We start from the raw sequence: 576,716 nt of genomic DNA on the forward strand, positions 1-576,716 counted from the left end.
TCCTCCTGCTGGGAGTACCCCAAGTGGCAAAGTGCTGGCCCGTCGGGGACGGAGTCCGGCAGGGGGGACGGGAGGAAGGGTTTTGAGAAGAGGGTCGATACGTCAGAAGCCGGAACCAGTAAGGAGCTCCTCCCGGAGTAGGAGCCCCCTTAGATCTCCTGGCCCGGCTTCTCTCTCTCCGTGTCGTCTTCCAGGTAAAGGGGTTGAATCCTCAGATTCGTCAGTATCGGGGGATGAGCGGGGGAATAGTAAGGCGATGGAAGTGGAGGTTGGTGCAGCTCAGGATAAAGAAATAAGGGAAAGTTTGGGTGAGGAAAAAGGTCCTATACCTGGTTGTAGTAATAAAATTATTGGTAAGAAAAAGAAGAAAAAGAAGGAGCGTAGTGACTGGGATAAGGTCTTTGACAGTATGTTTGATGACCAAGTACGGGATCTTATTTTGTCTCCGTTATGTAAGCAAAGTGGCGCTAAGTAATTAAGTTAATGTTAAATAACTTTTGTTATGTAACCATGTAAAGTTTGTTATGTCATAAGTTATGTTTGGTAGCAGTCAAATTTAATAAAAACATCCACCTATATAGCAAACTATCTTGCTCGTTTTAAATAGAGCTTGCAGTCAGCGGTAGGAGCTTGTGCGTGCTGTCTGCATGCTCTGAACCCAGCATACACCGCTATATCCACCTATATAGCAAACTATCTTGTTTGTTTTAAATAGAGCTTGCAGTCAGCGGTAGGAGCTTGTGCGTGCTGTCTGCGTGCTCTGAACCCAGTATACACCGCTATATCCACCTATATAGCAAACTATCTTGCTCGTTTTAAATAGAGCTTGCAGTCAGTTGTAGGAGCTTGTGCGTGCTGTCTGCGTGCTCTGAACCCAGTATACACCTCTATATCCACCTATATAGCAAACTATCTTGCTCGTTTTAAATAGAGCTTGCAGTCAGCGGTAGGAGCTTGTGCGTGCTGTCTGCGTGCTCTGAACCCAGTATACACCGCTATATCCACCTACATAGCTCTTCTCTATTTGAGCCATCTGCCATCTGCAGGAGTTAGTGGAAGTGGTGTGTGCCTCCAGCACAATATACACTACCCAATTGCTGTTTTTCCCAACTCCCTTCAGGCCATTACCATGTCTGGAAGGCCAGCAAGGAGAGGCAGACAGGCGCGAGCCGATAAAAGAGGGCAAGCAAGCTCTGTGTCTAGAGACAACAGTGCTGGTCGTGGACGCGGTGCATCATCATCATCAGCACGTGGCCATGGGACAGGCTTGTCCTTCTTTTCGGCAGCTGGACATGTTGAGCCGCAACATGCTAACGACTTGGCAGAGTGGATGACCAAGTCCTCTTCATCCTCCTCATCCTCTCTCACCCAGTCTCAGGGTACTAGCAAAGCAGCTGCCAACGCATCGTCTTCCCTCCTCTCAATGTCATCATCAATGACTCCTTCCCTAGACCCACCACGTCCTCCTGAGGAGTCTCCTGAACTCTTTGAGCACAGTGTTGGGTACATGCTCCAGGAGGATGCCCAGTGTTTTGTAGGCTCTGATGATGATACTCAGCTAGAGGAAGGCAGTAGCATGAATGCAGAGGGAGGGGATGCTCAAGAAGGACAGCAATCTGTCAGTCATGTTCCACAAGCTGCAGCATACTGCCAGGTTTGCTCCAGCGATGAAGAGGGAGGGGATGAGGAGGGCACTGACACCACGTGAGTGCCTGGTAGGAGAGAGGAGGAGGAGGAGGAGGAGGCACATGTCCAACGAGGCAGGATGCCCTCCGGGGGCCAGCTTAGGGGCAGCACACCGACTGAATCACACCGCAGAGCTCTGCCTGTGCAGGGCGCTGCCTCTGCGCGTTATTCTAAAAGTTCTTTGGTGTGGGCCTTTTTTGAGACGAGTGCATCAGATCGCACCGCTGCTATTTGCAACATATGTCTCAAGCGTATCTCGCGTGGCCAAAACATCAGCCGCTTGGGCACCACATGCTTGACCAGACATATGTTGACCTGCCATGCAGCTCGTTGGCAAGCGTACCTCAAAGACCCACACCAAAGAACAAAGCGGACCTCTCCTTGCTCCTCATCAGCTGGGATCTCCAACCCCACTAGACCTTCAGTCCTCTCTGAAACCTGCTCTGAGAATTAGGTGTGTCGCAGCCAAGTGCTTCCGGGCACTCTGCTAGCAGTACACCCACGTCCGATTATAGCAGGCAAATGTCCCTGCCCCAGCTGCTGGACCGGTGAAAGAAGTTCACTCCCAGCCATCCACATGCCCAGCGGTTGAATGCTAGCTTGGCTAAATTGCTAGCACTTCAACTGCTGCCTTTTTAGTTGGTAGACTCGGCCCCCTTCCGTGAGTTTGTACAATGTGCGGTTCCTCAGTGGCAGGTCCCCAAACGCCACTTTTTCTCACGGAAGACCATTCCAGCTCTATACCGGCATGTGGAAGGCAATGTCCTTGCCTGGCTGGACAGGGCAGTCAGCCGTAAGGTGTATATTACCGCTGACTCATGGTCCAGCAGGCATGGACAGGGACGTTACCTGTCTTTCACGGCCCATTGGGTCACTCTTCTGGCAGCTGGGAAGGATGCAGGACAAGGTGCAGTAGTGTTGGAGGTTGTTCCGCCACCACGCCTCCAAAATGCTACTATTGGTTGTGACACACCTCTCTCCTCCACCCCCTCCTCTTCTTCTTCCTCCATGGCCTCTTCCAGTGCTCTGTCCTCAGATCCAGCGGTGCTCCATAGGCGTTCCAGGGGCTACGCAAGTACGCAGGCAAAACTATGCCATGCCGTGCTTGCGCTGGTTTGTTTGGGGGACAGGAGCCACACTGGGGCGGATGTTTTGTCAGCTCTGCAGGGGCAGACCAAGAGGTGGTTGACGCCACGCCAGCTTAAGCCAGGAATGGTGGTTTGCGACAATGGCACCAACCTCCTCTCCGCCCTCCGACAGGGACAACTGACCCATGTGCCCTGTGTAGCTCATGTCCTTAACCTGGTGGTGCAGCGGTTCTTGGGCAGGTACCCGGGCTTACAGGATGTCCTGAAGCAGGCCAGGAAAGTCTGTGTGCATTTCCGCCAATCATTTAATGCCTGTGCTCGGCTGGCTGAGCTCCAAAAGGAGTTGAACCTGCCCAAGAACCGCCTTATATGTGACATGCCCACCAGGTGGAACTCAACGTTGGCCATGCTGCAGCGGCTGCACACGCAGCAGAGGAATAATGGACAGGGCACTTGAGGCAGAACAGAGGCAGGAAGAGGAGGACTTCCTTTATCCAGACAGTGTTCCTGCTGTGCCACCCATCACACAGGAAGAGGATGAGGAGGAGGATGATTGTGTCATCATGGAGGTGGAGGCTGGCACTCAGCATCAGCATCAGCAGCAGTCTTGTAGGGATGATTTACAGTCCCAAGAAACCCGTGGACTTGTACGTGGCTGGGAGGAGGTAGCTACGGATCATGTTGTCCTTAGTGACCCAGAGGACTCCGGACCGAATGCCTCAGCTAACCTACGCTGCATGGCCTCCCTGATCCTGCAAAGCCTGCGGAAGGATCCTCGTATTCTTCAGATCAAGGAGAGGGACCATTACTGGCTGGCCACTCTCCTTGATCCACGGTACAAGGGTAAGGTTGCCGACCTTATCTTGCCATCGCAGAGGGAGCAGAGGATGAGACATCTCCGGGAGGCCTTGCAGAAAGGTCTGTGCAACGCGTTCCCAGAGACTGGGAGGTTACAAACTCCTGGTCCTGGACAACGTGTTGCTGAGTCATCGGTCAGAAGGAGTGGTGGAGAAGGTGGCCATCTGACTGATGCTTTCAGACAATTTTTTAGTCCGCAGCCCCAAGGTATGATCGGTTCCAGCACCCATCGCCAGCGTCTGATTTACATGGTGCAGGAATACCTAGGGGCAAGGTCAGACTTGGACACCTTTCCCACCGAAAATCCTCTGGCTTACTGGGTCTTGAGGATGGATCACTGGCCAGAGCTTGCACAGTATGTAATTGAGCTACTGGCCTGTCCTGCATCCAGCGTTCTTTCAGAATGCACCTTCAGTGCTGCTGGTGGCTTTGTTACCGATCACAGGGTGCGCCAGTCCACCGAATCAGTTGATCGACTGACCTTCATCAAGATGAATCAGTCTTGGATCACCCACAGCTACCAAGCACCTGAAGCTGATGTAACAGAATAATTTTTTTTGAAATATCACATCCCTTCAAGACTGCCTATGCTGATGCTGAGTGACTGTCCTGTTATAATAAATAAAAAGATGGTGTTGCGCTCCACAAAGAATACTAAATCAATTCAATAAATACATAGATAGTGATAAATCATAAGTAATATAATACAAATACAAGAATAACTATATGTGACTGTTCAAAATCAATTCCTTCAGGGTGTGCACCTTTTAAAGCGTTTCAGTGCCAATCAAGCAATATTCAAACCAGTGCAATGTGACCAGTTAAATATTTCAAATGAGGGTAATAAAATATTCCCAATAAAGTGCAAGTAGAACAAAATAAATAAATAAATACAAAAATTACAAATGGGGTTCAACCAGTGGTAATAAAAAAAACAATGCAATAAGATCAAAAATGTGTCTCAATCTATAAAGTGCATCCAGTGAAACAACTAATAAAGAAAAAATGGAAAGAAATTATAAAATAAAGAGCACAGTCCAAAAAAGGAGTTCTTATAGTGTCTCTATTTTTAACAACAAAAGCAATCCATATCAAGCCATGCAATAAGTGAATCCACACTGTGCCATATGACAAACTAATTCCGTGAATAGAAACAGGGGATAATTCCACCGGTGATCTTGTAAATCCTCAAAGCAGGTGTTCACACACTGAGTGCAGTGGCTACCTTACCTCACTGCTGTAAGGTAAACAGCAATTAATTCCAGCGGTTAAACTGTATGTTATCGGCTGGTGCAGGCACCACAGGCAATCCCCTCTAGGTACTCAGCCATGGACCATAGATCATAACCATAAAAGAAAAAGGAGCTCCAATAGTGAAGTATATACTGCCAAACGAACTTTATTATAAAACGGACATAGTCCTGGGTACTCACATTTAGTAACACAATAATTGAGCAAAGTTACAGCGTAAAACGAACAAACTCCTCGTTCGTACCCCGGACGTCACTTCCAGTATCCTCCTAAACCAATCCTACGCGTATCATCATCGATCACGTGACTTCATCAGGGAAAAATTATGAATGATGATTTTCCCTGATGAAGTCACGTGATCGATGACGATACGCGTAGGATTGGTTTAGGAGGGTACCGGAAGTGACGTCCGGGGTACGAACGAGGAGTCTGTTCGTTTTACGCTGTAACTTTGCTCAATTATTGTGTTACTAAATGTGAGTACCCAGGACTATGTCCGTTTTATAATAAAGTTTGTTTGGCAGTATATACTTCACTATTGGAGCTCCTTTTTCTTTTATGGTTATGATTAGGGATGAGCCGAACACCCCCCTGTTCGGTTCGCACCAGAACCTGCGAACAGACCTAAACTTCGTGTGAACTTTAGAACCCTATTAAAGTCTATGGGACTCGAACGTTCACAATCTAAAGTGCTCATTTTAAAGGGTAATATGCAGGTTACTGTCCTAAAAAGTGTTTGGGGACCCGGGTCCTGCCCCAGAGGACATGGATCAATGCAAAAAAAAGTTTTAAAAACGGCCGTTTTTTCAGGAGCAGTGATTTTAATAATGATTAAAGTGAAACAATAAAAGTGTAATATTCCTTTAAATTTCATAGCTGGGGGTATCTATAGTATGCCTGTGAAGGGGCGCATGTTTCTGGTGCTTAGAACTGTCCCTGCACAAAGTGTCATTTGTGCAGGAAAAAAAGTCTTTTAAAATCACTTGCGGCTATTGTCGGGTCCCGTAATACAGAGAACACTCAATGAGTGTTCTCTGCATTAGCCGACAATTCATTCATTCATTGATAAAAAATAAAAAAAATTTACGTGGGGGTCCCCCTAAAAATCCATATCAGACCCTTTATCCGAGCACGCAACCTGGCAGGCCGCAGGAAAAGAGGGGGGGACGAGAGAGCGGCCCCCCCTCCCTCCTGAACCGTACCAGGCCACATACCCTCAACATTGGGAGGATGCTTTGGGGGTCTGTGACCCCTCAAAGCACCTTGTCCCCATGTTGATGAGGACAAGGGCCTCATCCTCACAACCCTGGCCGTTGGTTGTGAGGGTCTGCGGGCGGGGGGCTTATCAGAATCTGGAAGCCCTCTTTAACAAGGGGACCCCCAGATCCCAGCCCCCCCCTGTTTGAAATGGTAAGGGGGTACAAAAGTACCCCTACCATTTCACAAAGAAAGTGTCAAAATGGTTAAATAGGACAAACACACTTTTGAAAAATTCCTTTATTAAAAATAAAAAAATTAAAAAAAGATTCCAGCGGTGCTAATCCACTCTTGCTATCCAGCGACGGGTCTCCGGGGTCCAGCGATGGATGATCATATCCAGCGATGGGGGATCTCTCAGTCCAGCGCTGTCCATACATCCTTCTTCTGTCTCCACTCCGGAGACACTGCAGAGATCCCAGCGCTGACGTTTCTTATATTAGGAGGGCGGGGCCACCCGTCACCTGACCCCGCCCCTCTGACGCTGGAGAGGGAAGCCAGGGGTTCCCCAGTGACGTGTGGGTGACCCCGCCCCCTCTGATGTAACGCAGGTTTCCGTTACAGCGCTGGACTGAGAGATCCCCCGTCGCTGGATATGATCATCGATCGCTGGACCCCGGAGACCCGTCGCTGGATAGCAAGAGGGGATTAGCACCGCTAGAATCTTTTTTTTATTTTTTTTATTTTTAATAAAGGAATTTTTCAAAAGTGTGTTTGTCTTATTTAACCATTTTGACACTTTCTTTGTGAAATGGTAGGGGTACTTTTGTACCCCCTTACCATTTCAAACAGGGGGGGGGCCGGGATCTGGGGGTCCCCTTGTTAAAGGGGGCTTCCAGATTCTGATAAGCCCCCCGCCCGCAGACCCTCACAACCAACGGCCAGGGTTGTGAGGATGAGGCCCTTGTCCTCATCAACATGGGGACAAGGTGCTTTGAGGGGTCACAGACCCCCAAAGCATCCTCCCAATGTTGAGGGTATGTGGCCTGGTACGGTTCAGGAGGGAGGGGGGGGGCGCTCTCTCGTCCCCCCCCCTCTTTTCCTGCGGCCTGCCAGGTTGCGTGCTCGGATAAAGGGTCTGATATGGATTTTTAGGGGGACCCCCACGTCAATTTTTTTTTAAATTTGACACGGGGTTCCCCTTAATATCCATGTCAGACCTGAAGGGCCTGGTAATTGAATTTAGGGGAACCCCCACGCTTTTTTTTTTTTTTTATCAATGAATGAATGAATTGTCGGCTAATGCAGAGAACACTCATTGAGTGTTCTCTGTATTACGGGACCCGACAATAGCCGCAAGTGATTTTAAAAGACTTTTTTTCCTGCACAAATGACACTTTGTGCAGGGACAGTTCTAAGCACCAGAAACATGCGCCCCTTCACAGGCATACTATAGATACCCCCAGCTACAAAATTTAAAGGAATATTACACTTTTATTGTTTCACTTTAATCATTATTAAAATCACTGCTCCTGAAAAAACGGCCGTTTTTAAAACTTTTTTTTGCATTGATCCATGTTCCCTGGGGCAGGACCCGGGTCCCCAAACACTTTTTAGGACAGTAACCTGCATATTACCCTTTAAAATTAGCACTTTAGATTTCTCCCATAGACTTGTATAGGGTGTTCCGGATTTTCGAATTTGCTGCGAACAGCCCAAATTGTTCACTGTTCGCTGAACAGGCGAACAGGCAATGTTCGAGTAGAACATGAGGTCGACTCGAACTCGAAGCTCATCCCTAGTTATGATCTATGGTCCATGGCTGAGTACCTAGAGGGGATTGCCTGTGGTGCCTGCACCAGCCGATAACATTACAGTTTAACCGCTGGAATTAATTGCTGTTTACCTTACAGCAGTGAGGTAAGGTAGCCACTGTACTCAGTGTGTGAACACCTGCTTTGAGGATTTACAAGATCACCGGTGGAATTATCCCCTGTTTCTATTCACGGAATTCGTTTGTCATATGGCACAGTGTGGATTCACTTATTGCATGGCTTAATATGGATTGCTTTTGTTGTTAAAAATAGAGACACTATAAGAACTCCTTTTTTGGACTGTGCTCTTTATTTTATAATTTCTTTCCATTTTTTCTTTATTATTTGTTTCACTGGATGCACTTTATAGATTGAGACACATTTTTGATCTTATTGCATTGTTTTTTTATTACCACTGGTTGAACCCCATTTGTAATTTTTGTATTTATTTATTTTGTTCTACTTGCACTTTATTGGGAATATTTTATTACCCTCATTTGAAATATTTAACCGGTCACATTGCACTGGTTTGAATATTGCTTGATTGGCACTGATACACTTTAAAAGGTGCACACCCTGAAGGAATTGATTTTGAACAGTCACATATAGTTATTCTTGTATTTGTATTATATTACTTATGATTTATCACTATCTATGTATTTATTGAATTAATTTAGTATTCTTTGTGGAGCACAACACCATCTTTTTATTTATTATCACATTTTGGGGGAGGGTTTGCACCCTGCCGGTGTTTTGCTGCAACCATATTAATTTTCTAGTCTATTCATTGTGGCGCGAGGATAACTAATAACTATTGACTGTCCTGTTATGTTGATTGTCTATCCTCTTCCTCCTCCGCTGATATGTTGGAAGAAAATTTCTAGTTCTGGGTGATGCCATCAGCCCAATTTTTCTGCCCCTGTTTAACAGGGGCGTTTAATTACAATTTTTGATGCAATACTTTGCAGCAGGGCTAATTCCTGCAATAAAACTAGAGTATATGGGAGAGGTTGCAGTGTCGTTGCACCAGCACCAGTGCCTACGGCCCAATTTTTCTGCCCCTGTTTAACAGGGACATGTAATTACAATTCTTGATATAATATTTCACAGGATGGCCCGTTCCTGTGCCCACCCAGAGTAACTGTGAGGACTTATAGTGTTGTGGCACCAGCACCACAACCACCAAAGGTCAATTTTTCTACCACTGTTCAACAATGGCATGTAATTACAATTCTTGATATAATCCTTCACAGCAGGGCGCTCCAGCACCCACCAAGAGTCACTTTGAGGGCTTACAATTTTGTGGCAAAACCAACACCTTGTTCCGCCATTTCTGCAGAGCATATAGGACAGGCCGCTACTTTCAAACATCCAACTTACAAACATCTCCTACTTGCAAACGGAAGGAGACAACAGCAAGTGAGATGAAAAAAGATGGACGACAAAACAAATTATACAGGGGTGATAACCCTTCCCTATGTTTTCCAAAAAGCTTAAAAATAGTTTTTTTGACTGGAGCTACACTTTAAAAATGTACCATTTGAAAATTACAAACAGATTCAACTTAACACAACAAACCTACACAGTCCCTGTCTTGTTTGCACCGCCTGTATACTGCTGTTCTGAGTATATAGGGCCTGGGGGCCGACACGCATTTCCTTTTTTTAATATGGGTACGGGGTTCCCCTTAATATGCGTACAAGACCCAAAGGGGCTGGTAAAGGGCAGGGAGGGCTACCCATGCCATTTTTCTCAATGATTTTCAACCATATTGCAGGAACCAGATATAACATTAAAACCGCAGGCAGTTTTAAATTATGTTAAATGTCATTTTGTGCAGGGACTAAACACGGGAAACACATGGCACTTCACAGGCATACTACAGACATCCCCCAGGCACGATATTTAAAGGAATATTTCATTTTTTTTCACTTTAATCGTCATTAAAATCAGTGTTCCCACCAGAACGGACATTTTTAAAAACATTTTAGGCATTGACCCATGTCCCCTGGGGCAGGAGCCAGGTCCCCAAACCCTTTTTAGGACAGCATCTTTCATATTAGCCGTTAAAATTAGCACTTTTAATTTTGAACGTTCAAGTCCCATAGACTTCAATGGGGTTCTAAAGTTCGTACGAATTTGGGGTCCGTTCGAAAGTTCTGGTGCAAACCGAACCGGGGGGTGTTCGGCTCATCCCTACATATATATATACACAGTTGTGCTCAGAAGTGTGCTCAGAGAATATGAATGATAACACAAAAACTTTTCTTTCACTCATGGTTAGTGTTTGGATGAACCCCCATCAAATCATTCTCTGCAGCTATTACCCTTTGTACCACCACCCCCTCCCTTTAGAATGTAAGCTCTATGATCAGGGCCCTCCTGTACCTTTTGTATTGAACTGTACTGTAATTGTGTTGCCCCCCTATACATTGTATAGCGCTGTGTAAATTGTTGGATCTATATAAATCGTGTATAATAATAATAATAATAATAATAATAATAATAATCAATCAACTGTGTTTACTCCTTTTAAATCATAATCACAACACAAACTGCCCAAATTGCCCTCCTCAAAAGTTTACATACCTCAGTTCTTAATACCGTGTATTACCCCTTTAACCTCAATGACAGCTTGAAGTCTTTTGTGGTATTTGTGGATGAGGCTCTTTATCTTCTCAGATGTTAAAGCTGCCCATTCCTCTTGGCAAAAGCCTCCAGTTCTTGTAAATTCTTGGGCTGTCTTGCATGAACTGCATGTTTGAGATCTCCCCAGAGTGGCTTAATGATATTGAGGTCAGGAGACTGGGATGACCACTCCAGAACCTTCACTTTATTCTGCTGTAGCCAATTACAGGTCAACTTGGTCTTGTGTTTCGGATCATTGTCATGTTGGAATGTCCAAGTACATCCCATACACAGCTTCCTGGCTGATGAATGCAAATGTTCCTCCAGTATTTTTTGATAACATACTGCATTCATCTTGCCATCAATTTTGACCACATTTATTGTGCCTTTGTAGCTCACACATCCCCAAAATATCAGTTATCCACTTCTGTGTTTCACAGTAGGAATGGTGTACCTTTCATCACAGGCCTTGTTGATTCCTCTCTAAATGTAGTGTTTATGGTTGTGGCCAAAAAGCTCAATGTTGGTCTCATCACTCCAAATGACTTTGTGCCAGAAGGTTTGAGGCTTGTCTCTGTGCTGTTTGTAAGCGGGATACTTTGTGGCATTTGCATAGTAATGGCTTTCTTATGGCAACTCAACCATGCAGCCCATCCTTCTTCAAGTGGGCAGTTGGGGCTGAAATTTAAGTTGGTCTACCTGACCGTGGTTTGGTTTCAACAGAACCCCTCATTTTCCACTTCTTGATTACAGTTTGAACATGCTGAGTGGCCTGTTTTTTACAGGTTAACTACCTTTTCCTGCAGATTCTTTGACAATTCTTTTGCTTTCCCCATGACTCAGAATTAGTGATGAGCTGAACACCTTCCTGTTCGGTTCGCAGCAGAACATGTGAACGGGCAAAAAATTTGGCAGAACACACGAACATCATTAAAGTATATGGGATATGAACATGAATAGTCAAAAGTGCTAATTTTATAGGCTTATATGCAAGTTATTGTCATAAAAAGTGTTTGGGGACCTTGGTCCTGCCCCAGGGGACATGTATCAATGCAATTTTTTTTTTAATCTGACGTTTTTTCTGGAGCAGTGATTTTTTTAATGCTTAAAGTGAAACAATAAAATGAAATATTCCTTCAAATATCGTGCCTGGGGGGTGTCTATAATATGCCTGAAAAGTGGCACAGTTTTCCTGTGTTTAGAACAGTACCACAGCAAAACTACATTTCTAAAGGAAAAATTGTCATTTAAAACTGGGTCTTGGCAATATAGATAAAACTCATTGAAAAAAAGGGCATGGGACCCCCCCCCCCCGCCCAGTCCATTACCATTCCCTTTGGGTCTGGTATGGATTTTAAGGGGAACCCTGCGCCAAAATTTAAAAAAATGTATTTGGGTCCCCCAAATCCATACCAGATCCTTATCCGAGCACGCAACCTGGCAGGCTGCAGGAAAAGAGGGGGACGAGAGAGCGCCCCCCTCCTGAACCATACCAGGCCACATGCCCTCAACATGGGGACAAGGTGTTTTGGGGGGCTACCCAAAACACCTTGTCCCCATGTTGATGGGGACAAGGGCCTCATCCCCACAACCCTTGCCGCTTGTGCGGGTCTGCGGTCGGGGGGCTTATCGGAATCTGGAAGCCCCCTTTAACAAGGGGACCCCCAGATCCCAGCCTCCCCTGTGTGAAATGGTAATGGGGTACAAATGTACCCCTACTATTTCACAAAAAAAGTGTCAAAATGGTACAAAAGACAAGACACAGTTGGGACAAGTCCTTTATTAAAAAATAAATAAATAAAAATGTGACTTGTGGTGAAGCGCGTAGAGAGCAGCGACGTGCTGACGTTACCGTGTTCGTGCACGTCCCAGAGTGACAGGCTGCAGATTTGAGACGGCCGACTTGTTTTTATGCTTGAATCTATTTGCTTAACTGTAAGTGTACTGCAATTTTTTTAACATTAAAACACCCAAAGATTTTATGCTATGGAAGCTTTTATTTCTTCTTGGGGATCCTGTGCCTCAATTGGTGGTGGAAGTTTGTGAAGACGCTGTTGCTGTGTCCATCAAAGGCCCTGGCTGGGTATTGAGTCAAAAGCGCATGTGATCTCCCGTAATAGGAGATAACAGGGAGTCGGTAAGCAACAGTGAAACTTGAGGTGGAAGTTATCTCTTTACACATCACATTTTTGTTTGTGCACTGTTATATATTGCCACATTGGATGTCACTTTATTGGATGGACTTTATCAATTGTTATTATTCACTCACATTGTGTTTATTAGCGCAACATAATTTTTGAATAGTGTTTGTTACCGTGCATATTTCACAGGAAGTTGCTGCTCTTTTGTGTTTGTGTTTACAAATTTTAGACAGTGATATTTTATTTACTTTGCATACAGGGGAAGATGTTGCCCCACCGCACTGCCCCCATGGGCCATCTTCAGAGTCAAGGACCCATGGAGCTGGTGTGCATTGACTTTCTGTGTCTGGAGCTTGACTTGAATGGACAGGGAAATATCCTGGTGGTGACTTAACCACTTTACTAGGTATGCCCAGGCATTTCCCACAAAAGACCAGCAAGCATCCACTGTGGCCAAGATCATAGTGAAAAAGTTGTTTGTACATTATGACCTACCTCAGCATATCCATTCCAATAAAGGGAGAGACTGTGAAAGTACCCTCAGGGGGACTGACAGCCGGAAAGGTTCAATTATACTCTCCTCCTAGATATGCTTGAGACTCTCACTGTCACCTACAGGGCTTGTAGGCAGGACAACCAGACTTCCAGACTCTTATGCACATGTTAATTGTTTAGTTTCTTACATGCATTAACCTGTTTCTTTCCCTGTTGTATTTGCAAAGTATATAATAGGGCATAGCCTCTTTACCGCCTTTGGGGGGGCCAAGGTTCTTTGGTGGGGGGAGTATGTGGCAGGTGACGTTCGGCCTTCTCTGCCACCTGTCACAGGACACACAGCGGTGCTCCCACTGACAGACTGTCACAGCTACGGGGGATTTCTCCCCCTCCCTCTCCCCTCTGAGATGCTTACCAAAAAAGAGCATTGTTTGCATGGACAGCCACGTGCTCTGCTCCCTCCCCTGCTTCCTCATTGGCAGAGGAAAGAGGACCAATACAGTGGAAGGACAGCAGGAGCAGAGAATCTTGGGGACATGTAGTCCCAAAGAGAAATGGCCCCATTACAGTGGCTGGGGTGGCGCTACACACACTTGCCAGTTACTAGCTCTACTCACACTGTGACAGGAAAGGAATGCCGATAACCAGCAAGTTGCAAAAAAAAGTATGTGAACCCTTTTGGAATTATATGGATTTCTGCACAAGTTGGTCATAAAATTACCTCAACTCAATTGAGATGCTGTGGCATGACCTCAATAAAGCGATTCACACCAGATATCCCAAGAATATTGCTGAACCGAAACAGTTCTGTAAAGAGCAATGGTCAAGAATTACTCCTGACCGTTGTGCACGTCTGATCTGCAACTACAGGAAACATTTGGTTGAAGTTATTGCTGCCAAAGGTGGTTCAACCAGTTATTAAATCCAAGGGTTCACATACTTTTTCTACCTGCACTGTGAATATTTACATGGTGTGTTCAGTAAAAACATGGTAACATTAAATTCTTTGTGTGTTATTCGTTTAAGCAGACTGTGATTGTCTATTGTTGTGACTTAGATGAAGATCAGATCACATTTTATGACCATATCAAATCCATATCATTCCGAAGGGGTTCACATACTTTTTTTTACAACTGTATGTAGTCCTTAGAAATGAAAAGAGCAGAAAAGAAGCTACAAAGCATGCTAGGAATCAAGTAAGGTTAGGCGTGGAGATACATGGGCAGCAGACAAGCCAAACTCACAGCATGAAAGGAGATTTTTCAAAAAGAGCTTATAATAGATTGTCAAATATAACAAATATAACTATTATGTGTATTACTTTACAATGCTGATGTCATAACATTAAAGTGTGTGAGGTGACCATAGAACTCCTTCAAAACAAAAAGATTAATTTATAGTCTAAACTAATTGTATTAAAGTGGTTGTAAACCCTTACAAACCACTTTGACCTACAGGTAAGCCTAGATTAAGGCTTACCTGTAGGTCCAAGAAATATTATATAATATTATATAATATAACCATATAGGTTTAGGAGATATTTCCAAAAAGACAGGCACTGCTGTCTATGGCGCATGACACCATAGACAGCAGCGCGCAGGCGCACTGAGCAGGTCACTGCGATATGCCGCTCGCGTCGGCTCCCATGCGCATGCACGGGAGTGACGTCATTGCGGCTCCGGTTAATCACAGCGCCGGAGCAGCGAGACCCGGAAGTCACTCCGGGATACATGGCAGCGGCGAACATGAAGACGGAGGACCACTTCGGGGGCTTCGTTCTCAGGTAAGTTATTCATAATGAGCTAGTATGCTAAGCATACTAGCTCATTATGCCTTTTCCTTGCAGGTGGCATTTTTTTTTTTTAATGCCTACTTCCTCTTTAATACATGTATATATGTGAACTATGTGTGACCATAGCTGCTATCAGATCACAACAATGCTCTGTAGCCAACATGTTTGTGATCTCTATCTTATTATTAATATTTTATGTCATATATCATCTACAACTTTTATTTCTTTCCTATGCAAATATCTTTTTTTTTTTTTTTTTTTTTTACAAAGTACCTGTTGTTCCTTTTTTATTGGGTTTATTTGTCACAGAAAACATTGACACAGCTGTTATGTTACCTACAGGAAATAATTACTGCTATTTCCTACACTGGGACCGCACAAGGTGGAAAGTTGTCAAGATAATTATATTGAATTTAAACAAATGATTTTAACATTCTTCCTCTTCTCATATCCGGCTTGACAAAGATCTGTTCGCCATGATAATTCAAAGCTTTAAGACAACTGGCTTTATTCAGGAAGATACAGAATGATACAGGTGACACCTGTTCTAGCTCTACTACAGGAAGAACTTCGCTTGCTTCACAAGGAAGTGTCCTCTCCACAATGAAGTCTTTCCTTCAGCATTGGCAGAGCTCAGGATATAATAATGTGTGTCTCAGCGTAGGTTCACACGCATGTGATTCAGACAGGAATTACACCACATTCCTGTTCAAATCATATGCGATTCTTTTTTTAAACAGAAAAGAGAGGCGCCTCTTTTTTCTGTTTTATTTCCTCCTTTTAGCCCTTGTACACACGGTCGGACATTCCGACAACAAAATCTGTCGTGAAACTGGTGTTGCATACACACGGTCAGAACAAAGTTGTCGGAAAATCTGATCATTCGTAACGTGATGACATTATTTCGTCACGACGGGACTACGTTCAGGTTAGTAGCCAATAGCTTTGGTTTAGGAATTTGATCTGAGCATGCGTGCCACTTTGTCCAATTGGAATTCTCTATAAACGATCGGACAAAGTCCGATCAGATCGCGTTGCCGGAAAATTTTATAGCCCTGCTCTAAAACTTTGTCGGTCAGATATTCCGACGGAAACAGTCCGATGGAGCCCACACACAGTCGGATTATCCGACAACACGGTCCGATCCGACATTTTCCGTCGGAATGTCCTACCGTGTGTACAAGGGCTTAGAGATTGCTTCTGATTGTGAATGCAGCCCTCAATGTTGGAGATATACCATCGGACCCCTGATTTTTATAGATACTGTCTGCTTGGTCCTTATTAGTGATGGCCGAACGGTTCGCCCGGCGGTCGTTTCGCGGCGAATTTCCGACATTCGCGGTCCGCACGTTCGAACGCCTTTTTCCGTCGTTCGCCGCGGCGGACTTACGTGTTTAATGTATACAAGAACTTTAACCTTTGGTGACACGTTTATCATGTGATACAGGACAGCCAATTGAGACATGACAGCACATGGACACTTGTACATTCCCCCTAACCTATAAATACACCCGATCCGGTGGCCATTTTACATTCTTTCTTCTGTTAAGATAGGGACAGGTTCCTGTGTGGAGTAGGGAGAGATAAACCACTAGCTATTTGGTACACAAAAGTTCTTTTCAGGACTGGTATAGGTGTTAGGTGTTGATAGGTTTGCTGTGCTGCTGATTCTTGCAGCAGCCTGAGTGTCTTTTGTTAGTTTAGAGAAAGGGAAAGGACGGTGTATGCTACAGGGACAGCCAGATTAGTCTTTCATCATCATCATCATCATCATCATCATTAGCTGTTACTATCAAGGTCCACAAAAGAGCTGTTCCAGTAACCACTAATCGTTCTCTTTTTTTGCCAATTTGTATAGGGACAGGAAGGAAGCAGTGTTGTCAGGCAGTGAGGGTAATTTTAAAGACTTGCTGTTATTATTAGTTCCACAAAGGTTCTTTTCAGGACTGGTATCAGTGGTACAGTAATAGGCTTGTACATGTATAATATTCTTTCTTCCAAATATAGAAAGGATATTATACTTGACTGCTGCCCTTCTGCTGCAGTCTGCTAAACATTCACAACTCACTTGTTCCACAAAAGTTCTTATAAGGACTGGTAACTTGGTATAGGGTGCTACGGTACATAGGCTTGAGTGCGGTACAGTCTGCTGTTCTGTAAGGACCGCTATCGGTCCACAATAGATAGGGTTGACGTGCACCACTGCTGACCGCTGCCCTATACTGCAGCAGTCCTTCAGCGGTATAGGGACTGACGTACAGTCTGCTAATCACTAACACACAACCTGCTTGTTCCACAAAAGTTCTTATAAGGACTGGTAACTTGGTATAGGGTGCTACGGTACATAGGCTTGAGTGCGGTACAGTCTGCTGTTCTGTAAGGACCGCTATCGGTCCACAATAGATAGGGTTGACGTGCACCACTGCTGACCGCTGCCCTATACTGCAGCAGTCCTTCAGCGGTATAGGGACTGACGTACAGTCTGCTAAAAACTAATACACAACCTGCTTGGTCCACAAAAGTTCTTATAAGGACTGGTAACTTGGTATAGGGTGCTACGGTACATAGGCTTGAGTGCGGTACAGTCTGCTGTTCTGTAAGGACCGCTATCGGTCCACAATAGATAGGGTTGACGTGCACCACTGCTGACCGCTCACCTATACTGCAGCAGTCCTTCAGCGGTATAGGGACTGACGTACAGTCTGCTAAACACTAATACACAACCTGCTTGTTCCACAAAAGTTCTTATAAGGACTGGTAACTTGGTATAGGGTGCTACGGTACATAGGCTTGAGTGCGGTACAGTCTGCTGTTCTGTAAGGACCGCTATCGGTCCACAATAGATAGGGTTGACGTGCACCACTGCTGACCGCTCACCTATACTGCAGCAGTCCTTCAGCGGTATAGGGACTGACGTACAGTCTGCTAATCACTAACACACAACCTGCTTGTTCCACAAAAGTTCTTATAAGGACTGGTAACTTGGTATAGGGTGCTACGGTACATAGGCTTGAGTGCGGTACAGTCTGCTGTTCTGTAAGGACCGCTATCGGTCCACAATAGATAGGGTTGACGTGCACCACTGCTGACCGCTCACCTATACTGCAGCAGTCCTTCAGCGGTATAGGGACTGACGTACAGTCTGCTAAACACTAATACACAACCTGCTTGTTCCACAAAAGTTCTTATAAGGACTGGTAACTTGGTATAGGGTGCTACGGTACATAGGCTTGAGTGCGGTACAGTCTGCTGTTCTGTAAGGACCGCTATCGGTCCACAATAGATAGGGTTGACGTGCACCACTGCTGACCGCTGCCCTATACTGCAGCAGTCCTTCAGCGGTATAGGGACTGACGTACAGTCTGCTAAACACTAATACACAACCTGCTTGGTCCACAAAAGTTCTTATAAGGACTGGTAACTTGGTATAGGGTGCTACGGTACATAGGCTTGAGTGCGGTACAGTCTGCTGTTCTGTAAGGACCGCTATCGGTCCACAATAGATAGGGTTGACGTGCACCACTGCTGACCGCTCACCTATACTGCAGCAGTCCTTCAGCGGTATAGGGACTGACGTACAGTCTGCTAATCACTAACACACAACCTGCTTGTTCCACAAAAGTTCTTATAAGGACTGGTAACTTGGTATAGGGTGCTACGGTACATAGGCTTGAGTGCGGTACAGTCTGCTGTTCTGTAAGGACCGCTATCGGTCCACAATAGATAGGGTTGACGTGCACCACTGCTGACCGCTGCCCTATACTGCAGCAGTCCTTCAGCGGTATAGGGACTGACGTACAGTCTGCTAAACACTAATACACAACCTGCTTGGTCCACAAAAGTTCTTATAAGGACTGGTAACTTGGTATAGGGTGCTACGGTACATAGGCTTGAGTGCGGTACAGTCTGCTGTTCTGTAAGGACCGCTATCGGTCCACAATAGATAGGGTTGACGTGCACCACTGCTGACCGCTCACCTATACTGCAGCAGTCCTTCAGCGGTATAGGGACTGACGTACAGTCTGCTAAACACTAATACACAACCTGCTTGGTCCACAAAAGTTCTTATAAGGACTGGTAACTTGGTATAGGGTGCTACGGTACATAGGCTTGAGTGCGGTACAGTCTGCTGTTCTGTAAGGACCGCTATCGGTCCACAATAGATAGGGTTGACGTGCACCACTGCTGACCGCTGCCCTATACTGCAGCAGTCCTTCAGCGGTATAGGGACTGACGTACAGTCTGCTAAACACTAATACACAACCTGCTTGGTCCACAAAAGTTCTTATAAGGACTGGTAACTTGGTATAGGGTGCTACGGTACATAGGCTTGAGTGCGGTACAGTCTGCTGTTCTGTAAGGACCGCTATAGGTCCACAATAGATAGGGTTGACGTGCACCACTGCTGACCGCTCACCTATACTGCAGCAGTCCTTCAGCGGTATAGGGACTAAGAGTTTTGTCACAGGGTCATTTAAAAAATGACATGCAGAGGAAGAGGCAGGCCCTTCCGCAGGGGTGGTAGGGGTAGGGCAGGAGCAACAGGCTTGAGCCAAAGTGGGAAGTTGCAGAAGGTGCGTTCAATTACTTTAAAGGATGCACCAGACTTGGTTGAGTGGCTCGCTCAGCCTTACTCTTCTGCACCCTCCTCATCCTCTCGATCTGCACCCTCTTCTTCACTCTCTGCTATGTGCACCCCCAAAGACACTACCACCAACAACACGACCACCACCACCACCACCACATACCTTCCGCTTGAGTCACTGGAATTATTTTCCGATCCATATCAAGAGGACATTTCTGATGCGCAGCCACTCTTGGTATTGGATCAGGAAGAGGAGGTAGCAACAAGCGCTACTCAGCAGTCTGACGCCAGTACCCAGATCAGCCCAAGGAGGAGGTTGGTCCCCGGTGTTGCTGCCTACTCCGAGATCTCTACTTATAGCGGTGGGGAAGGTGACGTTGATGATGACGTGTCTAGTGATGTCACGTGGGTGCCCACAAGAGAGGAAGAGGAGGGGAGTTCAGAGGGAGATATGGACCAGCAGATAGGGAGGAGAAGCAGCAATGACTTACATTGCACAGCAGGGACAAAGCAGACTGCAAATGTATCAGGAGCGAGTCATCGACCATGTACGGTCACATCTGGCGCTCCCAGGACACCGGCACATGGCTCCGCAGTGTGGGCTTTTTTTAACGTGTCCGCTGCTGACAATAGCGTTGCCATCTGCAATCTTTGCAGTCAACGCGTTAGTCGCGGTAAGCCCAATACTCACCTAGGGACGACCGCCTTAAGAAGGCACATGAGCAGCCATCACCGAGCCCAGTGGGAGCAACGGAACACACAAAGCCACACTGCAGGCTCTCACCGTCCAGCCTCGTCTTCTACTTCTCCTTCTCCTCTCTCCTCACAATTGTCCTCCACTCCACCTTCCATCACGCCAAGCTCACATTTTTCTGCAAAAAGGCAGGCTTCCGTGGGCCTAATGTTTGAGCGTAAAAAAATGATGATGCCGGATAACCCTCTTGCCCAACGGTTGGCGGCTGGCTTGTCAGAACTCATAGCCCGCCAACTACTGCCATATAAACTGGTGGACTCGGAGGCCTTTCGCAAATTTGTGGCCATTGGAACACCACAATGGAAGGTCCCAGGAAGGAAGTATTTCTCAGAGAAGGGCATCCCAGAGCTATATGGCCATGTTCAGCGGCAAGTGAATGTATCTCTGGCACACAGTGTCGGTGCCAAGATACATCTGACCACAGACACGTGGTCTAGCAAACACGGGCAGGGAAGGTATATCAGTTTTACTGCCCACTGGGTGAACCTTCTGACGGCCGTCAAGCATGTAACCCGTGGCACCCGTGTAGATTTGGTTTTACCGCCACGGATTGCATGCAGGCCTGACTCTTCTTCTCCTCCTCCTACTCCATCCTCCTCCCTCTCCTCCTCAGCTGCCTCCTCCTTTTCCGCTGCTAGCGTCTCTTCCACTGCACCGCCCAAGCTCCCCAGAACCTATTCCACATGCCAGGTGAGACGTTGCCATGCCGTGCTGCGTCTGTTGTGCCTGGAAGCAAAGAGCCACACTGGCCCGGCACTCCTTTCAGCTTTGCGTTCACAGGCAGATGAGTGGCTAACACCGCTCAATTTGACAGTTGGTAAAGTGGTGTGTGACAACGGTGCCAATCTGCTTAGCGCATTGAAACAGGGCAAAATCACGCACGTGCCGTGCATGGCACACGTCTTAAACTTGGTCGTGCAGCGATTCCTTGTCAAATACCCTGGGGTCCAGGACATCTTGCGGCAGGCAAGGAAAATCTCGGCCCATTTCAGAAGATCTTACACGGCCATGGCTCGCCTTGCTGACATTCAGCGGCGACACCATCTGCCGGTCAGACGTCTTATTTGCGATTGCCCGACGCGATGGAACTCAACCTTCTATATGCTTGATAGGCTGCTCCAGCAGAAACGTGCAGTTAACGTCTACCTGTATGAACTCTGCGAAAGAAACGGTTCTGGGGAGCTGGGTTTTTTTTCACCGCGCCAGTGGCTGCTCATGCGCGACACATGCAGACTTCTGCGGCCATTTGAGGAGATCACCAAACTGGTCAGTCGCAGCCATGGCGCCATCAGTGACATGGTACCTTATGCCTTCTTTCTGGAGCGTGCATTGCGTCGTGTCATTGATCAGGCTGTGGAGGAGCAGGAGCGGGAAGATGAGGAAGTCGCAATGCTGGATGAATTCCCAGGGGGGGCTACTCTATCTGAGACAAGTCAACAACAGGAGTCTGATGAGGAGTCAGAGGAGGATGGTGCCGGGGCGGATGAGCAGGAGCAAGAAGAGCATGCTTTAAACCTTTCTGGGATCCCTGTTGTGCGAGGATGGGGAGAGGAGAATGAAGAGGACGACATTATCCTGGATGATGAGCAGGAGCCAGGCCACCACACCGCTTCCACTTTAGTGCAAATGGGGGCCTTCATGCTCCAGTGTTTTAATAGGGACCCCCGTATAAAAAGCATGAGGGTCAAGGACCAGTACTGGGTGGCAACGTACTTAGACCCCCGGTACAAACACAAAATGGCGGAAATGTTACCGCCGTCGCAGAGGGCTGTCAGAATGCAGCACTTCCAGGCCTTGCTTCGAGAAATGCTGCATTCTGCTTTTGCGTGCGCTGGCAGAGGAGCAATTCCCACTCCCAGAGAAGGATTTGCGGGTACCAATCCAACAGCGCCTGCAAGAAGAGGCCGGTTTGAAGATGTGTTGGTGACTTCGGATATGAGGTCATTCTTTCAGCCGACCCATCGACAGGTGTCATCCGGATCCAGCATCAGGGAACGCCTAGACCGTCAGGTGTCCGACTACATTGGGTTAACGGCCGATGTGGACGCTCTGAGGAGTGATGAACCCCTAGACTACTGGGTGGGCAGGCTTGACCTCTGGCCAGAGCTTGCCCAATTTGCAATCGAACTGTTGGCTTGCCCCTCATCCAGTGTCCTGTCCGAAAGGACGTTCAGCGCAGCAGGGGGGATTGTGACCGATAAGCGTACTCGCCTAGCTCACCACAGTGTTAACTACCTCACATTTCTAAAAATGAATGAGGCATGGATCTCGGAGGAATTCAACACATGTGACCAGTAGACCATGTATATGTCTATAAACTATTTTTTTAATCAAGCACACAGACCTTCTTAATTCATTTGGCTCACTTCCTTGACCCAAAAAAGCACACCGTACTATATGCCCCTACCCTCCTCTTTGAAGAGGTTGAGCGGTGTCATATTTCTACTGGGGCTGCTTATGATATCCCTGTGCTGTGCTGACTTCCTCCTGGGGGTTCTTATTATGAAGGGATCACACTATCCCTGTGCTGTGCTGACTTCCTCCTGGGGGTTCTTATTATGAGGGGATCACACCATCCCTGTGCTGTGCTGACTTCCTCCTGGGGCTGCTTACGGTGCTGCTGTCAGTGCTGTATGTCACGGTGCTGCTGTCAGCGCTGTATGTCACGGTGCTGCTGTCAGCGCTGTATGTCACGGTGCTGCTGTCAGCGCTGTATGTCACGGTGCTGCTGTCAGCGCTGTATGTCACGGTGCTGCTGTCAGCGCTGTATGTCACGGTGCTGCTGTCAGCGCTGTATGTCACGGTGCTGCTGTCAGCGCTGTATGTCACGGTGCTGCTGTCAGCGCTGTATGTCACGGTGCTGCTGTCAGCGCTGTATGTCACGGTGCTGCTGTCAGCGCTGTATGTCACGGTGCTGCTGTCAGCGCTGTATGTCACGGTGCTGCTGTCAGTGCTCTGTATTACGGTGCTGCTGTCAGATGCCTCTATCACGGTGCATGTGTCATTCCGGTATGTCACGCTGCTGGTGATCATCTCCTGCACCCTCTTCTTTGCCTACCCTGGTCCCTGACCTTCCCTCTCCTCCATTGCCTTCATTAGCTCCATAGTCCTGAATTGTTAGAACAATTTCCCAAATAAAATAAAAATGCTTGTAGTTATCGATCCCAAATTCACCTCATACATGTATTATGTCATTGTCCAGATGGTGGGACTACGTTTTACCCCCTAATAATTACCACGTGGCCGCAAATTCGACATGAAGGTTTGCAAAGTTCGCCTCCCATTGAAGTCAATGGGGCCCGCGGCGAACGGTCGGTTTCGCGAACGTTTGGGTCCGTTCGCATTTCGCGTTCGCGAAACGTCCCGTCGGAAGTTCGTCCATCACTAGTCCTTATACTCAGAGCACCCTCATATACTGTATCTAAAACATATTTTTTTAGTCTTGGATAGAGCGCACAGGGATTAGACCTGTCATTTTTTACTTCTGTGTGTGCCCCCATTAGGGAGATTCACCCTCTCTATTTGTTCTGTTTAGCATTATCACTGAAGGTGTAAGTAAAAAAAAAATCTAAAATGTTGGGTTTGTCCCCAGAAAGGTAATAGAGGGGAAATCTTCCAATAGGCAGACCTGGGGGTCACTCTCTTAATTTGCAGGTATTTCCTCTCACTTCCTGTTTGGCTATATAGGAAAGAAAGTAAAGAGATGTCTTTGCAATGGGACACAAAAAAATTCTAACCTTGTTCTATCCAACATGAGAAAAAAAAAGTTTCTTATAGTTCTACTTTAACACTGCCACCTGCAGCAGTTCTCACAAAAGGAGTGTGATTGTGTTGCGCACAGGAATTGCTGTGTATCCCACAATGCATCAGTATGAACCTAGGCTCACAGGAAAATGAGGCTTTGAGGAGAAACCACAAATCAATGTGCATGACCTTCAAATTGATGAGATTTCTAAAATTCTAGCTCCTTTAACCTGGAAGGTTTTACCCCCTTCATGACCAGGGCATTTTTTGTTATTCAGCACTGTACTATTTTAACTGGCAATTTCTCAGTCATGCAACACTGTATCCAATTAAATTTATATAATTTTTTCACACAAATCGAGCTTTCTTTTGGTGGTATTTTATCACCACTGGGTTTTTAATTTTTATTATATATGTGAAAGCATTCTGAAAACTTGGGAAATAAAAATTATATTGTGTACTTTCTGTTATAAAACATACTGTATTGTAAGGAAAGGCTTGACAACAGACAAGATGGCTTCTCTGCACAGACTTCTGTGCATAGGCTAATACATGTTCCCTCTTGTGCTCGCAGGAATTGGGCACATGATAATGCACACGCACTCACAAATTCCCATGCGCATGGGCACTCACATGCACTTGTGACAGAGGTTGGCACCAAACAGGCGTTATTAAAACTATTTCATGGGCTATTTAAACTGGGCCATTGCTCAGGATCAGTGCTGCTTTGTCTTGAGCCTTCTGTGTATCCTGTGATTCAGAACAGGCCCGCAGATAAAGGTAATCTGGGTGGAGGGCCAGCATGACTGGGGGGGGACAGCTGTGGTAGGTAGCACAGGGAATTTCCTGTTAGGAAGTGGGTTAGGGAAGGGGGGTTATGGTCAATTGTGAGGGGTAGGTGTGGTTTTAGTTCATTTTGACCCCTGCAGAGGGAATGGTCAGCTCACTTGTGGGGCAGCAGTGTAGGAGACAGGACATAGGCTGTACGTTTTTCCCACCCTCCCTCCCTGTTTTTGGCTGTATGGTACATAATGTTGTTGTGTATTGAGGTTGATATGGGCAGAGGTCTCTGGTTCATGAAGGTTGAAATGGCAGAAGGTAAACAGGATATGGTGTGGGGACGGGTTGGACCTATCTCGGTATGGGTACCCTCCCTATCTGGAAATAATGGGCTACCAGTCATCGGGCTTAAGTGGCAAGAAGGTGGCAATAGTTCGTCCCTGAGCTGGTGACATCATGGCTAGGGGTCAGGATGCAGAGGTGGTGGTGGTGCAGCCGATGTGGTAGAATACCTTCGTTCATGAACCTCAGACATAGCAGTAATTTAAAAAGTTGGTGTTATTACATGTTGTATATATATATTTCAGTTTATATATATATATATATATATATATATATATATATCTATATATCTATATATAGATATATAGATATATATATAGATATATAGATATATAGATATATAGATATATCTATCTATCTATCTATCTGTCTATCTATCTATCTATCTATCTATCTATCTATATATATTTTTAAATAGAGTTAATTTTATAAAATGCGTAATATGTTAATAAAGGGGCCGGATGGCCATTTAATCCAGATGTGTGGTGTACTTATTTATTAAGTAAGGTAAGATAAATAAGTTAGGGTTATGGTTTAAGGTGGGGCATTCGGGACATCAGCTATACACCAGTCATGTATCCTGATTCCAGCTGCTGACCTGGCTTGTCTTAACTACTCTCTGCTACCAGCAACCGTCTAAGCTGTCTGCTGTCGCCAGTGCCAGCCTGTCTGAGTCTGCTTGCCTGCTTACTGGAGCCTTCTGATGATTTCACCTGCCTGGCATGGACACCTGCCCTGCTACTACCCTGTTTCCCCGAAAATAAGACATAGCATGATTGTCGGTGATGGCTGAAATATAAGCCCTACCCCCCAAATAAGCCCTAGTTAAAGTCCTTGTAGGTCTTATTTTCAGGCTAGAGCTTATTTTCGGGGAAACAGGGTAGGGCTTATTTGGGGGATAGGGCTTATATTGCAGCCATCACTGACAATCACGCTAGGTCTTATTTTCTGGAAAACAGGGTAACAAGGTTTACAGGCAATCATACCACTTTGTACTCCTGCGCCTCCTGTATACACTACAAGGGGCTCTGAGTCAGAGGTGTAAGAGAGGCCCTACTCATCATATCAGGTTCTGCTACAAGGTACGTGATACATATCCAATAACATCTAATTTCTTAATAAATTTAGGCCAAAATTAATTCTGCATGTTTTTGGTTAAAACCAAACTGCGTTTTTGGGGACACAATACTATTGGGAATACTAGTCTGATCATGATCGGGATACTGATATGTACAGGTGCTATGCTAGTAATGGTGGTAATGAGCAACTTATAGAGTGACTATGATGGTGTGGTGGCCAGTCTGGTGCTAACAGACACTGTCTGGGAGGGACACTAACTTACATTGACATCACTAGTGACACTATTACAGTTATCAGTGATAATTCTGTACATTTTACACTGTACTAATGACACTGTCTGGGTGACAGGAGTGCTCAGGAGGCCACTCAATGGTTACCTGTGTCTCCAACAAGTTTATGCAAGTATATGTGTGCTTGTACTCACAGATCATCTGGTTGGGTCAAGTCTTCCTTTAGGTTCTGAACAGCAACTGACAGCAGGGAGAAATCTACAATGTTCGGTCGGTTCTCAGTGTCGGGATCCCCGCAGTGTCTCCTCCATGGAGACAGAAGGTGGATGGATGGGCTGCGCTGGATCAGATCAGCCATCGCTGGACCCCGGAGGGATGATCATCCATCGCTGGATAGCAAGAGTGGATTACCACTACTGGAATCTTTTTTTTATTTTTTTATTTTTAATAAAGGAATTTTTCAAAAGTGTGTTTGTCTTATTTAACTATTTTTTACACTTTCTTTGTGAAATGGTAGGGGTACTTTTGTACCCCCTTACCATTTCAAACAGGGGGGGCCGTGATCTGGGGGTCCCCTTGTTAAAGGGGGCTTCCAGATTCTGATAACCCCCCCGCCCGCAGACCCCCACAACCACCGGCCAGGGTTGTGGGGATGAGGCCCTTCTCCCCATCAACATGGGGACATGGTGCTTTGAGGGGTCACAGACCCCCAAAGCATCCTCTCAATGTTGAGGGCATGTGGCCTGGTACGGTTCAGGAGGGGGGACTCTTTTCCTGCGGCCTGCCAGGATGCGTGCTCGGATAAAGGGTCTGGTATGGATTTTTAGGGGGACCTCCATGGCAATTTTTTTTTAATTTGATGTGGGGTTCCCCTTAATATCCATACCAGACCTAAAGGGCCTGGTAGTTGAATTTGGGGGAACCCCATGCTTTTTTTTTTTTCAATTACTTTCAATGAGTGTTCTCTGTATTTTACGGGAGAATTCATTATAGCCGCGAGTGATTTTAAATGACTTTTTTTCCTGCAGAAATTACAATTTGTGCAGGGATAGTTCATAATCATTATTAAAATCACTGCTCCCGAAAAAAACGTCCATTTTTAAAACTTTTTTTTGCATTGATCCATGTCCCCTGGGGCAGAACCCAGGTCCCCAAACACTTTTTAGGACAGTAACTTGCATATTAGCCTTTAAAATTAGCACATCCCTACTCCGGAGGTACAAAAGGAAGTGAGATGAAATTGAGATAGGAAATGCCCACTTAAATAGCTGATACAGGAACAGTTGCCCTTTTGGATGATTTCCCCCTCACTGTTACAATGACACCTGTAACTTTTTATGTCTTGGTAACAATGATCACCTGGTGAATCTTTTCAGCAGGGATACAAACAGCAATAAAAACCTGAAAGATGTCCTAACCCTTTTAATTTTTATTCAAAATGAAAAAAAAATTACTTAAAGTGAAACTATACTACATCTGAGCATCACAAACCAAAAATGCTATTTAATTTATTTTTAATGTTCAAAGCAAACTCTCCCATCCATCCACGTCTCCATGCTTTATTTTGCTGAGAAATCAATTTGAAAAACACCTCCTAGCATTTCTGGCAGTAGCCATCTTGAGTAAGGGCAAATGAATCATGCAGCATTTACCCCCCCTCCTCCCGGAATCCATCTGCCCTTAGCTCACACATGCAGGCAAGAGGATGTGCTTAGCTAAGAAATCCCCTCTTCCCCTCCTGAAGACTCCTGGGATGAATGATATAATGAGTTTCTCTTTAAGATGTCTTGTCACTGCACACTTGTAACTGATGTATTCTTTGCACTGGGAGGGATGCGCAGACCCTTCACCCACTCCACCAGTCTATTGTACCTCTGTTACCCCACTCCCACTAAAAAAAAGGAAGTCCCGCCAAGCACATTGTGGGTGCTCATTAACTTGTTTTTTTTTCTGTAACTCGTGATCAGGTCTTGAATCTCCATAATGCTATTCTGCTCCTGGTGACTGAAGGAGATAGACAGTTGGGAAAGGAGCTAGAACACCAACCCCCTCACTACTGGAGGACCTGTCACCCATCAGGTGCCATGCCAAATGATTGGTTGCTGTAGCTGTTTCCTTTTGGTCATCCATGGTAACTACCTCCTCTTCCTTGAGTTAACCTTTTGTAGTGGTGTTACACATACCTCATAGTGCTATTACAGACCCAAGTTCTATAGGAATATGCAAAGACCCAACATGCACCCCTTTAGAATAACTTCAGATCAGGCTCATGGCAGTTGAACAAATTTTACAGAAAATTCAGCATAACGTACAACAGGGTAAAACGTTCTTTCCTTAACTAATTCCAGTTTAGAGATGGGCTCGGGCGTGTTCAGAAAAATAGTCCCAACGCACCTGCTCGATCCTACCAGGAAGCTGACACTGCACACTGTGAATCACAGGCAGTGAGACATTTCCCGATCTGTGCAGCTGCAGACCGAGAATTGCCTTAGTGCCTGTGAATAGCGATGTGCAGTGTCGGCTTCCTGGTGGAATTGGGCAGGTGGGTTGGGACTAGAATCCCGAACATGCCCGAGCCCATTCCTACTCTAGTTGTGGCTGCCCCAGCGTACCTGTGCAGGTAAAGCTCTTTTGGGTATAGCCCATAGTTTGAGAATCCAGTGTGGCAATGTTCATTGTTACAGGTGTCCCGATGAGGTGGACCACAGATCCCAGCATGCCTCTGCCTAAGTTCCTGTCCTGTTTTCTGATCAGCTCGGGGCATCTTCCCTTTTATATGTCACTGAAAGGGTGGCTGGACCCCAAAAAGCTTGACCTTGATCAGGGCAGGCAGCAAATAAAAATTCCCCTTGAACTGAGCAGCCAAGTAATCTAACACTAAATGTAAACTAAACACAGTAGGCAACCTGCCTACATGCATCTATAGGTGGCTGTTTATTTTTGTATTGCTATTGCCCAAACATTTATTCCCATCATTGGTTGAATTACTGTCATCTCAGATATTCATGTACACATTGTCACAATACCTAAGCCACCAGATTAGGACCAGTAAAACGAGAACATGTTCTTTGTGTGTGTATGATTTTACCAGAGGGCCTTATGATTAAGCACCAACGTGCAAAATATGTAAATCCATTCTGTATTTCTGATTATCATAAAGCTTAAAGTTCAATGCACTCATTTACACTAAAACAGTGATAAACATCCTGCTCTTTTAGAGATTTTTAGCTGCTAAGTGCTGCAGCAATGATAAAATATCCTGTGCTGACAGCATGTAAGACTGTCTGACGGTTAAGCCTCGTACACACGATCAGATTTTCCACAGGCAAAACCTCTGATTTTGTCCGAAGGTGTGTGCCTGGATTTTGTCTTGCATACAAACGGCAAGGAATTGTCAGCCAACAAACAGGAACATAGTGATGTACTACATGGCTTTTCAGTGCTTTAGCGCCACCCTTTGGGCTCCTTCTGCTAATTTCATGTTAGCAGAAGTTTGGTGAGTGTTAATTCGTGCTTTTCATTTCACGCTTTTCATTTAGCGCTTTTCAGCTTGCGCTTTTCATTTTGTGCTTTTCACCAATACATGGTATTGGTAAATCTGAAGACAAAAATCCGTAGAAAATCTGATAGTGTGTATGGGGCTAAAGAGTAGCATATGTATTATTGTGTTTACAAACTTGCTGCATTACAGCAATAAATAAAAAAAAACGTAGTGGGTCTGTAATACTTCAGTAAAAGCTTGCTTGTGTTAGATTGTTTTTTTACAAATACCAGAGGAGTGTTGCTATGGGTGGTAAAGCTTATTTGCCTAAAGTCTCCAGCCATGCAAGTATGGGCATGGTTGGGAAGAAAGGTAAACAAAAAGTGCATGCATACAGCATCCTAGTTGGGTTTGAGCCCAGAACCTAGCATAGCTAGACATAAGCACCATGGCTATTCCCAGCCTTAGTGCCTTCACGTTGGGGGGGATTAGTATGAAATATAGAATGTTGACTCCTTCACCCACCAAGGAATATCTTTCAGTAGGGACTAGTTCTGGTGACTTGGGGGGGGGGGGGCAAGAGAATCCCTTAATTAAAAGTATTTTCTTTCACTTTCTGTTTTAGCTATGGGCCAGGAATGTTAAGAACAGTTAATGTTGATAAGAACAGGTCAGTAAGCAGGAAAAATAAATGGTAGTGATCTGTATTAGAAGAGTAAGTGAGAGAATGTTGCAGGAAGGGAAAGTAATGAGATTCCACTTATCGTAAGAGAGAACACAAGGTGAAAAGAAAGCAGAGGAGAAACAATTTACACAATTCAAATAATTGGAGGAGATAAACGATTATAGTGTATATACCATATATTTGAAGAGGATGTATTACCTAAGAAATAGAAAAAAGGATTGTGTATTTTAAAGGAGAGATATTGCTAGTGCTGTATGTTTATATATTGTACATACCCCCATTGTAAATAACACTATATTTGTAAGGTGCAGTTGTGTTGGAAAATTAAAGTAAAAATGATCAGAATTTAATTTTACCACATAAACTTAGGCAAAGGTTTATGATCTAGTAAGTAAGAAGCTGAGCTCATAAATTTCTCTTCCATTTAATCTCCTATAGAGATACAACTTTAGTAACAAGGTAGGGTTGTGAGTATATGTTGACAAACAGATATTCTACATCAATGGCTATAAAAAATAAAGCTGAATTATTGCAAATTGAGTATGTTTGTCCTTTAATGGCTAATGTCTTGGAGGTTTTACTCTTTGGTTTAATAATAGAACATGTAAACACCAAATAGCCTCTAACTAATCGTGTATTTCCATGAATTCCATCTATTTCTGAATTGCCCTCTTGCTCAGGGTGGCTGGTTAGTAGAATAAAGTTGCAAGCCCTGGGTAGAGTCAGATGAATGATGATTTCCTTTGAGTAGCAATGCCCTATGTTGCTCTGACACCAAAAACCTAGGAAAACAATATTTTACTGCTCGGTAGGGATCTGTGGAACTCTGTCTTTTCCTAATGAAGCAACAAGATATGGCAACAACAGTATATGAAACAGCAAGATATGGAACAACTGGTCTAAAGGCCAACAGTCCCTTTATAAAAAGTCAATGGGAGTCCTTTGCATCCAGCCTACCTATCCCTGTGCTGCATTTTCAGGCAGGGAGGGAGAGACCTCAAGTGGAGAAGCAACAATCTCCCGGGCGACCTAATGGAACCGCTGACTCAGTTGGAGCTACAAAAGTCAATTTTTTTTTCTAGTTTTGGATAGAGTAGGGATTAGTTAAGATTCCAGTCAGTTTTTTTGCTTTAATTTAAAAATAGTATGGTGCTGATTATGCTGACTATACAAGAGGGTGAGAGGCACAATGTCGAATGTTAGCTACTTTAGCTATGACTGTCACAAGCACTTCCAAAATATTCATGCTACCCACTTCTGGGACATTCATACACAATGTCTCATTCACTCATTCATTCTGTCTTCCAGGTGTGTTGGCTATCTGTGCCTTGCTATAAAAAGGTAGTCATTGATTGCTAGGACAATCTGGAAAGTCTTCAGCTGCCTTTGTGCTATACTGGACTTCTGGTGTGTTTTTTCATTAGGGATGAGTCCAACCACACAAGCAGCAGGTACAACACTGTAAAACAGTGGAACCACAACGTATCATGAGTTCAAGGGAACCATCTTGAGGGTGTTCAGGCTGAGGTGTCCTCTCAATACCAATAGACAGATAAGTCTATAAATCTATCTATGAAGGGCACAGCCGGCAACTCCATAAATCCTTACCGTATATACTCGAGTATAGGCCGACCCGAATATAAGCCGAGGCCCCCAATTTACCCCCAAAAAACTGGAAAACTTATTGACTCGTGTATAAGCCGAGGGTGAGACATGGCTGTCCATCCCTGTGTGTCCGTCCATCCCTGTGTGTGTGTCCGTCCATCCATCCCTGTGTGTGTGTCCATCCATCCATCCATCCCTGTGTGTGTGTCCGTCCATCCATCCCTGTGTGTGTATCCATCCATCCATCCATCCCTGTGTGTGTGTGTGTGTGTGTGTGTGTGTGTGTGTGTATCCATCCATCCCTGTGTGTGTGTGTGTGTGTGTGTGTGTGTGTGTATCCATCCATCCATCCCTGTGTGTGTGTGTGTGTGTGTGTGTGTGTGTGTGTCCATCCATCCATCCATCCCTGTGTGTGTGTCCGTGCAGCCTTGTGTGTGTGTCCAGCCTACCTGTGTCCCGAGCCTCCGTCCCGAGCCGCCGTCGTCCCGAGCCTCCTCCGTCCCGAGCCTCCTCCGTCCCGTGCCTCCTCCGTCCCGTGCCTCCTCTGTCCCGTGCCTCCTCCGTCCCGTGCCTCCTCCGTCCCGTGTCGTGCCGATGGATCGCTGCTCCAGGATCGCCGCTCTTCTCGGCGGCCATTCTACAATTCAAAAGCCGCGCCTCCGCCTCCGCCTGTGATAGGCGGAACACTCAATTTCCCAGCAGCCTGTGTTCCGCCTATCACGGACATCCTCTCATCCTCGTCCGTAGTATGAGAATGAGCGGATGTCCGTGATAGGCGGAACACTGACTGCTGGGAAATTCAGTGTTCCGCCTATCACAGGCGGAGGCGGAGAAGGAGGCGCGGCTTTTGAATTTTAATGTCCGCCGTCTGTCTGCTCGATACGCTGATCGAGCAGTCAGACAGCGGTGACTCGAGTATAAGCCGAGGGGGCACTTTCAGCCTCAAAAAAGAGGCTGAAAATCTCGGCTTATACTCGAGTATATACGGTATATTCTTTATTGTAGCATATCAGCGAGTAAGAAACAGTGGGTAATACATTGCGGCAATAGCCTTGGTCAAACCATTGATGAGCCCATTCACCTTGGGTTAAGTTCAAGCTTTGTTGGCGCACTTCAAAGAAGTTCAGATGCTGAATCTAAATCCCATTGAAGTCAATGGGAACTCAATCTGTAAGATAAAATTGCCTATTTCTGTACTAATAGGTGAGAGGGTGTCAGAATAGCAGGGGGACATGTACCAATGCAATTTTTGCAATTTAAAAAAAAAAAAAAAATGTATTCGTCAGGAGCAGTGATTTATTTTTTTACCACTACTATTCCTCTATACTGGCTTTTTAAATTTACAAATGCAGCAATTTAGAAATTAGATGAAGGGTTTAGCACTGGGAAATGCTTTTAAAAAGTGCATCTTATATAGAAGTATAGATCAAAACAAAATGAGGGACACATGATGGGGAAAGAGGGACAGAGGGATTTTGTTCCAAATCAGGGACAGTCCCTTGAAATCAGGTACAGTTGGGAGCTTTCCCATTAACAACATGTAAGGGTTAAAGGATTTTAATAGCTTAGAGGCCATGACAACTTTAATAGAAGTAGGATGAGCCATTAGAGTATTTGGGAATAATGCCAAGTATTGGGTAATATAAGGCAAGCCAGCTAGTCAGGTACTTACATTTCTACCTGCAGTCATGGTACTCTCTGGACTTGCAAAACTATGGCTTCTAATGTTGGCTTTCACTTTCCTGAATTCTATTGGTAAGGGCAAATTAGCTAATTATGCTACTTTATTATCATTATACTTATTACTAGTGTTATTTTATTGTACCAGATAGAACATATAGTGCCAGTGCTGCTATAAAGCAGTCATTTTGACATTCACCAAACATTCTCTGCATGTGAATCTTTCAGGTGCATGTGTTTCAAGTAACAGTGACTGATTCACCACTGGTTAATGTTTAGCGAAAGTCACATTTACTGCTGTATAAAGCATTATGAATATAGCTTTAATAACTACTTTTGTGATGTTGTACACCAATATATATATATATATATATATACTCAAAAAGATAAAAATTCATTTCACATAATAGTAAAAAGGGAGGCAGCAGTTTATCAAGTAAGCTATACGATTGATGGTAAATTGCTTAAGGGAAATATAGGCAAGAGCCTGCTTTGATGCAAATATGTATTTTAATGTTGTTACTGTATATATAGTAGGGATGAGCTTCGTGTTCGAGTCGAACGTACGTTCGACTCGAACATTGGCTGTTCGTGCGTTCGGCGAATTCCGAACGTTTTGGCCGTTCGCGTCAAAATTCGAGTGACGCGCGGACCACAATGCACTGCGTTGGCGCAGTGCATTGCTGTCCGATGATTGGCCAAGCATGCACTGTGACCCCGCATGCTTGGCCAATCGCAGCGCCGGCAGCGAGGAGAGCCTGTGGCCAATCATAGCTCAGACTGTGTAGTGCACGCCCCACACTATATAAGGCCGCCTTTAAGGCGGCCTCCTGTAGTGTGTTACTTTGCATCTGAAGCAGTGGGTGTTCTGTGTACCTTCAACACAGTACACACCAATCGTTTTTGGCTGATTTCCTATCTTGCTGCTGTGTAGTGGTTGTTGTCTGTGCCCTGACTGCAGTATACACCACTATATTCACCTCACCTATATAGCTAGTGATCTAGCTTTAACCACTTAACAACTGCCCATTGCCGATTAACGGCTTCAGGGCGGTTGTTTAACTCAGAGAGGCCGTTAATTAACGGCCTCCCAGAATTCTGCTCTCGCGTGCCCCGAGGTGTGCGCACTCGAGAGCATCCGTGACCGCCGGGTCCATAGGCAGGGTTTACCACGTGATTGCTCCGTCAAATGACGGAGTGATCACTTGGAAACAAACCGGCGTCATGTTATGACGCCTGTTCCTCCCTCCCCTTTCTGTACCGATCGGTACAGCGGAGGGGAAAGAGATCGGTGTCAGCAGCGATGTGGGCTGCATCTGCAGTGCCCACATCGCTGCTCACCGAATTTAACCCCTCAATTCCCTGCCAATACTCTGCAATACCAGTGCATACTCTGCAGTACCCTGCCATTACTCTGCAGTACCCCGCCATTACTCTGCAGTACCCCGCCATTACTCTGCAGTGCAGTACCCCGCCATTACTCTGCAGTGCAGTACCCTGCCATTACTCTGCAGTACCCTGCCATTACTCTGCAGTACCCCGCCATTACTCTGCAGTACCCCGCCATTACTCTGCAGTGCAGTACCCCGCCATTACTCTGCAGTAACCCCCATTACTCTGCAGTACCCCCCAATACTCTGCAGTACCCTGCCATTACTCTGCAGTACCCCCATTACTCTGCAGTAACCCCCATTACTCTGCAGTAACCCCCATTACTCTGCAGTAACCCCCATTACTCTGCAGTACCCGCCATTACTCTGCAGTACCCCCAATACTCTGCAGTACCCTGCTATTACTCTGTAGTACCCCGCCAATACCCCGCCAATACTCTGTAATACCCTGCCATAAATTGCCATACCCAGCCATACTCAGAGATACCCAGCCATACTCGGTGATACCCTGAAGTACCCAGCCATAGACGCCCCCCACCCCTCACCGCCCTCCGGTGCTTCTACCAACTCGCCAGTACGATCAAAGCCAGAATCTTTTTTTTAATTTTTTATTTCAGGCTTCCCAGCCTAGAGGTGAGATGTGGGGTCATATTGACCCCCCAGATTTCACTGTAAAGAGGACCTGTCACCCCATATTCCTTTTACAAGGGATGTTTACATTTCTTGTAATAGGAATAAAAGTGATCAAAAATATATTTTTGGGAAAAAAATGTCAAACTAAAATAAAGTAAAATGAACAATAAAAAAATAAAATAAAAATGAAAGCGCCCATGTCCCCATGTGCTCGCATGTGCCACACATGTGAGGTATCGCCGAGAATGTTAGAGCGAGAGCAATAATTCTAGTCCTAGACCTCCTCTGCAACTCAAAACATGTAACCAGTAAAAAAATATTTAAAGCGTCGCCTATGGGGATTTTTTAAGTAGCGACGTTTGGCGCCATTCCACGGGCATGTGCAATTTTGAAGAGTGACATGTTTGATATCTATTTACTCAGCATAACTTCATCTTTCACTTTATGCAAACATTGGGCTAACAAGTGGTTAATAATAGAGCTTGCAGTCAGTAGTGTTAGGAGATAGTGCGTTCTGTCTGCGTGCTCTGTACCCAGTACATAACGCTATAATATAGGGCAGGCCCCTACTTTCAAACATCCAACTTACAAACATCTCCTACTTGCAAACGCAAGGAGACAGCAGCAAGTGAGATGAAAAAAGATGGACGACAAAACAAATTATACAGGGGTGATAACCCTTCCCTATGTTTTCCAAAAAGCTTAAAGATAGTTTTTTTGACTGGAGCTACACTTTAAAAATGTACCGGTTGAAAATGACAAACAGATTCAACTTAACACAACAAACCTACACAGTCCCTGTCTTGTTTGCACCGCCTGTATACTGCTGTTCTGAGTATATAGGGCCTGGGGGCCACACGCATTTCCTTTTTTTAATATGGGTACGGGGTTCCCCTTAATATGTGTACAAGACCCAAATAGGCTGGTAATGGGCAGGGAGGGCTACCCATGCCATGTTTCTCAATGTTTTTCAACCATATTGCAGGAACCAGATATAACATTAAAACCGCAAGCAGTTTTAAATGGTGTTATTTCCGTTTAATGTCATTTTGTGCAGGGACTGTTCTAAACACGGGAAACACGTGGCACTTCACAGGCATACTATAGACACCCCCCAGGCACCATATTTAAAGGAATATTTCACTTTTTTTTTTCACTTTAATCGTCATTAAAATCAGTGCTCCCGCCAAAACGGTAGTTTTTAAAACTTTTTTTTGCAGTGACCCATGTCCCCTGAGGCAGGAGGCAGGTCGCCAAACCCTTTTTAGCTCATTATCCTGCATATTAGCCGTTAAAATTAGCACTTTCCAATTCGAACGTTCGAGTCCCATAGACTTCAATGGGGTTCTAACGTTCGTACCGAACGCGGGGGTCGTTCGCAAGTTCTGGTGCGAACCGAACCGGGGGGTGTTCGGCTCATCCCTAATATATAGTATAACCATACTTATAAAGTACAGTAAGATTTAAAGCAGTAGCAAACTCTACCATTTTTTTTCCTCTTTTTTTTTTTTTAAAAAATGGGCCCCTGCAGCTTTATACCATATTGTACTAACGTGTACTGCATACTAGCACATTATGACAGACTTACCCATCAAGCACAGCCCTCCAGCATTGATCTGTCACCACTCCTGGTGCTTCCATCTTCGCCCCCTTCTTCCTTCTGGGTTTGTGCTCTCCAGCCATTGGAATGGCTAGCCTGTAATGATGTCATTACCATGCATGCATGCTAGAATCACAGCATGGGGCTCTCTGCATTCATTGCACACCCATTGTGCCTTGAATGCAGAATGCGCTGCACATGCGCAGTGACATCATCAGTTGGAGCCAATGGGAATATCTTCTAAAGCACAAGTTTAGGAGATATTCAAGGTACCTACAGGTAAGACATATTATAAGTTTGCCTGTGGGTTCAAAAATTATGTTGACTTTTGCAACCACTTTAATAGAACAAAACAGGACATACAAACCATTTAATTTAAAGTGTATTACATATAGCTAAAACCTTTTGCTGTATTAGATGGTTAGGTCCCTTTCACACGGGTGGACCAACCAGGGCCACCTGTCACTTCTTCAGGCAGAACCAATCGGACCTTCCAGTCTATGAAGCTGCGGGTGTCAATGGACATGTTTCGGATGACACCCACCAACATCCAATCTGATCTTATCCTGTAAAAGACAGATGGGGATCTGTTCCCTACCCATTTGGCAGATCAGATGGCACTTAGGGGTAAACGGCAGGCAGTCTGTTTACATCTGACTGCTTATAGAGGAGAGTGGTGTCTGTGTCTGTTTTGCATAAGCAGAGCAGACATAGACCAGCCATCCACCTGCTCGGTGGGGATCAGCATACAGATTCCCCACTGAGCAGGTGCACTCCATTGGAGCCCCCAGGGTTTGTAAGGGGCCTTAAAACCCTTCTTTTTATTTCTTTGCTGCTTGTGTCAAGTTATATTGCCCCTCATTTCCTGGAAACGTAACATGAAATTAAAAAAAGATCTCTACAAAGTGAAGGAAATTCCCCATTTAGTCAGTTGGCACCAGATCAGGCTTTCCCAGATCTCCTCTCACGTTTTGCTTCAGTGACAACATTTTGGCATTCCCCATTACCTTCTGTGTTTTCGACAATGGTACCAAGCCAAATAGAGGGATAACCCTACTTAGCAGGGATGCAGACAGCAAAAAAAAAAGCATCAGGGTGTTCTAAACCTTCCCTATTCCCAAATTAATAAAAAAAAAAAAAAAGATAGGCAGAGTTATAAAACACCCTTTATTCATTAAGAAAAAGCTTAGTTTTAATTATATTATTATAATTATAAAGTGATCCGCTATTTTACTGCTCCCCCTCCCCACTTATTGGCCCACTCAATAAGTAATGTAACAGCCGGACAAGGCTGCAGGGCTGTATGCATGTTATGACATCACAGCTGTAGCATTTTAAATTCAGGATGGAGAGTTTGATAAGCAACAAACAGTTGCCGTGCAGTCCCACGGTGTAAAATTGCAATGCAGCAATAAAAAAAATAAATAAAAGCAGACATTCAGGTGACAGTTCTGACTAATCCAGTCCTGCCTTTTTTGTGTGTTCAGGAGGAGCAGGGCTTTTCTTCTCAGGGAATAGGTGCAGGAACTCCCCCCTTATAAGTCACCCTTCGTCTATGCCCCCCTACCCACCTCCGAGCACTGTCTCTTGGCTCCACCCCCCTACTCACATCCCAGTACCACTCCTTTTACAGAGTACAGAACCAAGTATCATTTGGTGCTACTAAACTGTATGGAATTTGATAGACCCCACCCAAGCAGCAACAGACCCCACCACAGCAACAATAGATTCCCTGACACACAAGGACAGACCTTCCCCCAGCAACAATGGAACCCCCCTAATAAAATACCACTCCAGCAACAATGAACCCCCCTAATAAAATACCACTCCAGCTACAATAGACCCCCACACAAAAAAAAACAGATCCCCAGTGAAAATAGATCCCCCAGCAGTGTACTGGGGTGACATCACTGCCAGCTCAACCATTCATATCTCCAAAGCTCGTGAACCCAGAAATAAGTCCAGGTGAAGAAGTCCCTTCAGTGGTGACAGCACGCCACTGGAGGGCTTTATTTTTATGCGATGCATTTTACTAGCACATTATGACTTAAACTGCCCAGGGCCCAATATTTTTCTTTTTATGCAGTTTACTGCTGCTTAACCACTTAAGGACAGGAAGATTTTACCCCTTAATGACCAGGCCATTTTTTGCAATATGGCACTGCGTCACTTTAACTGACAATTGCACGGTCATTCGACGTTGTACCCAAACAAAATGTATGTCTTTTTTTCCCACAAATAGAGCTTTCTTTTGGTGGCATTTGATCACCTCTGAGTCTTTTATTTTTTGCCCTATAAACAAAGAAATGCGACAACTTTGAAATAAAAAAAAAAAAACAATATTTTTTACTTTTTGCTATAATAAATATTCAAAAAAAGGACACATTTCTTCATCAGTTTAGGCCAATATGTATTCTTATACTTATGATAAAAAAAAATTGCAATATTTTTATTGATATATATTGATTGGTTTGCGCAAAAGTTATAGTGTCTACAAAATAGGGGATAGATTTACGGTATTTTTTATTTTATTTTATTTTTTTAACTAGTAATGGCGGTGGTAAGCGATTTTTGACGGGACTACGACATTGTGGCGGACAGATTGGACCCTTTTGACACTTTTTTATGGCCATTGACATTTATACAGTGATCAATGCTATAAAAATGAACCGATTACTGTATAAATGTCACTGGCAGGGAAGGGGTTAACACTAGGGGGCACTCAAGGGGTTAAGCGTTACCTAGTGCACTGACAAGGAGTAGAGAGAGATCCCTGTTCCTAATCACTAAAAACAGGCAAACTCTCTCTACTCCCCTGATAGAACGGGGATCTGTTTGTTTACATTGAGAGATCCCCGTTCTGGCTCTGGAGCGATTGCAGGTGGCCAGTGGATATCGCGGCATATCCGTGTCAGCTTCCCCTGCCGTGCAGCCTGCTATAGCTGTTTCTGTGAACAATGTACAGCTAGGGTGATTTGCGGGAACAAGCTGAACTGCTGCAGTATAATGATGGCGGCTGGTCAGCAAGCGGTTAAAAAATGTCAACTGGAGTTTGGCTTTGATTGGTTATAGTATTGCAATCTGTTAGTACATCTAACACTCCCCTCACCCCCGAATAACAATGCTGCTGTCCAAAGGTGCCCCTGTGCTCCTTAATCCAGAGTTTGGTCATGCTAATTCAGTATGTATATTGCTGGCCAGATCACCAGGTATAAACATAGGGGAAAAAAAGGCTAAAATAAGAAAATTAATGCAGCCACCACATCTAATGATTGATAAGCTGCAATATATTACATTTTTGGTTTTGGGTTTAATACCGCTTTAAAGGTGTGCAATTTCAGTTCTCTGGGAGAGCTATTGGCAGTGGTCCTTATTAAGCACCCAATTAAAAAAATGCTCCTGCTGGTGCTGTGTGATTAAATGGATATAATGAAGAATTGCTTTGGGAGATGGAAGAAATGAAAGAGAAAGGGAAATTGTGCAGTGCTTTCATTTACTGTAATAATGGCCTTAAGGTGGAAGCTTTAACCGTTTGCCAATGTTGGCAGAAGGGCTCATACAGGCAGAATCACGTACCTGTACGTTGCCCTTTAAGAGGCACCAACGGGCACGCGCCACTGGCGGCCCGCACACACACGCCCACAGCAAGCTCCATGAGTTGGGTCGCGGGTCCCACAGACTTGATCCCTGTGGGGATACTCGCGATCGCCTCACCGGGAAGAAGAACGGAGAGATGCTAATGTAAACAAGCATCCCCCCGTTCTGCCTAGTGACAGTGTCACTGCTCTCTGCTCCCTGTCATCGAAGCAAAGATCAGTGATGTGTCACACACAGCCACACCTCCCCATAGTTACAAACACACCCCAGGACACACTTAACCCCTACACTGCCACCTAGTGGTTAACCCCTTCACTGCCAGTGTAATTTAGACAGGAATCAGTGCATTTGTATAGTACTGATTGCTGTATAAATGACAAGGGTCCCAAAAATTTGTCAAAAAATGTCCAAAGTGTCTGCCATAATTCCGCAGTCATGATAAAAATTGCTGATCGCCACCATTAGCTGTCCTTAGCTGTGGTGGCTGCATTTGTTTTAAGTACTAAAAATACATGTTGATCTTACCGGAAACTCAGTGTCCTTGACACCTCCTGAACTGAAATCACTGAAATCACTGTTATCTGTTACCCTATACGCCCCCCCCCCCCCCGTAATGGAGATAAAAATCAGAAAAACAGCCCAGGCTAACAATGCTGCTCTTCATAGATATGCAGTAAGGTGAGTGAGCATTGTCACCTTAGGAGAGGAACTGTTTTACTGACAGTATCACCAGACAAAATAAGGAGAAAAATAGAATAATGTAGCCACCACATCTATGAACTGATAAGCTGCAATGTATAAAAATGGTTTGGGGGTCTAGCTACATTAGAAATACCAGTTCTCAAGATAGAACCAAAGACAACATTTCTTTTAGTGTGAATAAAGTAAGGGAGGCTCATAAGCCTGGTCAGTTTTTTATTTTTGCCGTCTACTTTCCATTGGACAGATTTCCCTTGGCTTCCTGTCCCATGGCCAAAACAGGAAATGAGGGGAAATATAAAACAGGCAGACTACAGAGTCCTACAAGGTTTAAACACCTGCCCTTCTCAACTAGTGGGGGGAGTCCTCCACAAAATGACTATCTCCAAAAACCAAAAAAGAAATGGATATGGACTCAACCCCTCTTTGTATAATACATTTATACTGTATTCAAATGGTTCCTAATACATCTAGAAAGCTAATCTATAGCGTTCCAAGAGGGAAGAGAGAGACTAGGATATATATGAAGCTCCCATCTATATAAAAGCATATCACATTTATTATCGAATAAGAAAATTGTACATATCAATAACACGCATGACACAAACATCACATTACATTAAAAACATAGCCTACTATACCTGCGCCATTCATAAATCTCATTGTTGTAGCTAAATATCTCAAAATATTCAAACACATATATGATTAAGCATTTATAAATTGTATTAATCACACCCAACCTAAATGCATTGCCATAAAGGAGTGAATCAATAGCATAGCTATTGCACCATTGGTGTTTGCATACTATTAAATACTATGGATGGGAGTTGTCATGCATTTGCATATACAGTAAAACCTTGGATTGCGAGCGTAATTAATTCCAGAAACATGGTTGTAAACATGGTTGTAACCCAAAGCACTTGTATATAAAGCAAATTTCCCCATTAGAAATAATGCCTTGTACATACTGTCGGACATTCAGACAACAAAATCCATCTGATTTTTTGCGACGGATTTTGTGCCAAACTTGTCTTGCATACACACGGTCGGACAAAGTTGTCGGAAAAAATAATCGTTTGGAACGAGGTGACGTTCGTTGCGTACAATGGGACTACGTAGAGGCTAGTAGCCAATAGCTTTGGTCTCGTAATTTAATCTGAGCATGCATGGCACTTTGTCCATCGGAATTCTCTAGAAACTATCGGAAAAAGTCTGAGCGGATTTTGTTCTCGATAAATTTTAGATCCAGCTCTCAAACTTTTTCCATCGGGATTTCCAATGGAAAAAGTCTGATAGAGCCCACACACGATCGGATTTTCCGACAACATAATCCGATCGGACCTTTTCCGTTGGAAAATCCGATCGGACCTTTTCCGTTGGAAAATCCGACCGTGTGTACAGGGCATAATGGAATCTCAAATGATTCGTTCCACAACCATTTATTAATAGGTCCTTCAGTTTTATAGTCCATTTAAAAAGATTATAGCAATGTTGTGTAACCATAAAATGTCCATCCACAAATGATTAGATTTGGATTAGAAGCAAAATCCAGCAAGAGCTACAGAGTATAAAAGAGAAGAGAGCCTCCTCTAAATTGTCGTGTGAGAATATTTGTAAGAATTTTTGTACAAATTTTCTTTTATGGGTTCCAATTTGCTGACAGTGTGTACCCCACAGTAGTTATACTTTACATGCAATATAGATAATGTAATAAGCCATTGATCAAATAAGTACAAAACATGAGACTTTAACCTATTCAGCCTCGGAAGGATTTACCCCCTTCCTGACCAAGCCCTTTTTTGCGATACGGCATTGTGCCGCTTTAACTGACAATTGCGTGGTCCTACAATGTTGTACCCAATCAAAATTGATGTCCATCTTTTCCCACAAATAGAGCTTTCTTTTTGTGGTATTTGATCACCCCTGCGGTTTTTATTTTTTGTGCCATAAACAAAAAAAGAGCGACAATTTTGAAAAAAAAGCAATATTTTTTACATTTTGCTATAATAAATATTCCAAAAGAAACAAAATTCTTCCTCAGTTTAGGCTGATATGTATTCTTCTACATATTTTTGGTAAAAAAAAAAACACAATTTGCATATATTGATTACTTTGCACAAAAGTTATCGAGTCTACAAAATAGGGAATAGATTTATGGCATTTTTATTATTAATTTTGTCTTATTAAAAATGGCGGTGATCTGCGATTTTTATCGTGACTGTGACATTACGGCGGACAGATCGGACCCTTTTGACACTATTTTTGGATCATTGGCATTTATACAGCGATCAGTGCTATCAAAATGCATTGATTACTGTGTAAATGTCACTGGCAGTGAAGGGGTTAAACACAAGGGCGCGATCAAGGGGTTAACTGTGTTCCCTCAGTATGTTTACGATTACTGGGAGCAGTAGATCCATGTCATGTTGCAAGGCAGAAAAGGGAAATGCCTTGTTTACATAGACATCTCCTCGTTCTTCCTCTCTGTGCCACTATTGTGGGCCACCAGCAGACATCCAGTTTGTGGGGCCCACGGGCATGATCCCACAACGTGTGCACGCCTGCTAGCCGTCAATGACACAGCGGCGTATGGGTACGTTGTTTTGCACAGCCGTGCAACTATGTCAATGTATATCTCAGTGAGCCAGCATCTTTTGCTGTGATGTCATTTGCTGTGTCCTAAATATTATTTGAATAAAGCATTGTTTTAGCTTTGGAGTGTGGCCGTCCAGAGTTCTGTCATTATCCACATTATCTGCATGTTGTGGCTCGCACCCGGATCCCTTCACCTGGAGCAATTATGTCTGAGTTCCCAGGACCTGCCTTTGAGCGGTGGTGTATATATATCGCAGTGAGCTAGTCGACAAGTGGTTAACCACTTGCTTACAGGGCACTTAAACACCTTCCTGCCCAGACCAATTTTCAGCTTTTGGTGCTCTCACACTTTGAACGACAATTACTCAGTCATGCAACACTGTACCCAAATGAATTTTGTGTCCTTTTTTTCCCACAAATAGAGCTTTCTTTTGGTGGTATTTGATCACCTCTGGGGTTTTTATTTTTTGCGCTATAAAAGAAAAAAGACCAAAAATTTTGAAAAAAAACGCATTTTTCTTTGTTTCTGTGATAAAATTTTGCAAATTATATTTTTTTTTCATAAATTTTGGCCACAATTTATACTGCTACATATCTTTGGTAAAAATAACCCAACTTAGTGGATATTATTTGGTCTTTGTGAAAGTTAGAGAGTCTCCAAGCTGTGGTGCGAATCGCACAAAATTGATCACACCTGATGTACTGGTGGCCTATCTCATTTCTTGCGACCCGAACAAGTCAGGAAAGTACAAATACCCCCCAAATGACCCCTTTTTTGAAAGTAGACATTCCAAGGTATTTACTAAGATGCATGGTGAGGTTTTTGATGTTGTCATCTTTTTCCCACAATTCTTTGCAAAATGAAGATTATTTTATTTTTATTTTTTCCTCACAAAATTTTCAATATAATAGGTTATTTCTCTCACGTGGCATGTGTATACCACAAATGACACCCCAAAATACGTTCTGCTACTCCTTCTGAGTATTACGATACCAAATGTGTGAGACTTTTACACAGCCTGGCCACATACAGAGGCCCAATATTGAAATAGCACCATCAGGCGTTATAGGAGCATAAATTACACATCTTATTTCTCAACCACCTATTACAGTTTTGAAGGCCCTGGAGCACCAGGACAATGGAAATGCCCACAAAGTGACCCCATTTTGGAAAGCTAACACCCCAACGTATAATCTATGAGGCATAATGAGTCGTTTGAATGGTTCATTTTTTTCCAGAAGTTTTGGGAAAATGTGGGAAAAAAATGAAAACGCATTTTTTTTACGCAAAGTTGTCCATTTATAAGATATTTCCAACACATAGCATGTACATAGCAAAAATGACACCCCAAAATACGTTCTACTACTCCTCCTGAGTATAACGATACCAAATGTGTGAGACTTTTACACAGCCTGACCACATACAGAGGCCCAATATTGAAATAGCACCATCAGGCGTTCTAGGAGCATAAATTACACATTTCATTTCTCAACCACCTATTACAGTTTTGAAGGCCCTGGAGCACCAGGACAATGGAAATGCCCACAAAGTGACCCCATTTCGGAAAGCTAACACCCCAACGTATAATCTATGAGGCATAATGAGTCGTTTGAATGGTTCATTTTTTTCCCGAAGTTTTGGGAAAATGTGGAAAAAAAATGAAAACGCATTTTTTTTACGCAAAGTTGTCCATTTATAAGATATTTCCAACACATAGCATGTACATAGCAAAAATGACACCCCAAAATACGTTCTACTACTCCTCCTGAGTATAACGATACCAAATGTGTGAGACTTTTACACAGCCTGGCCACATACAGAGGCCCAATATTGAAATAGCACCATCAGGCGTTCTAGGAGCATAAATTACACATTTCATTTCTCAACCACCTATTACAGTTTTGAAGGCCCTGGAGCACCAGGACAAAGGAAATGCCCACAAAGTGACCCCATTTTGGAAAGCTAACACCCCAACGTATAATCTATGAGGCATAATGAGTCGTTTGATGGTTCATTTTTTTTCCAGAAGTTTTGGGAAAATGTGGAAAAAAAATGAAAACGCATTTTTTTTACGCAAAGTTGTCCATTTATAAGATATTTCCAACACATAGCATATACATAGCAAAAATGACACCCCAAAATACATTCTTCTACTCCTCCTGAGTATAACGATACCAAATGTGTGAGACTTTTACACAGCCTGGCCACATACAGAGGCCCAATATTGAAATAGCACCATCAGGCGTTCTAGGAGCATAAATTACACATCTTATTTCTCAACCACCTATTACAGTTTTGAAGGCCCTGGAGCACCAGGACAATGGAAATGCCCACAAAGTGACCCCATTTTGGAAAGCTAACACCCCAACGTATAATCTATGAGGCATAATGAGTCGTTTGATGGTTCATTTTTTTTCCAGAAGTTTTGGGAAAATGTGGAAAAAAAATGAAAACGCATTTTTTTTACGCAAAGTTGTAAATTTATAAGATATTTCCAACACATAACATTTACATAGCAAAAATGACACCCCAAAATACGTTCTACTACTCCTCCTGAGTATAACGATACCAAATGTGTGAGACTTTTACACAGCTTGGCCACATACAGAGGCCCAACATGCAAGGAACACCATCAGGTGTTCCAGGGACACATAGCATGCACATACCAAGAATTACACCCCAAAATACATTCTGCCGAGAAAAGAGTAAACAAAAGATTACCTGTGGTTTTAGCAGCACAGTTGTCCACAGGATGTTAGCACTGGTCCAGGCAGCAGACAGGGACTTGGTCAGCAAAAATGAACACAATTTTCCAGGCAACAGGCAGGTATACTGTCCATAGTCAATATTGGCAGCAGGCAGGGATACTGTCCATATACAGTCCAAGGTCAGTGCAGGCAGAGATCGTCAGCATTGCCAAAATATTGGTCCTGGTAGTAGGCAGGAACATGGTCCATCCATGTTGTGTGGTCAGTTCATGCGACAGGCAGAGGCATGATGGTATAGGTCCTACAGGCAGCAGGCAGAAGTAGGGCCTTGTTCAGGACAGAATGGGGATAGGGGTAGAGGCTTCTCCCACCCAAATCTCTTTGAAGCCTCCGAGTCTCCAGACCCTAGGAATGAGAAAACAAAGGAAATTGTCTTCTTCATCCAAAAAATCTATTCTGGAGCCCCTCACATATGTGAGACCCCTGTTATGAATCCCACTAGTCCACAGAGGGTACAAGATCAGTCCAAGAGGCAGGCAAAAGGCATGGTCAAACAGTCCAGGGTCAGTTCCAGATCAGGCAGAGGTATGTACAGAATCAGTAGGCAGAAGCATGGTCGAATAATAGTCCAGGGTCAGTTCCAGATCAGGCAGAGGCATAAACAGAATCAGTAGGCAGAAGCGTGGTCGAATAACAAGCCAGGGTCAGTTCCAGATCAGGCAGAGCTTTGTACAAAATCAGTAGGCAGAAGCGTGGTCGAATAACAAGCCAGGGTCAGTTACAGAGCAAGCAGAGGCATAAGGGGTTTGAAGGTAAATGGCAGGAAGTGAGGGTTAGGGTTACCATACTTCACTAATAATTCACTAAAGTATGGTAACGGCGGAAACAGTCACCTATGCAGAGGCCTGGTTGGGAAGGGCATTCGGCACAATGATAAGTGGTGTCTCTTCTCACTCCTCGTTTGCTGCACACCCGACATTTTTTCTGATGTCTTCGGCCTGTTGGTTTGGGAGGGATTTTGTCAGGAAAGTGGCGTTCAGAGAGTCTGCTAATTACATCGGATCGAATGTTTTGTGGCGGGCCGTTGGGGTATATAAGGGCAATGGTGATTTCCTCCTGGTAGCCAAGGAAGGGTATGGGTCTTTCTGTGGACTTACGATAAATGACATATGTATTGTATATGGCCAAATTAAAGAAATAAATTGCAATTTTTTTATACCACTTGTATGTTCTTCTCATGGCAAGATAGGGTTCGAGCATCTGGTCGTTCAAGTCGACACCCCCCATGAACATGTTGTACTCATGGATACAAGTGGGTTTTTGTATTGGGCCATCCCTCCTGGTGATCTCAACAAAAGTGTTGTTGTGGATCGAAGAAAGCATATAGACATCCCTTCTGTCCCTCCACTTCACAGCCAAAATTTCCTCGTTCCGTAAGCTCGCCGCTTCGCCTTTTCTTAGCCTTTTGTTGACGAGGCTTTGAGGAAAGCCCTTCCGGTTCGTTCGTACGGTGCCACATGCTGGAGTTTGCTTTCTATGGAGATTGCGGAACAGGGGTAAACTTGTATAAAAATTGTCCACATAGAGATGGTAGCCTTTCTCCAGGAGTGGGTTTATGAGTTCCCAAACAACTTTTCCACTCGATCCGATGTATTCGGGGCAATTAGGGGGATGTAGCTGGGTGTCCTTCCCTTCGTATACCATGAAGGAATATGTATACGCTGTGGCTCGGTCACACAACTTATACATCTTCACTCCATAGCGGGCCCTTTTGGAAGGAATAAATTGCTTTAGCCCCAGCCTGCCAGAAAATTGTATCAGGGACTCATCCACACATATGTGTTGGTCTGGGGTAAACAACTGGGGGAAAATCTGAGAAAAATAATTTATTAGTGGCCGAATTTTGTAAAGTTTATCAAAATTTGGGTCATTCCGGGGAAGGCACTGGGTATTGTCGTTAAAGTGTAGGAATCTCATTATCGTTAGATATCTGGTCCGGGACATTATTGAGGAAAAGATGGGCATGTGATAGATGGGGCGGGTTGACCAATATGCACGTATTTCATTTTTATTGTTTAGTCCCATACAAAATGTGAGGCCCAAAAAAATTTTAAACTCCTCCACTGTTAGGGCTCTCCACTCGTAGGGACGGGCATAAGAGGACGTTGGGTTACTTTGAATAAATTGTTGGGCATATAGGTTGCACTGGACCACAATGGATTCAAGCAAGTCCTCTGTAAAAATTAGGTGGAAAAAGTCCATCAGGGAAAAATTTTGTGTGTCCACCTGGACTCCTGGGTTGGCAGTGAAAGGGGGAACGTTGGCTTCTCCTGAGTTAGGAGGAAGCCACAAGGGGTTCTGGAGGGAATAGGGAAGGCTGGCATGGGACCTAACCCTTTGGGGCCGAGTTGACACCCCACTGGTACGTGGCCTTTGCCGAGGTACTGTGGTGCCGGTGGATGGCACTGGGTTGCCGGTGGATGGCTCTGCGGTGCTGGTGGATGGTACCGCCTCCTCACCAGTGCGCCTTCGTCTGACGGGCGGACTATCATCTTCCTCCTCTGAGGCTGTCATGGTACCACTGCTGAGGACAGGCTCGTAGTCCACGTCAGAGTCACAATCTGAATATGAGGAGGAATCCGAAGCGGAAACCTCCCCGTTGCTCTCGTCGGCTGCAAGGATATCATATGCCTCCTCAGCTGAATACAATCTTTGTGACATTTTTATTGATCACAAATGGCACTGACAGGCGACGCTGATGTGGCAGGTGACACTGACAGCACTGATCACAGGTGACACTGACGACACGTGGCACTGACAACACGTGGCACTGGAGGCAGATGGCACTGGAGGCAGATGGGGCTGACAGATGGGGCTGACAGATGGGGCTGACAGATGGGGCTGACAGATGTGGCTGACAGATGTAGCTGACAGATGTGGCTGGCAGATGTGGCTGGCTGGCAGATGTGGCTGGCTGACAGATGTGGCTGACAGATGTGGCTGACAGATGTGGCTGGCAGATGTGGCTGGCTGACAGATGTGGCTGACAGATGTGGCTGACAGATGTAGCTGGCAGATGTGGCTGGCTGACAGATGTGGCTGACAGATGTGGCTGACAGATGTGGCTGGCAGATGTGGCTGGCAGATGTGGCTGGCAGATGTCACTGGGGCTGGCACTGGCAGATGGCACTGGCTATTTGCTCTGGCAAATGGGGCTGGCAGATGGCACTGCGGCTGGCAGATGGCACTGGCACTGGCAGGTGGCACTGGCGCTGGCGGCACTGGCGCTGACGGCACTGGGGCTGACGGCACTGGCGCTGACGGCACTGGGGCTGACGGATGGCACTGGCGCTGGCAGGTGGCACTGGCGGCACTGGCGCTGGCGGCACTGGCGCTGGCGGCAGTGGGGCTGACGGCAGTGGGGCTGACGGCACTGGGGCTGACGGCACTGGCAAGTGGCACTGGCGCTGGCAGGTGGCACTGGCGCTGGCAGGTGGCACTGGCGCTGGCACTGGCGGCACTGGCACTGGCGGCACTGGCGCTGGCGGCACTGGGGCTGGCGGCACTGGGGCTGACGGCACTGAGGCTGACGGCACTGAGGCTGACGGCACTGGGGCTGACGGCACTGGGGCTGGCAGGTGGCACGTGGCACTGGCAGGTGGTAGGTGGCACTGGTGCTGGCACTGGCGGCACTGCTGACAGATGGCACTGGGCTGACAGATGGCACTGGGCTGACAGATGGCACTAGGCTGACAGATGGCAGTGGGCTGACAGATGGCAGTGGGCTGACAGATGGCAGTGGGCTGACAGTTGGCACTGGGCTGACAGTTGGCACTGGGCTGACAGTTTGCACTGGCACTGGCACTGGGGCTGACAGATGTTAGCACAGTAGTTCACAACTCACAGATCCGCTCTCTCTCCTCACACGCTGTCTCTGTGTGAGGAGAGAGAGACACGGCAACGGGAGATGATCTCATTTGTTTATATTTGAGATCATCTCCTATTGGCAGCTGTGATCGCTCTGTGAACGGCCGCTTTGATTGGCCGTTCACGGCGATCTGTATTCGCCTGTCTCCCGGAGACACGGCGGATACAAAACTTCCGCGATGCGCGCCGCCGGGGGCGCGCATTGCGGAAGTAAACACAAAGCCGTCCAGGGACGACCGCCCGAACGAACCCGCCTGCCCCACGGCCGTCATTCGGCTATAGGGCGGGCGGGAAGAGGTTAAATATACCTCACAAGTTTTATAAAATTAAAATGTTATTAATATACAATATAAATTCCAATATTTAAGATTGTAATCCCAAATAAATCGGATATACTAATACAAACTAGACATGTCAGCCCCCGTCTACACTTTTCAAATTTATTACACTTCTTCAGAACATTTAGGGAAGCTGTTTTCATGTCCTATGCATAGATGCAATTGGAGTGATTTACTAAAAGTCCACTTTGCACTACAAGTGCACTTGGAAGTAAAGTCACTGTAGATCCCAGGGGGATATGCAAGGGAAAAAAAAAAAACATTTTAGCTTGCACATGATTGGATGATAAAATCAGCAGAGCTTCCACTCATTTCAGATCTACCCCTTAGTGCACTTCCAAGTGCACTTGCAGTGCAAAGTGGATTTGCCTTTCGTAAATAACCCCCAATGTTTCATCTGAAAAGGAATTAAGAAACGTGATGAAACATCCCAGTTTGGGTGCCTCTGTCAAGATATAGCTTCCTCCAGTCTGGAACCAGGAACCAGGTATTATAGCTGAAAATTTCACCCCAGATCCAGACAGGACTAGCTTAGGTTCAAGCTGAAACTGGAACTTGAACTCTTTATTGTAAATTAACCCAGAATATATAGCACACAAGATCAGGTAGGACCTGATCACATTACCCTAACAATACAAACTGTAAACAAGAATAAAATTAACATAGCTAAGGAAAAGCCAACATAAACATTGCTAATCCACATCTAGCAACTAATAGCTGACCGTGATCTAATTATCATGAACTAATTAACAACTAGTCACTTAAAGAGGAACTGCAGTCTGCTTACATACTGTAATTTGTAATAAAAACATATTTGCCATTCTGTTCCTTCTTTCCATGTCAAAAAGGGAGGAATAACTGCGCTAAATCAAGCGTGAGAGCAAAGTACCCAAAAATGAAAAGCAGCTAACACACAAAACAAACAAAGTCCAAAAAACAATGACAAATAAAAGCTAAAGCGCTAAGCAATTGTGATGGAATAAAATAACAATTAAATCACTTCAACTAGGTAAAAAAAAGGGAATACTTGAAAAAACATAACCAAAACAATATTAGTGAACCATAATAGTCCAATAACCAAATGTCCACAAATAGAGTGTCCTCAAATGGAGACTTTTCTCTTCAATCTCAAACTGAAGAAAAGAGCATGCAGTCAAAATGGATACATCAGAAGTATAGATGGATCGAATATACAATAGTATACATCTGGAAAGTGTTCAAATGTGTAGATGGGTACTCTTACCACCCCAGATGGACGCACATCCCGTACCGCAGTGCGTCTAATGCGCTTAAACTACTGGATCCCCAGTGGTGAGATAGCCAGGAGTAATGCTGATGCCACAGCTATAATTCCAATCCACTCACAGTTGGATGACTGTCCCAAACAGGTGGCTCCAGGGAAGCAACAAATGGACGACAATCATAAAAGCAATGTGTGAGGATATGCCCCAGTTGAAGACTATTTAGTTGAAACACGTTGGGACGCACCTCCTGCTTCCCATATTGCTTTTATGATTATAGATTTTTGTGATACTAGGTGTATGTTAAGTGAATAAGATGAAAGGCTTGGAGCTGAGCACTGGTGTGTGTTTCCACACCTAAAATAAAATATAGGAAAAAATGCAGCAGTGCCTATACTAAATGGTTAAAACAATAGTGGTGAAACCCCCTATTGTGGAAAACGCAATTCCCTTGGTTTATATGGCCAAAATAATGTGTGCAGTGGTAATTAAACCTTCAGTATGTAGCGACTTCAAAGACAGCACATGATCCTGCACCTTCCAATATATGCTCTCACTGTTCTTTGAAACCTATTCACAGGTCCCAATATGCTATAATTACGGGATAATATGGGGAGTACAGGATAAGACCCCTGTAAGGGGAAGGTGTATCGGGACCTGTAATTAGGTAAGAAAAGAAAATCGCTTAATTCCCCCATCAATGCTGACTAAATGCTTCCGGCTGAGGTTTATCTGCCATTAGAATACAATGATTACTATGGACAGCTGTAATAATACCAATAAAACCAAACAGGTTGGTTGTACTGAAGTTGGTCAATGAAAAAGCTTCAGTACAACCAGCCTTACCATAGATAGGTCACAATTTGTTTGGTTTCTGCTGAGCTGGCCAAATTTCGATCCATCTATGGCCAGCGTTAATCGGTCACATCACACTAAAGAAAAATCTTTAAAGCGTTTGTTAACCCCCCCAAAAAAAAAAAACAGATCCTCTTCATTTAAAGCATGTTATATAGCACAATGCTTGTGCTGTGTAATTTGGATCCCTGTATACCCCAAATAACCTGGCTGATCCTGCCTGGCTATGCCCTCTCATTGGCAAACTGACCACGATAATCATGGCTGCTGAGCCCTAACACCGTGGTCAATTTACACGATTCTGTCATCCGCAGTCCTGCGCTCTTGTGTCCTGTGTCTTCTCTGTCCTCCTCCCCCCTCCCCTCCCTGCCTGTCTGCTCATACCAGCACCCGTCCCCCTCCCCCCATCTTCCGATCTGTACCTATATGAGCGTGGCTCCTGATGCTCAGCTGATTGTTGGTTCTCTTCTCTCTTCCCCCCCCCCCTCTCCCTGGCTGATGTCAGCGGGAGTGCTTGGCCCCACCCACTGCAGCTGTGAGCTGGAAAAGTGAAGAGATCAGAGGAATCAGCTGAGTGCCAGGAGCGGAGCTCATATACTGTAGGAACAGATCAGCAGATTTTTTACATAACACAGGCACAGGGAAACGTGTTATTATGGTACAGAGGGGATAAGACTATTTTATTGCAGTGGGTTAACAACCACTTTAAAGTTCTGGAGATGGGAGGGGAGGGACAAAGTTTAACTTTCTTAGCAGAAGTCAGGACTTGTATAATTGATGGATTAATAGATATAGATAACAAATCCATGACATTTTCTGTGGTAGGGTTGTTTCTTATTAATGATATGATATGAGTCCAGCTGTATAATACAAGAATACCTTGAAGAAAACAGGTACATAAAATGCAATATTTATAGTGTGAGACATGCACACATAAGTCATTCTGTAAAACTCTGGCAATGATATTAAAGCATAAAAGGATATTAACTCTAAAAGCAAACATTTCATTTTTAAAAATACTTAACTGCTCTGTGCAAAGATTTTGCACAGAGCAGCCCTGAGCCTCCTCTTTCCAGGTCCACTGTCAGTGCTCTTGGCCCCTTGCCAAGTGCCCCCATTTCAAGTTGCTTGCTATGGGGGCAATTGTGCATGCCCACTCCCAAGCCTCCATAAGACACACAGGGGTTGATTTACTAAAAGAAAATCCACTGTGCACTTCCAAGCCCATTTGGAAGTGCAGTTGCTGTAGATCTGTAGATCTGAGGGGGACATGCAAGGAAAATAAAAAACATAATTTTTGCTTGCACATGATTGGATGATAGAAATCAGCAGAGCTTCCCCTCATTTCAGATCTTCCCCTCAGATCTGCAGTGACTGCGCTTCCAAGTGCATTTGCAGTACACTTGTAGTGCACAGTAGTGCACAGTGGATTTGCCTTTAGTAAATCAACCCCACAGAGTTCAGTTCGGCCTGCCCCCTGCTCCTTTCTCACTGGTTGTGATTGACAGCAGCAGGAGGCAATGACTCCCATTGCTTTGTCTGAACCAATGAGAAGAGAGAGCCAAGAGAGCCTCTGCTCTCGTGCATATGTATGTATTGAGATCAGGAGCAGGTAAGTATTTAGGGGGTCTGTAGGGGGGGAGATACTGGCAGATTTTTATTTTTTTACCTTAAACCCTTGTATTTTTTTTCACCTTAAAGAGGAGCTGCACCTAAAAAAAAAATATTAAAAGCCAGCAGCTACTAATATTGCAGCTGCTGACTTTTAATAATATCACACTTACCTGTCCCATGTTCCAGCGATGTCGGCGGCAGATGACGAGCGATCGCTCGTCTCGCTGCAGCCACCGCCGCCATCCTCTGTCAGGGAATCGGGAAGTGAAGCATGAGGGCTCACTGCCCGGTTCCCTACTGCGCATGCGCGAGTTGCGCTGCGCTTCTCTTATGGTCCCCCGCTGTGTCTCTGGGAACTGTGTGTTTCCCAGAACACAACGGGGGGGGGGGGGGGGGGGGGGGGCGGAGCGATATGGGGGTCTGCGGAGGTCTGGCCGGAAGTGGGTGCAGTTACCTGGATTATCCAGGTAACTGCACCCCCCTCCCCCCGAAAGGTGCCGATTGTGGCACCGAAGGGGGGAGGGATAATACTAGCGGAACTTCCCCTTTAGGGTGAAGAACCGCTTTAATGCATCCTGTGCATTAAGGTGAAAAAGCACCTGGCAGTCACCGGCCCCCCAGCCCCCCCATTTTACTTACCTGAGCCCCTTCATCTCCTCGGTGGGGACATGCTGTCCCTCTCTCCACTGGTTCTTGATTGGAAAGATTGATAGCAGCGCAGCCACTGGCTCCAGCTGCTGCCAATCAAATCCAATGACGCGGGTGCCGGGGGGCAGGGCTGAGTCAGGCATTCGTGTCTTAACTTGGGAGCATGCCCGCAAGGTAACTCCCTCAGGAGACTGCTTCTCCTAGGGTGTTATGTGGGGAGGAGCTGGGAGAGCCCCCAGGGGACCCCAGAAGAGGATGTTTGGGGCCACTCGGGGCAAAACGAGCTGCACAGTGGAAGTATGATATGTTTGTTATTCTTTAAAAATAAAAAATGATGGGGGCGTGGCATAGCAGCGCTGCTCCTCTCTGCCGAGATCCTCTGGGGGTTATCCACTGACCGCAGAGCCTGTACCACAGTGACTTACGGTGGGTGAACACAGCGGGAAGCAGAACATGCCTTCCCGGAAAAGAAAGGAGCCGAAACTGCTGAGTAAGCTGCCAACGTACTTCATGCAGCACCGCCGGCCAGAGAAGCAAGATGGCGGTGGCGGAGGTGTGCAGGGGCAACGCACGTGTGAGAAGCCTCTACAGAGTGGAGGAATGCAGGGCAGATTGCAGAGCTTCCCTGGACGAGCTACAGGGGAAAGATCTTCCTCATCCATGCCATCAACAACTTCAAGCCCAGCTAAGAGCAAAGAGAGGCTGGATGGTGACCCGGAAGAGTCTCTGGAGGTAAGCTTGACTGCATCACAGGATGACACAAGAGAGCTGCAGGATTCCCTTACAGATTTTCCCACTACAAACATGCCTGTGATGGACACTACATTGAAGGACATGTTAGTGTCCCTCCACTCCACTCTGCACACAGATATTTTGACACTGACACAACAGTTTAAAGCAGACATGTCTGCAATCAGTAAAAGAGTCTCACATGTGTGGATGCATATAATGACAGGGAGGATGAAATGCTTCAACTGAAATCCAAGCTGGCAAATTTGATGAACAGATCAAGAAGAAATAACATTAAAATCCGGGGCATACCGGAAACGGTTAAACCAGGTGATTTAAAAGAGTATTTCACTGCTGTGATGAAATCTGTACTCCCGGAAGTCACTGAAGGAAACCTGATCATTGATCGTATTCACAGGTTGCCCAGGCCTAAGAATGTTCCCTCTCATTTGCCAAGAGATACTATTGTAAGAATACACTTCTTCCACATAAAGGATAAGTTCATGATGGCCACTAGATACCGAGACTCTTTGCCCCCTGACTTGCAGGATCTATCTTTTTTTCCAGATCTGTCAGCCTTTATAATGCAGCAGTGGCGACAGCTGGCTACTATCACTAAACCGCTGAATAACCATAAAATAACATATCGATGACTATACCCTGCAAAACTGTTGATCACTAAGGATGGGAACACACACCTCATTGCCAGTTTAAATTAAGGTCTTCAGTTGTTGTGGGAATGGCAGATTATTCGTGACCCTGGCAGCGGTGAGGGTAGTATTGTCGGCTCTCCAGTACCCGCCGGGCTTGGTTCCGATACTGAGAAAGGCTACGTTTTCCACAACTACGCAGTATACCCTTTAATCCCTGGAGATCTCAGGAGGATGCCACAGACTTTTAACTCACCCCCTTGTTCCGAGCGGTGATTTGCACCGCACAGATTCAATTAAGAATCGCAAGTTACGTTTGTTTTGTTTATTTTGTTAACTATTATTTTTTTGAGCTCTCCAAGGGACCCACCCAAGCTACTACTACGCGTGAAGTGTCTTAAACTTAGCTCCATCAGCCCGGATGGACGGGTGTGAACTGATCTTGTACACGGAAGGTGAATTATTGGTTACAAATTCCTTGTCTGTACTACCTGGGAAGTGACTAAACGTTGAAACATGCCTATTCAAATCACCTCTTTTAACGTTAAGGGACTCAATACCCCTTTTAACCTCCCTGGCGGTACGATTATTTCGGATTTTAGGTGCTAAAAGCGGTACCATTATTTTGCATGAAAATTTGGCGTTTTATATTGTAGTCCTGTAATTCTTAGGAATAACTCTCTTAAATCTGTCCAAACCAGAGTCTAGCAGACATCCCGGGTATGATAAAGTTTGAAAAATTAAATCATAAATTATAATATAATAAATAATTATAAATAATTGTACCAAATAATAATATAACAATAATAAAAATTATTCAATAATGTAATCAAATCAAAAACACTGAAATTTGCTCAGTTGCAGAATTGTCACTGTCATTACTTTTCAGTGTTTGATGACGGATCTCCCCACAAATCGCTATCGCTCAATTCTGCGAGTGATTCTAATTTATTATCGCTGTTTTCTAGCTGCTCTAAAATCATTTTTGATGTACAGTGACAGTTTTGGTTGCTATGGGCAATCTCCAGTTTCCAGGCATAAAGAACAGTTTTTATTATATAAAACTGCATGCAGGACACTGGGCAGACCACTAGGGACAACGGGGATGTGAAATATTTACATACAGCAATGTAATCTGTAAGATTACATTATACTGTATGTATACTGTTTGTTTCACTTTTTGAATTTGGCGCCGATCTCCGTGCCCGTGCGTCGCAACGCTCGCAGGGCACGGAGATCGGCGGTGTGATGCATCGAGCGAGACACGGCTCGCTCGTACAGCGGGGAGACAATGCTGGATCCGAGGGAGAAGGTAAGTAAACCTCCTCCTGGATCCAGCGACGCTGTCCCGAGTCTGACTCGGGGATACCGCTTTTGGTATGAAAAATCCACCCCGAGTCAGACTCGGGAATACCGTCAGGGGGGTTAAAAGATGGCTAGCCTGCAAGGAAGCACTCAGACTTTGGAGTGATCTTATCTGTTTTCAAGAAACACACTTTGCTTCACATAACTCACCGAACTTTCATCATTGTAAATTTCCACATGTCTTTGTGGCAAATGGTCCTTCCAAAAAGCGAGGAGTGGCAATTGCGATCAAGGACACTGTTCAATTTACGTATTTACACTCTTGTGTAGATGACTTGGGCAGGTTCCTAATACTTGTATGTGAAATAGAGGGTAAGGTATATACACTAGTAAATGTTTATCTTCCCAACAGGAAACAACTAAGCTGCCTGAAGAAAATTCGAAAAAAAGTTGATGCCATACGTCGGTGGGGGGGGGGGGGGGGGGTGTAATTTGGTGTGGAGATTTTAATATGATTGTTGATAGAGAGTTAGACTTGTCTAGTGATACCAGACTTCAACAGCGTAGAGTAACCTTAGATTTGTTTCTGTTTGCATCCGGTTTGTGCGATGTGTGGAGATGTCAGCACGCCCCTGAGAGAGACTACACGTTTTTCTCGGGGGTGCACCATACCTACTCTCGCATAGATCTCTTTTTAATGGATACATTTCTGTTGCAAAAAGTAACCAGATCAGAAATCCACGATATAATGTGGTCAGACCACGCGCCTGTATCTGTACATGTGGGGGATCGTAGGGCGGAGACCAGGGCAAATAGGTGGCGCATTGACCTTTACAATGTCAAAACCTGAAAACCATAACAACATTAAAAAATCATTGGAAGAATTTTTTGCCATTAATGCCCCCTCGGTCGACGATCCCTTTACATTGTGGAGTACGCACAAGGCGTATATTCGAGGCCTCCTCATTCAATTGAGTGCTGTAGCAAGGAAGCAGCGTCTTAAGCGACTCTCTGACCTGCTGGAGCAAATGAATCACTTGGAAACCCTTAATAAACAAAAAACAACCCGGCAGCTCAGGGAGTTGCTTTTTGTAGCTAGGCAGGAGTTACGGGCTCACTTGGTGGCTCAATACGATTCCCAGATACGGTCTTTAAAGGCAACACCATACAGGTGTGGTAATAAAGCGGGGAAATTCTTAGCTTGGCAGGTTAAGGATAAGATAATCAGACAAAGAATTCCTCATTTGCTACATCCTATGGATGGTTCGAAAATAACAAACCCTAAGGGTATAGCACACAGGTTTAGCGAGTATTATGCACAATTATATAATCTTAAAGAGGATTCTGCTACCCCCCAGCCTAATGAGGAAATAATTTCTGCCTTTCTTTCCTCGCTCAAGTTGCCCCAGGTGTCACAGACCGACCTGAACACGCTAAACTTACCATTTACAACTCAAGGGATTGAAACCACGATCAAAGCTCTTCCACATAATAAATCCCCGGGCCCTGATGGATACTCTTCAGAGTATTATCAGATATATAGCAATATATTGTCCCCTTATCTGCCTCAAGTTTTTACTAAAGCTCAATCTTGTGTAGAATTCCCACCAGACATGCTCACTGCAATGATCACAACCATCCCCAAGCCAGGCAAGACACCAGATGTACCACAACATTTTATACCCTCATTATTAAATGTAGATGTGAAAATTTAGGCCAAGCTACTTGCTAACAGACTGGCAATCCAGTTACCGAACTTAATTAGATATGACCAGGTTGGCTTTGTGATGGGACGCCAGGCTACAGATGCTACTAGGCGGATGTTAAACCTGGTGCATCTTGTGGAACGAAACCGGAAGCCTTCTCTGCTCCTGGCTTTGGACGCAGAGAAGGCTTTCGATAGGATGCACTGGGGGTACTTGAGATTGGTCCTACAGACATTTGTGTTGATGGGGTTTATAAGTAATGCAATACGGAAAAATATTTAAATTGGTCCATGGGTCAACCATAGATTCTAAGAAGGCAGAGATGTGTTATAAATGTTTGGCAAGGTGGTATTATACCCCTGATAGTACGCGTAAATTCCATCCAGACCGCGCAGGGGAGTGTTGGCGAGGGTGCAAAGAAGTGGGCACTATGGCCCACATATGGTGGGGATGTCCGAAAATTAAAAAGTATTGGAATACAATTCTATCCTATATCAAAGATATAACCAAAATCGAGGTAGCCGCAGATCTGTGGGTGGTATTATTTCATGGTATACAGGGCTCGGTTAAGCCGCTAATTCGGCATTTATTAAATGCTGGGAAAAAATGTATTTCTAAAAACTGGCAAGAGAAAGAAGCACCCACAATGTGGGAATGGGTGAATGCTGTCGAGGACACGCAATGGATGGAGTGCCTAGATAACAATTTGAAAGAGAAGAGTAATAAATATATTACTCAGAAATGGAAAAGTTGGCAAGAATTTAAAACAAAATGGTACATTTCTGAAAGGCTAAGGGTATAAATCCCACACTGAGTTAGATATTGTCATGGATCAAAAAATGTCCTTGTTTTTCTTTATTGCATGGGTGTTCCTCGGGGCCAGTGGGAGGAGGGTGGGCAATAGGGGGGGGGGGATAGTCCCATTAGGGCAAGAAGAAATGATTGTAACAATTTATTGAAATATTTAAAAAGTGAGATAACTACGAAAATATAGGATGCAAGCGGGGGATTATTTGTAAGGAAATTTGCACCTATTAAGTAGTTAGTTCAATATAAAAAAAAAAAAGGGGGGATATAAAACTTGCCACAATGATGTGAAGGATGAAAGGGATTCTGAGCAGTAAGCTGATTTGAGTCCTGTGGTATAAACGGAATTCACTGACGTGGTAAAAAAAAAAAAAACAGAAAATAAGTAATGCAATACTGCCACTTTATTCAAGTCCGTTGGCATTTGTTTGCACTGAAGGCATGTTTTCCAAAAGATTTGAAATAACGAATGGTACGAGGCAGGGGTGTCCCCTGTCTCCCTTGATATTTGCCTTAGTGATGGAGCCATTAGCCGAGAAAATAAGATCTGATCCCAATGTTAAAGGTATTCAAGCATATTCCACCTCCCATACTATTTTCTTGTTTGCAGATGATGTGATTCTTGCACTTTCTGACCCAATAACATCATTAACTGCTGTCCACGAAATTTTGCAACAATATAGTGCTATCTCCTACTATCAGGTTAATGCCACAAAGTCACAGATATTAGGTATAGGTGTCACTATTACAGGATTATACAGGATTATCATGCTATGGTTATTTTGGACCAACTTAGGTATTGGTTTGTAGAGACAGGGGGTAGACCGTGGTGCCAATTAGAAGCTAAACAACTACGTGGTAGATCCCCATTGTCATTGCTTATGGCTAGCGACATACCCAAGGATAGTGACCTAGCAGACCACCCTACAATCCAAGCAGACCACCGAACTTGGTCAGATTTAGACCCCCAAGGGAACAATAGACTCCCCGAGTTGCCATACCAATCCCTCTGGATACCTTATTGTGGGAAATTCCTGATTTGAAACTTCACAACTGCTCCAACAATAAGCCACTTAATTTGACCGACTTAACATCAGGGGTAGACTGAAGCCCTTTACAGTACTACAACGGGAATTTGGGATACCAGAAAGGGAAATTTTTACATATAATCAGATTGCCTCCCATTTTCAGAAATTGAAGGTTACACATAAACAGATTCCTGAGCGAATATGGAATATGGAATTTTCGAATATCGAATATGGAAATTTCTGCAGTCCAAAAAGCGAAACTAAAAGGTATAGCACCAAGTTACAAAGAGTTGAACACTAAAGCTACATTTACTAAAACTACCACAATGCTGAAGTGGGAAAAGGAGCTTGGTAGGGAATTCTCAGACTTACATTAGAATAGTTGAGAGCAATAAAAGTTCACTATCAATACTCAAGGAGTGCAAATCACGAGGAACTTAATCAAAAATTGTTGGTAAGATGGTATTACCCCCTCATATAGTTTCCAAATTCTCAAAAGATAACTCAAATTTGTGTTGGAGACAATTTAACCATATAGGCACTCTTTTGCATATGATGTGGTCCTGTAAAGTACTTCGCAAATTTTGGTCAGATGTAGCTCAACTGGTGTCAAAAGTAGTCGGAAAGCGAGTAGAGTTAAGCCCAGAGCTAACAATTTTGAGCACCCCAAGCCAGTAAGAGCTATTACTACGCATATCTTACTAGCGGCAAGAGCAACAATATTGTATAGATGGAAAGATATGGAGCCCCCTGCTATTGGAGAAGTGGTTGCTAGAGTAAATGTAATAGCCGAATATGAGAAGATAATGGCATATAAAGATAGTAAAGTACACAACTACGAATATTACTGGGCACCTTGGAGACGCTAATACTCAAGTTAATATTCCTTTTGATTAGGCCTTAAATTGTTAAGGGCCTCTTTTGTACTTTTCGTTTCATTTAATCTTTTTGGTACACTATACAAAATTTTGGATGTGTTGTCTTTCACTATAAGTCCCTCTTGGACATTATTGTCGGTAAAGGGTCTAGCTTCGGATAGAGATGTGATGATTAATGATACATTCAGGAGTGAGGGAGGGGTTCTCTCCTGCGTTGCAGAATGTCCTTGAGAAGGGACGCGGGGGGACCCCCCCTTACATTAGTATTGGTATGGGACACTTAGTTGTGACTGAAGCTGTAAAATGACAACCCTATAGTCATGGTGTACCTGTTAGAACTGTTGAAGTCATGTAAGTTGTTGAATTGATAAAATATGAATATATGGTGACACTGTTATACTGTATACCTGCTGTATATCTTGATATCTTTTATAATTAATAAAAATGATTGAACATAAAAATAAAAAATGATCCTTTACAATAACTTTAATGCATAGTATGCATTAAGGTAAAAAAAAAATCTTTCTGCTTTTAGAACCATTTTAATTACATGTGCTAATGTTCAGTTTGTTGATGCTTTAGTCTTCCAAATGAATTTAAGAATATTGCTATATAATATGTAACCTGTTTCAGGTCCTGTTATGTCTGGAAACAAAATAGAAAAAACTGTGATAAAACAAAAAATATCTCCAGTAGGTAAGTGTTTTACTGCTACTATATGTCTCTACTTTTAACAATGCTGCTTAGACTAAAATGTGGGTGGACTACTAAGGCCCCTTTCACACTGGTGCACTTTTCCAGAACAAGAAAGAACATGAAAGCTATTCCTCATTAAATTTTATGTAACCGCTCACACTGCAGGTGCACTGCACTTTAAGGGTCCATGTACTAGTTTCCTTGGTATTTTCTTCTGCTCGAAAAATCAAAAAAATGTAATCCAGAAAGTTTTTCTCTGCCTCTAAACGCTGAGCTTAAAATATGCCTCTGAAGATCCTAATGTTCATGGACACATAAGATACCATTGAGCTGATTCTACAAGCAAAGCCAAAATTCCTGTAGAAGCAGCATTTTTTTAAGCCCAATGTGCATGGACCATAAAAAGTCCTGCATGCCGCATCTTTGGTGCAATTTTTCAAAACAGAATGGCACCTTTCATTGTAAGTTAATGGAAAGGAATCAAAAGTGCTCTAAACCTGGGCTCACACTGATGTGGGTTAGAAATCGTGCAAGTTCAGTAGAACTCAAGCAATTTCTAACCGGCAATGCAGTCCAACTTCACGGACGTTTTGACAGGTATCTGTGCGGGTTCATGCACAGTAGTTCGGAATCTACTTCTGGGGAATTAAAATGGTGTCGCCAATAGCCGCTGATTTAGCAATGCGATTTGACATGTCGAATCACATGCCAAAGTGGCCCAATGTGAAGGTGGGCTGAAAGCACATCAGTGGGAAATAGCTTGTAAGGATAAATGATTAATATTTGATTGATAATGTTGGGTTTGCCTTAATCAGTAAGGGAGAAAAAAAACTGTTTTTTTTAACAGGTGTTAGTAGCATATACAGCAGTAAGACAAAGCTTATCTTGAATGATAATTCCTTATAACATCTTGTCTTTCAAGAAAATGTTTACTTTGCCAATGTGGACAAACTGTGGCCAAATTTGAACAATTAAACTCACTAGTGCAGAATCGGTCAACAAAAACTTTTTCTAGTTTATACCTAGAGACCTGGATATTGCTCCATTGGGTTCACTGAAAGGCAAGCAGTCAATCAAAGTCCATATGTCAAAGGCTCCTCTGTTGTTCCTGTGACAGTCACATGTCTCTGCTCTCAGCATATAGTCAGTGGCCATTGGAGATATGGAGATGAGTGCTTAGCCGTTTATTTTTGACAGGTCTTAATTCTAACTTTGCATCAGTTGTTTAGGCTGAATTATTTGGGGGAAAGAAACAGTGGGGTTATTTACTAAAACTAAAAAGTGCAAAATCTGGTGCAACTCTGGATGGAAACTAATCAACATCCAGGATTTATTGCCAAAGCTGAAATTGGAAGCTGTTTGGCTACCATTCAAAGCTGCATGAATTCTGAGTACACCAGTTTTAGTAGATCTACCCCGATGAGGAGTCTAAAATAGTTGATGGAGTGGATTAAAAAAGTAGCTGTGTGTTTACATGTTTAGGAATAAAAAGATTCACTTTATAAAAGTGGGGATATTGTTAATAAATATTCTGTCCCAAGTGGAGAGGCTTCTACAACCCAACCTGCAAGAGGGCCACCATATTTCCTCTAACTATTAACCTGTACGAGATTAATATTGCACCTTCCAATCCATTCCAGAAGGGATACTTTATTGTCCCTATTCAGAGAATTAATCCAAGCCTCGCCCTCAGAGTTCATCACGTTGTCTATCATTAGAGAATGATCTGCTCTTTCCATGGGATCAGAGGCTGAACTGAGCTATTTTCCATGCTATGGTCAGGAAAAGAGGACAAAAACCACAGTCTCCTCTGGGGGTCATAATCAGTGGTTAGGAAGCTTGCCCCTAGTCGCCTCCTAAAGCCTCTGCCCCAGTTTGATCTGTCTCAAAAAACATTAATGTTAGCCAAATGTGATTATATTTGGTCTTAATTAAGCCCAGATAAATGAGCAAAAATGAGAGGTGGAATGGGACTTTATATGAAGCATGCATGCAGGGAGATAACACAACCAGAATGAGTCTGGCAGGTACCTAATATAATAGAACTATGAACGTTGCATGAAAGCATTGCATAGCAACAATTGGCAATCAATAGTATATTCGTATATAAAATGTGGTAATTGATAACAACAATAATAACATGATAATATTTGAGCATAATTAGTTCATACTGTAAATATTATATAGAACCAAATTCATTGGAGTGTGTCTCCATAGTATATAACCATAACCCTGATTGATTGGTACAATCCAGTTGACATATGAGGTAGTTAAAAGTAGTAATGCAATATATAAGCGAGGGGGCATCTATTGGCTGGACGTGTTTCCTGGCGACTGCCACTCTTCAGGAGAAGGTATGAGGTAGATGTCTATAAATATTGAAACATATATTTTAATTGTAAAGGCAAGGCTGCAACCTGAAAATTATGTTTTTCTACTTCGAAACGCAGATATTTCTGGTGAGCGGGGAAAAGAGGTAGATGTGGTATGCATCCTTGATGTCGATTGATGCCGGAAGCTCTCCCCCTTGTAGGATGGAGACTACTGATCAAATTGATTCCATGCAAAAACAGAAAATTTTCAGGAACTGGTTTAGATCTTTGAGATCTAGAATGGGTCTGACATCCCTATTTGGTTTTGGTACCGTGAAAAGGTTTGAATAAAACCCTGACCCCTGGTCTTTCACAGGGACCACCACGATCACCTTATGTGACAAAAGTAGGAGATAGACAGATTGGGGTAGAGCATTCCAGAGGAAGGAAGAAGCTCAGAAGAAGTCCTGGAGGCGAGCATGGGATGAGGTGACAATGGAGCTAGAGAGCAGGAGGTCCTTTGAGGAGTGAAGAGGACAATTTTGTTGGTATTTTGAGACCAACCAATGACGAGACCAATGAGGAGAGAAAGCCAAGAGAGCCTCTGCTCCTCTCATGCCTATCTCTGAATTGAAATCATATTTAGGGGGTCCGTGGGGAGGGGGCGGAGGAGCTGCAAGGTTGTTTTTTGTTACCTTAAGGTAGAAAAAACTTTCTGCCTTTAGAACCACTTTATTTACAGACGCCTATGCATAAGTTGTTGGTGCGTTAGTTTAACAAATGGTTTAATAGTATTGTTATATAATAAGTAACCTGTTTCAGGTCCTGTTATGTCTGTAAACAAAAAGGAAAAACAGTGGTAAAACAAAAAATATCTCCAGTAGGTAAATGTTTTACTGGAACGCCTAGCATTTTCTTCTGCTTCAAAAATCTCAAAAATGCAATCCAGAAGGTTTTTTTTTTTTTCTGCCTCTAAACATGAATCTTAAAATATGCCTCTGAACGTCCTAATGTACATGGACACATAAGATAACATTGAGCTCAGTGACGACTGGTACTCCAGTTTTTTAAGGGAGGGGGTGCAGCAAACAACCCCCCCCCGCATGACAGGTCGGCACTTACCCTATCCAGGTTGCCGGCTGCTTCAGCTGCTTCCCCGGCTTTGGTGTCTTCCCCTGCTTCTCCTCCCGGCTTATTTGGTCTTAAGACCTGCTTCCTGATTGGCCATGAGGAGAAGCAGGAAGACAATAATTTATGTTAATTCTCTAATGTCACAAGTGGGTGGGTTTGGGTCGCAGTGCTTTGTGCCCCGAGCCCAACCTTTTTGAAGCCAATTAGAGCTTAAAAAGAAAAGCTTGTGAAAATCCATGCGTCTGGTGCCCCGCATGGATATTAAGGGCTGGCACATAGAGATTAGGAAGGGGGGCAGCCAGTCCATAAGGGGTTCAGGGGCCCACCTGCCCCCTTCCTAATCTCTATGCGCCGGCCCGTAAAAACCATGCGGGGCGTCGGGCGCATGAAAGAGATGCTTCTGAGCTTAAAATATGCCTCTGAATCTCCTAATGTTCATGGACACATAAGATACCATTGAGCTGATTCTACAGGCAAAGCCCAAAAGCCCAGTGTACATGGACCCTAAAAAGTCCTACGTGCTGCATCTTTGGTGCAACTTTTTAAAAGCGCAACAGAAAGGCATCTTTCATTGTAAAAAAACTGATGGTCTACAAGATTAACACACCCACACTTGAAGTCCCACCGCTGTGCCAGGAATAATAAAATGAAATGAAGAAATCTGCCACTATAAATTAAACAAATATAAACTGTATTTACCCTGTACTTTAAAGTAAATAGTGGCACTATGCCTAAACAATATACACCCAGTGACAAGTGTTGGTCACTATAACAATAGTGAATACAATAACAGTCCATGATTAAACAGTCCATAAATAGGTCATGATGGCTCAATAAAGGTTAAATAGGAATGGTGGTCCTCCAAATCTTCCACCCCACTGCATGCATTGAGTGATTCCACTCCCCTTTAGAAATGCACTCACCAAACCGAGGTGCCTTGAACTCTCATGCTCGGCAAATAAGCATCAACCCTCACAGGGTTAAATCATCTAAAGATATCCAATCGAGTATAAGATGTCATATCCTCTCCACATAAAATAAAATAAAGTGCGGATATGGCAGTAATGTTATGATAAATTTATTCAATAAAAAGTAAACCTCCAACCATAGTACTCACATGAAATCAATCAAATAAAAGCATGTAATATCCACTTGCCACAGCAAGAACTGGCATATTGTGGTCAGAGCAGACCCGACGTGTGTATCCTGTATCTCACCCATACAAGATCAACCTTGGGGCGTCACTTCTGGTATAGTGTCAAACGTCACAACTAGTTGCCTCACAGCCATGCTCCGATGCATTTCGTCATCACAAATTAATCATGGCTACTCAGGATTGGATATCATTACGTGATATCGTGCAAGGCACCTTTGTTTGGTCAGGACATTTCTGAAAGGGAGTGGAGTCACTAAATGCACGTGGTGTGGTGGAAGATTTGGAGGACCACAATTCCTATTTAACCTTAATTGAGCCATTATGGCCCATTTATGGACCGTTTAATCATGGACTATTATTTTATTCACTATTGTTATAGTGACCAACACTTGTCAGTGGGTGTATATTGTTTAGGCATAGCGCCACTATTTACTTTAAAGTACAGGGTAAAAACTGTTTAACTTTTAATGTAAGTCAATGGAAACCCATCAAAAGCACTCTAAAAAGCACATAAGTGTGAAAGGGTCCTAAGCTGCAATTAAGCGCATTAAAAGTGCATCAGTATGAAAGGGCTTGTAAGCATAAATTATTGATAATATTGGGTTTGCCTTAATCAATCAGTAAGAAAGCAAAAATCTGTGTTTTTTTTGTTTTTTTTACAGGTGTTGGTATCAATTACAGAGGTAAGACAAAGCTTATCTTGAATGGTAACTCTTTATAATATGTTATCTTTAAAGAAAATGTTTACTTTGCCAAACTGTGGCCCAATATTAACAATTAATCTCTCTAGTGCATTAGCAGTGAACAAAAACTTTTTCTAGTTTATACCCAGAGACTTGGTTATTGACCTATTAGGTTCACTGAAAGCCAGGCAGTCAATTAAAGTCCATACTGTATGTGAAAGGCTCCTCTGCTGTTCCTGTGACAGTCACATATCACTGCTCTCAGCATATAGTCAGTGGCCATGGGAGATATGGAGATGAGAGCTTAGCTGTTGATTTTTGAGAGGTCTTAATTCTAATGCTGCGTACACACGACCAGACTTTTCGATGGACTTGGTCCTACGGACAATCCAATGAAGTTTGCAGCTGAGGTCCACCAGACTTTCAAACAAACGGATTTGGCTACACACGATCACTCCAAAAGTCTGACGGATTCGAACGTGCTGACGTAGAATAAGGAAGTGCATAGCCAGTAGCCAAGAGCTGCCCTAGCGTCGGTTTTAGCCCGTCGGACTAGCACACAGACGACCGGATTTTTCAACTGGACTCGAGTCCGTCGGAAAGATTTGAAGCAAATTTTATTTCTAGGTCCGCCGGACTTTTGGGAAGAAAAAGTCCTCTGGAGCCCACACACGATCGAATTGTCAGATGGATTCCAGTCCGCCGGACCAAGTCCATCGAAAAAAATGGTCGTGTGTACGCGGCATTACTTTTCATCAGCTGTTTAGGCTGAATCATTTGGGGAAAGAAACAGTGGGATTATTTACTAAAACTAGAGAGTGTAAAATCGGGTGAAACTGCATAGAAACCAATCAACATCCAGGTTTTATTGCAAAAGCTTAATTGAAAAAGCTGAAATTGGAAGCTGTTTGGCTACTATGCACAGCTGCATGGATTCTGAGTGCACCGGTTTTAGTAAATCTACCCCAGTGAGCCCAAAATAGTTGATGTAGTGGATCATAAAAAGTATCTTGTGGGGGCGTGACCGGAAGTGGAGACGGACGGATGTGCCTTGGCTGAGCTCCGCAGAGACCTCTCAGCATCTATAGCCATCCGTGCCCGCCGGGCGTTTTTTCGCCCTTCCAGGCTATCCATCCATCCTAGGGACCATCCGAGCTCCGGACGGAGCTGCTATTTTCGGCCGATCCATCGCCAAAACGGACCCCGGGGCTGCGAGCGGCGAGACAGGCCGGTCTCCGCCGCCATCTTGCGGCCTACTCCGTGCCTCGAGACCTCCGGACGGCGGCTCTCGAGGCGTATCCAGAGACGGATCCCACGGCGCATCTCCCTACTGGACCCACCGGACCCCCTCGCCCGAGACAGGAGCCGGATGAGCGCCCGCCGGAGGCCCGGAGAGGATCCAGAGCTGCGCCCTCAGAGGTGAGACCCGGCGGCCATCTTGGTACACCCGAGGCCTAAAGCAGTCCTCCTGCAAACCCCTTTTGGCAGCTGCTCCACAAATTCCTGCAGGCAGAACATTGCCCCCACTCTCAGTTCAGCCTGTCCCCCACTGGATCGCTGCCCACTTGGTTCTGGTGCCTCTCTGAGTCCTGCACACACGCCCTAGGCCCCACCAGCGGCCATCTTGGTGCACCCAGTCCCTCCACCCACCCTCCTGAGGCCTACATCTCTCTCAGCCGCATCCTGGTTTATGCCTAGACTCTCCTCATACTCCAGTGATATAGTGTTACCTGGGCTCCAACACCCCCACTACCCCCTAATCTGCAACGTCCTATTCTGGGGTCACACCCCGGGTCCCTTTACTTGACAGACATGTGATCACTCTCTACGAGCCCTAGCCGCCTTTCAATGTTCCCCTACAGCTCACAGTCGCTACCTTTACATGGGGAGCTCCACGTGTAACTGAATGTATGCCTAGTCCCAACGCCTCATGGTGAAATACGGTCCGAAACACCTCCCTCAATCTCTGTCTCCTGAACTGCGGCCCTCACAGACTTTAGATCACTTCCTAAGCAGGCCGGCCTCCCCTGTTCCAACTCCGGGTTCTTCCACATACGCACAAGTGGCTTCCCAACTGTCCGTACAAGATAATCCGAACCCTTTGTCAAAGGGCCACTTTGACACGATGTCCGCCCCTGTTACAGTTGAAGTACTCGATGATAAACTGCGAGTTCTCCTGCAAGACTTGACCAGTAATGTTTCGAAGGAAATGGGCAAACTCGCCCATGAACTGCGGGGGGAGCTGGCCCAGATTGGGGAGCGGACTGACGTCCTGGAAACCAAATTTGACGATTTATTGCAATATGTACACGTCTTGGAGGAGGATAATGCCGGTTTGAAGCAGTCTGTCTCACAGCTCCAGTCCCAACAGGAGGACTTGGAGAACAGGGAACGCCGCCAAAACCTACGCATCAGAGGAGTCCCCGAGACCGTTAGTGAGGGGGAGATTAAACCTTACCTTCTCAGCCTCTTCAATGTTGTCGCCCCTAAAATCCCGGACATTGATTGGAGATTGGATAGGGCCCACAGGTCTTTAGCCCCAAAGCCCCCAGCCGGGGCCAACCCTAGAGACATCATTGTACGCTTCCACTACTACGACAGCAAAGAAGCTCTGACTGTGGCCACCCGTAACAAGTCTCGTCTGGAATTTAAAGGGGCCAAGATACAAATTTTCAGTGACCTATCCCCCATTACCTTGGCTAAACGTCGCAGCTTCCGCCCTGTAACTGCCCATCTGCAGAATCACCAGTTTCCGTATCGCTGGGGTTTCCCCTTTCGTCTTTCGGCTACTAAAGATGGGATTCAATACTCCATGAGGGATCTTCAGGAAAGTGAAGCTTTCATACGCAGTCTGGGTTTGCCACCACTGCCTGACGAAGACCCTGTCCCGCTTCCAACGACACCCAGACCCACGGCCATCCCGACACGGATTTGGACCCCAGCTCGTCAGAGATCGCAGAAATCCTTCTCTACTCCCCAGCGGAACTTGCATCCCAGACTACCTCCTTGAAGAGAACATTTAAGTGCTGTGTTTGGTTTATCTTGGCTTCGGACCCTATTTCGCCATGTTTGTGTTTTTTTTTTTTTTTTTTTTTCCCTCTTGACAGGGGGTATTCGCACCCCTATTTACGGGTTGTAACTTTTCTTTTTGTTTTTGTTGATTGGGACTAAGGTATATTGTTCACGCTGCCTATAGCTTTTTTCTGGAAGGTGGCGGGGCCCTTCTAGATGAGCAGGTACCCCTGATGTGCCTCCTTTTGTTCCGCGGCTGCGGCTGCGGACTCCTGGGTGGTTTTTACCCCCCAGGCCTTTTTGCTATTACTTATAGTTTACTTTTTTACTTTTTAGGCCTTTTTTTTGGCCTTTTTTTCATTTCTTGCCCATTTTGGCTGTTGTCTTTTTCAATCTCTAGATGCATTATTGTTGTTATTATATGTTTCTACTCGCTTTTCATTCCTAGGATACACCACGGCTCCCAGTATTTCCTTGGTTTACTCAGGTATATTTGTTTATTGTATGTTGGTTATGGGTACTTTAAGCTTCAACTACTTGGTGCACAATGGCTTTAAGGGTACTTACATACAATGTTAAAGGCTTGAACTCTATTCATAAGCGATGGTTGGCTCTGAAGGAGTTCAAGTCCTCCAACGCAGACGTGGTCCTAGTCCAGGAGACTCACTTCCGCCCAGGAGGCTCTCTTAAATTTGCTGCTAAACATTTCCCGGTTTCTTTTATGGCTTCCGATCCCTCTGGTAAAGCAGGGGTCGCGATACTGATTAAAAAAACCTGCCCGTTGCGGGTGAAGTCCTCATTCCTTGACCCTCAGGGTAGATACATTCTCCTGGACTGCGACTACTTATCCCGCTCACTTACTATAGTTAATATTTACGCCCCAAATTCGGGCCAGGTTCAGTTCCTCTCTGGGGTCTTGGATGCTCTGGGCTCCTATGCCCAGCCATTCATGATCATTGGCGGGGACTTTAATATGACCATGTCCGCTAAGAGGGACAGACAAACCCTTTTCCCAGGTAACCCCTCTTCCAAAACTGAACGTCAATCCACTGCGTTTCGCAAGCTTATTAGATCCCATCACCTGCTAGATATTTGGAGGATTAAACACCCCACACACCGCCAATTTTCTTTTTATTCCCCCCCACATAAAATGTACTCTAGATTGGATTATATTTTTGTAACGGCACCTCTACTGACGTCGGCAGTAGCCTCAGAGTTGAACCCCATGACGTGGTCGGATCATGCCTCGGTCCAGCTCGACCTTACCCTCTCCTCCTCTACACCCAGGACCTGTCATTGGAGACTTAATGACTTCCTTCTCCGGGATCCGGTCACTAAGGCTCATTTATCTCAAAGTTTAACTGACTTTTTCCGATTTAACGTGGGATCTGTGCGGAACGTATCCACCCTTTGGGAGGCGCACAAGGCCTTCTTTAGAGGAGAATGTATCTCAGCCGGCTCCCGCCTTAAGCGGGACTCGGCAGCGCAGAGACTAGATATTCTTTCTCAGTTGCAAAAAGCTGAAGCTCTGCTCCTGTCCTCCCCTTCGGTGTCTCGTCTCCGCGCAGTGACCTCCCTACGCGAACGGTTAAAATCATTAGATTTGCATAGATGCTCCAAAGCCCTACTCTGGGCAAAACAGAAATTTTATGAGTTCGCTAACAAGCCTCATAGGATGTTGGTGAATAAGCTCAAACCCCGCCCATTCCACTCCTACCCCGATCTTCTTATTCAGTCGGATGGTACACCAACCTATTGCCCCTTAACAATGTCTAAAGTTTTTGGTGCTTTTTATAAGAAACTATATAACTGCCTAACCTCCGATCCCAACCACGCTTTCTCCCAAGATAACTTTAATGACTTCTGCACCTCATTGAAACTACCAGTCTTATCCTCTTCCCAGGTGAATACCCTGAACGCTGCTGTCACGCCAGAGGAATTGGCTGCGGTAGTAAAAGCTCTCCCATCCCATAAATCCCCAGGCCCAGACGGACTTCCCTATATCTATTATAAATCTTTCCTTCCGACTCTGAGCCCTCATTTGCTAAATCTTTTTTCCTCTTTACAGAAAGGTAGAGTGCCTCATTCCCAATTCCTACATGCGCACATAACGGTTATCCCGAAGCCGGGTAAATCCCCTACCCTACCGGACAATTACAGACCCATAGCCTTACTTAACTCCGATTATAAGATCTTCACCAAAATTTTAGCTAATAGACTTTCCTCGATGATTCCCGCCCTGGTCCATAATGACCAGGTGGGATTTGTCCTGGGTAGACGTGCCGGTGATAACACTAGACGCACTATCGATCTTATAGACCTGCTCGACAAGACATCCCGCCCTGCCATTATTTTGAGTTTAGACGCACAAAAAGCCTTTGATAGGCTGGGATGGCCGTACATGTTTGCCACGCTCCAGCGTTTTGGTTTTTCTGGTTCTTTCCTATCAGCCCTGCAGGCCTTGTACTCACTTCCCACGTCTCAGGTCCAATTGGCATCTTATAGATCCCCACTCTTTACGCATAGTAACGGCACTAGACAGGGATGTCCCCTATCCCCCCTGTTGTTTATATTATGCCTTGAGCCCTTGGCCGCAGCTATAAGGGAAGACTCAGATATAAGCGGGATTTCTCTCAAACTGAAGGAATATAAGTTGTCCCTTTTTGCAGATGACATCCTCCTCACCTTGACGAAACCTCAAATTTCCCTCCCCAAACTTCATACACTCCTGGATACATTCAGTAAACTCTCGGGGTATAGGGTTAACACGACTAAAACTGAAGCGCTCCCCATCCACATACCTCCTCCACTTCTGGCTTCTTTAAAGAATGACTTCCCCTACCATTGGTGCCCGGTCTCCCTTAAATACCTTGGCATTAATTTGACCGCTACATATAATTCCTTATACGAAGCTAACTTTGTCTCTCTGATAGCGGAAACACATAGTCTGCTCAGAAGCTGGTCAACTTGCCCTCTGTCCCTCCTGGGTAGGATTAATGTATTAAAAATGGCCATACTCCCTAAATTTTTGTATCTCTTTGAAACGTTACCAATTGCTATTTCCATGTCTCAGCTTCGGAATATTCAACGGGCCTTCACTAAATTTATATGGGGAAATAAAATGCACAGAATCGCCCAGACCGTGGTCTTTGCTCCGCGGTCTCATGGGGGATTGGGAGCTCCTGATATAGTGAAGTACTTTTATGCGACTCACCTTCTGCCGGCTATCTCCTGGTCGTCCTATTTTGCTACCAGTAGATGGTCGGAACTGGAAATGAGTGTCATTGGTCCTGTTCACCCTTGCTCCATGCTGTGGTCAGATCTGCCCTCCTCTATGGCTCAGCTTAGACGCATACTCCTTGGGCCGATGTTATTTACTCTATCCATATGGAAAAAATGTTATGGGAGGTACTCTCTCTCTTCTCCATGCTCACCTATGTTAAATGTCGTTTTCAATCCAGACATACCTGATAGTCTCTCCTTGAAGAATATGTACCCCTGGTTCAGTTCGGGTATCTTCCAACTTCGCCACCTAGTAAACCCGATATCTCGTAAATTTCTATCCTTTTTAGAACTTCAGAATAAGTATGATATCCCGAGCCAACTCCTATTTTCATACCTCCAATTTAAACACTATTTTCATTCCAGATCCCCTGACCTGGCTCTGGTCAATCCTACCACCTTTGAAACTTTATGTTCCCAGGGTCCTTGCCAGAAGGGCCTCATATCCGTCATATACAGCATTCTTCACAATTCTACTGCTCCCACCGCGGAGGCTCACCTATATATGAGGAAATGGGCCACTATTTTACAGACTCCCTTAACCCTCTCTCAATGGCAAGATGTTTGGTTGTCCACCTCCAAGGTTTCTAGGTGCGTGGAGCAGAGAGAGACAGCCTACAAGGTACTGATGTTTTGGTACAAAACTCCTGAAATGCTACACAAATATGACCCCTCTATATCTAAGATGTGCTGGAGGTGCCTACGACATGAGGGCACTCATTATCACATTTTTTGGAGTTGCCCCTTAATTGTACCTTTTTGGTCTATGGTCCAATCCCTACTCCATACCGTGTTGGGGATCACCATCCCTTTAGACCCGAGGCATTACTTGCTGGGCCTGCCTGTTGCGACGCTTTCAAAAAGCGCTAAGAAGCTGACAGCATATGTCCTCCTAGCTGCCAAGAGAGTGATACCTGCTCTTTGGTTGTCCTCCTCCCCCCCAACCCACTCTCAGTTGATTTCCGCTATTGCAAACATACGTAGAATGGAACATATGACTGCTTTGGTACAAGACTCTCTACCTAAATTTTCTAAAATATGGGACAGATGGGACAACTCTACATCGAATCCTGAGGCAACACCCCGATGTATAGACATGAGCTTCCAGGAAATTGTTCCCATGGCTCACTCCCGAGATCCTACCCCTGTGTTACCTCTATAAAATACGGTACTTGGTTTAACTATGCATCTTTATATGCAAATCCGTGGTGTATCCTGTTCCTTCCCCTTTAATGTGATATTTTAAGTTACCGACATTTGATATCCCGCCTGCGGCGGTACTTGCTGTTACAGTTGCAATATTAATTTTGATTGTATGTATCGGAAGCATATATACTTTGTTCTGTGAAAGAAATCTTTTTCTCAATAAAAATACATTTATAAAAAAAAAAAAAGTATCTTGTGTTTACATGTTTGGGAATGAAAAAAATCACTTTATAGAGGTGTTAGAAAGTTTTAACTTTTTACTACAAGCATTCACATAATGAACTCTTAAGAGGAATTCCAGCATGCATGTTTTTTCCCCTCGTTATTGCCCCCCCCCCCATTTACCCCAAAAACCTCAATCTTTAAAAAATAAACACATGCAAATGTTTCAATATTTTAACAGCAGTCTTCTTGGTGGTTTAGTGTCATCATGGGAGCATCCCCTCTTTTTTCCTGGCAGCAGGGGGTGGGCATCACTTCTGGACTGAGTGGCATTTATGTGAAAATGTGTGAGTGCTGCTCAGTCCAGAAGTATGCATCCCTAGGGGACATGTAAACAGCCAGTTGGGCTCACATGTAATGGGCAGAATAAAATGACTGTTGTTCTGGCCAAAGAGGACCAGTGGCATTGGACAACAGAAGAAACTGGGGGCAGAGCTGGAATGAGGAAAGGGTAAAAAGAACTTGACAATATTTTTTTTATTATGGGGGACACAATATGTGTGTTTGAAAATAACTCCAGGCTGTCAGTATGACAACCAGAATTTGCCAATAAATGCAGCCACAGAGCTGTTGGAGAGGAGATTCGATGAGGTTTGTCATGGCATCTGTGATATGCCCCAGATCCACATTAAAAAAATGAAGATAACAATAAAAATACCTGGTGTAGTCTTTGCGGGGGCTGTACCTACCTGTGGCATATATATATATATATATATATATATATATATACAGTATCACACAAAGTGAGTACACCCCTCACATTTTTCTAAATATTTTATTGTACCTTTTCAAGTGACCACACTGAAGAAATTACACTTTGCTACAATGTAAAGTAGTGAGTGTACAGCTTATATAACAGTGTAAATTTGCTGTCCATCAAAATAACTCAACACACAGCTATTAATATTTAAACTGCTGGCAACAAAAAGTGAGTACACCCCTAAGTGAAAATTTCCAAATTGGGTCCGTAGCGTCAATATTTTGTATGTCCACTATTATTTTCCGGCACTGCCTTAACCCTCTTGGGCATGGAGTTCACCAGAGCTTCACAGGTTGCCACTGGAGTCCTCTTCCACTCCTCCATGATGATATCATGAACCTGGTGGATGTTAGAGACCTTGTGCTCCACCATTTTCAATTTGAGGATGCCCCGCAGATGCTCAGTAGGGTTTAGGTCTGGAGACCTTCTTGGCTAGTCCATCACCTTTACCCTCAGCTTCTTTAGCAAGGCAGGGGTCGTCTTGGAGTTGTGTTTGGAAACTGGGCTGCAGGGCAGTATTTCAACATGATAACGATCCTGAAGGGAGGGGGTCATGCTCTGCTTCAGTATGTCACAGTACATGTTGGCATTCATGGTTGCCTCAATGAACTGAAGCTCCCCAATCACGGCAGCAGTCATGCAGCCCCAGACCATGACACTCCCACCACCATGCTTGACTGTAGGCAAGACACACTTGTCTTGTCCTCACCTGGTTGACGTCACACATGCTTGCCTCCATCTGAACCAAATAATTTTATCTTGGTCCCATCAGACCACAGGACATGGTTCTACTAATGCATGTCCTTAGGCCGCGTACACACGGGCGGATTGTCTGCCCAACTAAGTCCGTCCGACAATCCGACAGACAGTCCGTCCAACTTTTGAATGAACGGACTTGACCACACACGACGAACAGACAGTCCGCTGAAAGCTTGCGCGATGACGTGTACAGCACGTACGACGGGACTAGAAATATGACGTCCAATACACTGCAATGCAACCTTTGGCCGTGTAAATCCTTTCTGAGCATGCGCCATACTTAGTCCGTCCAACTTGCCTACTCACGAGCGGACTGTCCGCTGAAACCAAGTTTGGACGGACAAAATTACGGAAATTCCGAAAGACTTAGTCCGCCAGACTGTCCGCTGAAAAAGTCCGCTGAAGCCCACACACGAGCGGATTGTCCGCTGAAACACGTTTCAGCGGACTAAGTTGGACGAACAATCCTCTCGTGTGTACGCGGCCTTGGTCTGCATATCTTCAGCAAACTGTTTGCAGGCTTTCTTGTGCACCATTTTTGTAAGAGGTTTCCTTCTGGGACGACAGCTCTGCAGACCAATTTGATGCAGCGTTCAGCGTATGCTCTGAGCACTGACAGGCTGACCCCCCACCCTTCAACCTCTGCAGCAATGCTGGCAGCACTCATACGTCTACTTCCTAAAGACAACCTCTTGATATGACGGTGAGCATGTGCACTCATCTTCTTTGGTTGACCATTGCGAGGCCTGTTCTGAGTGGAACCTGTCCTGTTAACCTCCCTGGCGGTACGATTATTTTGGATTTTAGGTGCTAAAAGCGGTACCATTATTTTGCATGAAAATTTGGCGTTTTATATTGCAGTCCTGTAATTCTTAGGAATAACTCTCTTAAATCTGTCCAAACCAGAGTCTAGCAGACATCCCAGGTATAATAAAGTTTGAAAAATGAAATCATAAATTATAATATAATAAATAATTATAAATAATTGTACCAAATAATAATATAACAATAATAAGAATTATTCAATAATGTAATCAAATCAAAAACACTGAAATTTGCTCAGTTGCAGAATTGTCGCTGTCATTACTTTTCAGTATCTGATGACGGATCTCCCCACAAATCGCTATCCCTCAATTCTGCGAGTGATTCCAATTTATTATCGCTGTTTTCTAGCTGGTCTAAAATCATTTTTGATGTAAAGGGACAGTTTTGGTTGCTATGGACAATCTCCAGTTTCCAGGCATAAAGAACAGTTTTTATAATATAAAACTGCATGCAGGGCACTGGACAGACCACTAGGGACGAAGGGCATGTGAAATATTTACATACAGCAATGTAATCTGTAATATTAAATTATACTGTATGTATACTGTGTGTTTTACTTTTTGAATTTGGCGCCGATCTCTGTCCCCGTGCGTCGCAACGCTCGCAGGGAGCGGAGATCGGCGATGTGATAGATTGAACGAGACACGGCTTGCTCGTACAGCGGTGAGACAATGCTGGATCCGAGGGAGAAGGTAAGTAAACTTCCTCCTGGATCCAGCGATGCAGTCCCGAGTCTGGCTCGGGGTTACCGCTTTTGGTATAAAAATTCCACCCCGAGCCAGACTCGGGAAGACCGTCAGGGGGTTTAAACCACTGCATGGTCTTAGCCACCGTGCTGCAGCACAGTTTCAGAGTCTTGACAATCTTCTTATAGCCTAGGCCATCTTTATGTAGAGCAGCAATTATTTTTTTTCAGATCCTTAGAGAATTCTTTGCCATGAGGTGCCATGTTGAACTTCCAGTGACCAGTATGAGAGAGTGAGAGCGATAACACCAAATTTAACACACCTACTCCCCATTCACACCTGAGACCTTGTAACACTAACGAGTCACATGACACCGGGGAGGGAAAATGGCAAATTGGGCCCGATTTAGACATTTTCACTTAGGGGGTGTCCTTACTTTTGTTTCCAGCAGTGTAGACATTAATGGCTGTGTGCTAAGTTATTTTGAGGGGACAGCACATTTACACTGTTATACAAGCTGTACACTCACTACTATACATTGTAGCAAATTGGCATTTCTTCAGTGTTGTCACATGAAATATGGTATAATAAAATATTTACAAAAATGTGAGGGGTGTACTTACTTTTGTGAGATACTGTGTGTGTGTGTGTGTGTGTGTGTGTGTGTGTGTGTGTATATATAAATATATATATATATATATATATATATATATATATATATATATATATATATATATATATATATATATATATATATATATATATATGTATATGTGTATATATATATATATATATATATATATATATATATATATATATATATATATACTGTATATAGATATAGATATATAGCTATAGATATATATAGATACACAGTATATATAAAAACAATTCATTCAACGTATGGACAGGTTATCATCTTTTCCCTTAGTTACTTCTTGTTAGTTGCAGCATGGAGAAACAAAGTGGTAATACATTGAGGTTGTTGGAAGAACACATAGAAGAAAACAAGTTCACAAAATCAACTATTCACATTCTGATAAAATCGTAGATATCAATATGATTCATAAGACATTCTGTAATGATAATAAACTTCAGTAGTTAACTCCAGGGTTTTGTTTTTTATGTGGTGCACTTTTTTGATGTAATTTGATGTAAGAATGTCTGTATAATATATAATCTGTTTCAGGTGCTTTTAAGTCAAAGCCAAAACCAGCACCTGGCAGTAAGTAATTTACAAGTACTATTTTTGTGCCAATTTATTTTTATACCAGTGCTGCTTTTACTAAAATATGGGTTGCTTACTGAAAGTGGAAGTAAACCCTCGCTATCAATTTCAGTCAAGGTAGCTGCCATCTTGGCCTCTGTTTAACCCCATTTGTGCCTAAGGGTAAATCAAATCTTAATGCCTAAGCACAATTTTGCAACTTTGACATGGGTTTGTAAAACTGTACATATCATCACGACTACTTTGTGCATCTAGGTGGAGTATACTGAATTTTTTTCAGGACAAATTGGGCTTTCATTTGGTGGTAAATAGTAATGTATATCTCCTGATTTATTTATATATTTTTCATTATCAATGGAAAACTGGCCTAAAATAGTAAAATAAAATAAAAAAGTCAACATTTTTTAATTTAGCTGTATATTTCTTACTATTACCATAACCTTCCACCAAAAAAACAACCCAAATTAAATTCTCCTGCCTCTGACGATCGCAGCAATACCACACATGTATATGTTAGGTTGTTGTTTGTACCCGTAGCACAGCCCAAAAACAAAGGTGCGCATTTTGCTTTTTTTTTTTACCTTACTAAAACTCACTGACACTAATACTAATTTAAAAACAGAAAAAAAGAAAAAATACTGTCCAAAAAAAAAAAATATACGAACCCTGACCATTGACCCTGACCTTGACCCCACCCAACCTTGATTCAAGTATTTTTTTTGTATTGTTTTATTTTATTATTATTATTATTATTATTATCATTTTATTTTTATTTATTTTTACACACTTTTTTTTTTTTTTTACTTTGCAAGGAGAGAGAGAGATACAATTTATCTCTCTCCTCCATTCACAGTGAGAAAACACAGGGGCGGGCTTCACAGTGACTGATTACTGGATTACTGTGATAGCCAATCAGAAGCTATCACAGCTATTAGGTGACCTGGATTTGCTAGTTCTGGATCCCAATCTTTAGTACGGGGCACAGGCCACGCCGTGAGATGCGCTCCCATCACAAAGGAAAAAATGCAGCCCCATGAAAAAAAAGCCGAGTACAGTGGAGCCGCATACTGTATTTGTGTTAGGTTGGCATGAAGGGATTAATCGTCAACTGCCATAATGCTGCACATGTGATCAGTTATGAGACCAGCCATTGGATTGTTTTTAGTTTGGTTGAAAGCACATCTAATGTGACAGTTACGTTCCCGGCATGTGCCGCAAATGTAACTGTTTTTTGAAACTGTTAAATCGATGGGTTTACTTCCACTTTAAGAATAAATGATTTAAACTAGAATGGCAAACTTGGGGTTGCTCTAATAAAACAGTTTCTTCTTAATTGACCCTGTCCTTTAAATATATAGATAAGCAAATGAATCCAAATGGACCTGGATCCAGCTCGAATCACCCCATATTTCCTGCTGACAATAATGATAAAGGTATGACAAAACTCATTGTGAATATTAAATCTTCATAAGAAGATGTTGTCCTTAAAGCAATGCTTTTCTTTGCCAATGTTTACAGAAACTGATGCCACATTTGAACAACTAAACTTAGAAAAAGCTCACTAGTAGATCAGTAGATAAAGTTTTTTTCTAGTCTATATCCAGAGATCCTTTTAATGGCTCATTGGGTTTTTGGAAGGTGTAGCCAGGCTCTCAATCACAGTCCATTTGCCAAAGATACCCCATGACATTTATATGTCACTACTTTAAGCATATGCCAGTGGCCAATGGGAGTAGTTGGATGTGGCGATGAGCGCTTAGATTGTTTTTTCACAAATCGTACATTTACTTTTTTTACTGCAAGCATTTAAATAATCAACTCATTAACAAAAATAGCGATATTTCACCAAAATAAACAGTTGGCAAGCGATATCGAAGGTTTAGCAATTACAACAAAACTCCAATATGGAGTTTTTTCCCCTTGCCTACTTCCTTGAAGCCCCCATATAAAAGAAAAAAAAACTATACATACATTTTTACAGCAGTCTTCTTGCTGATACAGTGACATCATTGGAGCATCTCCTCCTTTCCCAGCGGCAGCCATGGCAGTCTTTCCTCCTGGACTTTGCAGCACTTCTTTATGGAGAGTGCAATGGTTCTCCCCAAAAGAGAACCAATGACATTGGACAACAGTGGATTCCAAAGTGAGCTCTGGGATGTGAAGAGGGAAGTAGAACTTTTTTGTACTATAGTGGGGAGCACAAATATATATATAAAAAAGGGAGTTTTGCTTTAATAGGATAATTACAAGATGTGTGGCAGAAAATATGTCCCAGCTGTCAAAATGACAGCCAGGAATTGCCAGTAAATGTAACAAAGCTGAAAGGGAGAAGAAGCAGGACAAAACCTAGGGATACAGAGAAGCAGAGTCCAACTGTACTGTACATTGCAAGAATAAATGGAAGAAAATCTACTGTTTATACTGCTCAGTGTTATGCCCTGTAAATACGGTCAGACATTCCGACCACAAAATCCGTCAGATTTTTTCTGACAGATTTTGGCGAAACCTGTGTTGCATACACACGGTCGGACAAAGTTGTCGGAAAATCAGATCGTTCAGAACGAGGTGATGTACAACACGTACAACAGGACTGTAAAGAGGCCAGTAGCCAACAGCTTTTGTCTTGTAATTTATTCTGAGCATACGTGCAACTTTGTCAGTCAGAATTCTCTAAACACGATCGGAAAAAGTCCGATTGGATCTTGTTGTTGGAAAATTTTAGATCCAGCTCTCAAACTTTTTCCGTCGGAGCCCACACACATTCGGATTTTCCGACAACATAATCCAATCTGACTTTTTCCGACTGAATTTCCGACCGTGTGTACAGGGCATTAAAACAAGAAACATTAGCATGATCGGTGGATTACCTGTTATTACCTGTCCTGTAATAATGTCAGCAGCTAAATCAAGAGTTTTTTTGTTTTATTTTTGGTGCAATCCAAATTGGATGCTGTAAAAATATTATTTGTTTTAGGTCGTTTTGGGTCTGTTACCATAATACCAAAACCAAAACCAGCTCCTATACGTAAGTATTTTAAATCTTTACTGCTACTGTGCAACTCTGTGCGCAATTGTTTTTATATCATTATTTTTATGCCAATTTTGCTGGGTGACATACTGAAGAATTTACAGGAAGAAAAGATTTTGTTTAGTAATCTTGGTGGTAGCTTTTTAAGGGGAAAACATTTGTTTTGTTAATTCTCCTTATCAATTACAGATAAAGATAGGCACACCAAATCCAAGAGATCTGTATTCAGCTTGGATTACAGCAAATTTTATGCCTATAAATCTGAGGAAGCTCATTCTCATCCACCAATACATTATAGAGAAATAATTATTTTTTAACAGTTTGTAGGTGTGCAATAATATATTTAAGTTATCTCAAGACCATTTATTTTCATTTATACTGCATAAGCCATTTTTATGATTCTGATAATATAAAAGAAGACAATAAAAATGTATATTATAGTTAAAATATATGTAAACACCCACCTTGTAAAACAACAAACTGCATTAAAAATAGAAATGAAAGGCAAAACATTTGTGTATATATATAAAACAAAACTTTATAAATACGTTTTCCCTTTTTTTATAAGTGATTCCCTCTGTTCTCAGCTGCATAAGAGCTGGGGATGAGAATCAGCAGTATACTGAACTTTGCAGTGAATGACTGTATGCGGTGGAATGGGGGGGGGGGGGGGCTTTTAGGACAAGTTGAATCATTGGAGGAGAGCAGGATGAGTTCACAGCATAGCTGGAGAACTGAGCATGTTGCGTTCTCATGTCTAGTGTGGTCAGTTTTTTATAGAAAAGCAGAAGGACTTTTAGGAACACCAGGGATTTCACACAAATGAAGCAATACAAAGAGAATAGGATACTTTTTCAAACAAGCAGCACCGGGACACGGGGTGAGCAGGAGAGGTGGGGGAGAGTGCAACAAGGAGATTGGGGAGGAGGTGATTTGTGTTGGAGGGGAGAATTTGGGGGTAACATGCAGGTAAGTACTGTTCTAGGGGAAATCTGAGGAAGGGGTTGCTAAGAGTGGTGATTTAGAGGGATTTGTGTAGGGAGGGGGGAAGAATATATGTGCTAGGAGGGGGATTTGGGGGGGATGGGAACACAAAGATTTGTGCTGGGAGGAGGGATTTCAGCAGGGGGGGCGGATTTGTAGAGGGAGAAGGGGGAATTTATGCTTAGGGTGTAAGCATGCAGATTAGTGCTCATTGTTTTTGTGGGGGGATTTTTGCTCTCTCATAAAGCTCATACATCTTGGGAGGGTGTGGAGTGCAGTTTGGCATGTTCGCCCCGGGGTGACTTTATCCTGGCACTGCATACAAGCACATGGTACAGCAGGCACATATCAGGAATATGAAATGTTGGTTTTACATATTCTTTAGGAATGTAAACACTAAAGCCAAGGTAGAGTAATTTTAACATAAAAAGGAAACAGGACCTTCAGTCTTCCATCCACCAAAACAAGAACACTATTGGATGTTAGCGATGGAGCAGTGGCGGTTGATGCTCAATTTTTTTTTTTGAGTGCGGGGGGTGGGTGGAGGGGCAACAAACAAACACCCTGCCAGGTTTGCACTCACCGCATCCACGGTCATGGCTTCCTCGACTTCTCCTCCCGGCTAATCCACTCCTGCTACTTCCAAACTTCCGACTCTCAGTCTAACCTGGTCCTTTGACCTGAAGCAATGGATACACGCTTCTACTCAGGCTGATGGGAAGCAATGGATACACGCTTCTACTCAGGCTGATGGGAAAAACCTTGATCTTGTTTTCTCCCACCTATTCACTCTGTGCATCCACTCTAACTATCCTTTCCCTCTTTTTCTACCTTATTAGTTTTACCTCCTCCCCCTCCAGCTGCCTAACAGTTAACAGTTAGAAAACTTTGCCACCTCAACCCTTCTCTTCTCTACTCTGCTACTGACCACCTCTGTGACAAAATATAATCCCTGTCCTGCCCCAACTTAGCCACTTCTGTCTACAAAACTTCACTGTCCTCCTCCCTAGACAAGCTCACCCCACTCTCTATACACAGAATCAGGCCACGACCCCTACAACCTTGGCAGACCGATGTCACTGTCAGAAGTCTGAAAAAACATAGCCATGCTCTTGTATGCCTGTCGTGTAAGACTAAAGGCCTGCACACACGATCAGACTTTTTGACAACAAACATGCAAATTAGCTGTTTTGGGGCAACATTTGACCGTATGTACGCTCCATCGGACAAACTTTTTCGGTTTTCATCTGACTTTTGTTGGCTGTGCGAACAGACAAACTTTTTGACAACATAAGTCCGATGGAGCAAAGTCCGATCGTGTGTACACAAAATCATCGGACTTTTGTACAAAGTACAAACACACATGCTCAGAACCAATGCAGAAGATCAGACAACAATACAGAAGTTGACCAAAGGTGGCGCTGGAGTAATTGAGCGTCCTCTTTTGAAGTGTCGTCAATACGTTAAAACATCACTACGTTTGTGTTTGTTGCCTAAAAAGTCTGATCATGTCTATGCAATACAAACTTACGGCCAACGCCCTTTGTACAAAAATCCAAGGGAAAGTTTCTACAAATTCTGATCGCGTTTGGGGCTATAGTCTCATAAAGACTGCAACCAATATAAATCTTCCCTCCAAAATACAATTCCTGCCTACTCATTGCCAAGCAGATTTTATCACTCTGATTAAAAACGTATCATCCTGTCCCATCAACTCTTCTCTACCTTCAACTCTCAACTTCATCCTTCCCTGCCTCCACCCACTAACTCACTCACTGCCCAGGGGATCGCCAACCACTTCAAACATAAGATTGATACAATTTGTGAGGAGATCACCGTTGTACGGATGGCTTCTCCACTTAACACCCTATGCCCACAGGTACAATCATTACTTCCTTCATTCAACCCCGCCACTATAAAAAAGGTTGCTAAATTTTTCTCTAATGTTCACCTTACTACCTGCCCCCTGGACCATGTTAGGTTCACCCTCTGGCTCTATTCTACACTCTCTAATTCACATCTTTATTCTCTCCCTTTCCTCTGGCATCTTCCCAAGCTCTCTAAACATGCATTAATCACCCTCATTCCTAAAAAGCCTATGAATATTAACATCCTATGTACCATCTCCTTGCTTCCCTTTTTATCTAAACTCCTTGAAAGTCTGGTTTACAACCGACTGAGCGACCACCTCACCAAGAATAATCTTCTTGATCCCCTTCAGTCTGGATTCTGCCCTCAACACTCCATGGAAACTGCTCTCCTAAAACTCACAAACAATCTGCTAACCACTAAATCCAATGGAAACTATTCTGTACTCCTACTCTTAGACCACTCTGCTGCCTTTGACACAGTGGACCACTCCCTCCTCTTAAAAAAAAAAAAACACACCTTTGGTCTCTGTGACTCTACTCTTCACTGGTTCTCATACTATTTGTCTAACCGCACCTCCAGTGTCACTTACAACTCTACTTCCTCCTCCCCTCTTCCTTTCTCTGTCAAGGTCCCCCAAGGTTCGGTTCTTGGACCTCTCTTCTCTATTCTCTATTTTCCATCTACACCTCCTCCTTGGGTCAGGTAATAGCCTCTCATGGCTGCTAATACCATCTCTATGCTGACAACACCCAAATCTATCTCTCTACTCCTCAGCTCACTCCTTCAGTCTCCTCACATATCACTAACTTACTTACAGACATATCGGCCTGGATGTCACACCACTTCCTCAAACTCAATCTATCCAAAACTGAGCTCATAGTATTTCCTCCTCCACATGCCTCTTACCCTGATTTCTCTGTCAAGATCAATAGCACTACTATGAGCAAGTCCCTGCATGCCAAGATTCTAGGTGTAATACTGAACTCAGAATTATCCTTTTGCACCCCATGTCCAAACATTTTCAGAATCTTGCCACCTCAATCTCCACAACATCTTCAAAATACACCCCTTCCTAACCAATGACACCACAAAGCTCCTAGTTCACTCCCTGGTCATCCTGACTACTGCAACTATCTCCTCACCAGATTACCTTTTATAGGCTATCTACCCTTCAGTCCATCATGAATGTTGCTGCTAAGTTCATCCATCTTACCAACCACTCAGTGTCTGCTACTCCTTTCTGTCAATCCCTCCACTGGCTTCCACTCACCCAACAAATTAAATTCAAAATTCTAACAACAATTTACAAAGCCATTCAAAACTCGGCCCCCAGCTACGTCGTGAACCTAGTCTCAACATACCAACCCATTTGTTCTCTCTGTTCATCCCAAGACCTCCTGCTCTCACCTTCTCCCATGCTCACCTCCAGGACTTTTCCAGAGCCTCTCCTATCCTATGGAACTCCCAATCTGTCTGACTATCTCCTACCCTGCTTGCTTTTAGACTATCCCTGAAAACCCTTCTCTTCAGAGAAGCCTATTCTGCCTTCACCTAACAACTGTACTTTTACCTTTTGTATCACTTGACCCTCCCTCCTCGATTAAAAAATTCTAACAAGCAGGGCCCTCTAATTTCTCCTGTATTGTATTGTAACTGTACTGTCTGCCCTTATGTTGTAAAGAGCTGTGCAAACTGTTGATGCTATATACTGTAAATCATGTATAATAATAATCCAGTGTTAAGATCCGCCTCCTGTCCTGATTGACCAGGAGGAGAAGCCGGAAGGCAATAGCGAATATTGATTTGCTATTGTCACAAGTGGGTGGATTCAGGGGTCTCAGTGCTCTGTGCCCTGAGCCCAACCTTTTTTAAACCAATTAGAGCCTCAGGCTCTAATCATGTGCTTCCTAGAAAAAAAAAAAACTCAAAGAAACCACTGAGCCCGGTGCCCCGCATGGAAATTAGGGGGACAGCACCCCTGTGCCCCCTATGGACCGGTTGCCACAAACAGTTACTTTTGTCTCAGCATCTTGCAACATACTTTCAAGTGCATTTTAACTTGCATTTTGGGATGCTTCCGAAATCCTCCTGCTGAGGAACCTGCTTTAACTTGCATTTGCATACCTATTGACTTTTATAGAAAGAAAAGTGGTTCTGACGCAAACAACTGTGTGTGTATGTAACCAGGTGCAATATGGTGATGTGTTGTTATACAGATGGAGCAGAATGTTTACATGAAAACTGTTCCTTATGAGATTCCATAGTTATCACAGAGGTTGCAGCTGTCTGATTGGACACTGCAACATCTGATGACCGCTGGCAACCATCTTGGTGTGGATAGGTGAGGGACAGATATCCTGCTTCTCCCCTCCAGGGAGAGGTTCTTGCTCGAGTAGGGTCAGCACAGGGACACCTCTTGTTCTCCACTGACAATTATGGTACTTGGAATAGCATACGTGAGTAGTGCCCGCATATGAAAACAGTGTTCAAACCACTCATGAGGTATCGCTGGGATCGGTAGAACGAGAGCAATAATTCTAGCCCTAGACCTCCTCTGTGACACAAAACATGCAACTGGTAGAATTTTTTTAATGTCACCTATGGAGATTTTTAAGGGTAAAAGTTTGCCGCCATTCCACGAGCGGGCTCAATTTTGAAGCGTGACATGTCGGGTATCAATTCACATGGTGTAACATTATCTTTCACAATATAAAAAAAAATTGGGCTAACCTTTCTGTTGTCTTAATTTTCAATTCAAAAAAGTTGATTAAAAAAAAAAAAAAGTGAGCTTGTAAGACTTCTGCGCAAATACGGTGTGACAGAAAGTATTGCAACTACCACCATTTTATTCTCTAGGATGTTATAAAAAAAATGTATAATGTTTGGGGGTTCTAAGTAATTTTTTAGCCAAACAAAACAGTTTTTAACTTGTAAACACCACATCTAATAAAGAGGCCTGGTCTTTAAGTGGTTAATGTATTCTATGCATTCTAGGATTAAAAAAAACAAACTTCTGTGTGCAGCAGCCCCCCACGAATACTTACTTGAGCCCCATCTCGATCCAGCGATGTTGCGTGAGAAACTCGGCTGTCTGGGGTTCTTCATCCTCATTGGCTGAGACAGCAGCGAAGCGCCATTAGCTCCCATTGCTGTCAATCAAAGTCAGTGAGCCAATGATGAGAGAAAGGGGGGGGGGACAGAGCCACAGCTCCATGTCTGAATGGACACAAGGAGCTGCGGCTCAGCTCGGGTTCCCCCATAGCAAGCTGCTTGCTGTGGGGGCACTCAAAAAGAGGAATGGGCCAGGAGCGCTGGCGAGGTACCAGAGAAGAGGAGTATTGGGGCTGCTCTGTGCAAAACCACTGCACAGAGCAGGTAAGTAAAGACATGTTTGTTATTTTTAACAAAAAACAAATGAGACTTTAGTATCACTTTAATAATTAGCTGTTTTTTCATCTATTATTGCCACAAAGTAAATGAATCCCTTTGTGCCAACTACCTCCTGACACTTTAAGAGTTCTAAAAGGCAGGGTCAGAGGCGGGCATTTGGGTCATGTGACCACTGTAATTGGCTGTCACAGCTGTCACATGTTCGGAAAGCTCCCGATCGTTTGTATGCATCGGGAGCTTACCGATCTTTGACAGCTACCATGCCGGGAGTGCACAGGGAGCATGTTCTCAGCAAGGTAAGTTGTAAATACAGGGCTGCATATATGTGGCAGCTTGGCCTCAAGGCCTACCCACCAAGAGGTTGCATATATGCCTACGGCTGGCATCAAGGGGTTAAGAAACCTACTTTTATTGTAAAAGAAAGTTCTCCTTACTGTTAAACTTTGCTGATCTCCCTCTCTCCTCTGACACACAGCACAATTCACAAGTCACACTGAACAGGTTTGCAGTACCTGGGGAAACTACCACTTCATGACCTATGATGGTGACTTTTACTACTACCCAGGCAAGTGCAAGTATGTCTTTGCTTCCCATTGTAAAGGGAGTCAAGAGGACTTCCACATTTTGTTCCAACGCACTGAAGACGATTTTGGTCCAGTCATCAGTTACATTTCCATAAAGATCCATGAAGTAGTAATAGAACTTTCTACTAATTCTATTACAATGGATGGAGACCTGTGAGTGATTTCTTTAATTTTAGTTAGTGTTCTTTTCAGAAATGTTAAATGACAAATAAAATGATAATTTATTAATTTGTACTTACAGGGTTACTGAAACACCTGTTGATGAGTCCGGGGTTCTGATTGACAGAATTGGCGATTATGTGAAGATTGCCTATTCTAGTGACTTTTACTTCATGTGGAATAGAGAAGATAGTATACTGGTAATTATACTTGTATTTATTATATAGTAGATAGCTGTATGATCTCTTTATTCATTAATGAATAATAATACATTTATTCCTACAATCTATGCTGTAGAAATAGGAAGCGATAGCCTGGCTGCCGCACCCCTCACCCGACCCAAGTGGTTAGCAGGTAAGAGCAGCCTCAGCTTAATTGATACAATGCTCCTAACTAGGGATGGGCCGAACAACCCCCCGTTCAGTTCGCATCCAGAACACGCGAACAGGCAAAAACCTTGTACGAACATCGTTAAAGTCTATGGGACACGAACACGAAAAATCAAAAGTGCTAATTTTAAAGGCTTATATGCTTTACCTTTGCAGGGAAAGAAAGAGGAAGTAAACTCATCAGGGTTTACTTCCTCTTTAAAGTGAAACAATAAAAGTATAATATTCCTTTACATTTTGTACCTGGGGGTGTCTATAGTATGCCTGTAAAGTGGCACATGTTTCCTGTGTTTATAACAGTCTGAGTGTAAAATGACAACATGGGGAAAGCCATAGGGAAGTCCCCGTGCGTCAGAGGGGGGTGGGGTCACCGGGTGACCCCGCCCTCCATTATATAAGAACTGTCACTTCAACAGAAGCGTCACATAGCGTAAGACTCCCACTGAGGCGGATCGTGCGGTGGACATAAAGGAGAAGAAGCCAGAGGAAGATGCTGGACGAGAAGACCGGAGGAAGAAGCGGGAAAGAAGAAAATGGAGGAAGAAGAACACCGAAGGAAGACCAGAAGAAAGAAGATGGAAGAAGAAGTGGGGAAAGAAGAAGAAATTAATAAAGGAATTGTCAAAAAACGTCTCTTGTCTTTTTTTACATTATTGACACTTTTTTTGTGAAATGTTAGGGGTACATTTGTACCCCATTACCAATTCACATGGAGAGGCTGGGATCTGGGGGTCCCCTTGTTAAAGGGGGCTTCCAGATTTTGATAAGCCTCCCGTCCGCAGACCCCCACAACCACCGGGCAAGGGTTGTGAGGATGAGGTGCTTTGGGGGGGCTGCTACACCAAAGCAAATGTTGAGGGCATGTGGCCTGGTACAGTTCAGGAGGGAGGGCACTCTCTCAACCCCCCCCCTCTTTTCCTGTGGCCTGCCAAGTTACGTGCTTGGATAAGGGTCTGGTATGGATTTTTGGGGGGACCCCACGCCATTTTTATTTTAAATTTTGGCACGGGGTTCCCCTTAATATTCATACCAGACCTGAAGTACCTGGTATGGAATTTGGGGGGACCACCAAGCATTTTTTTTTTAAATTTTGGTTCGATGGTTCCCCTGTGGGGAAATCCCATGCTGTTTTTATCAATGAACTTTTATGTGTATTGGACCGACAATTCATTATAGTCGGCGCTAGCGATAGTACTTTTAAATGACTTTTTTTCCTTTAGAAATATAATTTTGCACTCAAACTGTTCTAAACACGGGAAAAATGCACCACTTTACATGCATACTATAGACACCCCCCAGGTTACGAAATTTAAAGGAATATTATACTTTTATTGTTTCACTTTAGGCATTATTAAAATCACTGCTCCCGAAAAAACTGCAGTTTTTAAAACTTTTTTTTGCATTGATACATGTCCCCTGGGGCAGGACCCAGGTCCTCAAACACTTTTTATGACAATAACTTCCATATAAGCCTTTCAAATTAGCACTTTTGATTTTTCTCATAGACTTTTAAAGGGTGTTCCGTGGCTTTTGAATTTGCCACGAACACCCCAAATTGTTTGTTACTCGGCAAACGGGTGAACAGATAATGTTCTAACTCATGTTCGACCCGAACCCTACTCCAAACATGTTTCGCCCCACATTCCCTGGGGCTTAATCATGAATTGAGCTGAGGCTGCTTTTACCTGCTAACCACTTGGGTCAGGTAGGGCAAGCAAGTTATCTCTTAGTATTTCTAAACATGCTTTGGGTCTGGACAAACCTTTTCCCAGCCTGCACCCTCACTAGTCAGTGGGATCTAATTCATCAAACTTTGTCAGCCACTAATCATTTATTGTATTCCTACAATATGGTTACATTTTATCAGTTACATATTTTATCTTTTTAAATTGAAAAATGTGTTGCTCTTTCAATATCCAAAGCAAAACTATGATTTAAGAATATGAGGATTTCAAATAAAGAGAGCAACATTTTAGATAATGCAACATTTATTTAATTCTCTTATTAAAGCAGAGGTCCACCCTAAAATGGACCTCCGCTCATCGGAATCCCCCCCCCCCCCTCCGGCGCCACAATCGGCACCTTTCAGGTGGGAGGGGGGTGCAGTTACCTGGATAATCCAGGTAACTGCACCCACTTCCGGGCTAGCTCTCTGCGGAACGGGCGTAGGTTACGCCCCCGTTCCGCAAGCGCCCGCCCCCTTCAGCAAGTGCCCCGCTGCCTGCTGGGAAACACACAGCTCCCAGAGGCAGCGGGGACCGTCCGGATTGCGCCGCGCGGCTCGCGCATGCGCAGTAGGGAACCGGGAAATGAAGCCGAAAGGCTCCATTTCCTGATTCCCATACCCAAGATGGCGGCGGGACCCGGCAGCCGAGCGAGCGATCGGCTTCGGGTGCCGACATCGCGGGCGCGCTGGACAGGTAAGTGTCACTATTTAAAAGTCAGCAGCTGCAGTATTTGTAGCTGCTGGCTTTTTAAAAAAAAAAAAAAAAACGCGGAGTCCCGGTGGACTCCCGCTTTAATATTTTAAAATACTTATTTATAAGTTCCAATATTATACTTAAGGTATAACTAAAGGCAAAACTGTTTATTTTTTAGTTTTGGATAGAGTGGAGAGTGTTGTGGAAAATTTGATTGTATAACATTTTATTCTAGGATGTGTGTTTTATAGTTTGCCATCTGTCTCCCTGTGTCTGGTTTGACAGAGGAGCGCTCTATCAGAGCGCACTTGGGTCAAATCGAGACCAGTGGTAAAAAGTCAGTATGAAAACCTTCTCATCGGATTTGAGACGTGTTCTCTGTGTCTGTGGATGTTTGTAGGCATCAAGCGCAATGCGCTGGGCTTCTTGCCTTCAAATGAATATGGGCATTAGAGAAGCGAAGTCTACATAACGAGATAGACATATTATTTTATCTCTGTGTGGCTACGTTATCCTTTTTGGATACATATCTGCTTTAATGAGAGGACATTGGTATCTGTCTTGTTAATATACTTGTACCGTATGTTAACAACACCAGTAGCAAAGTCCCCGCAGATTGTCTCAAGCTTTTAAGAATCATAATGAGCTCACCCCATACTGTTTATTTTAAAGGCACTATGGTCTGTGCTCCATTCTGACTAAAAGGGGGCGTGTGCATTTCCTCTTGTGAATGCCCTCCCCTTTAATGTATGTCATTTCCTGTGATGTCATTTTCTGTACTAAGGAAGTCCAGCCTGTTGGGGGCAGGACTTCCTGTTTGTCATTCTTTGGGAGATAATAAAAGGCGATGTTGAGCCCCCAGGGGGAGGCAGAAGGATGGAACTGAGAACGTAGAAGGATGGTTGAGTTTGGTCATTGGGATGAATGTGTTGGAAGGTAACCTGAAAGCATTATATCATTAAGATGGAAATGGGTGCTTATTGGAAGCAAAGCACAAAGTAGGTAATGGGGCTGTGAACATAGCATAGCAGCCAAATTTCCACGACAAGAGGGATTAGAGGGATTTTTTTATTGCTGTCTGTGCCCCCGTTAGGGAGATTGACCCTCTCTGTTTGTCCTGTTTACAATTAACATTGAAAGAAAAAGTCAAAGAAAATCCCAAATTTTGGGTTGTCCCCAGAAAAGTAATAAAGGGGAAATATTCCAATGGTGACACTAGTTCTGGTGACCTGGAGGTCCCCAAAATATACCCTTCATTTCCAGAGATTACCTCTCATTTCCTGTTTGGCTTTGGAACAGGAAGTGAAGGGAAATCTCTGCAATGGGAGGAAGATGGCAAAAACTCTATACAAATGAAAAAAAAAGAGTTTTGCCTATATTTCTACTATAATTCCATGGAACCATTCTTTTATTAGCGCTGATTAGCATGTTGACCTACAAGGTACAACTGGCAACGGTATATGACTATTTAATGGTTTGTTTAACTAGACCTGCTGTATGTGTTTGGCTTTTAGGAGCATTTAGCTTGCTTTAAAGATCAATTTGAGATGCTACTGAGAATGCTATAAGTTTCGTCACGGGTGATTTTCCACTCTTTAACTCCTATCTGGACTAAGGGAGGTAGTGTCTAAACACATACCATGGGCACTGATCTTCCAGGGGAAACAACCTGCTATCCCTTGTGTGTGGTGATGCCTTCAGGGCAACATGTCCTGGCTTAACAAGTATCTGTTAACTGCTTTTTTCCAGAAGTCATCCCCTCAGGAATCTCTCCTCCTTCCTAGTATATCCTTACCCAGGGTGCCCCTTGATGAGTTGGCACATAACCCAAACAGCACATAAGCAGAATCTATCTCTAAAGCTATGGAGGCATGCAGTGGACAATTAGAGAAACTACAACAGACCATATCCATGCCCTTCCACTGAACTGTAGATGAAATTTCTTCTAAGTTGCATCAACCTCCTGATGGTTTTTGAATTTGAAGATGTTTTTTGCATTTGTGAAGCTGTGAGGAAGGGCAGGGAATTGAGTTTCAGTTGATTTGGATCTTAAAGTGGAACTTAATCAGAAAATGAAGTCCTACTAGATCACTTCAGTCTGGCCCTTTTGGCAGGCTTAGATATGCAAAATATTAAATATAAGTGCCTTTACTGTTTAAAATGCAGTAATACACTAACTCACTCTACTCTGCACATGCTCGATTGTTCTCTATTTTTAGGCACTGTGCCAAATTTGTTGAGATCAATCTGCTGACATTGTAGAGATTTACAGCTACTCAGGGACTCTGGACTTCAGCAAAATGTCAGCCTCTGACAAGAAGAAACAGGAACAATGCTGGAGGCAATTTATGGGAAACACACATTTTGATAGCATAATTATTAATGTGGAATGTATGTTCCTTTCTAAAGAACATTATTTTTTTATCAAATTGTTAAAAGGAATGGTCTTCAAGTGTCTTTTTTTTTTGCAAATTTTAATTTATTTTTCTTTGGTGAAAGTTTTGATATACACAGCATGTCTTATTGAATCTTCTATTTTCCTGCATGTGTGATAATGTGAATGGAAACAAAGCAATTTAGAAAGAATTCATAAGCATATCAAAATCATCTTAGGTTTGGGACATTTTTCCTTAAAAGCATGCTGCATTTGACTTACGTATGTGTCTGAGGCCTCAAAATGTACTGCTTTTATAATGGTAACTCACCGTCTTCAACACAGTTTGGGGTAATTTTCTAAAGAAGTATTTTATCATATGTCAAGATGACCTGTGAAAATATCCTTTGCTCATCCTGACTGAATGATTGTAAAAAGTAAACTGCTTTTTCAAGTAAAATTCAACAACTTACTTCTTTAGAAAATCAATCCTAGACAGTAGGACTGAGAAACAAATCGTAGCTTCAAACGTGTAGCAAGTTTTAGGCAAATTTGAACCAAAGATTTTTTTTTCAAACTCCTTTGTGTGTTGTATTGAGGCCAAAATTTAATAGGTAAATAAATATTAACACTTCCTTCTTTTATTTAGCTGAAACTGAACCGCGATAAATATGCTAATCAGACATGTGGAATGTGTGGAGATTTTAATGGCGTTAGAGGATTAACCTACGATGGTAAGAATTTATTGTAAATAAATATATGCTTATTTGTTGGAACAAACCCATTGAGTAAAACATATTATCACTTATCAACAAAGAAAGCACACAGTGAGGGTTATTTATGAAAGGCAAATCCACTTTGCACTACAAGTGCAAGCTACCAGTGCAAAGTGCACTTGAAATTGCACTGAAAGTGCACTTGGAAGTAAAGTCGCTGTAGATCCGAGGGGGACATGCAAGGAAAATAAAAAACAGCATTTTAGCTTGCACATGATTGGATGATAAAATTAGCAGAGCTTCCCCTCATTTCAGATCTTCCCCTCAGATTTACAGCGACTGCACTTCCAAAGGCACTTTCAGTGAAATTTCAAGTGCACTTTGCACTTGTAGTTTACACTTGTAGTGCAAAGTGGGTTTGCCTTTCATAAATAACCCCCATTGATTTTTAGACAGGGTATTGCTACCTAAAACTGACCTTGCAGAGCACTGAAGGACCCACTTATAATGTTTGGCCCCCTCTTACTGTAAAAATTGGCTGCTAAAAGTATTTGCAAAAACTACTGGTAAAGAAAAAGTTAGAATTATTCTTATCTTACTTCTGTCTAATTTTTAGGGGGGACATTTTCTTTTTTGACTACTTCAATACCAGGCACCTTTCTGCCAAGGCCAATTTTTAGCATTCAGTGCCTTCACATTTTGAATAACAATTGCGTGATCCTGCAACACTCCACCCAAATGGAAGTTTTATCATTTTTCTTAGCACAAATAGAGCTGTCTTTTGGTGGTATTTGATCACCACTGGGTTTTTTATTTTTTGCTAACAAAATTTAGGAAAAATGTTTTTTTCTTAGTTTCTGTTATAAAACTTTGCAAATAAGTAGTTTTTCTGCTTTGTTGACTTATGGGCATTGATAAGCTGCACTGATGACCACTGATAAGGTTGCACTGATGAGGCTGCACAGATAGGCGTCACTGATGGGTACTGATAGGCGACATTGATAGGTGGCACAGATGGGCACTGATAGACCGCACTGATGGGCACTGATAGGCTGCACTGATGGGCACTGATTGGCACTGGTGGGGCTGCACTGATCATCACAGACACAGCGTAGGAAGAAAGGACTGCCAATAAACTGGCAAGTCTGTTAGACACAGCAGATCTCGTGCAAAAGGCTGTGATTGGCCCTTTATGCTGATCAGCTGTGTCCGAAGAACAAAAAGGTACCAGTGCGCACCTGATGCATGCCCTAGGAGGCGCTCAGGGGGCAGTGTTCTGAGAGAACATCTATTGATGCCCTCCCAGAACCAGAAGACTATGCTGTAGCGTGGTTGGCAAGTGGTCAAAAAGATCAAAAGGAAATCATTATATCATTCTCAGGAAAGAGATTTGATTAATCACATCTCCTTGTTAGTGCTGGTATAGGAAAGTCAGAAGATGTTATACCTACCAACCATACAATAGCTGTAAATTACTCATCTCATATCTGCCCAAGTGAAACGACTTGGTCAACACGTCTACTTGGAGGGTTTTTTAAAATGAATTTGTTGCAAATAATTATCAATATATCAATAACAATAATGATAAGAATACATTTCTGTTTAGGCATTGAGGCCACTGTAGTGCAGTATGGAAACATGCAGAAAAGGAACGGACCACTGGAAGACTGTCCAGATGTTTCTCCTCTAACATCAACTAAATGCAAAAATATGGTAAATGGAAACTTTCATAAATGTGAAAAAACGCACAGTTCACTCAAACACATTGGGGGTTATTTACTAAAGGAAAATTCACTTTGCACTGCAAGTACAGTTGGAAGTACAATTGGAAGTAAAGTCACTGTAGACCTGAGGGGGACATGCAAGGAAAATAAAAAACAGCATTTTAGCTTCCACATGATTGGAGGATTAAATCAGCAGAGCTTCCACTAATTTCAAAACTACCCCTTAGATTTAGAGCGACTACACTTCCGAGCGCACTTTCAAGTGCACTTGCAGTGCAAAGTGGATTTACCTTTCGTAAATAATCCCCAGAGGGTCAAAATGCAGTCACACCCCTAACTATAGATTCCTCTTAAATGTTTTATTTTGTTGTACAGTAGAAATTTTAATTTTAAGGGTGGTTGGTAATAAAATAAATATGTCACAAACCAAGCAATTCAGCATAGAAAAAATTTGGAAAATGCATAAAGGTTTCACTTCCTTCTCTGTAAGCTCTAATGAGCGGGGCCCTCTGATCCCTCCTGTATTGAATTGTATTGTAATTGTACTGTCTTCCCCGATGTTGTAAAGCGCTGCGCAAGGGGGGGGTGACCGGAAGTCGACGGGAGCGGACGTGCTGTGCCAGAGCTCCAACACAGCCGCCGCTTCATCCGCCACCATCGGGACGATCCGTGAGGGGAGAGAGCCCTGGACTCCCCCCGCTGGGTGCCGAAGCCCTCCCGCGCTATCCGGGGAGGTTTTTGTGAGTTTCGCCGGCCGCTCGAGCCCCATCCAGGCTCGCGGCCTATTCCTACCCGCCGGACCGCCGCCGCCATCTTGCGGCCTACTTTGTCCCCGGGCCTCCATGCCATCCCGGGTGCCCTGAGACATGGCTGACATCCCTCCACGGCTATCGGAGGTAAGGTCGTCCAGCAGCGGTGGCTTGAACTGCCCCCGACAACTCCGGCCGCGCTGAGGCCTACTGCACAGCCCCCTGCACAAGAGGCCGGCCGCCATCTTTAGACCTCGGGCCTAGTCGACCCACTTGCCAAGCGGAGGTGCTGGGGACTACTATCGAGGGGGGTAGCATCTATCCTCGCCCCCCCCCCATCTGTGGTGCAACCTGCCGGAAGTCCCTGGAGGATTTCGATCTGCTCTTCCCTGTTGTTATTGCCTCCACCTGGATTTAACAAATACACAACGCAGTGTACTGCCATCTTAACAGGTACCACCCCCCCTCTTTATCCCCCCTGTGCCCCTGCTACCCCCCACGTCCACCTGGACTGACTGTTTTGCCCCCACCCCCCCGAACCTTCCTTGCCCCCCCTTCTACTCCTGTGCCTATCTGCCCAGGCCTATTGACTGCCAGAACATGTGAACCCCCCCATCCTATGGCAACCATGTGATTTTGGGGCCATGCCCCCACTCCCGCCTTCCTGAGGCTCCTTCTCAGCAATTTGCAGCTTTACTACCCCCGGGAGTCGCATCCTCACCTACTCAGCCCGGTCGTGCACCCCATGGGGAAGATAGGAGACCAAAGAAAGTCCTACGCTTCTGTACTTCTCCCCCAAACTTCATCCACCATGGACCGTTATCTACACAAGTCCATCCCCTCCTCCCAACTGGAGGGAGACCCTGCCTTAGACCCTTCTACTCGCCATGAACCAGATTTGAACTGCCTGGACACTCCCTCACCCACCCTAGCCCAGGGGTCCCCCACTTTGCTGACGGCAGATGTCCTAGACGCTAAGCTTCAATCCCTGCTCAAAGCTATCACTCATTCCATAACTCAGGAAATTGGGAAGCTTGCCAAAGAGCTGAGGGGTGAGATTGACCAATTGGGCGGCCGTACGGACACCCTAGAGACTAAATTTGATGAACTGGTCCAATATGTTCAAGTGTTAGAGGAAGATAACGCCGCTGTTAAACACTCCGTTTCTCAACTCCAATCACAACAAGAAGACCTCCGCAGATCGTCAGCAAGAAGAAGACCTCGAGAATCATGAACGCAGGCAGAACTTGCGGATTAGAGGCATTCCTGAAATAGTGGAGGACAGGGATCTCCGCTCCTACCTTCTAAGCCTGTTTAACGTGGTGGCCCCCCAAGTTCCAGATATTGATTGGCATTTAGACAGGGCCCATAGATCACTGGTGCCTAAACCCCCTGCAGGTGCAAACCCAAGGGACGTGGTGGTTCGGTTCCACTACTTTGACAGCAAGGAAGCGCTTACACTCGCCACTCGTAACCAATCCAAGCTGGACTTTAAAGGTGCCAAAATTCTAATCTTCAATGATCTCTCACCCATTACTTTGACAAGACGAAGAAACCTGCGTCCCTTGACGCTCCATCTCCAGACCCACAAGGTTCCATACAGATGGGGTTTTCCCTTCCGCCTATCGGTGACCCGTGAAGGCACTCAATTCTCTCTTCGTGATCTACATGAGAGCGACGCCTTCCTGCGCAGTCTTGGCCTCCCTCCTCTTCCAGATGACGAACCTGCTCCGCTTCCCTCTACACCTCGGCCGTCCGCACTTCCTGCCTGGATATGGACCCCAGTTCGCCCGAAGCCTTCTAGATCCAACCTCACCCCTCAACGAAGACCTTCCTTCAGACCCCCGACTTAAGGAACACTGCATCGGAACAGGATTGAGCTTACCTACCCCCCTAGATGGGGCCTTGTTGGATTTTCCATGGTGCAGTTTTATGTTATAATACCATGGTGGATCCCCCACACTTATCCCTTGACACCCAAGGGGTGCACTGCTCACTGTTTAATGCCCTTTTTGCTACTGTTTGCAACTTTAGTGTATTGCCTTTTAACTGTTGTATTATTATTCACCCTGTTTTCTCTTACACGGTTGCTGTGTTCACTTTTTGAAAGTTGGTTCACTTTTTGAAAGCTGGCTGAATTAGTTTTTTCCAGCTATGGAAGGCGGGGGGGTGGCCTATGGGCTCCTCCCCCTCACATTAGGCAGTCCTCGTGACCCCTGTTTTGGTCCCGGGCTCGGACCTGGGCTTCCTGGAGGTTGTTCTCCTCCAGGCTTCTCTTCGGATGTCATTTTTATTTTTGGTTTTTCTTTTTTTTTTCTTTTTTTTTGTGGCTGCTGCCCATGCAGTCTCCCCATAGGCTGCCCGTTTTTGTTTTTTTTACTGTTTTTGGTTTTTGTCTACAGCTTTTTTTCCGGTGATTCACATATCCCTGTGACACCGCTCACCTTTACACGAGTTCCTCTTGGGAAGTTCTTTTTAGTCAGGCCTCGGTCTCCTTTGGTTTCCTTGATGACCAACAGACGCGATTTTCTAGATGTATGTCATTGTCAATACTATTGTCACGCCACTATTTACCTCAATGTCAGGCTCTCTCTTTTTCTCTCTCTTTGTTTCTTTCTCTCTTCTTGCTTCTTCCTCCCTACTGCTTGGGACTCAACCTCCACTGACTGTTCTATGCTTCTCTCTACGCTCTTTCTCCAATCTTCTTTTCTATGTCATTGAAATTTTTTACCTGTAATGTGAAAGGTTTAAACTCTGTACGAAAGAGGTGGTTAGCCCTGAAAGAGTTTAAAGCATCTAAGGCGGACGTGATACTGATCCAGGAGACACACTTCCGTCCTGGGGGTTCCCTTAAATTTGCCAGCAAAACGTTTCCGACCTCCTTTCTGGCTTCGGATCCATCTGGCAAGGCGGGCGTGGCAATCCTGATTGGCCGCTCCTGCCCGTTACGAATCCAATCTACTTACCTGGACCCCCAGGGCAGATTTATTATTCTGGATTGCATGTTTCAGTCTCAACCTATCACGATCCTAAATGTATATGCTCCCAACTCTGGTCAAGTTCGCTTCCTTAGTGCTGTCTTTGACATGTTAGATAAGTATGCACACCCTTTTACAGTGATTGCTGGAGATTTTAATATGGTCATGTCCCCTGGTACAGACAAACATGTCTTGTTCCCCCCTAAACCCCCCCCCCCCCCCAATGTTGACTCCCTCTCCAAATCGTTCCGCAGACTTATCAGAGCCCGACGTTTATTAGACATATGGAGAATTAAACATCCTACTCAGAAACACTATACTTTCTACTCCCACCCTCACAAACTTTTTTCTAGATTAGACCACTTTTTCATCTCCACACCCCTCTTGACAGCTGCAGTATCTTCCGAAATTAATCCTGTCCCCTGGTCGGATCATTCCTCTGTCCATTTGGAACTCTCCCTATCCTTGACCTTCCCCCACTCCTGTCACTGGCGCCTCAATGAGACCCTTCTGCGTAACCCTGAGACTAAGGCTCAACTGACCACGTCCCTTACTGAGTATTTTGAGCTTAACGCTGGCTCCGTCTCCGAGCCCTCGACTCTGTAGGAGGCACATAAACCTGTATTCAGGGGGCATTGTATTGCAATAAGTTCCCGACTCAAAAAAGACACCACACACCAAAGAGCCTCGGCTCTTCTCAGGCTTCGCAAGGCCGAGGACCGCTTGCTCTCTTCTCCCACGGTGTCAGGGCTTAGGACTGTTGTCCGCTTACGCAACCTCCTTAGATCACTTGATTTGCAGAAGATAGACAAATCCCTCCTTTGGTCAAAGCAGAAGTTTTACGAGTACTCTAACAAACCACACCGGATACTAGTAAACAAACTTAAACCTAGACCTTTCCAAGCCTATCCTGACTCCCTTAAACAGCCCGACGGTTCCTCCACTTACTGCCCTCTTACAATGTCTAAAACATTTGGCAACTTCTACCATAAGTTGTATAACTGTTTACTCGCTGATGATCAATACACTTTCACCCAGGAGAAATTTAACTCCTTCGTGGAATCACTGCCCCTCCCCCAGCTTTCCCCTGACCACCTCCCGTCTTTAAATTCCACTATCTCCCCTGAGGAATTGGCTGAGGTAGTGGAGAATCTCCCCACCCAAAAAGCCCCTGGCCCTGATGGCCTACCTTACTCCTACTACAAAACTTTCCTTCCGTTGCTGAGTCCGCACCTTCTTTCCCTATTCTCTTCCTTATTGAAAGGCACCGTTCCTGACCCCCAGTTTCTCCATGCCCATGTATCTGTGATCCCGAAACCGGGTAAAGACCCCTCCCTCCCGGATAATTACAGGCCTATTGCACTCCTAAATTCCGATTACAAAATTTTCACCAAGATCTTGGCAAATAGGCTGTCCCGTTTACTACCGCAGCTCATCCACAAGGACCAAGTCGGTTTTGTACTGGCTGGACATGCGGGAGACAATACTAGACGTACCGTAGATTTGATTGACTTATTAAACAAAACGAACCGCCCAGCCCTTATACTGAGCCTTGACGCTCAAAAGGCGTTCGACAGACTCAGCTGGCCGTTTATGTTTGCTACGCTCTGTCACTTTGGCATTGCAGGTCCATTTGTCGCCGCCCTGAGGGCACTGTACTCCAGACCCTCTTCGCAAGTTCAACTATCCTCCTACTTATCACCATCCTTTTCCCTCAGTAATGGCACTAGGCAGGGCTGTCCGCTATCCCCCTTGCTCTTTATTCTTTGTTTGGAACCCCTGGCAGCGGCTATCCGTAACCATCCTGACATTCGAGGGGTACAACTACGCCAAACAGAGTATAAATTGTCTCTATATGCTGACGATATCCTATTGACTTTAACCAGACCCCACACCTCCCTTCCCTGTCTACATGCTCTCCTGCACCAATTTAGCTCGATCTCTGGATATAAGATCAACACTAACAAGACAGAAGCTCTACCTATCCTTATTCCCCCCGTAGAGCTTGCCCCTTTGCAGCGCAATTACGCTTATCGTTGGTGTACGGACTCCCTCAAATATCTAGGGGTTAACCTTACCTCTTCCTACTCTGGCCTATACCATGCTAATTTCCCACCGCTTTTTCGGGACATCGACCGACTCTTGCGACAATGGGACTTACTTCCCATTTCCCTCTTGGGTCGCATCAATGTCCTGAAGATGTCTATCATGCCACGACTTTTATACCTATTTGAAACGTTACCGATCCCCGTTCCCATGCCCCAACTCAAAGCTACTCAGAGGTCCTTCCTTAACTTTATATGGCGCTATAAGGCCCACAGGATAGCTAGTTCTGTAGTGCTCACTCCCAGAGCTAGAGGTGGACTGGGGGCCCCGGACCTCCTTAAATATTATTATGCTACACACATGAAACCGGTCATAGTATGGTCACATAGAATGTCATCCAGTGTATGGTCTGACATTGAAATGAGCATTACTACTCCGGTCCACCCCTGCTCGATAATTTGGGCAGAATTGGAAACTTCCATTCATCAACTTAAGAACCTTTCTCTGCGCCCCATGCTCTTTACCCTTTCTATCTGGAGGAAATGTGCCCAACGTTTCTCCCTGGCCTCTCCGTGCTCGCCATTATTAAACGTATTGTTCAACCCTGACATCCTAGACAGCCTGTCTTACTCGCGCATGCTTCCTTGGACTCATGCGGGAGTTTTCCAACTTCGTAACCTGGTACATCCACTTACACGTTCGCTTCTATCCTTCGCTGATATTCAACGTAAATTTCAGGTCCCCAAGGGTTTGTTTTACTCCTATCTTCAAATCAGACATTACTTTAGCTCCAAAAACCCCACCCTTACCTTGAATAACCCTACCCCCTTTGAACTTCTTTGCTCCCAAGGTCCATACCAAACGAAACTTATCTCTGAAATTTACAAATACTTACAGGCCTCTCCCTCTCTTTCTGGCCCAGGTCACCTCTACATGCACAAGTGGTCTCGGCTTCTTGGCCAGACCATTACCACCCCCCAATGGCTGAAAATTTGGGAGACTGCCTCTAAATCGTCTCGATGTGTAGAACAGAAAGAGACAATCTATAAAATTCTAATGTTTTGGTACAGGACCCCACAGCTCCTACATAAATACGACCCCCGGGCTTCCCCACTCTGCTGGAGATGTCGGAAGGCTATTGGATCTCTTTTTCATATCTTTTGGGAATGTTCGATCATCCAACCTTTTTGGTCCTCTGTGCATGTATATCTACAAGAACTTTCCGACACTATCCTTCCTTTAACCCCGATCCACTTTCTGTTAGGCTTACCCTTTCCTGACCTGCCTGCCAATGTCCAGAAACTTTTAGGCTATATTTTACTGGCAGCAAGACGGGCCATACCTGTCAGATGGCTGTCGCAGTCCCCGCCAACGCTCCCACAGATATTGCAAACTCTGGAACAGATCCGTAGGATGGAGTACCTCACCGCTGTTGTTCATGATACTCTGCCTAGGTTTTCCCGAGTCTGGGACTTATGGGACCATTCCCAGCTTAATCCGGGACTCCCTATAGCCCCCCCTTAAAGATTACCTGATGCTATTCCTTACCCCCCCCCCCCCCCGCCAGTATATGTCTTTCCCCGAGGATGCCTCAATCTGGTATAGGCTCCTCCCGGAAATGAGCATACCCCAGATCCAATGGTTGGCTATGCTTTCCTTGCAGACACATAGCTACCTGGCCTATCCACCCATTGGACTCTTTTTTACACCTCCCTCCTACTGACTCTTCCCCCCTGTCCCCCCCGTTAATGGATGCATTACTGCTTTAACTGTGCCTGTGACTTGATATTGCCTGACCATTATATTACTTTTTTCTTGTGTTTATTTTCTGTTTAATTTTCTTTTCTTGCTCTTTGGCCTATGGTCTGTAACGTTGTTGACACTGACAATTGTTCTGTTGATATACTTCCCTTTGTGTATTCTCTTGGAAAATTTTCAATAAAAATACAATTGAAAAAAAAAAAAGGCACTATATAAATCCTGTATAATAATAATAATAACATTAACGTGGTTGTACCTTAGACATTAAATATAAACAAAGCATATCTCTCTATAGTTTGTGCTTGTCTCAATTAAGATCACTAATTGTCATTTCTGTCTTCTGCCCCGTTTCTCTGCTATCTGCATGAATCACTTTTGACAAGTTTTCCTGACACTAAGAGAAAAAAGATGACAGGGGAGGGAGTTCCAGTACACAGCTTGTGGTTGACTGCCTCAGCTGTGTTCCAGTGTGCTGTGTGAAGGGGGTCTGTCCCTTCCCTCACTGAGCTCTGCAGAGTGTAATTTCAGCTCTCCGCCATCTGTTTTCTCACAGTTCAAACAAGCTTTATAAAGTGTTTCTGAACTTTGAACGGATGTAGAGAAGAGAAACTTGTACAACCTACACTATATTGTCAAAAGTATTGGGACACCTTCCTTTACACGCATATGAATTTTAATGGCATCCCAGTCTTAGTCTGTAGGGTTCAATATTGAGTTGACCCACCCTTTGCAGCTATAACATCTTCAACTCTTCTGAGATGGCTGTCCACAAGGTTTAAGAGTGTGTCTATGGGAATGTTTGACCATTCTTCCAGAAGCACATTTGTGAGATCAGGCACTCATGTTGGACGAGAATGCCTGGATCACAGACTCTGCTCTAATTCATCCCAGAGGTGTTCTATTGGGTTGAAGTCAGGACTCAGGCAGTCATGTTGGAACAGGAAGGGGCCCTTCCAAACTGTTCCCGCAAAGTTGGGAGCATGAAAGTGCCCGAAAATGTTTTACTATGCTGACGTCTTAGGAGTTCCCTTCACTGGAACTTTGGGGCCAAGCCCAACCCCCGAAAAACAACCCTACGCCATAATCCCCCCTCCACCAAATGATTTGGAGCAGTGCACAAGGCAAGATCCATAAAAACATGGATAAGCAAGTTTGGGGTGGAGGGACTTGAATCCTGACTTCAACCCAATAAAATACTTTAGGGATGAATTAGAGCTGAAACTGCGAGCCAGGCCTTCTTATTCAACATCAGTGCCTGTCCTCACAAATGCACTTCTGCAAGAATGGTCAAACATTCCCATAGACACACTCCTAAAGCTTGTAGACAGCCTTCCCAGAAGAGTTGAAGCTGTTATAGCTGCAAAGGGTGTGCCAACTCAATACTAAAACCTATGGACTAAGATTGGGATGCCATTAAAGTTCATGTGCGTGTAAAGACAGGCGTCTCAAAAATTTGACAATAGTGTAGGTAACAAAGAAAGGTACAACAGATGAAAATAAGAAAGCTTCAAAAAGAAAAGTGTATGTAGGAGGATTTGTTTCATCTTTGTGAATTACCTGAGGCCAGCCAATTCATTGGGTATACATAAGGTTTTCAACCGCTCTAACTGCACTATTGTCAGACACTGTCCACTGCCCTACTGCCTGACACCATCCACTGCCCTACTGCCTGACACCATCCACTGCCCTACTGTCTGACACTTTCCATTGCCCTACTTTCTGACACCATCCACTGCCTTATTGTCTGACACTGTCCACTGTCCTACTGTCTGACACCATCCATGGCCCTACTGCCTGACACTGTCCATGGCCCTACTGCCTGACACCATCCACTGCCCTACTGTCTGACACTGTCCATGGCCCTACTGCCTGACACTGTTCACTGCCCTACTGCCTGACACTGTTCACTGCCCTACTGACACTGTCCACTGCTAAGGTCGGCTAAGTTTATGTTTTTACAGTGACATTTGTTATTTTTCTCTTAAGTTTCCTTATTATTTAGGGGGTGCCGATCCCAGTGATCTTTAATTCTTTCATGTTGTTCAGGTGAATCTCCACCTTTCAAAGATTGCCAACCTGCACTCCAGGGTTTTCAAAAGAATTAGAGAGGTGTGTCAAAATGATGACAGTTTCTCGAAAATCTTTTGAATTATCCACTCAATATGTAAATAAAGATCTGAAATAACTCTTTAGTCACTTGGAGTATCTTGGCGTGTGGTGAAAGCGACGGTTCATGGGGGGGGGGGGCAGGCCAACTTTTGCATTGAGGCCCACAAGCTTCAAGCTATGCTTCTGGTGCCAACTGTTCATGTAACACTTTACCATATGAAAGGAGACAGTACAGTTACAATACAATTCAGGACAAGAGGGTTAGAAGGGCTTTGCTCCTGAGAACGTGCAATCTAAAAAGGAGGGACAAGTGCTAATAAAGGTATGGAATTAATATCAGAGGAAGGACAGAGGGTGAGCCTCGATAACAGGGGTACAGACAGCATAAAAAACTGACAGGTGCTCTAACCTTTCTCCACTATATTCAAAACTTTAAAAAAAAGAAAAGTTCTGCTTTTATTTATTTTATTGAGGAAAAAGACAAAAATAAAAGTCTGAGTGCCAAACCAGAGCAACAAACATTCTACGAGCTAAAATACCCACTTTTTGATATTGCATTCCAGCAATATTCCAGAATTCCATTTTTTTAAATAACAAACATGTTATACTTACCTCCACTTGCAGCTCGTTTTGCACAGAGTGGCCCCGAACCTGGTCTTCTGGGGTCCCTAGACATCTGTCTTTGCTTCCGCGTTCATGCGAGCTCCCTCGCATGCTGAGAAGCACTTGCGTGCGCGCTCCTGTGATACAGCCGGCGGCTATAGCCGCTCACTGTATCACTCGGCCCCGCCGCGTCATTGGATGTGATTGGCTGCGCTGCTTTCAATCCCTCCACTCCAGGCAATTAACGGCCAGGCTGAGCGGCAAAGAGGATGTTGGAGGCGAGCGTGGGACTTTTGAGAGGTCAGGTAAGTAAAACAGGGGGGCTGGGGGGGGGGGTCAGATGTTTTTTCACCTTAATGCATAGAATGCATTAAGGTGAAAAAATGTTTACCTTTACAACCCCTTTCACCCCTGAATAATGGATCATTCCCAAGACACAGTGATTGTACAAACACCTGGACTTTTTGTGGGCACTTGTATTCCCTAATCTGTTAGGCTGGGTTCACATTAGTGCAAATTGAATGTGGGTTGTTTTCCCGCAACCAATTTACATGACAGGAGATTGTGATCGGCTCTCAATGGAGCTGGTTCACACTTCTCCAGAAGGGCTGTGGAGCGGCTTGCACAGGAGTCCTGTGCGTCTTTGGCTCCATTTCAGGTCTGAATTCAGGCAATCATTTGCCCCTGATTCATCCCTGAAACAGAGAACAGGGACGCACCGGACTCCTGCTGAGATCCGCATCCGGCAGCAGTGTGAACCCAGCCTAATAGCGGGTATGGTTTTTATTGCATAGTTACATTGGTCCAGCTTGGGAAAATGTAAGTATATGGGGGGGGGGGGGGGTTATATACTAAAACTGGAGAGGGCAAAATCTGATGCAGCTCAGCATAGAAACCAATCAGTTCCAGGTTTTATTGCCAAAGTTTAAATGAACAAGCCAAAGTTAGAAACTGATTGCCTGACATTTTCAGCTGCATCAGATTTTGAGTTATCCAGTTTTAGTAAATCACACCCACAAAGTCTATATCTGTAGGACTTCAGTAGAAGTGGCAAATCACTGTAGTAATTGGCACAACTACAGTGAGTGTCCTGGCCTTCTGGGTCCTGTGCTGAGCAGCTGCCATTCTGCATAGTCATCACAGCTGCCACAGAACACCTTGTATTGTTTGTGAATACAAGGCATTCTCTGACTGGAGATTGTAACACTAACTGCCCATCGTTCCACCTTATCCAATCAGAGAAAGCCTTGTATTCACTGGAAAGAAAAATCAAGTCTTTCTGTGAATAGTGGCCATTCTGAGCGAGTGAGTTTCTGTGCTGAGCCACTCAGTTCACTATGCAGAAGGGCATCCACTAAGTACAGATCATCAGCTTCCAAAGGTATTAACTATAAATGCTTACATGTAACTATGCAATCAAAACCATACCTGGTGTTCAGCATTAATAATAAAACCTGACATAATTTCTAGCACATGTTCACTTAAAAATGGAATTTGGCCTTTAAAGTGGAACTTCACCCAAAAGGGGAAATTTTGCTTTCTGCCTCTCCTCCTTCCCCACCTCCTCTACAACTATTAGTGCAATCCTTTTTTTGGGGGGGAGAGAGGAGCGGGTACCTATATTTCATACTTACCCAATCCCCACTTCCTAGGTGATCCTAGTGGAATTTCACCTCCCTTCTCCCTGTAGCCCCTTGGGAAATGTTACCAGTCCCAGAAGGCTGCAGGACCATTCACAAAGTACAATGTGACTCATACATGTGCAATGGGAAGCATGCTGTATAGCCACGAGGAGTCACAGCTGGCTTCCCACTCTTAGGATGCCGGCGCTGTCGATCCAAAGAATGGTGAAGAATGACCCACCCCCGGTGAGGATGGCGCTAGATCCTTGGCCAGGTAAGTGTCCTTTTATTAGAAGTAATCAGCTACATTATTTATATCTGCTGACATTAATTATTTGGATCTTGGGGTAAAGATCCTCTTTAAAGATCTGACCCCTTTGTAAATGGAGTTGGCGAACAGCTAGTACTTTGTGTTAGCCTCAAATTATTCTGCTGAAATAGTTTATTTGATACATGCATTGTAGAATAGAAAAGGGGGGGGGAGGGGTGTATGGACCGCACAACATAACTGTATTTGTTTGTTATAGGATAAAATATGTGAAAGCAGCCTGACATCTGAAGCCTTCAGAAGCTGTAACAAGCTTCTTGACCCTAAGGAATACATAGCAAGCTGTGTGCAAGACCTCTGCAGGTGTAGTTCCAAGAACCGAATGTCCTGCCAGTGCAATATGCTTGCTGAGTATTCACGCCAGTGTACACATGCTGGAGGTGTTCCTGGGAACTGGAGAAACCCAAAATTTTGCTGTAAGTATAAAGCAAATGCAAGAATGTATACTATATACTGAATCTGAAATATATACTAACTGGTACTTCTTGCATGTCATAGCCTCTTCTCTTATGGGAGTGTCTAATTACAGGGAAATCAATGAAATGTAGAAATTGTAGTCACTGGTTAATTAAAACACCGCAGTGTGCTTACACAAACAGATAAAGTGCCCGACCACCGTAGCTGCAGATTCTGCTTACCAAACGGCAAGCATTAAAGGCAGGTGGCTATAACCCAGCCTGGGCCTTTAAGCTTGCACAACACAGATGGTAATCAAATAGTACTGCTCACTTCCTCCGTCCCAATATCCGTATGCTTTCAATGGATACTCAGGAAGAGAAAAGAACTAACTATAGTGTAGTATATTCCAAACTAGGGAATTTATTAGATAAAATATTGCACTTACAATTACGCAGTCATATAAATGCATAAGAAAGATTGCCGGCCGGCATACACAAACGGAGCCCGTCCTCCTAGTCAGATAGGGCAGACCCAAGGGCATTAAGTTTATCAATCTGGTGGCTATTAGTTTGGCATATATTTTTATGTCTAAATTGAAAAGTGAAATGGGTCGGAAGTTTTGTGGCAAGGTAGGTTCATTACCTGGCTTTGGCAGTGTTGTAATCAATGCATTTAAAATTTCTAACAGAAGAGAAGAGGAAGAGGCAGCGTCATTGCACAATTGATGTTTTGGCTTGCCTGACTATCCGTTGCAGTTCCGAAACTCTGTCTATGTTTTGACTCAGTTTACCTTTTTTATTATTATTAAACAAGTGTTATTTAACTGTACTTCTGTTTCAGTTTGATTCATGGTTTCTGACACTCCTGTGTAGATGGTTGTGTAACAGTGGAGTCATCTTTTAGTTTGTAAAGTGTGCTATAATAGTGAAAAAAGGCATCTGCAATGGCTTGTGGATTTAATCATTTCTTTTTCGAAGTAAGGTGGTAAAGATGTGTAATTTTGGTTTTAGCGTAGTGGCCTTTGATTCTGATAGCCATGGCTTTCCCTGCCTTGTTGCCTGTAGAATAGTGTTTAGCTTTAACATGCTTTTGCACTTTTTCAAATGATTCTAGTAAATGCGATCTCAGTTCTTGTCTGAGATGTAATAATTAAGCTTTAAGTGCAGGGTCAGCATTGGTTTGGTTTTGATTCTCTAAGGTTTTAATATGGGTTGTGAGGGTATGTAGATGATGTGATCTCTTCCTCTTCTCTCTGGCACTTAATTGAATAATGATCCCCCTAATGAATGCTTTATGAGCATTCCAAAGTATAGTATTATTAGAGGCGGTTCCTTCATTCAGTTTAAAAAAATCCTTCTACACATATATAGGCTGGATGAACTGGTGAATGGATAATCAAGGCATTGGCTCTCCAGATCTTTGTGCGAGGGGTAGATGGTAGGGTTGTCAGTGGTCACTGTGATAGGTACATGCTCAGACCATGTTATGGTGTATATAGCTGATTCGTACACTTTGGGTAGAGTCCATTTGTCCACCAAAAAGTAATCTATCCGGGTGTACGAATTGTGACGCTGAGAGAAGAAGGAGTAGTCATGTTCGGTGCTGTGGTGGCACCTCCATACATCATATAGGTCATTGTTCCTTATGAAGGATCCCATAGGTGAAATGAGTCTGCTGGTGCGGGAAGAGGTATCTAGAGAGTTGTCTGGTATTATATTGAAGTCTCCACACATGAGATGTCCTTGGCAGAATTTGTTTATTGTCTTCATCAGTTTGGATAGGAATCTGATTTGTTTGGCATTGGGTGCATATATATTTACTATAGTGTATATAGTGTTTTTTAAGGTTTTGGAGAGTAAAGGCTATTGTATTTCTGATGGCTATCGTGACTTAATTTTTCTTTATGGGTCCTGATGCTTGGAATAAATGGGCAAAGTTTTTGTTGGTACAAAGGGGTTCTTCATTGATTTTAAAGTGAGTCTCTTGTATGTATAAGATTTCGATGTGAGAGTCCTGTGCTGTATGCCACAGGGACGCTCATTTGTTGTTCAATATGATACACTTTCTGTCCTATGAAATTCATTTCTGACTTAAATTTAGAGAACATGGAGGAAATATCATTATGGAGCAAGCTGTAAAGAGACATATGCATCTCATTCATAGTGGTGTCTATAACCGGTTGGTTAGAGATGGGAAATGCTGCTATAGGAGATGGATGGGCTGACTGTGTGAGGAGATTCTCCAATGCAGGGCTTACCTCATGAGTGTGTGTGCCAGAATCCAGGCGCATCCGCGACTTGGCTGGGCTGTTACTGATGGATGATGGTTGGGATGAAGAAGGAGAGTTTGAGGAATCATTCTGCAGGAATATTTCTAGGCTATCCACATCAGGTAGGTCTGTGTACATATCGTCTTTGTGCTGTGAGAGGCCATGGGCGCCATCTTGGATTCGTCCTCCCAGCGGCTGAGAGAAGAAGGCCATCAGTTATTTTAGGCTTCCGGTATTCCTTTAGTTTGTGAGATGATCCGGGATTGTGCCCCTGTGTGTAGAGTCTGTGGCGGGCATAATTGTAGCTCTGGTAAGCAGTGATGCTGTTTGGTTCTCCGTTTGGCGCTGTGTAATCCGGTGTCCATACTGCTTAGCGGTTAGCCATGCCCCCTTCTTATATAGTTTTTTTTGAATTTGAATATCTAATATTTCCTAAATAAGCTGAAATTGCACAAAAAAATATGCAATATGGGGGCGTGGCGACCGAGCTCTAAGATGGACGCCTGATCCTGGAGCTCCGTTCGCCCGCCAGAGAGAACACGCCGCAACAGCGCTCACCGGCCGTATAATACCCACGATTTCACCCGAACGATTGGCGGAACTGCTGGGGAATGTCGAGGAGACGTAAGAATACCTTACAACCGCAGAAGATGGCTCACTTCTTCCCGGCGAAATCCCGCGAGCCCCCGCAAGATGGCGGCGGATCACATCCTCACCTCAGAGCAGAGCAGGCCGCGCAGGCCGCGCAGACCGGGACGAACGACGGAGATCTTCGTTCACAACGAGACTCTGCAGGATCCTTCAGTGGCCAGTCGTCAGGTACGCCGACCCCCACTACAAGAAGCCCAGCCAAATCAAAACCCAGGCTGATTTCTCCTGACAGGCATCCAGACATGGAGGTAAGCGCCTCACAAGGTGACCAGGCTGCACAACCATCACAAGGCCCTGACCCCATATCTCACTTTCCCACATCTGGCCAACCTATCTCAGATACTGTACTGAAAGAAATGCTGATATCACTTCGATCAGCTCTCCAAGCTGATATGGTACAAGGTATCAACCAATGTCACAGGGAAGTGCAGGCTATAGGAGTCAGAGTGGACAGGGTGGAACGTAAGATGGAGGATTTCTCAGCTACTTACAATGTGATGGTGGATTCACACACAGCACAGGGGAATGACATAGCATGGCTGAAAGATAAGGTCGCAGACCTTGAAGACCGCAGCAGGCGTAACAATATTAAGTTAAGGGGAATACCCGAATCTGTCTCTGCACAGCAACTCTTACAATTTGCCCAAACGCTGTTTTCCTCTCTGCTGCCTAATCTGACCGCACAGGATTTATTAGTGGACCGGATCCATAGGATCCCCAAGCCCTCCTTCCTCCCTGAGGGCACCCCGAGAGACACGCTATTGAGGATCCATTTCTACCATGTTAAAGAGCAAATATTTCAAGCAGCACGCAGCCCCGACAATATGCCTTCCCAATATGCTGATTTGCAAATCCTCCCGGACCTCTCTCGGCATACGTTACAGAGGAGGCGCAATCTAGCGACAATCACGAAAGCTTTGAGAAACCATAAAATTCCACACAAATGGAAATATCCAGCCACGCTCATCATCACACACAATGGGGTCACCAAATCCATTAATAAATTGGAAGAAGGTATTAACCTCCTAACTCAATGGGGGATTGTGCAGGAGCCACCACCTACTCTAGCTCCCCCAAGGCATCCCTCGCCTCTCCAGGAAGAATGGCAGCTAGTCTCACACAAGCGCCACAACAAAACACAGGCCGGGAGTAGCTCTTAAGTACTCCTCATCCTTTACATCTTTTCTCTCTGGCTGACGGAGTTAGTTCTCACTCTCCAATCGCCCTGTTACCGAGTTCAGCAGTCATGACTGCACTTGGATCAGTTGTTAGATCCTTTTTTACTATACATGCACTATACGTTTTTGTCTTATGTTTTTGTTCTTTTCCCTTTTTCCTCCCATCTGGACTCATGGACTTCTACGAAAAAACCAAGAACTTCCTTATGCAAGACCCAACCTTATTCCGTTCAGCTCTGGTGCAGACGCATCTGTTGAAAACATGCGATAACAGTGAGTACCATGCACTTACGACCCCACAGGCTTTCTTACTACGTCATAAATGACTATTACCTGCTTATCTCTTAACGTGCGGGGGCTGAACCACCCTGCAAAACGTTTTTCACTCTGGCAAGAGGCCCATAAACAAAAAGCAGACATACTTCTCATCCAAGAGACTCATTTTCAACAACGGAAAAATCCGCTCTGTACCCATAAGGATTACCCACACATATTTTTGGCATGTACTCCAGACAGCAAAACAGGTGGGGTGATGATAGCAATTAAGAACACTGTGTCCTTCCTTCTTAAGGAATCGTTCATAGATGATAAAGGTAGATTCATAATTCTAACAGGCGACTTTGACTCTCAACCCTTCACCTTGGTTACGCTTTATGCTCCGAACTCCCATCAACTGAGATTTATCAGACGAGTATTCAAAAAAGCTGAATCTATGCTTTACGGCAGTCTTCTCATCGGAGGGGACTTCAATCTCGTAGCGGATCGTCATCTGGATACTACGGCTGTTCATAAGTGTAGATCATCGTCTTTATCTAACTTTTTCCACACAAGAGACCTTTTCGACGTCTGGAGATGCCACCATGCTAACGAAAGGGACTATACCTTTTTCTCAGCTAGACATTGCACTTACTCAAGGATTGACATGTTCCTAACTGACAAGTGGCTTTTGCAGAAGGTCCGAGCCACTAAGATACATGATATCACGTGGTCGGATCACGCTGCAATCTCATTGTCTATCGATACACATAAGGCCGCTCCTTCACCACCCATCTGGCGTTGCAATACTAGGCTTCTTCAAGAACCCAAACTTGCCCCAACAATCTCTCAGCATCTCAGAGACTTTTTCCAAAACAATTCCACCCCAGGCATTGATCCCTTTATCCTCTGGAACACACACAAAGCCTTCATGAGAGGCATTCTTATACAGTTAGGAGCCAGAGAGAAGAAAAAATACAACTCTTTACTGAAAGAGGTGCTAGATGAAATTCATTTGCTAGACACCCAAAACAAAGTCTCCCCCTCGCCTGTTATAGCGGCTACCATCACCGACCTTAGAAACAAACTGAGAAACCTCCTTACACAAAAATTTGATAAACATTTACGCAGACTGCAACTGAATTCCTACGCTCATGCCAATAGAGCAGGGAAATACCTAGCTAATCGGATAAAGGCTGCCCGCACCCGCTCCAAAATTGCCCACTTGATACACCCGACATCACACCACAAAATCACCAATCCCCAGGACATAGCGAACCAATTTGCAGATTATTATGGAGCTCTCTATAATTTACGCAACGACATAAACACTCCACAACCGACTGCACAAGACATTCAAACATTCCTGCAGGCCGTTAATCTCCCGTCTCTCTCGGAGGACCATCTAATTCAATTAAATGCCCCATTCACACTACAGGAGATAGCCAAGACTATATCCACATTGCCTAATGGCAAATCACCAGGCCCTGATGGCTTCGGGAATGAGTACTATAAAATCCTCACGGACCTGCTCTCCCCACACCTTCTTGACGTTTTCACTAAAGCGGAATCGACTTCCTCCTTCCCCTCTGAGATGCTGAGAGCACACATTGTAACCTTACCAAAGCCGGGTAAAGATCCCACTACTCCCGCTAATTTTAGGCCAATTTCCCTTTTAAATTCTGATATAAAAATTTATGCTAAATTGTTGGCTAGGAGACTGACAAATATCATTCCAAGCATTATACCAAAGGACCAGATGGGCTTTGTGAAGGGGCGGCAAACCTCAGACGCCACTAGGCGAGTTATCAATGTTATTCATCATGCTAAAGCCTCCGGAACGCCTTCTCTGCTTCTTTCCATAGACGCAGAGAAGGCGTTCGATAGAGTGCACTGGATGTATATGGAAGCGGTATTGAACAAATTTGGCTTCAGGGGACCAATTTTCACTGCTATTATGGCACTTTACTCGTGTCCATCAGCACAGGTATACACGGCAGGCCTATTGTCCAAGTCGTTTGACATAACAAATGGCACTCGCCAAGGGTGTCCTCTTTCCCCCACTATATTTAATCTGATCATAGAGCCATTAGCACAATCTATACGGACAAATGACCTGATTAAAGGTTTCTCCTTTGGCAAATCCAAACATGTCATAAATCTGTTTGCTGACGACATTATTTTGCTATTAACTGATCCTATACATTCTCTCCCACAAGCCCACAAGACCCTGTCTGATTTTGGAGCTATATCCTACTATAAGGTCAATTACAATAAATCACTGATCTTGGATCTGGGAACCCACCCGCAAGCAAAAAAAGCCTTGCAATTATCGCTTCCATATTCTTGGGCCACCAAGGGCATTACCTATTTGGGTCTGACGTTGACTAACACCCTCCCTGTCTTGGCTGATGCTAATTTCAAACCTCTTTTGGCCAAAATAGAACGCCAACTTACGGAGATAGGACGGAGGGAGTTGTCATGGCTAGGTAGAATAGCAGCCTACAAAATGTCTATACTGCCTCAAGTATTGTATATGTTCCGCTCCTTACCAATTCCCATACCCCTACACTATGTTAACAAGTTGTCCAATGCCATGTGGAAATTCACGTGGGGGGGTAAAAAGGCTAGATGCCCCCGCCACGTTCTTACACCTCACAAAACCATAGGAGGAGCTGGATACATAGACCTAAGGGATTATATGTGGGCTACAAGACTTGACCAACTCAAGCACTGGTTCAATAGAGCGGAAAGTCCACTGTGGGCAGACATGGAAATTTCTAAGCTACCTGTAAGTAATCCCACAGATTTCTTACTTAGTGACTCATGGGATCCTTGGGACTCCAGAAATTTACCTCCCACTATACAGGTGTCACTGCAAGCGTGGCGATTCCTCCTCAAACAAGATAACGGAGACGTAACTGACATAGCATATGACTTACCATTAGAAATCCTAAATGCCAAGCTCCCCTTCCTACAAACGTCGCAACTACAAGCGAAAAATATTCGCTATATTCAAGAACTATGCAGGGACACGGAACCCAAATCGGCCGTACAGGTCATATCGGAATTTGACTTACCACACACCGCATGGTTTTCCTGTACCCGTATTTCTCATTATTTAAAGACACGTCCGATACCCATCACCCATATACCCACTAAGGCATGGGCATTTTTTTCGAGTTCACACCATAATACCAAAGGTATATCATTATTTTATAACATCTTTCAGGATAAACGCATATTTCACAAATCGCCAGCACTCAGGAAGTGGGAAGGAGATTTAGCAACCACCTTTACTGATGAACAATGGCTCTCTGCCTTTAAATCTATCCACAAATCCTCCCATTGTGTGAGTCATTGGGAAATGACCTTGAAAATTATTTATAGGTGGCATTATACCCCTTTTCGAATGTCTATCATGTTCCCATCCTCTTCACCACTTTGTTGGCGGAATTGTGGTCGCATTGGAAACTTGATTCACATTCTCTGGGAATGCCCATGCTTGAAAAGCTTATGGAACAAAGTTTTTCAAACAATTTCTGATCTCACAGGTATCCTTACCCCTCCAAACCCTAATTTAGCTATACTGCACATTGGTATTGAAACCTTTTCATGTGGGGATAGAGCTATGGTAACACATATTTTACTAGCCACACGAAACCTAATTCTTCGCAATTGGAAGACATCTATGGCCCTTAATTTTTCTGAAGTAGTCACCATTGTCAATAGGAATTATACGTTTGAAAGATTGATTGCTATTAACTCATTTTGCTGTAAGCAATTCGATAAGGATTGGAAGTTATGGACCACCAGATTTGGGCATTGATCCGTGGTCACCTCTTATTTTAGAACTTTACTATCACTAACTGATACAAGTATTTTTGTTTTGCTTTTTACTAACTGAACGAGACGTAATACACCTGTCTGTACTTTGTACTTTATATTTTTATATTGTTGCATTTCTCATGGTTGTATATCCTGTGTCCAGATACCCACCCTTATCTTCCTTTCCTTATTGTATTATGTTTTGTTTTGTTTGTCTTTGAAAAACTTAATAAAAACTCATTGAAGAAAAAAAAATATGCAATATTAAAGGTAAAATAGGTAAACGTGGCAAATAGAGTTGACCTGTTCTATTCACAATCCTTTCTTTGGAGAATGTTGGGATAATCAGTAATGTTCCACTAGTTTACATGCTTTGAATAATAATCTTTGTAACATAACAACAATGGTTGGTTAATATTGCTCTTCATCCAATATTCCAAGTAAAAATAATGAGACAAGAGAAACTGTAGCAAGAAAAACAGTGGACAAAGGGGTTGATTTACTAAAGGAAAATAGACTGTACACTTTTGCAAGCGCAGTTGCACCAGAGCTTAATAAATGAGAGGGAGTTCTGCTTCCATCATCCAATCATGTACGAGAACATATGCTGTTTTTTTTTTCTTTGCATGTGATTGGATATTCTTTGTAAAGTGAAGCTTTACTTCATTTACTAAGATCTGCAGCAATTGCACTTGTAAAAGCGCAAAAGTCTATTTGCCTTTAGTAAATCAACCTTATTGTGCCAGTTATATCTGAAAACTATCTTATTAGTTTAGGACATTTAGGACAAATCAGTGACTGGCTTCTACTCCAAGTTTTTTTTACATGTGTTCTACAGATCCCATGTAAATAAAAAGTTAGGTAGTTGTGTTGAGGATAAAGATTCGTGCAGTATTGAGGATAAAGCCATTTCCCCTTTATCACCCCTATCTCCAACATCCTCCATCCTCTGCTACATGGTAAATGCCCAGTGGCTTGTTGAGCGATCAGTAAACTGGTATATAACCAGGATATCATCCCTTTTTTGTCAGAGTTCTGAGTTGTATCCTTTAATATGGCTGGTTAATGTGGTTCCAGAGTAGTCGATTCTGCCTGAGCATGAAAAACATGCGAGACTTGAGCTGGGCTTAATTTTTACCATAAACCCAGTTCTAAGCCATATTTAAAAATTTTAAATTGTCTAGTTTTCCTAGTAAAAAATGATATGTAAGCCTACAAAAAAGTCCTGGACCTGCTAATGGTAGTTGTAGTGAACCCATCTCTTCTATTAGGATAAAATGCCCTTCAGATTTTTTTATCCATGCCTCATAGACAGTTAATACAAAAATAAGGGAGAGTTTTCCTAAACTTATTTTGGGTGCTGTATGCCAAACATTTAGTTTGTATTGATGATTTACTCATACTTAGCTCACTTTTGTGTTTGCAGCAAAGACATGCCCTTTAAACATGGTACGCCAGGAGTGTGGCTCCCCTTGTCTCAATACATGCTCCAATACAGACAGGTCCATGGTTTGTGAAGACCACAACATAGATGGATGTTTTTGCCCTAAAGGTAACACACCGACCAGTATTTTTTTTCTTTTTCAAGTTCATATTTCATGTATGTAAACACCAATTATTTCCCTTGTATACTGACTTCATGTTTCATTCTTAGACACTGTGCTTGATGACATAAACAACACAGGCTGTATTCCTAAAGAGAAATGTTTCTGTGTCTATGATGGTAAAAATTACTCCCCAGGATTATCCTACAGTACCCCATGTCGAGCATGGTAAGTTAACCACTTGACCACTGGGCACTTAAACACCCTTAATAACCAGACCAATTTTCAGCTTTCGGTGCTCTCGCATTTTGAATGACAATTACTCAGTCATGCAACACTGGACCTATATGAAATTTTTGTCCTTTTTTTCACACAAATAGAGCTTTCTTTTGGTGGTATTTAATCACCGCTGGGTTTTTTATTTTTTGTGCTATAAAAGAAAAAATACCGAAAATTCTGTAAAAAAATGAATTTTTCTTTGTTTCTGTTAGAAAATTTAGCAGATTAGTAATTTTTTCTTCATAAATTTTGGCCAAAATTTATACCACTACATATCTTTGGTAAAAATAAGTACAAATTGGTGGATATTATTTGGTCTTTGTGAAAGTTATAGAGTCCACAAGCTATGGTGCCAATATCTGAAAATTTATCACACCTGAAGTACTGACGGCCTATTTCAATTCTTGAGACCCTAACATGCCAGAAAAGTACAAATACCCCCCAAATGACCCCTTTTTGGAAAGAAGACATTCCAAGGTAATTAGTAAGAGGCATGATGAGTTTTTTGAAGTTGTCATTTTTTCCCACAATTCTTTGCAAAATCAAGATTCTTTTTACTTTTTTTTTTTCACAAAATTGTCATATTATCAGGTTATTTCTCACACACAGCATATGCATACCACAAATTACACCCCAAAACACATTCTGCTATTACTCCCGAGTATGGCGATACCACATGTGTGAGACTTTTACACAGTGTGGCCACATACAGAGGCCCAACATGCAGGGAGCGCCATCAGGTGTTCTGGAGCACCCAGGACAATTCTGACATTTCTCTCCTACATGTAAAAATCATCATTTATTTGCTAGAAAATTACATAGAACTCCAAAACATTATATATGTTTTTTTAGCAAACACCCTGGAGAATACAATGGTGGTCTTTGCAACTTTTTATCTCGCACGGTATTTGCGCAGTAATTTTTCGAATGCTTTTTTTTGGAAAAAAAACAGTTTTGTGCTTAAAAAAAAAAAAACACAGTAAAGTTAGCCCAATTTTTGCATAATGTGAAAGATGAAGTTACGCTGAGTAAATAGATACCTAATATGTCACTCTTCAAAATTGCACACGCTCGTGGAATGGCGCCAAACGTCGCTACTTAAAAATCCCCATAGGCGACGATTTAATTTTTTTTTACTGGTTATATGTTTTGAGTTACAGAGGAGGTCTAGGACTAGAATTATTGCTCTCGCTCTAACGTTCGCAGCGATACCTCACATGTGTGGTTTGAACACCGTTTTCATATGTGGGCGGGACTTACGTATGCGTTCGCTTCTGCATGCGAGCACATGGGGACAGGGGCGCTTTAAAAAAAACTTTTTTTTTTATTGTTCATTTTACTTTATTTATTTTAGTTTGACATTTTTTTCCCCAAAAATAATTTTTTGGATCACTTTTATTTCTATTACAAGGAATGTAAACATCCCTTGTAATAGGAATATGGCATGACAGGTCCTCTTTACAGTGAGATGTGGGGTCAATAAGACCCCGCATCTCACCTCTAAGCTGGGAAGCCTGAAAAAAAAAAAGATTCTGGCTTTGATCGTATTAGCGATTCGGTAGAAGCACCGGAGGGCGGAGGGCGGCGGGAGGGGGGGGGATGTCTATGGCTGGGTATTGCAGGGTATCACCGACTATGGCTGGGTATCTCAGAGTATGGCTGGGTATCTCAGAGTATGGCGTTGCAGAGTACTGCGTTGCAGAGCATTGCAGGGTATTGGCGGGTGTTGCAGAGCATTGCAGAGTGTTGCAGGGTATTGGCGGGTGTTGCAGAGCATTGCAGAGTGTTGCAGGGTATTGGCGGGTGTTGCAGAGTGTTGCGGAGTGTTGCGGAGTGTTGCGGCGTGTTGCAGGGTGTTGCAGGGTGTTGCAGAGTGTTGCAGAGTGTTGCAGGGTGTTGCAGAGTATTGCAGAGTGTTGCAGAGTATTGCAGGGTATTGCGGAGTGTTGCAGTGTTGCAGAGTGTTGCAGAGTGTTGCAGAGTGTTGCAAGGTGTTGCAGAGTGTTGCAAGGTGTTGCAGAGTGTTGCAGGGTGTTGCAGAGTGTTGCAGAGTGTTGCAGAGTGTTGCAGGGTGTTGCAGGGTGTTGCGGAGTGTTGCAGGGCATTGCGGAGTGTTGCAGGGTGTTGCGGAGTGTTGCAGGACATTGCGGAGTGTTTCAGGGCATTGTGGAGTGTTGCAGGGTATTGCGGAGTGTTGCAGGGCATTGCAGAGTGTTGCAGGGCATTGCAGAGTGTTGCAGGGCATTGCAGAGTAATGCAGAGTAATGGCAGGGTATTGCAGAGTAATGCAGAGTAATGCAGAGTAATGGCAGGGTATTGCAGAGTAATGCAGGGAATGGAGGGGTTAATTTTTGGTGAGCAGCGATGTGGGCACTGCAGATGCAGCCCACATCGCTGCTGACACCGATCTCTTCCCCCTGCGCTGTACCGATCGGTACAGAGAGGGGGAGGGAGGAACCGGCGTCATAACATGACGCCGGCTTGTTTACAAGTGATCACTCTGTCATTTGACGGAGCGATCACGTGGTAAACGGCCGCGATGAGCGTCCGTTTACCGTGATTCGTGATGCGCCGGGTCCACTGGACCCAGCGGTCACGGATGCTCTCGTGTGAGAGCAGAATTCTGGGAGGCCGTTAATTAACGGCCTCTCAGAGTTAAACAACTGCCCTGAAGCCGTTAATCGGCAATGGGTGGTTGTTAAGTGGTTAAAGCAGAAATCCAGTTATAAAAAGCAAGATGAAATAAACAGACAGTTAAAAGAACATAACCAGCGTTTGTTGCAATATCAACATCATTCAACCCACTTCCTATGAGCCTAGATCACCCTGGGCTCAGAGGAAGTCTCAGCCTGTGACTGGACAGTAAAAGGAGAAGCAGCACAGTGATGAGCTCATCTACGTCACTTTGCATTCTTTATCGTCATGCTTCTTGGCAGCACCGATCATAACTGATTGGTTTCTTATGCTGCTGCTTCTTCTCACACTTCAGCCCTGCTGTATATGGACTGCATGACTGAGGTTAACACCAAGTCAAATCAAAGTGCTTTCATTGTTTGCATTTAAAAATACTTTTGATGCTGTATTACAGATCACATATTATTTATGTGGTTTATCTCCCTAGAATTCAGTTTTATCATTTTACTAATAGAAACTGTATTCGTGAACACATACAAGACCTTATTGTATAATGTCTGTTCCTTTGGAAAAAGAAAATCATGTTTATCTTCAGGCTTTTCCAATGCTAGCTATTTTCTATTAACTTCCGTGGCTTTTTAAATAAAGCCATATACAGTTGTGCTCATAGGTTTACATACCGTGGCAGAATATATGATTTCTTGGCCATTTTTCAGAGAATATGAATGATAACACAAAAACGTTTCTTTCACTCATGGTTAATGTTTGGCTGAAGCCATTTATTATCAATTAACCGTGTTTACTCTTTTTAAATCATAATGAGAACAGAAACTACCCTAATGACCCTGATTATAAGTTTACATACCCCAATATACCGTGTATTGCCCCCTTTTCAAACAATGACATGTGGTATTTGTAGATGAGGCTCTTTATCTTCTCAGATGGTAAAGCTGCCCATTCCTCTTGACAAAAAGCCTTGCATGATCTGCACATTTGAGATTTCCCCAGAGTAGCTCAATTATATTGAGGTCAGGAGACTGAGATGGCCACCCCACAACCTTCACTTTATTCTGCTGTAGCCAATGACAGGTCAACTCAGCCTGTCCATGTACGTCCCATGTGCAGCTTCCTGGCTGATAAATGCAAATGTTCCTCCAGTATTTTTTGATAACATACTGCATTCATCTTGCCATCCATCTTGACCAATATTCCTGTGCCTTTGTTGCTCACACATCCCCAAAACATCAGCCACCCACCTCTGTGTTTTACAGTAGGAATGGTGTACCTTTCATTATAAGCCTTGTTGACTCAATTTTGGTCTCATCACTCCAAATGACTTTGTGCCAGAAGGTTTGAGGCTTGTCTCTGTGCTGTTTGGCATATTGTAAGCTGGATACTTTGTGGCATTTGCGTAGTAATGGCTTTCTTCTGGCGACTTGACCATGCAGTCCATCTTTCTTCAAGGGCCTCCTTATTGTGCATCTTGAAACAGTCACACCACATGTTTTCAGAGATTCATGTATTTCACCTGAAGTTATTTGTGTTTTTATTTTGCATCCCAAACAATTTTCCTGGCTGAAATTTTAGTTGGTCTACCTGACTGTGGTTTGGTTTTAACAGAACCCCTCATTTTCCACTTGTTGATTAGAATTTGAATACTGCTGATTGGCATTCTCCATTCCTTGGATATATTTTTCTATCCCTTTCCCGTTTTATATAGTTCAACTACCTTTTCCCGCAGATAATTTGACATTTTTACTGCTTTCGCCATGACTCAAAATCCAGAAACATCAGTGCAGCACTGGATGAAAGATGCAAGGGTCTGTCAGGAGTCCAGAAACTCATTGACCTTTTATACACACACACTAATTACAAACAGATCACAGGTATGGATGGTTACCTTTAATAGCCATTCAAATGCCTTTGTGTCAACTTGTGTGCATGTTATCAGGCCAAAATCACCAGGGTATCTAAACTTTTGATCAGGGTCATTTGGGTAGTTTCTGTTGTCATTATGTTTTAAAAAGGGCAAACACAGTTGATTGATAACAAATGGCTTCAGCCAAACACTAACCATACGTAAAAGAAATGGTTTTGTGTTATCATTCATATTCTCTGAAAAATGGCCAAGAAAGCATAAATTCTGCCAGGGTATGTAAACTTTTGAGCACAACTGTATTGGTAATTATTTACTGCTTGTTTGTTGGAGGCTTTTCCTCCATGACAATAAAGTTGCCTGTTGTTAAAATGTTGGAGGAATAGTTTGTCTAATTTTGTACTGCAATGTGCTAGGGTGCGGATCTATTTATCTATTTATTCAGCATTATATCAGGCTGATCCTTACCCCTATTGTTGATGCTTCCCAATAGTGTTTCTAAAGATGAGAGCAAACACAGCCAAAGAGGAAAGTTAAATGTCTTATCTTTATAAATGTTGAGATGCAATGCCTATTATACTCAAAGTGAACCTGCGTTTGTCCATACAGGACAAAGCAAAAGGTTTGCTTAAGGCAGGGGCGCTCAACCATTTGAAGAGCCCGGGCCACTTCAGTGATTTGGTAACTGGTAGCGTCTCACAGTGAATATAAATGGTTTTGAATTTCACATTTTTTATTTTTAAAACAATCAGGCTTATAATTTTCACAATCACAATCACAAGAATCACATTTGTTTATCAACCAGATCACCATTAATCCCACTCTCATGCTCATGTGTAACCATCCAAAAAAGCTCCAAACCAGCATTGCAGCCTTCACTATATCAGGGTCTTTGCAGCCATTCCTTGAATTGTTAAACTAAAGACTGTGAACAATTTAAGCAAAAAACAACAAACCAGGGAAGTGCATGCCCTAGTAGTGCGATAAACATTTTTGTTAAGCAGATAAAATGACACATAATGCACTCACATGCTCCTGGAATTACACCAACCTCATCATAGTCCTCTGTATGGATGCCACTAGATGTAATACACTTGGCTAAAGGCTCCTCATCCTGTGTCTATGTGTTAGGAAAGAAAGAGAAGAACAGGGAACCATTTGCAATAGCAGCTTGTGTATGACAGCCACAGAGATTAAGAAGGACCGGCAATCACCCAAAGAAGGCTGTGCTTGTTAGTTCAGGTTTGACGTTGCAGGCCACATCAGTTGGCTCAGCGGGTCACATTTGGCCTGTGGGCCACAGGTTGGGCATTCCCTGCTTAAGGTATGATTAAAGTGGATGTAAACCCTTGCAATCCACTTTTCACTACAGGTAAGCCTATAATACGGCTTACCTGTAGCTACCCCAGATATCTCCTAAGCCTGCACAGTTTAGGAGATATCCCCAGTATCAGAATGTGCCGACGCCATCGGCGCATGCGCACTGAAGCAACAGAACGTTTGTGCCGTTGCTTCAGCTAGTGTGCCATTACAGGCAACTCACACACGCATGCGTGGGAGTGACATCATTTCCGGAGCCCAAGACACCTGGAAGTAACTCCAGGAGCGATATCACTGTGCACTGGGACCACTGCTGGTCTAAGGTGAGTATTTTTTTTGTGGGTTTACAACCACTTTAAAGGCAAACCTTTGGATAGAGTAGTGAGGGAGGTAGACCCCAATCAGGCAGCTTTCTTTTTCACTGTCTGCTGCAGGCATGATAGTTCAGTCAGCTCCAGCACCCAGGGAGAACAAAAGAATCAGGTGGCTTTTTTGCAAAGGATATGGTAGAACTTTTCTGGACTTGAGTACAGGCCATAAAGTTGAATCACTAGGGTGATCTATAAGTAAATCTTCCAAATTAACCCTCTGTAACCCAGGGCTGGTACAGACAGAGGTAGCTTAGGGGCAGGCTTTGGAACAGTAGGGCAGGGATCACTCCACCCCCTACTCTTCCTGATGGAGACTGTAGGAGATCCAAAATCTGACTCCCTCAGGGTCTCTGGACACAAGTACTGGGGCAGAATTCACTACACTAGCAATGGTAGTAACCACATTGTCACACCAGGTTTGATGGTGAATATCTTCCCAGGTGCAAGACTTGCTCCCGAAATCTCAGTTTTCTGTCACTTGCTAAGCCTAACCACAGCATAAAAATCTCATCAAGTCCCTTGTTGGGAGCCAGAAATGAAGCACTACTCCTTTCAGGGCAGTGTAGAATGACCCTCAGAGTGATAGGCTGACATCAGTACTTACTGAAAATGCCCAATATTGGCTGACTTTTTAGGTACTTGATTTAACTGAATGAGCATTCCATGAATCAAAAAATTATATATAAAAACTTTCCAAATTTGTTTGTGCAAATTATGAAACCAATTTATAAATACATGAATATAAAATACCCTGATGCGCAAACCAAACCAATAAATCAATTCACGGTCTTTACTTAAGGTGAGAGGCTGGGGCATACTTAGTGGATGGTGGATTACGGATGGTGGAGGAGATTGTGACTACACCCTAAGAATTGAAGCTTGTCTGCAATTTTAATCACTACACTTTTTATTGCATGTCTCACTGACATTGAAGATTTTGTTTGCACATCCACATTTCTGCACTTTTATGAATTTTGGATTTTTATTTATGGACTTGAGGTTTACATATATAATCAATTGCACATGCACTTTTTTACACTGGATATTGACTTGAAGTGGAATCTATTTACCGTAATTGATTTTTTCCAAATTAATTTTTTATTGAATTTCACAAAGTACAATAATAGAAAGTAAATTCCATCTGTTACAATCCTAGTATAGCATAACAGAGATTGTCAGTAGTAACAATAACATCGGCACATAAATGCATAGATAACAGAAAACAGGTATCAGCAGCATATGATCTATGAGTGTGCCACTTAACAAGTTCAGTAGGGGTTATTGTGGCATAACATAGGGTAGGAGGGGGGGTAAAAAGGAGGGAGGGAATGTGAGGGGGTAGGGTCTTGAGAGCAACATTATATAATGAGGAAACCATCAATTACAGGTATATCAGCAAGAAAAGGTAATCATCAGGAATAAGATCAGTCTATCTTGGATGTGTACTATCTGTGCCATGGAAGCCATTTGGCCTGGGTTTTATTATATGAAGTTAGGCCTCTGGATCCTAAGAGTTCGTAGGTGGAGTGTGAATGGACTAAAGTGGTGACGTCAAGGATAGTAGATAGGTTTAGGGATTTCCAGTTTCTAGTTAGAAGCAATCTAGTTGCTAGAAGGATATGAGTAAGGACCGTGTGGAATGTGTAAGGTATATCTTCCGGAATTATGTTGAGTATAGTGAGTTGCGGTGTCAAGGATATGGTGACATTGCTTACTTCATGAATGAGTTGTGTGACGTTCGACCAGAGGGGTCCTATGCTTGGACATTGCCATAGGATGTGGAATAGAGTACCCGTATGATTACAGTTGCGCCAGCATAATGGAGCGGTGTTGGGTTGGAACTTAGCTAGCCTATGAAGAGTCAGGTACCAGCGAAGTGTGATTTTAGTCATCAGTTCCCATAAACCTGTGCACCGTGTAGCTTTATAAATAGAGTTTAACGCTTGTTTCCACTGGGCATCAGAAATTTGTAGTTGTGTGTCTGCTTCCCAGTCTAAGAAGGGTTTGGATTTGTAGAAGATATTTTTCTCCTGCAATAAGGGGTAAATAAGTGAGATACCTTTAACCGTGGAGTCATGGGTGGAATAAAAATTTCATAATTTCGAAGGCAGTGCTCCTTCTTTGTGGGTGTGTGTGGTCAAACAGGAACGTATCCTGTGGTACGTGAGAAAGTCTGAAGTGGGTGCCCCATACGCGGACTGGATCTCAGGGAAAGTTTTGCAGCCTGTGAGAATTCTAAGTTCATTCGTGGTGGAGGCCTGTGACGTGAGCCATGTAAGGAGGGTCAGATCAGGAGATAAGATTTGGAGGGTTTGGAGGGGTACCTGTAGGTCTTTCATGGGGGAGGATGGCCACTTACTGTTATGTAGTATCTTCCATGCAGAAATCGATGCCTGTATGGTTGGTGAATACAGGTGAAAGTTCGGTACTGATGCCAGGGAGCTATATAGCCAGCTTTTAAGGTCAGAGCCTGGTGTGGCATGATTTTCTATATCTCCCCATAGTGTGGTATGGGGGGGGATTAGTCCATTCTCGCAATTGGGAAAGGACGGTGGCTAAGTAATAATCCCGGATGTCTATATAACCCATACCACCCGCATGTTTATGTTTAATGAGCTTAGAATGGTTGCTTCTAGGTTTCTTACCTTGCCATATCTAGTTAGTAAGAGTAGATTGTAAAGAATTGAGATAGGATTTGGTTAAGGGGATGGGAAGGGTGCGAAATGTGTACAGTATTTTGGGCAGTATGAGCATTTTAAATGCTGCTAGCCTGCCTGACCACGAAAGTTCGAATTTGGTTAGGTTGGACAATTCTTTGATGAGCATTTGTTTGGTTTTGACATAATTAGATTGAAATAATCCAGATACCGATTTGGTGAGTACAATGCCTAAATATGATATACCATGGTCGGCCCAAGGGTATGCATATTGGTTTCGTAAAATATTGCTAGTAATAGCATCAAGACCCAGGTCTAAAATATATGATTTAGTTTCATTGACCTTATAGTAAGAAACCGAACCGAAGTTGGTTAGAACATGTTGTACCGAAGCCAAGGAAGTTATGGGATTGGTTAGAATCATTATGACATCATCTGCAAACAAATGTATTTTGTGTTCGATGTGACCTATTTTAAATCCTGTGATAGTGTTACAATTTCTGATATGTGCTGCCAGGGGTTCCATTATCAGATTAAAGATGAGTGGCGATAGGGGGCATCCCTGGCGGGTGCCATTGGTTATTGGGAAAGAGCGGGAGACTATTCCATCCATGTAAACTTGTGCCGACGGAGAAGAATATAAGGCCATGATTGCTGAAAATATATGGCCATTGAATCCAAATTTATGAAGGGTGGCTTCTAGGTAAGCCCAATGGACTCTATCGAACGCCTTCTCTGCATCCAGGGATAGAAGCAGAGAAGGCGTTCTGCTAGTCTCTGCATGGTGGATTATGTTTATTAATCTCCTTGAGGCGTCATAAATTTGTCTACCCTTCGTGAAACCTGATTGATCTGGGTGGATTAGGGTGGGCATAATTCGGACTAATCGGTTGGCTATGAGTTTAGCGAAAATTTTGGTATCAATATTGAGGAGTGAAATTGGCCTAAAGTTTTGTGGTGTATTAGGCTCCTTCCCTGGCTTCGGCAGTGTAATTATCAGAGCGTTAAGCATTTCATTGGGAAGAGAATAGGAGGAGGCAGCGTCATTGCACACTTGGGAGAGGTAGGAAGCCAAGGTAGTACTACATTTTTTATAGTATTCGTTGGTTAAGCCATCAGGCCCTGGCGATTTATTTGAAGGTAAAGCTGATATGATGTTTTGAACTTCCAACTGGGTGAAAGGAGTGTTCAGGTCGGATAAGTGTTGTTGTGATAATGTTGGTAGGTCAATTGTTTGTAGTAAGGTATTGATATCTGCAGGGGAGGGTTGGATTGTGTCAGGGTCATCTTTCAAATTATATAGTGTTTGGTAGTATTGGGGGAGTAGACGTTTACAATAGTGTATCTGGTTTTGTCAAGAGTGCAGTCCAGTGCCAGGTACCTTCCATCCTCGTCCACCATGCTGTTGTGTAGGGTGAAGGCAATGGTGTCCTTAATTGCTATCATAACCCTGTTACGTTTGTCTCGTCCTGAAGACTTGAAGATATGGGGAAAATGGCGGTTAGAACAGCGAGGTTCATCTAGCTTTTTAAAATGGGTCTCTTGGAGACATAGGATGTCACACTTGGATTGAAGGGCAGTCCTCCACATTGAGGATCTTGTCGCTGGATGGTTAAGCCCTTTAGTATTAAGGGAAAGGAATTTTGGCATATTGTATTGCAGGCGTAGGTGTTAGGTGTAGTAGTAGGTACTTACAGTAGGGGAGAGTCTCTTTACGGTGTCAGATGGTTCCTGGAGGCGAGTTCCTGTAGTCGTTGCAGGTATAATTCTCAAGATGGAGGCAAACCGGAGAAGAAAAGGGTGGAGGGAAGAGGTAGAGTAAAATACTACGTTAATTGTAAGCAGAACAATAAAGAACTGAATAAAACTGTAGCTTAAATCAGCCGGAGAACACTAGGCTGTGTAAACTAAGTGGGGTAAAAGTTTGTGGTAAACACTGCCCAAGCTGGGCACCGACCGGAGCAAACATAGCATAAAATGAAATGAATGAACATCGCCTGGAGAGATGCTTCAGCGAGCATTAGGGGGTTGTTTAGGATAGAGGGGTTGGGAGGGCCCTCTGCGGGTGTTGGACAGTGTGGCAGGCTCTTCCGGGATGATGTCCCATTGTTGTAGGAGCTTTATGCCTTCAGGGACTGATGTGATAACGTGTTTCGTTACATTTCTGGTGGCGATGAGTTTAGTTGGATAACCCCATTGGTAGGGGATTTTGTGGTTGAACAATGGTTTAGTAATGGTAATCAGCTGTCTGCGCAGTTGTCTAGTATGCTGAGACAGATCCGCAAATAACTGTAAGTCAGTGAACAGTTCAGGCAATTTGTTTAGATGTCGGGACTTGAACAGTAGCTGATCTTTGGCATGGAAAAAATGCACCCGCATCAAAACATCCCTGGGTATGGTTGCTGCTAGGTGTGGCGGCTTGGGAATACGGTGTATTCGATCAATTATGGTCTCCATCGGTGACAGGTCAGGTAATATAGTTGAAATAATTTTTCTGGCGTATGTGTTAAGGTCATGAGGCAAGACCGATTCGGGGATACCCCTGATTTTGACATTGTTACGTCGAGAGCGGTCTTCAAGGTCCGCCATCTTGGATTTTTTTTGTTCATCATGCGTGTGATCTTGGGCATCTACAAGGTCATTGACAGTGATAGTCAGGTCACCCATGTGATGTTCAATACGCTGGATTTTTTGTCCCAAGTGCAGCATATGAGATGAAAATTTATTAAACATGGATACTATCTCAGTATGTATAGAGGATTGTAAGGAGATGAGCATCTCCTTCATGGTAGTGTCCAGAACAGGCTGGTCATATGTGGAGAAGGCCGCAATGGCTGAGGGCTGATGTGAAGGTAAGATAGATGCAGGGCTTACCTCAGAGTTAGGCCCCGCAGGATCCAGTCGCATCCGTGCCTTTGCTGGGCTATTACTGGCCGAGGAGGGAGAATTATGTAGAGATGATTCAGGAGAGTGCTGCTGAAGAGGTATTGCAGGTTAGTCTGCATCAGGGAGGTCAGTATATGCAGTTGAATCTCTGACAGGGTCGCGGGCGCCACCTTGGATGTCTGTGTAAGGCGGCTGATTAAAGTAATCAGTCAGTTACTTCGGCGGCTGGTAATCCTTGCGTTTGCGGTTTGCCTGGGACATAGCTGGGCCCTGCGGCAGTCTCCCTGTGTGATTGGGGGTTCGTATAGGCAATCTGAGCGGCGATGTCTCCGATATAGAGTCCGGTCGGTGCAGGAGCTGAGGATTCAGACGTCCATCCTGCTCGGCGGTTAGCCACGCCCCCCCCCCCCCCCCTGTAATTGATTTTTTGATTTGTTTATGCATTATTCTATTCAAAGTTATTGAGTTAGCGCAACATATATTATAATTTATAAATCCATCATATTTACAAAAAATTACAAAATATAAATAAAAAAATTTAAAAATATTATTATAAACACTCTCTTCTTTTTGCAGAGAGTATCAAATGAGTATTTGACCACCCTTATTTAAAATACAATAAGCAATTCTTAGCCCAAAGACAGCATTCATTAAATTGTCATGTTTATTTTGTGCAAAATCCTCTTCTATGCATGAGCATATTATGATTTCTGTAGGTACCGGACACAAAAAATATGAGTGCTATGTGGATGACCCTGTGTCATGGCTATCATCATGAAAACTGCAGAGATATGAGACCTCATCGTAGCTGGTTGACAGTAATGAAATAATATACTGTAATTACATAGTAGAATACATTATGACTTACAGCAATGCATTTTCTTCAGCACATGTTCCAGAGGGAAGTGGAACTGTAAAGAGCTACCTTGCAAGGGCACCTGCTCAGTTGTAGGAGGATCACATATTACAACCTTTGATGGATTCCATTATACTACCAATGGGGACTGCAGTTATGTTCTGGCAAAGGTAAGAATAGTAATAAAACAAAAAAAATTCTAGAAAGATAATAATCCGTAATAAATAAAATATGGCATGGGCTATGTCCTCCTTTATGTACTCTTTTGGATGAGGTTGATAAATAGGACAGCCAAACAACTATGTAAATTGCATTTCTTGCCTATTTTGTTCCTGCCCTAAGGTGACAATGCTTACGCACTGTACCTATGGAACAACAGTGTTGCCTAGGACAGGACTACAAACATCTCCTCTTCTTCTCTTCTCCGCAACATAGAGGGGAGAGTTCTCCACTCCTCAGAGATAGTAGGGAATAATTTTATGGATAATGCCCCGTGCACATGATCGGACATTCCGTCAACAAAATTCATCGTATTTTTTCCGATGGATTTTGGCCCAAAATTGTCTTGCATACACATGGTCGCACAAAGTTGATGGAAAATCAGATCGTTCAGAATGCGGACAACACATACGATGGAACTATAAAGAGGGCAGTAGCCAATAGCTTTTGTCTCATAATTTATTCTGAGCATGAGTGGCACTTTGTCCGTCGGAATTGTCTACACACGATCGGAATTTAAATGATTTTTTTGTTGGAAAATTTTAGATCCTGCTCTCAAACATAATGTGTTGGACATTCCGATGGAAAAAGTCCAATGGAGCCCACACATGATCGGATTTTCCAACAACAAGATCCGATTAACATTTTCCGTCGGAAAGTCCGACCGTGTGTAAGAATGTGGCACAGGGGCAAACAGCACAGAAAGTTATCAGCTGACAAGATTATTACAAGATCTTTTTGCACTTATTGAACAGACTTAACCAAACACTTGCAATGGTATACTATATTTAATAAACTGAAAGGGAGCAAATAAGAGAAGTTCATTGTTAAAGTTCACTTATGTTTTAAGATTGTTGATATTGGGTAAACATTCCATGGAATAGCCAGCAATAGACTCCATGGGGTGAATCAAATTAAAAGTTTCCATTTGGTCTCACTAGATACCATGGCCTTTTTATTAGGCTGTAAAGTGATACTATCAAGCCCCATACACACTATCAGATTTTCTGCAGATTTTTGTCTTCAGATTTACCAAGACCATGTAGTAGAAGGGCCTGCCTGATTGCTTACAAATTGAAACTCCTAAAGTTTGACCTCATATTATGTGGTTTTGGTAAATCTGAAGGAAAAAATCAGCAGAAAATCTGATAGTGTGTATGGGGCTTCATAGTTATATATTTTGGGTGATCAAATATATAAAAAAAAAAAAAAAAATCATCAATGACAAGATTGGATTGCACTCACATAGTGCTCAGTGGATGCGGGCTTGCCAAGTCCAGGGAGAAAACAAAAACTTCCAGTATGACCCTAGGATGGTGAGCTGTGAGTACCATTGGCAGCGGGGAGCTGGAGCCTCGAGGGACCTCAGGGGGATGCCAGCTGGATAATTCGGCTTGAGGGTGATCTGGAACTGTAGACCAGGGAGCCGCCTACCACTGGAATCAGCCAATGAGAACTAATTTTGGAAACACGACCATGCCTCATTCATCATATATTTTGGGTGATACTTTATATCCTTGCATTGGGTAGTCTTCATTCTGTAAAGACAAATAACACAGATTCCCATGCACATTATGAAGCTTTAATTCTCTATTTTGTCATGTATTGCAGCACAGCACTGGTCATGACTTTGTGTTACTGGGAGAGTTACGGAGATGTGGAATCATTAAGAGCAAATCCTGCCTTAGAGGTGTAGTTCTGGTATTAAATGGAGGCGAAACTGTAAGTATGAGTGTGAAATATCAGCTTGTTTTGGTGACCCTCAGCTGTAACCCAGAAAGAAACATAGGCCCATCCCAACAAGGCCAGATGAAGTACCAATTAATATCCTCTAAAGTAGGTCACTGTACTATTAATCATAAGGATGATCATGTAAGAGTTTACTCGTAGAAGATGCTGTATGACACAATAAGGCTAATGCTGGATAAAAGGCCTGAGCAAGATGTGTCCTGCCTTAGCATGGTCAGACATCTCTGGTATGCTATAATTAATGTAGGGGCCAGTGGAGAAGATCACTTACCTTGGATGAATTTTAGATGGTTCCTGATGAAGATGCCAAAATTTAAGCCATGGATGGCCCTATCAGCAACCTCCTGCCCGATATCCTTCAATCTGAAACTTGAGGGAGCTGGGTAGAAAAAACTGCTGACCAAATAGCAGTTGAATCCAGTCACGTGCAGCCACTGTTTGGGTGCCAACTGTCAAAATACAATAGCTGGCACTGCGCATTTGTCCATTAATGTTGTTCGGCATGGATGGGGGAATCAATACATTTTTCTCATTCAGCCCTCAGAGCTGAACAAGAGGACTCTTACAGCATATTATCAGCTTAAAAGTGGGAAAGCGCAGTTGTACATAGATGATCCTAAGAGATCACTAACAGATAGCAAAATACATTTCAAAGTGGAAGCCAATTACTACATGTTGCAGCATTTACCAAAAGCTGCTGGGTGTCACATGAGTGCATTTTTGAGGCATTGTTCTATTATTTATTAAATAACTCCAAAACTTTTTTAAATTAAAGTCAATGCTATTGTTTTCAAACTGTCCCCTGAAGCTGACCATAGTGATTTCATAAATACCCATTAAGCCATGCAGCTTTCAGGACATAAAAGTTCTATTAATCTATTTGTTGGAATGGAAAGTAACTTGAGGTTGGACTAAAAACACTGATTGTGTAAGTTCCTAGTTTGTTTTTACGTTCATTTTAATATCAGATTTTCTTTTTTGAAGATTCTTTTTATTTTTGTCAGTTGTACCTTCCTTTGTTCCCTACACTATATTGTCAAATAACAGCTTCAACTCTTCTGAGAAGGCTGTCCACAAGGTTTGGGAGTGTGTCTATTGGAAAGGCTCTACAGGCTCATCTGTGCTGTGGGCACAAGGTGCAATCCAGTGGCTGGTCCATCCTAATCCACAGGGAGGTGGTTGTGGGAGACAAGATGTGCAGGTGGAACACAGGCGATGACGTCACAGGAAGCAGAACCAGGGGAAGCAACAGTTTCTTCCCCTGGCAACAGTTGCTGTGGATTAGGATGGACCAGCCACTGGACTGCACCTTGTGCCCACAGCACAGATGAGCCTGATTTTATTCACCTTCCTGTAAGTGCATTTATTGCTGTGTCATGAAAATTGTACTTATTTACTTATTGCACTTCCTTTTTGTTTCCTTGCCTTCCTATTATAGAGCTAGCTTCTCTCTAAGGATAGCTGCCGCCCACCATCATCTCCTTTTAGGATCTGCCATTGTTTAGCTTATCATATAGACTAAGGCCGCGTACACACGCGCGGACTGTTTGCCCAACCTTGTTCGTCAAACAGTTTGGGCAAACAGTCCGCTCAAAATTTGCATGAGCGGACTTGCCCACACACGAGCGGACTGTTTGACGAACAAGGTTGGGCAAACAGTTCGCTCAACTTTTGAAATGAACGGACTCGCCCACGTAAGGAGGAGGCAAATCCGCCCATTTCGAGCGCGTGTACAGGTAGGCGGGGCCCGCGAAGGAGACGTCGCGGGCTCCGCCGCCTGGAATGGGCTTAAAGGGGAACCCCAACGCCGAAAAAAATCGGCGTGGGGGTTCCCCCAAAGTCCACACCAGACCCTTGTCCGAGCACGCTACCCGGCCGGCCAGGAAAGGGGGGCGAGCGAGCGCGCCCCCCCCCCTCCTGAGCCGTACCAGGCCGCGTGCCCTCAACATGGGGGGTGCCTTGGGGAAGGGGGGGCCGCGCGGCCCCCCCACCCCAAAGCACCTTGTCCCCATGTTGATGAGGACAAGGGCCTCTTCCCGACAACCCTGGCCGTTGGTTGTCGGGGTCTGCGGGCGGGGGGCTTATCGGAATCCGGGAGCCCCCTTTAAGAAGGGGGCCCCCGGATACCGGCCCCCCACCCTTTGTGAATGAGTATGGGGTACAATGTACCCCTACCCATTCACCTGTGAAATAAAGTACAAAAAAAAAACACAACACATGGAAAAAGTATTTTATTGCACAGCTCCGGGGGTCTTCCGTCTTCGGGGGTCTTCTCGCCGGACTCCTCCGCTATGTGTGTGTAGCTCTTTTGCTAGCGGAGGAGTCCGGCTTTCTTCCTCCCCGCCGCCGGCCTCTTCTCCCGACTTCGGGGGTCTTGTCCCCCTCTTCGGTTCTTCTGCCGGGCCACCGCGCCTGGTCCGGTGGCCCGGTCTTCTGTCGCCGTCTTCCGTTCTTCTGTCGCCGCCTTCGGTTCTTCTGCCGGGCCACCGCGCCTTCTTGTAGCTCTTTTACAGGCGGTGGCCCGGTCTTCTGTCGCCGCTGTCGCCGCCGCCGCCTTCCGTTCTTGTTCTTCTTCTTGTTCTTCTTCTTGTTCTTCTCCTGGAGATGTTGACTCGACGATCTCTCCGGCCGGAATGCCAGAGCCGCGCTGTGCGGTCACTTATATAGTGACAATGGGGCGGTGTCACATGGTATATGTCACATGGGTTGGTCACATGGTGACCCCACCCCCTTACGATGTCATAGTCCCCATGTGACATCAACCCATGTGACCAACCCATGTGACATATACCATGTGACACCGCCCCATTGTCACTATATAAGTGGCAGCGGAGCGTGTCCCTGGCATTCCGGCCGGAGAGCTCGTCGAGTCAACATCTCCAGGAGAAGAACAAGAAGAAGAACAAGAACGGAAGGCGGCGGCGGCGGCGACGACAGCGGCGACAGAAGACCGGGCCACCGCCTGTAAAAGAGCTACAAGAAGGCGCGGTGGCCCGGCAGAAGAACCGAAGGCGGCGACAGAAGAACGGAAGACGGCGACAGAAGACCGGGCCACCGGACCAGGCGCCGTGGCCCGGCAGAAGAACCGAAGAGGGGGACAAGACCCCCGAAGTCGGGAGAAGAGGCCGGCGGCGGGGAGGAAGAAAGCCGGACTCCTCCGCTAGCAAAAGAGCTACACACACATAGCGGAGGAGTCCGGCGAGAAGACCCCCGAAGACGGAAGACCCCCGGAGCTGTGCAATAAAATACTTTTTCCATGTGTTGTGTTTTTTTTTTGTACTTTATTTCACAGGTGAATGGGTAGGGGTACATTGTACCCCATACTCATTCACATAGGGTGGGGGGCCGGTATCCGGGGGCCCCCTTCTTAAAGGGGGCTCCCGGATTCCGATAAGCCCCCCGGCCGCAGACCCCGACAACCAACGGCCAGGGTTGTCGGGAAGAGGCCCTTGTCCTCATCAACATGGGGACAAGGTGCTTTGGGGTGGGGGGGCCGCGCGGCCCCCCCTTCCCCAAGGCACCCCCCATGTTGAGGGCACGCGGCCTGGTACGGCTCAGGAGGGGGGGGGGCGCGCTCGCTCGCCCCCCTTTCCTGGCCGGCCGGGTAGCGTGCTCGGACAAGGGTCTGGTGTGGACTTGGGGGGAACCCCCACGCCGATTTTTTTCGGCGTTGGGGTTCCCCTTTAAGCCCATTCCAGGCGGCGGAGCCCGCGACGTCTCCTTCGCGGGCCCCGCCTACCTGTACACGCGCTCGAAATGGGCGGACTTTCCGAGCGGGAACAGTCCGCTCATTTCGAAAGTACAGCGGACAAGCCCACACACGGGCGGACTGTTCGCTCAAACACAGTTTCAGCGGACAGTTTTTCGGAATTTCCGAAAGACTTTGTCCGTCCAACTGTCCGCTGAAACTGTCCGCTGAAAGCCCACACACGAGCGGACTGTCCGCCCAAACACTGTTCAGCGGACAAGGTTGGGCGAACAGTCCGCGCGTGTGTACGCGGCCTAATGAACTGTGACTGTTGCATGTATAGAGGTACACATATCTCTGCGCTTACAGTTTTCCTTTTTATATATTACTCCAGAAGCGCATTTGTGAGGTCAGGCATTGATGTTGAATGAGAAGGCATGGCTAGCAGTCTCCACTCAAATTCATCCCAAAGGTGTTCTATCGGGTTGAGATCAGGACTCCGTGCAGGCCAGTCAAGTTTCTCCACCCAAAACTCGCTCATTCACGTGTTTATGGACCTTGCTTTGTGCACTGGTCCAATCATTTGTTGGAGGGGAAGATTATGGTGTGGGGTTATTTTTCAGGGGTTGGGCTTGACCCCTCCAGTTCCAGTGAAGAGAACTCTTAAGACATCAGTAAACCAAGACAATTTGGACAATTTCATGCTCCCAACTTTGTGGGAACAGTTTGAGGATGGCCCCTTCCTGTTCCGGCATGACTGTAAACCAGTGCACAAAGCAAGGTCAATAAAGACATAGGTGAGCGACTTTGGGGTGGAGAAACTTGACTGGCCTGCACAGATTCCCAACCTCAACCCCAAGGTACCTCAAGGTACCTCAAGGTACTTTCAGTGCACTTAAAAGTGCACTTGCAGGAAGTGCACTTGCATTTACTTGCACTTACAAGTGTACTTGCACTTGTAGTGCAAAGCGGATTTGTCTTTCGTAAATAACCCCCTATGTGCCTTTAGTAGAAGAACCCTAAATATTTTGAGAAATGATCATGTCATAGCACCGTTTTACCCTCACTTGTACATTAACTCTTAGGGTCTGTTCACACTGCTCTGTGGCCTAAACTGCTGCTGTCCACACAACATTATGGACTGCAGAGCTGTGTGGCAGGGGGCGGCGTGATGGGCAATTTATCACATCGCATTGCTTTCTTTTTTTTCATAATGAAGCATATAAACACTTCAGTCATACGCTACATTTGCTGTGCAATGACATGCAAGACCATACAGTGGGGTGCGGTTTTATGTAAATATGTTTCATAATGTTGCACTGCATTCTGGTCTGCACATGATGCACAGGGAGCTAATGTTGTCTGTGTCATTGCAGTTACCTAATTTTTCCCTGGAGAAAAAAAGCAGGTGACTGAGCCTAGTGTGAATGAGCCCTAAAAACATTTATTTTATTTTATTTTGACAAATACTTTGCAAAAAGTACTCTTCTGAAACCAGAACATGTTTTGATGGCTGATTGTCTTATATGCAGGTAGTGAATATTAAAGAAAATTGTGCCGTCTATCTTAATTGGATGACCATTCAACTGCCTGTTTCAGTTGGTAAGTATGGGCACATTTGTAAATATTAAATGATCCCCAACTCATACAATACTAGGAAAGGAAGAAGGAAAAAAAAACACAGGGGCTTAAAGGAGAGGTACAGCCAAAGTTTGTTTAGATGTAGTTCTCCTGTGGATCACAGGAGTGCAGTTCATTCTACACTCCTGTGACCCATTTTCAGCAGACAGCTGAAGCCCGCTGTCGGCTGACGTCACAGAGCTGGTCCAGGCTCATGAAAGATCGCAACCATATGGACGGCATCTTCCCACGTGCCTGGACCGACACCCGGCTCAGCCTCTCAGCATGCCACTGAGAGCCTGAGCTGCCCGCTCCCACCCCCACCACAGCCCAGCGCTCCAGTGAGCAAGAGGGGGCAAAGACTGAATGCATCCAAGATGTAGCTGCCAATGAAAATATACAGCAAGGATCAATATTATTTATAAATACAAGGCCCTTACATACTTAATATTGAGTATGACACATTTACATCACATATTGCAAGGGGAGCAAATGTCCAGGTATAAGTAGTACATGCTGAATAGCATAGTTGAACCAAGGCAGAGCCTATCAGGCAGTTTTACAGATCATGCTTAAAGAAAAACTCCCATAAAATGGTGTCATTATGTCATAAAAATCTGTGAATGTGAAAATTACAAGTACCGATAGCCTTTGCAGCTGTCAGCTTGTAGCTCCTAATGAACTATGAGGGCACTGCTGAGCTCTCTGGGTAGTTCACTGAGCTTCCTGTCATTGTGTAACTGCCTTCCGTATCGTAGGTAATAGGGCGGGGATTAGTGACACAATGCTGCCGGTGGTCTGGGTGGAGCACACACTGCATGGTGTAATAGACTGGTCACTGGAGGCAAAGCAGGAGAAGGAAGAGGAGGACCCCATGCTTTCCCAGAGCTGGCAGGATACTTTTCCTACTACCTCTATCCCCACAGAGGCACTGAAAGGCACAGGGGGACAATAAGGCAAAGGGTTGGGGTGCTGGCTGTGAGGAGGAGGCACATTTCCAGGGTTTTTTTTTATCCCTCTCAAAACCTGCTAGTTGTTTGGCCAGCATTGACAATAATTTGCTAATTCAAGAAAAAGAAGAGGACTACGATGTGCAAGGATGGAGGAAGTTGTGCCAAGGAATGACTCTAAATATGTAAAATGTGCTACAAAGTTCAAAGACATATTGAAAGTGAATAAAAAACATTTAATAATAGAAGGTTTGGCGTTTAAATGATCTCTTTTATTTGCTAAAAAGTTAGTAGAGATACAGTATAATCCTTGGATCCCTTCATCAAGCTTCTTACAATTATACAAATGTATAAGACCCCCATTCACACCTAAAATAAAACGCTCATCAAGCCAAATCCTATTCATTTTAATGAGTGTTCTGTCGCTTGGAGCAAAAGGCCTGAAGCTCAAAAAAGTGCATGAGCTTCTTTTTGGCAGATTACAAGCGTTTTTGGCTCCATAGACTTCAATAGAAACTACTGGCATGAGTATTTTACAAGCATTTTATTTTTCTCTGCTCAAATAGCAGCTCTCCACCCCTAATTTCATCTCCTCCCCCTAGTGCTTTCTATTGGCTAAACAAAAATACCGGAAGCTGTAAAACGTCTTTTTATACGCTTCTAAAATGCTTTATAAAAAAACTTGTAAAAAGCTTATAAAAAAAAATGCCAGTAGATCGATACATTCAGGTGTGAATAGAGCCTCAGGCTTGATCTAAGGCATCCTGAAAGTTCGCTGCATTCGGTGAGAGGGTCTCTTTAAGCAATTTATTCAATATCATTTGGGCTGCAGTTAAATAAAAATAACCCCATGTCTTAAAGCGGTAGTAAACCCACTGAAGTTTTTTTTTTTGACCTGCAAAGGAAAACGCATAATGCACCCCATACTAGCTCATTATGAAATACTTACCTTAGAACGTGGCCCCGACATCTCCGAGGGAGCTGACATGTTCCCTCGGCGTGTCTTCAGGGTATCGCGGCTCCAGCGCTGTGAGTGGCTGGAGCTGCGATATCGTCACTCCCGCGCTTTCGATTTCTTTCCGGCAGGGTCCAGCGTCTGCCCGGACTTTCAGCCGAGAATCCCCTGTGCGCATGCGCCGCTGCAGTCAGCGACACATTGCGAGGGGAATATCTCTCGTAAACCATACAGGTTTAGGAGAGATTTTTTTTTACCTACAGGTAAGCCTTATTATAGGCTTTCCTGTAGGTAAAAGTTATAAAAATGACTATACAACCACTTTAATAACCTTGCAGAGGAGAGCCAGTATTGCATTTCTGACTAACAATATGTTTTCTTTCACAGCCAATTTGACAATTTCTCAGCCTACATCATTTTATCTGAACATTAAAACGTTTGGAATGTCTGTCATGGTTCAGTGCGTACCAATAATGCAGGTTTATATTGAATTGGATTCTTCTTATGAACATCAGACTTGTGGTAAGATATTCTTACACTTAAATTTATATTTCACTGGCTGGGTACTGGTACATTAAGGGTCCATGCACACTGGAAAATAAAACACCAGTGTTTTCTTTATATAAAAAAAAAACGCTCATATAGAATGTATTTGTACAGACATTTAGAAATGTTTTTTTTTTTTCAGCTAGAAAACTCCTATCAGAAACACAAACCAGAGGGTTTTTTAGTTGTGCCTCCAATTGTTGAGCTTAAAACTTCCAGGAGATCGGGCCGCGGCCAAATCTTCGGAAGTGGGGAAGGGGACCTGTCAAAAACAGGTCCCCTTTCCCCCCTCCCTCCTTAACTGCTGCATGCCGATATAGGTCGGCACAATGACAGCGGTGGGCAAATGGGCGTACCTATACGTCCCCCTTAATTAGGGGGGCTAGCGCGCACGCCGCCGCGTACAGCATGACCGTGCCCACGGGACCTGCAGACTCAATGTCTGCCGGTCTCCAAGCGATCGTGTCATGGAGCCGCATGAATGGGGAGATGCCTATGTAAAAAAGGCATTTCCCGTTCTGCCTTGTGACATGACAGAGATCACTGCTCCCTGTCATCGGGAGCAGTGTTCGCTGTCATGTCAGTGGTAGCCCATTCCCCTCACAGTTAAAGCCACTCCCTAGGACACACTTAACCCCATTTAACAGCATTTTTATAGCACTGGTTGCTGTATAAATGACAGTGGTCCAAAAATAGTGTCAAAAGTGTCCTATGTGTCTGCCATAATGTGGCAGTCATGATAAAAATCGCAGATCGCCGTCATTACTAATAAAAAAAAATAATAATAAAAATGCCATAAAACTATCCCCTATTTTGTAGATGCTATAACTTTTGCGCAAACCAATGAATATATGCTTATTGAGATTTTTTTTTACCAAAAATATGTAGAAGAATACATATTGACCTAAACTGTGGAAAAAAAAAAAAAATAATATATTTTTGGGGGATATTTATTATAGCAAAAAGTAAAAAATATAGCTTTTTTTTCAAATTGTCACTCTTTTTTTGTTTATAGCGCAAACAATAAAAACCACAGAGGTGATCAAATATGACCAAGAGAAAGCGCTATTTATGGGAACAAAAGGACGTAAATTTTGTTTGGGTGCAACGTCGCACGACCACGCAATTGTCAGTTAAAGCGATCGCAAAAAGTGCTGTGGTCAGGAAGGGGGTAAAATCTTCTGGGGCTGAAGCGGTTAAGGGGGCAAATGTGGCAGGGAGGGGGAGAGGAAGCGTATAAGTGGAAGTTCCACTTTTGGCTGGAATTCCGCTTTAAAAAATGCTATTTATACAGGTGTTGCATGTTTGTTTGCTTTTTCAGCCTGTAAAAGCTCCTCTATGTAAGATTCCTGTGTCCTGCGTTTACAGGCATATTGCAAAAGCAGCATTTACAGGCAGGAAAAAAAAAAAAAGAAAAACACGCATTCTTGAGAAAAGCGTTTTAGCAGAATAAAAACGAAAAACACACTAATGTGAATAAATGCTGGGCGCTTAAAACGTATGCGCATAAATGCATTCCAATGGATAGAATACATGAATATTCTAGCCAGTAAAACGCATTTACACTCAAACACTAGATGCACATAAAAGCACATAAACATATGTGCATTCTGCAGCTTTTTGCACATTTTTTATGACGCATTTTCCTGCCAACAGTTCGGTTGTTCAGAGGGGCTTTTTCAGATGACCTGTGAGTATGAGGCCATAGACTGAAATTTGTATTCTCACAAGATGTTACAACTATGGTAGGGCTCTTTCACATGGGCGGACTCCACCAGCGGATCCGCCTGCTCAGCGGGGGATTTGTTCGCTGATAAACACTGAGCAGGCGGAAGACAGGACACAGCCCTATTTCCTCTATGAGTGGTCGGATGAAAGTGGACCACCTATCCATTTACATCCGTCTGTCATCTGATCTGCCAGATATATGCAGAATTGATCCCCCATCTGTCTGTTTTTAGCAGAAAGGATCAGATCGGATGTCAGCGGGTGTAAAGTTTCATACACACGATCAGATTTTCGGACAACCATTTGTCCGTTTTTTGTTGCATGCTAGTCTCATGTTGAAAGTGAAGAGGTTACTCACTATGCAAAAATTTTCGTACGACAGAATACAACATCAGAAGTGACGTAATGTGTTGAATAGTTTTGTATGTATTCTTTCGTTTCTGAGCATGCATAGTCTTGCTCTTACGATTTTTTTTTTTTTTTTCATATGAAAACCACACTAATTAAACATCCGACAAAAATTTTATAGTCTTCACATTCAACTTTTGTCTAATGAAGAAAAAGAATCGACTGTGATAGCACCATGCTAACCAAATTTTACTTCCGATTTTCGTATTGTGTGTATCGCCCTTAAACGGACAAATTCCCATTTACATCCGCTGCTCCATAGAGGGCAATGGAAGATCTAATCAAGTCCACCTAAAAAAAACTGTCAGGCCAACCCAATTAGTCTGTCCATGTGAAAGGGACCTTATAATTTTGCCGCGCACACACAATCGGATGGTTTTCCCAACGGAATTCCAACGGAACTCCGCTCAAGTTGCCTTGCCTACACACAGTCATACCAAATTCCAATCATTTATAACACGGTGATGTACAACGCGTATGACGGGACTAGAAAAAGGAAGCTCAATAGCCAGTAGCCACTAGCTTCATCATAGTTGAATCTGAGCATGCGTGATTTTTGGCATGTTGGAATTGCATACACACGATCGGAAGTTTTTCCGTTGGGAAAATTGAGAACATGCTATCAATTTTCGGCTGGCGGAAATTCGGACAGCTGAATTCCGATGGAGCATACACACGGTCGCATTTTCCGATGAAAAGCTCTCATCTGTCTTTTTCTGGCCGAAATTCCGATCGTGTGTACACGGCATTAGTGTGGGGCGAGCAGTTCAGGATGAGTATAAGTTTGAGCCGAACACCCCCTATTCGGCGAACACCAACATTTTTGGGGTGCTCAGCGGGATGTTTGCCCGCAGAGTGCACAGTGAACAGCTGCCCATTGTCTGACTGTTTAGCATCCTATAGCACTATGAAAACATCTTTACTAATATCATTATATGTTAAAGGTCTATGCGGAAACTACAACAAAATCCAAAGTGATGACTTTAAAGCTCTGAGCGGAGTCATTGAAGGTACCGCTGCAGCTTTTGTTAATACCTGGAAGACTTTAGCCACCTGTCCGAATATCAAAAACAGCTTTGAGGACCCATGTTCACTCAGCGTGGAGAAAGGTACGTAAGGTGAACTAAACATGAAAGCAATGTGAACATGTTGTATATCATGATTTTTTTTTCTCATATGCAATCAAAAAAATTGTTGTATTCTGCAGAAAAATATGCAATGCATTGGTGCGGTCTTCTTACATCTGAAACTGGACCTTTCACTGAGTGCCACAGCTTGGAAAGCCCTCTTACTTATCATGCGGTAATACCCCTATAAAATATTGTATTAAGCTTATGTACAAGAATGTTATATGGGCAGGTGGCTGGGGAAAATTCCTACAAAGCAAACAAAATAAGAATGTGTAAGGTAAAGGAACCCATAGACATGAGATGTTTGATACCCGATTTGACAATTCCAGAAATTCTCATGTCTCTGGGTGTCAATGGACTTTATCAGACATGACTGAGGGACCTGCAGAATGCAGAGTCTCTGATTATCTATAAAATATTAACCACTTCAGCCCCTAAGGATTTACCCTCTTCGAGTATTTTTTGCGATACGGCACTGCGTCACTTTAACTAACAATTGTGCGACACTGTACCCAAACAAAATTGATGTCCTTTTTTTCCCCACAAATAGAGCTTTCTTTTGGTAGTATTTGATCATCTCTGCGGTTTTTATTTTTTGCACTATAAACAAAAAAAGCGACAATTTTGAAAAAAAAACACAATATTTTGTACTTTTTGCTATAATAAATATCCCCATTTTTTTTTTAAAAGCATTTTTTTTTCTTAGTTTAGGCCGCTATGTATTCTTCTACATATTTTTGGTAATAAAGATTGTAAAAAGTGTATATTGATTGGTTTGCGCAAAAGTTATAGTGTCTACAAAATAGGGAATAGATTTCTGGCATTTATTTTTTATTTTTTATTTTTTACTAGTAATGGTGGCGAGCTGCAATTTTTATCGAGACTGCAATATTGCGGCGGACACATTGGACACTTTTGACACATTTTTGGGTCAATTGACAATTATACAGTGGTCGGTGTTATAAAAAAATGCACTGATTACTGTATAAATGTCACTGGCAGGGAAGGGGTTAACACTAGGGGATAATTAAGAGGTTAAATGTGTTCCCTATGTGTGTGTTCTAACTGTAGGGGGAAGGGACTGACTAGAGGGATGACAGATCGTGGTTCCTGGCTATTAGGAACTCATGATCTGTCACTCACAGAACAGAACAGGGATTTGTGTGTTTATGCACACACGTCCCTGTTCTGCCTCTCGTGCCTGCGATCGCTTGCGGCTGGCGGTCATCAGGACCATCAGCCATGAGTATCGACATCCGTGTGCTATGCATACTAGTTCATTATGCCTATGCCTATTGTCCTGCATGGTGTTTTTTTTTTTTTTTTTTTTTTTAGAGAGGGTTTACTTCCTCTTTAATTAACCTCATTGTGTTGCATTAGTGTTACTAGTGTTTTATAAACCTCTTCAAACAGCAGCATACAGGGGTTAATTAACCAACCGGCGCATGTACATTTACAGAATGGCATGGCTGGGCAAATGGGCGAACAGGTATGTCCTTTTGAATTTGCCGCCACGTGGTCCCTTGCACGACACCGGTGACGCGCGCATGACCCTGCCGCGAGCTCTGTGAGTAGGATCGATGTCCACAGGGATACCCGCAATCGTGTCACAGAGAGGAAGAACGGGGAGATGCTAATGTAAACAAGCATCTCCCCATTCTGCCTAGTGAGACTGTCACTGATCATAGCTCCCTGTGATCGGGAGCATGATCAGTGATGTGTCACACACAGCCCCTCCCCCTAACAGTTAGAATCACTCCCTAGGACACACTTAACCCCTCCTAACCAGCTAGTGTTTAACCAATTCACTGCCAGTGTCATTTTTACAGTAATCAGTGCAATTTTATAGTGCTGATCGCTGTAAAAATGACAATGGTCCCAAAAATGTGTTAAAATTGTCCGATGTGTCCGCCATAATGTTGCAGTCCCAGTAAAAATCTCAGCTCGCCGCCATTACTAGTAAAAAAATAAAAATAAAAAAAATGCTATAAAACTAACCCTTATTTTGTAGACACTATAACTTTTGTGCAAACCAATCAATAAACGCTTATTGCAATATTTTTTTACCAAAAATATGTAGAAAAATAAGGTTCGGCCTAAACTGAGGAAAAAAAAATATACATTTTCTGGGGATATTTATTATAGCAAAAAGTAAAAAATAATGCATTTTTTTCAAAATTGTTGCTCTATTTTTGTTTATAGTGCAAAATATAAAAACCGCAGAGGTGAGCAAATACCACCAAAAGAAACCTCTATTATGTAGGAAAAAAAGGACATCAATTTTGTCTGGGAGCCACTTCGCAATACCGCGCAATTGTCATTAAAACAATGTAGTGCCGAATCGCAAAATGTGCTCTGGTCTTTGGCCAGCAAAATGTTCAAGGGGTTAAATGGTTAACACTGGCACCACTAATGCAGCACAGTGGGGTTATTTAACTGCCACTGGTAACTAATGGATCAGTAACCAGTGAGAGTACATTAACCCCTTCTTGCTGAATATTACAAATACCATTCATACAGTTGTGCTCATAAATTTACATACCCTATCAGAATTTATGATTTCTTGGCCATTTTTCAGAGAATGTGAATGATAACACAAAAACATTTTTTTGGCTCATGGTTAGTGTTTGGCTGAAGCCTTTTTATTACTAATCAACTGTGTTTATTCTTTTTAAATCATAATGACAACTGAAACTACCCAAATGACCCTGATCAAAAGTTTACATACCCTGGTGATTTTGGCCTGATAACATGCACACGAGTTGACACAAAGGGGTTTGGATGGCTATCAAAGCTAACCAACCTCCTCTGTGATCTGTTTGCTTGTAATTAGTGTGTGTGTATAAAAGGTCAGTGAGTTTCTGGACTCCTGACAGACCCTTGCATCTTTCATCCAGTTCTGCACTGATGTTTCTGGATTCTGAGTCATGGGGAAAGCAAAAGAATTGTCAAATGATCTTCAGGAAAATGTAGTTGAACTGTATAAAACAGGGAAGGGATATAAAAAGATATCCAAGAAATTGAGAATGCCAATCAGCAGTGTTCAAACTCTAATCAAGAAGTGGAAAATGAGGGGTTCTGTTCAAACCACGGTCAGGTAGACAAACTAAAATTTCAGCCACAACTGCCAGGAAAATTGTTCGGGATGCAAAGAAAAACAAATAACTGCAGGTGAAATACAGGACTCCCTGAAAACATGTAGTATGGCTGTTTCAAGATTCACAATAAGGAGGCACTGTTTTAAGATGCACAATAAAGATGGGCTGCATAATCGAGTTGCCAGAAGAAAGCCATTACTATGCAAATGCCACAAAGTATCCCGATTACAATATGCCAAACAGTACAGAGACAAGCCTCAAACCTTCTGACACAAAGTCATTTGGAGTGATGAGACCAAAATTGAGCTTTTTGGCCACAACCATAAACACTAAATTCGAAGAGGAGTCAACAAAGCCTATAATGAAAGGTACACAATTCCTACTGTGAAACACGGAGGTGGATTGCTGATGTTTTGGGGAAGTGTGAGCTACAAAGGCACAGGAAATTTGGTCAAAATTGATGGCAAGATGAATGCAATATGTTATCAAAAGATACTGTTGTAACATTTGCATTCATCAGCAAGGAAGATGTGCATGGGATGTACTTGGACATGCCAACATAACAATGATCCAAAACACAAGGCCAAGTCAACCTGCCTGAATAAAGTGAAGGTTCTGGAGTGGTCATCTCAGTCTCCTGACCTCAATATCATTGAGCCACTCTGGGGAGATCTTAAAAGTGAAGATCATGCAAGACAACCCAAGAATTTACACAAACTGGAGGCTTTTTGCCAAGAGGAATGGGCATCTGAGAAGATAAAGAGCCTCATCCACAAATGCCACAAAAGACTTCAAGCTGTCATTGGTGTTAAAGGGGGCAATACACGGTATTAAGAACTGGGGTATGTAAACTGTTGATCAGGATCATTTGGGTAGTTTCTGTTGTGATTATAATTTAAAAAGAGTAAACACAGTTGATTGATAATAAATGTCTTCAGCCAAACACTAACCATGAGTGAAAGAAAAGTTTTTGTGTTATCATTCATATTCTCAAAAAAAAATGGCCAAGAAATAATAAATTCTCCCAGGGTATGTAAACTTATGAGCACAACTGTAATTAATTAGCCCCCCCAGCTCCTGTCCCCCCTCAGAGTTAACTAATTAATCTGCATATGCCTGATTACTTGTTCGATATAGAGTGTGGTTGGTCCCCCTCTAGGTTGAGCTCAGTGTCCCAGCAGCTCTCTGCCTCCCAGCCAGCTTACGGTGTTCACACTGGCCGGGACTAGGAATAGCCTGTCGGGTGGAGATTACACCGATGCTTTGCCTGACAGGGAAGTGAAGGGGCGATTCCAGGCTCATGTCGGGTGCAGAAGTGCACTTGGCACATCGTTGCAGGTAGCTCTGGCTCTACCGTATTGTAGCGTGGCCGGCAGTAATCGGTCACAATGTGCTTGATAACCAGCAAGGTTTTAGCAGCACACTACAGACACTTCATCTGTGCCCCCCTTTCTCCAGGAAATTGTGCCATGCTGGGCATCTGCCCCTGCCTTGTACTGGCTCTGGCCCTCACCCCCTGCTCCCCACCCTCATCTCAGCGGTCAGCAGCAGAGAGATCAGAAATCCTCCTACAGATCCTGAGCCTCTCTGTGCAGTCACAGCACTCCTTTGTTTCAGCCTCCCCTGGTCTCTAAATTTAGCAGACACTGGCAGCTGACTCTCAAGCCCACATCTGGTCCTCCTTCAGACCCTGAATGTTCTGATTCACAGCTTCTCCCCCAGCTTATTCCCAGCAGCAGCACAAGATGAGGGGGGTGCAATGTGATGTAAGGGAGGGTGGGGGGCTCTTGATTTCCGATGGTGGGAAGGCTCTTGACATCTGGTACAAGGGGGGGGGAGGGTTTGTTCTGGACATCTAGTCCCTTTGAGGGCAACCATAATGCTAATTTGGCCCACGAAGAAATTAAGTTTGAGCCTCTGCTCTAAACAGTAGTGATTAGATAGCAGAGGAATGAGAGAAGAGACATGAATCACACACACTTGGTGCTTTGGCTAGAGGCTAGTACACACTATAAATTACATGCTTTGTTCATTTTTCATTTCAGAGGTTTACAACAACTTTAATGGGCATACAGAGCCTTGAAAAAGTATTCATACTCCTTGAAATTTTCCACATTTTGTCATGTTACAACCAAAAACATAAATGTATTTTATTGGGATTTTATTTGATAGACCAAAATAAAGTGGCACATAATTGTGAAGTGGAAGGAAAATGATAAATGGTTTCCAAAATGTTTTACAAATAAATCTGTGAAAAGTGTGACGTGCTTTTGTATTCAGCCCTCCTGAGTCAATACTTTGTAGAACCTCCTTTCGCTGTAATTACAGCTGAAAGTCATTTTGGGGATGTCTCTACAGCTTTGCACATTTAGAGAGTGACATTTTTGCCCATTCTTCTTTGTGAAATAGCTCAAGCTCTGTCAGATTGGATGAAGAGCCTCTGTGAACAGCAATTTTCAAGTCTTGTCAAAGATTCTCAATTGTATTTAGGTCTGGACTTTGTGCCATTCTAACACACGAATATGCTTTGATCTAAAACATTTCACTATCACTCTGGTTAGGGTTGTTGTCCTGCTGGAAGGTGGACATCTGCCCCAGTCTCAAGTTTTTTGCATGTATGTGGCTCCATACTTCTTCCCATCAACTCTGACCAGCTTCCCTGTCCATGCTGAAGAAAAGCATCCCCACAAAATGATACATGTTTCACAGTGGGGGTGAAGTGTTCAGGATGATGTGCAGTGTTAGTTTTAACACATAGCATTTTGCTTTTAGGCCAAAAAGTTTAATTTTGGTCTCATCTGATCAAAGCACCTTCTCCCAGGGCTCAAGTCCTGCGGGAACGCATTGGAAACTGAGTTCCTGTACTTTTTCCACAACAGGAACTCAGTTCCCATTAGCAGCCGCGTCCTGCAAGACTTTGAAGTATGCGAGCTGTGTGGCAGGTGCTACACCAGCAGCCGCCGACACAGCTCACAATAGTACATTTTCCAGTAGGGGGCCCCATGACAGCTTCCGCTTCAATCTACCTGTCAATCACAGATAGCTGACGGGTAGATCAGCTATTCTGCTCACAGGACATGCAGGGAGAAAGGTGAGCTGAGGGAGGAACATCAGTTTGGGGTGGTAAGCTGAGCACAATACCTGGCAAAGTTTAATGCCAGGAGGGAAGTTTATGTGGAAATATGTGAAGGGTTGGAATAGCAGCGAGTATGTGTTGGAGCCCTGCAGAGTTTTCAGCCCCCCCAAGCTAACATACATCTCCTAAGCAGGAACACATCACTATCTCCCCAAACATTCTGTGAATTCATTTTCAATGAAAAGTGTAAACTCACCACATAAACACTCTATATACAAAATAAAATTCCCCAATAAAGATCAGAACACGATGTTCACATTTGCATGGAAGCACAATTACATGAATGCTGATTATTCAGAGAATTACCGTATTTAAGTTTATTGAGGATTGTTTTTTTTTGTACTATCAGTTAAGCTTCATACACACAATACGAAATTTTGATGGAAAATACCACTTTTGAAGCGTTCGTGTATATGAGCATATCATTTTTTTTGGTGGGGGGGGTCTATCTTGGATGGGAGTTCCCACACTTTTTTCCCCAGGACTTGACTCCTGCCTTCTTCCACATGTTTGCTGTGTCCCCCAGATGGCTTCTCGCAAACTGCAAATGGGACTTCTTAAGGCTTTCTCTCAACAATGGCTTCCTTCTTGCCACGCTTCCATGAAGGACAGATTTGTGAGGTGCACGGCTAATAGTTCTCCTGTGGACAGATTCTCCCACATGAGCCGTGGATCTCTGCAGATCCTCCGGAATTACCATGGGCCTCTTGGCTGCTTCTCTGAATAATGCTCTCCTTGCACAGCCTGTCAGTTTAGATGGACAGCCATGTCTTGGTAGGTTTGCAGTTGTGCCATACCCTTTCCATTTTCAGATGATGAATTGAACGGTGCTCCATGAGATGTTCAAAGCTTGAGATATTTTTTAACCCTGCTTTAAACTTCTCTACAACGTTATCCCCGACCTGTCTGGTGTGTTCCTTGGCCTTCATGATGCTGTTTGTTCACTAAGGTTCTAAGGTAACAAACCTATGAGGGCTTCACAGAACAGCTGTATTTATACTGAGATAAAATTACACCCAGGTGGGCTCTATTTACTAATAGGTGACTTCTGAAGGCAGTTGGTTCCACTAGATGTTTGTTAAGGGTATCAGAGTAAAGGGGGCTGAATACAAATGCACACCACATTTTTCACATATTTATTTGTAAAAAAAAAAAGAAAATATTTATCATTTTCCTTCCACTTCACAATTATGTGCCATTTTGTGTTGGTCTATCACCTAAAATCCCAATTAAAATGGTTGTAAACCCTCCCCCACAAATTTGTCCCATGTAAATGAGCATAAAAATCCCTAATGAACACTGCTTGTAGATATAGAAGAATATTTGGCATCAGATGGCGCAAAAAATCAGTCCCTGTATAGTCTCTATTGGGTATGGATATTTAAAATGTCAATGGCAATTAGGGATGGTGATAGCATTTACAATAGAACAGGGGGAGCACCGTCGGCTGCAGCAATCATGAGAGGAGAAGCAGGGCTCTCTAAATAATTCAAAAACACAAAGAACAGGGAGAAAGTGTGCCAGACTAAGTGCAGTATATAAAATAGAGTATTTATTAAAAATAAAAGCATACAGTAAATACTATGAAATAAAACAAGTCAGCTATGAACAGGGAAACAGCGTTGCCATAGAAACGTTGGATTGAGAAGGAGGCTTGGTTAACAGTACAGGAAGTTTATTTTATTTTTGTGCCATTTTTTTTTTATTTGAGTTATCTGCAAACCAATAATATCAGAATGGAACTTTATTGTTTAGTTTTATTTTATTTTATATTTATCATTTTATATTATTCTCTTTCAAAATATCAAACTTTTCTGTAAAATGAGCTGTCTGAGAATTTTTTTTTGTGTTTATCACTAAGCCCTGGTTCCCACCAGTGCAACCTGTCATGTGACTTGACAGGTCAAAGTCGCATGACAAGTTGCACCCCATTTGTGGCAATCCAACTGTTCATATTTAACTTGATGCAACTTGAGTTGCAGCGACTTTGAAAACAGTTCCTGCAATATTCCTGTGCAATTTCAGTGCAACTTGCATTGACATCTATTAAACGAAGTCGCACAGATGTCAGCAAGCCGTGGGTGAAATCGCACTGACAGGCTTTGAAGTCATGCTGATGTAGTCCGACTTCAAAGTCATTCCAAGCTCTAACGAGCAGGGCCCTCTAGTCCCTCCTGTATTGATTTGTATTGTACGTGTACTGTCTGCCCTCATGTTGTAAAGAGCTGCGCAAACTGTTGGCGCTATATAAATCCTGAATAATAATAATAATACTGGTGTGAACCAGGACTTAAAGTGATTCATCCTTCAGGCCTGTCTGCTCGTGTTTTTATTTCACTATGACTTATGCTCTAAATTTGATAGTATATCTTGTGTCTAGAACTGTATGTCGGATACCTGCAGCTGTACGGACAGTGAGGAGTGCATGTGTGCTGCCCTCTCATCTTATGCCTTTGCATGTACTAAGAAAGGAGTCCTTATCACTGACTGGAGAGACAGCGTGTGCCGTAAGTATTACACTCGCCACTTCTTTTACTTTACTCGTTTGCTGACCGCATAACATATACAGCGACACTGTGATTCTCCTGCACCAGATCACATACTAGGTATGTGATACAGCACTTTTGGGTAGGGGACACGTGCATATGCCGCTGGCTACATGGTTATACACAGCAGATGCCGATCAGCAAATGCCAGCCAATAGATGACCAATTTTCGGGAACACACAGGAGGCAAAGTTCTGTCCTGTCAGTGGGGAAGTAATAGATTTCCTTTCCCCGCAAAGCAGGGAATAAAATTCATTACTTCCCTTAGTAAAAGCATCTCTTATAGTACAACAAAAGACTGGCTAAGCACACATTAAACCCTTCGATAACCCTAGCTGTCTAACTCCTTCCCAGACAGTATCATTAGTACAGTGACAGTGCATATATTTAGCAGACGGTGGGGGTTATTTACTAAAGGAAAATCCACTTTGCACTGAAAGTGCACTTGGAAGTAACGTCGCTGTAGATCTGAACTTTCACATGATAGGATGATAAAATCAGCAGAGCTTCCACTCATTTCAGATCTACCCCTTAGATTTAGAGCGACTGCACTTCCAAGTGCACTTGCAGTACAAAGTGGATTTGCTTTTCGTAAATAACCCCCACTGTGTTAGTGTCATTGGTTCACAAAAACTGTCAAAAGTGTCAGTTATGCCACATACACATGAACGGACTATCCGGCGGGCAACCCGCCGGACTTTGTAGCGGAGGTCTGCCGGACTTTCCCGAGCGGACCTGCCCACACACGACCGGACTTTTGAAATGGATGGACTTGCCCACACACAGAGTAAAGTCCATTCATTTTGAACATGGCTCCAGGTAGACGGAACTAGCAAAGGAAGTGACTGTCGCTGCCTCCATCGGCAAGATTAACACCTCGCTAGCCCCGTCACCTGGTATGGATTTAAAGGGGAACCCCTACACCGAAAAAACGACGTGGGGGTCTCCCCAAAGTCCATAGCAGACCCTTATCCGAGCACGCAACCCGGCCGGTTAGGAAAAGGGGTGGAGACGAGCGAGTTCCCCCCCTTCTGAGCCGTACCAAGTCATGTGCCCTCAACATGAGGGGTGCTTCCCGAGTCCGCCGGAGCCCACACATGGGCGGATTGTCCAGCGGACCAAGTCCGCCAGATAATCCGATCGTGTGTACGGGGCATTAGTGTCCGATTGTCCACTGCAATATCGCAGTAATGTTATAAGTCACTGATTGCCATCATTACTAGTAAATAAAGTAAGTAAATAAATGAGAATTACAGTAAATATATGATTATTTGTAGACGCTATAACTTTTGCGCAAACCAATCAATATATGGTTATTGGGATTTTGATAATACGTATTGGCCATAATTTATGAAAAAAATTGATTTATTTTTCAGTTTTTTTATTAGACATGTTTTATAGCAGCGTAAAAAAATATAAATAAATTTTTTTTTCAAAACTGGCGGTCTTATTTTGTTTATATATACCATAGTTTGTAGGTGCTATACCTTTCACACAAACTAATTAATAAACATGTATTGGAATTTTTTAAATCAAAAACATGCAGCAGAATACTTTTTGGCCAAAATGTATGATTTGATTTTTTTAAATCTTTTTTATTGTATGTGTTTTCCAGCAGAAAGTAAAAAATATTGAGTTTTAGATAAAATTTGCTGTACTACTGAAATAATGCCCCATCCATTTAAACCTTGGGGGATTGGAAAGATTTATTTTTCTTGCTGGAGAAAATTTGATCATGCTCTGCTAGGGTTTTATTGCCTTCCTGTGGATCAACTGTGGGTATCGGATTGTGTATATAAGATTTTATGATTTTTTTCCCCTTTTATTGGTTAAACTAAATGGACTTTTTTCAACCAGACTCCTAACGGTTTAATCTACTCCTAACTGTGTAGGTTTGGGAGATATTTCTTGGACCTACAGGTAAGCCTTAATCTAGGCTTACCTGTAGGTCAAAGTGTGTTGTAAGGGTTTACAACCACTTTAAAGTGGCTCTAAAGCCTTAACGTTTTTTCAACTTAATTAATTCTATGAATTAAGGAACCTTCTGTGCTGCAAAGTCCCCCTCAGACCCCCTTATGCTTACCTGAGACCACTCTGTGCAAATGGTTTTGCACAGAGAGGTCTCAGGTAAGTATAGGGGGGCTGAGTGGGGCTTTACAGTACAGAAGGTTCCTAACTGGCTCCAAAGCTATGCTGTAGTGTGAAAGCAGCCATTTTTATCCAAGGATTTATAGACCATATTAATTTTAAACCATTGTGGTTCAGTTGGGGCTGTGTCAAAATTGTCCCCATTATGGACTTCTCCTTTTCTTTTGTATACACAGAGCTGAAGAAAGTATTTAATAAATTTGCCTTCTCTTTGTCCACAGTCACCCAGCCTTTTTTTTTTTTTTTTTTTTTTTTTTACTATCAATATATTTGAAGAATTTTTGGGTGTTTTTCCTTCTCTCTTCTTCAATCTGTCATTCATTTTGAATTTATGCAGCCTTGATTTACTTTTGACATATCCAGTTATATTCTTTGTAACATTTAACCACTTCAGCTCTGGAAGGATTTACTTCCTTAATGACGAGGCCATTTTTGTGATACGGCACTGCGTCACTTTAACTGACAATTACATGGTCGTGCGACGCTGTACCCAAACAAAATTGATCCTGGATTCCTTTTTTTTCCCAGAAATAGAGCTTTCTTTTGATGGTATTTGATCACCTCTGCAGTTTTTATTGTTTGAGTTATTAACAAAAAATACTGACAATTTTGAAGAAAAAACTCTATATGTTTTACTTTTTGCTATAATTCCGCGTACACAGGACTGGACATTTCGAGGGATTAGGTCCGGCGGTCTTTTTGGCGGAGTTCCGACGGACTTTCCGAATGAATGGACTTGGCCACATACAATCACACCAAAGTCCGACGGATTCGAACGTGATGACGTACGACTGGACTAGAATAAGGAAGTTCAGCCAGTAGCCAATAGCTGCCCTAGCGTCAGTTTTTGTCCGTCGGACTAGCATACACATGAACTGATTTCTCGGTCCGGCGGAGTTCAGGTGGAAAAATTTAAAACATGTTCTATTTCTAAAGTCTGCCGGATTTTTGGCAAGCAAAGGTCCGATGGAGCCCACACAAGATCGAATTGCCAGACGGACTCGTTCCGTCAGACCTTTGCTGTCAAAAAGTCCGGTCGTGTGTACGCGGCATTAGACATATCCAGATTTAAAAAAAAAAACAATTTTTTTTCATCAGTTTAGGTCAATATGTATTCTTCTACATATTTTTGGTAAAAAAAAAAAAAATTGCAATAAGTGTATATTGAGTGGTTTGCGCAAAAGTTATAGCGTCCACAAAATAGGGGATAGATTTATGCCATTTTTATTATTTATTTATTTATTCACTAATAATGGAGGCGATCTGTGATTGTTAGCGGGACTACGACATTGTGGCAGACAAATGGACACTTTTGACACTTTTTTGGGACAATTGACATTTAGACAGCAATCAGAGCTAAAAATAGCCACTGATTACTGTATTAATGTCACTGGCAGGGAAGGGGTTAACAATAGGGGGTGATCAAGGGGTTAAATATTTTCCCTAGGGAGTGATTCTAACTGTGGGGGCAGTGTATTGACTGGAGGAGGAGACAGATCGCTGTTCCTAATCACTAGTTTTTACTACTAGGTTACCGCGTTTAGCCACGTTTAGTCAGGCTTGGTGTCTGAAACGTGGAAATCTTCGACGTCTGAACCAATTTTTTTGCTTTCGAAGGAACGCTGTTAAACACAACTGCCTAAAAATGGCAATAAATTAGACAGTTTACATGGTCACATAGGATAACATTGAATGAGTTCAGGGGCAGTTAAAAAAAGCATCCAACGGCCTCTGAACGTACGTTTATCAGTGTCTCGCATACATGGGGCTTAAATGTTAAAAATGTGTAGTTTTATTGTATTATCATTCATTCAATCTGTTGCCTTTTCCAGAAAATTACACACAGAGCTGCAAAGCATCCCAGATATTTCGCTATCATGTCAATGAGTTCCAGCCTACATGTCGATCCCTGAGTGAGGCGGATGCTACAAGATACACTGAGCTCGATCCTGTGGATGGCTGTGTGTGCAGAGATGGCACCTATATGAATGACAATGGAGACTGTGTAGAGGCCAGTTCCTGCCCCTGTTATTACCAAGGGAATGTCATGCAGTCTGGAGAAATGATCGAGGAAAATGGGGTAGCTTGGTAAGAATTTGTAGTTAAATTAAGTATTTATTTATAGAGATTTCAAGTAGAATTATCACCCCCTTTAAAAATTATGTGCTGCAGCACCTAACTATAAGTTCATTTGCACTTACAGTTTCTTCTCTTGGTCCTAGGGTTGCCAAATTTTCTTCAAGTCAAACCCAAACACTTTAGCGGCGCACAGCATTTTTTTTTTATAGTATAAACTATACACATATTTTTATATTAACCACTTCCCGACTGGCGCACGCCGATGTACGTCAGCAGATTGGCACGGGCAGGCATACTGGCGTACAGGTACGTCCAATTTTAAATGCTGCCCTGCCATCGCAAGCGCACCGCCGGTCGGGACCCCCGTGAGTCCGGTCGCGGGTCCCGTGGACTCGATCGCCGCGGGCATACCCACGATCGTCTCACGGGGCGGCTGAACGAGGAGATGCCATTGTAAACAGCATCTCCCCGTTCTGCCTAGCAACAAGTGATGCTGATCTCTGCTCTATGTGATTGGAGCAGAGATTAGTGTTCACTAAAACAAAGCCCAGCCCCCCACAGTTAGTAACACGCCCCTAGGAACACTTAGCCCCTACACTGCCACCCACTGGTTAACCCCTTCACTGCCAGTGTCATTTACACAGGAATCACTGCATTTGTATAGCAGTGATTGCTGTATAAATGACAATGGTCCCAAAAATGTGTCAAAAATGTCCGATGTGTCCGCCATAATGTCGCAGTCACAATACAAATCGCTGATCGCCGCCATTACTAGTAAAAAAAAAATTAATAAAAATGCCATAAAACTATCCCCTATTTTGTAAACGCTATAACTTTTGCGCAAACCAATCAATAATCGCTTATTGCGATTTTTTTTACCAAAAATATGTAGAAGAATAGGTATTGGCCTAAACTGAGGGAAAAACATTTTTTTTTATATATTTTTGGGGGATATTTATTATAACAAAAAGTAAAAAATAATGCGTTTTTTTTGCAAAATTGTCGCTCTATTTTTGTTTATAGCGCAAAAAAACAAAAAAAATGCAGGGATGATCAAATCCCACCAAAAGAAAGCTCTATTTGTGGGAAAAAAAGGACATCAATTTTGTTTGGGAGCCACGTCGCATGACCGCGCAATTGTCAGTTAAAGCGACACAGTGCCGAATCGCAAAAAGTGGTCTGGTCTTAAGCCAGCAAAATGGTCCGGTCTGGAAGTGGTTAAATAACATTTCTAATCATATGAAGTTAATAACAAGAGTCCCCCTTTACATCAGCGTCCACAGAGTCCCCCTTTTACACCTGAACTTGCTGAGTTCCCTTTCACTGTAAGGAGGGACTCTGCAGACTCTGATGTAAGGGAGATCTCTGGGGACTCTAACATAAGGGATGCTCTGGGAACCCTGATTTAAGAGGGAACACGAGAACTCTGATGTATGAAGAAGACTCTGATGTAAGGGGAAACACTGTGGCCTCTGGTGTAAAGGAGAACTCCGATGTAAGGGGTGTTCTGAGAACCCTGATTTGCCTTAGTGTACTCACTCAGAGGCAGGAGAAAGAGGGGGGGGGGGGCTTTAGTCACAGACAGGGATGGTTGGGTAGCTCATTCTGATGGTCTTTTAAGAGAGGGCATACAGAAAGTGGCAAGTTCAGTTTTTTTTTTTTTTTTTTTTTTTACAGTTTAGAGCACTGTGCTGTGTAATCTCCTTTAAGGGACCAGGATATACATTTTTTTGGGGGGGTTAACAAACACTTTAATCCATTTAATTTATTTTCAGAATTTGTTTTGTTTATTCATATTGGAATCGATTTGAATAGTTTTCCAATATAACAGAAAATAAAAGAATAGAATATAATAGAGTAAAACAGAACAAACAAGGATAGAAAATAAAATAAAAGAATAGAAAGGGATAGAATAGAATAGAAAGGAATAGAATAAAAAAAGAATAGAATTAAATAGAAAAAAAAATAACCATCTTCTAAAATTTGAATAGAATAATAAAGAATTGAATAACAAAAATAAATAGAATAAAATGGAATAGAAATAATATAACCATATTCCAAAATTCAAATTGAATCAATAGAATCAATTTGAATAAAATAGAAAAGAACACTATAGTATAGAAAAAAAACTGAACAGAATAGAATGAATATAACCATCTTCCTATTCTAATCAATTTTTTTTCTATTCTATTCAAATCCAAATTGATTATATTTGAATTTTGGGAAATGGTTATATTCTTTCTAGTCTATTAAATTCTATTGTTGTCTATTCTTTTCTATTCAAATGTATTTTTTTTTTATACAAATTTTGTAAGATGTTTATATAATTTTTATTCTATTCTGTTGTTTTTTGTTGTATTCTATTTTAATCTATTTTTTTCTATTCTATTAAAATTCTAATTGATTCTATTTGAATTTTGGGAAATGATTATATTCTTTCTATTCTATTATATTGTTGTTTAAAATGCTTTTCTTTTCTATTCTCTTATGGTCTATTCTTTTGTTTTTTTTAATTGTATTTTTTTTTCTATTTATTTGTTCTATTTTGTTTGAATTTCGGAAGATTGTTATATTATTTCTATTATGTTATTGTATTCTATTCTGTTGTTTTTTCTTTACTTTTCTTTTATTTTCTATTCTATTCCAAGCTATTCTTTTCTATTCTATACAAATTCGAATTGATTTTTTTTTGAATTTTGGGAAATGGTTATATTCTTTCTATTCTATTTGTTTTTTTTATTCTTTTTCTTTTCTATTCTATTCTATTCTTTTTTTCTATTCTATTATTTTCTTATGTATTCAAATTCAAATGTATTCTATTTGAAATTTGAATTTCAGAAGATGGTTATATTCTTTCTATGTTGTTCTATTCCATTCTATTTGCTTCTATTATATTCAAGCTTATTCTGTTCTTTTATTTTATATTGTATTTTGTGCTGTTTTACTCTATTATATTATATTCCATTATTTTCTGTTCTGTTTTATTCTCTTTGGAAATTCAAAAACTACTTGAAAACCATTCAAATTTAAAAAAAAAACACTATTCGAATTCGAAAAGTATTTATATTTGAAAACTATTCGATTTCGAAAAATTTTCGAATTCGAAAAGTATTTCGAAAAGTATGCGAAAAGTTTTCGAAATTGATTTGAATTAGATTTTTTTTTTCATTATTTTGGATTCATTTAAATTCGGAATAATCGTGATTCAGAAATTCGGATACATAGAAAATTTGTCCGAATTTCAATTCGTAACAAAATGAACTGCACATGTCAAGTTCTGCCCACTTCCCTTTGGATTGACAACATTTCCTCTGTTCCTGAAGCCCTCCCACTGTGATCTGCAGTGTCTGGAGGGGGGCAGGTTGTGAAAAAAACAGATGAAGGAGGATTTGGCTCGGTCAGGGAAGGTAAAGGAAGTTTTTGGTTTACTTTAGGAGGTTTGTGAATTACACAACTTTGGTATTTGTTCATACCGCCATACAGGAGCCTTTAGTTGTAGATTTAGGCTACATTCACACATATGCGGGTGCAGGTAAATTCCGTGCATTCCTGCACTCCCATGCAGCTGCACACATAATGTGGTCCTGCACAGAAAATGCAAGAAGAAAATGGCACACCCATGCCCTAAAAAACGCGTTATGGTTTCCCGCACACAGAAATCACATGCGGCAAGAACCTTTTCAATGCAGAAAAGGCAGGCGCAGCAACACATTTTAATGAATGGGCTGCTGTGCCCACTCCCCTGTGGCACATAGAGCCTCATACAAGTGAACCAGGGCCAAATTTTGTGCAAATGGTTTTGCCACAGTTTTGGTGTGAAAATAGACTAAGGTCAGAAATTTCCTAAAGTGGAACTTAAGTGTATCTGAGCACCACAAACGAAAACACTATTTATTTCATTTTTAAAATTCAAAGAAAGCTCCCCCTTCCATCCATGTCGCCATGCTTTATTTTTTTTTTGAGAAATCACTTTGAAATCCCTCCCAGAATTTCTAGCCATGACCATCTTGAGTAAAACAACCAAGCTTGTGTTTTTTTTTTTTATTTTTTTTTTTTTTTTAATAGTTTAACTTCAAGCAAAATTGTATTCTTGGAAAATGTGTTTATTGAATTTTTAACAAATAATATACATAAGGTGGCAGCAAAAGAAAAGACCACATATATGGTAATAATATTGAGTTGTAGTTCCAACATAAACTAAAAGTAGTTTAGCTAGTTTTGTTTTAGTTTTTAGTTTTTGGATCTAACTACTCAAAATATTGACATACATTGTATAAGAAAGGATAAAACCAACTTAGACCAGGTTCATGTACGATGACCTCAGATAAAAAAAAAAAAAAAAAAAGGTCTTAATTATTATCAAGAGTATAGATTTTAAATAATAAAAAAAAAAAAATTATTATAGAATCTAAAATCGTATACTACATATTGGAAATATCTACAGTTAGTATAATGATAACCATTATTATATATAATATATAAAGCGTAAATTGAAAGAGAAGAGAGAGAATAGGGGGGAAAAGTAGAAGAGAGAAAGAAGATTAAAGAAAAAGTAATCTTAGGAGAAAAAATAGATAGGGAAGAAAGAAATGAGAGGTAGTAGGGGTCTCCGGGGTAGTACATGGTAATAAACACATACCAAGAATGCAGAGAATAATAAAAATATTATATAAATAAAATATTTGAAAACATAACAAATAAACGTAGGTATCTAAAAATTTTAGAAATCCATAGTAACCAACCAAATTACACTTTACTGCTATCAAATGAGAAACCTATCAGATTTGTTTGCTTTTTATACATTTTTGCAGTTTAAGAGCTCTTCCCAATATTGTCTTAATTTTAGATCTGTAGTTTTTTGTTTTTTTTTGGAGAAAAAGGTGTAATTACAGAACATAACATACATTTTGCATCTACATGGGAAGAACCTAAGGCAATAGATGGCCGCATACATAAATCAAGGCAGGAACTGTAATATGCGGAGGTCTATTAACCCCCCTGGCAGTATTCCCGAGTCTGGCTCGGTGTGGAAGTTTTATACCAAAAAGCGGTAACCCCGAGCCAGACTCGGGACCGCATCGCTGGATGCAGGAGGAGGTTTACTTACCTTCTACCTTGGATCCAGTGATGTCCACCCGTTGTGCGAGCGGCTCGTCCTCTGCTCGATCTATCACGGAGCCGAGCTCCGTTCCCTGTGAGCATTGCGACGCACTGGGACAGAGATCGGCGCCAAATTCAAAAAGTGAAACACACACAGTATACATACAGTATAATGTAATCTTACAGATAACATTGCTGTATGTAATCATTTCACATCCCCTTTGTCCCTAGTTGTCTGTCCAGTGTCCTGCATGCAGTTTTATCTTATAAAAACTGTTCTTTATGCCTGGAAACTGGAGATTGTCCATAGCAACCAAAACTGTCCCTTTACATCAAAAATGATTTTAGACCAGCTAGAAAACAGCGATAATAAATTGGAATCACTCGCAGAATTGAGCGATAGCGATTTGTGGGGAGATCCGTCATCAAATATTAAAAAGTAATGATAGTGGCAATTCTGCAACTAAGCAAATTTCAGTGTTTTTGATTTGATTACATTATTGAATAATTTTTATTATTGTTAGAATATTATTTGGTATAATTATTTATAGTTATTTATTATATTGTAATTTAGGATTTCATTTTTCAAACTTTATCATACCCGGGATGTCTGCTAGACTCTGGTTTGAACAGATTTAAGAGAGTTATTCCTAAGAATTACAGGACTACAATATAAAACGCCAAATTTCCAAGCAACATAAATGTACCACTTTCATCACCTAAAATCCGAAATAATCGTACCGCCAGGGAGGTTAAGTAGCACATATGATAGGGTACTCTGCCTACATAGAGGGGACATGGTAAAAGGCAGTACATGTATAAGTATGTGTTGGCATCAGATAGAACACCTTCAGGGTGGGGGAGAGGGAAGAGGTGAGACTGGTACATTATATTCAGGTAAGTTCAGTCTGCTGGGAAAGTTAGTAAGGTTTGTCTTGATATACCATTCTGTATATTGAAACGATTTCATAAAAAAATGGATTTCTGAGCTCCAAAGAGAATGTTCCATGAATGACTTCCAGCTACTGAAGAAACGTTTGGTAGGCCCAGATTTATGGATAATGGTATCTAGTTTTTCAATATATAGGAGACTTTTCAGCTTCTTTTTAATTGTGACATTTGAGGGAGTGGAAGATGATATCCAGGCTTTCAGGATAACCGAATGTGTTGTCGGAAAACAAAGAAGTATCCATTGAGGGAGTTTGACAGGAGAGCAGGGGTGGACTGACAACTCATGGGGCCCCCGGGCAATAGGAGATTATGGGGCCCCCAGGCAATCAGAGATTATGGGGCCACACAGTATAAACAAACACACACACACAGTATACAATCACACGGTATACACAGACATGTTTCTATTGGCTGAAAAGGTACTGGAGAGGTGGGGCAGCTATAATCTCAGGATTTTTAGACCAAAAGGATGTTGGCAAGGGACATTTCAGAGACAGATGTAAAAAAAAAACACACATTTTTACATACTGTCCCTGGTTTTACTGAGCCTGGCAACCTGATGGGGCCCCCTAGTGGCATGGGGCCCTCGGGCAGTGCCCGAGTGGCCCAATGGTCAGTCCGCCCCTACAGGAGAGGTCTCGCTTTTTAATGAAGACATGTAGATCTTGTACATTTTGTGACCAATATTTAATTTAGGTTTTAATAATAAATAAATAATAATAACTGAAATGTGTGTTTTTTTTTTCCTACAGCACATGTGAAAAAGGCCAGCTAAACTGTATGGGTGAAGTAAAAAAAACAGGTAATTCTATATTACATGCTCCTTGTTTTTTCACAAATGTTGGGCTGTGTTGTCCAATGAAATCTAAATGCAAGGACAGTTACATTGCCTTATTTACTATGGCTTCAATTCATACCAATGTGCTGTGTTGGTGTGTGCTGAAAAAAACAGTACAGCTTACATTTTTACCATCGCTAAATCAGAGTTAATTCTCTCTAATAAGCACTGAGCATGAGCTTTGCAGAGATTTAGGTCAGCATGGTGTATGTTGGACCTCTGCAGAGGGAACATTTCTTCCACATAGAGAACAAGAATTCATTCCTCCAGCATGCTGGCAGGGAAAAGGCTTTTCTGCTCAGGTTGTGGTTGATTTCTAAAGTGTTCTCAACTGTAAGAACTCATTACCATACATTGTATTCAGCTTATTTAGTGTTCAAGCTATATTTATTGAATAACAATTGTATATATACATAAAATATATTACAGACGGGTAAACAACCAGATGCTGCTCCACGTAAGGCAACTTAGGACCAATTCAGGCCCTACAGTTGTCCACAGATAAGATTTCACATTTCTGATGATTCCTTAAATTATTTCCAAGAGAACCATGTTTGTTCATATTGTCCATATGTTTCCGAATTCATATGCCAAAAGAGACTCTGTCCTCACAATATAGTCCATCTCTACCACCAACTCAATTAAAGAAGGAACACGTGCCATGTATTCAGCATATATAACTGCTTCCCATTCGACCACTGCATATAAACGGCGGGGTGGGCCTTTTGTTCTTCTGAGTGGATGTTCCTGAACATCCTTCAGAAGAAGTGGGCTGCGCGATCCTGATGTGCTCATACCCCTGGAAATTCCGCATTTCTGATCGGCAGGAGGACTCTGTGATTTTTCCCTCCTGATCACATGATGTCTGTGTCTAATCACTGCCATCATGTGATGTAAATACAGCCTGGTGACATTACAAGGAGTAGAAGTCTAATCCTGATGTGCCTGTGTCTCCTACAGACATGGCAACGCTGATCGCCAGGAGGACTCTGTGATTGGCCCTCCGGATCACATGACAGCTGTGTCCAATCACACAGAGCCTGTCAGAGAGGAGGAGAGTGGATCTGTGTTGCGAGCTGGGGATAAGTGTGTATGAGCTGTTTTTTACAGCTTTTTACACACTGATCTCCCAGCTAGTGTTCCCAAACAGTGTCCCCAACACAATGAAAAAACACCGGTCATACACCCGCCCCACATCTGTCCCAGTAAACATCTGTCCTGCTGAACATCTGCAACATCTGTCCCAAACATCTGGCCGTGATCATCTGGCCGTGATTATATGACACATCTGTTCGTGATCATCTGCCACATCTCTCCGTAAACATCTGGCACACATCTGTCTGTGATCATCTGCGCACATTTGTCTGTGATCATCTGCATACATCTGTCCGTGATTACCTGGTGCACATCTGTCCATGATCATCTGCGCACATTTAGTGCACATCTGTATGTGATCATCTGCCACATCTGTCCGTGATCGTCTGGCACAACTGTCTGTGAACATCTGTCCATGATCATATGCCACATCTGGCACACATCTGTCTGTGATCATCTGCCACGCCTTTCCCTGATCATCTGGCACATCTCTCTGTGATCATCTGCAACATCTGTCCATGTTCATCTGGCACATCTGTCTGTGATCATCTGCGCACATCTGTCTGTGATCATCTACCACATCTTTCCATGATCATCTGGCACATCTGTCTGTGATCATCTGCAACATCTGTCTGTGATCATATGTCCATGATCATCTGCCACGTCTGTCTATGATCATCTGTCACATCTGTCTGTGATCATCTGCCACATTTGTTCATAATCATCTGCCACATCTGTCTGTGATCATCTGGCACATCTGTCTGTGAGCATCTGCGACATCTGTCTGTGATCATCTGCCCATGATCACATTCCACATCTGTCTGTGATCATCTGCCACATCTAATTTCATTGTCCTGGTGCTCCATGGCTCTCAAAAATGTGATAGGTACTCAGGAAATGAAACGTGTAATTTATGTCTTTAGAACGCCTGGGGGAGCTACTTGGATGTTGGGCCGTCCTCTGTATGTGGTCAGGCTGTGTAAAAGTCTCACACATGTGGTATCACCACACTCAGGAGGAGTAGCAGAATATACTTTGGGGTGTAATTTTTGCTATGTACATGTGATGTGTTAGAAAAATCTTAGAAATTGACAACTTTGTGTAAAAAAAATAAGTTTTCATTTTCTTTCCACATTTTCCAAAAACTTGTGGAAAAAAATTACATGTTCAAAAGATTCATTATACCTCGTAGAATATACACTGGGGTGTTTTCTTTCCAAAACGGGGTCATTTTGTGTGCGTTTATATTGTCCTGTTGCTCCAGGGCCTTCAAAAGTGTGATAGGTACTCAGGAAGCTAAATGTGTAAATTATGCTCCTAGAACATCCGATGGTGCTTCCGGCATGTTGGGCCTCTGTATGTGGCCACGCTGTGAAAAAGTCTCACACATGTGGTAGCGCCATACTCGGAGGAGTAGCAGAATATATTTTGGGAGTGTAATTGCAAGTTTATCTATGCCATGTGCGAGAAATAACTTATATGACAATTGTGTGGGTGAAAAAAAATCTTAATTTTCCAAACTATTGTGGGCAAAAAATGTAACTTAAAAAACTCACTATCCCTCTTACTAAATAGCTTGAACTGTCATCTTTGGGTGTATATGCACTGTCCTGACATTTTAGGGCCTCAAGAAATGAGATAGGCCATCAGTACATCAGGATTGATCAATTTTCAATGATACATAGCCTAACTTGTAGACTCTATAACTTTCATACAAACCTATTTTCATACACTTATCTGGATTTTCTTTACCAAAGACATGTAGCAGAATACATTCTGGCCTAAATTTATGACAAAATTTGATTTTATTGGATTTCTTTTAAAACAGAATTTAGAAAATATTGTTTTTTTAAAAATTTTTCCACTTTTTTGTTTGATTATATTGCAAAAAAATAAAAAATATCCCAGTGGTGAATAAATATCACAAAAAGAAAGCTCTATTTGTGTGAACAAAATGTTAAAATTCTAATTTGGGTACTGTGTAGAGTAATTGTCATTAAAATTGAGAGAGCACGAAAAGCTGAAAATTGGTCTGGGATTTAAGGGAGTGAAAGTGCCCAGTATTGAGGTAGTTAAACTACTGAAACTTCGATTGGACTTTAAGAGATTAAGTAAAACTCCAGTCATACCCTAACTACTCTTAAATATTCCCTCTTAACACTTATGTGTTGAGAGCATTTTAAAGAGTCGTTAGTGTTTGACCAAAAATCTACTCTAATTTCTGGGTTAAAATAGAAATGTATTTGCAAAAAGAAAATGCAGGAAGGCTTTTTATTGTGGAAAAGACATACACTGTCTCCTGTAATACATTTTGTCACCTGCCTTCTATCACCTCATAATATAATCTTGGCATACCATGGTGCCCAAATGAATCATATCGCATACTCGGGGTCCAATCGTCCTGGGCCAGCCATTCAAGATATCTAAAAAATATGAACTCAGAAGACCAAGCAAAGATGTCAGGACCTGTGAGGAAGCTCACAGATATCACATCTCTGGAACAGAGGTAAGTTTGGTTCTGCCTTATGTTAAGGTAATAGGAGCATGTTACATGTTACACCCATACATAGAGGGTAACATGTAACATGCTTCTATGCACCTCCCACCGCCAGTGCTCCCCTCTCTTAGATAGCAGGAAGGGGGTCTTCTCCCTGCACCCTCTGTCACAATTTGAAAACAGCATGGCCATGTTGGGCTCCACCTACACAGCTACATCATTCATTCACAGTTTCCTGTGCTGTCAGCAATTTCAGCTGACGACTTGTAGTTCCAGGTGCAGGTGAGGGCTCTCATAGTTCATTGATTCTTCCTGCCTTTCAATAACTGCTTGCCCATTTGGACGGTATGGACAAGCGGCTTACGGAAAGTCTGTAGGATCTCTGCATTGCACCCGTGATCTGCTGATCCTGGGTGCAATGCTTTACAGACTGTGTTCCAATAAAATAATAAAAGCCAATTTTTACCTGATGTGCATTTATTATTTTTTTTACAAAAGGTGAATTTAGCTTTTAAACACTCAAGGACCGGAAGAATTTTCCCTTAACCGCTTGAGATCCACGCTATAGCCGAATGACGGCTACAGCGTGGACCTGCTTTGCCGGGACTCGTGCACGAGTGGCCTGCGTGTCCCCTGATGGGCTCCCACGGCGCGCTCTGTGATCAACGAGTCTATGAGACTCCCTGATCATAGATCGGAGCAAGGTGTCGATCCCAACCCCTTACCACGTGATCAGCTGTCAGCCAATGACAGTCATGTGATCACAACAGAGCCGGTAATCGGCTATTTTTCCTCCTCGCACTGACAGCGCGAGGAGAAAAAAAAAAAGGCGATCACAAGAGGGACTTCAGTCCCGATCACGGCCAAGTCATCAGTGCCCACCTGCTCCCTGCCAGTGCAACCTAATTAAAGTAAAAGTGCCACCCATCAGTACCACCCCTTAGTGCCCATAGTGCCACCCATTAGTGCCCATAGTGCCACCCATCAGTGCCCATAGTGCCACCTATCAGTGCCCATAGTGCCACCTATCTGTGCCCACAATCTGCCTCAACAACAGTGCTGCACCTCATATGCCACATATCCGTGCCCATCAGTGTCATCTACCAGTGCCCATCAGTGCCCATCAGTGCCGCCCATCAGTGCCCAGCAGTGCCACCTATCAGAGCCACCTATCAGTGCCACCTATCAGTGCCCATCAGTCCCATCTATCAGTGGTACCTATCCGTGCCACCCATCTGTGCCACCCATCCGTGCCATCTTATCTGTGCCCATCTTTGCCCATCAGTGCCGCCTTATCTGTGCCCATCAGTGCTGCCTTATCTGTGCCCATCAGTATCGACTTATCTGTGCCTATCAGTACCTCCTTATCTGTGCCTATCAGTGCCACCTTAACCGTGCCTATCGGTGCCCACCAGTGCAGCCTATCAGTGCCCACCAGTGCAGCCTATCAGTGCCCACCAGTGCCGCCTCATCAGCGCATTTCAATGAAGGAGAAAAATGACCTGTTTGCAAAATTTTATACAAACTATTAAACATGATTTTTTCTTTTTTTTTTGCATCTTTTTTTGTTTGTTTAGCAAAAAATAAAACTCCCAGCTGTAATTAAATACCACCAAAAGAAAGCTCTATTTGTGGGAAAAAATTGATAAAAAATTAATTTGGGTACAGTGTTGTATGATCGCGCAATTGTCATTCAAAGTGCATCAGTGCTGAAAGCTGAAAATTGGTCTGGGCAGGAGGGGGGTTTAAGTGTCCAGTAAGCAAGTGGTTAATGAATAGGCATTATATGGCACAGCGTCAATTTAACTGACAATTGTGCGGCCATGCAACATTGTACCCAAATAAAATTGATGTCCCATTTTTTTTCCAACAATAGAGATTTTTTTTGGTGGTATTTGGTGTTATTTGATCACCGCTGTGGTTTTTATTGTTTGCACTATAAACAAAAAAAGACCGACAATTTTGAAAAGAAACCAATATTTTTTACTTATTGCTACAATACATATCCCCCAATTTAAAGAAAAAAAAATTTTTTTCATCAGTTTAGGCCAATATGTATTGTTCTTCATATTTTTGGTAAACAAAAATTGCAATAAGTGTATACTGATTGGTTTGTACAAAAGTTATAGTGTCTACAAAATAGGGTATGTATTTATGGCATTTTTAATATATATTTTTTCCCAGTAATGGCGACGATCAGCGATTTTTAGCGGGACTTCGACATTGCGGTGGACAGATTGGACACCTTTGACACTTTTTTTGGGACTATTGACATTTAAAATCAAAATAGCCACTGATTACTGTATAAATGTCACTGGTAAGGAAGGGGTTAATGCTAGGGGTTCGATCAAGGGGTTAAATGTGTTACCTAGAGAGTGATTCTAACTGTGGGGATGGGACTGCCTAGAGGAGGATTGCTGTTCCTAATCATTAGGAACAGCAGATCTGTCTCTCCTCCCCTGACAGAACAGAGATCTGTCTGTTTACATTGACAGATCTCTATTCTGTCTCTATCTGGAGCGATCGCTGCCCGCCAGCCACGCGCATCGGCTCCGGCGTCGCGCAGCGGGCCCCTAGAGCTCTTAAAGGGGCCAACGTACCATCATGGCAATTCACCCAGGAGAGCCAACCTGCCGCAGTGCAACTGCAGCAGCTGGTCCTTAAGTCGTTAAAGTGGTTGTTAAGCCACTTCCACATCTTCATACCATCCCCTCTGTGTTCTAATCCTGTGTGTCTCTGTGTGAGTCATTTATAAAAAAAAGCCTGCTATACCTCATTTCACAGAACTTCTCAGCAATCACATGATCAGCTGGCTTTCTTCTCTCCCCATCTGATTGATGCAGCGGGTGGGGTCGAGATTCCCCCGCTGACATCACTCGGGAAAGGAGAGGTGAGAGAGAGCCAGCTGATCATGTGATCACTGAGAAGAGCTGTAAAATGAGGTATAGCAGACTTTTTTATATATAAATCACTCACACTGGGGCACACAAGTTTAGAACTCAGATGGAATGGTATGAAGATGTTAAAGTTATTTGAGCAGCAGGAGTTGAGGGGGCAGGCACTGTCACAAGCTGACAGGCAGAGAGGGGAGGGGGAGAGAGCACAGAGGGGACAGAGGGTAGGCTGCGGATGATGAAGGTATGTACGGATGACTCCGGTAACAGGGCTCAGCAGCCCTGATATATCGAAGTCAGGGGAGGGCAAAACCAGGCAGGATTAGCCATGTATTACAGGTGTTAGAGGGAGCTAAATGACACAGCAGAAGCACTGTGCTGTAAAAATGCTTTAAAGGAACAGGATCTTTTTTTTTTTGGTGGGGGTTAACAAATGCTTTAAGTGTTATTGAATGGGTGGTGGGAGATCTGCTGTAACTGATATCAAAATAAAAGTTGTTCAAATCTTAGAAGTCATGACTTGTGCAGAGGACATTTTTTTTAATATTTTTGTTCTTGGTGCAAAATTGATGCACTACAACCTACCAAAACACATCTCTAAAAAACAATGTAATAATAAAAACTTTACAGAAGTTCTAATACCTTACCACTCTATCCAAAACTGAACAAGTGTGTACTGGATTTCCACTTTATTGTTATAATGCCTAATTTGTTATGTATTTATTTTAATAAAAACTCTGATAATTTTGATAATGCAATTTGCATGCCAGTTACAAAATAGTTAAAGATAATCTTATGGATTATTTTTATTTCCTTTTCCAGTGTGCATTCCTCCACTGGTTTATCTTAATTGCACCAGGGGAAGTAAAGGTGTGGAGTGTCAGAAGAGCTGTGACACACTAGACATGGACTGTGTAAGTAAATATGGCAATGACAGGCAAACGACATTCCTGGATTCTTTTTATAAAGCAGATTTTATTATTTGCACCATTGATTAATTATTTGATTAAGTATTTATTACACCTTTTCGACTTGCTGATCATAGGTCTTTGGTGTCCATTTGCAACTTTTGATTCTCCATCCATTTAAAGAACTCATGGCAAAACACAATATTTAGTCATACATATTCAAATGGTCATTCACTTATGGTTGCTTTGTATATTTGTTTGTATAGCAAGAACTAATGCCTATTGCAGACAACATTTTTCTTTTGCAAATTTAGACAATATGATAGCAATTACACACCATGCTGTTCCATTCAGAAGGTAGAGACTAAAGCACACGGTCAGATTGCTAGTCTCAAATAGAAAGTGACGACAGTACTCACAATCAGAAAAATTTCAGATGACAGTATTCAGCGTTAGAAGTGACATAAGGTGCTGAATTGATTTGTATGTGTTTTTTCATTTCTGAGCATGCCTAGTCTTCCTCTTCAGATTTTTTTTTTGGCAGAAAACCGTACTAATGAAAACAAAATCGGACGTTGTAGTCACATCAGACAAAAACTATGGAGCCTGCACATCCAGTTTTTGTCTGACCAAAATTAGTAATCGGCTGTCAAAAGCAGCATACTAACGATCAGAAAATCACCAGATCGTTCATCGGACGAAATTTAACTTCAGATTTTCTGACTGTGTGTTCGGGCCTTTAAGCCACGTACACATAGTTCAATTGTTGGCAGGGGATTGTCTGTTGACAGACTGTTGTCCTAAAATATCACTGTTAGTACACTCCTTTTGACAATTGATGTCCAATTTTGCGCCAACAAATGTTGGATGATAAGCTAGTAAATTTTCGGCGGACAACGGTTGGATGTCAGATTTTCATATGACCAGTACACAAATCCATCAGACAAAAGTCGAAAGTACAAACATGTATGCTCGGAATCAATGCTCACCGCACACGAAATTAGCAGAAGGGGCCCAAAGGGTGGCACTCAAGAGCTGAAACTCCTGGTAGTACGTCACTACATTCATATTTGTGACACAACAATTGTGTACCATTAGTATGCAAGACAAGATCCTGGCACATGCCCTTTTGACAAAAATCAGGCGTTCAGATGGCCAACAATCGTACCGTGTGTACGGGGCTTTAAGCCCAGTTTAGCAGGAACTTTCAGTATGTGTGTACTCCTGTCTGCTCAACAGAAACTGGTCTAACAACATCAATTGTGTTGATGCAGGGATCTGTCATTTTTTTTTTTTCATTTTGCTCAACCAGCTGCAAAACATTGCATACAAACCCAGCTTTACCCTCTACAGGTAGGAAAGTACTTACAAATTGAAGCTTTCAGTATGAGTTTGTTATGCAGCTCATACAGCAACAGTGCATTTTCTTAATTGTACATTATGTGTGCTTATTGATTATTATTTTCCTGAATAGAGTTTTCCTTTATACAAAGCAAACCAGTGCTAAGAGAAATTTGTATGCTGCCTTTGTTGACCTCTGCTTCTGAAAAGGCTTGTAGCCTGGCTGTCATAAAGGTCCATTGTCCAAACTTTATAAGTAACTAATGAGCAAGTATGTAGATCAGGAGTTCTGACCTCAGTCTTTCTTCAGTTGTTGTATCCTTGTTCCATTTTAGTGGCACAGAGAGTACTGAAACCACAAAAAAATGTGGCAGCTGCCAGCACTTTCAGAAGAATGTTAGCAATGGCAGTCTGAATCTAAATAGATTATTATTATCATTATTATAATCTCTTCAGCATATTTATTTTTCTCGATTTAAATGAAATTCTCTTTTGTTCCTCTACAGTACAGCTCCCAGTGCATTTCAGGTTGCGTTTGTCCTAAAGGTTTGGTTTTTGATGGATTAGGAAACTGTATCCCTGAAGAACAATGTCCATGTATCCACAATGAAGCTGCATACAGCCCAGGCACCACCATCTCTGTTGCTTGCAATACTTGGTACAATATTTTAATTTTGTCTATGGAGATTACTGTAATTGCAGCCTTTTCTACGACCCTGATTAAATGGAATGCTCAATTAATTTTTTGAACAAGTGAGGGTGTGTGGAATGGCAGACTAAGCCCTTGTACACACGGTCGGACATTCTGACAACCAAATCCGTTGGATTTTGTCAGACGGATTTTGTCCGAAACTGTTGCATACACACGGTCGGACAAAGTTGTCGGAAAATCCGATTGTACATAACTTGATGACGTTATTTCATTATGACGGGACTACGTTCAGGCTAGTAGCCAATAGCTTTGGTCTAGGAATTTGATCTGAGCATGCGTGGCACTTTGTCCGTCGGAGTAGGCTACACATGATCGGAGTATGTCCTATCGGAGCATGTTGTCGGATTGTCCGACAATATGGTCCGATTGGACACATTCCGTCTGAATTTCCGACCGTGTGTACAAGGGCTAACATATCCTATCCCAAATTGAATAGTCCTAGAATACAAAAGCTATGTTTCCACAAGAACACCGCATGCCCTAAAAACACAAGAGGTAGATGGCATCACCTTATAACGGGAAGTAACTGAGAACGAACCTTCATGGCAGGATCACCTGATATTATTTTAAGGAAAACTTCAAACTTAAATGCAACATTAGGAATTAGAAGAAAAAAAAACTTTACCCTTGCAGGTGGACCCTCTGCACTGCAGGGGTTAAATGCTCAATATGTTATGGGGTTGCGGAATAAGGAGAAATACTTACCTTATTTCATATTCCTACAGGCAGTGGAGCTGCCCCAGAGCCAGCCATAGTGAGGATGGGATAAGAAACCCTGCCTGTTCCTCTACCCTCTGGACATAATGAGCATTTAACCCTAGCTAAGCAGGTGTAGGAGTCTGTATACTGTATATGTAAAATTACTCTTGGAATTCCGTTACAATTATTAGGATTACATATACTTATTAAAAATAATAATTATAATAAATAAATAAATAAAAAATAACAATCAAATAAGACTTGTCCCACTAATAAAAAGTCAGCATTGTCCACTACCTTCAGTGAAAAAGTCAACATTCATCTTCATAATATCTAGCAAGGCAAAGTATGACAAAGTTGTATCTGGTCAAAAGTTGATGGTACTCTTATCGGCTTCACTTGTTTAGCACCTGCAAGAACAGGAAGTGGCAGTGTACCCACGAACAGTGTCTGGGGAGCTGTTCCGTTTATGGAGATGGCCATCACATATCCTTTGATAACAAACATTTCACCTTTAGTGGAGCCTGTGAATACACATTGGTTCAGGTAAAGATTTTCTGCTTTTTTCTTAATACAGAATGAAAGGGTGTTTGTTATTTTGATAACAATTGTATCTGAACTGCTAATACAGTTATTGAATCCTGTTAACACATTCTCCTACAACCTCTTCAAAGAAACACTAGGACTCCATCTTCTGGTGATCTCTCCTAAGTAAGGGTGACATCACTGGGCCTTCTGCCAGAATCCTGGAAAAGCTGAGCAGCACTGGAGGATCTCTCCATGAGGTTTGGACTCCTCGGGATCTTGAGAGAATGCCCAGTGATGCTACCCTCATCTACAGGAAGCAGCAATGTAAGATTAGTATTTTTTACAGTTTTCTTCTATTTTTTTTAGACAATTTAATAAGCTAATTCATAATATCCTTTAGATTTGTGGTGTTATTCAAATTTGAACAATAATTCATTCTTTTGAAACCTGGAATCTGATTAGTTGCTATGGGTTTACTTCCCTTAAAGTGAACCTTTAAATAACTTTACAAGTTGGACTGATATTGTGCTATATCTGAGCAAGCATCTTAGTCCATGAATTAGATGCTGATCCTAGATGATATCTGAACAAATATGGCTCTGTCTTCCTGGTTTAAAAAATTGGAAGAAGACATTGTTAGGGGGAGTACAGTGATATAGTGATCTCTGCGAGATTTCCAGATTGTATACATGTATTCACAACAAAAATATATCTGTTGCTAAGTCTACCTAAGGAATGTGTCTTTATTGAATGAGGTCATTGATCTCCAATTGCAGATTATTATTGTTTTTAATTAATACAGTTATATTGACTGCTATATAAGTTAGCTTTCAAGAAAATGCTCTTCTTGTGAAGAGTTTAATCATCAATTATGAAGTGACTACTTCATTATTTATTTTGAAAATCTTTTTCCTCCTAAGGATAACTGTGGCGTGGAAAGAAGCCAAAGTTCCTTTAGAGTTATCATGCAGAATGTCCAGTGTGGCTATAATGGCACTATATGTACCAAAACTATCAAGATCTTTTTTGGGGTAAGTAATTGGATTGAAAACAAATGCATTGAATGCAGTGAAAGAAAATGCACTGAAAGAAAAAAAAAATTAACTTAAGACCCATCTCCCTGCTCCCGTTTGCATCCAAGCTCATCAAACTCCTTGTCCATGACTGAATGAGTTGCTACCTCACTGACAACAATCTTCCTTGACCCCTACCCCTTGACCCCAACATTCCACTGAAACTACCCTACTAAAAACTCACCAATGACCTACTAAGTGCTAAAACCAATGGCCTGTACTCCATATTCATACTCTTGGACCTCTCTGCTACTTTCGACACAATTGACCACCTGCTCCTCTTCAGCAAACTCCACTCCCTCTGCTCCTCTTCCTCTTTCTGTTGGGGTACCCCAAGGCTCTGTCCTTGGGCTCCTCTTATTCTCTCTCTATACCTCTTTCTTGGGCCAGTTGATAACCTCTCATGGCTTCCAATGCCACCTCTACGCCAATGACACCCAGATCCAGCTCTCCATTCCTCAACTCACCCCCTCGATCTCCTCACAGATCTCAAACTTACTGAATGATATATCGTTATGGACGTCACACCAATTTCTCAAGCTTAATCTTTCTAAAACTGAGCTAGTTATATTTTCTCCTTCCCGGTCCCCCCCCCCCCCCCATGAGTTTACCATAAAGATCAACAGAACCATTGGTCCCTCCACACATGCCAGGGTGTTGGGTGTAATTCTTGACTCTGACCTCTCCTTCAGCCTCCACATCCAATCACTGGCTAAATCTTGCCACCTTAACCTCTGCTACATCTTCAGGATTAGACCTTTAATGACTAATGACACCACAAAGCAACTTATTCACTCCTTGGTTATTTCTCACCTCGACTACTGCAACTCTCTCCTTAATTGCCTACCCTTACGCAGGCTGTTCCCCTTTCAATCTATTATGAATGCTGCTGCTGACTAATACACCTCACTAACCGATCAATGACTTTTGCTCCTCTCTGCCAATCCCTTCACTGGCTTCCCTTAACCCACCATATAAAATTCAAAATACTAACCACAACATACAAGGCCATGCACAACATCGCCCAAAGTACATCACCAACCTCATCTGCAGATATTGTCCAAATTGTCCCTTCTGCTCCTTCCAGGACCTCCTTCTCTCTAGCTCCCTTTTTACCTTCTCCCATGCTCGACTTCAGGACTTCTCCAGAGCCTCTCCCATCCTCTGGAACTCCCTGCCCAGGTATGTCCGATCAGCCCTTAACCTGTCCACCTTTAGGAGATCCCTGAAAACTAATTTATTCAGGGAAGCCTATCCCACACCCACCTAAGAACTGTACCTGAGCCACCCCCATCAAATAATTCCCCACAGCTATTACCTTTTGTACCACCACCCCCTCCCTTTAGAATGCAAGCTCTACGAGCAGGGCCCTCCTGTCCCTTCTGTATTGAAATGTACTGTAATTGTCCTGTCCCTACTCTACATTGTAAAGTTCTGGGTTAACTGTTTGAGCTATATAAATTGTGTATTATAATAATAATAATAATAATAATAATAATAATAATAATAATAATAATAATAATAATATTTAGATGAGCCCAGTCAACAAAGGGCCTTTATACCTTTCACTGCTAGAGCTGTTCTTTGCTTTTGCACACATGTTAAAAAATAATTTTAGGCCTTATGATTATTAGGTAAATCCCCAAACATTTTATATTTTATGAAAGAAAACACATTAGAGAATAAAATAGTGGTAGATCCAATTTTTATGTCACAATATTAGTGCATTTATGAAACACAACATTTCAATAAAAAATACAATAAAGTTAATATTAGGGCAAAAACACAATATATTACTCAATCTTTTAGTAAAATATCAAAGCTGAGATTCCACCAAGTAAATAGGTACCCAATATGTCAAGGCTTTAAATTGTGTGAGCCCAAAAAACAACAAAAAATGTAATACTCAATATTTTAAAACCACCTGGGGGTCATCAATTTGGAGTTAACAATGAATTATGGGCCTAGACTTATTACTCCCACTCCACTGTGCATGACAATATGTAGCATGTGTATCACAATGAACAATTTTGTGCATAGGTGCCCTTAATGTATGTATTTGTGTTCATACAAATGTGTATGTGGAGTAGGGATGAGCCGAACACCCCCGAGTTCGGTTCGCATCAGAACATGCGAACAGGCAATAAATTTGTTCGAACATCCGAACACTGTTAAAGTCTATGGGACTCGAACATGAAAAATCTAAAGTGCTAATTTTAAAGGATTATATGCAAGTTATTTCATAAAAAGTGTTTGGGGACCTGGGACATGTATCAATTAAAAAAAAAGTTTTAGAAACGGCCTTGATTTTAATAATGCTTAAAGTGAAACAATAAAAGTGTAATATTCCTTTAAATTGCATACCTAGGGGGTGTGTATAGTATGCCTGTAAAGTAGCACTTGTTTCCCGTGCTTACAACTGTCCCTGCACAAAGTGTCATTTCTGAAGGAAAAAAAGTAATTTAAAAGTACTCGCGGCTATAATGAATTGACGGCTCCCGATAATACAGAAAACAGTCGTTGAAAGTCATTGATAAAAAAAAAATGTGTGGGGGTCCCCTCAAATTCAATTACCAGGCCCTTCAGGTCTGGTATGGATATTAAGGAGAACCCTGTGTGAAATAAAAAAAAAAAAATGACGTGGAGTTCCCCCCAAAAATCCATACCAGACCCTTTATCCGAGCATGCAACCTGGCAGGCCGAAGGAAAAGAGGGGGGGACGAGAGAGCGCCTCCCCAAACCATACCAGGCCACATGCCCTCAACATGGGGAGGATGCTTTGGGGGTCTGTGACTCCTCAAAGCACCATGTCCCCATGTTGATGGGGACAAGGGCCTCATCCCCACAACCCTTGCCCGGTGGTTGGAGGGGTCTGCGGACGGGGGGCTTTTCGGAATCTGGAAGCCCCCTTTAACAAGGGGACCCCCAGATTCCGCCCCGCCGTTTGAAATGGTAACGGGTACATTGTACCCCTACCATTTCACAAAGAAAGTGTAAAAAATTGTAAAAAAACACAGACACCGTTAAGATAAATCCTAAAAATAAAAAAAAAATTCCAGCGGTGGTAATCCACTCTCAGTATCCTCCGATGGGCCTGGTATCTCTTCTCCGGGGTCCAGTGATGAATGATCACTCCTCTCCGGGTCCAGGGTCCAACGATGATGTCCAGCACAGTGCATCCTGTCTCCACTGGAGACACCGCAGGAATCCCGGCAGCCTGATAGGTCTCTTAGCTGAGGACGGGGCCACCCGTCATGTGACCCCGTCCCCCACTGATGCAATGGAAACTCAGGCTTCCCCAGTGACGTGTGGGTGACCCTGCCCTCCTATGATGTAATGAAAACCTGCGTTACATCAGAGGGGGGCAGCATCATCCGCACGTCACTGGGGAAGCCCAGGTTTACCCTTGCGTCAGAGGAGGATGGGGTCATGTGACAGGTGGCCCCATTCTCAGCTAAGAGACCTGTCAGGCTGCTGGGATTCCCGCGGTGTCTCCGGTGGAGACAGGATGTGCTGCACTGGACATCATCATTAGAACCTGGACCTGGAGAGGAGAGATCATCCATCACTGGGCCTCAGGGAAGAGATCACCCATCACAGGATACCGAGAGTGGATTACTACCACTGGAATCTTTTTTAAAAAAAAATATTTTTAATAAAGGACTTATCCCAGCGGTGTCTGTGTGTTTTTTTTTTTACAATTTTGTACACTTTCTTTGTGAAATGGAAGAGGTACAATGTACCCATTACCATTTCAAACAGGGGGGGGGCGGGATCTGGGGGTTTCCTTGTTAAAGGGGGCTTCCAGATTCCGATAAGCCCCCCGCCCTCATCCCCACAATCACCGGGCAAGGGTTGTGGGGATGAGGCCCTTGTCCCTATCAATATAGGGACATGGTGCTTTGAAGGGTCACAGACCCTCAAAGCATCCTTCCTATGTTTAGGGCATGTGGCCTGGTATGGTTCAGGAGGGGGGCACTCTCTCGTCCCCCCCCTATTTTCCTGTGGCCTGCCAGGTTCCGTGCTCGTATAAAGGGTCTGGTATAGATTTTTGAGGGGAACTCCAAGCCATTTTTTTTTTTTTAATTTGACGCAGGGTTCCCCTTAATATCCATACCAGACCTGAAGGGCCTGGTAATTGAATTTGGGGGGACCCCCACAAATTTTTTTTTTTATCGATGACTTTCAATGACTGTTCTCTGTATTACCGGGAGCCGACAATTCATTATAGCCACGAGTGCTTTTAAATTACTTTTTTTCCTTCAGAAATGGCACCTTGTGCAGGGACAGTTCTAAGCATGGGAAACAAGCGCTACTTTACAGGCATACTATACACACCCCCTATGTATGAAATGTAAAGGAATATTTCACTTTTATTGTTTTACTTTAAGCATTATTAAAATCACTGCGTGTGTTTAAAAACAATTTGCATTGATACATGTCCCCTGGGGCAGGACCTAGGTCCCCAAACACTTTTCATGACAATAACTTGCATATAAGCCTTTAAAATTAGCACTTTAGATTTCTCCCATATACTTTTACAGGGTGTTCCGCGTCTTTTCGAATTTGCCGCGAACACCCCAAATTGTTCGCTGTTCGGGGAACGGCCGAACAGGCAATGTTCGAGTCAAACTCGAAGCTCATCCCTAATGTGGAGGTGCAGGAATCGCAAAAACATTTTGTGGGGGTTTAAAGGGCTTGGATGTCATTGTTTACATGATATCTTTGGTAACAAGATCTCTTTAATAAGACATCAGGAGTCTTAAAAATCCCTAATGTCCCACCTGATCTACAATAAACCTAATGAAGCACAGACTGTGCCCCATTCGCTTTCCCAACCATACTATACGGGGAAAGTGACACCAGGACACGAAAGTAACATTTTAAACATCACTTTCAGTTTATTAGTAGGCAGGGGAGATGAGTGAATGGATGTTCATTGATCCTCCTCCCTTCTACCTGGCGGCACCCACCATGCCCACCTTGGGTCTGCCAATGGGCTCGCAGAGCCTGGGAAGCATGGTGGGGGCACTCACAGGGGTGTGAGGAAGCCGATAGTCATCTTGTCAGATTTAAATACATCCACCGGGAGTGTGTGTAAACCCCCTGCCGCCACCAAACTATGGCATATGGTGGTGTCGGGTAAAAAGGTTATTACATTTTTTGTTTAAATCAGCTAATTTAATTCCAGGTGCATCAAAATAAAAGGTGTGCAAAGTCTAAGCCCTTGTACACACGGTCAGAGATTCCGACGGAATGTGTCCTATCGGACCGTTTTGTCGGATATTCCGACTGTGTGTGGTCTCCATTGGACTGTTTCCGTCGGAAAATATCCGACGGACCAACTTTTCCAACTTGCCGGTAAAATTTTCAGACAAAATGCTCCAGTCGGACACCGATCATGTGTAGCCTACTCCGACGGACAAAGTGCCACGCATGCTCAGATCAAATTCCTAGACCAAAGCTATTGGCTACTAGCCTGAACATAGTCCGTCGTAACGAAATAACGTCATCACGTTATGTACAATCGGATTTTCCGACAACTTACTCCGACCGTGTGTATGCAACATCACTTCCAGACCTCTTTCGGAATGAATCTCCGACCGTGTGTACAAGGGCTTAGAGAAAATCTGCTCTCCTGCCAGCATGCTGCAGAGAAAGACCTTTACTCTTTGTGTGGAAGTAGTGGCCTCCCTGCAGACATGTTATACACCCCTTGCTAAATCAGTTCCATAGATCTGCATTCACTAAACATCGTGCTCCCTGCTGATTGGATAGCTTTAGACTAGTCTGGTGGAAAAAAAGATGAAAAATTGGATTTTCTGTTTTATAATTAAGCTCCTTAGTCTTGCACTCAATTTTATTTTATTTTTTTGGATTGTAATGTCCAGGCACCTAGATAGTACCAGTCTTATTCACTTGCCATTTTATAGGTGTATTTAATAACTTTTCTGGTGTTTACATTTTCTTGTGTGTCAGGGAGAAGAACTTAGCCTTGACAAAGAGAAGATCGAGATTGCAAAGAGAGGAGAAACAAACAGTATTCAGTATGAATTAATTCGTAAAGGAATGTACCTCATTTTAAAAAGTGTTAATGGACTCTTCATCATTTGGGATACCAGGGCCACCGTCCACGTAAAGCTCAGCTCTGACTTTAAGGTATAACTTTTGATTTTACTTTTGTGCCGTACCGCCTGTTTGGCAACACAATAAGCTGAGCTTCTACTAAATTGGGAGCATGGGACCCTCTGTTTAAGAATCACCCCACTCCATAACAAGTGGCACCCCCAACTGAAACACCTTTATACCAGTTGTCCCAAGGTTAGTTAGAATCCTTGTCAACTTAAGTGAGGAGGCAGTGTGGATCCCGGGAAAGCAGCATGGTGAAAAAGGAGTGGAGACAGGTAAGCATTCAAATCGGAGGGAGGAGGTTATTTAGAAGATAACTATAGTAAAATATAGTTATCCCATAACTGTTTGTCAAAGAACAACTAGAACAGAATAGGAGAAGACTAATGGGCAGGTTTCAAAATATGCAGATCCTTTAAAGCGGAACTACATTGTATCCGAGCACCACAAACCAAAAACACTATTCTATTTATTTTAAATATTCAGCACAGGCTTCCCCATCCATCCATGTCTCCATGCTTTATTTTGTTCAGAAATCATTTTGAAAAACATCCCCATAGCATTCCTGGCTGTGGCCATCTTTAGTGAGGTATTAATTAGCTATTAACTAATAGTGTGCTGGAACCTATGCAGACAGTGAATCACAGTGATAAAAATATATATATCCTCATGTAATTAATTGTCTATAGCATTCAAAATGCCACCAATCTTCATAAAAAAATATAATGGAATAAAGATTGAAAAAATGATAAAAAATGAAAAAAGTGCAGACATAAAGTCACCACCACCTAAGTGTGTACTGTCTGCTCACCTTCCTGAAGTTTTCAGTTAAAAAAGGTCCTTATGGAAATTGGCCTGTGTCTGAGCCGATCCTAGGACACAGTGTAAGCCCTTTTGCTTAATGCTTCCACAGACTATCCAGCGTCTCCAAGAAGAGTTTATCTCTCAAAACAATTTAATATAATATCATTGAGCAAGATTGCAATTACAATGGCTGTTTCTTCTAGATGCAAAATAAAACTCACATTTGCTCAAAAATAAATACAGCGTATTGTACGATCAGTGTAGCACTCGGACGTGACGTTGCGGCTCCTTCCGATACGTTGCGTCATAGGTCACGTGACTTTCCCTTGAGAAGATGATTCATGTGGCCTTTGCTTCCTGGAATCCATCCGCACTTAGCTCAGGCATACAGGCAGGAGTGTGTTTAGCTGAGTAAACCCCTCCTTCCCTCTTGAAGACTCCTGGGAGGTATGCCATCATTTGCTTAGGAATGAAAACTAGGAAGTAACTAAAGAAATGTAAAAGACAGTTTCAAACAAGTAAATGGTATATACTTTCTTATCTATTTAATAATGCTAGCAGCATAAGTATTTCAGATAGTCAATATTGATTGAGAAAGTGAAGTTTCACTTTAAGTTTATATCCTAGATAATGCTTCTCATTCCCAGTGGCACTCATAACAATTGCCCAGGTAGCATTACAGAAGTGAAGGTTCCTGTGCCATCTTCTCACCAGGCAGCTGGATTTAAATGAGACCATCTTTACACTAGTTAATAAAACTTGATGGTCTTTGCAGGTTCCTGCTTTAATGCCGGCTTTCTCCCATTTTTTTTGCCTAAACCCCAGTGGGCAGCTAGATATGCCTCAGTAACAACAATCTCTTCAGTCCCTTCACAGCTAATTAATATACATTTATGTGTTGTGCATTTAGTACCACATGCAGCTTGTTTGAAATGGTTTACTGAGTCAGATACAGTGCCTTGAAAAAGTATTCATACCCTTGACATTTTCCACACTTTGTCATGTTACAACCAAAAACATAAATGCATTTTATTAGGAGGTATTCAGGGTGTGATTTATTTTGACATGTGAGCAGAAACCCGCACAAATTGCCCCCGAAATCGGGACTGACATTCAGGAATGAAATCGCGTGAGTTCAGCTGAACGATTTCATTCCCGCACTCAGTGTGAACCTAGGCTTACTCTGATACCCCAAAATCTGAAATCTAGTGGACCCAACTGCCTTTAGAAGTCATCTAATTAGTAAATAGAGTCCACCTGTGTGTAATTTAATCTCCGTTCTGTGGGGTCCCCTTCCCAAAATCCATACTAGGCCCTTTGTGTCTGCCATAGATTTTAAGGGGAACTCTGTGCCAAAATAAAAAAATTGAAGTGGGGCCCCCCAAAATCCATACTAGACCTTTATCTGAGCAAGCAGTATGGTGGGCCAGGAAAGGGGGGAACGAGCGAGCGCCCTCCCTACTGAACCATACCAGGTTGCTTGCCCTTGTGGGGAGGGTGCTTTGGGGTGCTTCTTCTCAACAAACCTGGCCATTGGTTGTCGGCGCTGGGGTTTATCAGAATCTGGAAGCCCCCTTTAATAAGGGGGCCCTCAGATCCCAGCCCCTCCATTGGAATAGGTATTGGGTACAATGTACCCCCACCCATTCACCCAAAAAAAGCTCCAAAAAGTAAAAACTACAACAGACATTGTCAAAAACAAGACAATGGACAAAAATGTCACTCTCTAGATGTGCAAAGCTGGTAGAGACATACCCAAAAAGACTTTCAGTTGTAATTGCAATGAAAGGTGGTTCTACAAAGTAGAGGGGGGGGGGGGCTGAATACAAATGCATGCCATACTTTTCAGATATTTATTCGTAAAAAATATTTAAAACCATTTATAATTTTCCCTCTCCTTCACAATTATGTGCCACTTTGTGTTGGTCTATCACCTAAAATCCCAATAAAATACATTTACGTTTTTGGTTGTAACATGTCAAGGAGTGTGAATACTTTTTCAAGGCACTGTATAACCAGTTTTTCTTTCACATATTTTTACAGTTCTGACAATAAGAAGCCTTTTTTATGTAATGGTTAAACTTATTTTTTACCAATCGAAAGAATGACCTCATGTCTGTTGGGGTGACCCTAAAGTGTACCTGTGCCCAGCTTGGTCCCAAGGAGAATAAACATAATAAGGTGTTGGGTGAATTTCGGGGTCCCGTGGGTTAGGAAAGTTTAGAAGAGAAAACTGAGGAGTCTTCTTAATGGGAAAGCCCATAATTTTCCTAATAGCATGAAAGACTTTATTCCATAGGCCCCTGATCTTGGGAGAATCCCACCATGTATTTAGCATTGATCCAGTGTGCCCACAATTACGAAAGCACAAAGGGAAAGCACAGTAGATTTTGGCAATTTTTAGTGGAACTAAATACCGCTTCATTAGGACTTTTAAGTTATCTTTGATTAGTGCTATGTTCAGAATGCCCTTGGAGGCTGAAGCCGAAACTCCATGCCATTCTGCAAGGCTCCAGTGTTGTCTCTGGTCTTTCTCCCAGTCCCTCATGAAGGGAAATTTGATCTCTGCCATAGCAAGTGATTGTGTATCACTGTTATTCCTCCCCTCTGCTCTATGGCTTGACCACACCACATTTCATGTGCTGTGATCAATCGAAATTTGCAAAACATTGGGGGAAAATTGGCTGCATATAGGTTGCCTATCAAGGCTGTCAGGTTAATCCCCAGATATGGAATTGCTGTCTCGGTCCATCCAAACCGGAAGTTGCTTTAAGCTGTGTGACCAGGTAGGGATTTTGAGTAGTTAACCTTGAGTCCAGAGACTTTACCAAAGTCATCAAGCACCCTGCAGATATTTGGTAAAGAAGTTAGTGGCATAGTAATAAAAAGTAAGATATCATCTGCGAAAAGAGCGCACTTGTGGGTTTGTGGCCCACATCTCATCCCATGTATATCAGGATTGTCTCTAATGCCGATGGCTAATGGCTATAGTCTCGATGATAAAGTCTCGATGATAATGGCAAAAATCTGTGGGGACAAGGGACCTGTCTTGTACCGTTGAGGATTGGGAAGGGTTCAGCATAATATCCCTGCAGTTTAATGTCTGCTTCCGGTTTGAAGTAGAGGGCCACTATTACATTCATAAAGGATTGACCAAAGCCCCATCTTTGCAAAATTGGTACCAAATAAGACCAGGAGATGGAATCAAATGAAATTAATGTGTAGCGCTATAATAAAGGGATAAACTTATACGGATCACCATATATATCATTCAAACAAGAAAAACACTATTCCTTAATATTGATTAAACATAGGAACCAGAACCTTATTTATAGAATTGAATAAACATTGAAATATAATTGAAAAAATATATACGTGAAAATATATAAGTGAAAAAATATTTTAAAAAAGTGATTGTGCCAAACAAATCCCAAAAATTTAATGTCCAATGGTGAATATGTAGAGAGATCGATAGTAATAAAAAGTAAGATATCATCTGCGAAAAGAGCGCACTTGTGGGTTTGTGGCCCACATCTCATCCCATGTATATCAGGATTGTCTCTAATGCCGATGGCTAATGGCTATAGTCTCGATGATAAAGTCTCCATGATAATGGCAAAAATCTGTGGGGACAAGGGACCTGTCTTGTACCGTTGAGGATTGGGAAGGGTTCAGCATAATATCCCTGCAGTTTAATGTCTGCTTCCGGTTTGAAGTAGAGGGCCACTATTACATTCATAAAGGATTGACCAAAGCCCCATCTTTGCAAAATTGGTACCAAATAAGACCAGGAGATGGAATCAAATGAAATTAATGTGTAGCGCTATAATAAAGGGATAAACTTATACGGATCACCATATAAATCATTCAAACAAGAAAAACACTATTCCTTAATATTGATTAAACATAGGAACCAGAACCTTATTTATAGAATTGAATAAACATTGAAATATAATTGAAAAAATATATACGTGAAAATATATAAGTGAAAAAATATTTTAAAAAAGTGATTGTGCCAAACAAATCCAAAAAATGTAATGTCCAATGGTGAATATGTAGAGAGATCGATTTTTCACAAAAGTTGCTTTCAGAAACACTGCATGCTCTTCTAACATGCAATACCGCCACCACCGTGGGAATAGAGGAGGCTTACCAGAGGACTTGGACTTAGTGAGACATACATACCCCAAGTCGTATGGGCTTTGTATATGGGATCTATCTGATGGTATGGATATTCCTTGGACTCAGCTTATGCAACCACATCAAATTAGGTGAACAAATCGTTACTGTCCGATGCGAGATGGAATGATAATCTCATATATGGAAACCATAAAAGCAGAAACCCGACAGCGTAATCTTGTCACGTAGAAAATTTTAATAATTAAAGATAAAAAAAGACTCACATTTTGTTGGTATCAAAAAAGTGACATATACATGAACACAGAAATAGTGGTGTCTGCAGAGGAATCTACCCGACGCGTTTCAACTAATAAGTCATCATCTGGGGGTGAAATCAAATGCCTTCATGAGGTCTAGAGAGAGCAAGAACCCTTTTTGAGGTGGTCCTTTATCCCATCTGGTCCTCAGAAGAGATGTCAATCACTCTCCTGATCTGATCTGAGCCCTGTCTCCCAGGTATAAAGCCGACCTGGTCCCATGGTTCTCTTTTTAAAGCACATGGTGGCAGCAACTGTTTGTGTGTAAAGGGTTAACTTCAGAGTTAACCAACCACAGTCACTGTCAGTCTATTGGCGCTTGATGACAGTGGTGGAACTGGAGATTGCCATTGTCACAATCATGTCAGGCAAGCTTCCTATCGCCATCAAAGGGGAAGCTCACCACTGGCCTACCTCTGTTGTTTCATCAGATAATCAGGAACAGGTCCTCAGCTTAGACAGTTTGTGACCCATTCACACATACTGTGTTGCACATTACTTCAAGTGTAAAAGTGTGTAAGTGTCCTGACTTCACATTCAATATTGTTTTCTGTATCTGCTTGCCTCATAATATAGAGAAAGGTATGTGGCATCTGTGGAAACTATGATGGAAATGCAAATAATGATTACACTACAAGGAGTCATTCAGTGGTAGAGAACTTGATGGAATTCTATAACAGCTGGAAAATAGACCCAAAATGCCCAGATGTGCACCATGTCAAGAATCCTTGCTCCATCAACCCATATAGGAAAGCCTGGGCAACAAAGCAATGTGCTATTATTACCAGCAGCGTCTTTCAACCTTGTCATTCTCAGGTAAGTTACTTTTTTTTTTATAATCCTTTGGTATTTAATTGTGTTTAATCGTGCTCCCAAATATTATAAGCTAATAGCAGTAAGTGGTACAGAAATAAGCAGTACAGAAATCACTACTAGTAAAGCTTGCAACCTAAGTGATTACAGTGTATTTAGAGTGTATTCTCAAAGGTCTATCTATCTATCTGTCTTTATATCATTTATTTTTCAATATTATTCCAATTTAGAGTTAAATGTTACCTTTGTCTCCCGAAAGTATTCAGAAGGTGCAGCTTCATTACTCCCAGATTCCATTTTGTGCTATAGCACCAGTGAGTAATATGCCATGAAAGGAAGTGGTCAGTGGGTGATCCTTACCTCCTCTCAAACGTACATCTCCTCAGAGTTTTCCAGTTTTGAATTTGTATCTGCAACAAAGATTTTATTAATCATATTTTATTAATGAACACATAAAAGGCATGTAACCCTTAAGATATCTGATTTACAAAGTTATGGGTGCTATTGCAGGTCATATAATATTTGTATGTCATCTAAACACTGAAAAGTCAATATGACGTTTGCACCTTAAGGCTTGATTCACACTAACGTGTTTTTTGATGCATTTTGCATTTTGCAGAAATGCAGGGAAATTTTTTAACATGGGTTCCTATGGAACATGTTCACATCAATGCATTTTTGTGCCTCTGCTTTTTTGTAAAGGGCCAGGGACTTTTTTTCATGCAAAATTCAGTGTTTTGCATGTAATAGAAGTCAATGGACCTGCATCAAAAACGCAAGTACCGCCTTCTTACCACGAATTTGCGTTTTGCGTTTTTTTTTTGTTCTTTTTTATTATTTTTTTCACTGTATATAGCTGGTTGCTAAGCAACCACAGTGTAAAAAAGAAAAAAAAAAAACACGGCAAAATCGCAGCAAAATCGCATGTCCAAAAACGCGACAAGCACTGCAAAAAGCACTGCAAAAACGCTCAAAAGCAACATGCATAGATGTGAATCGAGCCTTAGAGAACTTTCAACAAATGTCATACTGCACCTACAGGGCACCACCTGAGATTGCCTGCTTTCCCAGTGATAGCAATAGTTTGGTAAATGCAAGATTATAGAAACAATGTCCTTAACCACTTCAGCCCCGAACCATTTTGCTGGCCAAAGACCAGACCACTTTTTGTGATTCGGCACTGCATCGCTTTAACTGACAATTGCGCGGTCATGCGACGTGGCTCCCAAACAAAATTGACGTCCTTTTTTTCCCTCAAAAAGCACTTTCTTTTGGTGGTATTTGATCACCCCTGCGGTTTTTATTTTTTGCGCTATAAACAAAAATAGAGTGATAATTTTGAAAAAAACGCATTATTTTTTACTTTTTGTTATAATAAATATGCCCCAAAAATATATAAAAAAACATTTTTTCCCTCAGTTTAGGCCAATACATATTCTTCTACATATTTTTGGTAAAAAAATCGCAATAAGCGATTATTGATTGGTTTGCGCAAAAGTTATAGCGTTTACAAAATAGGAGATAGTTTTATGGCATTTTTATTCATATTTTTTTTTTACTAGTAATGGCGGCGATCAGCGATTTTTATTGTGACTGCGACATTATGGCGGACACATCGGACATTTTTGACACATTTTTGGGACCATTGTCATTTATACAGCAATCACTGCTATACAAATGCACTGATTCCTGTGTAAATGACACTGGCAGTGAAGGGGTTAACCAGTGGGTGGCAGTGTAGGGGTTAAGTGTTCCTAGGGGTATGTTACTAACTGTGGGGGGGCTGGGCTTTAATTTAGTGAACAATGATCTCTGCTCCAATCACATGGAGCAGAGATCAGCGTCACTTGTTGCTAGGCAGAACGGGGAGATGCTGTTTACAACGGCATCTCTCCATTCAGCCGCCCCGTGAGACGATCGTGGGTATCCCCGCGGCGATCGAGTCCACGGGACCCGCGACCGGACTCACAGGGCTACCTGTAAGCCAATATGCCTGCCCATGCCATTCTGCCGACGTACATCAGCGTGTGCTGGTCGGGAACTGGTTAATATTTAAAAATATATATATGTATTTATATAAAAAAAAAAAATATTTAACAATATACAGCAGCTGTTCTTTTTAACCACTTTCAGACCGGACCAATTTGCTGGTCAAAGACCAGACCACTTTTTGCGATTCGGCACTGCGTCGCTTTAACTGACAATTGCGCGGTCATGCGACGTGGCTCCCAAACAAAATTAACGTCCCTTTTTTCCCACAAATAGAGCTTTCTTTTGGTGGTATTTGATCACCCCTGCGGTTTTTATTTTTTGCGCTATAAACAAAAATAGAGCGATAATTTTGAAAAAAACTGATTATTTTTTACTTTTTGTAATAATAAATATCCCCCAAAAATATATAAAAAAACATTTTTTTCCCTCAGTTTAGGCCGATACGTATTCTTCTACATATTTTTGGTAAAAAAAATCGCAATAAGCGATTATTGATTGGTTTGCGCAAAAGTTATAGCGTTTACAAAATAGGGATAGTTTTATAGCATTTTTATTAATAATTTTTTATTATTTTTTTTTTTACTAGTAATGGCGGCGATCTGCGATTTTTATTGTGACTGCGACATTGTGGGGGACCCATCGGACATTTTTGACACATTTTTGGGACCATTGTCATTTATACAGTAATCACTGCTATATAAATGCAGTGATTCCTGTGTAAATGACACTGGCAGTGAAAGGGTTAACCAGTGGGTGGCAGTGTAGGGGTTAAGTGTTCCTAGGGGTGTGTTACTAACTGTGGGGGGGTTGGGCTTTCATTTAGTGTACACTGATCTCTGCTCCAATCACATGGAGCAGAGATCAGCGTCACTAGTTGCTAGGCAGAATGGAAAAATGTTGTTTATACAGCATTTCCTCCATTCGGCCGCTCCGTGAGACGATCGCGGGGATGCCCGCGGCGATCGAGTCCGCGGGTCCCGCGACCGGACTCACGGGGGTCCCGACCAGCGCGGGAGCGCGCCGCCGGCGGCACGCTCCCGATGGCACGGCGGCAACGAATATTGGACGTACATGTACGCCAATATGCCTGCCCGTGCCATTCTGTCGACGTACATCGTCGTGCGCTGGTCGGGAAGTGGTTAAAGTGCTGCTTTATTCATTGACATACCTCAATAGACTAAGACAGGCCATAAATGATGCAATTTGTGATGGAAGGAAAGAAAATAGCTTTATTTTGCCATCTACTCAGTCAGTGTTGATAGGAGAATCTCTCCCACCTTACTTTCCCTGTCTCCCCTGCCGGCAGAACACAATGATCACTGCTAGCACCTAGAGTTTGGATCGCTCAGTACAAGCATCCTGCCTATAGATGGATCAAATCTTAGCTGGTACCTGCTGAACTGGCCGGGATTTGATCCATCTTTGGCCAGCTTTAGTATATCCAATATGGTCCAGGTAGTAGATAGTAACTATCTACAGGTAGCTTAAAGCGGCAGTAAACCACATAAAAAAAAAAAAAAAAATGGGCCTCTAGGCAGTTTAAGTCATAATGTGCTAGTAGGCATTGCATACCAGTAAACATCTGCTAAATGGTGCATGTTTAGGAGATATTTACTGTACCTATAGGTAAGTCTCATTATAGGCTTACCTATAGGTAAAAATCATACATGGGAGTTTACTCCCACTTTAAGTCTTCCAAAAGAAGCTGAATCCAATGCAATTTTATTTCAGGTAAGTGCAATACAGAGGCTGTAAGAAAACAAAAAGATTCCTAAAACTGGTCTCTGAGAAGAATTAACACTGACTGAGGGAACATGAAAGAAATAGGAAGGGTCTAGCAAGGACTGAACTAACTAGCGCTGAACAGGAAGGGAGGACAGCGAGAGATACCAAATCACATACATTGTGTAAGTTGTAGTGGCTCGAAATCACAGGTACAAGGGGGTGCTAATAACTATTGAGTCTTCCAAAGAAAAAAATTAGCTAGGAAGCTGTAACTGCCACACTATACTATATATTTCCCCAGGAAGTCAATGCACTTGCGACATCTGTCCTGCAGCTTCTTAAAGCGGAGTTCCACCCAACAATGGAACTTTGGTTGTCCAGATTCCTCCCCCTTCCGGTGTCACATTTGGCACCTTTCTGGGGGGAGGGGGGGAGCAGATACTTGTCTAATACAGGTATTTGCTCTCACTTCTGCCAAAAGATTGCCGCAGTATCCTCAACGATCAACACCATGTCCGGCCCCTCCTTTGTCCCCCCCACCCCCGCTGTCTTCTGGGAGAAACACAGGTCCCAGAAGACAGCAGGGACCACTCAGAATGCACAGCGCAACTTGCGTATTCAGAGTAGGGAACCAGGCTGTGAAGCCGCAAGGCTTCACTTCCTGATTCCCTTACTGAAGATGCCAGCGCCTTCACCCGGGAACCGAGGGACGGGTTGGCTTCGGGTAAGGACATTGCGGGTGCCTTGGACAGGTAAGTGTCCTTATTTTAAAAGCCAGCATCTGCAGTATTTGTAGCTGCTGGTTTTTAATATTTTTTTCAGGTGGAACTCCACTTTAAGTCCTTTAAATAAAATTCTTCCGACTTCTGGTGTACCCATTTATTTGCAGCATTAGTTGCCTTTGGAACACTCCCAAATTGTTGTCCTTAGGTGTTTAGAGCCAGGTTGGGTGAATAGGGTGGATAGGGCATCACTTGAATGCCTAAGGAGGTCAGTTTTGCCATTGTTTCACCTGCAATGTGTGGCGAGTAAGGATGAGCCAAACACCCCCCTGTTCGGTTCGCACCAGAACCTGCGAACAGACCTAAACTTCGTGTGAACTTTAGAACCCTATTAAAGTCTATGGGACTCGAACGTTCGCAACCTAAAGTGCTAATTTTAAAGGCTAATATGCAAGTTACTGTTCTAAAAAGTGTTTGGGGACCTGGGTCCTGCCCCAGGGGACAAAGTGTCATTTCACAAGGAAAAAAAGTATTTTAAAATCACTTTCAATTGTCGGCTCCCGTAATACAATGAGTGTTCTCTGTATTACAGAGCGGACAATTCATTCATTGATAAAAAAAAAAAAACATGGGGTTCCCCTAAATTCAATTACCAGGCCCTTCAGGTCTGGTATGGATATTAAGGGGAACCCCGTGTCAAGTTTAAAAAAAATCCATACCAGACCCTTTATCCGAGCACGCAACCTGGCAGGCCGCAGGAAAAGAGGGGGGGACGAGAGAGTGCTCCCCCCTCCTGAACCGTACCAGGCCACATGCCCTCAACATTAGGAGGATGCTTTGGGGGTCTGTGACCCCTCAAAGCACCATGTCCCCATGTTGATGGGGACAAGGGCCTCATCCCCACAACCCTGGCCGGTGGTTGTGGGGGTCTGCGGGTGGGGGACTTATCAGAATCTGGAAGCCCCCTTTAACAAGGGGACCCCCAGATCCCGCCCCCCCGTTTGAAATGGTAAGGGGGTACGAAAGTACCCCTACCATTTCACAAAAAAAGTGTAAAAAATGGTTAAATAAGACAAACACACTTTTGAAAAATTCCTTTATAAAAAAAAAGGATTCCAGCGGTGGTAATCCACTCTTGCTATCCAGCGATGGATGATCATCTGGGGTCCAGCGATGGCTGTTCTGATCCAGCGATGGGTGATTTTCAGTCCAGCGCTGTCCATGTATGCATCCGTCTTCTGTCTCCACTGCAGAGACACTGCGGGGATCCCAGCGCTGAAGTTTCTTATATTAGGAGGGCGGGGCCACCCGTCACCTGACCCGCCCCCTCTGACGCTGGTGAGGGAAGCCAGGAGTTCCCCAGTGACGTATGGGTGACCCCGCCCCCTCTGATGTAACGGAAACCTGCGTTACATCAGAGGGGGCGGGGTCACCCATACGTCACTGGGGAACCCCATGACTTCCCTTATCAGCATCAGAGGGGGCGGGGTCAGGTGACTTTTGTACCACCTTACCATTTCAAACGGGGGGGTGGGATCTGGGGGTCCCCTTGTTAAAGGGGGCTTCCAGATTCTGATAAGCCCCCCACCTTCAGACCCCCACAACCACCGGCCAGGGTTGTGGTGATGAGGCCCTTATCCCCATCAACATGGGGACATGGTGCTTTGAGGGGTCACAGACCCCCAAAGCATCCTCCCAATGTTGAGGGCATGTGGCCTGGTACGGTTCAGGAGGGGGGGCCGCTCTCTCATCCCCCCCCCCTTTTCCTGCAGCCTGACAGGTTGCGTGCTCGGATGAAGGGTCTGGTATGGATTTTTAGGGGGGTCCCCATGTCAATTTTATTTTAAATTTGACACGGGGTTCCCCTTAATATCCATACCAGACCCGATGGGCCTGGTAATTGAATTTAGGGAAACACCACGTTTTTTTTTTTTTATCAATGAATGAATTGTCCGCTCCGTAATACAGAGAACACTCATTGAGTGTTCTCTGTGTTACGGGAGCCGACAATTGAAAGTGATTTTAAAAGACTTTTTTTCCTTTGCGAAATGACACTTGTGCAGGGACAGTTCTAAGCACAGGAAACATGCGCCCGTTCACAGGCATACTATAGACACCCCCTAGGTACGAAATTTAAAGCAATATTACAATTTTATTGTTTCACTTTAATCATTATTAAAATCACTGCTCCTGAAAAAACGCCCGTTTTTAAAACTTTTTTTTGCATTGATCCATGTCCCCTGGGGCAGGACCCAGGTCCCCAAACACTTTTTAGGACAGTAACTTGCATATTAGCCTTTAAAATTAGCACTTTAGATTTCTCCCATAGACTTGTACAGGGTGTTTCGGCTTTTCGAATTTGCTAATTCCCTAAACAGGCGAACAGGCACTGTTCGACAGCTCATCCCTAGTGACGGGGCATTGTCATGCAACAGGGTGACACCTTTGGAGAGCCATAACTTCATCAATAAAGCACAGTAATATGTTGCATTGATGGCTGAACGCTTTTGGAGGTAGTTCACCAGCAGAACTCCCTTCTTATCCCCAAAAAAACAGTTGCCCTTTGCTTCTGCACTGAACTTAGCACATGGAACTTTTTTGACCTAGGGGAACCACTGTGCCTCCATTCCTTAGACTGTTCCTTTGTCTCGGGATCATAACAATAGACCCACGTCTCATCATCATTTACCAGTTTGTCCAGGAAATCTGACTCTTTTCTTGAAAAATGTTCCAAAACAGCCACTGATTTCTCCACACGTTTCCTCTTTTGTTCGTTGTTGTGAAAAGCTTTGGGATCCACTTTTCCGCAAGCTTTCTCAATTATCAAGGATGCTGGAGGCATGGATTCCATGGATGCCATAGGCTCTAATAGGCTTCAAAATATGGTGGGCCTGGGGTGCAGAGCACTGCGAACCGTGCCCACCCACTTGTGTTACAATAGCAAATGACTAATCGCTATTGAAACACTGATCCTCCTCCCGGTCAATCAGGAAGTGGGTCTTGAGCCTGAAAGGACAGGTGATCCTATTGCACACCTAGGAGGGGGGAGGAGATGCACGGCAGAAGCCGTCACAATGGAGGAGAGGACATAAGAGCTGCTATCCACTGACTGCCATCCGCCACCTGCCACCTAGATGGGTTACGTGCCGGATTGACAGCGAGAAAATGTGCGGGCGGGTGGGGGGGGGGGGGGAGTTGGGATGAGGTGCAGCTGGCCTGGTGGGTGGGTTAGTTGTTTGTCGCACCACCCAAAAAAAAAACACCAGCTGCCACTACATTTCATCATGGATCTGCTTTGCACCTTTTCCTTGAAGAAACAGGAACTTAATTATGGCCCTATGCTCTTCCACATTGAATTTTTGTGGAGGTGCTGCTATGTTCATTGTGGACCTGAAAAAGAAAGATACAAAAGAAAGATACGTTAAAATCATGGGTAGTTGATTTTTGCACCATTGCATATAGACAAATGGGCCAGTACATCCTACAGCTTTCTAGCTCAATTTTTTGGGGTAAGGCTTAATACTTGTCAGCACCCCTCGTATACATCAACATAAATCATAACAAATTAGATGCAGTTCAATGCATTACCAAACACATTGTAGTTGGGACTGAACACCAGCAGTATGAGCAAAAATCTTGATGTCATTGATCTTTCAGAAGCGGAAAAGGACATTTAATTGTTTTCAGCTGTGAAAAACTATTCCAGGAGAGGTCTGCTAAACAGCAATTAATTGTTCTGCTAACCATGATTTCTAAACTACCTTAACATGTTCATCTATTGCCCTTCATTTCACTTGGCCTATAATAAGCATCCTACCAATAGACTTCCATAGCTTTTTTTAAAGTACGCTGTAATAAGAATAAGAATAATAAAAGGAAAACAGGAGAATAAGAAGGACAAGATGTACAACAATCAGGGTCAGTGCAGGCAGAGCACAAAGGTGCTCGTTTTGCATTATACTTATAATAGGATCTTACATTAAATAAAAATCATATTCTACCTGTGCATTTCTACACCTAGGTGGACCCTACTATTTATTATGACTCTTGCATCAGTGACTCATGTTCTTGTGTTTCTGGCGGAGATTGTGAATGCTTCTGTACTGCGGTTGCAGCGTATGCTCAGGCCTGTAGTGAGAATGGAGTGTGCATAAGATGGAGAACGCCAACTATATGTCGTAAGTATCACCATATAGTTCTGTGTATTAAATTTATTGATAGGTGTGGATGAAGGCTGATCTCACCTATTCATTCAAAAAGTGGTATAAAAGGTCATTCAAAGACATCCCAAATCAGCAACATGTTATGTGCAGAACATAGTTAAAGTGGTGGGCCACCCTAAAAAAAAAAAAAAGAACATTAATATTCTTTAAAAAATGTAAAAAAAAATTGAAAAAAATTTCTTCTTCCTGCTCGCCGGTGATCTTCGGTCTTCTCTCCTCTTCCGCGTAATGGTGCGCGCTGTGTTCTGGTAACTGTGTGTTCCAGAACACAGCCTGTCCCATTCACAAAGCGCAGCGCGATTCGTGCATGAGCAGTAGGAAACGGGCAGTAAAGCCGAAAGGCTCCACTGCCTGTTTCCCTTAGTGAGGATGGCGGCGCTGGGACCCGAGAGCCGAAGAACATGTCGGCCTCGATGGCTGACATCGCAGGCGCCCTGGAAAGGTAAGTCTCCTTATTAAAAGTCAGCAGCTACTTTTTTTTTAGCTGCTGACTTTTAAAAGTTTCCATAGTGCTTCTGAAAATAATACATAACCCATAATTTTTCATTGCTCTTGTATCTTATTTCATATTTATGGTAAAGAGCCATGGGTACATATTAGGTTTCAGCATTGGGTACATGATGCTGGACTTCATTCAACCCAGAAGAGAAGCATTGCAGCAAAGTCTATGGAGAGCAGCATCATGGAGTAGGTGACTATGGGTCCACTCACACTTGTAAATGCCCCCTGTGTGGGACCAGATGTGAGAACATCAACAGGGATTCCTCAAATTATCTGCATGTAGGCAGCCCCATTGAAAGCACTAGGAGGTTGCCAGCTCTCACAGCTATTCATGCCAATCACATCTCTCAAGTAGCAATCACATATCAGTGATCATTCCTGAACCCAGGCAGTCTGCATGTGATCACTGCATGAGTGATTACTTGCGGGTAGGTGCTATTAGCTACGAGAGCCAGTAGCCTCCCATTGCATTTAATGGGGCTGCCTACTTGCAGCTAATTATGGGCAGCCCAACAGAGGTCCTCATATGATCGCACACAAGGTACATTCGCAAGTGTGAATGCAACCTATAGCAGCTGAAGCTGTTTTTTTTTATTTTTGGGAACTAACGTTTTTTTGCCCAAAAAAATAAAACCTGAAATCACTTCCAGTTGCGGATTGCCCTGTTCCAGGCCAGATCTGAAACGTTGCTCAGTATTATCCAGAGATAACTTGCAGATTGTTGTAGTTTACAAAATATCATTCAAATTGTAATAGTTATAACCCTTTATTATTGTTCAATGTGCTTCTATGAGAAAAATTGTGTTACCATAGGGTACCTATAGGTGGAGTCAGTTGCTTAATTTCTGCACACCATTGTGCCTATGAAAAATTATTCTACTGGGTTGATTTAGTAAAGAAGAAGCCCATGTTCATTTTGAAAATTGAATTTTCACTTTGCAAGGAAATTATTCCTTAGCTTAGTGAATGTAGTGAAAACTCGCTTTGCAAAGAATACCCAATAACGTGCAAGGAAAAAGAAAAAAGTATTTTTGCTCGCACTTAATTGGATGGTGAAAGTCAGCAGAGTTTCACGTAAAGTGGGGTGCCCCCTAAAAAAAAAAATAAAAGTCAGCAGCTACAAATACTGCAGCTGCTGACTTTTAATAATCGGACACTTACCTGTCCCAGGGTCCAGAGAAGGGGGGGAATGGAGCCCCCCCCTCGTTCCCCGCTCCACTCGCGGCGCCGTCATTCTTACTGTGGGCATCCGGCTGTGGCTTCACAGCCAGGCACCCACTGCGCATGCGGCGCAGGGCTCAGTGATACGCCGCACAGTCATCTAGGACACGTGACAGGTCCCAGATGACTGTGCGGCGCGAGGGGAAGTGATGTCACCAGCCCGGACAATGAAGAAGGCAGACTAAGAGGGAACCCTAGCAACAGGCATTTAGAGGTGAGTAGTTTTTTTTTCCAATTATTATTATTTTATTTTTTTTAAGATTTTTTAACTATTTTTTATTTTTTGGTGGCAACACCACTTTAATTCACTTAGCAAAAGGAAAAGTCCCTTGCAAAGTGAAAATTCACTTCGCTAAGTAAATAGACTATTTGCTATTAGTAAATCAACATAAGACAAGTATTTGGCGCAAGTCAAAGATATTAGGTTCCCACTAGGGAGAAAAAGAAGGAGTCTGTGAGATTACATGTAGCAGTGAGTGCAGGGGATGCACTACTTTGTCAAGTCCAGGAATAGATAACAATAAAAATAAAAATAAAAATAGAACGTTCTTTAGTTCATAAATAGAGGAAGGGGGGGGGGGATGAATCCACATGCAGGGCTGCCACCTAAAAGAGCTGAAACTTGGGCTCTTGGAATGCTGTAGATAAAGGAGAAAAAAGAGAGAGAGGGGCGCCTCTGGGTGTAGATGTTTCAAAAAGTATTTATTTTCAATATAAAAGCATAAGATTTTGCACTCACATTTAGTAGGCAAAAAATAGGCATTAAACACAGAGGGTCGTCTGGTATATCTGATTATGGGACATCAGCCAGTAATCCGGTCCACATCTGTCATCTTTAGTGTTCCTGTTCCTTTCACATGGGGTCCACTACAGGTGTTTTTGCCGGCTTATGGTGGACACAAGATGTGCGGTCTTTGGAACGAGGCTTGGGAGGCAGAGATGACCAGGGCGCGGAGCTGTGACGTCCGAGGGTATGCAACGCATTTCTTGAGCGTGCGGGTCGGGGTTGTCGTACGACCGCGCTCTTTCATCAGGCAGAATCAGGGGATCAGGCTGATTCTCTCTTTTTTCTCCTTTAGCTATTAGTAAATCAAACCCAAAGTGTTGCAGCTTTCGTGCATATTTAAAGTGTATATAAACTCCAACAAAAACTTCTCCTATTTTCTCATTTTTGGTCATTTCATATAACATTAAAGATTTTTTTTCTATCTGTTCATGTTCAAGTGCATAAATATCTGTTGATAATTTTAGAATGTATCTGATGTCCTATGTCCTGTGCACACTTCCTGTGTTAACTCGAGAAGGGTAATTAGCCCTATTTTGCATTAAACAACAATTAGTATATGTTGCAGAGATTAGGAGAGTGGGAGGGATTTAGTAGTTTAGCAAAAGACAACTAGATAGGGATGACATCAGTCCAAAAAAATGTTTGTGTTGAATTTAGAAGGGAGGTATCACCATAGGGTGGATGCAAGACAGAAAAACAGGAGCCAACTCTAGATGGACTTTTTAGGCCCCACAATATACACAAGCAATGACAAACAAAGTCAAATTTAAAATTTGTAGCATTATATGCCAGAGAAGCTACCACATATGCACAGTAGTGGCTGGTGCTCAAATATTTTGCCACCACTGTGCCATCAAACGCATCCGCTGTGCCATCATATGCATTCATTGTGCCCAAACGCAGCCACTCTGCCATCAAACGCATCCACTGTGCCATCATACACATCCATTGTGCCCAAACGCAGCCACTGTGCCATCAATTGCAGCCACTGTGCCATCAAAAGCATCCACTGTGCCCAACCACATCCACTGTGCCATCAAACGCATCCACTGTGCCCATACGCATCCACTGTGCCCAAAAGCATCCACTGTGCCATCAAACGCAGCCACTGTGCCCAAACGCAGCCACTGTGCCATCAAATGCAACCACTGTGCCATCAAACGCATCCACTGTGCCATCAAACGCATTCACTGTGCCCAAACGCAGCCACTGTGCCATCAAACGCATCCACTGTGCCCAAACGCAGCCACTGTGTCGTCAAACCTAGCCACTGTGCCATCAAACGCATCCACTGTGCCATCAAATGCAGCCACTGTGCCCAAACGCAGACATTGTGCCCAAACGCAGACATTGTGCCATCAAATGCAGCCACTGTGCCCAAACGCATCTACTGTGCCCAAACGCAGCCACTGTGCCATCAAACGCAGCCACTGTGCCCAAATGCATCCACTGTGCCCAAACGCAGCCACTGTGCCCAAACGCATCCACTGTGTCATCAAACGCATCCACTGTGCCATCAAATGCATCAAATGTGCTATTAAACCTTGCCACTGTGCCCAAAACCAGCCACTGTGCCCACATGCAGCCATGGTGCCCAAACGCAGCCACTGTGCCATCGAACACAGCCATTGTGTCATCAAATGCTGCCAGGTGTCCACTGGTGACCAGGTCAGGGACTGTGTACTGTGTACTGTGACATCTTGTGTATACAGTGGGGGAGGGGGTCTCTTAGCATGCAGTCAGAATCCTCCCATGTCTCCGTGTAGCACACACACAGGCAGACATGTACAACTCCCCCCCCCCCCCCCCCCCCCCCCCTCCTCAGGACTTGTTCACGGTCCCCTCACAGCCAAGTATGAGTCTTCCAGCACAGACACACATTCCAAGCAGGGAGGTTGGGGGGGGGGGGGGTCTCAAAAGTGAGAAAGTAAGACAGTAACACAGACACAGTGCACTTGTTCCCCAATCCCTTACTCTCACAGTCTTATCTGCCCTCTATGTAGAGGGCAGAGGCTGGCCATTACACACACACTTACTGTGATCCATGCTGGCTGTTCCATACACTCACTGTGATTGTGAGTGACATCCACTGCTGCTGGCTGCTCTAGGGGAATTCAGTCCCATGTTGTGAAGAGTCACTGATCCCCAGGGAGGTGAATAAGCTCTAGTCCGGTTCTGCAAGATACCAGCAATGGACCCCCTTACTGTCTACAGCATACTAGCGCAGTGAGCTGGGAAACCGCAAGTGGTGACTCAAAAAGCACTGCCCACCATCCTCCATCCCTGCCAATAGGAAAAATGCACTAGAGGATGGAGAAAAATCACTGTAGAGTGGGGAGTGTTTAGGGCGCATCGGGTGCGCCCTGCACACGCCCTGCACATGGGCAAATCAGCTTCCCAGCCTGCAATCTCTGCTGATTGCAGGCTGGGAAGCTTCCCATAGACCGCCGCATGTCTGGTGCTTGGTCACTCTTAAAGTGACATTTTTTATTTTATTTTTATTTTTTTATTAACAGCTTGGGGGGGGGGCGCTCAGGCGCCCCCTGTGGACGGGCCGCTACTGCATATGCATCAGCACAACCACCCTTAGACCAAACTGGAGCTCAAGTCTCTACATGTTTTGCGCTTACGCGCTTCTTCAGGAGCTTCAAGTAGGTACTGTAGAAAATAATCACATGGCCCGGGTAGTCCTGCAGTACTAATAAGACGTAGGCCAGGGAATATGGCATTCACAGCAGTGGTCAGCAATAAGATGAGAAATGGGTGGCAGCGGCGAAAATGGGGAAGGCGGGGGGAAATATTGTGTATTAGGAGAGAGTATATAGGTATCATACGGGGACAACAGGAATCCCCATGTACTTATAAAATGACCTCCACCCCAACAAATCTCACTAAACCTGCCACTCACTCCGGCACACAATGGAAGGCAGTAGGGATGAGCTGGAGTGTTTGCTCGTTTGCCGAATTTAGAACATTATGAGGCATTCGCGGGAAATTCGCGCACCTGCGGAATGCCCCATAATGCACTGCAAGATCTTGCAGTGCATTGATGGCTGCTGATTGTCCAAAGCATGCAACTTACCTGCATACTTTGGCCCTCTGCTGTGAGAGCCATGATTGGCCAAAGGCAGGGTGCCTTTGGCCAATCATGGCTCAGGGGGCAAGTCCATGCGGCTGTACATAGTGTAATGAATGAGAACAGCAAAATTACATTTCTAAAGGAAAAAATGTAATTTAACATTTCTCATGGCTGTAACGTATTGCCAGATAAAAAACGTCTGTTCTCTTGACAGTAAAAAACGCTCATATAGAGCATTTTTTGTACAAAGTTTAGACGATTTTAGGAGAGGTTTGCTTCTTTCCGTTAGTAAGCTCCAATCAGAAACACAAACCAGAAGGTTTTTTTTTTCTGCCTCTAAACGTTGAGCTCAAAATATACCTGTAATAATCCTAATGTGCCTGGACACATAGGATAACATTGAGCTGGTTCTACAGGTAGAACACAAAACTCCTGTAGAAGCAATGTTTTTTAAGCCAATGTGCACGGAGCCTAAGAATTAAAATCATGCTGAGTATTTCTTTTTTGCTTATTTATGGTTATATGCTTACAGTTTAAAATAATAAACCTTACCTGTACTTGTAATCCCTAGCTATGTTCTGTGATTACTACAATGATGCTGGAGAATGTGCATGGCACTACAAACCTTGTGGGGACAAGTGTATGAAGACCTGCAGGAACCCCAAAGGAGAGTGTCTTTATGAACTGTCAGGTCTTGAAGGTAAGTCAGTAAAATCAGTTCAAGGAACACATGTTAAATTTTTTCATTCTTTAGAAAACATGTTTCAGAAATTCTGAACCACATGGGCAGCAACACATAGAACAAAGTCTTCTTTCCTACAGCCCCCATCAAGGGTAGTACTGCTGCGTACAATCTGGAGCAAAATGAAGGAACAAGCTTTTAAAACTAATCAACATAAAGGGGTTATAAAGGTTTTTTTTAAATAACAAACATGTCATACCTCCTCTGTGCAAGGATTTTTGCACAGAGTGGCCCGATCCTCCTCCTCTGGGGTCCCCCAGCAGTGCTCCTGGCTCCTCCCCGCATCGAGTGCCCCCTCGGAGACCCGTATTCCAAGGGACACCTGTGAAGGTACTCTCCTGAGTCCTGCTGCTGTGTCCATTAACACAGACAGCAGGACTTAGCCCTGCCCCCTGTCTCCCGTGTCACTGGATTTGATTGACAGCAGTGGGAGCCAATGGCTGCAGTTGCTAGCAATCTATCCAATGAGGACCCGAGACAGCAGCTGGAGCTGCTGGGTTTGTTCCCGTCACTGGAAAGATCAGGGTCAGGTAAGTAAAAGGGGGACTCTGGGGTGCTGCTGCACTACAAAAGGTTGTTCACCTTAATGCACCTTTAATCTCAGTCACTTTACATTTACATAGCTCCCAACTGTCCCTGATTTTGAGCGTCTGTCCCTGTTTTGGAACAAAGTCCATCTGTCCCTCTTTCCTCCTCATTTGTCCCTCATTTTGGTATGATCTATATCTGGGGTCAGCAACCAGTAGATCGCATCCAGGTGGCTGGTAGATCGCGGTCTTCTAACCCGCCATTCCAGAGCATCAAACAGAGTGCAGTGCAGAGGGAATACTTGTAAAGTTGGAGCTGTAGTAGGAAGCAATAAGCCGATGCCTCCTTTCTAGTGCCGGCTTCTGTCCCATACGGAGTGCTACCAACTTCACTCCACCTCTTATTCCCCTTTCACACTGTGCCGCCACCGGCATCAGAGGTAAAGCAGCGATACTATTTTTAGTTCCGCTTTACCGACATCTTAGCGACGCTATTCGGCTGCTAGTGGGGCGGTTTTAGCCAAAAAGGAGTTAAATCCGCCTGCAAAATGCCGCTGCACCTGTCTGGGCTTGCTAACTCGCCATTCCAGAGCATCAAACAGAGTGCAATGCAGAGGGAATACTTGTAAAGTTGGAGCTGTAGTAGGAAGCAAGAGCTGTATAAGCCGATGCCTCCTCTGTAGTACCGACTTCTATCCCATATGGAGTCATACCAACTGCACTCCACCTCTTAGACCCCTTTCACATTGTGCCGCCACCAGCATCAGCAGTAAAGCGGCAATATTTTTAGCGCCGCTTTACTGTAATTTTAGAGGCACTATTCGGCTGCTAGCGGGCTGGTTTTAGCCAAAAAAGGGGGTGGGGAGGAGTTCACCACTCCTTCACCACTCCAAAGAAGCTGCTGGCAGGACTTTTTCTGATGCCCTGCCAGCGCACCGCTCCATGTGAAAGCCCTCGGGCTTTCACACTGGAGTGAATGGAGCAGCTGTTTTAGGGTGGTTTGCAGGCATTATTTTTAACGCTATAGTGCCTGCAAAATGCCCCAGTGTGAAAGGGGTCATATCCTGACTCCAGAGTGGTGTCAGTAGCAGGAAAGAAGAGATGTTCAGGTCAGTATGAAGCAATACACTGGGCATAATAGTATAGGGCTGCTTTCACACTGATGTGCTGCAGTTTATTCACAGCTTTCCTGGGGGTTTGTTGTGCTTAGTTATATATTTCTATTATATACTGCAGGTTTGGTGCACTTTCTGAATGCAGGAGTTCTGAGGCGCTTTTCAGAAAGTGCACCACATCCACAGGATATAATAGAAGTCTATGGTAAAGCTCAGTTAACCCTAGAAAGTTGAAGATGCACTGTGCTGTACCCGCCGTGCAGGTAAACTGCAGCACATCAGTGTGAAAGCAGCCTTATAGGGGGCTCAGAACAGTATGGTTTCATTTACATTTTCAGCTTGGAGTGGAAAAACCCCATAGCTAAGACATGTTTTTATTATCCCCCCCCCAACTGCACCTCCTTTATATGCAATGCCCAGTGGTGTACACATCTCACAGCCACAGCATGAGTTATACCCCCTTTCATGGTTGGTGGGTGTAGCAGCTGCCAAACATGACCCATTCAAGTGAATGAGACTCTGCAAGTGCCCTGCGACCTTGTGCAGTACAGCAAGCAAGGGGTTAAAGCAGGCAGTGTTGTGTTTCTTTATCACCGTCTGCTTTAACCCCTTGGACCCTGCTTTTTTTTTGCTATAAAATTACTTAGAACCCTTATTAAAAAATAAGACACCAGTAAAGTTAGCCCAATTTTTTTTATATTGTGAAAGATAATGTTACGCCAAGTAAATTGATACCCAACATGTCACACTTCAATACTGCTCCCGCTCGTGGAATTGCAATAAACTTTTACCCTTAAAAATCTCCATAGTTGACGTTTAAAAAATTCTACAGGTTGCATGTTTTGAGTTACAGAGGAGGTCTAGGGCTAAAATTATTGCTCTTGCTCTACCGATCGCAGCAATACCTTACAGTGTGGTTTGAACACCGTTTTCATATGTGGGTGCTACTCACGTATGCGTTCGCTTCTGCACGTGAGCTTGGCAAGACAGGCGCGTTTAAAACATTATTTTTTCTTATTTATTTTAACTTTTATTTTTTATTTTTACACTATTCTTTAAAAAAAAAAAAACATAGAAAAAAAGCATGACAGGACCTCTTAAATATGATATCGGGGATCAAAAAGACCTCAGATCTCATATTTACACTAAAATGCAATAAAAAATAAATAAATCATCATTTAAAATAAAAATAAAAAAATGGGCCTTTAATAGTTGTAATAAAAAAGAACTTGTGGGTTTAACATATTTTTTTCTGTATAGTTTTCCTTTAAAGGGTCGTGGCATGGCTGTGTCCTATGTCTACATACTTTTGCTAATAGGTGTCCTTCATTCCCATCTCAGAAGGTTGGGAGGTATGCATTTACAGACATGATTTCCACTTTTTGGGCTTCCCTTTGCATCTTATAGGTTTTATACATCGGATGGCTTTCCAGAAAAAAATAAAAATTAAACATTTGCAGCATATGGTAACTGTGTGATTTTGAAATTGTTCCATCGTATAAAATGTAACATATGGTATGTATTTTCCTTTTGTTCTAAATGCTCTGTAGGCTGTTATCCCAGCTGCCCTGCATCTTCACCATATTTAGATGAAGATAATATGAAGTGTGTGTCTCAATGTGGCTGTAATGATGAAAATGGTAACTTTTATAACTATGGAGAAAAAGTTCCAACTACAGAAAACTGTCATTCATGGTAAGATCTGAAAATTGGAATTGTGTGTTGGTGTAATTCAGCATGCAAGGTGTCCATGGTTAGTAGATGATTGACAAACACAAACGCACTTTTTTATATCAGTTCAACACAGGACCGACTGGAGTCTATAATGAACTCTCAACAGAATCAAATGAAAGAGGTGCAATAGCAGTGATGGCGAACCTTGGAACCCTAGATGTTTTGGAACTACATTTCCTTTAAAACGCAAATACATTGCAGAGTGCATGAGCATCATAGGAAATGTAGTTCCAAAACATATAAGGTGCCAAGGTCGGCCATCACTGTGCTATAGCTATACCACCTTGCAGTGGCGGCTGGTTCAAACATTTTTTTGGGTGGGGCATAAGCAAACCCCTCTAGGCAAGTCTGCACTCACCACGGTCATGGCTCCCCTCTACAGCAGTGGCGGCTGCTGCTTACTATTTTGGGGGGGGGGGGCAGCAAATAAACCTCACGGGAGACGGACAGAGGCGATTAGTGCCCCCCCCCCCCCCCCAACGGGAGACGGACGGAGACAATATCAAAAGACCTGCGTAGGTAATGGAACTTTATAAAGATGGAAAAGGATGCTAATGTGCGTGACAGCATCTAACGGCCTATTCTCTTGAATGGGATGCCCTATGTGCGACAAATGTGCCAAAAGAGGCTCTTGCGCCTTTTCAGGTGATAAGCGTTGCAAGCTTTTTTACCGCGTGTTTTGGCACATCTGTCTCTTGTTTTCTAATGAATGTGAGCACCATGCACAGGTTTTCCGTGTTTTCCACACGTTCCCAGAAAACGCAGGTATAAATTATGTCTTAACGGCACTCCAAACATGGCTAAGAAATGTGTGTTTTGTTGTCAAGACCTTTCAGTATCTAAAGCCCACGAAGGTCACCACCCAAAAAGGTGCGGAGCTTTTTTTGGCACATCTGTTGTATGCTGTCACATGAAAAATGCACCAAGAAGAGCACATTAGTTAGTGTGACACACAAGTGTGATTGAGCCCTTACTGCTTTGTGTATGTCTGGGTATGGAAAACAATAATATTTAATGCCTTGTGACTTTTACCGCTCCAAAATCACAAATCCCCCAATGATGAAAGGGTTAATCACCTGTCACATAGGATAGGTGGATGACCAGGAGTTGATGGAATGTCACAGCAGAAGATGAATCCTCCTGATGAGTGATAATGATGATGATATACACACAGCCGGTGGGGGGACACTGATAATCAGGATATGAATACATTATTACACCTCCTATAGTATACAGCATGCTCACAGTGTTGCCAGTAAAGCCTATTATTAGAATATATGTCACAACTCCAGAAGTTTCTCGGTAACACCAAGACTAACATTCTTCTTTCTACAGAAGCCCCCCTTCCCCCTTAGACTCTCTGCATACCTTCCCCTGTGCTGGCAGCACCGATTACTGGAGCTGCGGCTAACAGCACCATGGCAACCCCCCGGAAAACATGGCTGCCCAGAGCCACTCTCACACAGCACAGCAGCTGAGGCCTGCGGGCAGCACTGAGACAGATGGCGCTGTTAGCTTACCCGTCTGGTCCAGCAGTAGAGTTGCCACCTCATCTCTTTATACCCGAACACACATGAATTACACAGATTCTGTGGCTAATTTAATGCAGATAAGGCACCAAGTGAGCTTAATTACCACATTAATCAGTCAAAGAACCTGTGTAATTAATATGTGTTCGGTTTTAAAGGGATAAGGTGGCAATCCTATCCGGCATGCCGTACTCTGCTTTCATTTCATCCAAGTGAGTAGTGCGAAACCAGAAGTGATGGTTCTGTGATAAGCCCCGCCCACCATCCTTCAGACCCGCCAATCGCCTATCTCCAATAGAGTGGGACTGGAAGTGTTCAGGACGCATGGCCCGTGCCCTGTTTACACTCAAAATACCTCCCAGTGAAGCTTTTCAGCTGCAATGACCTGATTCCAGCAGTCAAGCTTCTAGTGGACAGTTCAGTGACTGGATGCTCTTAAAGGACCCATTTTTTTTCTCTTTTTTCATGTCCCACTTTGGGGGGGGGGGGGCTGCACCTGAGCGCCCCCTATTGACGGCCCACCACTGACACCTTGAAATGCCAAAAATATAACATGCTATATCAAAGCGGCCCAAAATTATAGCCTAAATGTTCTACAATTTACAATCCCACTATTTGTACTTACAGCACATTCTTTATGAGTTGCATAAATTGCCAACCTATGCTGTGACAGCTGTCTCTCCCTTATACCTTCTAGTGCTGTTTTCCCTTGTTTTCTGTGCTAACCCTATTTGGCTTTTATATGATAGTCTTTGGGGTTGATTAACTAAAGGAAAATAGGCTTTTCTTTTTTCAAGAATTTTCTCTATGCATGGCAATTATCCCCGGAGCTTAGGGAATGTGGCAAATTATTTTCAAACAATACCCAATTATGTGCAAGGAAAAAAAAAGCAGAATTTTTGCTTGAACAGGATTGGATGAAGCTTTGGGAAAAATTCCCTTGCAAAGTGCAACATTACTTGCAAAATGAACAGTCTATTTTCTTTTAGTATGTCAATCCTATTGTCTCTGCTTGTATTCCCTTACACCTAAGGTAAAAAGCTCAATATACTCAAGCTTTAGGCAAAGTATTTGGTTTGCGATGCACCATGTCATAATGACTGGCCTGCATTGCTGGACTCTTCAATCTGCTTAATTTCAGTTGTCAAAAAACAGGTCTTCAGCTGGATAAAATATGTTTTCCTTTTTTTTTTTTAGTGAGTGTTCAACAAAAGGTATATCATGCCAGTATGATGTCTCAGGTATGCAAATTGTTAGGTATCTGTGTTAATATCAATGCTTGTGTAATTAGTAAAGCCTTTCATGACCAGAAGGTGTTGATGTGTAGATGTCCAGGCCAAATTTACCAGTACCAGTACATGTCAGTTAACTTAAAGTGGATCTACAGTTTTTTTTTATTATTACATGTCAACAAAACAGATTATGTAGTTGTTGACTTTAAAAAAAAAGTGACACTTACCTTTGCAGGAATCCAGTGCTGTCCTAACCTGGGCCAGTTTTCAGCTGGTCTTTGGGTCCCTGGTGCCACTAGGCTTATTGTTGGAAGCTTGCTGTGACTTTACAGCCAGATTCCAGCTGTACATGTGCGAGCTACGCTGTGATCTGTGAATATTCCCGCAGCCTCCTTGGTCCTATGACGTGTTTTCCGGGAGGTTGCACTCAGGGGAGATTGGGTTTGGGGGAGGAGGAATGAATTAGGCTGAGGGTGCCAGTGTTGAAGGCTTACATTTCTATTAGTGAAGCCCCTGGTCTACACGTGATTATTAATCAGAACTGACATAATGATCACATGTAAAGCAGAAGATCTCTGCTTCAACCTTCAGTCTAGCAGTGATAAGTGTGCACACAGTTATATATATTCTACTGTATAGCAGTAACATGAGCAGGAACCACTTTGACTGATACCCTGCCATCAGTGAGGACACTGGCTGTAAATGTCAGCCAAGGTTGAGAGCCAGCAGTTGCAGGAAGTGTCAGCTGCTGGCTCTCAAAGGGGAGAATTTGCTTAAAAAAGTTTATTAAAAAAAAAAAGAGGCAAAAATTGGTGCTAGTTCACAATATACAAGCCTGCAGCTGACACAATACCTCAACACCGCGCACACCAGATAATGTATAACAAAGTGCAGCACATAAAGAATATAGATATATGGATATTGATATATTTCACAACTGAATATCACTCATATCAATATCACTTCTTCCAATGCAAAAAACTAAAAAGAAAAAAAAACTGTCCTCTTACAGTGCAAATGTACTACTAAAAAGTTCAGGCGCTGTTTAGAAAACCAACATATGGCAGTCTGTGTCATGAATATTAACCCTCTGCAACTAGAGGGGAACCAAAACAGCAGGGATGGTGTTGTGCAAAACAACAAAAGATTCCTCTTATGCCGTGTACTCATGACCGGACTTTCCGGCAGACTAAGTCCGACGGTCTTCCCGTCTGACTTTCGGCGGACTTCCGACGGACTTTCCGAAATAACTGTTTTGGCCACATACAATCACACCAAAGTCTGACAGATTCAAACTTGATGATGTACGACCAGACTAGAATATGAACTGATTTTTCGACCGGACTCGAGTCCGTCGGAAGGATATGAAACATGTTCTAAATCTAAAGTCCATCTGATTTTACGACAACAAAGGTCAGATGAAGCCCAAACACGATCAAATTGTCCTGCAATTCATTCCGTCTGACCTTTGCTGCCGAAAAGTCTGTTCGTGTGTACACGGCATTAATCCAGCACTGAGCACTGGGGGGGGGGGGGGGGGGTGATGGTAACAACTTGAGGTATACCTCAGAAAAGTCATAAAAATGTCTATACCACAGTTCGTGATAAAAGGATTTATGGAAAATTAAAGTCAAAGGATTCCAAGAATGGAAAGGGTTAAAATATGGTTGACAGACAATCAATGTTAACCACTTGCCAACCGTCTACCACAGATGTACTGCGGCAGGTTGACTCTATTGCATGAAACGGCATACCTGTACGTTGTTTCGTGCAATACAGAGAGGGAGCCAAACAGTGGGTCCGGCGGACCCAATGTTCGCCGGCCACCCACAAGCGTTCCCCAGGGAGCCAGAATGGCGATCTGTCTATGTAAACAAGGCATATCGCCATTCTGACAGGGAAGAAGATAGAGATCTTGTGTCCTTGCCAAGCGGGAATACGGATCTCTGTCTTCATCCAGTCAGACCATCCCCCACACAGTTATCAAGCACCCCATAGGGACACACTTAATCCTTTGATCACCCCTGATGTTAACCCCTTCCCTGCCAGTGTCATTAGTACAGTAACAGTGCATAGTTTTAGCATAATGTCGCAGTTCTGCGACAAATAGCTGATCTTCGCCATTAATAGTAAATAAATTAATAAATAAAAAATGCCATAAATCTATCCCATAGTTTGTAGACTCTATCATTTTTGTGCATAACCAATCAATATACACTTATTGGGATTTTTTTACCAAAATATGTAGCAGAATACTTAAACTGATGAAGAATCTAGATTTTTTACATTTTTTTTATTGAATGTGTTTTATAGCAGAAAGTAAATAAAATATTATTGTTTTTTTTTTTAAATTATCAAACTTTTTTTATTTATAGTGCAAAAAATAAAAACCGCAGAGGTGATCAAATACCACCAAAAGAAAGCTCTATTTGTGGGAAAAAAGGAATTCAATTTTATTTGGGTACAGCATCACACGACTGAGCAATTGTCAGTACAAGTAACGCAGTGCCGTATCGCTGTATCGCAGAAAATGGCATGATCATGAAGGGGGGGTAAGCCTTCTAGGGCTGAAGTGGTTAAACATCATGCTTTATTTTGAATCTCAATCTCACCCAGGTCGAGCGAACACGGAGACTGAAAATTAGAAGCTGAGCATACAAGTGCTTTTATCTAAGGATTACTAAAGAGTGGTCATGAAAAAGAGAGAGCTTTAACCACTTTACCTCTGGAAGTCCCCCCCCCCCCCCCCTCATGACCAGGCCATTTTTTGCGATACAGCACTGCATTATTTTAACTGACAATTTCACAGTTGTGTGACGCTGTACCCAATTAAAATTGATGTTTTTTTTCTCACAAATACAAAGGGTTAACTGTGTGCCTAGCTAGTGCTTGTGTACTGTGGGGGAGGTGCTTTTACTAGGGGAAGGCATAGATCCGTGCCCCTGCTTTGCAGGAACAAAGGATCAATGCCTTACCCGCTGAAAGAACGGCAATCTGCCTTGTTTAACTGCTTTTCTGCCTGTATAATGAACAATGTGTGGGTGCCAGCGGACATCGAGTCTGTGGTACCCACTGATTGGCTCCTGTTGCGCACCCCCAACCAGTGCTAAGTACGCAATCCAGTGCAGTAGAGCCATCTTGCCATGATATATGTAAGTTATATGGTTGACAAGCAGTTGAAAACTCAAATTTTCTGAGTTTAGAAGGGTGATGTATTGTAACTAAAAAAAAAAAAAAAAAAATGAGAACAAATGTTGTTATCTTATAGAGGCTTTTCAAAATGCTTGTTATTTTGTTCCACAGGCTACATTTAAGCTTGTGTAGCAAGTGGGGCTTCCTATTGTTAAATGGGGGCTTCCAGATTCTTCTAATCCATGAGCACACAGATCTCCACAAGTACTGGGCCAGGGTTGTGAGGAAGAGGCACTTGTCCTCAACATGGTGACAAGGTGCCTTTGCCAGGGCTGTCCCTGCCAGATTCCTAACCAGGAGCCCAGAGCATAAAACTGTGTAATAATACCATAACTAAATATTTGACTTCCAGAAGTAGCTGGACGATTGTTTGCTGAACCTTTTGAATAAGGTACAGATTTCCATAAACTTTGTACACAGCGCAGAGGTGTCCCTCATTTTTTTCCTTTTCTGGTCGAATGTTTTTAGCTTACAGTGTTAGGCTATTTTCTCTATTGGCCAAATGTTCTTTAACTCTTCAGGTAGCTTCTTCTTAAATATATTTTCTCAAGGATAGTTAGAAAACGTTTCATTCATTCTGCAAAAGGCAATGGATATTGATATTTCACACAAACAGTGGGCAAAATAAGTATTGAACACATAACTATTTTTCAAGGTAAATATATTTCTAAAGGTGTTATTGACATTTTCACCACATGTCAGTAACAACCCATGCAATCTATACATACATATACACCAAAAGAAATATGTTCAGAAATTAAGGTATGTGTAATAAAATGCAATGACACAGAGAAAAAGTATTGAACACACTAACTGAAATGTATTTAATACTTGTCACAAAATCGTTTGTTGGTAAGGACTTTAAGTTAAGATGCCTCTTGTATGGAAAAAGTAGGTGCATGCATTGCTCAGGTGTGATTTTGGCCCATTCTTCCACACAAATAGTCTTCAAATCTTGAAGGTTCCGTGGGCCATTTTCTATGAACTCTGATCTTTTGTTCTTTCCATAGATTTTCCATTGGATAAGTCAGGTGATTGGCTGGGCCATTCTAGCAGCTTTATTTACTTTCTTTGAATCCAATTGAGAGTTTCCCTGGCTTTGTGTTTGGGATCATTGTCTTGCTGAAATGTCTACCCTTGTTTCATCTTCATCATCCTGGGAAATGACAGCAGATTTTTATCAAAAATGTCTCGATACATTTTTCCAGTCATCTTTCCTTTAATAAAATTAATGAAATTAAGTTTTCCAGTACGATATGCTGAAAAACAGCCCCGCACCATGATGTTCCCACCTCCAAACTTCAGTGTGGAGTGATGTGCAATGCCATTTGACCTCCAGCCATGGTGTATATTATGGCATCCAAAGAATTCGATTTTGGTCTCATCTGACCAGACTATAATCTCCTAGTATTTCACAGGCTTGTCTAAATGTTGTGCAGCAAACTTTAGCAGAGCTTCAATATGCTTTTAATTCAGTGATGGCGGTTCTGTGGTGGGCATGCATACAGGCCATGGCGGTTGAGTGCATTACTAATTGTTTTCTTTGAAACAATTGTACCTGCTAATTCCAGGTTTTTCTCAAGCTCTTTACAAGTTGTCTTAGGCTCTTGGACAACTCTTCTGATAATTCTTTTGACTCCTCAGTCGGAAATATTGCGAGGAACACCTGGTCGTGGCCAGTATAGGGTGAAATTATGTTCTTTACATTTCCAAAATATGGCCCCAACAGTGCTCACTGGAACATTCAGAAGTTTATAAATCCTTCTGTAACCAATGACATCAGTATGTTTTGTAACAATAAGGTTGCAGAGACAGCTTTTTGCTTTTATCCACCAATAGATATTTCTTATGTGACACCTTGGTAATGAGACACCGTTGTATAGGCCATCAGTTAAAACTGAACCAGCTGATAATAATTTGCAATGACAAGGGGAGGGATTGCTTTCTAATTATTGATAGATTTCAGCTGGTGTCTTGACCCTCCATGCCTTTTTGCATCTCCCTTTCTTCATGTGTTCAATACTTTTCACCTGTGCAATTCCATTTTATTACACATAACTAAACTTCTGAATGTATTTGTATTTGTTTCTTTGTATGTATGGATTGCATGGGTTGTTACCGACATGTGGTGAAAATGTTGTGTCAATATTACCTTTAGAAATATATTTGCCTATAAAATGCTGATGAGTTCAATACTTATTTTGCTCACTGTATTACAAACAAGGGTATTATTTGTGACTTTTCCCCAAATGCTGAGACATTTGCAAAGCAATTTTTTTTTCTGAATAGACTCCTAAGTATTATGAACATGCAGTACTGCAGTCATTTATGTGTTTAATAAGTAATAGATTAACTGGAATTACTACATTAATATATAAAAAAAAAAAATAATTCTCAAAAGGCTAACAGTGAGTGGTTACTTTTCACATTTTTTTTTTTCTCACTCAGCTTGTCGCTGTGAACATGAAGGAAAAATGTATAATATCTCAGAAAAGATTTCAAGCTTCAGTGATAAAGATGGAAGCTGCAAGCAAATGAAGTGTGATGTCAATGGAACCATTGTCACTCTCAGTAATTTATGCACTACTACACCCAACCCATCAGGACAGGATAAGACAACAACAGCAACAACAGCAACAACAACAGCAACAGCAGCAGCAACAGCAACAACAACAACAACAACAACAACAAGACCACCACCATGTAGTCCTCAGTGTCGCTGGACACAATGGTATAATGAATCCAAACTTTTAGAAAACGAAAAAAGTGATAGGGAAATGAATCACACAATCACAACCAATAGAAAAGTAATCTGCAAAGATGAATTCTATGCTCACGAGATAGAGTGTAGACTTTCAGATTCTAACACTGATCTGCCCAGGTCAAAGCAGAGAGTACATTCCATTTGTAATGTAACAAATGAGTCAGAATGTATTGACAGTATCCAGGATGGGCTCATGAAAGCATGCAGAAGTTTAGAAATGCGCTTTAAGTGCTGTGATGATTTCTCACTTTGTTTGGCTGACGTTCCAACTACAAAAACGACTTCATTTTTATCAACTAAAGTAACAAGCGTACATGGAGAACAAACACCTGTAAAATCAACAGGAATATCTAATTTCCCATCATTATCTACAGATACTACTACACGTTCTAAAATGACTTTCAGTACATCCACTACTACACAAACTATCCACTCCACTCCTACATTTACTTCTGTCAAGACTACTACAGCTTCTTCTCCATCAAAATCAACATCAGAATCTACAGCAGCAAATCCCTCATCCACCTCAAGTGTAACACAATCTACCCTTTATGCCCCCCCTGAGACAACAAGCAGTCGCACTGAGAGTTCTGTTTCTACAACCGCAGTGCCAACTAGTACTTTTTTTTCTTCAACAACTAAACTATCTTCCACAACAACTACAGCTATTTCTCCATCAAAATCAACATCAGAGTCTACGACAGCAAATCCCTCATCCACCTCAAGTGTAACACAGTCTAACCTCTACGCCTCCACTAAAACAACAAGCATAAGCTCTGATAGTTCTGTTTCTACGACCACAATACCAACTAGTACTTTTTTTTCTCCAACAACTAAACTATCTTCAACTACAGCTACTTCTCCATCAACAAGCATGAGCTCTGAGAGTTCTGTTTCTACGACCACAATACCAACTAGCACGTCTTTTTCTCCAACAACTAAAATTTCTCCTACCTCAACCTCTGCTATACTAACTACCACCTCTACAACTACTGCTTTTGTATCATCAACCACACCAAACACCCCATCCAGTCTTCCAACTGTTCCAACTCAACCTACAGCATCCAGTCCTTCACCAACATCTACAGGTCCAACCACAACTTCTTGCTATTATTGTTTTTGGACAAAGTGGTATAATGAAAATTATCCAACATCAACTGCTGAATCAGGAGATCAAGAAAGCTATGAGATAGTGAAATCTAAAGGATACTCAGAGTGCAGGGATAAATCGCATGTTCAGGATATTCATTGTGAAGCTAGTTCATACTCTGGAAGGGCCTTTAAAGATTTAAACCAAAATGCTACATGCAGTGTTGAATCAGGCTTGATATGCAGAAATAAAGATAATCCGGGACCATTTAACATGTGCCTTGATTACAAAGTAAGATTCTACTGTTGTGAAAAACAGAATTGCCCTTCTTCCACAACTACTACAGCTACTTCTCCATCAACATCAGAGTCTACGACAGAAAATTCCTCATCCACCTCAAGTGTCCCCCTTGAGACAACAAGCAGTCGCACTGAGAGTTCTGTTTCTACAACTGCAATGTCAACTAGTACTTTTTTTTCTCCAACAACTAAACTATCTTCCACAACAACTACAGCTACTTCTCCATCAACAAGCATAAGCTCTGAGAGTTCTGTTTCTACGACCACAATACCAACTAGCACGTCTTTTTCTCCAACAACTAAAATTCCTCTTACCTCAACCTCTGCTATACTAACTACCACCTCTACAACTACTGCTTTTGTATCATCAACCACACCAAACACCCCATCCAGTCTTCCAACTGTTCCAACTCAACCTACAGCATCCAGTCCTTCACCAACATCTACAGGTCCAACCACAACTTCTTGCTATTATTGTTTTTGGACAAAGTGGTATAATGAAAATTATCCAACATCAACGGCTGAATCAGGAGATCAAGAAAGCTATGAGATAGTGAAATCTAAAGGATACTCAGAGTGCAGGGATAAATCGCATGTTCAGGATATTCATTGTGAAGCTAGTTCATACTCTGGAAGGGCCTTTAAAGATTTAAACCAAAATGCTACATGCAGTGTTGAATCAGGCTTGATATGCAGAAATAAAGATAATCCGGGACCATTTAACATGTGCCTTGATTACAAAGTAAGATTCTACTGTTGTGAAAAACAGAATTGCCCTTCTTCTACAACTACTACAGCTACTTCTCCATCAACATCAGAGTCTACGACAGAAAATTCCTCATCCACCTCAAGTGTCCCCCCTGAGACAACAAGCAGTCGCACTGAGAGTTCTGTTTCTACAACTGCAATGTCAACTAGTACTTTTTTTTCTCCAACAACTAAACTATCTTCCACAACAACTACAGCTACTTCTCCATCAACAAGCATAAGCTCTGAGAGTTCTGTTTCTACGACCACAATACCAACTAGCACGTCTTTTTCTCCAACAACTAAAATTCCTCTTACCTCAACCTCTGCTATACTAACTACCACCTCTACAACTACTGCTTTTGTATCATCAACCACACCAAACACCCCATCCAGTCTTCCAACTGTTCCAACTCAACCTACAGCATCCAGTCCTTCACCAACATCTACAGGTCCAACCACAACTTCTTGCTATTATTGTTTTTGGACAAAGTGGTATAATGAAAATTATCCAACATCAACGGCTGAATCAGGAGATCAAGAAAGCTATGAGATAGTGAAATCTAAAGGATACTCAGAGTGCAGGGATAAATCGCATGTTCAGGATATTCATTGTGAAGCTAGTTCATACTCTGGAAGGGCCTTTAAAGATTTAAACCAAAATGCTACATGCAGTGTTGAATCAGGCTTGATATGCAGAAATAAAGATAATCCGGGACCATTTAACATGTGCCTTGATTACAAAGTAAGATTCTACTGTTGTGAAAAACAGAATTGCCCTTCTTCCACAACTACTACAGCTACTTCTCCATCAACATCAGAGTCTACGACAGAAAATTCCTCATCCACCTCAAGTGTCCCCCCTGAGACAACAAGCAGTCGCACTGAGAGTTCTGTTTCTACAACTACAATGTCAACTAGTACTTTTTTTTCTCCAACAACTAAACTATCTTCCACAACAACTACAGCTACTTCTCCATCAACAAGCATAAGCTCTGAGAGTTCTGTTTCTATGACCACAATACCAACTGGCACGTCTTTTTCTCCAACAACTAAAATTTCTCCTACCTCAACCTCTGCTATACTAACTACCACCTCTAAAACTACTGCTTTTGTATCATCAACCACACTAAACACCCCATCCAGTCTTCCAACTGTTCCAACTCAACCTACAGCATCCAGTCCTTCACCAACATCTACAGGTCCAACCACAACTTCTTGCTATTATTGTTTTTGGACAAAGTGGTATAATGAAAATTATCCAACATCAACGGCTGAATCAGGAGATCAAGAAAGCTATGAGATAGTGAAATCTAAAGGATACTCAGAGTGCAGGGATAAATCGCATGTTCAGGATATTCATTGTGAAGCTAGTTCATACTCTGGAAGGGCCTTTAAAGATTTAAACCAAAATGCTACATGCAGTGTTGAATCAGGCTTGATATGCAGAAATAAAGATAATCCGGGACCATTTAACATGTGCCTTGATTACAAAGTAAGATTCTACTGTTGTGAAAAACAGAATTGCCCTTCTTCCACAACTACTACAGCTACTTCTCCATCAACATCAGAGTCTACGACAGAAAATTCCTCATCCAACTCAAGTGTCCCCCCTGAGACAACAAGCAGTCGCACTGAGAGTTCTGTTTCTACAACTGCAATGTCAACTAGTACTTTTTTTTCTCCAACAACTAAACTATCTTCCACAACAACTACAGCTACTTCTCCATCAACAAGCGTAAGCTCTGAGAGTTCTGTTTCTACGACCACAATACCAACTAGCACGTCTTTTTCTCCAACAACTAAAATTTCTCCTACCTCAACCTCTGCTATACTAACTACCACCTCTACAACTACTGCTTTTGTATCATCAACCACACCAAGCACCCCATCCAGTCTTCCAACTGTTCCAACTCAACCTACAGCATCCAGTCCTTCACCAACATCTACAGGTCCAACCACAACTTCTTGCTATTATTGTTTTTGGACAAAGTGGTATAATGAAAATTATCCAACATCAACGGCTGAATCAGGAGATCAAGAAAGCTATGAGATAGTGAAATCTAAAGGATACTCAGAGTGCAGGGATAAATCGCATGTTCAGGATATTCATTGTGAAGCTAGTTCATACTCTGGAAGGGCCTTTAAAGATTTAAACCAAAATGCTACATGCAGTGTTGAATCAGGCTTGATATGCAGAAATAAAGATAATCCGGGACCATTTAACATGTGCCTTGATTACAAAGTAAGATTCTACTGTTGTGAAAAACAGAATTGCCCTTCTTCCACAACTACTACAGCTACTTCTCCATCAACATCAGAGTCTACGACAGAAAATTCCTCATCCACCTCAAGTGTCCCCCCTGAGACAACAAGCAGTCGCACTGAGAGTTCTGTTTCTACAACTACAATGTCAACTAGTACTTTTTTTTCTCCAACAACTAAACTATCTTCCACAACAACTACAGCTACTTCTCCATCAACAAGCATAAGCTCTGAGAGTTCTGTTTCTACGACCACAATACCAACTAGCACGTCTTTTTCTCCAACAACTAAAATTTCTCCTACCTCAACCTCTGCTATACTAACTACCACCTCTACAACTACTGCTTTTGTATCATCAACCACACCAAACACCCCATCCAGTCTTCCAACTGTTCCAACTCAACCTACAGCATCTACTACAGCTACTTCTCCATCATCAACATCAACCCTCTATGCCTCCACTAAAACAACAAGCATAGGCTATAAGAGTTCTGTTTCTACGACCACAATATCAACTAGCACTTCACCAACAACTAAAATCTCTCCCATTTCAACCACTGTACCATCAGCCAACCCAAACACCCTATCCAGCCCTTCAACTACTCCAAGTGTTTTTCCCAGTATATCAACATCTTTAATCACAAGTGTGTCGTTGTCCTCAAGCATAAAGCCTCCCACGTTTTTTACTTCTCTGACAACAACCACAACATCTGGAAAAAGCACAGTCACAAGTATGTACTGCTTTTTTAATACTTTTGTTACTAGAGTTTTTCCTTATATGTGTTTCAGGTGGTTATGATATACATTACGATAGTCTTATGTCGAAAAGGGTTTCTTAATTTAATTAAATAATAATAAAAATACAGAATATCATTATTGTATTCAGTTTAAACATTTCCACCCTTTTTGAGTCAGGCTTTTTAAACTATCATTTATTTATTTTTTTCAACTGTGTTGATTTGTCTTTTTGTTTTTTACATTACATTAGGGCGGCACAGTGGTGTTAGGGCGGCACAGTGGTGTAGTAGTTAGCACTCTCACCTAGCAGTAAAAAGGGTCGCTGGTTCAAATCCCAACCACGACACTACTTGCCTGGAGTTTGCATGTTCTCCCTGTGCCTGCGTGGGTTTCCTCTGGGTATTCTGGTTTCCTCCCACATACAAAGACATGCAGGTAGGTTAATTGGCTTCTGTCCAAAATTGGCCCTAGTATATGAATGGGGACCTTAGATTGTGGGCTCTTTGAGGGTAGAGACCAATGTGAGTGTGCAATGTACAGGAATAGGGGTAGACACTCACTCAGGTTGAACTGGATGGACTGGTGTCTTTATTCAACCTTACTAACTATAACTATGAAACATTGACCTGTTGTATGACCCCTTTCCACATCAGCTTCATCTCATATGTTTTGTTATGGCGCCCCCTGGCAGGTGAAACAGAATCCCTTGTTGTACTGGTTTTCTTCACTTTAAGCTGTTACCAGGGCGTGGCCCTCAGGATCAGTCCATCGGTAGGATATCTGCAACAAAACAGCTATGGTGTGTAGAATATAAATTAAATCCTAGGCAGAAGGATAGTCAGGTCCGGGCAAAGGTTTTGGGCAGGTGGCAAACGAGAGTCATCTGGTCCATCAGAGGTCATGGGCAGGTATCAGGAAAGAGTGTAGCTAGGTCAAATCAGATCAGAAAAAAGCAAGGCAGTCAAGAAGTATAATAAATCTTTTGCACAAAGGATAGGGCACAGCACTAGCGACTTCAAAGGCCAGAGCTTAAATTGGTCAGAGGACATGCCCAGTGTTGTTTTATGGACCTCTTTAAGTACTAAAGACTAGGGGTTCTGTGAGTACCATCTGTGTTAGTGTTACATTTTAAGACCATCACACTCCTGTATTTATGTCTGACTGATGGACATTACCATATTGCCCTTTTTCTATGTATAACATTATTGCACTTAGTGTTTGCTACTGACAAAACAGGTGTGTTGGGTGCTGCTGGACTCTTTTTTGAGGTGATATTAGGTGGCTGGGAATCAAAATTACAGGATTTGGAAGGTGGGTGTGTATGGAGACATTTGATAGATCTTGGTCACTGGACTCATCAGGTGGGCTCCTGGTTCTCAGCAAAACTGGACTTGATCCATGAAGCGTCAGGTGCACCTTTGACAAAGAGCTATTAGACTTTGTGTTAAAGTAAAATGCTGCCAACATGTTTTCAGGGTTTCATGTACCTCCTTCTTTAAAGATCAAGAGATTGGTGGCAGCAGAAGACCAGTGACAGCATTATGGTACTCTGTAACAAAAGTGCACTGTAAGGTGCATTGGGGTGCCATTCAGAATTAATGGTATCACATCACACTAATGCTGTAAGGCATTGTGTGAACCCAACCTAGTTTTTGTTATTGCTTTCTATTGCACCAAAATCTCAGCAGCCTGTGAGACTTCTAATATAACTACAACACATGTTTCTAAGCTGTTGCAAATTGATTGAAACCAGAATTTACAGTAAAAGCAATGAATGGTCAGGAATGGCATGATATAAGCTCCTTTACCATCTGTCAAGGACAATAAACTACTTTATTGTCCATAGTCCTGGCACAAGTGCACTTTATGTCCCTTGCACACAAGGCCACCTATCTACTATGCATTTGAATGTGCCTGGGAGGGAGTGATGCAGCATCTGGCCTTGCTACTAGCAGCCTATCAACGTTTCTGGAAGGCTTCAGACAAACAGGGCAGAACACTGTACCTAATGGTGTTAAGGTGCCCAGGGGACCAAGGGGATGTTCAGGGATAAATGCCAGGGAGGCAGTTTGTCTGCCTTAAGTTTGGCTGTAAAAAAACATTGTCATTAGTCAGTATTAATTCTTCATAAAGTCCTACAGATAATTCTCTAGAAGGCAGAGGATGGAACATTTCTGTAAGCTGTGCCCTCTTGTGGATTGTTCATTGAAAATTTTGGAGGATTTTGGACTAGTGACAAAAAAATCGGTAGAAATTTTACAGACATGCTATGATTAGAAGAGAAAGAATTGGTACAGTGATCAGACAGTAGTAATGATCTAGTCATTTTAATTTAGCCACACCATGCATAATAACTCTTCATTAGACATGCACATTCTGTTTCGTTCCGAATCGAAATTCGGACGAATTTTCATTATTCGGACATTCGGATGCATCCAAATTACTGAATTACAATGCTAACGAATTCAAGCGAAATTCGAATCAAATTTTCAAAAAATGACATTTTGCGACCCGAATTTGGGGCCATGTATCTCGGGGCCACTTATAGCTAGGAACCCCAAATTTGGTATGAAAACACAGTAGAACGAGCACTACAACATATCCACTTCTATTCTCTATTTCCATTCTGATCTTTTCTATTCAAATTCTATTCAATTTCAAATTCATTCTATACGAAATTTGAATGTCGGAAATAAATATATATATATTATAAAACTACCATCTTCCGAAATTTGAATTTAGTATATAATGATTTTGACTTTAATAGAAAAGATTTTAATAGAATATAAAAGAATAGACTAGAAAAACAATAGAACAGAACATAATAAAATATAATATATTCTATTCTGTTCTGTTCTATAATTTTTCTAGTCTATTTTCTATTTTATTATAATCGCAAAATGTCATTCTCTGCTGCAGAAAAGTGCTTGACATTTTGCGACCTGACTTTGGGGTCACTTGGAGCTAGAAACCCCAAATTTGGATATGTTGTAGTGCTAGTTCTACTGTGTTTGCATACCAATTTCTATTAAAATCAAAATCATTATATACTAAATTCAAATTTCGGAAGATGGTGGTTTTATAATATATATATATATATATATATATTTCTTTCCGACATTCAAATTTCATATAGAATGAATTCGAATTTGAATAGAAAAGATCAGAATGGAAATAGAGAATATAAGTGGATATGTTGTAGTGCTAGTTCTACTGTGTTTGCATACCAATTTTGGGGTTCCTAGCTATAAGTGGCCCGAGATACATGGCCCCAAAGTCGGGTCACAAAATGTCATTCTCTTCTGCAGAAAAGTAATATAAATGAAATAAGATGTGTGTGTTTTTTTTGCACTGGTACACTGCAAGTATGAGAAGTTGATGTGACAGATGTATATAAGTAAGTCCCTAACCATCTTCCAAAATATCTGATTCAAATGGAAAATATTAGAAAAAAAATATAATTTAATAGAATAAAATAGAAAGAATATACAACCATCTTCTGAAATTCAAATTTCAAATAGAATAAATTAGAATTTCGAATAGTATGAATTCAAAATTTTTAATTAATTAATTTTAGATTTGGATAGAAAAGATTATAATAAAATAGAAAATAGACTAGAAAAAATGATAGAACAGAATAGAATATATTATATTTTATTCTGTTCTGTTCTATTGTTTTTCTAGTCTATTCTTTTATATTCTATTAAAATCTTTTCTAGTAAAATCAAAATCATTATATACTAAATTCAAATTTCGGAAGACGGTGGTTTTATAATATATATATATTTCTTTCTGACATTTAAATTTCGTATAGAATGAATTTGAATTTGAATAGAAAAGATTAGAATGGAAATAGAGAATAGACTAGAAAAACAATAGAACAGAATAGAATATAGATACTAACTATTTCATTTTTAATTTCTTTTGCATATTATTATTTGTTTCCATAAGATCTCTTGCAGACTATTAGCATCTATTTTTTTTTTGCAGATCTCCTGCAGACTATTAGTATCTATTTTGTTTTCTAACCAGATCTCCTGCAGACCATTAGCATCTATTTTTTTTGCAGATCTCCTGTAGACTATTAACAGCCATTTCACTTCTTTTTTTTTGCAGATCTCCTGCAGACTGTTAGAATCAATTTAATTATTTTTTGGAGATTACTTTTTATTTCCATCAGATTTCCTGCAGTATAATAACATATATTTCATGATTTGCAGATCTCCTGCAGACTATTAGCATCTATATCTAAAGGAAACGACTGCAAAAAAATAAAAATAAAAATGAAATAGATGCTAATAGTCTGCAGGAGATCTGCAAAAAAAGAAATAGATGTTAATATACTGCAGGAGATCTGATGGAAATAAATAGTAATCTGCAAAAAAAAAAAGAAAAATGAAATTGATTCTAACAGTCTGCAGGAGATCTGCAAAAAAAGAAGTGAAATGGCTGTTAATAGTCTACATGAGATCTGCTAAAAAAGAAATAGATGCTAATAGTCTGCAGGAGATGCAAAAAAAATGAAATAGATACTAATAGTCTGCAGGAGATCTGCAAAAAATGAAACAGATGCTAATAGTCTGCAGGAGATCTTATTAAAACAAATGGTAACATGCAAAAAAATGTAAAATGAAATAGATAGTATCTATATTCTATTCTGTTCTATTGTTCTAGTCTATTCTCTATTTATTTTCTAATCTTTTCTATTCAAATTCGAATTCATTCTATACGAAATTCAAATGTCAGAAATATATATATATATATATATATATATATATATATATATAACCATCTTACGAAACTCGAATTTAGTATATAATGATTTTGATTTGAATAGAAAAGATTTTAATAGAATATTAAAGAATAGACTAGAAAAACAATAGAACAGAACAGAATAATATATAATATATTCTATTCTGTTCTGTTCTATCGTTTTTCTAGTCTATTTTCTATTTTATTATAATCTTTTCTATTCAAATTTAAAATGAATTCATTTAAAAATTTGAATTCATACTATTCGAAATTCAAATGTATTCTATTCAAATTTGAAATTCAGAAGATGGTTGTATATTCTTTCTATTTTATTCTATTAAATTATTTTTTTCTATTCTGTTCTAATCTTTTCGATTTGAATTAGAAATTTTGGAAGATGGTTAGTTACTTATACTTACTTATATATATCTGTCACATCAACTTTTCATACTTGCAGTGTACCAGTGCAAAAAAAAATACGCATCTTATTTAATTTATATTTATGGTATCAACGAAGTTGTCAGCATGCCTGATTGAAGGAGTCACAGATGTCGATCGCAAGGCAAGTGCATATGCTGTATGTCATTGTCCACTTGCCAAAAGTTGTGTATTGTATTTGTCCACTTGCCACGTCACCTGCCACAAGTTGTGTATTGTCCACTTGCCATGTCACCTGCCACAAGTTGTGTATTGTCCACTTGCCACGACACCTGTAACGAGTGCCACGTGACCTGACACGAGTGCCACGTGGCCGGCCACGAAATATTTTCGAATCCGGTTGAAATGGTTTCAAATGCGTTTGAAATCATTTCGAATCATGTTGAAATCATTTCGAATTCAGTAGAAATATTTTCGAATTTGGTTGAAATATTTTCGAATGTGACCGATTTTTCGAATTCAGCAGAAAACTAAAGGAAATACGAAAACGAATTTAACGAATATAACTAAACTAAATTAATTAATTAAGGAATTAAAACTAAACAAAACTAAACAAATTTTTTTCCTTTTGCACATGTCTACTCTTCATTAGGGTCTTCTTATTGGTTAACTCTAAACAGTCTCATTGACATTGACAGATGTTTACGCCACTGTTCTTTATATGTGTCTCTCTTATGCCGCGTGCACACGATCAAACTATCCGGCGGAAAAGTCCGGCGGACTCGAGTCCGCCAAACAATCTGCCCGTGTGTGGGCTCCAACAGACTTTTTTTTACCCAAAAGTCTGGCAGATTTAGAAAGTAATTTTGACTCAAAATGTGTCCGCCGACTCGCAGTCCGGCGGACAATACGGCCGCGTGTGTGCTAGTCCACCGTACTTTTGAAATGAATAGACTTTTGCCGCACGGAGAAAAGTCTGTTAATTTTGAGCGCGGCTCCAGGTAGCCGGGAATAGCGAAGTCGCTGGCCCGTCACCTGGTATGGACTTAAAAGGAAAGCCCTACACCGAAAAAATGGCGTGGGGGTCCCCCCAGGTCCAAATCAGACCCTTATCCGAGCACGCAACAAGGTCGGTCAAGAAAGGGGGTGGGGACGAGCGAGCGCCCCCTCCTGTGCCGTACCAGGCTGCGTGCCCTCAACATGGGGGGTGCTTTGGGGAAAGGGGGCCACGCGGCTCCCACCCCAAAGCACCTTGTATGGGTCTGCGGACGGGGGGCTTATCGGAATCCGGGAGCCCCAATAAGGGGGCCCCTGGATACCGGCCCCCCACCCTATGTGAATGATTATGGGGTACAATGTACCCTTACCCATTCACCTGTGAAAAAAATGTAAATAAAACACAACACACAAGGGTTAAAAATAATTTATTGCACAGCTCCGGGGGTCTTCTTCCATCTTGGGGGGTCTTCTCGCCAGACTCCTCCGCTATCTTCTGCTCTTTTGCTAGCTCTTTTACTAGTGGAGGAGCCCAGCTTTCTTCTTCGCCGGTGCCGTCCGGGGATCTTCTTCTGACTTTAGGGGTCTTATCTTCGGGGGGCTTGTCCCCCTCTTCGGTTCTTCTTGCCGGGCCTCCGCTCCTTCTTCCAGCTCTTTTACTTCCGGTGGCCCGGTCTTCTGTCGCAAGACATGACCCCCGAAGTTGGAAGAAGACCCCGGACTGCGGCGGCGATGAAGAAGAAAGCCGGGCTCCTCCACTAGTAGCAAAAGAGCAGAAGATAGCGGAGGAGTCAGGCAAAAAGACCCCCCAAGACGGAAGAAAAGACCCCTTGTGTGTTGTGTTTTATTTACATTTTTTCACAGGTGAATGGGTAGGGGTTCATTGTACCCCATATTCATTCACATAGGGTGGAGGACCGGTATCTGGGGGCCCCTTATTAAAGGATTAAAGGGGGCTCCCGTATTCCGATAAGCCCCCCGCCCCCTTTTGTTTGTCCGCCGGATAGTTTGATCGTGTGTACGCGGCATAAGTAGCACTGGTCTGCCCTCATTCATGGTCACTTCTGTGAATTACTGGTACTTATACATGTATATTTTTCTCAGCAGAACCACATGATTGTGTTTATGAGGGCTCACTATATAAGGTGAGTAATTTATCCAAATGTGTTTTAGATTGAACAACATATAGCATGTAGTATCTTAAGGATATGGAACATAATATAATTGTGCTGAAATGTTAAAGTAGAACTAAAAGCAAAACTTTTTTTTTTCATTTGCAGTAGAGCAAGGGAGGGCTATATGGCCCTTGTAGGTTATTTTTTTTTTTTTTTTTTGCCATCTGAGTCTCATTGAGAAAATTTTCCTTCACTTCTTGTCCCATAGCCAATACAGTAAGTGAGAGGAAATTCCTCTAAAGAGAGGGAATTCCTAATTGTCACCAGGGATTCCCTCACATGCCGGAGGAAAGGGTCCCGCATAGCTCTGAAATGTTGCAATGTTGCACTTTGTCCGCTGTGATGTGATTTTTCTTAAAAAAAATAATAGGATGCTACTTGATGATCTGTGCGGTTCATGCAGTGCTGGGGCAAGGTCATCTAGAGCCCAGGGGAAAACATACCAAATTGTGTCCCCCCCAAGATGTATGAGCATTACGTGTTAGCAACCCCCCCCCCCCCCCCCCCCCCCCCCCAAGAAAAAACAAATTAAGCACTAATCTGCATGCATACCCCCTAACCATAAATCTCCCCTCCTCCCAGTACAAATCTTTCACCTGCTGAAATCTCCCCTCCCAGCACAAATCATTGTTCTCCTCATCCCCCTCCCAGCTTAAATGCTTAAATCCTCACTCTTCCCAAATCTCCCCAGCACAAATCTCACTCCCTGAAAAAAAATGACCCTCTACCCTGCAAATTTCCCCTTCTCCCCTTGTTCCAAATCTCCATCCCAGCACAAATTCTACCCCCAAGCCCCCCTCCTAGCACACATCAACCCCTTTTCAAATTTCCCCTGCTGGCACAAATCCCCCCAATCAAACCTATGAGCACAAATCCCCCCCCAAAAAAAAACAAATCTCCCCAAAACACCATTCCTAGCAGCCCCACTAATTTCCCCTCCTAAAACAATTCTTTTCCTCTGCCACCCTCCAAATTCCCCCTCCCAACACAAATCCCTTCCAACTCCTCGTGGTGCCCTCCCACCTATACATGATAGCACATTGCCCAGAGCAGCTCCCCTTCTGCCCACCCCTTGTCCCGGCCCTGGGTACATGCAAATATATATGTAAAAAAAAAAGATGCAGCGCTAATTAAAACTCATAAATGTATGAATATGAGTATGAATTACTCATGAAATACATTAAAAAAAAAATTGTAAATACCAAAGTGAAAAAAAGAACAAAGGGAAAAAGAAAAACTAAAGCAAAGTCCCATCAAAGGAAAAATCCATAAATTATTAAATAACAGTGTCCATCCAAATTAGCAGGAATAAGTTTGCAAAAAGAAAATAGTGACAAAGTCTTCAAAGCAAACACCAGAAAGCGATGACCGCCACAGCAGTCTCGCCCAGCCTAGGGAGGTAAGGTCTCCCTCAACCCTTATGGAAAATCCGGAACTCCTGCTGTTGCTAGGGGTACAGAAAGCGATGACCACCGCAGCAGTCTCACCCAGCCTAGGGAAGTAAGGTCTCCTTCAACCCTTATGGAAAATCCGGAACTCCCGCTGTTGCTAGGGGTACAGAAATAAATAAAATGAAAAAGACTTCCATGATGAAGTATGTTGATAAATGTGGTTTAATAAAAAATAAGTTTGCACTTACAAGAGAAAGGTCATCTATCAGCAAACAAGCAGTGTAGATATGATTTGCCAGAGTTGCGCTATCTCCATTAGTCTCACTCTACTTCCTATATCGCACGCCCATCCAACATCATGGAGATAACGAACGTGATGACATCACCATCAGAGGCTCCACCCTACAAGTTTCATCAGCAAAAAGACATTGTCTGGGGATTGGCCAGGATGAAATTGTCATCACGTATAGTGGTTAAATACTCCTCATCGCCATTTGACTAATGGCAAATTAGATAAGTGGGAAAATAGTTTTAAAACCTAAAAAAATACAAAAACAGTGGGGAATGTTTATTCAGACGTACGAAGTCTAAGGATATATAAAGGAGAGAGACCTCAGAGAATCACAAACTCTGCAAGATCAACAGTGAACAACATTATATAATAAAAAGATTACTGTAATTAAGAACAATAATATTAAGTATTTCCTGAAAACATTTTTTTTTAAATGTATTTTTTTAAAAAAATTATATATAAATATATATATATATATATATATATATATATATATATATATATATATATATATATATATATAAAAAGGGGAAAAAGCCAACCTTATTTAAGAGTTACTAATGAAGCAACTCTAGATTTTCCATAAGCATTGAAGGAGACCTTACTTCCATAGACTGCTGCAGCAGTCATCACTTTCTGGTAGGCAGGTTATTCATCCATTTTGAGTGGTGATCTGGATGAACTTTGTTTGCTTTAAAGACTTTGTCACGATTTTCTTTTTGCAAATTCATTTCTGCTCATCTGGATGGACACTGTTATTTAAGAATGTATGGATTTTCCTTTGATGGGCTTTTTGATATTAGCAGCTTATTTGTCAATTTCACAAGTTCTTTTTAGTTATAGCACATCGTTAGCCTTAGGGCTTCATATCTTTATTATATATATAACCAGCTACTAGACGTTGTTGCTTAAACAGTCCATCATTGACATTTTAGAGCTCAACACAACATAAATGTTGATGGAGTCTTTGATGGTAACAAAAAACAGCCTGATGAAATATGCGGGTTGTTTCTTAGATTAAAACATCTTTTAATATCTGAACTTCATACTAGCTGGGATGTGGCCTATCTTAAACATTATGAGAGAAAATGGTACCCCAGAGTCTGAGGTGGGAGGTGAACTCACAAAAGGGTGAAACTGATTTGGAGGGTTGGTTTATATATTTTAACAAAACTGGTATCAAATTCATTCAAATCCTTATAGAAAAGAAACAAATGAAACTCAAAGTTTTGAATGATGAAATTATTTTGGTTAAAGACAAACTAATTCCATTTAAGGATCAGGAAATCTATAAGTAAAAATATGATTTATTGCGGCAATGTTTGGAGAAGGAAGATAATGATCAAAAGTCCAGGAAAAAGAAAAAATACAATAGGGATTTTGCAGATTATTCCAATAAAGTCATTTTTAAATGGCAAATTAAAATGGATGAAAATGTGGAGGATGGGAGAGCCAACGTCAATGTGGCTACCTCATCCCAACCTCCTCCTACCACATTCCCTAACACTATGATACCACCTCCCCTCCCAAATAGGGTGAATGATAGGAACAACTTGAGGAGTTTTTCCCCTAGAAACAACAGAGGGAATTCCAACTTTCCCAATCAGAATCCTAACAGACATCAAGGTAACACCCGTCAACAAGGTGTTCCCTATCATAATTATCAAAAAGGAATTCCTTATCAGAGGGGTCCTGCTTATAACTTTAAAAATAATTATCCTCCACAGAGAGCATCAATGAGAACATAGGGAAGACCCTATGGATTTTGTAAATAATTGCAATTCAGATTTAAGTGGTCAAAGCCCTAGAAACAGACCCATCCCTTTGCAAAATAGATTTGCAGCTTTTTCCAACTATCAGGGAGATAGATTTGAGGATATTCAAGCCATCATGAGACATCAATACAGTGATTATCCTATATCACAAAGGGAAAACTATCATGATTCTCCTTTTAAAGATATGGATGAAAGTCAGTCTTGTTTTTTTTCCCATGGGCAACAACAGGGCATAAAGGGGCCACGAAGAAAGAGAGGCATTAGAGGGGGAGGAGGGTCAAGGCCAAAGAAAAGAAAGACGTAGACATCAGTGCGGTTTTTAATTTGAATTTAGCCCAATTAACCCAATGGGAACAAAAAGTTCTCAGCCAGGGTTTAAAATTTGCTCCTCCACATAAACTTAATAAATTCAAAACTTTCATCAATGTGCATAAATGTATTCAGAAAATTAATATTAAAAGACATTTCATTTTGAATCCGATCGATAATAGCAGTCAAATTGTTCATAAGCCTTTTCTCCTACCTGATAATAATATCATGACCAATTCAGTGCCCCAGATAATTGCTGAGGGTGATGATAGTGTTCAAGTTTGTCACGCCAATTTCTCTAATGCTTCTCTCTTCAATCCCCCAGGATTTTTTGCCCCTTCTGTGCAGGTATTCAAAGATCTTGTAGTGAAGGATTTAGTAGCATTAAGAATCCCTAGGATTGGAAATGCTAATGAACTTCAATCGAATCTCAAACAGATTTGTGAACGTAATGATATAGTCATACATTCCGCTGACAAGGGGGGTGGGATTGTTATTTTAGACAAATCTCAATACAAAGAAGAATGAATAGAATACTATCTGATCGAGAGACTTACACGCCTTTGGCCTCTAACCCCACTGTAAAATTTAGGAAAGATCTCTCTAATTTGATTGACCATGGTTTTCAAGAAGGGATTTTAAATCTTATCTTATACCCATAGTTCCGAGAGTGCCAGTTATGTACTACCTGCCCAAGATTCACAAAAATCTTGCTAAACCATCGGGTTGCCCTATTATTAGTGGCATAGACTCTGTGACAGCAAGAATTGGCAGGTATTTGGATAGTTACCTTCAACCTTTACTTCATACCTAAGAGATACAACACAGGTTATAAACTTGTAGGATGGTTGCGAGTGGAGAGAGGGCTGCATTCTAGTGACAGCAGATGTAGCCTCTCTTTACGCCATCATATCCCATCAAGCAGTACATTTTTACCTTGAACAAGATGAGTCTTTTGTCTTCAGTACAGAAGAATTTTATTATGGAACTTTTACGATTTGCAACGGGTCAGAATTATTTTTAGTTTGGGGTTAAATTTTTCTTGCAGACCTGTGGTGTTGCTATGGGCGCAAAGTTTGTGCCCAGTTTAGCAAACTTTTTTATGGCCCGTTGGGAGCAGGAATGTATAGACAGCGAGCGTCCCAGAGAGTTGCACTTCTGGAGAAGATATATTGACAATGTGCTGTCCTTTGGGAGGGAGACTTGTCCTCACTTGAAGCTTTTTTCCTTAAATTTAATGATAACAATAGAGGTATCTCTTTGCAATATGAAGCTAGTGACACCCAAATTCATTTATTGGATTTAGATATCATCGTTAAAGATGGGCGGTTTATTACTAGCACATATTTCAAAGAGGCCAATCTAAATGATCCCTCTATCTAGCTGCCAACTCAGATCATGCCTGGCTGTGGTGCCCAAAGGACAATTACAGCGAATTAGGCTTAATTGTACAGAAATTGTAGATTATTACCAGCAAACATCTATTTTTAAACAAAGATTCCATGCTAAAGGATATCTTGAAAGAGAAATAGAGGAAACTATTACTACTGTTGCAAGTTTGGATAGGTATGGTATGCTAAATAGAATCAGAAAAATGATAAGGTACTTGGTTCTATTATCCCAGACTGTCCGTTATAATCTATAGAGGAGTTCCCTGTTTTAGATAGTGATGGACGAACTTCCGACGGGACGTTTCACGAACACGGACCGCTAATGTGGCCGATAGTTCACGAACCGGAACGTTCGCGGCGGGCCCCATTGACTTCAATGGGAGGCGAACTTCGCAAACCTACAGGTCAAATTTGCAGCCACAAAATAATTAATAGCTGTGCAAACATAGTCCCACCACATGGCCAATGACATAACACATGTATAAGGTGAATCTGGGATCGACAACTACAAGCATTCTTTTTTTATATGGGAAATTGTTGTGACAATTCAGGACTGTGGAGAGTATGAAGGCAATGGAGGAGAGGGAAGGTCAGGGACCAGGGTAGGCAAAGAAGAGGGTGCAGGAGATGATCACCAGCAGCGTGACATACAGTAATGACACCAGCACCGTGGTAGAGTCATCTGACAGCAGCACCGTGATAGAGAGCACTGACATCAGCAGCGTGACATACAGCAATGACACCTGCACCGTGATAGAGTGATCTGACAACAGCACCGTGATAGAGAGCACTGACATCAGCAGCGTGACATAAAGCACTCACACCAGCACCGTGATATACAGCACTGACAGCAGCACCGTGATAGAGAGCACTGACATCAGCAGCGTGACATACAGCAATGACACCTGCACTGTGATTGAGTGATCTGACAACAGCACCGTGATAGAGAGCACTGACAGCAGCGTGACATAAAGCACTAACACCAGCACCGTGATAGAGAGCACTGACATCAGCAGCGTGACATAAAGCACTCACACCAGCACCGTGATATACAGCACTGACAGCAGCACCGTGATAGAGAGCACTGACATCAGCAGCGTGACATAAAGCACTAACACCAGCACCGTGATATACAGCACTGACAGCAGCACCATGATAGAGAGCACTGACATCAGCAGCGTGACATAAAGCACTCACACCAGCACCGTGATATGCAGCACTGACAGCAGCACCGTGACAGAGAGCACTGACATCAGCACCATGATATACAGCACTGACACCTGCACCATCAGCAGCCCCAGGAGGAAGTCAGCATAGCACAGGGATGATGGGAGCCCCTCATAATGAGCATAGCACAGGGATGGTGGGAGCCCCTCATAATAAGCAGCCCCAGAAGGATGTCAGCATAGCACAGGGATGGTGGGAGCCCCTCATAATAAGCAGCCCCAGGAGGATGTCAGCATAGCACAGGGATGGTGGGAGACCCTCATAATAAGCAGCCCCAGGAGGAAGTCAGCACAGCACAGGGATGGTGGGAGCCCCTCATAATGAGCATAGCACAGGGATGGTGGGAGCACCTAAAAATATGCACAGCAGAGGTACAGCCCCAGGAGGAAGTCAGCACAGCACAGGGATGGTGGGAGCCCCTCATAATATGCACAGCAGAGGTACAGCCCCAGGAGGATGTCAGCACAGCACAGGGATGGTGGGAGCCCCTCATAATATGCACAGCAGAGGTACAGCCCCAGGAGGAAGTCAGCACAGCACAGGGATGGTGGGAGCCCCTCATAATATGCACAGCAGAGGTACAGCCCCAGGAGGATGTCAGCACAGCACAGGGATGGTGGGAGCCCCTCATAATAAGCAGCCCCAGTATAAATATGACACTGCTCAACCTCTTCAAAGAGGAGGGTACGGGCATATAGTACGGTGTGCTTTTTTTGGACAAGGAAGTGAGCCAAATGAAGAAAGAAGGTCTCTGTGCTCGATTAAAAAAATTGTTTATAGACATATACATGGTCTACTGGTCACATGTGTTGAATTCCTCTGAGATCCATGCCTCATTCATTTTTAGAAATGTGAGGTAGTTAGCACTGTCGGGAGCTAGGTGAGTACGCTTATCGGTCACGATCCCCCCTGCTGCGCTGAACGTCCTTTCGGACAGGACACTGGATGAGGGGCAAGCCAACAGTTCGATTGCAAATTGGGCAAGCTCTGGCCAGAGGTCAAGCCTGCCCACCCAGTAGTCCAGGGATTCATCACTCCTCAGAGCGTCCACATCGGCCGTTAACCCGATGTAGTCGGACACCTGACGGTCTAGGCGTTCCCTGATGCTGGATCCGGATGACACCTGTCGATGGGTCGGCTGAAAGAATGACCTCATATCCGAAGTCACCAACACATCTTCAAACCGGCCTCTTCTTGCAGGCTTGTTGGATTGGTACCCGCAACTCCTTCTCTGGGAGTGGGAATTGCTCCTCTGCCAGTGCACGCAAAAGCAAAATGCAGCATTTCTCGAAGCAAGGCCTGGAAGTGCTGCATTCTGACAGCCCTCTGTGACGGCGGTAACATTTCCGCCATTTTGTGTTTGTACCGGGAGTCTAAGTACGTTGCCACCCAGTACTGGTCCTTGACCCTTATGCTTTTTATACAGGGGTCCCTATTAAAACACTGGAGCATGAAGGCCCCCATTTGCACTAAAGTGGAAGCGGTGTGGTGGCCTGGCTCCTGCTCATCATCCAGGATAATGTCGTCCTCTTCATTCTCCTCTCCCCATCCACGCACAACAGGGATCCCTGAAAGGTTTAAAGCATGCTCTTCTTGCTCCTCCTCATCCGCCCCGGCACCATCCTCCTCTGACTCCTCTTCAGACTACTGTTGTTCACTTGTCTCAGATAGAGTAGCCCCCCTGGGAATTCATCCAGCATTGTGACTTCCTCATCTTCCCGCTCCTGCTCCTCCACAGCTTGATCAATGACACGACGCAATGCATGCTCCATAAAGAAGGCATAAGGTACCATGTCACTGATGGTGCCATGGCTGTGACTGACCAGTTTGGTGATCTCCTCAAATGGGCGCAGAAGTCTGCATGCGTCGCGCATGAGCAGCCACTGGCACGGTGAAAAAAACCCAGCTCCCCAGAACCGGTTCTGCCGCAGAGTTCATACAGGTAGACGTTAACTGCACGTTTCTGCTGGAGCAGCATATCAAGCATATAGAAGGTTGAGTTCCATCACGTCGGGCAATCGCAAATAAGACGTCTGACCGGCAGATTGTGTCGCCGCTGAATGTCAGCAAGGCGAGCCATGGCCATGTAAGATCTTCTGAAATGGGCCGAGATTTTCCTTGCCTGCCGCAAGATGTCCTGGACCCCAGGGTATTTGACAAGGAATCGCTGCACGACCAAGTTAAAGACGTGTGCCATGCATGGCACATGCGTGATTTTGTCATGTTTCAATGCGCTAAGCAGATTGGCACCGTTGTCACACACCACTTTACCAACTGTCAAATTGAGCGGTGTTAGCCACTGATCTGCCTGTGAACGCAAAGCTGAAAGGAGTGCCAGGCCAGTGTGGCTCTTGGCTTCCAGGCAAAACAGACGCAGCACGGCATGGCAACATCTCACCTGGCATGTCGAATAGGTTCTGGGGAGCTTGGGCGGCGCAGCGGAAGAGATGCTAGCAGCGGAAAAGGAGGAGTCAGCCGAGGAGGAGAGGGAGGAGGATAGAGTAGAAGGAGGAGGAGAAGAAGAGTCAGGCTTGCATGCAATCCCTGGTGGTAAAACCAAATCTACACGGGTGCCACGGGTTACATGCTTGATGGCCGTCAGAAGGTTCACCCAGTGGGCAGTAAAAGTGATATACCTTCCCTGCCCGTGTTTGCTAGACCATGTGCCTGTGGTCAGATGAATCTTGGCACCGACACTGTGTGCCAGAGATACATTTACTTGCTGCTGAACATGGCCATATAGCTCTGGGATGCCCTTCTCTGAGAAATACTTCCTTCCTGTGACCTTCCATTGTGGTGTTCCAATGGCCACAAATTTGCAAAAGGCCTCCGAGTCCACCAGTTTATATGGCAGTAGTTGGCGGGCTATGAGTTCTGACAAGCCAGCCGTCAACGGTTGGGCAAGAGGGTTATCCGGCATCATAATTTTTTTACGCTCGAACATTAGGCCCATGGAAGCCTGCCTTTTTGCAGAAAAACTTGAGCTTGGCGTGATGGAAGGTGGAGTGGAGGACAATTGAGAGGAGAAGGAGAAGTAGAAGATGAGGCTGGACGGTGAGAGCCTGCAGTGTGGCTTTGTGTGTTCCGTTGCTCCCACTCGGCTCGGTGATGTCTGCTCATGTGCCTTCTTAAGGCAGTTGTCCCTAGGTGAGTGTTGGGCTTACCGCGAATAATGCGTTGACTGCAAAGATTGCAACGCTATTGTCAGCAGCGGACACGTTAAAAAAAGCCCACACTGCGGAGCCATGTGCCAGTGTCCTGGGAGCGCCAGGTGTGACCATACATGGTTGATGACTCGCTCCTGATACATTTGCAGTCTGCTTTGTCCCTCCTGCGCAATGTAAGTTATTCCTGCTTCTCCTCCCTATCTGCTGGTCCATATCTCCCTCTGAACTCCCCTCCTCTTCCTCTCTTGTGGGCACCCACGTGACATCACTAGACACGTCATCATCAACGTCACCTTCCCCACCGCTATAAGTAGAGATCTCGGAGTAGGCAGCAACACCGGGGACCAACCTCCTCCTTGGGCTGATCTGGGTACTGTCGTCAGACTGCTGAGTAGCGGTTGTTGCTGCCTCCTCTTCCTGATCCAATACCAAGAGTGGCTGCACATCAGAAATGTCTTGATATGGATCGGAAAATAATTCCTGTGACTCAAGCGGAAGGTATGTGGTGGTGGTGCTGGTGGTAGTGTCTTTGGGGGTGCACATAGCAGAGAGTGAAGAAGAGGGTGCAGATTGAGAGGATGAGGAGGGTGCAGAAGAGTAAGGCTGAGCGAGCCACTCAACCAAGTCTGGTGCATCCTTTAAAGTAATTGAACGCACCTTCTGCAACTTCCCACTTTGGCTCAAGCCTGTTGCTCCTGCCCTACCCCTACCACCCCTGCGGAAGGGCCTGCCTCTTCCTCTGCCTGTCATTTTTTAAATGACCCTGTGACAAAACTCTCAGTCCCTATACCGATGAAGGACTGCTGCAGTGTAGTGCACCTCAACCCTATGTATTGTGGACCTATACCAGTCCTTATAGAATAGCAGACTGTACCTCACTCAACCCTATGTACTGTAGTACCCTATACCTTACCAGTCCTTATAAGGACTTTTGTGGACCAAGTAGGTTGTGTGTGAGTGATTAGCAGACTGTACGTCAGTCCCTATACTGATGAAGGACTGCTGCAGTATAGGGCAGCGGTCAGCAGTAGTGCACCTCAACCCTATTTATTGTGGACCGATACCAGTCCTTATAGAATGGCAGACTGTACCTCACTCAACCCTATGTACTGTAGTACCCTATACCTTACCAGTCCTTATAAGGACTTTTGTGGACCAAGTAGGTTGTGTGTGAGTGATTAGCAGACTGTACGTCAGTCCCTATACCGATGAAGGACTGCTGCAGTATAGGGCAGCGGTCAGCAGTAGTGCACCTCAACCCTATGTATTGTGGACCTATACAAGTCCTTATAGAGTAGCAGACTGTACCTCACTCAACCCTATGTACTGTAGCACCCTATACCTTACCAGTCCTTATAAGGACTTTTGTGGACCAAGTAGGTTGTGTGTGAGTGATTAGCAGACTGTACATCAGTCCCTATACCGATGAAGGACTGCTGCAGTATGGGGGAGCGGTCAGCAGTAGTGCACCTCAACCCTATGTATTGTGAACCTATACCAGTCCTTATAGAGTAGCAGACTGTACCTCACTCAACCCTATGTACTGTAGCACCCTACACAGACCAAGTTACCAGTCCTTATAAGGAGCTTTGTGGAACAAGTGGGTTGTGAATGATTAACAGACTGCAGCAGAAGGGCAGCAGTCAAGTATAATATTCTTTCTATATTTGGAAGAAAGAATATTATACGTGTACAAGCCTATTACCATACCACTGATACCAGTCCTGAAAAGAACCTTTGTGGAACTAATAGTAACAGCTACTGATTAAACTGACCCTCACTGCCTCACACACTGCTTCCTGCCTGTCCCTATATAAACTGACAAAACAGAGGCTACTGGAACAATAATTGAAATAGCACTTTTGTGGACCTGTTAGTAACAGCTAATGACTAAACTGGCTGTCCCTGCAGCACACACCGTCCTGTCCCTTTCTCTAAACTGACAAAAGACACTCAGGCTGCTGCAACAATCACTAGCACAGCACTGCCTATCCTGAACTACACCTAACACCTATACCAGTCCTGAAAATAACTTTTGTGTACCAAATAGCTAGCGATTTGGGTCACTGTAATCTCTCCCTGCTCCACACAACAACCTCTTTCTATAGTGACAGAAGAAAGAATGTAAAATGGCCGCCGGATCGGGTGTATTTATAAGTTAGGGGGAATGTCCAAGTGTCCATGTGCTGTAATGTCTCAATTGGCTGTCCTGTACCCCATGATGGATGTGTCATCATAGGTCAAAGTTCTTTTACACAGTAAACACGGAAGTCCGCCGGGCGAACGGTACCAATAGTCCACCGAACGGGCGGACCGCGAACAGCCGAAATTTGCTGCGAAACGACCGCCGGGCGAACCGTTCAGCCATCACTAGTCTTAGACAAAACATAGCTCCAAATGTGATCGACCCTCCAAAAACGTTATTAAACGCGTTATTAATGAAAGGTTTCTTTCCATGTTGTAAATGCAGTATTTGTCAAATAAATTCTTTTAGAGGGCGGAAATGTGAGACCTTCCAGTCCACCATGAAAAATAGATCTTATGACAATGAATCCTTCATGAAGAATTACATGTGCGATTAGCAGAGCACGTAGGGAACATCAAGCAAGGTTTTAAAAAACATAATTTATCAACACATTATGACAAATACCACGCCAGGAAGTCAAAGGGAACGACATTTTAGGCCCTTGATAAAATTCAACCTCATTGGAGGGGGACCAATATGGTTAGGTCCATTTCAAAACTTGAAACAATTTTTAATATGCGATCGTATGTGCCCTTTAGCTTAAATGTTGATTGGGACATTAACTGCTTCATTAGTAACTCTTAAATAAGGGTTGGCTTTTTCCCCTTTTTTAATGTGTTAATTATATATAAATAAATATATACTTAGACTTCATACGTCTGAATAAACACCCCCCCCCCCCCCCACTGTTTATATATTTTTTAGGTTTTAAAACTATTTTCAAATTCCCCACTAGATGGTAGGTTTCCTCCATCATGTTATCTTTTTCACTTCCTTATTGTTACTTTGCCCTTTCGGCAGCCAGCAGCTAAAATGGCGGAACCATTTTCCCACTTATCTAATTTATCATTAGTCAGAATGGCGATGAGGAGTATTTAACCAGCATACGTGATGACAATTTCATGCTGGCCAATCCCCAGACAATGTCCTTTTGCTGATGAAACGCGTAGGGTAGAGCCTCTGACAGTGGCGTCATCACGTTTGTTCTTCCCAAGACGCTGGATGGGTGAACAATATAGGAAGCAGAGTGAGACTAATGGTGATACCGCAACTCTAGCATTTACACTGCTTGTTTGCTGATAGATGACCTTTCTCTTGTAAGTGCAAACTTATTTTTTATTAAACCTCATTTATCAACATACAACACCATGGAAGCCTTTTTCTTTTTATGTCTTTGAGTACCCCTATCAACAGCGGGAGTGCCAGATTTTCAATAGGGGTTGAGGAAGAAATTACTTTCCTTGGCTGGGCGAGACTGCTGCGGCAGTCATTGCTTTCTGGTAAGCAGGTTATTCATATACTTTCGGTGGTGATCTGGATGCACTTTGTTTGCTTTGAAGACTTTGTCACGATTTTCTTTTTGCTAATTTATTTCTGATCATCTGGACAGACATTGTTATTTAAGAATTTATGGATTTTTCCTTTGATGGGACTTTGCTTTAGTTTTTTTTCATTTTTTTTTATTTTTTTCACTTTGGTATTTACAATTTTTTTTATGTATATTTATATTCACATATTTATGAGTTTTAATTAGAACTGCATGTTTTTTTGGATATTGCACTTGCACTAATTGGAGTTTCTGTACTGGACTTTTTGATGTTAGCAGCCTATTTTTTGGTCAATTTAACAAGAGTTGTTCGTGAGACCCGTGTGGTCTGGTCTGTGTTCCAGGTCCATGGGGGGTCCCGGTCACGGGGTGTTCGACACCCCGCAGCATGTTCCTGTCAGTGGCCCCTGATAGACCTGCTCGGTCTGGGGTAGGGATCCGTCTGTTCCTGAGTCTCAGAACCGACTGGTCCGAGGGGCAGTAACTGAGGGAGGATTCACAGTGTCCTGGTGTGCTCTCAGCTTGGAAGGACACCGCAGCTCGTGGAAGTGATTGGGAGAGGACTCTTCGGAGGAGGGCCGGCAAGTGGCATCCTGAGAAGTGCCTGGTTACTGAGTTGGGAAGGACATTGACAAATTCACACTTTTCCAGTACCATTGAGGAAGTGGGAAGTGGGAAACGTTCCAGGTACAGTGGAAAAAGGTTCCTGTTCACCTTTAGTTGATTTTTCAAGTATTTGAGTCAACGTGCTGACTGCCATGATCTCTGGCTAGAGATATGTTCAGCTTTGAAGTGGCCAGCTGCGAGTGGCTACTCTCTGGGTGGAAATAGAGACTTTGCTAGACCTGCATTTCAAGGTGCCTGAGTTCTTCACCCGTGCCCTCTGTTCCCTTAGAGACTGTGTTATTTGAAAGTTCTACTGCAAAATAAACCTTTTTAAAAGGACTTCATCCATGTCAGTGTGCAAGTCGTTGGGTATCAACCCTGGGAACCCCTAGACATGGAGGAGCAGGCCAAGAGAAGGTAACTGGTAAACCCATCAAGTCAAGACCGCCCTGCAACGGGTTATGGCCGCTACAATACCATCTCTGAATTCACAATACAACAAACCTTGAAACAGATGTTCTAGGGCAACAGAAGACCACATCAGGTGCCACTCCTGTCAGCTCAGAACAGGAAAATTAGGCTACAGTTCGCACAGAATCACCAAAATTGGACAACATAAGATTGGAAAAATGTTGCCTGGTCTGACAAGTCTCAAGTTCAGTTTGCGACATTCATCAGATGGTAGGGTCAGAATTTGGTGTAAATAACATGAAATCATGGATCCATCCTGCCTTGTTCAGGCTGATGGTGTGGGGATATTTTCTTGGCACACTTCGGGCCCAATTTAGTGCCAATTGAGAATTGTTTAAACACTGCTGCCTACTTGATTATTGTTGCTGACCATGTCCATCCCTTTATGACTACAGTGTCATCATCTTCTGGCTGCTTCCAGCAGGATAATGCACCATGTCACAAAGCTCACATTATCTCACCACTGTTTTTTTGAACATGACAATGAGGTCACTGTACTCCAATGGCCTCCACAGACACCAGATCTCATCCAATAGAGCACTTTTGGATGTGGTGAAATGGGAAATTTGCATCTTGCCGACAAATTTGCAGAAACTAACTGTAATACTATCATGTCAATATGGCACACAATCTCTGAGAAATGTTTCCAATGCCTTGTTTCATTTATGCCAGGAAGAATTAAGGGAGTTCTGAAGGCAAAAGGGGTTCCAACCCAGTACTAGCAAGGTCTACCTAATAAAGTTGCCAATGAGTGCATGTTATTAGCCTTAAAGTTAAAGTTAAAGAGGGCTTACCAGATCCACACCCTCTTAAAGAGGAAGTAAACCCTGATGAGTTTACTTCCGCTTTCATTCCCTGCAAAGTTAAAGCATAATGGACTACTATGCATTGCATAGTAGTCCATTATGTGTCACTTACCTGACACAGGAGCCAGCGTGCCGCTGTCTACCGCACATGCGCCGTAGACAGTGGTGCCTTTTTTTCGGCAAATATCTCCTAAACCTATATGGTATATTTCTTGGACATACAGGTGAGCCTTAATCTAGGCTTACCTGTAGGTCAAAGTGTGTTGTAAAGGGTTTGCAACCACTTTAATAAAGAAGTTAAATACAAATGTGTAACTGATCCCAGGGTTGATCCTCTCAGCACTTTAGTCCCTCTATATCATAGACATAGCACTTTTTTGCTGCTCAGCCTAGCCATCAAATTTCACTCCTTGCAGATAGCTTGATCACAACACACATAGAGGAGACAGGAAGGAGGCTTTCATAGTGCAGCATATATATCTGTATTTGATCAGTAGATAGTACTCAAATATGGAATGTAAACCAAACATTAAAAATATATATTAAAAAATAAAACCAGCAAGAGCACTGATGAAGTGGCTGCTGCTAAACAGACAGCAGCATGTAGTATTAGTATGCTCAATCTCCACCCTGCGCATGTTTTATCCAATCAGACATCATCAGAGGATGGGCATACTGACAGATAGGGATGGGCGAACTGTTTGGCCCGAACATAAGTTTGGGCCAAACTTTCATTGATCGGTCATTAGGCGAACAGCCGAACAAACGGTTGAACGACCCGTTTGTTCGGTTAAGTTCGAGCCGAACTTTCATTGTTCGCTCATTTGGTGAACAGCTGAACAAATGGTTGAGCGACCCGTTTGTTCGGCTGTTCACCAAATGACCGAACAACGAAAGTTCGGCCCGAACTTAACGCCATATAATTTTGCGCGCGTTACTGCCTGTTTAAAGCCATATTTTTTTGCATGTGTTACTTTCTGTTTAATGCCATATAGTTTTGAGTGCGTTACTGCCATTTTCACGCCATATAGTTTTGTATGAGTTACTGACAGTTTAACGCCATATAGTTTTGCATGCGTTACTGCCAGTTTAACTCCATATAGTTTTGCGTGCATTACTGTCTGTTTAACGTCATATAGTTCTGTGTGCGTTACTACCAGTTTAACGTCATATAGTTCTGTGTGCGTTACTACAAGTTTAATGCCATATAGTTTTGTGTGTTACTGCCAGTTTAACGCCATATAGTTCTGTACGTCACTGTACGTTTGGCACATTATATTGCAGTGTATTATATTGTATCCATGCAGTGTGTTTGTGTAGTGTGAGTATTCAAATTAAAGGGCACCAAACACCTCTTTTCATTGATTAAAGTGCATCTACGTACAGATTTCAACTTCTCCTTTGCATTTGCTTATAAGCACTGCCCCCTCCCTCCCAATAATGTCTGGGAGGACAACAAGGAGAGGCAGAGGTTCCCTTGACACTGTAAGGGGGCTAGCAACAAATGTGTCCACAGACAAAAGTGGACGTGGTGGTCAGTCCTCAGGCAGAGCATCATTTCCTCTGTTTAGTGAGCTTGCCCGTGCTATCCAGCCAACGGAATGCAGAGGAGGTGGTGGACTGGCTTACTAAACCTTTCTCATCCTCCTCACCTTCTGTCACACAAGGAGAGAAAAGTGTGCTGTCCCCTGCAGTTGCCAGAGTGGATAAACCTACCTTCTTGTCCACATCTATTCCGGCCTAACATCAGCCATTGAAGAGTCAGCTGAGTTATTTGATCACAGCATCAGCCACTTGTGCCTTAATGATGTCCAACCATTACTGGATTCAAAAGGGAATTTTATGGGGAAAAGATCAGAAGGGTTCGTACATGGAACATCATAACCATGATTTGCCTTTAGGTCACCCCACAGAATAATGGACTGTCTTGATACCAGGTTTATATAAAAATTACAAATATTTATTATTGAATATAAAAAACTTTTTTAGAAAAAGAGAGAGTTTATACATACATAGATAGATACATATTATGGCTATAATATAGACAAGATTTGTTACGACAGTATTTTGTGTCCAATACGGTCTTTGGTTTCTCTACTAGTTTCGCGACTATTCTGTCGCTTCTTCAGGAGACCTTGTTTGTCTACAACAAAATTTATCACAAATTACTTGACAAGAAACATCAACGATTATTTAAAGATATTAGATGTATTTTTTACAATTAAAAAGAGAGGTAGTATAAACACAAAGCATGCAGCTCACCACCATGCAACTGTCGGGAGGCACATAAAGTTCGGGTAGTCCCTACCAGATCGAGTATTGACCACCCTTTGGGGCGGACACGGGAGGTTCAACAAAAGCAGCTACAAAACAGGAACAAAGGATTTCAAATGGTAAATATGTAAGATTTTTAAGCCACCTGTGTAGCTTAAGCATAAATATTTTTCCTGTAATGTAGCTATAAAAATAATGATAGCAACATACCGGTATAGCCAGGAATTTTAATTTTTAAAAAAAGTAGTGTAGGTAAGGTTGCAGCAGTATAGCAGTTTCGATGGACATTGAGGCTTCAGTACAGGTATCGTGGTGCCGGAAAATGTCCGGACAGGTGAGTCTAGTATAAAGTGGACATTATGCCTAATCCAGGGGGCATCCGAAGTTACTATACAATTTGGTATGGGTGTATAGTACTGACCTGGTGAAAAAATATCATTTAGTCAGTGCGGTACACTTTTACTCTAAAAAGATAATTTCCAAATGTAAGATATAAAAGGGAACTATTTGTCAAAGGAAAGCATACCTCCTGAAGCTTCTCAGTTCAAGCAGTAGTTTTAGCATGAAGACTTCCCGTCCTGTGTTTGGTCTGCTGTAAAGGTACGCCATGCCGGCGCACCTTTAACCTCCAACCCGGCGGCGTCACAAGCGCGGCGCGGGTGCCGAGCTATGACGTCGCCGGGTCCGCCGCTCCTACTGCGCATGTGTCACACGTGGTGACGCGCGTCAGCAAAGGTCACCAAGGAAACCCTCGGCGAATAGTTGCTGAAGCGGACCCGATGCCGCCCATAATGCGGGGGCCTATCGGGGCCGCCGGAGAGGCGCGTGCCCGCCCCTGGGAGTTTCCTCCCACACTTCATGAAGTGCCTCACAACAGCGCAGCCCTGAGCGTCTCATACCTTGCTTACAATACAGATCTGAGTTAGTAAGAGGAAATAAGACATGAGTAAATTTATACAGCATTTACATTGGCAACATTTTATTGCATATTGTTATACATGCATTTTCTCACCAGTACGTTCACTTGATCTGTGAGGAAAAGAGAAGGGAAAGGAAGGGATACAAAGTCATAATTAGATAAATGACTAAATAGGTTAAAATGCTAGGACAGCTCAAACCGCTTGTCGCTGTAATACATAAATGGCTAGCACCAAAAAGGTTTGTGGCGATGTCAGAGAAAAAAAAGGTGATGGTTGGAATTCCTGAGGTGCCAACTGAACCAGGAGATTGAGCAATCTAGGGAATAGAAAATGATGATGACAGAGCACTAGGAATGAAAGAAAAAAGAAGAAAGAAGTTTTTCTCCTTTTTCATTTAAGAAAATACTTGTATGTTTTAGTTTCGTTCAGGCCTGGCGGGATCAGAGCGTCCAGGCGTTCGATCCACAAAGTTTCGCGTTTTAAAATTTCTCTATCCCAATCCCCACCTCGAGTGTCTTTACGAATTACTTCAAGTACAAGAAATTTAACCACTTGGGGCTGATACCGATGATGAATGCCTATGTGGCGACCCACTGCAGTGAGCTTGCCGCCTGATGAATAATAAAGATGATCTCCTATGCGTTGGCGGAGCTCCCTAATGGTTTTACCTACCTAAAACGCGCCGCAGGCACATATCATTAAATAAACAACACCTTTTGTATCACAGCTGGCATGAAAAGATGGAATAAAAATTTCCCCGTTTGGGAGGTTATAGGTCGTTCCCTCTGATATCCATGGACATCGAGGGCAACTACCACAAGGGTGAGTACCACGAGGGCCTTGCCAGTTTAATATGGGGATTTGGTAATGACTTCTGGTAAGTTTGTCCCCAAGAGTGGCCGCTCGTTTGAAAACTAATTCAGGCGTTTGTCTAACATATTTATTCAGGGTATGGTGATCTGTTAAAAGATGCCAATGCTGTGATAAGATGTCTCTAAAGATATTTTGGTGTGCAGAATATTTTGTAATGATCTTCACTGTAGGGGGATGGGCTGGCCTAGAGGGGCCATAAAGTAGAGATTCTCTTGTACGCCCATAGGCTTTGTTGAATGCTTTTCTTAGACTTGATCGTGAGTAACCCCTATTAAGGAGACGCTCCTGTAGGTTTTTTGCTTGGATCAGGAATTTTTGGTCTGTAGTGCAATTTCTTCTTGTACGTAAGTATTGGGCATAGGGTATGCTCCGTATCAGGGGGCGGGGATGCGAGCTTTTAGCGTGTAATAGAGTGTTTCCCGAAGATGGCTTACGATAAAGATCAGTGATTAGTTTTCCAGAATTGTCTTTGATGATATTAAGATCCAAAAATGCAATTTGGGTCGGATGGTATGTATATGTAAATTTTAAGTTAAATGTATTTATATTTAATGTTTTGACGAATTCTTCTAAGGCTTGGGGAGTACCTGTCCATACTATCAGGAGGTCATCTATGAACCTATACCAGAGGAGAACGCAGTCAAGATAGATCTGTAAAAGTTCATTGGTGAACACAGATTGCTCCCAACCCCCCAGGTATAGGTTTGCATAGGAAGGTGCGCACGCTGTCCCCATTGCCACGCCTTGAGTTTGCAAATAAATTTGGTCCATAAACATAAAGAAATTTCTGCTCAGGATGAACTCCAAAAGTTGCAATATAAAGTCATTTAGGGGCCAAGTTGTATGGTCTTGTTTTTTGAGGAATGTGTTGGCCATCCGGACGCCCTGCTCGTGGGGGATGCTAGAGTACAGGGCCTCAACATCTAAGGCCACGAGGAGGGCGTCCGGAGGGACCTGCACATCCTCAAGGTGTCGCAGAAGATCAGTAGTGTCTTTAATATATGAAGGTAGACTTATGACGTGGGGAATCAAGTATGAATCCACTAGCCTACTTGCGTTCTCTGTTAAGGAACCCATTCCTGAGACTATTGGACGCCCCGGAGGGTTTTTTTCGTCCTTATGTATTTTTGGGAGTGCGTAAAAAGTCGGCATACGGGGTTTTGCTGTATTTATATATTTCAGAGTTTCACTGTCTATCAATCCTTTTTCATAGGCACCTATAACTAGGGATCTAAATTCAGTTGTAAAGATTTCAACGTTTGAGGGATCTAGTGGAATATACCAAGCTCGGTTCCCTAGAATTTTTTGACACATTAGTTGGTATTGCTGGTGGGTCATTATGACTATGTTACCCCCTTTATCTGATTTTTTGATAATGATATCGGAGTTTTTTTGTAACTTGATTAATGCCTGTTTTTGTTTATAGTTTAGGTTGGTATAAATGTTAGGCCAATCCTGTTTTTTCAATGATTTGACCACTACAGTCAAAAAGGCCCAGATTGTGGGACATGTCATAAGATCTGGAAATGCCCGTGAACTTAATTTAAAGGTATTTTTTTGTTGTAACTGAGTATTTTTCATTGGGGATTGGGACTTGGGTATAGAGGTTGATGAAACCTCCGAGGTTTCCTCACCTTCAGTCTGTCCCTCATCATATAATAACATGAGGTCACGTAGGGCCCTAAACTCTTGCATGGAATAGTCCTTAGTTTGCTCTGCCAGTTCTTTTTCTAAATTTAAATTTCGTCTGTCCTTATCATACATAAACTTGTAAGTTAAATTGCGGGCGAAGAGATAAAGGTCTTTGATAGTTTCGTAGACATTTATAGGTTCAGAAGGACTGAAACCAAGTCCCAGTTGAAGAACTGATTTTTCATCGTAGGTCAGGGGGCAGGAAGTAAGATTAATGATATTTAAATTCTCCATCTGAGGATTAGTTTCAACATGGATTTCATTTAATGGGGTAACGGAGTTCTTAGCATGAATGCGTCTAGACTCCCTCGTCGATGTGGATCGGGTGTGGCCGGGGGAAAAAAACCACTAGGATTTGGGAGTGAGGCCTGTGTAGTATGCAATATTTTCGGAATAATATTGTGCAAGGTTGATATTTGTGTACTAGTGCTTTGGCCTTGTGAATCTAAGTGAGCTGGTGGGGTTGTTTTGGCGGTTTTACCCGTTTTCTTGCCTTTTTTAGAATCCTTTGACTGTAGTGGTCAAATCATTGAAAAAACAGGATTGGCCTAACATTTATACCAACCTAAACTATAAACAAAAACAGGCATTAATCAAGTTACAAAAAAACTCCGATATCATTATCAAAAAATCAGATAAAGGGGGTAACATAGTCATAATGACCCACCAGCAATACCAACTAATGTGTCAAAAAATTCTAGGGAACCGAGCTTGGTATATTCCACTAGATCCCTCAAACGTTGAAATCTTTACAACTGAATTTAGATCCCTAGTTATAGGTGCCTATGAAAAAGGATTGATAGACAGTGAAACTCTGAAATATATAAATACAGCAAAACCCCGTATGCCGACTTTTTACGCACTCCCAAAAATACATAAGGACGAAAAAAACCCTCCGGGGCGTCCAATAGTCTCAGGAATGGGTTCCTTAACAGAGAACGCAAGTAGGCTAGTGGATTCATACTTGATTCCCCACGTCATAAGTCTACCTTCATATATTAAAGACACTACTGATCTTCTGCGACACCTTGAGGATGTGCAGGTCCCTCCGGACGCCCTCCTCGTGGCCTTAGATGTTGAGGCCCTGTACTCTAGCATCCCCCACGAGCAGGGCGTCCGGATGGCCAACACATTCCTCAAAAAACAAGACCATACAACTTGGCCCCTAAATGACTTTATATTGCAACTTTTGGAGTTCATCCTGAGCAGAAATTTCTTTATGTTTATGGACCAAATTTATTTGCAAACTCAAGGCGTGGCAATGGGGACAGCGTGCGCACCTTCCTATGCAAACCTATACCTGGGGGGTTGGGAGCAATCTGTGTTCACCAATGAACTTTTACAGATCTATCTTGACTGCGTTCTCCTCTGGTATAGGTTCATAGATGACCTCCTGATAGTATGGACAGGTACTCCCCAAGCCTTAGAAGAATTCGTCAAAACATTAAATATAAATACATTTAACTTAAAATTTACATATACATACCATCCGACCCAAATTGCATTTTTGGATCTTAATATCATCAAAGACAATTCTGGAAAACTAATCACTGATCTTTATCGTAAGCCATCTTCGGGAAACACTCTATTACACGCTAAAAGCTCGCATCCCCGCCCCCTGATACGGAGCATACCCTATGCCCAATACTTACGTACAAGAAGAAATTGCACTACAGACCAAAAATTCCTGATCCAAGCAAAAAACCTACAGGAGCGTCTCCTTAATAGGGGTTACTCACGATCAAGTCTAAGAAAAGCATTCAACAAAGCCTATGGGCGTACAAGAGAATCTCTACTTTATGGCCCCTCTAGGCCAGCCCATCCCCCTACAGTGAAGATCATTACAAAATATTCTGCACACCAAAATATCTTTAGAGACATCTTATCACAGCATTGGCATCTTTTAACAGATCACCATACCCTGAATAAATATGTTAGACAAACGCCTGAATTAGTTTTCAAACGAGCGGCCACTCTTGGGGACAAACTTACCAGAAGTCATTACCAAATCCCCATATTAAACTGGCAAGGCCCTCGTGGTACTCACCCTTGTGGTAGTTGCCCTCGATGTCCATGGATATCAGAGGGAACGACCTATAACCTCCCAAACGGGGAAATTTTTATTCCATCTTTTCATGCCAGCTGTGATACAAAAGGTGTTGTTTATTTAATGATATGTGCCTGCGGCGCGTTTTACGTAGGTAAAACCATTAGGGAGCTCCGCCAACGCATAGGAGATCATCTTTATTATTCATCAGGCGGCAAGCTCACTGCAGTGGGTCGCCACATAGGCATTCATCATCGGTATCAGCCCCAAGTGGTTAAATTTCTTGTACTTGAAGTAATTCGTAAAGACACTCGAGGTGGGGATTGGGATAGAGAAATTTTAAAACGCGAAACTTTGTGGATCGAACGCCTGGACGCTCTGATCCCGCCAGGCCTGAACGAAACTAAAACATACAAGTATTTTCTTAAATGAAAAAGGAGAAAAACTTCTTTCTTCTTTTTTCTTTCATTCCTAGTGCTCTGTCATCATCATTTTCTATTCCCTAGATTGCTCAATCTCCTGGTTCAGTTGGCACCTCAGGAATTCCAACCATCACCTTTTTTTTCTCTGACATCGCCACAAACCTTTTTGGTGCTAGCCATTTATGTATTACAGCGACAAGCGGTTTGAGCTGTCCTAGCATTTTAACCTATTTAGTCATTTATCTAATTATGACTTTGTATCCCTTCCTTTCCCTTCTCTTTTCCTCACAGATCAAGTGAACGTACTGGTGAGAAAATGCATGTATAACAATATGCAATAAAATGTTGCCAATGTAAATGCTGTATAAATTTACTCATGTCTTATTTCCTCTTACTAACTCAGATCTGTATTGTAAGCAAGGTATGAGACACTCAGGGCTGCGCTGTTGTGAGGCACTTCATGAAGTGTGGGAGGAAACTCCCAGGGGCGGGCACGCGCCTCTCCGGCGGCCCCGATAGGCCCCCGCATTATGGGCGGCATCGGGTCCGCTTCAGCAACTATTCGCCGAGGGTTTCCTTGGTGACCTTTGCTGACGCGCGTCACCACGTGTGACACATGCGCAGTAGGAGCGGCGGACCCGGCGACGTCATAGCTCGGCACCCGCGCCGCGCTTGTGACGCCGCCGGGTTGGAGGTTAAAGGTGCGCCGGCATGGCGTACCTTTACAGCAGACCAAACACAGGACGGGAAGTCTTCATGCTAAAACTACTGCTTGAACTGAGAAGCTTCAGGAGGTATGCTTTCCTTTGACAAATAGTTCCCTTTTATATCTTACATTTGGAAATTATCTTTTTAGAGTAAAAGTGTACCGCACTGACTAAATGATATTTTTTCACCAGGTCAGTACTATACACCCATACCAAATTGTATAGTAACTTCGGATGCCCCCTGGATTAGGCATAATGTCCACTTTATACTAGACTCACCTGTCCGGACATTTTCCGGCACCACGATACCTGTACTGAAGCCTCAATGTCCATCGAAACTGCTATACTGCTGCAACCTTACCTACACTACTTTTTTTAAAAATTAAAATTCCTGGCTATACCGGTATGTTGCTATCATTATTTTTATAGCTACATTACAGGAAAAATATTTATGCTTAAGCTACACAGGTGGCTTAAAAATCTTACATATTTACCATTTGAAATCCTTTGTTCCTGTTTTGTAGCTGCTTTTGTTGAACCTCCCGTGTCCGCCCCAAAGGGTGGTCAATACTCGATCTGGTAGGGACTACCCGAACTTTATGTGCCTCCCGACAGTTGCATGGTGGTGAGCTGCATGCTTTGTGTTTATACTACCTCTCTTTTTAATTGTAAAAAATACATCTAATATCTTTAAATAATCGTTGATGTTTCTTGTCAAGTAATTTGTGATAAATTTCGTTGTAGACAAACAAGGTCTCCTGAAGAAGCGACAGAATAGTCGCGAAACTAGTAGAGAAACCAAAGACCGTATTGGACACAAAATACTGTCGTAACAAATCTTGTCTATATTATAGCCATAATATGTATCTATCTATGTATGTATAAACTCTCTCTTTTTCTAAAAAAGTTTTTTATATTCAATAATAAATATTTGTAATTTTTATATAAACCTGGTATCAAGACAGTCCATTATTCTGTGGGGTGACCTAAAGGCAAATCATGGTTATGATGTTCCATGTACGAACCCTTCTGATCTTTTCCCCATAAAATTCCCTTTTGTAGACTATATATTAGGATGAGGATACCACATATTGGTTTTTGATCTTTTCTTATAAATTAGGCACAACAGTACAACCATTACTGGATTCAGATGCTCGTTCTGAGGTTGAGGGTGACAGGAACATGAGCCTAGGGAGAGGGAGGAACACTGGTAGACAAATTTACTTTCATGTTCCCCAAACCGCAGAGTATTGCCAAGTTGTCTCCAGTGGTAATGATGGAGATGGAGAAGATGGAGATGGAGATGGAGATGGAGATGATGATGATGATAATGATGATGATGATGAGGTCACTGATGCGACTTGGATGCCAGATAGAGTAGAGGAGGAAACTGAAGGTGAGGTGGCACAACCCCAAGGAGGTCAACATCAAGAAAGAGTATAGAGCAGCCACCTTATTCCATCACATTCTGTAGCTGTTATTTCCTTGCCCACTCCCCACAGTTCAGCTGTCTGGGCCTTTTTCAGCACATCTGCAGCAGTTTGCACTGTTGCTATCTGCAAACTGTGTCACAGGCACATCAAACGGGGGAAAAAACACCAACCATTTGGGTATCACATGCCTAACAAGGCATTCCAACCACTCAGCTGTTGGCAAGAGTACCTAAAAGCCAAACAAAAGGGACATAAATATGTCCCTTCTCCTCCTCCTCCTTACCCACTTCAGTCTGCTTCTGCAATACCGAGTTATTACCTCTCAGCAGCCTGCACTGACAGGGATAATGGTATAGCACAGGATATCTCAGGTCCTAGCAGCACATCTGCCAGCAGCACACCTACAGCTGTAGACTGTACCTGGAAAATATTTCTGCCCCATCTTCTGCAGTGGAAAAAAAAATACAGTTTCTGCCACCCACATGCCCAGCGCCTGAATGCAAGTTTGTCAAAGCTGTTGACTCTCAAACATTTGCCTTTCAGCCTGATGGATTCTCCTCCCTGCCGTGAATTTGCACAATGTGCTGTACCACAATGGCAGATTCCCAGTCGATACTACTTTTCATGTAAGGCTGGTCCATCTCTCTACCACCTCATGGAAGGGAATGTTCTGGCATCTTTGGGAAAGGCAGTCAGCCGTAAAATCCACCTTACTGCTGACACATGGTCCAGCAAGCATGGGCAGGGATGATATATTTTGTTCACAGCACACTGGGTAACGCTGCTTGCAACTCAAAAGGATGCAGGACAGGGCCCGGTGCTGCAGCTTGTTATGCCCCCACATTTCCATATAGCTGGTGGTGATGATGGCAGACCAGTGAGCTCTACCCCTCCTTCTCCTCCTCCTCCTCTACCACCTCCATGCCCTCCTCTGCAGTATTGTCCTATGAACATCAGGTTCATAGGACATCAACGTTCAAAGGGCTTTTCCCAGAGTCAGGCTAAAAGGTGCCATGCAGTGCTTCAGCTGATGTGTTTAGGGGACAGGAACCACACACCGGAGCAGAGATTCTTGCAGCTCTGCAAGGACAGGCCCAGAGATGGTTCACACCATGCGAGCTAGAGCCAGGAATGGTGGTGTCTGATAATGGCTCAAACCTCCTGTCCGCCCTTAGACAGGGAAAGTTGACACATGTGCCATGCCTGGCACATGTCCTCGATTTGGTGGTGCAGCATTTCCTAAGTACGTACCCAGGGTTGCAAGATGTATTAAAGCATGCCAGAAGAGTCTGTAGCCATTTCAGGTGGTCATACACAGCCAGTGCTCGGTTGGCTGAAATTCAGCGGGAATTCCACCTGCCCGTAAACCTCCTAATTTGTGACATGCCCACCAGGTGGAACTCAACTTTGGGAATGCTGCAGTGGCTATACATGCAGCAGAGGGCCGTCAATGAGTACTTGTATCAGTCCACAGGTTCAGGCCGCCTCAGCATTTTTCCCCACGCCAATGGCTGATCATTAAGGATGCATGCACTGTATTGTCACCATTTGAGGAGGCCACAAGGATGGTGAGCAGTGACAATGCATGCATCAGTGACACAATCCCTGTTGTGTTCCTGCTGGAGCAGACTTTGTGTGGCATTATGGACAGGGCACTGGAGGCAAAGCAGCAGGAGGAAGAGGAGGACTTCCTTTCCTCTCAAGGCCCACTTTATGCAGACACCATCATTCCTATGTCACAGAACACACAGGAGGAGAGAGGGGAGGAGGATGAGCAGGAGGATTCTGGCACTTTCATAGGCTTTGAAGAAGAGGAAGACATGTGTTAATCTGTAAGCAATGGCTTTCCAACCCCAGGACCCTTGGGAGTAGTATGTGGCTGGGAGGAGGAAGTTCCAGATCCTCTGCAAATTTGAGGTGCATAGGCAACCCAAGAATACGTGGCATAAAGGAGAAGGATGATTACTGGTTGGCAACCCTTCTCGACCACCGTTATAAGGGGAAGGTCAACTATGACTTTTTTTAAATATTCTATAGATGGGACTAGGGAAGGAAGTGAATGTCACCGCCCCCATCGGCGATATTGACACCTCGCGAGCCCCATCGTCTGGTATGGATTTAAAGGGGAACCCCTACCCCAAAAAACGGCATGGGGTCCCCCCCTAGGTCCACATCAGACCCTTATCCGTGCACGCAGCCTGGCTGTTCAGGAAAGCCCTCAACATGGGGGGGTGGGTGCTTTGGGGAAGGGGGGCCCTGTGCCCCCCCCACCCCAAAGCACCTTGGACCCATGTTGATGAGGACAAGGGCCTCTTCCTGACAACCCTGGCCATTGGTTGTCGGGGTCTGCGGGCAGGGGGCTTATCAGAATCCGGGAGCCCCCTTTAATAAGGGGGCCCCCAGATTCCAGCCCCCTACCCTAAGTGAATGAGTACGATGTACCCCTACACATTCACCTGGGGAAAAAAATTGTTAATAAAAAAAACACAATACAGGTTTTTAAAGTACTTTATTAGACAGCTCCAGGGGTCTTCTTCCGACTTCGGGGGTCTTCTCTCTGGGCTCCAATGCTATCTTCTGCTCTTTTACCGCTAGCTCTTTTACTAGCGGTTTACCAGGAAGGCAAATTCTTGCTTACATCAAGAGTACCTCTATAGTGTTACGGTGGGAGGCACCGACACCCAAAGATCAATTTTTCAGCACCTGTTTGACAGGTGCATATCATTACAATTTTTTACAGCAAGGCAAATTCTTGCTTTCATCAAGATTATCTCAATAGGGTTATGGTGGGAAGGCGCCACCGACACCCAAAGACCAATTTTTAAGCACCCGTTACCTCTATCCAAAGTCAAAGTGACACCAAAATGTATCCAAAAAATCTCTAATCTTGTTCCTAGTGCACTACATTGTGGCCTCATCATACACACTGGCTCTCCAGCTGTTGCTGAGCAAAATAAAGTCAGCTTGCAGGAAAAATTTCATTTTTTTGGCTTCATACATTTAACGATTGCACAGCAATCTGCAGTAGATTCTAGACATGGTACAGATCTGCCACTTTACAGTTAGACTAAGGCTGGATTCACACCTATGCATTTTTAGCGCTTTTTGCATTTTGCAGATTTGAACTACAGTCCATTCACCATGGTTACCTATGGAACACGTTCTGTTGTGCAAATCTGCAAAATGCAAAAAGCACTAACAATGCATAGGTGTGAATCCAGCCTTAGGGGACCCCCAGGCACTATATTGGAAGGAATTTTTCATTTTTAGGCTTTTACTTTAAAAATCAAATAATCACTGCTCATTTAAAAATGGCATTTTTCACAAACTTTCTTTTTATTGATACATCTCCCTCAGGGCAGGACCCGGACCCCTATAACCATTGTATGCCTAATTACTTGCATTTAAGCCTTCAAAATGGGAACTTTTGATATTTGACATTCGGGTCCCATTGACTTTAATGGGGTTCGTTATTCGGGTCCGTACTTTCGCGGTGTTCGAACGTTCAGGCCCGAACCAAACAGATGCCCTTTTAGCCCATCCCTACTGACAGACACACTTCTTTATATAAACATTAATCCTCAAAATGCTTCTTTAGCCACACTGCTGCTCAATTATTTATCTCATATGTAGACATAGCAGGCAGTACTTTTTGGCGTTTTGTTTAAATATGTACATTGGTTATCACCAGGGTCACCAGAACTAATGTCCCCATTGGACTATACACTCCTATTCCTGTTCTGGGGACAACCCCAATTTTGTGATTTTCTCTTTCTTTGACTTTAGTTGATGATGGTGAATATGACTAATAGAGAGTGTGAACCCAGACAGCTATAGACAGTGAAAAAGATAGCTATAAAAACCTTTCAGGTGTTCTAAACCCTCTCCACTCTATCCAAAACTAAAAAAATGCATTCGTTACTATATACTGTATAAAGCAGATCCCTGGCCTTCCACCCCATTCCTCTCTACCACCCCGAACCTTCCATTGCTCCTATTTTTTGTAAAAATTCACATACATACTGTATCTTAATGGCAACTGTCTTCTTAGCGTTACTGTGGTGCCACAGGTCCATGAAAGCCTGGTGATTTTACTATGTTGTCTTAATAAACTTTGTATATTTTTATATATTTGTAGTACTCCCTTTTTTCCTAATAATTTTTTATAGTTGGCAACCGTCCGAAAGTCCATTTTCTTCGTTTTTTTTATAGGTTACACATATCTACTAACAACAGGTTAAATAGTGGGACTATCTTAAACACAACAAAAAAAAATCTTTCAAATAGCCAGTAAATATAACAAAATAAAACAATCATAAATTTACAAAGGAAAAAAGAGGAAAAAAATGCATTATATTAATGTGGAAAAATATTCATAACCAAAGAGGCCATATAAAAGTTCACTTAAAAAAATCTCAAAATAATTGTGTAAATCTTCTATATAATGTGCAATCTTCACATCACACCTCGTGCTACACTGTCACCACCTCCCAATAGGACACTCACTCACCAGATTTATTTGCCTCACTCTCAAGTTGATAAAAATGTGCTTTGACTCCAAGGTCAGTATATATAACCATGGATGTTCTCCAGACCACGTTATTTATAAGCTAAACAATTTATCTTTGTGGTCTAGCAAGGAGTGATGTGGTCTATGGCATCCCATAAAGTATCTTCATGTCTCGCAAATCCTGAACGTCCTCCCCGCTGCTCACTGAGCTTGGAATTTAGACCCTCCCCCAATAGAGCCCCAGTGTTGTTCAGCATCAGTCAGAATACATTTTGGAAGTCAGCATTTATTTCCCAGCTGCATTGGTATTTGGGGTTTATATCTTAAACTTATAACTTTATAACTTAAATAGTTATATTGGTGGTTTATAAGGGCCCTAGTTCATTGGTGGTCAGTGGTTACTTTTCTTCTAAAAAGGATCTCCTTTGGACATGTTGAATACTTCACTTTCTTCAATGGAGTTAAGAATTACCATCAGGTATCACCTGGAACCCAGCCAGGATTATTTCCTTAAATCTAGCCCTAAGATTAAGGGGCCTATTACAGGCAGAGACAGGATCCATAACCCCAGAGGCTCTATGCAGCTATCCACCACTGCTGTAACACCTGTACAAGACATGAGGGGTTTAGTCATTGCTTGAGACAAGAAGACACAAACACCAATATTACTTTGTAACTTCTTTCTCACTCACTAAATATGCTAAAAATGTGTTTTTATTCGTTTTGGAGAAGTAAAATGAGCTCTGCCGCTCAAAGAATTAAAAAAAACAACAACAGAGGATCTATGCTTTTCCCCGCTTTATGTAAAACTAAAGGAAACTGACTGGACTGGACCTGAGCTTTCAGATTACATTTATGGTATTAATTTACAGGCTTGTGAGTTGCAGGTGACAAACAGGAGTAATGCTGGCCATACATGTTCAATTTTTTTGTACAATTTTCCTTTATATTTACCAAAAACCATATAATCAGAACTAATTGAAACTTAACAACATTTTCAATTGTATCCAATTAGGCAGGCCCTTGCACTACATAGTTAAAGGTAAATCTAAGGAAAATTGTACAGAAAATTGTAAGAAAATTGTATAATGTATGGCCAGCCTAAGACTGCTATGTTCAGAATTTGAATTTGAATGGCTTTAGTTTGGTCATCTTCTGCTAATGCTATTATCACTAATCTGGACAAAGCAATTCTCACATGTATTTCTTGTTTGTGTGCATCTAGGTGGGCTCCTCAATTCCACAGCCAAATGGAAGTTGTCAGAAATGCAAGTGCTCTGCAACTATGAAGAATAATGCTGAAATACAATGTAAACCAATAATGTGTAATACAGACTGTCAACTGGTAAGAACACCTTCCATCTATCTGAGCCTCACAAAAAGAGAGGTGTTTCTAGAGCTTCAGCACCATTATACTTGGCAATTTGAGCTGCCCTTATTGCCCCTAGTAGCCAAGAAAAATCTTTCTTAGCATGAAACCAAGAAGAAAGGTCATTACCACACCTATAGAAGACAGACTATTATAATGGGGTGAGGTAGGGCATTGATGTGGCCTATGGTAGTTTCCTTGGCTGGCCACTATATACCCCCCTTTAAAGTGGTGTTCCACCCAAAAGTAGAACTTCCACTTTAAGTACTCCTTACCCCTGACATGCAACAATTGGCATGTCCTTTTTTTTGGGGGGGGAGTGGGTACTTGGTTTTGAGTGGGACTTCCTGTCCAACTTCCTCCTTCCAACTTCTGGCCACTTAGGCGACTCCTCCTCTCCCCTAGGAGGCCACTTCCTTCCTGGCAATCTTCTGGAACATGACACAGGTCCCAGAACATTACCTGACCATTGACAGAGTGCAACGCTAATCGTGCATGTGCCGTGCACGCCAGGCTGTGAAGCCGCAAACTGTCACAGCCAGGCGCCCAAACGTATAATGGCGGTGCTGCAAAGAGGAGGGGGAGAGAACAGAGGCTTCAGGTACCTGCATTGCTGGACCATAGGACAAGTGAGTAGCCGTTTAATAAGTCAGCAGCTATACTTTTTGTAGCTGCCAACTTTTAATAAACTCAACAATCGATGGAACTCCACTTTAACTGTGGTTAAGTGTCTGTGGTTGGACCATAGGGAAGGTGGGTGGTGTGAGCAGATTTTGTTTTATGGGACTCCTCACACCCCTATACACACACCTTTTTTAAATACTCTAGAGGAATGCTAAGGGTGACTCTGGGACACCTCTATGGTAGGTGTGACGGAACTGTCCAGCACCCAGCTTGGGTGCCTCTGTCAAGATATAGCTTCCTCCAGTCTGGACCCAGGAACCAAGTATTATAGCTGAATATTGCACACTAGCTTAGGTTCATACTGGAACTCAAACTAACTTTATTGTAAATTCACACAGAATTTATACCATGTAAGATCAGATAATAATTTGATCACAATATCCTAACCAATGCAAATGGTAAACAGAGATATAATTAACATAGCTAAGGAACAGCCAACGTAAACTGTATGCTAATGCACATCTAGCAACATAACTGACAGTGATTTCATTAATATGAACTAATCACATGTACACACAACTGGACTTTTTGACAGCAACGGTCCGACGGAACAAATCCGTCTGACAATTTGATCGTGTGTGGGCTCCATCGGACCTTTGCTTGCCAAAAATCCAATGGACTTTAGAAATAGAACATGTTTTAAATTTTCCCAGTTCCTAGCGGGAAACCCGTTCGTCTGTATGCTGGTCCAATGGACCACATACGACGGAAGGGCAGCTACAGCACCTGCCCGCGAGAATGTTTCTAGCGTGATCCTATTGCATTGGTTCTCGGCTGCAGGGTACTGTACATCTCACGCTCGCTGCAATAGGAAAAACACATTTTCCTATTGCAGCGAGCGTGAGAGAGAGGCGACAATGTCCCTTTTAGGTCTGGTATGGATTTTAAGGGGAAGCCCCTACACCGAAAAAACGGCGTGGGGTCCCCCCAAAATCCATACCAGTCCCTTATCCGAGCACGCAGCCCGGCCAGTCAGGAAAGGGAGTTGGGACAAGCGAGCACCTCCCCCCTCCTGAGCCGTACCAGGCTGCATGCCCTCAACATGGGGGGTGGGTGCTTTGGGGAAGGGGGGCCACAGATGCGCCATCCTCACCCCCTTTTCTGACTGGCCAGGCTGCATGCTCAGATAAGGGTCTGGTATGGACCTTGGGGAGACCCCAGGTCTTTTTTTGGCGTAGAGGGTTCCCCTTAAAATCCATACCAGGCAAAGGGGCTTGCAAGGTGTCAATCTCGCCGATAAAAGCCGCAAAATTGACTTCCTTTTCTAGTTCCATTGTAACTCATCACATTCAAAATGAACAGACTTTAGTCCATGTGTGGGCAAGTTCATTCATTTGGAAGTCCGCCGTAACTCAGTCGGAACTCCTTCGGGAAGACCGGCGGACCTAGTGCCGGAAAGTCTGGCCATGTGTGGGCAAGTCCGTTCTTTCGGAAATTCCATCTGGAACACCACCAGAATTCCAGCGGGAAATCCGTCACACCTAGTCTGCTGGAAAGTCCAGTCGTGTGCACAGGGCATTATACAAACCTAGGTGCCCAGATCGTTCAGCACCCAGACCACAACCCTGGATATACAAAGTACATTACACATTATCATAAGCATAAACACATAACCATTCCACAATGGTTCAATAACAAGGTACAGTGGACACAATAATAATCCCATCTCCAAGAAATGAGCAGACAGACAGAAACAATAGGTGATTCAATTAACAATTCACATCTAGGAGGCACACAATGGGAGAGACATACCTAAAAAATAAACACATAAAACCTTAATAAACAGCTGATTAGATTAACATCTACTCACTCATCTACTTTGGGGAGACAATCCTGAATCTGAAGCAAGACCACTACAAGGGTCTCCCAGGCAAAACCTCCCAAAGAGTAGTGCTCCCTTAAAAGCCAGGGCTCATAGTCTGTATGCTAGAGGCCACCTGGCAGTCCCCTCCAAAAGCCCTTGTCTTGGGTTGGTCTGTCACAGCAGGTGGCCAGCCTTATGTTCCAGGGCTTGGTGGGGTCTGCTCGAGGGCAAGGCCAGTAACAGGTTGTAATAGGACACTAGGATTTCAGGTACTCCAGACTGGGTCAATCTCAGGGTGTTCTTCTGTCAGGTGGACCGTCATAAACCTTTCTAGGGTGAAATATAATCAGCGCAAACTACAACTAAATGTGTGTGACTATCTACCCTTAATTATCGTTTGCCTAATAGTGAGGCTCAGATTGCTGCTAACACTTTCTAGAGTGTGTCCACCATACGCACTTCCTAAGCATAAAGTGCAATTTATAAGTGCAGTGCAATCACATAAACAATATAAATGAGTGAAATCATAAACAAAAACACAGCAGCTCCAATAGCTGATGTGATAAACAGTGTAATAGTCCCAAATATAAATGTTAACCCGCTGTCCCAACTCAAAGTGATAGTTATATATACATATAGTAACATTGAATGTGTTCAGTGACTGCCACCTCCAGATAAATTGCCTGCTCACCTGCAGTCTATGACCCCGCTACAGAGTCATAATAGCCTTAGTGAACTCCATTCAGGGTGGTACTGGTACACTCCTGCAAGAATCGTCCCCGAAAGACGCTACTCCACTTTGCTACTCCAGGTCTGCTGAAGAAGCCCATTAGAAGTGCGTAATGCATATGGGTGGGAGGGGCCATTGTCCGTGATGTCACTACTTACCTTTGTATCAGCATAGATCACATATTTATATTTTAATAAATAATTTGAAGCAGAGAGCACTATGGTTTCTCCATTTCTATTCTATGATACGCCAAATGATTGATTAAGACTTAAGAAGTGGAGTAGCGTCTTTCAGGGATGATTCTTGCAGGAGTGTTCCAGTACCATCCTGAATGGAGTTCACTAAGGCTATTATGACTCTGTAGTGGGGTCATAGACTGGAGGTGAGCAAGCAATTTATCTGGAGGTGATGGTCACCGAGCACATGGGATTTTACTATATGAACTATCACTTTGAGTTGGCACAGCAGTGAAGCATTTATATTTGGGACTTTGAAACTGTTGTATTTTTGTTTATGATTTCACTCAGTTATATTGTTTATGTGATTGCACTGCACTTATCATTTTCCCCTCATAAACCTTGGAAGCTCCAAGCTAAGGAACTCCAGTGAAGATCACCCAGCCAGGCTTTAAAAGTGGATGGTCTTCCCCGATACACAACACTAGTCACCATGAACAGAATTTTTTCTGAGAGCCTATTGGTTAGAACTTGAGTGAAGGAGAAAGAGCTCCTCCCCTAGGCATAGCTTCAAAAGAGATAGACCCAGTTTACCTGAGACCCATGCAGCAAAAGATTGGCTGTCTTGAACAGAGAGATACATGGGACCCACATTTTGGAAATACAAAAGGATGTCTCTAAATGGCAGAGGGTGCATAAATGTCAGTGCTGCTACCCCACCCCCCCTTGCCAAAATTGGGAGGGCAGAGAGATGTCACCCCTATGCTTCAAAGGCTTTTGATTCCCACCTCTCAACAGTGTACAGTGGGGCCCTCAGGATTCTCCTCATGCAGCTAGACTGACAGTGTCTTGGTTGGAAGAATACATTTCCTTCATCAGAGACTCTGGGCGGGAAGGCACTTAGTCGGCCAACCTATCCAACTTCCCTTACAACTAGATTTCAGGGACTAATGGTCTCCCCAAGGAAGCTGATACTCTGTGTCAAGAAGTAAGTGGCTATGGCTCCCGGAGCAATGAAGAGTGATAGTTGTGAGTTGTAATACAATTAAGAAGACCCAAGATAGATTTGTTGCTAAAGGATGAGGACTAGACCATATGGGAAAGTTTGCAGACTTGTACTTGCCCCTAGGGAAAAGAATTGGCAAGGCTGTCCCACCTTCAGTGCATTTTTAACTGGAATGTAGTACATGATAACTGGATGTGCATGTCCTTATCTGACCAAAGAGATATTGGGTTGAGTTGAGGAGGAAAGGGACTCCTTGTACTAGAGAGCAGTATGGAAGTACATAGGTCCCTGGGCACAAGGTGTGGCTAATGAGAGAACTCTCTGGCTTAAATGCTTTTTCTCTTGTTATGGAGATTTCTACTACAGACAATATATTGCTAGCCAGACCCAACATGCTAAATAGGCGTAAACAGGTAAAGGGAGGGACTCATGCACAGGGAAAGTACGGTGCCACCCTGACCTCCACTATTACAAGTGTCTGTGTTCTTGGTTACCAAGTGATTTTCTGTTATGTTAGACTTGTTCCCAAAAAGGGTACATTGATCTTGAACTGAAAGTTACGTTTGATTTAGTATTGTGTTCTTTCCATGGAATGTGAATGGAGCTGTAACCTATTGGCATGTATATACTTGTGTGTATAGAAAAATAAAATAAATCTGAGTGATGATAACCAAAATAAAAACTGAAAAAAGTATACATAAGCAGCAATCAGTCATTATCCAAATACAAAACAACAAAAAGTGTATATACATAAAACCTGTTGCGCTTCCCCTTTAAATATATATGAACCAACAAAAATGTAATTGATAACCAAAATACATAATATCTCAAAAAATATATAAAATGGTGAACAAAACAGTGAATAAAAATGCATTCATATACGCTGTATCATAACATCCCACAATCATAAATATATTAAAAGAGAAGCATAGCCAAAGCTTTACGGGCTATAATTCTTCTGGGGATCACAGCAGTGAAGTTTGTTCCACGAAGCTTAAAAAGAAAATCAGTATTACACACTGTAAGCTTATAGATGCCAATGTGTGTTAGTGATACACCATAAAGAAAAACATTTTTGAACAATCACTGTGTCAGGTAATGGAACACCATGGAAGTTTAAAGTTAATTTACCCTAAATAAGTTGCATTCACTTTTGCAGAACTATATAATATTGAACAACATTTTGTATTTGTGGTACTTTCAGCACTATGAACAGTATAGAACATAGCATGTCTGATCATTCAGTGTAGGCACTATCTGCTTAAAGGAACCCTGTCACTAACTTAAAAAATGCAGGTAAAAGCACAGAAAAATTACATATTTTCAATGCTAACTTACAGTTTTTTCCTTTACATAATTTTTATATTCACTTGCAACATGCCTTTAAACTTTCCAGAAAATTTGACGACTCCATCAGAGTTTTTTTTCCCTAGCACAGCTCTCCCCCTCCTTCCATGTCATAATCCTCTCATTTTCTGGGAGTGTTTAATTATCCGTGCTGGCCCATCATCTTAGACCCTTCATTCACTTTTCTACATAAGGTTTTTTGTGTCTGAGGGGTCAAAAGTGAAGGGGGGTTCTATAGAGTACCACATAAGTTATAGCTCTTAGTCTTCCAAGCAGCAGTCCCAGGGAAAAATTTACAGGTAAATAACACAAATTAAAAATGCACTAAATGCACATATAATTTCACAATTGTTATTTGTCAACCCTTCCAAGAAAATAAATCTTCCATGTGATTGCTGAATACCAATAAGCAATCCAATGCAATATATAGAACTGAACTGCCTCTCTCACTGAACTTGTAAATGTAAACTATGTCCAAAATGTTCACTTGTAAACTGTGCCCAAAAATGTCCATATCCTTTTGTGCTGAAGCAGCTTTAAAACAGGTTCCCACCTAGTTGGATACAAATTTAATTCACAGGAGGAATTTCAGTCAAAATGGGAAGAAGTGAACTTTGATCTCAGTATGTGAACCTCTGGCCAAATGGAAGGGTCACAGTAGAGCTTTCAAATCACAAGTATCTCACATGTGTTAATCTACCCAACCATATCTTCTAGAGCAGTGATGGCGAACCCTGGCACCCCAGATGTTTTGGAACTACATTTCTCATGATGCTCAACTACACTGCAGTGTAGTTGAGCATCATGGGAAATGTAGTTCAAAAACATCTGGGGTGCCAAGGTTCGCCATCACTGTTCTAGAGGGTCAGTTTTGTTCTTTAAGGCTCAGAACATGTTTATACATAGGGTTGTTGTTTTAGAAAGCACTTATAACAGTCCAACTCTCCAAATACCTAGGAGTTAGCCAAGCTGGAACTAAGGTCTAACCATCTATCATCGCCACCTCCTGTACATTAGCTCTGTACTATTAAAGTTCTATTATTGGTGATATGTAGCATGAGAATACCCAGATTGATTAATGGACTTGGTGAAAACACACTGAAAACAATATAGCATTCAATTAAGGATCCCACATCACAAAATATGATTTATTCAAATCTGTCAGCATAGATGACAGATAGAAAGAGAATCATTCATGCAAACAAGGCATCACCATGTACCCAGATGTATGGCTCACTTAAAAACCCATTCTTGTAGCATGCCCTCAAAATTCTGGGATGCTTTCAGTGCAATTCCATAATTAGCTTTTCTGCAGGAAATGTTCTGTGCCTCCTAAAGTAAAGTGAAGGCAAACCTCCTGTAAATAATTTTGACATGGTGTTGCTTACATTAATCACCTTATTTGTAGTGGCAGTTTTACCCTGAGTTCTTCCTGGAGTGCCACTTTAAAGAAGTTGAAAAACACTACTATATGCTTGTTCTATTAATATTTTAAGTTAGGAACCGGCAACTAACAGTTCATTTTATCTCTTTTTTTCAGGGGTATACATACAAAAAAGTAGAAGGACAGTGCTGCGGCAAGTGTGTCCAGGAATTTTGTGTACTAAATAACACTGTGCAAATTAAGGTATATTTTGACCATATTTCAATTATGTTTCGTACAATATGAGAGCAAAATGTGTGTGAACTGTTCAGATTGGCTACCTACAACACCACACAGAAAACTGTTTAAAAGTGTTCACTCCTGCGTGATGCTGTTTAGGTTTTTAAACTAGTAGGCATGATGTGGATCAAAAAATGATTGTACTGAATGTCTCAGCTCACAGGGGAGTAATATGTTGAAGGCTGATGTTTGCAGATACTGAGTGAATCATGCCGCCACTTGTTGTGTCATATTAGTCCCACCTATGTGGTTGTTGTGAGGCCTCAGATTTTCAGCAAGTTACCGCAAGTCGTATTTTGAATCAGTATATTGAAATTCAACTACTGACCATCATTCATTTTATTTTGTGAAATTGCTTTCACAAGAGGTTGTGTCCACTGGCTTTTGTTACTTGCCAGTAAAGTTCACGCTTGTATAGGCTACAGTTTGCATCTAGGGATTCTGGAGCAAAGGCCAGCGATAAGAGATGCATAATAGAAATCCAAAACAGAGAGGGAATAAAATGTAGAAAAGTGCAAGTATAGGGTTTTCTCTTCACAATTTAATAATTAGATCTTTTTATTAAACGAGCATCATGTCACACTAGAGATCTGGGGCTTACCCTCTATGGCTCTACTGTCTTGCTATTTGAACCAATTAGACATCTCGGTTGCTACTACTTTGTGACACCCATTAGGGAAAGTGTTAGTTGCCCCTTGGCAATTTTGTTGCTGGTGAGGTAGTACCAGAGTGAAGTGGATTTTAGGCTAAATGTCTAACTATTACGTTTAATTAAACAATTCTGGTCTTTTTAAGCATCATATTCTTCAAAAAAAATTTTTTTTCTAATAGCCTGGAAGTTTCTGGAACCCTCCAGGAGACAACTGCACAAGTTATGATTGTGAACGGGACACATTTATGGTTGTCAAAAAGGTCATGTCATGCCCACGGCAAAAGCCTATAGACTGCGACAAGGTACAGTATTCTAGTCTCTTATGTACAGTATGCTTTCATTGTTCTTAAAATATGAAGGTAGATTAGGAATCTGTGCTGATTTATCAAACAGTCTTTTCAAAATGCAGAAATGTCCGACATTTTAAAAATTAAAGTTCAATCAAAGTCACAGAAATACATTTTCAGTCTGATAGACATTGCACAATATCTTTTTATAGCAGTTGTGTATATCTAAATATGTCTAAATATGACTCCATAGTCCCGTAGGCACCAGGGTTTAACATTTTCCAGTACACTCTAACTGACCTAGTCAGACCTATCCACTCCCTTATTCTGAAATGCAATTATTCTGTGTGAAGATGCAATAAATGATAATGGTAATGTTATTCATCTATTATGGTATAGACTAGCAATGTTTCTCAACTCCAGTCCCCAAGTACCCTCAACAGGTCATGTTTTCAGGCTTTCCATTATTTTGTACAGGTAATTTGATCAGTTTCACTGCCTTAGTAATTACCACAACCGTTTCATTTGAGGGAAATCCTGACAGCATGACCTGTTGGGGAAACTTAAAGACTGGAGTTGAGAAACATTGGTATAGAGCACTGGAGATCGGAAAAGAATGTTCTTTTCCACTAATAAAAAATAGGCACTCTAAAGCATTTTCCAGTGAAAATCAATTTAAAATCATTACACAGACATAGCTCCCAACTGTCTCTGATTTTTGAGGGAATGTCCCTGATTTGGAAAGTCCCTCTATCCCTCTTTCCTCCTCACTTGTCCCTCACTTCAGTCTGATCTATATAGTTGTATATAAAATACTGTTTATCAAAAAGCACTAAACCTTTCATCCAATTTTTAAATTGTATGAAATGTATGTAGTGAGAGGAAAACAATATAGCGTCCTTATTGTGCGATATTTTAATTCGATTGCTCCAACTGTCCCATCTTAATCACCGTTCATCTTCTAATCAAAAGTCCACTTGTGTCAACTAAAATAACCAAATCTGTGCCACCGTCACCAAGCAGAATGGCCACTCACCAGATGTCCCCAATCAGTAAGCCTTTGGTTCATTCAACGGATAACCAAACGCATTCCTCCCTTTAGCAATTCCTCAACGTCCGTATATTTATACAAAATTAAATGGAATCAGTATAATGTAAGTATGTACTTCCGGTATCAAGATGGCGGCAGCGTCACTTCCGGTGGCACAGTAACAGGTAATTGGGGGCATTATAAAAAGGGGGGTTTGGGGAGGGCTCCCACAGCTTCCTGACGACGCTCAAATGTGAAACACGTAGGAGTTGTGGGATACATACGGTCCTTGAATACAAGCCAGGAACAGGTCGACCCAGTGGAGGGAGACTATCACCACCTGCGGAACATCAGTGGCTTGCCTGATTTTAGAACGTTTTTCTCATTGCTGGAAAGGCTTGGTGTCGGCCGATAGACACATTAAAATGTGAGTGCAATGCGTTTTTTTTTATTGATTTTCCCATAAAGTTAAAACCGTTTTACACTATATTGGTTCCATGTAATTTTGTATGTACGTTGAGGAATTGCTAATGGGAGGAATGCGTTGTGGATTGGTTATCCGTTGAATGAACTGAAGGCTTACTGATTGGGGACATCTGGTGAGTGCCCATTCTGCTTGGTGACGGCGGCACAGATTTGGTTATTTTAGTTGACACAAGTGGATTTTTGATTAGAAGATGAACAGTGATTAAGATGGCACAGTTGGAGCAATCGAATTAAAATATCGCACAATAAGGACGCTATATTTTTTGCAAATATAAATTAATGTGTTGTGTATATATTTTGTATAATATGGGGGCACAGTGATTATTTAGTGAATATATGTATTATTAAGCGTAATCTATTGAGAAGGGGGTAGTTAAAATAGTGAGTGGGAGGCCCAATCCCCTAAAGATATATATACATCATTTACTTTCCCTGGTTTTTCTGGGGGGAGGACTAGGACTGGGATTGCAGCGGACGCTTAAGCACAGAAGGGGGAGATTGAGCGCTGGTACAACTTGTTTTTTTAGTGAGAGGAAAACACCTTAGTATATTTGTGGACAGTAGAAAACCCCATGTATATAGTGAGGGGAAAGCTCCCTAGTATATTGGTGGACAGTGGGAAGCTCCTATATATATATTGGCGGATATTGAAAGGCTCCCCTGTATATTGTTGGATAGTGTAGAGCAGGGATAAGCAATTAGCGGACCTCCAGCTGTTGCAAAACTACAAGTCCCATCATGCCTCTGCCTCTGGGTGTCATGCATGTGGCTGTCAGAGCCTTATTATGCCTCATGGGACTTGTAGTTCTGCAACAGCTGGAGGTCTGCTAATTGCATATCCCTGGTGTAGAGCATCCTTGTATATTCATAGATAGTGAAAAGCTCTCCAGTATATTGGTGGAATGTGAAAAGCTCACTTGTATATTGATAGACTGTCAAAGGTTATACTGTATATTGTTGGATAGTGCAGGGGTCCCAAACTGGTGGCCCTCCAGCTGTTACGAAACTACAAGTCCCATAATGCCTCTGCCTGTGGGAGTCATGCTTGTAACTGTCAGTCTTGCAATGCTGGGACTTGTAGTTTTGCAACAGCTGGAGGACTGCCAGTTTGAGACCCCTGGTGTAGAGCATCCTTGTATGTTGATAGATAGTGAAAGGCTCTCCTGTATATTGGTGGACAGTGAAAATTTCACTTGTATATTTTTAGATAGTGAAAGACCCTCCTTTTATTGTTGTTAGCCAGTGGATAAGCCTCCTGTACATTGGTTGTCAGTGGAAAGGACCTCTGTATGTTGATGGACAGTGGAAAGCCCCCCTGCATGCCATTGGTGGTCAGTAATTATACATCCTGTATTAAAGACTGTCCCACTAAACTCCTTGCTGAATTCCACTCTTCACCATCCACTGGACTTCATAACTATGAGGGATACTATAATAGGAGTATAGTGTAGTCTAATATTAGTGCTATGTGAATGTGAAAGAGCTGCATAATATGTCATTAATATATAAAAACCGAAAATAATTGTGTGGTAGTTACCTTACTTCAAGAAGAGAGCATTACTAATCGCTAGGCTGTAGTTGTAACTCAGTAGGAGGGTTCCAACTGCTGTACAAGGACTGCTGCTTTACTATAGCTGCAGCCTTCAGATGGGCACATGGGTTTCTGTTAGGACTGGGCCAACTTTAAAACAAAAATTAGCAGTGCGCATATTACCAATAAGTGTTTTGAGGAAGACACAATCTTCTGTTCTTTTTTCCATAACCTTCTGCAAATATAGGTGTCTCAAGTTTCTTGCAGCTAAGTTTGAACTTTCCTAACCATCTCTTAATAAGTAACCTCCTGTGTAACAAAATACAGGTAACACCTGTTGATATCTGTGCTACTAGTGCCCCATCTGAGGTGTATCATTGTATCTTTTGGTTTGAATATTTTATACCACTCATTCTAACTTGGAAGATAGCATGTGATGTTTATATTTTAGCTTGCACTGCTGATAAAAAGAACTATGGGATTATGTTTTTTTGTATTTTCTCAGGGTATTTTGGTTAATTTTACAAGTTCTGATGGATGTTGCACAATACAGTTCTGTGAGCCACGTAAGTTAATGTTGACTTTCTACTGTTCTAATTTTACTGCATAGTTCCTAAAAGCCTAGAAAAATAAGCATGGACAGTATAGTAGGCCAAGTAAACAATCAGAGCATAGGTCATAAGCAGATCTAAATGTACTTCAAGGCTGTGAGCGCCATAGATACAGAAAATAGTTTAATGCTTTGAAAAAGTGTCAACCCTATACAAATAATAAATCACAAATAATACTTTGCGCTAAGGCTAACTGGCAAAAAACAAGCAGCTGACAAAATATAGACAAAGTTGGATAAAAGCAAGTGCAGCGCTAATGTTACAGATAGACAAAATCTGGTTAAAGATATACAAAAGAGGTGCAAAACAACAAAAAATATTCAGATAAGTACATAAAGTCCTTAGATCAGGGGTCCTCAAACTATGGCCCTCCAGTTGTTCAGGAACTACAATTCCCATCATGCATAGTCATGTCTGTGAATGTCAGAATTTTCCAATGCCTCATGGGACTTGTAGTTTGGCAACAGCTGGAGGGCCGTAGTTTGAAGATCCCTGCCTTAGATGGATTGTAAACGGCACTCTTAAATAAATGTGACATAGAGACCTTCACCATCAAACCACATGGACAGCCTTTTACCAATGAAATATCTCTCTTCAGAAATGGAACATGTCACCGCGATCTCCCCTGGATAAACAAATACGATAGTTGTTCCTATCCTGATGACCATCAGGATTTACAATAGGTGATAGTTAAAAAGAAGTAGACCTATCTCATAGTGCAGTAGGTTTGTTAAAGGTAACCATTTATTTTAATTAAAAATGATGCAGTCACATTTAAAACCATAGAAAAGTGTGCAATGACATCACCTGCCATGACTCCACAATGTGAATTGATGGTGAAACGTGTATAGTTGAGTCTTGGTGGATGATGTCATCACGCACCATACGCAGCGGCCACCTTGTTGGTTGGAAACATTCCTGTGCGATTTTCTATGGTTTTAAATGTAAGTGAATAATTTTTACTTGAAATAAATGGTTACTTTTAAAAAAACTACTACACTATGAGATACTTCTATCTTTCTTTTTTACTTTTACCTATTGGAAGTCCTGATGGTCATCAGGATAGGAACAACTTTCATATTTGTTTGCCCAAGAGAGATCTTGAGAGGTGCTTCATTTCTGAAGGTTGATATCAGACTGCACTTTCTGACTGTAAGGTAAAATTTAAGGCTGTACATGTGGTTTGATGGTGAAGGTCTCTATGTCACATTTCTTTATAAGCACCATTTACAATCCATCTAAGGCAGGGGTCTCAAACGGGTAGCCCTCCAGGTGTTGCCAAACTACCCACAAGGCATTGCAAGGCTCACAGTTACAAGCATGACCACCACAGGCAGAGGCATGATGGGACTTGTAGTTTCGCAACAGCTGGAGGGCTGCCAGTTTGAGACTCGTAATCTAAGGACTTTATGGACTTATCTGAATAATTTTGATTGTTTTGCACCTCTTTTGTTCTTCTTTTACCAAACTTTATCTATCTGTAACATTGGCTCTGCACTTCCTTTTATCCACCCATATACAAACTAGTAAAATAAACTGCCAGGCAAATAGAAAGAACCTAGCATCAGGGAAACAGGTTGATGCTTCAGTAACTGGAAATTGAGATACTAATTTTAGAGAAGCTAAAGAAAGAAACTTTGAAGTATTAAAGCTCAATTTAAAGCGGATTTCCACCCAAAAGTAGAATTTACACTTTAAGGACATGTGGCATGTAATTTTTTTGGGGGTTTTAACAGCTCCCACTTCCGCTCGGTCACCTTCTCTCCCGCACCTTCCCTGCAATCTTCTGGGACATGTCACAGGTCCCAGAAGATTGCCCGGCCATTCAGGACATGCAGCATGACTCGCGCATGCACAGTGTGTACTGGGCTTGAAAATGCAAGCTGTCACAGCTGGGTGCCCACACTTGCAATGCCGGCATCGTGGACAGGAGGGGGAGAGAAGTGAGGCTTCGGGCGATGGCATCGCTGGATGGTGGGACAGGTGTGTTTATTAAAAGCCGGCAGCTATGCTTTTTGTAGCGGTTGACTTTTAATAGACAAAAAAAAACCTTTCACGTAAAATCACATAAATACCTTCCAGGTCTATCACAACAAAAAGATACACAAAGTTTGTTTTTCTGTAGAAAGCAGACCAGACAGGTAGTCAGTAATTTGTAGATTGCAGATTAATATGTTTGACTCAGCAGGAAATGTTTTGGACCTCTACAGAGGGACCACTGCTTCCCCACAGAGAACAAGGGTCATTCTCTGCAGCATGCTGGCAGCAAACAGCCTTCTCTACTTGGACTGTGTCTGATTTTTAAAGGATATGAACTGTAAATTTTTAAACATCCTTGTTTTGATGTTACTGGAATGCACTTAGGTGATCTTAACTGAATAGGCATTAAAACTATATTTATAAACTGTATACTCTTTGCAAAATACAAACATATAATACATTAGGCTTGTGCAATTAGTTTCGTAACTAATCGAAATTCGGCAGAATTTTGCATCTTTCGGACATTCGGATGCATCCGAATGTCCGAATAAAAAAATAACGAATTACAACGAATACGAAAGAAATATAACGAATGAATTTGAATGAATTTGACATGATTCGTTAATTCTTTAAAGATCTAATGAAACAAAAGGTCAGCTCAAAGTAAATCTTATAGTCCAATCAGCTAATTAATTTTGTGCCAGAGGATGGATTACTGGCAAAGTGCATTCCTGAGAACTGAATTAGATGGGTGTTGTATTGTATTTGAGCCGAGGAGAAGAGACGTTGTCATTGTGTGTGTTAAAAGATTCAATAAACAAACGACTTTCCAAACTACGAATCATTATCACGAATGTCTATACATACATAAATAGCTAATTTAAACTAATACGAACAAATGAATTTGACACTCTAGAAATAATAACAAATTATCCGAAAACGTATTAACGTAACATAACGAATATAACAGAACGAAATGATGTATTTTACGAATGGCAACGAACCGAAACTAAATGAAAATTTCCGTTGTGCACAAGTCTATAATACATATATATAATACAAAATACAAAGCGACATTAACTGAATATTTTCTAAATAAATACAAGACATTTATAGAATACTAAATATATAGTTTGAAACTATTCAAACTATTCACAAGTGAGAACAAGTTCAAGCAAGTTACAGCCCTGGAAGAAATATGTTGAGCTGGAGATTGTGTTGTTCAAACTTCACAAGTAGTATACTTCTAATGCCGCATACACACGATCAGACTATCCGGCGGACTTAGTCTGGTGGACAAACCGCCGGAAAGTCCACCGGACTTTCCGAATGAGCGGACCTGCCCACACACAACCGGACTATGGTGGGAGTCCGCCGTACTTTTGAAATGAACGGACTTGCCCACACACGGAGGAAAGTCCATCATTTTTAATGCGGCTCCAGGTAGCCGGGACTAGCGAAGGAAGTCGATGTCGCTGCCTTCCGCGGCGAGATTGACACATCGCTGGCCCCGTCACCTGGTATGGAAGCCCTACGCCAAAAAAATGATGTGGAGGTCCCCCCCAAGGTCCATATCAATCCCTTATCCGAACACGCAACCCGGCCTATCAGGAAAGGGGGTGGCGCTGGTCCCCATGTTGATGAGGACAATGGCCTCTTCCCGACAACCCTGGCCATTGGTCCCAGTGGATGCTGGGACTGTGACATCATAAGGGGTGGGGACATCACCCGGAGATCCCACCCATTGTCCCTATATAAGTCTGGTGGACAATTTTTGAGTCACAACTGCTTTCTAACACACGCGGGCGGTTTATCCGGCGGACTCTGGTCCGCCGGACCAAGTCCGCCGGATAGTCTGATCGTGTGTACGCAGCATTACAGTATTCTATTAGGTAGTAAACACTGGATCAGAATAACAGAATAAAGCCTGCACCTTTAAAAACAAATCAGCAAAGACAGTAATGGCAGTTTCAATATTCTTATTCTCACAGGTTCTTTTCTGGAATCAAATTTTGAAAACTATGCAATTTATGGATAGTGTCTTTTGAATACAGAATATATAATGCCATTTTCCATTGTTTTCCTTTGACACAGGCAAATGTGATGTAATGAAGTCATGGAAGCTCATTGAAAGTGGTGGTTGTAAGGCCAATGTGACTCTTACTAACTGTGGAGGCTACTGTAGCTCTGTTTCTAGGTATGGATATGTGTTTTTAAGCAAATGAATGTATAAGAAAAAAGCATAATCTCTGAGCTGAGTATGAGTGGGAGGATCTGGATTTATAGTTTCTTGGTGTGGAGTAAATTCTACAGCAGGGTTTCTCAACCAGGGTTCCTCCAATGGTTGCTAGGGGTTCCTTAAACAATGACCAATTTTTGCCTCTCAGATAAGTTCCCAGTGACATCAATGATCTTTTTAGCTATCTGTAGGGGGACATTCTTCCCCAAGACCACAAATGTAAGGAGCACTCTTCCATTGACTATCCCACTGATGTATCATGATTTGTAGGTTTAGACATTTTTAACAGGGGTTCCCTGAGACCGAAAGGTTATTTCAAGGGTTCCTACATGTTGAAAGGGTTGAGAAAGTCTGTTCTACAGTATACTGTGCAGCACAATGGCTCTGGCCATGCAACTCTTTAAATTGTATATGTAGCCGATTTGCGTTTAGAAAGTAGAGATAGCCAGTTTATTTATTAATATCTGTGTACCATGGGAAGAGTTTCATTTTATTCCCTGCTCCTAAGACACAACAGCAAGTTAGTGGAAATCTTTCAAGTTAAGGGAATTCCTATCTTAGACAGACATTGCCAGAACAGGTTTTTGGAGACCTGTTGTGAATTAAAACAGAAGTACACCCACAGCTCGAAATTTCCCCAGTTGGATTATAGACAGCACTAATAAAAGTATTTTCTCCTTCCAGTTTTTTGTGCCTTTAGACATCCATGGACTTCAGATTGTACAATGATATCTCAAAATACCCAGTCAGTCTCTGAAGACGTTTTCCATACTTCTTGTCCATGAGCATGCTTGTACTTTTAGCCTTTTTATGACAATTAGCCCTTGTACACACGGTCAGAGATTCCGACAAAATGTGTCCTATCGGACCGCTTTGTCGGATAATCCGACTGTGTGTGGTCTCCATAGGATTGTTACTCCGGATACTCCGACGGACCAAGTTTTCCAGCTTGTCTGTAAAATTTTTCGACAAAATGCTCCGATCGGACATACTCCAATCATGTGTAGCCTACTCCGACGGACAAAGTGCCATGCATGCTCAGATCAAATTCCTAGACCAAAGCTATTGGCTACTAGCCTGAACGTAATCCCGTCCTAATGAAATAACATCATTACGTTATGTATAATCGGATTTTCCAACAACTTTGTCCGACCTTGTGTATGCAACAGTTTTGGACAAAATCCGTCGGACAAAATCCGACGGATTTGGTTGTCAGAATGTTTAACCGTGTGTACAAGGGCTTAGGCTGTTCACTTTTCATGAGAATTTTCACATTGCAAAGGCATTATCTCTTATCTTAGTGAATGTGGAAAAGCTGTGCTGACTTCCATCATCCAATCATTTACAAGCAAAAGATACAATTTTTGTTTATTTTTTTATTTTTTTTATATATATATATATATTTCCTTGCACATGGTGGGGTATTTTTTCAAAGTGAATTCTCATCACATTCACTAATCAAAGGCAAAACCCTTTTCAAATTATTTTGCAAATTGAACAACCTGTTTGCCTTTAGTAAATCAAATCCATATTCTCTAATAAAAGAAAACAATAGTCTAATGGCCAATCTTTTTTATTTTTAAAAGTGGGCCCAAATTGGCAGGTGAGGTCAGGAGTCCCTGTAAAGACATTTCTATCAAAATCCTATGATGACAATCAAATGATTATATGCTGTCTAGCAACCTTTCATTAAAGGCATGAAAGGCATATGTATAAACTGATAAACCTACTGTATGTCCATAGGGGCACACGTTTCTACATTTTAATTGCATGTATTTCACTTTGAAATGGGCACTGAGATGTATTGAGAATTATCAATAGTAGTAGCAATAGTAGTTGTGTCTTCATGAAGCAGGGGAAGAGCTTTACTATTTCATATCAATAGGTACTTAAATTAAAAGAGAAGTATGGCCAAAGCTTTTTTTATTATACCTTTCTTCTGGGTCATAGGAGTGCACTAACTTTTGCACTGTGACCAAGAATCAGCCAACAGAAGGCTTTAGCATCACATCTCCTTTTTTGAGTCCTAAGTAACTAAGCACTGCAAACTGCAGAGGGAATCACAGAAATATTGTTAGAATGATATAGCAGATGATTCAAAAAATTGAGATGAGGATGGGAGTTTAAATCAAAGCTCCAAACGATAATGTAACAGAGGGTATGTCCCGAGATCCTCACATCAATGCAGACGCGCTTGTGGTGAAGTCAGTGGCAGTCTCAGCCTGGTCCCCCGTCAGGCGACGGGTGGAGGGGCATGGTCTGGCAGGAGTCCTGGTTGTGACTGCCATTCACTTTACCACAAGCGCAGACCGCATTGATGTGCGGCTCTTGGGACATACCCTCTGTAACATTATCGCTTGGAGCCGAGACAAGTTCCTCCCCTGGCCAGCACTCACAGCAGTGAGTACAGCCTGATCACAGTTTGAGTCAAGATTTCAAAGTGAATTACATAATTCTTTTTTCTTCCATGTTAAATCCCAACTCAAAAAAGTGGGTTAAATGCACATTACTTCTATGGGATGTTGGCTAAGATGTAATACTTACCATACTCTTTGCTCCTGTGGGCTCTGGCTTTCTTTTCCCCTTCAGTAGAGATGGGCCGAAAAAAAACCCTGTTTGGTTCGCAGCAGAACTCCTGAACAGGTGAAAAGTTCTAATCTGAACCCCATTAAAGTTTATGGGAGTTGAACAGGAAAAATCAAAAGTGCCATTTTGAAGGCTTGTATGCAAGTAATGGCCATAACAAGGGTACGGGGCTCTGGGTACTGTCCTGGGGGATATATATCAATGCAACAATTGTTTTTTTTCCAGGAGCAGTGATTTTAATGATGCTTAACCACTTGCAGACTGGACCATTTTGCTGGTCAAAGACCAGACCACTTTTTGCGATTCGGCACTGTGTCGCTTTAACTGACAATTGCGCGGTCGTGCGACGTGGCTCCCAAACGAAATTGACGTCCTTTTTTTCCCACAAATAGAGCTTTCTTTTGGTGGTATTTGATCACCCCTGCGGTTTTTATTTTTTGCGCTATAAACAAAAATAGAGCGACAATTTTTAAAAAAAAAACGCATTATTTTTTACTTTTTGTTATAATAAATATCCCCAAAAATATATAAAAAAACATTTTTTTCCCTCAGTTTAGGCCGATACGTATTCTTCTACATATTTTTGGTAAAAAAAATCGCAATAAGCGATTATTGATTGGTTTGCGCAAAAGTTATAGCGTTTACAAAATAGGGATAGTTTTATAGCATTTTTATTAATCATTTTTTATTATTATTTTTTTTACTAGTAATGGCGGCGATCAGCGATTTTTATTGTGACTGCGACATTGTGGGGGACCCATCGGACATTTTTGACACATTTTTGGGACCATTGTCATTTATACAGTAATCACTGCTATATAAATGCAGTGATTCCTGTGTAAATGACACTGGCAGTGAAGGGGTTAACCAGGGGGTGGCAGTGTAGGGTTTAAGTGTTCCTAGGGGTGTGTTACTAACTGTGGGGGGGTTGGGCTTTCATTTAGTGAACACTGATCTCTGCTCCAATCACATGGAGCAGAGATCAGCGTCACTAGTTGCTAGGCAGAATGGAGAAATGCTGTTTACACGGCATTTCCTCCATTCGGCCGCTCCGTGAGACGATCGCGGGGATGCCCGTGGCGATCGAGTCTTAGGGTCCCGCGCCCGGACTCACGGGGGTCCCGACCAGCGCGGGAGCACACCGCCGGCGGCGCGCTCCCGATGGCAGGGCGGCATTGAATATTGGACGTACCTGTACGCCAATATGCCTGCCCGTGCCATTCTGTCGACGTACATCGTCGTGCGCTGGTCGGGAAGTGGTTAAAGTGCAATAATATAAATGAAAAATTCCTTTAACCACTTAACAACCGGCCCATAGCCGAATGACGGCTACAGGGTGGTTGTTTAACTCTGGGAGGCCGTCATATGACGTCCTCCCAGAATTCTACTCTTGCGTGCCCCCTGGGGCGTGCACTCGAGAGCATCCATGACCGCTGGGTCCACAGGACCCGGCGCATCACGGATCACGGTAAACCACGTTTACCACGTGATCGCTCCGTCAAATGTTATGACGCCGGTTCCTCCCTCCCCCTCTCTGTACTGATCGGTACAGCAGAGGGGGAACAGATCGGTGTCAGCAGCACTGTGGGCTGCATCTGCAGTGCCCACATCGCTGCTCACCGAAAATTAACCCCTCAATTCCCTGCAATACTCTGCAATACCCTGCCATTACTCTGCAATACTCTGCAATACCCTGCAATACTCTGCAATACCCTGCAATACTCTGCATTACTCTGCAATACTCTGCAATACTCTGCATTACTCTGCAACACTCTGCAATACTCTGCATTACCCTGCAACACTCTGCAACACTCTGCAACACTCTGCAACACTGTAATGCTTTGCAACACCCGCCAATACCCTGCAACACCCGCCAATACCCTGAAGCACTCTGCAACACCCGCCAATACCCTGCAACACTGCAATGCTGTGCAACACCCGCCAATACCCTGCAACACTCTGCAACACCCCCCAATACCCTGCAACACTCTGCAATCCTCTGCAACACCTACCAATACCCTGCAAAACTCTGCAATGCTCTGCAACACCCGCCAATATCCTGCAACACTCTGCAATGCTCTGCAACACCCGCCAATACCCTGCAACACTCTGCAATGCTCTGCAACACCCGCCAATACCCTGCAACACTCTGCAATGCTCTGCAACACTGCCAATATCCTGCAATGCTCTGCAATGCAATACTCTGCAACGCCATACTCTGAGATACCCAGCCATACTCGGAGATACCCAGCCATACCCAGCCATAGTCGGTGATACCCTGCAATACCCAGCCATAGACATCCCCCCCTCCCGCCGCCCTCCGGTGCTTCTACCGACTCGCCAATACGATCAAAGCCAGAATCTTTTTTTTTTTTCAGGCTTCCCAGCTTAGAGGTGAGATGCGGGGTCTTATTGACCCCATATCTCACTGTAAAGAGGACCTGCCATGCCATATTCCTATTACAAGGGATGTTTACATTCCTTGTAATAGGAATAAAAGTGATCAAAAATATTATTTTTGTGGAAAAAAATGTCAAACTAAAATGAATAAAGTAAAATGAACAATATTTTTTTTTTTTTAAAGCGCCCCTGTCCCCATGTGCTTGCATGCAGAAGCGAACGCATACGTAAGTCCCGCCCACATATGAAAACGGTGTTCAAACCACACATGTGAGGTATCGCTGCGAACGTTAGAGCGAGAGCAATAATTCTAGCCCTAGACCTCCTCTGTAACTCAAAACATATAACCAGTAAAAAAAAAAAAAAAATTGTCGCCTATGGGGATTTTTAAGTAGCGACGTTTGGCGCCATTCCACGAGCGTGTGCAATTTTGAAGAGTGAGATGTTAGGTATCTATTTACTCAGCGTAACTTCATCTTTCACATTATGCAAAAATTGGGCTAACTTTACTTTGTTTGTTTTTTTTAAGCACAAAACTGATTTTTTTCCAAAAAAAAGCATTCGAAAAATTGCTGCGCAAATACCGTGCGAGATTGAAACGACCACCATTGTATTCTCCAGGGTCTTTGCTGAAAAAACATATATAATGTTTTGGGACTCTATGTAATTTTCTATCAAATAAATGATGATTTTTACATGTAGGAGAGAAATTTCAGAATTGTCCTGGGTGCTCCAGAACGCCTGATGGCGCTCCCTGCATGTTGGGCCTCTGTATGTGGCCACACTGTGTAAAAGTCTCACACATGTGGTATCACCGTACTCGGGAGTAATAGCAGAATGTGTTTTGGGGTATAATTTGTGGTATGCATATGCTGTGTGTGAGAAATAAACTGATAATGTGACAATTTAGTGAAAAAAAAAAAAGTTAAAAAATCTTGATTTTTGCAAAGAACTTCAAAAAACTCATCATGCCTCTTACTAAATACTTTGAAATGTCTTCTTTCCAAAAAGGGGTCATTTGGGCGATATTTGTACTTTTCTGGCATGTTAGGGTCTCAAGAATTGAAATAGGTCATCAGTCCTTTAGGTGTGATACATTTTTAGATATTGGCACCATAGCTTGTGGACTCTATAACTTTCACAAAGACCAAATAATATCCACCAATTTGTACTTATTTTTACCAAAGATATGTAGTAGTATAAATTTTGGCCAAAATTTATGAAGAAAAAATTACTAATCTGCTAAATTTTATAACAGAAACAAAGAAAAATTTATTTTTTACAGAATTTTCTGTATTTTTTCTTTTATAGCACAAAAAATAAAAAAAACGAGCGGTGATTAAATACCACCAAAAGAAAGCTCCATTTGTATGAAAAAAAGGACAAAAATTTCATATAGGTCCAGTGTTACATGACTGAGTAATTGTCATTCAAAATGTGAAAGCACCGAAAGCTGAAAATTGGTCTGTTTATTAAGGGTGTTTAAGTGCCCAGTGGTCAAGTGGTTAAATATAGTGCCTGGGTGTCCCCTTAGTCTACCTGTAAAGTGGTGCCTCTGTAGCATATATAGAACATGCTGCAGCAAAAAGTACATTTCTAAAGCAAAAAAAGAGTCAAATCCCATTTAAAATGACTTGTGGTTGCAATTGCTGGAACCTGGCTATTGATAAAATAAAGAAAAAAATAGCGGGGGTTCCCCTCACTCCATACCAGACCCTTATATGGCTCGCTCCTTAACAACCAGCTTATACTGTGCAGCGCTCAGTGCATTGCAGGGCCTTCAGCAGGGTGAACACTGGCCAAACACCCTGAAAATGTGGATGCTGGAGGAATAATGTTGGACAGCCAGTGTTCGGCCTGAACTCATGTTCGGGTCGAACCATTCAATTAACACTACCCTTCAGGTTGTGGGTGATCCTTTGCTGTCCTCACATACAAGGAAATTCCCAAAGAATTGCTGAGTACAAAGCTTTTTTGAATAAGGAATGAATAAGGCTATGGTAGTTTCGTAAACAAAATGAATTCACACTGATTGTGTTGCATGTTCCAGTAATGTAAATAACTGTTTGAAGCTGGTAAGGACCACAGAGACATGAAGTATATATATGGTGGGGGTCATTGATGTCATTGTGGCTGTTCTAAGAAAGACCTAGTCCTTTCATATTTGAGTATCATTTTATTGTTCATAATAAAATAGACTTTCAAATAAAATTATATATATTTTTTCAGAAACCCCAACTTTCCAAAAATGCAGGAACACGACTGCACCTGCTGCCAGGCAACCAAAACTACGCCCATGAACATCCAACTGGAATGTAATAATGGAAGGAAGATTGGCTATACCTACACTGATATCCTAAAATGCTCCTGTAGGAACGCAGCCTGTATGTTCACAGAATGAATCACCAATGTAAAACAAGATCCCTGATTAATGGACTTTCACTTTACCTATGCTATATTTACTGTTTAGAAAAGATCTATTTTTACTAATATAACATTACACTTTATCTCATGTTACTTACTATATTATCCTGCAGTGTCTATATAATTTGAGTGCTAGACTCTTGCTCAAGCCTCAGCAATGTTAATATGAAACCAAATGACATAGCTTTGGTTAATGAATACACTGTGACAAGAACATTACCTATATTTATAAGCATTTAATTATTTGATTTGTTTCCATAATTATCAGAATATTCTGCCCACTGGTGAGCGTATACAATCAAAAGGCTATAATGTGCATTTAATCTAATAAAAAATCATGTAGAGTGTGCACTTACAAAAACTGTCTAGGTCATCTTTCTATTTCTATCACTGTTTTTTGTCCTAAGAATTCAACAGAGATAAAAACATAAGAATATATATTTGGAAAAGAAAACATAATATTATAAAAATATTATACAGATTGAATATAAAAATATTATACAGATTGAATGCAACAGTTTTATTTATTTTTTTTAATTTACAATCTCAGTAACTTTGGTGAGGCTGGCCCTAGAAGGAGCAAATTTCCTTCCTGCGCGCATCAGTTGCAGGAAAGAATGCCACCATCAACACAGACATCGTTAATGTGGGAATCTCTCCTGCAGAGACATTGTCCTCTCCCGGCAGATTGCGGGGGAAGGTCACCTCTGCCGGGAGAAGTCAGTGATTATTACTAGCGGCTATACCAGCTACTTGCAATAATCACATGTAAAATCTGGCAGAATGGTTCAAATCTAAAAATATAATTTACAGAACAAAAATGGGTTCTGCGGAACCGGCCTAGATTCAAACCATCTAGTTTAAATAGCACTCTGTAGATGCCTTATTTTTTTAATAGATTATGATTGTCTGTGGAGGTCTATGAGAGAACCTCAGGACAAGGGGATGATGGCCTTACAAAAATACTTGGAGAGTAATGTCTAGCATACACACGGTCGCACAAAGTTGTTGGAAAATCCGATCGTTCTGAACGCGGTGACGTACAAAACGTACCATGGGACTATAAACGGGCCAGTAGCCAATAGCTTTCGTCTGGTAATTTATTCTGAGCATGCATGGCACTTTGTCCATCGGAATTGTCTACACACAATCAGAATTTAAACAATTGGATTTTGTTGGCAGAAAATTTTAGATCCTGCTCTCAAACTTTATGTGTCGGAAATTCCGAAAGAAAAAAATTTCCGACAACACGATCCAATCGCACATTTTCCGATCGGAAAGTCTGACCGTGTGTACAGGGCATAACAAGTGGGTAATCAGATAAATGAAGCATAAAGATGGGTGCTATCTATAAGTTGCACTCAGCTACTAGGGATGAGCCAAACACCCCCCCCCCCCCCCGGTTCAGTTTGCACTAGAACATGCAAACAGACAAAACATTTGTGCAAACACCGTTAAAGTCTACGGGACACGAATGTGAAAATCAAGTGTTCATTTTAAAGGCTTATATGCAAGTTATTGCCACAAAAAGTGTTTGGGGACCCGGGTAAAGTTTTTAAAACAGCCTTTTTTTTTTATCAGGTGCAGCGATTTTAATAATGCTTAAAGTGAAAGAATAGAAATGAAATGCCACAGTAAAATTTCATTTCTAAAGGAAAAAAAACATTTAAAATTGCTTGCGGCTGTAATATATTGCTGGATCCCAGCAATATACATAAAATAATAATAAAAAAACAGTGTAGGTTAACCAACCACCCCTCCCCCCCAGTCTATACCAGGACCTTCAGGTCTGGTATGGATATTAATGGGAACACCACTACAAAATAAAAAAATAAAAATGGTGTGAGAGTCCCACCCAAAATCCATACCAGGTCCTTCAGATCTGGTATGAATTTTAAGGGGAACCCCATGCCAAAATTAAGAAAAATGAAGTAAGGGTCCCCTCAAAATCCATACCAGACCCTTATCCGAGTATGCAACCTGGCAAGAAAAGTGGAGGGGAATGAGAGAGTGCCCCCCTGGTGAACCATACCAGGCCACATGCCCTAAACACATGGAGGGTGCTTTGGGATCCCCCAAAGCACCTTGTCCCCATGCTGATGGGAATAAGGGCCTCATTCCTACAACCCTTGCTTTGTGGTTGTGGGAGTCTGCGGCGGGTGGCTTATCAGAATCTGTAAGCCCCCTTTAACAAGGGGCCCCCCAGATCCAGCCCCCCATGTGAATGTGTATCAGGTACATTGTACCCCTACTCATCCACCAAAAAAATATCAAAAAAGTAAAAACATCAGAAGACAGTTTCTGACAATTCCTTTAAAAAAAAAAAGTATCCTGCAATGTCCATCCATCTTCAATCATGGCGACGACAGACCTGAAAAAAGGGAAAAAAAGAAAATGCCCCACCTCCATGGGAGTTGTCTCGCCGACTGCTGTATTTTTAGCTGTGGCAGCTCTTATATAGGCAAGGGCGGGGCCACCCGCTGATGTAACTGGATGACCCAACCCCCCCTCTAATGGCACATGACATCACTGGGTGGCCCTGCCCTTGCCTATATAACAGCTGTCACAGCCAAGAGATACCAGTCGTCGGGACGCCTCACATCGAGGCAGAGGTTTTTTGTTTTGTTTTTCTATTTTTCTGGTCCGTTGGCGCCATGAAGATGGATGGACATCACAGGACACTTTTTTCTTTTTTTAGTAAAGGACTTGTCAAAAATTGTGTAGTGTGGTTTCTACTTTCTGACACTTTTTTTGGTGAATGGGTAGGGATACAATGTGCCTGATGCACCCAATACCCATTCACATAAGGGGGGGTCATAATCTGGGGGCCCCTTTTTTAAAGGGGGCTTACATATTCCGATAAGCCACCCGCCCGCAGACCCCCACAATAACCGGACAAGGGTTGTGGGGGTAGGGACAAGGTGCTTTGGTACATTTCAGGAGGGAGAGCACTCTCCGCCCCCCCCCCCCCCCCCATTTTTCTGCGGCCTGCCAGATTGCATGCTCAAATAAAGGTCTGGCATGGATTTTAGGGGGCCCATGACATTTTTTTTTACATTTTGGTGTTTAATTACATTATCCTGTTAAACAGGTGCAGAAAAATTGGGCCTTTGGTTTTGGTGGTGCCACAAATCTGTAACCCCTCACAGGTACTCTTGTTGAGCACAGGAACAGGCCCTGCTGTTAAATATTATTTCAAAAAGTGTAATTACATGTCCCAGTTAAACATGGGCAGAAAGATTGGACCTTGGGTGGTGGTGGTGCTAAAACACTGTAAAACCTAACAGTTACTCTTGTTGGGAGCAGGAACAGGCCCTACAGTTAAATATTATTTCAAAAAGTTTAATTACATGCCCTTGTTAAACAGGGGCAGAAAAAAGTGGGCGTTAGGTAGTGGTGGTGCCCTAAACCAAAAATATTGTTAGAAGCTAGCATCATCAAGATTGTGGATTGTCTTTAAGGTATCCTAGATCCATAGCAAATTCAATCAGTTAATTCAGCATCAGGTGCTTGATAACTGCTGATCCAAGACTGATTATTTTTTTTAAATGGGAGCTTATCAACGGAATCTGTGGACAGGCGCACTCTTTGATCTATTACAAACCCTCCAGTAGAACTGAATGTGCATTCAGAAAGCACACTGGATACAGGACAGGCCAGTAGCTCGATTGCATATTGAGCAAGTTTTGGCCAGTGATCCATCCTCAAGACCCGGTAATCCAGTGGATGCTCTGTTGGAAAGGTCTCCAAGTCTGCTCTTGCCCTTAGATATCCCTGCACCATATAATGCAGACGCTGGCAATAGTTGGTTGAGCCTATCAGACCTTAGCGCTGAGGACTGAAAAATTGTTTAAAGGCATCCACTGATCTTCCTCTGACCAAATCAAGCCTCAGAAACAGTTTGTCCTGAGTACCTGGTCAAGAAATGCTGTATCACCAAATTCAGGACGTGTGCCAAACATAGGTCAAGTGTCCCTGTCGGAGGGCGGAGAGAAGGTTGGTGCCATTGTTGCATACAACCATTCCTTCCTGAAGCTGGCATGGCGTCAACCACCTCTGAGCCTGCCCCTGCAGAACTGACAGAATCTCTGCCCCAGTGTTTCTCCTGTCCTCTAGGCAGACCAACTCAAGTACAGCATGGCATCTTTTAGCCTGACTGCTTGCATAGCACTGCTAGTTCAGGGGACAATTCTGCAGGCCATAGAGGAAGAAGAAAAGGAGGGGGTGGAGCCGAGAGCTGAGGCAGAATCACCACTAGCTTTTTGGAGGCGTGGTGGCGGAACAAGCTCCAACAACACTGAACCCTGCATCCTTCCCAGCTGCCAGCAGAGTTACCAGTGCACCGTGAAGGAAAGGCATCATCCCTGCCCATGCCTGCTGGACCATGAGTCACGGTAATATGAACCTTACTGCTGACCGCCCTCTTCAACTAAGCTAAAAAATTGCCTTCCACATGACGATAGAGAGCTAGAATGGCCTTATGTGAGAAGAAATGCCATTTTTGAACCTGCTACTGTGGTACAACACATTCCACAAATTCACGAAAGGGGGCACCAGCTGAAAAGGCAGCAGTTGCAGTGCTAGAAATTTGTCCAAGCTAGCATTTAGACACTAAGCATGTGGATGGCTGGGACTGAATTTCTTTTTACGGTTCAGCAAATGGGGTAGGGAAATTTTACTGCTAAAATCAACTCGCAGTGCACTTCTAGCAGATTGGCTGGAAGTACCTGTCACACCTATTGCTATACCTTCATTCCTCTCAGTAGGGTTTGAGATGCCAGATGAGGAGCAAGCAGAAGTCTGCCTTTGTCTATGATGTGTGTCTTTCAAGTGCTGTTGCCAACAGACTGCATGGTAGGTCATCATATGTCTGGTCAAGCATGTGGTGCCCAAGCGGCTGCTGTTTTGCCCATGCTTGAATCACTTCAGACATAGGCTGCAAACAGCAACGTTGCCATCTGCTGCACACACATCAAAAAGACCCATACCAAGGAACTTTTATAAGTCAGAGGGGAGTCAGCAGCGCCCTGCACCTGCGGAACTCTGTGGTGTGATGCAAAAGGGTGGCTGCCCTTAAGCTGCCCCCTGGAGGACATCCTGCATCATTGGAGTTCTGCCTCCTCCTCCTCACTTTTCTCCTCTCTTCTGTCAAGCACCCAAGTACAGTCAATGAACAGTCAATGAACTCATCATCCCCTCCCTCCTCATCACTGGAGAAAACTTGGCAGTACGCTGCAGCTGTCCTTCTGTGGCACCCCCTCTCTCTAGGCTCACGTTACTCCCTTCCTCAACCTAAGAACCAACATTGGTGCCTTCAAATCGCTGCACATCTTCCAGCAGCATGTAAATGACACTGTGGTTAAATAATAATTCTGAGGACTCTTCCGTGCATGATGGTGGGCCTACAGATGAAGTAACTATGGACAAGTAGCCAGTGGAATAGGCCACTTTGGCAGCTGCGCTGGAAGGCAAACTACTCTGAGCCTGGGTGTCAGAGTATGAGGAGTAGTAGGACAGCTTCATTAGCCACTCCACCAATTCTTCTGCATGTTGTGGCTCAATAACATGACCAGCATCAGAAAAAAATGACAAGCGTACTACAGGGCCACCTGTAGAAGATGCCCCATGTCCACGACCACCACTGTTGACACAGATGCAGCTTGGTGGCTTTTCGGACATGAGTTTTTTTTTGTAACACTGCACTACACTGTATTATATACTGTATACACCACTTGAAATGCATTAGAAATTGTACACCACCAAATGCACTGTATATATAGGCTACACTGAATATAGTATATATAGGATACATTGAATACAGTATCTCACAAAAGTGAGTACACCCCTCACATTTTTGTAAATATTTTATTCTATCTTTTCATCTGTCAACACTGAAGAAATGACACTTTGTTACAATGTAAAGTAGTGAGCGTACAGCAGATGTATTAAAGATGGTGTTATCGCTCTCACTCTCTCATACTGGTCACTGTAAGTTCAACATGGCACCTCATGGCAAAGAACTCTGAGGATATGAAAAAAAAGATTGCTCTACATAAAGATGGCCTAGGCTATAAGAAGATTGCCAAGACCTTGAAACTGAGCTGCAGCACCACAGTGGCCAAGACCATACAGCGGTTTAACAGGACAGGTTCCACTCAGAACAGGCCTCACCATGGTATACCAAAGAAGTTGAGTGCACGTGTTCAGTGTCATATCCAGAGGTTGAAGGGGTGGGGGTCAGCCTGTCAGTACTCAGACCATACACCTCACACGGCATCAAATTGGTCTGCATGGCTGTCGTCACAGAAGGAAGCCTCTTTTAAAGATGATGCAAAAGAAAGCCTGCAAACAGTTTGCTGAAGACAAGCAGACAAAGGACAGGGATTGCTGGAACCATGTTATCATGTAGAAAAACTGCCCTGCAGCCCAGTTTCCAAAGGGAGAGGTTCATGCTTTGCTTCAGTATGTCACAGTACATGTTATCATTCATGGTTCCCTCAATGAACTGTAGCTCCCCAGTGCCGGTAGCACTTATGGAGCCCCAGACCATGACACTCCCACCACCATGTTTGACTGTAGGCAAGACACACTTGTCTTTGTACACCTCACCTGGTTGCCACCACACACACTTGATACCATCTGAACCAAATACGTTTATCTTGGTCTCATCAGACCACAGGACATGGTTCCAGGAATCCCTGGAACCATGTCCTGGAAACATGACAGGGATTGCTGGAACCATGTCCTGTGATCTGATGAGACCAAGTTAAATATATTTGGTTCAGATGGTATCAAGCGTGTGTGGTAGCAACCAGGTGAGGTGTACAAAGACAAGTGTGTCTTGCCTACAGTCAAGCATGGTGGTGGCATTGTGCTGTGTGATAAAACTGCACATTTTAGAGTGGCCTTTTATTGTGGGCAGCCTAAGGCACACCTGTGCAATAATCATGCTGTCTAATTAACATCTTGATATGCCACACCTGTGAGGTGGATGGATTGTCTCGGTTCAGCTCATAATAAATAGGGGCAAACACAAGTGTTGCGTTTATAGTTTTGCTCAGTGTATATACTAGACTATATGTATATAAACACACCGCTTGAAGTGTATTATGTACAGTACACCACCGAATGCACTGTATATATAGGCTACCCTTAATGCAGAGTATATACACACATACTAGACTAACTGTATATACAGTGGTGTGAAAAAGTGTTTGCCCCCTTCCTCATTTCCTGTTCCTTTGCATGTTTGTCACACTTAAGTGTTTCGGAACATCAAACCAATTTAAACAATAGTCAAGGACAACACAAGTAAACACAAAATGCAATTTGTAAATGAAGGTGTTTATTATTAAAGGTGAAAAAAATCCAAACCATCATGGCCCTGTGTGAAAAAGTGATTGCCCCCTAAACCTAATAACTGGTTGGGCCACCCTTAGCAGCAACAACTGCAACCAAGCGTTTGCGATAACGTGCAATGAGGCATTTACAGCGCCCTGGAGGAATTTTGGCCCACTCATCTTCGCAGAATTGTCCTAATTCAGTTACATTAGAGGGTTTTGGAGCATGAACGGCCTTTTTAAGGTCATGCCACAACATCTCAATAGGATTCAGGTCAGGACTTTGGCTAGGCCACTCCAAAGTCTTCATTTTTTTTTTCTTCAGCCATTCGGTGGTGGACTTGCTGGTGTGTTTAGGATCATTGTCCTGCTGCAGAACCCAAGTTGGTTTCAGCTTGAGTACACGAACAGATGGTCGGACATTCTCCTTCAGGATCTCTTGGTAGACAGCAGAATTCATAGTTCCTTTTATCACGGCAAGTCTTCCAGGTCCTGAAGCAGCAAAACAGCCCCAGACCATCACACTACCACCACCATATTTTACTGTTGGTATAATGTTCTTTTTATGAAATGCAGTGTTCCTTCTACGCCAGATATACTTGGACACACACCTTCCAAAGAGTTCCACTTTTGTCTTATCGGTCCACAGAATGTTGTCCCAAAAGTCTTGGGGATCATCAAGATGTGTTGTGGAGAAATTGTGACGAGCTTTGATGTTCTTTTTGCTCAGCAGTGGTTTTCTCCTTGGAACTCTGCCATGCAGGCCATTTTTGCCCAGTCTTTTCCTGATGGTGGAGGCATGAACGCTGACCTTAACTGAGGCAAGTGAGGCCTGCAGTTCCTTGGACGTTGTTGTGGGGTCTTTTGTGACCTCCTGGATGAGTCGTCGCTGCGCTCTTGGGGTAATTTTGGGCAGCCGGCCACTCCTGGGAAGGTTCACCACTGTTCCATGTCTTCGCCATTTGTGGATAATGGCTCTCACTGTGGTTCGCTGGATTCCCAAAGCTTTGGAAATGGCTTTATAACCCTTTCCAGACTGATAGATCTCAATTACTTTCTTTCTCAATTGTTCCTGAATTTCTTTGGGTCTCGGCATGATGTGTAGCTTTTAAGGATCTTCTGGTGGACCTTACTGTGTCAAGCAGCTCCTATTTAAGTGATGCCTTGATTGTGAACAGGTGTGGCAATAATCAGGCCTGGGTGTGGCTAGAGAAATTGAACTCAGGTGTGGACAACCACAGTTATAGTATGTTTTAACAAGGGGGGCAATCACTTTTTCACACAGGGCCATGATGGTTTGGATTTTTTTTCACCTTTAATAATAAACACCTTCATTTACAAATTGCATTTTGTGTTTACTTGTGTTGTCCTTGACTATTGTTTAAATTGGTTTGATGTTCCGAAACACTTAAGTGTGACAAACATGCAAAGGAACAGGAAATGAGGAAGGGGGCAAACACTTTTTCACACCACTGTATATATATATATATAAAATACACTGCCACTATATAAATAACCTGCCTGCTCAATGTAACTCAAACTATCTCGTCTCCGTCCACGCCAACAACCCTACCACTATGTAAGTAGCCTTATATAGTGTGGGGTATGGACTTAGTCCCCCTGAGCCATGATTGGCCAAAGCATGCAGGTCAGGTGCATGCTTTGGCCAATCATCACACAATGAATTATGGGGAGTTCAAATTTCCCGTGAACGCCCCATAATATTCGCTGTTTGGCAAACACCCAGTGTTTGAGGCAAACTTACGTTCGCCTTGAATATCAAGCTCATCCCTATCAGCTACAACTTATATGCTAACTGTTTGAAACATCTCTGGTGAAGTGAGAAATGGCTTCCTTTACAATACCTTTTCCTATATGCAAATACACAGATCTTGGGGCATGGCCATGTGTCTGACCTTCCTTACACCGCTATAACTGAGTCATAAGAAGCACTGCAGCTACTTTTTTTCAGCTCTGGTCTTCCCTTTATTATTGTCCCATTTTGAAGGGTAACCTTAATATTTAATATTATAGAGCATGAGATGTTATAGGACAGGCTAGAGCTAGCCACTAGGGATTTGCTTGATATTTGCATGATAGGATGCTTCTGGCCTTGAGCAGTCCCTAGTCACATTACATGCAATTCACAGTGGCATATAAGTATAACAAAAACTCTTAATAGCAAAGGAAATTACAGATGCAATACACAATATGCACAACTCAATTATCCAAATGGAATCAATGCCTTATTTTTAAGTTAAAGTGTCTAGCTAAAACATTGCCTTAGTTTTAGGTGGAGTGGAGAAGAAACAAAACACAACAGTTTTTTACAGCTATCCAAAGCAAAGAAATAAAAAAGCTTTTTTTAACTTTAGAACCACTGTCAGATTTTCATTTTTGTCTGCAGTCCTGTTGCAGATTTTCCTCCTTTCCTGTTTGGCAAAATGTCAGTAGGACAGAAAGTGAGGGAAAATCTCTCTAACAGAGCTCTGGATAAGGCCCCTTTCACACAAGCAAACCGCTCAGGCCTGCCTGACGATTTTTCAGGCAGACCTGATCAGGTGGTCCATGTATCCTTATGGACAGGTGGATTTAAACAGATCTGTGTCTGTTTACAGCAACCTAACTCCAATCCGATCCAGTCCTCTAAAAGAAGAAAAAATGAAAGGGGATATGTCCCCCTCTGTCCAGATTGGAGGGCAGTCGGGTGTAAACGGACAGCTGGTCCATTTACACCTGGCCACCCATAGAGCAGGATGGGCTTTGTCCATTTCCACTAGGCATAAAAACAGAGTGGACAAAGACCTGTGATCTGTCTGCTCTGATCAGCAGCAGATCAACAAACAAATTCCCTTCTGAGAAAATTGGATTCCACCCCATGTGAAAGGGGCCTAACAGTAAGAAATAGATAGGAGTCTCATTCTATCCAAAACAAAAAAAAAAAAGTTTTTTGCCTTGACATATACTTCAACTCATTAATTTTTAATTACCGCTAATCTATCAAATTTAGGTCCAGAAAAAAAACAGAAAATGTTTCTACTGTCCTTTTCGTTTTTTTGTTTTTTTTTCTGGACCTTGACGGACTCAGAGGTAGACAGATGTAAATGGACAAAAGTCCATTTACATCCACCTGCCCATAGAGCTGCAAGGAGATTATGATTAGGTCTGCCTGTAAAACTGATAGATGGAACTGAGTGGAAACCCCATGTGAAAGGAACCTAAGAAAAAGGGAAGGAAGATTTACTCAGAAACAATTTACTTGAAGGTAAATAAAAATATATGCCACTGGGATAGAGAACCAAAAACATACATAAGGCATGACCCAACAAATACCATCACCAAGAAAGCTGAAAATAGCACAAAACCAATGATACAGGGTAACCACATATACAGATTATGTATTTGAGATTGCAGTACAAGGAATAGTTGCCAAAGACAACAGCAGATACAAGGATGGACAGAAATCCAAATCTACTACATCAGTGGTACCAAGGAGTGCATTGGCGTAAGTACCGAAAGCTGGAATACAGAAAAAGAAGAGGTTACTGAAAGTGAAAACAGCAAAGGTGGTAAAATATAGTGATGGGCCAAACACCCCAGGTTTGGTTCGACACCAGAACTCCCAAACATGGAAAAAGTTTGGACCTGAACCCAGAACCTTGGACCCGAACTCAAAAAAAAAATCAAAAGTCCCCATTTCTAAGGCTTATATGCAAGTTCTTGGTCATAATAAGGGTAGTAGTTCCAATGTAAGGACCCGGGTACTGCCTTGGGGGACATGTATCAATGTATTTTTTTTTTTTTTAAAGTAGTGATTTTAGTGATGTTTAAAGTGAAACAATAATGAAAAATTCCTTTAAATATGTTATCTAGAGCTGTACCGAACACCCCCCCTGTTTGGTTCGCAGCACAACTCCCAAACAGTTTGTGTGGACATTGCTCCTCCACCACTCTTGCCCATTGAAACCAATGGGCAGCGTGGCTATACCACTGGCAAAGTGCTGCTGCAGCAATGCTTTGCCAGTGGTTTTAACCCTTTCTTGGCTGGTTTTAACCCTTTCTCAGCTGCTAGTGGGGGTAAAATTGCCCCAATAGCGGCCGAATAGCACTGCAAAATTTACGGTAAAGCACCACTAAAATTAGTGGAGCTTTATCGCCCATGCACCCACCGCCCCAGTGTGAAAGGGGCCTAAGTAAAAAGTGAAATTATGTGCAGCACTCAAAACATTCAAATACATATGTATACAAACTAATGTACACTGTACAGTGACCACAAAAACGAATAATAATTAAAATGAGATGTGAAATTCACACCCAAACTAAAGTCCATGTGCCATCATCCCTGGTCATAGCCCCGCCCCTCCAAGGGGGAACACAACTCCGCCGCTAGGCATCCGGGGTCTTGTAGGCTTCACCGCATTCAGCGCACATGCGTAGCATTACTTTTCTGTCCGCTCTCACTCGGCGTACACGTCATGACGCTGATTGAGTGGGGGATAAATAAGACGCCCACATTGCTAGCCTGTGTTGGCTCTGCGAGGACGCTGTTATTTTGTGACTGGATGAATCAGATCAGTAGAGGGACTTAGCACGGGTCGATCCACACCATCCATGCTTTTCCCTGTGTTTGATGTAACTGATTTTTTGATGTATTTTACACTTTTATTTGTTAGGATTTGCCCAGTTCGATACAGCGCTTTGTGGCATACCCTACACTTTGGTAAGCTTTTCAGCTGCACAGTGTGCTACACTGATTCTGGCAGGCGCATATACACCCTCAACCTCTATAGGGATCGGGTAAGCCCATTTGGAGTACTAAAACAATGTAAAACATAATGCTATATATTTTTTTAAAACAAAGGCAAGGATTTTGCCTTGTCCTACAGTTTAACTTTTATAATGGGACCCTGTTTTGATCGGTACACTAAGGTTGGCTAATGCCATTACCCTCGGGGTTTCACTGTTTCCAGCAGCGATGCCTTACTTCATGAACAAATCCACCAAAGCATTCTAATTGAGGGTATGTATCCAAATACATCAAAACTTCTTTCAATATATTTTAGCCTTTCTTTAGCCCCATGTTGGGTTCTATAGGACCCTTAATATTTAAAGAGGAAGTAAACCCCGATGAATTTACTTCCTCTTTCATTCCCTGCAAAGGCAAAGCATAATGGACTACTATGCATCGCATAGTAGCCCATTATGTGTCACTTACCTGACACAGGAGCCAGCGAAGTCCCCGCTGTCCCCTGTAGTCCGGAGCATCCATCTTTTCGGTGGGGTCTCGCAGCTCCGCCGCTGTCATTCGGCAAAGCCGCGATGACGTCACTCCCACGCATGCGCACGGGAGCCGACACGCGCGGCAGCTCCGTTGTTGGAAATGCCACGCTCAGTGCGCCTGCGCGCCGCTGTCTACGGCGCATGCGCCGTAGACAGCGGTGCCTGTCTTCGGGTAAATATCTCCTAAACCATATAGGTTTAGGAGATATTTCTTGGACCTACAGGTAAGCCTTAATCTAGGCTTACCTGTAGGTCAAAGTGGTTTGTAAGGGTTTACAACCACTTTAAGGGGCCAGTGGGTAATCGTCCATTTTATCTGTCCCCTGCAGTCACTTGTTGGCGATATCTACGATCGGTCTGCTCTTATTTCAGGAAAATTCCCCCAATTGGTTGTTGTGGTGGGGTATAGGCAAGGGGTAGGTATCTTTTCATATATGATTTTATTTTTCTCTCTTTAGAAATTGGTGTTTGTTATCTATGAGGGGGTCGCGGCTGCATCATACTTTCAGCTCCATTTTTACAGTTTTGTCATTTTCTTCTGTTATGTCTATAGTGTATCTTGTCGAAACCTCTTGGTGTTGAATACTGGCTCCCCTGAAGAAGCCTTTGCAAAGGTGAAACATGTTGGGATACTTTCAAACTAGCCAATACAACTTCAACCAAGTAGAATGATTAGACATGAATTTTTAAGTTATAAATTAATCAATGTGGTTTGTGTGTCATTTCGATTACTTAAAAAAAAAAAAAAGTTGCATTTAATAAACAAAATATTTTTCTTCTTTTAATACATGTTAAATTATTTCTTTCTCTCTCCCCTTATAAACGGTGTTAAAATTTATAAAAAAATAAAAATCTCTATCTCATTTTGCTAGCTTAAACTGTTAGGCACCGCAATAATCTCCCCTTCTCTACCTCCATTTTTCCAATGTGTTCACTAACTCTCACTGAAAAGGCCCGAATGGTTCTGCCCACATACTGCTTGCCACATGGGCACGTGTGTAAATAAACCACATTTTTTGTGGCACATGTACAGAAGTGTTTAATACCATATAGACGGTTGGTAATGACTGATTTATATTGTAGAGTCCTATATGGCCCTCGTGTGTTGTGAATACATACATTCAGGGCTGCTGATAGGCCAGTACAACTGGCTCTGTTGTACCGGGCCAGACAGCAGGGGGACCCGGGCAAGGTGAGCAGAAAAATAATTAATATAATAAGCCACAGCCGATCAGAGCCCATCCGACTCAACTACCAACTAAATAGCGCCCACCACCACCCATTATTTTTTAAGTTTTTTTTTTTTTTTTTTGCAGATAGCTATCTGCAGACTAAGTGGCGGCAGGGGAGGGACTATTTCCTCTATTTCAGGCGTGGAAGAATGCCTCTTCCGCACCCGCTCCTCATGCTGGCTGTGGCTCAAGTCCCAGCCAGTGCGTCCTCTATCGTGCCCTCCACCTGGTGCCGCAGAGTGATTCCTTACCCTCCTCATGAGATAAGTGTCAGTGAGGCGAGCGGCGGTGGCAGAAGACAAAAAAGAAGTAGCTGCAGTCTGAATGGAATCATTTGTGGACACTCCAGTCCAGGCAGCAGCAGGATCACGGAAGAAGTGCCTCGTGGGGCTCAGCTAGCAGTTACACAGGTGTGTGCTTGCTTGGGGGGGGGGGTCAAGATCTACTACTGATGCAGAAGCATATATACATTATGGTATTGGCAACATGGGTGCCACCCATGCCACCAATGCCATATTTTGCTGCAGACTGTGCCACCCATGACACTAATGTCATAACTGCTGCCAATGGCATTATGCCATTGGCGGCATGGGTGGAAATATCTGCAGCACAATATGGCATTGGCGGCATGGGTGACGCTGTCAGCAAGTAGCACATGTGTTATGCCATAAGTGTCATGGCTGGCACTGTCTGCAGCACATTACGGCATTAGCGGCATGAGTGGCACTGTCTGTCGGTAGCACATGCATTATGGCCCATAACACATGTGCTGCCTGTAGAGACAGTACCTCCCATGCCGCCAATGCCGTAAAAGTGCTACAGACAGTGTCACCCATGCCTTAATGTGCTGCAGACAGTGCCACCCGTGCTGCCAATGCTTTGTTTCAAGGTGGGGTCTGGAGAGGGGCCAGGGGTGGGGCTGAAGGAGAGAGCAGGGGTGGAGCTGAAGGGGGCCCTGTCAGGTAGGCTGTACGGGGCCCCATGATTTCTATCAGCGGCCCTGCATACATTGCACTTCTTACATGGAAAGTAGCCAACCAAATTGTGGAAAAAAGACTAATTGGGAGGGGTTTATGATGTTAGGTGCAATTTTACTCTGTAAAGATGGAAACTTCCTGTATATTACCCTAGGCTGGTCCAGGAGTAGGGGACCCAGAATTGTGTCTTTTTTCAGAACGTCCCAGTGTTTAAGAATAATTGATTTAATATGCACATGCTGAGTAGAAAATGAAGGGATCAGCGACCACTTAAAGGTTCATCAAACTTTTCATTAAACTCAGAACAAGGTTTCTCTCTCAGCAGAGAGTTTCTCTCCATCTCTAATGCTCTCTGTAGTTCACCCTCTACTTCACTTTGATTATATCCCTTATCCAGGGCTCGAATCCTGCAGGAACGCATGGGAATAGCGTTCCTGTACTATTTCCACAGCGGGTACGCCGTTCCCATTAGCCGCCTGAGGGCTGAGGCTATACAGTGCGTAGTCCGCCGCCGCGCCTCGGCCGCCCGAGTGACTGGTTGCTAGGCAGGGGCCGCTCCGCGTCTAGCAACCGGTCACATTACGTAGGCCGTACACGTGGGCACGCACTGGCACAAGTCAGTGGGCAGTGTGACACACACTGCACGCCTGCTTGGATCCGGACTGTCCCCTCCCTCCCCTCTAGCCAGTGCCAGACAGTCCTGGCCTCCTGGGGCCACAGCCACTGCACTGCTTCCAGTTTACTTCTCCCCCGAGAACAGAAGGGAAGAGGATACCAGGTTAGTCACTAGTGTGTAAGTTGCACTCTGCCAATACTCTGCCAATACATACTCTGCAATACCCTGCCAATACTCTGCAATACTCTGCCAATACATACTCTGCAATACCCTGCCAATACTCTGCAATACTCTGCCAATACATACTCTGCAATACCCTGCCAATACTCTGCAATACTCTGCCAATACTCTGCAATACATACCCTGCCAATACTCTGCCAATACTCTGCAATACATACTCTGCAATACCCTGCCAATACTCTGCAATACTCTGCCAATACATACTCTGCAATACCCTGCCAATACTCTGCAATACTCTGCCAATACTCTGCAATACATACCCTGCCAATACTCTGCCAATACTCTGCAATACATACTCTGCAATACCCTGCCAATACTCTGCCAATACATACCCTGACAATACTCTGCAATACCCTGCCAATACCCTGCCAATACCCTGCCATACTCTGCAATACTTTGCAATACTCTGCAATACTCTGCCAATACATACTCTGCAATACCCTGCCAATACTCTGCAATACTCTGCCAATACTCTGCAATACATACCCTGCCAATACTCTGCAATACATACCCTGCCAATACTCTGCAATACTCTGCCAATACTCTGCAATACATACTCTACAATACCCTGCCAATACTCTGCAATACTCTGCAATACCCTGCCAATACTCTGCAATACCCTGCAATACCCTGCAATACCCTGCAATACTCTGCCATACTCTGCCATACCCTGCCATACTCTGCAATACCCTGCCAATACTCTGCAATACATACTCTGCAATACCCTGTCAACACTCTGCAATACCCTGCAATACCCTGCAATACTCTGCAATACCCTGCAATACTCTGCAATACTCTGCAATACTCTGCCATTACATACTCTGCAATACTCTGCCAATACTCTGCAATACATACCCTGGCAATATTCTGCAATACATACCCTGCCAATACTCTGCCAATACTCTGCAATACATACTCTGCAATACCCTGCCAATACTCTGGCAATACATACCCTGCCAATACATACCCTGCCAATACTCTGCCAATACATACATTGCCAATACATACTCTGCAATACCCTGCCAATACTCTGCAATACTCTGCCAATACATACTCTGCAATACCCTGCCAATACTCTGCAATACTCTGCCAATACATACCCTGCAATACCCTGCCAATACTCTGCAATACTCTGCCAATACTCTGCAATACATACCCTGCCAATACTCTGCAATACTCTGCCAATACTCTGCAATACATACTCTGCAATACCCTGCCAATACTCTGCCAATACATACCCTGCCAATACTCTGCAATACCCTGCCAATACCCTGCAATACTCTGCAATACTCTGCCAATACATACTCTGCAATACCCTGCCAATACTCTGCAATACTCTGCCAATACTCTGCAATACTCTGCCAATACTCTGCAATACATACCCTGCCAATATTCTGCAATACATACCCTGCCAATACTCTGCCAATACTCTGCCAATACTCTGCAATACATACTCTGCAATACCCTGCCAATACTCTGGCAATACATACCCTGCCAATACATACCCTGCCAATACTCTGCCAATACATACCCTGCCAATACATACTCTGCAATACCCTGCCAATACTCTGCAATACTCTGCCAATACATACTCTGCAATACCCTGCCAATACTCTGCAATACTCTGCCAATACATACTCTGCAATACCCTGCCAATACTCTGCAATACTCTGCCAATACTCTGCAATACATACCCTGCCAATACTCTTCAATACTCTGCCAATACTCTGCAATACATACTCTGCAATACCCTGCCAATACTCTGCCAATACATACCCTGCCAATACTCTGCAATACCCTGCCAATACCCTGCAATACTCTGCAATACTCTGCAATACTCTGCCAATACATACTCTGCAATACCCTGCCAATACTCTGCAATACTCTGCCAATACTCTGCAATACATACCCTGCCAATACTCTGCAATACATACCCTGCCAATACTCTGCAATACTCTGCTAATACATACTCTGCAATACCCTGCCAATACTCTGCAATACTCTGCCAATACATACTCTGCAATACCCTGCCAATACTCTGCCAATACTCTGCAATACATACCCTGCCAATACTCTGCAATACTCTGCCAATACTCTGCAATACATACTCTGCAATACCCTGCCAATACTCTGCCAATACATACCCTGCCAATACTCTGCAATACCCTGCCAATACCCTGCAATACTCTGCAATACTCTGCAATACTCTGCCAATACATACTCTGCAATACCCTGCCAATACTCTGCAATACTCTGCCAATACTCTGCAATACATACCCTGCCAGAACTCTGCAATACATACCCTGCCAATACTCTGCAATACCATTGCCACGCCTTTCTGTTGAAGGAAAAAATGGTTATTAAACCAAGAATAATTGTGTTGAGTAGCAAACTCTAACAACAAATGCTGAACAGCTTCAATTCCCAACTTATGTCATATGCAAGTATACAAGGAGGCTATATAAGCAGTGGTCATGATCCCCCCCCCCCCCCCTGTACATCAACGTGTTCCAACAGTCTAATGATTTCACCCGTATCCTTCAAGTAAGAAGGTGTACATTTGACCAGTGGCTGGAGAACAAAGTCTATATAACGCCCTAAATGTAAGTTAATCGAATCGATGCTACTCACGATGGGGCATCCAGGGGGATGTGTAGAATCCTTATGGATTTTTGGTAGATAATACATGGTTGGGATCCTAGGGGCTATAGAAACTAAAAATGCCTTTTCTTTCTTGTGCAGAGCGAACCCTTTATCCACCAGGGCCACAAGACTTTTGTTGTAACAACTGGTGGGATTTTGGGGTAATTTTTAGTCATGATCACTCCAAATTATGCGCATTTCTTTCTGATAGTCCTCTTTGTCTAAAACGACTATGCCACCGCCTTTATCGAGAGAATGACATAATCTTTTCTGTCGCAAAGGGATTTGAGTCCTGCGTTTAACAAAGGCTGATTATATACCTTTTTTGGGGGTAATTTCTCTAGGTCTTTAAGAACTAAATCTCTAAAGATGGAAATGGCCGGAGCTGTTTGTGTTGGAGGGTTAAACAGAGATGGGTTTGACAAACCGGAATGGATTTCTGAAAGGATTGGTGATTAAATAGCATTGAATATACATATTCCTAAATGTCCCAAACTTGTCCAATCTTTTAGGGGGGGGCAAATTTGAGACCCTTATCAAGAATTTTTTTTTCTTCTCTACTTAATTATTTAGTACTGAGATTGAACACGCCCTGTGCAGCTCTTTCTTTTTCCATTGTATTCTCCACCCTCCTCTCGAACCTCTCTTAGGTCTGGACCTCTATTTCTTACCTGTTGGGACTCGTGAAAAACCTGGCCACCCAGACTCAAAGGGCCTGGTAAGGATTGCCACGCCATTTGTTTTTCACATTTTTGTATTGTTGGCAATGTTTTTTTCTATTCAGCTGTCAGTGCGGAAACCTGCTGACAGCTGATGACTCATCCGTTGTTAAGGATGCGGCGGCCAGCTTTCCAGACTGCTCCTTAACAACCAGCTATTCAGTATGCTCTGTGCTTTGATTGGGCAAAGAAGACTTACACCTGACCAAGTGCATTGCTTTAGCCAATCAGAGCCCTAGAATAGAATGTGCAGCACGCAGTGCATTGTGGGGCACTTGACGGATAAACATCATGTTGAGCACCCTGCAAATTGGAGTTGACCCATCTCTAGTAAAATAGGGTTGATTGAGCTCTCAGGCACCAAGGACTGTATTGTGGTAGGCAAAAGTGTCACATTTCCCCCTTACATGAAAATACCAGATGTTTCTCAAGGCTCTGTCTCTTTGCTGATCAGGTTGGGGGGACAAGGGAGGTAAATCCACACTGTGTCTACTATGCAGACAAACCTTGTACAGATTTTGTCACTTTAACACAAGTACTTATTCACCAGAACAATTAAAGACAAATCTACTGTGCACTGTGAGGAGAAGCTCTCAAATGAGGGGAAGCTCTGCTGATTTCTATTATCAAATCATGTGCAAGCAAAAATGCTGTTTTTCATTTTTCTTGTATGTTCCCCTCAGATCTACAGATCTACAGTGATTGCACTTCCAAGTGCACTTGCACTTATAGTGCACAGTGGGTTTGTCTTTAGTAAATAACCCCCCCCCCCCATTTTTTTTTCCATTCAACCCAGGGAGCTGAATGAAAAAACTGACAGCACAGGTCAAAGCCACTTTACTAACAATTCAATTGCTGTAATATTGTGTTCTGACAGGGGGAATGCCCCCCCCCCCCGCCAGAACACTCCGATCAGCGCTTTCAGTGAATGGCTGAGTGCTGAGTCACCCCCCCCCCCCCCCCAAACATTTGTGTGGCCCAGACTGTCGATTCCTCGACCTGCAAACTTGTGTGGTTTGGCCTGCTGAGGACCTCTCCCAACCCCCTATTCACACCTCTCTCGGCTTGCCAAGACCTCCTCCCTATAGACTTCTGGGGCCTTGCCTGCTGAGTCCCTCCAAAACCCCCACCTCCCTTGCACACTTATGCGGTCTGGCCTGTCGGGTCCCTTTCGAACCTGGCACACTCATACCGCCTTGCCTGCTGAGTCCATACACAACAAGTCTCACCCCCAAAGGCTTGTGCAGTCTTGCCTTACAAGTCCGTTTCCCAGCTCCCACCTTGTACACTCATGCAACTTGGCCTCAGCAGGCAAGGTGGATGTTGGGAGAGGGACTCAGCAGACAAGGGCGCACAAGTAGAGTTGCCACCTCATCCCTTTTAACCCTGAAATAGACAGGTTCTGAGGCTCATTAAATGCAGATAAGTCACCGAGTGAGTTTAATTATCCCCTTAATCAGTCACAGAACCTGTGTAATTAATATGTGTTCGGGTTTAAAGGGATGAGGTGACAACCCTACGCACATGTCTGCCAGGAAGGGGAGCTTGTGGGGTATGGAAAAGAAAGCAATTCTGCACAAGTGTGCAGGGTGGAGCGGAGCTGGTGATTTGGCAGGCCAGGCCACACGAGTGTGTGTAGTGGGGGTTAGAAAGGGATTTGACATGCTGGACTGCATGAGTGTGCAAGGGAGGTAAATCCACACTGTGTCTACTATGCAGACAAACCTTGTACAGATTTTGTCACTTTAACACAAGTACTTATTCACCAGAACAATTAAAGACAAATCTACTGTGCACTGTGAGGAGAAGCTCTCAAATGAGGGGAAGCTCTGCTGATTTCTATTATCAAATCATGTGCAAGCAAAAATGCTGTTTTTCATTTTTCTTGTATGTTCCCCTCAGATCTACAGATCTACAGTGATTGCACTTCCAAGTGCACTTGCACTTATAGTGCACAGTGGGTTTGTCTTTAGTAAATAACCCCCCCCCCCCCATTTTTTTTTCCATTCAACCCAGGGAGCTGAATGAAAAAACTGACAGCACAGGTCAAAGCCACTTTACTAACAATTCAATTGCTGTAATATTGTGTTCTGACAGGGGGAATGCCCCCCCCCCCCGCCAGAACACTCCGATCAGCGCTTTCAGTGAATGGCTGAGTGCTGAGTCACCCCCCCCCCCCCCCAAACATTTGTGTGGCCCAGACTGTCGATTCCTCGACCTGCAAACTTGTGTGGTTTGGCCTGCTGAGGACCTCTCCCAACCCCCTATTCACACCTCTCTCGGCTTGCCAAGACCTCCTCCCTATAGACTTCTGGGGCCTTGCCTGCTGAGTCCCTCCAAAACCCCCACCTCCCTTGCACACTTATGCGGTCTGGCCTGTCGGGTCCCTTTCGAACCTGGCACACTCATACCGCCTTGCCTGCTGAGTCCATACACAACAAGTCTCACCCCCAAAGGCTTGTGCAGTCTTGCCTTACAAGTCCGTTTCCCAGCTCCCACCTTGTACACTCATGCAACTTGGCCTCAGCAGGCAAGGTGGATGTTGGGAGAGGGACTCAGCAGACAAGGGCGCACAAGTAGAGTTGCCACCTCATCCCTTTTAACCCTGAAATAGACAGGTTCTGAGGCTAATTAAATGCAGATAAGTCACCGAGTGAGTTTAATTATCCCCTTAATCAGTCACAGAACCTGTGTAATTAATATGTGTTCGGGTTTAAAGGGATGAGGTGACAACCCTACGCACATGTCTGCCAGGAAGGGGAGCTTGTGGGGTATGGAAAAGAAAGCAATTCTGCACAAGTGTGCAGGGTGGAGCGGAGCTGGTGATTTGGCAGGCCAGGCCACACGAGTGTGTGTAGTGGGGGTTAGAAAGGGATTTGACATGCTGGACTGCATGAGTGTGCAAGGGAGGGGGGTTGGGAGAGGTAATCAGCAGACTAGTCTGCCTGGGACTTGTGAGGTATGGAGTATGTGAGGAAGGGGGTTACGGGAGGCTTGGCATGCAGCGCCACATGAATGTGCGGTTTGGGGAGTTGGCGAAGGACTTAGTAAGCTAGACCACATGAGAATGCAGTAGTTTGGTGAAGGAGAGTTGACACTCAGGGCCACATGAGTAGAGTGGACTAAGCAGGCAAGGCAACATAAGTGTGATGGGGGGATTCCACGTTCAGGACCGTACAGGTGAAGTGGACTCAGTAGGCAAGGTTGCAAGAGTTTGTGTGTGTGGGGAGGGAGAGTTGGTAAGCCAGATCACTCAATTATTTTTAGGGAGGGGGCTGCACAAGTCTGTAGGGGGGTACTTGGCAGGCCGAGTTGCACAAGTATGCAGGGTAGAAGAGGGAATCAGTGGGCTGGGCCATATAATTTTATAAGGGATTTGGGGTTTTGGGGGCAGGCGAGAACACATGAGCGTGTTGGGTGGGGCGGGGTGACTTGGCAGGGCGAGCTGAACAAGCGTACAGGTGAGGGAGTCAGCAGTTTGGGCAAAACAAATGTTTCAGGGGGGATGACTCGGTACTCAGGCTCTGTAGAAGGGAGGACTTAACAGGCCAAGTTGCAAGAGTGTGCACTGTGGGGGTTGGGAAAGGGACTCAGCAGGCCAGGCCACACGAGTCTGTGGGGGGGCTTGTGGGATATGAACTTAGCAGGCGAGCCTGCACAAAAGTACAGGGTGGGCCGGGTCGACTTGGCAGGCCGGGCCGCACAAGTGTGCAGGTAAGGGAGTCGGCAGCCCATGTTTGCCACATGTCAAAAGCCTCATTTAAACTCCCAAAAACCCTCTCTCCTTTAAATGTTTGGAAGGGGGGGGGTGACTTGGTACTCTGGGCTGCATGAGTGGAATAAACTCATGAGTGTGCTGATTGGAAAGAGACTTGACAGGCCAGACCACATGAGTGTGCAAGGAAGGTGGGGGTTTTGGGGGGGGGGGGGTGACTCAGCAGGCAAGGTTGCACAAGTGTGTAGAAGGACTTGGCAGGCTGAGTTACAAGAGTGTACGTGGGGGTGGCAGTATTGCGAACCGCCCGTTAATTTACAGGCACCCCGTAAATTTCAGCCCATTTTTGGGCTGCCAGTAAATGTCCATTATGCCGCGTACACACGTAGCAGACTATCCGGCGGACTTAGTCTGACGGACTTCCCACCGGACTTTCCGAACGAGCTACTTGCCCACACACGGCACTTTTTCAGCGGACTAATAGGGCGTACTAAGTCCGCCAGACTATCCGCCGTACTTTTGAAATGAACGGATTCGCCCACACACGCGGAGGAAAGTCCGCTCATTTTGAGCGCGTCTCCAGGTAGCCGGGGCCAGCGAAGGAGGCGTCGCTGGCCCGTCACCTGGTATGGATTTAAAGGGGAACCCCTACGCCGAAAAGTCGGCGTGGGGGACCCCCCCTAGGTCCACATCAGACCCTTGTCCGAGCACGCTACCCGGCCGGCCAGGAAAGGGCCGTGTGGCCCCCCCACCCCAAAGCACCTTGTCCCCATGTTGATGAGGACAAGGGCCTCTTCCCGACAACCCTGGCCGTTGGTTGTCAGGGTCTGTGGGCGGGGGGCTTATCGGAATCCATGAGCCCCCTTTAATAAGGGGGCCCCCGGATACCGGCCCCCCACCCTATGTGAATGAGCATGGGGTACAGTGTACCCCTACCCATTCACCTGTAAAAAAGAAAGTTAAAAAACACAACACACAAGGGTTAAAATAGTTTATTGCACAGCTCCGGGGGTCTTCCGTCTTTGGGGGTCTTCTCGCCGGACTCCTGCGCTATCTTCTGCTAGCTCTTTTACTAGCGGAGGAGCACGGCTTTCTTCTTTGCCGCTGCCCTCTTCTTCCGACTTCGGGGGTCTTGTCCCCCTCTTCGGGGGTCCTGTCCCCCTCTTCCGTTCTACTTGCCGGACCACCTCGCCTTCTTCTAGCTCTTTTACAGGCGGTGGCCCGGTCTTCTGTCGCCGTCTTTTGTTCTTCTGTTCTCTTCTCCTCTTCTTTTCTTCTCTTCAGATGTTGCCTCGTCGATGTCTCTGCTCACAATAGCAGGGACGCGGCACGGCGACTTATATAGGGACATCTCCGGATGATGTACCCGCCCATTATGATGTCACAGTCCCAGAGGATGCTGGGACTGTGACATCATAATGGGCGGGGACATCATCCGGTGATGTCCCTATATAAGTCGCCGCGCACCGCGCGCCGTGTCCCAGAATGAGTCCGGCGGACAGATTGGAGTGCAAAAATACTTTCTTAGTCCGCCGGACCTTTGGGTAAAAAAAGTCAGCCGGTGGCTACACATGGGCGGATTGTCCGGCGGACTTGAGTTTGCTGGACTTTTCCACCGGATTGTTTGATCGTGTGTACGCGGCATTACAGGCATCAGCACTCGTAAAAAATATGCATGTGGGCTGACAGTGCAACTGTGTATGTGCCATTCCAAAGGCTGCCGGACTTGGGAAAGCTTGTGCACACAAGACCAGAACTCACAATAGCTGGAGGATCCTGTGGGGACTATCACAACTAGGGATGAGCTGAACACCCCCCTGTTCGGTTCGCATCCAGAACATGCGAACAGGCAATAAATTTGTTCAAACACGCAAACACCGTTAAAGTCTATGGGACACAAACATATATAATCAAAAGTACTAATTTTAAAGGCTTACATGCATGGTATTGTCATAAAAAGTGTTTGGGGACCTGGGTCCTGCCCCAGGGGACATGAATCAATGCAAAAAGTCATTTTAAACTATTTGCGGCTATAATGAATTGTCAGTCCGACAATACACATAAAAGTTCATTGATAAAAACAGCATGGAATTTCCCCACAGGGGAACCCCAAACCGAAAAAAAAAAGCTTGGGGGTCCCCCTAAATTCCATACCAGGCCCTTCAGGTCTGGTATGATATTAAGGGGAACCCCGCACCAAAAAAAAATGGCGTAGGGGTCCCCCTCAAAATCCATACTCTTCAGATCTTCTTCCTCCGCTCTTCCCGTATCTTGCTCCGGCTTCTTCTCCGCACGATCCACCTCTGTGAGAGTCTTCTGCCGTATGGCGCTTCTATTATTCTGACACTTGTTATATAACAGAGGGCGTGGTCACCCGTCACATGGCGGAAGACCACATCCACAGCCTCCGTCCACCTCCTGTTCCATGTCCGCAGTCCCTGACCACCTCCTCTTCCATGTCTGCAGCCTCCTACCATCTCCTGTTCCATGTCTGCCGCCTCTGACCACCTCCTGTTCCATGTGCGCAGCCTTTGACCACCTCCTGTATCATGTCCACAGCCTCTGACTACCACCTAACCACCCCCTGTATCATGTCTGCAGCCTCTGACCACCTCCTGACCATGTCCGCAGCCTCTGACCATGTCCAGTACCATGTCATCAGCCTCTAACCACCACCTGTATTATGTCCAAAGCCTCAGACCACCTCTTGTATCATGTCCACAGCCTCAGACCACCTCCTGCATCATGTCTGGAGCTTTTGACCACCTCCTGTATCATGTCTGCAGCCTCTAAACTCTCGGGTATCATGTTCACAATCTCTGACCATATCTTCTCTGAGGAGGAGTCTGGAGAGGAGTCAAGAGTGGGAGCGCCGCTGGGATGGGGGTCATGGGAGGAGTCAGACGTGTGTGGACTGTGGAGAGGAGACTATAGGGTAAAACCAGAGCCGCCAAGCTGGAGCCATCTGACAGAGCCCTGTACAGTGCACCTGAGAGGAGGTTGGGCAGGTGCAAGTGCAGTGATGTAATGGCGCTGCATGACCCCATGGAAGGCAATCCGTCTTGGCAGTGGCATATTGGCAGTGGCGTCTTGCCACCTTAGCAGGCACAAGACCGGACCCTGGACCTCACAATGGCTGGAAGAGCCTGAGGGGACTACCACCACCATCACACTGTACCCCTGCACCATCTATTATTCTTGGCTGCTGGAGACACCCACCACCGAACCCCCTGAAAAATCACAGATGTTCACAATCTCTTGCTATCTCCTGTACCATGTCCGCATCCTCTAACCATCTCTTGTACCATATCTGTATTCTCTAACTATCTCCTGTACCATGTTCGCAGTCTCTGACCACCTCCTGTACCATGTCCGCAGCCTCTGAACCTCCTAACCACCTCATGTCTGCAGCCTCTTACCACCTCTTGTGCCATGTCCACAGCCTCTGACCACCCCCTGTATCATGTCCACAGCCTGTGACCATCTCCTGCATAATGTCTGCCGCCTCTGACCACCCCCTAACTACCTCCTGTATCAGCCTCTAACTATCTCTTTTATCATGTTCACAATCTCTGACCATCTCTTGTCTTTTATCATGTCTGCATTCTCTGAGGGGGAGTCTGGAGAGGAGTCAAGAGTGGAAGCGCCAACGGGATGGGGGTCATGGGAGGAGTCAGATGTGTGTGGACTGTGGAGAGGAGACTATAGGATAAAACCAGAGCCACCAAGCTGGAGCCATCTGACTGAGCCCTGCACGGTGCACCTGAGAGGAGGTGAGTGACAGCACCACCAGGCCAGTCTGAGGGGGGTCACTAATGTAACAGGGGAGTGATGAGAACTCTGTGGATCCTGATGTAAAGGGGAACTCTGATGTAATGGGCAATGCTGCAGACCTTGATATAATTGGGAACTCTGATGTAAAGGGGAACACAGTGGACTCCGATATAAGGTGGTCTCTGGTCACCAGAGCCCCCCTTACATCAGAGTTCCCCCTTAGATCATGATCTGCAGCATTCCCCTTTACGTCAAAGTTCCCTTGCACTGTAAGGGGGAAAACTGCAGACTCGTATATAGGGGGGGACTCTGTGCTGGCTGAGTTAGATTAACCTGGCCTTCATGTAAATGGAGAAATATGTTTTTTGACTTTTGTTTAACATAAACACATTGCTAATAACACTAGCTACAGGTTTATAGTTTAAATTTGATATTTGCGCTATTTAGCACTGAAAATTGCCATTTTAGGTACTTTTTTGATTTTGGCATTAGAAATTTGGTGCCATTCTTAAGCTTTGGCATCCTATCAGTAAATTTCATCGGGGGGGGGGGGGGCGGAGTTGGTAACACTGGGTGGGGGTTGGGAGAGGGAGGCTATATGAGTCTATGGGGGGGTCTTGTGGGTATAGACTCAGCAGGCAAGGCCGCAGGAGTGTGCAGGGTGGGGAGTAGCGACTTGGCAGGCCGAGCTGCAGTAAATGTTTGGGGGGAGTGACTCAGCACTCAGGGCTGCAGGAGTGGAATGGACTCAGCAGCCAAAGGTCACACAAGTATGCAAAGTGGGAGGTTGGAAAGGAACTTGACAGGCCGGCCTGCACAAGGGTGCAAGGGAGGCGGGGTCCATTTCTTACTATTGGTCAAGTTGTTTATACCATTTACTTTTTTCTGGCACTCTCACTTTCTTTGAAAACATTGTTTGGCACACTATGCTCAAAGGCTTTCCTACCCCAGCTATAATGTATTACTTCTCTAATTCTCTCACTAAACCATATCATTGGATTATGAAATTCTTCTTAATTGTATCTCTATTCAGAATTAATTCGCAATTTTTTCCCCAATATTAGCCCTTAAGAAGGGTGAGCTTCAAGACTTTTAATTCTCGCACAGCACTCCTCACCCAATGCCACAATCTTCCAATGCTTGAAGAGACCCACATTTCAAGAACCCTCCCCACCTGGAGTTGTCATAGATCCAACCATCGCAGACAAGGTCTATTTCTGCTTCACTGGTACACCCCATACAATTAATAAGAGAAAGGAAAATATTTTGTTGAAAGGATCAAATGTTTATTTTGATTCATGTGGGTTACCTTATGCATGCAGCATTTGCTAGTGATAGAAAACAAGCATAAGCTATGATGAAAATGACATCAAGAAAACAAACATTGCAATAAAATAGCAATAGGAACATACATATACAACAAATGACAATATATAGAATTCTAAATCAACCTCTATTGGTTCTTAAAGCTTAACATAGTCGGCTTTCAAAGTTCTATAAAGTGGCAAAATAGAATATGGGTAAAGCTGACACTTTCATCAGTAGCCTTGCTTTCACTTAGGGCATTTATATTCCCCTACTCATTCACAATAATTTCAAAGCCTTATTCAGTTAGAATGAACTTGTTTCGTTTAATTTTAAAGCTTCTGGTAGGAGTTAAAGATGTCATATTCAACTACAATGGCAGGAAGTGAATTTTTGGTTATAAAGGAAAAAGGTTCCTGATGCAGTGTAATGTGAAAGGGGCAGAGGACACTAATGTGAAGGGGCAACTGTAAAGTGAAGGGGGGTAGTGATGTGAAAGAGTCATTGCACAAAAAGTGATTCAGACCTCTGCTGGAAGAAAATGTTACTGATCAGACCTCCATGAATTTTTTTATTTAATACCCCTGTATTAGTAGACATGTGCATTGTTAGTGGTCGCTGCTTCTACATGACGATTTGACGAAGCAGCTAAAAACATACGATCGTTGCGAGCGGACATTTACAGTCAAATGCTCCACCCATAGGCTATAGAAGAACTCTAATGTTGTTTGACTAGTAATAATAATTAATAATTATAATTATTACTAGTCAAACAACATTAGAATTCTACTATAGCTTGTGGGCGGCGCATTAGACTGGAAATATAAGATCAAGGCATCGTACAGTTTAGCTGCTTCATCAAATCTTCTTAGAACATCTGACAGACACCATAAGCCTTCAATTGACAGATTCAACCTTAATTCATTCGGATTTTTGTACAAATGTATTTTTTAACTAAACAAAATAAATAAAAAACGAATTTTGAGGTAACTAAATACATTTATTTTTCTGATGAAACCGAAATCCCAAAAACTAAATATTTCAGCGTGCACATGTCTATATTTTAGTAGATTGCAGAGGATCTAGAACAGGGTTTCTCAACCAGGGTTCCATGGAACCCTAGGGTTCCTCCAGTGGTTGCTAGGGGTTCCTTGAGAAATTAGCAATTTCTGCCTCCTAGATAAGTTCCCACTGCCACCATGAATCTTTTTAGCTATTTGTAAGGGGGTAATTTTTCCCAGTATCTACAAGTGCAAGGGGCAACCTTCCCACTGACAATTACACTAATGTATCATGAGTTGTAGATATAGTAATTTTTAGCAGGGGTTCCCTGAGACTAGAAAGTTATATCAAGGGTTCCTCTGTGTTGAAAAGGTTGAAAAAGGCTGATCTAGAACCTCTGTTTCATTGTTACTTTCGTTGGTTCTTCCTGATGTGGTGATGCCTGTTCCCCAATTTCTTTTTGGCCTGGTATCATGGGAACAGGAAGTGAAAGGAACTTTTTTAATGAAGCCACAGACAAGAAATAAACACTTCTTTACATTCTAACTCTTGTCTACTCACTCCACAAACAAAAAAAATAATGTTTTGTCTGGAGCAGGGATTTAACATTATGAGTTTCCTGATATCTTTTTGAGGTGTAAAATATCAAACTAGCCTGGAGTGGAAGAATGTGATTTTACTGATCTGTTTTACTCCCATTGGCCCACAAAGTGGCTAAGTGATGTAAGTTTGGTACAAATAAATACAGTCTTAATTGGATCTTCCACAACTGACAACTCCAAGTGTTTATTCTTGAATATTATCCTTTGTTTGAGTTTGCATAAATAGAATAACATATTTTTGTTAATTTTACAATTATTGCCTCTGTATAAGGAAGTAAAATCTCCAAAACGTTTTACATTTTAAATGGCTGATTATGAAAGTACGAAACATATAGAAAAGGTAAAGCTTTATATTTTTATATAGTTAATGCAATCCATACAGTTACTACATCCCTGACCTTTTTTGTAAATAATTCATATTTGAGTTTTTGAACCCAATACTATTTAACCGTCTACATTGCAACACACTAGCAAGGAAAGCAATTACATTAAGGTTCAGGAAAGTAACAATTCATTGTTAAGATGACGTTAATCATTTTCTGGAAACATAGAGGTTGGTGTAAGATATTCACATTCAGGTATTTGGCATCTGCACTCCTCCACATAGATGTATGAATAAGATGTTGTAGCGTTATCTAAACACGTCAGTTCAACAGTTCTGTTTGTGGTCTGAAAAGGCCTGCAGCATGTACAGTCTCCTTCCATCATGTTACTGTAAAACGAGAACCTGCAAATGCATAAAAAAATAAATAAAAAAAATTCTAGTTACGTTTCAGGTTATCGGAGAAACTAGCAAAAGAACATGAATAAAGTTTATATTACCAGTTTACCATTTACCAGTGCACACAATGGAGATTCCTCCATGCCTACCTCCCACAAATCCCCCCCGTTTCTCCAGAATCAGGTGCCATGAGATTTCACTTGCATATGCACGGATGTAGAACACACTACTATGTTATGTAAATAAACATATATGAATGGATTTAACCACTTGCCGACTGCCCTATAGCAGCTTTACTGCTATAGGGCAGCCGCTCTGTGCAGAATCACACACATATATATATATACACGTGAATCTGTACTCTCAGGTAGGGGCGCATGTGCTCCAACAGAGTCCCCTTCTGCTGTGATTAGTCAGTGCTGGCCAATGGAGGTCCCCCCATCACCCGCTGATCAGCGAGGAGACACACTGGAAGGAGCTCTGCATATGTAAACCATGCAGTGCTCCGTCCTGTCAGTGGGGATGTGCGGGGGAAAAAAAAATCTAGCACATCTCTTAGTAAAAGCAGCTGAAATTAAAAACAAAAACACTAGTTAATAAACTCCATCTTCCCCTAGTAACTGCATCACAGAGTGTACAGTAAAACACTGGTTAGGCACACAGTTAACCCTTTGATTGCCCTAGATGTTTAACCCCTTCCCAGCCAATGTCATTAGTACAGTGACAGTGCATAGTGTTAGCACTGATCACTGTATTCGTGTTACTGCTTTCCACAAGGTGTCAGTTACTGTCAGATTATCCGCCAATATCGTAGTCACCATACTATTACTAGTATACAAAAAAAAATCCAGTATATATACCATAGTTTGTAGACATTATAACTTTTGTGCAAACCAGACAATATACGCTTATTGGATTTTTTTTGTACCATAAATACTGTATGTAGCAGGATATATATTGGCCTTTAAATTATTTATTTCTTTTCTTTTATATAGTGAAAAAAAAGCAATAAAAACACAGAGGTGATCAAATACCACCAAAAGAAAGCTCTACTTGTGGGGGGAAAAATTACATAATTTTTTTTTTATGTACCGAGTTGCATGATTGCACAATTGTCAGTTAAAGTAACATAGTGCAGTATAGCAAAAAAATTACCCGGTCATGAAGAGGGGTAAATCTTCCAGAGTTCATGTGGTTATTAAAGAGGCCAATCTGTTTTTGAACCTAACATATGGATCATGGGCGTCTGCAGATAGGGGCAAGGAATCAGGGATCGGATCAGGAGCGATGACCCCCCATCACCCCTCTCTGTCACCCCCTCTCTCTCACCCCTCTGTCTTTTTCACCCCCTCTCTTTCTGTCACCCCTCTCTGTCTCTCTCTGTCACACTCCTCTCTGTCACCCCCCTGTCTCTTTCTGTCACCCCCTCTGTCTCTCTCTGTCACCCCCCTCTCTCTGTCACCCCATCTCTCTCTGTCACCCCCCTCTCTCTATCACCTCCCTCTCTGTCACCCCCCACATGTATGCAGTTTCTGACAGTCTCTTGGGCTATGTATGCAGTCTCTGGTCATCTCTTGTGCCATGGCCACAGTCTCTTACAGTCTCTTAAGCCATGTATGCAGTCACTGACAGTGTCTTGGGCCATGTATGCCACCTCTGACAGTCTCTTGTGCCATGTCTGCAGTCTCTGACAGTCTCTTGTGCCATGTCTGCAGTCTCTGACCATCACCTGTACAACGTCGGCGGTCTATGACCATGATAATGTCATTGTCGAAAAGGGTCAGAGAATGAGTGACCTTAAAATGATACCCCTCCCTGAAAAAAGTTCTGTGGACGCCCATGATATGGATGGATAGGTTACTTTGTTAAAAGGTCCCCTTTCCTACACCATACTCTGTTCTGTGAAAGTAATATCATGTATATGTGATATGTGATGCCATAAAGCAAGCAATCTGTGAAACATCAGAATTTCATAGCATGCAGTATTGGAGAAGTACCATTATAGTCTGTGTATGCTTACCATATTTTCTCTAGGCCAAAATGGCTATATGTGGTTTTAAAAGAATATGTATTTTAACAAGTTTGTAATAAAGGGAAGTTGTTTTTATGAATATTGCTTCATTGGTTTGGTTGCAAAATCCCATAGAGGGGGAAAAAAAATGTGTCAACCTTCCCCAGAACAGAGTGAATAATATAAATAAAATGCATACATGTTACATTTTAACGCAAAGCATGACAACGCAGCATTGTAGTATAAACAGAATACATAAAAAACAATAGTTTTTTTTTTTTTGTGTCCATGCGTTGGCCTTTGAACCTGAAAAAAGCTCCGCGGAGGCTTTCACAGCCCTGTTCAGTGGATCCTGTGGTCTGAGATATTTCCAATTCTCTCACATTATGCATTGACCTACATTTTACAAGTGCACTAAAAAGCAGATCAATGCAAGTCAATGCACATTAAGGGCCAATTCGCACAATGTACAGTGACAGACATTTTAGCATTTTATTAAAACATCTGTCACCACAGTAAGGGCTCTTTCACACGGGACGGATCAGTGATGATCCGCCCCGTGGACATCCACTTGCTCTGAGCAAGAAGATGACAGACAGGTCTGTCTCTGCACACTGTGCAGGGACGGACCTGTCAGAGCGCCACACTCCCCTATGGAGATCGGATGACAACAGACCGCAGAGTCCGTCGTCACCCGATCCGATGACAGATGGAAAAGTAGCTTTTTAAGCGGACATGTCAGCGCTGACATCCTACACTCTATAAACCTCTATGGAGCATCCGTTCTGGTCCGCCTAAAAAACTGACAGGCGGACCTGAACGGATCTTTCATGTGAAAGAGGCCTTACGTTACCACCTCATTCCTTTAAAACTGAGCACATATTAATTACACAGGTTCTGTGCCTGATTAAGGTGGTAATTAAACTCACTTGGTGCCTAATCTGCATTAAATTAGCCTCAGAACCCGTGTAATTTATATGTACTCAGGTTCAAAGGGATGAGGTGGCAACATTACACCCCATCCACACTGTAATGCATCCTTGTACTGTGCTGATGTGTGCTGCAGTAAAATGCAGATATGTTGCATCATTGTGAACAAAATGTACATTTTGTACACTTCCAATAAAGCTTCTACAAGGTGGAAAAAAAGGGAACCTTGTGATGTGCTGAATCGTGCACCACACTGCCTCCTAGCACAGCTGGCAAAGCAGAGCGACTGTAGCAGTGAATCACTCCTGCCGCTCTGCATCGCAGTGTGAATTTGCCGTACAAATGTACATAAAATTGGTAAATTCTCCCTGAACTTTATCACAGGTCATAATTTAGCCTTATATAGGGTGAATTCGCACTGCAACGCAGAGAAGCCAGAGTGATTCACATCTCTGACTGCTTTGTGTTACCAGCTGTGGTAGGGGGCAGTGTGATGAGCTATTCAGTGCATCAAATGGCTCCCTTTTTTAACTTTTTGTAGAAGCTTTATTTAAAGTGTACAAAATGTACACTTTGTTCACCCTAGTGGAATTCGGGCCAGTGCGTTGTGATGAAATGCAACATATCTGCATTTTACTGCAGCACACTACAATGGAAAGATGGGTTACAGTGTGAATGGGACCCTTAGGAAACAATTGTTTCCTATGTGTCCCTGTGGTGTAGTGTTGCCACATCATCCCTTTGAACCCGAGAACACATATGAATTACACAGGTTCTGTGGCTAATTTAATGAAGATAAGGCACCAAGTTAGTTTATTTATTTTTTTAATAAACCCCCCTCTTTTTTTTAAATAAATGTTATGCTAAGTGCACAAAGCGTATACTTCATTCACTGCAATGTTGGGCAGTGCGATGTGCTGCCTTACAGTGCAGTACGATACGGCATTAGGCTACGTTTCAGTGTGAATAGGACACAATTGTTTCCTGTGTGTCTCTGTGGTGAATACGGTAAAACGCCTGTCCCTGCATATAGTGTGAATTAGCCCATGGATGTATTTGATAATAGAAACTATTTCTTGGGATTTCAATATACTTTGCTGCAGCTTGCAGGATGTGCTTAGCCTACCTTTTCTGTGAATGCACCAAGTCCAAAAAAATGTGCAGAAAATAAATTTTTTGTTGTTGTTTTGTTTTAAAATAACAGAAGCGCCAGGACTCGGATCTGAACACAGAACCTCTGATGTACCTGGCTTTAGCTCTTCTTGCTGTGTCACCTGAAATGCTGGACAGCTCCTTGCCTGAACCCTTGGACTGGCGGTTCCCAACCTTTTTGGTACCAGGGGCAACCTTTTTGGCAGGTACTCTATGGAGAAATCTTGGGTCTATTAGACCCCAGATGTCTCATTTGCCCTTACAAGCATCTAATCACACCAAGATCGGTGTGATCAAATGCTTTACCTATTAAAAAAATGGCGCTGTTTACATTCGGCAAACCTGAAGTGTCAAAAATGCTTAGCGCTTCCAGTTTCCTATACCATAGAGATCATCCGGGATCTTCTGTTCTTCAATGATCTCTGTGGCAAGCTGGCTGATGCGCCAGCTTTTATTCCGGGCTTGACTGTGGAGCAGTAGAGCCTGGAGAAGCACCGGCAGGTGGCGGGAGGTGGAGGCATTCTCTCCCGCTGACTGTAAAAGCCATCCAGCTAGGATAACTCTTACATAAAAGTCAGTTGGCTTAAAAAAATGTAGCTGCAGGCATCATCCTGGTATAACCACTTAAGGTGAAATGATGTAAATGTATGTGACTTGGTGTTTAGTGGTTAATGTGAGGCAACACATGCTACTTGTGTTGGAGGGGTGCAGCAGTATTCATTCTGGATGTCACCCCCACCTACCCTGCCAATGGACATACAGTACATTGCAGCACAGTACTATGGTGTGTTGCCAGCATGTTCCATTTAACCCAGCATATGTTAATACTTAAAAATATTCTTGTTAAAACAATGCCCCCCAGCAACAAAGTGTGAACTTAGCTTTATAAGGGGTTTTGCCATCTTTGGATGAGCTACAGGTTTAGAGTTCTAAAGATGCACATTTACACATTGGTAATTAAAAGAAATGTATGGGGTTATAAAAACAAAACAAAAAACATTTGTACTCACCTTTGTCAATTCATTACTGCAGTTGTCCCTGTCAACACTAAGCCTGAGTCTGAGAACTGAGCGATTATATGACTACTGATCGCTCAGTTCTTGGCCTGCTCTGAGCAGAGCAGAGTTCCCAATGGAGCTCAAGACAGGAGAGGGGACCAGAGTGGCTGGCTCGGGCTCTCATTGGCATGCTGAGAGGCTGAACCAGCTGCCAATCAGGCATCTAGGTGGATCCCAAAACTACTGTTGGGATTCTTCCAGAGCTTGTAGTATTCCTGTGACATTAGCCAACAGCAGACTTTGGCCATCTCTTTTCATTTTTTTTTTTTTTTTTTTATCTTTTGGTCGCACTTGATGGACATGTGTCTAGGTTCAACCTGACTACATAACTGTGTAATCTCTAGTTACTGTATGTATGTATTTTTTTTATCGTATACTCAGTTTGAATTACCCAGGTTTGAGACATGTTCACATTAAGTAACTTCCAGAATACTTTTTATATCTGATTGCAAATGTTATATCATTACTAGTTTTATGAAACATGCCAGAATTATTATGGAAAAAATTATGAATTGCAACAGTTCTCACCTTGAAGAAGTCAAGCAACCTCCTTCACAATATGTTAGTTCCACAGGTCCAAAGGATGTGCAGTTTTGGTGCTCAATAATGGTGGACATAATGTGTTTGGCACATGGTTTTATATCTGTAAGGTAAAAGAAAGTATGTTCAAGACCTGAAAATAACCTGCCTGGTTACATACCATCAATTGTATGCAGATTTAGAATACAAATCACTTCAAATGTCAAAAAAGCACCTTAACCGCCTCAACGGGACACTTACACCCCCTTTTATTCACACAAATAGAGCTTTCTTTTGATAGTATTTAATCACTCCTGGGTTTTGTTTTTTTTCCATAAAAAAAAAAAGACCAAATATTTAGAAAAAAAAGTATTTCTAATGCCGTGTACACACGATCGGAATTCTTGTCGGAAAAAGCTCTGATGGTTTTCCCGACGGAATTCCGAATGACTTGCGCTCAAGCTGTCTTGTCTACACATGGTCACATCAAATTCCGATCATTTATAACGCGGTGACGTACAACACGTACAACGCGACTAGAAAAAGCAAGTTTAAAAGCCAGTAGCCAATAGCTTCTGTCTCGTAGTTGAATCTGAGCATGCATGATTTTTGGCTTGTCGGAATTGCATACACATGATCGGAATTACCGATAGAAAGTTTTTCCATCGGTAAAATTGAGAACATGCTATCAATTTTTGGCTGGCGGAAAATCGGACAGCTAAATTCCAATGGAGCATACACACGGTCGCATTTTCAGATGAAAAGCTCTCATCTGTCTTTTTCTGTCCGGAATTCCGATTGTGTGTATGCGGCATTAGTTTCTGTAAGTAAATTTTGTAAATAAGTAATTTTTCTCCTTCACTGTTGGACGCTGATGAGGCAGCACTGATGGGCGCTGTTGAGGTGGCACTTATGGGCACTGATGAGGTGGCACTTATGGGCACTGATTAGATGGCACTGATGAGGAATAGGGATGAGCCGAACACCCCGTGGTTCAATTCGCACCAGAACCTTCGAGCAGACCAAACATTCGTACGAACTTTAGAGCCCTATTAAAGTCTATGGGACTCAAACGTTCGAAATCAAAAGTGCTAATTTTAAAGGCTAATATGCAAGATATGCAACAGACAACACCAGCAATAAGGGGTATCTTCAGGTGTATACTGTGCTAGAGGCACACAACACCCATTTTAACTCCTGCAGATGCCTGTATTAGAGAACACCAGCAATAAAGGTTAGATACAGGTGTATACTGTGCTGTGCTGGAGGCACACAATACCCACTAACTCCTGCAGATGTATTAGAGAACATCAGCATAAAAGGGTAGATACAGGTGTAAACTGTGCTGAAGGCACACAACACCCACTAACTCCTGCAGATGCCTGTATTAGAGAACAGCAGCAAAAAAGGATAAATACAGGTGTGTACTGTGCTGGAGGCACACAACACCCACTTTAACTCCTGCAGATGCCTGTATTAGAGAACACCAGCAAAAAAGGGTAAATACAGGTGTATACTGTGCTGGAAGCACACAACACACACTTTAAGTTCTGCAGATGCCTGAGAAAAGAACACTGTCTCTGCCTATCTTGCTCTTTTCCTGCACGCCGGAACACACTACACAAGGTCGCCGCGCTGGCGGCCTAATATAGTGTGGGGCGTGTACTAAACCCCCTGAGATATAATTGGCCACAGGCATCCTGCCTGTGGCCAATTATGGCTCTCCTCGCTGCCGGCGCTGTGATTGGCCAAACATGCGGGGTCACAGTGCATGCTTAGCCAATCATGAGCCAGCAATGCACTTCGATGCAATAGTGCATTGTGGGCCATTTGGCCACGAATTTGGTGCAAACGGTCCACAAAGTTCCGAATTCGCCGAACAGACGAACGGCCGATGTTCGAGTCGAACATGCTTTTGAGTCAAACACCGAGCTCATCCCTAATGAGGAGGCACGAATATGCTGTATTAATGGGCACTGATAGGTGGCACTGATACTGTATGTGGAATGGATGAACACTGATAGGCAGCACTGATGGGTGGCACCGGTGGGCACTGGGTACAGATAGGCGGTACTGATTTTGAACTGGTACATTTTTAAAGTGTAGCTCCAGTCAAAAAATCTATTTTTAAGCTTTTTGGAAAACAGGGAAAGGTTATCACCCCTGTATAATTTTTTTTGCCGTCCATCTTTTTTCATCTCACTTCCTGTTTTCTCCTTCCGTTTGCAAGTAGGATACGTTTGTAAGTTGGATGTTTGAAAGTAGGGGCCTCCCCTATATGCTCTGCAGAAATTTGGGCCTAAGGTGTTGGTGTTGCCACAACTCTGTAAACCCTCAAAGTGACTCTTGGTGGGTGCTGGAATGCCCTGCTGTGAACTATTATATCAAGAATTGTAATTACATGCCATTGTTGACAGTGGTAGAAAAATTGGGCCTTTGATGGTTGTGGTGGTGGTGGTGGTGCTGGTGCCAACTGTAAGTCCTCACAGTTATTCTTGGTGGGTGCTTGAATGAGCCCTGCTGCAAAGTATTGCATCAAAAATTGTAATTACACTCCCCTGTTAAACAGGGGCTTAAAAATTGGGCCTTAGGCACTGGTGCTGGTGTCAAAAAAACTGCAATGACTCACAAATATTGTAGTTGAGCGCAGCAACGAACCCTCCTGCAAAATATTGCATCAAAAATTGTTATTACATGCCCCTGTTAAACAGGGGCTTAAAAATTGGGCCTTAGGCACTGGTGCTGGTGCCACAAAATTACAACCACTCACAAATATTGTAGTTGAGCGCAGCAACGAACCCTCCTGCAAAATATTCCATCAAAAATTGTAATTACAAGCCCGTGTTAAACAGGGGCTGAAAAATTGGGCCTTAGGCACTGGTGCTGGTGCTACGACACTGCAACCCCTCACAGATACTTTTGTTTGAGTGCAGGAATGAGCCCTGCTGCAAAGTATTGCATCAAAAATTGTAATTACATGCCCCTGTTAAACAGGGGCTGAAAAATTGGGCCTTAGCCACTGGTGGTGTCGCCCAGAACCAAAAATGTTCTTCCAAGCTATCAGCAGGATCATTGAGGAGGAAGAGGATAGTCAGTCAGCATAACAGGATAGTCACTCAGCATCAGCATAGGCAGTCTTGAAGGGATCTGAAGGGATTTAAAAAAAAAAATATTTGGTTACATCAGCTTCAGGTGCTTGGTAGCTGATGGTGATCCAAGACTGATTCATTTTTATGAAAGTCAGTCGATCAACCGAGTCGGTGGACAGGCGCACCCTTTGATCGGTTACAAAGCCTCCAGCAGCACTAAATGTGCATTCCAAAAGAACGCTGGATGCAGGACAGGCCAGTAGCTCAATTGCATACTGTGCAAGCTCTGGCCAGTGACCCATCAGACGCTGGCAATGGTTGCTGGAACCAATCATACCTTGGGGCTGCGGACTAAAAAATTGTCTGAACGTATCTGTCAGATGGCCACCTTTTCCACTGCTCCTTCTGACCGATGCCTCAGCAACACGTTGTCCAGGACCAGGAATTTGTAACCTCCCAGTCTCTGGGAACAAGTTGCACAGACCTTTCTTCAAGGCCTCCCGGAGATGTCTCATCCTCTGCTCCCTCTGCGATGGCAAGATAAGGTCCGCAACCTTAGCATGGATCAAGGAGAGTTGCCAGCCAGTAATGATCCCTCTCCTTGATCAGAAGAATATGAGAATCCTTCCACAGGCTTTGTAGGATCAGGGAGGCCATGTAGCATAGGTTAGCTGAGGCATTTGGTCTGGAGTCCTCTGGGTCACTAAGGATGACATGATCCACAGCCACCTCCTCCCAGCCATGTACAAGTCCACGGGTTTCTTGGGACTGTAAATCATCCCTAAAAGACTGCTGCTGAGTGCCAGGCTCCACCTCCATGCTGACACACTCCTCCTCCTCCTCATCCTCTTCCTGTGTGGCACAGCAGGAACACTGTCTGGATAAAGGGAGCCTTGAGAGGCAAGGAAGTCCTCCTCTTCCAGCCTCTGTTCTGCCTCAAGTGCCCTGTCCATTATTCCACGCAGCGTGTGCTCCAACAGGTGGACAAGAGGTACAGTGTTACTGATGCATGCACTGTCACTGATCACCATCCTCGTGGCCTCCTCAAATGGTGACAGGACAGTGCATGCATCCCTCATCATGGTCCACTGGCGTGAGGAAAAAAACAAGCTCCCTTGACCCTGTCCTGGTGCCATAGTATCACAGGTACTCATTGATGGCCCTCTGTTGTGTGTGCAGCGGCTGTAACATGGCAAAAGTGGTGGGAATGTCACAGATTAGGCGGTTCTTGGGCAGGTTCAATTCATTTTGGAGCTCAGCCATCCGAGCACTGGCATTATATGATTGTCGGAAATGCACACAGACTTTCCTGGCCTGTCTCAGGACATCCTGTAAGCCCAGGTACCTGCCCAAGAACCGCTGCACCACCAAGTTAAGGATGTGAGCCACACTGGGCACATGCCTGCCTGTGGTATAGGATCTGAAGAACACAAGCAATTGGGGTAGCTTCAGGTGTACACTGTGTAGGGGACACAATACACTGACTGTAACTGCGGCAGCTGCCTATGCTATAGGATCAGAACAACATCAGCAATTGGGGTAGCTTCAGGTGTACGCTGGGCAGGTGGCACAATACACCAACTGTAACTGCTGCAGCTGCCTGTGGTATAGGACTAGAACAACACCAGCAATTGGGGTAGCTTCAGGTGTACACTGTGCAGGTGGCACAATACACCGACTGTAACTGCTACAGCTGCCTGTGGTATAGGACTAGAAAAACACCAGCAATTGGGGTAGCTTCAGGTGTACACTGTGCAGGTGGCACAATACACCGACTGCAACTGCTACAGCCGCCTGTAGTATAGGACTAGAACAACAGGAGCAATTTGGGTAGCTTCAGGTGTATACTGTGCAGGTGGCACAATACACTAACTGTAACTGCTGCAGCTGCCTGTGGTATAGGACTAGAACAATACCAGCAATTGGGGTAGTCTACCCAAGCTGGGGTCAAGGACATTATTAAAATTCCCTAGCCACATCACTGGTGTAGTGCCATAAATCCAAACCTACATGACAGGATAGTGAAGCTGAACGGCGGTGGAACATAGACAATTAGAATCTGTATTACCTCGCCATATCTTAACCTTCAAGAATACGTATCTACCCTCTGAGTCGGCCACTAAGTCCTGGAGCTCAAAAGTGTGTGTTGTTTTAAATAAGGATTGATACCCCCCTGGACTGAGCAGTGTAGACTGAGTGGTACGCCCAACCAATCCATGGGCGTTTAAATGCCCTTAGCATGGGGCCCTCAGCATGTGCCTCCACTAGGACTGTTATATCTGCATGTTGTTTCTTAAGTAAGGAAAATACAGCAGACCTTTTAATTGGATCCATCATACCTCGGACATTCCAAGTAAGGAATTTCAAAGTGGTCATAGGTTCAGGTGTAAAATCGATTGTGGAGCTCCAGACCTCAGCAACCTCCCCAGGTCTATCTTACTGATATATACAAAACAGTATTGGTATGACTTGGCAGTCTCAGTGGCTTAGTATTATAACATTAAAAATTGGCAATCACATAATGCATGAACTTTGGGAGAAAAAACAGAGGTTATAGGGTAATTTCTAAAAGCCGTTACTGTGACTGCAGCTAATATGACAAAACCTACACAGTTAATAAAGTGTCTATGGACTATCTCAGTACTTATTAACACAGGTAAATCAAAAAATAAATAAATAAATAATTTTTAATGAAGCTCAAAGGGAAAATTTATACAAAGGATGTACAAAGACAGTTACAGTCAAGCAAAATATTACATTGTAAAAACATCCACCACAACTATACAACAACTGTTGGGTTTCCCCATAAAGTTTTATGTTGAAGGGTGGTGTAGCAGTATTCCTCTACCGGTTTTGCAGTCAAGAACCGCTTCTTCAGGAGGGAGATCAATACAGCCCATAGCGACAGGTCAGCATGGCCCACCAATTCCCCCAGCGGCGAATGCGGGGGAGTATATAGGACCGGTTTGAGAATTGTAATACAGCCAGAGTCTACGCATGGGCGAACACAGGGGCGAGATATACAGGGGTAATCGAAATCACAGAAGTGCTGATTGAGCTATAGATGTGTAAGACATTTCTTTCACCGAACGTTGTAAAATTCTATCTCCAAATATACATTATCCAGGTTCCAAGGAAGTGGCCACATAGGCCTACAACACAATACGAGCTGTACAAGCAATCGCCCAAACGAACGCCCAGCGTCATGGTCCCAAGTCGCTCAAGTGAGTGGGTTGGTGGGAATAATGTCCTCTTGGTGTTGGTTTATTTTATTTCCCCCCCCCTTCCTTCCCCCCCCCCCCACCTTTTTCCCTTTCCCCCCTTCTCCTTTCCTTCCTGCCCCATTCTTTTTTTTTTTTTCTCTCCACTAATTCTCCACTCTCTTGACACCAGAGCCGGTCCTATATACTCCCCCGCATTCTCCGCTGGGGGAATTGGTGGGCCCTGCTGACCTGTCGCTATGGGCTGTATTGGTGAGCCGATCTCCTAATTTCGATCTATGTTTAATCATGCCGTTTATTTGCTATATAGCTTGTTGTTTTCTTTCTCTACTTTTTCTCTATTTGCCTATTCCATAGATTGAGCGACTTGGGACTGTGATATTTTTTCATTTCTTTTTTTGATTTACCTATGTTAATAAGTACCGCAATAGTCCATAGACACATTATTAACTGTGTAGGTTTTGTCATATTAGCTGCAGTCACAGTAATGGCTTTTAGAAATGACCCTATAACCTCAGTTTTTTATCCCAAAATTATTGATGAGGATGAAGGTACTTGTGTATAAGTTTTTTTGAATTTCTTATCGGGGCTCATAACTCATTTTATTGTCATAATGCATGAACTTGTCTGTTATCATAAAACAATTTCCCTCCCCCTCCCCGCCCTGCACTGACCCAAACTGGTGCGGGCATGAACTGCCAACGTGGCATGAACAATATCCAACCTGTGAGGAAAAAAATTGAGGTTAATAAGTTTTGTAGGTGATTTACTGATTCTGGGATAATGGAATTGCTACCAGTTACACATGGACTGTGCAGCTCAACGTTAATCAGATCAGTCCTACACATGTTGAAGGTTTTGTGGGGTAGGACGAAACTTTGCTGTATAACGTTGCACATTCAAGGACTGTGCTCACTTTGTTTAGTGAGTTCACTAGGGTAATGCCTTTCTCCACCAGAACAGCCTGTTGAGTGCATTTATTAAGACAAATCAAAGGGGGGAAAATAGGTTGACTCAAAGGTGAGAGCGAAAAAATCCCCCATAGGGTGCCTCAGGGTGTAGGTATCCATGGACGGGGGTATAGGGCTGATGTCTGTAGTGTGTCAAATGGCCCTCGGGTATCTTCACAAGAGTTTGTGTTCAGGGCTGTTCAGGGTCTATGCAAACAGGGTTGCACATGACTCCGAGTCATGTATGCGCAGTAAGCAAGCGGTGCAAAAATGAAAAGTTGAACTGCGGACACATCAGCACTTTAGAAGGTGGTTGGAGTGAGGAGTGTGGCCGGTTCAGGTATAGGGAGGAAATAAAGACAAAGTAATATACAGTTACTTATCTGCAACACTCACTCTGCTCAATCCAAGCAATGGCGGCCTCAGGATCCTTGAAAAAGTGTGCTCTGTCCTCCCCTCCACACACAGCTGAGCTGGGAACAACATAGCATATTTAACATTCTTTATGCAAAGGTGTTTTTTTTTACTTTGGTGAATGACTTGTGTCTGCGTTGAACCTCTGCAGAAAAGTCTGGGAATATAGCAACCATTGTATTTTCAAATGGAATATTCCCCTTTTCTCTGCTGACGGGAAGAATGGTGTCTTTATCTCTGAAGTTGAGAAACTTTGCAATGAAGGTGCGGGGGGGTGCTCCAGCTGGTGGTGGTCGGCCTGACATGCGGTGTGCACGTTCAACAACGAACGTGGGGAAGAAGGCCTCCCTTCTATAAGTGTCACAGAGTAACCCTTCCAGAAATGTAGGCAGGCAGCCCTATGAACCAGAGATTACATCTGCGGAGTCTGTTTTCTATATCATCCTGCTTCCTGCTACTTGCAGCTTCATGGCGTCTGTGGAGTTCTGAAGGGGGAGGGAGAGAATCCTCCATGCTGCTGAGGTGGGCTTCTGCCTCTGTGATTCTCTCCCTCAGCTTCTGGAAGTCCTGCCTAACCAAAGATATGTCAACTTTTACCTCCTCTATCTTGGTTGTGAGGTTCATCTGGCATGTGGTGACTGCTGCCTGGCAGGCTGTGATCACTTCCAGTACTTTAGCTGTGTCAGCCCGCATAGATGTGTCTTCCTCTGTTGGATCGCCGCCATCTTGGCCTGGGTGATCCTGATCTATGCAGCAATACTTTCCTTGTTTAGCGGTTGCATCCATTACTTTTTTGGCGGGCGACATGGTCCAGGCAGGTACAGTATACCTTGTGGAGGTGACCGTCAGTGGGCTTTTGATGGTGTATAGGGTCACAGGATCAGCGTTACAGGATATTCAGCTGATGGAGCTCAGGTCCCTAGCATCCTATCGCATGCCGCTCCAGACCACGCCCACGGCCCATTCATTTTCAAGCCAAATCACAGATCTGCAATAATTTCTAACTTGGTTCATGCTATTACAGCCAATGCCGTCTTTTACATATCTGCACCAATTGTTTCAGGGCTCACCCCAAGTTGGCCTGTACACTGAGACAGTACTGAGGAGTGTGGATCAAACAACTCAGTGTATCATTGGGGCATGTGAGAGTGCTTGGCTGTCCAAAGCTGACATAGCAGACACCTTTAAAGTTCTTCTAATTCTGCCATCACTCTGGCAGTGGCATGGTATTAAGTGGAGGGGGTTTTATTATTTTGCCACCAAACTCACCTTTGGCTCTAAGAGTAGTCTCTGGCTCTTTGATTGCTATGCACGAGCACTCAGTTGGATCCTCACACACAGAGAGAGTTGTCAGGAAGTGATCCACTATTTGGACAATTTGCTTATCATTGAGAGTGGTGATTCGGCCCTGACATCAGTTTATGTGACTTTAGACATCCCATTGGCAGTCAAGAAAATGGAAGGGCCAGTTACAAGACTCACCTTCCTGGGGATTAGGGATGAGCCGAACACCCCCCTGTTCGGTTCGCACCTGAACCTGCGAACAGACCTAAACTTCGTGTGAACTTTAGAACCCTATTAAAGTCTAAGGGACTCGAACGTTCACAATCTAAAGTGCTCATTTTAAAGGGTAATATGCAAGTTACTGTCCTAAAAAGTGTTTGGGGACCTGGGTCCTGCCCCAGGGGACATGGATCAATGCAAAAAAAAGTTTTAAAAACTGCCGTTTTTTCAGGAGCAGTGATTTTAATAATGATTAAAGTGAAACAATAAAAGTGTAATATTCCTTTAAATTTCGTAGCTGGGGGGTATCTATAGTATGCCTGTGAAGGGGCGCATGTTTCTGGTGCTTAGAACTGTCCCTGCGCAAAGTGTCATTTGTGCAGGAAAAAAAGTCTTTTAAAATCACTTGCGGCTAAATTGTCGGCTCCCCGTAATACAGAGAACATTGAATGAGCGTTCTCTGTATTAGCCGACAATTCATTCATTCATTGATAAAAAAAAAAAAAAAGCGTGGGGGTTCCCCTAAATTCAATTACCAGGCCCTTCAGGTCTGACATGGATATTAAGGGGAACCCCGTGTCAAATTTAAAAAAAAATTGACGTGGGGGTCCCCCTAAATATCCATACCAGACCCTTCAGATTCTGATAATCCCCCCGCCCGCAGACCCTCACAACCACCGGCCAGGGTTGTGAGGATGAGGCCCTTGTCCTCATCAACATGGGGACAAGGTGCTTTGAGGGGTCACAGACCCCCAAAGCATCCTCCCAATGTTGAGGGTATGTGGCCTGGTACGGTTCAGGAGGGAGGGGGGCCGCTCTCTCATCCCCCCCTCTTTTCCTGCAGCCTGCCAGGTTGCGTGCTCAGATAAAGGGTCTGGTATGGATTTTTTTAAATTTGATGCCGGGTTCCCCTTAATATCCATATCAGACCTGAAGGGTCTGGTATGGATATTTAGGGGGACCCCACGTCAATTTTTTTTTTAATTTGACACGGGGTTCCCCTTAATATCCATGTCAGACCTGAAGGGCCTGGTAATTGAATTTAGGGGAACCCCCACGCTTTTTTTTTTTTTTTTTTTATCAATGAATGAATGAATTGTCGGCTAATACAGAGAACACTCATTGAGTGTTCTCTGTATTACTGGGAGCCGACAATTTAGCCGCAAGTGATTTTAAAAGACTTTTTTTCCTGCACAAATGACACTTTGTGCAGGGACAGTTCTAAGCAGCAGAAACATGCGCCCCTTCACAGGCATACTATAGATACCCCCCAGCTACGAAATTTAAAGAAATATTACACTTTTATTGTTTCACTTTAATCATTATTAAAATCACTGCTCCTGAAAAAACTGCCGTTTTTAAAACTTTTTTTTGCATTGATCCATGTCCCCTGGGGCAGGACCTGGGTCCCCAAACACTTTTTAGGACAGTAACCTGCATATTACCCTTTAAAATGAGCACTTTAGATTTCTCCCATAGACTTGTACAGGGTGTTCCGGCTTTTCGAATTTGCTGCGAACAGCCCAAATTGTTCACTGTTCGCTGAACAGGCGAACAGGCAATGTTCGAGTCGAACATGAGTTCGACTCGAACTCGAAGCTCATCCCTACTGGGGATTGTGCTTGATACTCAGTTCATGCAGGCCAGTGTTCCCATAGACAAACTGGTAAGGATCAGAGAATGCATTCATGCGTTCACAATCTCCCAAGTTTGTACTAGGGTTGAATTACAGTTTCTGCTGGGAATGCTAAATTTCTCGATGAGGATCATCCCTCAGGGGAGTTCTTTCATTTCTAGGTTATTTTCCTTATTACCTTCAGCTCCCAACTCTTATTCTCGTGTCAGATTAGATTCTTTCGCTTTGTCTGATCTACACATGTGGGATGAGTTCCTGCAACATTGAAATTATGTTATCATGTTTATTGCTGCAATGTCAGGGTTTTCCCCTCAGGTTTTTACAGATGCAGTGGCCACAAAGGGCTATGCAGCTTTTTGTGGCTCACGTTGGCTGACAGGGCCTTGACCATATGAGGTTTTGTCTATTCCAGGTTTCACAGAGACGTCAGCCTTGTTTGAAATCTAGCCCATTGTTGAGGCTGCACAGGTGTGGGCTCATTTGTGAGCAGGTAAGACTGTGTTTTTTTTACACCGATAATCAAGCCACGGCAGAGATCATCAACAAGGGCAGATCTAGGTCTACTTATAATGTCTGTTATGCGTAGACTCATTTGGCTCTCCCTCCGATTTAACTTCCACATACACTGCAGATTCATCAATGGTGTAGACAATGTGGCGGCAGATGCATTGTTCGAGTTTAATTACTCACTGTTTTTCCAGCAGGTCCCAGACTCTGATGCTGGTGCCACTCTAGCCCCACACTTTCTTCAGTTAATGATGGACTAGATACCCACTGGGCTGTCGCAGCAGCTTTGATCAACAAATCGTTATCGATGAACACCAGGAAGGCGTACGTCACATCCTGGAATGTTTTCCGGGCCTTCCAGTCATGGTATCCTGGGGTTGATGGCTACAGAATTCAGTATTTACCAGCATTCACTGCCTTTTGCCACTCTAAGCTTAAGCTGGCCCATGGCACCATTAGGAAATATTTAGCAGGCATTTAGCATTTTTTATCTTTATGGGACCAGCAGGCCATCCATTTTTTCAGCAAACTCCATCAAAGCTATCCTCAAAAGGATTCAGAAGAGTAGCCCCCCCCCGGCTGTAGCTAGCAGGCTGCCCATCATGGGGCAGATATTCCAGGGCATGTCAGATTTATTTGCCTTTGTGTTGCTGCCTAGCTTAGTGCTTAAGGCAGCCATGTATCTGGCGTTTTATGGTTTCTTGAGGCCTGGGAAGTTTACTTTTTCTGGGCTAAGAGACAGTATTCTTTTGGCCAATCAATTAGTCAGGTTCCCCGACTAATTTCAGTTGCATCTGCATACTTGCAAGATGCAGCAGCTGTGAGTCGGCACCATCAATAGGTTTTTTTAAGATCAACAATGCATGGTTGTTTTGTTTAAAAGGTTGACCCTTTTTACCCAGGAGGCTTGGTGACCTACCCATGAACACTTTCTCTAGCAGTGCATGCTGGGTAGGACATAAAAGGAACCAGAGTGGCCATTTTGGGTCTCTTGGGATTGCATGGCCAGCCTGTGAGGATCTGTGCTAAGGCCTCCTGTTACAAGAGGCCAACAGCCATCACAGATCACAACTTCTACAGCTTGTGTGAGTGACCTGACGGTGCAGGAGACACAGTGACCGGATTGGAGACATCCAGAGACACTCGTTTGAATATCGGAGGATCGGGTTCACCCAGCATAGTGGAACAGAGTGACAGAGCCATCTGATGGAGAAGCAAGCTGCAGTCACCTGACCAAAGCTATTATACAGAGTTCCGATCCAGTTGGTGAGCAGGTCAAAACCCACAGTTTATTAACTTTCACATGCAGATAGACTCATACACATGCCTCACTGGGATCTATAGTTCCACAGAGAAGGGACCGAGTAACTGACACTAAGCAGGTCTAAGAGGCCTATCCACTCCACCTAGTTGCTAAAGTTACACCAGGATCACCTTTACCTCAACTTAACTTACTTTAACCTGTGGATTACAAAGAATTACTTTAGCTAGCGAAGACAAGAAGATCAAAGACTACTTTAAGGGAAATCTCATGCATAGCTTTAAAGGTAAGGGGAGCTTCCAGCTATATATATATATATATATATATATATATATATATTCTGTGTTAAAATTCGTTGCACTGTTGTCCTTTGTTGGGATGACAGCACAACTACTGTAATCACCCTTTGAAACATATTTACAGTAAAATACTTTTGGTTAAGTATCCATTTGCGTGGAGTGTTTTTTTTCTCTCAGCTGGAGTCAGCGAATCCTGAGGTTACCACACAGGTACTGTATATTGCATTACATTATATTGTACTGTATTGTGTTGCACCACAGCTGTGTCAAGGGGACTGAGTCAATTTAGGGGGGTTCATTAGCAGAGTGCAGGCCTGAATCAAAATTCAGCCACTCCTTCGGGGGTAAGTACTACACCAGCTTATAAGGGCAACAGCGGACAGGCCTATTTGGGTTTGGACCCTAAGATGTATTTGCGCCATTCTTTAAGAATTGGGGCAGCTTCTGCAGCTTCTATCCAAGGGACCCAGGTCCATGTGATCAAAAAATTAGGTAGATGGAAGTCATCTTGCTTCTCTAGATATATTGCAGATCCTCTGGTTGAGATGTCACAGGCGTTTCTTGTTTTGACTGATTGATTGCTACTTTTCAATTTTGTAATATATTTTTGATAGCTTCATCCTACTGTCTTTATTTTCGCCCCCTTTTAGGCATACTGACCATGTGACCACGGCACACCTCAGGTCTATTTATATTATCTTCTTCCTTTCCTAGAACAATCTGTAAGGAGACTCCAAGTACAATTTAGGAGGGAGGATTTATAATTAGTGGTGATGTATTTTAAATAAAAATCTTACCTTGAAAGGAAAAGATATAGTGTAAGGCTGACCCCAGAGAAATCAGGCTGCATAAAGCATCCCCTCCATCCCTCCTTCCCTATCAACGGTGGCTCATGTATCTCACCCACCCTTTCCCCTTCTTTCTTTTACTTTCCTTTTTCAATTATACTTGGGTATGCCCCCTTTTAGGCATACTGACCACGTGACCACGCACACCCCAGGTATATTTTCCGTATCTTCTTCCTTTCCTACAATAATCTGTAAGGAGACTCCGGGTACAATTTAGGAGGGAGGATTTATAATTAGTGGTGCTGTATTTTAAATAAAAATCTTACCTTGAAAGGAAAAGATATAAAGAATACATTTGGACTTTTAGAAAACATTTGCAGCATTTGAAGGATTCCGTAGAAATGGAGGTGGTGGGCGCCTCAGTGTTTGACCTTCCTCTTTTTCTCAGCTCAGAAATGTGTACCTCCTTCCCCTTTCCCCTGAACACTAATGCCCCGTATACACGATAGGATTTTTTTTACGGAAAATGTGTGATAGGACCTTGTTGTCGGAATGTTTCTATTACACCTACCATGGTAGCATTGGTGTTTATATATAGACTGGCGTCATCCACAACAGCCATATCTAGTGTAAAGCAGATCCAGGCTGGCCGCCGCAGCAGGTGAGTCTGTGTTGCAATGGAACATGATAGTCTAATCTCTGACCCTTCATCTCACACCACCTGCCTACCCCTTGGATTCTTCTGTGGTTTACACAGCCACTGTAACTTCCGGCCTGGCAACTCACACCACCAACTTCCTCTCCCCCCAACCTCTGCTGCTGGTCAGGGGGACTGCATCTGGAGTTACATATGACAGTTCCTTTCGGAAGTCTTTCTTTACCATACCTGTAAACACCATCCTTAACACCATGGTGTCAGTATTCTCACCCCCCTTTTCCCCCAATGACCACTATAAATGCCCTCCCCTTCTTTACCACTATGCCTGAAACCTACCCACCACTGTGTCATCACAATACCTCTTCCCTGTACTCTCTCCACAGCAGTTGGCCATCCTCCTCTCCACTCACCACAAATGAACACCAATCCCTTCTCCAACCAATTCTCTTGTCCCCGATCCCCTCCCACAGCTCTCAACACCTCTCGCACATGCAACCACTTCACTCTCAATTGCAGTTCACCCCTACGCATATCTATTCTAAGTGTAGCGCTCCTGCCATATGAGTGGCTGGTTAGGATGGGTCCTCTGTTCTTTGCCTCAACTTGCTCAAAAGCCTCAGCCCCTTTGACACATCAGGAGTATACAAACATAAAATATCACATGAATACACAGAAAGTAATACTTAGTACCAAATGGTAGTGGTATATAAAAAAAATAGGCACCAAACCAAGCAGTAAAGACAAACTTAATATACTGTCACCCAATATGGTTGGTAACTAGGCAAGCATAAAATGGATTACCAATGGTAATAACACAATTTAGCTCACAAAGTGATTAATAGTATGGAATAGGCATAAGGTGACATTTTGCATCCAAATCAGAATAAAGAGAAGCAAGGCCCAGTGAGAAGTAGTAAAGTTTAATCTACCAAGTGCTAGAACTATACCGCCAGAGTGCATTTAAGGCAGTGATGCCAGTCATAGACTGACTGGGTATGCACTGTCCAAAAGAAAAGGAGGATGGTAGCGGAGAGGGCAGGGGAACAAAGGGGGTTTGCAGAATAATTATTATGGGAGGGGCAGGCCTTTGAGATGTTCCTATGCCGACTATTGTTGGGGCTCATTGAAAGCATCAGTGCATTTAACAGCAGTCCCAGTTAACCTACATGCAGTATAGGTATAGTATACTGTAGGCACGATATAGTCTCGGCACAGGTGCAAGGTAGATGAGGTTCGGATGTGGTAAAGGTTTGGTATAATGCGGTGTGCATGGTGCATCATAACATTAGTATCCAAGTACAGGGATAGAAGAAAAAAGGCAATGTCTCTTTCTCCATATTGCTATAGGCCAGCACCTGCAGCGGCGGCCCAACCACAAGGGGCGCAGGGGCACCATCACTCCATCCATGCATCCAGACCCCTAATCTACATGCAGGGTGCCAGACACATGGATTCCAATTTTTTTTTTAAGCATGTCATTAGAGCCAGAGGCTCTAATAGGCTTCAAAAAAGGGTGGGCTTGGGGTGCAAAGCACTGTGCTCCAAGCACACTCACTTGTGTGATAATAGTGAACGAATATTTGCTATTGTCACACTGATTCTTCTACCGGCCAATCAGGAAGCCGGTCCTGAGACCCGTCACCAGATTGGCTGAAAGGACAGGCGATCCTGTTGGATACCTAGGAGGAAGGCGATGCATGGTGGAAGCTGCCATGATGCAGAGGAGGGGGAGAGGCGATGGAAGCCGCTGCCCATAGGAGCGCTGCCAGTCCACGACCTAGGTGGGGTAAGTGCAAGGCTGGATGATCTACCGATTGAACCCGTGTGGGGGGGGTGTTGGTTGTGACACAACCGACTGGGGGGGGGGAATTGTCTTTTGCCACCCCCCAAAAAAAAAAAAAAAAACACCAGTCACCAATACGTAAGTGTTCTTTTGTGTTCGAATGGCCATGTCTCTTTCACTATTATAGTTAGTACAGATTTAGAAGATGTATCTATTTATCCAAAAGTAACTTTAAAGTTCATGTAAGTACATTTTAAGTCAAAGAAAGTGAATAGAAAAACATGAATTTACTGACAGCAAACATAAGTCTAACTTACAACATTCTTTCTTCATACAGCAAGGATTACTTGGATCAGGTACATCCACTAAAACAAAGTCTTTCTTGCAATGTGGGACTTCAGGGCGTGAACATGTAACTGATACGCAGATTGGTTTCATTGACATAAAATCACAGGTGCAGTTTTTGCAGCCTTCAATCCAGTACTCTCCAGGCTGTAAAGAGTAAGCACAGATATATAAGTACAACACTGCATAAAAATGTGAGCTATATTTTATAATACCCTCCACAACCAGACTCAAGACTTTATCCTGTACAAATGCAAATCAGGATATGTAGTTTCTTGATTGCCTGTTGGACCAGACTATATTACATGATAAGCACCCCATCAGTATCAAAGTGAATAAATATTTGATTAAAGTGATCTAATATTGCTGGCAATTTGCTATGGTTAATATAAAGGCTGGATGTAAGTGCATAAAACTCATTTGAATGGGTTGCCTAACACAGCAGAAAAGGTAAATGCCCTATTTTTGTAGCACAGTGCACCATAGCACACAGTAATGCATTACCATGCACTGCTGTGCTTTGGGGTGGCATTAAAAATGTATGGCAACCCAATACACTAACACACATAACGTGTTTTAAAGCATTGCAGTTGCCACAGCACAGCAGTATGAACTCAACCTTCTGGCATTTTTGGAAAAGCTACCAGTCAAAGTTGCCATTGTTTCAATATCCTGATACATTATAATTAATATTTTTAATATGTAACATTTGGAAGCAGGGCCGATCCTAGGGTCACAGGCTCCTGGGTGCAGAAATATTTCTGGCGCCCCCACATGGGCATGGTCCTCTTACTGACCATTCCACGCTTTGGCGGCACTGCCCATTGATTTTAATGGCAGGGGCGCTTTAGGAGCAGTGTATACTGTTTTTGGTACTTATTGAGGGTTAACAACTTGGATAGGGATGGGAATTTATGGGATGCTCACTGCAACTTCAGTAAAACTTCTGGGATATTCTTCCTATATACAATACAGCGTCTATATACAGCTCCATCTTTATCCTCCAGCACACACTTGCTTGGTTCTGCTATGCCACTCTGTGATGATTTGACAGTCTCTAGCAATGACCCGACCCGTTACAGGCAGGGACTCGCAGCCCCCATGAGTGTAGAACAGTAGAGTGACACAGCTTATACTTTCACATCACTTGCTCCCTATGATCGCTGATCCCAGAACCCCCTTTTCAGTCAATGCCTACCCACCTTGCTGCAGTTGCCCCTTTCACTAGCCCTTCAGGCTAACTCTTCACCAGCCCACCCAGCTGACTCTCAGGAGATCTCCTGGGAAAGGACAAAGATTTAAGTACACCACTGTCATATGGGAGAACTGGCTACATGTGGCAGTCTCCCCTTGTGAGTCCCCAGTACTGCTGACCTATCTTGCTCCTTGTTTCCAGGAAGGGATTCTTCCATGTATTGTGGCAGGATCCTTCCAGCACCCGAGCCCGGCCCAAAGTAGCTCCCCCCTTACTAGGGGGGACCCTTGAAGGCCACAGACAGCCTCCTCAGCGCTATATCTATATCTTCCACCTGGCTGCTCCTGCTGGTATCATGGCTCATATCTATTTATGAGGTAAGCTCTGCCCCCTGCCAGCCCACTTATGGGGATTGGCCGAGGCCTCGTAACTATTCCATGCAGCTCCTCCTAATCTCCTGTCCACTAGCTCTAGAACATTCTCCAATGGGGAAGCACCAGAAGAGGTGTCAGGATGAGTCATCCAGCCCTGAGTCACTGAACCCTGACCCAGATTCACAGCTCAGGCTTAGCCCTGAGCTAAATAAATTTACTTACACCTACACTACATCTAACACACACACTAGAGGGTGCTACACAAAGAAAAAAATGCTGTTTAGATTGGTTGCACATGACAGCTCTCAGCTGCTTCTTTATGTTTATAAATAAAGTGGCTGGGGATTTTAAAACAAACTCCTATCCTAGATGAAGGTCTGGCAGATATATTGATAGGAAACACCTTGCAAAAAAAAAGGCGAGGGGTTCCCCCTATTAAAACATATACATGTGGTCTGGTATGGTTAACAGGCCACACACTCATCCACTCTCTTTCCTGTCTAGCCACTAGCCAGGCTTCATGTTTGAATAAGGGTATGTTATGTGTGTTGGTGGGACTCCACTTTTTTTGAATAGGGCTCCCCCTTGAAATAAATATAAATGTATGCAATTTGAGGGGATCCGCACTGTTCTATTTTTTGTGTTTTTTACACCATCCCTGACCATATTTTGGAGATTTTAAACCAGACTGCTATGCTAGATGAATCTCTATCATAGATGTTGATGGGAAACTGAAAGAACAACAAAAAACAAAAAAAAACCAAAAACTTGGGGTTTCAACCTAGCAAAACATATACATGTGCCCTGGTATAGTTCCTAACACGCTCATACTTTTTGTTGTTCTTGCATGGGGTTCTTCCTTGAACCAACCCTTTTTTACATTCATCTGTGAACCAGTACACCCCAGCTGCAAGATAGTTACATAGTTAGTCAGGTTGAAAAAAGACACAAGTCCATCCAAGATGAATGAGCCAGTTTGGCTCACTGGTTGTTAGAACACAAGCAGCAGCCAGCTCTGGTGCAACCAATCCTGAGTGGGAATCTGTCACATTTAGCAAAAGAATTAATAATGACAGTGAAAGATATCTGTGCTTAGAAAAAAAATAGTAGTAATATCACTGCTAAATGTTTTACTTTCCACTAAATCGGAAGGTTCAGATTGGCTGTATACCATTTTAGGCAAACCATTCACTGAACTTCCAAACAAGCAAAATTTGGTCTGAACATTAGGGAGGAGCTTCGAGTTCGAGTCGAACTCATGTTCGACTCTAACATTGCCTGTTCGCCTGTTCACCGAACAGCGAACAATTTGGGGTGTTCGCGGCAAATTCGAAAAGCCACAGAACACCCTGTAAAAGTCTATGGGAGAAATCTAAAGTGCTAATTTTTAAGGCTTATATGCAAGTTATTGTCATAAAAACACACACACAAAAAAATTTACAGTTTAAATTGTTAGAAGATGACAACAGCACACAGACTTATCCAAAGGTCCCCCAAAATACATAATAGACCCTCAGTAGTGAAATATCCTTAGAAAGCCATTTAAAACACATTTTCTTTTTTAAATGTCAGTGCAGCTGAGCATTTTCTGCTAATCTATTTTTCTTTTCATCAGGGGACACAGAGCCATAGTAGTTACTATGTGAGTTAATAGGCTACCAATAGATGATGGACACTGGCACGCCCTAAGACCAGAAGTGCACTACCTATATAACCCCTCCCATTACCAGGAGTACCTCAGTTTTTTTGCCAGTGTCTAAGGTGTTGGTCACGAGTAAAGATGTGCTGTGCTGAGCTCCACTGGAGCTTGCTGGGGCTAGCCAAGCTGACCGGATCCATTCAGAGTGTCCTTTAATGGGCCTAAGGAATGGTACCCGGGCCTCAGGTCCCGAAGAAATTAGGTTTGCTTGCGAATGCTTCTCTTTTTACAGAGCTGGACCCAGGGATCCAGTACCATTTAGTAGTAAGGCCATAAAGTTTTTACTGGCAGGGTGCTGTTGCAGGTCCAGGATTGTGGGTAACCTCTAGGTTCCCCTGTTCCTGAAGGTTTCAGAGCCCACCGTGAAGGGTGAAGATTGGGTTTATCTCAGATAACCCTGTGGCAGGAAGGTAAGTGGAGTTTTCTAAGAAATATCTTTGGATTTTCTTATGAATTTCTCCTTTAAGTTTATAATGTTTTCATGCCTATGTGTCACCACTGGGGCTGTATTGAGCACTCACCGGCTTATGCTGGAAACAGTGCTGTGTCAGGAGCCATCACTTCCTCCTTCTACTCCGGCCAAAGCAAGCAGATCCCCTGGTAAGAAAGGGGGGACTGGTCCCTCCTCCTGAGCCCCCCATGTTGAAATTACCCCCTTCAGGGGAATTGTATGCCCGAAAGCATTCTTTAAAAAAAAAAAACAGCGCCCGCTCAGCGGTGGTTTTTGTCCCCCCGTCGTCATGTCAGCTGTTCGCTGGGTGCCTAGAGTCCGCCGATCGTGTGGGAAAACTCTGTCTTTTGAAAGTGGGGGGGCGTAATCAGCGCGAGGGGGTGGGGCTAACGGTGTCAGATGCTACACGTGGAGGAAGTTTTTAAAAGAAGGACTGTGTGTGTAACTGCTGCTGGCTGTGGGGGGACACATGAGCAGAGGTAGCTTACTTCAGGTTTGGTGACACAGGCATTTCCCTTTGACACATTATTACTTTACCAGGCTAGGCATTAATAGCAGCTTTATAGCGCTGGACTATAACTTAGCAGTGTACATTCTTTTTGGTAGCGTTTCTGCTTTGTGTTTCAGGCTATAAATGAATGAATGAATAATTTGTATAGCACTCAATGCGAACTGAATCGCATCAAGGTGCTGAGCTGAGCTTTGTTGTCCAGGTTCTAGAAGAGGAAGGTCTTGAGTTTTTTTCTGAAGACCTGGAGGTTTTTTTCCAAGAGGATGTTGGTTGGTAAAGCGTTCCATAGCCGTGGTCCTTGGACAGCGAATCTCCTTTCCCCCTTAGATTTGTACCGAGATTTGGGAACGAGGAGGAGGTTTTGGTTAGAGGATCGAAGATTGCGGTTGGGCGTGTAGTGTTTTGATTTCTCGAATAGGTATTGAGGAGCGTCTCCATGCACGCATTTGTGGGTGAGGCAGAGGGTCTTGAATGTGATCTGATTCTTTATGGTTAGCCAGTGTAGGTTCCTCAGGGTAGGGGAGATTGATTCCCGGGTTTTTTCCCTGTTATCAGCCTTGCCGCCGTGTTTTGGATAAGTTGTAAGCATGCAAGTTGATATTGGGGTAATCCTAAGTAAAGGGAGTATGCATAATCCAGCCAACTACCACTGCTTTGTCCTTCTGTGGGATGAACGGGATTAGTCTACGTAGCTGGCGGAGCAGATGGTGAGAGCTACTGACTACTGCTCCTATTTGGGCATCCATAGACATTTGCGAGTCAAAGATGACCCCAAGACTCTTTGCCTTGGTCTTTGGGATGACAATCTGTCCAAAAAATGGTGGGGGGTGTCCAGGGGATCTTGGTTCGGAACTTATGGTTTGCGTGGAGGATGAGAAGCTCTGTTTTTGATTCGTTGAGTTTGAGGGAGTTAGTGGTCATCCAGTCTTCTATCAGAGCGAGGCAATTTTCTAATTGCTGATGTTGGTCAGTGATTCGAAAATAAAGTTGCGTGTCGTCAGTGTACGAGTGGAAGCAGAGGTCCGATGATCTGATGATATTGAGGAGTGGGCGGATGTATATGTTGAAGAGCACTGGCGACAAGGGCGATCCATGGGGGACTCCGCAGGAGACTGCCTTGGTTTCAGAGGTGAATTCTCCTAGTTTCACTGTCTGTGACCAATTTCCTAGGAAGGATGCAAACCATTGAAGATCTGAGCCTGTGACTCCTGCTACTTCTGTGAGGCGGATGAGTAGAGTATTGTAGTCCACTGTATCAAATGCTGCACTGAGGTCCAACAGTACCAGGAGACATGATTCTCCGTCATCCGCTGCTTCGAGGGCGTCATCCCATATCTTGAGGAGTGCTGTTTCTGTTTCATGGCCTGGGCGGAAGCCTGATTGCAGCGGATCTAGGAGCTTGTGTGTATCCTGGTGGTGTTGTATCTGTTGAACTACCGCTTTCTCCATGATCTTGAAGATGGTGATGAGGCTTGTAATCGGCCTGCGATTGTTTGGGTCTTGAGGGTCGAGGTTAGGTTGCTTTAGCAGGGGTTTGACGATCCCTTGTTTGAAGGCGCCCGGAACAGTCCCTTCTTTAAACGACTGATTTATGAGGTGGGTTATGGTGGGAGCCACGATGTCAGAGCATTCTTTCAGGAGTTTTGTGGGGATGATGTCAATAGGGGATGTACTGTCACAAAGGTTTTTGACAATGTTTTTAGTGAGGTCAGTGGTAATTGGGGTCAGCGAAAACGTTGGCGGTTGTGGGATGTTGGTATAGATATCTTTTTTTTGCTTTTGTTGACTGTGGTTGGCTGTTTTTTTCTGATGAATTGTTTTCTTGATGGTTTCGATTTTGTTGATGAAAAAAATCTGATAATTCATTGCAGAAATCTTGCAGGGTTCATTGATTGAGCTACTATTTTAAAGAGTTAGGGCCGTTGAGATTGCCTTTGAGAAGTGGTCCTTTTTAGCTTTGAAGATTGCTTTGCGATAATTCACCATGAATCCTTTGTAGTTTGTGTGGTTTTCCTCGTGGGATTTCTTCTCCATGTTCTTTCAGCTCTTCTACGTTCTTGCTTTAGTAGAGAGAGGTGGTCATTAAACCATCCCGAGTTTTTTCTCCTGATGCATGTCCTGTGTTTTGAAGCTACTGCATCTGCTGATTGTAGTAATACCTTGTGAAGGGAGCTGAGTATTTGCTCAGATGAGTGGTTTAAATCCAGCGTTGCTATTTTGTTGGATAAAATGGTTTTGAAGGTTTCGGAGTGTAGTTTTTTCTGCGACCTGGTCCAATGTGTTGTTGTTGCAGGTTTCCGTTTCTGGTGTACGGTATTGGAGATTTTGAATATGATGGCATGGTGGTCCGTCCATGGTAGTGTTATGTTGTCGAGTATATCAATGTCCATATTTTGTTTGAAGATGAGGTCCAGGATGTGTCCTGATCCATGTGTGGAAGTCTTTATCAGTTGCCGGAGACCCAGTTCTTCCAGTTGGTTGATGCAGGCGGTCGCGATGTGATCTTGCGAGTCGTTTGCCCAAAGGTTATGATGAAGTTGTGTACTTCCAGTCTGTGTTTGACTGCCGACCTGGTGTTGATCAAGGCTCATGCTAATTGTTTTGGATGAGTAGCTGTCTTTCTGTGTTTGACGGTTGATTGTAGGCCGGTATTTAGTAGTCGTTCTTTTTGTAGGATTTTTTGTAAAGAGGGTGGCAATGATGAGGTGGTATTCCTTAGTATGTGGAGAGCTTCTGCTAAGTATCTGCTGAGTGTTTGAAGTAGCACATGGCCTGCGGAGGGAAGATGATGGTCCTGGGAGGGCAAAAGATGGTGATCCTACTCTGGGATTTTATCCTGTTGTCGGTTTAGTTATCAGAGTGGAAGAGGAACTCTTATAAGGGTTCTAAGGGATCAGTGGTTTCACAGCAAACTAAATCCATTTCCAAAAGATGCGGCCGGTCAAATTGAGCCATCAGGGGAGACTGATGTTGCAGCTGCGCTGGACACTTCAGTCCCTATATACATCACATAAGAGGTTTTCTCTTCTATCATTTCTAGTTTAGAAAAGATTGATGCTATGATCACTCTCCATAGTGGGTCTAAACGTAGCAGATCCCCATCTAGTGCTCAGGACCCTTATTGAGGTGCAAGGGGCAGGGGATCAGGAAGATCTTCCAAGAGATTTGGAAGATACTAATATATCCTCTTCCGAGGATCCTAATATAGAGGGAGTAGCATCACAAGACAGGTTGCTTGTACACTCTCTTACTAAATTGGTTTGTTCAACCTTTTTGCTGCCTACAGCGCAGGCTCTTGATGAACCCACCTCTGGTTTGGGATCACTAAAACCTAACCCATCTGGGGATGCCTTTCCTATTCATTCATGGCTAAAAAAGCTTATATATTCTGAATGGGAACATCTGGATAAAAAGTATTATCCTCCCAAAAAAAATGTGCACACCGTGGGGCTGATTTAGTAAAATGAATGTGCTGCGCCAATTCATACCTTAATTTGTGGACCAGATAAATTATTAAGTGAGCGTATGAACCGGCGCACCCATAAGTGCAACAGATAATATGCCGTATCATTAACAGTCCATTCACACAGGGGCAACACGACTTTCAGCGCAACTTTCGGAGGCAACTTGGACATGACTTGAGTGTGAATCACAGCGCAACTTGGGGCAACTTATAACACTACTTGGGGCGACTTACAACATGACTTTAAGTCGCCCCCAGGCCAGGAGACTTTAATTAAAAAGAAAACGGCATTAAAAAAAAGAGCATACCAGGCCCTTCAGGTCTGGCATGGATTTTAAGGGGAACCCCGCTCCAAAAAAAATGGCGTGGAGGTCCCCCTCAAAATCCATACCAGACCCTTCAGGTTGCCATTTCTTCTGCTAGAAGAGTATCGGAACTATACAAGCAGTGCTATGAGTAAGCACTGATTACGGTGCGAAACGTGTCAGTTTTTCCTGTACCCTCTTATTCCTTTTGGTGTATTTTTTTATCTTGTTTTGATGTGACCCACATTGTTTCAATTAAAGATGGGATTTCAAGTCTTTTTCCAGTGTGCGGCTATCCAGAGTTTGTCCTGCTTGTTTGCTTAGTGTGTGTGTAATGGTCAGCACCCATGGTGTAGTAATGTTGTAATGGTGTGGTATTTAGAGGCATCTATTTAAACAAACACTTACACAGTGAGTTATCGCCAGATAAAGGAGAGGGGCTGTCAGGATATTTTGTAAAGGTTTTTTTTACTACGAATAGCAACAGGAGGGGGGGAGCGAAGACAGCTCACACAGACACAGGAGCTGACAGGCAGAGAGGGAGGTGGTGAGGAGGACAGAGGAGAGCTATGGAAAATGGAGGGATGTAAGCTGACCATGGTAGTCAGGGCTCAGCAGCCATGACTATCGTGGAGGGCTCACAGATGTGCTCACAGGAAGTGGCAAGATCAGCCAGGTTTTTTACAGTTTAGAGAAGGGCAGGTTAGACAGCACAAGGACTGTGCTGTTTAATCTGCTATAAGGGAACAGGATCTCTTTTTTTTTTTTTAGGGTTACAAACACTTTAAGTTTATTGCAAGAACCAGCTTGGCAAATAGCAATATACATTACCCCAGGTCACATTCCATGTCTTATGGGGCAATTGGAAGTCCCATGTCCTAGTTCTTGGCACACTAGAACCTAATATACCATGTTTCTTTCAAAGAAAATACTTTTCTGTTGTAGGAGGCTGTTCATATCCACAGGTATCTCACCCCTCCTGTCTACTCCATTGGAAAGATGCAGTCTTACCAAAGATTCATGTTTTTCTGTTTCCAAAAATAGCCCACGGCATCAGTATGTTGCTCAACATGGGTCACCAGCTCATCCACACTCTGCCTAATGTGGTGCTGTATCTGAACAGGCAATGCTCTCGCATAATGGTCACAAACCACTTGCTCTATCATCTGGGCAGGCTTGAACACCATAAAAAAGAAGTATGGGATTGTGTTTTCTTTAAAAAATCATACTTACCTAGGTGAATGCAGCATTGATCTGATGCTGCATCTGTCCCACGCTGGCTCTAAGGTTGACAACTGAGCAATTAGACACTGCTGATTGTTCAGTTCCCCCTCTAAACAGAGAGTGGTGACTGTCAGTCACCGCTGTCTGCTTTTTCCCCCTCACTGGAGCGCTGGGCTATGGAGGAGGCAGAAGCGGCTGGCTCAGCCTCTCAGCATATGACTGAGAGGCTGAGCCAGGTGCCAGTCCAGGCTCTTGAGTGGTCTTGATCATATGGCCGCAGTCTTTCCCCAGCCTGGAAAGGCTCTGTGACTTCAGCCAACAGAGAGCTTTAGTTCACTATCGGCTGAAAATGGGTCACAGCTATGAAGAACGAACTGCACTCCTGTGATCCACAGGAGACGTACAGCCAAACGAGCTTTGGCTGTACTTCTCTTTTAAATTGCAACCACTTGTTTGTATGATTAAATAAATCATACATCAGGGACCTTCTGAACTTCCCAGGGTCATACTGTATTTCTAATATACTCTGCACTTGGTAACCCTGTGTAGCTAGGGTTTCTTCTTTGGATTTAGGATATTCCTTGGCATCCTGGGATTGTAGGTCAAAGCAGGCCTTCTGGGGCTCCCCTGTCAATAAGGGTGCATCCACTCATTACTCTTTGGATAGCCTCTCATTTTGTGTTGCCAAGGTTAACGTCAGAGTCATCCCCCAGAGACAATTTCCTCGATATGCTTTGTACAGCTTTTGAGGTGTAGAAGCCAATCCACGCTCCAATATCTGCCTCTCTGACAGGACCCCTACCCGATGCTGCAGAGATAGGTCCACTTGTTGTTGTCCCTTTAATCTGTGCATTGTGGGATGCACACAAAATCGTGCATGTTACTGCAATTCACAAAAATAAGCAGCCCTATTGCAGACACACAGCAGTGACATTAACTCTTAATGGGACCCCAACACACTTTGCATCTTGCTTGCTATCTCATGTCAGAGTGTATGGTAGTGAAGTACTATGCGTTTTGGTGTGGTGTAATTTAAAAAAAAACATTCAGGCACTTCTTTTGTGTGATTTTCACATGTAGGGCAGCCAAATAAAATAAATGAGCTGTCATAAACACAATGTGTGAAAAATGCACACAGCGTCATCTCTGCATACATGTGAACAGAGCCTTAAAGCAGAGTTCCAGCCCGGCTTCACGGCCCGTTACTTACTGCGCATGTGCGAGTTGCGCTGTGCTTTTTGAACGGTCCCGCTGTCTTCTGGGACCTATGTGTCTCCCAGAGGGCAGTGGCGGAGGGGAGAGGAAGGGGCCAGAGGTTTCGTAGATCTCCGCACAACGATGTGGCGATTTTACGTGGAAGTGGAAGCGGATGCGGATGCCTGGTTTTGATAGTTATAATCGTCCCCCCTCTTCCCCGAAAGGTGCCAAACGTGTCAGCAAAGGGGAGGGGTGGAACTGTGCTTTCAAGGAGGTCTGATGGCCTTTTATCAGTCATTGCATCTGAGTGAATATGTAGCTCTCCTCTTGCAGTAGCTGATTAGTTTGCTGTGGGTTACTGTTCTGCCCAACTTTAATGTAATTGTCTGTGTTGTATTGAACTGCATTAGGTTGTAATTGTTATGTAGTATGCTAAAATATAGTGGCAGTTTTAGGCCACTACAATTTGTTTACTAATTTGATTTCGGTATCTTCCTCTATCCTCCCCATGTGTTTAGTGCTATTTTTTTTTATTTTTTTTTTTATCAGAACATAGTATTTATTGAGAAAAGCACTGCAACATATGTGTGCTTAATATTACATTATGACTTAGTATAATGACAACAAAATATGCATACATTTCTTCAAGACATTTCTTGCAGTCTGATAAAATTATTCAGGGAGGAAAAGGGGAAAGGAATCTCCTCAACAAACATGGAGATAGATAGATAAATACCTAAGACTAAGAAATAACATTTTAAGGAATGCCAAAAATCCGCAGTGAACAACCTTCCTTTTTCTGCCTACTGTTTTTCATCTTACGGTACATTCTTCAACCCTCCAGTAATCTGTGCAGCACTAGTTGATGTGATGCTAGCCCAGGACTATCTAACCATGGCTGAAATATAGAGGAGTTTTTCTATGTATGTAGGTTAATTGTTTTCTGATAATCACGGAATTGACTTGTTCAATCCATTGACCTCTGGTGAGTACCCTAGGGGAGATCCAGAACCTTGCAATTAACTTGTGCATAATGTATAATAATTGTAATACTGCCAAATATTCGTTCAAAAATTGTAATTACATGCCCCTGTTAAACAGAGGCAGAAAAATTGGGCCTTGGGTGGTGGTGCCACAACACTGTAACCCCTCACAGATACTCTTGTTCAGTGCAGGAACAGGCCCTGTTGTGAAATATTATATCCAAATTTGTAATTACATGCCCTTGTTAAACAGGGTTAGAAAAATTGGGCCTTTGGTTTTGTTGGTACCAGAATACTGTAAAGCCCCCATACACACTATCAGTTTTTCTGCTGAGTTTTTCCTTCAGATTTACCAAAACTATATAATATGAGGTCAAACCTTAGGAGTTTCAATTTGTATGCAATCAGGCAGGCCCTTGCACTACATGGTTTTGGTAAACCTGAAGGAAAAACTCAGCAGAAAAACTGATAGTGTGTATGGGGCTATAGCCCTCTCAGTTACTCTTGTTGGGCACAGGAATGGGCCCTGCGTTGAAAAATTATATCAGAAATTGTAATTGCATGCCCCTGTTAAACAGGGTTAGAAAAATTGGGCCTTTGGTTTTGGTGGTGCCAGAACACTGTAAGCCCTCACAGTTACTCTTGTTTGGTGCAGGAACGGGCCCTGTGTTGAAATATTATATCAAAAATTGTAATTACATGCCCCTGTTAAACAGGGGCAGAAAAAATGGGCCTTTGGTTTTGGTGGTGCCAGAACACTGTAAGCCCTTAGTGTTACACTTGTTGGGCGCAGAAACGGGTCCTGTGTTGAAATAATATATAAAAAAATTTAATTGCATGCCCCTGTTGAACAGGGGCAGCAAAATTGGGGCTTGGGTGGTGATGGTGGTACCACAACACTGTAACCCCTCACAGATACTCCTGTTGGGCACAGGAACAGTCCCTGCTGTGAACACGTACAAATTTGGGGTTCGATTTTCCTCCTTCAGAGCATCCAGCAGACATACCATAGGGTCTCTCGCTATCTGGTAAATATAAACCTGGGATAATGTGGAGATAACCTCCGCCCAATAACAAAATAGTTTTAGGCATCTCCACAACATGTGCATGAGGTCCACATGTTCTCTTTGGCACTTCGGAAACAGAGGACTATCTCTGCAACCCCATTCATACAACTACTGGGTGTCCTATAAGCTCTCTGAAGCAGAAAGAGATGAGAAAGTTTCTATGTGGCAGATACTGATATCATTGGTACAGCGGATATACAAGCTTCCCATACGTCACCATCTATATTGCCAACATCTTTCTCCCATCCCCTCCTGCACAGCAGATCTGCGGTCCCATGTAAGGCACTTAGGGGCATGGAGTAAACGTGAGAAATCATGCCCCACTTGTCTGAAACCATAAATACCTCTTTTATGACAGGATGGTCTGTTAATATGAGCTTTGAAGAACAAGATTGTGCACTCAAGGCGTACATCAATTGCAAATATTTGTAAAAGTGTTTCGTAGGGATATTATACTATTGTTGTATTTCCATAAAAGCCTTATGTGTAGGCCCCTGATATAATTGAGAAAATAGGATTTTTATAACGGCTTACCTGTAAAATACTTTTCTTGGAGTACAGTAATAACTATATGGGTTATAGGCCACCTTTAGTTATTAAGCTGTTGTAAGCTGTTATAAAAATCCTATTTTCTTTATCGTACATCATGGGACACAGAGCACCATAGTAATAACTATATGGGATGTCCCAAAGCAATGCCACCAGAGGGGAGGGAGACACAAAGCAAATAATCACCGCCAGGAGTGAGGACCTATACTACTACCTGCAGCACACTGTGCCCGAAGGCAGTGTCCTCCTGCCATGTTACATCCATTTGATAGAATCTCGTGAATGTATGTACTGACGACCAAGTAGCGCCCTTGCAAACCTGAGCCACAGGGGCTTGGTGATGCACTGCCCATGAAGCACTGATTGCCCTAGTAGAGTGCGCTTTAATCTTAAAGGGAGGAACCCTTCTTTTCAGGCCATAAGCCTGACTAATCACCTGACGAGTCCACTTAGCAACAGTAGCTCTCGATGCTGCCTGACCCTTTCTAGGGCCTTCAACACAAAAAAAACATCAGTTTTCCGTATCTGAGCAGTCGCTTTCAGATAAGCTTTATTTGCTCTCACTACATCGAGAGAATGTAATAATTTTTCTTCTGCAGAACGAGGATCTGGGAAAAGGAAGGTAAGGAAAATATTGATTCAGATAAAAAACAGATACTACATTTGGCAAAAAGGTTGGGTGCAGATGCAGCACCACCTTATCCTTGTAAATTATTAAGTATGGCTCTTTACAGGAGAAAGCAACCAATTCTGATAAACAAACACAAAACCAGACAAAACCAGATTCAAATACCATGGGCACAAGGGTATTCTAACTGGCAGAGTTATCCGAGTTACCCCTTGTATGAATGGCCGAACTAAAGAATGCGAAGCAAGCGGCCTTTGGAAAAACACTGCCAAGGCCGAAATCTGACCCTTGATTATATTCAAGGCCAGCTTAATTTCTACTCCTAATTGTAGAAAGGCCACAATTCTTCCTATGACATACTTACGAGGATGTCAACCCTTAGTTTCGCACCAAGTGACATAGGCCTTCCAGACACTGTAATAAATGGTCCTGGATCCTGGTTTTAAGGCATTAATCAGGCTGGTTACTACTGAACCTGAAAGGCCCCGATTTTTTTAGAATGTGGGCTTCATGGGTTTTTTTTCACCTTCCTCTGGATCAATTGTGGGCATAAAATTGGGTATTTGGATTGTACGATTATTTTTTATTTTATTTATTTGTTTTTAAGGTTGAACTGGATGGACTTGTGACTTTTTTCAACCTGTCTAACTATGTAACTATGTAACTATGTAACTATGTAATAGCCACAATGTTAAATTTAGGCAGCATGGAATACCGGTCCCTGCGACAGCAGGTCCGGACAAGGTTGAAGAGTCAAATACTCCCCTACTGCAATTCTCATGATCCCTGCATACCAGGGTGTTCTGGGCCATGCCGGAGCAACTAGGATTACCAGCTTCCCTTCTTCCCTGATCCTGTGAAGCAGCCGTGGTAGCAGCTGAACTGGAGCGAATGCATAAATTAATGAAAACTGATTCCACAGGATCAATAACGCATCTACTCCAAGTGGAGTGTAAGTGGATCCCTTGTTCTTGTCACAAAGTTGTCAAACTTCTTGTTGAACCTGGACACCAATAGATCTACATCCAGCATACCCCATCTTTGGCATATGGCCAAAAAGACATTGGGGTTGATTTACTAAAGGCAAATCTACTTTGCACTGAAAGATGTAGATTGCTGTAGACCTGGGGGGAAGCTATGAAATGAGGTGAAGCTCTGCTGATTTTATCATCCAATCATGTGCAAGCTAAAATGCTGTTTTTTTATTTTCCTTGCATGTTCCCCTCGGATCTACAGAGACTGCACTTTCAAGTGCACTTGTAGTGCAAAGTGCATTTGCCTTTAGTAAATAACCCCCATTGGGATGTAGAGACCGTTCTCCCGGGTACAACTGTTGATGGCTCAGAAAATCTTCCTGACAATTTTCCACTCCTGAAATGTAAACTGCAGATAGGCAAGAAACATGTTTCTCTGCCCAAGACAGAATATGATCCACCCCCCTTTGGGCTGTGTGGCTTCTGGTACCTCCTTGGTGATTGATATAGGCCACTGCTGTGGCATTGTCGGATTGTATCCTGACAGGAGCATTCCGCAACCTTGAACAGTGGTCTCTTCTAGAGCTGCTCCCCAGCCCCATAGGCTGGCATACATTGTTACTACTTTCCAGGAAACTGGAATGAAGGATTTGCCCTTCTGTAAATTTCTTGTTATCAACCACCAGTTGAGACTCTGGCATACCTTTGGAGCCAGATTCATTGGATAGTCCAAGGCTTGGATCTGTTTGTTCCAAGCAGACAGAATGCTGTGTTGCAACAGTCTTGAATGAAACTGGGCATAGGAACCCGCTTAGAACGAAGCTACCATCTTTCCTAGTAATTTCATACAAAAGTCGAATGGAAGGATCCTTCTTTGCCTTGCCCGCCTGGACCAGTTCTCTTAGAACGTTGACCTTTGTCTGAGGCAAGAACACCCTTTCCTGGGTTGTGTCTATTACCAGGTCCAAATATTGCAGCCTTCTTACCGGCTGTAAGGATGATTTCTCTAGTTTGAGAATCCAACCCAGGTGTTTCAGATAACTGGCTGTTCTAAACATCCCTTGATTTAAACCTGCTATTGACTGATCTACCAGTAGCAGGTCATCTAGGTATGCTATTACTGCTATACCCTGGCCCCTTAGTCTTGCAAGGAATGGGACTAACACTTTTTTAAACAGTCGTGGAGCAGTGGCTAATCCGAAAAGAGAGGCCACAAACTGAAAGTGGCGATGCTCTACCGCAAACCGCAGAAACTTCTGGTGAGCGGGAAATATTGGCACATGTAGATACGCATCCTTAATAACTATAGATGCTAGAACCTCTCCTCCCCGTAGGGTATAAACAACTGAACGAATCGACTCCATTTGAAAGGAGTAAATATTTAGGAAGTGATTCAGATTCCTGAGATCTAGAATGGGTCTGACATCTCCATTTGGTTTTGGTACCATAAAAGACATTTGAATAAAACCCATGTCCCTCTCTTCTGAGGGAACCTCTATTACTTCCTGATACAGTAATCGGTCCAGGCCCGGAAAATAAGGACTTTTTCTTTACTGGGTCCTTGGGAACATTTGATCTTAGAAAACGCGATGGTGGAAACTCTTGAATTCTAGTTTGTAGCCTAGAACTACTACAGAGAGGACCCACTTGTCCCCTTGCCAAGTTTCTTTCCCCCACTTGATTGAGCGGGGGCGCCCCTTCACAAAGAAGCCTTGGGACTCTGTTTTGTGGACTTCTGACTTCAGGGCTTTTTGTAGCCCTGTGTCTGGTTATGAGGCTTATCCTTTGCCTCTGACGATGGAGGCCGTCAAGACTTCCTGGAGGCTGTTGCCCCAGACATCTAAGGAGAAGGTTACAACCTTTTTTTATGAAACCGAAACCCAGCCAAGAGCTTCTTGCATGGTAAATCGGCTGACCAGCTGTTAAGCCACAGAATCCTGTATCAACATGAGCGCAAGGCGAGATGCCTGATGGATAAAATTCTTGATAGCGTCCACTGCAAAGTATAGGGCCCTAGATAGCTCAACTAAACTTTGGGTCTCTTCAGTTTGGGGTGAATTCAAGCAGGTTTAAAAAAAAAAAAAAATTCCTGCTCAAAGGGATTGACAGATGCCTATTGCTGCCACTGCAGGTTGTACTACCGCACCAGCTACAGAAAATGAGGCCTTAAATAGAGATTGCAACTTCTTATCAGCTAGATCACTAAATACTTTTACATTGTCCACTTGGACAAGTTAAACTCCTGTTCACAGAGGAGATAGCAAATCTCTTTGAGAACTTTTTCTCCATAGGAATAAGAATTGAAAATCTTTTAGGAGGAGAAAACTGCTTATGTGGGTGAACCCAATTAGCATGAATCAGTTGCTCCAGTAACAGGTGCATAGGTAAAGCATGAGAACCCTGTGGGGGTTTTAGCGAACCCAAGGAGGGGAAGGAAACTTCCTCGACCTCTGCAGGAGACAACTTATATCCAGAATGAAGCAAGTTCGTAAGGGATTGGATTAGCAATTTCTGTGATTGCAAAGTTGAGAAAGGTTCTTCGGACGCTGAGTCCTCTGAAGAGTTGTCATCTGTACCTCCTTCTCTCAAAGATACCCAAATATCATGTGCTCATTGTTGCTCCAATAATGGAAGGTCGAGGGAAGGAGAAAGGGGGTCTTCCGCATTTTTCTCATCTCCTTGGAGGAAGACGCTATCTCGGCTATTTTTCCTTCCAAACCAGCCATAGTCAATGCCAAATTGTCCTTAGTGACATATGCAGAGGCTGGGACGTTGGAGGTAGCCACCATGCCTGTGAGACAAAATGGCTCAGATTCGCCAAATGCTCCAGGTCTTTAAGGACAGAATGGAACTGCGGGCATGCAAATATAAGCCTCAGGCTCTGACCGCAGCGACTTTGCACTCCCCCTGATGAATTACCCCTCCTGGGGTGAAGGAATGTGTACATTTCCTAGACCCACTGTGACGCCATCTTAGGCTTAGTATCCATTTTGTCAGTATGCATATAGTCAAATAATGCTTGTTTAAATCTTCGATATTCGCCCACGCAGGTTCCCATGAAGCTGTTTCTCTTTATCAGTTAGTTTTCTGTGATTTCTTAGAAATAGATACTGATTACACTGATCTTAAGACAGTGTGTCTCCAAGTTTGTTATGTACTATAAGTTTTGTTATGTGTTATATGTCTGGAACATAATTGTTTTGCATAACTGTGAAAGGTTCCATAACGCACATGGGGTGTAGCTATAATGTTCTATAATGTTGCATCATCATCTTTTTCCTATATAAGCAATGGAGAAATAAAGGCTTATCAGATTAACTCTGACCAAACCACAGCACTGACTATCTGTGTCATTGTTTGTAATGAGTATATCTCCAGGCCTGTCACTATAGGACAAAGGGAAATCAGACTCCGGTCTAGAATAAATGGTTTTAACCCCTTACAGAACTGGCGTAGTCGGCAGCATGACCCTGGTGTAGATTTAGTGAGTAGAAAACATTTTGTTTTCCTTGCTGTAATCAGTGTCATCTTAGAAAAAGAACTTAAAGGGGAAGTTATAAGTATAGACTTATAAAGGATAGTCCGCGGAGGACTTATAAAGAGAATCCTTGGGAAGGATTCATAAACAGAACGTTCTTAGAGAACTTGTAAAAAAATCCTTAAGAAGGATTCAGGAAAAGGATATCTTGGGAAGATCATTATAAATAAAAGGTATACCTACTATAAAAGGAGAAATAAAATATTGGGTGGTCTGACAGAACTAATTCCTATACCGAAATTATTGCTTATTTAGTGATTAGCTTCTGCTGGTGTATTTATCTGTATAGTATTGAATAAGAATTTTAGAGTTTATAAGGAACCTTGGATTGGTGAGTATCCATGATAATTTCTTTTATGTACTAAACAAATGTTTCATAAGTGTCCCAATTGTATTACTGATTTGTTATTCTGTTATACTGGTCCTCGGACATATTTTGTAGCCAGTGTCCCGGGAGGTTATCATTTTAAACTAGGAAAGGGACCCTTCTTTAGAGAAGGCAAACCACGGGTTCAAGTTTTAAGGTTTAATTTACATAACAAATTTGTATTCAAGAAGGGTTGACAGGGAAGAGAATAATATCACATATTCGAAAAGCAAGGGAGACTTATCAAGTCTTTCCCAGGTCTTTGAAGTATTGTGACATTAAGGACGTTTTTACCAATTAAAATATGGGTAGAGCGTTAAAGCGGTAGTAAACCCGCTATTTTTTTATTTCATTTTTAACACCTGCAAAGCAAAAGGCATAATGAGCTAGTATGCACCGCATACTATGGCAGTCAGCGGCGCATACCGAGGGGAATATCTCCTAAACCGTACAGGTTTAGGAGATATTTTTTTTACCTACAGGTAAGCCTTATTATAGGCTTTCCTGTAGGTAAAAGTTACAAAAAAAAGTATACAACCACTTTAATAACACTTTCTTAAGGTAATACATGGATTGGCGAGGCTAACGTTTGATCAAAACTTGCTATTTGAAAAATTCCTTTTGCTTCTGACATCTCTTGCGCAGGGGGAAGTCAGGTGCAAAATTTGGATGTTTGGCGTTTTGCCAACAAGGGTTCAAATGCTAATATCTCACCAACGGTAATAGATAGTGGGGAATTGTTTGCAGCATTAGTACTACAGCAATTGAAAGTACTGTTTTAACCTGTTGGCACTTTGTCAAGAAATTTGAAATATAAATAAAAATTGGTTGGTTATAAAAATAAGAAAAGAAATAAAGTACAAAGCTTGCTTATGATCAGGGGAACCTCTGCCTAAAGGGAGTGTTTTTTGGCATTTTGCCAAGAAAAAAAAAAAAAAAAAAAAATATATATATATATATATATATATATATATTTTTTTTTTTTTTTTATTTTTTTTTTTTTTTATTATTTTGAAAAAAAAAAAAATGGGTTCCAGGATAACTAAACCAATTCCACCCCCAAACTGGGAGAGAAATGCAAAGGTTATGTTGCCTGAGTCTGTGGGACAGATCATGTGTACATTAATCCATGGGTAGACAATTTGGCCGGTTGGACCGGAGCCATGGGTAGCTGTGACCCCTTACCCCAGGAAGGACAGAACGATACCTTCCATACGAATATATAAAGGGCTTATGTCTGGGAGACAAAAAAGCCTTTCCGTATTTCTCAGGTGATCCCACCTGGGACATGGATTATATGAAAAAAGGGGGGGAGAATTGGTTGACTTATGTGCCCTATTGGTATGATAGGTCAGATAAAAAGGTGAGAAGGAACCACCCTAATCTCAGAAACAAAGCGGCACTGGGACTGCATGCCATGGAGCAAAGGAGACGTAGGTGTCCTCCTACAGCTCCATGCCTTGCACCTATCCCTCTTTTTCCCCCACTCCCTATCCCACCTCCCGTATACTATTCAAAAATGGGGAGTGTAAAGGGGAGACAAGGGGAAGCTAGTGGTAGCAATCCCCTCTTCCTCTATCAGGGTTTTTACCAGAATCCTTCCATCCTATCAGTCCAATAGTAAAAATATTAAGAAGCAGAACACTCACCATCTCAACAGCACAACAGTATCCCTTCTTTACTGCAGGAGACACACTAGTAATCAAGGTATTGGAATTACATGAGATGAATGATATAGTCAAAAGTTGTCCCAAGCCCACTGCAGCCTCTGGGGTTACATTGAGTTACCCAAAAAAGGTTTGTAGAGGCAGGAATTTCAACCAAGAGGATATGAGATTAATCATAGATCGTATAGTGGGGACTACATCCCAATGGGATTGGGCATAGCTCCCTAGTATTAATATCCATATTGCTCTTAATACACCAGCTACTGATTATCCCTTAACCACTTTCAGACCGGACCATTTTGCTGGTCAATGACCAGAGGTCTTTTTACAATTTGGCACTGCGCTGCTTTAACTGGTAATTGCGCGGTCATGCAATGTTGTACCCAAACAAAATTTGCGTACTTTTCTTCCCACAAATAGAGCTTTCTTTTGATGGTATTTGATTGCCTCTGCGATTTTTTTTTTTTGCGATATAAACGTAAAAAGACCGCAAATTTTGAAAAAAAATGATATTTTCTACTTTTTGTTATTAGAAAAATCCAATAAACTCAATTTTAGTCATACATTTAGGCCAAAATGTATTCAGCCACATGTCTTTGGTAAAAAAAAAGTCAATAACTGTATATTTATTGGTTTGCGCAAAAGTTGTCACATCTACAAACTAAGGTACGTTTTCTGGAATTTACGCAGCTTTTAGTTTACGACTGCCTATCTCATTTCTTGAGGTGCTAAAATGGCAGAGCAGTACAAACCCCCCCCCCCCCCAAATGACCCCATTTTGGAAAGTAGACCCCCTAAGGAAATTGATAAGAGGCATGTTGAGCCCATTGAATATTTTATTTTTTTGCCTCAAGCGATTGAATAATGACAAAAAAAAAATTTTTTTTTTTTGTTTACACAAAGTTGTCACTAAATGATATATTGCTCACACATGCTATGGGCATATGTGAAATGACACCCCAAAATAAATTCTGCTGCTTCTCCTGAGTACGGGGATACCACATATGTGGGACTTTTTTGGAGCCTAGCCGCGTACGGGGCCCCGAAAACCAAGCACTGCCTTCAGGCTTTCTAAGGGCGTAAATTTTTGATTTCACTTCTCACTACCTATTACAGTTTTGAAGGCCATAAAATGCCAAGATGGCACAAAACCCCCACAAATGACCCCATTTTAGAAAGTAGACACCCCAAGCTATTTGCTGAGAGGCATGTTGAGTCCATGGAATATTTTATATTTTGCCACAAGTTGCGGGAAAATTACAAACTTTTATTTTTATTTTTATTTTTTCACAAAGTTGTCACTAAATTATATATTGCTCACACATGCTATGGGCATATGTGAAATGACACCCCAAAATAAATTCTGCTGCTTTTCCTGAGTAGGGGGATACTACATGTGTGGGATTTTTTGGGAGCCTAGCCGCGTACGGCGCCCCGAAAGCCAAGAACCGCCTTCAGGTTTTCTAAGGGTGTAAATATTTGACTTCACTCCTCACTACCTATTACAGTTTTGAAGGCCATAAAATGCCAAGATGGCACAAAACCCCCACAAATGACCCCATTTTAGAAAGTAGACACCCCAAGCTATTTGCTGAGAGGCATGTTGAGTCCATGGATGATTTTATATTTGGCACAAGTTGCGGGAAATTTACAAACTTTTATTTATTTATTTATTTTTTTCACAAAGTTGTCACTAAATGATATATTGCTCACACATGCTATGGGCATATGTGAAATGACACCCCAAAATAAATTCTGCTGCTTCTCTTGAGTACGGGGATACCACATATGTGGGACTTTTTGGGAGCCTAGCCGCGTACGGGGCCCTGAAAACCAAGCACCGCCTTCAGGCTTTCTAAGGGCGTAAATTTTTGATTTCACTTCTCACTACCTATTACAGTTTTGAAGGCCATAAAATGCCAAGATGGCACAGAACCCCCACAAATGACCCCATTTTAGAAAGTAGACACCCCAAGCTATTTGCTGAGAGGCATGTTGAGTCCATGGAATATTTTATATTTTGCCACAAGTTGCGGGAAAATTACAAACTTTTATTTTTATTTTTATTTTTTCACAAAGTTGTCACTAAATTATATATTGCTCACACATGCTATGGGCATATGTGAAATGACACCCCAAAATAAGTTCTGCTGCTTCTCCTGAGTACGGGGATACCACATATGTGGGACTTTTTGGGAGCCTAGCCGCGTACGGGGCCCCGAAACCAAGCACCGCCTTCAGGCTTTCTAAGGGCGTACATTTTTGACTTCACTCCTCACTACCTATTACAGTTTTGAAGGCCATAAAATGCCAAGATGGCACAAACCCCCCCCAAATGACCCCATTTTGGAAAGTAGACACCCCTAAATTTAGGGGTACACTAGTGAGACTCACAGGTAAAAAAGCACCTAGGCTGTCAGCGACTGTATCAAAACGCTACAAGAAAAACTGTTAGCGATCGCAGGGATCAGGCCTGACTCTGCAAACGCTGCAGTTATGCGTGTTGTGTTTTGTAAGTGACAGTGATCGATCGATACTGCACTTGGGTGGGCTGGTCTGGGCTTGGCGGAGGGGCTAAACGCAGGTGCTAGCAAGTATCTGGGCTGATCCCGCTAACAATGCGTTTTGGGAAACCTAAACTGCTGGCGACGCTAATATAGATCTGATCAGATACTATATTACTAAGGGAGGTGTATGCTTTGTGCGTGGGTGTTAGCGGTACTGGCACTAACCTGACGCTGCCAGGGGCGACGCAGACCTTATCTGACCCTCAAACTTATATCACCCGCCGGGTGATCAGGGGGTTAAACCTTTATTAGGTAATAAATGGCGGGTGCCCTGAAACTATAAAAAAATAACTAACCAACCAGCGTCACCTGTAACAGTTATATGGTGATCACTGGTGAAAGGATTAACTAGGGGGCAATCAGGGGGCTTTATGCGGTAGTATATGGGGGTCCCTGGCGCTATAAAAAGCTGCGGCGAACCTAAATACCTACCTGCCTAACTAGTGTCACCTGTGACACTAATACAGCGATCAGAAAAACGATCGCTTATTAGGCTGGGTTCACACTGGAGCGATGCGGGAACGCCACGAATCCGCGGCGGGTTCCCGCATCGCATGCCTCCCGGCGGCAGTTCACACTGCCCTATGCGAACTGCTGGGAGTGTCAGTGAAATGTTAATGACACCCCCAGATCAGTTTGCATATCGCAGTGCGATCTGCAAACTCGGATCGCATGGTGTGAACACCCATGCGATCCGATTCTGCTGCGGACCAAAAAAAGGGTCCCGTGCGAGTTTGCGGCGGGTGCGACGCAAATTCAGCCATACTATCTGTATGGCTGAACTCGAATCGCACAGAGATCGGATGTGATTTGCACTGCAGTGCGGTGCGAATCACATCCGTTCTCATAAACCGCTGCAATGTGAACCCAGCCTTAGTGACACTGGCGACGGGGGGTGATCACGGGGTTAAACCTTTATTGGGGGGGTTAGGGGGGTACCTTAGAACTAAAGGGGGCTAACCCTAACTGCCCTAACAGTTATTACAGTCACAAATGACACCTGCCGGGTGATCAGGGGGTTAAACCTTTATTAGGTAATAAATGGCGGGTGCCCTGAAACTATAAAAAAATAACTAACCAACCAGCGTCACCTGTAACAGTTATATGGTGATCACTGGTGAAAGGGTTAACTAGGGGGCAATCAGGGGGCTTTATGCGGTAGTATATGGGGGTCCCTGGCGCTATAAAAAGCTGCGGCGAACCTAAATACCTACCTGCCTAACTAGCGTCACCTGTGACACTAATACAGCGATCAGAAAAATGATCGCTTATTAGGCTGGGTTCACACTGGAGCGATGCAGGAACGCCACGAATCCGCGGCGGGTTCCCGCATCGCATGCCTCCCGGCGGCAGTTCACACTGCCCTATGCGAACTGCTGGGAGTGTCAGTGAAATGTTAATGACACCCCCAGATCAGTTCGCATATCGCAGTGCGATCTGCAAACTCGGTTCGCATGGTGTGAACACCCATGCGATCCGATTCTGCTGTGGACCAAAAAAAGGGTCTCGTGCGAATTTGCGGCGGGTGCGGCGGGTGCGACGCAAATTCAGCCATACTATCTGTATGGCTGAACTCGAATCGCACAGAGATCGGATGTGATTTGCACTGCAGTGCGGTGCGAATCACATCCGTTCTCATAAACCGCTGCAATGTGAACCCAGCCTTAGTGACACTGGCGACGGGGGGTGATCACGGGGTTAAACCTTTATTGGGGGGGTTAGGGGGGTACCTTAGAACTAAAGGGGGCTAACCCTAACTGCCCTAACAGTTATTACAGTCACAAATGACACCAATGCAAAAAAAAAAAATGCAATTGGTGTCACTGTGACTGGGGGGGGCAGGGGTAATTGGGGGGGTGATCAGGGGGTGAAGGGGGGGTGTGAGTGTGCCTGGCATGTTCTACTGTGTAGTGTCATGTTGGTGCAACTCACCGATCCTCTCTCCTCGGTGCCGGAACGAAAAATACCGACACGGAGGAGAGATTACATCACTTCCTCTGCCTGTGTTTACATTACAGGAGAGGAAGTGATGTCACGCCTCACTTCCATTCGTCAGGAGCGATCGCGAGGGGGTGGCCATGAACGAATGGCCGCCCCCTCATCCCGGATCGCTCCTGTACGGATACCGACCGCCGCTGGCACCGGGGGGGGGGGCCCGATCGGGCCCCCCACCCGCGGGAAGGCAGGGACGTATATATACGCCCATATGCCTGCCCATGCCATTCTGTCGACGTATATCGTCGTGCGGCGGTCGGCAAGTGGTTAAACAAAGAAGGCGGGAGGAAGATAATTATTATTATTGATTTATATAGCACCAACAGTTTACGCAGCACTTTACTATGTATAGGGGAGACAACACAATTACAGTACAATACAAAAGGTACAGGAGGGCCCTGCTCATAGAGCTTACATTCTAAAGGGAGGGGGTGGTGGTACAAAAGGTAATAGCTGCAGAGAATGATTTGATGGGGGTGGCTCGGGGACAGTTAGGTGGGTGTGGGATAGGCTTCCCTGAATAAATGATTTTTTAGGGAACTCTTAAAGGTGGACAGGGTAGGGGCTGAGTGGGCAGACTGGGGCAGGGAGTTCCAGAGGATGGGAGAGGCTCTGGAGAAGTCTTGAAGGTGAGCATGAGAGGAGGTAACATGGGAGCTAGAAAGTAGGAGGTCATCGGAGGAGCGGAGGGGACGATTTGGATGATATCTGCAGATGAGGTTGGTGATGTAGATGGGGGCGAGGTTGTGAATTGCTTTGTATGTTATGGTTAGCATTTTGAATTTTACACGGTGGGGTAGGGGAAGCCAGTGAAGGGATTGGCAGAGAGGGGCAGCAGTCACAGAACGATTAGTGAGGTGTATTAGTCTAGCAGCAGCATTCATAATAGACTGAAGGGGGGATAGCCTACTTAAGGGTAGGCCATTAAGGAGAGAATTGCATTAGTCAAGCCGGGAAATAATCAAGGAGTGAACGAGTTGCTTTGTGGTGTCATTAGTCAGGAAGGGTCAAATTCTGGAGATGTTGCAGAGGTGAAGGCGGCAGGATTTAGCCAGTAATTGGATATGGGGGCTGAAGGAGAGGTCAGAGTCAAGGATTACACCCAGGACTCTGCCATGAGTGGAGGCACCAATGGTTGTGTTGTTGATATTAATGGTGAAGTCACGGGGGGGGGGATCGTGAAGGAGGAAATATAACAAGCTCAGTTTTAGAAAGATTGAGTTTAAGGAAGTGGTGTGACATCCATACTGATATGTCATTCAGTAAATTGGAGATCTGTGAGGAGATTGAGGGGGTGAGTTGAGGAGTGGAGAGATAGATCTGGGTGTCGTCGGCATAGAGGTGGTATTGGAAACCATACTAATGTGCCATAGATAATGTGGCATGAGATAGAAAAGGAACTTAGTAGAGCATTTAAAAATAAATCCTCACTGCCCACTGCAGTAGCTTGCAGACATAAACCGGGGGAATCAGTACTCCGACCCGTTTCAGTTCAGATTGGCCAGAAAAGACATACAATGCATTTAAAAAGGCTTTAATGGGAAAAGATGCAGCAGGGTGTTTCAAGGTGCCCAGAGAGAAAGCAATAAGTACCCACTTCCAAACAGACATGTACCAGAGGGGTAGCGGAAGAGGCAGATTTAGGACCTTATTCGACCATATCCTAATAAGAATACACAGCCACAACAGGTGGGATGTTTCAATTGTGGGGACCCTAATCATTGGAAAAGGGACTGCCCTCACGAGCTGAGGCAGCCACGGGCAAGTGGGGGTTCCAAATTTGAACCCAAAGAGATGCCAGGTTCCACGAAAAGATCTCTGAGGTTTCAGGTTGACTGGGGGACTCAGGTCCCACAATGAAGTTGCCCGGAAGGTGGGGAACCAGCTTTTCCTTTGATTTCTCTCCACTACAGGGAACTACCCATGATATCCATTTGTGTAAATGGTAGGGAAACAATACCCTTTATCAAAAGAAAAGATAGAAGGGATGCAACCAATTATTGTAGAATTCTTGTTCAAGGGAATTATAAAGCCCATTGTTTCACACTATTGCACACCTATTAATCCAGTAAAGAAATCAGATGGATCTTATAGTTTCGTGCAAGACCGTAAAGCCATCAACAGTCTAGTCATCCCTATTGCATTAACTGTACCTGATGTGCCATCTTTACTGACAGCCATACCATCCGATGCTACAAACTTCCCAGTGATTGATTGGTCAAATACATTTTTTTGCGTCCCAGTAGACGAGGAGACACAACCCATCTTTGTATTTCACTTTTTAAACCAGACCTTAACCTGGTGTAAAATGCCTCAGGGCTTTGTGGATTCACTAGTAGTGTTTTCCATCATTTTGCAAACCACCCTCAAGGGGTGGACACCTGAATTTGGTTCATCCCTGTTGCAATATGTGGGTGGCATCCTCATATGCAGTCCTTCAAAGGAGGCCAGTGTCTGTGACTCAGTAAGTCTAATGCAATATCTCTATATCTCTATGACACAAGGTGTCAAAGGAAAAGTTACAATGGTGTCAGGAAAGTGTTGATTACCTTGTTTTTGTACTCTCAAAGGGGAAAGGAAAATCAGTCACAAACGAGCCACAGTGCTCGTGGGTCTAGCCCGCCCACAGACCAACAAGGACATCCTAACCTTCTTGGGGGTCATTGGTTACTGCCGCCAATGGATCCCTGATTGTTCCTTCTATGACAACATTCTGAGACAAGTCACAGGTTCTGAAACGTCAGACATTGTATCATGGTCAACAGATATGTTAAATGCATTCTTGTACTTGAAAAATGCTATGGTTGTAGCTCCAGCGCTTGGCCTCCCAGATTATGTAAAAATGTTTCATGTATATGTAAGGGAAAATTGTAAATACATGGCAGGTGTCCTCGCCAAGGAACATGGTGGCAAGCTCCGCCGTGTAACTTTTTTCTCAAAGGCGGTTCCAGTTCAGATTCAAGGCATGCCTGCGTGCCTCCGAGTATTAGGCCCCTCCTCCTACAAGGGGCTAATTAGCATCCTGTGCGATGGTTGTAGAAATGGCCACATCACGTACACTCAATAGACCAACCACTTTGTACAGCACACATAATGTGACCTTCTTACTTAAACAGGATCCATACCCAACACATGTCTTCACAAAGGTTGAGAGGATATGAGGTAATCCTACTATCCAATAGTGATCTAATTATCAAGTATGCTGCCCCAGCAGCTGGCCCAGCTCCAATTCTGAAGGCCCTGCTAGGTCTTAAGGGCAAGGAAGATGAGGTAGTGGATGAATATGACTATATGCAGATTGTTCAGGAGGATACTTCCCCTAGGTCAGATTTAGAATCAAAACCGATAGAGGGGGTACAAAATGTTTTTGTAGATGGTTCTTGTTCAAGACCAAATGACAACACATATCATGCAGGATATGCAGTAGTCCAGTTGCCAGACATAGTGATTGAGGCCCAATCAATACCTTACCAATCAGCCCAGGCAGCAGAATTAATAGCCTTAACAAGAGCTTGTCAACATTTTGAAGGCCAAGGTGTTAATATATTTACCGAATCCAAATATGGTTTTGGGGTCATATGGTCAAGGAGAGGATTTGTAGCAGCTGATGGCAAGGGGATCTAACACTCAACGTTGGGAAAAAGAATCTATTGCAGGCCATACAGTTACCTAACAAAATAGCCACTATCCATTGCAGAGCACACACTAATGACACCACTGAAATAGCAAGAGGAAATGCTCTTGCTGACAAAGTGGCTAAACTTGCAGCCACTACACAAGAAGCAAAAATTGCCATGCCAATGTTAACACAGGAAATCAATCTTCTGGACCACACATTGATAGGACTCCAGAAACATGCCACTGAGCAAGATTCGAAAGGGTGGGTTAGGGAACCAGAGTCCGAGGATGGGAAGAGGACAGGTAGGAAAAATCCACAGGTGGACTTATCCTTAAAGAGGGGAAACCATACATCCCTGCAGCGAGTGAACCATTATTCATAGCTCAGTACCATGGAGTTAGCCACAGAGGGTGGAAAACCACGTGTGAGGTATTACTGAAGGATTTTTACATTTCAGGTTTGCCCAAATTAGTAAGAGACTATGTAGCCCGCTGCATTACATGCATTAGAAACGATATCCCCCACAAGGCAAAACATGAACATCTTCCATATCCTACCACCCCTTCACACATCTACAGATTGGTTCCTTTCTTGGGCATGTGGGGAAAATCAAACAGGAATATCTGTTTTCTGTTTGGTTTAGAGGGCTTTAGAACCACAAGAGAAGACACCCAAACAGTGGTCCGCATACTGACTGAGGAAGTGATTCCTAGATGGGGATGCCTACTACAGATAAACTCAGACAATGGCCCGGCTTTCACATCAAAACTTTGCCAAGAATTCGTTAAAGAATTCAAAATACAGTGGAAGTTACACACTTATCACCCACAGAGTTCAGTGATAGTAGAAAGAATGAATAGAACCATTAAGGATAAGCTCAGGAAAGCTACAGGAAATACTTTCTACAAATGGGATAGGATATTGCCTATAGTACTGGCTGAGATCAGAATGACTCCTAGAAAGACTACAGGTTACTATCCATTTGAATCTTAATGGGTAGGCCTTTTTCTACACCCTGTGCCTACCCCTGTTTTGGAAACAGGAGATTTAGACCAAATTAGGGAAAAAACTGATTAAAACTTTAGATCAAGTTGAAAGAAATGTTACTCGCACCTCTCCTCTTTCTCCACAGGATCTGCCTACACATCTCTTCCAGCCCGGTGACTGGGTTGTGGTGAAACAGTTGGCACAGACCAGAAAAGGAGGATACCAGGTTAGACCAGAAACCAAGGTGGTTGCCGTGACGAGTACTGCAGTACTGGTGGAAAACCAACAAGCCTGGATCCATGCCAGCCGTGTAAAGCCCTTACACAAGGAGAGTGCGAAGCAAGCTGCTAGAACGAGAGCTGACCAACCCTTACACAAGGAGATGTGAAGCAAGCTGCTAGAAAGCAAGGTGACCCAGAGATAAAAGACAAGGAAAAAGGAGGAGCAGCAGGGGATTTTAGCCCTTGAAGAACGAGTGAAGCAGGTGTTTTAGACTCTGAATCATCAAAATGACTGTGCTCATAGCCAAGGACTCTGGCAAACTCTGGATGTTGCTCTTTAGGAACCGTAGTCGTTATTTTCATCCCTGTCTGGGTCATAATGAACTGTATCTACCACCCGGAAGATTTGGGTGCAATAGAAAGTATTTGTGGGAACACACATACACAGGAGAATATTACAATGACACAAGCTAGAACCAAGAAAGAAATTGGAGATATTTTTACTGATAAAATGCTTTTGCTAAAATTTAAATATGCCTATGCTCAAAAGTCAGGGTATGAAAAATGTTGGATATGTAGTAAACTCCATCCTAACACTGCCAGGATACCCCTGATGGCAGTACCTCTAATCTTCACCCCCCTTCTTGACGGCAGACCTCCTGTTGACCTTGCAATCATCAGAATGCTTCCAAATGATACTCTTACTTTTCAGATCATTGGTAGAAGTCACTCTCCAGACTGGTGATTTAGGTTAGCAGGGGTGCGGGAGTTTGTCAACAAGCTAGAATTAATTTCCCAATGACCTCAGTTAAAAGTCCCGTCTTTCACACTTCAAACCCTGCCCTAAACACCACTCACCACAAACTTTCTTAACTCCAGTTCCACCTCCACAGTAGGAAAATGGTTGTCAATTTTAACCTTTTCCAGTTTTTCTGATGAAATTATGACAATATACAATAGACTACCATTAGCTCTAGGAAACAGTATTTATATCTACTGTGGGAAGCCTTGGATCCCCGCTGAACCACAAGGATGGTGTTATCTTGCAGCTCTAGTCCCCATCATGGGCATAGTAAGAGATAGCAAAGGAGGACACCTCCTCGAAGCTAGCATGCACCCTAGGTACCTCCTTAAACAACGCGAAAAAAGGGAGTTATTTTTTTGAAAAAGATATGGCATTGGCCTGGTTCCCATCTGGTACAGGGTGGGGAATAGATTTAATGAAGAGATTAAATAATTATACTGGGATCATGGATGAAGTCATGGAGAAGAATTCTGATGATATTTCTAAATTAAACATAGAAACCAGAGTGATTAGAAAACAATTGGAACTGCATGATCTAGCCATTGAGAGCATGAGTTCAGCCCTTAAAGGATTATGTGAGATGACCGAGAATTATGAATGTTGTAACTGGGTACATAACACATCTGTTGAAATACCTGATTATTATGATATGATTGCACAACATGGAAAGGAGGTAGACAAATTACAAGAAGCTAGGAACATTGCAAAATCCTGGAGCCCCTTTGGAGGAGAAGGTTTTGGTTTTGGTGGAATCTTCTCATGGCTCAAGGATATTGTACTAATTATAGTGATGATTATGATTCTCATCCTGATACTATATCCGTGTTATAAATGCTGTATGTGTCTAACGAAGAGAGTACATCAACCACGTAATGACATATTGCCCTACATCATGTATATGAAAGACTATAAGACAAGTAAGGGGCTTAACCCCAAATTAACCATGTGGGGTATTTACTCTTTTCTTTTGTAAACATTAGGTAAGATTAGAGAAAACGGGGGCGTGGCTTGGCGCGCGACGGATATGGGGGCCTAAGTGAGAAGCTCCGCTAAGCCCGAAGCCCTAAGCACCTCTCTGCCGATCACCTCCCGAGGATGAACAAGCAGTTCCGCGGCACACAGCACACATGATCCCGCCGATCCACCGCGGTGTCAGCAGGCAGGAATATCTCTGAGATATTCCAGAAACAAGCGATAGCACAGCGGGCCCCGGAGAGAGGCAAGATGGCGCCGGTCCACACGGATGGAGATTTCAGTGAGGACTCTCAATCTGCTACAGAGGATAACGGTAGGAGATCTGCGCGGCCCGACCTTCCCCTCACGTATGCAGACATGTCAGGCTTTGCAGCCGACATTAAGGCATCATTTTCAGCAGCCATCACAGACCTGAAAACTAACTTGCTGGTGCTCACTGAAAAGATGGCCACAGCGGAAACTGCAGGGAAGCTCAGAGACAAAGCAATACTCAGGCTAGACAATGTCACCTCCACACATGCACAGCACTTTATTGAGTTAAACAGGCACATGGAGGACCTTGATAACAGAGGGAGAAGGAACGATATTAGAGTCCGAGGCGTACCGGAGTCTGTAACCGCAGAGCAGATAATGCATGCCCTCCAGAGGGTTTTTAACAGCGTGTTAGAGAGACCGGAGGAATTCGCCATTGAATTTGTTAGGGCTCACAGAGCTCTCCGAGCCAGAGGCCCTGATACTATGCCCCCTCGTGACATAATCTGTTGTCTGCAGAATTTTTCCCTGAAGGAAGAAATTATGTTCAAAGCATGCAGAAATGACCAGATTGTGTTTAATGGTGAGAACATAAAACTTTTCCAAGACCTCTTGCAGATAACACTAAAAAATTGCAGAGCCCTGCGCCCTCTATTGGATGTGCTCAGGGCAAGAGAACTCCGCTACACCTGGCGCTTCCCCTCTGCCCTCTTGGTATCACACAATGGCAAGCAATACACGCTCCGCACACCAAGTGACTTTCCAGATTTCTGCAATGCCTTACACCTGGACCTTGTAGACCTCCCGGACTGGTATCAGGAGTATAGGTTACTGCCCAGAGAGAGGAGTCCACCTCATTCCCCTGTAACAACACCCGACAAGCGCCACGCCAAAAAATAATGCCAGGCCTGGCAAGAGAGTCCAGGCACAGGCACGCCATGCAGCAGGGCACACTCCTCCAGGTCCCTACCGGATGACTAGCGGATGACACTATAAGTCCCTGAGATCACGTTATTATGTGTGGTCCGCCCTCACCACATATTTCCTGGGCAAACAAGCTTCTTTACCATTTGTACCACTTGCGTCGCTGAAGAGATCCCATGGCAATCCTGGAATCCAGCGGCTTAAGCTTACCAACATAATCTCCCGGCTTCGGATGGGATAGGGTGCCATTTGGCGGTCAATGGAACAAGGTGCTTAACAACCAAACCGGCTGGTGAGGTTACCAGGGTTTTACAACCAGGCGGAATTGGGGCAACGTATTGACGGCTTGACTCTCCGGGATTTTGGTTTGCACATATTTCCCCTAGAGACATGACTCTCTTGCTTACCAGTAATACAGGCTTGGAAAGGGGGGGGGGGGTCAGAACCCCGCTTACATTGTGGAGGGTGGGGCCAGGTTGCTGGTAAGGTCTGCTCTGGGTCACTATAGGACTCGGGGCGGGTAGTATCCTATTACTGTTCTTGCTTGAGTGCTTGCGGCCATCACTCCGATTGGGTGCCTCCCTTGTCCCCACAAATAGATAGGTATCTGGGTGGTGATAGCAGTCCCCACCCGGACACCGGAATTTTGACCTATCTGGACGGCTTGACAGCCCAAGTGGGTCATTACCACTAACTCTCCCTCTGACTTTCTCACCCCCTTTTTTTTTTCCTTTTTTCCTTTTTCCCTTCTCTTGATCTCTTCTTGCCTCTCCTGGCCTCTAATACAGTGAAATTGGCGGGAGTGTGTTAATATACCAGTTTTTTCCTTTTACAGGTTGGGATTGCAAGCCATAGCCCACCGTCTCTCTCTACCTCCGACCAATGGCTTACTCAGCTTTGGGTACTGCGCCCACGCTGGTGTCACACAACGTAAAAGGTTTGAACATTCCAGAGAAGCGCTCAACCCTCTTGCGGGAGCTGAAAAAAGGTAAGCCGAAGATTGTCTTCCTGCAGGAGACTCATTTTAAGACAAACCAAGTCCCTAGGCTCACCGACTCCTACTTCACAGAAGCACACCACTCAACTAATGACTCCTCTAAATCAAATGGGGTCTCCATATTACTGAGTAGGGGAGCCTCCTTTGAGCTCACAGACAAAATAGTGGACCCGGGTGGGAGGTTTATCTTTCTTAAAGGGACCCTCGCAGGTGTACCTACCACACTGGCAAATGTATACTTCCCCAATGCCTCCCATTTAACATTCTGTAGAATGCTGGTGAGGAAGCTTGAGAGCTTTGGGGCAGGTTGTCTAATTTTGGGGGGAGACTTTAATATCCCACTTGACCCTTTAACGGACACATCCTCGGGGAGAACGTTTGTCTCCTTCCGGACCCTAAAGACAATAAAAACCCTCCTCCACTCTTTAGACCTAGTAGACACATGGCGATACCTACACCCAGCTAACAAAGATTTTTCCTTTTACTCGATCCCTCATGATCGTTACTCGAGGATCGACTACTTGTTTGTCTCCCAAAGGGACCTGCACAAAGTGTTGGATTCCCACATAGGGATTCAATCCATCTCCGACCACGCCCCGGTATCGGTCAACCTTAGTATGGAAACTAACACCACAACAACTCCCATGTGGAGATTGAACTCCTCACTACTAACAGACTCCTCATTGCTCCCAAAAATTGATGCAGCCCTGAAAGAATTTTTTGAACACAATGTAACTCCTGGCATGGATCCTTTATCGATCTGGGAAGCTCACAAATACACCGTTAGGGGGGTACTGATGACACTGGGTGCCCAAAGGAAGAGGGAATGGGAAAAGGAAGCCCGACAGCTAACCCAAACAATTTGTCGCCTAGAAACCCTTCATAAGCAGTCCTTGTCTGAGCAATCAGCCACAGCGCTTCTAGAGGCCCGGATGGCCCTTAATCAGCTACTTAAATCAAAAACCAAGAGAATCCTATTCTTACGGAAAAAGGTGTACTATGAGCATGGGGACAAAGCGGGACACATGCTTGCTAGAGCCCAGGTATCCAGAATAAGGAAGGTCATATAGACAGGATGACTGATAAAATAGCCCAACACTTCCAAGAGTTCTATACTAAACTCTATAACTTCCCTCCAGAGCACACACCCCCTGACCTAGGGAGCGACAAACTACAAGCGATACAGGAATACCTGAGGGACTCAGAACTCCCCTCACTTACAACGGAGGATTCTACTGCTCTTGACGCCCCGATAGACCAAGCAGAAATCAGACTAGCTATTAAGATACTTAAAACGGGCAAAAGTCCGGGTCCAGATGGGTACACAGCCATATATTACAAGACATTTATGGACACCTTAACCCCACACTTTCACGACGCTTTGAACTCCTTGACAAGGGGAGGGAGGGTCCCCCCAGACTTTCTATCTGCATACATTGCAGTTATTCCAAAACCGGACAAAGACCCGGCACACTGCACTAGTTATAGGCCAATCTCGCTGCTAAACTTAGACATCAAGATATTGGCGAAGATAATTGCAACAAGACTGTCGCCCCTTCTCTATAAGCTGATTGGACCAAGCCAGGCAGGCTTTATGCCTGACAGAGAGGCCAGGGACAATGTCACCAAAGCCTTGGATCTGATACATGCTGCCCATGAGCGAAAAATCGAGGGCCTTCTCCTGTCAACTGACACGGAGAAGGCCTTCGATAGAGTAGCCTGGGATTACATGTTCGATACCTGCAGACATATAGGATTGGGACCTGGCATGTTCAATTGGATAGTGTCTCTGTACCAAAACCCCTCAGCCAGACTCAAGATAAACGGATCACTGTCCGGTAGGGTAAGCATAAATAATGGCACTAGACAGGGCTGTCCCCTCTACTATTTATCATCTCACTTGAACCCTTCATCAGGAGAGTCATGGCCAACAGTCCGGTGAGAGGTTTTGGGGTTGAGGGGAAGGAGTTCAAGGTGGCCGCTTACGCAGATGACCTCCTGTTTTTCGTAACCGATCCATACATCTGTGCCATCCCTTTTGAAGGAGTTTGCAACATACGGCTATATCTCTAACCTTAAGATAAATTATTCCAAGTCAGAAGCAATGAACATCACACTGCCAGCCCCGAAATTAAAGAACACAATGGAAAATAGCACCTTTAAGTGGGTCACACATGCCATTAAATATTTGGGGGTATGGCTGACTCCCAAGGTGGACTCGATCTTCACCCTTAATTTTGTGCCCCTCCTTCAATCCATAGAGAGAGACTTGCAACACTGGCATGCCAGGCTCTTTTCCTGGTTTGGCAGGGCGACAATTTGTAAAATGAATATCCTGCCTAAAGTCTTATACTTAATTCGCGCCCTACCTGTTAAAATTCCCCAGAGCTTTTTCAGTTCCATTCAGGCCATCCTACTGAAATTTTTATGGGCACATAAAGCGCCTTGTATCAAGTTTTCCTTATTAATGAGGCCTAAGAACCTGGGAGGGCTAGGGGTGCCAAATTTCAGGAACTACTACCATGCCACCCATATTACGAGAATTGTGGATTGGCACTGCCATTCTGACTTGAAAGATTGGGTGATGCTAGAAAGGGACTCTGTTCCGATGCCCCTACTTTTCTCCCCATGGATTCCGAAGTTCACGTACCCTTCGCAACTAAAAAAACACTCCCTAATAGGGACAACTTTGGAAATTTTCCACCTGTTATCTAAACAGGACAAGCTCTCCTCACCCCTGGGTCCACTTACACCACTACAAAATAATCTCGACTTTATCCCAGGAATGGGGAACCAACTACTCCGACCTACCAACAAACACCTCCCGCTCCTAGCACTTCATTGCTTCAACAACAGACTAATGAAAGACTTTACAGACCTAAGGACTGACAACGACATACCCACCTTGCCCATGTGGACATATTTCCAGATACGTTCATTTGTTAATAAGCTCCCCCACAGGGACCTCTTTATTAGAGACCTTACGGAGCTGGAGTCGGTGTGCCTCAAAGGGGATAGGGTATTGAAAACTACCTCTACAGCTTATGAGTGGCTGCAACACCTAAAAGAAGTGACGAGCGATCGGTTTAGAGAGAGATGGTCGGATGATCTGAACATAGACATCACAAATGCCCAATGGGAAAGGGCCTGTATACTAGCCCATAAATGCTCCATCAGTACAAGATTGCAGGAGACAGCATATAAGGTACTTACTCGTTGGTATGTAACACCTGCTAAAACTCACAAATGGTACCCTCAGTCGAGTGACATATGTTGGCTGGAATGGTGTGACGGGGCTGGTGCGTCGAATCACGGAGACCAAGCTTACCTTAGATGCAGCGTGCTGCCTACTACACATTTCCAACTTCTCTTTGAAGAAGTACAAAAACTCCTTATCTAGGCACCTGATAAATGCAGCCAGGTCGCTTATCCCTCTATATTGGAAAACCACACGCACCCCCTCCTTGAAAGAATGGCTGCACAAGATCTCTTCCATTTGTGAAATGGAGGACACTAAGGCACAACCAGAAGAAAACATTGAACGCTACCATAAGACTTGGTCTCCCTGGTTCGAGTACTGGCTCTCTCAGGAGTACAAGACAATGGTCAGGTGATCTAGTTACTGTTAAGTGGAAATAAACAGTCGCTGTTGACTGGATAGAAGACCCAGCACTACATGCTGCACCCTACATGCTGCACAGAGCAACATTTATGCACAGGATTTCTCGCTTTCCCTCCTACTGTTTTCACTTTCCTTCTTTTCTTTTCTGTTTCTTCTTTTCTGAATTTCCCACATTCTATGAAGTACGGACCCTGTCCACAGGTCGAGGTTAGCTACAATTTGTACAGCATTAAAGTTGTTGTGTTGGATCCGGTCTGCACACCTGAGCAGGGTCGGGCCGGAGGATAATTATCCCTCATTGCATAGCTAGATGTATTCACTAACACATGGCTTGCTACCTTTTACTACTATGTGATTTATCTACCCGTCTGTACTTATCTCTTGTACTGTTATTATTCTCTAATAAATTCCTTTAAATGTGAAAAAAAATGGGATAGACGTGGGTCTGGGTGTAATCGGGAGTGGAGTGGGATCTTCGTCAGGTAACGGCGGTAGACCCAGGTTGCGGATGAGTGCTTCACTTTCCTGGAGATCTCTCATGGAGTATTGACTCCCATCTTTAGTGGCCGAAAGGCAAAAGGGAAAACCCCAGCGATACGGGAACTGGTGGTTCTGCAGGTGCATAGTCACAGGACGGAAGCTGCGACGTTTGGCAAGGGTGATTGGAGATAAGTCGCTGAAAATTTGAATCTTGGCCCCCTTGAATTCCAACCGAGATTTATTGCGAGTGGCCACAGTCAAAGCTTCTTTGCTATCATAGTAATGGAAGCGTACTATGATGTCTCTGGGGTTGGCTCCAGCAGGGGGTTTTGGGGCCAAGGATCTGTGCGCTCTATCTAGTCTCCAGTCTATATCCGGAATTCGAGGAGCTACGACATTGAAGAGACTGAGTAGATACGGTCTGATCTCTCCTTCGCTGACGGTCTCAGGGACCCCTCTGATGCGTAGAGTTTGACAGTGTTCCCTGTTTTCCAGGTCCTCCTGTTGGGACTGAAGCTGAGAGACAGATTGCTTCAAACCGGCGTTTTCTTCTAAAACATGCACATATTGTATCAAGTCATCAAATTTCGTTTCAAGGACATCAGTCCGTTCACCTATTTGAGCAAGCTCCCCCTGCAGCTCGTGTGCAAGTTTTCCCATTTCCTTAGAAACATTGCTGCTTAGGTCTTGCAGGAGAACTCGCAATTTGTCATCCAGTACCTCTACTGTTACGGGAGCAGACATTATGTCTGGGTGGTTGCCTGTCAGGGTCCGCAGGCTGACTTGTACTGTTAATTGGGAGGCCATCTCTGTGTATGTAGTACCTGGAGACAGGGAAGAGGATGCTGGCCTGCTCAGGAAGCGGTCTAGAGTCTGTGAGGGGCACAGATCCGGGGACAGAGACTGAGGAAGGTGCTTTGGCCCATATTTCACCATGAGGCGCTGGGATTAGGTATATATTAGTTACATGCGGTGCCCCCCATGTGGAGGTAGTGGTTGTGCGTTGAGGGGGAGCATAGGAATGTGGCAAAGGTCAACGTAGAATGATTACATGGCTGTCAACTTAGGAGACCCAGGACATGTTCCCGATATAGATATCTGTAACATATAGATCACAAGACAGGGGGGGGGGGGGGGGGCGGTAGATGGACAGCTGTGGCATGGAAAGTGTGAGGACACTACACCATGTGCAGAGACACCAACTGGCTGAGAGGCTTAAGACGTGGGAGAAGGGAAAAGGAAAGCCTTTGAATGTAGAGGAAGAATTTGGGTGTTCCAAGATGGCCGCGGACTAGGCCGAGCTCACAGTCCCAAAGTGGAGAGGTGGCGGCGGGGCAGATAGGAAATCTTCCTGGAGTGCCCAGTCCCAGCTGTGGCGGAGGATTATGACCCTTCCCAATGGAGCAACAGTACTGGGGCTGAAGGAGAGCCAGAAGGCTGGCTCTGGGTGCAGCAAGATGGCCGCTGGAGCTCACCTTAATGTCCTGTGCTCCGATCACCCCTCCAGTGTCTGCTGCCTTGTTATGGGCTCCCGTCCATCAGCGGGGGAACCCTGCCGTCCGTGTGGTGCCGGGTGGTGCTGAGGTGGCTGTAGATTGGCCAGGATTCCGCCGTCCAGTGGTTGCGGAGGTAAAGTAGGCCGCAAGATGGTGATGTCCGGCCTGCTGTGGAGTCCACGGGCCGCTCCGTAGTGCCGAGGCTGGCCAAAAACAGCCCCAGCCTAGAGTGTACGTGTCCTGCAGGCAGGATGGATGGCCCAGCGGGCTTAAAAATGTGTCCCGAGCGAGGTTGGAGGGGGATAGTGAGAGGCGCCAGCGGAGCTCCTCTCCAACACGTCCTCCCTTTTCCACTCTGTGTGTGGGGTGGGTGGGGAGGTTGTGGGCCCTCAGCAGGGGAGAACCTGACCTCTCTGATGGTGGATGATCCCCCCAAAACCCTCTGATGGCTGACAGAGCAGGAGAAATAGCAATGCTGCAGCCTTTGCTGACACTTGAGCACACACAGGGGAAGCATGGAATGTTGTAGCTTTTACACCCTCGCAGGACTGCTGTAAATAATCACAGACAGATCCAGCCTTCATCCATTACGTCGGGCTGTGTCATGCCAGACCTCCAAGGACTGGGTCCCCTTTTATGGGTCCACTCCCTCGGACCTGTACAGCTCCCTGCCGGAAAATTCTATTTGGCTGTATTAACATGACTAAGGTTCCGGGTCCCAGGGTCCAGCTCTCAAAAAGAAGCATTAAAGGAAAAAAACCTTGTTTCTTCTTCCACAAGACCCGGGTACCATCGTTTGGCATTCAAGCATTTTAGATGGATCCGTTTGTACAGCTCCTTGATCCCATCAGGGATTGCTTAGTGGAGCTCTCTTAGCACTTCATCAACAGTGACCAACACCTTAGACACTGGTGAATAAACTGAGATAGTCCCAGTATGGGTGGGGTTATATAGGGAGGGGCACTTCCTGTTTCCTTTTTCGTTATACCAGTGTTCATTCACCTAAAGGTGGCCTATAACCAATATAGTTATTACTAAGGTGCTCTGTGTCCTGTCATGTACGATAAAGAAATACCTGCTTTTCCCAAGCATTAAATGCTTTCAACTTCTGTATCTCCCTGTAATGAGAGTTGCGCCAAATTGGGGTAACGGACAGAAAGCCAGCCATATGTAGAGTTGCTATGGTATATTTCCATAACTTTTTTCAGAAGATCAATTGTCGGGAGATGTGAGGGCATGTGAGATAATCCCTCCTCCAGATGTGCTAAGGCTGAGTAGCCTGAGCCCTCTGGAATAAGTTTGTTTCTGACTGAGTCCAAGGGATCCAATAGCCCCCATCCCCCCAGTTGTTGTAACTGCGATGCTAAATACTATGCTCTAGAGCAGTGATGGCGAACCTTGGCACCCCAGATGTTTTGGAACTATATTTCCCATGATGCTCAACTACACTGCAGAGTGCACGAGCATCATGGGAAATGTAGTTCCAAAACATCTGGGGTGCCAATGTTCGCCATCACTGCTCTAGAGTGTGGGACTGCCAAACCCCCTTGATCCTTTCCCTTTTGTATAGTGGTTAACCTAAAGTCCCATACACACTATCAGTTTTTCTGCTGAGTTTTTCCTTCAGAATTACCAAAACCATATAACATGAGGTCAAACCTTAGGAGTTTCAATTTGTATGCAACCAGGCAGGCCCTTACACTACATGGTTTTGGTAAACCTGAAGGAAAAACTCAGCAGAAAAACTGATAGTGTGTATGGGGTTTTATGCATGCCGCTTTTTTATGCCATATTATTTCCCTGAACTGTGCGTCAATACACATAAACCACTTTCGAGGAATCCAAATTGGGGAATTGTTAAAGATGTATAATAATTGGGGAGCCCACGCAATTTTTTTAAAATTGATTCTCCCTGCCACTGATAATAAAAGTTTGCACCATAGAGAACACTTCTCATGGAATTTACATAGGATCGGTACTAAATTCATTCAAATATAGTCGGTTATGTTGGGGGAGACCTGTATACCTAGATATTTGAAGTTGGATACCACCTCCACTGCCCTTGCACACTTAGGTAACGGACAAGAAAGAGGGTTTAGAGGTAATAGCACTGACTTATTCCAGTTTATGGAAAATCCAGATAGCCTTCCAAAACTATCAATAAGCGCCATCACCGCCTGCAGCGATCCCTTCATATCACGCAGAGATGACAAGATGTCATCCACATACAATGATATGACATCAGTTCTCTGTCCCCTCTTAAACCCCATTATGTCCAGTGATGCTCTAATGTGAGCAGCCAAGGGTTCCAACGCCAGGGCAAATAGCAGGAGTGACAGAAAACACCCCGTCTAGTGCCCTGACATAGCTCAAAGGGTTCGGAGAGTTCTCCATTTACTGTAATGTGGGCAGACTGGTCAGCATACAGTACTTTTATTAACTTAATAAACATTTTACCCACTCCAAACCGCTCCAAGACCTCTCACATTCCACGCTGTCAAAGGCCTTGGCAACGTCAAGTGAAAATATTGCCCTACTACCTGTGTTGTCCACAGGCGTTTGTAAGTTCAAGAACAAACGTCTAAGGTTTTGTGCTGTAAAATGAGCAGGAATAAAGCTACATTGATCCCTATGGATTATCTTATGTGTAACTGTCGAAAATCTCGATGCCAACTCCTTGGCCAACAATTTGACATCCAATGCTAGCAGTGAGATAGGCCGATATGAGTCTGCCACCAAGTTATCTTTACCCGGTTTCAATAGGATGATGATAATTGCCTCATTCATTGATTGAGGTAGTCTCCCTGACTCTAGGGCCCCATTATACACTTTAAGCAGTAGAGGTATCAATCGTTTCGCACAGCGCCTGTACACCACAGAAGGAAGTCCATCTGTTCAAGGGAGTTTCCCATTGGGAGCCTGCTTTAATGCCATAAAGAGTTCCTTCTCAATGATAGGCGCATTGAGCATTATCTTATTCTGATGCTGGTAAAGAGCATTCGTCCAAGAAAGAGACTATTTCACCCCCAGTAGGATGCACTTTAGATGTATAAAGATCATTGTAAAATTAACAAAATGCCTCCAAGATGTCTTTAGTTGATTTGCTAAGACTGCCATGAGAATTGTACAATTTATCAATATGCGCTAAGCATTGTTGTTTTAAGAATTAACATCGCTAGCATATTACCTGTGTTTTCACCCTCCTCATAGTCCTTTTGTTTGGTGAAAAAAAAATGTTTCTTCTTAGCCAACTGGAGTTCTACCTGCTTAGACATTGACAGCAAGGCCTTCTTAGTGTCATCTGTTGGACTGCTAACATAGGTCTCCTCCACCTTTCCTGTCTCCATCAAAATGAACTGTTCCCAAGCTTTAGTAGAAGTTTTAATATTATTAATAAGATATATAAATTGACCCCTCAAAAAGCCCTTAGCAGAATTCCAAACCACCCCAATGTCTTCTGAGTTTAAATTGGTTCGAAAAAAGGCCATCAACTATTCAGGGTTGGGGTCCAGATCAGGAAACAGAGTAAGCCAAAATAGATTTCGTTTCCAACTGAAGTGCCTTGGGGCAGTGGGGAAAACCAGCTCCACCCAAAAGGGGGAGTAATCTGATATATGCCTTTGTTCATATTGTGAATCTATTATAAGAGAAAGAATAGAACGATTGCCCAGGCCCAAGTCTATCCTGGATAATCCATTATAAGAAGCTGAATGGCATGAGAACATTTTTGCAGTTGGGTATCTTATCCTCCACACTTCTATCAGTCCAAGCTCCCCCACCAGGCGAGAGAAGGGAGTAGGTTTCTCAGTGGGGGTGGAAGCTGGAGAACTGTGTGAGAATTTATCCCAGTGGGAGTCCAGTAAATTATTATAATCCCCCACCACTAACATTGGTGTATCTGGATAACGGGCCATAAGACTAAAATTTTTGAGGACCTCAGCCGAAAACAGTTTTAGGAATGTACACCCCGCAATTATACAAGGCACCCTATATAGTTTGCATAAGATAAATATATAACGACCATTGGGGTCAGTAATTACTTGATTACAGGTAAATTATGTTCCTTGCCGCACATATATGCTTACACCTCTAGAATAGGTCGAGTAAGTTGCATGGTATTGATTGCTAAACAACCTTGGTGATAGACAAGGAGGCATATCAAGTGGCAAATGGGTCTCTTGAAGGCATACAATGTCCGCCTTAAGTCTCTTCATATTCCAGGACAGAATCCGAATTGTGTTAGCCATAACAAAATAAATCGGGCATTGTGTAGCCACTGGAGAAACTGATGACACAGAAGTGTTACTTGAGTTAAAAAAAATTAGGAAAGAATCAGATCTATCACTCCTGCACCCCACTCCAACCACCCTCTCCCATAACAGGAAATCATGGCAATGAAAGCAGTACTACATAGATCCCAAACTGCACACACAGACCTGGAAAGCATTCGTAGGAAGGTTGATATAAAGAAGAATAATGAGCTAGTGAAAAAAATAAAAATATTAGTAACAAAAAACTCTATTCAATCCAACGGGGACCACCACACCATAAATTGCGAGCCCAACTGTCCTCTTGTGACTTCCATGGGGGGGAACAGTGAAAGTTCAATGTTGTTGTAGCGTATCTCACCAACAGCTGAGTATAACAAACATGAAATACTGTATTCTAGGAGATTGCCACCTGTGATCAGCCTGATCATCTTGTGTTAAAACCTAGTGGGCTTTACTTCCTCTTTATTTCCCTGCAAAGGTAAAGCAAAGGTAAAGCATAATGGGCGACTATGCCTTGATATAGGCTTACCTGTAGGTAAAAGTGGTTGTACAGGGTATACAACCACTTTAAGAGGTGACCTCCAGTTATGCATGGTAAGAACGAAAAACACTCAAACCGTGTCAACGTACAGCAGGCCTTAGAGGTGTACATGCCCGAAGCGATCTTTCCACCCTGTCCAGCCACTGAGTTGCTGCAGATGGTTTTTATAAAAAAAAATGTACCTCCCGGTTGGCCACCACTCTCAGTTTGGCTGGGAAGAGCATAGCGTATTGCAGATCGAGGGATCTGAGTCATCATTTTACACCTGTAAATTTCGCCCTCTGCTTTTGTACTTCGGCAGAGTAATCCGGGAATAAGGATATATTATTATTATCCATCGTTAATGTGCCATTTATGCCCCAATCCTTAGCTAGAGTCAATTCTCTGTCTTTGTAGTTTAACATTTAAAATAGAAAGGTGCGAGGAGGATGCCCTGGAGGCAGGGGACCAATGTGTGGCCTTTCCACAGAGAACATAGGTGTAAATGAGTCATTTCCAAACTCTGTGAGTAGCTAGGACTCAATGAAGGCCACAGGGTTTTTGCCCTCTCTGGTATTCTGATTGCCCTCACATTGGTGTGCCTCATTCTGTTCTGTAAATCATCTATGCGAGCAGCAATTTGGGCAGTCATCAGCCAATTTTGCTTCACTTCCTTCAGTAATAGCTCCATGTTGTCCTCCATGATACTGACTCACCCCTCCAGGGCTGCAGTTCTTTCTCCCAATTTCTGTATGTTGTGCCAGATAAAAGATACCTCGGCCTTCATCCCTTTTATCTCGGCCGTTAGAAGCATGATAGAGGTTGTGCAGTTAGTCACCACCGCCATGTCTCATAGGGTGGGTTCAGGGCCCTCCCCGGGAATAGTAAGTCCTTTCTCTCAATATCTGTATGTCGTGCCAGATAAAAGATACCTTGGCCTTCACCCCTTTTATCTCGGCCGTTAGAACCTTGATAGAGGTTGTGCAGTTAGTCACCACCGCCATGATGTCTCATAGGGTGGGTTCAGGGCCCTCCCCAGGGAATAGTAAGTCCTTTCTCTCAATATCTGTATGTCGTGCCAGATAAAAGATACCTTGGCCTTCACCCCTTTTATCTCGGCCGTTAGAACCTTGATAGAGGTTGTGCAGTTAGTCAACGCAACCATGATGTCTCATAGGGTGGGTTCAGGGCCCTCCCCAGGGGATAGTAATGGCGCAGTTCTGGAGTCAGGCGCTGTACTGCGTCCCATACAGCAATCAGCTTGGATCCTCCAGCAGCACCGTATCGTCAGCCTCGGAGTGTAAGCTTGTGGTTTTACCCCTAGAGCTGGAAGCTGTCTGTGTTTCCTTCGGGGAGAATTTCTGTGCAGCCTCCTTGTACTTGGCTTTGGCTGAGAACTGTGTCCGGGCGCCATCTTGGGCCATCAGGTCCAGGAAAGAGATGGCTTCTTTCAGTCGTTTGGCCATGGAAATGAATGGTTTGTGTTGCCCGGGACCTGCCTTTGTATCTGGTCACCCCAAGGATAATATGCAGGATCTTCAGTGGATAAAGCAGTGCACATGTCTGGTTACATCCGCTGCTCAGCCATGCCCCCTGTTTAGTGCTAGTGTCAGAAACCATGAACCAGATCGAGACAGAAGTACAATTAAATCACACTTGTTTAATAATAAAAAATAAAAAGGTAAATAGAGTAAGCGTAGTCAAAGCATAGCCAGAGTCCAGTAATCAGATTGAGTAGTCATCCAGGCCAGAAGTCAGGGATCCAAGTAGAGGAACAGCAAGCAGGATAAGGAGCCAGAGGGGATGTCAGCAAGCCAGTCTTTAAACAGGAACGCAGGAGATGGTTTCTAGTGATGTGATGTGATGTGATGTGATGTGATGTGATGTGATGGCGAAGGCAGAAATGACGTGAGCTGGACAGCTTTAAGTAGGCAGGTAAGACGAGCAGAATCAGGGACAGCTGGGTAACTGTGGAGAGAGATGAGAACTGGCAAATAACTGACAGCTGAGCAGCCAGCTCAGAGAAAGGAAGGGCTAAACCAGCCCTGACAGCTAGTTAGTTTAGCTCTAGCTGTCATTGTCTCGTTATACTTCAAGAGACTGTAAAAAACATCCTCTGTACTGCAATTAGCTGAAGTTAAAATTGTGTTGAATTCAACTACTGTGTCTTATTGAAGAGTTAAACTACCTGTAGATAGTGCCAAGTCAAGAGGCGACGATACTTTCCAGACAGACTGGGTCTAAGGACATATGTTAATGCTGTACAATGTATATGTAAAGCACTGCATAAATTGACAGTGCTATATACGTATCTGAAATAATAATAAGATGCCATTTGAAACAGAACAGGCACCTTTGCACTGTTGCTGGTTAGCGGTAGCAAATATAGGCTGTTTTACAAGTTCCTCCATATTGTCCAAAAAATAGGTGCCTGTCTCTTTAAGGTGCTGACATTCATTTGATAGATTACACAGACACAGGGTGGTACTGTGGGTTTATAGACAGTTTTGTAGGGTGCCACATCCTAAATAATCTAGAGAGCATACAATAAGGAAACATGGAGGTTATACCACCAAAAGCAAATAGCACCAATTGTTAATGCAGTAAAACAACATTGGTTTCCTGATAGCATCTCCTGTGACAACTATGGTATTCCAGAGATGGTTCACACAGGGTTTAAACCCAAGTCCACATTCTTTCTTTCAGCCTGCAAAGGCCCCTATATTGAGACATATTATCAGGCCACGTACAGAGATTTCTTGAATTTGTCTGATACTAAGTCTTTGAGTCCCTCTAACTTGTCCAGTGCTGAACTTACAGCTCTGAGTACTTTAAAGAACAAAAACTTGTTAGTGATTAAACAAGCCGATAAGGGAGGTAACTTGGTTATTCAAGATAGAACAGACTATGAAAAAGAAGCCCACTGTCAATTATCTGACCAAAAGACATATGACACTCTAAAGAGGTATCCTTTGCCAGGGTTCCAAGTGGAATTAAAGTTGTTGGTAGAGGAGGCAGGGGAGGATGGGGTACTTTGCAAAAGAGAGAAACAGTTTCTTGTGCCCCACATATGCAGCACCCCCTACTTCTACCATTTGCCGAAGATTTATAAATCCACCATATGTCCTCCAGGCAGACCCATTGTAGATAGTACTAATAGCTTCACATCTCGATTTTCCTATTACTTTGACTTCTTTTTACAGCCTATAGTTTCAGGATTACCATCATATATTAAGGATTCTGGTCATGTGATTGAGACACTTCAGAATTACAAATGGGAGACAGAATATTTGTAGGCCTCACTGGATGTGGTACCTCTTTTTTTTTTTTTTAATCCAAAATCTTTTATTGAAATTAATAATCAGACGAATACAATCAAGTTGCATAGTAAAGCAAAATACAATGAAATGAGCATAGTAAATAATTGACCATGAATTGCATATCACAGGTAAACAGGTGAGTGAAATTACAAAACGGATATTAATCGGAAAAGTAGCGAAGACAATAAAATCATATCTGAATGACTGGTAAAAAATAAACTAGAGGCAATAAAAAAAAAGGGGGGAAAGCATTCCCTAAAATCCCCCAATACGTCAGGGGAAGTATCCAGTTGTCGTGGAGGGAAAGAAATAAACGGGACACAGGTAAGATAAAAAGAGGGAAAACAGAAGATTACCGGAGTCTCCACCTCAGGGTGGTGGAGAACCCGTCAACAGGTGAAGACACTCATCCGAGACTCGAAAATGATGCCAACAGGCCCAGGTCGCCCAAAATTTACTTGGGGTATCATTAGATTGATGTATCAATTCTTCCATCTTGGCTATTTTAGACGTTCGCTTAATCCAGTCTGTGATTGAGGGAGGAGAGCTGGATTTCCAGGCAACAGGGATGCACATCTTAGCCGCATTGAGCAGATGTTGTGCCAACGAGCGGTGATAGAGTTTCCTGGGAAGACAAGAATGATGCAGGAGCATTTGGGCGGGGGAGAAATCAATAGGGATAGAGGTGATATGTCTTATCAGGCGGTGAATCTCTCTCCAAAAAGGCTGTAGACGTGGACAGGACCACCAAATGTGTAAGAAAGTACCTACATTTTCCGTACAACGCCAACATGTAGGGGATATGGTTGGGTCACGAAGATGGAGTCTTTCGGGAGTTAGATACCACCTAGAAAATATCTTAAAGTTGTTTTCCTGTACGGATACATTAACAGAACCATTATGTAAGCTGGAGTAGATATTGGACCAATCATCGACCGACAGGGAAACAGATAGGTCAGTTTCCCAGTTGGTCGTTGCCAGATTCGCTTTGGGACTAATATTAGCAAAGAGCAGGGCGTAGATAATGGAGATGACATGACGTTGTGTTCCGTCTGATTGCATAGGGATTCAAAGGGCGTGAGAGTACGAGTGTAGTCTGAACTTGCACCATGATCTGACAGAAAATGTTTTATTTGGAAATAGACCCATTGAGGGAATGGACGTCCCAAGGGCTGGGGGGGGAAGTTCTACTAACGACTTAAGCTGATTGTTCGAGAAGAATTTCCACGTTCTAATGTCCGGAGTTTGCCACAAACCTGATAAAAAAGCGTCCGATTGGCCTACAGGGAATGCAGGGTTATGTTTAATCGCGTCATCGGGCTGCGATGAGAGGAAATACGATAAGTATGACATGCTAAATGGAAGGCATGTAATGTACTAGCAATCAAAGGGTTCAGTTTGCACTTCGGTGGGATATATATGGGGTCTATCTAGGGTAAAAGCTTTAGAGGAATATTGGAAAACATATTTTCTATTTGCGTCCAGGCTTTGGTGGGAGCGTGCACATTCCAGTCTACTATTCTAGACAGGTGGCTGGCTAGAAAGTATTTCTTGATGTCGGGTAAACCGATGCCGCCTTTCGTTTTAGGTAGAGTCAATCTGGCAAAGCTAATCCGGGCTCGTTTACCACTCCATATAAAATTGGAACATATGGACTGGTACGACTTAAAAAAGGCAGGAGGGAGTTTTAGGGGGACAATTTGTAAAATGTATAATAAACGTGGTAAGACATTCATTTTAATAATTGAAGCCCTGCCGAACCAAGAAAATACTCCTGTCGACCAAGCCTTAAGATCTTTCTGTATAGTTTGGAGGAGAGCGGTATAATTGAGGGTGTAAAGATCGTCCAATCGCGTTGGTAATTTGATACCAAGGTATGTTATAGCTCTGTTATTCCAACGGAAGGGAAAATTAAGTTGACAGGTGGCTACAGTGTCTGTACTTAGGGAGATGTTCAAGGCCTCTGATTTTGCAAAGTTGATTTGCAAGCTGGATAATACCTTGAAGTCGTCAAGGTCTTTGAGGAGGTTAGGAATCGTAACATGCGCTTCCGAAAGGAATAGAAGAACGTCGTCCGCAAAGGCCGCAATTTTATGTGTAGTATCCCCAATCATTATTCCCTTTATATCATTTATTTTTCTGAGGAGGGGCTCCATTGTAAAATAAAGATCAAGGGAGAGAGCAGACAACCCTGACGTGTCCCGTTGGATATGGAGAAGGCGTCCGACAGCTGACCATTAATGCGGACCTGGGCCGTGGGGAAGGCATACAGGGCCATAATATAGGATAACAGTCTATCCGGGAAACCCAATTTCCGGAGAACTTCGGCCATGTAGTCCCAGGCCACTCTGTCGAACGCCTTCTCCGCATCCAACGAAAGAAAGAAACCCTTCTGCTTGGAGGAAGAGAGCCAATGGTGGATGGAGAGAGCCTTAATCGTATTGTCTCTACCCTATCTCCCCGGAACAAAACCCACCTGATCGAGAGCTACGAGCTGGGGTATGAGAGGAAGGAGATGATTAGCTAATATTTTAGCGAATAATTTTAAATCCACATTTAGCAAGGATATGGGTCTATAGTTTGTCACTTGGGATTCATCTTTATTTGGTTTCGGAATTACGGTTATGTGGGCCCTCAATAGGTCTCGCAGGGGAGGAGTACCTGACGCTAATGAGTTGAACTCTGCCAAGAAATAGTTTTTCAGGGTAGCCGCATAGGACTTAAAATAACCTGCGGTGAGGCCGTCTGGGCCCGGACTCTTCCCGGGTTTCAGTTGTTTGAGGACCTCTTCAAATTCAAGCGACGACAAGGGGGCATCTAACTGAAGTGCCATGTCGGAGGAAATGGGTTGTGGGGCGTAAGACTGTAGAAAATCTGAGATTTGTTGAGACCTAGATGTGGCGTCTCCAAGCGGGGTCTTTCAGGTTATATAATTTAGTATAATATTGGACAAATTGGTTGGCAATTAAGTGGTTTGACACAACTTTTTTACCCATGGGGTCCGTGATAGTGTGAATAGTTTTAAAAGCCTGTTGTTTTCGGAGTGCTCTGGCCAGAAGTTTACCTGATTTATTTCCATATTCATAAAATAGTTTACGTGATAAAACATAGCGCCGTTTAATTTTTGAATTTAGTAGTTGCAAGAGGTCTTGTCTGGTTTGAGTTAACTCAGAAAGGATATCTCTGGCAAGGGAGAGCTTGTGGGCTTTCTCTAGAGTTTTGATGCGATTAGTAAGTCGAGTAATTTGGCTGTTGTGTTCCTTCTTTCTTTTTGCTGCTGCCGCTATCAGCACCCCACGAATTGTACACTTATGTGCTTCCCACAGTGTCATAGGGTCAGTGTCTGGTGAATGGTTATCTTTAAAATAAATGTTGTAAACTTTCCTGTATGGAAGCTGTGATAACAGGGTCAGTTAATAGGGAGGGATCGAGACGCCAGATAGGGGTAGAGTTATGATTGTTAGCTATTTGCAAGGTCATGGAAATCGGATGGTGGTCAGACAGGACCATGGCTTCTATGGTGGCCTCTACAAGGCAAGGGAAATCCTGTTGTGTCAAGAAAATATAGTCCAATCTCGAATAGCGGTTGTGAGGAGAAGAAAGAGAAATCTCTCCCCTGAGAGTGAAGAGTGCGCCACGAATCGTGTATACACAATTCCTGTAGGTGTAATCTAATATTGCGGAGTGCTGAATAAGGCAGGGACAAAGTACCCGTGGAGGAATCTTGAATAGGGTTGAGGGGAACATTAAAGTCGCCCCCCAGTATGAGAATGCCTTTCTGGAATAAAGAGAGTTTCGACAGGGTGGATTTAAAGAATGCGGTCTGTCCTGAGTTGGGTGCATAGATATTGGCTAATGTAATACGATTCCCTCTAAGTGTATCCTTGACAAAAAGATAACGAGCATCAGGATGTAAAAGGGTTTCCTCAATTTGAAGTGGACAATGTTTAGCAACAAGGATTGAGACTCCTTTTGATTTGGACGTCGTATTGGTGGCATGGAGAACCGTCGGGAATCTATAATTGGATAATTTAGGAACATGGTTAGACTTGAAGTGGGTCTCTTGTAGGAAGACAATGTCCGCTCTGCTTTTGTGAGCGTAAAGGAGCAATTGAGACCTTTTTTCAGGTACCGTATATACTCGAGTATAAGCCGAGATTTTCAGCCTCTTTTTTGAGGCTGAAAGTGCCCCCCTCGGCTTATACTCGAGTCATCGCCGTCTGCCTGCCCGATCAGCGTGTCGAGCAGACAGACGGCGGCCATTCTACTATTCAAAAGCCGCGCCTCCCTCTCTGTGATAGGCGGAACACTCAATTTCCCAGCAGTCAGTGTTCCGCCTATCACGGACATCCGCTCATTCTCATACTATGGACGAGGATGAGAGGATGTCCATGATAGGCGGAACACTGACTGCTGGGAAATTGAGTGTTCCGCCTATCACAGAGAGGGAGGCGCGGCTTTTGAACAGAGGAATGGCCGCCGTCTGCCAGGAGGAGAGCGTGGCACACAGAGGCTGCAGATTGGCACAGGTAGGCAGGGATGGACGGACAGCACAGCACAGCGACGGACGGGACACAGGGACACAGCGACGGACGGGACACAGCGACGGACGGGACACAGGGACGGACGGGACACAGGGACGGACGGGACACAGGGATGGACACAGGGACGGACGGGACACAGGGATGGACACAGGGACGGACGGGACACAGGGATGGACACAGGGACGGACGGGACACAGGGACGGACGGGACACAGGGACGGACGGGACACAGGGATGGACGGGACACAGGGATGTCTCACCCTCGACTTATACACGAGTCAATAAGTTTCCCAGTTTTTTGGGGGTAAATTGGGGGCCTCGGCTTATACTCGGGTCGGCCTATACTCGAGTATATACGGTATGTTGAGCCCGCGGACATTCAAGGAAACAATCTTAAGAGCATCCGATGGCTTAATGTGCGGTTTGGATACCATTTTCACGCCGAAATAAACCAACAAGAAGCCAAAGGGGAAAGAGGGGACAAAGCACGTAGGTTAGAGTACGTCCGGGTACTAGGGTCGTTTAAGTAAGCTTAGGTCGACCGGTCTAGCGAGGAGGTGAGAATATCAGAGGGTAGCCCAAGTTGCTCTTCTGGGGCAATACAGTGTATAGAAAAAGATGAGACCCGACGGAGTTGCGAGAGGCTAAGGCGAGGCTTTGGGCACCTGGGCTAGTGACTCAAGCAGGAATAGTAAATAGGCGTACCTATATGAGTGGAATAAGTGGTAAGGAATCTCGGATGAGTGTCTGTAGGAGGTTGGAAATGTGGGAACAAAAACGCTAGTTCTTCAAAAGTAGGTTGAGGAGATCAACCAGGGTCCGAAAACGTTCGGTGGGTATTCTGTGTATGTAACGAATGAAAAAAAAAAACGAAAAGATCTATACGATGACACCACTTTTTGGAGATATGACCCTAAACAACTGAAGAATGGAAAAAAAAACTTGAAATTCAATACCCGCTGTATGAGACTTTTAGAACAGTGGTTCACCTCTATCAGTGGAACCAGCAGTTAGAGAGGACTTGGAAAAGGTGTCAGGCAAGAATAGCAAAAAATGTATTGCAGTAACCCATAAACCATGGCAAGGTAGCTACTGAGGAGTTGGTTCCAGTCTTAAAACAAGTACTTTAACTAGGACTAGAGATAGGAAATCCCATTCTGAAATAATACGACCAAACAGAGAGCACAGATCAAAATAATAGGGAGGTCATACATACCATAGATGTCATATACAAACATTATATAACTAACTGCGAGCAGAAAACTAAGAATGGTTGACAAACAGTGTATAAACAGTGGATCATAGCGCATTTATCACCTGATTAGCTGTCTCAGGCCCAATAAGACATGCGGGCCAGGGACCAACAGGAGAGAATGTGCTTGTCGTGGGGGAAAGATGAGTGTAACGTAAGAACTGAAAAATTGATAACCATAAAGATCCCACATTCCCCCAAGACAAGCAGGCTCAGCCAAAACCAACAAAAAGTACCCCCCCAAAATCGGAGGGGGGGACCCACTCTCCCATTAGAACAACTGACAGAGGATAGTAGCTACTAGTTAAACTATTCCCACTCCCTATAACCATTATGTCAATAGAACGGAGTTGCGTGTTTAGGAGATTGGGGGAAGGGCAAAGAATACAGGTAAGAGAATGCGCTCCAGGGCCAATTAGTATATCCGGAGATCAGCTTTCCCACCCCAGGCGACCATTTCTTATTGCAATGAGAAGATTGCACTAATTTGCGATTAAGAAAAAAAAAGGAAAAAGAACGAAGTGTGTGCTTAAAGTTTACCCAATCTCTCCATTTCTCTTCAAATCCCTCCCTTCCCTCTTCTGATATGTTGTTTCAATGGATGGTGTTATCTTTACCCCTAGGTATTTTAACTATTTTCTACTTCAAATAAAAGAAAACTCTTTTTGGATTACCTGTTCCTCCTGCTTTCGTATGTTAATATTAAGTATCTTGGATTTGGATGGATTCATTTTGAAATTTGATAGTTCATATGTTTTTAGTACTTTCATTAAATTAGGGAGGGTTATCCTGGGGTTGGATATGAAAAACAAGATATCATTGGCATAGGCCGCCATTTTGTGTTCCTCCTCCCCTATCTTGATACCCCTAATGTCCGAATTCTGTCTAATCCAGGCTAATAGTGGTTCAAGTGATAGGACAAAAAGCAGGGGAGACAGGGGCACCCTTGCATAGTGCCATTGTGTATCTCAAAGGATCCTGAGGCTACCTCATTAACTTTCACCCTCGCTGTCAGCTGATTATATAGTGCTTTAATCCAACGGCCCATTGACTCCATTGTACTTAGCATAAATCCCCAGTCTACCTTGTCAAAAGCCTTTTCGGCGTCAAATAACAGCAGCAGTCCTGGGGATTTACTTTATTTTATTTTCTGAATCACTAGAAGCGTTCCTATCTCAGAATTCTCTTCCTGGGATAAAGCCCACTTGGTCGGTATGGACTAGGTTGTTCATTACTAATTTCATCCCATCTACCCAATACCTTTGTGAATAGCTTGGTATCGGCATTTAGCAATGAAATAGGTTGATACCTCGAACATAGTGTAGTGTCCTTTCCTTCCTTTGGTATGATTGTAATTGCAGCCTCTAAGCTCTTGTACACGCGGTTGGAGATTCCGACAACCAAATCCGTCGGATTTTGCCCGACGGATTTTGTCCGAAACTGTTGCATACACACGGTCGGACAAAGTTGTCGGAAAATCCGACATGATGACGTTATTTCGTTACGACGGGACTACGTTCACGCTAGTAGCCAATAGCTTTGGTGTAGGAATTTGATCTGAACATGCGTGGCACTTTGTCCGATCAGAATTCTGTACACATGATCGGAGTATGTCCGATCGGAGCATTTTGTCGGAAAATTTTACCAACAAGTTGTAAAACTTTGTCCATCGGATACTCTGACGGAAACAGTCCAATGTAGACCACACACAGTCGGAATATCCGACAAAACGGTCCGATCGGACACATTCCGTTGCAATCTCCGACCGTGTGTACAAGGGCTAAGGCTTCCTTCCACATCTCCCAATTGGTTCCTATCCCGTTCATGTAGAAGCACATTTTGGGGATTAAAAAAATTATTCTTGAGTACGTTCCACATGCAGAGGAGTGGAATGCATAATTTCGTAGTTTAGAATGTTGTATTCTCCATATGTCTATCAGTTGGTTTTTGGTGAAGTTTCTTCAACAACATTTTCCTCTGTACACTACCCGTCCTCTGCACCTGGGACGTACTATCCATCTTTGGCTCCAAGCAGGTATTGAAATCTCCAGCTATGATGGCTCCCCCTTTCTTAAACTCCATAAACTTCCCAATTACCTCTTTTAGAAATCGAATTGGATTTTTATTTGGGCAATACAGGTTTGCCAGGGAGTACTCTACTTCATTTATTCTTCCCCTCAGAAACAAATAGCACCCTCTGGGTCACCCATTCTCTCCTCCAGGGTAAACCTTACTCCCCTCGCAAATCTAATGGCAACTCCCTTTGCCCATTTCGTTGAAGAGTCCCCATAGTACCAATCTTTTGAAAATATTTTAGTGTTCGATTTGTGAGAAAAATGAGTCTCCTGTAAAAAGTTTACCTCAGCTCTAAGGTATTTTATTTCTGGGGCTATATTAGATCTCTTAACAGGAGAATATAACCCACAAACGTTATATGATAAGAATTTTAATGTCATCTTCTATATTCCTTACACCCCCCACCAGTACCATTCTTCCAATCTCCCCCCAACCGTTGAAACATGTGATAATGCTCGATTTCTATATAATACTTGCCATTCCATAGGACCCCTTGTGCCCCGGAGTGTTGGCGCTACTTCCATTTCTCTTGTGATATTTCAGTGAGGCTTCTCTACCTTCCCTTGACCTCTTCCCCCCCCCTTCCCCCCTTCCAGCCCTACCCTAACCCCCTTTCTCCTAATCGGAGATGATGATCTCCCCAAGATCGATGAACTCAAGGCACTCCTCTTCCTTCAAGCCTATAGTTCCCCCCTTGAGGTGGTGCTGCTATACTGTGCCCCTGACCAAGTCGCTGCCCCCTCCCCATAATGGGGGATGCCCCCATGTCTGCTCCACTCCACTTTTTTTTTTCCTCTTCCCGTCCTCTCTCCCCACACCCACCTCCCCCCAGTCCTCCCCTTCCCTCCCCTCTCATTTCTTTTCTTTCTACTTCTTCCCTCCTCCTCCTCAAGACTTCTTCTCTTTTCCTTTCTTCTTTCTGAGGGTAGGGATCCATTGTAGCTGTTCCTCTGTATTTGATGTAATATCCTTTGGTTCCCACAAACCTGGAATTTCCATTAATGGCATGTCCAGTTTATTGCAAAATTTGGGTGCATCTAAGCGTGGCTGATCTTCTCTCCTTTCTCCCAATCAGGCAGGCTGGAAAGCCCCAGGAATATTGAATTGAGTGCATTTTCATTTATTCCAAGAGAGGTTTTAAAGTTCTCCTAATCAGATTCTCAGCGCCAAAATCAGGGAATATTTGCAGTTGAGATTCATCATATTTAGGGGGCTGGGTGGATTTAAGGTCACACATATCTGTTCTTTATCTTTGTAATTATGAAATCGCACAATCACGTCTCTCAGCACTTCTACTGCCATCTCTGCCGGTTTTCTGATCCTGTGAACTCGTTCAAGTTTTACTTTTTTTCGATTGTACGAATCCCAGCAGGGGGCCAAATATTTTATCCATCTTATCCTGTAGGTCTTCACCCTGTACTTCGGGGAGACCTCTAATTCTTAAGTTTTTTCTCCTGGTGCGATTTTCCTAGTCTTCAATTTTGTATCTTGGGTACCATTGTTCTCTTAGTACCCCGTCCATCTGTTCTTTGAGATCCTTTATTTCAGTCGCTTGTGAGATCAGTTTTCCTTCTGTTTCTTCCACTCTTCTTAAAATGTAATTCAGATCACTGTGTATTGTTGCGATTTCCCACTTAATAGACTATTCCAGCCTAGGAAACATCTTCGCCATTTCGCTTTTAGTTGGAAGTTGCTTTTTTTTCTAGGCTCTATTTCACTGTCTTGCGCTACCTCCTCATTAGCCGTCATGGTATAATTCGTTCCCCTGATAACCGGCTCTGCCCATTTCTTAGGGAACCCTCTGTTAGTTTGATCTTTGCTCCAGTAAATTTTCTGGGGCTATCCTTTGTTCCCTCTTATGTCATATATTTATTAATGGTTCCCAGACTAGTGGTCACTTTAGGAGGGTTTGCTCCTGCACTCCTTACTGGTTTACCTCTCATTCTGTTCACTGGGTTGAAACAAGTGTTGCATAATATGTTATTAATCCCACTGTCATGCGATTTTTATCACTTATTTTTAATATATTTAAGCATTACTCTGACTGTGATCTAGTCCTGCCCCTTACCCTTGCTCAGTGCAGTTAAGGGGAGTTTGCTCAAAAAGTACCCCTAGAGGTGCCCCACATGTTCAGATAATTCCCAGTGCATATACGTACAATCAATCAGATAAGTGCAGTACTGTTCTCTTCAAACTTCAACCTCAAAATGAACTTTTTAAACTTGCATATTTATGTTCATCTATAATCATCTGTAATCCTCTGAAGTACTCACTGTGTTCCTCTGTGCTTTTCTATAGTGGCTGTATTCAATCAGCCTGCTCTGCATTCCAGATGGGAAGCCGTTGCTGTTTTCTTTGCCTGTGTTATCAGGCTGAGTTACAGAATTCCAGGGGTGCCAGGGATAAACGGGACAAACTTTGGACTCGCTAGCCCGTTTCACAGGAGGGGAGGGGGGTTCACATCCCGTCTCCCTATTCCATTAAACGCTCTATCACGTCTCCCTGCTGTTAGAATTGGCGTGCTTTGTGCTGCCCAGCGCATGCTACACTGCACATGCTGTTCACTTCCTCCATAGCCTTCAGCCTTCCGAGCCCAAAGGTCTTCTCAGTGCAGTAAGGTATGAATTTACACCAATGTGGGGGGCTCCTCCTAACGGCAACAAGGTGAGGGGAGTCTCAAGGGCACGATGTGAGCCATGCCTCATCTCCGCATTCCATGCAGAGCTTCACAGACCTCTCAGGGTCAGCAGCTGCCCATGTTTGACTCTCACGTTAGGCAATGCCCTTCCTCCCAAGAAACTGCCACTTAAGCCTTATGAGACACTTATGAGACTATTGTCCTATTTTTTGCATATTAGTCTCATAACAAATATGAAGAAGTTATTCAACTTACGAAAATTCTCGTACAACAGAATACAACTTTGGAAATGATGCAATGTATTGTAAGGTATTCTTTTGTTTTGGCAAGAAAACTGTACTGATTAAATGAAAAACATACGATCTGCTATCCTACAAGAAAAAAATTCCGTATTTGCCCCTTCGGATAATTTTGGATGAACTGGCTCTCGGAAGATATGTACTAACGATCAGATTATTGTCTGATTTTCTCATCGTGTGTACTAGGCTTAACCATTAGACAGCTCACATATACTATATATACTGTAGGCCTATGCAGAGAAATAAGTAAGTTCTGTCTAATAGGTAAAATGTTTACCTAAGAATGGATGCTTTATCCCACTCAAAACTCTATATAGCCTCTGGGCTTCTGGATCCAGACCAGAATTTGTTCAAATCTGAGAAAACAAAAAAGTTTGTTTTTTCCATAACAGGTACAAAATCTGGAGCCCCTCTGCATTGTTAGATGAGAAACCTAGATGAAAGACGTACACCGTACACAACCCTGCCAGCCAGTGAGGTTCTTACAGTATATAGATTTACATCATATGTGTATATATTCAGTGATAAATAATCATCACCAATCATAGTTCTAAAAAAGTTGAGCTCACCAAAATTAAAGAGTACCAAATTTTCAAATTGTAAATACCTTTCTCAAAAGGCAGCCTTTTGCTGTTGTTGTTGGAGAGTAGGTGGTAGAGTGAGTAGTTGATGCTGTTGATGTAGGTAAAGTGGTAAAGTGAGTGGTTGATGCTGTTGATGTAGGGTAAGTGGTAGAGTGAGTGGTTGATGCTGTTGATGTAGGGGAAGTGGTAGAGCGAGTAGTTGATGCCGTTGATGTAGGGGAAGTGGTAAAGCGAGTGGTTGATGCTGTTGATGTAGGGAAAGTTGTAGAGTGAATAGTTGATGCTGTTGATGTAGGGGAAGTGGTAGTTCGAGTGGTTGATGCTGTTGATGTAGGGAAAGTTGTAGAATGAATAGTTGATGCTGTTGATGTAGGGAAAGTGGTAGAGCGAGTAGTTGATGCTGTTGATGTAGGGGAAGTGGTAAAGTGAGTGGTTGGTGCTGTTGATGTAGGGGAAGTTGTAGAGTGAGTAGTTGATGCTGTTGATGTAGGAGAAGTGGTAGAGTGAGTAGTTGATGCTGTTGATGTAGGGAAAGTTGTAGAGTGAATAGTTGATGCTGTTGATGTAGGGGAAGTGGTAGAGCGAGTGGTTGATGCTGTTGATGTAGGGAGAGTTGTAGAGTGAATAGTTGATGCTGTTGATGTAGGGGAAGTGGTAGAGCGAGTGGTTGATACTGTTGATGTAGGGGAAGTGGTAGATCGAGTGGTTGATGCTGTTGATGTAGGGGAAGTGGTAGAGTGAGTGGTTGATGCTGTTGATGTAGGGAAAGTTGTAGAGTGAATAGTTGATGCTGTTGATGTAGGGGAAGTGGTAGAGCGAGTGGTTGATTCTGTTGATGTAGGGAAAGATGTAGAGGGAATAGTTGATGCTGTTGATGTAGGGGAAGTGGTAGAGCGAGTGGTTGATGCTGTTGATGTAGGTAAAGTTGTAGAGTGAATAGTTGATGCTGTTGATGTAGGGAAAGATGTAGAGGGAATAGTTGATGCTGTTGATGTAGGGGAAGTGGTAGAGCGAGTGGTTGATGCTGTTGATGTAGGGGAAGTGGTAGAGAGAGTGGTTGATGCTGTTGATGTAGGGGAAGTGGTAGAGCGGGTGGTTGATGCTGTTGATGAAGGGAAAGTTGTAGAGTGAGTAGTTGATGCTGTTGATGTAGGGGAAGTGGTAAAGCGAGTGGTTGTTGCTGTTGATGTAGGGGAAGTGGTAGAGCGAGTGGTTGTTGCTGTTGATGTAGGGAAAGATGTGGAGGGAATAGTTGATGCTGTTGATGTAGGGGAAGTGGTAGAGCGAGTGGTTGATGCTGTTGATGTAGGGAAAGTTGTAGAGCTAGTAGTTGATGCTGTTGATGGAGGGGAAGTGGTAGAGCGAGTAGTTGATGCTGTTGATGTAGGGGAAGTGGTAAAGTGAGTGGTTGATGCTGTTGATGTAGGGGAAGTGGTAGAGCGAGTGGTTGATGCTGTTGATGAAGGGGAAGTGGTAGAGTGAGTAGTTGATGCTGTTGATGTAGGGGAAGTGGTAAAGCGAGTGGTTGTTGCTGTTGATGTAGGGGAAGTGGTAGAGTGAATAGTTGATGCTGTTGATGTAAGGAAAGTGGTAAAGTAAGTGGTTGATGCTGTTGATGTAGGGGAAGTGGTAGAGCGAGTGGTTGATGCAGTTGATGTAGGGAAAGTTGTAGAGTGAATAGTTGATACTGTTGGTGTAGGGGAAGTGGTAGAGCGAGTGGTTGATGCAGTTGATGTAGGAAAAGTTGTAGAGTGAATAGTTGATGCTGTTGATGTAGGGGAAGTGGTAGAGCGAGTGGTTGATGCAGTTGATGTAGGGAAAGTTGTAGAGTGAATAGTTGATACTGTTGGTGTAGGGGAAGTGGTAGAGCGAGTGGTTGATGCAGTTGATGTAGGAAAAGTTGTAGAGTGAATAGTTGATGCTGTTGATGTAGGGGAAGTGGTAAAGCGAGTGGTTGATGCAGTTGATGTAGGGAAAGTTGTAGAGTGAATAGTTGATGCTGTTGATGTAGGGGAAGTGGTAGAGCGAGTAGTTGATGCTGTTGATGTAGGGGAAGTGGTAAAGTGAGTGGTTGGTGCTGTTGATGTAGGGAAAGTTGTAGAGCGAGTAGTTGATGCTGTTGATGTAGGGGAAGTGGTAAAGCGAGTGGTTGATGCTGTTGATGTAGGGAAAGTTGTAGAGTGAATAGTTGATGCTGTTGATGTAGGGGAAGTGGTAGTTTGAGTGGTTGATGCTGTTGATGTAGGGAAAGTTGTAGAATGAATAGTTGATGCTGTTGATGTAGGGGAAGTGGTAGAGCTAGTAGTTGATGCTGTTGATGTAGGGGAAGTGGTAAAGTGAGTGGTTGGTGCTGTTGATGTAGGGAAAGTTGTAGAGCGAGTAGTTGATGCTGTTGATGTAGGGGAAATGGTAGAGTGAGTAGTTGATACTGTTGATGTAGGGGAAGTGGTAGATCGAGTGGTTGATGCTGTTGATGTAGGGGAAGTGGTAGAGTGAGTGGTTGATGCTGTTGATGTAGGGAAAGTTGTAGAGTGAATAGTTGATGCTGTTGATGTAGGGGAAGTGGTAGAGCGAGTAGTTGATGCTGTTGATGTAGGGGAAGTTGTAGAGTGAATAGTTGATGCTGTTGATGTAGGGGAAGTGGTAGAGTGAGTAGTTGATGCTGTTGATGTAGGGGAAGTGGTAGGGCGAATGGTTGATACTGTTGATGTAGGGGAAGTGGTAGATCGAGTGGTTGATGCTGTTGATGTAGGGGAAGTGGTAGAGTGAATGGTTGATGCTGTTGATGTAGGGAAAGTTGTAGAGTGAATAGTTGATGCTGTAGATGTAGGGGAAGTGGTAGAGCGAGTGGTTGATGCTGTTGATGTAGGGAAAGTTGTAGAGTGAATAGTTGATGCTGTTGATGTAGGGGAAGTGGTAGAGCGAGTGGTTGATGCTGTTGATGTAGAGAAAATTGTAGAGTGAATAGTTGATGCTGTTGCTGTAGGGGTAGTGGTAGAGTGAGTAATTGATGCTGTTGATGTAGGTGAAGTGGTAGAGCGAGTGGTTGATGCTGCTGATGTAGGGGAAGTGGTAGATCGAGTGGTTGATGCTGTTGATGTAGGGGAAGTGGTAGAGTGAGTGGTTGATTCTGTTGATGTAAGGAAAGTTGTAGAGTGAATAGTTGATGCTGTTGATGTAGGGGAAGTGGTAGAGCGAGTGGTTGATGCTGTTGATGTAGAGAAAGTTGTAGAGTGAATAGTTGATGCTGTTGATGTAGGAGAAGTGGTAGAACGAGTGGATGATGCTGTTGATGTAGGGGAAGTGGTAGAGCGAGTGGTTAATGCTGTTGATGTAGGGGAAGTGGTAGATCGAGTGGTTGATGCTGTTGATGTAGGGGAAGTGGTAGAGTGAGGGGTTGATGCTGTTGATGTAGGGGAAGTTGTAAAGTGAGTAGTTGATGCTGTTGATGTAGGGAAGGTTGTAGAGTGAGTAGTTGATGCTGTTGATGTAGGGGAAGTGGTAGAGGGAGTGGTTGGTGCTGTTGATGTAGGCGAAGTGGTAGAGCGAGTGGTTGATGCTGTTGATGTAGAGGAAGTGGTAAAGTGAGTGGTTGATGCTGTTGATGTAGGGGAAGTGGTAGAGTGAGTAGTTGATGCTGTTGATGTAGGGGACATGGTAGTGCGAGTAGTTGAGGCTGTTGATGTAGGGGAAGTGGTAGAGCGAGTAGTTGATGCTGTTGATGTAGGGAAAGTGGTAAATAGAGATGTTGAGGTGGAAGATAGATGGCAATTTTCTTGTCGACGTTCCTCAATAACACATTTTTCATTACAAAAAATGATTACAGTGCATCCATATTCATCTGTAGTATTGGAAATAATGGTGTCTGTAAAAAGAAGAAAATAACTGGTTAATGGGGTTTATAAATGTTTATGCTTTTAGATCCTACATTTAGTGGCCTAGGCATAAAAACATTCTGTGTAAATGTCTCAGCAAAATGTCTCACGCAAAAGTTACATGTAATACCCGTACTGTTTGTAATATGTATCTAATGTTAGTTTATTTTTCTGTCATTTTCTATTTGTTGACTTTTGCTAAGCAATGTAACATTTGCTAACATTCGATCCTGAGGGATATTAGCCATAAGAGCATTTGACAAGAATAAATAAAGAACATTCAAACAATAGAGAAAGTAACTTGAAGCCTAGTACCTATTATTACAAAATCAAATAAAAATATCCTGATTCAGAATGATCGTTTGTTTTTCTGTTTTGTTGGTATACTCCATTCAGGAGCCCATGTCAACTGTTCAGAAGAAAATTTCTAAAGGGGCATGCTGGAAAAATGTTTTCATTAGTTAGCAGAATTATTAATTTTTGTTAAATTAGTACAGTATTCAGTCTTAAAAAAACGAATATGCTTGACCATGTATGATCAGAAACAATGACTTACACAATAAAATAGCTACATTTCCTCTGTCATTTTCAAATGCTAGCATCATTAATGACATTCTCTATTTCACCAAGGTACAAACATTCAGAGGAAAGCGGAAGGTTGTTTGTCCGATTTTCTAAAAATGTGTACTAGGCTTAAAGGGGTTGTAAACATACATGTTTTTTCACCTTAATGCATCCTATGCATTAAGGTGAAAAACACCTTTCAGTGACCGTTTCCCCAGCCCCTGTTTTACTTAACTGAGCCCTCGAACTTCACCCATATGGATGAACTGTTTCTCTGCCTGGGGTCCTCAGCTCTTAATGGGATAGATTGATAGCAGTGTAGCCATTTGCTCCCGGTGCTGTCAATCAAATCCAATGATGCGCTCGCCGGGGGCGGGGCCGAGTCCTGCACTCGTGGCTATGGATGCCAAATGCTGGACTCGGGATCGTGTCCGCAAGGTAATCCCCAGAGAGAGTGCTTCTCCTAGGGGGTTATCTAATGCAGGGAGGAGCCGCGAGAGCCGCTGGGGGACCCCAGAAGAGCAGGTTCAGGGGCCAGTCTGTGCAAGACAAGCTGCACAGTGGAGGTAAGTATGACATGTTTGTTATTTTAAAAAAAAGGCCTTTACAAGCACTTTAACACTATAGGCTAATAACATTCGACCATAAGAAGAAATAATATGAAGGAGACCTCTGCAAAGTGATTTTTTATACATGGAAACCTATAATATACCTATAGAAGCAGCAATTGTAAAAGTATTAATGCCTTAAAGGATTTACTAAAAGTTGTGTCCCTTATGAATTGGCCTATACACTGCAGAAGCCATGCTATGCGCACATTCTAAATTGGAATTCAGAAACTCAGTTATCAGTATTTAATACAATGTTTATTAAAGTAGAACTCCAGGAAAACATTTTTATTACAAAAAGTTGACCCTTATTAGCTGTATGCCACTTTTAAGATTGCCATTTCTTTAATATTTACACTTTCATTCAGACCGCATAGTGTAGTGATCGCTATACGTCTGGCCCGCTGCGGTTTTGAGAGCTGTGACTCTCATACAAGAAAGCTGCAGTGTTATTTTGTCCCCTCTTTTCTTGTCAATTCACTGTGGGCTTTGCATTCTGAAAAACATTCACAAAATACTTAAAATGTATACTTGTGCAGTGTTTGTGTCACCCAGACTTTTACATTTTATTTGGTAAACTATTTGGCTCCCTACCCTGGCTGTTTAGTAGTAAATTGTAGCAGTGAGAGGCTAGATAAAAAGGCCCAGTTTGTATTAGGGAATTGTCTGAGACTGAGTAGACCAAACAGCCTAAAGAACAGCCAAGAGACTTAAAATGTAACTAAAGGCAAGACTTTTTAAACTCATTTTGGATAGAATAAGGGAGGGCTTTAAACCCTGTCATTTTTTATTTTTTTGCCATCTGTGTCCCATTGAAGAGATTTCCCTTCACTTCCTGTCCCATAGCTAAAACGAGATATGAGAGGAAATCCCTCCAAAGTGAGGAAATCCAATTACTTTCACTTTCGTTAGTGGACCAATCAAATAGAGAGGGCGAATATTCCTAATGGGGGTCACAGATAGCAATAAAAACTTACAGCTGTTCTAATCCCTCTCCACTCTATCCTCTCTCTGATGATGCCTCTCCAGGCTCACCCGAGCGATCAGGAAACCTGGCATCTGATTTGGTGGTCCTGCCAGCTGATCATAGAGCTGCTCAGAGACCAGAACATCTCCGATCATCTCTATGGTCTAGGAGACCAGAGATGGCGCGCATTTCCTAACTTCTGGTTAGGGTGGATGTAAACAGAGCCTTTATATTTATTTTTTTGAAAGCACAAGATCAATTGTTGTTGTTTTTTTGTTTTTTTTATCTCATGCTGTCAAGGGTAGAAGAGAGACCCGGGGACCCTAGATGTCTCCATAGAGAGAACATGTCATGATTTATTGCTATCACAAAGGAAGTTTATATTTCTTGCAACAGCAATAAAAGTAATAAAAGTAATCAAAAAATCGAATGGGAGAGTGTAAAATAAAATAAAAATTGAATAAAATAAATAATAAAAAATGTAAAGCTCCTGCTCCTCCATCCCCCCCATGTTCACACGCAGGTGAATGCATAAGTATGTTGTGCACGCATGTAAACAGTGTTTGCACCACACATGGAAGGTATCGCCATGAATGCTATTGCAAGGGCAATATTTCTATTGCATAAATGTTTGATTAACCACTTGAGATCCGCGCTGTAGCCGCCAAATGACGGCTACAGTGCGGACCTGCTTTGCCGGGACGACGTCTATGCACGAGCGGCCTGCGCCCCCCCTGAGGGGCGCACGCGGCACGCTCTGTGATCAACGAGTCTATGAGACTCGCCTGATCACAGATCAGAGCAAGGGGTCGATCCAGACCCCTTACCGCGTGGTCAGCTGTCAGCCAATGACAGCTGATCATGTGATCACAACAGAGCATGTAATCGGCTATTTTTCCTCCTCGCGCTGATAGCGCGAGAAGAAAAAAAAAGCCGATCACCAGCGGCCGTGAGGGGGACTTCAGTCCTGATCACGGCGAGCTGGGGCCAGCGCATCAGTGCCCACCTGCCCCCTGCCAGTGTCACCTAAAGTATGGGAAAAAGTGCCACCCATCAGTGCCCATAGTGCCACCCATCAGTGCCCACAGTGCCACCCATCAGTGCCCACAGTGCCACCTATCAGTGCCCACAATCTGCCTCAACAACAGTGCTGCACATATCCGTGCCCATCAGTGTCATCTGACAGTCACTGGCCATCTCCTGTACTATGTCTACAGTCTCTGACCATCTCCTGTATCATGTCTGCAGTCTCTGACCCTCTTCTGTACTATGAAGTCTCTGGCCATCTCCTGTAGTGTGTTTTTCAGTCTCTGACTATCTCCTGTAGTATTTCTGCAATAAAAGGGGCTACAGGCACAGTAGGTGGTGAGGGAAGGTGTACTTAGGCATGGTGGATGGCGAGGGATGGGGGGCCAAGGCATGTTGGGTGGTGAGGGAAGAGGGCTGTAGATGCAGTGGGTAGTAAGGCAAGGGAGACTACAGGCATAGTAGATAATGAGGAAAAGGGGTCCCAGGTGCAGTGGGTGGTGATGGAAAGAATGCCTAGGCACAAGTGGTGGTTAATAAAGGCAAGGCTGTAGAGAAAATTTTAATGTAGCATACAGGGCAAGGGGCTTCATAATCCAGGGCCCACCAAAATCCTCAGCACCAGGCCTATGATGCTCCTAATCCAGGCCGCCCCTACACAGAAAGTTTGAAGGGAAGGGGCCTGTTGTCTGAACCCAACCTAAATGTGAGAAAGAAGGTAGCAAAACAGAAATTCTTGAAATCAAGGAGTGGGGGGAGAAAAAAATAAAAATAAATGGGGAGGGGGAAGGGAGAGGATAGAAGAAGAAAAAAAAGGGGGGGGTACAGGATAATGGAGAGGTGGTATGGGTAGTAACACTATCTTCCATCCCCATCTCCACCAATAGAATCAAATTCAAGAGCAATAATTTGTAACTCCAAACTGATAACCTGTCAAAAATGTTAAAGCATCACCTATGGAGATATTTAAGTATTGCAGTTTGTTGCCAATACATGAGCCTGTGCAATTTTAAAGCATGGCATGTCATTTATCAATTTACTTGGCGTAACAAAATATTTTATATATTACAAAAAATTTGAGTTATATATTGTGGTTTTTTTTTTTGCATTAAAATTTATTAAGTGTATTTTTTCTATAAAAAAATGTGTTTAAAAAACCACTGCACAAAAACCACGTGACATAAAAAATTTCAATGCCACCATTTTATTCTTTAGGGCCTCTAGTAAAAAAATATATACATATAAATGGAATATATATATTCTGTATATTTATTACAGGTACTTATATATCACCGTCCAGTGCTGAACTATTGTGTTGTGACAGAAGAACTGCTCCTCCCCAAGAACACACTGGTTGGCTCTCTCAATCATTGGCTTAGAGCGCTGATCGGATGCCGATTGGCAGACCTATTTTGGTCATGCCCCTTTGACAGAAGCTGGATGTTCACCCGACTTCTGTCAGACTGGCTGCCGTATGTCAGCCGGTTTCTATTGAACTGCCTGAAACAGCCCGTGTGAGATTGCTGTACTAATTTTATTTTTTCCCAGACACAAAAAAAAAACAAGCAAAAAACTCTAGAACTTGGCATGCAGACAAGTTACTCAGAAGAACTCCATATGCCGCTGATCTCTAATATATATGTATATATATATATGTAGCGGGGTCTCTTCAAGGACTATAAAACTACTGTTCCCAGAACCCCACTGGTTCCCAGGATGTTTGGAGTTATGCCCCAGAGACTCATGGGGGAGGGCATATAAGGAGGGAGAGAGGCCTAGTTCGCTCTCTTTGGACACCCCCCCTCTCTCTCCTAGCAAGAGGAGATCTGTGCTGAACTGCTGGAGGCACAAGGCCTGAAGCCTGGGCCTTGTGCTCTTTTCCAAAGAGCCCTCTGCCAGCCTAGCTGCACCTGAGAGACATCTTCTCATCCTTGCTGCAGTACACCAGAAGGATTGAAGACTCGGAGGTCGGTGGATTCCTGTTCCTAGACGAAAAGGCAGAGAAAACGGACTTGGACTTGTCCGGGTGGTGAGAGCTGTTTAAAGACAGATGCTTTATCTTTATTATTCGTTTGGATTACAAAGTTGTTCTTCAAGTGCACCACCGAAAGATTGCTAGCGAATATTGTTTTACTGGACTTCCATCTAGATCAGTCAGGCCTGACTGCATAGGTAGATAGTGCTGGGTGTTAGTTTACCCATGCGGGGAAGTAGCTGAAAAAGGGCAGCGTTAGAGTTGCATAGCAATACTTTATTATGCTGATTACTCTGTTTATCTTTATTACTGGTTACTGCAGGGACCTGCTTATGTGTTGCAATCCAAATGTTTGATTCATGTTATTCCTTTTATAAAAACAACAAGTAAAGTCAGTTATATACTTTCAAAGATTGTCTATGAGCTTGAGTTATCCACCCACGCACACACATATTTAGAGTATAAGCGATTTAATGTGTATTGCTAGATACTAACTGTGCCAGAGTGGGTAGAGCAGATTGCCGGGGGGGTTGGCGGAGCTGTGCTCAGGGCCCAAACCAAACTTGCGGCCCTCTTAAGTGAGGGTATCGCTATACGTGGGGGCTCGTAAATCCGGGATTTCTGAGACAGCGGTGAACACGTCAGAGGTACCGGCATGGACCCACAGGGAGTCAGAGCGTGGTGTGAAGCGGCTAAGGCCGACCCAAGGCAGTCAGTGGTCATTAGCCTCCCAGGGGAGAAATGGTCGACTGAGACCGTAGAGGAGTTAATGAAGTCAGTGTCCCCAGACCATGAACCATGGGTGATGGAGATAAAATCAGACCCAGACATCTCATATCAGTACGCGCTAGTGGAATACTGGGATGGGATGCCGGAGGCTTGCAAGCGCAACTGTGTACGGACACAAGACAACAGATCCTATAGGTTGGCGCACGCAACAAAAGAGGAGCCATCGCCAACGGGATCACCGCAGGCTGCCGCCCGTACCTCACCCGAGAGTCTCAGATCAGCACCGGCCACCCTTAGCGCAGAACTGTGTGCTGTCCTGGGGGAGATTGTGGCCCAGTGCAAGAAGGATCCCACAGATTACCCGATGTCGGGGTACAGAAAACTCCGGATGTTTTCAGGGAGGAAACCTGTACCTTCGGAAGAAGAGGGATTTGAAGAGTGGTTAGATAGCGCAACACAGGCACTAGAGGAATGGGAAGTTCCAGAGCGCAGAAAGAAGCAGAGGATTGTGGAAAGTCTAAAGGGGCCTGCTCTAGAGGCCGTACGCAACCTGAAGATGAGCAGGATAGACTGTAATGCGCAGGAGTACCTAGATGTATTACAGAATGTGTTTGGTGGGACAGAGAAAATCTCTGAGCTTGCTTATCAGTTAGAGCATTGCTACCAGAAGAAAGGTGAAAAACTATCAGACTACATGGGACGTTTAGATAAAATCCTGCATAGGATGATCCTAAAGAAGGGGATCAGCCCAGGAAAAGTAGATGAGGCCCGTGCTCAACAGGTACTGAGGGGAGCTCAACCCATGAATCCTATTGCATGGACACTGCGTGCCCGACTGGATGGGAAGAATCTGGAGAACACTGACCTCATCCGAATGATCAGAGAGGAAGAGGCCCTACTGGAAGAAAAAAGGGAAGAACATCTCACCGAGCCCGTCAAACAACCGGTAGCAATAGTTACACCGGCCATGACTCCCGCTAGAGATAAGGAGGTGGACACTTTGAAGTTACAGATGTCCCAGGTGATGGAGATGTTGACTGCTATGATGGCGAAAGGTCAAGGGGGAGCCGAGAAATCAAGTCCTAGGAGGGAGTTGTTTCCAGATACACCAACACCAAGCCCCACTCGAGACCGAGAAGAGATGCTATGCTACAACTGCGGGGGCAGTGGCCACTTCGCCAGTAGATGTTCCAGTCCCAAGAAGAAGAAGATAGATAACCGCCAGCCGGCGGGAAACTTCAGAGGGCCCCGGTGAGGGAGTCAACTGGGTGCCCATGCCTTTCAGTGAACTCCAAACTGAATAGAAGGAAGAGAGGGAGAGAAAACCAGACCCCTCAGAAGGAATGTCTACAAATAAGAGACAATAACATCCCTCAGCGGGTTTGTACTCCCATTACTGTGGGGAGGGTCAATGCATACCAGGCTCGAAAAAGAATAAAGTCAAAAACCAACTGGATGAAGACGGGTCCCCAGAAGAGGGTGGCCTCAACCCGGCCCTACCCAGAAGAATTGGTCGGCCCGTCCCCCACTGTCTCCATCCAGGTGGAAGGAGTCTACACGAAGGCCCTCCTGGACACTGGAGCTCAAGTGACTTTGTTGTACAGAGACTTCTATGATAGGCACTTGAGCCATTTGCCTATACAGAAGTTAGAAGAGCTGGAGATATGGGGCCTGGGAGCTCAGAGTTTCCCCTACGATGGTTACCTGCCCGTAAAGCTGACCTTCGATCCATCTGTGGCGGGGAAAACAGAGGTGTTTGACACCCTGGCAGTTGTGTGTCCTAGACCGCCCGGGGCCAGCAAGATGTCCCTTATCATAGGGACCAATATGGATCTGGTGCGAAGACTTCTGACCCCTCTAGTGAAGACGAGAAACCATCAAGATCCCAATATCCATCCCATGCTGAAGACAGCCTACCAACAGTTGGTCCTAGAGCAGAAGACCCCAGGAGAGGGGATAGGGAAGGTGTGGAGACTTGGGAGAGAAGGAGTGGTGCTGCAGCCCGGAGAGGTAGCCTGCCTCAGGGCCACGGTGAAGCTTACCTGGGAGCAGCCTGGCCCCTTTGTCATGCTGGAATCCGATACAAGGGAGGACCACTCAGGCCTGGAAGTGATACCGGAAGTGATTCCAATCAAGGCCCTGAAGAAGGCTCGCGGAAGAGTCCCAGTGAGTGTGAGAAACCCTACGGAGAGACCCATAGAGATCCCTGCCAGGATGCTGTTGGGGCAGGTGAGTCCTGCGGCCCCAGTCAGCTGGTCAGAAGTAAAAGGAACCGGTGAAGGAGGAGATGTTTGGAAAAAACTTTCCATGGAGAACCCGGACCTACCTGGAGCCTGGAAGGAGAGAGCCAAGGCCCAGCTGACTAGATGGGAGAGGATTTTCTCAAAGGATGAGTTTGATGTGGGATGTGCCAGGAGTGCCATCCACCGAATCCGCCTCCAAGAAGACAAACCCTTCAGGGAAAGGGTTAGGCGGGTCCCTCTAGCTGACCTGGAGGATCTGAGGGAGCAGCTTGCGGAGTTGAAGAAGACTGGTGTGATTCGGGAGTCTAGAAGTCCCTATGCCTCCCCCATAGTGGTGGTCAGGAAAAAGAATGGGTCGTTGAGGCTTTGTATCGACTACAGGACTCTCAACAGGAGGATCATCCCTGACCAGTATACCACACCGAGAATAGAGGATGCCCTACAGAGTTTGGCTGGTGCCAAGTGGTTCAGTGTAATGGACCTCAAGAGTGGGTACTACCAAATCCCCATGCACCAGGAAGAGCGAGAGAAGACAGCTTTCATAACCCCAGTGGGATTCTTCGAATTCAACAGAATGCCTCAGGGCCTGTCTGGAGCCCCTGCTACCTTTCAACGCCTCATGGAGAAGACCGTTGGAGACATGAACCTCATAGAAGTCCTTGTGTACTTGGACGATGTCATTGTCTTCGGGAAGACTTTGGAAGAACATGAGGCCAGGTTGGAGAAGGTGTTGAGAAGACTCAGCGAAGAGGGACTCAAGCTTTCTCCCGAGAAGTGCCGGTTTTACCAATCCTCTGTGAACTATCTGGGACACATAGTGTCTGAAAAGGGAGTGGCTACAGACCCTGAGAAGTTGGAGGCAGTTACCTCTTGGCCAAGACCGACAACAGTCACAGAGCTCAGATCTTTCCTGGGGTTCTGCTCCTATTATAGAAGATTTGTGGATGGGTTTGCCCGGATTGCCAAGCCACTAAACGAATTGCTCAAGACTGAAGGAGAAGAGGATGGCTTGGGACCTAGGAGGGCCGGTGAGTCGGTTCAAGATCAGTGGAACCCAAGGTGTGAAGAGGCTTTCCGAACCTTGAAGAGGAGCCTTACCACGGCCCCAGTCCTGGCCTATGCCGACCCCACCAGACCATATGAGCTACATGTCGATGCCAGTCATGAGGGCCTAGGCGGAGTGCTCTATCAAGAGTATGAAGAGCAGCTACGACCAGTGGCCTATGTGAGCCGGAGCCTGACTCCCTCGGAGAAGAACTACCCCACTCATAAATTGGAGTTCTTGGCCCTCAAATGGGCAGTAGTAGACAAACTGAAGAACTATCTCTACGGGGCGGAGGAGTTTACCGTAAAGACAGATAACAATCCTCTGACCTACCTCTTCACTACTGCAAAGTTAGATGCAACCGGACACAGATGGTTGGCTGCATTATCCGGATTCAACTTCAGTCTAAAGTACAGACCAGGGGCTGGAAATAGGGATGCAGATACCCTGTCCCGAAGATCTCATGTCATGGTCAATGACTGGGAAGACTGGACCCAGGTAGCACCGGAAGGAGTGGGAGCACTCTGTCAGGGTGCTGAGTTTCAAGCAAGAGGGGGCCCCAGAGCAGAGGAGATAGGAGTCACCGCAGTGGGAGTCCCTCAACCCTACTGTGGGGTAACTCAACTAGCAGAGGAACTCCTGCCAAAGCTGTCCAGAAAGGAGCTGAGCTATGACCAATTGGAAGACCCCATGGGGAGATTGGTCCTTGAAGCTTTGGAGAACGAGAATCCAGAGGGACTTCGACATCACCCTTCCAAGGAGGCTCGCCTGCTGAGGAAAGAGTTGGGTAAGCTACAAGTACATCAGGGAGTGGTCTACCGAAGGGGCCCCTCTGATAACTCAGAAGATAAGTGGCAGTTGTTTCTCCCAGAGAAGCACCGAGAGACGGTACTAATTGCCTTACATGACCAGCATGGCCATCTAGGGGCGGAGAGAACTTTCCAGCTTGTCAGAAGCCGGTTCTATTGGCCCTGTATGAGGGCAGAAGTGGAGGAATATTGCCATTCCTGTGCACGATGCATCCAGAGGAAGACTCTACCCCATCAAGCTGCCCCAATGGGCCACCTACAGAGTCAGGGTCCAATGGATCTTGTGTGCATTGACTTTCTCTGCCTCGAACCCGATTTGAGTGGATTGGGAAATGTTCTGGTGGTAACCGATCATTTCACCCGTTATGCCCAGGCTTTCCCCACCAAAGACCAAAAGGCCTCCACTGTGGCCAAGGTGCTCATGGAAAAATACTTTGTCCACTATGGATTACCACAGAGAATCCACTCAGACCAAGGAAGGGACTTTGAGAGTCGTCTGATCCGGAACCTACTGGACTCATTGGGAGTAGAGAAGACCAGGACTACACCTTATCATCCACAAGGAGATGCCCAACCTGAGAGGTTTAATCGGACCTTACTAAACATGCTTGGAACTCTAGAGACAGAGAAGAAGCAACACTGGAGCCAACACATATCAGCTTTGGTGCACGCTTACAACTGCACCACAAGTGATGTGACGGGTTACTCCCCCTACCGGCTCATGTTTGGGAGAGAAGCAAGATTGCCGGTGGATCTGGCCTTTGGCATTTCCCTAGACCATGCCTCTGCTACCTCCCACAAGGGATATGTGGACCGACTTAGACACAATTTGAAAGTGGCCTATGAACGAGCTCAGGCGGCCTCGGACCAAAGGGGAGTCCGCAACAAGAGGAACTTCGATCTGAAGGTTCGAGTGCAAGACCTGCAGCCTGGGGACCGTGTACTGCTACGCAATCTGGGGATCCCTGGGAAGCACAAGCTTGCTGATAGATGGAGATCGGAGCCCTATGTCATTTGCAGAAAGCTACCTGGATTGCCTGTGTATAAGCTAAAACCAGAGGGGAAAGTGGGGCCCTTGAAGACTTGGCACAGGAATCATTTGCTCCCGCTTACTGAAGCAGTCAGAATACCACCAGTGAGAAATCCACCTGAATCTGTTTCCATTCTGGATACCCCAGGACCTAGCACTCGGTCTCAGACCTCCCGGGTTAGAGATGGACAAGATCCCCAACGAGGTGAAGGTGGAAGAGGAGAGCTTGAGTGGCTGTGGCCTTCATCAACTCCAGGAAATTCTGCCATAGATCTCCCACCTACTGAGGATACACAGGATGGGGCACTGAACCCAGAAGCTACAGAGTTCATTCCATCTAGTGGTGTGCCTGACGGCTGGGAAGATATCCCTAGCATTAACTCAGAAGAGGAAGGAACCGATGTTCCAGAACCAGTGATGCTGTCAGAATATGTTCCTGAAGTAGAGCCTGTGGCACCAGAGCCTGAAGTCTCAAGAGAACAGAGAGCTCGCCGAGTTGTGAGACCCCCCAAGAAGCTAACCTACTCTCAAATGGGGGAGAGCTCTGAGGACTCTGTTGTGACTGCTAGAAGAAGTGCTGAACACTCTAATCATTCCACTGACCATTTGGTGGAGGGCAACCCCAGCTCACTCTCTGGCACAGTTAGGCAGGCCACTCATGCCAGTGTGACCTGTGGGACAGGGAATCCCACCTCTGAGTTCTGGTGAAAATTCCCTGTACCAACATCATACCCAGCACTTTCAAAATTGGTACAGGATATGTGTTAAAAGTTTATCTTTGGGGACCAAAGAGTTTAAGTGGGGGGAGTGTGTAGCGGGGTCTCTTTAAGGACTATAAAACTACTGTTCCCAGAACCCCACTGGTTCCCAGGATGTTTGGAGTTATGCCCCAGAGACTCATGGGGGAGGGCATATAAGGAGGGAGAGAGGCCTAGTTCGCTCTCTTTGGACACCCCCCCTCTCTCTCTTAGCAAGAGGAGATCTGTGCTGAACTGCTGGAGGCACAAGGCCTGAAGCCTGGGCCTTGTGCTCTTTTCCAAAGAGCCCTCTGCCAGCCTAGCTGCACCTGAGAGACATCTTCTCATCCTTGCTGCAGTACACCAGAAGGATTGAAGACTCGGAGGTCGGTGGTTTCCTGTTCCTAGACGAAAAGGCAGAGAAAACGGACTTGGACTTGTCCGGGTGGTGAGAGCTGTTTAAAGACAGATGCTTTATCTTTATTATTCGTTTGGATTACAAAGTTGTTCTTCAAGTGCACCACCGAAAGATTGCTAGCGAATATTGTTTTACTGGACTTCCATCTAGATCAGTCAGGCCTGACTGCATAGGTAGATAGTGCTGGGTGTTAGTTTACCCATGCGGGGAAGTAGCTGAAAAAGGGCAGCGTTAAAGTTGCATAGCAATACTTTATTATGCTGATTACTCTGTTTATCTTTATTACTGGTTACTGCAGGGACCTGCTTATGTGTTGCAATCCAAATGTTTGATTCATGTTATTCCTTTTATAAAAACAACAAGTAAAGTCAGTTATATACTTTCAAAGATTGTCTATGAGCTTGAGTTATCCACCCACGCACACACATATTTAGAGTATAAGCGATTTAATGTGTATTGCTAGATACTAACTGTGCCAGAGTGGGTAGAGCAGATTGCCGGGGGGGGGTTGGCGGAGCTGTGCTCAGGGCCCAAACCAAACTTGCGGCCCTCTTAAGTGAGGGTATCGCTATATATATATATATATATATATATAATTTATTTATTTATTATGTGAAAAGCGTCTTCTGTAGCTGCTCCTTGAAAGAGGAGTTAAGCAAGATTGGTAATATAAGAGTTAAGGTGGGGAGACACTATAAGAAAGTCGGAAGAAAAATTCTATATGGGGAACAGTAGTTCAAATCTCGTATAGTGTGTACACAACCTTTACCTACACAACATCCGATTCAGACTTTCGAAACGAAAATTTCCAAAGAGACAAACTCCAAAATTCATCTCGTGCATAAACAGAACTAATGTTTTTTGTTTCATGTGTACGGTTTTCATACAGTTTTCGTATGAGAAAAATCAGATACAAAAGATTGTGCATGATCAGTAGGGGTGAGCCGAACACCCCCTGGTTCGGTTCACATCCAGAACATGCGAACGGACCGAAAGGTTTGCGCGAACATTCGAACACCGTTAAAGTCTATGGGGCTTGAATGCGAGAAATGAAACGTGTGAATTTTAAAAGGCTAATATGCAAGTTATTGTCCTAAAAAAGGTTTGGTGATTTGCCCCAGGGGGAGTAGTGATTTTAATGATGCTTAAAGTGAAAAAAAGTGATATTATATAGTATATAGTATTATATACAATATAGTATAGTATTATATCAAGAACTGTAATTACATGCCCCTGTTGAACAGGAGCAGAAAAATTGGGCTTTTGGTGGTGGTGGTGCCACAACACTGTAAGCCCTCACCGTTACTGTTGATGGGCGCTGTAATGGGCCCTGCTGTGAAATATTATATCAAGAATTGTAATTACATGCCCCTTTTGAACAGGGTCAGAAAATTTGGGCCTTTGGTGGTGGTGTTGTCACAACACTGTACACCCTCACAGCTACTCTTGGTGGGCGCAGGAATGGGCCCTGCTGTGAAATATTAGATCAAAAATTGTAATTACACGCCTCTGTTAAGCAGGGGCAGAAAAATTGGGTCTTAGGCACTGGTGCTGGTGCCACAACACTACAACCCCTCACAGATACTCTAGTTCAGCGCAGGAACGAGCCCTGCTGCAAAATATTACAGAAAAAAATTTAATTACACGTTCCTGTTAAACAGGGGCAGAAAAATTGGGCCTTAGGCACTGGTGCTGGTGCCACAACACTGCAACCCCTCACAGATACTCTAGTTGAGCACAGGAATGAGCCCTGCTGCAAAATATAACAGCAAAAAGTGTAAATGTTAAACAGGGGCAGAAAAATTGGGCTTTAGGCTGGTGCCCAGAACCAAAAAGGTTCTTAGAAGCTATCAACATGAACATTGAGGAGGAATATGATAGTCACTCAGCATAACAGGATAGTCACTCAGCATCAGCATAGGCAGTCGTCAAGGGATTTCACATTCGTAAAAAAAAATTAATTTGTTACATCAGCAACAGGTGTTTGGTAGCTGGTGATCCAAGATTGATTCATTTTTATGAAGGTGAGCCGATCAGTCTCTGTGATCGGTTACAAAGCCTCCAGCAGCACTGAATGTGCGTTCAGATAGAACGCTGGATGCAGGACAGGCCAGTAGCTCAACTATATACTGTGCAAGCCCTGGCCAGTGATCCATCCTCAAGATAACCCAGTGGATTTTCGGTTGGAATGGTCTCCAAGTCTTGCCACAAGCATGACATGTGAAGGACTTAAACCACGGTCTTTTTAAGCCACTCTTAAACATAATATTAAATCCCCCCACAAATGACACGACAAGGTATTGGAGTAAATGGCCTTGACAGCTTTTTATTAACAAATTAACATAAAATTAAATAAATAATATTTAAAAGAACCTTTTAATAAACTTTTCTGTACTTTTTGGGGTCTTAGAGGGGAACACACACCACTGGTCACTGTCACAAACTTCGTATAAACGTTAGGCCTCCATTCACAAACCCCCGGACTGTAAGACGGTACCCAACCTTCACAGTGACCTACCTTTTTACCCCTTACTGGTTAACCTCTCGTAACCAGAAGGTACCTGATAACCCCATACCACAGGTGGGTACCAACCATGTTATATATCTATATAACATACATCTCCTCCTCCTCACAGACCCAAACATCTGCCACTGCACGCAAGGGGTAAAACCTTACCCTTGCGAGCACCTCCACACCCTCAATGATCACTGTACACTGTCCTGCAAACCTAGAGCCCAAAGATTGGTTCCCATTTAGTTAAGGTGCACCCCATCGCTCCTAAGGTACCTCCATGTATCCACCTCCAACTCCCTATGCTATATGGTCACACCCAAATTCCTGAACCTGCTAATTTCTTTATTAACCTTTACCGAGCCCTATCGACCTTTTAGCTGACCAAGCCCACTGCCAAGACGTCCTGCTAACCATATCAAACCATACAATGACCATCCCAGGGAAGGCCGCCCGTAATCGTAAAAAATCACTTTTTACGTCCCGTATGAGATCTCATAGATCTGGCTCCCATGTCATTCCCCCCCACATGTAGCACCAAAACATCTGGTGCTCTGTCCCAACGAGCGAACCTGTGCACTTCTGACCACACCCTGTTTCAAAGCATGCCCGGTAGCCTGATCCATCTGATCTTATGCCCAGCTGCCTACCATTCGGTCGAACATCAGCTCATCTGGCCCCCCAGTAAACAAAGGAGTGGACCAGAATCCAAACCAGGCCCACCTCTTCACCTGTGAATAAGAAAATTACAACACAAAACAGTAAGTTCCCCCCAACAGCAAACACTAATATCAAAGCCTATACCCTTTTTAGCTAAACTGCAACAAATGTGCAACCTCCCGATGCGCTTCACCGTTTCATAACTAAGACTGGTCCTAGTGGCCTCCGTAGAAGCACCTATGCGGAAACAATGGGAGGAGTAGCTTTTTGGATTGTAACTGGCTGCAGACAAACATTTTTTGAACACTGCTATAAATTGAAACCTCGACAAAGACGACCATCTGCATGCATCAAAAACGAGCCTGTGAACCCCAGACGCATGTCCCTGAACAATTGCACTGCTCTTACCGGACAAATGTGTGACTTCACAATCCGAAAAACTTCCAGTAGCATGCCCTTACCAGTCTGATCAGATTTCGACCGTTTTATCCATATTCTAACTGAATCCTGTAAATAATCCAGATCCTCCCACTGCGGCCCCCCTTGAGCCCGTTTTGAAGCGCTGACTAGCTCGCTTATCCACAACGCCTCAAAGAACGCTAGTGCGAAGGCAGCGGGGAATAAGGCACTTTCCTACTCTGAACTGCAAATGTTCATCAGATGCAGGAATAGGCCGTGTAGCATGTCAAATGACACTGGGTGCCACCCATCCCTCTTATGCGCTTTCATATATCATTTTAAAGGTTGCTTTACCCAAAAATCTTTAGTATAGTCCCGTTGCCCTTGTAATTTGAAAAGAAAGTCCAAACCTGCCAATTTCTTATCAATGGCAGCTTCCAAGATATCCCGCTCAAATCTCATACTAACTAGAGAACTGCGTGGGTTACCTGCCGACCTTCAGGGGCGATCTCCAACCTGTGAAAGCATGCTAACCATGCTTGCCATACCTTGGAGTAGGCGTCCCAAGTGGCTTTACTCAGAACGTTGAATTCACCCTGCTACATTCCCAAGGCAGCGTTCCACATCCAGTCAGGGCAGGTGACCCCCTGCTGCTTCGCGTCTGGTGCCAACTCCCAGAACCTGCCCCACTGGAAATGAGACAAAGTGTCAGCTAAGGTGTTCTCAACCCCTGGTAGGTGTACAGCGTAAATTAAAACATTCAGTTTCAAGCAGCGCAGTACCAAATGTCTCAGCAACCTGACCACTGGCATAGATTTGGCCGACAATCGATTAATCACCTGGACGAGCCCCAGGTTGTCACAGTTAAGCCGCACCTTCAAGTTAGGGAAGGATTCCCCCCATATTTCCACTGCTACCACAATTGGAAACAGTTCCAGGAGGACTAGGTTCTTCAAAAACCCAGCTTCCTCCCAAGCTGGGGGCCAGTGGGCGGGGCTCCATTTTCCCTGAAAGATGGCCCCATAGCCCGTGGAGCCTGCCGCATCTGTGAATAATTTGAGATCCCAATTGCTGATGGGACCCGACATCCACAGGGCGCGTCCATTGAATGACTCCAGGAATTAATTTCCCTCCTGCAAATCCTCTCTGTGCTCACTGTTAAGACTCACAAAGTGAGTGGGGGCATTAAAACCCTACCCATGAGAATTATTCGGCAAGCAAAATGTAGCTTCCCCAATAACGATTGTAGTTGCCGCAATTGTACCTTGCGCCTTCAGATGATCCCATGCACTTCTGCCTTGAGATTTTCCAGTTTGTCCAACGGCAATCGGCACTCCATTCCAACTGAATTCACTTCAATTCCCAGGAAAACAATGTTAGACGTGGGACCTTCCATTTTTCCTGGAGCCCCCAAACCCCTGTAACGTCCCCAATAGGACAGCACAGATGTTGGAACCCAGTGGGCCGATGCATAGGAAATTGTCCAGATAGTGAATGACCGAGTTGATCCCAGAGATGTCCCGTACCACCCATTCAAAAAAGGAGCTGAACATTTTGAATAAAGCGCTTGAGATAGCGCATCCGATCGGGAGACAACGATGCACATATTATACCCCATTCCATGTGCAGTCCAGCAGACGGAAACTTTCCGGGTTAACCAGCAAAAGCCAGAATGCAAATTCAATATCCGGCCTTGGCATAAGTGACTCCTGCCCGTGGCGACGAACCCATGATATCGCTGCATCAAAGGAAGTATATGTTACCACTCACTGCTCTGGCGCAATTGAATCATCGACCGACCCACGTTTTGGAAAGGAAAGGTGGTGAATCAATCTGAATTTGTTTGGCTGATACCACCAAGCCTGTAGGGGAACCGAAGTAAAAGGGCCAGACATGCTCCCCGGCATTACTTCTTTCCCTAGTTTTTCTGAAACTACTGTCGGATGCAGCCGGGCTGATCATAAGCTCTTTGCTATGGGTGGGGCTACAGCCAGTGAGAACGGTATCGTAAAACCCATTGCGCAACTCGATTCTAATAACTGAGCCGCTTTGCGGTCAGGGTACCTACTGAGGAAAGGATGCATCCTTTCCACCCACAGGGGTGTCGTCCCTCTTTCTCGCAGGCTCTCCGCCATGCCACTTCCCTCTTCTGAAGCACTTTGACAACGCATGGGACCTCCCCCGCAGCCAGAGCATGTGTACTTAAATCGACAGTTTGCCCCAAATTTACATGTGCCCTTGTTCAAACTGCCAACAGAAGTCCCATCTATTTTCGGTCAGTTGGGGCTGCGGTACCTCCAACCCCTGCCGGAAAAAACTGATTAGGAGCCCTCGCCTCTGTCATAAGCTTCAGCCACAGGCCGATATCCTTGTGGTGCCAGCGTAGTGACGGTTGGACGGCCATCCATTGTTGAAACTGTTCATCGTACCGCAGCCATGCCACCCCACCATATGTCCAGTGCGCTTCACTGATGGCTTATAAGTATACAAACAAAGCCGAGCAGTGTTTGGAGACCTTTTCCCCTACCACACTTGCCAAGATGACGAACGCCTGTAACCAGTTAGAAAAAGTATGTGGAATCAGTGTATATCTGCGTTTTTTCCTCATCCTCCTTCTTGCTTTCTTCCGGCTTCAATCTATCCAGATTGAATTTTTTTAGTGGCAATTATGTGAATATCTCCACATATTCCCCTTTCCACATTTTCTTCTACTTCTGTTTTAAGATGAGCTCCAAGTGGGCCCTCAAAACAGACATAAACCTCGCTCTTTGCGAAGTCCACCAACCTGACTGACTCTGCCTTCTTCTCTCCTGTTTTTCCTGGCTGTTCAGAGCTCAAATGCCGAAATTGACCACCCCCATCCCTGTTCTCACTGCTGGCACAGCCGAATCCCCCTAGTCGATACCACTGCCGATGGCATAGCCGCTGTAGCACTATCCTTGGTGGTGGAGCCCACGCCTGTGCTGGTGACGAACTGTCCCCCGTGGTCGGCTCAAAGTGCTATACCAAGTCCCGCAAACTCGATAATAAAACATGCAGGCCTGTCCTGACCGCCCTTTTTTCTGCATCCCTGGGCTGTTATGCGTGGGGCCTAACAACTCTTGCACCCGATGAACTACCCTCCCCGGGGGACCCCCCTTATGCCCTGCTCCAATAAAACTTTTCCAATAAAGAAGAAACAGATAAAGCAGAAATGCACTCACTGGGCTGCCCAGAACTGGGCCCACAAGCCGCCACTCCAGAATCCACTGCTGACGGATGTCCCTGGTCCTCGTCCCTCTCCTACCGGGGCAGCTCTCCCTAGGATCTGTTGCTGTTCTCCTTCTGCAGAACGACCGCTGGCTGCACCCCAGAAGGTCCTACTCTGGCTGCCAGAGGTCTGCGTTGTTGCTCTCATCCTTCTCTCTGTGTTGCCACGCCAGACCCGTTTACTGCCTGCCTGGATGGACTTCTGTTCCTTTAACTTGTCTGGGCCTCTGTTGTTCTCTCCCTGCCTCTGCTCACCACTGTCACTGCGCTCCTAACGTTCCTCCCTCTGGTCATTGTAGGGCTGCTGGCCGCCTTGGACACCTGGCCAGCCCCCTAAGGCACAGCTGTCCCACACTGGGCTGGTTGGCTGCTCGGGCCCCCTCTTGCAGCCCCGGCCGCCTGTTCCTGGCATCTGTGACGAGCCAGGAGGGTGCAGAGCCATGTGATGTGCTGGGCTCCCCCATCCCTCCTCATTTCTCCTTGCCTGGATCCCTGGGGCTGTTCACTGGGGGTGGGTGGACAGTTCCTGTCCTCTCCCCACCTGCTGATGTGGCCTCTGACCCCCAGGAGAGGTGTCAGGGCTGAAGCGATCTGGCGGCCGTGACCATCATGCCCGTGGAGCCTCAGGACTAGAGATGGACGAACTTCCGACAGGACGTTTCGCGAACGCGAACCACGAACGCGGACGAAAGTTCGGTTCGCGGCGGGCCCCTTTGACTTCAATGGCAGGCGAACTTTAAAAACCTACAGGTCATATTTCCAGCCACACAATAATTACTAGCTGCACTACTGCACATATAGCCCCACCACATGGACACTGACATAACACATGTATGAAGTGAATCTGGGATCGACAACTATAAGCATTCTTTTTTTATCTGTGAAATTTTGACAATTCAGGACTCAGGAGCGCATGAAGGCAATGGAGGAGAGGAAAGGTAAGGGTAGGCTATGAAGAGGGTGCAGGAGATGATCACCAGCACCGTGATATAGAGCACTGACACCAGCACCGTGATAGAGTGCACTGACACTAGCACCGTGATAGAGAGCACTGACACCAGCACCGTGATGTAGAGCACTGACACCAGCACCGTGCTATAGAGCACTGACACCAGCACCGTGATATAGAGCACTGACACCAGCACCGTGATAGAGAGCACTGACACCAGCACCGTGATAGAGAGCACTGACACCAGCACCGTGATAGAGAGCACTGACGCACTGACACCAGCACCGTGATATAGAGCACTGACACCAGCACCGTGATATAGAGCACTGACACCAGCACCGTGATAGAGAGCACTGACACCAGCACCGTGATAGAGAGCACTGACACCAGCACCGTGATAGAGAGCACTGACACACTGACACCAGCACCGTGATATAGAGCACTGACACCAGCACCGTGATATAGAGCACTGACACCAGCACCGTGATAGATTGCACTGACACCAGCACCGTGATATAGAGCACTGACACCAGCACCGTGATAGAGTGCACTGACACAGCACCGTGATATAGAGCACTGACACCAGCACCGTGATATAGAGAACTGACACCAGCACCAAGATAGAGAGCACTGACAGCAGCACTGATACCAGCAACTCGCTGCTGGGCCCCAAAAATATGACATCACTCAACCTCTTCAAACAGGAGGGTACGGGCATATAGTACGGTGTGCTTTTTTTGTACAAGGAAGTGAGCCAAATGTAGAAAAAAGGTCTGTGTGCTCAATTAAATAAATCGTTTATAGAGATATACATGGTCTACTGGTCACATGTGTTGAATTCCTACGAGATCCATCTCTCATTCATTTTTATAAATGTTAGGTAGTCAACACTGTCGTGAGCTAGGTGAGTGTGCTTATCGGTCATGATCCCCCTGCTGCGCTGAACGTCCTTTCGGACAGGACACTGGACGAGGGGCAAGCCAACAGTTCCATTGCAAATTGGGCAAGCTCTGGCCAGAGGTCAAGCCTGCCCACCCAGTGGTCCAGGGGTTCATCACTCCTCAGAGCATCCACATCGGCCGTTAACCCGATGTAGTCGGACACCTGTCAGTCTAGGCGCTCCCTGATGCTGGATCCGGATGACACCTGTCGATGGGTCGGCTGAAAGAATGACCACATATCAGAAGTCACCAACACATCTTTAAACCGCCCTCTTCTTGCAGGCGCTGTTGGATTGGTACCCGCAACTCTCTCTGGGAGTGGGAATTCCTCCTCTGTCAGCGCACGCAAAAGCAGAATGCAGCATTTCTCGAAGCAAGGCCTGGAAGTGCTCCATTCTGACAGCCCTCTGACGGGGGTAAAATTTCGCCATTTTGTGTTTGTACTGGGGGTCTAAGTACGTTGCCACCCAGTACTGGCCCTTGACCTTTATGCTTTTTATACGGGGGTCCCTGCTAAAACATTGGAGCATGAAGGCCCCCATTTGCACTAAACTGGAAGTGGTGTGGTGGCCAGGCTCCTGCTCATCATCCAGGATAATGTCGTCCTCCTCGTTCTCCTCTCTCCATCCACGCACAACAACAGGGATCCCAGAAAGGTTTAAAGCATGCTCTTCTTGCTCCTCCTCATCCGCCCCGGCACCATCCTCCTCTGACTCCTCTTCATACTCCTGTTGTTGACTTGTCTCAGATAGAGTATTTCTCCCTGGGAATTCATCCAGCATTGCGACTTCCTCATCTTCCCGCTCCTGCTCCTCCACGGCTTGATCAATGACACCACACAATGCACGCTCCATAAAGAAGGCATAAGGTACCATGTCACTGATGGCGCCATGGCTGCGACTGACCAGTTTGGTGATCTCATCAAATGGCCGCAGAAGTCTGCATGCGTGAAAAAAAAAACAGCTCCACAGAACCTGTTCTGCCGCAGAGTTCGTACAGGTAGACGTTAACTGCACGTTTCTGCTGGAGCAGCCTATCAAGCATATAGAAGGTTGAGTTCCATTGCGTCGGGCAATCGCAAATAAGACATCTGCCCGGCAGATTGTGTCGCCGCTGAATGTCAGCAAGGCGAGCCATGGCTGTGTAAGATCTTCTGAATGGACCGAGATTTTCCTTGCCTGCCGCAAGATGTCCTGGACCCTAGGGTATTTGACGACAAATCGCTGCACGACCAAGTTTAAGATGCGTGCCATTCATGGCACGTGCGTAATTTTGCCCTGTTTCAATGCGCTAAGTTGTCACACACCACTTTACCAACTGTCAAATTGAGCAGTGTTAGCCACTGATCTGCCTGTGAACGCAAAGCTGAAAGGAGTGCCGGGCCAGTGTGGCTCTTGGCTTCCAGGCACAACAGACGCAGCACGGCATGACAACATCTCACCTGGCATGTCGAATAGGTTCTGGGGAGCTTGGGCGGCGCAGCGGAAGAGACGCTAGCAGCGGAAAAGGAGGAGTCAGCTGAGGAGGAGAGGGAGGAGGATGGAGTAGGAGGAGGAGGAGAAGAAGAGCCAGGCCTGCATGCAATCCGTGGTGGTAAAACCAAATCTACACGGGTGCCACGGGTTACATGCTTGACGGCCGTCAGAAGGTTCACCCAGTGGGCAGTAAAAGTGATATACCTTCCCTGCCCGTGTTTGCTAGACCACGTGTCTGTGGTCAGATGTATCTTGGCACCGACACTGTGTGCCAGAGATACATTCACTTGCCGCTGAACATGGCCATATAGCTCTGGGATGCCCTTCTGTGAGAAATACTTCCTTCCTGGGACCTTTCATTGTGGTGTTCCAATGGCCACAAATTTGTGAAAGGCCTCCGAGTCCACCAGTTTATATGGCAGTAGTTGGCGGGCTATGAGTTCTGACAAGCCAGCCGTCAACCGTTGGGCAAGAGGGTTATCCGGCGTCATCATTTTTTTACGCTCGAACATTAGGCCCACGGAAGCCTGCCTTTTTGCATTAAAACGTGAGCTTGGCGTGATGAAAGGTGGAGTGGAGGACAATTGTGAGGAGAGAGGATAAGGAGAAGTAGAAGACGAGGCTGGATGGTGAGAGCCTGGAGTGTGGCTTTGTGTGTTCCGTTGCTCCCACTGGGCTCGGTGATGGCAGCTCATGTGCCTTCTTAAGGCGGTTGTCCCTATGTGTGTGTTGGGCTTACCGCGAATTATGCGTTGATTGCAAAGATTGCAGATGGCAACACTATTGTCAGCAGTGGACACGTTAAAAAAAGCACACACTGCGGAGCCATGTGCCGGCGTCCTGGGAGCGCCAGATGTGACCGTACATGGTCGATGACTCGCTCCTGATACATTAGCAGTCTGCTTTGTCCCTCCTGTGCAATGTAAGTTATTCCTGCTTCTCCTCCCTATCTGCTGGTCCATATCTCCCTCCTCTTCCTCTCTTGTGGGCACCCACGTGACATCACTAGACACGTCATCATCAACGTCACCTTCCCCACCGCTATAAGTAGAGATCTCGGAGTAGGCAGCAACACCGGTGACCAACCTCCTCCTTGGGCTGATCTGGGTACTGTCGTCAGACTGCTGAGTGGCGGTTCTTGCTACCTCCTCTTCCTGATCCAATGCCAAGAGTGGCTGCGCATCAGAAATGTCTTGATATGGATCGGAAAATAATTCCTGTGACTCAAGCGGAAGGTATGTGGTGGTGGTGGTGTTGTTGGTGGTAGTGTCTTTGGGGGTGCACATAGCAGAGAGTGAAGAAGAGGGTGCCGATCGAGAGGATGAGGAGGGTTCAGAAGATTAAGGCTGAGTGAGCCACTCAACCAATTCTGGTGCTTCCTTTGACGTAATAGCACGCACCTTCTGCAATTTCCCACTTTGGCTCAAGCCTGTTGCTCCTGCCCTACCCCTACCACCCCTGCAGAAGGGCCTGCCTCTTCCTCTGCCTGTCATTTTTTAAATGACCCTGTGACAAAACTCTCAGTCCCTATACTGATAAAGGACTGCTGCAGAAAAGGGCAGCAGTCAGCAGTAGTGCACCTCAACCCTATATATTGTGGACCTATACCAGTCCTTAAGGATTAGCAGACTGTACCTCACTTAACCCTATATACTCTAGTACGCTATACCTTACCAGTCCCTAGAAGGACCTTTGTGCAACTAGTAGGTTGTGATTAGCAGACTGTACCTCAGTCCCTATACTGATAAAGGACTGCTGCAGAATTGGGCAGCAGTCAGCAGTAGTGCACCTCAACCCTATAGATTGTGGACCTATACCAGTCCTTAACCACTTAAGGACCGCCGTATTGCCAATGTACGTCATTACTATGGCACCGGCAGGCACAAGCACGTACATGTACGTGCTTGCCTTCCAGCGGGTGGGGGGTTCGATCGGATCCCCCTCCCGCTGGATACGGCGGTCCGTTTCGCTTCAGGAGCGATCCGGGATGAGGAGATGGCCGTTGGTTTCTGGCCATCCCCTCTCGATCGCTCCTGGCGAATGAGAAGCTTCCTCCCACTGTGTATTGTATACACAGGCAGGGAGGAAGTGATGTATCTTGGCACCGACACTGTGTGCCAGAGATACATTCACTTGCCACTGAACATGGCCATATAGCTCTGGGATGCCCTTCTGTGAGAAATACTTCCTTCCTGGGACCTTCCATTGTGGTGTTCCAATGGCCACAAATTTTCGAAAGGCCTCCAAGTCCACCAGTTTATATGGCAGTAGTTGGCGGGCTATGTTCTGACAAGCCAGCCATCAACCATTGAGCAAGAGGGTTATCCGGCATCATGATTTTTTTACGCTCAAACATTTAGCCCACAGAAGCCTGCCTTTTTGCAGAAAAACGTGAGCTTGGCATGCTGGAAGGTGGAGTGGAGGACAATTGTGAGGAGAGAGGAGAAGGAGAAGTAGAAGACAAGGCTGGACAGTGAAAGCCTGGAGTGTGGCTTTGTGTGTTCCGTTGCTCCCACTGGGCTCGGTGATGGCTGCTCATGTACCATCTTAAGGCAGTCTTCCCTAGGTGAGTGTTGGGCTTACCACGACTTATGCGTTGACTGCAAAGATTGCAGATGGCAACACTATTGTCATTAGCGGACATGTTAAAAAAATCCCACACTGCGGAGCCATGTGCCGGCACCCTGGGAGCACCAGATGTGACCGTACATGGTTGATGCCTTGCTCCTGATACATTCGCATTCTGTTTTGTCCCTCCTGTGCAATCTAAGTTCTTCCTGCTTCTCCTCCCTATCCTCCCTATCTGCTGGTCCATATCTCCCTCTGAACTCCCCTCCTCTTCCTCTCTTGTGGTCAGCCACGTGGCATCACTAGACACATCATCATCAACGCCACCTTTCCCACCGCTATAATTAGAGATCTCGGAGTAGGCAGCAACAGCGGGGACAAGCCTCCTCCTTGGGCTGATCTGGATACTGTCGTCAGACTGCTGAGCGGCGGTTGTTGCTACCTCCTTTTCCTGATCCAATGCCAAGAGTGGCTGTGCATCAGAAATGTCTTGATATGGATCAGAAAATAATTCCTGTGACTCAAGCGGAAGGTATATGGTGGTGGTGGTGTTGGTGGTAGTGTCTTTGGGGGTGCCCATAGCAGAAAGTGAAGAAGAGGGTACAGATCGAGAGGATGAGGAGGGTGCAGAAGAGTAAGCCACTCAACCAAGTCTGGTGCGTCCTTTGACGTAATCGCACGCACCTTCTGCAATTTGTCACTTTGGCTCAAGTCTGTTGCTCCTGCCCTACCCCTACCACCCTTGCGGAAGGGCCTGCCTCTTCCTCTGCCTGTCATTTTTTCAATGACCCTGTGACAAAAATCTCTAGAGAAGTGCAGTATGTATGTGGAAGAAGGTATATATCAGCCCGCTTCAATATGTTGTTTTGGGAGCCAATGGTCTATCACACCAGTTATAATACTTTTTTTTATTGCGTTTGTCACTCTTTGTAGTATCGCTGCAGAACCGCTCAGCAGTCACAATGCTGCACAGTGGAAATGCACTATAGTATGCTTTCTATATGTGCAAGTATTTTATACGTGTATTACACACCTATATACTGCACACCAAATAGTACACCTATATCAGTCCTTACAAGGACCTTTGTGGACCTAGTAGCTAGTGATTTGCAGACTGTACCTCAGTCCCTACACTGATAAAGGACTGCTACAGAATAGGGCAGTAATCTACAGCAGTGCACCAGCACCCTATATATTGTACACCTATACCAGTCCTTACAAGGACCTTTGTGGACCTAGCAGCTAGTGATTTGCAGACTGTACCTCAGTCCCTACACTGATAAAGGACTGCTGCAGAATAGGACAGCAGTCAGCAACAGTGCACCAGCACCCTATATATTGTACACCTATACCAGTCCTTACAAAGACCTTTGTGGACCAAGTAGCTAGTGATTTGCAGACTGTACCTCAGTCCCTACACTGATAAAGATCTGCTGCAGAATAGGGCAGCAGTCAAGTATAATATTCTTTCTATATTTGGATGAAAGTATATTATACGTGTAAAACCCTATATACTGTACACCTATACCAGTCCTTAAAAGGAACTTTGTGGACCTAATAGAAATAGCTAGTGATTAAACTGACTGTCCCTCCCTGCACTGACAAAAGACAGGCTGCTGCAATCACCAGCACAGCAGTGCACTCAACCCTATATACTGTACTACACCTATACCATACCAGTCCTTAAAAGGACTTTTGTGGACCTAATAGATAGCTATTTGTGTCACCGTTCTTCCTTCATTTATGATGGCTGCTACCTGAGTTTGCAGCCAGCCTGCCCCTTGTGATGATGCTCTTAGCTGCACCATTAGAGACTCCATAGCCACCATTGCCATCATTGTAATGCAGGGAAAGAGGACAGAGTGGTGCGACCATGTTAATATTTCTCCCCGCCGCTCTCCAATGATGTCACTTCCCTCTTCACTTCCCCATCTACATTGCACTGAGCGCCTCCCCGGCTTCGGCCACTCCCCCTTTTTCTTAAAGGGGAAAACTTTTTTCACTAACAGCGCGACTGTGCAGTCCGCACCTGTCATGCTAACCCTGCACTGATCCCCTTCTATCCTCTGTTCCAGGACTCTCTATATAGTCAGTGTTTATCTGGCACTCCAGATGAAGTAATCCTTAGGGGTATAGTCTGTGGTTGTAATAGCTGGATGGTGATATATCCATAGAAAGGGGTATTAAGGGTTAAAAAGGAAGGCAGCCATCCAGAACTCTGCAAGACATGTAAGGAAAAAACAGGGAGGGGGAGGGGCCGAACTGAGTGTAGTATCAAAATGGTGACTTTAATAGGATAAGATTAAAAACACTTACAAGATGATAGAAGATGCATGCTCATCAAAATAAAGTGCAGTCCTAACATTCCACATGGCTCTGTGGGTGCCACCGCTGTTCTGGATAGCTAGAAAGGATTGAAAAGCTGGCTGGAATGGATCGCATTGTTTCTCCAGGAGCAAAGGAACCAAGCAGCTCCACACAGACCAGCATGGACCATGGAACAGGAAGTGATGTCACCTGCGTCTGATTGAACCTAGGCAGGGCTGGAATCTTGTCAATCAGGGCTGCAGTGATGAAAGGCTATGCGCTCGGAGCGGACTGCTCCTTCTATTGTTTTTTTCTTTATATTATCTTGCCCTAAGGTATTCCTGCACCATATAAATCAGACACTGGCGATGGTTTCTGGAACTGATCAGACCTTGGGGCTGCGGACTAAAAAATTGTCTGAATGCACCAGTCAGATGGCCACCTTCTCCTCCGCTCCTTCTGTGACTAGGGATGAGCTTCGTGTTCGAGTCGAACATACGTTCGACTCGAACATCGGCTGTTCGTCCGTTCGGCGAAGTCCGAACATTTTGGTCCGTTCGCGCCAAATTCGTGTGGCGCTCATGGCCCACAATGCACTGCGATGGCGCAGTGCATTGCTGGCTCATGATTGGCCAAGCATGCACTGTGACCCCGCATGCTTGGCCAATCGCAGCGCCAGCAGCGAGGAGAGCCATGATTGGCCACAGGCAGGATGCCTGTGGCCAATCATAGCTCAGGCTGTGTAGTGCACGCCCCACACTATATAAGGCCGCCAGTGCGGCGGCCTTGTGTAGTGTGTTGGCGTCTGAAGCAGTGGGTGTTCTGTGTACCTTCAACACAGTACACACCGATCGTTTTCGGCCGATTTTCGATCTTGCTGTTGTGTAGTGGTTGTTGTCTGCGTGCCCTGACCGCAGTATACACCGCTATATTCACCTCACCTATATAGCTAGTGATCTATCTTTTATAATAGAGCTTGCAGTCAGTAGTGTTAGGAGCTTGTGCGTGCTGTCTGCGTGCTCTGTACCCAGTACATACCGCTATATCCACCTACATAGCTGTTCTCTATTTGAGCCCACTTGCCATCTGCAGGAGTTATTGGAAGTTGTGTGTGCCTCCAGCACAGCACAGTATACATCTGTATATACCCCTTTATCTCTGGTGTTCTATAATAAAGGCATCTGCAGGAGTTAGTGGGCGTTCTGTGTACCTTCAACACAGTACACACCGATCGTTTTCGGATGATTTTCGATCTTGCTGTTGTTTAGTGGTTGTTGTCTGCGTGCCCTGACCGCAGTATACACCGCTATATTCACCTCACCTATATAGCTAGTGATCTATCTTTTATAATAGAGCTTGCAGTCAGTAGTGTTAGGAGCTTGTGCGTGCTGTCTGCGTGTTCTGTACCCAGTACATACCACTATATCCACCTACATAGCTCTTCTCTATTTGAGACCACTTGCCATCTGCAGGAGTTATTGGAAGTTGTGTGTGCCTCCAGCACAGCACAGTATACATCTGTATATACCCCTTTATCTCTGGTGTTCTATAATAAAGGCATCTGCAGGAGTTAGTGGGTGTTGTGTGCCTCTAGCACAATATACACTACCCAACTGCTTTTTTACCCAACTCCCTTCAGGCCATTACCATGTCTGGAAGGCCAGCAAGGAGAGGCAGACAGGCGCGAGCCGATAAAAGAGGGCAAGCAGGCTCTGTGTCTAGAGACAACAGTGCTGGTCGGGGACGCGGTGCATTGTCATCAGCACGTGGCCATGGGACACGCTTGTCCTTTTCGGCAGCTGGACATGTTGAGCCGCAACATGCCAACGACTTGGTAGAGTGGATGACCAAGCCCTCTTCATCCTCCTCATCCTCTCTCACCCAGTCTCAGGGTACTAGCAAAGCAGCTGCCAACGCATCGTCTTCCCTCCTCTCAATGTAATCATCAGTGACTCCTTCCCTAGACCCACCACGTCCTCCTGAGGAGTCTCCTAAACTCTTTGAGCACAGTGTTGGATGCATGCTCCAGGAGGATGCCCAGTGTTTTGTGGGCTCTGATGATGACACTCAGCTAGAGGAAGGCAGTAGCGTGAGCGCAGAGAGAGGGGATGCTCAAGAAGGACAGCAATCTGGCAGTCATGTTCCACAAGCTGCAGCATACTGCCAGGTTTGCTACAGCGATGAAGAGGGAGGGGATGATGAAGGCACTGACTCCACGTGGGTGCCTGGAAGGAGAGAGGAGGAGGAGGAGGAGGCACATGTCCAACGAGGCAGGATGCCCGCCGGGGGCCAGCTTAGGGGCAGCACACCGACTGAATCACACCGCAGAGCTCCGCCTGTGCAGGGCGCTGCCTCTGCGCGTTATTCTAAAAGTTCTTTGGTGTGGGCCTTTTTTGAGACGAGTGCATCAGATCGCACCGCTGCTATTTGCAACATATGTCTCAAGCGTATCTCACGTGGCCAAAACATCAGCCGCTTGGGCACCACATGCTTGACCAGACATATGTTGACCTGCCATGCAGCTCGTTGGCAAGCGTACCTCAAAGACCCACACCAAAGAACAAAGCGGACCTCTCCTTGCTCCTCATCAGCTGGCATCTCCAACCCCACTAGACCTTCAGTCCTCTCTGAAACCTGCTCTGAGATTAATGAAGGTGTAGAATTAGGTGTGTCACAGCCAAGTGCTTCCGGGAACTCTGCTAGCGGTACACCTACGTCCGATTATAGCAGGCAAATGTCCCTGCCCCAGCTGCTGGACCGGCGAAAGAAGTTCACTCCCAGCCATCCACATGCCCAGCGGTTGAATGCTAGCTTGGCTAAATTGCTAGCACTTCAACTGCTGCCTTTTCAGTTGGTAGACTCGGCCCCCTTCTGTGAGTTTGTACAATGTGCGGTTCCTCAGTGGCAGGTCCCCAAACGCCACTTTTTCTCACGGAAGGCGATTCCGGCTCTCTACCGGCATGTGGAAGGCAATGTCCTTGCCTCGCTGAACAGGGCGGACAGCGGTAAGGTGCATATTACCGCTGACTCATGGTCCAGCAGGCATGGACAGGGATGTTACCTGTCTTTCACGGCCCATTGGGTCACTCTTCTGGCAGCTGGGAAGGATGCAGGACAAGGTGCAGTAGTGTTGGAGGTTGTTCCGCCACCACGCCTCCAAAATGCTACTATTGGTTGTGACACACCTCTCTCCTCCACCCCCTCCTCTTCTTCTTCCTCCATGGCCTCTTCCAGTGCTCTGTCCTCAGAACCAGCGGTGCTCCGTAGGCGTTGCAGGGGCTACGCAAGTACGCAGGCAAAACGATGCCATGCCGTGCTTGCGCTGGTTTGTTTGGGGGACAGGAGCCACACTGGGGCGGATGTTTTGTCAGCTCTGCAGGGGCAGGCCGAGAGGTGGTTGACGCCACGCCAGCTTAAGCCAGGAATGGTGGTTTGTGACAATGGCACCAACCTCCTCTTCGCCCTCCGACAGGGACAACTGACCCATGTGCCCTGTGTAGCTCACGTCCTTAACCTGGTGGTGCAGCGGTTCTTGGGCAGGTACCCCGGCTTACAGGATGTCCTGAAGCAGGCCAGGAAAGTCTGTGTGCATTTCCACCGATCATTTAATGCCTGTGCTCGGCTGGCTGAGCTCCAAAAGGAGTTGAACCTGCCCAAGAACTGCCTTATATGTGACATGCCCACCAGATGGAACTCAACATTGGCCATGCTGCAGCGGCTGCACACGCAGCAGAGGACCATCAATGAGTACCTGTGCGACTACGGCACCAGGACAGGGTCAGGGGAGCTCGGTTTTTTCTCACCACGCCAGTGGGGCATGATCAGGGATGCATGCACTGTCCTGTCACCGTTTGAGGAGGCCACAAGGATGGTGAGCAGTGACAGTGCATGCATCAGTGACACTGTACCTCTTGTCCGCCTCTTGGAGCATACGCTGCGTGGAATAATGGACAGGGCACTTGAGGCAGAACAGAGGCAGGAAGAGGAGGACTTCCTTGCCTCTCAAGGCCCCCTTTATCCAGACAGTGTTCCTGCTGTTCCACCCATCACACAGGAACAGGATGAGGAGGAGGAAGAGGAGGAGGAGGATGATTGTGTCAGCATGGAGGTGGAGGCTGGCACTCAGCATCAGCAGCAGCAGCAGCAGCAGTCTTGTAGGGATGATTTACAGTCCCAAGAAACACGTGGACTTGTACGTGGCTGGGAGGAGGTAGCTGCGGATCATGTTGTCCTTAGTGACCCAGAGGACTCCGGACCGAATGCCTCAGCTAACCTACGCTGCATGGCCTCCCTGATCCTGCAAAGCCTGCGGAAGGATCCTCGTATTCTTCGGATCAAGGAGAGGGACCATTACTGGCTGGCCACTCTCCTTGATCCACGGTACAAGGGTAAGGTTGCCGACCTTATCTTGCCATCGCAGAGGGAGCAGAGGATGAGACATCTCCGGAAGGCCTTGCAGAAAGGTCTGTGCAACGCGTTCCCAGAGACTGGGAGGTTACAAACTCCTGGTCCTGGACAACGTGTTGCTGAGGCATCGGTCAGAAGGAGCGGTGGAGAAGGTGGCCGTCTGACTGATACTTTCAGACAATTTTTTAGTCCGCAGCCCCAAGGTATGATCGGTTCCAGCACCCATCGCCAGCGTCTGATTTACATGGTGCAGGAATACCTAGGGGCAAGGTCAGACTTGGACACCTTTCCCACCGAAAATCCTCTGGCTTACTGGGTCTTGAGGATGGATCACTGGCCAGAGCTTGCACAGTATGCAATTGAGCTACTGGCCTGTCCTGCATCCAGCGTTCTTTCGGAACGCACCTTCAGTGCTGCTGGTGGCTTTGTTACCGATCACAGGGTGCGCCTGTCCACCGAATCAGTTGATCGACTGAATCAGTCTTGGATCACCGACAGCTACCAAGCACCTGAAACTGATGTAACAGAATAATTTTTTTTGAAATATCACATCCCTTCAAGACTGCCTATGCTGATGCTGAGTGACTGTCCTGTTATATTGATTGTCTATCCTCTTCCTCCTCCGCTGATATGTTGGAAGAACATTTCTGGTTCTGGGTGATGCCATCAGCCCAATTTTTCTGCCCCTGTTTAACAGGGGCGTTTAAGTACAATTTTTGATGCAATGCTTTGCAGCAGGGCTAATTCCTGCAATCAAACAAGAGTATATGGGAGAGGTTGCAGTGTGGTGGCACCAGCACCAGTGCCTAAGGCCCAATTTTTCTGCCCCTGTTTAACAGGGGCGTTTAATTACAATTTTTGATGCAATGCTTTGCAGCAGGGCTAATTCCTGCAATCAAACAAGAGTATATGGGAGAGGTTGCAGTTTGGTGGCACCAGCACCAGTGCCTAAGGCCCAATTTTTCTGCCCCTGTTTAACAGGGGCGTTTAATTACAATTTTTGATGCAATGCTTTGCAGCAGGGCTAATTCCTGCAATAAAACTAGAGTATATGGAAGAGGTTGCAGTGTGGTGGCACCAGCACCAGTGCCTAAGGCCCAATTTTTCTGCCCCTGTTTAACAGGGGCGTTTAAGTACAATTTTTGATGCAATGCTTTGCAGCAGGGCTAATTCCTGCAATAAAACTAGAGTATATGGCAGAGGTTGCAGTGTGGTGGCACCAGCACCAGTGCCTAAGGCCCAATTTTTCTGCCCCTGTTTAACAGGGGCGTTTAAGTACAATTTTTGATGCAATGCTTTGCAGCAGGGCTAATTCCTGCAATAAAACTAGAGTATATGGCAGAGGTTGCAGTGTGGTGGCACCAGCACCAGTGCCTAAGGCCCAATTTTTCTGCCCCTGTTTAACAGGGGCGTTTAATTACAATATTTGATGCAATGCTTTGCAGCAGGGCTAATTCCTGCAATAAAACTAGAGTATATGGGAGAGGTTGCAGTGTGGTGGCACCAGCAGCAGTGCCTAAGGCCAAATTTTTCTGCCCCTGTTTAACAGGGACATGTAATTACAATTCTTGATATAATATTTCACAGGAGGGCCCCTTCTTGTGCCCACCCAGAGTAACGGTGAGGACTTATAGTGTTGTGGCACCAGCACCACAACCACCAAAGGTCAATTTTTCTACCACTGTTCAACAATGGCATATAATTACAATTCTTGATATAATCGTTCACAGCAGGGTGCTCCAGCGCCCACCAAGAGTCACTTTGAGGGCTTACAATGTTGTGGCAAAACCAACACCTTGTTCCGCCATTTCTGCAGAGCATATAGGGCAGGCCCCTACTTTCAAACATCCAATTTACAAACATCTCCTACTTGCAAACGGAAGGAGACAACAGCAAGTGAGATGGACGACAAAACAAATTATACAGGGGTGATAACCCTTCCCTATGTTTTCCAAAAAGCTTAAAAATATTTTTTTTGACTGGAGCTACACTTTAAAAATGTACCAGTTGAAAATTACAAACAGATTCAACTTAACACAACAAACCTACACAGTCCCTGTCTTGTTTGCACCGCCTGTATACTGCTGTTCTGAGTATATAGGGCCTGGGGGCCACACGCATTTCCTTTTTTTAATATGGGTACGGGGTTCCCCTTAATATGCGTACAAGACCCAAAGGGGCTGGTAATGGGCAGGGAGGGCTACCCATGCCATTTTTCTCAATGATTTTCAACCATATTGCAGGAACCAGATATAACATTAAAACCGCAAGCAGTTTTAAATGGTGTTATTTCCGTTTAATGTCATTTTGTGCAGGGACTGTTCTAAACAGGGGAAACACGTGGCACTTCACAGGCATACTACAGACACCCCCCAGGCACCATATTTAAAGGAATATTTCACTTTTTTTTTCACTTTAATCGTCATTAAAATCAGTGCTCCCGCCACAACGGCCATTTTTAAAAACATTTTAGGCATTGACCCATGTCCCCTGGGGCAGGAGCCAGTTCCCCAAACCCTTTTTAGGACAGCATCTTGCATATTAGCCGTTAAAATTAGCACTTTTAATTTCGAACGTTCGAGTCCCATAGACTTCAATGGGGTTCTAAAGTTTGTTCGAATTTGGGGTCCGTTCGAAAGTTCTGGTGCGAACCGAACCGGGGGGTGTTCGGCTCATCCCTATCTGTGACTGACCGAAGCCTCAGCAACACGTTGTCTAGGAGGACCAGGAAATTGTAACCTCCCAGGCTCTGGAAATGCATAGCACAAACCTTTCTGCAAGGCCTCCTGAAGATGTTTCATCCCCTGCTCCCTCTACAAAGGCTGGCTAAGTGATGCAACCTTACCCTTGTAACGTGGATCAAGAAGGGTTGCCAGCCAGTAATGATCCCTCTCCTTGATACCACGAATCCAAGGGTTCTTTCGTAGACTTTTCAGGATCAGGGAGGACATGCAGCGAAGGTTTGCTGAGGCATTTGATCCGGATTCCTCTGGGTCACTAAGGATGACATGATCCCCTGCCGTTTCCTTTAAATTTCCTTTAGTGACCCTCTAAGAGTGCTGTATTGCAATAATGACTCCCAGTTGGTTAGTTCGCCCGTTCATCCACGGCAAATGAAAGTGGGGAATAAGCAGGAAGATCCCATAGCGTAATATGTCTCAAATAGGTTTATTTATGTTTAAAAAATGGCAGATCAAACAAAGTGCAGTGTTACAAACATCTCTATGCGTCACTTCCGGTTGCTCCTTAATCCAGTTAAGACATTAGTATTGGAATAATTATTGATTTATTGCACTTTATCTATGCGGTAGAATACATATCAAAAAAGGATATTCCATCTTTGTAGTAATATATGGTATATAGTTTGCGCTGATCCCCTTTTTTATTTATTGCTGATGCTGAGTGCTCCTCCTCCTCCACTTCCTGTGTGATCGGTGGGCCCGCAGGATAGAGATTATATATATATATATATATATATATATATATATTACACTAAATACACTGCAGCTAACTGAATTGCCTGCCTATTCAATCTAAATTAAATGAGACTCTCTCTCGGTCAATGCCAGCAGAAACACACCACACAGGGCCGATGAGCAGGCGGCCTTATATAGTGTGGGGCGTGGACTTAACCCTCTGAGCCATAATTAAACATGTGCGATTAGTTTCGTACGAATCTCAAATTCGTACGAATTTCCCAAAATTCGTACGTTCGGGAGGATCCGAAATACGAATTGCCATGCGTCTGAATTCTGTACGATATACGAACTTTTGTTTACGAATTTCGGATTTCGGATCAGTTGTCGTTGAATCGACAACGACTCAGTCATTATGCTTATTATGAGGGGCTCCCACCATCCCTGTGCTATGCTGACTTCCTCCTGGGGCTGTACCTCTGCTGTGCTCATTATGAGGGGCTCCCACCATCCTTGTGCTGTGCTGACTTCCAACTGGGGCTGCTTATTATGAGGGGCTCCCACTATCCCTGTGCTATGCTGACTTCCTCCTGGGGCTGTACCTCTGCTGTGCATATTATGAGGGGCTCCCACCATCCCTGTGCTGTGCTGACTTCCTCCTGGGGCTGCTTATTATTTGGGGCTCCCACCATCCCTGTGCTGTGCTGACTTCCTCCTGGGGCTGCTTATTATGAGGGGCTCCCACCATCCTTGTGCTGTAGTGACTTCCTCTGGGGCTGTACCTCTGCTGTGCATATTATGAGGGGCTCCCACCATCCCTGTGCTGTGCTGACTTCCTCCTGGGGCAGGAGGAAGTCAGCACAGCACAGGGATGGTGGGAGACCCTCATAATAAGCAGGCCCAGGAGGAAGTCAGCATAGCACAGGGATGATGGGAGCCCCTCATAATAAGCAGCCCCAGGAGGAAGTCAGCATAGCACAGGGATGGTGGGAGCCCCTCATAATATGCACAGCAGAGGTACAGCCCCAGGAGGAAGTCAGCACAGCACAGGGATGGTGGGAGCCCCTCATAATATGCACAGCAGAGGTACAGCCCCAGGAGGAAGTCAGCACAGCACAGGGATGGTGGGAGCCCCTCATAATAAGCAGCCCCAGGAGGAAGTCAGCATAGCACAGGGATGGTGGGAGCCCCTCATAATAAGCAGCCCCAGGAGGAAGTCAGCATAGCACAGGGATGGTGCGAGCCCCTCATAATATGCACAGCAGAGGTACAGCCCCAGGAGGAAGTCAGCACAGCACAGGGATGGTGGGAGCCCCTCATAATAAACAGCCCCAGGAGGAAGTCAGCATAGCACATGGATGGTGGGAGCCCCTCATAATAAGCAGCCCCAAGGGGGAAATCAGCATAGCACAGGGATGGTGGGAGCCACTCCTAATATGCACAGCAGAGGTACAGCCCCAGGAGGAAGTCAGCACAGCACAGGGATGGTGGGAGCCTCTCATAATAAGCAGCCCCAGGAGGAAGTCAGCATAGCACAGGGATGGTGGGAGCCCCACATAATAAGCAGCCCCAGGAGGAAGTCAGCATAGCACAGGGATGGTGGGAGCCCCTCATAATAAGCAGCCCCAGGAGGAAGTCAGCATAGCACAGGGATGGTGGGAACCCCTCACAATAAGCAGCCCCAAGAGGAAGTCAGCACAGCACAGGGATGGTGGTAGCCCCTCATAATATGCACAGCAGAGGTACAGCCCCAGGAGGAAGTCAGCATAGCATAGGGATGGTGGGAGCCCCTCATAATATGCACAGCAGAGGTACAGCCCCAGGAGGAAGTCAGCACAGCACAGGGATGGTGGGAGCCCCTCATAATAAGCAGCCCCAGTAGGAATTCAGCATAGCACAAGGATGGTGGGAGCCCCTCATAATAAGCAGCCCCAGGAGGAAGTCAGCATAGCACAGGGATGGTGGGAGCCCCTCATAATAAGCAGCCCCAGGAGGAAGTCAGCATAGCACAGGGATGGTGGGAGCCCCTCATAATAAGTAGCCCCAGGAGGAAGTTAGCATAGCACAGGGATGGTGGGAGCCCCTCATAATATGCACAGCAGAGGTACAGCCCCAGGAGGAAGTCAGCATAGCACAGGGATGGTGGGAGCCCCTCATAATAAGCAGCCCCAGGAGGAAGTCAGCATAGCACAGGGATGGTGGGAGCCCCTCATAATAAGTAGCCCCAGGAGGAAGTCAGCATAGCACAGGGATGGTGGGAGCCCCTCATAAAAAGCAGCCCCAGGAGGAAGTCAGCACAGCACAGGGATGGTGGGAGCCCCTCATAATATGCACAGCAGAGGTACAGCCCCAGGAGAAAGTCAGAACAGCACAGGGATGGTGGGAGCCCCTCATAATAAGCAGCCCCAGCAGGAAGTCAGCATAGCACAGGGATGGTGGGAGCCCCTCATAATATGCACAGGAGAGGTACAGCCCCAGGAGAAAGTCAGCACAGCACAGGGATGGTGGGAGCCCCTCATAATAAGCAGCCCCAGGAGGAAGTCAGCATAGCACATGGATGGTGGGAGCCCCTCATAAAATGCACAGCAGAGGTACAGCCCCAGGAGGAAGTCAGCACAGCACAGGGATGGTGGGAGCCCCTCATAATAAGCAGCCCCAGGAGGAAGTCAGCATAGCACAGGGATGGTGGGAGCCCCTCATTATAAGCAGCCCCAGGAGGAAGTCAGCATAGCACAGGGATGGTGCGAGCCCCTCATAATATGCACAGCAGAGGTACAGCCCCAGGAGGAAGTCAGCACAGCACAGGGATGGTGGGAGCCCCTCATAATAAACAGCCCCAGGAGGAAGTCAGCATAGCACATGGATGGTGGGAGCCCCTCATAATAAGCAGCCCCAAGGGGGAAATCAGCATAGCACAGGGATGGTGGGAGCCACTCCTAATATGCACAGCAGAGGTACAGCCCCAGGAGGAAGTCAGCACAGCACAGGGATGGTGGGAGCCTCTCATAATAAGCAGCCCCAGGAGGAAGTCAGCATAGCACAGGGATGGTGGGAGCCCCACATAATAAGCAGCCCCAGGAGGAAGTCAGCATAGCACAGGGATGGTGGGAGCCCCTCATAATAAGCAGCCCCAGGAGGAAGTCAGCATAGCACAGGGATGGTGGGAACCCCTCACAATAAGCAGCCCCAAGAGGAAGTCAGCACAGCACAGGGATGGTGGTAGCCCCTCATAATATGCACAGCAGAGGTACAGCCCCAGGAGGAAGTCAGCATAGCATAGGGATGGTGGGAGCCCCTCATAATATGCACAGCAGAGGTACAGCCCCAGGAGGAAGTCAGCACAGCACAGGGATGGTGGGAGCCCCTCATAATAAGCAGCCCCAGTAGGAATTCAGCATAGCACAAGGATGGTGGGAGCCCCTCATAATAAGCAGCCCCAGGAGGAAGTCAGCATAGCACAGGGATGGTGGGAGCCCCTCATAATACGCAGCCCCAGGAGGAAGTCAGCATAGCACAGGGATGGTGGGAGCCCCTCATAATAAGTAGCCCCAGGAGGAAGTTAGCATAGCACAGGGATGGTGGGAGCCCCTCATAATATGCACAGCAGAGGTACAGCCCCAGGAGGAAGTCAGCATAGCACAGGGATGGTGGGAGCCCCTCATAATAAGCAGCCCCAGGAGGAAGTCAGCATAGCACAGGGATGGTGGGAGCCCCTCATAATAAGTAGCCCCAGGAGGAAGTCAGCATAGCACAGGGATGGTGGGAGCCCCTCATAAAAAGCAGCCCCAGGAGGAAGTCAGCACAGCACAGGGATGGTGGGAGCCCCTCATAATATGCACAGCAGAGGTACAGCCCCAGGAGAAAGTCAGAACAGCACAGGGATGGTGGGAGCCCCTCATAATAAGCAGCCCCAGCAGGAAGTCAGCATAGCACAGGGATGGTGGGAGCCCCTCATAATATGCACAGCAGAGGTACAGCCCCAGGAGAAAGTCAGCACAGCACAGGGATGGTGGGAGCCCCTCATAATAAGCAGCCCCAGGAGGAAGTCAGCATAGCACATGGATGGTGGGAGCCCCTCATAAAATGCACAGCAGAGGTACAGCCCCAGGAGGAAGTCAGCACAGCACAGGGATGGTGGGAGCCCCTCATAATAAGCAGCCCCAGGAGGAAGTCAGCATAGCACATGGATGGTGGGAGCCCCTCATAATAAGCAGCCCCAGGAGGAAGTCAGCATAGCACAGGGATGGTGGGAGCCCCTCATAATAAGCAGCCCCAGGAGGAAGTCAGCATAGCACAGGGATGGTGGGAGCCCCTCATAATAAGCAGCCCCAGGAGGAAGTCAGCATAGCACAGGGATGGTGGGAGCCCCTCATAATAAGCAGCCCCAAGAGGAAGTCAGCATAGCACAGGGATGGTGGTAGCCCCTCATAATATGCACACCAGAGGTACAGCCCCAGGAGGAAGTCAGCATAGCACAGGGATGGTGGGAGCCCCTTATAATATGCACAGCAGAGGTACAGCCCCAGGAGAAAGTCAGCACAGCACAGGGATGGTGGGAGCCCCTAATAATAAGCAGCCCCAGGAGGAAGTCAGCATAGCACAGGGATGGTGGGAGCCCCTCATAATAAGCAGCCCCAGGAGGAAGTCAGCATAGCACAGGGATGGTGGGAGCCCCTCATAATAAGCAGCCCCAGGAGGAAGTCAGCATAGCACAGGGATGGTGGGAACCCCTCACAATAAGCAGCCCCAAGAGGAAGTTAGCATAGCACAGGGATGGTGGGAGCCCCTCATAATATGCACAGCAGAGGTACAGCCCCAGGAGGAAGTCAGCATAGCACAGGGATGGTGGGAGCCCCTCATAATAAGCAGCCCCAGGAGGAAGTCAGCATAGCACAGGGATGGTGGGAGCCCCTCATAATAAGTAGCCCCAGGAGGAAGTCAGCATAGCACAGGGATGGTGGGAGCCCCTCATAAAAAGCAGCCCCAGGAGGAAGTCAGCACAGCACAGGGATGGTGGGAGCCCCTCATAATATGCACAGCAGAGGTACAGCCCCAGGAGAAAGTCAGAACAGCACAGGGATGGTGGGAGCCCCTCATAATAAGCAGCCCCAGCAGGAAGTCAGCATAGCACAGGGATGGTGGGAGCCCCTCATAATATGCACAGCAGAGGTACAGCCCCAGGAGAAAGTCAGCACAGCACAGGGATGGTGGGAGCCCCTCATAATAAGCAGCCCCAGGAGGAAGTCAGCATAGCACATGGATGGTGGGAGCCCCTCATAAAATGCACAGCAGAGGTACAGCCCCAGGAGGAAGTCAGCACAGCACAGGGATGGTGGGAGCCCCTCATAATAAGCAGCCCTAGGAGGAAGTCAGCATAGCACATGGATGGTGGGAGCCCCTCATAATAAGCAGCCCCAGGAGGAAGTCAGCATAGCACAGGGATGGTGGGAGCCCCTCATAATAAGCAGCCCCAGGAGGAAGTCAGCATAGCACAGGGATGGTGGGAGCCCCTCATAATAAGCAGCCCCAAGAGGAAGTCAGCATAGCACAGGGATGGTGGTAGCCCCTCATAATATGCACACCAGAGGTACAGCCCCAGGAGGAAGTCAGCATAGCACAGGGATGGTGGGAGCACCTTATAATATGCACAGCAGAGGTACAGCCCCAGGAGAAAGTCAGCACAGCACAGGGATGGTGGGAGCCCCTAATAATAAGCAGCCCCAGGAGGAAGTCAGCATAGCACAGGGATGGTGGGAGCCCCTCATAATAAGCAGCCCCAGGAGGAAGTCAGCATAGCACAGGGATGGTGGGAGCCCCTCATAATAAGCAGCCCCAGGAGGAAGTCAGCATAGCACAGGGATGGTGGGAACCCCTCACAATAAGCAGCCCCAAGAGGAAGTTAGCATAGCACAGGGATGGTGGGAGCCCCTCATAATATGCACAGCAGAGGTACAGCCCCAGGAGGAAGTCAGCATAGCACAGGGATGGTGGGAGCCCCTCATAATAAGCAGCCCCAGGAGGAAGTCAGCATAGCACAGGGATGGTGGGAGCCCCTCATAATAAGTAGCCCCAGGAGGAAGTCAGCATAGCACAGGGATGGTGGGAGCCCCTCATAAAAAGCAGCCCCAGGAGGAAGTCAGCACAGCACAGGGATGGTGGGAGCCCCTCATAATATGCACAGCAGAGGTACAGCCCCAGGAGAAAGTCAGAACAGCACAGGGATGGTGGGAGCCCCTCATAATAAGCAGCCCCAGCAGGAAGTCAGCATAGCACAGGGATGGTGGGAGCCCCTCATAATATGCACAGCAGAGGTACAGCCCCAGGAGAAAGTCAGCACAGCACAGGGATGGTGGGAGCCCCTCATAATAAGCAGTCCCAGGAGGAAGTCAGCATAGCACATGGATGGTGGGAGCCCCTCATAAAATGCACAGCAGAGGTACAGCCCCAGGAGGAAGTCAGCACAGCACAGGGATGGTGGGAGCCCCTCATAATAAGCAGCCCCAGGAGGAAGTCAGCATAGCACATGGATGGTGGGAGCCCCTCATAATAAGCAGCCCCAGGAGGAAGTCAGCATAGCACAGGGATGGTGGGAGCCCCTCATAATAAGCAGCCCCAGGAGGAAGTCAGCATAGCACAGGGATGGTGGGAGCCCCTCATAATAAGCAGCCCCAAGAGGAAGTCAGCATAGCACAGGGATGGTGGTAGCCCCTCATAATATGCACACCAGAGGTACAGCCCCAGGAGGAAGTCAGCATAGCACAGGGATGGCGGGAGCCCCTTATAATATGCACAGCAGAGGTACAGCCCCAGGAGAAAGTCAGCACAGCACAGGGATGGTGGGAGCCCCTAATAATAAGCAGCCCCAGGAGGAAGTCAGCATAGCACAGGGATGGTGGGAGCCCCTCATAATAAGCAGCCCCAGGAGGAAGTCAGCATAGCACAGGGATGGTGGGAGCCCCTCATAATAAGCAGCCCCAGGAGGAAGTCAGCATAGCACAGGGATGGTGGGAACCCCTCACAATAAGCAGCCCCAAGAGGAAGTCAGCACAGCACAGGGATGGTGGTAGCCCCTCATAATATGCACAGCAGAGGTACAGCCCCAGGAGGAAGTCAGCATAGCATAGGGATGGTGGGAGCCCCTCATAATATGCACAGCAGAGGTACAGCCCCAGGAGGAAGTCAGCACAGCACAGGGATGGTGGGAGCCCCTCATAATAAGCAGCCCCAGTAGGAATTCAGCATAGCACAGGGATGGTGGGAACCCCTCACAATAAGCAGCCCCAAGAGGAAGTCAGCACAGCACAGGGATGGTGGTAGCCCCTCATAATATGCACAGCAGAGGTACAGCCCCAGGAGGAAGTCAGCATAGCATAGGGATGGTGGGAGCCCCTCATAATATGCACAGCAGAGGTACAGCCCCAGGAGGAAGTCAGCACAGCACAGGGATGGTGGGAGCCCCTCATAATAAGCAGCCCCAGTAGGATTTCAGCATAGCACAGGGATGGTGGGAGCCCCTCATAATAAGCAGCCCCAGGAGGAAGTCAGCATAGCACAGGGATGGTGGGAGCCCCTCATAATAAGCAGCCCCAGGAGGAAGTCAGCATAGCAAAGGGATGGTGGGAGCCCCTCATAATAAGTAGCCCCAGGAGGAAGTCAGCATAGCACAGGGATGGTGGGAGCGCCTCATAATATGCACAGCAGAGGTACAGCCCCAGGAGGAAGTCAGCATAGCACAGGGATGGTGGGAGCCCCTCATAATAAGCAGCCCCAGGAGGAAGTCAGCATAGCACAGGGATGGTGGGATCCCCTCATAATAAGTAGCCCCAGGAGGAAGTCAGCATAGCACAGGGATGGTGGGAGCCCCTCATAAAAAGCAGCCCCAGGAGGAAGTCAGCACAGCACAGGGATGGTGGGAGCCCCTCATAATATGCACAGCAGAGGTACAGCCCCAGGAGGAAGTCAGCACAGCACAGGGATGGTGGGAGCCCCTCATAATAAGCAGCCCCAGCAGGAAGTCAGCATAGCACAGGGATGGTGGGAGCCCCTCATAATATGCACAGCAGAGGTACAGCCCCAGGAGAAAGTCAGCACAGCACAGGGATGGTGGGAGCCCCTCATAAAATGCACAGCAGAGGTACAGCCCCAGGAGGAAGTCAGCACAGCACAGGGATGGTGGGAGCCCCTCATAATAAGCAGCCCCAGGAGAAAGTCAGCATAGCACATGGATGGTGGGAGCCCCTCATAATAAGCAGCCCCAGGAGGAAGTCAGCATAGCACAGGGATGGTGGGAGCCCCTCATAATAAGCAGCCCCAGGAGGAAGTCAGCATAGCACAGGGATGGTGGGAGCCCCTCATAATAAGCAGCCCCAAGAGGAAGTCAGCATAGCACAGGGATGGTGGTAGCCCCTCATAATAAGTAGCCCCAGGCGGAAGTCAGCATAGCACAGGGATGGTGGGAGCCCCTCATAATATGCACAGCAGAGGTACAGCCCCAGGAGGAAGTCAGCATAGCACAGGGATGGTGGGAGCCCCTCATAATAAGCAGCCCCAGGAGGAAGTCAGCATAGCACAGGGATGGTGGGAGCCCCTCATAAAAAGCAGTCCCAGGAGGAAGTCAGCACAGCACAGGGATGGTGGGAGCCCCTCATAATATGCACAGCAGAGGTACAGCCCCAGGAGGAAGTCAGCACAGCACAGGGATGGTGGGAGCCCCTCATAATAAGCAGCCCCAGCAGGAAGTCAGCATAGCACAGGGATGGTGGGAGCCCCTCATAATATGCACAGCAGAGGTACAGCCCCAGGAGAAAGTCAGCACAGCACAGGGATGGTGGGAGCCTCTCATAATAAGCAGCCCCAGGAGGAAGTCAGCATAGCACAGGGATGGTGGGAGCCCCTCATAATAAGCAGCCCCAGGAGGAAGTCAGCATAGCACAGGGATGGTGGGAGCCCCTCATAATAAGCAGCCCCAGGAGGAAGTCAGCATAGCACAGGGATGGTGGGAGCCCCTCATAATATGCACAGCAGAGGTACAGCCCCAGGAGAAAGTCAGCACAGCACAGGGATGGTGGGAGCCCCTCATAATAAGCAGCCCCAGGAGGAAGTCAGTATAGCACATGGATGGTGGGAGCCCCTCATAAAATGCACAGCAGAGGTACAGCCCCAGGAGGAAGTCAGCACAGCACAGGGATGCTGGGAGCCCCTCATAATAAGCAGCCCCAGGAGGAAGTCAGCATAGCACATGGATGGTGGGAGCCCCTCATAATAAGCAGCCCCAGGAGGAAGTCAGCATAGCACAGGGATGGTGGGAGCCCCTCATAATAAGCAGCCCCAGGAGGAAGTCAGCATAGCACAGGGATGGTGGGAACCCCTCACAATAAGCAGCCCCAAGAGGAAGTCAGCACAGCACAGGGATGGTGGTAGCCCCTCATAATATGCACAGCAGAGGTACAGCCCCAGGAGGAAGTCAGAATAGCATAGGGATGGTGGGAGCCCCTCATAATATGCACAGCAGAGGTACAGCCCCAGGAGGAAGTCAGCACAGCACAGGGATGGTGGGACCCCTTCATAATAAGCAGCCCCAGTAGGAATTCAGCATAGCACAGGGATGGTGGGAGCCCCTCATAATAAGCAGCCCCAGGAGGAAGTCAGCATAGCACAGGGATGGTGGGAGCCCCTCATAATAAGCAGCCCCAGGAGGAAGTCAGCATAGCACAGGGATGGTGGGAGCCCCTCATAATAAGTAGCCCCAGGAGGAAGTCAGCATAGCACAGGGATGGTGGGAGCCCCTCATAATATGCACAGCAGAGGTACAGCCCCAGGAGGAAGACAGCATAGCACAGGGATGGTGGGAGCCCCTCATAATAAGCAGCCCCAGGAGGAAGTCAGCATAGCACAGGGATGGTGGGAGCCCCTCATAATAAGCAGCCCCAGGAGGAAGTCAGCATAGCACAGGGATGGTGGGAGCCCCTCATAATAAGCAGCCCCAGGAGGAAGTCAGCATAGCACAGGGATGGTGGGAGCCCCTCATAATATGCACAGCAGAGGTACAGCCCTAGGAGAAAGTCAGCACAGCACAGGGATGGTGGGAGCCCCTCATAATAAGCAGCCCCAGGAGGAAGTCAGCATAGCACATGGATGGTGGGAGCCCCTCATAAAATGCACAGCAGAGGTACAGCCCCAGGAGGAAGTCAGCACAGCACAGGGATGCTGGGAGCCCCTCATAATAAGCAGCCCCAGGAGGAAGTTAGCATAGCACATGGATGGTGGGAGCCCCTCATAATAAGCAGCCCCAGGAGGAAGTCAGCATAGCACAGGGATGGTGGGAGCCCCTCATAATAAGCAGCCCCAGGAGGAAGTCAGCATAGCACAGGGATGGTGGGAACCCCTCACAATAAGCAGCCCCAAGAGGAAGTCAGCACAGCACAGGGATGGTGGTAGCCCCTCATAATATGCACAGCAGAGGTACAGCCCCAGGAGGAAGTCAGCATAGCATAGGGATGGTGGGAGCCCCTCATAATATGCACAGCAGAGGTACAGCCCCAGGAGGAAGTCAGCACAGCACAGGGATGGTGGGAGCCCCTCATAATAAGCAGCCCCAGTAGGAATTCAGCATAGGACAGGGATGGTGGGAGCCCCTCATAATAAGCAGCCCCAGGAGGAAGTCAGCATAGCACAGGGATGGTGGGAGCCCCTCATAATAAGCAGCCCCAGGAGGAAGTCAGCATAGCACATGGATGGTGGGAGCCCCTCATAAAATGCACAGCAGAGGTACAGCCCCAGGAGGAAGTCAGCACAGCACAGGGATGCTGGGAGCCCCTCATAATAAGCAGCCCCAGGAGGAAGTTAGCATAGCACATGGATGGTGGGAGCCCCTCATAATAAGCAGCCCCAGGAGGAAGTCAGCATAGCACAGGGATGGTGGGAGCCCCTCATAATAAGCAGCCCCAGGAGGAAGTCAGCATAGCACAGGGATGGTGGGAACCCCTCACAATAAGCAGCCCCAAGAGGAAGTCAGCACAGCACAGGGATGGTGGTAGCCCCTCATAATATGCACAGCAGAGGTACAGCCCCAGGAGGAAGTCAGCATAGCATAGGGATGGTGGGAGCCCCTCATAATATGCACAGCAGAGGTACAGCCCCAGGAGGAAGTCAGCACAGCACAGGGATGGTGGGAGCCCCTCATAATAAGCAGCCCCAGTAGGAATTCAGCATAGGACAGGGATGGTGGGAGCCCCTCATAATAAGCAGCCCCAGGAGGAAGTCAGCATAGCACAGGGATGGTGGGAGCCCCTCATAATAAGCAGCCCCAGGAGGAAGTCAGCATAGCACATGGATGGTGGGAGCCCCTCATAAAATGCACAGCAGAGGTACAGCCCCAGGAGGAAGTCAGCACAGCACAGGGATGCTGGGAGCCCCTCATAATAAGCAGCCCCAGGAGGAAGTTAGCATAGCACATGGATGGTGGGAGCCCCTCATAATAAGCAGCCCCAGGAGGAAGTCAGCATAGCACAGGGATGGTGGGAGCCCCTCATAATAAGCAGCCCCAGGAGGAAGTCAGCATAGCACAGGGATGGTGGGAACCCCTCACAATAAGCAGCCCCAAGAGGAAGTCAGCACAGCACAGGGATGGTGGTAGCCCCTCATAATATGCACAGCAGAGGTACAGCCCCAGGAGGAAGTCAGCATAGCATAGGGATGGTGGGAGCCCCTCATAATATGCACAGCAGAGGTACAGCCCCAGGAGGAAGTCAGCACAGCACAGGGATGGTGGGAGCCCCTCATAATAAGCAGCCCCAGTAGGAATTCAGCATAGCACAGGGATGGTGGGAGCCCCTCATAATAAGCAGCCCCAGGAGGAAGTCAGCATAGCACAGGGATGGTGGGAGCCCCTCATAATAAGCAGCCCCAGGAGGAAGTCAGCATAGCACAGGGATGGTGGGAGCCCCTCATAATAAGTAGCCCCAGGAGGAAGTCAGCATAGCACAGGGATGGTGGGAGCCCCTCATAATATGCACAGCAGAGGTACAGCCCCAGGATGAAGTCAGCATAGCACAGGGATGGTGGGAGCCCCTTATAATAAGCAGCCCCAGGAGGAAGTCAGCATAGCACAGGGATGGTGGGAGCCCCTCATAATAAGTAGCCCCAGGAGGAAGTCAGCATAGCACAGGGATGGTGGGAGCCCCTCATAAAAAGCAGCCCCAGGAGGAAGTCAGCACAGCACAGGGATGGTGGGAGCCCCTCATAATATGCACAGCAGAGGTACAGCCCCAGGAGGAAGTCAGCACAGCACAGGGATGGTGGGAGCCCCTCATAATAAGCAGCCCCAGCAGGAAGTCAGCATAGCACAGGGATGGTGGGAGCCCCTCATAATATGCACAGCAGAGGTACAGCCCCAGGAGAAAGTCAGCACAGCACAGGGATGGTGGGAGCCCCTCATAAAATGCACAGCAGAGGTACAGCCCCAGGAGGAAGTCAGCACAGCACAGGGATGGTGGGAGCCCCTCATAATAAGCAGCCCCAGGAGAAAGTCAGCATAGCACATGGATGGTGGGAGCCCCTCATAATAAGCAGCCCCAGGAGGAAGTCAGCATAGCACAGGGATGGTGGGAGCCCCTCATAATAAGCAGCCCCAGGAGGAAGTCAGCATAGCACAGGGATGGTGGGAGCCCCTCATAATAAGCAGCCCCAAGAGGAAGCCAGCATAGCACAGGGATGGTGGTAGCCCCTCATAATATGCACACCAGAGGTACAGCCCCAGGAGGAAGTCAGCATAGCACAGGGATGGTGGGAGCCCCTCATAATATGCACAGCAGAGGTACAGCCCCAGGAGAAAGTCAGCACAGCACAGGGATGGTGGGAGCCCCTAATAATAAGCAGCCCGAGGAGGAGCAGGCGCAAACTGGACCAGCGGTGCATGGCAGACAATCCGTTTCTCTCTTTCTCATCTAATGAAACTTCGTATTTCGGATAGGAAATTCAACGGAATTTCGTATTTCGGATAAAAACCAAACTTCCATCAGCATTGACTGTCATATTGAGGTATATTTTAGATTTTACATTCATCGTAAAGAACGTTCGTACACGTTAACGAACCTAACGACAATTTGTATTTCGTACGAAACAGAACGGAATTTCGGACATTAAATATGAAGTACGAATTCATTTTATTACGAATCGAAACGGAACAGAACGAAACAAATTTATTGATGGCGCCCATGTCTAGCCATAATTGGCCAAAGGCAGGGTGCCTTTGGCCAATCATGGCTTTCTTTGCTGACGGTGCTGTGATTGGACAAAGTATGCAGGTCATTGTGCATGCTTGACCAATCATCAGACAGCAATGCACTGCGATGTTGCAATGCATTATGGGCCGTGATGCGCCACTTGAATTTGGCACGAATGCTCCATAATGTTCATATTTCAACGAACGCTCAAACAGCCAATGTCCAAGTCTAACTCACGTTCAACCCGAACATAAAGCCCATCCCTACTTTCTAGAATCTTCCACTGTTTTCTGGAAAGAGAGGCTGGAGGGGAGGTGGAGCCACCTGGGGTATTCTGGGTAGCCCTGACCAATCACCAACTTGGACTGGCAGGGGCAGGCCTCCTTAAATACCCAGAGTCAGCCCAGCTGGGGAGAAGTTGATTGGATGGAAGAATGGAGATGGAGCGTTAGGCTGTCGGGGCCTCTGAGGGAGCTCCCCAGTCTGGGGGGGCTGACCTTGGGCCTGGGTTTGGGTGCAGACGGGGCCCTCCAAGAAAATGTTGAGGTATCCTGGACAGGAGGAACAGGAGGAGCAAGAGAGAGAACACTGCTGGACAAGTCTCCAGGAGTTCCGCGGAGGCAGCCAAGAAGGCTGGTGAGTGAACACAGATGATTGATAATAAATGGCTTCAGCCAAACACTAATTATGAGTGATTTTTTTTTGTGTTATTGTGATGGATCTCTGATACCACTGCCGGGCATCTCCACCAGACATGTGTCTCCTGTCCTCCAAACGCACCCGCAGCCTGTAGACTCGCCATAACCAGCCTTTAACCCCTCAATCACGAGACAAGCCACACAAGTGTTGAGGGTTAAACATCCAGAGCATAAACTGTTTATTAAATGCCAAACATACACTTTTAACATAGCTAGGGACACTCCCCTTAGCCTGGTCATGGGGGGGGGGGGGGGGGGTAGGGGACAAGGAAGAACCAATAGAAACGAAACACTTGTATATTCAAACAACTACAGTTGAAGCACATGAGGGGATTATGACAAGCAGGCAGCCCCTCTTTACACATCCCTTGCTGGGATGTGTCTCCAGACCAGACCTTTTGTCTACATGCCATGACTCAACACAATTAAACACGGCAACAAGAGGAGGGGGGGGGATGGGGGAGAAGTGATGTAGCATTACATTACATTATCTCAATGCTACTTTGTCCCCAAGTCTTGTAGCCCCATGCTTTGGGAATACCGCCATCTTGTATATGTTTTCATCAGCTAAAAGTACATTGTTTGTGGAATAAAAGTACATATTTAGCCCAGCTGGGCCAAAAGGAATAAAAGTACATATTTAGCCCAGCTGGGCCAAAAGGCTTATGTAGCCAGGAACGACTCCACAAGCCCAGCCACAGATACCGCATTCACCCGGTTCCGATGAACTGGTGACTCTGGACACAAATGTCTGGAGTTGACATCTTCTCCAGGTGGTGGGAGACGACAAGTAGCCCTCCAAATCTCATGTTCTCTGCTGGGCCATACTCTGTGGGTAGGAGGCGAGCCCACAGCCCCTTCCAAAGCACACAGTGACAGTTTGTTCTGTCACAGTTATCATTCACATTGTCTGAAAAATGGCCAAGAAATCATAAATTCTGGCAGGGTATGTAAACTTATGAGCACGACACACACACACACACACACACACACACACACATATATATATATATATATATATTACTGTATATACACAGTTGCCCCAGTCGTTCAGGTCTCATGTACACTGCTGCTGGTAAACATATATTTAGGAGCAGTTGGGCATTTTTTTCAGCTGCCTCTGAACTCTCCTCTACGTTATCTTATCAATACATGTACACAGGGTCGTTTATAGTAGTTTCTAGTCTGTTGAGTTAAGAAGCATTTTTTGGAACGCAAAAAAAATGTTCAGATGGATGTTCAGAGGCATTTGAAAATCCAAATGCCCGTAATAGCCTGTAAATGCTGCTAAATGTGGTAACTTGCATTTAGCAGCATTTCGTTTACAGACCTTTTTCATTTTTACAAATGCTTCTAGACGCAAACTCACAGCTAAACGCGCTAAACGCGGCATGTAAACGTGGCTAAACAGACATTTTTAGACACTGGTTTCTAGTTGTCAAGTTTAATCATTCAGGAGAGGTTAAACAGCATCTCGTGTACATGAAGCCTTAGATGCCTATAAATGTACTTGCAAGAAGAAACTATCTGCAGAAGAAGTAAAGCAGCAAGAACAAAGTTGAGAACCAGAAACAAAGGAAACCACAGATGAGATAGCTGAGGCAGAACAGCAAGAAGAATAAGCTAGCAAACCCAAACTACAGCTGAATGCTCAATGTTCAACCATGTTCAAGATGGTCATCTGCTATCCAAGACAACACCTGACTGCTTGGCTGGATGGACATCTTGCCAAAATGGATAAGCTTAGGACCAGTTGGAAATTATTTCAATAGGTAAGTCTCAATCCTGAAAGTGGTATTAAAGACCCCAGGACTGAGTGTGCAAGCTCTAACACTGAACAGGCAAAGCTCCTGCACAGTATAGAACATCTTGCCAGTTAGGCACAGAAGAGGGTCATAAAAGCTGCTGTAGGTACAAAATGACATTAAACGGAAATAACACCATTTAAAACTGCTTGCGGTTTTAATGTTATATCTGGTTCCTGCAATATGGTTGAAAATCATTCAGAAAAATGGCATGGGTAGCCCTCCCTGCCCATTACCAGCCTATTTGGGTCTTGTACGCATATTAAGGGGAACCCTGTACCCATATTAAAAAAAGGAAATGCGTGTGGCCCCCAGGCCCTATATACACTCAGAACAGCAGTATACAGGCGGTGCAAACAAGACAGGGACTGTGTAGGTTTGTTGTGTTAAGTTGAATCTGTTTGTAATTTTGAACTGGTACATTTTTAAAGTGTAGCGCCAGTCAAAAAAATCTATTTTTAAGCTTTTTGGAAAACATAGAGAAGGCTTATCACCCCTGTAACATTTTTTTTTTCTGTCTGTGCACCTCTTCAGAAGATTTCACCTCACTTTCTGTCCCAATGACAAATGTTTTTAGAAAACTTTGGGTTTTTGGTAAAACAAGAATTGGGATAAAGCATCAGTGGAGAGGAGACACGTTTTTCCCATATCAACTCTTACAGGAGTGAACTTCCCTTCCTAGGGGTAGATTTCACCTCACTTCCTGTTGTCTCCTTCTGTTTGCAAGTAGGAGACGTTTGTAAGTTGGATGTTTGAAAGTAGGGGCCTGCCCTATATGCTCTGCAGAAATTTGGGTGTTGGTGTTGCCACAACACTGTAAGCCCTCAAAGTGACTCTTGGTGGGCGCTGGAACGCCCTCCTGTGAACTATTATATCAAGAATTATAATTACATGCCATTGTTTAACAGTGGTAGAAAAATTGGGCTTTGGTGGTGGTGCTGGTAACATAACACTGTAAGCCCTCACAGTTACTCTTGGTGGGCTCTGGAATGAGCCCTGCTGTGAAATATTATATCACGAATTGTAATTACATGCACCTGTTGAACAGGGCCTTAGGCACTGGTGCCAAAACACTGCAACACCTCGCAGAAATTCTAGTTGGAGAGCAGGAATGAGCCCTGCTGCAAAGTATTGGGTCAAAAATTGTAAGTACACGCCCCTGTTAAACAGAGGCTGAAAAATTGGGCCTTAGCCACTGGTGGTGGCGCCCAGAGCCAAAAATGCTCTTCCCAGCTATCAGCATGATCATTGAGGAGGAAGAGGGTAGTCACTCAGCATAACAGGATACTCACTCAGAATCAGCATAGGCAGTCTTGAAGGGATCTGCCATTTCAAAAAAACATTATTCGGTTACATCAGCTTCAGGTGCTTGGTAGCTGGTGGTGATCCAAGACTGATTCATTTTTATGATTGTCAGTCGATCAACCGAGTCGGTGGACAGGCGCACCCTGTGACCGGTTACAAAGACTCCAGCAGCACTGAATGTGCGTTTTCCGAAAGAACGCTGGATGCAGGAAAGGTCAGTAGCTCAATTGCATACTGTGCAAGCTCTGGCCAGCGACCCATCCTCAAGACCCAGTAATAAGGATGAGCTGAACACCCCCCTGTTCGGTTCGCACCAAAACCTGCGAACAGACCTAAACTTGTGAACTTTAGAACCCTATTAAAGTCTATGGGACTCGAACGTTCACAATCTAAAGTGCTAATTTTAAAGGCTAATATGCAAGTTACTGTCCTAAAAAGTGTTTGGGGACCCGGGTCCTGCCCCAGGGAACATGGATCAATGCAAAAAAAAGTTTTAAAAACTGACGTTTTTTCAGGAGCAGTGATTTTAATAATGATTAAAGTGAAACAATAAAAGTGTAATATTCCTTTAAATTTCGTACCTGGGGGGGTGTCTATAGTATGCCTGTGAAGGGGCACATGTTTCCCGTGCTTAGAACTGTCCCTGCACAAAGTGTCATTTCGCAAGGAAAAAAAGTCTTTTAAAATCACTTTCCAATGCCGGCTCCCGTAATACAGAGAACACTCAATGAGTGTTCTCTATATTAGCCGACAATTCATTCATTGATAAAAAAAAAAAAGCGTAGGGGTTCCCCTAAATTCAATTACCAGGCCCTTCAGGCCTGGTATGATATTAAGGGGAACCCCGCATCAAATTTTTAAAAAAATTTGACGTGAGGGTCCCCCTAAAAATCCATACCAGACCCTTTATCCGAGCACGCAACCTGGCAGGCCGCAGGAAAAGAGGGGGGGACGAGAGAGCGCCCCCCCTTCTGAACCGTACCAGGCCACATGCCCTCAACATTGGGAGGATGCTTTGGGGGTCTGTGACCCCTCAAAGCACCATGTCCCCATGTTGATGTGGAGAAGGGCCTCATCCCCACAACCCTGGCCGGTGGTTGTGGGGGTCTGCGGGCGGGGGGTTTATCAGAATCTGGAAGCCCCCTTTAACAAGGGGACCCCCAGATCCCGACCCCCCCGTTTGAAATGGTAAGGGGGTACAAAAGTACCCCTACCATTTCACAAAGAAAGTGTAAAAATGGTTAAATAAGACAAACACACTTTTGAAAAATTCCTTTATTAAACATAAAAAAAATAAAAAAAAGATTCCAGCGGTGCTAATCCACTCCAGCGACAGATGATCATCTCTGCGGGGTCCAGGGATGGCTGATCTGATCCAGCGACGGGGGATCTCACAGTCCAGCGCTGTCCATACATGCATCCGTCTTCTGTCTCCACTGCGGAGACACTGCGGGGATCCCAGCACTGACGTTTCTTATATTAGAGGGTGGGGCCACCCATCACCTGACCCCGCCCCCACTGACGCTGATGAGGGAACCCATGGGGTTTCCCAGTGACGTATGGGTGACCCCACCCCCCTCTGATGTAACGCAAGTGGAGAACCCCATGGCTCCCCTCATCAGCGTCAGAAGGGGCCAGGTCAGGTGACGGGTGGCCCCGGCCTCCTAATATAAGAAAAGTCAGCGCTGGGATCCCCGCAGTGTCTCCGCAGGTATACACTGTGCAGGTGGCACAATACACAGACTGTTATTGCAACAGCTTCAAATTAAATTCAAAGACACTGTCTCTCTGTCTATCTCTCTCCGCCAATGCAACACACTACACAAGGCCACTGCGCAGTCTGACTTATATACTCTGGGGCGTGTACTAAACCCCCGAGCCATAATTGGCCAAAGCCACCCTGGCTTTGGCCAATTACTGCTCTCCGTTTTTTCCACGCTGTGATTGGCCAAAGCATGTGGGTCATAGTGCATGCTTGGCCAATCATCAGCCAGCAATGCACTGCAATGCCGCAGTGAATTATGGGCGTAACGTGCACTCGAATTTGGCACGAATGGCCCATAATGTTCGGAATTCGGGGAACGGTCGAACAGCCGATTTTCGAGTCGAACATGGGTTTGACTCGAACATGAAGCTCATCCCTAATCACCACAGTTTTTTTTGTTTTTTTTGTTTTTTTTTGCTAAATAAATGAAAAAAGAATGAACGTTTTAAAAAAAAGAAACACTTTTTTTTGTTTTCGTTATAAAATATTGCCAATAAATGATCTTTCTTCATAAATTTAGGCCAAAATGTATTCTGCTATATTTCTTTGGTGAAAATAACCCCAATCAGTGTATTATTTGGTCTATAGGAAAGTTATAAGTCTACAAACTCTGGTATATGTATCTAAAAATTGATCAATCCTGATGTACTGATGGCCTATCTTATTTCTTGAGGCAGTATAAATATCCACCAAATTACCCCTTTTTGGAAAGTAGACACTCCAAGGCATTTAGTAAGAGGCATGGTGTATTTTTTGAAGTTGTACTTTTTTGTCAACATTTTTGGGTAAATTAAGAAATTTGGTGTGTGACCAAGCCTACCTGCATGGATGCTTAGGATAGTAGCTCTTCCTGAGCCTGCAGCTAAACCCTGATTTAGGGCACTTTCCTCGCTCAATACATGAGCAGATCCAGGACCACCCATTCAGCCAAAGCTAGGGGATCATCCCAACCTCCTCTGGGTTCTTCTGCTACCCTCCGAGATTACTTTACATGGGCTGACATGCCGCTAGGGCAGAGCAGACAAGATGGTGCCGGATGCCTCTCCTTCTCGATCCCATGCCTAACCCTAGCCTTCCTCCTCTGCTCCAGCGAGAGTTTGGGTCCCTGCAGACATCTCAATGCTGGCCCCGGACAAAAGATGGCCACCTTCACAAGCGGGATCGGTGGATGCTTCCCCCTCAGCAGCCTCCCTAACTGCTTTACTGCACGGAGCACAGGCTCTGTCACCCAGCTTGGCCCCCCTGTCCTACACACAATGCTCTGATGCTTTCCCGTGTCTGCTGAGGACAGCATCCAAACTTCCTGCACCCGTGCACTGGACAGACCAGCCCAGGGTTCCCCAGCTTCCAGACCATTCCATAGACTTTCCTGCTCACCCTGGCCTGCTACAATCTTAAGCCCATCAGCTGCCAGTGGCAAGGCATTTAGAGCACTCCACCATGCTCCCACCTAGGCACCTGCCTCTCCTAAGTCTCAGAGGCCACTTTGGTCCTGGGACCCCAGCTTCTCTAGGGGCACTGCAGGACCCCCGGCACCTCATACCTCTGCTAATGGTTCTCCTTTTCAGTTCCCGGGGGGGGGGGGGATCAGTCCACCCACATCCTCTTCCCTATACTCTTCAGCCTGGTATAAACCATGGGATCCTCACCTGCTACATCTACCCCAAGTTCAGTCCCCAAGTTCAACCCTCTTCCCCCCACCCACCTTTGCAGGTGGCAGCAGCTGCCCCTCTTCACCAAGTACCCCCTACCTGGCATTCTCGCAGCCCACGTTCACTCGCAGCCCACGTTCACTCGCAGCCCACGTGTACTCACAGTCCATGCTGCATGTTGAACTTGACTGTTACGGTGCCTTTTCAGATACAAAATTAACACGTCTAAGTCAGAGGCCCTCACATTAACATATCCTTGGACGAAGTCCGACATTTAAGGACTTGTTTCCCTTACTTGTGAAAATCCACTGCTCTAAAGTATTTGGGGGTTCATATTACTCCAACTTTCTCCTCACTGTATAAGGAAAACTTCCCCCTCTCTATCAGCAGATTAGATCAACCATACAAAAATGGAAGAAGTTTCATATTTCCCTACTGGAATGCATTGCTTCTGTTAAGATGTCCCTCTTTCCGAAGCTCCTGTACCTGTTCCAAACCCTACCTATTCCTGTCCCCCCAGCACACATCAAAAAACTGCAAGCAGATCTCCTGCAATTGGTTTGGAACTACAAGCAGCACAGAATACCCCGTTCCTTACTTCTGGCCTCACGAACGGACATTGGACTAGTGTTCCCTAAACTTATAAGTAGAGGTCGACCGATATATCGGCTGATATTTGGCGTTTTTAACTGCTGATAAAAAAGGCTGATGCCATTTAATTAAAAAACGCCAAATATCATCCGATATATCTTCTGTAATAGAAGTCAATGCAAGTTGCCTGAAGTCTTCAATGGAGCAACTTTTCTCCTTTATGGGCAGTCTGCCAAGAAAAGACCAAAGAGATACAATGTTTATACTTATGCATGAACTGAGCTCTGTGTGTAGGAGTTCTCAGTTTAACCATTTAACCAGTTCCCGACCGGCGCACGCTGATGTACTTTGGCAGAATGGCACGGGCAGGCATATTGGCATACAGGTACGTCCATTTTTATATGCCGCTCTGCTAGTAACACGCCCCTAAGAACACTTAGTGCCTACACTGCCAGTGTCATTTACACAGGAATTACTGCATTTGTATAGCACTGATTGCTGTATAAATGACAATGGTCCCAAAAATGTGTCAAAAATGTCCGATGTGTCAGCCATAATGTTGCAGTCACAATAAAAATTGCTGATCGCCGCCATTACTAGTAAAAAAAAATTATTAATAAAAATGCCATAAAACTATCCCCTATTTTGTTTGTGCAAACCATTCAATAATCGCTTATTGCGATTTTTTTTACCAAAAATATGTAGAAGAATACGTATCGGCCTAAACTGAGGGAATTATTTTTTTTTTATATATTTTTGTGGGATATTTATTATAACAAAATGTAAAAAATAATGCGTTTTTTTCAAAATTGTCTCTCTATTTTTGTTTATAGCGCAAAAAACTAAAACCGCAGGAGTGATCAAATACCACCAAAAAGCTCTATTTGTGGGAAAAAAAAGGACATCAATTTTGTTTGGTTGCCACATTGCACGACCGCACAATTGTCAGTTAAAGCGACACTGTGCCGAATCGCAAAAAGTGGTCTGGTCTTAAGCCAGCAAAATGGTCCAGTCTGAAAGTGGTTAAAGACTAAATCTTTTCTGAAACTTGTTGCTTACAAGTTAAAATCCTGTATTTTCTGCTAGAAAATCACTTAGAACCCCCAAAAATGATATATATATATTTTTTTAGCAGAGACCCTAGGGAATAAAATAGCGGTTGTTGCAATATTTTATGTCACACGGTATTTGTGCAGAGGTCTTTCAAACACAATTTTTGGGGAAAAAATACACTAATGATTTAAAAAAAAAAAAAACAGTAAAGTTAGCCCATTTTTTTCGTCCAAAAGTTTTGATTACCTGTTTTTGTGTATTTAATATTTAATATATAGTTTTTTTTTTTTTTATCTAAATTATACATGCAAGTGAACTGATTGGAGGTTTGTTTAACAAATGTTTAAATGTGAGAAATTTTCTGTATCACGTATTACTTAAGGCTGCTTTCACACTGGAGCAGGCAGGCGTTGCCGGTAAAATGCTGCTAGTTTTAACGGTGCTTTACCATCATTTTAGCGTCGCTATTCAGCTGCTAGCTGGGCACTTATAACCTATAACACTTAGAATAATTTCAATGGGCAGGAGTAGTGGAGGACCAGTATACACCCCTCCAAAGATGCTGTTTCCAGGACATTTTTTAACGTCCTGCCAGCGCATCGCCTCAGTGTGAAAGCACACAGACTGCAGGGGAGCCCTTTTTGCAGGCACTTTACAGGTGTTATTTTTAGCCCAATAGCGCCTGAAAAATGCCCCAGTGTGAGGGATGTCGGTTAGATTTTATGAGATGAAGAAAAAAAACAAAAAAGGAAAAAAAAAAAAATCGGCCTAACATATCGGCCCAGAAAAATCAGCATTATATATACCCGGCGGCCAACTCAGCTGCCAGAGAAAAACCCATATCGGTCGACCTCTAGAGCAAATGCAAGACATCTAATTGGTTTAAAAAACTACACCTCCTTCATCAAGTCTGCACTAGGGATTACAAGAGGCCAGGGCCAGATTAAGAATATCCTGGGCCTGGTGCCGAGGATTTTGTTGATATTTTTTATGGCTATAAATAAAGTGAAAACGCAAACAATGCTTTGTAAAAACCAATTACATATTTTAATTACCATTAAAACTGAGTTCCATCCATTTCTGTGTTTATTAAAGGTCAGCAGCTACAAAAAGTGTAGCTGCTGACTTTTAATAAACACAAATTCACCTTTCCCATGGTCCAGCAACGGGGCTGCCTGAAACCTCGGTTCTCTCCCCCACCTCTTCATGGCACTGAAATCACTACTGTGAGCACTACTGTGAGCACCTGTGACAGCTTGTGGCTTCACAGCCGTGTGTTCACTGCACATGTGTAAGTCACGCTGCGTGTCCTGAATGGCCAGGCAATCTTCTGGGACCTGTGATGTGTCCCAGAAGATTGCAGGGAGGGAGGGGCCACCTAGGTGACCCGAGCTGAAGTGGGAGCTGGGTACCTGTCAAAACGAGGTACCCGATTCCGCACGTCAGGAGGTCAGGACTCCTTAAAGCAGTTTAGGCACGTTTGGGTGGAACTCCCCTTTAAAGTGTCATAACAGAAACATATTGAAAATATTTCTTAATGACCATCTGCATAAGTGCCAGTTTACACAATAATAGCCCGCAGTATCAGTGCCTGCTTCTGCAATTATATCCACCCAGCATAGGTGCCAGTTTAGGGAATAATAATTGCTGCATAAATGGTAGTTTCCATAATAACTGAAAACATCAGTTCCAGTTTATGCAATAACAACCAACAGCATTAGTCTCAGTAGCAGCAATAATAACCCTCAGCATCAGTACCAGCTTATGCAATTATATCCACCCTGAATAGGTGTCAGTTTAGGAAATAATAACCCCCAGCATAAATACCAGTTTCCATAATAACCGAAAACATCAGTGTCAGTTTACGCAATAACTACACCACATCATTGGTGTCAGCTGCAGCTATAATAACCCCCAGCATCAGTGCCAGTTTATGCAATTATATCCACCCTGAATAGATGTCAGTTTAGGAAATAATAAGCCCAGCATAAATACCAGTTTCCATAATAACCAAAAACTTCAATGCCAGTTTACGCAATAACAACCCACATCACTGGTGTCAGCAGCAGCAATAATAACCCCCAGCATCAGCGAAAATTTACACAATACCAACCCAGAGCATTGATGTCAGTAACAGCAATAATAACCCCCAGTATCAGTGCCAATTTCTGAAACAATCTACCCCAGCAATGGTGCAAGCTTACGTAATAATAACCCCCAGCATTGATGGCATGTGAACTGACTGGAGGTGGTTAACTCTTGGGAGGGGGGGGGGTAAACATAAGATCACCTTTAAAAAATAAAAATACATGCACATATTTTTGGAAATAAAAAAATGTGCATTTATTGTTTTTTTTTTTAATAGTAGCCTGAAAAGCATTGCACCCACGATCGGCAGATCGCAAGTGCCATGCAGGACTGCTGCAGGCTTGTCAGTGTATCTGTCTGCTCGTACATCATTTGGGCAGGCAGTTACACATTGACAGGAAAAGACAATGAACTACCAGAGTGCCTAACAGCATCCTGGTAGTTCATTGAGAACTACAAGCTGACAGATGCAGAGACTGTCGGTACTTCTATTTCCCATTTACAGAGCTCTGTAAATGAATGACAGTCAGGCTGATGAAGCCTTACACAACCACTTTTTTTTTTTTTTTTTAACCTGTGACAGCTAGTTCAGGGAGAAGATCCCTGGCCTGCTGTCACTAGAGGAAGCGGATCAGGGAGACCTGCAGGAGTGGGAACTTGTTACATGTTCCACCCTAAAAATGGGTGGAATGTGTAACATATTCCAAAAGGTGAACTTATCCTTTAATTAATTAACAACACTATCTGTATTATGCAGCACGATGCATCAGTGACCAGTGGCAGTTAATTAACCCCTTTGTGCTGCATTAGTGGCAATAGTGTCAGTGTTTATAAACCCCTTCATGCTGCAGCATAAATGGTTATTTAACACTCACTGCCACTGCCAGTAATGCAGCACACAAAGGGGATTATTACCTGCCACTGGTCAGTGGTAGTATGTTAACCACCTTCAGTCTGCATAATACAAATAGTCTTGTTAATTAACCTCTTCTCCCTCCTCCCCCTCCACTTCAGGCAGTTCACACTGAGCTGACACAACATAGAATAGGACAAAATCATCTGCCACTGGCAAACCAGACCCCTTAGATTATTGCTCTGCTCACTTGTACAGCGGCTCCTTGATGCTCGCAGCACCGCCAGCACTCCTCTCCCATCGAGGCTCCCGGGCTGGCCCTGAATGATGACATAGTGCTGGGACCAGGAACTCCTGTTGGGTGGAGATCACTCCACCTGACAGGGAGGCAAAGTGTGTTGGTCCTAGACTTGAGCAGGAGTGCACTTGGCACACAGGCCCAGGTCCCCTGAAGCTCTGCAATGTCTGTACAATGTAGCGGCCGGCAGACGGCAATTGTGTGCAGTGTCAGTGTATTGGGCCTATATTACAGTGGCCCCTACGTTAATCAATCAAATTGTGATCATCCCAGTCTCAGTCCGTAGTGTTCAATATTGAGTTGGTCCACCTTTTGCAGCTATAACAGCTTTAAAGTGGATGTAAACCTGAAAAAAAAAAAATTATTTAGACTTCTACCTGGTACAGTAAAGTATGTCAATTCATCTGTGCCCAGTTTTGCCATGAAGAGTTAATCTAGCTCTGAGCAGTCCTCATGTCTTTTTTCAGTAAGATAAAAAAACACACAGATAAGGTTGTGTCACCACATTCCCCACTGCTGTGACTGACATCTGATTTCTTTATCTCATGGAAGAGCAGTGAGTATGTTACAATTCCCAGCTTCATATCCCTCCTCCATTCGTCTCCAGCTTTCCCAGGATTGGCTGTTCCACAGCTCAGCATGATTGGGCATGCTGAAGTCATGTGGTGCCTTTCCTGAGTTTTGACTGAATGTTACTCATCATGGGGCGTGATCAGTGTGACTGAGGAGGATAGTCATGGTGCAGTCAGCTCCCAGAGCCATCAGGAAGAGTAGGAGAGTGTAGAGCTGGGTGGGGAGTATTGTGACATCACGACTCCGCCCACAAGCTCCGACAAAGAGACCCACCCACTGATTATAGAGTTTTGTGGGGCTCCTAATGCTGAAGAGGGTGACATTTGAAAGGTAGGTATTCATGCAGGAGCCTTGCATTGTACAGTATCTCACAAAAGTGAGTACACCCCTCACATTTTTGTAAATATTTTATTATCTTTTCATGTGACAACACTGAAGAAATTACACTTTGCTATGAGGTAAAGTAGTGAGTGTACAGCTTGTATAACAGTGTACATTTGCTGTCCCCCTCAAAATAACTCAACAAACCGCTGGTGACAAAAGTGAGTACACCCCTAAGTGAAAATGTCCAAATTGGGCCCAATTAGCCTTTTTCCCTCCCCAGTGTTATGTGCAGGCCTGGAGGAACATATGGGCTATTGGAGCTGCAGCTCCAGGCCCCTTCCTCGATATAGGCCCATAACAGTGGCTTATGAATATCTGTGTGCCATCCTGAAGAAAGAGGAGCCCATTGTGCACACATGGAGGAGACAAGTGTCAGTCACTGCAGCCAAGTCCTGTCTAAGCTGATGCTCAGCCCTATCACAGGATCTGTTCCACTCACACAGATTCTCAGTGTCCGGAAGCTACAGGCAGCTGTCTGGTGGAGGAGGGTTGATGACATCCTAACCAGCAGGCGCCCGTACTCACCATATAATATGCTGTGCCCACCACATAATGTGCTGTGCAGTTCCCACCATTTAATGTGCTCAGCTGTGCTCGCCTTGTCACATGCTGTGCCCACCATATAAGGTGCTGTGCCCACTGTGTGCATGTGCTGTGTTGTTCCCACCATGTAATGTGCTGTGTTGTGCAGTACCAAGCATGTCATGTGCCCACCATATAATGTGCTGTGCCCACCATGTAATGTGCTGTATTGTGCTGTGCCCACCATGTAACGTTCTGTGCCCACCATTGAATGTGCTGCACAGTGCCCACTGTCGTGTTGTGCCCACCATGTTATGCGCTGTGCTTTGCCCACCCTGTAATGTGCTGTATCCATGTATCTGCCATGTAATGTGCTGTGCCCAACATGTGATATACTGTGCTTTGCCCCCCCCCCCCCCATGTAACATACTCTGCTGTGCCAACCATATAATGTACTGTGCTATTACCCCCCCCCATGTAATGTACTATGCTGTGCCCCCCACAAACTCATCCCACACTCTCTCTTTTGCCCCCTCTTTCTCCCCTTTTTCTCTCTCTCACCCCTTCACCCCCTCTCTTACCCTATCTTTCTTTCACCCTCTTTCTATTCCCCTTTCTATCACCCCCTCTCTCTCTCATCCCCCCTCTCTCTCTCATCCCCCTCTCTCTCTCTTGTTCACCCCTTCTCTCTCTCTTCCCCTCTCCCTCTCATCCACTCTCTTTCAGCCCCCTCTCTCTCTATCACTCCCCTCTCTCATTTAACCCCTCTCTCACCCCCGCTGTCTTATTAATTTAATTTGTTTTAACAAAAAAAAATTGTGTTTTCATTTTCTATATTTTCATAAAAAGACCCACCAAAACCCTCAGCAGTAGGACCATGATGATCCTAATCCACCCCTGGTCATGTGACTTGTTACAGGGCCTCAGGTGTGAATGGGGAGCAGGTGTGGTAAATTTATCACTATCACTCTCTCATACTGGTCACCGGAAGTTCAACATGGCACCTCATGACAGAGAACTCTCTGAGGATCTGAAAAAAAATAATTGTTGCTCTACATAAAGATGGCCTAGGCTATAAGAAGATTGCCAAGACCCTGAAACTGAGCTGCAGCATGGTGGCCAAGACCATACAGCGGTTTAACAGGACAGGTTCCACTCAGAACAGGCCTTGCCATGGTTGACTAAAGAAGTTGAGTGCACATGCTAAGCGTCATATCCAGAGATTGTCTTTGGGAAATAGACGTATGAGTGCTGCCAGCATTGCTACAGAGTTTGGCGATGGGAGATCAGCTTGTCAGTGCTCAGACCATAAGCCACACGCTGCATCAAATTGGTCTGCATGGCTGTCGTCCCAGAAGGAAGCTTCTTCTAAATATGGTGCACAAGAAACCCCACACGCAGTTTGCTGAAGACAAGCAGACTAAGGACATGGATTACTGGAATCATGTCCTGTGGTCCGATGAGACCAAGATAAACTTATTTGGTTCAGATGGTGTCAAGCGTGTGTGGTGGCAATCAGGTGAGGAGTACAAAGACAAGGGTGTCTTGCCTACAGTCAAGTATGGTGGTGGAAGTGTCATGATCTGGGGCTGCTTGAGTGCTGCTGGAATAGGGGAGCTACAGTTCATTGAGGGAACCATGAATGCCAACATGTACAGTGGGCCACAGAGCAGTATTCTAACATGATAACGACCCCAACCACACATCCAAGATGACCATTGCCTTGCTAAAGGGTAAAGGTGATGGACTGGTGAAGCATCTCTCCATACCTAAACATTATTGAGCATCTGTGGGGCATCCTCAAACGGAAGGTGGAGGAGCACAAGATCTCTAACATCTGCCAGCTCCATGATGTCGTCATGGAGGAGTGGAAGAGGACTCCAGTGGCAACCTGTGAAGCTCTGGTGAACTTTATGCCCAAGAGGGTTAAGGCAGTGCTGGAAAAAAATGGTGACCACACAAAATATTGACACTTTGGGCCCAATTTGAGGATTTTCACTTATGCCGCGTACACACGATCGTACTATCCAGCGGACTTAGCCCAGCAGACAAACCGCCGGACTTTGAAGCAGAGGTCCACCAGACCTTCCCAACGAGCGGACCTGCCCACACACGACCGGATTTTTCCGGCGGACTACGTGCGGCGGACAAACCGCCGGACTATGGCGGGAGTCCACCGGACTTTTGAAATGAACGGACTTGCCCACACATGGAGGAAAGTCCGTTCATTTTGAACGTGGCTCCAGGTAGATGGGACTAGCAAAGGAAGTCAATGAGATTGACACCTCGCTAGCCCCCTCACCTAGTATGGACTTAAAGGGGAAGCCCTACACCGAAAAAAATGGCGTGGGGTCCCCCCAAAGCCCATATCAGACCCTTATCCGAGCACGCAGCCCCGGCCGGTCAGGAAAGGGGGTGAGGACGAGCGAGTGCCCCCCTCCTGAGCCGTACCAGGCTGCTTGCCCTCAACATGGGGGGGTGCTTTTGGGAAGGGGGGCCCTGCGGCCCCCCCACCCCAAAGCACCTTGTCCCCATGTTGATGAGGACAAGGGCCTCTTCCCAACAACCCTGGCCGTTGGTTGTCAGGGTCTGTGGGCGGGGGGCTTATCGGAATCCGGAAGCCCCCTTTAATAAGGGGGCCCCCAGATACTGGCCCCCCACCCTATGTGAATGAGTATGGGGTACAATTTACCCCTACCCATTCACCTGATGAAAAAAATGTAAATATAACACAACACAAGGTTTTAAAATAATTATTTGCACAGCTCTGGGGGTCTTCTTGCCGGACTCCTCCGCTATCTTCTGTTAGCTCTTTTACTAGTGGAGGAGCCCGGCTTTTTTCTTCGTCGCTTTACCATCCAGAGGTCTTCTTCCCACTTTGGGGGTCTTGTCCCCCTCTTCGGGGGTCTTGTCCCCCTCTTTGGTTCTTCTTGCCAGGCCTCCGCTTTCTTCTTCCATCTCTTTTACTAGCAGTGGCCCGGTCTTCTGTCACTACCTTTTCTTCCGACTTCGGGGGTCTTGTCCCCCTCTTCGGTTCTTCTTGCGGGCCTCCGCTTTCTTCTTCCAGCTTTTTTACTAGCGGTGGCCCGGTCTTCTGTCTCCGATGCCGCCTTCTCTTCTCTTGTTCTCTTCTTCCTTGAGATGTTGACTCAACGTCTCTCTGGCCACAATGACAGGGACGCGTTCTGTGGCGACTTATATAGGAGCAATGAGCAGGGTCACCGGGTGATGTCCCCGCCCCTTATAATGTCACAGTCCCAGAGGATGCTGGGACTGTGACATCATAAGGGGCGGGGACATCACCCAGTTGAGTTATTTTGAGAGGAGAGCAAATTTACACTCTTATACAAGCTGTAAACTCACTACTTTACATTGTAGTAAAGTGTCAATTCTCCAGTGTTGTCACATGAAAAGCGCATTTGTGAGGTCAGACATTGATGTTGGACAAGAAGGCCTGGCTCACAGTCTCCCCTATAATTAATCCCAAGGGTGTTCTACAGGGTTCCGGTCAGGACTCTGTGCAGGCCAGTCAAGTTTCTCCACCCCAAAATCGCTCATTCATGTCTTTATGGACCTTCCTTCGTGCACTAATCCAAATAATTTGGTGGATGGGGGGATTATGGTGTGGGGTTGTTTTTCAGGGGCTGGGATTGGCTCCTTAATTCCAGTGAAGGAAACTCTTAAGGCGTCAGTATACCAAGACATTTTGGACAATTTCATGCTCCCAACTTTGTGGGAATAGTTTGGGGATGGCCCCTTCTTGTTCCAACATGACTGTGCACCAGTGCCCAAAGCAAGGTCCATAAAGACATGGATTAATGAGTTTGGGGTGGAGGAATTTGACTGGCCTGCGCAGAGTCCTGAACTCAACCCAAAGGAACACCTTTGGGATGAATTAGAGACTGCGAACCAGGCCTTCTCGTCCAACATCAGTGCCTGACCTCACAACCGCGCTTCTGGAAGAATGGTAAACCATTTCCATAGACACTCCTAAACCTCGTGGACAGCTTTTCCAGAAAAGTTGAAGCTGTTATAACTGCAAAGGGTGGGCCAACTCAATATTGGACTCTACAGACTAAGACTGGGATACCATTAAAGTTCATGTGAGTGTAAAGGCATTTAAAATTGCGTATTATATAGCTGCTTTCATTGGTGTTATATTACTTGTACTGTTTAGCTTCAAATGTTAAAAAAAAAAAAATGATACTTACTAGGGAAGAAAGTAGAGCCTTTGAAAGTACAGACTGTAGGTACTGTAGTTGGAGTTTGACAGTGACTTGTGTCATCACAGCACAGATAGCCTATCTCATAGTCATAGCACATTCCATCAGGTTGTTCAGAATTATAACATATAAGCCCCTCTTCTAAATCGCAGGTGACATTTTGGTCTAAATCCTTAAGACTTTTTTCAGGAAATTGTTTTGCTCTGCAAATAATACCATAGGCTTTATTACATATTTTATAGCCCAACTGTTTTATCCTTTGAATATTTTCTTTATCGCCTCCTTCTATTCCAAATGTTGGGACATGTGTATTGAACCATTGTTTCCACACACACGCTGGTGTGCACGTGACAGAATAGCTAGTACTGTTGCGGGTTGTAGTTGTAGGTTGGCAAATATTTTCGCAACAAAGGAATCTGACCATGTAGTTGTAGCACCGGCCTCCATTGGTAACTTGATCTTTATTGTAGCACACTAGTCCTTCACGAACTTTGCACTGAACGTTTTGTTGTAATTCCTTAATTGTTTTAGTTGGCTTGTCTTTTGCTCTGCACTCAATTTGCACAGGATTGTAGCAGATATTTTTTCCAGTCTTAATAATGGCTAGATGAGATTCAAAGTCCCCTCCGAGATCACGTCCAGGAGTAGCACGGTGTTCATCAAACCACTGTGTCCACTTGCAAGTTGGTGTACAGAGTGTTGTTAACCGAGTAGTTTGTGGAGTTAAGGTTGTTCTTGTTGTTGGGATACGTGTTGATGTTTTTTGTGAAGATGTCTTGGTTGGTGTTTTCAATACTGTGCCAGAAGCAGAAAATATGATTAACAATAATATCCATACTGGATCATATCCAAATACAGTGATGCATGCAGCATCGAAATATGAATATTTGAAATTTGAAATTCCTGTTATGATGTTGTCTAGATGTCTATTGAAGTCAAAATAGCTATGATACACAGTTATTCTGGTAAGAACAACTGACAGTCTGTGGGCCATGAGCAATATTGTAATGTCTTAATGGCTCTTCTAACAGTGATAAGGCTTACACACTGATATATAAGACTATAAAACTGAGAATTAAGCTGGGTACACATGTATCGAAATGAGGATGGCTCACCAAAAACTGGCCGAATTTCCATCTGTGTGTAGCCTTGTCTGTTCAACAGAAGCCAATTTTTAGACTGGTGTCTTTTGATTGGTCCTCCTGGAAAGTCAACATTCAATCAGGCACTGCAGTCAATGGCTGCAGTGCTGATCAGTGCGGATCAGTGTATTCTGATAGGGGGAGTCACTGCTGTTAGAATACAATAATGTAGCGGGGACATTCCTGCATTCACATCACTTATGTGGATGGTGGAATCTGAATTTTATTTTCATTCATCATACTGGTTGAATGAAAGGAAAAACTCAATGTGTGTACCCAGCTTTGTAATATCAAGCCTTGCACATTAATTTTAGCCTATAGCTTTATTAGCCAGTTTAAACCACGTCACCGTGACTTCTAAGCAAAGGTAGCACCATGTACCAGTCATAATCTGTAATTTACAGAAGATGGCCCTAGAACCTTCTAATAGAAATACCACGTAGGAGCCAAAGTTCTTATCTCATATGGAATGCCATAGGCACAGTGTGTAGCTGTGGTGGCTTGGAAAAACAGCACAATAAATACAGCCATACTAGCACTATGAAAAATAGTGAGAAAGTCAACCAGCGCTAAAAAAACTGAAACAGAAAAAAATATATGAAGAAAAAATGCAGCTAGAATACTGTAGGTCAAATTACCAAATCCCACATTTCAAAATATAAATATCTCAGTACAGCGCAAATACAAAAAACTCTTTACAGTGGAATACTAAATGCATAAACAAAAGTCCATATAGTGAATGATACAATATACAGTGATCAAGAAAGATCAAAAAAGAGTCCACTTGTGCAGTGTGTCTTTAATCAATATATCCAGTGACGATGTGATCCCTTCACCAATGAACTAGTTGGACTCTCACCTCATCGAATGGACCCCTGATAAATCAGATAGGTCAAAAACACATGTTCCCATCAAGGGTGAAGTATAAGGCTACAGCAAACCAAACGGAAGCATTTCCAGATAGAATCTCCTCAGTGTCATCAGATCAGGATAATGTCATATATGAAAAAGAACAAGCAAATCTAGTGCTCTCCGTTTGATAACAATTTATTAAAACAAATGAATAAGAACAAATTTCCACTCACATTTCTAAGCACTGATCTCCAGTGCCGAGTGCAAAGCAGGAAATAACATGCATGGATCAGTGTGTCAGCTGGCGGATGACGTCACGACGCGAGTCACGTGGTCCGTACGCGTTGCGTCCCAGGGAAAGGGCGGGACTTCATCAGCGGTGACGGAATGACGTCGGACGGCCGCTTTATACTAACACACTAAATTTAAACCAATAAACAGCGGAGTTATGCGCAAGGCAAATGCCGCTACTAGCGTGACACCGGAACATACATCTGTGATCGCTCCATACACAGAGGGAAAGGAGAGGGCATATAGAAAACTTTATGAGCGCCAAAAAATATTTAAAACAAAATTAAAATCAACACCAGAGAGAAGCGTACGTCAAGTCCGCTAATTAGGCAACAAAATATCACCCACTAATAGTTCTCGCATAAAATATGCAGAGAAACGAACGAGACGTTGCCCAAACGGACAATACAAAGCTTTAGACGAATCTCCCGGTAGGTCGCATGACCAATGATAAGAACTAACGAATATACCCGCAAATGCCGCTGACGTCATCAGAAAGCTACACTGATCCGTACATGAAGAAAAAACAAACAAACATACCTATAATTAAACACATACCATACAGGTAAAAAAGAAATCAAAAAATATATACAAAAAGTAAATATAAAAATAAAAATAAAAATATCACAATAAATATAAAAAATATAAAAAATATAAAAAAGAAGAATCAGATACTTCAGAATAAAACAATTATCTGTCCGAAATGAAACAATTTAAATCAAATTCCACATTTAAACCTCCCGGGGCAAGAACCCGTGTTTCATGGATCCAATAGGATTCACGTTTGCTTAATTGGCGTATGAAGTTACCTCCACGCCAATGCTTGGTGACCTTCTCAATCCCCCAAAAGCTCAAACTCCTGGGATTCTGGGAATGCACCAATTTAAAATGGCGAGACACATTATGAGTCTTCAGGCCCTTTTTAATATTATTTACGTGTTCACCCAACCTCACATGTAGAGGTCTGGAGGTTCTACCGATATATTGGAGACCACATCCACATTGTAACATATATACCACCCCTATGGTGGAACAAGTGATGAGTTTATCAATCTTGTATTCCTTATTATTACTAGTGGCTATGAAGGATTTTCTCCTTTTCATATTGCATCTAGAGTGCCTACATGCCGTACATCTACCACACGCATAAAAGCCGGATAGAAAAGAAAAAAGCCTGCTTTCAGTTTGTACAGGGGGATCAATAACACTCGGTGCTATTTGGTCACGCAATGATGGAGCCTTTTTATATATGAAAGAAGGCCGTGCGGGTAACAATGGACCCAACACTCGGTCTTGTTTCAGTATAAACCAGTTTTTGGCCACAACTTTTTCAAATTTTTTATACTGTACGTTATAATCAAGGACCATTCGGAAATTAACCCCTTCCACACCTGATTCTTTTGCCTTATCTTTAATCAGAAGGGACCTATCCATCTGCTGAACCCTAGATATTTCATGTTCAAGAGCAGATGGATCGTAACCCTTATCCCGAAACCTAGAGGACAATGTGTGGGCTTGATTCACAAAGTCAACCATGTAAGAACAATTCCGCCTTAGTCTAACGTACTGTCCCCTGGGGATATTGCATAACCAAGACTTATGGTGGCAACTCCCCAGGGGAATGTACGAATTCCGATCAGTTGGCTTAAAGTGGTTTTTCAGTACTAGCCCATCATTTGCTTTGGTGATCTCTAGGTCAAGAAACACCAACCGTTCTTGGCTGATATTCCACGATAACTGGATGTTTTTGTCGTTAACATTCATAGTACCGACAAATTCATCCAATCCTCGCCGATCACCATCCCATACTAAAATGAGATCATCAATGAATCTATTGTAGCAGATTAATTCCTTGGGGCGATTCCGAAAAACAACTTCCTCCTCCCAGTGGGCCATAAATAAATTGGCCACACTGGGAGCAAACTTGGCCCCCATGGCAACCCCCCTTACTTGTAAATAAAACTGATGATTAAACCAAAAATAATTCCTAGATAAGCAAAAATTCAAGCATTTGAGAATATATTTTTTATGACACTCCGATAAATCGGAGTAAGTGGACATGGCCCACTGAACTGAAGCTCGCGCATCACTGTGTCCTATAATAGTGTACAGTGAGCCGACATCGGCTGTCACAAGAAAACAGGAGGCCGTGATATCCAATGACTCAAGAATTTGAATAATGTGTTTAGTGTCTTTAAGGAATGCTTTGGTTTTAAATACCAAGGGTTGTAGAAAAGTGTCAATGTACTGACCCACTCTAGAGGAGATAGAGTCAATACCGTTAACAATAGGCCTGCCAGGCGGGTTAACACAATCCTTATGGATTTTTGGCAGGCTGTATATAATGGGGGTACGGCAAAATAATGGGTCAAGATAAGATCCCTCTTTTTTATTGAGAATATTTTTATGTTTCCCTTCTTCTATTAGCCAGTGTAATTCATCCTTATACTGTAACATAGGATCTTTGTTCAAAATATGATATGTGTCAGTGTCACTGACAAGCTTATTCATTTCGGACATATAATTAGTTCTATTTAAAATCACCAATCCCCCCCCTTTATCCGCGGGGCGTATGACTATGTCATCCCTGCTCCTAAGGGATTCAATTCCCAATTTGATAAACTGGGGGTCCTTTACTTTGCGTACTTTAAGATTGTCTAAATCATTTATAACAACATTCTTAAAAACATCCAAAAACTTGTTATCGGTGTTTAGGGGGTTAAACGTGGATTTATTACGGAGATTTGAGTGATGATCTTCAAATATTTTCACCTGTCTAACAGGGTTGGATAGAAAATATTTTTTCATGTTCAAATTCCTAACAAACTTTTGGATGTTAACATATGTATGGAATTTACTAAAATTCCTAACCGGAGCGAATTTTAGTCCCCTATCTAGAACTTTTAACTCATTATCGCTTAATGGACATCCACTTAAGTTGTATATGCCTGTCCCTATTGGGGTTTTTGTTTTTTGAATTCTCCTGCCCCCTCTCCTTCCTCTCTCTCTTTTCTTTTTCGGACCTGATTGCCCGACTGGGGGGTTCCGTACGGTTGCTGTCTCCACCACTCCTGATGGATAGGTGGAGGTGCAAATGGTGGATGGATGGGCTGGTGAATAGGGGGCTGCACATAAGGGCCCCTTCCGGGTCCACTCTGTGCACCCAAAAAATCCCCTCCCTCACCGGCTCCTCCATATTGTAATGGTCCATATCTATTAGACACAGGTAAAGTGTATCTCGGTTGACCACCATACTGGCTAATAGAAGAAGGGAAACATAAAAATATTCTCAATAAAAAAGAGGGATCTTATCTTGACCCATTATTTTGCCGTACCCCCATTATATACAGCCTGCCAAAAATCCATAAGGATTGTGTTAACCCGCCTGGCAGGCCTATTGTTAACGGTATTGACTCTATCTCCTCTAGAGTGGGTCAGTACATTGACACTTTTCTACAACCCTTGGTATTTAAAACCAAAGCATTCCTTAAAGACACTAAACACATTATTCAAATTCTTGAGTCATTGGATATCACGGCCTCCTGTTTTCTTGTGACAGCCGATGTCGGCTCACTGTACACTATTATAGGACACAGTGATGCGCGAGCTTCAGTTCAGTGGGCCATGTCCACTTACTCCGATTTATCGGAGTGTCATAAAAAATATATTCTCAAATGCTTGAATTTTTGCTTATCTAGGAATTATTTTTGGTTTAATCATCAGTTTTATTTACAAGTAAGGGGGGTTGCCAAGGGGGCCAAGTTTGCTCCCAGTGTGGCCAATTTATTTATGGCCCACTGGGAGGAGGAAGTTGTTTTTCGGAATCGCCCCAAGGAATTAATCTGCTACAATAGATTCATTGATGATCTCATTTTAGTATGGGATGGTGATCGGCGAGGATTGGATGAATTTGTCGGTACTATGAATGTTAACGACAAAAACATCCAGTTATCGTGGAATATCAGCCAAGAACGGTTGGTGTTTCTTGACCTAGAGATCACCAAAGCAAATGATGGGCTAGTACTGAAAAACCACTTTAAGCCAACTGATCGGAATTCGTACATTCCCCTGGGGAGTTGCCACCATAAGTCTTGGTTATGCAATATCCCCAGGGGACAGTACGTTAGACTAAGGCGGAATTGTTCTTACATGGTTGACTTTGTGAATCAAGCCCACACATTGTCCTCTAGGTTTCGGGATAAGGGTTACGATCCATCTGCTCTTGAACATGAAATATCTAGGGTTCAGCAGATGGATAGGTCCCTTCTGATTAAAGATAAGGCAAAAGAATCAGGTGTGGAAGGGGTTAATTTCCGAATGGTCCTTGATTATAACGTACAGTATAAAAAATTTGAAAAAGTTGTGGCCAAAAACTGGTTTATACTGAAACAAGACCGAGTGTTGGGTCCATTGTTACCCGCACGGCCTTCTTTCATATATAAAAAGGCTCCATCATTGCGTGACCAAATAGCACCGAGTGTTATTGATCCCCCTGTACAAACTGAAAGCAGGCTTTTTTCTTTTCTATCCGGCTTTTATGCGTGTGGTAGATGTACGGCATGTAGGCACTCTAGATGCAATATGAAAAGGAGAAAATCCTTCATAGCCACTAGTAATAATAAGGAATACAAGATTGATAAACTCATCACTTGTTCCACCATAGGGGTGGTATATATGTTACAATGTGGATGTGGTCTCCAATATATCGGTAGAACCTCCAGACCTCTACATGTGAGGTTGGGTGAACACGTAAATAATATTAAAAAGGGCCTGAAGACTCATAATGTGTCTCGCCATTTTAAATTGGTGCATTCCCAGAATCCCAGGAGTTTGAGCTTTTGGGGGATTGAGAAGGTCACCAAGCATTGGCGTGGAGGTAACTTCATACGCCAATTAAGCAAACGTGAATCCTATTGGATCCATGAAACACGGGTTCTTGCCCCGGGAGGTTTAAATGTGGAATTTGATTTAAATTGTTTCATTTCGGACAGATAATTGTTTTATTCTGAAGTATCTGATTCTTCTTTTTTATATTTTTTATATTTTTTATATTTATTGTGATATTTTTATTTTTATTTTTATATTTACTTTTTGTATATATTTTTTGATTTCTTTTTTACCTGTATGGTATGTGTTTAATTATAGGTATGTTTGTTTGTTTTTTCTTCATGTACGGATCAGTGTAGCTTTCTGATGACGTCAGCGGCATTTGCGGGTATATTCGTTAGTTCTTATCATTGGTCATGCGACCTACCGGGAGATTCGTCTAAAGCTTTGTATTGTCCGTTTGGGCAACGTCTCGTTCGTTTCTCTGCATATTTTATGCGAGAACTATTAGTGGGTGATATTTTGTTGCCTAATTAGCGGACTTGACGTACGCTTCTCTCTGGTGTTGATTTTAATTTTGTTTTAAATATTTTTTGGCGCTCATAAAGTTTTCTATATGCCCTCTCCTTTCCCTCTGTGTATGGAGCGATCACAGATGTATGTTCCGGTGTCACGCTAGTAGCGGCATTTGCCTTGCGCATAACTCCGCTGTTTATTGGTTTAAATTTAGTGTGTTAGTATAAAGCGGCCGTCCGACGTCATTCCGTCACCGCTGATGAAGTCCCGCCCTTTCCCTGGGACGCAACGCGTACGGACCACGTGACTCGCGTCGTGACGTCATCCGCCAGCTGACACACTGATCCATGCATGTTATTTCCTGCTTTGCACTCGGCACTGGAGATCAGTGCTTAGAAATGTGAGTGGAAATTTGTTCTTATTCATTTGTTTTAATAAATTGTTATCAAACGGAGAGCACTAGATTTGCTTGTTCTTTTTCATATATGACATTATCCTGATCTGATGACACTGAGGAGATTCTATCTGGAAATGCTTCCGTTTGGTTTGCTGTAGCCTTATACTTCACCCTTGATGGGAACATGTGTTTTTGACCTATCTGATTTATCAGGGGTCCATTCGATGAGGTGAGAGTCCAACTAGTTCATTGGTGAAGGGATCACATCGTCACTGGATATATTGATTAAAGACACACTGCACAAGTGGACTCTTTTTTGATCTTTCTTGATCACTGTATATTGTATCATTCACTATATGGACTTTTGTTTATGCATTTAGTATTCCACTGTAAAGAGTTTTTTGTATTTGCGCTGTACTGAGATATTTATATACTAGCACTATGGACTACAATGACCCACAATGATGCAGAAGTAAAAAAAAACTAGGCATGACTCCCGCTTCAGTGTCTTCTTGCCAGGATGTTGCCAGGACTAGTCTCGTGTCCAATGCAAGTTGCAACTGAGTATAAATGTTTACCAAAAGAAGGGTAATTGTACCAAGCTTTTCATTAAAGCTGCACAGGTAATTTGTTCACCCTCCAGCGTGGTTCTTTGAATTGCACATTTCATGTTATTTGCATTACAGAGTACAGGAGAAATAAAAAGGGACTAAACTATAAACTATACATTAATTTGAGTACTTCTCTGCTTATAAATTATTTTCAGCAAGGGGTAAAATGAGAAAATCCACCATGGAACTATTTAATGACCCATTTAATATGCACAGTATATTTAATGATATGCATATTCATATCATTTATATTATTTACATAATTAACATACTGGTCATTTATAGAAAGTGATTTGGCTGCACTAGGCAGCCATAGGCGTTATGGGCTGATAATCTAGAAACATAGCAGCCTGAGGAGATCTGCGTATGAAAGTAGAATTCTAGAAATACAAAAAAAGCGCACAGCTTAATTTTCCTAAAGTTTGGAGAGGTCAGCATCAGCATCTTATCATCACTTCAATGATGGAGGGGGATCATGAGAAGTTATATACACCTTCCCATAATTGTGTGAGGAAATCAGGAGGCATCTGGCTTCAGGTAAGGGGAACAAGCAGTCACTTAAAGTGATATCAAGGGACAATTTTTTTTGTCTTAAAATAAAAACATTTTTATACTTACCCGCTCTGTGGTCCCCCACTGGTGCAGTCTGCTTCTTCCTGCTCCGGGGTGCCTCCTTAGCAAGGCAGACGCTAAGGGGGCACCTATCCTCGCACATTCCTAAGCCTCCCTCCTCACAAGAGTTTGACTGACAGCACAGGAGCCTATGGCTTCCACTGCTCTCAGTGTCCCTTGTGAGCCCAGGAAGTGAGGAGCTGTGCTGCAGCTGGGACCACATGGATTGGTAATCAGTGTTTGGTGCTGGGGAAATGGGTTAGTACAATTAGTGGGGTGCTTTTTCACCTTAATGCAGTGAATGTGATAAGGTAAAAAAAGTTTTGAGTTTACAACCACTTTAAAGCTTAAAAAAAATAAAATAAAAGTCAGCAGCTACAAATACTGCAGCTGCTGACTTTTAATCATTGGACACTTACCTGGTCCAGGGTCCAGCAATGCGGGGGAACGAAGCCCCGCTCATCTTCCTCTCCTCTCTGTGGCGCCGGCATTGTCACTGTGAGTGCCCAGCTGTGGCTTCACAACCGGGCACACACTGCGAATGCGCGAACCGTGCTGCGTGCTGTTAATGGTCGGGCAATAATCTGGGACCTGTGATGTGTCCCAGATGATTGCCGAGAGGGAGGGGGAGAAGTGATCTCCCTTCCGGCGCTGCGGGTGTGCCGGGAAGAAGTGGGAGCTAGAAAGAGGGTTTCCGCCCCCCCCAAAAAAAATAATACACCAAATGTGGGGGGAATTGGGGGGAACTCCGCTTTAAGCCCTTGTTCACACTGCTGTGATTTGTCAGTTCCAAACTGCATGACAAGTTACACCCCATTGTACACAATGGAACCATTCAAATTGCCACGACTCATGTCGCAGTGACTTTGAAAAGGTTCCTGTGCTACTTTTTTCCCCATTTCATTTAAACTTTCATAGACTTCGGTTAAACTACTTTGCAAGCTGCAAGGTAATCGGAGATACAAATCGCACCAGCGTGAATCAGGGCTGCTATGTCACAGGATATCATATCATGTTTTGTTATATTGAAACAACATGAAGACCTGTGCATTTACTGTTCTCTTTCTACATTGTAAATTTTTTGTAACTTTCAAATTGAATAGTTTAGGTAGATCCTCATATTACATAGTTTCGGAAAATCTAAAATAGATTCTGTTAGGTTCTTTTGTTTCTTCCTTAGAACCTCTTCACTGCCCTGTGGCCTACCTTGGAATAGGAGTTGCATTTTTTTCACACTATCTGGTAATCCAACTCGTTTGGACCTGGGCGAAGGAGGTAATTAGAATGTACTGAATTTGACCATTTACTTGGGCCTTGTATCTGCTGGGGTTTAAATAGTCTAGCAAAAACTGTTTTACCTTGGTCATGGGAAAATGACAATATTTCAAAATTGATGTACTGCTAGATTAATATGTACGGTAATCTATTATTAAATCATTATCTTGGCACCAAAGCCAGAAAAAGAATTCCGAGAGCAAACAACTTCCTTACTATAGTGAACCGAAATTAGCAGCTAGCTTAGTCAGTGTAATATTAAAGTGGTTGTGAACCCTCTGGGATCACTTTTACCTACAGGTAAGCCTAGATTAAGGTTTACCTGTAGGTGCAACAAGCATCTCCTAAACCATGTTTATATTTGCAAAAGACTGGCACCGATGTAGATGGCGGCAATGGAGGAGAAGAACGAGGGTCGCTTCGGGGGCTTCCATCTAAGGTAAGTTATTCCTAATGAGCTAGTATGCATATACTTCCTCTTTAAGCATCTTTAGTGGAGCTGATGTTGAAGATCTCCGTTCCTACACGTCTATATGCCCCATAGCAAGCCACTTGCTATGGTGGCACATGTCAGGGTTCGATCTTGAGCCGGGCTGTATGGGTTCATAAGACACACACAGACACCCCCTATTGCCTCTATGTCCTGAGAAGAGTGGAACAGAGACCAGCACCACTACAGATGGAATAGGACTTGGGTAAGTATATAGGGATACAACACAAAACCTTTTTACTGTACATACCTCATATACACTTTTATACACTATACACTTTTATTTTTTTCATTTTTATTTCAGTTTTTTCTTTATTAGCTTTTATGCTGTAATAATCATGTGTGTGTTTATTGATTTAATATGTGTATTTTTTTTATACAAATATTCTATTCTATTTTTCTATAAATCTTAATTTTTTCATATATTCCCCCATCTAGATCGATTGTCCAGATTATTGATTTTAAACTTTGTGATATACTCAGAGAAAATTTCCCAACCAGAATCTGCATACTAACAGTGGTGCTTCCAATTTACTCTAATTATGTAGTTAAATGGGAGTGAAGACCTGGCACTATAGTTAGATGAACTTCTTCTAGACATTTTTTGGTGTGCACTCCACCTGCACACTAAAGAATGATGTCGGTGTCATCCCACATTTGGTATGATTACACACTTATGGATAACAGTGTGTTGTTGTGGTGTTTTTGACCTTGTGATACCTGCCAAAATTTTAAGTCACCCACTGTCTTTTGTTAAAACATTTTCTTCTTTTGACCCCTTTACTTTCCCTGCGTTTTGTATTTGTGTACCTATGTGTTCTCCTGTTTATTTTCATTTATTTACCCATACTTAGAAATACTGTATGAAACTCAGATAAGGTTTTGTAATGCAGCGTACACACGGTCGGAATTTTGACCAGCAAAAGATCGATGAGAGCTTTTTTTTGTCGGAAAATGTGACCGTGTGTATGCTCCACCGGAATTTTGCTGGCCAAATTTCCACCAGCAAAATATTGAGAGCAGGTTCTCAATTTTTCCGATTGTGTGTATGCAATTCCGACACGCAAAAACTCACGCATGCTCAGATTCAACTACAGGACGAAAGCAATTGGCTACTGGCTATTGAACTTCCTTTTTCTAGTCCCGTCGTACGTGTTGTACGTCGACGCGTTCTTGTGTATGCAAGACAGCTTGAGTGAAATCCCGTCGGAATTCCGTCGGGAAAACCATCAGAGCTTTTTCCAACCAAAATTCTGATCGTGTGTACATGGCATTAGAGGTTATTTACTTTTGGGGAGGCTGTGATAAACCAGACATTGCATCTGTCTCTATAGGTCCTATTAGAGTTACTGCATATTACCGTATTTATCGGGGTATAACACGCACCGGCGTATAACACGCACCCCAAGTTTAGGAGGGCATTTTAAGGAAAAAAGTTTTAGGAGGGAAGTTTAAGGGAAAAAAAACGTACATTTAAATGCCCATCAATGCAGCCTTATCAGTGTGCATATGCAGCCTTGTCCATAATTGCAGAATGATCAGTGTCATTTGCAGCTTGCCCACCGCTGTTTGCAGCCTTGCAGAGTGTCATTTGCAGCTTGCCAGTGTCATTTCCAGCTCGCCCAGCGCCGTTTGCAGCCTTCCATGTTTAAATATCCCGCCGCCGAGACAGACCGAGTATGGCGGGACTGCAAGCCGAGCCGAGCTGAGTACACAGTAGAGTCGGCTCAGTCTTTTTTTGGCAGCGCTCGCTACAGAAACAGCAAGGAGGCGGGACTACGAGCGGAGAGGAGCAGACGGCTCGGTCTTTTTCGGCGCCGCTCGGTATTCTTCGGCGGCGCTCGGTATTTTTTGGCGGCGCTCGGTCTTTTTCAGCGGCGCTCAGTCTTTTTGCCTCACAGATAGTGGGGATCGGCGTATAACACGCACCCACGACTTTCCCCCGATTTTAATGGGGAAAAAGTGCGTGTTAAATAAATACAGTAATTTCTGTCGACAATGTTTTACTGTCTTATCTCATCTTTCATGAACTTTGTCCTTGACTTATTGGCAATTAAATGTCAATGATAGAAAAATTAAATGCAAACTAAACTCTTATGCAGTGTTTTCCATCAATTATCATTTGATCATCTTGTTCCTGCAATTACCTGTAGTAGATGCCGATGGGTGCTTTATTGTACTGGAAAAACACTGGTTGTAGAAGATGGTTCCATTTTCCTTGCAGATAGCTCCTTTGCAACCAGTGACACTATCTGTTGCATTGTATATGATTTCATTATATTTATACATGTGCCCATGGTATTCACATTTACACTCTAAAAGAAAAACAAACAAAGTTATAAATAATGGCATTGCTACAAACATATTATAGACCAGTGATGGCAAACCTTAGCACCCCAGATGTTTTGGAACTACATTTCCCATGATACAGTGTAGCTGTGCATCATGGGAAATGTAGTTCCAAAACATCTAAGGTGCCAAGGTTCGCCATCACTCTTATAGACTTTTCAAATGTTCAAAACAACAGGAATTTCAGTTTTGCTTCACAACACTCAAAACGCCCATTGCCAATGAGAGAACATATTCAGTCCAAGCAGAAGATTATAAGAGCCTGTTCACACTGTACTGGGCTGGGGTAATGCATACCTACAATACACTTTATTGCGCAACATGGCAGTGTTACCGAGAATTGGCCTGAACACAGTCAAATTTGGCCTGACACTTTTTTATGTTCACACCACAACCTAGACGTATATAGAGGTTTTTGATTGGGGACTCCAGAAGTCTCCTTAATAAAAAAAAATGGCTGCCCCCAGATATCCCCCCCTCATATATTCTAGTCTATGATGTCAGCCAGGATCCCCAGTCGGTTTGTTAAACAACAGCTATCAAAAAGTGTCTCCCATAAACTTTAATAGGGTTTGGCAGTAAATTATGAGTTTGTGGACCTCTTGCTAGGTTTGCTCATGCCTAAAAGGAAGTGCACTGTTGTTTATCAAGAGGAATTCCAAAAAAAAATCTATGTATATTTTTTTAAGGTAGTCAACATAGTTCTTAGGCACAATAACCTTTTTGGATGTTATCTATAAGATAGCAAATATTCACTATTTAGGTTCACACTTGTGTGAGTGGTTGCTACGAGAGTACACCAGTTCCAGTGGGGTGGCAATTAGTCTAAGAATTCCTAAAGCTGTTTGCCTATGTTTCTAGAGCTATCCTGGACACTGTAAGGAATGCTGTCTCCGCCCGCCACGATCGCAACTCCCAGTTCTGCCGATTCTGACCATTAAACAAATTGTCAGCATTGTCAGCTGAAAAGCGTATGTCGCGCAGTGATCGATGGTATCGCTGGGAAGCTGGCATCACTATTGTGGCCGTGGCGTGAGGTTCCTGTTATGGAACAGAGGGGAAGCCGTCGGAGCCAGAGTGAAACACTAATGGCGGGGGATTCCGGAACTGACATCAGCAAAGAATGTGATTGGTCAGTATGTTTCTTCTTCCCAGAGGTCTCGGGGACCTTTAAGAATCAGCTAATTTTTTTTTATTCTTTTAATCAATCTCTCTCTCAAATTCAATCAATCTCTCTCTCAAATTCAAACAATCTCTCAAATTCTCTCAATCAATCTCTCAAATTCTCTCAATCAATCTCTCTCTCTCTCAATCAATCTCTCTCTCAATCAATCCCTTTCTCTCAATCAATCTCTAAATCGCTCTCAGTCTCTATTAATCAATTAGTCGCTCTCAGTCAGTCTCTCAATCAATCACTATCAATCTCTCTCTCAATCAATCTCTCTCTCAATCACTCAATTTCTCTCTCAGTCACTCAATCAATCACTCTCTCTCAATCAATCAATCTCTCAGTCAGTCTCTCTCTATCAATCTCTCTTTTTCCTAAAAAAAAATCATGTTGTGAGAATCGTGAAAGAATCGTGATCTTTTTATCCTAAGCAAAAAAATTGCGATTCTCATTTTGGCAGAAATCGTGCAGCCCTACTGTCTAGGGTGGGATGCTAAGGATCTAGATAAAGATAATCACAAAATCTGTGTTCTGAACGGTTTTGCTGAAGTAGTGATTCTCGGCTTGACTGTCTTTTGCTATGGAGTCTAAGATGGGCCATAGATGGAGCAAATTTCTTTCCTGCAACCATGGGTTGCAGGAAAGAAATTTGCTAAATTCCCCCATCAACACAGACAGTGTTGACAGGGAACTCTTTCCCACCAAGCCATTGTGTTTTCTTGGAGGGGAAAGCCGTCCCCATATGGAGAACATCATGATTATTGCTAGAGTAGTTATAACAGCCACTTGCAATAATTCCATGTAAAATTCAGCAGGCTAGTTGTACATACAATAAATTGATTGATCAACTTGGGTAAAAGCAGCCTGCCCATACATGGTTCAAATTGATATGGCCGGCTTTATAGAAACTATTCTATGCACTCATATGTTACCCTGATTGAGCCACACAGATATTGCTTTGAAGAGTTCATGTCTGTGTAGCTTTAATTATTTGTTTTGTATTATTGTGTAGCATATGTAGGAAAAATGATCTACACTCTGGTTGTTGCTCTTAAAAAAATCTTTATTTTATTGAAAAGCCAAAGTGTAAACGCAGATAAGATCAGTTGACGTGTTTCAGCCTATAAGGTCTTAGTCATATTTTGTAGCTTATACATGCCCCTTAGACATGTTCCTTTTGGACATTCGCATGTATCTGAATTTCCGAATGACAATAGTAACTAATTTAAATTCATTCAAAATAACAAAACAAACTTCCGGAGGAAATTCGAGATTGAATAGTTTTCAAATCAAATTTGAATAGATTTCTAATCGAATTTGAATTTGAATTTCCAAAGACATTATCATAGAATAGAAAAAAAAAGAAATAGAATATAAAATAATATAATAGAATAAGAAATAATAGAATAGAATAGCAAAGAAAATAATATTATCTAATAGAGAAAACAGAACGGAATTCAAAATGAAAGAATTTTGCATTTCAGTTTTGGGCACCAGTTCTCAAAAAGGATATCGGGGAACTGGAGAAAGTGCAGAGAAGGGCAACCAAACTGATAAGAGCCATGGGGGAGCTCAGCAATGAGTAAAGATTATAGTAACTGAATATATTTCCTCTTGAGAAGAGGAGATTAAGGGGGGATATAGTCAACATGTACAAATACATAAGTGGTCCATATCGTGAACTTGGTGTTGAGTTTTTCACTTTAAGCCATCACAGAGGACACGGGGGCACTCTTTACATCTAGAGGAAAAAAATGTAATCTCCAAATATGGAAAGGTTTCTCCACAGTAAGAGCTGTGAAAATGTGGAATAGACTCCCTCCAGAGGTGGTTCTGGCAAGCCCAGTAGATTGCTTTAAAAGAGGCCTGGATTCATTCCTAAATGTACATAACTGGGTACTAACATTTATAGGTAAAGTTGATCCAGGGAAAATCCGATTGCCTCTCAGGGGATCAGGAAGGAATTTTTTTCCCCTGCTATAGCAAATTGGATCATGCTTTGCTGGGGTTTTTCATCTTCCTCTTGACCAACTGTTGGTATAGGATTGTATATATGGGATTGTATTTTTCAAGCTGACTAACTATGTAACTATGTAAAGAATAGAATTTTTTTTCGTAGAAAATAATATAGTAAAACAGAACAAAATAGAATAGAAAATAAGAGAACATAATAAAATAGATTAGAAAATAAAGGAATAGAATAGAATATAATTAAAAAATAGAATAGAAAAATATAATATAACCATCTGAAATGTGAATTTCAAATAGAATAAATTAGAATTAGAATAAAATAGAAAAAAAGAATAGAATATAATAAAAGACTAGAATAGAATTCAGTAGAAACAATATAACCGTCTTCCCAAATTCAAATTTTGAATATAATAGAATAGAATTAAGAAAACAATAGAATAGAATAGAAAGAACATGACCATTTCACAAAATTCAAATAAAATAAATCCAAATTTTACTAGAATATAATAGATTAGAATAGACTAGAATAGAAAATAAAATAATAGAATAGACTAGAACAGAAAATAGAATAGAATAGAAAAAAACAATAGAATATAATCATCTTCCGAAATTCAGATTTCGAATAGAATAAATTTGAATTTCAATAAAATAGAAAAGAACAGAATAGAAAATAAAATAATAGAACAGAAAAAATAGAATAAAACAAACAATAGAAAAGAATAGAAAGAATATAACAATAGAACGGTTTTCCGAAATTCGAATTTCAAATAGAGTAAATTTGAATTCAATTAGAACAGAAAATAACAGAATATAAAAGAAACAAAATTAATAGGATAGAATAGAAACAAACAATAGAAAAGAATGGAATAGAAAGAATATAAACATCTTCCAAATTTCAAATAGAATAAATTTGATTTGGAATGGAATTCAAATGGTATTTGATTCAAATTTGAATGGAATTCAAATTCAAAACTATTAGAATCTTCAGAATTTTATTCAAATAGATTTCAATTCTAATAAACAAAACAAATTCTGAAAATAAACACATGAAATTAATTTAACTAAACAAATTTATGTAATCACTAAATCAAAACTAAACTAAACAAACGTTTTCATTCTGCACATTTCTAATGCCCTTCAGACCCTGATTTACATTATTGCTTTGAAATTTGCACCTGTTTAATAAACTGCACATTGCCAGTTAATCGCTGATCATACAGCTTATTATGCATCCTTTGAGCATTTACAAAAATGTATTGCTGCTTTGTCTAAATATTCTGCAGTTTCAAAATTGATAGAATCATGTTTACAAAAGTAAGTCATCAGAAGGAAGAACTCCTACAATTGTTATGACAGCTCTAAAATTCTACAATAAATAAACAATTCACATACTCCATACTTGGTAAAATCTGTCCCAACAATAATACTCAGTCTTTCCATATTTTTGGGTTTGACAAAAATTAAAGCATTGATACATGTAAGATAAAAATGCAAACTCCAAACTTACCTTCAACAACATACTGGCATTGAATGCCGTCCATGGTACAGTTACTGTGGAGGAAAACAAAAACAGTATTGAAATTCCAACTTCAAACTCCATTCAAAACAGAGAATCTTAGCTTAGATAGAACCTAGCAAGCTAGTTGAAACAATCGGTCAGATTTTTACTGCGATCTAGGGCTCCATTAACCACTTGCCCACTGGGCACTTATAACCCTCACCAGGTCAATTTTCAGCTTTCAGAGCTCTTACATTTTGAATGACAATTACTCAGTCATGCAACTTTGTGCCCATATGAAATTTTTGTCCTTTTTTTCACACAAATAGAGCTTTCTTTTGGTGCTATTTAATCACCACTGGATTTTTATTTTTTTGCACTATAAGGCCCCTTTCACATGGATGGACTGTTTAGGACGCTCCATGCATCCAATCTGCTAAAATCAGACATACGGCGATACGTTCGCATCCGTCCTGGCGGATCGGATGAGATCTGATCAAAACGGACATCGGATTTTTCCCCCAACAGGCAGAAAAAACAATTGTTCAGAAGGCCGCTCTGCTTAAAGCCAGCCATAGACAGTTCGAATCTTGGCCAGTTCAGCAGGAAATGGCTGTGATTTGAACCATGTATGGACAGGCTAATGCCACATACACACAATCAGACTATCCGACGGACTTAGTCTGGTGGACAAACCGCCAAAAAGTCTGCCGGACTTTCCGAACGAGCGGACCTGCCCACACATGACCGGACGTTTTCAGCAGACTAGGTCCACCGTACTTTTGAAATGAACAAACTTGCCCACACACGGAGGAAAGTCCGCTCATTTTGAACGCGTCTCCAGGTAGCCAAGACTAGCGAAGGAAGTCAATGTCATGATTGACACGTCGCTGGTCCCGTCACCTGGTATGGACTTAAAGAGAAGCCCCACGCCGAAAGAACGGCATAGGGGTCCCCCCAGGTCCATATCAGACCCTTATCCAAGCATGCTACCTGGCCAGTCAGGAAAGGGGGTGGGGATGAGCGAGCGGCACCCCCCTCCTGAGCCGTACCAGGCCCCCACCCCAAAGCACCTTGTCCCCATGTTGATGAGGACAAGGGCCTCTTTCCGACAACCCTGGCTGTTGGTTGTCGGGGTCTGCAGGCGGGGGGCTTATCGGAATCTGGGAGCCCCCTTTAATAAAGGGGCCCCCAGATACAATGTACCCCTACCGATTCACCTGTGAAAAGAATGTAAATAAAACACAACACACAAGGGTTTAAAATAATTTATTTCACAGCTCCGGGGGTCTTCTTCCATCTTGGGGGTCTTCTCGCCGGACTCCTCCGCTATCTTCTGCTACGTCTTTTACTAGCAGAGGAGCCCGGCTTCCTTCTTCGTTGCCGCTCTGGGGTCTTCTTCCGACTTCGGGGGTCTTGTCCCCCTCTTCGGCGGTCTTGTCCCCATCTTCGGTTCTTCTTGCTGGGCCTCCGCTTTCTTCCTTTAGCTCTTTTACTAGCAGAGGCCCGGTCTTCTGTCGCCGCCGCCTCTTCTTCCGACTTCGGGGGTATTGTCCCCCTCTTCGGTTCTTCTTGCTGGGGCCCCGTGCCTTCTTCCAGCTCTTTTACAAGTGGTGGCCCAGTCTTTTATCGCCGCCGCCGCCTTCTCTTCTTCTTGTTCTTCTTCCTTGAGATGTTGACTCGACAAGCTCTCTGGCCGCAATGACAGGGACGCGGTGTGCGGCGACTTATATAGGGACATCGCCGGGTGATGTCCCCACCCCTTATGATGTCACAGTGCCAGAGGATGGGGTTAAATGTGTTCCCTCAGTGTGTGTTCTGTGGGGGGATGGGACTGACTGGAGGAGGAGGCCGATTGCTGTTCCTAAATACTAGTAAAACACAATCTGTCTCCTCTCCTCTGACAGAACCAGGATTTGTGTGTTTCCTTGTCAGGAGCGATCGCGGGTGCCCAGCAGACATCACAGTCCCCGAGCACATGCATTGGCCCCTAAGTGATGTGGCGGATGCACACACCTGCCAATATACCCCTTAAAGCGCCCGCCGTACAGCTACGACAATTCACGCACGGGAGCCATACTGCTGCCGGCGGGCGGTTGGCAAGTGGTTAAAAAAAAAACCTTGACTTTAAGATCACTTTAAGTAGCCCAACCAGCTAATAAAAGCTAAATGGCAATGCTCTTGCATGAACACACATTAGCTTGTCTACACATGGAGTGGAGGGCCTAAGGCCAGACATAGATGGATCTAAATTCGACCAGTTCAGCAGGAACCAGCTGAATTTCAATTTGTCTATGGGCAGGCTGGTTGTACTGAAGTCAATACATTGATTGACTTCAGTACAATCGGCCTGTTGGGTTTTGTATTGTGCAGTCATTGCCAGCATCTAAAACTGTCTGCAGTGATCACTATATTTTGATGGCTGGGAAACCTCTCACTGTCAGAATACAATAGCACTGTGGGAGTGTTTCCCCAACCAAGGCTGACTGTGTTGATGGTGGAATCAAGCAATATTCTTTCCTTCAATCCATGGTTGAAAAAGCACAGTCTATCTCAAATGACCATCAATTTCCTTCCCACAGCTTCCACAATGATGTATGCCTTAGATATGTTAAGAGCTGACATTGCCTGTACTTAGCTAATGCTAAACTCTAAACAAATAGTTCAGTTTATGTATCATCATCAAACATCCTGTTCTGTCAAGGATGCACATTAACAAAAACCATAGGGAACATTATTGCTTGTCACTTACTAGGCTGCTTTCAAAACACATGGTTTGACATGAGAACATCTTTAAAAAGTCTCTGTTACTTTGCCCTGAATGGGCACCTCAATGCCCACCTATTGACACACTTATATTTCCTCACCTTTGCTGCACTTCCCTAATACTCAAAATACTTGGTGCCATACTTGGGTATGGGAAGCATGTGACACCTTCCCAAAATGCAGTGCAGAGGTCTGAGCAGTCAATCTTTAAATGTAAATGCTGCCAGATTAGGCATGGCGTGATGTCATTCTTCCATTGTTACCCGTGACACCATCTGACACAAAGGATTAGGACTGCAGAGCAATAAGCTGAATGTCTGGGAGTGCTGATGCCCAGCCTGGGGTGTGAGGGCAACATGCAACAAATTGGCACTTTTTGGGGTTGTGTCACTAAAACTGGAGAGTGCAAAATCTGGTGCAGTTCTTCATAGAAACCTATAAGCTTTTGTTTTTTTGTCAAAGCTTAATTGAACAAGCTAAAGTTAGAAGTTGATTGGCTGCCATGCACAGCTGCACCAGATTTTGTACTCTCCAGTTTTGGAAAATGAACCCCAAAAATGTTACAGACAGCAGGACTTGACCCCGCCCCGACTCCTGTGCCACTGGATTTGATTCACAGCAGTGGGAGCCAATGGTTCCTGCTGCTATCAATCTGTCCAATGAAGACCCGAGACAGCAGTTGGATCTGCTGGACTCGTTGGCGTCGCTGGAAACATCAGGTTCAGGTAAGTAAGAGGGGGGTCTGGAGGGCTGCTGCACTACAACCCCTAAGTATGGAGCTCAAATAAAGAGGCATTGATTTGTAAAGGGACAGTAAGAGCAGTGATCTCCAGCAGTCTCAGACAGTCTCCTGAAGCATGTTCCAAGTCTTCAATGATTCTTATAGCATTTACACAGTCTTAAATCATATACATCATGTACTGTAGCATGTCTGCAATCTCTGACAGCATTTGTAGCATTACATTGCCTAAATTTAATGTGTGGTCCTTCAGTGATGTCAGGGGCTGCACTTGAGACTTAGTTTATCAACTAAATTGATCTCCACTGCTTTAGATGAATGGCTCTGAAGTACCTCTTATGCCGCGTACACGCGATCAAACAATCCGGTGGAAAAGTCCGGCAGACTCAAGTCCGCCGGACAATTCGCTCGTGTGTAGGCTCCGGCGGACTTTTTTTACCCAAAAGTCTGGCGGACTAAGATTGGAGTTTTGCACACCAATCTGTCCGCCGGACTCGCATTTCGGTGGACAGTACAGCCGTGTGTGTGCCAGTCTGCCGTACTTCCCATATAGGGACATCACCGGATGATGTCCCTGCCCATTATGATGTCACAGTCCCAGCATCCTCTGGGACTGTGACATCATAATGGGCGGGGACACCATCCGGTGATGTCCCTATATAAGTCACTGCACGCCGTGTGCCTGTCACTGTGACCAGAGACAGCGACGAGGCAACATCTCCAGAAGAGAAGAACAGAAGAACAGAAGACGGCGGCAGCGGAGACAGAAGACCGGGCCATCGCTTGTAAAAGAGCTAGAAGAAGGCGCAGTGGCCCGGCAAGAAGAACCGAAGAGGGGGACAAGACCCCCGAAGTCAGAAGAAGAGGGCGGCGGCAAAGAAGAAAGCCAGGCTCCTCCGCTAGTGAAAGAGCTAGCAAAAGAGCAGAAGATAGCGAGAAGACCCACGAAGACGGAAGAAGACTCCCGGAGCTGTGCAATAAACGATTTTAACCCTTGTGTGTTGTGTTTTTTTTTACATTTTTTTCACAGGTGAATGGGTAGGGGTACATTGTACCCCATACTCATTCACATAGGGTGGGGGGCCGGGATCCGGGGGCCCCCTTATTAAAGGGGCCTTCCAGATTCCGATAAGCCCCCCGCCCGCAGACCCCGACAACCAACAGCCAGGGTTGTCGGGCAGAGGCCCTAGTCCTCATCAACATGGGGACAAGGTGCTTTGGGGTGGGGGGCCGCACGGGCCCCCCTTCCCCAAGGCACCCCCCATGATGAGGGCACGCGGCCTGGTACGGCTCAGGAGAGGGGGGGGGCGCTCGCTTGTCCCCACCCCCTTTCCTGGCCGGCCGGGTGGCGTGCTCGGATAAGGGTCTGATATGGACCTAGGGGGGACCCCCACGCCGTTTTTACGGCATAGGGAATTCCACTTTACCATACCAGGTGACGGGGCCAGCGACTCCTCCTTCGCTGGTTCCGGCTACCTGGAGCCGCGCTCAAAATGAGCAGACTTTCCTCCGTGTGTGTGGGCAAGTCCGTTCATTTCAAAAGTATGGCGGATAGTCTGCCAGACTAAGTCCGCTGGATAGTCTGATACGTGTGTACGCGGCATTAGGCCTACCTTTACCATAAGCTGATTGTCTCTCCAAGTTTTAAAATCAATAAGCGGTGTGACACGCTGTTTATTGCCTCGAACTACACCAGCTGGAGAAAGGACATATCTGTGGAGAACTGCGTTCGGCCGACGCTTCCCATTTGACATGCCTAACCTTACAGTATGCTTGTAAGTGTATTTTTTTATTATTTGATTTTATTAACAACTTGCCGACCGCCGCACGACGATATAGGTCGACAGAATGGCATGGGCAGGCATATGGGCGTACATGTACGTCCCTGCCTTCCCGCGGGTGGGGGGCCCGATCGGGCCCCCCCGGTGCCAGCAGCGGTCGGTATCCGTTCAGGAGCGATCCGGGATGAGGGGGCGGCCATTCGTTCATGGCCACCCCCTCGCGATCGCTCCTGACGAATGGAAGTGAAGCGTGACATCACTTCCTCTCCTGTAATGTAAACACAGGCAGAGGAAGTGATGTAATCTCTCCTCCGTGTCGGTATTTTTCGTTCCAGCACCGAGGAGAGAGGATCGGTGAGTTGCACCAACACTACTCAATTCAGTAGAACATGCCAGGCACACTCTCACCCCCCCTTCACCCCCTGATCACCCCTGCACCCCCAGTCACAGTGACACCAATTGCATTTTTTATTTTTTTTGCATTGGTGTCATTTGTGACTGTAATAACTGTTAGGGCAGTTAGGGTTAGCCCCCTTTAGTTCAAGGGTACCCCCCTAACCCCCCAATAAAGGTTTAACCCCGTGATCACCCCCCGTCGCCAGTGTCACTAATGCTGGGTTCACATTGCAGCGTTGTTTATGAGAACGGATGTGATTTTGCACCGCACTGCAGTGCAAATCACATCCGATCTCTGTGCGATTCGAGTTCAGCCATACAGATAGTATGGCTGAATTCGCATCGCACCCGCCGCACCCGCCGCACCCGCCGCAAACTCGCACGGGACCCTTTTTTGGTCCGCAGCAGGATCGGATCGCATGGGTGTTCACACCATGCGATCCGATTCCTGTCCGAGTTTGCAGATCGCACTGCGATATGCGAACTGATCTGGGGGTGTCATTAACATTTCACTGACACTCCCAGCAGTTCGCATAGGGCAGTGTGATGCGGGAACCCGCCGCGGATTCGTGGCGTTCCCGCATCGCTCCAGTGTGAACCCAGCCTAATAAGCGATCGTTTTTCTGATCGCTGTATTAGTGTCACAGGTGACGCTAGTTAGGCAGGTAGGTATTTAGGTTCGCCGCAGGTTTTTATAGCGCCAGGGACCCCCATATACTACCGCATAAAGCCCCCTGATTGCCCCCTAGTTAACCCTTTCACCAGTGATCACCATATAACTGTTACAGGTGACGCTGGTTGGTTAGTTATTTTTTTATAGTTTCAGGGCACCCGCCATTTATTACCTAATAAAGGTTTAACCCTCTGATCACCCGGCGGGTGATATAAGTTTGAGGGTCAGATAAGGTCTGCGTCGCCCCAGGCAGCGTCAGGTTAGTGCCAGTACCGCTAACACCCACGCGCAAAGCATACACCTCCCTTAGTAATATAGTATCTGATCAGATCTATATTAGCGTCGCCAGCAGTTTAGGTTTCCCAAAACGCATTGTTAGCGGGATCAGCCCAGATACCTGCTAGCACCTGCGTTTAGCCCCTCCGCCAAGCCCAGCCCAGCCCACCCAAGTGCAGTATTGATCGATCGATCACTGTCACTTACAAAACACAACACACATAACTGCAGCGTTCGCAGAATCAGGCCTGATCCCTGCGATCGCTAACAGTTTTTTTTGTAGCATTTTGATACAGTCGCTGACAGCCTAGGTGCTTTTTTACCTGTGAGTCTCACTAGTGTACCCCTAAATTTAAGGGTGTCTACTTTCCAAAATGGGGTAATTTGGGGAGGGGGGTTTGTGCCATCTTGGCATTTTATGGCCTTCAAAACTGTAATAGGTAGTGAGGAGTGAAGTCAAAAATGTACGCCCTTAGAAAGCCTGAAGGCGGTGCTTGGTTTTCGGGGCCCCGTACGCGGCTAGGCTCCCAAAAAGTCCCACATATGTGGTATCCCCATACTCAGGAGAAGTAGCAGAATTTATTTTGGGGTGTCATTTCACATATGCCCATGGCATGTGTGAGCAATATATCATTTAGTGACAACTTTGTGAAAAAAAAAAAAGTTTGTAATATTCCCGCAACTTGTGGCAAAATATAAAATATTCCATGGACTCAACATGCCTCTCAGCAAATAGCTTGGGGTGTCTACTTTCTAAAATGGGGTCATTTGTGGGGGTTTTGTGCCATCTTGGCATTTTATGGCTTTCAAAACTGTAATAGGTAGTGAGGAGTGAAGTCAAAAATTTACGCCCTTAGAAAGCCTGAAGGCGGTGCTTGGTTTTCGGGCCCCGTACGCGGCTAGGCTCCCAAAAAGTCCCACATATGTGGTATCCCCGTACTCAGGAGAAGCAGCAGAATTTATTTTGGGGTGTTATTTCACATATGCCCATGGCATGTGTGAGAAATATATCATTTAGTGACAACTTTGTGAAAAAAAAAAAAACTTTGTAATATTCCCGCAACTTGTGGCAAAATATAAAATATTCCATGGACTCAACATGCCTCTCAGCAAATAGCTTGGAGTGTCTACTTTCTAAAATTGGGTCATTTGTGGGGGTTTTGTGCCATCTTGGCATTTTATGGCCTTCAAAACTGTAATAGGTAGTGAGGAGTGAAGTCAAAAATGTACGCCCTTAGAAAGCCTGAAGGCGGTGCTTGGTTTTCGGGGCCCCGTACGCGGCTAGGCTCCCAAAAAGTCCCATATATGTGGTATCCCCGTACTCAGGAGAAGCAGCAGAATTTATTTGGGGTGTCATTTCACATATGCCCATAGCATGTGTGAGCAATATATCATTTAGTGACAACTTTGGGAAAAAAATAAAAAATAAATAAAAGTTTGTAATTTTTCCGCAACTTGTGACAAAATATAAAATATTCCATGGACTTAACATGCCTCTCAGCAAATAGCTTGGGGTGTCTACTTTCTAAAATGGGGTCATTTGTGGGGGTTTTGTGCCATCTTGGCATTTTATGGCCTTCAAAACTGTAATAGGTAGTGAGGAGTGAAGTCAAAAATTTACGCCCTTAGAAAGCCTGAAGGCGGTGCTTGGTTTTCGGGGCCCCGTACGCGGCTAGGCTCCCAAAAAGTCCCATATATGTGGTATCCCCGTACTCAGGAGAAGCAGCAGAATTTATTTTGGGGTGTCATTTCACATATGCCCATGGCATTTGTGAGCAATATATCATTTAGTGACAACTTTGTGAAAAAAAAAAAAAGTTTGTAATATTCCCGCAACTTGTGGCAAAATATAAAATATTCCATGGACTCAACATGCCTCTCAGCAAATAGCTTGGGGTGTCTACTTTCTAAAATGGGGTCATTTGTGGGGGTTTTGTGCCATCTTGGCATTTTATGGCCTTCAAAACTGTAATAGGTAGTGAGGAGTGAAGTCAAAAATTTACGCCCTTAGAAAGCCTGAAGGCGGTGCTTGGTTTTCGGGGCCCCGTACGCGGCTAGGCTCCCAAAAAGTCCCACATATGTGGTATCCCCGTACTCAGGAGAAACAGCAGAATTTATTTTGGGGTGTCATTTCACATATGCCCATGGCATGTGTGAGAAATATATCATTTAGTGACAACTTTGTGAAAAAAAAAAAAAAGTTTGTAATATTCCCGCAACTTGTGGCAAAATATAAAATATTCCATGGACTCAACATGCCTCTCAGCAAATAGCTTGAGGTGTCTACTTTCTAAAATGGGGTCATTTGTGGGGGTTTTGTGCCATCTATGGCATTTTATGGCCTTCAAAACTGTAATAGGTAGTGAGGAGTGAAGTCAAAAATTTACGCCCTTAGAAAGCCTGAAGGCGGTGCTTGGTTTCGGGGCCCAGTACGTGGCTAGGCTCCCAAAAAGTCCCACATATGTGGTATCCCCGTACTCAGGAGAAGCAGCAAAATTTATTTTGGGGTGTCATTTCACATATGCCCATAGCATGTGTGAGCAATATATCATTTAGTGACAACTTTGGGAAAAAAATAAAAATAAATAAAAGTTTGTAATTTTCCCGCAACTTGTGACAAAATATAAAATATTCCATAGACTTAACATGCCTCTCAGCAAATAGCTTGGGGTGTCTACTTTCTAAAATGGGGTCATTTGTGGGGGTTTTGTGCCATCTTGGCATTTTATGGCCTTCAAAACTGTAATAGGTAGTGAGGAGTGAAGTCAAAAATTTACGCCCTTAGAAAGCCTGAAGGCGGTGCTTGGTTTTCGGGGCCCCGTACGCGGCTAGGCTCCCAAAAAGTCCCATATATGTGGTATCCTCGTACTCAGGAGAAGCAGCAGAATTTATTTTGGGGTGTCATTTCACATATGCCCATGGCATGTGTGAGCAATATATCATTTAGTGACAACTTTGTGAAAAAAAAAAAAAAGTTTGTAATATTCCCGCAACTTGTGGCAAAATATAAAATATTCCATGGACTCAACATGCCTCTCAGCAAATAGCTTGGGGTGTCTACTTTCTAAAATGGGGTCATTTGTGGGGGTTTTGTGCCATCTTGGCATTTTATGGCCTTCAAAACTGTAATAGGTAGTGAGGAGTGAAGTCAAAAATTTACGCCCTTAGAAAGCCTGAAGGCGGTGCTTGGTTTTCGGGGCCCCGTACGCGGCTAGGCTCCCAAAAAGTCCCACATATGTGGTATCCCCGTACTCAAGAGAAGCAGCAGAATTTATTTTGGGGTGTCATTTCACATATGCCCATGGCATGTGTGAGAAATATATCATTTAGTGACAACTTTGTGAAAAAAAAAAAAAGTTTGTAATATTCCCGCAACTTGTGGCAAAATATAAAATATTCCATGGACTCAACATGCCTCTCAGCAAATAGCTTGGGGTGTCTACTTTCTAAAATGGGGTCATTTGTGGGGGTTTTGTGCCATCTTGGCATTTTATGGCCTTCAAAACTGTAATAGGTAGTGAGGAGTGAAGTAAAAAATGTACGCCCTTAGAAAGCCTGAAGGCGGTGCTTTGTTTCGGGGCCCCGTACGTGGCTAGGCTCCCAAAAAGTCCCACATATGTGGTATCCCCGTACTCAGGAGAAGCAGCAAAATTTATTTTGGGGTGTCATTTCACATATGCCCATAGCATGTGTGAGCAATATATCATTTAGTGACAACTTTGGGAAAAAAATAAAAATAAATAAAAGTTTGTAATATTCCCGCAACTTGTGACAAAATATAAAATATTCCATGGACTTAACATGCCTCTCAGCAAATAGCTTGGGGTGTCTACTTTCTAAAATGGGGTCATTTGTGGGGGTTTTGTGCCATCTTGGCATTTTATGGCCTTCAAAACTGTAATAGGTAGTGAGGAGTGAAGTCAAAAATGTACGCCCTTAGAAAGCCTGAAGGCAGTGCTTGGTTTTCGGGGCCCCGTACGCGGCTAGGCTCCCAAAAAGTCCCACATATGTGGTATCCCCATACTCAGGAGAAGCAGCAGAATTTATTTTGGGGTGTCATTTCACATATGCCCATGGCATGTGTGAGAAATATATCATTTAGTGACAACTTTGTGAAAAAAAAAAAAAAGTTTGTAATATTCCCGCAACTTGTGGCAAAATATAAAATATTCCATGGACTCAACATGCCTCTCAGCAAATAGCTTGGGGTGTCTACTTTCTAAAATGGGGTCATTTGTGGGGGTTTTGTGCCATCTTGGCATTTTATGGCCTTCAAAACTGTAATAGGTAGTGAGGAGTGAAGTAAAAAATGTACGCCCTTAGAAAGCCTGAAGGCGGTGCTTGGTTTCGGGGCCCCGTACGTGGCTAGGCTCCCAAAAAGTCCCACATATGTGGTATCCCCGTACTCAGGAGAAGCAGCAAAATTTATTTTGGGGTGTCATTTCACATATGCCCATAGCATGTGTGAGAAATATATCATTTAGTGACAACTTTGGGAAAAAAATAAAAATAAATAAAAGTTTGTAATTTTCCCGCAACTTGTGACAAAATATAAAATATTCCATGGACTTAACATGCCTCTCAGCAAATAGCTTGGGGTGTCTACTTTCTAAAATGGGGTCATTTGTGGGGGTTTTGTGCCATCTTGGCATTTTATGGCCTTCAAAACTGTAATAGGTAGTGAGGAGTGAAGTCAAAAATGTACGCCCTTAGAAAGCCTGAAGGCAGTGCTTGGTTTTCGGGGCCCCGTACGCGGCTAGGCTCCCAAAAAGTCCCACATATGTGGTATCCCCGTACTCAGGAGAAGCAGCAGAATTTATTTTGGGGTGTCATTTCACATATGCCCATGGCATGTGTGAGAAATATATCATTTAGTGACAACTTTGTGAAAAAAAAAAAAAAAGTTTGTAATATTCCCGCAACTTGTGGCAAAATATAAAATATTCCATGGACTCAACATGCCTCTCAGCAAATAGCTTGGGGTGTCTACTTTCTAAAATGGGGTCATTTGTGGGGGTTTTGTGCCATCTTGGCATTTTATGGCCTTCAAAACTGTAATAGGTAGTGAGGAGTGAAGTCAAAAATTTACACCCTTAGAAAGCCTGAAGGCGGTGCTTGGTTTTCGGGGCCCCGTACGCGGCTAGGCTCCCAAAAAGTCCCACATATGTGGTATCCCCGTACTCAGGAGAAGCAGCAGAATTTATTTTGGGGTGTCATTTCACATATGCCCATGGCATGTGTGAGCAATATATCATTTAGTGACAACTTTGTGAAAAAAAAAAAAAAAAAAGTTTGTAATATTCCCGCAACTTGTGGCAAAATATAAAATATTCCATGGACTCAACATGCCTCTCAGCAAATAGCTTGGGGTGTCTACTTTCTAAAATGGGGTCATTTGTGGGGGTTTTGTGCCATCTTGGCATTTTATGGCCTTCAAAACTGTAATAGGTAGTGAGGAGTGAAGTCAAAAATTTACGCCCTTAGAAAGCCTGAAGGCGGTGCTTGGTTTTCGGGGCCCCGTACGCGGCTAGGCTCCCAAAAAGTCCCACATATGTGGTATCCCCATACTCAGAAGAAGCAGCAGAATTTATTTTGGGGTGTCATTTCACATATGCCCATGGCATGTGTGAGAAATATATCATTTAGTGACAACTTTGTGAAAAAAAAAAAAAGTTTGTAATATTCCCGCAACTTGTGGCAAAATATAAAATATTCCATGGACTCAACATGCCTCTCAGCAAATAGCTTGGGGTGTCTACTTTCTAAAATGGGGTCATTTGTGGGGGTTTTGTGCCATCTTGGCATTTTATGGCCTTCAAAACTGTAATAGGTAGTGAGGAGTGAAGTAAAAAATGTACGCCCTTAGAAAGCCTGAAGGCGGTGCTTGGTTTCGGGGCCCCGTGTGTGGCTAGGCTCCCAAAAAGTCCCACATATGTGGTATCCCCGTACTCAGGAGAAGCAGCAAAATGTATTTTGGGGTGTCATTTCCCATATGCCCATAGCGTGTGTGAGCAATATATCATTTAGTGACAACTTTGGGAAAAAAATAAAAATAAATAAAAGTTTGTAATTTTCCCGCAACTTGTGACAAAATATAAAATATTCCATGGACTTAACATGCCTCTCAGCAAATAGCTTGGGGTGTCTACTTTCTAAAATGGGGTCATTTGTGGGGGTTTTGTGCCATCTTGGCATTTTATGGCCTTCAAAACTGTAATAGGTAGTGAGGAGTGAAATCAAAAATGTACGCCCTTAGAAAGCCTGAAGGCAGTGCTTGGTTTTCGGGGCCCCGTACGCGGCTAGGCTCCCAAAAAGTCCCACATATGTGGTATCCCCATACTCAGGAGAAGCAGCAGAATTTATTTTGGGGTGTCATTTCACATATGCCCATGGCATGTGTGAGAAATATATCATTTAGTGACAACTTTGTGAAAAAAAAAAAAAGTTTGTAATAATCCCGCAACTTGTGGCAAAATATAAAATATTCCATGGACTCAACATGCCTCTCAGCAAATAGCTTGGGGTGTCTACTTTCTAAAATGGGGTCATTTGTGGGGGTTTTGTGCCATCTTGGCATTTTATGGCCTTCAAAACTGTAATAGGTAGTGAGGAGTGAAGTCAAAAATTTACGCCCTTAGAAAGCCTGAAGGCGGTGCTTGGTTTTCGGGGCCCCGTACGCGGCTAGGCTCCCAAAAAGTCCCACATATGTGGTATCCCCGTACTCAAGAGAAGCAGCAGAATTTATTTTGGGGTGTCATTTCACATATGCCCATGGCATGTGTGAGAAATATATCATTTAGTGACAACTTTGTGAAAAAAAAAAAAAGTTTGTAATATTCCCGCAACTTGTGGCAAAATATAAAATATTCCATGGACTCAACATGCCTCTCAGCAAATAGCTTGGGGTGTCTACTTTCTAAAATGGGGTAATTTGTGGGGGTTTTGCGCCATCTTGGCATTTTATGGCCTTCAAAACTGTAATAGGTAGTGAGGAGTGAAGTAAAAAATGTACGCCCTTAGAAAGCCTGAAGGCGGTGCTTGGTTTCGGGGCCCCGTACGTGGCTAGGCTCCCAAAAAGTCCCACATATGTGGTATCCCCGTACTCAGGAGAAGCAGCAAAATTTATTTTGGGGTGTCATTTCACATATGCCCATAGCATGTGTGAGCAATATATCATTTAGTGACAACTTTGGGAAAAAAATAAAAATAAATAAAAGTTTGTAATTTTCCCGCAACTTGTGACAAAATATAAAATATTCCATGGACTTAACATGCCTCTCAGCAAATAGCTTGGGGTGTCTACTTTCTAAAATGGGGTCATTTGTGGGGGTTTTGTGCCATCTTGGCATTTTATGGCCTTCAAAACTGTAATAGGTAGTGAGGAGTGAAGTCAAAAATGTACGCCCTTAGAAAGCCTGAAGGCAGTGCTTGGTTTTCGGGGCCCCGTACGCGGCTAGGCTCCCAAAAAGTCCCACATATGTGGTATCCCCATACTCAGGAGAAGCAGCAGAATTTATTTTGGGGTGTCATTTCACATATGCCCATGGCATGTGTGAGAAATATATCATTTAGTGACAACTTTGTGAAAAAAAAAAAAAGTTTGTAATATTCCCGCAACTTGTGGCAAAATATAAAATATTCCATGGACTCAACATGCCTCTCAGCAAATAGCTTGGGGTGTCTACTTTCTAAAATGGGGTCATTTGTGGGGGTTTTGTGCCATCTTGGCATTTTATGGCCTTCAAAACTGTAATAGGTAGTGAGGAGTGAAGTCAAAAATTTACGCCCTTAGAAAGCCTGAAGGCGGTGCTTGGATTTCGGGGCCCCGTACGCGGCTAGGCTCCCAAAAAGTCCCACATATGTGGTATCCCCGTACTCAAGAGAAGCAGCAGAATTTATTTTGGGGTGTCATTTCACATATGCCCATGGCATGTGTGAGAAATATATCATTTAGTGACAACTTTGTGAAAAAAAAAAAAGTTTGTAATATTCCCGCAACTTGTGGCAAAATATAAAATATTCCATGGACTCAACATGCCTCTCAGCAAATAGCTTGGGGTGTCTACTTTCTAAAATGGGGTCATTTGTGGGGGTTTTGTGCCATCTTGGCATTTTATGGCCTTCAAAACTGTAATAGGTAGTGAGGAGTGAAGTAAAAAATGTACGCCCTTAGAAAGCCTGAAGGCGGTGCTTGGTTTCGGGGCCCCGTACGTGGCTAGGCTCCCAAAAAGTCCCACATATGTGGTATCCCCGTACTCAGGAGAAGCAGCAAAATTTATTTTGGGGTGTCATTTCACATATGCCCATAGCATGTGTGAGCAATATATCATTTAGTGACAACTTTGGAAAAAAAATAAAAATAAATAAAAGTTTGTAATTTTCCCGCAACTTGTGACAAAATATAAAATATTCCATGGACTTAACATGCCTCTCAGCAAATAGCTTGGGGTGTCTACTTTCTAAAATGGGGTCATTTGTGGGGGTTTTGTGCCATCTTGGCATTTTATGGCCTTCAAAACTGTAATAGGTAGTGAGGAGTGAAGTCAAAAATTTACGCCCTTAGAAAGCCTGAAGGCGGTGCTTGGTTTTCGGGGCCCCGTACGCGGCTAGGCTCCCAAAAAGTCCCACATATGTGGTATCCCCGTACTCAAGAGAAGCAGCAGAATTTATTTTGGGGTGTCATTTCACATATGCCCATGGCATGTGTGAGAAATATATCATTTAGTGACAACTTTGTGAAAAAAAAAAAAAGTTTGTAATATTCCCGCAACTTGTGGCAAAATATAAAATATTCCATGGACTCAACATGCCTCTCAGCAAATAGCTTGGGGTGTCTACTTTCTAAAATGGGGTCATTTGTGGGGGTTTTGTGCCATCTTGGCATTTTATGGCCTTCAAAACTGTAATAGGTAGTGAGGAGTGAAGTCAAAAATGTACGCCCTTAGAAAGCCTGAAGGCAGTGCTTGGTTTTCGGGGCCCCGTACGCGGCTAGGCTCCCAAAAAGTCCCACATATGTGGTATCCCCATACTCAGGAGAAGCAGCAGAATTTATTTTGGGGTGTCATTTCACATATGCCCATGGCATGTGTGAGAAATATATCATTTAGTGACAACTTTGTGAAAAAAAAAAAAAAAGTTTGTAATATTCCCGCAACTTGTGGCAAAATATAAAATATTCCATGGACTCAACATGCCTCTCAGCAAATAGCTTGGGGTGTCTACTTTCTAAAATGGGGTCATTTGTGGGGGTTTTGTGCCATCTTGGCATTTTATGGCCTTCAAAACTGTAATAGGTAGTGAGGAGTGAAGTCAAAAATTTACACCCTTAGAAAGCCTGAAGGCGGTGCTTGGTTTTCGGGGCCCCGTACGCGGCTAGGCTCCCAAAAAGTCCCACATATGTGGTATCCCCGTACTCAGGAGAAGCAGCAGAATTTATTTTGGGGTGTCATTTCACATATGCCCATGGCATGTGTGAGCAATATATCATTTAGTGACAACTTTGTGAAAAAAAAAAAAAAAAAAGTTTGTAATATTCCCGCAACTTGTGGCAAAATATAAAATATTCCATGGACTCAACATGCCTCTCAGCAAATAGCTTGGGGTGTCTACTTTCTAAAATGGGGTCATTTGTGGGGGTTTTGTGCCATCTTGGCATTTTATGGCCTTCAAAACTGTAATAGGTAGTGAGGAGTGAAGTCAAAAATGTACGCCCTTAGAAAGCCTGAAGGCAGTGCTTGGTTTTCGGGGCCCCGTACGCGGCTAGGCTCCCAAAAAGTCCCACATATGTGGTATCCCCATACTCAGGAGAAGCAGCAGAATTTATTTTGGGGTGTCATTTCACATATGCCCATGGCATGTGTGAGAAATATATCATTTAGTGACAACTTTGTGAAAAAAAAAAAAAGTTTGTAATATTCCCGCAACTTGTGGCAAAATATAAAATATTCCATGGACTCAACATGCCTCTCAGCAAATAGCTTGGGGTGTCTACTTTCTAAAATGGGGTCATTTGTGGGGGTTTTGTGCCATCTTGGCATTTTATGGCCTTCAAAACTGTAATAGGTAGTGAGGAGTGAAGTAAAAAATGTACGCCCTTAGAAAGCCTGAAGGCGGTGCTTGGTTTCGGGGCCCCGTACGTGGCTAGGCTCCCAAAAAGTCCCACATATGTGGTATCCCCGTACTCAGGAGAAGCAGCAAAATTTATTTTGGGGTGTCATTTCACATATTCCCATAGCATGTGTGAGAAATATATCATTTAGTGACAACTTTGGGAAAAAAATAAAAATAAATAAAAGTTTGTAATTTTCCCGCAACTTGTGACAAAATATAAAATATTCCATGGACTTAACATGCCTCTCAGCAAATAGCTTGGGGTGTCTACTTTCTAAAATGGGGTCATTTGTGGGGGTTTTGTGCCATCTTGGCATTTTATGGCCTTCAAAACTGTAATAGGTAGTGAGGAGTGAAGTCAAAAATGTACGCCCTTAGAAAGCCTGAAGGCAGTGCTTGGTTTTCGGGGCCCCGTACGCGGCTAGGCTCCCAAAAAGTCCCACATATGTGGTATCCCCATACTCAGGAGAAGCAGCAGAATTTATTTTGGGGTGTCATTTCACATATGCCCATGGCATGTGTGAGAAATATATCATTTAGTGACAACTTTGTGAAAAAAAAAAAAAAGTTTGTAATATTCCCGCAACTTGTGGCAAAATATAAAATATTCCATGGACTCAACATGCCTCTCAGCAAATAGCTTGGGGTGTCTACTTTCTAAAATGGGGTCATTTGTGGGGGTTTTGTGCCATCTTGGCATTTTATGGCCTTCAAAACTGTAATAGGTAGTGAGGAGTGAAGTCAAAAATTTACACCCTTAGAAAGCCTGAAGGCGGTGCTTGGTTTTCGGGGCCCCGTACGCGGCTAGGCTCCCAAAAAGTCCCACATATGTGGTATCCCCGTACTCAGGAGAAGCAGCAGAATTTATTTTGGGGTGTCATTTCACATATGCCCATGGCATGTGTGAGCAATATATCATTTAGTGACAACTTTGTGAAAAAAAAAAAAAGTTTGTAATATTCCCGCAACTTGTGGCAAAATATAAAATATTCCATGGACTCAACATGCCTCTCAGCAAATAGCTTGGGGTGTCTACTTTCTAAAATGGGGTCATTTGTGGGGGTTTTGTGCCATCGTGGCATTTTAGGGCCTTCAAAACTGTAATAGGTAGTGAGGAGTGAAGTCAAAAATTTACGCCCTTAGAAAGCCTGAAGGCGGTGCTTGGTTTTCGGGGCCCCGTACGCGGCTAGGCTCCCAAAAAGTCCCACATATGTGGTATCCCCGTACTCAAGAGAAGCAGCAGAATTTATTTTGGGGTGTCATTTCACATATGCCCATGGCATGTGTGAGAAATATATCATTTAGTGACAACTTTGTGAAAAAAAAAAAAAGTTTGTAATATTCCCGCAACTTGTGGCAAAATATAAAATATTCCATGGACTCAACATGCCTCTCAGCAAATAGCTTGGGGTGTCTACTTTCTAAAATGGGGTCATTTGTGGGGGTTTTGTGCCATCTTGGCATTTTATGGCCTTCAAAACTGTAATAGGTAGTGAGGAGTGAAGTAAAAAATGTACGCCCTTAGAAAGCCTGAAGGCGGTGCTTGGTTTCGGGGCCCCGTACGTGGCTAGGCTCCCAAAAAGTCCCACATATGTGGTATTCCCGTACTCAGGAGAAGCAGCAAAATTTATTTTGGGGTGTCATTTCACATATGCCCATAGCATGTGTGAGCAATATATCATTTAGTGACAACTTTGGGAAAAAAATAAAAATAAATAAAAGTTTGTAATTTTCCCGCAACTTGTGACAAAATATAAAATATTCCATGGACTTAACATGCCTCTCAGCAAATAGCTTGGGGTGTCTACTTTCTAAAATGGGGTCATTTGTGGGGGTTTTGTGCCATCTTGGCATTTTATGGCCTTCAAAACTGTAATAGGTAGTGAGGAGTGAAGTCAAAAATGTACGCCCTTAGAAAGCCTGAAGGCAGTGCTTGGTTTTCGGGGCCCCGTACGCGGCTAGGCTCCCAAAAAGTCCCACATATGTGGTATCCCCATACTCAGGAGAAGCAGCAGAATTTATTTTGGGGTGTCATTTCACATATGCCCATGGCATGTGTGAGAAATATATCATTTAGTGACAACTTTGTGAAAAAAAAAAAAAGTTTGTAATATTCCCGCAACTTGTGGCAAAATATAAAATATTCCATGGACTCAACATGCCTCTCAGCAAATAGCTTGGGGTGTCTACTTTCTAAAATGGGGTCATTTGTGGGGGTTTTGTGCCATCTTGGCATTTTATGGCCTTCAAAACTGTAATAGGTAGTGAGGAGTGAAGTCAAAAATTTACGCCCTTAGAAAGCCTGAAGGCGGTGCTTGGTTTTCGGGGCCCCGTACGCGGCTAGGCTCCCAAAAAGTCCCACATATGTGGTATCCCCGTACTCAAGAGAAGCAGCAGAATTTATTTTGGGGTGTCATTTCACATATGCCCATGGCATGTGTGAGAAATATATCATTTAGTGACAACTTTGTGAAAAAAAAAAAAGTTTGTAATATTCCCGCAACTTGTGGCAAAATATAAAATATTCCATGGACTCAACATGCCTCTCAGCAAATAGCTTGGGGTGTCTACTTTCTAAAATGGGGTCATTTGTGGGGGTTTGTGCCATCTTGGCATTTTATGGCCTTCAAAACTGTAATAGGTAGTGAGGAGTGAAGTAAAAAATGTACGCCCTTAGAAAGCCTGAAGGCGGTGCTTGGTTTCGGGGCCCCGTACGTGGCTAGGCTCCCAAAAAGTCCCACATATGTGGTATCCCCGTACTCAGGAGAAGCAGCAAAATTTATTTTGGGGTGTCATTTCACATATGCCCATAGCATGTGTGAGCAATATATCATTTAGTGACAACTTTGGGAAAAAAATAAAAATAAATACAAGTTTGTAATTTTCCCGCAACTTGTGACAAAATATAAAATATTCCATGGACTTAACATGCCTCTCAGCAAATAGCTTGGGGTGTCTACTTTCTAAAATGGGGTCATTTGTGGGGGTTTTGTGCCATCTTGGCATTTTATGGCCTTCAAAACTGTAATAGGTAGTGAGGAGTGAAGTCAAAAATGTACGCCCTTAGAAAGCCTGAAGGCAGTGCTTGGTTTTCGGGGCCCCGTACGCGGCTAGGCTCCCAAAAAGTCCCACATATGTGGTATCCCCATACTCAGGAGAAGCAGCAGAATTTATTTTGGGGTGTCATTTCACATATGCCCATGGCATGTGTGAGAAATATATCATTTAGTGACAACTTTGTGAAAAAAAAAAAAAGTTTGTAATATTCCCGCAACTTGTGGCAAAATATAAAATATTCCATGGACTCAACATGCCTCTCAGCAAATAGCTTGGGGTGTCTACTTTCTAAAATGGGGTCATTTGTGGGGGTTTTGTGCCATCTTGGCATTTTATGGCCTTCAAAACTGTAATAGGTAGTGAGGAGTGAAGTCAAAAATTTACGCCCTTAGAAAGCCTGAAGGCGGTGCTTGGTTTTCGGGGCCCCGTACGCGGCTAGGCTCCCAAAAAGTCCCACATATGTGGTATCCCCGTACTCAAGAGAAGCAGCAGAATTTATTTTGGGGTGTCATTTCACATATGCCCATAGCATGTGTGAGCAATATATCATTTAGTGACAACTTTGGAAAAAAAATAAAAATAAATAAAAGTTTGTAATTTTCCCGCAACTTGTGACAAAATATAAAATATTCCATGGACTCAACATGCCTCTCAGCAAATAGCTTGGGGTGTCTACTTTCTAAAATGGGGTCATTTGTGGGGGTTTTGTGCCATCTTGGCATTTTATGGCCTTCAAAACTGTAATAGGTAGTGAGGAGTGAAGTAAAAAATGTACGCCCTTAGAAAGCCTGAAGGCGGTGCTTGGTTTCGGGGCCCCGTACGTGGCTAGGCTCCCAAAAAGTCCCACATATGTGGTATCCCCGTACTCAGGAGAAGCAGCAAAATTTATTTTGGGGTGTCATTTCACATATGCCCATAGCATGTGTGAGCAATATATCATTTAGTGACAACTTTGGAAAAAAAATAAAAATAAATAAAAGTTTGTAATTTTCCCGCAACTTGTGACAAAATATAAAATATTCCATGGACTTAACATGCCTCTCAGCAAATAGCTTGGGGTGTCTACTTTCTAAAATGGGGTCATTTGTGGGGGTTTTGTGCCATCTTGGCATTTTATGGCCTTCAAAACTGTAATAGGTAGTGAGGAGTGAAGTCAAAAATTTACGCCCTTAGAAAGCCTGAAGGCGGTGCTTGGTTTTCGGGGCCCCGTACGCGGCTAGGCTCCCAAAAAGTCCCACATATGTGGTATCCCCGTACTCAAGAGAAGCAGCAAAATTTATTTTGGGGTGTCATTTCACATATGCCCATGGCATGTGTGAGAAATATATCATTTAGTGACAACTTTGTGAAAAAAAAAAAAAGTTTGTAATATTCCCGCAACTTGTGGCAAAATATAAAATATTCCATGGACTCAACATGCCTCTCAGCAAATAGCTTGGGGTGTCTACTTTCTAAAATTGGGTCATTTGTGGGGGTTTTTTGCCATCTTGGCATTTTATGGCCTTCAAAACTGTAATAGGTAGTGAGGAGTGAAGTCAAAAATGTACGCCCTTAGAAAGCCTGAAGGCAGTGCTTGGTTTTCAGGGCCCCGTACGCGGCTAGGCTCCCAAAAAGTCCCACATATGTGGTATCCCCATACTCAGGAGAAGCAGCAGAATTTATTTTGGGGTGTCATTTCACATATGCCCATGGCATGTGTGAGAAATATATCATTTAGTGACAACTTTGTGAAAAAAAAAAAAAAAGTTTGTAATATTCCCGCAACTTGTGGCAAAATATAAAATATTCCATGGACTCAACATGCCTCTCAGCAAATAGCTTGGGGTGTCTACTTTCTAAAATGGGGTCATTTGTGGGGGTTTTGTGCCATCTTGGCATTTTATGGCCTTCAAAACTGTAATAGGTAGTGAGGAGTGAAGTCAAAAATTTACGCCCTTAGAAAGCCTGAAGGCGGTGCTTGGTTTTCGGGGCCCCGTACGCGGCTAGGCTCCCAAAAAGTCCCACATATGTGGTATCCCCGTACTCAAGAGAAGCAGCAGAATTTATTTTGGGGTGTCATTTCACATATGCCCATGGCATGTGTGAGAAATATATCATTTAGTGACAACTTTGTGAAAAAAAAAAAAGTTTGTAATATTCCCGCAACTTGTGGCAAAATATAAAATATTCCATGGACTCAACATGCCTCTCAGCAAATAGCTTGGGGTGTCTACTTTCTAAAATGGGGTCATTTGTGGGGGTTTTGTGCCATCTTGGCATTTTATGGCCTTCAAAACTGTAATAGGTAGTGAGGAGTGAAGTAAAAAATGTACGCCCTTAGAAAGCCTGAAGGCGGTGCTTGGTTTCGGGGCCCCGTACGTGGCTAGGCTCCCAAAAAGTCCCACATATGTGGTATCCCCGTACTCAGGAGAAGCAGCAAAATTTATTTTGGGGTGTCATTTCACATATGCCCATAGCATGTGTGAGCAATATATCATTTAGTGACAACTTTGGAAAAAAAAAAAAAAAAATAAAAGTTTGTAATTTTCCCGCAACTTGTGACAAAATATAAAATATTCCATGGACTTAACATGCCTCTCAGCAAATAGCTTGGGGTGTCTACTTTCTAAAATGGGGTCATTTGTGGGGGTTTTGTGCCATCTTGGCATTTTATGGCCTTCAAAACTGTAATAGGTAGTGAGGAGTGAAGTCAAAAATTTACGCCCTTAGAAAGCCTGAAGGCAGTGCTTGGTTTTCGGGGCCCCGTACGCGGCTAGGCTCCCAAAAAGTCCCACATATGTGGTATCCCCATACTCAGGAGAAGCAGCAGAATTTATTTTGGGGTGTCATTTCACATATGCCCATGGCATGTGTGAGAAATATATCATTTAGTGACAACTTTGTGAAAAAAAAAAAAAAAGTTTGTAATATTCCCGCAACTTGTGGCAAAATATAAAATATTCCATGGACTCAACATGCCTCTCAGCAAATAGCTTGGGGTGTCTACTTTCTAAAATGGGGTCATTTGTGGGGGTTTTGTGCCATCTTGGCATTTTATGGCCTTCAAAACTGTAATAGGTAGTGAGGAGTGAAGTCAAAAATTTACACTCTTAGAAAGCCTGAAGGCGGTGCTTGGTTTTCGGGGCCCCGTACGCGGCTAGGCTCCCAAAAAGTCCCACATATGTGGTATCCCCATACTCAGGAGAAGCAGCAGAATTTATTTTGGGGTGTCATTTCACATATGCCCATGGCATGTGTGAGCAATATATCATTTAGTGACAACTTTGTGAAAAAAAAAAAAAAAAAGTTTGTAATATTCCCGCAACTTGTGGCAAAATATAAAATATTCCATGGACTCAACATGCCTCTCAGCAAATAGCTTGGGGTGTCTACTTTCTAAAATGGGGTCATTTGTGGGGGTTTTGTGCCATCTTGGCATTTTATGGCCTTCAAAACTGTAATAGGTAGTGAGGAGTGAAGTCAAAAATTTACGCCCTTAGAAAGCCTGAAGGCGGTGCTTGGTTTTCGGGGCCCCGTACGCGGCTAGGCTCCCAAAAAGTCCCACATATGTGGTATCCCCATACTCAGAAGAAGCAGCAGAATTTATTTTGGGGTGTCATTTCACATATGCCCATGGCATGTGTGAGAAATATATCATTTAGTGACAACTTTGTGAAAAAAAAAAAGTTTGTAATATTCCCGCAACTTGTGGCAAAATATAAAATATTCCATGGACTCAACATGCCTCTCAGCAAATAGCTTGGGGTGTCTACTTTCTAAAATGGGGTCATTTGTGGGGGTTTTGTGCCATCTTGGCATTTTATGGCCTTCAAAACTGTAATAGGTAGTGAGGAGTGAAGTAAAAAATGTACGCCCTTAGAAAGCCTGAAGGCGGTGCTTGGTTTCGGGGCCCCGTACGTGGCTAGGCTCCCAAAAAGTCCCACATATGTGGTATCCCCGTACTCAAGAGAAGCAGCAAAATGTATTTTGGGGTGTCATTTCACATATGCCCATAGCATGTGTGAGCAATATATCATTTAGTGACAACTTTGGGAAAAAAATAAAAATAAATAAAAGTTTGTAATTTTCCCGCAACTTGTGACAAAATATAAAATATTCCATGGACTTAACATGCCTCTCAGCAAATAGCTTGGGGTGTCTACTTTCTAAAATGGGGTCATTTGTGGGGGTTTTGTGCCATCTTGGCATTTTATGGCCTTCAAAACTGTAATAGGTAGTGAGGAGTGAAGTCAAAAATGTACGCCCTTAGAAAGCCTGAAGGCAGTGCTTGGTTTTCGGGGCCCCGTACGCGGCTAGGCTCCCAAAAAGTCCCACATATGTGGTATCCCCATACTCAGGAGAAGCAGCAGAATTTATTTTGGGGTGTCATTTCACATATGCCCATGGCATGTGTGAGAAATATATCATTTAGTGACAACTTTGTGAAAAAAAAAAAAAGTTTGTAATATTCCCGCAACTTGTGGCAAAATATAAAATATTCCATGGACTCAACATGCCTCTCAGCAAATAGCTTGGGGTGTCTACTTTCTAAAATGGGGTCATTTGTGGGGGTTTTGTGCCATCTTGGCATTTTATGGCCTTCAAAACTGTAATAGGTAGTGAGGAGTGAAGTCAAAAATTTACGCCCTTAGAAAGCCTGAAGGCGGTGCTTGGTTTTCGGGGCCCCGTACGTGGCTAGGCTCCCAAAAAGTCCCACATATGTGGTATCCCCGTACTCAAGAGAAGCAGCAGAATTTATTTTGGGGTGTCATTTCACATATGCCCATGGCATGTGTGAGAAATATATCATTTAGTGACAACTTTGTGAAAAAAAAAAAAAAGTTTGTAATATTCCCGCAACTTGTGGCAAAATATAAAATATTCCATGGACTCAACATGCCTCTCAGCAAATAGCTTGGGGTGTCTACTTTCTAAAATGGGGTCATTTGTGGGGGTTTTGTGCCATCTTGGCATTTTATGGCCTTCAAAACTGTAATAGGTAGTGAGGAGTGAAGTAAAAAATGTACGCCCTTAGAAAGCCTGAAGGCGGTGCTTGGTTTCGGGGCCCCGTACGTGGCTAGGCTCCCAAAAAGTCCCACATATGTGGTATCCCCGTACTCAGGAGAAGCAGCAAAATGTATTTTGGGGTGTCATTTCACATATGCCCATAGCATGTGTGAGCAATATATCATTTAGTGGCAACTTTGGGAAAAAAATAAAAATAAATAAAAGTTTGTAATTTTCCCGCAACTTGTGACAAAATATAAAATATTCCATGGACTTAACATGCCTCTCAGCAAATAGCTTGGGGTGTCTACTTTCTAAAATGGGGTCATTTGTGGGGGTTTTGTGCCATCTTGGCATTTTATGGCCTTCAAAACTGTAATAGGTAGTGAGGAGTGAAGTCAAAAATGTACGCCCTTAGAAAGCCTGAAGGCAGTGCTTGGTTTTCGGGGCCCCGTACGCGGCTAGGCTCCCAAAAAGTCCCACATATGTGGTATCCCCATACTCAGGAGAAGCAGCAGAATTTATTTTGGGGTGTCATTTCACATATGCCCATGGCATGTGTGAGAAATATATCATTTAGTGACAACTTTGTGAAAAAAAAAAAAAGTTTGTAATATTCCCGCAACTTGTGGCAAAATATAAAATATTCCATGGACTCAACATGCCTCTCAGCAAATAGCTTGGGGTGTCTACTTTCTAAAATGGGGTCATTTGTGGGGGTTTTGTGCCATCTTGGCATTTTATGGCCTTCAAAACTGTAATAGGTAGTGAGGAGTGAAGTCAAAAATTTACGCCCTTAGAAAGCCTGAAGGCGGTGCTTGGTTTTCGGGGCCCCGTACGCGGCTAGGCTCCCAAAAAGTCCCACATATGTGGTATCCCCGTACTCAAGAGAAGCAGCAGAATTTATTTTGGGGTGTCATTTCACATATGCCCATGGCATGTGTGAGAAATATATCATTTAGTGACAACTTTGTGAAAAAAAAAAAAGTTTGTAATATTCCCGCAACTTGTGGCAAAATATAAAATATTCCATGGACTCAACATGCCTCTCAGCAAATAGCTTGGGGTGTCTACTTTCTAAAATGGGGTCATTTGTGGGGGTTTTGTGCCATCTTGGCATTTTATGGCCTTCAAAACTGTAATAGGTAGTGAGGAGTGAAGTAAAAAATGTACGCCCTTAGAAAGCCTGAAGGCGGTGCTTGGTTTCGGGGCCCCGTACGTGGCTAGGCTCCCAAAAAGTCCCACATATGTGGTATCCCCGTACTCAGGAGAAGCAGCAAAATTTATTTTGGGGTGTCATTTCACATATGCCCATAGCATGTGTGAGCAATATATCATTTAGTGACAACTTTGGGAAAAAAATAAAAATAAATAAAAGTTTGTAATTTTCCCGCAACTTGTGACAAAATATAAAATATTCCATGGACTTAACATGCCTCTCAGCAAATAGCTTGGGGTGTCTACTTTCTAAAATGGGGTCATTTGTGGGGGTTTTGTGCCATCTTGGCATTTTATGGCCTTCAAAACTGTAATAGGTAGTGAGGAGTGAAGTCAAAAATTTACGCCCTTAGAAAGCCTGAAGGCGGTGCTTGGTTTTCGGGCCCCGTACGCGGCTAGGCTCCCAAAAAGTCCCACATATGTGGTATCCCCGTACTCAAGAGAAGCAGCAGAATTTATTTTGGGGTGTCATTTCACATATGCCCATGGCATGTGTGAGAAATATATCATTTAGTGACAACTTTGTGAAAAAAAAAAAAAGTTTGTAATATTCCCGCAACTTGTGGCAAAATATAAAATATTCCATGGACTCAACATGCCTCTCAGCAAATAGCTTGGGGTGTCTACTTTCTAAAATGGGGTCATTTGTGGGGGTTTTGTGCCATCTTGGCATTTTATGGCCTTCAAAACTGTAATAGGTAGTGAGGAGTGAAGTCAAAAATTTACGCCCTTAGAAAGCCTGAAGGCGGTGCTTGGTTTTCGGGGCCCCGTACTCGGCTAGGCTCCCAAAAAGTCCCACATATGTGGTATCCCCGTACTCAAGAGAAGCAGCAGAATTTATTTTGGGGTGTCATTTCACATATGCCCATGGCATGTGTGAGAAATATATCATTTAGTGACAACTTTGTGAAAAAAAAAAAAAGTTTGTAATATTCCCGCAACTTGTGGCAAAATATAAAATATTCCATGGACTCAACATGCCTCTCAGCAAATAGCTTGGGGTGTCTACTTTCTAAAATGGGGTCATTTGTGGGGGTTTTGTGCCATCTTGGCATTTTATGGCCTTCAAAACTGTAATAGGTAGTGAGGAGTGAAGTAAAAAATGTACACCCTTAGAAAGCCTGAAGGCGGTGCTTGGTTTCGGGGCCCCGTACGTGGCTAGGCTCCCAAAAAGTCCCACATATGTGGTATCCCCGTACTCAGGAGAAGCAGCAAAATTTATTTTGGGGTGTCATTTCACATATGCCCATAGCATGTGTGAGCAATATATCATTTAGTGACAACTTTGGGAAAAAAAAATAAATAAATAAAAGTTTGTAATTTTCCCGCAACTTGTGACAAAATATAAAATATTCCATGGACTTAACATGCCTCTCAGCAAATAGCTTGGGGTGTCTACTTTCTAAAATGGGGTCATTTGTGGGGGTTTTGTGCCATCTTGGCATTTTATGGCCTTCAAAACTGTAATAGGTAGTGAGGAGTGAAGTCAAAAATGTACGCCCTTAGAAAGCCTGAAGGCGGTGCTTGGTTTTCGGGGCCCCGTACGCGGCTAGGCTCTCAAAAAGTCCCACATATGTGGTATCCCCGTACTCAGGAGAAGCAACAGAATTTATTTTGGGGTGTCATTTCACATATGCCCATGGCATGTGTGAGAAATATATCATTTAGTGACAACTTTGTGAAAAAAAAAAAAAAAGTTTGTAATATTCCCGCAACTTGTGGCAAAATATAAAATATTCCATGGACTCAACATGCCTCTCAGCAAATAGCTTGGGGTGTCTACTTTCTAAAATGGGGTCATTTGTGGGGGTTTTGTGCCATCTTGGCATTTTATGGCCTTCAAAACTGTAATAGGTAGTGAGGAGTGAAGTCAAAAATTTACGCCCTTAGAAAGCCTGAAGGTGGTGCTTGGTTTTCGGGGCCCCGTACGCGGCTAGGCTCCCAAAAAGTCCCACATATGTGGTATCCCCGTACTCAGGAGAAGCAGCAGAATTTATTTTGGGGTGTCATTTCACATATGCCCATGGCATGTGTGAGAAATATATCATTTAGTGACAACTTTGTGAAAAAAAAAAAAAGTTTGTAATATTCCCGCAACTTGTGGCAAAATATAAAATATTCCATGGACTCAACATGCCTCTCAGCAAATAGCTTGGGGTGTCTACTTTCTAAAATGGGGTCATTTGTGGGGGTTTTGTGCCATGTTGGCATTTTATGGCCTTCAAAACTGTAATAGGTAGTGAGGAGTGAAGTAAAAAATTTACGCCCTTAGAAAGCCTGAAGGCGGTGCTTGGTTTCGGGGCCCCGTACGCGGCTAGGCTCCCAAAAAGTCCCACATATGTGGTATCCCCGTACTCAGGAGAAGCAGCAAAATTTATTTTGGGGTGTCATTTCACATATGCCCATAGCATGTGTGAGCAATATATCATTTAGTGACAACTTTAGGAAAAAAATAAGTAAAAGTTTGTAATTTTTCCGCAACTTGTGACAAAATATAAAATATTCCATGGACTTAACATGCCTCTCAGCAAATAGCTTGGGGTGTCTACTTTCTAAAATGGGGTCATTTGTGGGGGTTTTGTGCCATCTTGGCATTTTATGGCCTTCAAAACTGTAATAGGTAGTGAGGAGTGAAGTCAAAAATTTACGCCCTTAGAAAGCCTGAAGGCGGTGCTTGGTTTTCGGGGCCCCGTACGCGGCTAGGCTCCCAAAAAGTCCCATATATGTGGTATCCCCGTACTCAGGAGAAGCAGCAGAATTTATTTGGGGTGTCATTTCACATATGCCCATAGCATGTGTGAGCAATATATCATTTAGTGACAACTTTGGGAAAAAAATAAAAAATAAATAAAAGTTTGCAATTTTTCCGCAACTTGTGACAAAATATAAAATATTCCATGGACTTAACATGCCTCTCAGCAAATAGCTTGGGGTGTCTACTTTCTAAAATGGGGGGTCATTTGTGGGGGTTTTGTGCCATGTTGGCATTTTATGGCCTTCAAAACTGTAATAGGTAGTGAGGAGTGAAGTCAAAAATTTACGCCCTTAGAAAGCCTGAAGGCGGTGCTTGGTTTTCGGGGCCCCGTACGTGGCTAGGCTCCCAAAAAGTCCCACATATGTGGTATCCCCGTACTCAGGAAAGCAGCAGAATTTATTTGAGGATGTCATTTCACATATGCCCATAGCATGTGTGAGCAATATATAATTTAGTGACAACTTTGTGAAAAAAAAAAAAAAAAAAATAAAAGTTTGTAATTTTCCCGCAACTTGTGGCAAAATATAAAATATTCCATGGACTCAACATGCCTCTCAGCAAATAGCTTGGGGTGTCTACTTTATAAAATGGGGTCATTTGTGGGTGTTTTGTGCCATCTTGGCATTTTATGGCCTTCAAAACTGTGATAGGTAGTGAGGAGTGAAATTACAAATGTATGCCCTTAGAAATCCTGAAGGCGGTGCTTGGTTTTCGGGGGCCCCGTACGCGGCTAGGCTTCCAAAAAGTCGACCACATGTGGTATCCCCGTACTCAGGAGAAGCAGCAGAATGTATTTTGGGGTACAATTCCACATATAACCATGGCATGTGTGAGAAATATATAATTTAGTGACAACTTTGTGTAAAAAAAAAATATATATATATATATATTTTTTTGTCATTATTCAATCGCTTGAGGCAAAAAAATAAAATATTCAATGGGCTCAACATGCCTCTTATCAATTTCCTTAGGGTGTCTACTTTCCAAAATGGGTTCATTTGGGGGGGTTTTGTACTGCCCTGCCATTTTAGCACCTCAAGAAATGAGATAGGCAGTCATAAACTAAAAGCTGCGTAAATTCCAGAAAACGTACCTTAGTTTGTAGATGTGACAACTTTTGCGCAAACCAATAAATATACAGTTATTGACTTTTTTTTTACCAAAGACATGTGGCTGAATACATTTTGGCCTAAATGTATGACTAAAATTGAGTTTATTGGATTTTTCTAATAACAAAATTAGAAAATATCATTTTTTTTCAAAATTTGCCGTCTTTTTACGTTTATATCGCAAAAAATAAAAATCGCAGAGTCAGTCAAATACCTTTAAAAGAAAGCTCTATTTGTGGGAAAAAAAGGACGCAAATTTTGTTTGGGTACAACATTGCATGACCGCGCAATTACCAGTTAAAGCAGCGCAGTGCCAAATTGTAAAAAGACCTCTGGTCATTGACCAGCAAAATGGTCCGGTCTGAAAGTGGTTAAATAAACGTTTTTACACTATTGGAGTGCTTTCTCTCCCTTCTTATGGTGGACCATTTAATATAAATACATTGGAGTCCTTTTGAATTATGATCTTGGAGGAGGGCGGAGTTTTGGAGGATTGAGGAATACACACAGTCTGGCCTGATTTCTTAGAGCGCACTACTTAGAGACATCTGGTAAGGAGCCAATCTTAATTCTTGGTGATGGTGCACTGCAGTAAGCATTGCGGCTTGGAACATGAAACAGAGAGTCAGCTCTTCTAAACACTAGATCTAACACGTGGTGCTTTGCATCTTATTTTTTATGGATTCACTCTGAGGACTATCAAATAAGGATACATTCAAATTGAGGATGTTTTTGATTGTTCTCATATGTCATATCACAGTTTTTGTTGATGCATATGTGTTATTATAATTTTGCATATAGATTTCTCTTTATATATTTAGTAGTGACGATTGAAATTTTTGCATTTTGGGCTATTTATGTTACATTTATTATATGATATTGCACTGTATTTATTGTTTGTTTCTACATATATAGTCTCCCACATGGGAGGTACATACACTAAGATTACATTTTAGGATAGCGTGGTTCTATTTGGGTCATTTTATTATATCCAACATCAAACTGCATTATGATATAATTATATCCATGCAAAATCCCAATCAGTATTATTACAGAAAACAATGAATTTGCAAATAATCTGAAAAATTTCTTACCAATAATCACAGTTTTTCCTACCAGGAACATAGGCTCCTAAATGGTAGTGTTTTCTGTCTTTATCATAGCAGCCACATACTTCAACACATCTCATTTCATCCTCATCAAAATATGGCCTGTCCTTTGGGCATTTTGGGTAACAACCTATATGAAGTACGAAAGGGAAAATATTTATCATTTTTTAGATCAATAAAACAAGTTAAAATCTTGAAAAAAATACTATTTTACCTTCTAAACCTCGTATTTCATAATAACATGTCCCCTTTGGGTTCCTGCAAGTCTTCAAGCAAGGAGCACCACAGGGCCTATAATGCCACTCGCAGTCCTGACCACTCTTGGAGTTGTAGTAATCACAAAAGAGAGCTGGTGGCAGATAATCAGAACAGATACAGTTCAAAATGTACACAATAAAGTAAACAATATAAACTAGTGACAAATGGGAACTGTAAATTACACATACAATAGGACTTTGTTACTAATTAAAAACACTTGATAGACTCTGTGTTGCCTTACTATAAACAGACTTTCCTAAAAGACACCCAACTAAATGTACTGATGCTTGAGAGAAAGTGGATATAAAATAATTTATATTCTAAATATATGTATATATTAATTTCTATGGTATAATCCAACCATGTTCCCCTTTTTGCCCCTTTATTGTCTAATTGTTAGTACCATGGGTTTCAATAAACATTGGGATGTTTGTCTATTCTAGGGCAACTAAAAAACAATAAACTATGTTTATCATGTGTAAGAAAATGCTTATTCTCCCCGATCAGATTGCATACTGAACCAGTGTGATCAGGGCCATCTTTAATATTGATTGGACCTTGGGCAAAAAATTTCTTGCCCCCCCCCCCCCCGTGCAATTTCACTCTCCACCTGCTCTGAGACATACAATAAATAGCAGCTAGACTTAAAATCAGTTTACTGTATCAGATTAGGCAGCAATTGTGATTGGTTGCCAGCGGTTAGAGCATATCATTACTGCTTACTAACTGGTTGCTAGCACACATTACGGCTCACTGACTGGTTGCTAGAGGTTACATCAAATGATTTCTGCTTGTTATTTGGTTGCTAGAGATTACTGTACAGTAATACTGCTCGCTGATTGGTTGCTAGAGGTTACAGTACATCATCTCCTCACTGCGGGGGAGCATGATATGCATATGAACGCTGCCCTTATTTACATATCAATGCCACAGGACACAACTATTTACTTAGTAATGCCACTGATATTTACATATGAATGCTGGTTATTTACATGTAAACACAGGGTCTGCAGGTGAGTCATCTGTACACAACAATAGGGCAGAGCTGGGCAGCATTAGTACCAGCACTTCACACTGAGCTTTTGGGACACAGAACAGGACTAAAACTTCAAGGGGCAATGGAATTTAAACTGGGATAGTTGGCAAGTTTGGGCCAGTTGCTTTGGGCCCCACAACAATGACAGGGCCCAAGGCAACTTCCCCTTTTGCCCTGCCTTAAAGATGGCCCTGAGTGTGGTAGTAAGCATAGGCCCTCAGCTCATGTATTGATGTATCCACTATTCCTTGCAGGTATGCAATGGCAGATATAAGTTAGCATCCATAAAGGCCCACTCCTAATATGGGCCCAGGAGCTACAGGCACCAATCTTCTATACTTTATTATTAGTACTACATATTTCCGATTATACCATATGCTTCTGTGTCGTTGCTCTCTACATTATATTGTAAACTTTTTTGCAATAATTATTGAAAAATATTAGCAAAAACAACTCACGGCAGATAGTTGGACTTCTCCAACCAACACATATATTGTATTCTCCACATGCTTGGGCATAGGCAGCAACAGCTGTGCAAAAGCACTCACAGTCCCCTCCAGTGTTACAAGCACATGAGTCTGAGACACAGGCATGAAAATAATTTGATGGGTCAACCTACAACAACAGAAAGACTAAGAATGTTGGCTGTTCCCATCATGCATTCAGGCCAAATAAAATAAGCAGTGATTGTTTTTGTTTTTTTAAAGATATTGTAAAGATCTAAATAAAATACAGACAATAATACAAAACATATATAACATGCTTTGCTTGAGGTTTGGTAAGAAGCAAGAGTTTTGTTATAGGATGTATCTGCCTTTATTTCATAGCATTAAGGACACCATTGTTCGGACAATGTTGAGGACCATTAAAGTGGTTGTAAACTCTTGTGTGTGACTTCTACCTATAGGTAGGCCTAGAATAAGGCTTACCTATAGGTAGTGGAAATATCTCCTAAACGTGCGCAGTTTAGGAAATATTTCACTTGTAGTGCACCAATGTTGTCATCGGCGCATTCGCTGTGAAGAAACTGACCTCCATGCTGTTTCTTCCCCAGTGCGTGCTGTGACTGATGGCTCCCGTGTGCATGTGTGGGAGCTCCGGACAGTCACAGAGCCAGAGTCTACGGCCCCAGAAGGAAGAGGGGCAAAGATGGACGCAGCCTACACAGGGATCAGCGCGGGCTTCGTTTGCAGGTAAGTTTCACATAATGGGCTAGTATGCAATACATACTAGCCCATTATGCTTTTCATTTGCAGGGTTTGCAGGGAGGAAAAAAAAGGAAATAAAACCCACCAGGGTTTACTTCCTCTTTAACACAGTGGTCGGCCAAAGAAACACTTAATGAAGCTGATGAAAGACACATCATGCTTACTTTGCATCAACATCGGAAGATGTCCAGCAGTGCCATCAGCACAGAACTGGCAGAAACCAGTGGGACTCAGGTACACACATCAACTGTCTGGAGAAGTCTGCCTATAAATATTCTTCATGGAAGAACTGTTGCCAAAAAGCGATAGTTCAGACATGGAAACAAGGCTAAGTGATTCAACTATGCACGGAAACGGGGTGCAGAAATATAGTAGCAGGTGCTCTGGACTGATGAGTCAACATGTGAAATATCTGGCTGTAGCAGAAGTAAGATTGTTCACCACATGGCTGGAGAGCAGTACATCAATGAGTGTCTATAGGCAATGGTGATGCATTGTGGAGGTTCCTTGCACGTTTGAGGTTGCATTTCTGTAAATGGAGTTGGAGACTTGAAAGGTGTCAGGGCTGGGCTCACTCCTCCCTTCTCAGAGCAGGCCGCTCAGCTGTCGGTTAATAGACAGTTCTAATCTTTTCCACAGTGACCCACCTGATGATGATATCCTGTTCATCAGTCCTGCTGGTTACTTAAGCTATTCAGTTCAGTTCCTCTCTGCCTTCACCTTGGTCAACACATCCATAGACTCTTTCCTGTGTACCTGTTAAAGACTTGCTTGGCTGACGTCCCTTCTGGTCCCTGATCCTGCTTGCTGTTTCACTATGCTGATTCTCCAATTTCCTGATTTCCGTGGCCTGTCCTGAAGTACGCTGATCTCTGGCTCCCTGATGTCCTGGCTTGTCTGACTATCCATTCCGATTACCGAACTCCGGCTATGATTTGACTACGTTGCTCTTTTTACCTTTTACTATTATTGTTAAGCCAGTGTGATTTTATCTGCACTTCTGTCTCAGTCTGATTCATGGTTTCTGACAGTAGGTGAAGGCCATGAATTCAGAAGATGCAGTTAATCCACTTGTTGGTAATATATTTTTCAGGTTTGATGAGCAGAATCACCATATGGATCAGTTTGCCTTGGCATTGTCCATGACCGTAGGAGATCTTCATCATGAGATAATTGAATTCCAAGTTATTTCCTCACCTAAGTTTCTGCTGGTTATTGGTTATCCTTGGTTACAGAGGCAAAATCCCTCTTTTGATTGGCTTTGTGCTAAGGTTCTCTCCTGGTCGCCACAATGCAGCAAGACATGTTTCCAGAATGTGGCTAAGGTCCTATGCACCGCTTCACTCTCCTCCCTACCGGAGAGGTCAAGCTGTTAGTTTGCCTCCACACTGGTCATTGCAGATTGGGCAATTGACCTTCAACCTGGTGCCATATCCCCTCGTGACCAGGTATACCCTTTGATGGTCTTGGAGGATAAGGCCATGGAGGAGTATGTTGCAGATGCACTTTCTCAAGGATTCACCCGCAAGTCCTCGTCTCCTGCTGGTGCTGTTTTTTTCTTTGTGAAGAAGAAGAGTGGTGAACTAAGACTTTGTGCTGATTATAGGTGACTCAATCGTTTCATGATTAAGAATGTTTATCCAATTCCATTTATTACGTAGTTATTTGACCACCTCAAGGGAGCAACGGTTTTCACAAACCTGGATTTGAGAGGAGCATACAATCTCATGAGGATCAAGGAGGGCAATGAATAGAAAACTGTTTTTAATACCAGAACAGGCCATTATAAGTACCTTGTAATGCCATATGGCCTTTGCAACGCTCTGGCAGTTTTCCAACTATTTATCAACGATGTCCTCTGAGATTTGTTGCAGCTATGTGTAGTGGTTTATCTCGACGATATCCTAATTTTTTCCAAGTCCCTAGAGAGCCACCACACATGTCTTTTGTGTGCTTCAGGAGCTGAGAGAGAACAAACTCTATTGTAAATTGGAGAATTGCAAGTTCCATTGTGAACAGATTCAATTCCTGGGTTATGTCATTTCCACTGCTGGTTTTTTGATGGACCCTGAGAAACTTTCAAAAGTCCTACAGTGGCTACAACCCATGGGTATACATCCTCTGCATCACTTTCTTGGCTTTGCCCATTATTATCGAAAGTTTATTCGTAACTTCTCGTCTCTGGTCAAGCCCCTGACTGATATGACCAGAAAGGACGGTAACCCACAGAGTTGGTCTCTGGAGTCCATTAAAGCCTTTGAGAGTCTCAAGGCTGCCTTTGTTTCTGCTCCTGTGTTGGCACATCCTGATCCTACGTTACCCTTTATCCTTGAGGTTGATGCTTCTGAGACTGGAGTTGGCACCCTTCTGTCTCAACACCCTACCTCTGAGAGTGCTATGTATCCTTGTGGCTACTTTTCTAAGAAATTGTCACCTGTGGAATACAATTACAATATTGGGAACAGAGAGTTGTTAGTGATTATTTTAGCCCTTAAATAATGGAGGCATCTCCTCGAAGGTACCGCTGTGCCGGTTCTCATTCTTACTGACCATAAGAATCTCACATTCTTGTCTGAGGCTAAATGCCTCTCTCCCAGAAGGGCACGTTGGGCTCTTTTCTTGGCTAGTATGAATTATATTGTTCCATTCTTACCTGGTACTAAGAATGTAAGGGCTGGCACTTTGTCGCAACAATTTTCCTTCACTTCCAAGATGGAATCAGTTCCTGTTCCTGCGATTCCTCCTTATCGTGTTCTGGCTACGGTTCACACCAGTCTCACTTCTCCTTTGGGTGACAAAATTCTTACCGCTCAGGTCCATGCTCCTCCTGAGAAGCCGTGTGACCACTGCTTTGTACCTGAGGATCTCCATACTGCCATGCTCCAGACTTACCATTCTCCAAAGGCTGCTGGCCCCCCTGAGAAGAATCAACTCTTTTTGGCCATTTCCCAACAATTATGGTGGCCTAGTCAATGTGATGATGTAGCCGCCTTCATAGCTGGTTGTTCCATGCGTGCTCAGAGTAAGACACCACAACACCTTCCAGTGGGCCTCCTACAAACCATACCCAATGGAGAGAGGTGAAGTGTTAATATTTTTATCAATTAACAAAATTGAAAGTAAATGAACAGAAAAAACCCTTTGGCTTTAAACCAGAATCAATTCTTCTAGGTACACGTGCAACCAGTTTTTGTAAGAACTTGGCAGATAGGTTATTCCAAACATCCTGGAAAACTAACCACATATCTTCTGTGGGTGCAGGCTGCCTTAAATCCTTCTGTCTCTTCATGTAATCCCCAATGATGTAGAGATCAGGGTTCTGTGGGGGTCCACACACCACTTCTGGGACTCTTTTTTTCTTCTTTACTCTGAAGATAGTTCTTAATTGCATTGGCTGTATGTTTGGGGTTGTTTTTTCTGCTGCAGAGTAAATTTGGAGCCAATCAAAGACCTCCTTGATGGTATGGCATGATGGATAAGTATTTGACTGTATTTTTTAGCATTGAGGACACCATTGATCCTAAAGGAAATGATCAGTATGCAGATGAACTTGCATGCTATCCTTGAATTATTTAGTAAAAGTCTAGCATGGGCCCAGTAAAGCTGCCGATCACTTAGGGAGATGGGAGGGTTGGAGCCAGACTCCAGATTTTTACATAAAACTTAAGATTTGAATATAAACTCAACTGCTTACATCTTTTTATTTATGGATCGGGATAATGTAACCCAAGAAAATTTCTGTTTTCGAGGTCTTCTCACAAAAATAATTTAAAGTGGTTCTAAAGTCAGTAGATTTGTTTTGTATATATCTTAATGCATTCTATGCATTAAGAAAAAAAAAAACCTTCTGTGTGCAGCAGCCAGTCTTAGCTCCCTCATACTAACCTGAGCCCATCTCGATCCAGCAATGTTGCATGAGAGTCTCGGCTGCTCAGGACACTCCCTCCTCATTGGCTGAGACAGCAGTGAGGCAACATTGGCTCTCGCTATTGTCAATCAAAGTCAGTGAGTCAATGAGAAGAGAGGGGGCAGGGCCAAACCACAACTCAGTGTCTGAATGTAAACACAGAGCAGCATTTAGACTCGTGTGCCCCAATAGCAAGCTGCTTATTGTGGGGGCACTCGGCAGGAGGGAGTGGCCGGAGAAGAGGAAGATCTGGGATGATTTTTGCAAAACCACTGCACAGTGCAGGTAAGTATAAAATGTTTGTTATTTTTAAATGAAAAAAAGGAGACTTTAGTATCACTTGAATTTCAAGTGATAACCTGGGGAGATGAAACATCTTTGGATGGATTTTGCTGACATGGGAAACTCAACGGGAGGTGAAATGGATAGTTAGTAGGTACGCTGTATTTTCTATACATTCATTGCTATAATATGCAGTACAGATAACCTTTAATTATGCATATTTTGCTATATTCTCAGTTTTAATCCAAACTTTATCAATATACAGATAAGTAGGGAAAATGTAATTGTCTTTGTGTCATTTTTGGGAATGAGGTAAGGGTTTGCTGCTACCATGGGTTTGAGGTGAATCCTGCAGATTATGGATTGGTAGTGAATCATTGTACAGAGCCGTGTAGGAGAATTTTTTAAAACCATACTGCATAGCCAGCAGACATAGAAGGTCTAATAAGGGGGTTTTCGAATGAGCCACCCCTCTTGCTATAAAATAGGGTGGCATAGGGCAACCAACATGTCAGTGAATTAGAAGCTGCTGTAGGAAACTCTGAGGAACTCTGACTAACTACATAGATACAGATTGTGGTTCAGTAACAAAACTGTACTTTTTTTTTTTTTAAATCAATTAGTTTTTAATAAGAAAATACATAGTGACCAAATTTTCCCAAATAACTTATATTTCCCAAAGCGGAGATCGAAGAAAAGAAGGGGGGAAAAAAAGATCAAAGGTAATACGGAAACAAACCACATTTTCTCCTTTTCCCTTTTCCTCTTTCCCCTTATCCCCCCCCTCCCCTCCGCCATATCCATCTCTCATCCATCCTTCATTCTCAACCTTTCCCCCCCCCCCCCTACATTTATACCTGCCATTCCTTGATCACACTTCATCCAAACATCGCTTCCATATTCGTTCAAATTTCTTATAGCTACCCCTTTTCATATATATATATATATATATATATATATATATATATATATATATATATATATATATACAGTATATATATATATATATATATATATATATATATATATATATATATATATATATATATATATATATATATTCCTCCTTCCTTATCATATCCTTTACTACATTCATCCATTCTACTACCGTCGGGGGATTTTTTCTTTGCCACTTATGAGCGATTCGTTTTCTCCCTTGAAATAAACATTTGGTTACTTCTGTCTGTATACATCCTGTCATACCTTCATCCTCCATTAAACCTAGCATATAGGTCTTGGCCTCCATGTCTAGTGATGTCCCAAACACAAAATTTATTTTATCTATTATTTCTTTCCAATACCTATGTAGCCCGGGGCATTGCCATATCATGTGCACCAAATCACCCCTCCTATCCCCGCATCTTTGACACTCTGCGTCCGGTCTTTTACCAAACAAACAACTTCAAGGGCGTATAATATGTCCTATGTATCAGGTATAGGTGGGATACGATCTGTGAGGGGGAGAGTGAGACTTTAGTACCTAGTGCCAAAACCCAGCCCCATTGCTCCTCTGTTATTGGGCCCACATCTTTCTCCCACTTAGCCCTGTTACCAGGTTCTACCTCTCCCTCTTGTCCTGCTCCCCTTATATGTTCATACATGTCAGAGATTAATCCTTTAGTCGTTTTAGCATAACTAATTTTCTAAGAAAGGGCATTTCACTCCACTCTAATATCTTCCCTCTAAATTGTGTATCCAGGGCGTGCCTAACTTGCAGGTATCTGTAAAATGATTGATTTAGAACCTCACCTCTTCCCTTATCTCCTGAAATTATTTCAATCTACCTGCCCTGTACAGCTGTGTTAGATAGTGGATGCCCCTCCAGTTCCATTCCTCTATTTTCCCCATTACTTTAAGTTTACTATTTTAAGTTTTTATTATCCCATACTGGGGAAAACTCAGAGAATCTGCCATATCCCAATGTGGTCTTAACAGAATCCCAGCATTTTCCCATTAATTGTACTGTTGGACATCTAGATCCAAAGGAGTCGGCCTCCACCACCCCCACAACTGTACTATGACAGGTATCATTCAGCAAGAGCTTATTTCCTACCTCTTTTTCTTCTGGTAAGTTACTTCCTCTCATGTACTGTATTTGCGCTGCCAAAAAATAATACCTTATATTTGGAAGTGCCAGGCTTCCCACCTCCCTTGGCCTCTGTAATGCTTGCAAACAAAACCTTGCCACTCCGATCTTCCATAGCTCTCTGAACACACTGTCTATTTTTTTAAACCAATGTTTGGGAATCCATACTGGCAAATTATGTATCACATATAATATTTGTGGCATCCACACCATTTAAATTAAATTGCACTTTCCAGTTACCGGCAGGGGCAGGCGTTTCTATACCCTTCTTTTCTATCTCAACCTTGTCATGAGTGGAACTATATTTCCTGCTATGTACTGCCCTGGGTCCCTTGTCATGATAACACCCAGATATCTAATTTGACTAACTACTCTTATTTGGATTACCTGTTGCAGCAGTGGTTCTTTTAAGGGATCTATTGGCAAGAGTACAGATTTATCCCAATTAATTGCCAATCCGGAAAAATGTCCAAATTCTTTAATCATCCCCATAGTTGCCTCCAATGAGAGCTGCGTGTCCCTAAGGAGCAACAGAACGTCATCTGCGTACATAGCAACCTTTCCCTCCCCTTTTTTTCTTTTAAATCCCTGTACCTCCTGGGAGGTTCTTAATGCGATAGCCAATGGTTCCATTGCAAGGGCGAAGAGCAGGGGTAATAATGGGCACCCCTATCTTGTCCCCCTCTCCAACTGGATCCAGTCAGAACCCTCTCCATTTATTCCCACCTTGGCCCTGGGTCTCTCATATAGTAATCTTATCCATTGAACAAATTTGGGACCAAAATGAAATTGCACGTGTATATATTTATTTATTATTGTTGATAGTGCACGCTTATTTTATTAGTATTTTTTATAGCACTTTTTATGAGCACTTGTTTGGAATTTTTTTAATTTTTTCTTATATGAGATTCACTGCCACTCAATACAAAACAAAGGGAGGGGGGAAAGTAATAGTAATTTAAACAATAGCATTCGATTTATTTATAGTAAAAATTGGCCTCTCACATTAATAAAAATAGTAACAGCTTATAAGAAAAATTACTTCCTGGCATCTTCCGCCAGTCTTACATCACTTCCGGTATTGCGTCTGACTCACGGCCACTCCTTACGTGTTATGCCAATCACGTGACTTCATCAAGAATGCTCTTGTTTAAATTACTACACTATTGGAGCCTCTTTCCCCCCTCCCTGTGTTTTGTATTGAGTGGCATACTTTTGTGGAGATAGCTGCCTAGTGTGTAGTATAACTGCTGCAGGGATAGATGGTCCCTTGGTGGTCTAATACGTGTGCCCTCATTATCAAGCTGCTAAGCACAACAGTGGAAGACCCCCTGGTGGTGGATAACAGGATGAGCAGAAGATTTATCTGTACTTGATGTGGTTATAATCAAGGAGTGGAGGTGAGAGTTCTGAGAGCCTATACTTTGATTCCATGCATTGTTCTTTAATTTTTTTTCTTATGGGAACGAGTTTCAGTGCCTTTGGTGTGGTTTAAGCTATCAAGAGACTCACTCATATGGACATATATCAGCACTTGTCACTTTATAACTGCTATATTGTTTTATACACTAGTTTGTTTGCGCAGAATCATCATGGACTTTAGAATAGCTCTATTACCTATATCGTTATCTGCATCTTTAAATATTTTCATCTTATATTCACACTTGTAGATCTATTCGATATAAATCCAGTTTTATCTGGGTGTACCACTTTAGCAATTATTTAATTTAATCTTGCTGCCAAAATTTTTGCCAGGATTTTTACATCCCATCACAACAGTGATATAGGCCTGTATGAGGCTGGTTTTTCCCTTCTTTTGCTAAAATAATTATTATGGCTTCAGTCATGGATATCGGTAATTTCCATTCCCATGCTCCAATGAACACCTGTAAAAGTTTTGGAAGCAATATACCTCCGAATTTTTTATAGAATTCTATAAACCATCTGGTCCTTGGGGCTTTCTGATTCGCCATATCTGCTGTTGCTTTTTGTAACTCCTCTAGTGTCAATGGAGCCTCCAATCCCTCCCTATCTTCACTCGACAGTTGGGGTATTTTTAGTTTTCCAAAGAAATCCCACATCTCTCCTTCTACATTGATATTTGACGTGCTATACAGTTCTTCATAGTATCTTTTAAATTAATTTGCTATCTCCTGAGTGGTCCTTTTGATTTTACCTTCCTTATCTAGAATTACTGGTATAATGGCAGATGGACTATTTGCCTTAGCTATTAGGGCCAGGATCCTTCCCACTTGTTCTCCCTCCCCAAAGAAACTGCCTCTGAAATAGTCTTTTATTTCTTCTTTCTCCAGGACTAGTTTCTTGTATTCTTCTTGTTTCTCCGCCCATTCCCCATATCTATTTAAGGTCGGTACCTCCACGTACCTCACTTCTGCCCATCTTACTTTCTCTCTCAGTATGATTTCTTTGGCTTTAGACTGCTTTTTGACCTGGGATATTTTTTGTATCAGCACACACCAAAGGAATGCTTTCAGAGCGTCTCAAATTATTCCTAATGAAGTAGACCCAGAGTTTATAATTATAAACTCTTCCAGACTAGCTGCAACCTCCTCAATATCCTTAATTATCTCTAGCCAGAAGGGGTTTATCCTCCAATCCCCTCTACTGCAGCTTGTTCCTATTTTTAATGAGAAAACTACTGGTGAGTGGTCCGAAATCCCCTTTGGTTCATAATCCACTTGCTCCATTATCTTCAGGGCCTCCTCCTTGCATAATACAAGGTCTTCTACCAGTCCTGTCTCCTCACAGAATTGGAATAACGGGCCACTAGATGCTGTATTAACGTGAGCCCTCTGTGAGAACCTATCTATATTTTTATTCATTGTCATATTGAAGTCTTAAAGCTGAATTAAAGCTGAAAGTCTGCAGTTAAAGGGCATCTTGTTCGTTTCATTTCAAATCCATTGTGGTGGTGCATAGAGCCAAAAATATTAGAATTGTGTCGATGTCCCGATATTTGTTGACCTGACTGTATGCCCAACTGAGCTGAGAAGTTTTCCACTGCCAGAGGATTTTATACACATCTTCTTGTAAGTTACAAAGAAAGAGGGTGGCTTTTTAATGAGGATCGTCTGCAGTTTGTATAGAAACCGCAGAACTGTCATTTTCAGGATGGCTGCAGGAACAAATCAAGGAAAACAAGGTTTATTCTGGAGCAGAGATCACATTGCAGTTCTGGAAGGAAATGAGTTCAGATATGTCAGATAGGAGCTGGATCCCCAGGTTGATAGCATTAGTTTTCCAACGGAAAGGAAAAAAATCTCTTTAAGATTAGAAATATTTTCACGGTCACTCTTGAATGCCTTCGAAAGTCTTATCAAAAGACAGAAAAAGGCCCTTGTGGCAGTGGGAGGTAAGCCAGTGGGGATTAATGGCTTTGACTGTGTTGTCTCTGGCATCTCAGCTAGGAATGTGGCTTACCTGGTCCAGAGAGATCCAGGAGTGGTATTTTTGCAAAGATTTTTTCATTGACATTTAGGAGCAGGATAAGCCTGGTAGTTGGATACCAGGGCTGGTTCTTTTCCTTCGTGTCTGCAATGAAAGCTTCCAGGAGACCCTCAGAGTGAGGTCTCAATATTGCATAAGTCAAAGAGGAGCTCCAGGCTCCTGCAGAAAAAATGTAAAGTCTGCAGCTGTTGACAATATTAGGACACTTACCTGTCCAGGAGTCCAGTGGTGTCTTCCCCAGAGCTGATTTTCATATCAGCTATTGGGTGCTGCTGCCACCATCCCCACTAAGGGAAATCAGCAGTGAAGCCATGCGCATGTGTGAACCGCGCCGCATTCTCTAATTGGGCCTGCTCGGAAATTAGGAGGGAGATCAAACTCAGCCAGAAGTGGGTACCTGTCAAAACTATGTACCTGCTCCCCCCTCCCTCCTAAAAGGTGCCAAATGTGGCAGCGGGGGGGGGTGGAGGCAGATAGGTGGAGCTTCCCCTTTTGGGGGCGCTCCACTTTAAAGGCCATTAGGAAATGTGGAGCTAGGAGATCAGAAAATTACTTATAGCTCTTGGTAGATGGGGTTGGTTTGGGACCATTTGTATTGCAGTTCCTGCTTCGCTATATGGGCCGAGAGCCGGTGAACCATGGCCTGGTGTTCTCTTTTACGGCATGCAGCTAGGTCCAGGAGAACTCCCCACATTGTGCATTTATGGGTTTCTTATTGAGCAATGGGGATACTTTGGGATTCTCAATGGTAGTAAAATGGTAGCAAATGTGATCCAGGTTGAAGCAGTCATTTAAAGGCAAGGAGTCCAGTCTCTAGATCCTAGTGTGTGTTTCTGTCTCAAGAAACATCAAAGTGAAGGTGATAGGCTGGTTATCTGATATAATCATGTTGTTGGTGGTTGCCTCCTGTAGGCAAGAGAGTTCTGGTAATCTAGGTGTCAATACCTTTGATCAGAGATTGAGAGGAATGTGAAATCGTAGTCAGAATGGTGCAGGTTCCACCAGGTATCGTTTAGGGCCAAAGCCTACATGAGGCTAGAGTTAGTGGACACACCACAGGACCTAAAGTTGGTGTTAATAGCATCGAATACCAAAAAAAATACCTTTTAAACTGAAATAAATAAGATGATTTGAGTGCTAATGCTGTGTGTTAACCAAGATGATTGTAGAAGAAGAAAAAATATTGCACAGCAAAATACAGTATATTTGTGTATTTGCCATTGTACACTGTCACTGAGACTGCCTGTTAAAATTTTACTGTTTCATAACAGATTGAAGGCATGACCTAAGTATAATATTTAAAGGATTTGTGTTTTCAATGTTTTCCTTGGAGCCGCATGAAAAGATCCTCTTTCTGCTGTATGATTTTTAAAAACATTTTTTGTTTTGGTACATATTTCCAATGGCAGTGTGCAACCTCCCTCATTTTTTTGAAGTAGTTTGCCTATTAGCTCTGAAAATGGCCAGATTTTAACAAGATTTGTCCTTCTTTGACCTCGATGGGTTTCTCCTCTGCAAAGTTGGGTTCACAAACTTTCAAACATGATTCGTTGAACCCTTGGTAATCCTAACTCGGGCAGATTTGCCCATCACTAGTCATATTATGAGAACCAAGGGAAGAGGAATGTCCCAGCACAAGAGTAACTTACGTGAGTGTGGCAAGTTGAGAAGACCTCACTGTTTATGATGCTGCATTTTTTATGTGCCCAAGCATTTCTGTATGGATTTAGTGAGCAAGCATCTCGGTAGACTGTGCCATCAGCACAAGTAGGGGACAACCTCCAACTGTTTGCAAACTCTTCTGTATTTGCAACAACAGCATTGTTGCGTGTAGTGAAATCATTATTTCGATTTTCATCGTAGGTTCCGCATAACCCACAAAGATTCCCCTGTGAAATAAAGACAAAAATTAGGCAGTGGTAAAAAATGTCTATTTAATTAGGCACATACAGTATCTGCCTTTCAGCTTCCCACACACAAAGAGACGGGAATGCCCAAAGCTTTGCCTTCTAATTGGTAATTAACTCCAGTTGCAGCAGACATGGTCTTTCATATTGATGGAAAAATTTGATTAACAAGTCCACCATATGATGAAAGAGTCTTACATGATGCTATGGGTACTTGATCTGATCTTTTATCTTGCCTGAATTATACCTGGGCAGGCATTTTTTCGTAACTCATACGTAATTCAACTTTCAGCAGAGGAGGTCTAAGAAAAAGCTTTATCTGTAGATAGTCTTCACATGTATGTGCAGCTTTGGCAATGGAAAGGTATTTTGACCCTGTCCTGTTTGAGGACAGGACAGGGTGTCGCAAAGTGATACACAAGCTACATATAAGGGCAGTCTACTGCCCTTCCTATCGTTCTAGGGTAGGAGATCCAAACAGTTAGACCCCCTCTTGTAGTTTTTGTATCAACTCTGAGATCTCTCTACTGGAATTCATTAAAGATGCATAAAAGAGGTAGGTATACATTTACACCATTTACCAGAAGCTGAGATACTGTACCAGTTAGGGATTGCATTCAAGTGGAGAAAGCAAACTTTTTGTCTTATCAGAATCCTAATAAGTGGGTCCCAAAGTACATAGGATTTGTAGAGCTTTGAATGGGATAAAGCCTCCCCCTAAGTCCACATCTTACCTTGTAGTTAGATCCTGTGATTAGTACAAGATAACAGATGCCTAAGGCTTTCTCTCACTCTTTCTGCTGTGGGAACTCATTGCTGTTTGAAAAGGCTGACTGCTGAAAGAATACTATAAAGGTGCAGATGTTTGTTTGTTTTGGGAAAACCATTCAAGGGAACCCTATTATTCAGGAACCATTTAAAGTAGAATTCCAGGATAAACGTATCTAGTCCAAAAAATGCTCCCTCCCCTCTCCTAACACCTATGCTGACTAACCTGTGTAAAAAGATGTATATGTACTGTAGCGCTGGTATCCTTGTCTTCTGATGTGTATTAGCAATTATAATGAAAGTCTATGGACGGTTCTATAGCTTAGTGTTTCGCGCCATCTAGCGGTCAAATACTGAAACTGAACTGATGATGAAAGTGAATGATTTTTGGCTTTCAAGAATTGAACTATTCACAGGAAGTGACTGTTATTTACAATGGAGAGTTGACCCCTTTACCCAGGATGCTGAGTGACCTACTCATGGACACCCTCTCTTGCATTGCATGCTGGGTAGGAGATAAAAGGACCAGGAGTGACCATTTTAGGTCTCTTGGGAATGCATGGCCTGATTTGAGGACTTGTGCAGAGGCCTCCCGGAGGAAGCAACCTATTGCCTGTGCGGAGAGCAACCCTGCTTGGTTGTGTGAGTGACCTGAAGTGCCAGTGACACAGAGATCGGATTTAGAGGATCCAGAGACACTCATTTGAGCATCGGAAGACCAGGTCTACCTGTCAGAATGGGACGGAGGATGGAGCTGGCTGACGCAGAAGCAAGCTGCAACTACCGGACCAAAGTTACCATACCATGGTTCCGATCCAGTTGGTGATTGGGTTGCTACCCATTGTTTTCTAAACCATTGCACCTAGTCAGACTTATAGACAAGCAACACTAGGATCATCCTTAATTCAACTTTAACTGCTTTAACTTAGGATTACAAATTCATAAGGAGTTATCATTGCTAGTGAAGATCAGAAGATAAAGACTGAGTACTTTAAGTGAGATCTCACGCATAGCTATAAAAGTAGGGGGAGCTTATATATATATATATATATATATATATATATATATATATATATACAGTATATATATATATATATATATATATATATATATATATATATATATATATATATATATATATATATATATAGTTTGTAATTGTTTCATCAAAGTTCATTGTCTTGTCAATCTATTTTGGATGACAGTACAAATGCTGTAATCACCTATTTACAAATCTACATAGTAAAATATACTTTGGTTAAGTACCTTGTTGTGGGGAGTATTGTTTTCTCCCAGCAGATGAAGCCAGTGGATCCTGAGAGGACAATACAGGTATATTGTTATATATTATATTGTATTGTATTGTATTGTATTGCACCACAGTTGTGTCAAGGGGACTGGGGTTTTGTTACTAGAGTGCAGGCCCAGATCAAACCAGCTCCTTTGGGGGTCAGTGCTACAGTACTGATTTTCATTCCGCTGTGGTCCAGTCGGGTGATCCATTTGCCCTGTGTCAGTCAGTGGTGGCTGCAGCAGAGAGAGGAGGAAGCACAGGCCCTCTTCTCCCCTGCAGTCACCGTTGGTTGACACACAGGATCACATGACCGGACTGGAGCGGGCTGAAAATACTTAAGTATGAAAATCTTTCTTACATAGGTTAGTCAACATAGGAGGGGGGTAAGAGCATTTTTAACACTAGTTAGGCTTAGCCTGGAATTCTAGTTTAAAGCCGTAGTAAAGTCTTAAAAAAAGTATTCAGCCCCCCTGCAAGTTATTGCAGTAATGTGCTAGTATGTACCACATACTAGCATGTTATGACAGACTTACCTTTTAAATGAGACCCTCCAGTGGCATGCTGTCACTGCTGCTAAGGCTACCATATTCACCCTGTCTTTCTTCTGTGTCTGTGTGCTCCAGCTGTTTGAATGGCTGAGGTGTGATGATATCACTCCTGCATATTTGCACAGGAGCGGCACAGCACTTTGAATTGAGTGCACATTCATTGTGCCCTCAATACAGAGTGCAGTGCCTATGAGCTAGTGATTTCACTGGCTGCTGAAATTTTGAATATCTGCTAAATGGTGCAAGTTTAAAGGGGTTGTAAAGGTTAGTTTTTTTATTTTCTACATAGGTTCCTCTAAGCTAGTGCATTGTTGGTTCACTTACCTTTTCCTTCGATTTCCCTTCTAAATGTTTATTTTCTTTGTCTGAATATCTCACTTCATGTTTCTCCTCAGTAAACTTCTCACCATCATCCGAGCTGGTGGTAAGTCAGCCAAAACAGCTTACTGATCAGCTTACCGAGGAGGAACAGGAAGTGAGAAATTCAGACAAAGAAAACAAAAAAAAAACATTTATAAGGGAAATCGAAGGAAAAGGTAAGTGAACCAACAATGCACTAGCTTATAGGAACCTATTTCGAAAATAAAAAACTAACCTTTACAACCCCTTTAAGAGATATTCACTGTATAAACAGGTAAGCTTTATTCTAAGCTTACCTGTAGGTAAAGGTTTTAATGCAGATTTCACTACTGCTTTAAAGGGGTTGTAAAGGTTCGTTTTTTATTTTCTAAATAGGTTCCTATAAGCTAGTGCATTGTTGGTTCACTTACCTTTTCCTTCGATTTCCCTTATAAATGTTTTTTACTTTGTTTTCTTTGTCTGAATTTCTCACTTCCTGTTCCTCCTCAGTAAGCTGTTCAGTAAGCTGTTCTGGCTGACTAACCACCAGCTCGGATGATGGTGAGAAGTTTACTGAGGAGAAACATGAAGTGAGATATTCAGACAAAGAAAAAAAACATTTAGAAGGGAAATCGAAGGAAAAGGTAAGTGAACCAACAATGCACTAGCTTAGAGGAACCTATTTAGAAAATAAAAAACAAACCTTTACAACCCCTTTAAGTTTAGTTGGTGGCTTAAATGAGCAATGGTTTTGTTTTATGCCACTGTTATGAACCTAGGATAAGAAATGTGTTACTAGTAGGATCACCAGGTCCTGAAAAACAAAGTAAAGCAAACTTTAAAAAAGAAAACTAACACAGACATTACATCTAAGGACTGGTAAGCTAAACTACATTATATTACATCTTTGTTCTTAGGCTTATGTAAACTTTAAAGCATATCAGTCTAATGCCCCGTACACACGATCGGAAATTCCGCCGGCAAAAGTCTGATGAGCGCTTTTGGTCGGAAAATGCTGTGTGTATGCTCCATCGGACTTTTGCTGGCAAAATTCCCGCCAGCAAAAGATTGAGAGCAGGTTCTCTATTTTTCAGTCGGAAAAAGTTCCTCTCCGAAAATGCATTAGTATGTTTGGACTCGCTAAAACTCACGCATGCTCAGAATCAAGTACAAGACGGTATCGCTCGGTCTGGTAAAACTACCGTTTGTAATGGAGATAGCACATTTGTCATGCTGCAATTTTTTAAATAGTTTAATGCAGTGCATTCTCTTCTTCTTTATAATGCTAGAAGAATGAAATTATTTTGCTGCTCATATTCACACAGAGTTCTCACAAACGTATTTCTTTATTATTTCTCGTGATCGCCTGAATAGTCTTTTTTGTTTTTCAAGACAGATCTTCATAATAATGTTTAGAATTTTTTTTTTATTGTCATTTTTTTTGTTTTTAATCAAGAACTCCTTTTTTTTATTATTTTTAAATAATTTTCTAGTGATCTCCATTTTTTTTTTGCTTTGAGAAGCCTGAGAAGTCCATAGAATAGGGAGCACAATCTGGTCCAGGAATCCCAGAGATCAGGAGCAGGAGAAGATGACATATATGTCCCCAGGCTGTTGTACTACCACAGCCTGCGTCTTCTGTCAGACCAGACTGAACCCAGGCCATCATTTTCTTGTCCTCCCTGCAGCCTTCCCTCCAAGCTTCCCTGCAGCTTTCCTTGGAGGCTGTGTCTCTGGAGGTGGACTTGGGGCAGAAAAAGGAGGAGAAGGATGGGCAAGCACACATAAGTGCATGTTATCACTCATTTGGCCCTTCAACCCCTTCTGAAGGTCCTGTTAAATAATATTCTCCTCCAATTTTGCAGCTACATTGCAGCCATCGGCCTCTTCAGTGTTGGGGGGTGTTTTCAGAGGTGCATTAGCATCCTTAATGAGGCTCAGTGCTGCCTTCTCCACGTTACTCCCTTTCTGGCCCTTTTTGTTGTAAGGCACTTGGGATTGGGTGAGGTTACTGGGCCTGGCCATCTCCTGGCTGACACTTACCCCCACCTCCTGACTGACACTTTCCTCTCGCCTCCTCCTGTCTGCCACATTCCAGAGCCTTGTCCTGGCTGAGGTCTTCCTGTGTATGAAAAAGGGACATAGTTTTCGTTTTTGGTTCATCAATCACACACAATTTTCAGCTTATGACTGTTGCAAATTGAATGTTAATAAATAGAAAAGAATATTATTCTGACTCCAGCAATTTTCATTCTTGTCACAACCTTTTTTGCCCCTACTGTCTATTGATATGTAAAACACTTTGTTAAATCATTCATTTGTTATCAATAATAACATCTAGTTAACAACAATAATTTTCGGACAATAAATGTCAAAAAATACTATACCTGGCTCCAGATGGGCGCCTCAACTTCTTCCAGGATGAAAGTTCCAGGTTGGTCCTCGGAAGCCTCAGCTGGGGTTGAGGGAAGGGTGGATTGAAGTGTAGAAAATTATTCCCTGGCTTCAATCTGGTCTTCCAGAAACTGCATCTTGTTGTAGTACCACAGACTGGATACATACACATCCTTTGCTGCTGCTCCTAATTTAACCACTTTCAGACCGGACCATTTTGCTGGTAAATGACCAGAGGTCTTTTTACACTTTGGCACTGCGCTGCTTTAACTGGTAATTGCGCGGTCATGCAATGTTGTACCCAAACAAAATTTGCGTCCTTTTCTTCCCACAAATAGAGCTTTCTTTTGATGGTATTTGATTGCCTCTGCGATTTTTATTTTTTGCGATATAAACGTAAAAAGACCGCAAATTTTGAAAAAAAATGATATTTTCTACTTTTTGTTATTAGAAAAATCCAATAAACTCAATTTTAGTCATACATTTAGGCCAAAATGTATTCAGCCACATGTCTTTGGTAAAAAAAAAGTCAATAATTGTATATTTATTGGTTTGCGCAAAAGTTGTCACATCTACAAACTAAGGTACGTTTTCTGGAATTTACGCAGCTTTTAGTTTACGACTACCTATCTCATTTCTTGAGGTGCTAAAATGGCAGGGCAGTACAAAACCCCCCCAAATGACCCCATTTTGGAAAGTAGACCCCCTAAGGAAATTGATAAGAGGCATGTTGAGCCCATTGAATATTTTATTTTTTTGCCTCAAGCAATTGAATAATGACAAAAAAAAATTTTTTTTTTTTTTTACACAAAGTTGTCACTAAATGATATATTGCTCACACATGCTATGGGCGTATGTGAAATGACACCCCAAAATAAATTCTGCTGCTTCTCCTGAGTACGGGGATACCACATATGTGGGACTTTTTGGGAGCCTAGCCGCGTACGGGGCCCCGAAAACCAAGCACCGCCTTCAGGCTTTCTAAGGGCGTAAATTTTTGAGTTCACTTCTCACTACCTATTACAGTTTTGAAGGCCATAAAATGCCAAGATGGCACAAAACCCCCACAAATGACCCCATTTTAGAAAGTAGACACCCCAAGCTATTTGCTGAGAGGCATGTTGAGTTCATGGAATATTTTATATTTTGCCACAAGTTGCGGGAAAATTACAAACTTTTTTTTTTTTTTTTTTTCACAATGTTGTCACTAAATGATATATTGCTCACGCATGCCATGGGCATATGTGAAATGACACCCCAAAATCAATTCTGCTGCTTCTCCTGAGTACGGGGATACCACATATGTGGGACTTTTTGGGAGCCTAGCCGCGTACGGGGCCCCGAAAACCAAGCACCGCCTTCAGGCTTTCTAAGGGCGTTACAGTTTTGAAGGCCATAAAATGCCAAGATGGCACAAACCCCCCCCAAATGACCCCATTTTGGAAAGTAGACACCCCTAAATTTAGGGGTACACTAGTGAGACTAGGTAATAAATGGCGGGTGCCCTGAAACTATAAAAAAATAACTAACCAACCAGCGTCACCTGTAACAGTTATATGGTGATCACTGGTGAAAGGGTTAACTAGGGGGCAATCAGGGGGCTTTATGCAGTAGTATATGGGGGTCCCTGGCGCTATAAAAAGCTGCGGCGAACCTAAATACCTACCTGCCTAACTAGCGTCACCTGTGACACTAATACGGCGATCAGAAAAATGATCGCTTATTAGGCTGGGTTCACACTGGAGCGATGCGGAAACGCCGCGAATCCGCGGCGGGTTCCCGCATCGCATGCCTCCCGGCGGCAGTTCACACTGCCCTATGCGAACTGCTGGGAGTGTCAGTGAAATGTTACTGACACCCCCAGATCAGTTCGCATATCGCAGTGCGATCTGCAAACTCGGATCGCATGGTGTGAACACCCATGCGATCCGATTCTGCTGCGGGCCAAAAAAAGGGTCCCGTGCGAATTTGCGGCGGGTGCGGCGGGTGTGGCGGGTGCGGCGGGTGCGGCGAATGGCTGAACTCGAATCGCACAGAGATCGGATGTGATTTGCACTGCAGTGCGGTGCGAATCACATTCGTTCTCATAAACCGCTGCAATGTGAACCCAGCCTTAGTGACACTGGCGACGGGGGGTGATCACGGGGTTAAACCTTTATTGGGGGGGTTAGGGGGGTACATTAGAACTAAAGGGGGCTAACCCTAACTGCCCTAACAGTTATTACAGTCACAAATGACACCAATGCAAAAAAAAAAAAAATAATGACATTGGTGTCACTGTGACTGGGGGGCAGGGGTAATTGGGGGGGTGATCGGGGGGGGTGTGAGTGTGCCTGGCATGTTCTACTGTGTGTGTAGAGTGTTGGTGCAACTCACCGATCCGCTCTCCTCCGTGTCGGAACGAAAAATACCGACACGGAGGAGAGAATACATCACTTCCTCTCCTGTGTTTACATTACAGGAGAGGAAGTGATGTCACGGGGGATTTCTATTCGTCGGGAGCGATCGCGAGGGGGTGGCCATGAATGAATGGCCGCCCCCTCGTCCCGGATCGCTCCCGGACGAAAACCGACCGCCGCAGGCACCGGGCGGGGGCCCGATCGGGCCCCCGACCCGCGGGAGGCAAGGGACGTACATGTAAGCCCTTATGCCTGCCCGTGCCATTCTGCAGACGTACATCGGCGTGCGGCGGTCGGCAACTGGTTAATTGAAGCCTGGACCTTATTAAGCTCCTTCCTATACATGCTTCTTAAGCTACCAATTTTCTTATCCACAAACTCGATGTCTGCATCCAGGACCTGCGTCTTCACAAATTGCAGCAGTTTCTCCAGCGATGCCTTCCTAGCTGGTTTATTTTGATATAAGGGGTTTTTAACCTTCCACAAATTTCTCATATCCCTGTATCTGTCTATGAACTGGCCCATGAATTCAGGGTCTTTGGATTGTTTCATGAATCCCCCCCACCTCTGAAAGAAGGGGAACAGAGGACCCCACAATCTCAGAATGTGGAGGAAGGAGAGGTGGAAGTGGTTGAAATTGACACCACAACAGGTCAGTGTCAGACACTATAGATTCAGGTAATAGAGGTATGCCTGCATATTTATAATACATGGTGTGTATTTTTTCTTTTAGGTGATGTGCAGGTTGTGGAAGAAAAAATTTCCTCATTTCACCAGTGACAGTGCACAAAGACTAATCCAGAACATAACGTGGTGTAGTCGGGATTTAGACATCATAAAGCAAAAAACAAATGAGGTTGAACAAAAACTGAAGAACATGATTGATGTATTAGGGAGAATCTAAATAACCACAAAATGCCACCATTTTTTTTTGTTTTTGGAACATTTTTCAAACATTTTTCTCGCAATTTAAAATTTTGAAGATGCACACAGTGTGTCAACATGTGTTATCTGCCATCAGGGCATTTCAATTTAAGCGTTTTGTTGGTGCAACCCCTTCCTCACAACAGTAGGTGTAAGGAAGTGGTTGCACCCCCAAAACACATCCATTGATCCCCCATGATGGGAGATAGCACATGTTGACATTAGGCATGGCATCAGGAGGGAAATTCCCAGTTTGACTCCCAATTTGTGTGCATCTTCAAAATTTGGCTTTTACAGGGGTGACATCACCCCATCTGATGAAGGCAAGATCAACACATTTTTGACACTATAATGTCTGATATTACCTTCAGTTTTTCTAAAGCACATGCAGTGCACCGCATAAAAAGGTTTTATACTCAACAATGTGTGGCTTCTTCTTTCAATGCTCAAAACCGTTTTTTGTATTAAGTTGATGTTTACAGTGACAAAGGGGTTAGTTAATAATGTAAAAAAACACTTGGCACTACAAGTGCACTAGGAGAACCTAGGAGACAGCTAAAAGAAACACAAGCAGTAAATCAAAATCAAGATTTTATCAGATCATTTTTTTTTTTAATTTAAATTATTTACAAATTTGCTGGCAGAGCAATGGCCCCCCTACCCGTAAAATAATCCATATATGTTTGCCGCACTTCATGGCCACTTTGGGGGGGGGGGCAAGCCAGGACGGCCAGCTTCCAGGGCTGTCAGGGTAGTTTCAGGAAGTCTGGCCTAAGGGCCAACTGAGGCAACATAATTAGGAGCATTTCTCTTTAAAAAGTTGTGAAGTATGCAGCATGCTAGAACAATATGGTTCAGTTTGTACTATATACTTACTTACTATATTTATTGACGTAAGAAATAGGCAGAACCAGCTGGTCATTATCCAAAAGGAATTCTCCACGGCTCTTCTGGCTCTGGCCAGCCAGTAATTAAAAACCCTCTTCTCTGGGGTGAGGGTCCTCTGGGGGAATGGCCTCTTCAGGTGATCACTGCTTCATCTGTTTCAAACACAAATATGAGTCCTTCCACGTTCTTTTCCACAGGTGGCAATCCCAAGCCACCACTCTGGAGATGTTGGTAGAACTCGGTCTAGGCAAAGACTCCACCATCCAACATCTGGCCATTCTTCCCCACGTCCACATATAAAAATGTATATGTCGCCGAGATCACTGCCATGAGCACAATATTATTAAACCCCTTATAATTAAAATAGCATGACCCCGAGTGGGGTGGTGGGATGATGTTTCCCATCAATTGCCCCTCCGCAGTTTGCAAAGTTCCAGCAAAATGGGAAGCCACAGTCTGCCATTCCTGTGGCATTGAAGGAAACTGTGGAGTCAAAAAAGAAAAAAAATTATACTTTTGCACATAACATTGCAAGCAGATTAGACACAAACATTCTTGGTCAACATCAGTATAACATTTATTTTAAGGAGTATTTAAAGACAAAAATATAAGGTCCACTCTGCCTGAATTTAAGGACAACAATAACATTTGTACACATTTTAGGGGGTGTTTAGGGTAAAGCACTACAATCGAGCTGACAAAATACTTTAAGTGACTAGGCTAGGTGTGTGTATGAGCCCAGGATAGCATGCTGGGGAGGTTAGTGAAGGCAAATATGCATTTAGGCCAAAAAAGGAGCATTAAAAGCTTAAAGCATGCATGAGGATAAAGAGGACATTCACAGCATATTCCAATCATGGTAATTAGAGAATGATGAAAGAAATGCAAAATATTAGCATACATGAAATACATTGGAGGTGATGTTAAAGGAGAAAACTTACCCTAATATAGTCCTTCTGCGGGACCTGAATGATGGCAGAACAGGTCTCTGGAATAATGATCCCCAGAGCCGGGGGGGAGATGCCTGTTGAGAACTTGAGGTCCTGCAGAATTCTCCCTGTCGCCAAGTACCGCAAGGTGGAGACTAGCCTCTGCTCGGGAGTGATGGCTTGCCACATGCAGGTGTCCTGCTTCATAATATAAGGGGATAGCAAAGCCAACAGACAGTGAAAAATTGAGTCCGTCTTCCGGAGAAAATTACTAAAATCATCAGGGTTATTCTCCTGGATCTCCCGCAGCAAAGGCATATGACAGAATTGGTCACGCTGGAGTAACCAATTCTAGGTCCATGAACTCCACCCCACCCTGTTCATGGACTGGGCTTGGGTCAAAATAAGAACCCCCTCATACTTGTTGTACGTCAGTGCGTTCTTGACGGTCGGAATTTTGTGTGATCGTGTGTATGCAAGACAAGCTTGAGCGGAATCCTGTCGGAGAAACCATCCAAGGCTTTTCTGACGTGTGTATGCAGCATAAGTCTTTCTAAGTTTTTTGTCTTGAGGATGTGAAGAGTAAGGATTAAACAGTTGTTTTTTTTAAAGCTGAACTTGGTGGAAATATGTTCTAACTATGTGAGCACTAATTATATCTCACACACTAGTTAAAATTCAGCTTAGAATGCTTAAAGCAGCTGAAATTAGAAAGAGAAGGTGCATACAGAGAGTAAGTTGAAAATGTTCTGCCTCTCTCTATCTGGGATTACTTTAAAGCCCAATAAAACTTTTAAGTAAAATTAGCTGCAGCAGTTTGACATGTGCCTCCCTACTGCCCAATCAGCAGAAAGCATGAGCTTAACTAATTTCAGAACTATAGGTCTGAACCAATAACAGTGTGTTATACTGCTGCCAGGGGCTTGCTAGGTGACAAAAAGACCAGAGGCTTCAGCCCAAAGTCCAAGGTCTGCACGGGGGGGGGGGGGGGGGATGGTGTAGTGGGATGGGGCCTTTTAGCTGGGTAGTGGGGCTAAGTGGCGGGGGGTAAGCTCACTTGATGGTTGCTGCCTGGCTTACCAGTGACCACTAAACTCATATGCCTGACACACTGACCATACATACACTGACCCACCTACCTACCTGACATACATACACTGACCTACCTACCTACCTAACATACATACACTGGCCTATCTACCTGACATACATATGCTGACCTACCTGACATACATACACTGACCTACCTACCTGACATACACTGACCTACCTGACATACATACACTGACGGTAGTGACATACATACTTGACCAGGAGACAGACTTCATGTGTTCTGCAGCAGTTCAGCTCTGCCATGGTGTGCGGTGTTGCGGTGCACCCATTATCATCACAGCAGGCAGCCAGAGGAGGAGAGGAGAGCAGCCCGCCCGAGCACCGAGCAGGGATATCACAGTGATGTGGCACGGCGGCCCTATTGTAATTCCTGCATTCCTGGGTCTGCAGCACCTATAATGGACGTCACGCGTCCCTTGGTCCTGGCATTGGACCAATGGGACGTCTATCATAGGTGCTGCAGGCTCCAGAAGGTGGGACCTGCCATGTCAGATCAGTCCCCACTCTGCAGTGGCACTCGGGGCTAACAACAGAATGGTGCATACCTGAGACCCAGGGCTTTTCGTAGACCCATTTAGGGCTCCAGCCCCTACAGCCCGACCCCCCCCCCCTCCTGACGCCACTGACTGACTGCTACTATTGTATGTGTCCTTACTCTGATGATATTTATGTCAATATAAGAATATCCGGTCATTTATTGCAAGCTCATATTATCTGAGAGACAAGCTCCAACTCCCTTGTTTAAATCTGTATTATTTTTGCTTAATGCTTTCTGCTTTCTGGGGCAGCACAGTGGTGTAGTGGTTAGCACTTTTGTATGTTCTCCCTGTGCCTGCGTGGGTTTGCTCTGGGTACTCCGGTTTCCTCCCACACTCCAAAGACATTCTGATAAGTTAATTATATTCTGTCGAAAAATTGGCCAAATATGTGTATGTTGTATGTGTATGTGTTTGGAAGCGTGTCAGGACCCCATGGGGCAAAAGGACCACACTATACCACAGATGGACACCAGAAGCAAAAGCACCCTGAGCCAATTCAGTTCACATAGGTAGCACTATACAAGTCACTCGTTCATTCATTATGCAACATGAATCCAATAAAACACTTTTAACAAGGAAAAATAAAAAAAATAAAAAGCAGTCCTAGCAGGACACTAGCCGCTGGATTGCTTTTACAAGCAGGAGGAGATGTCCTCCCTCCGCTGCCTTCCACGGATTGCTTGGGTTCTCCTGTCCCCCTGGGAGACACGAGGGACCAGTCAGCAGACAAAGTAACCCAGAAGCGATGACCTGACATCACTTCCAGTTTATCCGGAAGTCAACAGCGCCAATTTTAAAAATGTAAAAGCATTTGAAAGAAAATGATTTTGGTGTTTTGAATGCTTTTAAAGGCAGAGGAGGGGTCTGGGGTCTTATAGACCCCAGATATCTTCATAAAGAGTATCTGTCACATACATATTGCAATAAAAAGGATGTTTACATTCCTAGCGACAGCAATGATTAAAATACATTTAAAGCAACAGTGTAAAAAAAAATAGGGGGCGTGGCATAACTACGGACCAGAATGGACGCCTAATCCTTCCTCTCCGACATTCAGGGACAGCAAAAAGAAGCTCAGGGCCATCTAAGCTGCACCCGACAATGGTGAAAGGTGATAGAAGCTCCTCTGCCTCCCGAGAACCCCCCGAGGTGAGCCAGAGCCACTTTAATAACATCCCTGTGATGTTCCGGACATCGCAGGGAGAGGGCCTCAAAGCCGCAGCCTCCCCTAAACTCCCCACCCCGGCTGGTGGTCCTGGAAGTACGGCGGATGGCACGATCAGCGCAAACAAAGCCTACAGCCCCTCTCCACAACCAACAATGCCTGCCCAAGCCCCTCCAGCACCAAAAGCTCTCTGCTTGTCTGACTTACAAGCAGTAGCCATGGACATAAAAGCCACGTTGTCAGGGGCCATAACGGATCTTAAAGCTGACATCCAGAGTGTGGCAGCAAGGACGGGAGTGGTGGAACAAACTGCAGCACAACACGCAGATGCCATAAAGCAAGTACAAAAATCCTCAGACATGCATTTAACCCACGTAATTGAAATACACCACCACTTAGAAGACCTCGATAATAGAGGAAGTCAGCATAACATTAGAATTCAAGGGGTCCTTGAAGCCATACCAATCCCCAATAGAACAGACCGCCACAGCAATATTTAATGACTTGCTGGATAGACCCCCAGACTCTCCAATTGAATTTGAGAGGATACACAGAGCCCTCAGACCGAGAGGAAGAGACACTGACCCTCCAAGGGATATAATATGCTGCTTGGTAAACTTCCCTCTGAAAGAAGCCATTTTAAAAAAAGCGAGAGAAAAAAACAGAGTACTCTACAATGGAAATGAGATAAAACTATATCAAGACCTTTCCAACATCACTTTGCAGCAACATAGAGCTCTCTGCCCACTTCTAGATCAGCTTCGCACCAGAGGAATACCTTATAGATGAAAGTTTCCTTTCTGTCTCTCAGTCACTTGGAGAGGTCACACAGCACTGCTATGCACGCCAGATGACTTACAATCATTCTGCGAAACACTGAATATTCCTCCAACTGAAGTACCTGAATGGTACAATTTGTTTATAATAAATGACACATGGATCGAAGTAACAAACAACTTCACTCCAAGATCCCAGAGAAACAGAGATCGACGTCACAGATCACCCTCAGCTCAGCAATTCAGAAGAGGAACAAACCATGGAAGCCCAGGATTCTCCCCACCCAGACGCAGGGACCGCATCAATAGACAAGATCAAATTGGATACCTGATACCTCATTCTCTTCTACAAACATGGAGGCCGCATGGAAAATCCACATCTCCAATCATTTGATGTACGATAATCAGACTCCTATCTTTCCTAACATGCAGCCTATAGTCCACCTAACAGAAAAGTGTCCAACACTGAATTTGAAAGTTCAACATTTATAGACAACTGTCCCAGTATCTATACCCATCTCCCCTTCTTTTTTTTCTCTATAACCTTGTTATTTTTCACAGCCAGAATGTGATCCGTGAACAGAAACAACCTAACCCTATATGGATACCAGACTACAATCCGTCTGACTGGAATGAACCATTGCCACGCGGCCATGCTAGCTACGTAAAAACTTTAGAAGACTGACTGTAAGTACAGCATTCTTTACACATCTAGATACCCAAGGACACAATAGGAGCCGATCATAAAGGCCGGTATACCATTACCATGACTCTCCATTCGCAAGGGTTCTAACAGAATGACATCTGCTATTAAACCCCTCATCTTCTAGAATAAGCTTTCTCCAACTTATACGGCACAGTTGTTTGTTCAATCTCCTCATAGAAGTCTGTTACCAGAGAACTAAGGAAAGAAAAGAGAACAATCGTAGAGGTGGGGAGGGAGGCGGGGGAAGGGAAATGGTGGGAAAAAAAAAGAAGAAGAGACTGAGCAGGGATATACTTATTCACTACAATAGGTTAATTGTGAGTTGCAGAAATGACTTTATGGTTGAACATTATACAAAATTCCTTGTTGATTTGATTGTCATTTTATTTTTATTTTTTCTGTTATAGTTATGAGAGTTATGGCTTATTTCGATTTTATGTAAAGTGTAGTGATTGACACAGATTTACACTGTAAACTTAAAGGTTGATTATTCAAGATTGATCGATATGGGCATAGAGGGAATCCAGAATAAGTATACCTCCTTCCTATACTCACAAAGCAATACAATCAGATAGGAAGATACCCCCTACTCCTAATAATTTAAAGGGGAGACAACTAACATTATCAAACACTGACTTCATCATCTTTGTGATTACCACTATCGCTAATGATCAATAGACGTCTTATCTGGATCATCAAGGCGTCTCATATCTCCACCAGTCTTCTCTGTAGGAATTGCAATTATAAGAGGTTTTCAATAGTTTGTTATTTCACATGTGTTGAATAAGTAATATAATTAAAAGGACAACCCACACTATACACTATAATCGCCTATCTGGTATATTTCTTAATCCTCTAACTTTCCTGAAAATTCAATTATATAATATATGGGTTCCATCTAGTGGACAAATATTATAACCACAGGAATGGGGTCAAACTTCACGCTAAAACCTTTACATCCTATTAAATGTGGCATTTCTTGCACCTGATAGAAGTGAATACAACTTCATTCCATCATATAGATATATAGGGCACCCAAACCCTTAATCCAAGAATAAACTTAAAAAGGTAAACAAACCTTCTTTTATTTCCCAAACTCATTTTAATACACACTAACCCTGTAACATTTGCTAAACATATTTTGCTTGCTGCCCCAGAATGCTAGAAATAAGTAAGAAAGGAAAGAGAAAGAAAAAAAAAGAAGAAAGAGGTAAGAAAAGTGGAATTACATCCCTTTCTGTTTAAATTGAGCATCAAGAAGTAAGAAATATATTAGGATTACATTTGTCCCTATTTGGACCTCAAACCCACACAAGGAGTGGTTTGTCCTCACACTCCTTGAACCTACCGACCCCCACTCGAAGGGCAGATTAGCTGGTCTAATCATACCCCCGGTTCACTTGCCCAATACCATATCCCTGGCTTCCTGATATAAGGGAAATTCACCAAAATGCCTAACCACAAGCAACTGTCAATCTCACCATCATTAAAACTGATATCAATTAATGCTAAAGGGCTCAAGATACCCACAAAGAGAACCAAGTTCCTCAATTAATTTCATAAACTAAAAGCGAATATTGTATGTATACAAGAAACTCACTTTAAAGCCAACAATGTTCCAAACATGTACGACAAGAGATTCCCAACTGTATTCCATGCCTCCAACCTTGATGGGAAAATCAAGGGGGTATCAATCCTAATCTCTAAACAAACCTCATTACAGATCCAAGATACACTGCTTGATCCTGGGGGAGAGATATATATTTCTATAAGGAAAAATAGGCCCTCACCCCATCACAATAGCCAATATATATGCTCCCACTTCAAAACAGGTAGCCTTCTAAAAGACCTTCTAACAAACTTTGCTTTGGGCATACTCATCTTGGGAGGGGACTTCAATGTTCCTAACAACCCTCTCATAGATACCTCAAATGGTGCATCAAGCCTTCCTTATAGATCTCTGAAACAAATTAAACTTCAAAGACAGGAATTGATGCTGCATGACACTTGGAGAACCCTGAACCCTCAAACTAAAGACTTCACATACTTCTCTACAGTTCATCAAACATATTCTATAATAGACTACTTCTTTATCTCACAACCAGATTTAGTACTACTTAAAAATTCAAATTCAAAATCAATAGAACCCATGATCCTATCCGACCACCATCCAATCACCATGACTTTGACTTTCCCTGAAAAAACTAACATAACTAAGACATCACTCAACACCACTGTCTTGAAAGACCCTATAGATGTAATACACTTTAATGATAAACTAAATGACTACTTCGCTCGGAATGAAAACGATGAGACCACAATCCTGACACAAGGAGGCACACAAATGTGTCATCAGAGTAGAATTCATAAATTAATTGACCAAAATCAAGAAAGAAAAAACTGCAAAAATTAGATTATTAATAGACCAAATTCTCTAACTAGAAACAACCCACAAATGAACTGTGGCTCTCTCCACATTTGAGGAATTAATGAAAACAAGAGGACTACTCTCAGAGGAGTTAAAATTGAAAACTAAAAGACAATATATCTTAAGACACAAGATATATTATGAACAGGGAAACAAAAGTGTGAGATTACTAGCAAAAGCAGTCCAAAACAAGAAAGCTGCCTCAACTATCCACCAAATAAGGGATATGCAAGGCACTCCATATTCCTCGAATGAAGAGATCGCCAAGCAGTTCAAACTATATTACCAGTCCCTATACATCATAACATCTAACCTCAAAAGCCCCCGCAATTCCGACATGAGAACAAAACTTATCCAAGACTACCTAGAAAAATACAGCCCACCCCAAATAGCAAAGAATACAGCTCAAGAGCTTGAGGCCCCCAGTGCAGGTTGGGAATTTGATAAAGCTTTAAAATATATGAAAATAGCTTAGGCTCCAGGTACCGATGGTTTACCCCTACAATACTATAAAACATTCGCCACCATACTAAAACCAAGATTTTTGAAAACCTTTCAGTCACTGTAATCTGAGCAACATCCCCCAAAACAACGATTAGAAGCACATATAACGGTTATACCTTAGGAAGGAAAAGACTCGACCCAAGACAATAACTACAGACCAATTTCCCTAATCAACATTGACGTCAAGATTTATGCCAAAATATTAGCTAACAGACTCCTACCCCTTCTATCTTCAATCATTTCCCTTGACCAAGTAGGTTTTATCCCTGGAAGAGAGGAATGGGACAATACAATTAAAACACTGAACATAAACCATTGGTTAACATCCAAAAACAAACAAGGCTTCTTCCTATCCCTCAACACCGAGAAAGCAATCAACAGAGTGGCCTGGGACTTCATTGACGCAGTACTAAAGCAAATAGGCATCCTACCCCAGATGAGAACATACATCAATGTGCTCTATTCCAATCGAACAGTACGTGTTCGAGTCAATGGCCACCTGTCGGACGCCTTCAACTTACATAACGGAACAAGACAGGGATGCCCTCTATCGCCGTTATTGTTTGTCCTCACACTAGAACCTCTACTGAATAAAATTAGATCCAACCCAGGCATTAAGGGCATAGAAATCCATAACCGAAGGGGAGGAGCTCTGACATGTAGCGGACACACGCCGCGCCGGAGCCCTGCTCCCGTCTGAACATCGACCCAAGGTGCAACTGAAAATCCCAGGTTTGAGGGGGAGTATGTGCCTGGAAGCAGAGGAAGCTGTTTGCATCCCTTCACAGTGACCAGCTGTTCGGCGGACTCGCTAAACTGACCCAGCGCTCCCTCCTCCTACCTTTATTGAAGTCTGTTGCTGTGGCTGGCTGTTGTGCCATATATGGAGGGGAGTGAAGGAGCGGTGAAGGGGCTGTAGATGCCGAATGTTGTGGAGGACACTGCACTATGAAAAGCACTATGAAAAGCGCCAGAGCAGTATTTTTGCAATACTTCATGCTTTAAAGTGAAAACTGGAGGATACGGCCTGGAAAGGGATATAGAAGTTGGACTACTGCTTTTCTCCCTTTTCCTATTAGTGGAGCTCGGCTGTGATACGGTAATGTAAAACTGACATTTTAAACATATCAACATACAGATAATACAGTGTTTATTTAAAACTATATGAGAAAACTGTTGCTGATATACAACTATATGCTTACCACTTACTGCTGATCCGGCTGCTTGTGCTCTCTTTTCTTTTCCTTCTGGCAAGCTACTACTCTCCTTTTTTTTCTGCCTATGGTGTCTGTGCTTTTTATGGGACTTTAATAAAAACTTACAGGGCTCTGTGAATGACTGTTATCAAGTATCAATGAATTCCTCAGAGTCCCTTTTAACAAACATTGCAGCTGTTTCCACCAGTCCCACACAAGAGGCATCACTTGCTGGAAGTATCTGGAAGCTGGGGAGTAGCCTGATAAATGTGATTGCCTCATGATCAAAAAATAGAACAATCATTGAATAATTTAATGTAAACTGCTGCATTTGATATCTCTGCTATTACCTCCTATCTATTACTCAGTGTCTGCTGTTTGTCTCAAGATAAGTGTTCTCACCTATAGGGAGATGGGCCTGTGTAATAGCGTTTTCAAGAAATACGGCCTGGTTAAGCTTAGTGAAAAGCTAAACATCTTAATTTCTATGTCAAATAAATATCCATCCACTTGAGAACCCCCTGAATTAATCTCAGGCCAATAGAGGTAAAATGTTTCTAAGCAATTAGAAATTCTAACAGAAACTCTTTATGGGCATTGAATGAAAATTGGATACAGTAATAGCCTAGGAGTACTTTGTGCAATTAAAGGGGGCTCCAGCAGCTGATACAAACTGTGACTCTGTGGTAACCCCCCCGTTTGGGTTTATTTTTATGCAAAGGTATTGCTGACTGTGAAGAAACATCTCTTTTCTTTCTACTGCCAGTGGCCAGTTAACAGGTCTGTTATAGTTGCATAGTTAGTAAGGTTGAATAAAGACACAAGTCCATCCAGTTCTACCTGAGTGAGTTTCTACAATTGTCCCTATCCCTGTACATTACACACCCACATCAGTCCCTATCCTCAAGGAGCCCACAATCCAAGGTCCCCATTCATATACTAGGGCCAATTTTGGACAGAAGGCAATTAACTTACCTGCATGTCTTTGGAGTGTGGGAGGAAACCGGAGTACCTAGAGGAAACTCACGCAGGCACAGGGAGAACATGCAAACTCCAGGCAGGTAGTGTTGTGATTGGGATTCGAGCCAGCGACCCTTTTTACTGCTAGGTGAGAGTGCTAATCACTACACCACTGTGCCGCCCACACTTCTACTTGGTTATAGACCATGGATGGTAGCAGATATATAAATGTCTATCTGATGTAAAAATCTGGTATAGGTGTACAGTATATAGGGTTGTGCACGTATAATATACTTTCTTTCAAATATAGAAAGCATATATAGTGCACTGCACTGCTGTGCTGCTGACCGATTCTGCAGCTGTCGTTTCTCACTGTAGGGAGGGACAGTTTGGTTTTTGGAGCAGGGACAGTCTGCAATTCACTAGCTACTAGCTAGCTACTATTAGGTCCACAAAGGTCCTTTTAAGGACTGGTATAGGTGTACTATTTGGTGTGCAGTATATAGGGGTTTAATACACATATAAAATACTTGCACATATAGAAAGCATAGTATAGTGCATTTCCACTGTGCAGCATTGTGACTGCTGAGCGGTTCTGCAGCGATACTACAAAGAGTGACAGCTGCAATTTTAAAAAAAGTATTATAACTGGTGTGATAGACCAGTGGCCCCCAAAAAAGACAGATTGAAGCAGGGTGTTATATACCTTCTTCCACATACATACTGCACTTCTCTAGAGACTTTTGTCACAGTGTCATTTAACCACTTCCCGACCAGCGCACGACGAGGTACGTCGACAGAATGGCACGGGCAGGCCTATTGGCGTACAGGTACGTCCAATATTCAATGCCGCCCTGCCATCGGGAGCGCGCCGCCGGCGGCGCGCTCCCGCGCTGGTCGGGACCCCCGTGAGTCCGGTCGTGGGACCCGCGGACTCGATCACCGCGGGCATCCCCGCGATCGTCTCACGGAGCGGCCGAATGGAGGAAATGCTGTGTAAACAACATTTCTCCATTCTGCCTAGCAACTAGTGACGCTGATCTCTGCTCCATGTGATTGGAGCAGAGATCAGTGTTCACTAGATGAAAGCCCAACCCCCCCACAGTTAGTAACACACCCCTAGGAACACTTAACCCCTACACTGCCACCCACTGGTTAACCCTTTCACTGCCAGTGTCATTTACACAGGAATCACTGCATTTATATAGCAGTGATTACTGTATAAATGACAATGGTCCCAAAAATGTGTCAAAAATGTCCGATGGGTCCCCCACAATGTCGCAGTCACAATAAAAATCGCTGATCGCCGCCATTACTAGTAAAAAAAATAATAATAATAAATTATTAATAAAAATGCTATAAAACTATCCCTTACTTTTGCGCAAACCAATCAATAATCGCTTATTGCGATTTTTTTTACCAAAAATATGTAGAAGAATACGTATCGGCCTAAACTGAGGGAAAAAAATGTTTTTTTATATATTTTTTGGGGGTATTTATTATAACAAAAAGTAAAAAATAATGCGTTTTTTTCAAAATTGTTGCTCTATTTTTGGTTATAGCGCAAAAAATAAAAACCGCAGGGGTGATCAAATACCACCAAAAGAAAGCTCTATTTGTGGGAAAAAAAGGACGTCAATTTTGTTTGGGAGCCACGTCACACGACCGCGCAATTGTCAGTTAAAGCGACGCAGTGCCGAATCGCAAAAAGGGGTCTGGTCTTTGACCAGCAAATTGGTCCGGTCTGCAAGTGGTTAAAAAATGACAGGCAGAGGAAGAGGCAGGCCTTTCCACAGGGGTCGTAGGGGTAGGGTAGGAGCAACAGGCTTGAGCCAATGTGGCAAATTGCAGAAGGTGCGTGCGATTACGTCAAAGGATGCACCAGACTTGGTTGAGTGGCTCACTCAGCCTTACTCTTCTGCACCCTCCTCATCCTCTCAATCAGCATCGGGGAACGCCTAGACCGACAGGTGTCCAACTACATCGGGTTAACGGCCTATGTGGGCGCTCTGAGGAGTGATGAACCCCTGGACTACTGGGTGGGTAGGCTTGACCTCTGGCCAGAGCTTGCCCAATTTGCAATGGAACTGTTGGCTTGCCCCTTGTCCAGTGTCCTGTCCAAAAGACCGTTCAGCACAGCAAGGGGGATCGTGACCGATAAGCGCATTCGCCTAGCTCACAACAGTGTTGACGGCCTCACATTTATAAAAATAAATGAGGCATGGATCTCGGAGGAATTCAACACATGTGAACAGTAGACCATGTATATGCATAACTCTATAAACAATTTATTTAATCGCGCACACAGACCTTTTTTCTACCTTTGACTCACTTCCTTGTACAAAAAAAGCACACTGTACTATATGCCCGTACCCTCCTGTTTGAAGAGGTTGAGTGGTGTCGTATTTTTGGGTCCCGCAGCGAGTTGCTGATATAAGTTCTGCTGTCAGTGCTCTCTATCTCGGTGCTGGTGTTAGTGCTCTCTCTCTATCTGGGTGCTGGTGTGGTGTCAGTGCTATCTATCTCGGTGCTGGTGTGGTCTCAGTGCTCTCTAGAACGGTGCTGGTGTCAGTGCTCTCTATCACAGTGCTGGTGTGGTGTCAACTCTCTCTATCTCGGTGCTGGTGTGGTCTCAGTGCTCTCTATCTCGGTGATGGTGTGGTGTCAGTGCTCTCTATCTCGGTGCTGGTGTGGTCTCAATGCTCTCTATCACAGTGCTGGTGTCAGTGCTCTCTATCACAGTTCTGGTGTCAGTGCTCTCTATCACGGTGCTGGTGTGGTGTCAGTGCTCTCTTCCTCGGTGCTGGTGTCTGTGCTCTCTATCTCGGTGCTGGTGTCAGTGCTCTCCATCATGGTGCTGGTGTCAGTGCTCTCTATCTTGGTGCTGGTGTCAGTGCTCTCTACCATGGTGCTGGTGTCAGTGCTCAGTCTCTATAGCGGTGCTGGTTTCAGACAGTGAGGGAGATAGCAGCGGAGAAGCCAATCAGCAGGCAGTGTCAGCACCATGGCTGAAGATCAGCACTGGACTGGCACCTCTGGACCACCACAGTGGAGCCTTGCATAAGTGGGGGTAAGAGCCGGGCAGATGGAGGGGCTCAAGCACAGGTTGCCACACTGGGACACTGGAACAGGACTGCGCTGCCCTGACTGTGGCACTGATCATCTCCTGCACCCCCTTCATAGCCTGCCCTGACCTTGCCTCTCCTCCATGGCCTTCATGCGCTCCAGAATTGTCAAAATTTCACAGATAAAAAAGAATGCTTGTCGTTGTCGATCCCAGATTCACTTAATACTTTTGTTATGTCAGTGTCCATGTTGTGGGACTATGTGTGCAAGCTAGTAAGTACCGTATTTAGCGTTGTATAACACGCACTTTTCCCCCCTAAAATCAGGCTATCTTCGGCCATTGTCGGGTATTTTCGGCCGCACTCGGCTATTTTCAGCCACACTCGGCAGTCCTCGGTGGCTTTCAGAAAGCTGAAAGCCCCCGACAACAGCTGACTGTGCCCGAAAATACCCGAGAATGGCCGAAAATAGCCGAAATACACAGGACATCCGCTCTGTATCTCAGCGGCGCCATTTTTAAATTACAAAGCCACAGAAAAGACTGCAAATGACTGACGAGACTAATGGCAAGGCTGCAAATGACTGATGAGGCTAAATGCAAGGCTGCAAATGACTGACAAGGCTAAATGCAAGGCTGCAAATGACTGACAAGGTTAAATGCAAGGCTGCAAATGACTGACAAGACTGAAATGGAAGGCTGCAAATGACACTGACAAGGCTGCATTGATGGGCATTTAAATGTAAGTTTTTTTCCTTAAACCTCCCTCCTAAAAGTTTTTTTCTTTTAAATTCCCCCCTAAACTTGGGGTGCGTGTTATACGCCAATAAATACAGTATTTTGTGGCTGAAAATATGACCTAGAGGTTTTTAAGGTTCACCTGCCATTAAAGTCAATGGGGTCCGCCGCAAACTTTGCAGTTGGCGAACTTTTGGGCGCGTTCGCAGTTTGCGTTCGTCCATCACTATTAGCTGATCCAACCAGAAGATTTCTCTTTATAAAGGGGAAATTGGCTAACATAGAGTGCACTATAGCAAATATCTATTCTACAAATAGGGACCCAGATAGGTTTCTGAGGAAAACCTTAGAAAAGCTGTCAGAATTTAAAGAAGGGAAACTAATAGTGGCGGGAGACCTTAATATGTGTATAGACCCATGGATGGAACTCCACGGTAGACAACCCAGAGACAGAATAGAATAAAGTAACTACTATTAGAGTACCAACTCGTAGATGCCTGGAGAATCAGACATCCGGGAACCCAGGATTACACATTCTATTCAGCAGTGCATAGGACATTCTCTAGAAAAGACTGTACTGATAGAACACCAATTGCTCCCCTCACGCAAAGAAACAGAAATAAAAACCATCTCTCTATCTGATTATGCTCCAGTAATAGCCCAATTAGAAATAACATCAGGCCCCCATATAGGTAGAATATGGAGACTTAATGATTTTCTGATTCAAGACCCTGAAGTGAATAGGAAGATAGAACAGGAGCTTGAGGAATTCTTCCTTATAAATGATACACCAGATATCCCTAGGGGCACTTTATGGGAAACCCATAATGTATATATAAGGGGTATCCTAATAAATATTGGGGCAGGGGAAAAAAAAGAAAAATCTCTGCAGAAAAATACACGAATTAGAACAACAGACAAGACTCAAAGGGATCTCAGGGAGAGTAGATTTAAAAAATAAAAAAGAAGAACTGGCAGAACTAATAGAGCAGGAGATGAAGCTGACCTTCCATTTAGTAGATAAAGAGAGATAACAGTGGGGAAATAAACCTGGGAAATGGCTAACGAGGGCAGTAAAGGGAAAAAAAATGCATCATTCATAGCTAAAATTCGAAATACGAAAGGGGAAATCGTGCATTCATCTCCTGAAATAGCAGGGTTTTTCCACAGCTTCTATAGTCAATTGAATAATGTGGGACAGGAGGAGAAAAATAAAGAGAGTAAGGAAGGAATGCTAGAGTACCTGCAGCGGCTTGACCTCCCAGGGGTCTCTGAAGAGGAACTACTGGAGTTACTGGATATTCCAATAATGCAGGAAGTAATAAGAGCAATTAAGGATATGGCAACTGGGAAGTCCTGGCCCCGACGTGTACTCTATTATGTACTATAAGAGGTTGCAAAAGCTATTAGTCCCTAAATTATGTGACTATATGAATGCTTTGGCAGAGGGGGAAAAACTATGGGAAGAAGCATTGATGGCCCATATTACCCTGATTCTAAAGGAGGGCAAGGACCCAGTGGTACCGGAGAGCTTCAGACCAATATCACTGTTGAATACTGATATAAAAATTTTCGCAAAAATAATAGCGGGAAGACTAAAACCATTACTGCCTCTCTGGGTCCATAATGATCAGGTAGTGATGGTAAGGGAAGGGAAGGATAATTGTCTCAAAACTCTGCTCCTGGCACACGAGGTGAGAGAGAGTGGGGCCCTAGTCATCCTGCTGATGGTGGATGCCGAAAAGGCTTTCAACAGAGTCGACTGGGGCTTCATGCTGGGAACATTGAAGCATTTAGGAGTAAAGGAAAGGATGATGTGATGGATAACTGCATTATACCATCACCCCACATCGAAATAAATGGAAGCTTATCTCCCTCCCTGGAATTACACAATGATACAAGACAGGGATGTCCCCTGTCACCAATGCTATTTGTATTGGCATTGGAACCCCTATTAGCTGCAGTTAGAAAAAATACTGACATAAGAGGTGTGAGAGCAGGGGAATACAAGGTGGTTGCATATGCAGACAACATATTATTTTATATACCGCGCGGCTGAATGGAGGCTTGAGCCTGTAGCTCCTCCACACAGCCGGGGATTAGCACGGACAGAGGCAGCGAATCGGCAACCCAAAGCTACTTACTACATCCGCCAACCACAGAGATCACCCCGGGATGGGAAGAAGGAGGCGAGACATGATTAGTGCGGGGAAGCTCCCTCATTTCTTCCCCCCTCGCCAACACACACACGGCCAAGATGGCGCCAGAGGATCCTCCCCGGGAGGCTCCAGCGCGTCATCCCCAGCGCATCCCAGCTCCGGGTCTGCGGGGAAGTCTCCTGGCTCGAGGCCTGGATCTCCAGACCCTGCAACTCCACTATCGCAGAGCCCAGCCAAGAGCAAGCCCAGGCTGTCGGAAGACTCCATACAGGCAGAGGTAAGCCCTGAACGCAACCCTGCTCTAACACTGACCTGCCTGACTCATTCCATACCTTCCCTGCCTCAAATCAGCCTGTCTCAGAAACAGTTCTAAAATATATGCTATCTTCACTGTGGGCCTCTCTTAATACTGACATTTTGCAATGTGTGGCTAAAATTCAAGCTGATGTGACTGATCTGGGAAACAGAGTAGATCACATTGAGAGCAAAATGGGTGAATTTGCCTCTTCACATAACATGCTTATTCACGCCCATAATGACCGGGATGACCAAATAGAGTCACTGACTGCTAAAATCGCAGATCTTGATGAACGTGCTAGATACAACAACCTTAAGATCAGAGGTGTCCCTGAATCAGTCCCAGTGAGCCAACTGAACCAATATGTCTGTGACCTGATCTGCACAGCTATCCCTAATGTATCTGACACAGAAGTAGTTATTGACAGGATACATAGACTTCCTAAGCCCTCTTTTATCCATGAAGATGTCCCCAGGGACGTAATAATAAGAGTCCATTTCTTTCACATAAAAGAGCAGCTTGCGGCATACTTCCGCAAAAAAGAGCAACTGCCTGAGCGATTCTCAAATCTCCAACTGTTCGCTGACCTATCTCAATACACCCTACAAAAGAGAAAGTCGCTCCTGTCAATCACAAAAGCCCTGCGGAACCACGACATTATGTATAGTTGGGGCTATCCTACTCGTCTGGTCATCTCCAGAAATAACACTATGTCAGTGGTTAATACACTAGAGGAAGGGCTGGCTCTCTTCCGAAAATGGGACATCCTCCCCGAACAGCTACCGACTTCCCAACAGCATCACCCCAAATTGCAGACCCAAGAAGATTGGCATGTGGTCTCCCACAAGAGGAAACACCAAATCCATCGAGACGCAACCACCTCTGGTCCACTATTTTGATTATATTACTTTAACAACGCTCCCTGGCTTACTGGAGCTTCTCCACGTGAATCCCCTTCCCTCATGGATCTTGTGCAGTATACCTGCAATCAGATCCCTTTTGAGGTCGCTCCTTCATTTTTACCACAAAGTTTAGACTTGGTTTTCTTTTTGTATTTCCTTTTTTCTCTTTACTTCTCCTTCTTCTTCAGCTTGCTGAGCCAGATGTACAGCTTCCCACCACTCTACACACCCAATACTTACACGGCCATGGAAAAGCATTACGATGCTCACGATACGAATAGACTTCGAAGGACTAGGATCTACATACCCCAAGTTTGGAATGCAACAACCATGAGGTACTCCACACCCTTTTATGCCTATTACTGTAACATCCTTTAACGTACAAGGCCTCAACCATCCGGAAAAACCTGTCTCCCTTTGGAAAGAGGCCCTCAAGTTGGGGAGTGACCTGGTATGCATACAGGAAACACACTTTCAGGCTTCGGCCTCCCCAATGTTCACACACAAGAAATTCCCCCATATCTTTACTGCTTCAGCCTCTTGCAAGCGGAAAGGAGTCCTTATAGCAATTAAGAACTCGGTGGCTTTCAAACTCCATGACTCTATTCAGGATCCAGACGGTAGATTTTTGATTCTCATTTGTGATATCAATGGTAGACTCTATACAATTGACAATGCTTATGCGCCAAATGATCGTCAATATGGGTTTGCAAAAAGGTTGTTCTCTACAGTTTTTAAATGTAAGCGGGGGGCATTGATTGTTTGTGGGGACTTTAACCTGACAGCTGATCCAGATATGGATACCTCAGTGAAACATTCACACTCACCCAGAGCACTCCAACCTTTATTTCACTTAGAAGATGTGTACGACCTGTGGCGCTGTCAACATGCTGAAGAAAGAGATTTCACCTTCCACTCAGCGCGCCACAACTCGTACTCACGGTTGCATATGATCCTGGTAGACAGGGTTCTGTTACAAGCGGTGTCCTCCTCCAGTATACATGACATAATGTGGTCGGACCATGCACATGTTTCTGTATCTATCCTGGAGGAGCACACGCCCAACCCTGTATATATATGGAGAGTTAACTCACAAGTTTTTAGCTCCCCACAACAAGTGGCGACTATTGAGAAGCATCTTCAGGAATACTTCAAGCTTAATTCTCCATCTGTATCAGATCCGTTTGTGATTTGGTGTGCCCATAAGGCCTTTATCAGGGGTATCCTTATTCAAATATGTTCACGTATGAGGAGACAGAGGCTTCGGCTGCTTGACAAGGTGCTGACAGAGATTCGCACAACAGAGGCCAATAATAAATCTCACCCCTCCATGCCCCTAGCTACAAAACTATCTAAACTTCGTACGTCACTGAAAATAATGCTTCTAGAACAACACGATAAACATGTTAAGGCACTTAAACTGACAACCTATTCCTCTGGTAACAAAGCAGGCAAATTCCTAGCTAACAGACTGAAAGCCAAGAAGTTACAATTCAAAATAGAACATCTAGTAGACCCCTGCTCAAATACCAAAACCATGGACCCGAAGGGCATTGCCAATGCCTTTGCGGCCTACTATAGTAAGCTATATAACTTAAGGGAGGATCCTGAGACTGCACAACCAAGACCAGAAGAGATATCATCCTTTCTGTCCTCTCTCCAACTGCCTGAACTGACCAACGACCAATTACAAGACCTACAGTAAATGCACCAATCTCCCCTTCAGAAATTTGCAGAGCCATTAAGTCACTACCCTTAGGGAAGTCCCCAGGACCTGATGGTCTATCTAACGATTACTATAAACAGTTCCACGAGACACTCAGTGCGAATCTCTCTCCAGTGTTCTCGGCGGCTGCAGCCCCGGCCGCCTTTCCTGGAACACACAAGTGGAAGGACTGGATATTACTATTTGGCGCTGCTTTCAAGTTTGGTTGTCTGCTGTCAGGTACCACACAGCTACCATTTATAGAGACGGTGCTTATGGCATTAACTTAGCCTGCTTCCAAAGTGCTTACCAATGCCTATGAGGGAAGGATCTCCTTGTTGAAAAGTGAAATGTCTATTTGAAGTGCCTGCTTTTAATCTGATCCATGTGAGTGTGATTTTAATTGATTCTTTTATTGAGATTAAAAGCAGTTTTGCAATTTTTCACTATGGGAAGTCTTTTTTGTCTCCCCGAGGTAATTCTGAGATATTAAATCATTACCCTCTGCTGCGAAGTCTTTTACAAGAGTTGGCTGGAGAAATATTAATCATCTTTATTCACTAAAAGCGATTTTTGCTCGACACGAGAGTGCTGGGCAATACTGCTGGTGAGTGTTCTAAACAAGGGGGGCACGAACACCAAGGGTGCGGTGGAGGCTTTTCGTTTTATGGACACTTTGTTGTATAACTTTCACTGGAAAAGGAGCCTTTGAACTATTTTTTTATTATTATTATAATTTTCATACTAGGAAAAAAAAAAAAAAAAAATTCTTTTTTTTTTTTTTTTTGATTATTGAACCTTGGGATTTTTTTGGGACTTTGATCACTATTGCTCACACCGATATTAGATCACTATTAGAGGATATTATTCATCTTTTGTATTCATTTTTTGTTACATATATTTTTTTACATTTTATTATCCATATGTGATTGCTTAGTATTATTTTTGGATATTTAATCACAATTTACTTCAACGTTTATTGTACTTTATTTATGCACATGTGTTTATAATTTTCACGTGGTTTATTTTTGAACACTTTAGTACACTGTTATTCTAGAAGTTTTTTTCTTTAAGCGCCACAAGGTGATTGTTGTAATTTTATTGTCAGTTTTCCTCTTTTTTTCACCTTCTGTGATATATATTCAAACATTTAAGTGGCAGCTGGGGGGAGGGGTGATTGAGCGCTGTGATGATATACTAGAGGGGAGGCCATTAATAGTGGATCTCGAGTTTTACTATCGTATATATTACCCACCCTTGTCAACCCGGATCAGATGGGTTTTTTGAAAGGGCGCCAAGCCTCCGATGCAACTAGGAGAGTCATTAATTTGATACAATATGCAGGGATTCAACTGACTGCAGATGTTACGCAGTTAGCTGAAATGAATTATTCCTCCTTGATTAAAAAACTAAGCAGAGAAACCCAAAGTTCAACTAGATATGAGCTTTCTTGGATGGGCCGCCTTGCGGCTTTTAAAATGTTTACACTGCCACAAATTCTATACCTGTTCAGAACTTTGCCTATTCTCCCCAAGAGATCTCATTTCATAGCGCTCACTATGTTGATGAGGGCCCAGATATGGAAAGGCATGAAATCTAGAAGTTCCCACGCCTAACTTTTAAAGCACAAATTTGCTGGCGGCATGGGCATGGTTGATTTGAAAGATTACTGTACGGCCTCACAGCTGGCTCAACTCAGAAGCTGTTTCCGACCAGGCATAAATAATAGATGGACCAACATTGAACTTTCTGCTGCTTCCACCTCGGCCCTGGTGAACCTACTAATAACCGATACATGGAAACCCGGCCTGCATAACAAAATGCTTCTATCTATTCAGGCCTCTTTGGAAGCCTGGAAATGCTTTATATCGACTAGCTCTCCTCCAACACAACAACACCTTATACCAATCCCGATAGAGGTCTTGGAGCTGCTGATCCCTAACCTGTCTCTTCAAAAATGGAGAGATCAAGGTATTTTAGCTTTGGAGCAGCTACTCCTGGACAGCTTCCCTAAATCATTTCAATCACTCCAAGCTGAATTTGACATACCTACCACAGAACATTATACATACATTCGCATCCTACACTGTATCACTTCTTTGAGCTCGACAAAACTGCCCCTATTTGCCCCTGGTTGGCAATACCTCACGAGCGTAGAGCATCCCAAATCCAAGGGAACCTCACTATTCTACAATTTTTTACAAAACAAACTTGTTTTTCAAAAAACTACCCCACACTTGAAATGGTAGTCAGATTTGGGGTCCTCGTTTACCAGGGCCCAATGGATTGCAGCCTCTAAATCGGTATATCAGGCCTCGAAATGCGCTAATCACTGGGAACTATCCCATAAAATTACTTTGCGGTGGTATCTCCCCCCTTATAGATTGTCTAAGTTCCTCCCGTCGCAGTCCCCACTATGTTGGAGGGAGTGTGAGGGAGTGGGACAGATCATGCACATTTTCTGGACTTGCAAGCACCTGACGAGCTTCTGGAATAAGTTGTTTCGTGTCATCTCAGATATAACTAGTATTCTCATTCCTCCTACAGCTGCCTTGGCCATTCTTAACATTGGCATAGAACAATTTCCACCTGATTGTCGCAAGATAGGTACTCATATTCTCTTAGCAGTCAAATTACTCATCACTAGAAGATGGAAAACAAACCAGGCCCCTAGTGTTCTTGAAGTGATTAATATGGTACAATACAACTATACTTTTGAGCGCATACTGGCTGGCAGACAAGGACATGTTCATACTTTCGAACAACACTGGAAGTTATGGAACGCATGAATGACAAAGAGTAATGGGTCATAGTCCCTGGAAATGTGCATGATGGTCCTGGTTGCTAGTTTTTAGTTTCTAGTCCCTGCTGAAATAATGTTCACACTTGATTCGTACTGCAACAGTGTAACACTGTACTGGTAGCTTTTATTGGCTCTCTCTCTTCCCTCTCTTCTATCTTTCTCCCTTCTCTCTGCTCCCTCCTTCCCCCCCCCCCTTTTATTCCACCTGAGGTACACGCATCTATCTCCTACTACCTCCTACCCTCTACCAGGTAGTCCCTTGACAACTCCTCCTGCCTTTCGGAAGTAAACCTACTGTCTAGGACCTACTTGCCCTCATACTGATGTACCTCAATGTATGTTTTGGTACCTACATATTTTGATACTTATATGTTTTGATATTTGTACACTTGCAATGTGTATGTTATGATACCTGCATATTGAGATATGTATGACAAATTCTATTTCTTTCAATAAAAACGAATTAAACAAAAAAAACATATTATTTTATATTTCAAACCCCAGGACAACAATACCCAACGTAATGAAGGAATTGAATTGATATGGGAAGAAGACAAATTTAAAAATCAATAAATATAGAAATATAACTATGACAAAAAAAAAGAACAACAGGCAATTCAACCGTCATTCCCTTTCGTTTGGTGTGGGTGTAAAACTTACAGCATCACTGTCAACTCTATATGCGGCTAACTATATCCCTAGCTTGAATAAAGTCAAAGACCATTTAAATCACATGAGATATAAATCTCTTTCGTGGTTAGGAAGGATCAATGCCCTAAAAAATTGTATCTTGCCAAAATGAACATATATATTCCAAATAAAAGTCCCACAAGATTTTTTTGTGAAATTAAGAACTATAGCGATAAAATTTATTTGGAGGCATAAACATCCTAGAATTTCATATGCAACATTGGTAAAAGGGAAACAATTAGGGGGATTAGCAGCACTGCATTTTAAGAGATATTATCAGGCAATTATCATATCACGAATAACAGGTTGGATACATGACAAAGATAGTAAGGGGTGGGTAGGTATTGAGAAAGCTCAAAGCAAAGTGGATTTAGGGAAAAGGGTGTGGGTTCCACAGCAATATCGTGAATTATCAAGTAGCACAAATCCATTAACAAAAAACACTTTTAAGGTTTGGGATGGACTGAGTAATTTATATCACTGGCAATTCAACTCACCTTTAATTTCTTTATTAGACACAAATTACTTTAAGCCTGGGAAGGATGAGCACATGTACTTTATTAGATGGGCAAAGAAAAATTATATAACCTTACAGGATGTGATTATAGGAAACAGAATGTGCACTTTTAATAAATTAACACAAAAATGGGGAAACAGACCATTAGATAGATGGAGATATGCACAAATACAACATTTTACACAGACACTCCCCCAGCCACTGCGAGGAAAAGGCAATATGAGGCCTATGGAGAGATTACTCTCCTTCTTGCGGTGCCTGGGACAGAGTATGTCTAAAATACATAAAATATTAGGAGAGGAAATAGAACCCAAATACCCACCCTACTTTAGAAAATGGGAGGAAGAAATAGGAGATTTATGGGACGAGGAACATAGAGGTAGGATATTAAGAGCAGTGTGTACTACCTCCAGAGACGTTAGGACAACAGAAATGTTTTATAAACTGATGGCGAGATGGTATGTAGTCACACAAAGAGCACAGAAGTTTAGCGTAGGGACCCCATCAATGTGCTGGAGGGGTTGCGATGCCTTGAGAACCTATGAACATCTATGGTGGGGATGTGTGTAGATTCAACCATATTGGGAAAAAATTATAGATAATATTTATCAAATAACAGGGTAGCAAGTCAGGAAGGATTCGTGGACATGTTTGTTCCATGACTCGGGTAAAACATTAGCCCAATATAAGAATACCTTAATACCTTATTTACTGAATGCAGCCAAAAGCCTGATTCCAAAAGTGTGGAGAACTCCTGATCCCCCTCAATGAAAGATTGGATAGTAAAGATAGATTGAGTGAGATCAGTGGAAGAAACAATACATAGAAGTGAAGATTCCATGGAAGTATACAATAACATTTGGGGGAGGTGGATGCAGTTTAAAAAAATAGTAGAACATCTGAAAACCATGGAGAGGTAGGACGAGTTGCTGAGGTTGAAGTGTGGGGGGTGGGGGGGGGAGAGAGGGAGGGAGGGGGGTAATTATTTTTGTGCCTTTTTCCTTTTTTTTCCTTTTCCTATTATTTTTCTTTTCAGGATTTGAAGAGGAGAGATATTGCTCCAGTGTAGAATAAATAAATGGAAAATGTAAGGTGGAATCACCAACTCTCATAAAAATGTTATATTTTATATTTGATAATTCTGTAAACCCTAATTAAGACCTACAAAAAAATAACCCCTCCCCATGGATAAGCCCCTTCACACCTTTAAGAAACAACCCAGATTTCCCCCCAGGGACTGAGGGGAAATTCCTCACCAATTCTTGGCCATATAAGGAAGTACCTGCTAAACATTTCTTTAAAAACGGCAAACTAATACCTTTAGAGGAAATAAATAAAGATAACGCTCCAAACACAATCTCGCATTGGAACTATCTCCAAGTAAGACACTTTCTGACCAGAACTGAAACAGCTCACCTCTGGACCAGAACCCTTACAGCTCTAGAAGACCTATGTACAAAAAATTGCCCACAGAGACACAATATATCAACCCTTTACAATTCACTATTCTTGGGCGGTTCGGAGTTCTCCATCTCATCATGTCAAGCCTGGGAACAAGATTTAAATCTAAATATTTCCGATGAGAATTGGGAAACCATCTACACGTACGCACATAAAGGATCTTTAAATGTTGCCACTCAAGAGTGTGGCTTTAAAATTATATCTAGATGGTACAGGACTCCCAATCTTCTACATAAATTCTACCCCCAAATCTCAGACAGATTCTGGAGATGTAACAATGAGAAGGGCTCGATGATGCACATTTGGTGGTCTTGCCCACTGATACAAAACTTTTGGAAGACTGTTCATGAAATCACTACCTTGGTAACATCAGAAACCTTAAAATTTGAACCTGCACAATGTCTCTTGCACTACAATACAATTCCCAAAAAACGTTACCTAAAATCATTAGCGATGTTTATGATAAATGCTGCAAGACACTGTATCCCATGTCATTGGCACTCAAATACAATACCAACAAAAAAGAATGGATTTAAGAGAAGTGACCTGCCGCAGTACCAAGTAGCAATGGCACGCTTCCTTCCCAGGTAAATTGTATAAAAAGAAAAGGGGGACAAGTGGGACTTTAAATGAAGCATGTCAATTGAAAATAACAATGTATGAATACATGTGAATAAAATAATTTAGATTTAATTTATAATCAATGACCCCTAGGGGTTGTCCATGATCTGAATGCATACAATGGTAGTACAGTAATATAAATATAGATATACACTCAATATATTTTCATAATAGTAATCAGAGAATCTGGAGTATAGACAAATCAATGGACATACATGGATGCAGTTCATAACAGAAATACATAAATAACTAATCAAAAATCATAAAATCACATGAATGAGTAAAAACTCTATAGGACAAAAGTTTATATTATCAAGGATTAAAATAAGCTTAAGTAGGCATCCTTAGTTTGAGAACCCGACGCGTTTCTTGGCTTCTTGCCAGTCATCAGGGGTGGGATGCATGTTTTTACTAAAAAAGCAAATAAATATGACAAATATTAATATAGGTGGAACCTCAGTTAAATAGAGAGAGTATCAAATTGGTCCACTTAATTGTCCACTAAATTAAGTGGACCAATTTGATACTCTCTCTATTTAACTGAGGTTCCACCTATATTAATATTTGTCATATTTATTTGCTTTTTTAGTAAAAACATGCATCCCACCCCTGATGACTGGCAAGAAGCCAAGAAACGCGTCGGGTTCTCAAACTAAGGATGCCTACTTAAGCTTATTTTAATCCTTGATAATATCAACTTTTGTCCTATAGAGTTTGTACTCATTCATGTGATTTTGTGATTTTTGATTAGTAATTTATGTATTTCTGTTATGAACTGCATCCATGTATGTCCATTGATTTGTCTATACTCCAGATTCTCTGATTACTATTATGAAAATATATTGAGTGTATATCTATATTTATATTACTGTACTACCATTGTATGCATTCAGATCATGGACAACCCCTAGGGGTCATTGATTATAAATTAAATCTAAATTATTTTATTCACATGTATTCATACATTGTTATTTTCAATTGACATGCTTCATTTAAAGTCCCACTTGTCCCCCTTTTCTTTTTAAACAAAAAAGAATGGTTTTGAAGGTTAAACACTATAGAATCCATAGAAGAATAAGTATCTCCCAGGAAAAAATAACACAATACACCTCAACATGGTTTAATTGGCTTGAATATAAAGGCACTCAGGCTTATAAAACTTCCACTTAAAAATTTAATTCTCTCTTGGTTTAGAACTTGGTTCAGGAGGAAAGGGTGAGAGTGTAAGAAGGAGAAAAATAAGGGAAAAGGAGAATCAACCACCTCCCCCCCTTTTTTTTCTTTTTTCTTCACTCTCTTCCCCCACTTTTTTTTTTTTTTTTTTTTGATTTTCAAAGAGCTTTATTGAAAATGCTGAATAAAATACAGATTAAGACATGGAAAATTACAGACAAAACATAGGTAAGATATAATGTCCATAAACAACAACAACAAAGAGCATATAGCTCGAACAAGCGCACAAAGTTGAGGGATTATTCCAGTTCCTCAAGATGGAAGGGAACTGGAAGGGGGGAAGGGAGGGATAGGGAAAGGAAGGAAGAAGTGAGAGGGATGGATACCAGTATGGGTTCGAGATTAGTATGTAGTTAGTGAGCTGTGTTGCCTGTCTCCGTGTCATTCTTATCGCAGTTCTTCCCCCACTTTTTTATCCCTTACCCTCATAATACAATGGAAATCACAATTTGCCTTTTTCATATGTAATGGATACGATACCAACTGAATATATATTTTATTATTTGATATTAAATCTCTTTATGCCAATCGTTATTCCAGACTATATTGTATCAATACAATATGTACCCTGTATGAGCAATTTCATTTTTTTGTACCTTTTCTGTTTGATCAATAATGATAATAAATAAATAATCATTAAAAAGAAAATATTGCCCCCACCCCCCCATGCTTGCGCGTCGGTCCTGCACACTTGCAAACAGCAATTGTCCCACACATAAAAAATTGCAAAACTCAACATTTTATTCTCCAGGTGCTCTGCTATAATGTTTGGGGGTTCTAAGTAATTTTCTAGCAAAAAATACTAATTGTTACATGTTAAGAAAGTCCCAAAAAGGATTGGCCTGGAAGTGTATATTTTACATCTCTGTCCATGGTTAAAATATCCTTTCCATCCTTTACTTTTTCCCATATATTCCAGATGTTCAATGGCACTAGGCAAGGCTACCGCTTGCTACCATTAATATTCATCCTGTGCCTAGAACTTCTAGCTGAAGATATTAGGTCGAACCCAGACATCCACGTGCAAATACACCATAAAGAATATACACTTTTCCTTTTTGCCGATGATATAAATCTTACTCCTGACATCATAAACTATTGACTGCCTTTGATTTCCTTTTGGGATACAAAATAAACATCACAAAGACAGAGGCCTTATGACTCCACATTCTAACACCTATGCTTGCTACCCTACAATCAAACTTTCACAACCAGTGGTGTTCTCATACTCTATATTTAATTACTAAGAGCCAGTTCACACCGGAGCAATGCGACTTTTGGAGGCAAGTTGGACACATGAATAACAGCCCGACTTGGGGCGACCCGAAGTCGGATCTCGGGTTGCCCCTGTGTGAACCGCCTCTTAGAGATTTACATCTCCCCCACATATTCCTCCTTATATGATGCTAACTTTACTTCAAAACAATATTTTGAGAAATGGTTTGATTGTTGAAACAATGGGATGCAAACAATCTTTCTCTTTTTGGTTGGATAAATGGGCTTAAAATGTTGATTTGGAATACATGTAACCAAATCTTCACCTTTGATTAATATCCTTTTTCAACCAATCCCTTCAAGACAGCTTATCTTACAGTTGTACATTGCCTTGGACCAAGGCTGCAAGTTTTCAATTGCATCACTTCATTAATCCTGTGACCTGAAAAATATGCTCTTTTGATCATTTACACCATTCCAAACATCCCCCTGTCCACCTACACTATTCTGTTCAGTATGTAGCTTCTACGCCTCTCTTCCCTGACCACACCCCTTAATTCTGTCCAGACTCTGTATGGCATGGTGCATCATTCCCTCCCCTCTGGTTATCACTAATATGTATAAAATATAATTTTCTTTTCTAGTCTTTTTCACATTGTGTCTGTAGACGAGTGAGTGTTGAGCTTGCTCCAGCCTTACCCCTCTATATGATGCATAATGTTCATTGGTCCATTTTGACACCTTCAAGTATCTGTCTCTCTCTTTTTTGTTTTGGTATGTCATGATCTAAAGTAGAGCTTTGGCTTTGTTTTCCATGATTGTACTGAATAAATGAATGAATTGTAAAATTATGAAAAACAAAACAAAACTAAACAAGTGAACAATTAGTCAACATAGGTGTACTGAAAATACAGCACCATTCTTTGAAATGTTTGTTCTTTATTAGCAAAGCAGACCAAAGTAATCTCTACTAATTAATAATTGTAATACTGTAACATGCTGCATGTCATTTCAGGTTTACTTACTTTGTATGCGTTAGTAACTTTAATAAAAATGCTAGATTTCTTGTCCCAGAAAATCAGCAAGCCTTTTTTGGTCTCAATAAGTAAGTAGATGCCCATTAATCGCACTCTGTATGGAACTTCAGAGTCTGAACCACTTTGTGCTACATTAAGATGATCATCAACAAGGATAAGTTCATAATCCTACAAACAGGGTTCAAAGATGTTTAAGCAAAATAGCCAAAGCCATTAAACAGCATGAAAGAAGTAATATACAGCATTTCACAAAAGTTAGTACACCCTTCACATTTTTTGTAAATATTTTATTATACCTTTTCATGTGACAACACTGAAGAAATTACACTTTGCTACAATGTAAAGTAGTGATTGCACAGCTTGTATAACAGTGTACATTTGCTGCCCCCTCAAAATAACTCAACACACAGCCATTAATGTCTAAACCACTGGCAACAAAAGTGAGTACACCTCTAACTGAAAATGTCCAAATTGGACCCAAAGTGTCAATATTTTGTGTGGCCACCATTATTTTCCAGCACAGCCTTAACCCTCTTGGGCATGGAGTTCATGGGCAAAAATTGCTATTGGGCCCCCCAAAATGAAATTCAAGTCAGGCAGAAATTGAGATTGGTTGCCAGAGGTTACAGCATCATAAATGCTTATTGACTGGATGCTAGAGGTTACAGCAAACATTAGGACTCACCAATTAGTTATTAGAGGTTACATCACATAATTTCTGCTAACCGATTGGTCACTAAAGGCTACTGCACATCTTCACCGCTCACTGATTGGTTGCTAGAGGTTACATGTTTACCGCTCGACCGTTGGTTGCTAGAGGTTGTGCTTACCGCTCACTCATTGGTTGCATGTTTACCCCTCGCTGATTGGTTGCTAGAGGTTGCTGTGAATCATTACCACTTATTGGTTGCTAGAGGTTATATGCTTACCACTCACTCATTAGTTGCTAGAGGTTACATGCTTACCGCTCACACATTGGCTGCATGTTTACCCCTCACTGATTGGTGGCTAGAGGTTACTGTGCATCATTACCACTTACTTATTGGTTGCTAGAGGTCACAGCACATCAATGCAGCTCACTAATTGATTGCTGAAGGTTACAGCACATCATCTCCTCACTGCCTGCACACCATGGACTCCATGGACTGGAAAAGTGAGGGGACCCATCAATAGACAGAGAATTCCTAAAACTTGCTATTAGCAATGAGCAGAGCAGAGCACACACAGTTATAGAGGTTTACTGCATGCAGCTAGGAACAGAGCCAAATAGGAGCAGTAACCCAGAGAGCAGGCTACCAGAAATAAATGATTATGTCAGAGAATCACCAAACTTCAACGTCGGCGCTTCCCCATGCGCCTGCGGGGAAGAGCTGCACAACGACGCATGCATATGCGTCGTACGACACAATGTCGTACACGCATGTGCAAGCCTATGCACACGGCTATGGGCCTTACCTGATTGGCCTGACAGTCCTATAAAAGGCATCAATGTGCTCTGTGTCTTTGCTGGTTTGTCTCCTCAGCTCACCTGTGTTCCTGTGTTCCTGTTTCCTGTTTCCTGTTCCTGTTGACCACTTCCTGTTGTGACCCGGCTTGTTTGAAGACCACTCTGCTTCTCTCCTGATCTGACCCCTGGCTTGTTTAAACGGACTTTCTGCACTTAGCCTTGCTGGCTCACGGACTGATACCTGTGCTTGACCCTCGGCCTGCCTCTGGAATATCCTTTATCTCACGGACTGATACCTGTGCTTGACCCTCGGCCTGTTTCTGGAATATCCCTTGTCTCACGGACTGATACCTGTGCTTGACCCTCGGCCTGCTTCTGGAATATCCTTTGTCTCACGGACTGTACCTGTGTTTGACCCTCGGCCTTCACTCCAGGTATTGGAACCCCTGGCAGGCGTTTACCTCTACTAGTTCCGAGATCTTCTGCACGGGCATCTCTTCCTTCAGTGGACCTGCTGCATTCCAGTCACCTGCTGGCAACCCGTGCCTCTCTGTGCCCTGTACCCGCTGTTCCATCCTCAGGGGTACTGTGCACCCAGCTGCAAGGGAAGCCGCTCTCAGCGCTTCGGCTTTGGTGAGTACCTGACAGTACAAACCAGCCGTGTCAGAAGCCGACAGGGCTGGCTCACCTTTAGAGGCTCTCTGCCAGCAGGTTGCAGCCCTCACCCAGGCCGTACAGCAACTCCAAGATGGCTACTTCCAGATTGAGGGTCGCCTTCAGCACTTGGCAGTCGCTCCCAGTCTACCAGATTCCTCACCCAGCAGACCTTCTGCTTCGCAAGCCCAAGGCGATGCTACACCTGCGGTAGCCATGACCCTTCCGGAACCCAGGGTCCCTACTCCTGAGCGTTTTTCGGGCAGCCGGAAGAAGTTTAGGTCATTTAAAAACGCATGCCTCCTGTATTTGGCTTTGCAGCCCAGGACCTTCCATTCTGAGTCGGTAAAGGTGGGTTTCATCATTTCCCTGCTATCCGATGAGCCACAGTCCTGGGCCCATAACCTCCTAGAACAGAAGAGCCCCCTTCTTGACTCAGTAGAGACTTTTTTTGAAGCTATGTCACAACTATATGACGATCCCCAGCGCACCGCTACGGCTGAAGCCATCCTGCATTCCCTTACCCAGGGAAAGAGACCAGTAGAGGACTACATTGTGGAATTTCGGAAATGGTCTGGGGACACTAACTGGAATGAGGCTGCCCTTAAGTATCAGTTCCGTCTGGGCCTGTCTGAGACCTTAAAAGATGAACTAGCCCGAGTAGACACCCCTACATCCCTGGAAGATCTGGTCCAGTTGGCTACCAAACTTGATCGACGTCTACGGGAGCGTCGCTCCGAACGCCTCCAGTCACCTAGACCCATCTGGATGCTACCTCGGGTACCCCCGGTACCCGCACCTGTTCCAGCTCCCACCTCCTCTACTGATGGCGAACCCATGCAGCTGGGCTTGGTCCGGGCTCCACTCACCCCTGACGAGAGACTCCGTCGGCGTCAAGCCAACCTTTGTCTATATTGTGGTGAAGCGGGCCATTTCCTACGCAGCTGCCCTGTGAGACCCAGTAAGTGCCAACCTCGTGTTGCTGTGAATTCCCAGATTGCGGTTTCCACCCGGTCTCACCTTGTCCTCCCGGTTTCATTACAGGTGGCGGAAGAGGAGGTTCGGCTGGGAGCCATCATTGACTCCGGGGCCTGCAGTTGCTTTATGGACATAACCTTAGCTCGGAGCCTGCACGTTCCCCTCTGCTCTAAAAAACAACACCTTCAGATTCATCTGGCCGATGGCTCCCTACCCTGCTCCGGTCCTGTGACCCAGGAAACAGTACCAATCTTGACATCCACAGACTCTGGTCACTGCGAATTTCTTCGCTTTGACGTTATCCACTCTCCTATGTTCCCAATCATTCTGGGTTTCCCTTGGTTACAAGCCCACGACCCACAGATCAACTGGAACAAGAAAGAAGTACTCTTTTCATCTGCCTACTGTTCACAGCACTGTCACCTGCCGACCTCCCACAAGTCCACCTCCTGCCTAACCATACAGACCATTCCTGATAACCTGCAACATGTCCCTTCAGCCTATCATAATTTTTTGGACATCTTTGACAAGAGGAAGGCTGATACTCTGCCACCCCATCGGCCCTATGATTGCCCGATAGACTTGCTACCCGGTTCCGAAATTCCATTTGGTTGGATCCTTCCATTATCAGAGACTGAACTAGAAGCCCTAAGCTCTTACATAGATGAAAATCTGGAAAAGGGATTCATCCGACCATCCTCTTCTCCAGCTGGTGCAGGCATCTTTTTTGTCGAAAAAAAGGACGGTTCTCTCAGGCCTTGCGTGGACTACAGGGAACTTAATAAAATTACCATTAAGAACAGGTACCCGCTTCCACTCATCCCTGAACTTTTTCAACGCCTAAGAACTGCCAAGATATTTACTAAACTAGATCTTCGGGGAGCATATAACTTAGTCCGAATCCGTGATGGGGATGAGTGGAAGACGGCTTTCAGGTCTAGATTCGGGCATTTTGAATATCTAGTGATGCCCTTCGGGCTCTGCAATGCCCCAGCCACATTCCAGCATCTGGTCAACGATATATTCCGTGAGTATCTAGACAACTTCGTGATAGTATATCTTGATGATATTCAGATTTTTTCCAATTCTTTAGAACTGCACCGTACTCACGTCAGGAAGGTCCTCCTTGTCCTCAGAGAACATGGGCTCTACCTCAAGGGAGAAAAGTGTGAATTTGAGAGAGACACCATCCAGTTCCTTGGATTTATCATCTCCACAGGAGGAATCTCAATGGATCCAAAGAAGATCAAAGCCATTCAAGAATGGTCGGCACCTTCAGACAAAAGGTCTGTACAGCGATTCGTTGGCTTTGCCAATTTCTATCGCAGGTTCATCCAGGGCTTCTCCACGATTATTTCCCCCATCACCCAACTAACCCGCCAGTAGGTCAAATTTCGATGGTCTCCACAAGCACAGGAAGCCTTCGATGAATTAAAGAGACTCTTTATATCAGCTCCTATCCTCCTACATCCAGATCCAAGCCTTCCCTATGTGTTGGAGGTGGACGCCTCTGAATTCGCATTAGGTGCTATCCTCTCCCAAAGAAGTGGGCCGAAGGCTCTCCTTCATCCAGTTGCCTTCGCCTCTCGGAAACTCAGTCCTCCGGAGAGGAATTACGATGTTGGAGATCGAGAACTTCTTGCTATAAAGTTTGCACTGGAAGAATGGAGGTACCTGCTGGAGGGTGCGTCTCAACCCATCATGATCTTTACAGATCACAGGAACCTGGAGTACCTCAGAGCTGCTAAATGCCTCCGACCCCGACAAGCGCGCTGGGCTCTCTTTTTCTCCAGGTTCAATTTCCATATCACCTTCCGTCCCGGTTCCAAGAATGGGAAAGCAGACGCACTCTCCCGAATGTTTCCGGAAGCGGAAGAACCACCCGAACCCACAACTATTCTGTCCGCACACAACTTTCTCCAAATTATCCAGCCCGATCTAGAAACTGCCATCAAACAAGCCACTAACCAACTCTCCAAAACGACAGCATCCTCCCTGGAAAGGAAACACGGTTTGCTATGGGCACACAACAAGGTATTCGTTCCTCCTTCAGTAAGACCTCAGATTTTGCAAACCTTTCATGACCACAAGATGGCAGGACATTTTGGGATCCAGAAGACTGCCGATCTAATCAATCGTTCGTACTGGTGGCCGGGTTGGAGAAGGGACTGCAAGAACTATGTCCAATCCTGTATCACTTGCCAGCGTAACAAGGGGGCAAACACCAAGGCCTGGGGACTTTTGAGGTCCTTACCTGTTCCCGAACGCCCTTGGAGAGAGATCTCTATGGATTTTATTGTTGACTTACCACTTTCTGACCAGTTCACTACAATCCTAGTAGTGGTAGATCGTCTCTCGAAGATGGCACATTTTTTACCTATGTATGTGCCCTTCTGCTTCAGCTACAGCAAGTATCTTTATCAAGGAAGTCGTGAGGCTACATGGCGTCCCTTCCAACATCGTGTCTGATAGGGGAATCCAATTCACCTCCAAATTCTGGAAAGACCTCTGCAAAGCTCTAGAAATCAAGTCCTCACTATCCTCCGCATACCACCCGCAAAGCAACGGGCAAACAGAAAGAACAAATCAGACACTAGAACAATACCTTCATTGCTTCTGCTCCTGCTCTCAAGACAATTGGTCCTCTCTCCTGCCCTGCGCAGAATTTGCGTATAATAACTCTGTACATTCCGCCACCAACCAAACTCCATTTTGGGCGAACTATGGCTACCACCCTTCTTTCTTGCCAGATTCCGTCCCTGAAGTCTCCGCTCCTGCAGTCCTAGAATGGGTAAAGTCAATTCAGGACAATTTCCTACAGATTCAGGAGGCCATGAAGAAGGCTCAAAGAGACTATGAGGTATACTACAATAGAGGAAGAAGAAGTTGCCCAAGTTTCAAGATCGGGGACAAGGTTTGGTTATCTTCTGCCAACCTGAGATTGCCATACCCGTCACGGAAGCTCGGTCCCAAGTTCATTGGCCCCTTTGCAATCAAAAGGGTGGTAAACCCAGTAGCTTTTGAACTGGCGCTACCTAGTTCGTACAAAATTCACTCGGTGTTCCATGTATCCCAATTAAAACCAGTGATTCCAAGCTCCTTCACCGGAAGACAAGTGGCACCACCTCCACCCGTCCAAGTCGAAGGCGAGGAAGAATTCGAGGTTGAAGCCATAATGGACTGTCGAAAAAGGGGAAGACAGACCCAATACCTGGTAAAATGGAAAGGGTATCCCCCTGAAGACAGTTCTTGGGAACCCTCCAGCAACATCCACGCTCCTCGCCTGATACGGGATTTTTACCGGAGACACCCCAAGCTACCAGCCAGATTGGGCATCCGGAGACTGCCCCTTGGGGGGGGCACTGTCAGAGAATCACCAAACTTCAACGTCGGCGCTTCCCCGTGCGCCTGCGGGGAAGAGCTGCACAACGACGCATGCATATGCGTCGTACGACACTATGTCGTACACGCATGTGCAAGCCTATGCACACGGCTATGGGCCTTACCTGATTGGCCTGACAGTCCTATAAAAGGCATCAATGTACTCTGTGTCTTTGCTGGTTTGTCTCCTCAGCTCACCTGTGTTCCTGTGTTCCTGTTTCCTGTTTCCTGTTCCAGTTGACCACTTCCTGTTGTGACCCGGCTTGTTTGAAGACCACTCTGCTTCTCTCCTGATCTGACCCCTGGCTTGTTTAAACGGACTTTCTGCACTTAGCCTTGCTGGCTCACGGACTGATACCTGTGCTTGACCCTCGGCCTGCCTCTGGAATATCCTTTATCTCACGGACTGATACCTGTGCTTGACCCTCGGCCTGTTTCTGGAATATCCCTTGTCTCACGGACTGATACCTGTGCTTGACCCTCGGCCTGCTTCTGGAATATCCTTTGTCTCACGGACTGTACCTGTGTTTGACCCTCGGCCTTCGCTCCAGGTATTGGAACCCCTGGCAGGCGTTTACCTCTACCAGTTCCAAGATCTTCTGCACGGGCATCTCTTCCTTCAGTGGACCTGCTGCATTCCAGTCACCTGCTGGCAACCCGTGCCTCTCTGTGCCCTGTACCCGCTGTTCCATCCTCAGGGGTACTGTGCACCCAGCTGCAAGGGAAGCCACTCTCAGCACTTCGGCTTTGGTGAGTACCTGACAGATTAGTTATGCCACCTGCAGTAGAGCAGTGTGGAGGGGTGAGCTATGCACAGAGTGCAGAGTTAAGGGATGTGCTATGGACAGAGTGCAGGATTTAGGGGTAAACTGTGTACAGAGTGCAGGATTTAGGGGTGAGCTGTGTACTGAGAGCAGGATTGAGGGGTGAGGTATATGCAGGGTGCAGGATTTAGGGGTGAGCTATGTACAGAGTGCAGAATTTAGAGGTTAGCTGTGTACAGAGTGCAGGATTGAGGGGTGAGCTATATACAGGGTGCAGGATTTAGATGTGACCTGTGTACGGAGTACAGGATTGAGGGGTGAGCTATATACAGGGTGCAGGATTTAGGGGTGACCTGTGTACGGAGTGTAGGTTTGAGGAGTGAGCTGTGTACGGAGTGGAGGATTCAGGGGCGAGCTGTGTACAGAGTGCAGGGTTTAGGGGTGAGCTGTGTACAGAGCACAGGATTGAGGGGTAAGCTGTGTACGGAGTGCAGGATTGAGGGGAGAGCTATATACAGGCTGGCTGCAGGATTTAGGGGTGAGTTGTGTACGGAATGCAGGATTGAGGAGTGAGCTGTGTACCTCAGCTTCTTTAGCAATGCAGTGGTCATCTTGGAGGTGTGTTTGGGGTCGTTATGATGTTGGAATACTGGCCTGTGGCCCAGTCTCTGAAGGGAGGGAATCATGCTCTGCTTCAGTAGGTCACAGTACATGTTGGCATACATGGTTCCCTCAATGAACTGTAACTCCCCAGTGCTGGAAGCACTCATGTAGCCCCTGACCATGACACACCCACCACCATGTTTGACTGTAGGCAAGACACAATTGTCTTTGTACTCCTCACCTGGTTGTCGCTACACACGCTTGACACCATCTGAACCAAATAAGTTTATCTTGGTCTCATCAGACCAGAAGACATGGTTCCAGTAATCCATATCCTTAGTCTGCTTGTCTTAGGTAATCTGTTTGCGGGATTTCTTGTGCATCTTTAGAAGAGGCTCCCTTCTGGGATGACAGCTATGCAGACCAATTTGATGCAGTGTGTGGTCCAAGCACTGACAGACTGACCGCCCCACCCCTTCAACCTCTGCAGCAATGCTGGCAGCACTCATATGTCTTTTTCCCAAAGACAACCTCTGTATATGACGCTGAGCATGTTCACTCAACTTCTATGGTCGACCATGGCGAGTCCTGTTCTGAGTGGAACCTGTCCTGTTAAACCATTGTATGGTCTTGGCAACCATGCTGCAGCTCAGTTTCAGGTTCTTGGAAATCTTCTTATAGCCTAGGCCATCTTTACATAGAGCAACAATAATTTTTTTCAGATCCTCAGAGACTTCTTTGCCATGAGTTGCCATGTTAAAATTCCAGTGACCAATATAGGAGAGTGATAACACCAAATTTAACACAATCGCTCCCCATTCCAACTCGAGACCTTGTAACACTAATGCCGCGTACACATGATCAGACTATACGGCGGACTTGGTCCAGAGGACCAGAGTCCGCCGGACAATCTGCCCATTTGTGGGCTCCGGCGGACTTTTTGTTCCCAAAAGTCCGGCGGACTTAGAAAGAAGTTTTGACTCAAAATGATCCGCCCGTTTGTGTGCTAGTCCGCCGGACTTTTGAAATGAACTTGCCCACACATGGAGAAAAGTCCATTAATTTTGAATGTGGCTTCGGGTAGGCAGGACTAGCAAAGGAAGTCAATGTCGCCGCCTCCATCGGAGAGATTGACAGCTTGCTATCCCCGTCACCTGGTATGGACTTAAAGAGGAAGCCCTACGCTGAAAAAACGGTGTGGGGGTCCCCCCAAAGTCCATAGCTGGAAAGGGGGTGGGGACGAGTGAGCGCCAAAGCATCTTGTCCCCATGTTGATGAGGACAAGGGCCTCTTCCCGACAACCCTGGCTGTTGGTTGTCGGGGTCTGCGGGGGGATTATCGGAATCCGGGAGCCCCCTTTAATAAGGGGGCCCCCATATACCGGTCCCCACCCTATGTGAATGAGTATGGGGTACGATGTACCCCTACCCATTCACATAGGATGGTAGCCTACCCATACCCCTATCCTGTTGCCAGTAGTTTAGACATTAATGGCTGTCTGTTGAGTTTTTTGGAGCAAACAGCAAATTTACACTGTTATACAAGCTGTAAACTCACTACTTTACATTGTATCAAAGTTTCCTTTGTTTACTGTTGTCACATGAAAAGATATAATAAAATATTTACAAAAATGTGAGGGGCGTACTCACTTTTGTGAGATACTGTATTCAGTTATTTCTTTGATTTT

General features: G+C 43.8%; 1 protein-coding gene across 3 annotated transcripts; it reads left to right on the top strand.

Moving 5' to 3' along the window:
• The first annotated feature begins 33,863 nt into the window (after positions 1-33,863).
• Positions 33,864-285,373, top strand: LOC143935931 (mucin-5AC-like). Of its 3 annotated transcripts, none has more exons than XM_077460154.1 (40): positions 33,864-33,991; positions 63,500-63,562; positions 68,824-68,844; positions 80,786-80,821; positions 82,183-82,257; positions 83,799-83,849; positions 90,574-90,835; positions 90,924-91,041; positions 96,674-96,758; positions 98,347-98,453; positions 110,860-111,076; positions 120,667-120,792; positions 120,895-121,012; positions 133,695-133,833; positions 135,494-135,604; positions 140,852-140,921; positions 143,232-143,366; positions 146,471-146,635; positions 146,734-146,828; positions 155,271-155,397; positions 159,417-159,672; positions 166,467-166,516; positions 173,861-173,952; positions 175,794-175,945; positions 177,106-177,244; positions 178,147-178,257; positions 184,279-184,458; positions 190,245-190,484; positions 198,942-199,098; positions 205,303-205,431; positions 208,666-208,810; positions 211,576-211,619; positions 217,251-222,698; positions 229,939-229,976; positions 261,117-261,236; positions 268,548-268,634; positions 269,502-269,624; positions 273,162-273,222; positions 277,342-277,444; positions 284,702-285,373. In XM_077460154.1, exons 1-40 carry the CDS (start codon positions 33,925-33,927, stop codon positions 284,871-284,873), a joined length of 10,035 nt encoding a protein of 3,344 aa, XP_077316280.1. In that variant the 5' UTR covers positions 33,864-33,924; the 3' UTR covers positions 284,874-285,373. The 3 variants fall into 3 exon arrangements, with proteins under 3 accessions (XP_077316280.1, XP_077316272.1, XP_077316289.1); XM_077460146.1 differs by having other exon boundaries at positions 229,936-229,976; positions 284,702-285,372; XM_077460163.1 differs by lacking the exons at positions 33,864-33,991; positions 63,500-63,562 and adding an exon at positions 66,743-66,758 and having other exon boundaries at positions 229,936-229,976.
• Positions 285,374-576,716: the final 291,343 nt, after the last annotated feature.

The sequence above is a fragment of the Lithobates pipiens genome, unplaced genomic scaffold (assembly GCF_037356315.1).
Source record: "Lithobates pipiens isolate NorthernLeopardFrog02 unplaced genomic scaffold, aLitPip1_a1.2 Scaffold_10, whole genome shotgun sequence".
Lineage (NCBI taxonomy): Eukaryota > Metazoa > Chordata > Amphibia > Anura > Ranidae > Lithobates > Lithobates pipiens.

Bases quoted from the DNA above. Each gene is read 5' to 3' on its own strand.
- LOC143935931 (XM_077460146.1), top strand. From the start codon at position 33,925: ATGGTACTCTCTGGACTTGCAAAACTATGGCTTCTAATGTTGGCTTTC. The intron at 33,992-63,499 runs GTAAGGGCAAAT...AACCTGTTTCAG, and splicing joins CACTTTCCTGAATTCTATTG to GTCCTGTTATGTCTGGAAAC. The intron at 269,625-273,161 runs GTACAGTATTCT...GTATTTTCTCAG, and splicing joins AGCCTATAGACTGCGACAAG to GGTATTTTGGTTAATTTTAC.